At 37.8% G+C, this 531,113-nt stretch overlaps 14 protein-coding genes and 2 non-coding genes across 23 annotated transcripts; 7 read left to right on the forward strand and 9 right to left on the reverse strand.

The window, feature by feature from the left end:
• Positions 1–16,005: 16,005 nt before the first annotated feature.
• LOC133531465 (cyclin-H) lies at positions 16,006–17,442 on the reverse strand. The gene has a single exon (XM_061869708.1). It carries the CDS (start codon positions 17,332–17,334, stop codon positions 16,357–16,359), a length of 978 nt encoding a protein of 325 aa, XP_061725692.1. The 5' UTR covers positions 17,335–17,442; the 3' UTR covers positions 16,006–16,356.
• Positions 17,443–17,697: 255 nt separating this feature from the next.
• On the forward strand, positions 17,698–20,589 carry LOC133531492 (small ribosomal subunit protein mS26). Its single transcript, XM_061869750.1, has 2 exons — positions 17,698–18,278; positions 18,714–20,589. The coding sequence occupies exons 1-2, from the start codon at positions 17,811–17,813 to the stop codon at positions 18,882–18,884; spliced, it is 639 nt and encodes a 212-aa protein (XP_061725734.1). The 5' UTR covers positions 17,698–17,810; the 3' UTR covers positions 18,885–20,589.
• Positions 20,590–20,682: 93 nt separating this feature from the next.
• On the reverse strand, positions 20,683–33,321 carry LOC133531443 (DNA-directed RNA polymerase III subunit RPC4). 2 transcript variants are annotated; one of them, XM_061869666.1, is made up of 9 exons: positions 33,062–33,321; positions 32,780–32,907; positions 32,327–32,445; positions 30,775–30,907; positions 29,509–29,589; positions 27,695–27,795; positions 26,567–26,650; positions 21,912–22,022; positions 20,683–21,499 (listed from the first exon to the last, which is right to left on the reverse strand). In XM_061869666.1, the coding sequence occupies exons 1-9, from the start codon at positions 33,226–33,228 to the stop codon at positions 21,341–21,343; spliced, it is 1,083 nt and encodes a 360-aa protein (XP_061725650.1). In that variant the 5' UTR covers positions 33,229–33,321; the 3' UTR covers positions 20,683–21,340. The 2 variants fall into 2 exon arrangements, with proteins under 2 accessions (XP_061725650.1, XP_061725659.1); XM_061869675.1 differs by lacking the exon at positions 29,509–29,589.
• Positions 33,322–33,703: 382 nt separating this feature from the next.
• Positions 33,704–36,195, forward strand: LOC133531509 (uncharacterized). The gene is made up of 4 exons (XM_061869770.1): positions 33,704–33,920; positions 34,007–34,252; positions 34,811–34,960; positions 35,674–36,195. Exons 1-4 carry the CDS (start codon positions 33,836–33,838, stop codon positions 35,739–35,741), a joined length of 549 nt encoding a protein of 182 aa, XP_061725754.1. The 5' UTR covers positions 33,704–33,835; the 3' UTR covers positions 35,742–36,195.
• A 45-nt stretch (positions 36,196–36,240) lies between these two features.
• LOC133531516 (trafficking protein particle complex subunit 2) lies at positions 36,241–37,503 on the reverse strand. The gene is made up of 3 exons (XM_061869783.1): positions 37,280–37,503; positions 36,993–37,142; positions 36,241–36,915 (listed from the first exon to the last, which is right to left on the reverse strand). Exons 1-3 carry the CDS (start codon positions 37,367–37,369, stop codon positions 36,736–36,738), a joined length of 420 nt encoding a protein of 139 aa, XP_061725767.1. The 5' UTR covers positions 37,370–37,503; the 3' UTR covers positions 36,241–36,735.
• A 500-nt stretch (positions 37,504–38,003) lies between these two features.
• Positions 38,004–61,392, forward strand: LOC133531273 (uncharacterized). 2 transcript variants are annotated; one of them, XM_061869406.1, is made up of 16 exons: positions 38,004–38,022; positions 38,090–38,310; positions 38,780–39,205; positions 39,358–39,535; positions 40,153–40,248; positions 41,522–41,604; positions 42,029–42,218; positions 43,691–43,825; positions 44,063–44,151; positions 45,085–45,200; positions 47,699–47,915; positions 52,483–52,621; positions 55,311–55,444; positions 56,309–56,450; positions 58,299–58,513; positions 61,038–61,392. In XM_061869406.1, exons 3-16 carry the CDS (start codon positions 39,159–39,161, stop codon positions 61,195–61,197), a joined length of 1,941 nt encoding a protein of 646 aa, XP_061725390.1. In that variant the 5' UTR covers positions 38,004–38,022; positions 38,090–38,310; positions 38,780–39,158; the 3' UTR covers positions 61,198–61,392. The 2 variants fall into 2 exon arrangements, with proteins under 2 accessions (XP_061725390.1, XP_061725397.1); XM_061869413.1 differs by lacking the exons at positions 38,004–38,022; positions 38,090–38,310 and having other exon boundaries at positions 38,414–39,205.
• Positions 61,393–61,701: 309 nt separating this feature from the next.
• LOC133531238 (nucleolar complex protein 3 homolog) lies at positions 61,702–84,549 on the reverse strand. The gene is made up of 13 exons (XM_061869390.1): positions 84,419–84,549; positions 84,053–84,333; positions 83,328–83,545; positions 80,432–80,673; positions 80,172–80,337; positions 79,122–79,242; positions 77,798–78,011; positions 77,339–77,527; positions 75,855–76,036; positions 70,172–70,380; positions 69,263–69,441; positions 62,777–62,961; positions 61,702–61,941 (listed from the first exon to the last, which is right to left on the reverse strand). The coding sequence occupies exons 1-13, from the start codon at positions 84,422–84,424 to the stop codon at positions 61,740–61,742; spliced, it is 2,394 nt and encodes a 797-aa protein (XP_061725374.1). The 5' UTR covers positions 84,425–84,549; the 3' UTR covers positions 61,702–61,739.
• On the forward strand, positions 64,478–68,368 carry LOC133531325 (uncharacterized). 2 transcript variants are annotated; one of them, XM_061869466.1, is made up of 2 exons: positions 64,478–64,681; positions 64,769–68,368. In XM_061869466.1, the coding sequence occupies exon 2, from the start codon at positions 65,900–65,902 to the stop codon at positions 67,493–67,495; it is 1,596 nt and encodes a 531-aa protein (XP_061725450.1). In that variant the 5' UTR covers positions 64,478–64,681; positions 64,769–65,899; the 3' UTR covers positions 67,496–68,368. The 2 variants fall into 2 exon arrangements, with proteins under 2 accessions (XP_061725450.1, XP_061725459.1); XM_061869475.1 differs by having other exon boundaries at positions 64,769–65,766.
• A 372-nt stretch (positions 84,550–84,921) lies between the features above and the next one.
• Positions 84,922–238,125, forward strand: LOC133515623 (regulator of G-protein signaling loco). Its single transcript, XM_061848194.1, is given in 17 exon segments — positions 84,922–85,227; positions 85,229–85,544; positions 87,488–88,629; positions 89,540–89,914; positions 90,378–90,563; positions 225,211–225,306; positions 225,827–225,976; positions 226,123–226,229; positions 227,019–227,205; positions 227,688–227,843; positions 229,200–229,334; positions 232,441–232,617; positions 234,214–234,456; positions 235,550–235,696; positions 235,960–236,050; positions 236,191–236,360; positions 236,865–238,125. Coding segments are annotated over 16 exon segments (3,735 nt in total). The 5' UTR covers positions 84,922–85,137; the 3' UTR covers positions 236,328–236,360; positions 236,865–238,125.
• Positions 238,126–241,330: 3,205 nt separating this feature from the next.
• LOC133531471 (large ribosomal subunit protein mL45) lies at positions 241,331–245,797 on the reverse strand. The gene is made up of 4 exons (XM_061869720.1): positions 245,623–245,797; positions 245,293–245,536; positions 242,822–243,210; positions 241,331–241,637 (listed from the first exon to the last, which is right to left on the reverse strand). Exons 1-4 carry the CDS (start codon positions 245,644–245,646, stop codon positions 241,356–241,358), a joined length of 939 nt encoding a protein of 312 aa, XP_061725704.1. The 5' UTR covers positions 245,647–245,797; the 3' UTR covers positions 241,331–241,355.
• Positions 245,798–246,090: 293 nt separating this feature from the next.
• Positions 246,091–274,608, forward strand: LOC133531169 (uncharacterized). 3 transcript variants are annotated; one of them, XM_061869303.1, is made up of 12 exons: positions 246,091–246,449; positions 246,775–246,846; positions 259,942–260,118; positions 263,824–263,924; positions 264,755–264,820; positions 265,246–265,318; positions 266,228–266,393; positions 267,390–267,501; positions 268,655–271,030; positions 271,937–272,083; positions 272,923–273,118; positions 274,359–274,608. In XM_061869303.1, the coding sequence occupies exons 2-12, from the start codon at positions 246,786–246,788 to the stop codon at positions 274,385–274,387; spliced, it is 3,504 nt and encodes a 1,167-aa protein (XP_061725287.1). In that variant the 5' UTR covers positions 246,091–246,449; positions 246,775–246,785; the 3' UTR covers positions 274,388–274,608. The 3 variants fall into 3 exon arrangements, with proteins under 3 accessions (XP_061725287.1, XP_061725296.1, XP_061725303.1); XM_061869312.1 differs by lacking the exon at positions 246,091–246,449 and adding an exon at positions 246,460–246,611; XM_061869319.1 differs by lacking the exons at positions 246,091–246,449; positions 246,775–246,846; positions 259,942–260,118 and adding an exon at positions 260,126–260,258.
• A 19,215-nt stretch (positions 274,609–293,823) lies between these two features.
• Positions 293,824–294,877, forward strand: LOC133531137 (uncharacterized). Its single transcript, XM_061869263.1, has one exon. It carries the CDS (start codon positions 293,901–293,903, stop codon positions 294,483–294,485), a length of 585 nt encoding a protein of 194 aa, XP_061725247.1. The 5' UTR covers positions 293,824–293,900; the 3' UTR covers positions 294,486–294,877.
• Positions 294,878–389,394: 94,517 nt separating this feature from the next.
• Positions 389,395–406,246, reverse strand: LOC133531287 (uncharacterized). Of its 2 annotated transcripts, XM_061869425.1 has the most exons (9): positions 406,057–406,243; positions 405,877–405,957; positions 405,261–405,660; positions 402,492–402,661; positions 401,175–401,373; positions 398,182–398,313; positions 395,500–395,660; positions 390,309–390,824; positions 389,395–389,794 (listed from the first exon to the last, which is right to left on the reverse strand). In XM_061869425.1, the coding sequence occupies exons 3-9, from the start codon at positions 405,445–405,447 to the stop codon at positions 389,459–389,461; spliced, it is 1,701 nt and encodes a 566-aa protein (XP_061725409.1). In that variant the 5' UTR covers positions 405,448–405,660; positions 405,877–405,957; positions 406,057–406,243; the 3' UTR covers positions 389,395–389,458. The 2 variants fall into 2 exon arrangements, with proteins under 2 accessions (XP_061725409.1, XP_061725403.1); XM_061869419.1 differs by lacking the exon at positions 405,877–405,957 and having other exon boundaries at positions 406,057–406,246.
• A 1,671-nt stretch (positions 406,247–407,917) lies between these two features.
• LOC133531454 (Bardet-Biedl syndrome 5 protein homolog) lies at positions 407,918–429,460 on the reverse strand. 2 transcript variants are annotated; one of them, XM_061869685.1, is made up of 8 exons: positions 429,157–429,460; positions 426,323–426,471; positions 425,489–425,585; positions 423,104–423,184; positions 413,004–413,094; positions 410,514–410,660; positions 409,407–409,595; positions 407,918–408,275 (listed from the first exon to the last, which is right to left on the reverse strand). In XM_061869685.1, exons 1-8 carry the CDS (start codon positions 429,219–429,221, stop codon positions 408,051–408,053), a joined length of 1,044 nt encoding a protein of 347 aa, XP_061725669.1. In that variant the 5' UTR covers positions 429,222–429,460; the 3' UTR covers positions 407,918–408,050. The 2 variants fall into 2 exon arrangements, with proteins under 2 accessions (XP_061725669.1, XP_061725678.1); XM_061869694.1 differs by lacking the exon at positions 429,157–429,460 and adding an exon at positions 428,907–429,064.
• Positions 429,461–446,070: 16,610 nt separating this feature from the next.
• Trnad-auc (transfer RNA aspartic acid (anticodon AUC)) lies at positions 446,071–446,143 on the reverse strand. The gene has a single exon. It is a non-coding gene; the product is annotated as a tRNA-Asp (tRNA).
• A 64,083-nt stretch (positions 446,144–510,226) lies between these two features.
• On the reverse strand, positions 510,227–510,303 carry Trnai-aau (transfer RNA isoleucine (anticodon AAU)). The gene has a single exon. It is a non-coding gene; the product is annotated as a tRNA-Ile (tRNA).
• Positions 510,304–531,113: the final 20,810 nt, after the last annotated feature.

A 531,113-nucleotide genomic window follows, 5' to 3' on the forward strand; every position in this document is an offset into this window, starting at 1 on the left:
TTATTTAAGTTTATAATTTATATAGTAGTGTTTCTACTTGAAATAAAAACAAATTAAAATATTTTCTGCAAATAATTTAATTTGTTCTAATACTTCTAAAAGTATTATAGAATTCTGATTAGGGAAAAGCAGAAAAAAATAAGACGCAAAAAAATTTGGCCTTTGTATAGAGGGTTGGCCGACGACCTGCCCCGTAGAGAAAAAAAATTTTTTGGCGTCAAGAAAACTCTTCTACTTTTTTCTATTATTCACAAAGAAGTGTGGCTCGACTCTTATTGTCATGTTATTAAAGGTTAGATTTGACAAATCTGCGCGTCATCTTAAATGACACGAACTTTATTTTGTATGCTTCTTTTCCCATAAAACTGATCTACGTGTCCTATTATATTTCAGTCTTTTGAGCGCCTAGAGTGGGCCTAGACTTAACATTAAAGTCAGGTAAACGGGTAAAAAAATGGCATGTTATTAGTTTCACACCTATAGTCTAGCAACTAGTTTGTCAGTAGAAAAATGAGAAAAATTCTAAATTAGTATAGGAGACAATATCCACCACCACGGACCAACCCTTCGCGCCTACAGTTTTCAAATTTGTCGCCTTTTTCTACTGACAACTGTTAAAAGCGTCCTTAATAAAAGACAGTTGCACTTATCAACAATTAACATTTATAGTATTTTCTTTCTTCTCGATCCCATTACCACACACTTCACGACCTCGAACTAACTGACTGCCTTCTATGTTAACGGCACCAGTCATGGGGCATTAAGGAGAAAAATTTGAGTATTTTTGATATTTCACCGACATCAGTACAATATCTACCGCTTTATGCTTTAAAAGTTGAATGTCCAATTCGTCCTCTATGTTTTCTATGTATTTAATGAAAGCTACTGCAATTGGTTTCAATATTATTGACCAATTAAACTATGGTTTTTTGCTTCAGTCATGGGATCTATGGCGTTATTAATTTTCAAACTAACAAATATCAATGAAGAATTAAACTTAAGCAGCTCTTTGGCTCTTGTTTATGGTAAAATGTTGTTAGCGTTTAAAAACTGATCGTAAATACTTGTTTTACAGAATTTGTCTATACCATCCCATTACTGGTGCCTGTTCCATTATAGGGGTATTTACTATACCCGTTTTCTATATTTTTTTCTCGAACCTCCCAAACTACCTTCAGTAAATAATATTGTCAGTGTTAACAATAATGTTAACATAACAAAAATGTTAGATGATATTTATTTCCCCTATCAGATCACCCTACCAGATTTTTATTGTGTACTATTTATAATTATTATAATTAAGTGAATAATTACAAATTAATTAATATGGTCCTATTCTGCCTGAAACACAGGAACTCCTAGTTCAGGCATTTGTAAACTTTTCCTTATCCTTAATCCTTAGTCTTTAAGTGCTATTACTGTACTTATACTGTTTTCAATAAAATTATTTGTATTTGTATTTTGTATTTGTATTTAAATAAAACTTAGTTTAAAATTAATCGAACCTTACACAACGTTGGCTTGTCAGACTACAATTATCTAAGATCCCGGTATAATTAAACTTTGTGCCTTCATTATTTAGAGGTAATTTACGTTTCAGTGGGTAATGCATCTACCTACAGCATTGAGTTAAAATACCAAAAAATTTCGATGATACCAACAATAAGAACGTGTACCTACCTACTTAGCTACTTACTCATATTTTTGTAATAGATCCCATCAATGGTTTGACTATACCTAACTTAGACAATAATAATCCATCCATTATCATCGTCTCGTTTCTATAAATATTATATTTCCAAGTCCTAGTATTATCATTATCAAACACATTAATTTTATTAAAGTGGCTTTCTAATCAAAACATATTTTATATGAGTGGGATGGACCTTTTCTAATAAAGTATTATATTTCCCGGACAATTTTCTCGACCCAACGTATTCTGTTAGATATTTTCGGCGCCTAATTAATTAAGAACCAGGATTTCCTTGCGTGGTCGAGGAAGCTTCATAAAAAATAATCACCGATCATTTGACCTCCGTAACATACTGATATCACCCATTACAGCTAATCAGTCGATAAACTACTCTACCCTTTAATTTTTGCTGTTATCAAGTTTGGTAATTTTCAATGTCAGTTTCGGATAGAGTGCAAAAGAGAAGAAAAAAATCATGATATGCAATGGACGTTCAGAGGTGAAAGATTCAAGAAATCCTACGGAGGTGAGAGGTCTCAAACATTTCATAGGTATACGATCACGGTGACAGCAAACAATAATTTTTTTCACATCTTTTTGTGACGTGACTTTTTCAAGTTGCTGTTTTCGACGTTTTTCATTTTACAAGAGCAATGAGTTGGTTACACAAGTATTTTGCGTAAATTTTATCCCGTGACACCTGTCAGCTGCTGATATGTTATCATCTGTGCTCACTGACAGCTACCGATTAACAAAAGCCATTCGATACACAGCCAGTCAATATACTAATATTATACATGTCAAAGTATGTCTGTCTGTTTGTTATCCCTTCATGCAAACCACTGAACCGATTCAATTTGGTATGAAGATAGTTCGAGGCGCGAGGAAGGAATAGGATAGTTTTCATCATTCATCATTAACATCCCACTAGACAAAGTCGAGGGCAGAAAACTAGATTATTAAAAAAATAAATAAAAAAAAAGCCTTTAATTCCACTCAAATAATAATGATTAACAATTTATGATGATTATAAATATTGAGCATAATATCTTGAACCATTTATACCCAGGATCTTGTTAGTGCATTAGAAAACTTTATAACGTTTACAAAAATGTGTTCAGTTGTTGTTCGTTTAAATCATTTTGAACACGGGTTCAAATCGAATTTAAAAACATCGCTATTAAAATTAAAGAATTGTACAATAATTAATTTAGGTTTAGTATTCTTTGCAGTCCGTAACCACGAGTGTTACGGGGTTCACGGGTCAGCAAAGTATTTAAAGTACATAAAATATACCTTATAAATATTGTACTCTTTACAAAGAAAAAATTTTTGTAGGACATTATTGCACTCATTGACTAAGTCCCACAGTAAGCTAGGCTTGTTTTGTAGGTACTTAGATACCGACATGTATAATATATACTTAAATACATAGAAAACACCCATGACTCAGGAACAAATATCCGCACTCATCACACAAATAAATGCCCTCTCCAGGATTTGAACCCGGGACCATCGGGTTCACAGGCAGGGTCACTACCCACTAGGACAAACCGGTCGTCAGAAATGCACTAACTTTATTACAAGCTTTTATTTAACTTGCCCTGTTAGTATGTTTGTGTGAGTCAAATCTTGAAAGCTAAATTTGACCCACTTCGCGGTTTCCAATTGAGCTGAAATTTTGCAGACATTATTTCCAAAATAGTTGTACAGCATAACAGTATATACTACATACACATATAAGTATGTAAGTCGGGTGACCATGCAATACTAATGGTCCTATCGAGCTGATCTGATGATAGAAACAGGAGGTGGCTATGGAAACTTTGTGATAAAACAACACAACTTAATTTTGGGGTTTTTAGAATTTTCTCGATGAGTATTAGTTACCTGTGGAAAGAAAAGTACAGTCAGCGATAACATGATCTTTTTGCCAAAAACTTACTCGAGTCAGACCAAGCTAAGTTGGCAGCGATTTTGACAGCCCAGCCTGTGCAATTGTTAAGTAAACGTCATAATTTCATAGAAGTTTGACATTTCAACTAACACTAGCGATGGCAGCATGGTTCCATTTTTATCACTTGTCACTAGTTTATGAGACTGCTAGCTTAACAATCTAGACGCGGTTTATTTATTTCGTACAAATTTCATTTTGACACTTGGAGAGACTTTACACCTCGAAATATTATTAGTATTAGTACTCTGAAACTGGAGACCTTTTACATCCCCAGATTTAATGTATTTCTAACCTAGTGTCTATCACTATACATCTCTATTGAATTGTAGTAATTATTTATTTTAAGATTATTATAATGTTATATTTACCCAGGTAATGGCTGTTGTATTTATAAATGTTGTAATGTATTTTTCATGTCTATATGATGTTACTATAAATGTTGTATTGACTTATAAAACTTTTTTTTTTTTTTTGAGTTTTGACTTCTATTATTAACTAATTAGTAAGAAAAAGGAAACCTTAACACAATCAGTGCCAGCGCTTGCTACGCGCTACGAGCGTAGCTGATAATATGTGAAAACCCGTATAGCAAAAAGCGACTACGCTCTGAGTGGTGAGGTAAATTGCTTAACATCCAGCTTTTTTTTATACTACGTCGGTGGCAAACAAGCATACGGCCCGCCTGATGGTAAGCAGTCTCCGTAGCCTATGTACGCCTGCAACTCCAGAGGAGTTACATGCACCCTAAACCCGCCCCCCCTCGATGAGCTCTGGCAACCTTACTCACCGGCAGGAACACAACACTATGAGTAGGGTCTAGTGTTATTTGGCTGCTGTTTTCTGTAAGGTGGAGGTACTTCCCCAGTTGGGCTCTGCTCTAGATCCAGCTAAAATTTCCACGCGTAAAACCACATAGATTTACTTATCTATAAACCTACATCTGATCACTGCTCCAATCTCATTTCTTGCAACAATTAATTGGCCACAATGTATGGCTTGACCATGCGTCACAGCCGCGTATAAAACCCGTATCTCCCGTCGTGACTCCAACACAGTCACCCCATCGCTCCCGTGCCGCGGTCGTGCGCCATCTTGAAAAATGTACAAGTTTTGTCTATTGCTCGTGCTGGTGGCGTGTGCCCTGGTGCTCACGGAGGCGCAGCTCACGTTCACCTCGAGCTGGGGAGGCGGGAAGAGGTCCACTGCGCCGAACCCTTGCAGGAGTGATGATGCTGTAGGACAGATTTATAGAATGATACAGGTAATTATACAGTTATGGGTCTTTATTGTTTCCCATAAAGTTTTTAAGTCATTATATTGTTTGTCCGCATTTTCGTTAGTCATAATTTGGTTTTTCTCAAAAACGCGGAACTTTTCAGGTTTGCCATAAAACAAACCTAACGTAACCTATACTTTACCAAAATCCTGAAAAGTTAAAGGTTACCGAATTATGACTGATGATAATCTGACAATCATTACATTATGATTTTCAATAATTATGTCAAATACAGTATTCCGTACAGTTTTTCATCATCATCATGGCGGTCTAAGATTACATCCATAAAATTCCATTCACTTACGATTCCATAAGTAGAAAATGTACTAATAATTTGTAGTCGTTAAATGCAACTGCAGAGATATTGTTTCTCAAAATGGCCGTAATTGATCATCCAATCTATTTCCAATATCAAAATATTAGCCCAATAGTCATTCAGTATTAATCTTATACCTTTAAACGAGCAATTCTTGTATGTATATATATATATATATATATAAGATTAATACTGAATATATATATATATATATATATCTATATTTCTGTGATCACGGAAACGGCTCTAACGATTTCGCTGAAATTTGGTATATGGGGGTTTTTGGGGGTATACAATCGATCTAGATTAGTCTTATGTTTGGGAAAACGCGTGTTTTCGAGTTTTCATGCGTTTTTCTTTCGACGCAGAATATGGTCGCTAATTTCGTATTGCCGGCCACTGTCCGTCTGGTCCAGCGGGTTAAGACGCGGACGGCTAGAAACGAGTGTTACGGGTTCGAAACTCGCCCGGTGACTAACTTTTGTTTTTTTTTTATATATTCAAGTTTATATATAATTTTTTAATTTTTATTATTTTAGACAAGTTTAATTTAGTAAAAAAATTGTAGTTAAGATTATCACCTATACACCACCATATTACAATAAATAGTTATAACCGAGCAAAGCTCGGTCATCCAGGTACTAATTATTTATTAGTTATTACTAGTACTTTGAATAAAAAAGGAATATTAGGTATTACAGGATCGGTCCTAAGGAATAAATTCATTATTTTTAAATTCATAGGTATATTGTTCGTTTTCAGTCATTAGTATTGAATATTTGTGATCAAATATTAGAGCTAGACGTATAATGTTAACAAATCATATCTCTCAGTTTTATTTTTTACTGATAGAAGATATTTAAAAAATAGATGGAGACGTAGCAGATTATTATATATGGAATAATATTTACAACATCAATAAATTGCTCTGATAATTAGCTTAAGATAATTATATGTAATACTGTCTTACTATTCATAAGTGCTTGTTGCTAGGCCTACATGAATAAAGTATATTTGAATTGAATTGAATTGATCAAAAAATAGAGTGCATACTTGCATAGTATTAATGATTATGGACTTATACTATTATTTAAAATATTTTAACTCAAAATTATGAACATTTAACTTATTTGCGATTTTTATTATTTCGAGATATTATTCCATATTTCCTGTAGAAGGTAAGTTAAATTAAAAAAAAAATCGGTCAAGTGCGATACATACTCATATTATTATCATATCAATAACAAATCAAATCGAGATTTTAAAATCTAAATACCTCTCCGAGAAACCGACATTACTAGCTACGGCGTAACGCTACGAGCGTAGCAACAATATGACATGCGTAACATGGATTTCTCGGTATGTAGCGAAAATTCTTCGGGTTGGGGTTGTAAGAACCTTGAACTCGATTTATATTTAATAACTTATTTCAAACACACTTTTTTTTACAAATAATACAATTATGATATAAAATATTATTTGCATCTCCTTGGATTTCACGGGCCTATAAATCCCATTCTTTTGGTAGGCTTGCATGGGGATATAGATCCAACACGTAGAGGCACCTTGGAGAGCTTTAATGTCATGTAGAACGCCTGCTGGAACCCGTTCACAGGCGCAACAATACACACCCATGAACCGGTCGCAGCAGGCATTAGGACTGTTATAGAAAAAGTGAACAGTATAACGGTCTATGGATTGAAGTTTGGGTGGACAATGAGACTGGGTTATTGCAAAGATGTCCGGACACCTACAATAACAATGTTTTCTCTAGTGATATAAAATAATTATTGGAATTGATAATAAAAACTCCATATGTGTTAAGTGTTTCCATGTACATTTATTCTGAGGTTGTGCAATAAATAGGATTTGTATTGTAGTGTATTGTATTGTAAAAACTATTTAAAGCCCGACCAGTAATATATGATCACGCGCCATGTTGCGGAATTTCTTTGGAACTATTTTTTTGTACTAAACTGAACTGTCACCCTATACATGAGAATAACAGCGCCCTCTTGACAATGATCATATATTTCTGGTCGGGCTTTTATTTTGATATGACTTTAAAAATCGCTCACACTAATTGGTACCTAAATACGAAACGAAGTGAAAGTCGTGCGTAAGATCTCCAAGATCATTGTTAAATTCTTATAATAACCATAACAAATTATTAAATTTAAATCAACCTCATATAGTAAACACCCCTATAGTGGAACAGGCACCAGGGGGCCTACCGCGAAAACCGAAATTCGCAAATTGCGGGGATCTTTCTCTTTTACTCTCACTAAGACGTAATTAGAGTGATAGAGAAAAATGCCCGCAATTGACGAATTTCGATTTTCCCGGTAGCCGCCCAGTAATGGGATGGTATAGACAAATCCTGTAAAACAAGTTTTTACCATCAGTTTGTCATCGCTGGCAACATTTTACCATAAACAAGAGCCAAAGAGCTGCTTAAGTTTAATTTTTCATTGATATATGTTAGTTTGAATATTAATTGCGCCATACGTCCCATGACTGGAGCAAAAAAACCATATTTTTAATTGATTAATAAAATTGAAACCGATTGAAGTAGCTTTGAACGACTTGGACATTCAACTTTTAAAGCATAAAGCTGTAGAAGTTTTACAGATGTCGATGAAATATCAAAAACACTCCAAATTTTCTCTTAAGTGTCCCATGATTGGTGTCGTTAACATATTTACAAGCCAATACAAGCAATCCTGTACAAGCGCAATAGTAACATCCGTCTGCGAGGCCACCAATATAAGTTAATATCTGAACTGTCTAAAAACAACCCCCGCAGACATTTTCTCAGCAACAAAGTGGTCAAAGCGTGGAACAAACTACCAGAAGATGTGACCTCAGCACTGAATGTCAATCAGTTTAAGAACAGACTAGACAAATACTTAACCTGCGCAAAGAATACATTTTAAGTGAAGATCACTCAGATACACAACAATCCGTTGTATGGAGTGTGGAATTAAGAGGAATGGCATCTCTTATGGTAGAACTGTTGCAAAAGTGTCCAGCTGTCAGCTATAAATAATAGTTCCAAATCTCTCCAGAGTAGCGCTAGAGTAGCTAAGAACCTAGGCGTTATTGACGGAGTGAATTGCGCTGTCTATGATTTGATTTTTTTGTTCAAGTACTTTAGGTATTGTAGCGCCACCTATTTAAAGTTTTTTGATGACTCTTTTTGGTACATGGAGATTTCGTTCCTTATCTCTAACTTCCGTAATCAGTTGTTTCAACTGCCTGTCAGATTAATAAATAATAATAATAATATTTTTTTCTCGTGTTTTTTTCCAGGCGGAGGCAGAAAGACTACTCCTCTGTCAGAAGCCCTGAACACACATCTAACAACGACCCCCAACTTAAACCTACTTAAAACCAGTATCTAGTTAAGTGTTTATACGAGCAGTTAGAGCCGAACTGTGTTCCTTACGCATGTTATTTTATATCACGTTTATAAATATATGATGTAGTTTTCGTTATGTATTATTTCAAAACCCATAAATCCCATGATACAGTTTGTACAGATCGATTCACTAAAGCTGGCACGAATGGAAAGAACGAAATTTTGATTATATGAGTGACACCTGGGGTCTAACCGCGAAAACCGAAATTCGCAAATTGCGGGGATCTTTCTCTTTTACTCTCACTAAAACGTAATTAGAGTGACAGAGAAAAATGGCCGCAATTGACGAATTTCGATTTTCCCGGTAGCCGCCCTGGGGTCCTACCACGAAAACCGAAGTTCGCAAATTGCGGGCATCTTTCTCTATTAGTCTAAAGTGCCAATTACATCCACACTTTACTGCTACGTCGCGAGCCAGCAAGAGTATTTTTTAGTTTCACCGAATAAGAGCATATCGTTGAAAATGTTTGAAATGTAAAAAAAATATTCATATGCAAAAATATTAATCATTGAACATTTTTGGCAATTAGACACAGAGTATTTTTTATTGTTGGGATATGCTGATGTTCCATGAAACAGAAACGATTATCAGGCCCAACATCAGGACTGCTTTCGAGCCCGATATCGGGAAATGTGGATGTAATTGGCCCTTAAGGCGTAATTAGAGCGACCCGCAATTGACGAAATTCGGTTTTCGCGATTATAGATAGCCCTGTATCGGTATACAGTCAGCGCCACCATTGCATTGTATTGGTTAATGCGATACACAGTCAGTACATATATATTTTCATTCACTCATTCATTCCATTCCTGCCAGGGCATTTTTCTCTGCCACTCTAATTACGTCTTAGTGAGAGTAAAAGAGAAAGATTCCCGCAATTCGCGAATTTCGATTTTCGCGGTAGGCCCCCAGCTCTTGTGAATCGACCTGAGGGCCTACCGCGAAAACCGAAATTCGCAAATTGCGGGGATCTTTCTCTTTTACTCTTATTAAGACGTAATTAGAGTGAGAGAGAAAAATGCCCGCAATTCACCCCTGTACCTATGGGTCAAACATTGACACATGAAAATAGAGTCGGACATGACATCGTTAATGTCAAATTTCTATGGAAATATAATGTGTACATACATATACTACACAATTTCATTTATATTAACCATAGCTAAGGGTGACTGTTATAGTTGTTGGCCACTGAAAAATTACCGTTACCTACTTTGTTAGATTCAAAAAGCTATTCTGAGCAGAGGCTTTGAAAAATCGTACCGCTTTTTTAGATCACAATAGATACGGTTGCCAAAAATTTCATAAATAATCGACTATTTTCTCTAGTGACTTCATTGACTCGAAGTAATTAGAATGCTGATTTTTTTGACTTTTGCTCTGTGGAAAACACGAACATAGGTCTATAACGCATTTAACAAATTTCGAATAAACCAATTAATTTTGGTATACATAAATCAGTATATTAATATTGTTGTCCTACTTGTTCTCCAACTTTTGGTCTTTATCAAATAGTTTCGTAGTACAAAGTACCATTTCGTAAGTTTTATTTGTTTATTTATTTATTTAGTATAAATTTTATTTTGACACTTGGAGAGACTTTACACCTCCAAATTTTATTAGTATTAGTACTCTGACATTGGGGACCTTTTACATCTCCAGATTTAATGTGTTTTTAACCATAGAGACTATACATCTCTATTGTATTGTATTAATTATTAATTTTAAAATTATTATAATGTAATGTTTGCCCAGGTATTGGCTGTTGTATTTATAAATGTTGTTATGTATTTTTCATGTCACTATATGATGTTACTATAAATGTTGTATTGACTTGTAAAAGAGCACTTGAGGCCTACTTGCAGAATAAATTTTTGAATTTTGAATTTTTTGGATTTCGGCGCGACCGAAAGGTTCGGCGGTTTTTGGCCGAAACCGAAAGTACGGCCGGGACATGATTTTTGGCCGAAATTGGCCGAAAGCGAAACCGAAACCAAAAGGCAATATTCGTTCAGACACTAACTGAAAGTGACGTTCGAATATTCGAATCCCCATTCAATCGTTTACTGTAATCGCACAATAAATAGGCCATAATTGTTAAAAAAAAAACACGCACAATAAATTCCAAGTTCAAACTTTTTCAATGTCACTTACGGCCGATATGCGTTGTGGGGTAGGTAAGGTAATAGTCACTTAGCCACAGCGGGGATTGAAAACAATTGCCGTTAAATTTATCCCCTAGTGCGAAACAGTCGTTCATTTCGTGCTTCGGTCAGGAATCACAATTATTACTATTAAGGAAGTTTTTGACGCACTAACCATATTTAATAGTAGTAGTTTATTACTAAACTCTTTATTGTACAAAAACACATAATAAAAGGGACTTACAATTAGGAAAAGCTAAGTTTGTACTTAACCCTTCTTATCCCTTCAAGGGATCTCTTCCAGTTAACCTTTGAGTAGATGAGAGTAGAGTGAGAAGAGGTGACAAATGCAGCAACATGTACAACAAGGTACCAGAAAGTAGAGGTTATAAATACATACAGAATTTATAGGATATATGTTTATCCTTATACAAAAAGCGGCCAAGTGCGAGTCGGACTCGCCCATGAAGGGTTCCGTACCATTTATGACGTATTAAAAAAAACTACTTACTAGATCTGGTTCAAACCAATTTTCGGTGGAAGTTTGCATGGTAATGTATATCATATATTTCTTTTAGATTTTTCATTCTGTTATTTTAGAAGTTACATGGGGGGGGGGGGGGACACACATTTTTCACTTTGGAAGTGTCTCTCGTGCAAAATATTCAGTTTAGAAAAAAATGATATTAGAAACCTAAATATCATTTTTGAAGACCTATCCCTAAATATCCCACACGTATGGGTTTGATGAAAAAAAATTTTTTTTTTAATTTTAAGACGTATTAAAAAAAAATTACTTACTAGATCTCGTTCGAACCAATTTTCGGTGGAAGTTTGCATGGCAATGTATATCATATATTTTTTTTAGATTTTTCATTCTGTTATTTTAGAAGTTACGGGGGGGGACACACTTTTTACCACTTTGGAAGTGTCTCACGCGCAAACTATTCAGTTTAGAAAAAAATGATATTAGAAACCTCAATATCATTTTTAAAGACCTATCCATAGATACCCCACACGTATGGGTTTGATGAAAAAAGATTTTTTGAGTTTCAGTTCTAAGTATGGGGAACCCCCAAAATTTTTTTTTTTTTTCTATTTTTGTGTAAACATCATAATGCGGTTCATAGAATACATCTACTTACCAAGTTTGAACAGTATAGCTTTTATAGTTTCGGAAAAAAGTGGCTGTGACAGAATCGGACAGACAGACGGACATGACGAATCTATAAGGGTTCCGTTTTTTGCCATTTGGCTACGGAACCCTAAAAAGTAATAGGAAATTTAGTTTAAAAAAACCGGTCAAGTGCGAGTCGGACTCGCACAGGAAGGGTTCCGTACCATTATCTATAAAAACGGTCACCCATCCAAGTACTGACCCCGCCCGACGTTGCTTAAGTTCGGTGATTCGATGAGAATCTCGAGATTGGAAAAAATATTTATTTTATTCTGTTTTTAGTATTTGTTGTTATAGCGGCAACAGAAATACATAATCTGTAGAAATTTCAACTGGCTAACTATCATGGTTCATGAGATACAGCCTGGTGACAGACGGACGGACGGACGAACGGACAGCGGAGTCTCAGTAATAGGGTCCCGTTTGACCCTTTGGGTACGGAACCCTAAAAAAGAATGTAATGGTTGGCGTTACTTAGAGACTTTATGCATCTAAAATGTTGACCCATTGTGAGGTGTTTATTAGCAGCTAATGAAAAACTAATCTTGAAACGCGTTTAACCATGTTTTAATCAACACCCGGCAATGCATCTTGGCTTTTAGTAAAGTCCAGTCTTTACTAAAAGCAACTACCGAACAACGTCATGCTCTACGAGCACACTTAAAAGTAACTACCGAATAACGACTTGAGATTAGCAAAATCATCATAGATTTGATTTTAAAAGAAGAAGAAGAAGTGGAATAGTATTTTATGCAACAGTTGTATAAGAAGGGTCAAAAAAGGCGAGTGGCGTGAGTTACAATGTGAGCCGGAGCCGAAGGCGTAGGCGAACATTGTAAAGGAATACGCCACGAGAACTTTTTGACCTACTTATACAACGTTGCATACAATATTTTTCCTACGAGTCAACAAAAATAAATCTTAATTTAGGTAAACAAATTACAGCAAAAGTATATAGCCAAGACGCGCGAGCATACCTTGTTACGCGCCCGGCCCGCCCCGGGCCGCGGCCGGCCGGTCGGCGACACCTCCTCGTAACTCATGAGGCCCTGGTACTTGCTACTTGCTAAATTAATTTTTTGGACAGTTTTTTCTCAATTTTGGCCACCGTAGCCTACGGAGACTAACAAGCAACGCTAAGCGGTCTTCGTAGTCTATGGGTGTTGCTATATTACGGGTGTCACATGCGTGTTTCTGACTTATGAAGTAATTATTTTTACTATGCAACCAAATGAATATTTTGTACGTTGGCAGCAATGCACTTAGTTTAAAACTGTATTCGTTTTGGTTTTGTTAGGTTGGTAGCCATTAATCGCAGTAACATTATAACTTATAAAAGCACAAGAGCTTTTATGAGGAATAGACAATATAGACTTTTCTTGAAATCTTTTATGTATGTTCTTATATTCGTGTTAATGAATGCATAAATGACAGATAACAGTAGAGGAGTAGGAAATAGTATTTTATGCAACAGTTGTATAAGAAGGGTCAAAAAAGGCGAGTGGCGTGAGTTACAATGTGAGCCGGAGCCGAAGGCGTAGGCGAACATTGTAAAGGAATACGCCACGAGAATTGTTTGACCTACTTATACAACGTTGCATACAATATTTTTCCTACGAGTCAACAAAAATAAATCTTAATTTAGGTAAACATATTACAGCAAAAGTATATAGCCAAGACGCGCGAGCATACCTTGTTACGCGCCCGGCCCGCCCCGGGCCGCGGCCGGCCGGTCGGCGACACCTTCTCGTAACTCATGAGGCCCTGGTACTTGCTACTTGGTAAATTAATTTTTTGGACAGTTTTTTCTCAATTTTGGCCACCGTAGCCTACGGAGACTAACAAGCAACGCTAAGCGGTCTTCGTAGTCTATGGGTGTTGCTATATTACGGGTGTCACATGCGTGTTTCTGACTTATGAAGTAATTATTTTTACTATGCAACCAAATGAATATTTTGTAAGTTAGCAGCAATGCACTTAGTTTAAAACTGTATTCGTTTTGGTTTTGTTAGGTTGGTAGCCATTAATCGCAGTAACGTTATAGCTTATAAAAGCACAAGAGCTTTTATGAGGAATAGACAATATAGACTTTTCTTGAAATCTTTTATGTATGTTCTTATATTCGTGTTAATGAATGCATAAATGACAGATAACAGTAGAGGAGTAGGAAAAGAATATAAAATGACACCAATGGGTCTTCTTTCTTTTCTTTACATTTGATGAAGGAGTTAGATGAGTCTAATAAATTCTTGCTTGATAATTAATTATGAAAGGTGAAAAAACGAATGAGCTTCGTAATTAACTACGAACGAAGAAAAAGTACTCGATCACAAAAACAGAAAATAAATTCTTCTTTGATAATTAATTATGAAACAGCGAAAAAGAACTTGCGTAGCCAATTACGAGATCGTAATTATGAAAACGAACTAAAGGTTAATTCAACGCTGTACATAGCCCTCCGCGTGTAATTTTTGGGATACGTGCGTGGCGTGAAAAAGCGAATAGTACGTAACATTAAATATTGTTTTAAAGGTATTAAATATACACTTAAATTCTTTTTTTAATATGGTGTATTTTAAACATGGTAGCAAAAAATGTAATACCTGTTACAGTAACTTAACATCTAAAAGTAACTTTTCAACAAGTCAGGTAATTATTAAGTAACACATTTTTCTCGAACTTTCGTCTTTATTGTAAATCTAAAACAATTTAAAATATTTATTTGGCGTATAAATATGTCGCCTAATGGAGCGCTTCTTATGCACATACTTAACAAAATCACGTCATAAAAGTTTTAATAACATTAATACTTTGTATAAAAAATTTTTTTAGAATAATGGTGAAAACTAACAAAAAATTAAAAATCAAGGTAAAATTGTAAAATATGATTTGCTTCGTAGAGCCCTTCTTATATGCTAAACAAGATCAGGTTATAAGTTTTGAAACAATTAATTGGGTGGTAATAATATAACTAATAGTTATATTATTACCACCCAATTATTTTTTTTAAGATTTTAAGGTAATTATTTATAAATTTTATTTTGTTGACAATGAAGAAGGAAGTTCGAGAAAAAATTGTTAATAAACAATTTCCTAACTTGTTAATAAATAATCTTTGTTCATAAACAATTTCCTAACTTGTTGAAAAATAATCTTTAAGTGTATTTTTACTAAGTGTTCAGAATATGCCATAATTTATTAAAAAAATAACATAGACAATTAATAGCTTAAAAAAATATTAAATGTAACGTACTTGCTTTTGAATCCGCGCGCCCATACCCAAAATCACGCGGGGATACGTATATATTTTATTTTCAGTATTAAATAAAAAGTAGAAATAATGGAGGCAAGTCTAGACTTTTTCTATTGGAAATATCCTCCTCTTTTATAATATTAATTTTGATTTCTTAAATTAATATCTAAAAAGGTATTAAACCTTTTGAGATATGGGGGAAATAAGAAATACCTACCTTTTCCCCCTTTTTTGTTAATAACTTATGATACTTTTTGTATGCTAATAAACGCTTCGAAAACATTTTTCTAGACATCATTACGGATCTAATCACACGTATTTTTAGTAGTAGTATCTCTATTTTTCACCGTTTCCAGTTTGTCGAGTAGACTATTACAAGCATTGAAAACGCTAAGTACGTATAGAACCGGCAGTATAGGGCGTTGTTTTGACAACAAACCATAGAAGCGGAACGCGAATCTCGCGACCTAAACGCGAAGCGCCATGAAGTTTTATGACGCTTACCTTACGACGTTTTGGTCGCGTGATACGTTTTGGTTGCGATTGCGAAAATTTCATTGTTTGGTATGGCTTCTCTATAGTAATAACTCAATATTTATAAGCGCCATTTTGACATATATAGTTGCGCTTCCTTTGTTTTCCAAGTTACCAAAGTTCATGTTTTACAATTCAGTTACCAGAAATAAAATGTATAGAAATAAACAATTCTTTGATATACATGTATTGGTATATTCTTTTTTAAAGTTGGCAATTCCAAAAAACAATACTTGGTTTTAAGTGTTTTATTGATAAAACCATTTTCTTGTCATGTTACATACCTAAAATAAAATATAAAAGAATAAGTCAATTCTATTTATATCTAACTCTAATAAATATAGTCATTCATGTAGCTTCACCTCACTTCAACCTATGTTTATATGAGGACAATACAAATAATTACGCTTAGGAATTAGACTGACCATCATGAATGAATATATTTCTATGCTGTTGAATATTACAAAGCCGACATGCATGACAAATAAACCTGCCGTCATTTATAACTTAGATTTTTCTTAAGACTTAAAGATTTCAGTTCTGCATTATACAACAGCATACCTAAATAAAATAAGTCTATAATCTTAAGAAGCGGAGGGTGAAAGCACTTGTGTCACCCCACTTGTATCTAGCGACATCCTCGTGTGTCCCGTGTACACCAAGTCATCTTCATCCAGTGCCTCCCGCATCCGTCTCTTGTATATTTCACTGTCTGGATTGTTCTCTTCATTCCGACACCTGTCCAGCTTCTTGTCAATGACTCGTACGCGCTCCCGTGCTGGACTCTCCACCATTTTAACCATAGATCTAATTTTACGCACTGCCTCAATCAAGATAGCCAACTTATCTGGACCAGCATCTCTGAAAAGCATGTCTGTAACATAACTGTCCAAGTTTTCTTGCTCCTTAGAAGCTGCATGGAGTACAGCTGCTAATGCTATCTGAGATGGTGCATATAATAGACAAGCGTCAGTCAAAAACACTTTTTCTAAGAACTCATCAATACCACTCCGAAGGCGCTCGGGATTAGCAAGGCTGCACCTTGTTTTAATGTCAATCAAAAAGCCTTCCACTGGTCTGAACGGATTGTGTATGGTTAAATGATAGTTTAACTGCTGCATCAATAACAGTTCGTTGTTTAAGATTATGTCTGATGCTTTATCCCTGTCTCCTTTAATATTAGCCACGAATTGTCCAATAGATACATTGAATTCTTCAACTTTGCACGATAAATACACACAAGTGGCCAGGATTTCCTTAGGGTGGTAGTCCATCGCGGAATTATACAGATAGAAACGTTTGAAGTAGTGGAACGCAGTGCCGACAACGCCTTTGGGCATTGGCGGGCTGAATCTTTTGCAGAACTCTTTAAGGTGCAACTCGTACTGCCTAAGAAGCAGTCTTTCTTCATCTGGAGACAGGAACACGTTGTACCGCTGGTATTCGTCTACATGCGCTCCGTGCTTTGCAATGAACTCCAAATTGTGCTTCTCCCGCAATTGTGCTAGCTCGTTCTCGTCGTTGAACGTCCAAAATTTCCTTTGGGAACTCGTGGAAAACATTTTTATCTTAAAACTAATGAAAAAAGTCAATATTTATATTTTAACGGACAAAAAAGAAACGCTTTCCACGTATTTTTTCTGATTCAGAGTGATGTGACAGTGACAGCCGACTGACAAAACGAACTTTGTAGAGTTTATTGCGTTCGAATACAATACATATAGAAAGATTAAATGCTTTTGAAACACTAAATAGTGTCACAGAGAAATAGTTATTGAATAAAGTAAAGTTCTCATAACTTTATTGGTCTTAAACAAGTCAACGAGTTTGATTGATTATTTCGGAGGTTCCGTAAATTATATAATGTTTTAAGAGGGTTCTGTCGAAATAACAGGGTTAGCTTATCTGTGTATCCCCCATGAACTGTCAAAAGTGTCAAATGTAGAATCTGTAGAGAAAGTTAGGTTATGTTATGAGATTGTTTTAGTGAAATAGAAAAGAAACATAAAGTATACCTTTGGGAACCAACAGATTCAAAATGCTTCCCTACAATTCTCTTTTAAAACGCATTCTTCCTATAGTGATACAATGCGCAGGTGCTCACAGAAAACCCCGCTGGCTTCCTGTCGCAAAAAGCAAAATTTACCGAATCCCAAAGCGCCCAGAGATATCAGAGGAGGAACGTATAGAGTTGTTACGAATCAACAACAATTATCACACACAAATGCGGGCTATACGGCGTTTTTATCATGAAGAAATGATTAAAGAGAAGTCTACATTGGAGAGTGCAAGTTCAGAGATGTCTATCAAAGTGGAGGCTGAGGAATGGGAGCGGTGCATCAAGGCGAACGAGGAGTGGAACGCCAAGGTGGCCGCAGAGCGCGAGGAGCGCCGCAAGCAGCAGCTGGCGGAGCGGGAAGAGTACATCCTGTCCCGGATGCAGCAAAAAGACGAGTTGATGAGACAACGCATTGAAAAGGCATCGCAGGAGATTAGAAAACAGAAGGTAATCATTTAGGAAATATTAAATACTAAGTTATTAGTCAAAAATAAGTTTTGTGCTGTAGGCATGATTACTTATACAGATTTTCAATGAATAGCAAGCTGCAAAAGTACATGGCCACTTTATGTATGAATTCCAATCATAATGTGTTCATCCAACTCTGTACAAAGGATTGTGATTAAAAAGGTCCCACTATAATAGATATGATATGCTATGATATGATATATTTATTGGTAAATATTTACATTTACAAGTCATTTTATACACAATTATCTTGTCATAGATAGTCTTTATACATAGGTCAATTAACTTTATGTGTTTAAATATTAAACTGAATTATTTTCTTTGACTTGTAAAAGAGCCCTTGACACCTGCTTTCAGAATACATTTTTGAATTAAGTGTTTAAAATTAAATATCTTATCCATCATCTTTTCCAGGAATTAAGTGCCACATTCATCACCCCAGAGACCCTGGACGAGGCCATCGAGAGAGCCCTGGCCAACCCTGTTGACTACAACTTTGCCATTGACCTGCAGGGCAACCAGATACCCGGCAGAGAAACACCAGTGCCTCCCAAGGAAAAAGCAAAAGCGGCTAGTACGTCATAATAAATATCTTCTGTCTTTTAGTTGTTCAAATACCTATCTATATTGCAAAGTTAAACAGAACTATTTTGATGAAGACAAGTTCAAAATGCATTTTATCTTATCTAATGCAAGTACATCTCACTAATCTGGCACTAATGCTGACACAAGAGAGCATGATTACTGGAAGTTAGTGCAAATCTGCTTATTATATTGATGTGTTTTTAGTATGTCGAAGCAATTCACTATACTAATATCCTTAATTCAAAGAAAACTGTACTGTTGTCTGGATTTATGGCATATATAAACATATTCAAGAGTGATAATGTAAATTTGGTCATAGAGTGATCGCTTGCACCCCTAATCGAAGTGCCAGATTACCGAGATTTTACTGTAATGTGCATCAAATAATAAATGGATGATAAGTATATTTTGGTATCATTCTCACACACTAGATAGAGATAGCAAAACAATTCAACAAAATGTGAATATGTTATGAAAGCAGTTAAAACACTGTGAGAATGAGAATGAGGTTTTTAATTCTGAAAAAGTTATTAAAGTGCATTCTGGCAAATGCACAGGTGTGCACGCATGTTTGCTCTAGATTGTGCGCATTATGCGAGTCTTGCCAGAGTGGCGTTGGAAATCTAAACCAAACATGCTTGGATCTGGACGCACCTTTAGGGTGGCAGACACTTTTCATCAACAATGCTCCAACATTCATATAATGAAAAGACGTTCCACACTCGTTTTTTTAGCATTAGAAAGTAAATAATCTTGACTTTTTTTTATACCACGACGGTGGCAAACAAGCATACGGCCCGCCTGATGGTAAGCAGTCACCGCAGCCTATGGACGCGTGCAACTCCAGAGGTGTTATATGCGCGTTGCCGACTCTTTAAAAACCTGTACACTCCTTTTTTGAAGAACCCCATACTGTAGACCCTCGGAAAAACCTCGGAAGGGAGCTCATTCCACAGCCGGAGCGTCCGCGGGAGGAAATTCCTCTTGAACCGCACAGTACGCGACCAAGGTGTGAGGGTGAACTCCCTGCCGACGGCGAGCGGTGCGGTGATAGAAAGTGGCCGTTGGCATCATGTCAAACAATTCCTCATAGAACAGCCCATTGTACAAGCGGTAGAACACACACAAGGAGGCAAAGTCTCTCCTTAGACTTAAAGGTTCAATACCGCTTGTGAGTTTGACGTTTATTTTTATTGAAAACGCTTTTAAAAAATACGCTTTTATTACTTATGAAAGCAAAAGATTATATATGATTTCAGATCCCTTTGTTTGGCATAATTATTGAAAGTCATAATGTAATGATAGCCATATTACTATTAGTCATAACTCAGAAACCGTTAACATTTCAGGAATTTTCTTAGGTTATCCTATAGACAGGTTAGGTTCGTTTTCCTCGCCCGAGCGCGCCGCCTCGGCCGAGGCACGTCTACTCTGGCCGTTCTGTGCGTGAGGAAATTGCCTCGCGCGTATGCTCGCTCTGTGTGGACCCGGCTAATCCTGAAAAGTTACTCGTTTCTGAGAAAAACCAAATTTTGGCTAACGAAAATGCGTACAAACAATACATTATAACTTAAAACTTTATGGAAAACAATAGAGACCCATCCCATATGATTTATTTGTTGCATGCATATTTACTGTGACTTATTTGCAAGTGATTTTTACTAAAGAGACACATCAAGACCGCTTACCTTCTTTCTAATGCTAAGCGGACTATAAGATCCCTTTTCTATATTATATTTGAAACTAATTGTCATAAAATAGTTGTCTGGGTAAAGGAGTAATAAATAAAATATGTAAATAATAACATTTGTTTTATTATTCTTACAAAAGTACATATCACTTAAAACAACACTTAATTATATTTACATCTATAAACTTATTGTTTAACATTATGTACACAATTTATTTATTCTGACAAAATGGACTCGCGAGTGACAAAAATTTGTCTTGCTCCATTTTTATAATAGTCAATGTAAATCAAGCAACACAAGGCAAAAACTGATGTTCATCGTTTTAACCCAATCAGTATTAAGCATAACACGAATAAGCCGTGACAGTACCTCGAGCACGAGATGGACTATCCACTGAAACATGGCTTCCTAATTAGGAATGAGTTTGAGTTTGTGCTGCAGGGGCCCGAAGGACACCATGTTAGCGGAGCGCGACTCTTCTGAGGCCACAGACAGTGCTTCTTAGTTGAAGGCTACTGTTAAAACATTGGCTTCAGCTCTGAAGATTTTTTTGGGCACTTTATGTGTAATGCTATAACTGTATACGTTTTGGACACTAGTTTAGACCGGCATATCCTGGAACCAGGCGTGAGGTTGAGCTTGTACCCCCAGAGAGACCTTGTTAGCAGAGCTGCTAGACTACCCTTTTCTTAATGGCTTCGGCTCAGAAGATATTTTTGGGCACCTTTTTGTAATGCTATAAGTGTAATAACATTGGACACGGGTTTAAACGGGCATGTCCTGGAACATGGATTCCCAATCAGGCGTGAGGTTGAGTTTGTGTAGTAGCGGTCCCAAAGAGATCATGTTAGCGGAGCGCGAGGACTCTTCTGCGGCCACGGAGACCGCTTCTTGGTAGAAGGCTGCCTTCGTGCCGGTGCTGACCTGCAATTTATATTAAATTAGCCAAATGCTGAAAGCAGAGGCTAGTGTATAGGAAATTTGTAAGTAGATGCTTAAGAGAGAGAAAGGCGAAGACAGATGGGAACAGGCAGGTCCACACAGTACGAGCCGCCTCCTGAGGAAATTGCAACTCTAAGCAGTTTGGTCCGAGTGGATGTGCTTCGGCCGCTATGCCTCGGGCGAGGCACGTCTCCGCCGACAAAACTGCTTCGCGCGGCAATTTCCTCGCGAGGCGGCTCGTTCTGTGTGGACCCGGCATTGATTCATGAACCCACATGCACATAGGAACAGAACAGATACATGACACACACAGATGGGAATAGTTTAATTCTCATCTGTGACTGTGGGAACAAATAGGAATGAAACTATAGGTATACAATAAGTTGTAACTGACCTCAAAGATCGTGTCCCCGAGAGCGAGCGTGACGCGGCCGGACGCGTGCACTCGCAGCTTGCCTATGCGGCCCTCCTCCAGGTCGCTCAGGCGACATCTACCGTCGGAAGACTGAAAAAACACGTTAAAATTATAGTTCGTGTCATCCACGATGACGCGCAGATTTGTCAAATCTAACCTTTAATAACATCGTAATACGAGTCAAGGTAGGTATCTTGGTGAATGACACGTCTATAACACATTAAATTATATTCATTCTTTAAGTCATTAAAAATATATAGTTTAATAAAAGTCGTTGCTAGTGTTTTTCACGCTCATCTTTTAACACCTGGATTGGATCACATGGGACAGAATCATTTATCTATATATTATGTATATATATATTATAGATATAAGTGCGTTCATGGAAACTACATGGCATAGTTAATTTTCAAAAACAAAATATATCTTAATCTTAATATATATATAAAATGCTAATGTGCGTACGTAAAGACAGGGTTTTCTCTACCACCACCAATTCCAATCAACTTCCTTTTGGGGTGGTAAATACCCCTCGATCTCCCGGTGGGAATAAGAGAGTTTGGTCGCGGTGGGTGGAAGTGGGTGGTTGTGGGTGGCAAAAATATGAAAAAATATACATCTGTCCTTTTCTAACTCATGAGAACTTCTGGAAAGTTCTAAAAATTTCTGGACTAATCTACAAAACTAGAATGTGTACAACTGTAACAATCGATCTAGAATGTTCGAGAAGGTTCTAAAAATTTCTAGAATGATCTAGAAAGATTCAAAATTGTGTGCAACTGCTAAAATCGATATAGAATGTTCCAGAAAATTCTAGAAATGTCTGAAATGATCTAGAAAGATTCAAAATTGTCTGCAACTGCTAAAATCGATGTGGAATGTTCCAGAAAATTCTAGAAATGTCTGGAATGATCTAGAAAGATTCAAAATTGTGTGCAACTGCTAAAATCGGTATGGAATGTTCCAGAAATATCTAAAAATTTCTGGACTAATCTAGAAAACTCTAAAATGTGTACAACTGTAACAATCGATCTAGAATGTTCGAGAAGGTTCTAAAAAATACATATGGAATGCTCTAGATAGTTCTAGAAATGACTATAATAATCTAGAAGCTTCTAGAAAGTTCCGAAATGTGTGCAACTATTGAAATTAATCCGGACGATCCAGATCGAAATTAAGTACATCGGAATGTTCTAGAGTGTTCTGATACTAGAAATTTCGATTTCCAACGGTATATAAACCGAAAATAAGTGACTTTTTGTCAATTGAACCGTGTTTACAGTCGCGAAAAGATCAATTGAAGTCAAGAGTAAACAGTGATTACATAAATTCAAGTGATTTGAACAAATGAGAAAGTAAAAACTATTTGACTATTCTAGAGTGTTCTGATACTAGAAATTTCGATTTCCAACGGTATATAAACCGAAAATCAGTGACTTTTTGTCAGTTGAACCGTGTTTACAGTCGCGAAAAGATCAATTGAAGTCAAGAGTAAACAGTGATTACATAAATTCAAGTGATTTGAACAAATGAGAAAGTAAAAACTATTTGACTATTCTAGAGTGTTCTGATACTAGAAATTTCGATTTCTAACGGTATATAAACCGAAAGTGAGTGACTTTTTGTTAGTTTTATCATTGTAACAACCAAGATATGCGTTTTGGTTAATTTTATTACACTTTTTATATTTACAAAGCCAAGACGAAAAAAAGTATTTGCAAAACCCAAAGTGGTTTCAAAAAGAAGGAAAATAGCACGTCACAATGAAACAGAAGAACAAAGAGAAAAACGTCTTTTGAACATTCGTAAAGGAGTAAAAAGAATTAGAGAAAATTTAACCGAAAAGGAAAGAGCACGTATTAATGAAGAAACACGATGTCGAGTAAGATCACTCCGAAATCGTCAATCGGCTGATCAACATGAACTGGAAAATACCAGAAAACAAGAAAGAATGACTACTTTACGCCAACGACGAGCTGCTTCATGTAAAATTGGAAGTTTAGAACTTCAGGCTTTCCATTATGATTGCAAAAAACAATACAATGAACATCCAAGTATTGTCATCGGAAAAATGGATACGATATGCGAGTATTGTCATGCACGGAAATTTAAAGGCGAATACTGCAGTTCTGTTAAATCGATAAAATATGTATGCAAATATATTAATAAAGGCAGTGATATGGCTGTTTTTACGTTAACCAATGAAAACCAGCATGATGAAATAGTACAGTATCAAATGGGTCGTTACATTAATACCAACGAAGCAATTTGGCGAATTTTAAGTTTTCCAATACACGATCGAGATCCACCGGTTCAACATTTATCCGTCCACCTATAAAATGGACAACGTGTGTTTTTCACAACAGAAACGGCATAAAAAGTTGCGACGGAACCACCGACTCGAACAACTTTAACAGCGTTTTTTGAATTATGCCAGAAAGACCAATTTGCTAAGACTTTACTCAGAAGTACCCAGCTATTATACATGGGATACAACAAGTAAACAATTTAATCCTCGAAAACGTGGAATGCAAGTAGAAGGACATGATGGAGTGTTCAAGAGTGTAACACAATAGGACGAGTCTACACAGTGCATCCAAAAAACGCTGAATGTTTCTATCTACGCTTATTACTTCACACTATTCGTGGTCCAACGAGTTTTGAAGACCTAAAAACTGTCAATGGTTACATTTTTGAGACATCGTGAAGCATGTCAAAGATTAGGTCTACTTGAAAACGATAATCATTGGGATACACATATAATGTGTAATATGTAAATGTATTTATCATATATGTAATACGTATAATATCATATGTAAATAATTGTGTGAATAAAACATAAATTTTCCATTTACTAAGGTGTTTTTTATTTTAACTTATAATTATTTCAATTAGTTAATTAATTAAATATACTTTCTATACACCGCATATTTAATGGTCGACTACTTACTTACTTACTTACTTTCAATATCTAAGATAGAAATCTATATTATCGACGTTAAAAAATGCATCCTCAAATATTTTTTATACCATTAAACATGCGATGTATTTTAACCCGAGCAACGCCGGGTTTCGCAGCTAGTTTTTTTATAAAAAGTAATTAATAGTTGCATATAGCGTTGTTGAGTTGTTGTAACATCACATTTAATTCAACCAAACAATTGATAACTGTGACATATTCAATTCAAATATACTTTATTCATGTAGGCCTAGCAACAAGCACTTATGAATAGTAAGACAGTATTACATATAATTATCTTAATCTAATTATCAGAGCAATTTATTGATGTTGTAAATCAATAAATTGCTCATATCAATGTCATTTCGAACACCGATCGTCCGAAATAATACTGTGATATACTTACTTACTCTTACTAAACACTAATCAACATACATATTGATCAGGCCCTAAGGCAAGTGTATACGCTCGTAAGGGCCTTATAAGATGAAAAAATATATATTGATTATCTCCGAAATGGATTTAATTTGAATACCGGTGTCTTTGAGAAAGTTACTTAATTTAAGCTCGGGAATGCATCCTTGAAATTAACGGAATTAAAAAAAAAACACGGTGTATATTACTAAGCAGTCGCATAGTCAGAGTAACGTAAGAACGGATTTTTGACAGTTGTGATTTCTTCCTTGGAGCGACATCACGAAGGGGAGGGGAAGGTGTGTACAAACAGCAACACTATTAACTGTCCATCGGTGGACCTTATGCCATTTGAAATAAGGTCCACTGATGGACAGTTAACAGTGTGGGCGCTGGTACATGTCCCTGCCCTACTCGAGTACCCTTTCAATACGAATGGCAAGATAATGCAAGATATTTTATTGTTTAAGACAGTTTTTTTTTATTCGTCCTTCTGGACAAGCTAAGACCAAAGACCATACTGCCTCGTCTTCGGTGAGATTAAATTTCATACATCAATTTTGATTATAAAGTCTTCCTTTTTTTATATCCATAAGTCAAATCCAATAAGAATGTCTTCAGTATATTTGTCTTCAATAGTTTGTTTTATATAATGTTCAGTCCAATAATAAGTCTTAAGTATAATAAAATTACGGGTCAGTATCAGGGTTCCCATATCTTGGTTTTTCTTCAGATCCAGTAGAAATTATAATAGGGTTGTTTCCATCTACAAATCTTAGGGCAGAATTGTATCCCAATAAATTCTTTTGGATTATAAGAACATGTTAAACTACTTTTAGGGGACCTGTAATGACCATATTTTTGTAAATATTGAATTTATAATATCTTTTGGCACACGTCACGTGACCAAACTCGAAACGTCATTGAAGATTCTGATGACGTCACAACTCGGATTGACATTGTTGACAGTTAGGGGATAAACAACATATGATAAATGTCAGTTGACAGTTCGTATCTTCTACGTGTGTATGTAGTTATGTGTCAAACCGTAAATTGTGACGTCACAAAATTTTCAAAGAGCTGTTTGGGCGCGAAATCATCTGTCAAAATATATTTTGTTAATTAAACATATTTAAAGCCGTTTTTAGTATAAAAGTTGAATTTTAGGGCAACTTTTAATTTAGAACGTAATACAAGCGTTTCAAAAAATTGGAAACATCCCTATTTCAAGTTACACAATTGAGACAGTAAATGAACTTACGGGCACTTCCTCCTTGTTGTCCCCCGACGTGGAGGGCTCCGGCTCGCCGCCACCGCTGCCGCGCCCTGGTAGAGAATCTGGCAACTGTTACGAAATTTATATTAATTACAAAAAGTTTAAAACGGTCTTTAATTAACCAAATGGTGGAACATATGGTGTTGTGCTTGCTGTATGCGTGGTGCTTCTTTTAGACGATTATGTATAACTTTACGGTCTCTACAAGTACAACGCGTCGCCCGCCAAGCGGCTTTCTACGATCATCAATGCGGTGTTCACACTTTCCGTGCCTATATTGAGAATTTAAAGAACCATATCTGTGGCCCTAGTGAAAAAGGGTACAAGTCTCTGGCAGCGCAGGTGTAAAGGGTGTGTGCCCTTATACACCTAAACTCCCAGAGACTTGTACCCTTTTTCACTAGGGCCACAGATATGTACTGTAAAACGTACAATACACGTGCAAATAGGTAATTTGCAACTCGTGTCGATTTAAAACACTCCCTGAGGTCGTGTTTTAATTTATCACCGCTCCTTGTATCGTAATAGCATGCATTTTACAGTACCCCTTTAAATTTTCGTCATTTTTACGTAATGTGGTCATTATCGCATTAGTGCGGTAAAGTAGCACCATGTACTGTAAATAACCTAAGCCCAAGAACACCATGCACACGCCAATATCTCTGGCATAAGCTAGCAAATATAAACTGTACTGCAAACGTTTAAGGTTACTTTGACAACGTACGCCATAGCACCTATAAGCGGTTTTGGCGCCCGGGCACGACTTCTTAGAACGCCTTTAAAGGGTTAAAAATTGAGCCCTTTACTCTAGTGGGAAAATGAAATCAGTCCGTTACCTCTTCACGCTTCAACCGCTAAACCAATTTAGAAGAAATTTGAGCCCGGGATAAGAACAAAGAATTCGCAATATGCACGACTGTCACGCAACCTAGCGTCCGCAAGTCGGGGGAAAGACGTCAATACACTACATCTTATAAAACTACTCCAAAACTAAAAACTACTGAACGCATTTTGATACGACTTTGATCTATCAATGAAGTGATTTTTGAGGAAGGGCTGCAATAAACCTACACTAAGCAAATGGCTGAAAATAAAGATATTTCATTTGAATACCTGCAACAATATCAGCGTGGGTTGGTCATTCTTAAGCAGGTTGACCACGTCGTTTTCTTCAAACACTTCCTTCTTGACGATCGGTGCTGGCACTGTCGCTACTGGAAATACGTTGTTGTTATGATACTCAAACTAGGACTGAGAAACTGGGGTGATTAAATGCCCCCCTTTATTCGCAACGTTAAGAATAAATATAGTTAAGAAACGCGTCTATTACATTTACCGTTGTATCAAACCGAGGCGTGTCAAGAACGGAATGTACCTACTTTAAATTTCTTGGTTTAAAAAAAAAAAACAGTGTTTGGCAGAGTATCTGGGCGGCTACCGGGAAAATCGAAATTCGTTAATTGCGGGCATTTTTCTCTGTCACTCTTATTACGTGTTAGTGAGAGTAAAAGAGAAAGATCCCCGCAATTTGCGAATTTCAGTTTTCGCGGTAGGTCCCCTGTTTTTTCAAACCAGGAAATGTTATAGTTCGTTTTTTTTAGCATTCTAAAAAAGGTAATCAATCTTGACATGACTTTATTGAAAAATGCTTTTTTAAATCAGTAACTATTATTTTCTTATGAAAGCAATAGAAGAATGATTTTATAATTTTGCCGTGATTACATATTTAAAAAATAAAATAAATATCATTTATTTCGAGTGACTACAGATTCATATTTTATGGTTAGTAAGTACTTACAGCTATTTTTTTGTTTGTTTGTAGAGTCATTGGTGTGAGTCAATCGGCCCTCGCTAGAATTACGGGCGGCCGGTTGCTCTTTGTTTCGTAGGCACTGGGGGCCTACCGCGAAAATCGAAGTTCGTCAATTGCGGGCATTTTTCTCTGTCACTCTAATTACGTGTTGGTGAGAGTAAAAGAGAAAGATCCCCGCAATTTGCGAATTTCGGTTTTCGCGGTAGGCCCCCTGGCATATGTGTATCTTGGACAGTATTTAGAATCTACACATTTTATAGAAATCAATAATTACGAGGGCAATGTTTCTACATAGAAGTACTTAGTGAACCTACCTAAATAGTAGGTAAACGTAATAGGTACTTTTAGAGCCAGTAAATCATCACAGTCATCATATTTGCCGTGACTTATTGTTGAAAGTGTTTTTTAATAAAAAGACACGACAAAATCGCTTATATTTTTTCTAATGCAAAAAAAGGAACTACATAGGTATAGGCATGGCAGGTAATGTTGAACAAATACGTTCACTCTAAAGGGCATGCTTGGATAAGCTAAGTGAATCTGCCCCCAGGGAGTTTTGCTTTATATTAGTAGCAAGTATGCAAAATATCATCCCCCGAAATGTTACAGATTTTGGTTTTAAAAAAATGATCTCCGGCGCAGCGGTAAATGTATCATGGAAGTAAGCAACTTATATATAAAATCTAGTCAGGTTCCGTATACACAATATAATGTATCGAAAGCCCCATATATATATTATTCTGCATCTGCTATAGCCGTTCCTGTCAGCCGACGCCATGTTGGATCCGGCCCTCCTAGGAACTGCAGTATGCTACCGTTTAACTGAGAAGTAGGCAAATGCGCAAACTGGGTTTGGGTGGTTGATACAAGAACCAAATTATTCTCATCACGAAATAAATATTTTACAGAACTTTCACTGACACGATACGGAGCGGATAAGCTGTATGAAGAGAATCGGTTGTGGAAAACAGCCGGATATAAAGCAGTTATACCCGGGCTGAAACAGATACAATACAAATTAATTGAAAAATAATTAGTTGTACTTTCCCCTGCCCTGGTGTACGCATTTACCCTACTAAACTCTCAGTGCGGCAGGCTACGACAGGGCTCTTACTGGTGCACGGGGCGTCCTCGCCGGGCTCCGCCTTCACGACCACCTCCTGTTTTACCTGCACCGGCTTGTGGCGGTCCCATGCTATAAATATTCACGGTTAGGTTTAGATATGGCCCTAAGTACACTTACTAATCGGTGTATGCTAATGTGACTGGGGTTCTTGGGACAAAAGCTTTATAAATAAATCAATTAGGAAAGAGAAAAAACTGGCCATGTGCGAGTCGGACGAAGGGTTTCGTACCATTACGCAAAAAACGACAAAAAAACCCGTTTGTTTGTGTGGGAGACCACTTAAATATTTATTTTATTCTGCTTTTTGTATTTGTTGTTATAGCGGCAACAGATATACATTATCTGTCAAAATTTCAACTGTCTAGCTATCACGGTTCATGAGATACAGCCTGGTGACAGGCAGACAGATACGAACAGTGGAGTCTTAGTAAATGGGTACGGAACCCTAAGTGTGAATAGCACACGAAAAAAGTACAAAAATAAATATTATTTTTAATTGGCACAGGTACTAGAATTATTACGTATATAACTGACAACTTTAGACTTTTTAACATAAAGTATTAAACTAGATCTTATTGGCAGGGGGTTGGGTTCTTGGGTTGGAACCAGTTATTACTATTATTGAAATACCTCCTTAGTCTTCACATTTCTCTATTTTTATTAATATATAATATAGATTAAGGAATCTATGAAAATAAATAATAAAGCATAAAAAAATATCCTAAACTAAGATTAACTTCAACTACAAAGTATACTATTAGTATGAACTTTGCGGAAATCCATTCCAATTCAAAACAAAAATATTACTTTGCTTATCCGCGAAAGAATAACGTGCTAGTCAATCAGTGCTAAGTGCTAACCCTTTATACACTTGTGTATTTTTACATGCAACAACAATTATATTACTTATTAATGGGAACATAAATTGCATGTAAAAATACGCAAGTAAGTACTTATAACGGGTTAGCACTGATTGACTAGCATGTTATTCTTTCGCGGATAAGCAAAGTAATATTTTTTGTTCTGAATTTGAAAGGTCTGTTCTGTTGCCTTTGCCCTTTCTTATTAAAATTAGGCCATGTCCAAGGAATTAATTTAAGTACAGTGAGGAGAAATTGCATGGAGAAATTATGAATGAATTCATTGATATTTGCCATGCACTTTTATGGCTGATGGTACAAACAAAGTTTAACAGTAAATACACCTAACATTAATGAAATAATAATCAATTTCTTAATAATCCTTTATCCTTACCCCTGGTATCCATGGGCAGCTTGATGGGAGCATCTTTTTCAGACACCTGTTTGAAGTTCTCATATTCCTCATCCTCAGGGCTGTCCTGGCCCATGACTCTTCTGATTTTCTGGTCTTCCAGATCTTTGTCAACCTGTTGCATTGTGTAGTGCACATTGGTTAAGAAATACATTAGATTTTTACCAAACTCCTTGATACTGAAGTTGTAATTAAACTGAAATAGATGTCATATTCATATACAAAAAGTGACGGATGCTTCCAGTGCCCAGAGCTGGGATTGAACCAGCATCTTCTACATTCACGGCAGGACTGGAAGCTGTGGTCATTTCATATATGACATCTACTTCAGTTTATAATTAATATAGTAGAGTTTCTACTTAAAAGGTTATGTGAGGCGGTGGATGATCACGCGTCTTCGGTTTGTATTTAAGTTTATTTTTTATTGTATAACACAACTTTACGTTAACGTTTTTGGATAATAATTATATTGTATGCATTCCACAGTGCCTTAGTGTCTCACTGTAATACTGTGTAATCTGTTTGAATAAAAAAAAAATAAAAAAAATAACATGAATCAAAATGTTTTCATAAAATATTTTTTTACTAAAATTGTTATTTTATTAAATTCTACTCAAAGCAAGTAGGTAAACTATACTAAGCCAGTGGAATTTTATTAGGGTTGATCACAAGTCAGCTTGGAGGATTTAACAACTGGAGAGACCTTGTCTGAAATTTACTGTATAAAACAGTCTACCGATTTTTGCAGAGTAGGGGCACAGGCACATCAAATGTATGGCAATTTGTATGTAATATACAAATAGTGTTCAGGCATAAGAAAACATGTATATCGGCTACATAATACAAATAGCGCGGTAAAACGCCGTGCTTGCGCCGACCGCGCGACAGTCACGCCACTTGCCGGTTAATTCCCTATGTGGCACAAAAGGGAAACGCAATTGAAAACAAACGGGAAACACGTTTTAAAAATAATAAAATATGTTTTATTGTGGAAATACTAGATATACAAATCTGTGACGGTTCTGTGTTGGTGTATTAAGTGTCAAGAACCTCGGAATATTAAATTCAAGCACCTGCAAGAGCAGGGGGTCTGCCTCGACCAGAATTGGAGCCGGCTTCCAAGATCACAAGGCGGTTAGCAACAGGTAACTACCGTGATGTTTGTATGCGTAGTTGATGATATGTGTGTGTAGTTACCTAAACATGGGGTTTGTGATTAAGTTAAAAGAATAGTTATTAACAAAGGGCCATGTCAAAGATAATTGTCAGTCAATACAATACATATGACCACCTACCTACCTATGTTTAAAGTTATTGAATAAACGCCTTTATTATTATTATTATTGGCCGAGGTTTTGGACAGAAGGGTAAGCTCTTAAAAGCGACCCCATATAGGACAATCCAGATAATTTCAAATATTTCGATTGCAAACCCTAATTGTATTTAATAAAGGGAAAGAAAATAAACCTATTGCTATATATAAAAATATATGACAAATTCATAATAAAGAATTAAAGCTTGCAATGATACATACTTTTACAAAGTCTCTGACTCTAATGGTAGGTTTCTGGAGCGTAGCAGCGGGTGCTCCTCCACCATCCCGGTTGCCATAAGACCCGAAGCGTCCGGACTGCCTCTCCACTGCTCCCAATCCTGATCACATTTAAAACAAAATGTGAACCAGTTTAAAAATAAATTAGACAAGCAATTATATCTACTCTACTACTCATTTATGATAACTATCTATATGATTACTGGATATCAGTTGTCATAACTGCCTGCCTGCTTATTAAATAATAATAATAATCTTGCTTAAACACATTCAACAAATAGTCATTTCACTGGTGGAAAAATTGAGTTTGAATCATGCCATCCATCCATATATTACACCAGAATTTAAAAAAAATGCTTAAGGACAATATGAATTGTTCCTCAGGCTTACTGCCCGTTCATTTATGCTACTATAGGTAATTAAATATGGAAATACCTTCAGAAAAGACACCAGAAGATTTGATGACATTTGGTCCATTTTTGATGTTCCTGTTTTTATCGTTTTTACGGTCCCTCTTGCCTTTATCATCTCTTTTTTGGTCTCGAGCTGCGTTTAGATTCGGTCTGTAAGCGTTTCAAATATTTCATCACACAACAGTTGATATCACCAAAAATAAATAGTTAATACACAGTACTTATTTTATTATTAACATATATACAAGTCTGCACGTTATAGACACTTTAACGTGTTATTTATTAAAGTATTAACCATACTTACCCCTTGTTTTTGTTCCTAGCCACGTTTAAATTCGGTGTGAACACTTTTTTGTTAGGTTTTACTCCGCCCAAGGTAAGGTCTCGGGTTGGTTTTAACGAAGCCAGCCTCTGCTGTGGATCTGGAGCTAAGCCGTTTGATGTCGAAGACTTTTCTCCATTGTTAGACATTTTTGTAATTAAATAAATTAAATGTAAATATTTTTTATTCCAGCATGCACTGTTTAGAAAATGTAGCTGTCAGTGTCAGTACCGAGCTGTCAAGTCAAAGGATGCATTCCAAATTTAAAGCTACAACAGACGGGCGAACCAGACGTGACCTTTGCGAACAACATATCTCTTTCTCGCTCTCATTTATAGGACGTACGACGGACTACTTCCAATCCAACAAGAATGAACGGCCTCGGACCGGACTGACCGGACCAAGGTTGCAATCCGTACGGCCCGTCTATTAAAGCTTTTAGTGAGCGTGAGAATATTTTTATAACTGAGCCTGAGATTTAATTAAAATAAGCTAGTGGTAACATGATTAAAAAAGGATTTAAAGACACATTCACCTCCATACTTAATCTCAATGTCTATGGAAAAAAGCGGTAATTCGCAATCGTATAAAAACAATAGAATAGATTCAATAGTCTATGGAAAGCAAACTGACAAATTTTGAAGTCGAATCGAATTAACGGCCCGTGCATGAGCAAACTGCGTGAGCGTAAAAGCAATCTACTACAATTTTCCAGTTTCCATTTCTATCAAATCGTTATTTTTGACCAAATTCATCATGTCTGAGTTATTCAACATCTTTGGAGACAGCCTGACGCGCCAGCCAACGAAAAATGTTGCCCGCCAACCGCTATTCAACATCGGTATGTTATCATTTATTGTAATTGTTAATATTTAGTGATGTATATTTTCTACGCTAGAATTCACTGAATGTAATGTGTTTTTACAGAGAATATGGGCAAATCCGTTTCAACGGGCCCAATCAAACCCAACGAACCGTTGAAAAAAGGCGTCGAACCGAAGAAGACTTTTCTCTGTAACAAGGGGAAAGCCCTACAAAGCACGCCTATGCGGCAAGCGCTCACGCCGCGGGCAGTCAACGTCGGAGCCCTAATCTACAACGACGCTGATGCTAAGTCTGACAATGCTGTAAACTTTGATGAGTTGGAGTTCACTAGACCTGTTTACAAATGTGGTAAGGAAGCAGTGGCAATTTCTATTCTTATGCTAACGAAACAGTAATTTCAACTTAATCAAATTTAATAAGATCATTTTGCAAGTAGGCATATTATAATGTGCTTAGGGACGTCAAAATATGTATAGACCTTGGAAGCAGGATATATCAAGCCAAACTGCAGATTATCACTTCTTACAGCTGACATGAGTATATACATGTGTTGTGTAAATGAATGCTGTAAATTGGACGCTGTATTAGGTACTCTAATAATGTTAAACTGCATTTCTTCTTTTCATATGGAACATCTTTTTAGGGTTCCATACCCAAAGGGTAAAATGGGACCCTAATACTAAGACTCCGCTGTCCATCCGTCTTTCACAAGGCTGTATCTCATGAACCATGATAGCTAGACCGTTGAAATTTTCACAGATGATGTATTTCTGTTGCTGCTATAACAACAAATACTAAAAAGTACGGAACCCTGGCAAGTCCCACTCGTACTTGTCCGGTTTTTTTCTTTTGGTCTCCATGTATTACTTAAGTTGAAATATAGTAGGAATTATTTGCATATTTCAGACAATTATACTAAAGACTGGCTTGACTACCTACCATTGCCAGAGCCCGAGCTGAATCGGCTTTCACTGTCGCCGCCGCGCACGCCGGCACCCAACACGCGCCGCGCCAGTCTAGAATTTGACTGCTCCTATCAGGATGAATTCTTCACAGGTACATTTTTATTATCATCTTATCTTTTTAGTAAAGAAAACATACAAATTAGTGTAATTAGAATTTTTTCAGAGGGAAGTATAGCATGTGACAGTGCATAGAAAAAAAATGTTTTTCCATTCTCCATGATTTTTTAGTGTGTTATTATCACAACGAAAAACTAGGTTTATAAGTTTTCCTTTTTGTTTTTCAAAAAAGGGGAAACCGGTAAACCTAGAATATACCGCGGCGGCGCACACAGGTGAGGAAAACGCCGGTTACGACCCTAAGCTATTGTTCCCTCTTAAGAAGTCCATGTGTCAAAGAGTATGAACTACAAAAAATTCTTATTAGCTGGGTCCACACTGACCGTGCATACGCGCGAGGCAATTTCCTCACGCACCATACGGCCAGTGTAGACGTGCCTCGGCCGTATTGTGCGTGAGGAAATTGCCTCGCGCGCATGCTCGGTCTGTGTGGACCCGGCTATTAAGTTATCATTCAGACACCTTAAAAAATTATATTTAAATAAAGTAAAGGTGTATTTTCATTTGTCCCACCCCACTTGACCACCACCAAACATAAGGCCACCTGAGATCATTATAATTAATATTGTACAAAACAATGGTTCGTTAGTAAAAAATGTGATCCTGCATCTAGAAAAGTTTCTGAACTTCTAATGTAACAAATAATGCTATTTAGAATATTTCTTTATAAGAACTTTTTCGTTACAGATGATTTCTCAAATGAGAGTATCCCAGATCCAAATGACAGTGACCTGGGCTTGCCGGCCATTTATTGAGTTGATTTATTGTCCTAGTGTGTAATGTATATTTTAATAATTATTCCTTAAATTTTTGACACAGTATTAAACATGTTTAGACAAACTAATAACTTGTGGACTTTCTATACTTATTAATTTCAAGATTGTAATTTATTATAATTTCTTGCCTATCTGAATAATTGTATTATTTCAATGTGAGATTGTAATTCTTTCTTATTGTATTGTTGCACATTTTTTATTAATTTAAGAACTATCATTTTTCTATAAATACTTGTAATTGTAAACTTGAAAGTAGTTAGTCTATAGAAATGATACTGATACGCAAAAATGAATGGTACTCATCACATGGGTGCATATTATGTCATGCCATGTTGCAGTTTAGAATATAATGAATATAGAACTAGATGTATTGTGCATGTATTTTTCTAGCTTAGCTTGAATAAACATAGTATATTTAAGTGTTTTCTAATGACTTGTGATATTTATTACTATTAATTTTTGAAATGAAAGTAATTCGTAACTAAGAAATATCTTTTATTTTTATTTACAGACTGAAAAATAGTATAAATTTCAAATATTCTCATACCCTAGACTAGACCATATTTACTGAATTTACTTGTGTGTAGCAGGGGCAAACATATTAACATTTTTCATTAGCATTTTACATATGATGAATAGAGGTGTATGTTCAATTGATATTGAAACAAAAGTGATAATTCCCCTTGAGAGAAGTAGATATAAACCCTCATATTGACTGGCTTGACCATAACAATTAGTGTTCCATACAAAAATTTGTTCACTGAACACTTATGTTTATTTATGAAGGTAAACAATGATTATCTTTTCACAAAGATATTTCCGTTGTTTGCCATGGAATGTTGGTAGACTGCATAAAAAAAGCAAGTCCTGAGAATTATCCAGTGTGGACTGAAAACCAGCATCATATAAACATTGCTTAGCATTTGCCATATCTTTCAACAATAAATTAACTAGTGATATCAATACTAATGGACTATGTTAAATACTTCTTCCCTAAGAATTGCACCTTCTTGTCAAATGCAGGGAGTGTGATGGGTGTATCCTCCTTATAGAATGGGTTCAGCATGAGCTTGATGTACGCTTCATACACATCTGTAAAGAAGTTCTTGATACCATCTTCATTTCGTGCGTCATGGACCATTATGAAGCGCATCTGTGGAATTTTTGGTTTTATTAAATTAGGTATTGAAAGAAAGCCTAGATGTACCTATATCAATAGAAATGTCTTACCTGACTAGCAGTGACAAAAGCGGACACAAACCACTGGTTGAACTTGTCGACAGACTTCAGGTAAGTGTTGGTGACCTTCCACATATGCTCATCTACGAGATCTAGCGCTGCATGAGCGATAAACTGGTTCAAGTGCCTGTTGTCCTCTTTCTAGAAGATAAATATTACTATCATAAAAAATGGTGTTAAACATTTTTTGTGCAATATTCTTTGAGATGAGAGTATCGTGGTAGCGACTTTAAACTGCTTTGAATCAGTTTTTACAGCAGAAAAATTGAAAAGTTTACCTTAACCTCCTTTGGAACAGGGATGAAATCTTTCTCAAAAATAGGATTGTCCGAGTGACCTACAATTACAAAATAATACGTCCCCGCCATTTCAGGTGGAGGATTTGTTTTGTTAAGAATTAGAAGTGAGATTTATGGCTCAATAAACAAAAAATCTAAATATTTACGCCTTCAAAGAATGAGACTGACACTACAAATGTTTCAATAACATTCGGTAACCATAAGCGTTCAAACAGTAAAGAGCTAATTTAAATAAATTGCACCTATTGGAACACAAATGGAACGTATTATTAATATCAAAATAAAAATTGTAATTTTTTTTTAAAACGGTTCATGCCTACTTGAGCAATTTAATTTCATTTTATTTTAAAATTTAGTAGATACGCATTCAGTATTAGAACAAACTTGACACTTGCAAGATAGAATTGAGTGCCTACCGCGAACCACGTTCGATATGTTGCCTCCCTGTCACACTTACGTACAAATTTTTAAGTGCGACAGAGAGGCAATACATCGAACGTGGTTCGCGGTAGGCCCTCTGTTAAGAGTGTCATGTCTTGGACAATACTTGCCTATAGTAGCGTTCAAATTTAAATGATTAAAACGGTTTCATAATTTTTTTATTACAAACGTTTGCGCGGGAAAATAATGGCAAAAAAAAAATGAAACAAAACTTGTAAAGCAGTCGTAACATTGAACTTCTGCGTAATTAAAATTGCTGAATTTCCGTAAAATAATGGAAAGTAAGTGGAGGAATGCTTTATACATCAAGGTTTAATTAAATCCTTATACTTAACAAATATTTTTCAGATTCGTGGTCTACGTCGATTGAAAAGTTAATGGTATGGCGGACAGGTAGTTGGAGTAAATACGATTCTAAAATTACGAAATGGACACTGAAAATGGTCTATGATGTTCTTATAATTGTAGCAAATACAAAAGTATTTGAAACACTAAGCCTACACAACAAAATTAAAGGGTTTCATAAAGGCGACGTCTTGATATTAATTGTGAGCAATCCAGCTCAAGAGGTAAATATTATCAACGTAATAAGTGTATTAGAAGTCAATTTTCATAGTTTGTTCGGAAACAGAATAGTCGTGGAATGTATTGGGCACCATACATACATTACTCCGTAGTGATTATATGCTCTTTGTATTACACTACTCTTCTCTTTCCGCACAGACTAGACTAGGTACAGTACAGTAGGTAGAAATAAAATATTTCACATGTTAAATGCTTATTTATTTTTAATTAATAAAGGTAAGAAAGATTAAGTTTCAAATCAAAAGCGATGTTGCTGGAAGTTTGAAGAAACTTGGTCAACATTTTCCAATTATTAGTCACAGTTCGATGACAAATGAAAAAGTATTTGAATCTCAATATCGAAATATAGAAGAGGTGATGAAAAATGCTGTTGAAGCCATAGGTATGATGAGTTAAAGAATTTGTTCAATATTTTAACGGCATAATAATAATAATCCTTTATTTCACATGCAGGAAAAACCGGCACTCTCGACTTACCTACAGATTTCAATAGTTTCGTAAAGCTATGTCTCTTGGACCCAAAAATGCCCTTAATAATTAATGAAACCCAGAAAATTATAGAGGAATTAAATAAATTTTAACAGTTTTTATATTACATAGAACAATAGGTTGTATTTTTGATGATTTTGTTATATTATTTGTATTTATGAATGGATCGTTAAAGTTCTGGCTGTCAACTGTCAAACAACCAAGTTTCCATGCAAGAAAAAAACGAAGTTTAAAATTTGTAACTGCCGTTGGTGATAAAAAGTGTTTGTTTTGTTGTGATTGTGGTTTTATTTTCGAATAAGTTGTAATTATTATAACACCCAACTGTACAATCATTTACAACATGATCCCTACAAGATTTGTTCCGGGGCAGGCTCCCCGAAAATCAAGGTAAGCTTACTCAAAACATTCCATACAAATCTCGAGATTTACAGTAATTAACACCATATTAAAATAAATTTTCTTTGAGATATTTTATAAACTGTATATGCTAAAGCAAGAAATCAATGCAAAAATATGGAGGAAAATGTTCGATAATATAGATTGGAAGGGAGGCAATCGTTCTTGCCCCGCCGCCTTGGTTCTACGGACCGGTTGTCGGACTCGCGGCGGCCAAGCGGCGCGGGCCCGCGCTCCAACAGCGCCGAGCCGGGCCGCGCCTCCGTCGCCGTCAGTAGGCTCAGTCGTGAGGCTTCGGCTACCAAGCTGCCTGTAAATAGCGTAAGTTGCTTACTATACCAACATTTGCAATCCTAAACCATTTTCACCTTTTTGGGGGATTAATTCCTAAAAAAGCCTTTTTGTGTGGAGCTTTATAACATTAAAAGAATATATGTTCCAAATTTCAAATTCCTACCTTCTATGGTTTAGGCCAGGTGTCACCAAATAACAGACCACTGTCCGGACCACCAACCTATTTTGTGATGTACATTATATTTGCCGTGATGGTAGTTTTTAAAAACGGGACCCCTGAATTCCCTGAAGAAACTAATTGGTGACCCCCTGGTTTAGGCTATATGTTAATCTGTCTGTGTTATAAATGATGCAATGGTTTTATATACTTACATATTTAGATAACATCTTGATTTATTTTAAATACTTGCAGAGATACACAGTTATAGATTTGGAAACAAAAAATCCACTATGTTTGCAGCCCATTAGATATTAATTTTATCCTGATGTCATCATTAATTACTTAATCAACTGTCCCATTCTTTTTCTTTGTCAACCAACATATTTAGTTATTTTCTTGGTAATGTTTTTCAAGTACTCCACTTTCTTGATATAACTGCAACCAGAATATTGAATGTTGCTACGATATTAACATTTTCCTCTAGCGGTCCCGCTCCCAGCAAGGAGACTCCCGCTATGGCCAGCCTACTACCACCCCGCTCAGAAACCACCAATACTTGAGGCCGACTACTACACCTGTGGTACGACTGTAGCACATACTGTTTTAACTTTTATGCTTTAAGCATGCTATTAATTATATTCCTTACATTGTGATCATAATCATGAGCTGACTAGAAGACTATCATCTATAGTCTATACTTTTAGGTATTTAAATAAAAATAAACTCTACTTTCAAATGACTCCGTAAGCCAGTTGAGGGTAGATGAGAACATTACACAAGCAAATAAAGTAGGTTAAAGTCAGGTCGTTCAGTGCCAGATCCAGGCGGTTTTGTATTTGGTTGGTTAACCAATAAATGTTATAACTACCCGAAAATGTATAAATTGTTTGTTTACGTTTATTTAAATACCTAAAAGTATATGTATAAGTCACTCAACATAATTTATTCTAACCATAAAACCATATTCAATAAATCGTCAGGCGATAACCAAAAGTCTCTAATTACAAAAAAATTAAATAAAAAAGAATCAACCTTGTTTTGGTAATTTCACAGGGCTCTGAACTTGTAATAATTAGTGAGTTTTGGTTGTCATCTGACAAACTATAAAAATCTCAAAGCTCATCTTACAAAAAAAACGGTTGTCTGTAAAGTCGGTTTACTGACGATAGTTGAACGTGACAACGTCATAAGAAAATACTGATGGAATGGTTTCATTTTTCAAAAGAAAATTTTAATTTTATTTGTTTGATAGATATTTTGTATAGATATAGAGGAGGTAAAAAAAAAAAAATTGTTTATTTCAGACATGTGTTCATATAAGTATTAGTAAAACTTAAAAAGACTAGGTTAGTTAATTTACATACTAAGTATAATGAGAACAAAAATGCAAAAAAAAAGAGTGAAACAATACCATTGGCAGAAGCAAGCAGTGAAAATAATTTATTCACTACTTGGTCCTACCAATGACCACATCAACCCAGTACTTTGTTAGCGGGCAGTCCAGGCGCTCCGCCAACACCCTCAACATACAGTTGCTGCTGCCACGCACTCAAAAAACGACTGTAAATGGAAATCACAATTGAATTGATCAAGTTACATTTATTTGTACGCATAAATACAATTGCTGCCGAACGCGGAGGCCGATTGTGCCTCTTTGTCGCTCGTTGCGCGCTCCCGCTTGCACTTCAAGCCTTAAATGGAACGCCTCAGAGCGAGGTAACGCCGCATGCGTCATGTTTTTTCGTGCGTGCAGCCGGCTCCATCGAATTATAAGATGTTGTCACGTCAAAATATCTTGCAACACAACTAAAATGGGGTTCTCATCACACAATTTTATTACCGTCCATTTACAGCGCACCCCATCAGCAGACAGATCCCGTGGCTGGGAAGCATCTCTTGACAGGGCTCTTGCTTGTGTAACTGTCAGGGATCAAAGGTAAGAATTATTTTTTTCAAGTGAGAGTAAGTGATGAAGAAGACAACATTTGATTCTTTTCAATTATTAGGCCTGCTTGATTTAAATACATTACTCTGAATTTTCATTGTATGGAAATGTGCTTAAAAGAATCAATATTCTGTAGTCTCTGGTTGTCTTTGGTCAGGGGAAATTTAACATAATTAAGATCTCACCATTGTATATAAACTGAAGCACTACCCGTTCAATGTTGTAAGTTCATAGTTTCCTGCTACCCAAAGGTTGTTTGGAAGAGATTGCTTCTTAGTGATAAGACCGCCTGTTGTTACCTAACTTTTTTAAGTTTTTTCATTTCCTGTCTTTTTTTAACCGTATGGTGCACAATAAAAAATATTTACTTACATACTTATAGCAATGACGATAAATAATCAGTTATCATTTACAGACCAATCGCAAATATAGCGTGGCAGCGCGCAGAGCTCGCCCGCGTGCAAGAAGCACTCGCAGCCCGAGGCGACGCGGGCGCGGCGCTCCTCCGGCCGCTCACCATCGCGCGCTTCGTGGACATCGCCGGAGCTCTGCTCACTGCCATCACGGGAGACGATAGGTTGAACAACGACAACTATGTTACCAAGGTAACCAACCCTCATTCTAGTAGTACAGTTCAAAAAGCACTCGCAGCCCGAGGCGACGCGGGCGCGGCGTTGCTCCGGCCGCTCACCATCGCGCGCTTCCAAGTCAATTCAGTCCCTCATTTCTAAAAGTCGAGATGATACAATGTCCTACTTCAAATGAGTTACTGACTCATTATAAGCAATAGTTCCGCTCAAAAACCATGGACTAAGTACTAAATTTTCAAAGGAGAATCGTCATCGAAATTATTTGTACTGATTCCTTTGTCTTGGACCCCCATAGCCCTATTAAGTGATAGTGTAATTTGGCACCCTGGGCCAATTAGATTCGCCGCCCTATTAAGTGATGATAGTGTAATGTGGCGCCCTGGGCCAATTATATTCGCCGCCCTATTAAGTGATGATAGTGTGATGTGGCGCCCTGGGCCAAATATATTCGCCGCCCTATTAAGTGATAGTGTCATTTGGCACCCTGGGCCAATTAGATTCGCCGCCCTATTAAGTGATGATAGTGTAATGTGGCGCCCTGGGCCAATTATATTCGCCGCCCTATTAAGTGATGATAGTGTGATGTGGCGCCCTGGGCCAAATATATTCGCCGCCCTATTAAGTGATAGTGTAATTTGGCACCCTGGGCCAATTAGACTCGCCGCCCTATTAAATGATGATAGTGTAATGTGGCGCCCTGGGCCAATTAGATTCGCCGCCCTATTAAATGATAATAGTGTAATGTGGCGCCCTGGGCAATTAGATTCGCCGCCCTATTAAGTGATGATAGTGTGATGTGGCGTCCTGGGCCAATTAGATTCGCCGCCCTATTAAGTGATGATAGTGTCATGTGGCGTCCTGGGCCAATTAGATTCGCCGCCCTATTAAGTGATGATAGTGTCATGTGGCGTCCTGGGCCAATTAGATTCGCCGCCCTATTAAGTGATGATAGTGTCATGTGGCGTCCTGGGCCAATTAGATTCGCCGCCCTATTAAGTGATGATAGTGTCATGTGGCGTCCTGGGCCAATTAGATTCGCCGCCCTATTAAGTGATGATAGTGTCATGTGGCGTCCTGGGCCAATTAGATTCGCCGCCCTATTAAGTGATGATAGTGTAATTTGGCGCCCTGGGCCAATTATATTCGCCGCCCTATTAAGTGATGATAGTGTAATTTGGCGCCCTGGGCCAATTATATTCGCCGCCCTATTAAGTGATGATAGTGTAATTTGGCGCCCTGGGCCAATTATATTCGCCGCCCTATTAAGTGATAGTGTAATTTGGCACCCTGGGCCAATTAGATTCGCCGCCCTATTAAGTATTGATGATTTGTCGCGTCTTGTAGCCTGCCGCCCCGGGCATGACCCGCTTGGCCCTAAGGTAAATACGCCCCTGCGTTTCTACTTAAGTTTATAAAAAAAAAAATAGGTCGGCGATCCAGAACCGGACTCTTCCAAAACAATACGCATTTATAATCTTTTTTTGCAGCTGCCACACATGTGCAAGCGGCTGCTGTACCCGGGCACGGTGTCCAAATCATGGCTGAAGGCGGTCAACACACTTCACGCCTTCCCACAAGCGTTGGCGCTCATCGCTTACCTATTGGATCTTCTACGGCGGATTGTACGTATACCATCGTCAAATATCTAAGGACGGGCAATAAGAATGGGGCCCGTAAAGTGGTGTCACGCACACGAATTCGAGCCAAGCGTGCAGTCTAACTATACTAAGCAGTGTTTTTTCTAAGAAGAGTAACTGAAAAATATATGATGTAACTGAAAATGAGGAAGTGACAAAAGATTCACCACTTATCTAAAAAAAAATTACAAAGTTCAATAATAATGTGTCCGTTAATCACAGGAAGCGCCAGTCAATGAGGAATCGCTGTACGTGGACAACGACGAGCTGAGCCAACTGCGGCGCGAGTACCTTCGTAAATGCTTCATCAGGTCCGTATATGTGTCGGCGGCCGATCGTAATTTCCGCCAGATCATGAAATTCATATCTGGCGGCATATAGTCAAACGTGAAAATAATTGTATCGTTCCCTGAAGGAAAGTTTGCGCTCCGGGCATTTGAAGCAACATTGGTTTAATGTGACTACCATCAAAATATTACACTCTACAATCTGGCGGATATTAAGATCGGCCGTCGACATATAGAAAACTATCCTGCAACTCAAGTATTCGATGGTCTCTTTAGGTGTTTTATCCAAATGTGGCGGTGAAAGAAAATCGGAAACTATAAGGCGCCATGCGTTTATTACGTAAGACGATTTGGGTGGGGAGGGGGGGAGTTCGAACATGTCTTATTTTTTCGTACAAGGGGAGGGAGGGGGTTTTCATAGTTCTTACGTAAGAAAACAAAGTGGCGAAAACTATAAAATTTCTATGAAATTATGGCGTTTAAAATAATACTTCCACACTCTATGCTATTAAACATGGTGCAGAGTTAGCTTAAACGGGCTGCAATATTATTGCAGGAACAAATAAACGTCCCAAAAAATTTTTTTTTTATATACGCACTATAACAAACCAAACTTGTATGCATTTTTCCTTTAGATTCATACGTAATATAGGGAGGAGGGGCATATTCTTTTTCTTGCATAGGGTGGGAGGGGGTCAAAACTCGCAAAAATTGTCTTACGTAATAAATTTATGGCGCCTAAGATGTAGCTAAATGTTTTAAAAAATTCGTGAAGTTAGATTTAGATATAACAAAAACTTAATTTAAAAATTAAATTTTTTTGACAACCGGGAATTTAAATTAGGCTACCTCAAAAATCGGTCTCGTTATTTCTAATAATAATGACAAATTTAACTGTATTTTAAGATAGCTTCCAGTTATCACCCTTTGGTGTTATAACACAGGTTTTTGGCACAGGTTCCAAACACCGGACGCCGAATACGACGACATAACAGACGAATACCTGCAGCAACTGAGACAGCTGCTCGGCGTCGATGATGAGAAAATACGAGAGTTGCAAGAAGCTATCAAGGGTAAGTACCTCATGACCCCTTCCTAATGCAATATGGACTACATTGCAATCGTAGGCAACGAAAGTTAAATCGACTCGAGAAAATTTCCTCATGCGGCGCGGTCTGTGTAGGAATGCCTCGCCCGAGGCAAACGCTCGCGTGGTCACAATGCCTCGGGCTAGGCGTGTCAACCGTGTTGCGTACCTCTCGAGACTTCTTGTTCTATGGCGGTTATAACTTTCTAAGCCATTCGAAAATTTTATTTTCGACATAAAAATTGTATGTGTTAATAAAATCTAGGTTAAGGAAGTAGTTTTTGTGTATATTTTGTCAAGTCAATTAGGATTTATCAATATTTTGTTTCAACATTAACACATTCACTGCCGGGAACCCACCTGGTGGGCGCTCGTGAACTTTGTTCCGCCGGGCAGGTTGTTTTGTACGCAGCTATAGACCACCGGTTTCTGGGGTAGTGCGCCGTTTTTTGTCTGGCAGTGAATGTGTTAATAGGGATAGCTTTTCGAATCCAACGAAGGAACGGAATTTTTTCTATGAAACTCCATTTCGGAAGAAAACGGTTTCCACTAACTAAATCTTAACAAATCACTTTGATTTTGGGTTTATAGGTTTCGCTTTAAAAAACAAAAATTTGTCAATCAAATTTAAACCTATAAACCTAGTTTTTCTGTGTCAGTAACATACTAAAAAATCACGGAGAATGGAGAATATTTAGACGTGAAAAACGTTTTCTCTTTTTGTATGGGCGATCTCGTGGTAGATCAGTGTTTTTAGGGTTCCGTAGTCAACTAGAAACCCTTATAGTTTCGCCATGTGCGTCTGTCTGTCTGTCTGTCCGAGGCTTTGCTCCGTGGTCGTTAGTGCAAGAAAGCTGAAATTTGGCATGGATATATAAATCAATAAAGCCGACAAAGTCGTACAATAGAATGTAAATTTTTTTTTTAGGGTACCTCCCCTACACGTAAAGTGGGGGTGAACATTTTTTTTTGCTTCAACCCTACAGTGTGGGATATCGTTAGAAAGGTCTTTCAAAACTTATAGGGGTCTTCAACAAACATTATAAAGTGAATATATTCGGAGATAATTGCTCCGAAAGAAAAAAAAAAACTGTGTCCCTCTCCTCTAACTTTTGAACCATAGGTCCAAAAAATATGAAAAAAATCTTGGAAATAGAGCTTAAGAATGAAATTAAATGAAAACTATAGCGGATATGATCAGTTTAGCTGTTTTTGAGTTATCGCAAAAAGTTTCCCCTTCACAGTAAAAAGACCCACAGTTCATCCCTTGGTTAACAATCTACCATACTTTAAGCTCCAGTTTAGCTTATTGTGACGGAAGAGTAACTACGGAACCCTATTCTGAGCGTGGCGTGGCCCGACATGCTCTTGGCCGGTTTTTATTATTTGTGTATTAAAAAAGAAGAAAACCTATACAACTTTGCACTAGGGTTTCGAAGGGGAAGCAAGAACTAATAAAGTGTTTAATATTAAACAGACTTATATTCGTTCTATAAGTAACAATCTTCCACACAAATCCTCAGAAAAATACAAATATGTTTAACACCTTATACAACTACGTTGAACTAACGTTCGCTAGTTGACCGATGTAACAGCGCCATCTACCGGGACATTGGGTAAACCGATTCCGATATGCGTTTCATACAAAACCTCATACTAATAAATCAGGGCTCACCAATTAGTTTTTTCAGGGGTCCCGTTCTTAAAATAAAATGAACATCGCGGTCCGTTTATACTTGAGTTTATTAAATAATCCGGACCGCGGTCCGCTATTTGGTGACCCCCGTAATAAATCATGGAGAACGAAAATATGTAGAAGTGGAAAGCGATCACGTGGTGTACTTTAAGATCAGTGTTTTATTATAAGTTTTTCCTACTCCTCTACTGTTATCTGTCATTTATGCATTCATTAACACGAATATAAGAACATACATAAAAGGTTTCAAGAAAAGTCTATATTGTCTATTCCTCATAAAAGCTCTTGTGCTTTTAATCGCTATAACGTTACTGCCATTAATGGCTACCAACCTAACAAAACCAAAACGAATACAGTTTTAAACTAAGTGCATTGCTGCCAACTTACAAAATATTCATTAGGTTGCATAGTAAAAATAATTACTTCATAAGTCAGAAACACGCATGTGACACCCGTAATATAGCAACACCCATAGACTACGAAGACCGCTTAGCGTTGCTTGTTAGTCTCCGTAGGCTACGGTGGCCAAAATTGAGAAAAAACTGTCCAAAAATTTAATTTAGCTAGTAGCAAGTACCAGGGCCTCATGAGTTACGAGGTGTCTTGGCTATATACTTTTGCTTTGTTTACCTAAATTAAGATTAATTTTGTTGACTCGTAGGAAAAATATTGTATGCAACGTTGTATAAGTAGTTCAAAAAATGCTCGTGGCGTATTCCTTTACAAGCCACTCGCCTTTTTTGACCCTTCTTATACAACTGTTGCATAAAATACTATTGAACTATCAGAACAAGAGCAAGCCCTATCGGAGGAGGTGGAATCCTCTGCGTGCGGGCGCGCGGGCGAGGCGGCGCGCGCGGCGCGGCGGGACGCGCTGCAGCAGGCCGCGCGCGCCGCCCGCCACAACATGCACAACGCGCGCGCGCTGCTGGCGGCCGCGCGCGCGCACGCCCGGGACAAGGCCGACGAGATCAGTGCGGTGGACGCGGACATTGCACGAGCCACGTGAGTACTAAATCATTTCTCTTCACTATACTTGGCGCAAAACAGTGTTGTTGTATGTACTCCTAACTCTCAAAAAGGGCGCTCTTTACTTTAGGAGGATTGACTATGACACTTTCCACAGATAAACATAAATGTACTCACAGTTTGAAATCTTCTTACACTTTCACTTCACTAGTACTTGAACCTTAGTTGAATTTTCCCGCCAAGTTGATCACCGTGAACGTCACGGCGCCGCTGACTCAGTCGACTGCTCCAAATCCGCTGCCGCCCTCGGAGACTGCACCCTCGACAACAATCTGTTGCCATTTGACGCAGGGAAGCACCACTAAAACACTTAAGGCCCAGTACATTGTACTGAGTACAATCCGGTTCGAAGGACCAATTTATGTACTCCTAACTCTCAAAAAGGGCGCTCTTTACTTTAGGTGGATTGACTATGAAATTAACACGTTCACTGCGGGACAAATCTTAAAGAACTTTCAACTGGTGCGGTTGAGATCGAATCAGCCCAAACCTAAGCTCTTTTTCAGTGCGGGTGAGGCCTAATCGACCTCGAATTTCAGTAGGTAATTAAATTCTTCATAACTTTGCCTGTACTCGGAATAGGTGTTTTTTGTTATGTGCTATACATTCGTCACTAAATGCTTAAAATACCCTTAGCTTCGCCTTTGGGTCTGACCTTTGGTTAAAGAAAAAATACCTAAAGAATCTTTAAGGTCTTTTAGGCCTCAAAACGCACTAAATTTTATCTAAGTCTAGTGAAGGGAATGGCAGTTATCGCTAAACTATCGATGATCATCATCTCATCGACCATCTTCGATACAATATTTCAGACGCCATTTTAAGTTAATCTAATGCATTTATGCTATACAGGGTGTAACAAAAAAAGTGGGGATCCGTTTAAGGGCATAAAATTTTTTTTCTATGGGGCAGGTCGTCCGAGTCGGCCAACCCTCCATGCAAAGTCCAAAAATTTTTCGCGTCAAAATTTTTTTTTTTCTACTTTTTCCTGATCAGAACACGATACCGAATATGCCCTTAAACGGATCCCCACCATTTTTGTTACACCCTGTATTTATTATTTCGAGTTCGAATCCCAGTAAGGTTAGCGGCCCAGTGGATGACACTATAAGGAGGGAATTCACACATTTTTACAAACAACTTCTGAACTATCAAACATACAGACTGCAAGCCTGTGCAAATAAGTAAACCACTTCTTTCTACATGCTATGCGGGCCATAAAATGTATTATACTCTTACCATCGTCAAATTATTTCAGTTTTCTGCAATCTCTCAAATTGTATTAAAATTTTGTTAGAAAGTTAACAAAGTCTAGGATTAAATTTAAGACTAAATTTTAGTATTTAAATTAAATGAATGTCTCGGTTACGTGTGTACAAATGTACGTTATTTTAACCTATCCAACGGTCACGATCGTTGTCGTTTTTAGGTTATACCTATTATTTACGTAAAACACGCGTGGTTCAATATCGATAACTATGGCCGCACTAACGTGAAGCGGTCAACTCCCGCGCCGCCCGCGTCACGCTCAGTGCGGCCTTGAGGTCACTTTCTTGAGACATTAATATACCTCAACCCGCACTGAGTGAAAATAAAATATATCTAGTGCGGTTGAGGCTTATTAAGACCTCAAACGTTTTTTTTTGTACCAACGAGTCCGGCTTTGGAAAACATAAAGAAATGTATATTTGACTCTGTCGTACGCCTTGTTTAGCCCCGCACCAGCGTAAAGTCGAGATTGAGGCGGATTTGACTCAACCCGCAGTGAACGTGTTAAACAACCAGTCACAAATAAAGCCAATATATTCAAAATAATCTCAAACCCTTATATACGATCCCTATAAACATTTCGATATCGTGATGTAGAAATCGCCGCTCCCGGTACAGCGCCATCTCACGGGATATTTGGTAACAGTTTATATATTAAAGAACTTTACAAAAGTATGGACGCGAACAGTTGTCACATACAATTTTTGCCGAAACGGTAGAACAGGGTGCGAAAATAGGTAGAAATGGGTGGAGTTTAAAATGAAAAATAGGTAGATCTACCACTCAATAGAAGTACATTTTTATGATTAAAAATGTGCATAAAGTGTTTTGAATTATTTATAAGTGTTTAATATCGTGACGTTAGTACACGTGTTTATTAAAGAAATTGAAACAAAAGTTAGGATTTCCATTGTTTGTAGGTAATAAACCTGCTTGTATAATCTGTTTCTTTGGCAAGTTTTCATTAAATCGAATCTAAATTCGGTAGAAATTAAGTAATGTTTCATCACATGTATTGAGAATTGCTTACAATTGTACCATTTTGATAATAGGTAGATTTCAGGCCGAGGGAGGTAGATAGGTAGAACGCAGGCAAAATAGGTAGATCTACCGAGAAGTTGGTAGATGTGACAACACTGGCGCAAAACTAAGTGGCGAGTCAGGTCATAATGCCATCTCTTTCACTCTTGGTTGGTCTTAACAAGGGTAAAGGAGATAGCATTATGATCTCAGTGGCCAGTTAGTTTTGCGGCAAGTATAATTGTTTCTATCCATTCACGTTTACACTTGAAAACCTAGAAAATGACCCCTTTGACGTAGGCAAAAAAAACCTTTTTTCCATGTTATAATCATGAATTATGTCTTCCTATGAGAACCTAGAATATGACTCCTATCCTGTAACATTATCCGCACCGCATTAGAACTTACGCCGGTGAGTTCAGTCATGAATCGTAAATTATGTCTTTTCACATTTACACTTGAAAACCTAGAAAATGACTCCTATGACATAGCCCGAAACACATTAGAACCCTGTATGTGCCATCCATAAGCATCAATATGAAAGGTAAGCCAGCAAATTAGGTTTAGCAACACCTACTTTTTCGATTAACTTCTCTATTCCCGCTACCCGAAGGTTGTCTGGAAGAGATCGCTTTTTAGCGATAAGACTGCCTGTTGTCTGCCTCTCAATTGTTTATTTTTCTTGTATATTTTTACTGAGGTGTGCCAATAAAGAGTATTCTATCTATCTATCTATCAAGTTAAGCAGAGTCATCACACACTAATACAGGCCTTAAGAGGCAATCGTATGAATATCCAGAATGGTCGAGGCATGTTGGAAGCGACTAGAGCTGTGGCCAAAGATGCTAATGACATAAATAATTAATTTCATAAAATAAATTAATAATTACACTCGAAAACCTAGAAAATGACTCCCATGACAACCCGAGCCACATTAGAACTAAAGCCAGTAAGTTCAATCGCCTTGTGTCGCACCAGTACAATCCTCGAGAAGCAGTCCATTGAATATACAGAATGGCAAGCAATGCTGGACGCGGCTGAAGCAAATGAGATTAAAGCTTTGGATGCGGAAATTGCACGACCAACGACTCTAAGACTACAATGTTTATAGACGAAATCAACTTAATTTCTTAGAAGGCATTTATTTTATTTTAAGGCTAATTATTTAAGCTTAAGTGGGATTGGACGGGACACGTCTGCCGTATGCACCAGAATCGGTGGCCAAATTGGCTACCGAATGGACACCGCAGATTAGCCTGGGCAGAGGCAGGCCAACAAAGAGATGGCGGGATGACCTCGACGCTTTTTGCAGCGACTCTCTCGGGAGCATGCTCCAAATTGTCCCTTTGCCCAGCAGTGGGACGCAAGATAGACTAGAATATTAATAATAATAACCCGCAGGGCAGCTTGTGGCGAGCTGTTGGGGAGTAACGACCCCAGGGACCCGAGTGCTCCAGAGAGTCGGTCAGGGTATCCGTCTCCGGTCGGAGTGGAACCCCAAGGGGACCCGTAGGACTCTCAGCTCTGGCTTGCCTTAATTGGCCGTCCAGAGGGGAAACGTTAGAGCTATACGCTCCAGGGGTGGAAGTGTTAGGGCATAACGCCGCGAGTAACTTCGGAGAAAGCGCAGCACACCTCTCGACACCCCTGAGCCGCTCACGCCGGTGTTGCGCCGTCTTTACGATGGCGCATCAGGTGCCCATCTAGCGAGTGGCGAGTCACCGCCTGCCTCGGTAACACTGTATATCACAATGTTATGGCAGGTGTCCGGAACTCTTAGCAATAGCCCAGTCTTATTTTCCACCCAAATTCAAACCATAGACTAGGACTCTTTCCATTTTTCTGCAATAGCCTACTCCAATGCTTGCTGAAACCGGTTTATGGGTATCTATTTATGTACACATGAATGGGTTCCAGCAGGCGTTCTACATCACATCAAAGCTCTCCAAACGGCCTCTACGTGTTGGATCTATATCCCCACGCACGCCTTATAAATGACCGGGCTTAAAAACCCGAGAGTTTGTAACGGAGATGTATGGTATCTTAGAAAATCATTGTCATAATTAGAACTTTTGAATTTCAAATGCGACTGTAAGGACCACTTGCACCATCCCACTAATCCGGGTTAACCCACTGTCAAATTGTACTGGTAACCATGGTAACTCCAGGTTTAACCGGTTAACCCCGGGTTAGTGGGATGGTGCAAGTGGCGCTGGATTAGGTTAGCAATGACATTTGAAGTCATGTGGTCTTCCAGTGCGGAAACGGCGCAGTTGCGCAAGGAATTGGAGTCGCAGTCCATGTCGGTGGAGGAGCGCGGCCGGTTGCTGGACGAAGTGGATTACGCGGCAAGGGTCTACGAGTCTAAGCGGGTGCTTGCTGAACAGATCGCCAAGGTAATGTAACCAAGATCATCATACCGTGCAACTACTCTCCCAAAGACTTCGAAATTTTAGGGCGTCGATTAAGGCTCGCGTGCTAGAGATAATATGTGGCATTCCATTACAGAAGGCTGCTTATGCTTCATGTGCATATGCACCCATAAGGACCCGTCACTGATGGAAGGCCACATATGTTTATAATGTAAGATACTTTTCTATAAAAGGGTTTAGGTTGATACTTGAACTTGGGACCGGTCCGGTATCCCTTTCGAGGGTTTTGGAAGGGGTATTTCGTAAGGCTTTGCTTTCCATAGCCGTCGCTAACTAAAGCCCCTACATTTGGCTTTTTAAGTGCTTCATAATACGAGAAAACTGATACCCGTTCCTAAGCCCTAGCCTCTTGAAGGGGTATTGAGACCGCTTATGCCATTTTCAACTTTCTCTTCGCAAGAAGAATGAAATATTTTTTATTTATGTATAAAGTGAAGGACTAATTTCCCTTATTCATAAACGTGTACTAAAGTTGACAAGCCGCTAATAATCGTTTGTCCCTTTCCATCATAACAATACGTCGGAAAGGGACAAACGATTATTAGCGGCTTGTCAACTTTAGTAGACGTTTATGAATAGGGGGGTAAGTGTCTAGCGCGCTGACAACACATGTGTCATAATTTTTTGAATTAGGAAGGAACCCATTAATTTTATCGTTATCTCTGAAAGGGAAACCCCTTCCTAGAGCTAAGTCAAATGAACGGATAAGCAATTTAAAGGGAAAGCCAAACGTTGGGGCTATTCGATAAACGATAAGCCATTAATTAACAAATTAAAATTAGAATTAATTAACAAAAAAGTTATGGCCAGAAAACCAGTTTTTTGGCCTAAAATTGTTCAACTTTGATGCCAAATATATTGAAGATAATGAACTTTGGAGTAAATATGGGACACTACGAGGGCAGTTTGAGAAGTCAGTGACTTTATGTAAAACAAAAATCATTTTAACATATAAACTTTTTAATTACAATTCTGAACTCCTTGGTAGCTGGCAGTTTTTTTTTAAAAGGCGGGGCAATAAAAAAGTTCTTGAGGCATATGTCAAATACGAACGGAAAATTATTGGAAAATGGAGAAAAGCGAATTTCGTGTGTTAATTAAACATTACTTTTTACATTACGGAAGGTGGAGGTAAGGAAATAAATCTCCATGTACCAAAAAGTGTCATCAAAAAACCTTAAATAGGTGGCGCTACAATACCTAGAATACTTGAACAAAAAAATCAAATCATAGACAGTGCACTTTCCGTCAATAACGCCTAGGTTCTTAGCTACTACAGCGCTACTCTGGAGAGATTTGGAACTATTATTTATAGCTGACAGCTGGACACTTTTGCAACAGTTCCACCATAAGAGATGTCGCTCCTCTTAATTCCACACTCCATATTTTACATGGAAAAACTATTTAAGAGACTGAAAACTGTTTAAAAATATATTATGGGGAATCTGCTCCTTCTCATGGAATGGTACATAAGTGGTTTACATAATTTCGTTCTGGACGTACCACTACCAATGACGCAGAACGCTCTGGAAGGCCGATTGAAGTGACCACTGATGATGTCGTGAATAAAGTTCACGATATTGTTTTGGATGACCGTTGAGTGAAGATTCGTGAGATAGCTGAGACTGTACACATTTCATCTGAACGAGTTTTTCATATCTTGCATTATATTTTGAATATGAAAAAGCTTTCCGCAAGATGGGTGCCGCGTTTGCTGACAGCCGATCAAAAACGACTTCGTGAAACAACTTCCGAGCAATGCTTAGCCAAATTCAAGCGTAATCCTAATTAATTTTTACGTCGATTTGTGACGGTAGATGAAACGTGGATCCAACATTATACGCCAGAGATGAAAAATCTGTCAAAACAGTGGACTTCTGCTAACGAACGGGCTCCAAAGAAAGCGAAAACCGTTAATTCGGCAGGAAAGGTAATGGCCACTGTTTTTTGGGACAGCCAAGGGGTTATTTATATAGATTATTTAGAGAAAGGTAAAACAATAAATGGCCTTTATTATGCTACTTTGTTGGAAAACTTTAACGCAGAAGTTGTGAAAAAACGGCCACATCTGGCAAAGACCAAAATCCTTTTTCACCACGACAATGCCCCTGCACACTCGTCAGCAGTCGCAAAAGCCAAATTAGTAGAATTGCGTTACGAAATACTGCCCCACCCACCTTGTTCTCCAGATTTGGCCCCATGTAATTTTTTTATATTCCCCAACATGAAGAAATGGCTCGGTGGGAAAAGATTTTCATCAAATGTGGAAGTCATAGCTGAAACTGAAGCATATTTTTCAGGGTGTGACAAAAAATATTTTTTGTTGAAAAAAACTGGAACATCGTTGAATGAAGTGTATGGAGTTGAAAGGAGATTATGTAGAGATATAAACCTAAAAAAAGTGAATAAGTTTTTTTTTTTTGCAAAAAGTCACTGACTTATCAAACCACCCGTATACTGCTTATAGTCATTGCTGTTAATATGATAAGCTACAAAAACCATTAGAAAATTAAGGGATTCAGATCGAAGGTCATTGGCGTTACGGAACCCCTTAAAGGCTTAAAGGCTTTTTTCTGACATGAACATCAAAAAAAAATATTTACTATTCAATATTTTTTCTTTCTAGTAAAGTGTTAATATGTTGTGTTGCCAGATGCTGCACAGCAGAGAGACAGAGCTGGCTCTGTGGCAGAAGAAGACACTGGACAGCTGCGTAGAGTACAAGCAGGGGCTTATCCATCTCGGCGCGCAGTTCCCGGAGCTGGCCGCGCTGGCCGTGGACGAAACGTAAGTACACAATTTAATAGATTTTGACATAAAGTACTTCTTAAAAAAATTGTGGCGTTCCATGCCTAGAGGGTCCTTATCTGCAATAAGGACGAATTTTTGTTGGAATTTCAAATGAAAACATCCTTATTGCACTTGAAGCATAAGGACCCTTCTGTAATGGAAAGCCACAGTTACTTTTAAAATTAGAAAGGCGAATGAAACGAATGTTATATAAATAAAATTATATAGGAGTAAAAAAAAACGGAAATTATTTTAAAATAAAATGATGAATGTTAGGATTGGTAGGAGGCGGTTTCACGATGTCTAATATCGCTCACCACACGTAACAACCTGGGTTTAATATAGATAAGTATTTTACAATTTTGTTCTACGCGCAAACTCCAGATGTAATTATAAGTTTTATAACCACTTAATCACGTATTGAATTTTAAATTAATCTTCGACGTTTCGAGGACGGCGTTGTCCCCGTTGTGTCGGAGAAGACTGGCTAAAGTTGACATCAACATCTAGCAGCGCGAGTTTTTCGAACTACCCGCACTTGAACTTTATCAACTTGAACGTTTTGCGAACTAGGGATGTTACTCTGTCGACAAACAACACTAACGATATTAGATTTTTCGACTATCGATATTGGTTTTCGCTTACGAATACTAATGACTGGACTGGATTCTATGTGGATGAGTTTCCCAAACCCTCTCGTCCTGATTGAAATTGCAATTTTTTTTATTTCAATGGCTTTCCGCACATTTTTGCTGTAGAAATGCCCCGTTAAGTATAATAATGTGTAAAAATCGTGAAAGTTTAAATCAGTGACTTTATAACCGCCGTAGATAAGCATTTGAAAGTGAGTTTAATGAACAGCAAGCTAATGGAGCCGTCCAGCGTGGCAGCGGCCAGCTCGGCCCTGGAAGCACTGAAGCAGCTCTCCGGCCAGCTCGCCCAGCGCCGCGCGCAGCTCGCCAGGACTCGCTCCACCCTCGCCGTGCAGCGGCAGGCTAAACTGGTGAGTTTTACCAAAGATAATTTCAAATAGACGTGGATTGTCAAAGAAAATTTTGTAGCCACAGTAAATTTACTGCCATCTTTCGACACATGATTAAAACTTTTAGAACACCATTTGACTTTGGTCCTTATCCTTTCACTAATATGTGTTTAATTTTTTAAATATCTAAAAGTAGTGCCATCTAATCAAAGGCCAAAGGTATGGCGGTATCGTTTCGAGCGATGTACAGTCAGCGTCAAATACTTTGTAGCAGTCAAAGTGGCCAAATAGTTCGGTACACCATACTAAATATATAGTGTACCGAACTATTTGGCTACTTTGGTTGCTACAAAGTATTTGACGCTGACTGTACCACAACCTTGAGCCGATGCTCGGTAAGATGGCGCCACTTTTTAATATTTAACAATTTTGACACATATCAGTGATAGAATAAGGATCAAAGTCAAATGGCCTTCTGAAAGTTTTAATCGTGTGTCGAAAGATGGCAGTAAACTTACTGTGGCTAGTGGCTACAAAATTTACAGACTTATTTACAGACCATTATCAACCTTCATGCGTTGGAACAAAGTTCACGATAACGCACGTAAGGCCTTTAAGACAAAAAAAACATTATATATGTAATAATAAGTTTTTCATACAAAACTTGTTTTTGCTCTATTTGTTTGTTTCATAGACTGAAGCTATATAAACTAATTACATAACTAGATATATCTCATATCATTCTATGTGCACAGTTTCATTACAATCTAAAACGTAGTTTTAAAATGAGAATGAAACACCATTTGTATAGGAAGGTACGTAGGGTAAAGTAGGGATATTTTTGAACATGGTTGTATCACAACCACCGGTTTGGCCTAGTGGGTAGTGACCCTGCCTACGAAGCTGATGGTCCCGGGTTCAAATCCTGGTAAGGGCATTTATTCGTGTGATGAGCATGGATATTTGTTCCTGAGTCATGGGTGTTTTATATGTATTTAAGTATTTATAAATATTTATATATTATATATATCGTTGTCTAAGTACCCTCAACACAAGCCTTATTGAGCTTACTGTGGGACTTAGTCAATTTGTGTAATAATGTCCTATAATATTTATTTATTATTTATTATCACAAACGTTTGTTTGGCGATATTTTGCACACTGTTTATCTAATTCCTTGAAACTTTGCGGGCTGAAGACCAGCGCGCTACCACGACCGCTCTACTAACTGAGCTACCAAGACTTATCTGGTGACCGTGAATAAATCTACTCCTACCGCTGAGTTGTAAGTGTGAATATCGCCTGAAACACTATTTTTCCTCTATTTCAAAACTGTATGGTACTGTTATCAGTCTTCCCTGCTTCATCTAAATATTATTCAATCAATTGTGATATGATAGAGAGTTTTTCAGTCGAGTACCGTGTTTAGGCAACGAAGTTTGCCGAGTTGCCTAAGTAAGGTAAGAGTTTGAAAAGCTTGATTATATAACTATTGTATACAATACTTTTTCAACGAGTTATCAAAATAATGTTTCTTTACTATGAACCTAAATAAGTAATGAAAATTGGTAAGTATCTAAGTAGACAAAAAGAAACGCGCGAGCCCCCGCCCGCCCATCCCCTGTCCTATGGGAGCCGGTGGTATGTGATTGGTCAATATTTTTTTTATAGTTGACTACAGCGTATCAAAAGAAATGTTATAGTTGAGTTGGGAGCCCATACATGAAAAGTACGCTATTATAGTTTGGTATACGAAATCTTAATTCAACCATTACAGTTCACGAGTACAAAAAACGTATCTCAAAATATTGTAACATATTAAGACCTGCACAAAACCATTAACACTTACATAAATCCGTTACGCAACAGCAAGAAGCCAGAGTAGCAATAGCAGACCTCAAAACAAAAATCCTCGCAGCGGAACAAGCTTGCGAGGCCGACACCGCCGCCGAGGCCGCTGAAGAGGCCGCCGAGGCACAATACGAGGCCGAAGCCACCACCAAGCTGCAGGCCTATAGGGAGAAAGATGAGGAGTTCAGGAAGGTGCATGAGGAGATGGTGTTCTGGAAGAAACAGGATGAAGCGTAAGTATAGATATATGGGAGTTTTCAGAAAAAGTTGTCCATTTAATTTTAACCACTCTTGGGTTATTTCGACTTTGTAAGCGCTAGTGGCCTAGCGGTAAGAGCGTGCGACTTGCAATCCGGAGGTCGCGGGTTCAAACCCCGGCTCGTACCAATGAGTTTTTCGGAACTTATGTACGAAATATCATTTGATATTTACCAGTCGCTTTTCGGTGAAGGAAAACATCGTGAGGAAACCGGACTAATCCCAACAAGGTCTAGTTTACCCTCTGGGTTGGAAGGCCAGATGGCAGTCGTTTTCGTAAAAACTAGTGCCTACGCCAAATCTTGGGATTAGTTGTCAAGCGGACCCCAGGCTCCCATGAGCCGAGGCAAAATGCCGGGACAACGCGAGGAAGAAGAAGAAGGGTTATTTCGACTTAGAACCATGAGGCTCAACGAGGCTGCGGAGTGTTAGGGCAACGCGCATGTAAGTCCTCTGGGAGTTGCAGACGTACATAGGCGACGAGACGTAAATGACGTAATAAATAAATAAATAATAAATAAATATTATAGGACATTATTACACAAATTGACTAAGTCCCACAGTAAGCTCAATAAGGCTTGTGTTGAGGGTACTTATACAACGTTGCATACAATATTTTTCCTACGAGTCAACAAAAATAAATCTTAATTTAGGTAAACAAATTACAGCAAAAGTATATAGCCAAGACGCGCGAGCATACCTTGTTCCGCGCCCGGCCCGCCCCGGGCCGCGGCCGGCCGGTCGGCGACACCTCCTCGTAACTCATGAGGCCCTGGTACTTGCTACTTGCTAAATTAATTTTTTGGACAGTTTTTTCTCAATTTTGGCCACCGTAGCCTACGGAGCGACGCTAAGCAGTCTTCGTAGTCTATGGGTGTTGCTATATTACGGGTGTCACATGCGTGTTTCTGACTTATTTAGTAATTATTTTTACTATGCAACCAAATGAATATTTTGTAAGTTGGCATCAATGCACTTAGTTTAAAACCGTATTCGTTTTGGTTTTGTTAGGTTGGTAGCCATTAATCGCAGTAACTTTATAGCGTATAAAAGCACAAGAGCTTTTATGAGGAATAGACAATATAGACTTTTCTTGAAATCTTTTATGTATGTTCTTATATTCGTGTTAATGAATGCATAAATGACAGATAACAGTAGAGGAGTAGGAAAATATTTATAAATACTTAAATACATAGAAAACACCCATGACTCAGGAACAAATATCCATGCTCATCACACGAATAAATGCCCTTACCAGGATTTGAACCCGGGACCATCGGCTTATATTTAATATGATCATGTGTCCTCGTGTCCTAGTTGTGCTGGCTCCCTATTGGTCAACGACGTAATATTCGTATGCTCTGCACTCTATTCCATGATTTATTTGCTGGCAGTTCAAAAATCAATTAAGTATGTCTCATGATGAAAAAAATTAATTTTTTTTTTTAATTATGACGTATTTAAAAAAAAACTACTTACTAGATCTCGTTCAAACCAATTTTCGGTGGAAGTTTTCATGGTAATGTACATCATATATTTTTTTTAGGTTTATCATTCTCTTATTTTAGAAGTTACAGGGGTGAGGGGGGACACACATGTTACCACTTTGGAAGTGTCTCTCGCGCAAACTATTCAGTTTAGAAAAAAAATGATATTAGAAACCTCAATATCATTTTTGAAGACCTATCCATAGATACCCCACACGTACGGGTTTGATGAAAAAATATTTTTTGAGTTTCAGTTCTAAGTATGGGGAGCCCCCAAAATATTGTTTTTTTTTTCTTTTTTTGTGTACAAATCTTAATGCGGTTCTTAGAATACATCTACTTACCAAGATTGAATAGTATAGCTCTTATAGTTTCGGAAAAAAGTGGCTGTGACATAATCGGACAGACAGACGGACATGACGACTCTATAAGGGTTCCGTTTTTTGCCATTTGGCTACGGAACCCTAAAAACTGGGCTACTGATGAAGTTAAAGTGACGTCACATTCCTCCCTCCCCTTTGTTACATTTTGTTGACCCCCCCTCCCTCCTCCTAAACGTGTTGTAATTAATGGATGACCCCTAAGTATATTGCAAACTCGGGTCTTTAATTCCCTCCAGCCTGCGGCTGTCGGCAATTACCACCCTCGTATCTAAATATTCACTTACCCCCCTCGTTGCACAATGTACTATTATTTATATTTTGACAGATTTAAAAGGCCAAGTTATTTATTTCTGACTATTTGACGACCGGTCTGGCCTAGTGGGTAGTGACCCTGCCTATGAAGCTGATGGTCCCGGGTTCAAATCCTGGTAAGAGCATATATTTGTGTGATAAACACGGATATTTGTTTCCGAGTCATGGGTGTTTATATGTATTTATAATTATAACATATTATATATATCGTTGTCTAAGTACCCTCAACACAAGCCTTATTGAGCTTACTGTGGGGCTTAGTCAATTTGTGTAATAATGTCCTATAATATTTATTTATTTATTTATTTATTTCCCAGTTGGAAGGCGAAGTTGTCAGCGATGCGCGAGTACATCCGCTCGCAGCAGGAGCGCCTGCCCGCGCTGCTGCGGCGCGCGCTCGCAGCCCGCGCCGCGCTGCTGGCCGAGAGCCTCGCGCACTGGACTACACTCACGGAACGAATCGATATCGACGAATAAACTATGCTTTAATGTTATAATTATGTACTTGTAATGTATTTTTATGTCTAGTATTTAGCATTTAGAATATTAAATTTAGATGATGTCGCAAGATTAATATTTACAGGTACAGTAGGTGTGTACAGTACCGGCCAATAATATATCATCTTTGTGTGTTTGAACTTGTATAGTAAACGATATAGGTTTGTTTGTAGATTGCGTATTTTACTATTTTCATCTTACCTCCTTGTTCATAAAACTTTACGGACCTGATCTAGTTAAATTATATTCTATATGTTGTGTTCCTGCCGGTGAGTAAGGTTGCCAGAGCTCAACGAGGGTGGGAGGGGGTTAAGGTCGGCAACGCGCATATATCCCTTTCTTATAAATACATAAGTCAAAATAACAGATAAGGACAAACGATTCATAATTAATTCAGGCCAGTAACGCGTTTTTGAATAAGGCCATTAGACTGGGTAAATAGACAACAGAATATACCAAGATATTGTAAAAAAAAAGAACAAATTAACATAAGACATTTATTTAATATAACGCTTCCACGATCATCTTTTCTTCATTAATGCAAAGTCAACCTCACTCAAATTCACTTTGTTCTCGACGTCCTCACACAGTTGCTTAAAGTCGTGCTGAGCCCACACGTGAGTGGGGGGCACTTTAGCTTTGTTGGTGGGCTTGGGAGGGGGGATGGCTGGTTTAAACGCCATCTGAGACCCGTCGTACTGCTCGAAGATGTGGACGGCCGATCTGTGATTATAGAAACATATTGGGGTGTAACGGACTAGAGAAGTTGATTCATCATCAACTTCTCTAGTCCTCGGAGTCAAAATAACTCAAAATCGAGTCGGTGGAAAATTACGGGTTACTCCCACTAGTTACCACCAAGTTGTTACCAGTAGTTACGGGTTATTCCCACTGGTTACCACCAAGTTGTTACCAGTGGTAACTACTGGGATTTTTTTTTCCCAGTAGTTACCACAAAACCCAGTATCTACACTAATAGACTTATAACTATTTATTAAAGCACTCTTTATTTATACTTTACTATTTCTACTGTTTTTATTAGTATTGAACCCTAACAAAATTTTGGTGGTAACTACTGGGAAAAAAATCCCACCTTTTGCCAGTGGTAACTACTGGGGAAAAAAATCCCAGTAGTAACTTACGTTGATTAAATCACTCTATATTTATACCAAATTTTGGTGATAACTACTGGGAAAAAGAATTCCCAGCTTTACCAATGGTTACTACTGGGAAATAACCCAGAAGTTACCATCAAATTGAGTTGGTGTTAACTAGTCGGATTTTTTTCCCAGTAGTTACCACTGGTAACAACTTGGTGGTAACCAGTGGGAATATCCCGTTGTTCCTGACCAACATTAGAACTTCGCACAAATGTAGTGAGTAGTGCGTCATTCTTCGGTAGTTTACTAAAATACCCCGACACGAATATCTTGTTTTAACACCAGCCATGGCGCGCAGGGCACGCTTTTGTAGAATTAAGACTACTCGTATCCGTCGAGTTCCCCTAAGCCCTAAGGGATAGAACTATAAAGAGTAGTAAGTTGAGCGCGGTACTTACAGCTTACTGTCACTCTTGCTGACCGCCTGCCGTACAGCAGGGTGGTAGTGGCGGCGCAGCGCGCACAGCTCGGCGAGCGCGGCGCTGCGCGCGTGGCAGTGCGCCGGGGACTCCAGCGTGGGGTCGAAATGACCCGCTCCCGACTCGGGATCCGGCTCAAAGAGCGATTCCACGGCTTTGCTTTGCTGTAAATAAAAAAAGGTTATAATATAAGGACATTAAAATTGCACGTAATATTTGGGATTGAGTATAACTATTATTGTTGCTGAGAATCAAAAAGTTATCGATTGTAGAAGGTTTGTAAAATCCGCCCTATGTTTTGTGGTAACTGAATGGCCAAACGGCAACTTCCGCAACCCGAGTTATCATATAATGTACTACGGAGCTACAGAGCGCCATCTAAATACATCTGTCAAATTCGAAGCATGATTTTTTTATGAGTTATTCCCACTAGTTACCATCAAGATATTACCAATGGTAAGTACTGGGAATTTTTTTCCTATCTTTTACCACTGGTAACTACTGGGAAAAAAATCCACTAGTTACCACCAACTTCGTTCATTTGTAGTTTTACATGTATGTAAAATGTATAATTGTTGGTGCAATAAAGAATATTTACTTACTTACTTACTTCGTTTTGTGGTAACTACTGGGTTTTTTTCCCAGTAGTTACTACCAAAATTTTGTTATCGTTCAATACTAATAAAAACAGTACAAATAGTATAATATAAATATACAGAGTGCTTTAATAAATAATTGTAAGTCGATCGTGTTTCAGTAAACTGCCTTAAAAGTGATTAAAACCGGCGCAAGTATAAAACATAAATATTTAAGGAGAAATTAACGTGGTTGAAATGTATCTTATTAATTGTAAATTGAATTAATTCAGACATCTATGTAACCTAGATCTTTTGTCGAGGACGCTTACGCCGCACTGCGTAGCGCAGCGCTACATTTATAAAGGAGCATCGTTGATAGTGGCGTAAGCGCCATCGACAAAAAGGGCTAATAAATAACGTCACAATTATACGAACGAACAAACAAATCAGTCAAAAACCGACTATTTTTAATCACTTTTAAGACAGTTTACTGAAACAGTAATCGACGTATAATTAAACTAATAACTAATTAACTTAATTGTACTTTTAATTAATTATTAATGAAAGCACTCTATATTTATACTGTTAGTATTAAACGCTAACAAAATTTTGGTGGTGACTACTGGGAAAAAAAACCCACTAGTTACCACTGCTAACAACTTGGTGGTAACTAATGGGAATAACCCTTTTTTAGGGTTCCGTAGCCAAATGGCAAAAAACGGAACCCTTATAGATTCGTCATGTCCGTCTGTCTGTCCGATTATGTCACAGCCACTTTTAGTGAGTCTTTACATTTCATCTCTTCTACGATTAAAAACTCTTTCCTAATCAAATTTTAGATGTGTTGTAAAGTCTAATGTTTTTTTTTACTTGCCGTGTAATTCAGATTATTCCCCGTACTGGATCATACCTGGTCCCGCAAATATCACTGGCAGTACAGCGCGGTGATGATCGTATTTTTTTTGTATATTCCTGACATAATCTTTTATTTTATTTTTTGCATTTTGTTGTTGAAATGACTTATTGAATTTTGTATATTTTATTAATGATTCTCAATGTTAAGTTATATAAATTTCTTGTTACTATAATGTATTATAATATTTATGTAAAAAAATAAACGATATCGTTTACTTTTTTAAATGTGGCCATACTTTGCTTTGACTTGTCAGTGTCATATCATACGTCAAAATTGGGAAGCTAGGTTATGTAGATTGCAGTGCCGCTTTGAATAATCGCCGTTATATTTTATTGATAAAAGAGTGCCTAAAGCAAGAATAAACTTTAAATGTCGTTTCTTTGTTTACAGGTCGGTATTGTTAATAATAATTACATACGAGTACAATGTAGATTCAAATAAAACCTTGTAGTATTAAAAATAAATCTTTGTTTACAGAGCAACACATGAAGTTATTCTTTGTTCCAATTCATACCAACAAAAGTGAAATCATCTTATAAAACGACATTTCTAGTTACAAGATTCAAGGGAAGATGACGAAACTTCGTTTTGAATTCACAATACTACCTGGAAGTGACGAAAAAACAAATGTCTGTTGTGTAACGTCAATAACCACCGAGGACAACAAGAGTTATGCATTACCGGACGGATTGCAGTCAGTTAGCCAGCACAAAGAATTGATAAAGACAGCGGCGTATAGTAAGGTGAAAAATAGTCTGTCGAAAAGGTACCAGACAAGGAGAATTTGGATCTCGCTGACCGAGGAACTGGAGCAAATTTATATGGATGAGGATGGCAATGTACAGTTTGCAGACAGATACCTGGAGGAATTAAATCAGGACCAATGTGCTTCTACTACACCCACTGCTGCCGGCACAAAAGGGACCAATACTTTAGAAAAATTGTTAGAAAAATTAATAGAAAGTACACAGGAAAGTAAACAACCGAGCTTGAAGAATATTGCGGACAAGTTTGTGATAGAGAAGTTTACTAGCAAGCATTCTAATGCAACTCAATGGATGGACATTTTTGAAAAGGAATGTGAGCGCTTCCAGATATCGGATGAAAATAAGATTGAAGTTCTTAGGCTCTTTATGGATAAAAGTTGTGTAGATTGGTACAGTTCCATGGTTATAAAATTGACTATGAAGGCAGAATGGTCTGAGTGGAGGAAAAAATTTTGTGAATCATTTGTTAGCAAAGGGTGGAGCCCAGTTACATATGCATTACTGTATAAATATAAGGATGGCTCACTGTTGGATTATGCTATAAAGAAAGAAAAGCTTTTACTTGATATGAGAAAGTCAATTGATTCTGGTACATTGGTGGATCTTATTGCAGTTGGTTTGCCGGAGTACATATTAAACAAAATTGATAGAGTGTCGGTAGTTGAGAATTGTGCACCCACCCTAGATTATTAATAAACAGTCTTGAAGTCCAACTCGAGTATCATTGACGCCTACCATGACATGGCGCAGCCGGAAATTATTTAAATGGTTCAAACAAAGATAAAATAGTATAAAAAGTTATAATATTTAATTAACAGGACTCAGTTGTTTATATACTAAAATGGAAACAGTGCTTACGCCTCCGTTACCGTTTACTTATGATCAAAGTTTATTGAACATTACTACGGGCAGTTTAAGTGATAGTTGGAAAAAATGGAGTAAGGGATTTACAATATATTTCGACGCGTGTGAACTTTCTAAAAAAACATCGGCCATACAAATAAATATATTGCTTCATATAGTGGGTGAACAGTGCAGGGAATTGTATGAACAACTAAATGTGAAGTGTACTACGGTAGAACAGGTTTTGGACGAATTTAAAAAATATTTTGATCAAAGGAAAAACTTAACGGTTGAGAGGCATCGATTTTTTACGCGAAATCAGGCAGAAAGTGAAACAATTGAACAATATGTGTTTGATTTAAAGAAATTATCAACTTCATGTGAGTTTGGAACTTTATGTGATTCCTTAATTAAGGATAGGTTGATATGTGGCATCGCGAGCAAAGCTATTCGGGAGAGATTATTACGTGAAGCCGACTTGACTTTAGAACAAGCTATGGAGATTTGTCGAGCGGCTATAGTATCTAAAGTGTATTCGGAAAAAATTGTTGAAGACTCGCGAGAGAAATCGGTACATAACATAACGACGGGTGACAACAACAATTCATTGCAAGATAATAATGTATGGCAAATATCACAAAGAGGAGGTTACGGTCGCGGCCGTGGACGGTTCGCGGGGTCGCGAGGCGGCCGTGGCGCCGGGCGCGGCGCGGGAGCTTGGAGCAGGAGCGGTTGGCGCGCGCAGGACTCGACCGTGTCGGCGCGAGCGGCGGCTGGCGCGGGCGGGAGCGCCGCTGGTGCTCGTAGTGCGGCGCATGTGTATAATAACGGTACTCGTTGTTGTAACAAATGTGGTACAACGCACGGAAACTATGCGTGCCCAGCGTATGGGAAACGTTGTTTACGGTGTTCGCGCATGAATCACTTTTCGCGTATGTGTGGCGTATATCAAATTGAGGAGTCGGACCAACAGGTAATATATTGTCTTAATAATGAGATAGATGAATGGACGATTGTTTTAAATATTAATAGCCATAATTTAAGGTTTAAACTTGATACGGGAGCCGAAGTTAATGTTTTGCCATTACGCTACTTATCTCAAGTTGGTTTAAGCAAAGAAAATTTAATGGTTACCACGTCGCGGCTTCACGGTTATTCTGGAAAGAACTTGGAAGTTCTAGGCAAATGTTTTTTGAAAGTGGTATATAAAGATAATGTATATTTTTTGGAATTTAAAGTGGTGGATGTGCCGTCCTCTCCTGTATTAGGTAAATATGATTGCAAGGTAATGAATTTGGTTAAAAGAGTATTCGCAGTGAGTGAAATGGAGCAATTGAACTCTCCGGCTTTTGTTACGGAATATAAAGATGTATTTCAGGGTATAGGTTGTTTGCCTGGTAGTTATAAAATTAGAGTGAATCGCGAATGCAAGCCTGTGGTGCACGCTCCAAGAAAGGTACCAATACCATTGCGAGAAAAACTAAAGGCAAAGTTAGAAGATATGGAGCGACAAGACATCATAGCAAAGGTTGAGGGCCCTACTGATTGGGTCAACAGCATGACTATCGTAAAAAAAACCAAATGGAGATCTTAGGATATGTTTAGACCCGAAAGAATTGAATCAAGCTATAAAACGAGAACACTTTAGTTTGCCTACGTTAGACGAAATAGTTTCGAATTTGTCAGGGGCTCAGTATTTTAGCACACTAGATGCTACTAATGGTTTTTGGCAAGTAAAAATAGAAAATAGTGATCTTTGCACTTTTAATACACCGTTTGGGAGATATAAGTTTCTACGTATGCCCTATGGAATATCGTCTGCGTGTGAGGTTTTCCATCGCAAAATATATGAGAATTTTGACGATATCGAAGGAGTTTGTATGTACGTAGATGACATTTTAGTCTTTGCAAAAACGAAATCTGAGCATGATGAGAGGTTGAGACAGGTATTAGAGAGATGTCGTAAAATTAATTTAAAATTAAATTTTGCTAAGTGTAAATTTGGTCTTGAGGAAATTAAATACTTAGGACATAAAATTACGAGGAAAGGTCTATACCCAGATGATAGTCATATATCGGCTATTATTAATATGCCTAGGCCACAGAACAGTAAGGACGTTGAACGTTTGTTAGGATTAACAACGTACGTGGGTAATTTCATACCTAATCTTTCTAATAAAACCGAACCACTCAGAGAATTGTTGCGGAAAGATATAGAGTGGCATTGGAGTGAGAGACATGAAAACACATGGAATATCATAAAAAAATGTTTGTCCGAAAAACCAGTGCTACAATATTACAGTATGTCTAAGCCCATAAAACTTTCAGTAGATGCGAGTAAGAGTGGCCTGGGATGTGTACTTTTACAAGATGGTCTGCCCGTGTGTTATGCCTCAAAAGCACTTACAAAAACTGAGCAGAGATACGCACAAATAGAGAAAGAGTTATATGCATGCGTATACGCATATAACAAAATAAAATTAATGTATATTAAACAAAATTGATAGAGAAGCGTTGAAGGACACAGTTGAGTTGTTCAATGAGGTAAGCAAGTATGAACATATGGTTAACAAAAAAAGTTATGTATTTAAGAGGAAATATGGACCCTCAAGAACAAGTTTCAAGAATGAGGATCTAAAGCCGTGTAAAATCTGTGAAGGTTTAAACAAAGGCACCCGTTATCACTCTGAGACTGCATGTTGGTTTCGTACTAAAGAAGATGACAAGGTAAAGAAGAACTTCATTAAACATGTGAATAATGCAGTGATAGAGGCAGAGTTAAATGAATCTATATATATTTATATATATTTCTACGCTAGTGATGGCAGAATATGCTGTTCTATAAAACAAAAAAAAACAACGACACCAAAATTGTATATATCATATTCTATGAAGTAAATTTATTATGAATGCGGCCAGTATTTTTGGAACTCTTGCGCCGGATACGTGTCGTCTCGGAAATTAACGGGGAGGCGTAGGTTGTGTTAGGGTTTTGGACAGCAGGGGAAGTACCTCCACCTTACAGAAAACAGCAGCCAAATAACACTAGACCCTACTCGTAGTGTTGTGTTCCTGCCGGTGAGTAAGGTTGCCAGAGCTCAACGAGGGGGGGTGGGGGGTTTAGGGTCGGCAACGCGCATGTAACTCCTCTGGACTTGCGGCGAATATATAAATTGGGCTCCCATACAACAAACATTTATTTGCGGTTTTTATAAAAAATGGTACGGAACCCTTCGTGCGCAAGTCCAACTCGTTAACTTCATCGTGAGATTTCTCTAGCAATTTTATTTAACCAACATTTTATTGCACCTGCACGTTCTACGTATGTTTATGTGTGATCTTGATAAATAAATAAGCTCACCTGAGCCAGCTGGTGCAGCAGCGTCAAGCTGGCCAGCGCGCCGTTGTGCTGCAGCTGCAGCGCGAGCGTGGCGAGGCGCTTGGCGAAGGCGGCCAGCTCGTCGGCCGCCACGCGCCGCGCGCGCGCGCACACCTGCGCTACGGACTCTAGCACGATCTTTGCGTCCTCGTGTGTTTTCCCTGGATAAATTCCATGTTGATTATTACACGAATAGAGAGAATTAACTATACTCTGTATCTTTAGGTATTTAAATAAAAATAAACAAAATCTACCCTCAAATAGCTCCTTAGCCAGTTGAGGGTAGATGAAAACATTACATGATCAAATAATGTCGGTTAAAGTCAGGTCGTTCAGTGACGGATCCAGGAGGTTTTGTATTTGGTTGGTTAACCAATGGATTTTATAATTATCCGAAAATCTACAAATCGATTACTTTTATTTAAATACCTAAAAGTTACTTTTATTTAAATACCATAGTGTTGTGTTCCTGCCGGTGAGTAAGGTTGCCAAAGTTCAATAAGGGTGCGCAGCGTTAAGGTCGGCAACGCGTATGTAACTCCTCTGGAGTTGCAGGCGTACATAGGCTACGGAGACTGCTTAACATCAGGCGGGCCGTATGCTTGTTTACCACCGACGTAGTATAAAAAAAAATCTACTGGCCTGTTATTCCCACTAGTTACCACCAAGTTGTAACTACTGGGAATTATTTCCCACCTTTTACCACTGGTAACTACTGGGAAAAAAAAAATCTCACTAGTTACTACCAACTCGGTTTGGTTACTACTAACCTAACCTTGGTGGTAACTACTAGGAAAAAAAATCCCACCTTTTACATACACTAACAACTTGGTGCCTGTAAGGCCTGTCCTTAGATATATATTAATGCTTCGCGCTCTCTCATGAACATACCAGCATGTACATTGAGCATGGCAGCGTACAGCGCGGCATGGAACCGGCCCGGGTCCACGTTGAGCGCGTCCCCCGCGCCGGCCAGCACGGCCAGCACGCAGCGCACGCACAGCAGGCGCTCGCGGGAACCGATCAGCTCGTCTTGCGTCAGGCGCGCCAGGATGGCGACCAGATCGGAGTAGTATTCGAGGTTGATTACGTGGGTGAATCTGGGAAAACGCTCAGATCGTAAAAATATCAGCCCTAACCAGCTTAGAAACTTAATACTTTGATAGCGCGATTGCATTGCAGCAAGCATTGATGAGCCAAAATTTTTTAATGCCAAAAACTAGTCGCTTTTCAAATTGAAAGCAATTTCAGGTAACTTATACAACTATTACAGGTACTTATTACAATTTATATTCAAATTTAATACTTAATAACGGGGTATTCCCACTAGTTACCACCAAGTTGTTACCAGTGGTAACTACGGGGATTTTTTTTCCCACCTTTTACCACTGGTAACTACTGGGAAAAAAACCCACTAGTTACCTACAACTTGGTTTGGTGGTAATTACTGGGATTTTTGTTCCCAGTAGTTACCACCAAAATTTAGTTAGCATTCAACACTAATAAAAACAGTATAAATATAGAGTTCCTTAATAAATAATTAATTAAACGTCGAATTAATTATAAGTTAAGAGTCCTTATTCCTACAGACGAGCGTATTTTGTAAAATGCTTCCTTTTTCATTCAAGATTACGACGTAACTATTAGTATTTATTCAAAAACTGATAACGTACTTAAATAATCGTTTCCTAAACTAGGGGCTCCAACAGTTCAAATTTTCATTTTCTCTTTTAAACCTCTTTTTTAATGAGGTTTTTTGGGAGTCTTTTCCAAATTTTGCAGTGAGATGTGGCGTTTCGGTTCTCAATTTTGCTATAAACAAGAATCATTTGGTACATGAATGACTACAATTTGATTCAACATATCTCGTACGAGGGGCTGGAATGATTAACAATCGAAGATTCATTTGAAAAAACTGATAAAATACCTTCCGAGTTTTCTTCATTTTTTTGGCGAAAACAGGGTTTTATTATATTTTATTTCCGCAAATTGTACGCATATTTTGCTTTAAAAATAATATTATAGCAAACTGTAACTTTATGTTAACCTATAAAAAAAAATCGTAACTATGGGACCTACATTGCCGTAAATTTATATTTTTTTTAAACACGTATAAATCACGCAGCAGTGATGCCCCGCTCTCAGTCCGCGCGGAGCGCGCTTAGAGGACGGACCTGTGCTCGATTGTCAGGCATTCGTTGCGATCGTAATCAGCTACGGAGTTCCGAGAAGTGCTATATACTGCGATTAGAAAATCTTAATAAAAGTTCATTTTTTACAGTATGCCTAACAGACTCGCTTATTGATGGATTTTCAGTGTTACTTTTTTTTTAATACCAAGTCGGTGGCAAACAAGCATACGGCCCGCATATGTACGCCTGCAACTCCAGAGGAGTTACATGCGCGTTGCCGACCCTAACCCCCTCCCGCCCCTCGTTGAGCTCTGGCAACCTTACTCACCGGCAGGAACACAACACTATGAGTAAGGTCTAGTGTTATTTGGCTGCGATTTTCTGAAAAACGCATTTTCACTTGAAATTACGTTAGGGTTTGCATTATTATTTTTGACCCGGATGAAGTCCAAGTTCTCATGATGGAGTCAGGAGTTGGTCACCAGAACTCCTAATCTACTAATTATAATCCCATCGTGTTTGGGCTCAAAAGATTTGCCCTGACGAACACCATCGATCTAGATGAGGTCCAGGGTCTCATTATGGAGTCAGGAGTTGGTCACTAGAACTCCTAATCTACTCATTATAATTCCATCGTGTTTGGGCTCAACAGAGTTGCCCTGATGAGCACCTTCAATCTAGATGAGGTCCAGGGTCTCATGATGGAGTCAGGAGCTGGTCACCAGAACTCCTAATCTACTCATCATAACTCCATCGTGTTTGGGTTCAATAGAGTTGCCCTGACGAGCACCATCAATCTAGATGAGGTCCAGGGTCTCATGATGGAGTCAGGAGCTGGTCACCAGAACTCCTAATCTACGCATCATAACTCCATCGTGTTTGGGCTCAATAGATTTGCCCTGATGAACACCATCGATCTAGATGAGGCCCAGGGTCTCATGATGGAGTCAGGAGTTGGTCACCAGAACTCCTAAACTACTCATCATAACCTCATCGTGTTCGGGCTCAATAGATTTGCCCTGACGAGCATCATCAATCTAGATAAAGTCCAGGGTCTCATGATGGAGTCAGGAGTTGGTCACTAGAACTCCTAATCTACTCATTATAATTCCAACGTGTTTGGGCTCAAAAGATTTGCCCTGATGAGCACCATCGATCTAGATGAGGTCCAGGGTCTCATGATGGAGTCAGGAGTTGGTCACCAGAACTCCTACTCTACTCATCATAACTCCATCGTGTTTGGGCTCAATAGAGTTGCCCTGACGAGCACCTTCAATCTAGATGAGGTCCAGGGTCTCATGATGGAGTCAGGAGCTGGTCACCAGAACTCCTAATCTACTCATCATAACTCCATCGTGTTTGGGTTCAATAGAGTTGCCCTGACGAGCACCATCAATCTAGATGAGGTCCAGGGTCTCATGATGGAGTCAGGAGCTGGTTACCAGAACTCCTAATCTACTCATCATAACTCCATCGTGTTTGGGCTCAATAGATTTGCCCTGAGGAACACCATCGATCTAGATGAGGCCCAGGGTCTAATGATGGAGTCAGGAGTTGGTCACCAGAACTCCTAATCTACTCATCATAACCTCATCGTGTTCGGGCTCAATAGATTTGCCCTGACGAGCATCATCAATCTAGATAAAGTCCAGGGTCTCATGATGGAGTCAGGAGTTGGTCACTAGAACTCCTAATCTACTCATTATAATTCCAACGTGTTTGGGCTCAAAAGATTTGCCCTGATGAGCACCATCGATCTAGATGAGGTCCAGGGTCTCATGATGGAGTCAGGAGTTGGTCACCAGAACTCCTAATCTACTCATCATAACTCCATCGTGTTTGGGCTCAATAGATTTGCCCTGATGAACACCATCGATCTAGATGAGGTCCAGGGTCTCATGATGGAGTCAGGAGTTGGTCACCAGAACTCCTAAACTACTCATCATAACCTCATCGTGTTTGAGCTCAATAGATTTGCCCTGACGAGCATATTCAATCTAGATGAGGTCCAGGGTCTCATGATGGAGTCAGGAGTTGGTCACCAGAACTCCTAATCTACTCATCATAACTCCATCGTGTATGGGCTCAATAGAGTTGCCCTGACGAGCACCATCAATCTAGATCAGGTCCAGGGTCTCATGATGGACTCAGGAGTTGATCACCAGAACTCCTAGTCTATTCATCATAACTCCATCGTGTTTGGGCAAATCTTTTGAGCCCAAACACGATGGAATTATAATGAGTAGATTAGGAGTTCTAGTGACCAACTCCTGACTCCATCATGAGACCCTGAACATCATCTAGATTGATGGTGCTCGTGAGGGCAAATCTATTGAGCCCAAACACGATGGAGTTATGATGAGTAAATTAGGAATTACGGTGACCAACTCCTGACTCCATCATGAGACCCTGGACTTCATCTAGATCGATGGTACTCGTCAGGGCAAATCTTTTGAGCCCAAACACGATGGAATTATAATGAGTAGATTAGGAGTTCTGGTGACCAACTCCTGACTCCATCATGAGACCCTGGACTTCATCTAGATCGATGGTACTCGTCAGGGCAAATCTTTTGAGCCCAAACACGATGGAATTATAACGAGTAGATTAGGAGTTCTAGTGACCAACTCCTGACTCCATCATGAGACCCTGAACATCATCTAGATTGATGGTGCTCGTGAGGGCTAATCTATTGAGCCCAAACACGATGGAGTTATGATGAGTAGATTAGGAATTATGGTGACCAACTCCTGACTCCATCATGAGACCCTGGACTTCATCTAGATCGATGGTACTCGTCAGGGCAAATCTTTTGAGCCCAAACTCGATGGAGTTATAATGAGTAGATTAGGAGTTCTGGTGACCAACTCCTGACTCCATCATAAGAACCTGGATGGACTTCATTCGGGTCAAAAATAATAATACAAACCCTAACGTGATTTCAAATAACACTGAAACTCTATAGCACTAATGTGCGCAAACGATTGGCATCTTGACTACGCAGCATGGGTGCGTAGCCACCATGCCAATCGATACGACAACGAAACACTATCTGTCTCTCTCTCGTACTAATATGCACAAACGATTGGCATCTTGGCTGGGCAGCATGGGTGCGTAGCCAACATGCCAAACGTTTACGATACGACAAGGAAACACTATCTGTCTCTCTATCGCACTAATATGCGCAATCGATTGGCTTCTTGGCTAGGTATCATGGGTGCGTAGCCAACATGCCAATCGTTTACGATACGACAACGAAACACTACTCTCTCTCTATCGCACTAATATACGCAAACGATTGGTATTTTGGCTAGGCACTAAGCAAGTGTGTGGCCAACATGCCAATCGTTTACGATACGACAACGAAACACTATCTGTCTCTCTATCGCACTAATATACTTTATTTATACCTGCAGTCATTAAGTAACTTCTTCATTTTCCATTGGTGTGAAAGAGACAGAATAAAGAGCAAGGGTTATAGTACACTCTGTAGTCTGTACACTTAGTAGTAGTGTACATAAAAAAAAACTACTGTGCATATACAATAAAATAAAGAGTGCCCATATGATATCATATGACACTAAAATTAATGTTGCTTGAAATTATATTGAAAACTATCAAGATTATTCTAGTCTGCATTGAAACGCGCGTCGCGTTGCCGGCGCTCGCGTACCGAGCGCCAACGCCATCTATCGAGCGTTATTTCGTGAAATCGGAGAACGCTCCAAGGATTAAGGGCTCTTAATTAGTTATTCGTTTCGTTATAAGTCGATAACTGTTTCAGTAAACTGCCTTAAAAGTGATAAAAAAATCGGGTTTTGACTGATTTGTTTGTTCGTTCGTGTAATTGTGACGTTATTTATTGAAAAGGACTTTATTTTCGATGGCGCTTACGCCATTATCAGCGATGCTCCTATACAAATACAACGCTGCGCTACGTAGTGTGGCGTAAGCGCCCTTGACAGATCCAGGTGTCATAGATAACGTCACAATTAGCTATAATTAATTCGACGTTTAATTAATTATTGATAAAGGAACTCCATATTTATACTGTTTTTATTAGTATTGAATGCTAACTAAATTTTGGTGGTAATGGTAACTACTGTGAAAAAAAATCCCACCTTTTACCAGTGGTAACTACTGGAAAAAAAAACCCAGAAACATTGCAGTAATACTCCCTATTAAGGAAAAAATATTAAATAGTAAGTAAAAAACCGATGCCCGGTAAAATGGCGCCACTTTTTGATATTTAACAAATTTAACACATATCAGTGAAAGAACAAATCAAGGTCAAATGGCGTTCTAAAAGTTTTAATCATGTGTCGAAAGATGGCAGTAAATTGAATGTGGCTAGAAATCTTTGACAATCCACATCTATTTCAAATTCTCTTTGGCAACAGTAACGCGCCATCTAGCTGACAACAATAAAAACTACAATTTACTTAGCTAATCCGTCTAGAGCCGCACACAACAGCTTAGACCTCGGCGCCGTCTTCAACAGCCGGAAGTAGATGTGGAACACGGTCTTGGTGACCTCCGTGAGCTGTTTCCGGCGGGACACTTCACTTTCTTGTGCTTCTGTCTCTAGGAGCTCGCGTTCTACTTCTTTGAGCTTTTTCGCTCGCTAAAACAAACAACGTATATGTAGATAAACGTGATTCAAATTGAAAATAAGTTCGTCTTCCAATTTAACAGGTAAACGAGATGTCGAACTCTGACTATAGGGAGCGTGCATAAACTATAGGAGGCAGCACAGGAGCCGTCAGATTTTTGGCGCGAGGCGTAAATGTGATGTTTATTGTTCCAATGTAGCCCACAAGATGGCAGAACCTATCATGCACAACAAAACACGTGACGTGTAAATTTACATGTTTATTGTTCCGATTCAGGCCACAAGATGGCAGACCCTCCAACGCGCACGGTCCCTATCAAAACTTGACGTTTGACAAAGGGAATATTGCGCGAAACTCTGCGTAGGGGGCGCCACTACCACAATCCATCACAATCGATAGCACGCGGGACGCTCGAAGACTCTAAACTGGAACGCGCTGGCTGAAGACTGGAAACCTTTACCGCATACCGCCAATAACCATTACGTGTGTACATATAGTGTTTGGGAGATTAAAAACACATACGAGTATTTTGATTGTAAAAGAACACTGGGTAGTGTTGAGGTAGTACCTCTTACTGTGATGTCAAGTGATGGAACCGCGGTACATGAAAATCGAAATTTCGTTATCTAACCTCTCTATCACTCTTGCATATTCGAGCGATGAAGAGGCAGCTAACTAAATTTCGATTTTCGCGTTTTAACTCCCTATTCAGTGTACGCAAAACTTATGGCGCAGTACAGCGCAGGGGCACGTTTTTTCTTCGATTTTCTCTCTTACAATCAATTCTCGTTGGTTATAGACTATACTTTGAGTAGTACGTTGACTAGACTGTGCGTTGGAGGGTCTGCCATCTTGTGGCCTGAATCGGAAACATAAACTTTACATTGACACTTCACGCAGCAGCAAGTGCTGCCCTCTACAGTTCACGTGCATTGCAGGTTCTGCCATCTTGTGGCCTACATTGGAAGCTTTAACTAGATTTATGGCTCCTCTACACGATGGCCCAGCGCAGGCCAGTCCAAGGGACGCATTTATGCGTAAGAGGGAGCAAGTGATATTGCTATCTCATTCCACCGCATAGATGCGTCCCTTAGACTGGCCTACGCTGGCCCATCGTGTAGAGGAGCCCTTACACTTCCTGCCAGTAAACAGGGGACTCCTGTGCTGCCCCCTACAATTCATGCACGCTCATATGATTCCTGGTCGTCAGAGGATTTCCCGGTCTAAATGGTGATAGCGCGATTCAGCAGTAAGAACAGCGCCATCTAGTGGACGATTTAAAAACCTTTACATGTTACATAGTGAATAAATACCTTCTTTTCTTTCTTCGACAAGTTAACAATTCTCTTCTTATGTTTCTCTTCCATCTTCTTCTTGTGTTTGATATCGGCCTCCGCGTCAAGGTCGATGTCCCGTATCTTCAGACTCAGGAGGCAGCGCAAAGCGGAGGGCTTCAGGCGTTCTCCACGTCGTTTTACCAACTGGTTGATTAGTCGAACGATCTGACACAAAAGATAATTTCAATCTTAGACGGAGTTATAAAGGACGGAAAAATGTTGATAGCGCGATGTAGCGCAAGGAACAGCTTAAGAGAGACAGACTAGCAAAAATTTGCATGCAATTTAAGTTACATTGCCAAGGACAACAACTGTATTCAAAAGTTAGATACCACAAGCTAGTATAAATCTCGCTATACAACCTACAGAAAAATGTTGATAGCGCGATGCAGCGCAGGGAACAGCGCCATCTAGCACGAAATTGAGTAAACTTACGGTGAGAGTAATTTCGCCTTTAGTATCCTCTTGGAACACGGTCTGGGCGCACTCCGTGGCAACGTCGGCGGCGTGCGCGTGGCCGCTGTCGAGGAAGGGCACGGCGGCCTGCGCGATGTTCGTGGCGTAGTTGAAGGCGGGCCGCGCCGCCAGCAGCCCGCACAGGCAGCGGAGCGACACGAGGGCTAGGCTGACGGCTGCCGGATCCGGTTTTCTGTGCATAAAAAATAGTTATTTACAGTACATATGGTGCTACTTTACTGCACTAGTGCGAAAATTTGCATATTACGTTACTATGTCGAACATTTAAAGGTCCATATGTACTGTAAAACGTTGTACGATACATGTGCGAATGGGTAATTCGCAACTCGTGTCGATTTAAAACACTCCCTTTGGTCGTGTTTTAATTTATCGCCACTGGTTTCGAATTTCCTGTTTTTCGCACTTGTATCGTAATTTAATCAGAAAATAGGGAATTCGCAACGAGTGGTGATAAATTAAAACACGACCGAAGGGGGTGTACAACTTGTATAGCAAAGAAAGTGAAATATTGTACGAGTATATATATTTGACAGGCGCAGGCTGGAGTGAATTAAAGACTCGAGTAACAATATTCTTACCCCCCGGAGTTACACACAATGTTTTTCATCACACTTGCGAAGAAAAAACTCAATTTTAGCTAGAAAAAACGAAACGCGAAACAATTGTCATGTTTTGACAGCTTGCGCATCGAAGGTACAGAACTATCCGATGTTCAGCCACAATTGAAAATTGTTTAAATTTATTTTAAGGCTATTAATTAATCAAATTAAATACTTTTAAACACGAACAAAAATACTAAATTAGATTAAGATAATTATATGTAATACTGTCTTACTATTCATAAGTGCTTGTTGCTAGGCCTACATGAATAAAGTATATTTGAATTGAATTGAATTATAAACTTTAATATTTTAAAAGTATAACTCATTTATACCTAGTTAATTCGGATGAATTCGTAACAAAATAAAGTTATAATTCCCTACAGTTTTACTAACTAACTAAGAAGATAAATAAATAAGATCTTTTTCGAGCAAGTGTGATGAGGAAAGAAAATGAAAGGAAAGCTATTATGTACAGCTACCAGGAACAATTAAATAAATACAGAGATTAAGGTATTTCCTGGTGGGTATTTAAAATTAGTCGGAATAATACTTTAAGCATGTTTAAATTAATAATATTATACTACTAATAATATACGATCTCTTCTATAGATTGACCTAGACCTAAGCTCAATATTGGTTAAGCATAACTAATTCTTATTTAAGGGTTAAACGTGACTCACCTTGTATCTCCTTTTTTGGGTCTTAAAACCGTGCAAGCTTTCTCGAGCCTCTGTAGATATCTTTTGTAGAATTCTAGTAACTCTTTTTCGTACTTGTATAGAGCTAATGTGTCCTTCTTTACTGTAATACACATGAACAAAATATTAGTATATATAAATGGTTGAAAGAATTTAAATTCATATTTATTTTGTACCTAGTAGTCAGCATCAAAAGTAGCGGATCAAATAACGTTTCATAAGTACGTTCCATTCCGTAACAGCTTAACAAAAAGTGATGTATTTAATATAGAACAACTAAGACTGTAAAATATATACTTTTGAACGTGAATTTTAGAAATGTATCTGTATTTGGAAAAGTTATCTGGGATGTCAGACACTTTTACCGCGTTGTTTCATCCGCTACTATTGATGCTGACTGTACCATACGTATGAGAACAAATTAAATAATTGGGCGCCATAAGCCTTCAGTAAGAAATGCATATATTTGGATAATTCGACCTATGCCGCCGTGACCCCGGTGGCCGAGTGGCTCAGGCACCTGCCGCGATAGCAGAGGACGCTGGTTCGATTCCAGCCTGGGGCACTGGAGACCTTGGTCACTTTTTCTTAGTATGTGACATTTATTCCAGTTTATATTTTGTAGGTTAGTAGGTATGTTATGACGATAAACAATTAAGTAAATTATTAATAATAATATATAATAATAATATTATAGGACATTATTACACAAATTGACTAAGTCCCACAGTAAGCTCAATAGGGCTTGTGTTGAGGGTACTTAGACAACGATATATATAATATATAAATATTTATAAATACTTAAATACATAGAAAACACCCATGACTCAGGAACAAATATCCACGCTCATCACACGAATATATGCCCTTACCAGGATTTGAACCTGGGACCATCAGCTTCATAGGCAGGGTCACTACCCACTAGGCCAAACCGGTCGTCAAACCGGAAATAAAACCTTTATTGAATGGTTTGGTAAATGAATTCTGATTCGTCAAATACAGAAATAAGACAAGAATTGTTTGGTAACTTACATTTGATATTGGAATAGTCTTGATGTCTGATCTGGTACTCAGGCAGGATGTCCTTGAACACCTCATAAGCTGACAGAGTGGCGATCTTGCGCACTGAGTGGAGGTTCAGGGTGTTGTCCTTCAGACGTTCCTCCATTAGGTACAGGATTGGGTACAGATTCTTAAGCTGAAAGAAAAATAAACCAAATTAAAAAACTCCAAATTTTGTGGGACGTAATTAATGGACGACGTCCAATGAGTTTTTCAACCAAATCACAAACCTTTTTTTCCGGTTCCTCAAGCAGAGAAGAGCACAGAGCTCCAATCCTCAGCTTCTCATGATTCAGCCGGTCTCTCCTGGCGGCCATCAGCTCCACAGTACTGATCACCCCACCCTCAGGGGTCTCGGTATCTTCTTCACCCGTTCCTTCCATTCCGGAGTCGGAGTCTGAGTCCTGGGGCTCTTCTTCTGTCTGCTCTTCTTTCTGAGGTTCTGGGTCATCTTCTTTTTCTGATTCTGTGTCTTTAATTATGAAGAAGTACTGATTAGATTTGGTAATTTAGAGATTATTTTTACTGAGGATCGAACCACGGGAGAGATTCGATGTAGTCCAAGATCTTGGGTTGACTTTAGACGCGCACTTAGATCTTCGTTTGCATATAACCGAGATCTGTGGACGTGCTAATAAAATGCTAGGTTTTATTATGCGAGTAGTTCTGTATAATGCGTATGTTCGCAGTAGGTTTGAATTTAACGCCTGTCTTTGGGATCCTCACGAGGCAAAGTACTCTCTCATGGTGGAAAGGATACAGAGAAAGTTTGCTCTCTATGTATATAAAAGTATCTATGGATACTATCCACTACTTTTTCCCTCGATGTTTGCTCGATGCTCCCACCAATCGCGCACTCTCACTCCTAAACGAATTATCTATCCAAAAACCTGATGTTGATGTCTTTTATGACTCACCAGGCTCGTTTTCCACAGCTCTATATATAGAATAGAATAGAATTTGTTTTATTCATAAACACACAAACAGTAATAGACAGACATAAAAGAGAACATAGTGAGAGTAAAGTGTCACGAAATGGCCTCATCTCAGCATGTTGCTGGCGACTTCCAGCGCTGATCTTCCGATGAGACCATCGAGTGCGAAATAATCACGGAAGGTAACAGAAAAAAGGAAAGAAACATAAAATAAACATGACGAACATACTTAACACTAAGTATAAATAATATGTTTTTAAGTGATTGTACCTAGTTTGTAATGTTTAACTATTTGTGGATACTGTAAATAATTCTAATTATTAATATTATTATTTAACATGTAAGCGCTTTGGTATTTGAACTGTAAGTTTGTGTGTTGTATGAATAAACAATAAAACAACTGATACCTAGTAACAAGGAAAGATACCCAACTGTCCGGTTCCGATTTGATTTATATTTATGTGTGTGTAAATCTTCTAACTCCTATGGAAAGTGATGCTCGAGCAACTTGCTAGTTAATGGCTTGTTTGAGTATATGTTTGAGAACAAGAAAAAATAATGTACACGTGTTTTGTTATATCTGCTTAAACTCAAGTTTTCATAAAAAAACACCCGTCTTTATGTGTAACTTTAGCGATAAGATATTATAAAACTTCGAATGTCGATTTTTTTTAGGAAAAAATGAGTTATAGCCGATACAACAAAACACGTGCTCATTATTTTTTGCTGCTTTCAAACATATACTCAAACCAGCCATTAACTAGCAAGTTGCTTGAGCATCACTTTCTATAGGAGTTAAAAGATTTAGTAATTTTTTAGTACTTTGGAGGACAATTTCTCCCTATAGGTTGAGTTTGGGCAGCTAAAAAAAAATACGTGTCTGTTCTTTTAGACTACTCTATAACATATATAAATATAAATCAAATCGGAACCGGACAGTTGGGTACCTTTCCTTGTAAGATTGAAACTTTAAGTTTGATAAAAAATATTAAATTCACTTTATTGCGTCAGTATGACATAAACTCATGTATAATCTATTAATATGGGTATCTCTCACTGAAGGTACAGTAAGGATCATAAACATGAAGAATTTCGTACTCGCCTGTCGCCTGTTCCTGTGTATATGAACGTTATTTTATTGCTGTCCTGCCCATGATGCCGGCACTCACAATGCCACTGTGCGAGCAGGACAGCAATAAAATTATATGCGTATGATAGAGATAGAAGGAGACAGGTCAATGTACGAAATTATACGTGCTTAGTGTCCTAACTTAGGAATGGAACCACTAAAAGATAAAACAGTCATTGAAATGATCGACAGTGTACATACTTTTGCATTTTTAACAACTTTATAATATATTTAAGTGCATGGGTATTTATAATATTACTCTAACATGTGTTAAATCAATATTTAATTAACACAATTAATATAACCAAAGAGAACTTGAAATAGAGGTGAATTGTCAAAGAAAACTTTGTAGCGACGTAAATTTACTGCCATCTTTCGACACATAGTTAAAACTTTTAGAACATCATTTGATATTGATCCTTATTCTTTTACTGGTGTGTGTTCAATTTGTTAAATATTAAAAAGTGGCGCCATCTTACCGGGCGCTACCTAAAGGTTACGGCGCCATCGTTCGAAATGATGCTGCTATGCCTTTGATCTATTAGTTGGCGTCACTTTTTGATACTTACCAAATTGAACACATATCAGCGAAAGAATAAGGATCAAAGTCAAATAGAATTCTAAAAGTTTTAATTATGTGTCGAAAGAAGGCAGTAAATTTACGTCGCTACAAAGTTTTCTTTGACAATTCACCTCTATTTCAAATTCTCTTTGGTTATATTAATTGTGTTAAATAAATATTGATTTAACACACGTTAGAGTAATATTATAAATACCATTCTATTTTTTTAACATCAACACAATGATAAACAACCATATGGCCCGCCTGATGGTAAGCAGTCACTGTAGCCTATGAACGCTTGCAACTCCAGAGGTGTTACATGCGCGTTGCCGACCCTTTAAAAATCTGTACACCCCTTTTTTGAAGAACATCATATTGTAGACCCTCATCCGCGGAGCATCCGCGGGAGGAAGTTCCTCTTAAACTGCACAGTGCACATTTATCATATTATCCACTTAGCTACTTCTTATACTGACTGTACACGCAAGCTGGTACACTACCTGCATACTCCTCAGTCCTCTCCATAAGCCCCTGCTTGGTCTTGATAGGCAGCAGCGCCCGCATCCTCTTGGCCGGCCTCTCTGCCATTTCCTGCTCATACTTTTCCTCAAAGTCACTCTCAGAGGCAGAGTCACTCTCCGCACCACTGTCACTTCCTACTTGGGGACGTTTCTTCGGAACCTTCTCTTTGTCAATCTTCCTGCGTTTTCTGTTTGATCTAACGGCAGTTGAAATTAAGATTAGTCAGAGAATATGAATGCCAATGTTAAATTTAGGGTAGGTTGTCTTTTACATTGTTAATGTTCAAACCATTACATAACCAAAATAACCCCTTAAATAGCATCATATTTTTGTAAAGATCCATTAAGATGATCTATAAGCTTCTTATCCAGACTTATTTGGACTATGGACTTCTAGGTGATTATGGTGCTTGAATAGTGGGTTTTTAAGTTGTGGTTTTCCATCACAAAGGCCTTATGCTTCAAGTGCAATAAGGACCGTTGTATCTGAAATTCCAACAGAAATTTTGATTGAATGGTCCTTATTGCACATGAAGCATAAGGACCCTTCTCTGATGGAATGCCACAATTTAGTCTGTTAAAGCGTAAAGTTGATAATACATTGTATTACAGGCTCAAGGAAGTTAAACGTATCAAATCAAATATAATTACAGTATGCACAATATGTGTCCAGGCACAGCTATGTAAATAATTGCCACACTCACTTGTTCTCATCCTCTTTTTCCGGCACATCAGCCAGAAATCTCGGATTCTTCGCCAGCTTCTTCATAATGTACGCCTTTTCCTCCTCATCCAACATATCGCCCCACTCGTCAGCCGACTCCTCGCTCTCACTGCTGTACTCGATCTCGGGCTTCGGCGGCGGCTGGTTCTGTTTCTGAAGCTTCGCGCGATGCCGCTGCAGCTTCATTTTGCCCTGCTTCTTCATTTTATTCGTGGTCTGGTTGTTTCGCTTCACCTTACTAACTTTTATTTTGCCTTTTTTCTGAAAAGCAAAGTAAAATTTTTGTTTGGTTAGACTGTTTTCACACCGTAAGGAATTAATATTGTATGCTTAGTTTTATACTTACAGCCATGGTGTGTATTTAAAGTAATTAGTAGTGATTTATAAAGCTTCGGTAATTTATTTTGAGGAAATTAAAACAACGTGGATTTGACAAACGAAGGAAGTCAATTGATTTTGACAGATGACCTGACGTTTCAGAGAAGTATATTTAGTGTTAACCATCAAAATGCCTCAAATCCACCCTCATTGCTCAAATCATATTTTTTTTTACAATTATGGCCTGTGCCTCAAATCAAATAAGTTTTAACTTTACACTATCAATGAAATTATATTTTGTGGCTAACTGGACTATTTAAAATAAATTTTTATTTTATTGATTGTTTTCATTAAAAAAATGAAAATACACCTTCGAATTTGGATGCGTTCATATTTGCGAACAATTGATGTCAATCTTAAAAAAAATTATAAAGCAGTCGCATAATATGCTTCGAAAAAAATGAGAGAAATAAACGAATTTAAATATTATCGAACGATATATACTATATTCAGACATCATATCAACCTTAATAATGTTGCAGTTGCAAGTCGGTTGCAGTATTTTAAAAGCGAACGCACGCAAACTTTCTAAACGTCAGTTACAACAAGACCTCGAAACTTTCTAGTTTTTCTAGTTTTCTTCTATGAAGTATCGCCTGCAGCTATTAATTAGATCCCATATCCGGCGCGCGTTCTAATTAGTTTACAACTTACGATGAGTATTTAACAAAGCCACACTCCGTGAAAATGGTGCCTCAACAGCAAAGAAGAAGGAGGAGAAGGGCCGCTTTGGTTCGGACTTCGGAGCGTCGGGTTGTGGTCGCGAGAGGCCCTGGAGGGTTTTGGGTTTACTATAGCGGGGCAGCGGCCTTGTGTTGTGTCTGCCGTGGCGACTGGAGGGCCGGCGGAGCGCGCTGGTCTGCGCGCAGGGGACGCTTTGGTTGCTGTCGATGGGGCCAACGTAGCGCGAGCTCCTCACGCCTCTGTGGCTCGGCTGGTGGCAGCAGCGCCGGGGGCGATCGCTCTGAGCGTTGCTCCTCGGGAGGCTCCGCCGACAGACACGGAGGATACCGAGCCAGATGAGCGGGCGCGGACTAGGCGACGGCATCCACCGCCGAGGCGCCGCCCGCAGCCTGCTATGCTACACCACCCAGGTCAGTTCATTAGAAAGATCCCCAAATAATCATTTACTCGACTTCCAAAATGACAAACAAACAAACAAATTGAGTATATTGTTTTCTTTGCATTGTGCCCAACAGTTGAATTATGAGAAGTTTGCTGATTTTGCCCTCTTGCTTCTCTAAGACCTCTAAGTGAACAATTAAAGTTATTTAATCTATATATACTGATTGTGGTTTCCAATATCTTCTACATTAACTTCCTCTATGGTGGTGGTATTTTCTGCTTTGTAATAATGTATATAATACCTGAATCTTTATTGACAAATCATTTTCAGTTAAATCATAGTTATGTAAACAAAAATTATTTCTTGCCTAGTTTCTTAAAAATGTTAATTTTTATTAATTGCAATAATTTTATCAACTTAAGTCTTGAACTTGTAATGGTTGACTTATAAATCAAGTAAACACAGATTTACCCTTTACTTGTTAGTTAACAATGGTTGACAAATATCAGATATAGATCTGCAAGATGGGATAAATTAAATCCCGAGTTTTTACACACTGGCAGAAAGACAAAAAAAAACAGATTGAACAACATCAAACAATAATAAAAATAAAAAAAATCGTTTATTAAAAGAAAGAAGATAAAATTACATAACTAGCTCAGTGGTCCCACACTAGGCTAGGCCTGTATCGTGGTGACGGCTCTACAGAATTACTACATACATTTTTGGGGTATAATAGTTACTTTGTGTCTTTATTCCTTTTGCAGATGGCTAGTCAAGCTCCTTAAATGGTTTTATGAATATTAAGTAAGTGCTGCAAAATATTCTTGCACTTATTTTTGTTGTGTCTGCACTCATTTTGTATTCATCCTACATGTGTTGTCATTGTTTAATGATTTTTGTTTTTGTAACACTAATAATGAAATGATAAAATAAGGTCTCACAAATTATTGTATTCATGTGGTGTTTTTCATGTTTATTTGATGTGTACCCTTGTATAAATGTTAATAGGCGGGTCCACACAGAGCAAGCATATGCCCGAGGCAATTTCCTCACGCACAAACCGGCCAGTGTAGACATGCCTTGGCCGAGGCAGCACGCTCAGGCGAGGAAAACGTGCGTGCTGCCTCGGCCGAGGTATGTCTACACTGGACGATCACTACAAATTATTATATAATTTTAAATTGCTTGATAAAAAAAGTAATGTAACAAGTATCAATTACTAACACAGCTAACACAAATTCTTTCCTTTTAAAAATGTAGTAATTAGGTCATATGCATGTTGAAATTAACCTGTAGAACATACTTTAATACTAGCTTCTGCCTACAACTTTGTCTGCCTGTAATGGTGATTGATAGAAAACTGTCCTGTGTCCTCATATTAAATTACTTTTAATGGCGAATTTCGCTTGGAAACCGCCGACGGAAGCCGTGGCTCTGTATACTCTTGGCAACATAAGTGTAAAATTTCTTAAATATCAGAAAGTGGCACCATCTTACTGGGCATCGGCTAAAGGTTGGGGTGCCATCGCTCAAAACGATGCCAGCATACCTTTGGCCTTTGATCTATTAGGTGGCGCCACTTTTTGATATTTAACAAATTTAACACATATCAGTGAAAGAATAAGGATCAAAGTCAAATGGCGTTCTACAAGTTTCAATCATGTGTCGAAAGATGACAGTAAATTAACTATGGCTACATAGTTTCTTTGACAATCCACTTCTGTTTCAAATTATCTTTGCTATAATTTAACCACAAGCCTAGAGTAACGTGTAATTTTAAACATTGCGAGGATTTTGGAACATGAGGCAAGGAAACTTTGCGGCCAATCAAAACTTACAAAATACATTTAAAATCAGCACACAAAAGTGGAATCTCCGAGCCCGATCAAAAGGATAAAAAGTCCGCCAGTTGTACGTACATTATTTTTTGTATTTTGTGCAATAAAGTTTAAATAAATAATTTTCCAGCATGCCACGCCCCAAGCACATCCAACGACATCCTCCACCTGTCGCGCGCGCACCTCACGCCGGTCCAGGCCGCGCGCCTCGAGTGCCGCGCCGTCGTCGGCTACCTCGGCACCATCGAGACCCCCAGCGCCGCCGCCAGCACTGCCCCTGGCAACGTACGCTCCGCTGTACGCAAGCTGCGCCAAGAACGACGACCTGCCACACCTGTGTTACTATCTGTCTTACCTAATGCGTTGAATCTTAGACGCCCAGGCGGACAAATACTCGCACAATATCAAAGAGAAAGAATACTCTACGCTGGATGCGGCTCAGACGCTGACCGAAGATATTTTGGACTTGTAACAGCAGCGGAGACTGAGGAACAACTTGAAGCGTCACATAGCTGCCACGTTTTCGCTGTAGACCCTAGAATGGCAGAGCATGAAGCGCATATACCTCGAGCGAGAGAGTTCCAACTAACTTGTACTAGAGATGCAGTTGCCGAGAGGTGTTTAGAATTCCCACCGTCAGCAGAATATGTAGTTGGAGTTGTCAAAGGAATGTACTCCTTACCGGCCGATGATAACAGCCCAAATCTCGCGCAGATTTCTAAGCTAGCCATTAAAGGCGATAGTCCCGCGTTTGGCAACTTCTCTAGATGTAATAGAGCGGTTTTTAGAGTGCCCAGAGAAAGACGGCCGTGTAGACACGATGATAGACTAGAGAGGCTCGAAGCTCAAGAATTCATCGCTAACTCACCTCAGCCAAGTAATCATAGCGAGATAACGACTACGTCTTCCAACAGTGATTCTGGTATTGGCTTTCATAATGACTGTAGGAATATTGCCGATCGGATTTTAGTAGTTGATTTCGCTGGACCTCAGCCTCCAGTGAACAGGTTTAGACAAGAGATGCCCAGGCGGCCTCTAGGGCTGGTTGGCTGTAGTTTTGAAGATGGTTCCTTCCTGTCTAACACAACTCCTGTAGTAGATGGCTTTGCTGGTCAGGGCAGGCCTTTGAACTCGGATGATGTTCTTAACTCTGATCTCCAAGCGAGACACGTGAGCCCTAGAAGTGAGGAAGATAATTACAACTACAATGCATATGGTGTCGCTTCGACTTCGAGCTCTAGGAGTTTCCAGAATGGAGTGGTGTATGACCAGGTATGTTTATTTAATTTTCATCCGTCATCAAAAGAGGCATTAGAAAGACAAACAAATTATGATCCACTATTAACCACATCACCATGATTTCTAAATTACTTGTGGCTTCCATATTGACTAATCAGAGCCAAACAGATCTAAATTATATGGAAGATCTGTTAGGTCTGGACAATACCATACAAGTTGATCCCGATTTTGGAATCCTGTTTTAAATGTGACAATATTAATTAAATGTAAAGTGCAGCACTTGACCAAAGCCTTTTCACAGGCGGCATATCGCATAACACATTTTTTTTATACTACGTCGGTGGCAAACAAGCATACGGCCCGCCTGATGGTAAGCAGTATCCGTAGCCTATGTACGTCTGCAACTCCAGACGAGTTACATGCGCGTTGCCGACCCTAACCCCCTCCCGCCCCTCGTTGAGCTCTGGCAACCTTACTCACCGGTAGGAACACAACACTGAGTAGGGTCTAGTGTTATTTGGCTGCGATTTTCTGTAAGGTGGAGGTACTTCCCCAGTTGGGCTCTGATCTAGATCTGGAATGACATCCGCTGTGCTGTGCCCTACCACACAAAGCGAGATGACATTCACAATGCCCATACCTCTCTTGTGGACGTAGTTTAAGGACGTACCCGGGTCCAAGACAACATAATTCCTCGACAACAACCCCGCCTGATAGTAAGCGGTCACCATAGCCTATGGACGCTTACAACTTCGAGGATGTTAACACGCGCTACCCTTTAAAAATCTGTACACTACTTTTTTGAAGTAGAAAAAAATCAAAAATAAGGTAGGCGCCAAAGTTCAGTCTCCCACAAAAAAATTGAATCTCGCTGACAAATAAGTTTGCCAGTATAACTTCAACGTGTTCAACACAAATTGAGACTTTTTCTTCTTTACCACAGGTCTACACAGAACCAGAGACCCACCACTACGAGCTCCCAGACATCCAACTAGATCGCGTGGCCGAAGCTTTCAACTCCGTCGAAATATACGAGGAAAAAACTGACAAGCGTTCTTTCAACTCTGTCGAAATATATGAAGAGAAGGTCTCCGACAAACATTACTACTCCGTAGAGATTTATGAACACTCTGATAGGAATAATTTTAATTCCGTTGAGATATATGAGAAGTCAGTATCGGACAAGGCTAGCATGGATAGTATGGAGGCGAGACCAATGGAGAGAAGACAGGCGTCGCTGGATGATATACTTGTGTTAGGACGCCCGCCGAAGAATGATGATGATAATTTTGTGCATCCCGCGACTGTGAAAAGCAAGGTATGTATATTGTTGATTTAGTTGACCATTTGTGAATCTTATTGGAATTAGATAAGATTTATCAATAGTTGATTGTGATTGTAAAATGTACCTTTTCATTTGTTTATTTTGGAACTGTTTATTTTAATATTTCTTAAGTGTTCCCATTTATCGACATACTAACTGTGTACGTAATTTTGATTTAATATGGATCGTTGGTTGTCTGCAATAAAATAAATTGAATAGTCAACTGTAGCCGCGTGTTCACCAACATGCATTTTGTTCAAGAATTTTAGTAATATGTGATAAAATATTTCTTTAAAAACTATGCTGCTGTTGTCCCCTTGTTATTGAGACACACAACAAGAAATAGTTGATCCATAACGACTTAATAAGTACAGACTGAATAATATTCACTATGTCGGCAAACTGCATAATAATGCTTAAAAAAAAACAGTATGACATACATTTACCTTGCTTCCAGGTCCGCAAAATAAAACCCCTAAACCTACTCTCAAAAACGAAGCATATCCTCATCGGGCGTGAGCGAGAAAAAAAGCTAGACAGAGAGCGAGCGCGCGCCCTCAGTGCGAGTGCGGGCGACGTTGCCGCTCCGGGCGCCGCGCCGCGCGACCTGCCCGCCGCCGCCAGCGAGCCCGACTTGAGACAGGTTAGTGGCGACTGAGTACAAACATATCAACAGGTTTACCAAATACTTCGCTAGATGGCGCTTTACTGAGAACGAACATTTCTACATCGCGTTAACGTTTTTGTTGGGATTGTATATAAGGGTTGGGGATTATGTCTCAGGGCAATGAGTAATAGGGTCCGCCAGCGAGCCCGACTTGAGACAGGTTAGTGGCGCTTGTTAGAGTACAAACATATCAACAGGTTTACTAAATACTTCGCTAGATGGCGCTTTACTGAGAACGAACATTTCTACATCGCGCTAACGTTTTTGTTGGGATTGTATATTATGTCTCCGGTCAAAGAGTAATAGGGTCCGCAAGAAAGCCCGACTTGGGACAGGTTAGTGGCGCATGTTAGAGTACAAACATCATCATATCATCATATCAGCCTTTTATCGCCCACTGCTGAGCATAGGCCTCTCTTCCAGTACGCCACTTGTCCCGATCCTGAGCTAATCGCATCCAGAAGTGTCCCGCAATTTTCCGAATGTCGTCCACCCAACGAGCCAACGGACGCCAGGGGCTTCTTTCATCCGAAAGCGGCCACCATTCCGTTAAAATTTTAGTCCACCTGCCATCACTCTGCCTAGCAACATGTCCCGCCCAACTCCATTTTAGGTTGGTTATGACGCAACCCACGTCTAGCACCTTGGTGCGACGACGGATCTCGACATTCCTTACTCGATCTTGAAGCTTGATACCGAGCATGGCGCGCTCCATGGCTCTCTGTGCTACACAGATTTTATGCACAGCCTCCTTGGTGAGCGTCCATGTCTCGGCACCGTAGGTCATGGTGGGCAGGACACATTGATTGAAGAGGCGAGTTTTCAGGCATTGTGGAATGTTAGCAGGTCTCAGGTACAAACATATTAACAGGTTTACCAAATACTTCGCTAGATGGCGCTCTACTGAGAACGGACATTTCTACATCGCGCTAACGCAATTTTTATCTACATGTGTGCTGTCACTAGTGGTGGGTCGTTGACGATTTTCGCTTCAATGAAACGAAACGTCAACTCGTTTTTTGCTTTAACTGAAGAAAAAAAGGCATTGAGTTGATGCGTTTTATCGAAGGTAGAGGCAAGGAACAAAATCTCCTTAGGCGGAACTGTTGCAAAAGAGGAGTGGCATCTCTTATGGTAGAACTGTTGCAAAAGGGTCCAGGTGTCAGCTATAAATAATAGTTCCAAATCTCTCCAGAGTAGCGCTAGAGTAGCTAAGAACCTAGACGTTATTGACGGAGTGAAGTACGCTGTCTATGATTAGATTTATTTCTCAAGTATTCTAGGTATTGTAGCGCCACCTATTTATGGTTTTTTGTCGGTCAATTTTTGGTATATGGAGTTTATGTTCCTTGCCTCTACCTTCCATAATGCGTTTGTTTAGAGTAAGGGCGGTGTTACGTTGATCGTGATACATTAGCTTAGCGTTCAATTTCGATTACGTACAGTTAAAGTCGTCAGTTAGTTGAGCCTGTTAAACAAAACGTTTCGTTCGCTGACGAACGAAGAACGTTATATCAACTAGTTCGTTGGATCAACGACCACCACTAGTAGTCACTGTCTCAGGGCAAAGAATAATAGGGTCCTATGAAGGGTTCCGTACCATTTATGACGTATTTAAAAAAACTACTTACTAGATCTCGTTCAAACCAATTTTCGGTGGAAGTTTGCATGGTAATGTGCATCATATTTTTTTTTAGGTTTATCATTCTCTTATTTTAGAAGTTACATGGGGGGGGGGGACACATTTTACCCCTTTAAGAGTCTCTCGCGTAAAGTGTTCAGTTTAGAAAAAAATGATATTAGAAACCTCAATATCATTTTTGAAGACCTATCCATAGATACCCCACAAGTATGGATTTGATGAAAAAAAAAAATTTTGATTTTCAGTTCTAAGTATGGGGAACCCCCAAATTTTTTTTTTGTGTAAAAATCTTAATGCGGTTCATAGAATACATCTACTTACCAAGTTTGAACAGTATAGTTCTTATAGTTTCGGAAAAAAGTGGCTGTGACATAATCGGACAGACAGACGGACATGACGAATCTATAAGGGTTCCGTCTTTTGCCATTTGGCTACGGAACCCTAAAAAATTAAAGTAAGAAAATCAAATGGGTTAAAAATGTAAGTAAAAATTAGTTTTGAAATACCTGTTTAATCCTACCTAATATCCTGCTTTCAGATTTCCTTTCCTCCCAAAGGAATTTCCCCTTAAAGTTTCTGTGGAAGACCCGTTCCTTTCCCGGCTGCGTAGTGCTGATCTGAAAGAAGGAAAACATCGTGTCATCACAAAAAAACCGCAAACAAACAGCACAAGTGCATGAGCAGGTTTCCTGTGTCCTGGGGGCCTACCGCGAAAACCGACATTCGCGAATTGTGGGGATCTTTCTCTTTTACTCTCACTAAGACGTAATTAGAGTGACAGAGAAAAATGCCCGCAATTGACGAACTTCGATTTTTGCGTTTATAGCCCTGAAATTTCCCGAACGACTGCTAAGGGTGTACCCAGCCTATGAACTGCTGGTATCGCCGGAGGCCTGGGAAGGAGAAGAGGGGCATACATTGTATGTAAAATTTTAACTCCAGGGGGGCAGCTGCCCCCCCTTCCCAACTACTAGTTTACCATCTGGATTGGAAGGTCAGACGGCATTCGCTTGCGTAAAAACTAGTAGTGCCTACGCCAAATCTTGGGATTAGTTGTCAAGCGGCCCTAGGCTCCCATGAGCCGTGGCAAAATGCCGGGACAACGCGAGGAAGAAGATTAAATTGAAAATCGAGATTTCTTAAGACGAAAGTACAAGACTCGCGCGAACCGCCTTTTCATACAATCGTAGTCCTTATTTTCGTTTCTAGATATTGACATTATTGAAAATATTTTTTCTGCCCTCCGGGCGCAAAGCGTCAACTTTGCTCCCGCTGCGCTAAACGAAGTTGCCGCCTTCCGCCTCCGTCGAGCAGAAAAATAGTATGCGCACCACGGGACGAAACGTAGGACATTCCATTCCGCGAGTTTGCCACCCTCGCCTGCGGTTCGGGTAACAATTTTACACGCGGCACGCAATTTCCTACTTTTCCTCCCTTGGGACACAAAGAACTATGACACAATTGGTTGTATGTCAACTACATCTATGCCGCTTTTTTGATTTTTTTTCGATTTTTTAGTTATTGTAAGATTGTATGAAATTTGTTTTTGGCTCGTAATTTTTACACTAATCAACAAATCGAAAAAAGTCTAACGTAGGGACATAGCTATGATTAACATACATCAAATATGTGCTGTGTATAGTGGAAATAAGGTTGAAATTAAAATAAACTTTGTAGTGTTGAACGCAGCAAAGCGTATACATTTTCATACAAGCTAATGTGAACATGACGGTTCGTTGCATCCGGCCCTAAGTTGCGACTTGTCCTAGTACAAATATGACAGTTGGACGTGACCGATGAGTAATGCCCAATTGTGTGTCTCATCGTCTTCTGGCAAGGCTATTAGTGATCATGTTACTAATAACAGTTTACTAGTAACGTGCTTTGTGAACTTTATATCAACTAGGTTATTAGAATACTAATAATAGAAGTATTTTGTAGGGTTTCTAATCAATTTTGAACTGAATAGATGTCATCGGCTATCATAACCATTCACATATATATCTAAGAACGGGCCTTAAGAGCACTAAGAATGGTGCTAGTTCAGTGGTGTCACTCACGAATTCGAACCAGTCGTGCAGTCTAACGGAACTAGTTGCGACCAATCGCGCGCGTGGTGCGAACTTATCAACCAATCGCGTTCCGGCGTTAGACTGCATGATTGGCTCGAATTTGTGTGCGTGACACCGCTGTACTGGCCCCATTCTTATTGTCCGTAAGGCCCGTCCTTAGATATATATGTCAATGACCATAACGCTTTAATTAGATTTATCTATTAATGGTATTCAGAGTATCCTAATATAGTAAATATAACTCATATTTTGTGATGTATTAAAATTACTATGACGCTTGTACAGTCACGTCTGAAAATATCGATACGAAAAATGTGTTAAAAATATCTATACACTACCTTAATATATGGGTAATAAAGTGGTGTACATATTTTTGGCACTTTTGTCGTATAGATATTTTCAGACGTGACCGTACAGTCACGGACTTTAATTGTTGAGGCATTTAGGGTTTAAGCTAATTTGGTTTGTCAATACTAACGATATGAATTGTCCAATGTAAAGTGAACCCAAAATGGCTCAACTATTAATGTCCGTGACTGTACGAATAGGAACGAAATTTACAATGAAATGCAAGTAGGTATGATAGGTAGGTATGGTAATTTATTGACAATGTTCACGGGAAGTTATACATTTTAAAAAAGAAATAAAAAATTAATACAAAAAAAGCTTTTTTAATAATTTAATTTAAGTAGGTATGAATTTCATCTTAATGCGTTTTGTTTGTGTAATGCTTTCAAATATAATTACTAATAATATTGGAATACCTACCAAATTTCTGATTGGGGTGTGATTCAGTACAAAGTTACAAACCAACTCCGTAAGCGGGAGGCGGGCTTGATACCAATCATATACTTAACAAACATGGTTCAAATCAAAGATTCTAACATCAACCGAGGGTGTGTCGACCCTCTTCGCCAATCAAGACTCGTTGAAGTAAGGACGGTATTCATTGTAGTTTATTGTCTGTTAATAGGCTCTGAATAATCAGTATATCCGGCTCGAAAGGCCATTTATGAGTCTTGATTCTTGATAACTGTTTTATAATTTATTTCGATCGATTTTATTTAAGGTTGTGGTGATTTTATGATCGAGGAAAGAATCCGGGTCTTATTTTTGCCCTAAATATCTAAAGAAGACGATTGTCACGTGAAGTAGAGGATTAAATAATTAATAATACAAGTAACCGTCAAAAATATTTTTAACACACACTTTTATTGCGGACTGCGCGTGTAAAAATATGAAGAACAATTAAGTTTCTGGCAAAAAAAAACGCAAACTGATTGTCGACTGCACTTGTCACCAAATTGGACTCTGTCAAAACGGATCATAAAGCCAATCTCGAGGCCTTGCAGGGTAGTCCTACAAATTTTGTAAAATTCACGTGAAAGTTTAAATGTATGTTTAAATGTTTGTTCCTCCCTCACTCAGAAACGCCTAGAGTTTCTGATCAGATTCGCTATCTAAAGTGGAGTTTCATAGAAATTGCATATAATGCAAACAATCCAATATACCTTCATTACTTCGAAATCTCGCAACCATTTAGGAAAACCATGATCCAATCAACAGTTTATATTTTTTTAATTTATTGATATGAATTTCTAGTTAAAATATATGATAATATTGATAATTATTAATATTTCTGTGAAAATAGCCTTCATAAAAATGTTAGGTTATACATATGTCAAATGCTAACAAATCTGTCATATTTATTTACACTGACTGACTGACATTTGACTAACGAAGACGCTTAGGAAAGTTAGGAACGCGGACGAAGTCTAGTTCAATAGGAAAGCGGTCTGTCCAACGTTAGTGCAAGAAAAGCTCACATTTTGTGGCGAGCGGTCATCGCGCCCCCACCAATAATTTACCTCTAATTGAGCGGCGTCTGCGCAACTAGCATCGTTGAGGATTGACTCGTGGGTGCAGTGAAAAAAAAGTGTAGCAAAAATGACAGGGTTTTCTCTTTTTTCGACTTTTGTTATTGCAATCAGCACAAAGACATGGCAATCAGATATACTTGTTCCAAAATGCACGTGGGGTTTATCCTGCTCACGTTTCCTGAGTCCTGAATCACCCTATCAAAGAAAATAAAAATATTGAAGATTCTTGGTGACTATGACAGACACAATAGATATTTGAATATTGGTAGATGTCGAATAGTATGATTATTTAGACACATGAGTTCTCAATTTCGCGACTTTGAGTTCTTTTATTTTAGATTTCTCGATATCAGTGTTGTCCTTAGTAAAAGTCGTCAAAGCCAAAAATAAAACATCTTGTATCTTGACAAAAATCAGCTGATCCACTAGCCAATGTTAGCCGCCTGCACTACAGTGATCCCGTCGATTGATACCGGCGCGGGCGCACCCAGTCTCGCGCGGGCGGTGCCGAGTACCGTACCAATCGTACCATAGACAAACACTGTACACCGGGTCATCCATAGAACTCGATTCCCACCGGATAGCCTATTTTCCAGCTAGTTGAATATTACGGCTCATGGAGAAATACGGTTCTCGGTTTCCAACTTTCCATACGACTACTTTTGACACTACTACATCCGAACCAGTGTGTACAATTGGAATTACCCGTACATAGACCCGAGGTTAGTTTTTAACCTAAACAGTGCAGGATCTTTAGAGTTTCGAGCCAAGAGAAGCGTATCTACTTAAGATAAACTGCCGTTTATGGATTCGTTGCATTTGGAGTGGAGTGTATTTCATAGGCGATATACCTAAGTAGCTTAGTTTCTTAGCATAACCTAACCACTTTACTTAAACAAGCAGCATTGTAAGACCATGTCATGGTCATTTATGACTATATGTACATGGTGCCTGGCCCTTAACCACATCTCAGCTAGCTGTTAAAACATAGTATACTCTTCGGTTACCGTGACAGTTATTGCCACTTGCAAAGGGCTCGAAACGTCAATATTTTCAATGTTACTGTACACGATTTAATCCGTTCATATTGCTCTAGGTATTCAATGCAAAAGCTTACTGTTACAGACGGTTATGCATGAGCAACCGGTCCGCTGTCCGTCCGTCCGTCCGTCCGTCAGTCCGTCCGTCCGTCCGTCCGTCTGTCCGTCCGTCTGTCCGTCTGTCCGTCTGTTACCAGGCTGAATCTCATGAACCGTGATAGTTAGACAGTTGATGTATTTCTGTTGCCGCTATAACAACAAATACTAAAAAGTACGGAACCCTCGGTGGGCGAGTCCGACTCGCACTCGTCCAGTTTTTTATATGCCTGTTCATTAGTAAGTAAGTAAATATTTTTTATTGCACTACAAAGAAAACAAATTTAAAAACAGATTTACAATGTAAAGAAAGTATTAGTATTGTATTAGTCCTAATCCACTGCTGTCTACATTCGTTTGTCATCACTCGCCTCGCTTTATATATGTACCCCTAGTGTAATTTTAGTCGATAGCGAAACGTGACGTACGCGTTTGCGTTAAGTCTCATTTTGTATGGGTTTTGGAACAGCGCGCCAAGCGGGACGTTTTGGAAAGTCAAAAATCTCATACAAAATGACACTTAACGCAAACGCGTACGTCACGTTTCGCTGTCGAAAATATTTACACTAGGGGTACTGATCCGCTAATTAATTTATCTAAAAACGAACGAGGAAACACATAATAAAGTTAAATAGGATTGTTAAAATTAATTTGGGTTAAATCATTGAGACCACTTTAGCGAAACAGAAACCGGGTCACTTCCTTGACTAGGTAATTTGTGGGAAAAATTGGAATTGTTGTTTCTTAACTCTTTATTGACAATAACAATATACATAATGGATATATACAGATGATTACTATAACTAGCTTATATCTAAAGTAAAATTAGTGGTAACACGTTGTAAAAAAAAAAAAAAATCTAGTGCTAACCACCAATTATCTGTTAACCTGTTGCTACCGGTGGGAACATATAATTGGCTCTTTGTTATCTATATATATAACTATTGTACAATCTATAGCTGTTGGTTCTCCGAACAATAAATAATAAATAATAATAATAATAATAATAAAATAGGCCCTTGAGGCATTGTACCAAGGATGCTGGCGGCATTTCCTCGTTGTATCGCAATACTGATACGTTGTGCGAGGAAGCCGCCAGCTCTTCGGTCACCAGTTACGTCAATCAGACGTTTCGCGATTTCTCCAAAAAACTTGTGCGCGCCGGGACCCCATGGACCTAGAGTTTCAACGCCAAATGGTACAAAATGGAACTCTCTACCGAGGCTCTTATATTTATTGCGTTTAATATATTATTTTGTTTCTTAATAATGTTGTCAGTCTGTCTGATGTCCCGGTTTGAGAAATCAAGGTAAATTTTACGAACGGTCAAGGATGTTCACAACATACAAATCTCATTATAACTGGGTCAGTTTTATATATTGATGCCAATGGAACCCTTTGCCCAATATTTCTGCGTTATTCATAAATGTATAAATTATTTTAATTCTTTTTCTTCTTTATTATGTTTTTTTTTTGTTTTATAGTGAACCTGTAATATGTGGCAATAAAAAAAAAACGTATTCTTATTCTAATGTCTGTCTGTGTGTCTGTCATAACTCTCAAACGGATTTAGTGCGTAATTTTTTACGTTAAGCGAGTTTTAAACTTTTCATTCTGCCCTCAACGTTTCCTTCGGATACGTTGCTGTCTGCCATGTTTTTTAACCCCTCAACCTGAGAAGGGTCTATGCCGTCTATGCCAGTGCCAGATCAAAAATCCATCTTGACTTTTTAAATTTAAAACACTCTTTACTGACCCGATATCGCGTCGGAGCGAAGCGGGTAGGCATTAAGTCAATTGAAGAAATTCAGATGTTACACACCGTCATGGAATCAAACGCCATAAGTTCAATGAGAGGTAATCTTCATTACGAAAACAATGAACATGGAATAAGCCAAATAAAACTAACCTAGTTTTGAAATATGTCGCGGTAACGTTACTTTGATGCACATAAAATATAGCATAAAACTGTCTCCCGTAACAGTTATTAATATTCTTTATGGGTACATTACGACCATAGATAATAAATATGGCGGGGACTAACGACGTAAGTGTTAATTTTACTTTTATCCGCTGATGGCGCAGTCACGAGCGGCCGGCACGTGTATTATCTGTGACGCCATTATGTTAAAATTAAAAAGTTACGTTTTTTAGTAGACTTTTGTATTTAGTTCTTTTATCGCTGGTTGTAACAGTTTTTACATAAACGTGAGGTAAAATGAAGTCTGAACATAAGCATAACATATATCCTTAGAGCACACCTGCTTTGAAATGGCCGCTAGTTTTCTCCAAGAAGATTATGAAGGTGAAGATGGGAATGTTGCGTGAAGTAATGACTTTTACATTTTCATCTTCACCACTGAGATTGACCAGCAGAGAGACTGGCAGGTCGCAGCTGTAAGTTTCTCCAGAAACTTCCTGCCTCGCACAGCTAAAGTGGGGAATGAATAACCGTTCGCCTGCGGTATATCCGGAGCGATATGGCCTTCAAATTCAAACTTAGAAAACAAGCGCACCCCCATCTGAAACGCACTTGCAACCCCTCTGGTGCTTATTTCCTTGGTGTCAAAAAGTTTAGAGAGAAAGAAAATTTGCCCACGTCTCATGGAAATATTTAACTTTTTTTCAATTATAAATGCTTAGAAAAGCCAGTTAAATCGTTTTTTTTCTAGAAATTGCTCGCACGAATTATATCTATAAAAAAATTAAATGGGTTAATTAAAATTAGACAATACCTAATTATAAAAAGGTCCCGGAGCAGTATCCCGCCTATTATGAATGGTCTAAAACCTACTTTGCTTGAATACTTGATGAGGAACTGCGGCTCAACTCGCACGTCGCCGGAAAAGGCGTCATTTCTTTTCGTTAAATCTGATAATCTTTTAAGAAGTATAATTTGGATTCTGGATTTTAGTCAATCACTGTTTTTAAAATTACTTCGTCGTCGTAGAAATAGTTAAAAACTGTCAACCCCATTTTCGCCCTTTTTGGAGTTGAATTAAAAAAGATGTATAGAAAAAGTCCTTTCTTAGATCCACGAAGAAAGGATTTTTTAGCTTTAGCTCGGCAACACATGAAGAATATAATATGTTTAAAATTTTAAGAACCCAATATTTTTAGGTTTAGACGTACCAGCATCAGCTGCCTGCCTAAAACTAAAAATGATTTTGGACACGGCGCGGATAGTCCGCCGGTTCTTCTCTGCGGCCCTGACCACCGGCAGCTTGGGCCTTGCCCCCCTACCCTATATGTTTTTGTACGTGTTTTTGTATTTTACTTTTATATTCATATTGCAAAAAGCCTAACATATGAAGATGAATAAATAAAGGAAATAATAATAATACTATTCAATAGTTAAGCTTAAGGCAGTGTAAGCAGTGTGATTATTTCAAAACAAACCAAATATTACTATGTGTAAATGTAAAACAAATAGCAGTTACTGCTCCACAAATTAGATAAATCTCGATTGTTTGCCACGATAAGTTGATAACTCATATTTCAGTGCAAGAATCCTTTTATCTCTACAATTGCAACATAATTCTATTTTTGTACTGTCTGTATCTTTATCAGGTAATTCCAACAATGCTCGGGTATGAGGACACTAAAAATAGATTCCCTTAGTCACCAGAAGGACGAGTATTTATAAAAGTTTATCTGTGATTTGGTTCACAGAAATAATGTCTATGAATAAGATGTTTTGATTATTTGCGTGGTTAACCTGGTGGAAATTAACATAGATCTAGTCATGTCGTTATACTCATAAAAGAACATTGCCTTGTACTTTTTTCTACTCCAGCACTTCTATTTGTCTATCGAATGAGTGTCAGAGATATCTAAATCAACTTGACTAGAAACGCGGCGCGTGCGCCGGAGCTATTGAGTGACAGACGTCAAACGTCGTTCATTCATACTTTTAAAATTAAATGGCTTCAGTCCATTGGGACCAGATTGGGACAATTTCGCCAGTGTTAAGGTATTAGGAGCTTTAAATATGACTAAACTTGTACGGTTAGCAAGACAGTGTACGGTGATTTTATTCGTTGACGGATACTATTTGTTCTCGACAGCCTGTCTAGTTCGTGTTCGTAGTACGAATAAGTCAGTAGCCGGCGCGTGCCTATAGGATCATAATAGCAGTGTTATTATGAATATTCTTACAATATAGTACAACTGGTTTTTTTTTATGCTTACTTATAGCCAAAGATCTACAAACCAAATTGGTTTACTCTTGAATATATGTTTGCTGCTGTCATTAAAATATTGTGTACAAATTAGATCTTAAATTCAAGGGCCGAAGTTACAACACGAGATGAAGTAGCCTTTATTATGTATCTGTTGCACAAAATGCTATATTATACTTGTCTAAAGTAAATTATGATTGTTTTTACTGTAGTTTTGTCAGCAGTAATGTTGCAATGTTACAAGTCTAATTTTACGTTACGAAGATATAAACAGCACTGGGATGGAGCAGTTTACAACGTAATCAACTAAAATGCAAACATAGTAAGGTGTAAGGGTAACTTCGAAAGCGATAATTTTAATAATGCCAAATATTTACATTTACTAAACTATAGTAAACACCCCTATATTGGAACAGGCACCAGTAATGGGATGGTATAGACAAATCCTGTCTCCTTCCTCGCGTTGTCCCGGCATTTCTGCCACGGCTCAAGGGAGCCTGGGGTCCGCTTGACAACTAATCCCAAGATTTCGCGTAGGCACTAGTTTTTACGAAAGCGACTGCCATCTGACCTCCCAACCCAGAGGGTAAACTAGGCCTTGTTGGGATTAGTCCGGTTTCCTCACGATGTTTTCCTTCACCGAAAGGCGACTGGTAAATATCAAATGATATTTCGTACATAAGTTCCGAAAAACTCATTGGTACGAGCCGGGGTTTGAACCCGCGACCTCCGGATTGCAAGTCGCACGCTCTTACCGCTAGGCCACCAGCGCATGTAGGTATAGACAAATCCTGTAAAACAAGTATTTACCATCAGTTTTTAATCGCTGGCAACATTTTACCATAAACAAGAGCTAAAGAGCTGCTTAAGTTTAATTTTTCATTGATATTTGTTAGTTTGAAAATGAACCACACTTTTAATTGGTTAATAATATTGAAACATATTCCAGTAGCTTTCATTAAATACGTAGAAAACATAAAGGACAAATTGTAAATTCAACTTTTAAAGCGTAAAGCAGTAGAAATTTTACAGATGTCGGTGAAATATTATAAATACTCCAAATTTTCTCTTAAATGCCCCATGATTGGTGCCGTTAACATATACACTTTCTACAGGATGCCTTTAGTAAGCGTTGCAGTAGCGATCGTGGTGCTAAAATATTAATGAAGCTTCCATGTGCCATGTGTGACGACCAGTCTGGCCTAGTGGGTGACCCTGCCTACGACGCCGATGGTCCCGGGTTCAAATCCTGGTAAGGGCATTTATTCGTGTGATGAGCATGGATATTTGTTCCTGAGTCATGGGTGTTTTCTATGTATTTAAGTATTTATAAATATTTATATATTATATATATCCACTGCATTCACTTGACTCTGATGTTTCTTCTGCCATACCCAACTTTCGCTACCATACATAAGTGTAGGCACCAACACCCCTCTATGCACAGCCAACCGTGCTTTTTGCGACACCTTCTGGCTGCTCATAAAAGCGTTGAGTGCCCCATTCACACGATTTCCAGCATTCACTCTCCTTTCAATGTCTTCCTCATGTTTACCGTCCCTAGTGAACAAGGTTCCCAGATACACAAACTCTTTCACTTGTTCAACTCTTTCTTCACCAATCAAAACTTCACAGTTTGTCATACTTTCTCCCTTTTCAAATACCATTACTTTCGTCTTGCTCACATTTATTTTCATTCCCTTCCTTTCAAAAGATCTATGCATTCTAGTTACCATCTCCTGCAACTCTTCACCCGATGACGCCAGCAATACCAGGTCATCAGCGTAAAGAAGACATTTGACGAGTAAACCTTTCATTCTCAGCCCACATTCATCATTTCTCAAATCATGCATACTACTGTCCATGAATAGATTAAACAGCCACGGTGACGCTACACATCCTTGCCTAACACCCTTTTCGATGCTAAACCACTCAGTGTACGATCCGTTTACTCTCACACAAGCACTGGAATCCTCATAGAGCGATTTCAGTGCCTGAATGAGACGACCGCTCAATCCATATACCGACAGTACCGACCAAAGTTCATTCCTCACCACTCTGTCATAAGCCTTTTCCAAATCCACGAAAGCGCAATAGACCTTTTGACCTCTGGCCAAATACTTTTCGGCTATGCATCGCAGGGAAAAGACTTGATCCGTACATCCCATACCCTTTCGGAATCCCGCTTGTGCATCCCATACTTTCTCATCGGTTTCTTTCACTACTCTTTCAATCAATATCTTTGCATACAATTTGCCGACGACGCTGAGTAAGCTAATGCCTCTGTAGTTTTTGCAATCCAGTTGTGATCCCTTTCCTTTGTAAAGAGGTACAATGACAGCCTTGCACCAGTCCCTGGGCACTTGGCCGGTTCTAAAGCACATATTGAAAAGGCGATACATCTGAGTTGCTACAATGCCCTGTCCAGCTTTCAGCATCTCGACAGAAACTTTATCATATCCTGCAGCCTTTCCTGATTTCATTCCTTTCAGCGCTTTCACAATTTCATCCATGCTAATACTATCTTCATTCTCCGACACATATCCAATGCTTTCATTCAAATCCGAAATTGGCGTGTTTGCCTCTTCTCTATCAAACAAACTTTCAAAATACTCCTTCCATCTTTTTAAGATACATTCTTCCTCATTCACTAATCTTCCGTTCTTGTCTTTAATTGAGTTTAGCTCAGAATTCTGGGTGTTACCCCTGGCCAAACGAATGGACTTCCAGAAAAACTTTATATTTGCCTGGAAATCTTGAGACAGCCTTTCCTCCATTTTATCTTTCTGTTCGCCTTTCTTTCTGTCGACTAATTCTTTCACTAACACTTTCATTCTTCTATATTCCTTTTTCGCTTCACTGACTTCGTCAAATGAAGCTGTGTGGTTTCTTTGGTTAGCTCTTGTGGCTAACCAATCCAACCACAACTTTTTCTTCTCACACACTGCTTCTTGCACTTCTTGATCCCACCAAACATTCTTCTCCTTTTTTCCTTTGTGCCTCTTACTTACTCCACATACTTCACTTGCCACACTTACTACTTTATTTTTAAAACTATTCCACAATTGTTCAGTCTCACTAATCTCATCCATACCTTCAAATTCGGTTTTTAATCTACTCTTATACTCATCATTGACTCCTTCATCTTGCAAATTCTCCACTTTTATTCTTTTTAAATCTGCAGTAACTGCACGGGGCCGTTGTCGCCATCCTTTAAACAAGCCTCTTAATCGGCACATCACCAGGAAGTGGTCAGTATGGATACCCGACCCTCGATACACCCTGGAGTCGATAACATTCTTCCTAATTCTTTCATCCACTATCACAAAGTCAATCACACTTTTCCTAACATTCTCCGAGCGTTGAGAAGTGTGTGTGGTGTAAAATTACAAGATAGAATTAGGAACAGCGTGATAAGGGAAAAGTGTGGACTGAACGAAGATGTAGTGACAAAAATTGAGAAAGGTATGTTGAGATGGTTTGGACACGTGGAAAGAATGAGTGAAAGAAGGTTAACAAAGAGAGTGTATAAAGGAGAAGTAGAAGAGGGAGCTGGAAGGGGTAGACCTCGGCGGACTTTCTCAGATCAAATCGGGGAAATCCTGAAAAAAGGCCAGGTCAAGAGCACCCTAAACCGACGAGCATGTATGAGGAATGTCATGAAAGTGAAGGAAGCGAAAGAGGTATGTCAGGATCGTAGCAAGTGGAAATCCGTGGTCTCTGCCTACCCCTTCGGGAAATAGGCGTGATTATATGTATGTATGTATGTATGTATATTATATATATCGTTGTGTAAGTACCCTCAACACAGGCCTTATTGAGCTTACTGTGGGACTTAGTCAATTTGTGTAATAATGTCCTATAATATTTATTTTATTTATTTATGTTAATAGATATTATCAAATTACGCTACTGCAGCACATTCCTTCAATATAGAATAGAATAGAATAGAATAGAATTATATTTATTCAGACAACACATCAATTATTAGTTATTACAAACATAATACATTAACTACAACAAGAATTAAAAAAAGAAACAGTGGAAGTTGAATAGTACGGAACCAATAAGGATGTGAGGCTGAAATGGTCTCCACTCAGCATTGCAGTTGGCACGACTAAGCGTTGTCCACGGCGCTGGTTTTCTGTGGAGCCAGTGAGGTGAGCGGAACGGCATACTGCGCGACTTGTGTGACAGATAATAATAAATAATCAGTTATCAAAAGGCAATATCAAATAAAAATACTTATAAATAACAGCTATTAAGGTACACATATTATACATTATACATGCGAGTTCATTATATTCAAGTAACCAGATATTTACTTGGGGGTTAATCATATTTAGGAACTGAGGCTATGTAGAATGATGCCCTTAGGCAGCAATACCCTGTTGAGCTATCTGGTGTGTTTTCAGTTTAGATTTGAAGCTACTAACAGTTGTGCTCTCCCAAATAGGAGGTGGAAGGTTGTTCCAGCACTTCGTGGCAGCATAACGAAAACTGCCACGAAATGCAGCGGTATTGTGCCTCTTGGGCAAATCAGTCGGGGAACACGCCTAATACGACGCTGGTAGAAGACCATCTTTTCATGCAAATATGTGGGTTTCTTACTGTGGCAAATACCAAATAAAAGTGTGGCAAAATGTAGGGTACGTCGACCATCCATATTTAAAAGTTTGTTCATATTGAGATAGGGAGTAATATGGGATCGAGAAGATATAGTAATTGCTTAAAGTTTAGTAGATATTAGCAATTTTCAAAGTATCCCACTTTAGAAGTTACTCCAATACACTTTATCACTAACTATTTGGTGCTCAAAAATTCAAAATACAAAATACAAAGGATTCTCACGTCACTTGCGTTTTCTGGATTTTTTCTAGCCGATTTGAGTGCCCCATTTCTAGCCGGACAAGGTCCATGATCTTTATTATTCCCAATTATTTTGAATGTTTTTTTTTGTAGACGTTCTTTAAAAGTGTCCCAATTTCAATGAACTGTTGCAATGATATCGGATGTCTCTGCTTCTATTTCCGCGGCAATCGGGTCAGTGCGGCCTCGCTCCGATAACTCGTATTACTCGACTTGGTAGTTTATCTATCAATCATTTTAGATTTACATTTTATTAAGCGACTTCAAAAAAGAGGAGGTTGTTGCTTGATACGTTGGGAACTTTGCTTTTTTGTATGTTCCCCGATTCCCCAGTCATGGATTCCCCAGGATCTGATGGTGGGATGTGGGCTCTTATGGAAATCGTGCATTTGCTTTTAGAGACATACATTTGGTGAAGTGAAATAGTACTAATGAAAACTTGAAAATTATGCCATGTTGTTTTTTAGGGTTCCGTACCCAAAGGGTAAAATGGGACCCTATTACTAAAGACTCCGCTGTCCGTCCGTCCGTTTGTCACCAGGCTGTATCTCATGAACCGTGATAGCTAGACAGTTGACATTATCACAGATGATGTATTTCTGTTGCCGCTATAACAACAAATACTAAAAAGTACGGAACTCTCGGTGGGCGAGTCCGACTCGCACTACTCCGGTGTTTTTTTTAACTTTATTTCTTTGGAAGTTAATTTCGTTTATTTATTTGCAGTATTCACTGTGTGACAAGAAATGATTTGTTAATATTTATTCAGCAGTGAATCACTGAACGGTCCATAAGTAGTCTGTCCTTGAACCCAAGTAAACGGATCTTGTTATTTGGACAAAATATCTAAGGTCCGACCGAGATCTCGGTCTCGGTCTCGGCATTCTCGGCCAAAAATCGAGCCGAGATCTCGGTCTCGGCTCTCGGCCAAAATGGGCCGAGATTCTTGCCGAGACCGAGAATAGGCAATGAGTTATCATTGGTGAATTTGAATTTTCAGCGCACGAGAGCCGGGGTCTAAGCCACTCGTTGGTTGCATCGCCCGGTTGGTGTGACGTTTTTCGTAGCCACATTTTAAGGCAATTACTTATCAAATACTAAGTGTTGGGATCGATAGGCGCGGTTGCAAGTAATCACTTGTTCATTTGGTTTTTTTCGTTTTGTGGTTGTTCTTATTGATGAATAAATGAGTGTATATTGTTATCGGGATGTAACTTAGATTAACTTGTTGTGAGTGGAAGATGACACTGGATATTTTTAATACTAAATATATTTGTGTCAATGGAAAAAAGCAAAGCAGTAGATAAGTACAAAACGACACCTGTGGCGGATATTTTGGGTTACAATATAGAACTCTTTATTTTGATTATTGTTATTTTACCTCTTTTTATGCACATCCGTACTGAAAAAACCGACCAAGTGCGTGTCGGACCACGCATAATGGAAGGTTCCGTACCTTCATACAATACAAAAAAGCCGTACAAGCAAAAGAGCGTATGTTAGTGGCACTTTCGTTGTTTTAATAAGAGATCAGTTTTTTTATAACTCTTAAATGGCTTAACCGACCATATTCAAAATAATTTTCCTGAAAAATTATTTGCTTATTAAGCTTTATTATTTAGAATTTTTTTAATGGTTTTGCTCTCCAGGTTCAAAAGTTAGAGGGGATCACATAATTTTTTTTGAAGCGATTATTGTCAAAAGTATTTACTTAATCAAAAAAAAGTTTTTAGCAACCTTTCTGTATTTTTAAAGACCTATCTAATGATGAGCCACATGATTTTTTTAAAACTTTTTGTTACATTTATACGGAGTATATAATGTCGCTAGATTATAGATGCTGCTTAAATCATCTGTAAAGATGTATAAGGCCTGAATGTGTATATTTGAAAATATATTTTACAATTTTTGTTTTCAAAACTAACAAGCGACTACCATAATACATCTACACCTACGTTCCAACTTTGGTTATAAAATATACCGTATAGTTTTTGAGTAAAATGGCTGTGACACACGCACAGACCAACAGACATAAGGACATGACGTAACTACAAGGGTTCCATTTTTGCCATTATGGTTATGGAACCCTAAAAATACTATTTAATAGCGCTACGAATTGATTATGATAACTTTTTTCTGATAAATCGTCGAATTTCGACTTTAAAAACATTTTTAGTGCAAAATTCGTATTTTTTTTCTATTTTATAAATTCTCGGTCTCGGTCTCGGTCTCGGCCGAGAATCCCATTGAATCTCGTTCTCGGTCTCGGTCTCGGCCGAGACACAGAAAGCGTTCTCGGTCGGACCTTAAAAATATCATTCAACTTCAAAGCTGACAGAATATCGGGAGAGACAAAGGCACGGAAGGTACAGGTAGATGTTTATATTTACCTTGCTTAATGAATATGCGCCTATCGTATCGTCATAAATCGGACAATCAGAAATGCTGTTTATATTTATAAAAAATACTATTATTCTTTAGTCGTTCGCACAATGCTGTTTTATGATATAGTAGGCAAACGAGCAGACGAAACGCCCGATGGTAAGCAATTACCGTTGCCCGTGGACACCTACAACCAGTTGCAAGACCAATATTTTATATCGGCAAGGTACTTTTAGCGAGGCCCTCTGGTGGCGCAAGAAATAACGAACATTTTTACATTGGGTCCTAGATATACTTATTATTTAAGGCGCGAGGCCCCTCGGACCGCAAGGCCGTAGGCGATGGCCCACATCGCCCACGCCTAACGCCTCCCCTGCCTGCAACACAGGGGTTACAAGTGCGTTGCCATTAAGATACCGGAGAACTCTTTTCTTGAAGGCTGAATCAGTCTGGAAATACCGCGAGCGGCATAGCATTCTACATTCATGGACGTCCACGGGACCTAAATGTATAAGGGCCACCTTCGCATTCCAGAGTTAGCCAACTAGAGTCAGACCAAGATAAGTTGGCAGCTATTTTGATAGCCCACTGTGTGCAAATCTTATACCTTTAAACGAGCAATTCTTGTATATATATATATATATATATATATATATATATATATATATATTTCAGGGATCTCGGAAACGGATAAACAATCGATCTAGATTAGTCTTATGTTTGGGAAAACGCGTGTTTTCGGGTTTTGCATGCGTTTTTCTTTCGACGCCGAATATGGTCGCTAATTTCGTGTTGCAGGCCACTATCCGTCTGGTCCAGCGGGTTAAGACGCGGACGGCTAGAAACGAGTGTTACGGGTTCGAATCTCGCCCGGTGATTAACTTTTGTTTTTTTTTTATATGTTCAAGCTTATATATAATATTTTAATTTTTATTGTTTTAGACAAGTTTAATTTAGTAAAAAAATGTAGTTAAGATTTTCACCTATACACCACCATATTACAATAAATAGTTATAACCGAGCAAAGCTCGGTCGCCCAGGTACTGTTAAGTAAACGTCATAATCTCATAGAAAATTGACGTTTAAAATAACACTTGCAATGTCCGGTCTGTCACCATATCTTGGTCTGACTCTTACTCGGAGTGAACCGTTTATATAGTACAGTTTATCCATGTACATAAGCGGTGAACTCCAAGGTTCCTGGCTAACTCTGGATAGCGCAAGTTGTATTAAAAATATCACAAAGTACCAATATCAAATAGTACAAAAGTACCTACTCATTGTATGGAAACTCATAAACATATCCACACATCAAAGTACCGGAGAGAATGGTCATCAGTGGTCATCAGTCGGGTCGCGTGGAGGTCGGAACAATTTAGGCGGTTCCACCCACGGTTGTTTGAGGATGAGTGGATGGTTCCAATTTGGAGCTTCCTCGTTTCTTACCCGATTGCGGCAAAAGAAAGGGTTTTGTGTTCAAGTTACTGTGCCGTCGGAAACTTTCCGAAATTACGAAATTTCCACGGTGAAACTTCGGAGATTTCTCATATTTTTGTATGGGAAACGAAATTATATACCCGAATTGAAAGTTTCCTGTTCCCTGTATAAATTTCCGGAAGCTTTTTGAAGTTTTTTGATACTTTCTGCAACTTGCACTACTGTAGTTCCAGTATTATATTGTCATTTGTCAAAACAGAAATAGTTGCACCATATGGGTTCCATTTTTGCCTTTTTGGTACGGAACCGAAATTTAAAAAATAAGAAAAGTATTGTAACAAAGTAGAATAATATAATGGTGAACTGTCGACATTATAATACTTGTCAATTAACGCAATCGGTGTTAAAATGTAAATTGTAATTAAGCTCATTGCTCACAACATAGGATGCTTGAAACAGGATCCACCTGACAGGTTGTACTTAAACTGTTGTCTATGGTTATATCTTCCTTTGCTTCAATTTGTTAACGCCATAAACAAAAATTTGTATTTTGAAGCCAGGAATTCGAGCTCACGCCAATGCCATGCCAACAGTGCTGCATTGAAATTTATGTTTAACCTCATCAACATTTCATTATTACAGACGGTCAAATCCTTGGTCCAACCGAGGGCCCGAGTGCAGACAAGTGACGATAACCAGGTCGATCTTCGTAATTCAAATTTGGAACGCCAATGAGGCGTATTTCCGCGTCCGAATGCTATACGCATTGGGATGTTAACCTCTTTACGGCGAGGTCGCGTTTGGTTATCGTATGAATGACTCCACTGTTAGTTTATCGTATTTATTTTAGGTGACCTTTTTAATAATCCTTTTCTGATTATTGTTACAATATGATTTCATTCGTAGATGTTATTGCAACATCTGAAGTAGGTATATTTTATATTTATTTAAAATATGTAGAATTTGTATTCGATTTATTTATTTAATAAAATTTTCTATGGGATAGGGAGGGTTGCCCATCCGTTCACGCCTACATTTTTTGCCGCCTTTTTCTACTGACGGAAATGGTTTGCCAAACTTGTGCTACAGTCTGGCTACCGAAATATTACACAAATCTTAGGCGGGAAATTAAAAAAAATCTTGGGCTGGTCACACTTTGTATAGTAGGAATTGTAGTTTTGATACTAGAATATATTTGTGTGCACACGTAAGGTACCTAAGGAAATCAGTTAAATATACGTTGACGTGCATTCAAAGTCAGCTCACATAATTTCTACCTCTATGTAAAATACAAAGACATATATAGACATGTTACGCCAAGATATTTTTATATATTTTATATTGTGAAATCAAATTACTAATACTAACCAGTCACTTCACTCCGCAGATTTCTTCTAAATGTAACTCGTTACGGTCCAATATTTGGATTTTATTGATATTTTCCAGAACTTCTAATTTACCCGTTTCTTTACACACTTCATGAGATTTAGGTATTAATAAATTCACGTACTTAATTAAAGTTATAGGCAAATGTTTGAACTAGTACTTAAAGTAAAATATTTATATATTATATATATCGTTGTCTAAGTAACCTCAACACAAGCCTTATTGAGCTTACTGTGGGACTTAGTCAATTTGTGTAATAATGTCCTATAATATTTATAATTTTATTTATTTATTTATAAAGTATCTTGTTAACATAGCAGTTTTTCGTTAAACAGCGCTTCACATATTGTCGTAATTATTTAAGAGCTTAAATAATAGTTTGCGGACCCCACTCGGTATAGTCATTATTAATATTATTTAAAATAAACTCCTTATAAACCGCGAACAATTTGAATGAATGATATAAATTGACAACAGCCTTTAGGTTTTTGTTAATCATAGACAATTAGTGATACAACAAGGAAAAAGTCAGTCAACAATATTTGGCTAACCAGACTAATTTGGCAATGAATGAGATACCTATTTCACATTAAGTGATAAGTGACTTCCCATAAAGTTTATGAAAAATGTATCAAGACCATGGCACAATTTGCTCACAAGTATATGTTTTTTTTTTTACTTTTTTGCGATGACATTAACTATGCTATAGAATAGCTCACTAATTAAATTACACATCACGTTCGACGTTCGACATTAGAAAATCATAACAATGTATTGTTTTCATTCAAGAATCTTCAATGTTATCTCAACCTATCCCACATTTGTGGTGCGCCACTTCAGAATGGCGCAAGTACCTTCCGGGCCTATAGGCGCATGCATTTGTTTCAAGACCGGTGCAATATTATAGAATATTGACATTCCCGTATGTACAGTGGGAATAAGACGTGTAATCAGTCTCTCTCGGGCGCCCGTTCGTGACTGACGTGAAGTTCGCTTCAATTACGCTGAAAACCATGTGATAATTAACCGTTTCGTAACTTGTTACGCCATTTGGATTCTTAACTACGTAACGCTACGATTCAAAATCAACTGTGCATCGTTGAGTTAAGGTGTATTTGTGCGAGCACGTGTTCCATTAGTTCTGAATTTAAATTTGGAAAAGCTTGTACATATTTGGAATGTCGGGGTTGTCAGGCGGGAAAATATAAACAGATGTGGTGTTTTGTTTAGTGTTTATGTTTTCTGTGATAGACTAGAAATGGCCAACAGAGTCATGGGCTACGTGATTTGTGGGTACAACTCCGTCGATAATTTGCTGGTGAGTTTCAAACTTAAGTAATTATTAAGAAGAAAAGTAGCCCTAAATTGGAAAATTAATCAGGGTCATGTCGAAAGTCCGTTCCGTCGCGACCTGAGGGCCTACCGCGAAAAACGAAATTCGTACGTAAAACGTAGTTTTTCGCGGTAGGGCCTCTGGACCGACGAGGTAAATAAATAAATAGATAACCACAATATACCTAAGATCATATAATTATTTATCATGGTAATAGATACTCTAGGTACTGACTCTTTCGTTGTTCAATGGTTAGTAGGTGCCTAGGCAACAGATTCTATCTATTCTTCATTTTTTTATAGCCAACACCATACAATAGGTATTCATTAAGCTTCTTTACATGCGGTAGGTAGGTACGACGTGGTTTAATTTTTGAAGTCTATAAAAACACATCACACAGCGCTATAAGATAGGATAGAATTTAACAAATAATCTGACATGTTTACTTAGTAGCCAGTCTGCGTTCTATTTTTGAATCTGACCAATCGTTTGTGGTTTAGTTTTAAAGGTAAAAATAACTATTATGCCTGTTGCTATACATATTCTAATTAATTAATTAACTTGTTATGTCTCTTTGATCCTTGCAAGCAAAAGGCGTGTTGAGGAAAACGTTTACCTATTCTTAAGCCGTGTTTATAATTTTTCAGTTATTGCAAGCATTTCCTGTTCCCTCTATTGTTTTCTGTTCAGCAGAATAATAATGATCTATTTAATAACTGTTTTTTTATGAAGAAAATTGTGGCGAAATCTCGTTCTTTGGCCAGTGCATTTGCACTTGCTTTTACATATTATGTGCATAGACTTAGACCAAGCTAAGTTGGCAGCGATTAATAGCAGCGACTGCGTAAAGGTTATTTTAAACGTCAAACTTCTATTAAATCATGACGTTTACATAACACATTCATAGTCTGGGTTGTCAAAATCGCTGCCAACTTAGCCTGGCTAACTTTAGCATGGATTGGATGTCAGATATGAGCCCTTATTTTTTTTCAGTATCTTAGTCATAGTCGTCAGTTTCAATGCGCATACTTAAAAATGTCCCAAAACGTACTTTTCGTCTTGTTTTATATATTTTATTTATAAGTTCCTATATCTGCGGTGAAATTTGTAAAAAAAAAGTTTTAATTGCCTAGATTTTATATGAATTTCCAAGGTTTGCTATTTAGTAATGTTTAAACACGTTGGAAACAGTCAATTGTTTTCATCGCCTCTCCGTATGAGTAATTCCTTGACATAATTTTACCCGCATGGTCCATGGGAACACGACACTGATGACACATCCAATTAAGCAACGCATGTTTTGATCCAATTTTATTCTTAGGTACGTATACTGACTGTTTGTTATCTGACCAACGACAGAGATTCACCTCCCGAGTATTTGAAAAAAAAAATTGTTTTTTTTTTTTTTAATATGTATATCGACTAATTTACGAAGTATTTATGGCCTACCTCGATCTGTGCAATATCGCATGCAATACAGTAATTTAAATTCTTAAAAATATGGTTGAATCAATTTTAACTGATAATATACCAATTAAACCGTGTTTAAATTAATCGAATCCGGAAATTAACTAATAAAGACTGTGCAATAGAATATTATCGTGATTGCCGTTGCGGCAACGGATACCGCCACCGCCATTATATGCGTGTCAGAGGCCTTACCCGCGAACACCGAATTACAAAAATTGCGGGCATCTTCCTCTTTTACTCCAATTAAGGCGTAATTGGAGTGACAGAGAAAGACACCCGTAATTTGCGAACATTGATGTATGCGGTTATAGTCCAGAGATGTCGACTGTTTTGTCAACACTCAAACGTTTCGTTTCACTAAGCTATGTTTTGAAAACAATATCGTAGCACAGGAACGTCAGGTACACAGATTAAAAATAAGTAAAAACAGTAACGTTAACGACAGATACATTATAGCCAACATTATAAACTATATTTACAAAACAAAATTATAGAACGTAAATCTATGCTTTTTATTTTTTTAACCTTACGTCGCGACATGGTATGTCAAGGAGCGTCTGGCTGAAAATACGATAATCCGGGTCCGAAATAGACGGCATGAATGAATGGGTCTATTTAAAGATGAATGAATGACTGAATGTACGCATTGTTGTGAACGCGGAAACGTTGTGCAAGTGAGATCACTGACTTTCACTGTGAAAAGGGTTGAACTCTGTAAAGTGCAGTATTGAAGATTAGAATAATATTACTTGATTTATTTGATTATTATTGTATGTATGTCACTTTATTGCACATAAACAGGCTAACATAAAACAGACAAAACTAAACAAAAAAAAATTATGTACAAAGGCGAACTTATCCCTAAATAAGATCTCTTCCAGCTAACCTTATTCATATTACTAATACAGTACATACCTAATGTTAATATAACCTAACCAAACCATTTTTTTTTCTCGATTACAAAACCTCTTTTTCCATATACATATGTATAATTTTATAAATTATAAATCCTTCATTTAGTACGTAAGTCGTAAATGTTAGTGTTTAGTGATTTTTTTTTAATGATAATAATACAATTCTTTATTGCACACTACATAAAAAACAGGTAAGTACAGAAATTACAAATAATTATTACGGTATTAATTATTTATTAATTATTAGAATTGTTTACGTTGCACTTATTTTTATTTTTCGTTAAAATTTCGTGTTTCTTGTATTTCGCGTTTAATGTTGTTGCAATTTTTACTTCGTAAATGATATCATGTCTTCTTTGGTGCAGTAACCTAATAAAATACCCGCTATTCACAGTTACCAGCGCTTGTACATTGAATTGAAATAGACCAGATCCAAATGACTGCTTCAAATACTTGGCATTCCTCAGTTGCTGGTTTTGCGTATTTTTTTCCACGCACATTTGTAGGAATCTCAGCCATTATACATAATAGATATGTTTATTTTATATGTTATTATAAACATAATGGCCAACTACGAGATGAATGTGACTGATGTGAGAGAATTTTCCAAATACTAAGACAAATGATTGATGATTAATCCATCGAGTTAAAGTGATGAAATACATTACTGATTTTAATTCAAATTACACATGGTGAAATGTTACATACTCGTTTTCCGAAGCCAATGGGTACGTTTTTAACGGTCACGTGGACGAAGAATAAAAAAAATAATAAATAAAATCGGTCAAGAGCATGTCGGCCCATGGTCAGTAGTAGTAGGTACTGTAGGGTTCCTAAGTTACCATTCTGTCAGAATAAGTTAAGCTCCTATGATGCTCCCCTGACCGATTTCGGCCACAGCGAATGTGTGCTCTTGAGTAGGCAATTTTTAGTTCGCGTTATTAGAGTGTAGTAGGATTAATTACAGGACATAACACAATTAACAAACACCACACACTGTCTGGGGCTGTCTGTTTTACCAATACACAATATGGGTAAAACAGACAGCCCCATGTGCAGAGCGTGCATGGAAGAAGAAGAAACAATAAAACATATTCTCCTAGATTGCAAACAGGTAGAAGTATATAGGAACAAATACCTAGGGACTCCGTGCACACTAGGAGAGGCAGTTGGCAACCTGAAAACTTTGCTAGGCTTCGTCGAGGAGCTGGGGTGGTTAGAGTAGCGCTACCTCGTTTCACGCAAAATAGGCACAATGGTTCTCGATTTGCGGAAAATGCCCAGAAGCACTAACTAACTAACTAACTAGAATGTAGCTGATCCACTCTGTGGTGCGCCCTTAGATGGGTCATGTACCCTATTTTTCTGCAAAATACTCCATTTAGGACACGTCAGCGGTGGTGTGGTACATATATAGTTGTAGGGGATTGAGTTTGGCGGCAGCCGAGCCAAGCCAATAATAATAAGCTAAGCTAATAGCCCCCTGTTAGTAAGTATGCACGTTACATACATAAGGGAGTATCTTCCCAGCGCTATGTACGTCTTTTTACTATAGAAGAGAAGACTTTTTGCAATAACTCAAAAACGGCTCGACCAATCATGTTCGCTATAGTTTTCATTTAAAGTGTTTATGAAGCTTTTGATTTACGAACTTTTTCATATGTTTTGTACTCACGGCTGAAAAGTTAGAGGGGACGATACATATTTTTTTTACTTTCGGAGTGATTATTTCCGAAAATATTCATTTTATCAAAAAATGGTTGTTGTAGACCCTTTTGAAATACCTATCCAACGATACACCTTTGGCTTACAGCAAAAAAAAAAATGGCAAAAAAACACCTTGTTTGGGAGGTACCCTAAAATAAATTTTATTTCAGACAGAATCCATATACACATTATAATTTAAATTACAAATGAAATAAAATAAAATTAAAAACAACATAACAAACATTTATTTTTTATTTTGCCGTTATGTCGTCATGCATGATTTATGTATCCATGCCACATTGCAGCTTTATAGCACTAACGATCACGGAGCAAAGCCGCGGACGGACAGACGGCCAGACATGGCGAAACTATAAGGATTCCTAGTTGACTACGGAACCCTAAAAACGAAAACATATTTTTTTACCAATCAATCTCGACCATAGATAAGCTATATCGTGGGATTATTCCAACCACTGTTGTACGTGTCTAATCTGCGTTTATCTGTTGCAGCGATGCACTACATTCGTTGTCCTGATCTCCGGTCGTTCACACCAATCTTTTCCAGAATACCAACCTACAGAATTCACTCCACACGTTTTTATTGTTTACAAAATCACGTTTGACATCAATTGCGTTTAAAAAAGAAAAGGGTTAGCCAACTGTCAGACTGAATTGTACTGCAGTTTATTTTTAATAACCATTCTTTTCAACCAGCATTCGATGCAGCACATTTGAATAAAAACAAAATATATCGGTAAAGGCACTAAAGATGTATAATTTTAACATTATGCCAATGGTCTAATTTGAATAAAAACAAAGTGAGGCGTAATTTTTCGCGCGAATTCCACAACTTTGTCACTTATAGTACAATTTGTAGTAAGTTTGAACGCAACATAAATTATTTAGAGCCCGACCAGAAATATATGATCATTGTCAAGAGAGCGCTGTTATTCTCATGTATAGGGGACAGTTCAGTTTAGTATGAAAAATTTAGTTCAATATTGCGCGTGATCATACAGGGTGACCTTAGCCATTGGACAAACCCTGAAATCCCACTTAGGGTTACTTCTCAGGAATGCTCTGACGTTAATATTTTTTTTAATTAGAACAAAAGATAAAAAATAAAATTTTCGAGCAAAAGTTATTTGCAATAATCGACAACAAAAAGAAACATTGTGTTAATCTTTGGCAGTGTTTTTGACAATTTGTTCGAAATATTTGATAATGATGACATTTTTCAAAAGTCATAAATAAACAAAAATAATAATCAAAAAGGTCGAAGAAGGTTCCATACTATTCTTTTAGGATATTACATTAGGAGCTACAAACACATACAGGCTGCTACAAAGTAAAAAACGGTAATTTGTTAATTTCTTCGAAACCGCTACACCGGTTGTTATGATACTTTGTACACTGGTTCTAAATACCCTAATGCATATGTACATTTCGGCTTTGTCCAATGGCTAGGGACACACTGTATATTACTGGTCCGACTTTAACTAACCTTGAAATGTAGAAAATGGTGGTGGTTCTGGTAATTTCATGTTTGTTTCCTTTCCAATATGCAAGATTTTATTGTGTACGGATAACATAAAATGAGTTTTGTTCTTTCATACATTAGGAAAAAAAATATGATGATTGTTTTCATATTAAATAAGTATGTAAATTGACATTTTCATTGGGGGATTTAAATCTTCTCGGGTCAGAGGTGTATCGTGTGGGGTTAGAGCAGGTGTAGCTTTATTTGACGTTCATAAGCGCATTGTAATATGCCTACTTGAATAATAAACTATCTTTATCTTTAACAACAGGTGACCTTATCGCTACAGAGCGATCTCTTCCAGACAACCTTTAGGTAGTGGAGAAATGAAACTTAATTTAACTGATTACTATTATTTTAGTTACAAAATATCAACGATCACGCAAGTTTCGTTTGTAAAATCATGGACTTCAATTGTGGAGATATTTAGGGTTCACTTTACATTCGACATTTCATACCGTTAGTATTGACTACCAAATTAACTTGAACCCTAAATGGATCAACAATTAAAGTCTGTTCCCGTACGGTCACGTCTGAAAATATCGATACGAAAAATGTACCAAAAATATGTATATACGTCTTTATTGCGCATATATTAAGGTAGTGTATACATATTTTTGGCGCATTGTTCGTATCGATATTTTCAGACGTGACTGTACTACCTAGTTACCTACATATGTCCACGTAACCTACATTAAGCTGTGTTGCTCAAAATAGGCATTGAAAAAGTCTGTCAAGATAAAATTTTAATAACAAAAAAATTTACCTCGTCAGATAACATTTAAATATGTTGTGGACTGATTTTGTACATGACAACTAGGCTATCGGAATGCTAACAATTCACTTAAAGTAACAGAAATATTTTTACTTTGTCTAAAAATAACTACAGTAATGTTTTGTTTATATGGTATTATGCTATTTCTGAATAATCAGGTGATGTGGTTTATTTGTTTACTTATTCGTTCATTAGTTAAAAACACGCCCTTACAGGCTTTAAAACTTATATACCTCGCGTCCAATAAATAAAAAAAAACTGGACATGTGCGAGTCGCACTCGTCCACCGCGGGTTTCGTACAAATTTAACTTCCTTATTTTTAATTTTTTACAAATTTAAAATTTTGAGATTTTCCCTTGTACTTGTAGTGTAAGGTAAGACGATATTACTTGCCAAATTTCATAGTGACAACTCTTCCATATAATAAAAACTTTTTTACAAAAAAAAGTAAACCGACTTCAAAAAGGATAAAATAAAATATTATCCATTTTAGTAAAGTAGTTAAAATATTATTCCTGAGACTTCGCTGTCCGTCCGTCTGTCACCAGGCTGTATCTCATGAACTGTGATAGCTAGACAGTTGAAATTTTCACAGATGATGTATTTCTGTTGCCGCTATAACAAAAAATACTAAAAACAGAATAAAATAAATAGTTAAGGGGGGCTACCATACAACAAACATAATTTTTTTGCCGTATTTATAAATAATGGTACCAAACCCTTCGTGCGCGAGTCCGACTCGCACTTGCCTGGTTTTTATTAGGGTTCCGTAGCCAAATGGCATAAAACGGAACCCTTATAGTTTCGCCATGTCCGTCTGTCTGTCTGTCTGTCTGTCTGTCTGTCTGTCCGAGGCTTTGCTCCGTGGTCGTTAGTGCTAGAAAGATGAAATTTGGCATGGATATATAAATCAATAAAGCCGACAAAGTCGTACAATAAAATCTAAAAATTTAATTTTTTTTAGGGTACCTCCCCTACACGTAAAGTGGGGGTGAAATTTTTTTTTCGCTTCAACCCTAGAGTGTGGGGTATCGTAGGAAAGGTCTTTCAAAACTAATGGGGGTTTTCAAGAAACATTTTTTGATAAAGTGAATATATTCGGAGATAATCGCTCCCAAAGAAAAAAAAAATGTGTCCCCCCCCTCTAACTTTTGAACCATAGGTCCAAAAAATATGAAAAAAATCGTGGAAGTAGAGCTTAAGAAAGACATTAAATGAAAACTATAGCGGACGTGATCAGTTTAGCTGTTTTTGAGTTATCGCAAAAAGTTTTCCCTTCATAGTAAAAAGACTTTTTTAATTAGGTACTGATTATGCAAGGACTATGCGTCAAAATGGCCCCAATACCAACAGAGTTGAGAGTAAGGTCATTAGATAGGTATTTCTATGTACTTCATTTCGTTCTATGGGCACCAAGCGAAATTCCATTGCAGAACTGAGATATTGGTATTTTAGTCAAAATGTCGTCACCCTTATTACCTAGGCAATATAGTCCACCGCCGGGCCAGCGCGGCAAATCATTCAGTGTGCTCGCCCGGCGGTGCGCGAACATCTACCCTGCAGTAATTAATTTACTTACTTGGACTCTATTGCCTAGGTAATAAGGGTGACGACATTTTGGTGACCTCACCTTAGAATTGGCGCTGGTAGTTTTTTGCAGAAATACCCGTTACATTTGCGAAATAAAAAGGCGACTGTCAAACGGGTTCATTTATTATCTATGGTACCGTAACCACTGTATCGCACAGGGCAAGGAACGCAACGGAAGTGGGATGGGCTGATCTGCGTTGCACGAGGTAGAAAGAGATATATTATCTCAACTATAAGTTGGTGCTGTTATCACCATATGTGAAATAGTGAAGAAATGTGGCTATGAACGACCATGGCCTCGTATGCGGTATGCGAGTATAAGCAGGAATCGAGTCTGGGTATATGAATGACGTTTCATATAATCATTGTCATTAAACCAAACAGAAGTCTATAGTCTATGGTTTTAGTTTCTTTGGTTTTGTTGGCACATCTAAAGACATGTTTTTTAAACGATTGCAGCGCCATCTGTGTTTTGCTTTACGCGTCTATCCTCAGTTCGATACATCTACTTATAAGACATTATTCTAATTTTACGGTTTAACTCAAGTATTTTTAGTCACACGCGCGTCATGTTTCGGAGAGCCTAGGTCTCGATTTTGTATTAATATTGCGTGAGCTGGGCTCAAGAAAGCGGGCGCGTTAGTGCTTGAAAATCGAGACCTAGGCTCTCCGAAATACAAGGTGCCCGTATTGCGAGACATTTTAACTAAGCATTCCTGGTAATATTTAGAAACTAAAATGTCATATAAAATTTTCTGGATTAGGCGTAGTTTCAGAGATAATTAAATGTTTTTCGAAATCATTCTTTCGCCATAAGTCGGTACAAAACACATATTTGACTGCGGTATTGCCACTTTGAGGTCTAGTCTGGACATACCTATTGATTGACATCGAAAAATTAAAAAAATGTATTCGTGAGGCTACCCCCAAATAAAAAAAAACTTTTTAGTTAATTTTAGGTTATATGGTTATCAATAAAAATTACGTTTTATGTACAAGTGTGTTCAAAAAAAGCGATAAAAAAAACCAAAAAATTATTTTTTCTCGAATTTCACATAATATTTTTACAAGTCATATAATATTTTTTGCCTCTGTTGCCATCATGAATGCACCGTTAAAATCTCTCGCAATGCTCACGGGCACCTTGTATATCGCGCGAGTGACAAAAAATTCTAGAGTTAGACCACAATACATATCAACTTAACATACTACTACTACTATACTTATATATATATATATTTGGGACCATGCGTCTACAATCGCTTGCCCGACACTATTCGAATAGCAGCTACCACCGCAGCTTTTAAGAAAAAATTAAAAATGTGGCTCATGACTCACTTATTTTATAGCTTTGAAGAGTTCCTTAACCTACCTATTCTAATATAAATCATAAGTAAGTGTTGTATACTTTGCCTTACGCGTAATAATGTTTAAATCATGAATTAAGTATGTATAATACCAACAATGGTAGCTGACCTGTAACTATGTTATGTTATTAATAAATTATTTGTATTTGTATTTGTATAGTACGTTATCCAAACAGGTAGAAAGATCGACTAGGAGAATTATTTTGATTTTCCCAACCATACTCCAATAATACTCGTTAATGGCAATGCTTCATTTGCTGTATATCGCCGACAACACACGTTTACTGCTACTAAACGGTTGTTTAATTACCGCACAGATACGAGTAAATGACGGACAAATAAATAATACCGACTGTAAAGACTCTTGGTTACTGTAGTCCATAGGAAACTGCGTGTGTGCTAAAGTGTGTTCTATAAACCCGGCAATATTTCGGGAGGTAGCGCTAGGATAGGTTGTTTGTTAGAAAATACGTACGGCTATGGAGCGAAACATGCAAGCTATTGTAGACTTAAAAAAATAAGCAAAAACGTTGAAATATAGTCTCCCAAACAACTTTGTTAGTAGAAAAAAGGGCGCGAAATTCAAATTTTATATGGAACGATAACCCATCGTGCCTTAATTTTTAGGGTTCCGTACTTACCCAAAGAGTAAAACGGGACCCTATTGTTAAGACTCTGCTGTCCGTCCGTCCGTCCGTCTGTCACCAGGCTGTATCTACAGTTGAAATTTTCACACATGATGTATTTCTGTTGCCGCTATAACAACAAATACTAAAAAGTACGGAACCCTCGGTGGGCGAATCCGACTCGCACTAGTCCGGTTTTTTTAAATTTGCCGCTTTTTTTCTACTGACGGAAACTGGGGAGAGAATTAGCTGACGGACTATGGCTTACTTGGAACTGAGAAATCTTTAGCAACTATACACATAACATCATCTACAACGTCCATGACGTGACTTTGTTGTTGTCCATGGTGTGACGATCGTTTTAACTTGTCTCTGGCAATAGATACGGCGTGGGAACTGGGTCCAGAGACATGTGAACGTTCCGATTAGATCGGTTGCTACAGACTGTTATATGGCAAGGGCCACTTACAAGTAAAGCGCTCCAGAGATGTAATAGTTTGATCAGCAATCCGATGTTACAATGTGTTGAACTCTTTACATTGGGTTTTTAGAAGTGCTTCCTTGTTGGGGAAAAACATCGTGATGAATCGGGAGTAATCCCAACAAGACCTAGTTTCGCCTCTGGATTCAAAGTTCAGATGGCAGCCACTTTCGTAAAAGCAAGTAACGGCGGCCAATTATTGAGATGGGTTGCCAAAAACTGACAACGGGCTGCTTAAGAATGAAACCGTGAAAGCGCTAAGAGTCGAGATTGAATGATTTTACAATTTACTGTACAAAATACACAATTGAAACAACTCAATATTTTAAGCCGTAAGTAGCAATAGTACAAACAAACATATTTATTTCTCTTTACAAATTCAAGTTGACGCTTACACATAACAATAAAGAACTATCCTACAGAATTTGAAAGAATAGGGTTTCTGTCATCCAATTGGCCTGGTTCCTACACTAGGCGAGGCCTGTCCCGTAGGAAACCAGCTTACATCGGAGTTTCACAATTTGGCGCGAATTGATACAAAAAGTGAGGAGAGTATTTTACTTAATCTATAGGTAACTTAATCTAGGCTAAAACTAAATACTAACTAGTCAAAGGTGTGTGTGTGTGCGTGTGCGTGCACGTGCGCGTGTGCGTGCGCGTGTGTGTGCGCGCGTGCGTGTGTGCGTATGTGTGTGTGTAAGAATGAATAGGAACCTACGTTCGCGTATATTCAGTAAACTGTCTTTTGTTTTTTGTCTACTTTTTTACGCCGATATAATCCAATCAAGACTATGTCGCGACAGATCCCACTAATTAATTATACTCGACTTAAAACACGGTCTCTCACACTGCCATCAACGCGATCCGACTCACAAATCAAGCAATTGAGTTTCGTCACGCCGCCATGCTCAAACGGCGGCTTCCGGTCAACGATTTAATTTGTTTTTTTTTCTCAGACTGTGGCATTGTTTTGTGCTAGTGGGAAAAACAGCTGATTTTGCTATTGGGAAATTGTTAAAATGACAGAATTGTTTAGTAACTTTATTTTGTCAAGTCATTTCCGTCAGTAGAAAAAAGCGGCAAATTTAAAAAATGTAGGCGCGACGAGTTATCCTTCTATAGCAAATTTGAAATTCGCGCCTTTTCTACTGACAAACTTGTTTGACTGGTTATAACGTCAAAACTTCAATATTTACCCTGGAGGGCAAAATTTGCTCATTGGAAAATCATGGACAAATATACAAAATGGATAAATAATTATTTAAATTGGTATTAACTTTCAATTATTTAGGCACGAATTGACTTTCTATGAATAATGAACCGTTTTTGTTTCAGGTATGTTTCAAGCACATTACATTACAGCAAATTTCACGGTAAAAGATAGTTATGAAACTTTCCCGTGATATTGAGGTAAGTACCCTAACGCACACAAAGTAATGTGCTTTTTAAAATATCGAGAAACAGAAATGAACTCAATTTTATTAAGCATAAGGAAGTGTTTCATCTAACCGGCACTTCAGCGTGACAGTATGTCAACGCGAAATCGCAATTAGCGTTCGATTAATCGAAAATAGATGCCAGACATCTGCATGCTCTCGAATTAACATGCAACGCATGCTGTTGCGTGTTCCGATTGGCTGAACGAGTGAGGCAGATTCTTTGTCGAACCAGGGTAACGTGTTTACCTCTCGCGTCCTATGATGGTCCCTATTCCCTACGACACTAGACTTATATTCACCGCGCTTACCTTCTGTATTATTCACGGGTTTATAAAAATACGGTAGAAACATAGTAATTTAATTCTTTTTTTAAATGAAGCCCAACCTAAAGAGATTTGAATTTAAGGAACTGTCATTCGACGCGAGAGGTATTGAAAAAAAAGTAAATCAGAGATCCGGGTTTTCTGCATCATCTCATCTTAACATCTGCTTAACTTAGTAGCGCCATCTAGTAAGCTATCTCATCTATAAGAGAGTATACAATGTATACCAGTGGAGTAGCGTGCCTTGGCGGGGCCCCGTATAATATTTGTTAGGGAGCCCTTAGGGAGGGTAAAGATTTCTCACAAAAACGCACGTTGGGGGCCCCCGTGGCCCGAGGGCCCCGTATAATTGATACAGCAGATACGGCGGTAGCTACGCCCCTGATGTATACTATTAAATGTATATTGAATCAAAGTGTAAATTGTAAAGGATATTGAGCCTACGAGGTTTTACGGTTACCTTATACATTTATACCTAATAACCTTTTAAGGCCCAATGTGCATTACAATGTACATTGGTCCAATCTAATTAGAACCTTTCATTAACCAAATAAAATACGTATAATATCTAGAACGTAGTATGTACTCACGATTTGCTTGCAATTCTGCATGAGCGTGAGATAAAGCTATCTGCCAGAGTGAAATGTCAATACCTAGCTGTATTACTTTCTCGCTCTAGCATATTACGTATCATTAAAATCGAAATTTCGCTAACTGCCGCTCAATCGCTCTTGCATATTTGAGCGACAAAGAGGCAGATAAAGATTTTCAATGTTGGCAGTAGAGGGCCTACTGCCAACATTGAAAATCTTTATCTGCGGAGATACACTTGTATAAGTAGATAACTCAAATACGAACATGTAACGTAAATAAATAAATTAGAAACAAGGGGGAAGGGAGCATTTTTGCAAACGTATCGTGTGATATACATTTATATCAAACGATTTTCGATGTTGGCCATAGGCCTTCTGGTTTTCCTGGGGGCCTAACCCGAACCAAGATAACAATCGTTTTTAGAAAACGAAAAATAAATGCTTTTGTCTCTCTATCACTCTTCCATATTAGTGCGATGGGGACAGACAAGCGTTTCGTTTCTCTGCGAACGATTTTCACCTTGGCTAGGTTCTCAGTTCTCGCGCGCGGTCGGTATCCGATTGGAGTAGCAACCCTACCGTCGAATTGCGCTTTCTTCTTTTAGTGTTCGTGACATTCGGTCGTGAATACTTTGATTACACAACGGACTGTCGTGATTTTTAATGAAATGATACCTAATTTTAATCACTGACAGCCATAGAGGTACAATAAGTATAGAGATGGAATGGTAGAGCCGGCAGATGACTGAACGAGATGCTCTTATGGAACTGTTAAGAGGCTGTCAATACCTAAAGCGCGCGCACTGTCTATTTGTATCGGAGTAAATGAGATAGCATTGTCGCATGTTACTGGGCCTGGGCAAGGGAATAATAAGAAAAAGAGAGATAGGGGCAGCGACCCCCGTGCCGGCTCTTTCCTGGTTCAGCAAATATCGCTAGCTGTGCAACGCGGCAATGCCGCTAGCATTTTTGGCACGTTTGGAATTGGATCAGGCGACTGTCGGAACGGGACATAGGACTTTTGATATACAGTTAGTTTGTTACAATTAATTTAATTTTTAGGTTTATTTCTAGTTTTAATTTTTTATCAGAATGTCTTTTTATATTTCCTCTTAACATTGACGTATTTAGTAGATATGTAAAACTATATAACAAAATAAATATAATTTGTTAATAAGAAAAATATTTAAATAAAAAAGAAGTGGATTATTAGTGTAATATTTTACTCAATAGCGGTTTAGATATAAATGTTTTGAAATTGTGATTTTAATTGCAGACCCATAAGTCAAAACAATAAAGACATAGAACCGTTTAATTGTGATTTTAAGACCATCTTTGCAATTATTTTCTATCGAGCCGATTTCGTTCAATCATGTATCAAGTACAACCACGGTCTTTGAAATATAATTAATATGAACATATATTTTTCTTACTTGACCAAAAAATAGTCCTTCTTAAAAAACCGTTTAAGTAAGATCAATTTCAAGGACATTGGGTGTTGACAGCCCCTAAGTAGTAGGAGTAGCAGAAAAAGCGCTATAATTGACGTCCCTGTCACAGTTTATTTTTTTATTCCCCACCGTAAATTGTAGTATGGCTTATGGTGGGCAACAAAGTTGGTGCCACAATACACCACGAACAAAATTTTGCCTTTGATAAAAAATTCAGATCACTGACAGCGCACTTCACTCCATCAATAACGTTTAAGTTCATGTCATGTTCTTGTGCTAACCTAGCGCCACCGCAGAGATTTCGAACTATTATTTACACTTGCCAGCTGAACATTTGCAACAGTTTTGCCATAAGACGACCACCGTTTGACGACCGGTCTGGCCTAGTGGGTAGTGACCCTGCCTATGAAGCTGATGGTCCCGGGTTCAAATCCTGGTAAGAGCATATATTTGTGTGATGAACACGGATATTTGTTTCTGAGTCATGGGTGTTTTCTATGTATTTAAGTATTTATAATTATATATTATATATATCGTTGTCTAGGTACATACAATACAAGCCTTATTGAGCTTACTGTGGGATTAGTCAATTTGTGTAATAATGTCCTATAATATTTATTGATTTATTTATTTATAAGAGATCGTTCTCCCTACCTCTACCCTCCATAATACTTACTTCATTAGCAACAATAGCAACCGGCGACTTCTTCAGAATCCGTTTATCTAGGATATTGATTGTTTATATCTGTAAGGTGTATTGGGTTAACTTCAAGAGCGGGGCAATTTTGAGATTGGCAAATATCTATAAAACCAGAAGCACTTCATACTTAAGCAAATGTTTGCACTCATCTGGCAGAATAGTATTTGTCAGAAATACACTTCGCATAACACGTATCGCAGAAGGGGTTCAGCTATCTCTGCAGTTGACTATTAGTTTTGCATACCTGCATATATATATTTGCATGCAAGATTTTTTCGGACTACTTATAATTCATAAATCCCAAAGAGCGGCTTTTAGAAAGTTGGACATGTAATTTTAGTCCAGAAAACATTTTCGGACTGATTCCAAAAATGTATATACTGCCAACATTGCTTTATCCCTCTCCCACACAACTAAAATTAGTGAGACAGAAACATACGGTCAATTTCTCTGTTGATGAGAGGTCATTAGGCTCCATTAGCGGGTAAGTGGTTTAATTAAGGAAGCTGGAATGGACACAAACTCATTCAGAAAATTAAACATTTAATTAACTTGGGGACTTTCTATTTAAATTATAATGATATATATAGTTGGGTACTATTTAGAACATTGTGGGTGTGGTGTCAGTAGAAAAAAATGGCGAATTCGAAAAATGTGGCCGAAATGTGTGTAAACTATTGACATGAAAATGAAAATTAGGTTGCTAATGAACTTTACGAGTAATTCTTATATAGTAAACACCCCTATAATGGAACAGGCACCAGTAATGGGATGGTATAGATAAATCCTGTAAAACAAGTATTTACCATCAGTTTTTAATCGCTGGCAACATTTTACCATAAACAAGAACCAAACAGCTGCTTAACTTTAATTTTTCATTGATATTTGTGAAATTGAAAATGAATGGCGCCATACATCCCATGACTGGAGCAAAAAACCATAGTTTTATTTGGTTAATAATATTGAAACCAATTGCAGTAGCTTTCATTTAATACATAGAAAACATAAAGGACGAATTGGACATTCAACTTTTAAAGCATAAAGCGGTAGAAACTTTACAGATGTCGGTGAAATATCGAAAATACTCCAAATTTTCTGCCGTGCCGTTAACATAGTCGATTTTTTTTGATCACTTTTATTTTGGAAGTAGCAAAAATCTCAACCCTACAGTGGCCATTACAGGTATGTTTTTTTTTTCTTTTACCAATATGAGTGTCTCACTGCTGGAAAGAGGCCATTGATTTAAATTGGCTGATAAAAAACGCGACATACTTGAAATTTTGCCGGGCCTAAGTATATAGTTTTTTCTATTAATTTAAAAAGTTGTCTAAATTGTCTATGGTACAGTATTTATGCATTGCAACCGTTTAGGAATGCAATGCGTAAATACTGACTCATGGATTCCTATTATTGCGGCTGTTACTAATTGTGTCAGTACTTCGACTTCGGGCCTTATAAGTCGTCGTGAGTCTATGGAGTCCCTTTCTGAGAACCAGCGAACATCGAAGATTCGAATTTCGTTATTTGCGTATGCTCTTGCGTTTTTGAACGAGAAAAAGAGAGATAGCAAAAATTCTATTCTCGATGTTCGTGGTACTAAATTACTAATCCACTGTATGTCATGCGTCATGCTGGGTACCTAAATATAATTATAGATCACATTATGTACCCTGTTGGGCGTTGAAGTTGTGATGATGTTGTGATGTTTGAATCTTAAAGTTATTTAGCGCCGGTACAGATTCAACTTGTATGGACACTGCACGCCATCGTTGCAGTTGGCGTGCAGTTCCCATACAAGTTGTAGTTACTTCAACTGAATAGCTTAGAACTAGGTACTATCTGAACACAAAAAAATGTATCGTGCACCGTGCCGCCACTGTCGTGGTCTCGTGCGAATTCACGTGGACATCCGCAGAGATTACTTGAGTTGGAGTATTGTCTTGTTCATACCATTTGTTTATATACTGACTATAGACCGGAAAACTCAACGCATGCTGGAAACACGTGATGCAGTGACCTAGCTCTTAACTATGTAGTAAGAAAGCTGCAAACTGGGTTAGGTAGTTTTATGTTGCTGTCCTGATTTCTAAGGAAGGCAACCGAGTTGGGATCTGGTTATTTGACACCGGTTGGAAAGGCAGATGTAGTAAGCAGTTAAAATGTAGTATTCTAGACAATTTTCAAATAACTTTATTTGATTGTAGGTACTCCTAAACGCAAATAAAAAAAATTGCAATTTAATTGTAAATTTACCTAATAACGTAATCAATTACTAACCTATTTTTAAGACGAATGACAAAACTATGTGCCATCATTATATACTAAGTTTGGGCTACATTTTTTCCCATGACATTGTATTGTTTTTTCTTTCGACAGTAGCTACATACAAGCAAGTAAATCGCACCGATCAAACTCACGGCATTCTTAAAACAACCTAGCGCTCCCTTTATCACATTATCTCGATCATTATAATAAAACAACACATTATAAAACGACAATAAAGTCCGTTAACCCCTAATAAAAAAACCGACATTACCGGCATATATGGAGGGGATGCCGAAAATAGTAGTAGGGGGGGATCGCGCGCGCAGTCTTCCCGACGCATGCGTGCTGTCAACTGCGTTCGTGTCACGTTCTTGTACTAGACCGTGTGTGCATTGTGCGCGTTCAAGTGCCCTGTGATTGAACTATTGACAGTTATAATGTCATTCATTGAGGAACCGTAATTCGGTTGCGTTGTGTGTGAACTGTTTCGTGCGTTGCCTTTATGTATGGTGTATTATTGGTGGTATATTGACAATTAAATTGGATCGTGTTTACATTCGATATTGATTTATCCTGAGATTAAGTGTCGAATCACTTGTAAAATGTTCTGTTCCTCTTAGCTTTTTGTAGTGCTTGTGTTTTGATTGGACATTTATATGCTGATTTATAATAGACGATCGTTATTATAATTATGTATATTCAAATATTGAAACAAAGCCGATGAGACCAATGAATTCTTGAATGTGTTTTACATTATAGTGTAAAATGAACTATATGTTGATGAACTACTATTGAACTATTGGTTGTACCTTATGATAACCGCAAGTGTGTCGTGTTGAACTTTATGTTGTATGGTTTATGTTGAACATGTTGTGTGGGACGAACGGCGCAGTCGCCGCTATGGATCGCGCATACATGTCGCTGCGGGTTCGTAAGCCGCAAACCAAAACTACGGTACGTTACTAGTTCTATATTGCTAGCTTTTGCCTGTGTCCTCGTCTGCGTATCGGCCACCTTTCTTCCTTAGTACCTAGGTAATCTTATACTTGATTTCAACACCCATTTCATCCCTTTAGGATCATGTAAATATGCTGCGTTCGGTCTCCCTTGAAGCTTGGAGCTTTACTGACATTGAGTGCAAAAAAAACTTTAAGGACTTTTCACATAGATGTTTGACTATTATTTTTTTTATACTACGTCGGTGGCAAACAAGCATACGGCCCGCCTGATGGTAAGCAGTATCCGTAGCCTATGTACGCCTGCAACTCCAGAGGAGTTACATGCGCGTTGCCGACCCTAACCCCCTCCCTCCCTTGTTGAGCTCTGGCAACCTTACTCACCGGCAGGAACACAACACTATGAGTAGGGTCTAGTGTTATTTGGCTGCGATTTTCTGTAAGGTGGAGGTACTTCCCCAGTTGGGCTCTGCTCTAGATCTGGAATGACATCCGCTGTGCTGTGCCCTACCACACAAAGCGAGATGACATTCACAATGCCCATACCTCTCTTGTGGACGTAGTTTAAGGACGTACCCGGGTCCAAAAGTTTTACATATAGGTAAATCACTATTATATAGTATAGGCAAGCACCAATCTTTTACTCACGATTCCTTCCAATACGACGCGCACATACAAGAAATCCTTTACTGCCCATGCCGTCAAGTTATGGAACGAGATTCCGGTGTCCGTGAGGCAATCCCAATCTGTAGCATCACTCAAGGAGAAGCTTAAAAAATTGTGGCTTTCCGATACTTTGGTTACGACTTCCTAGTTCTTTGGAGTACTTCTACTTTTTTAATTTCCTTTACTTTTCTGGTTCGAATTCATATTTATTTATATTATATATTGAATATTTATTTATTTTTATTTATATATATATGTATGCATTATTTTATGGTTATTTTTCTATCTATGTATATTTGTATCAATGTGTATTCAAAACGTGCATTTCATTAATTTCAGTGATTGTACACTTTTGTTTGTGTTTGTCATTCATTCACCGTTACTTCTGTTTTACTCATTTCCTCAAAGGTTAACTGGAAGAGATCCCATACAGGGATAAGTTCGCCTTTGTTGTATTTAATTTACTCTGTAACTGTGTTTTTCGTGTTTTTATTTCTATGTACAATAAAGTATATACATACATACATACTATTCAAAAGCATGTTGTACCGTTTAAGCTCTCCAGACAGCAGCAGAAAATTGCAGTTTTTTTTAACAAAATGTATATCGACAGGAGTAATAAAGTAATAACATAATGAGCATAATTATTATCTTTATTTGCAATTATTGGAGATATATTTTTTCTGATATATTAACCGGATAACAATGATAACCTTTCTGACGTGACTAGTCGATTATACGATTATATACTTTTTGACGACGTGTCTGGCCTAGTGGGTAGTGACCCTGCCTATGAAGCCGATGGTCCCGGGTTCAAATCCTGGTAAGGGCATATTTGTTTGATGGGTTGTGCAGAGCTCAACGAGGGGGGTGGGGTTAGGGTCGGCAACGCGCATGTAACTCCTCTGGAGTTGCAGGTGTACATAGGCTACGGAGACTGCTTACCATCAGGCAGGCCGTATGATTGTTTGCCACCGACGTAGTATAAAAAAAAATTGTTCCTGAGTCATGGGTGTTTTCTTTGTATTTAAGTATTTATAAATATTTATATATTATATATATCGTTGTCTAAGTACCCAAAACACAAGCCTTATTGAGCTTACTGTTCTATAATATTTATTTATAATTTAGGTATTTATTTATTATTTATATACTAAATTTCCTTACTATATTTCGTTTTAAAATATAATTTATTATATTCTTGGAGGGAAATCTCCAGTTTACTGGTCATACTGATGAAGTCACCTGTACAACACTAACACTAACATACACTATCCACTAACTAAATAGCTAATTTTGTCTTCAGCAACTATTCTCGGCAACCTGATCAATGGCATTAAGTTATACGAAATGTAAGTTATCAGTATGGACGATGGTGTGCAAGGGTCTCCCTCACACCTCAAGCTATTGCCGATTCGGCGTCGGTAGGTGTGTAGAGACCGTAAAAGTCTAAATATTGCAAATTATCAAAAACGTTTACAACCTTCTCATGCAATGCAAAAATTAACCCAACCCGATTTGTTCACGGCCGGTTTTTTTTTTTGCGATAATTTGACCTTAGCTTTTTTAATTGATTTAAATTTCTAATATAAGTAAATTAAATACTGGTTTGATTAGCATTCAAGAAACGGATTCCACTATGACTAAGTAAGGTACGTATGTGGAATGCTAAATCGTAGATGATTGAAAAACCCTAATGGTGCTAATTTAAGAAAATACAAATGTACAGTCAACAAAACACAAATTAACACCCATGCATAGACCCCTAGTTTGCTGGCTATACCTAGTAAATTACATAGTAATCTGTAGTAATCTAAATAAATTGAATGTTATAGACTAATATTTTATCCAACTGACCAGAGGCCCATTTCTCGAACGATATTAGACTAATATTATTAGTCCACGAACTGTCAAGTCGTATGGGTTACCATGGCAACACACTAATAATATTAGACTAATACCGTTCGAGAAATGGGCCCCAAATTGACATTAAAATAATAGGATTATAGTAAACTTTGTAAAACATGTAGAAAATTTATATATGTAGATATTTATGTAAGTATATCACACAAAGTATATGTTTAAGTTTATGATTTCATAATATTATATTAATTAGTATTTAATTTGTAAATAGTAGGTAGTGATATCATATACTCAACTCACCTACAAAGCCTGCACCTAACAAACGTCTCTTTTTGACCCACTGGTTGACTGGTAGAGACTGCCTTAAGGCATTAAGTAATTTGACGACCGGTTTGGCCTAGTGGGTAGTGAGCCTGCCTACGAAGCTGATGGTCCCGGGTTCAAATCCTAGTAAGGGCATTTATTCGTGTGATGAGCATGGATATTTGTTCCTGAGTCATGGGTGTTTTCTATGTATTTAAGTATTTATAAATATTTATATATTATATATATCGTTGTCTAAGTACCCTCAACACAAGCCTTATTGAGCTTACTGTGGGACTTGGTCGATTTGTGTAATAATGTCCTATAATATTTATTTATTATTATTTATTTATTAAGTCCATCATTTGTACTTAATATTTTATGTGCAATAAAGTCTCTTCTTCTTCCTCGCGTTGTCCCGGCATTTTTGCCACGGCCCATGGGAGCCTGGGGTCCGCTTGACAACTAATCCCAAGATTGGCGTAGGCACTAGTTTTTACGAAAGCGACTGCCATCTGACCTTCCAACCCAGAGGGTAAACTAGGCCTTGTTAGGATTAGTCCGGTTTCCTCACGATGTTTTCCTTCTTCGAAAAGCGACTGGTAAATATCAAATGATATTTCGTACATAAGTTCCGAAAAACTCATTGGTACGAGCCGGGGTTTGAACCCGCGACCTCCGGATTGCAAGTCGCACGCTCTTACCGCTAGGCCACCAGCGCTTCACTCTAAAGCAGGGTGTTTTAAATCAGTCGCAACAAAATAAAATTTAAAGTATTTATTTAAAGAAATACGGCTTTTAGAGTCCCCGGCAAGCTGGACCGAATTGCACCTTCCCATACAAACGGAATTTCGTTCTCATTTTTAAACTACGTGTTGGATTGTTATGAAACTTTTCACATATAATGACGTAAGGTATATCTATGCCTGTAACTAGTTTATATAACTTCAGCTTATAAAACAAACGAAATAGAGCAAAAACAAGTGTATGAAAAACTTTTCGCTGTATTTTTATAACTATGGTCAGAAGTTACAAAAACTAATTACAGGCATAGAAAGATTCAGAGCAATTACTCGTTTTAAATTGAGAGCGTGAAGTAAATCTCAATTCTAAACGGTGAAAATTTGTCCTAGTTTTTTCTATGAATAAGTTTTTAGATTTGTTTAGATTATATTTGTTTGCAAGGTCAAAAAACACGGCATTAAATGCATCGTCCAATGTCATATAATTTATTCAATTGAGCATCTGTCGGTGGACTCCCCCACGACTGATTTGATGTACCTACAAATGTATCATATTTATTACGACTAGGTTGAACATTGTCTTCCTTACTCGTTTGTAAATTTCAACATTTGTGACGTCACGATTTCATACAAAGTGGTTTACCGGCTATAATTTAGACACTGCGTTTCACGTATAAGTACCAAAAAAATTAATGCGTTTGCGCAAATTCTCCGTAGTTTAATGTGTAGACATAGAAAATGTTTAATATTGTTAAGTTCATATTACCTCTTCATATTAAATTGGTATTTATCTGCTTGATCATTAGAATAAATCTAAACGATTGCATTTTAGAATGGAATGCAAAATATTTTCTGCATAGCTACCTAGTATTCGAGACGTCTCCATTTTATTCTTTCGTTTAAATTGTGCCAATTTGTACAATAAGTCATTCTAAACAATGGAATTGCTACAAATGCCGATCTAAATTGCGTAACATTATCGTTAAAACAAAGTCATTTGTAAATAGCAATGTAACGGGAAAGAAAACCACAATGGTATCAGTGGTTACAAATCACGATTGAATATCGAAGGAAATAACAGAGAAAGTAGGATAATCATTATTTATATTATTATCTGTGGTAGGTATTCTTTTTTTTTAATGGCATTTTGTCCAATGAGTAATGTAAGTATTATGGAAGGTATAGTTAAGGAACTCCTTATACCAAAAAGTGTCCAACAAAAAACCATAAATAGGTGGCGCTACAACACCTAGAATACTTGAGAAAAAATCTAATCATAGACAGCGCACTTCACTCCGTCAATAACGCCTAGGTTCTTAGCTACTCTAGCGCTACTCTGGAGAGATTTTGAACTATTATTTATAGCTGACAGGCGGACACTTTTGCAACAGTTCTGCCTATGGAGATTCTATTCCTTGCTTGTCCAACAGCTGGGCAAAGACCTATGTCTAACTTCTCTGATTTCCGCCACTCGTGCATGGTAAAGTAGAATCGAGATTAAATGAGAATATTATTAATTCTCGTAAGATATTGAATTAAATTTTAAGGCTAAGCTAAGTTATAAATATTTAACAGGAGCATAGTGTACTTAGTTTTTATAGTCCAGAAAACCAAATTTGTTAGAAAAGTAGAAGAAGAAAAAACTATATTCATCCCTTTTTTGGGTCTATATTTGAAATGATCCAGTCTCTGGCCAAACTATACTGTCTAAAGAAACCAGAGAGCGATAAAGCATTTCCTGTCTCATTATCACCAATCTGTAATGACCGGATGCCATTTTCAATGTTGTACACTATGCGTTATGCGTGCACCCCAGTTATCTGTTCCGTCCGAAAACCATGGCCATAGACAAAAAGTAACATGGCGCCGGGCTGTTAAAGATGTTTGAGTTGGACGTTTCCACTTGGGGGAAAATTGTGAGATATTAGACAATTTGTATCGTATGTAATTGTGTAATCTCATAACAGATTTGGAAGAAATACATATACTCAAACACACCTAACTGGTCTGTAGCAAAAGGCCCTTCGCGCTTAATTTTTTTTAATTTGCCGCGTTTTTCTACTAAGTGGCTGTGCCAGAGGATATTTCACTTCCTTACACGTGAAAATAGCGAATATGACTTGATCACTTGACAAAAACCAGATGACACTATATAGTACTTTTCCCGCGCAATTTTATTTGTCCTCCGACTCGGAACAGAGAGTCGTTAACTTTTTATTCGTTGTTATGGTGGGAGTTCGTGCTTTTTTAGCGTTCAGTAAATAAACATTGGCGGCGAAAACACCGGGCTGTTTGGTTTTAAATCGTTTTTAAAACACGTATAACCCAATGGAAAACGCAATACTTGATGTTATGTCTGAGACAGTGTGTAAACAATCCTCCTACTAGTTTATGGAGATGATGTTGACTTCTTTCATACTGTTATTAACGGTTATGATCTATTATTCTTCCGAAGTAGGTCAAAGGCCGATACTCGGGAGTCAGTTATGAAATAATAATTAAACTTAAGTACTTTTTGACAAAAAGTATCCGTGAATAATTTTTAATATTTTACGTTTAACTGTACTATACTCTGGCACAGCCACTTTGTCAGTAGAAAAAGGCGGCAGATTTAAAAATAAGTAGGCGCGAAGGATTGATCTCCCATAGATAATTTAAATTTCGCGCCTTTTTCTTCTGACAAGTTGAGTGTTTGTGGATAAATAGACATTTATACTCTGGTCAACCAATTTCCGCCACTAAAACGGTAACCAATAAACAAAGTATGGTATGGTTCACCCTTCTGCACTATTTCTAGTGACCTACTACCTAAATAAATTGTTTTGCTTGTTAAAATGTACTGTTTGCTCACTGTCTGGAATATTTTAAAATGTGATCTATCATACCGTCGCTCAATCATCTCGTGTTTGTACTATAGTAAAAATAACATTCACGTCACCGTTGCGTGCTAAAAAGATCATGAACTTGTTTGAGGTTAGGTACCAAAAGAAGATTAGATAATCTATGTTAGTGCCATTTGGTCTTGTGGTAGTCTATTAACCTTGACACTGAACTCGCTCCTCATTATGGACCAAAATATACGACGTATAAAGTATTACGAAACATAATATGACGAAATCAAGGCAATATGTAAGCGGGCATATGTTTATTTGTATTAAAAAATGCAGCTGTTGCGATATTTTTACTCGGCTGAAATTAAATATAATTCTCCTATAATAAAATTCACGGATACTATAAAATTAGGTTCTTAAATCGAATATTGACGTCAAAAATAAACTGTCGTCTGTAGCTACCATTTCGCGGCTTGAAAATCGAATGCTTTTTTTATTACCTAAAGCAAGTTCGCTCAAATACGGGCTAAGGTTGTAAGGCCATACTGCCTTGCACTATTCTATCATTTATAAATAATGCATGGGTATCATATCTGTGGCAGTCAGGTGTGCACCACCTGCCGTACCGTCACGGCAGGTGAGCACCCCTGCTTTTGGCAGTTCGGCTTGCTACCCTTGGTCTCGCCTCGATAATCTGCGATTCGAAATTTAAATTGTCGCGTGCATAAAGGTTCGTTTGCACTTAAGCGATATAAAGACGCTAGGAAATGCATTTAGTCCTAGGTTATAGTATAGTTCAGTCAATTTTAGAGTCAGTTTAATCTAAAGCTCAGTCCATATAGCGCGCAAAATTCCAAATATTTCCTGGATTATATCAGTTAGATTCAGACCAAGATAAGTCGGCAGTTTTGAGAGCCCAGTTATTTTAAACGTCAAACTTCTATGTCATTATGACGTTTACTTCATACTTGCATAGGCTGGGCTATTAAAATCGTTGCCAACTTAGCTTGGTCTTATGCTATGTTCACGAGACCTAACATGCAAGCGAATTTATTCACGTTATTTCTATATATTTTTAACGAATTTCTGTATAAAATCCTGTCAGCCATAAATCTTATCTTATCTTATACCTTTAAACGAGCAATTCTTGTATATATATATATTTATATTTCCGGGATCTCGGAAACGGCTCTAACGATTTTGCTGAAATTTGGTATATGGGGGTTTTTGGGGGTAAACAATCGATCTAGATTAGTCTTATGTTTGGGAAAATGCGTGTTTTCTAGTTTTCATGCGTTTTTCTTTCGACGCAGAATATGGTCGCTAATTTCGTGTTGCTGGCCACTGTTCGTCTGGTCCAGTGGGTTAAGACGCGGACTGCTAAACGAGTGTTACGGGTTCGAATCTCGCCCGGTGACTAACATTTTTTTTTATATGTTCAAGTTTATATATAATTTTTTAATTTTTATTGTTTTAGACAAGTTTAATTTAGTAAAAAAATGTAGTTAAGATTATCACCTATACACCACCATATTACAATAAATAGTTATAACCGAGCAAAGCTCGGTCGCCCAGGTACTATCACTAAAGTGAAATACATATTTACCTGTTAGGGACCACGCACAATGGTCCAATATTTGCGGACAAAGTGCGGAAACCGAAGTCCATACTTAATATTACACGTCTTTTTCTAACGACACGATTGGCTGGCCATACTGTACGTTACACATTTAACGTATAGGAAGCTTGAATGAAGCTAGAAAGCTCCTACCAGACCCATTCACGCTCCGGCAAAGGTCCGTTAACCTCCTTGTTCCTTGGCTAACTTTGTAACCGTGTACCGTAATTGACCATCTGTAATCCTTATTGTGAAGACAATAATATCCATCGGTGTTCAGTTAAAAAAGTGTTGCTGTTGGTATCATCGTGGACACAATTTGGCCATCTGTAAACCTTATTACAAAGAGATACGGTCTATCTATAGTCAGTTAAGTTAGTACTAGTTATATTCCAGGGTGATTCAGGACTATTTAAACGCGTTATGTTATGAGTTTTTATTTGAGTCTTAAGAATGTTACGCGTGTCAGTGAATGAGAATGAAGGTTGTCGAACGTTCAGTATAAAATACTATATTGGGATTGGCAGATCCTTGAATTTTTTTGGACAAAGTGCATAAATAAAAACAAATCAAATTACACATTTTTAGCAGCATTGACTGGTGGTGGAGATAGTTAATATTTGACTTAAAACTTTATAGTCAAGATTGTTTAAGGATGTAACAAAAATAGCGGGGATCTGTTTACGGACATATTCGATGTCGTGTTCTGACTAGGAAAAAGTAAAAAAAAAATTTTGACGCGAATTTTTTTTGTTTTTGTATGGAGAGTTGGCCGACTTGGACGATAATTTTTCTTCTACGTTTTTCTAATCTGAACCCCTAGTGTAAATTTATTTGATAGTGTGACGTGACGTACGCGTTTGCGTTAAGTCTCATTTTATATGGGATTTAGAAACAGCGCTCCAAGCGGGACGTTTTGGAATCTCAAAATCCCATACAAAATGAGACTTACAGAACACGATACCGAATATGTGACTTTATCTATGAAAAGGGACCTTATTGTCGATAGCTCTTCCGCCGTTATAAACGATGCTCCGATACAAATACAACGCAGTGCGGCGTAAGCGCCATAGACAATAAGGTCCCTTTTATTTATTTATTTATTTAAACTTTATTGCACACATAAAGAAAAATGTACAAATGGCGAACTTAATGCCAAAAGGCATTCTCTACCAGTCAACCATTGGGTCAAACAGAGACATTTGTGTATGTTGGTGCAGGAAAAAATAATAACAAATAATAAGGAAAAAATTAAACGTGAAGTCAAATAATATTAAAAATATATAAATAGTTAAATACTACTACTTATATAATGTATAAAAGATAGACTAATACATATAATTATGTACATATACATGATGGTGAACCTTATTTAAGTTCTTCTGACAGAAGATGCTTGCGAAGTAGTCGTTTGAAAACGGGTTTGCTTGGGGCTTGTCGAATAAAGAGAGGGAGAGAATTCCAGAGACGGATTGCCTCAACGGCGAAAGAGTTAGACATAAAACCAGTACGGTGAGAAGGAATCGAGAGTTTGAGAGAACGGGAGGAACGGAGTTCACATCCTGGACGATAATATATCCTTTTCATAGATAATGCCACATATATGCCCTTAAACGGATCCCCACTGTTTTTGTTACAGTGAAGATTGCTATTGTGGTTGTTAAGTTCAAGACTATGCATAAGGGACCTGAATTTTGAACCATGTAAATATTTCAATATACAGCGTGTATTTTTGATTCGACCACATAATCGAAGGGCAGTGAGTTTAGGCTGTACGAACACACGTTCAGAGGTTTTATAAAAAATTGACGACTTTTATTTTACCATATAAAATAATTCAGCAATGTATCACTACTTTTTTAAACTCAAAACGTCGCATTTAATGACCTGACGTCACAACTGTCACAAGTGATCATGATGTACGAAAAAATTACAAAAAATCGGCCAAATGCGAGTCGGACTCGCACAGGAAGTGTTCCGTACCATTACATATAATAACCGGCCAAGAGCATGTCGGGCCACGCTCAGTGTAGGGTTCCGTAGTTACTCTTCCGTCACAATAAGCTAAACTGGAGCTTAAAGTATAGTAAATTGTTAACCAAGGGATGAAACGGTACCTTTCACCCGAGTTAAACAAATAGGCAAATTTGCATAATCAGTACCTAATTAAAGTAAGTCTTTTTACTATGAAGGGAAAACTTTTTGCGATAACTTAAAAACAGCTAAACTGATAATGTCTGCTATAGTTTTCGTTTAATGTCTTTCTTAAGCTCTACTTTCACGATTTTTTTCATATTTTTTGGACCTATGGTTCAAAAGTTAGAGGGGGGGGGGGACACATTTTTTTTTTCTTTCGGAGCGATTATCTCCGAATATATTCACTTTATCAAAAAATGTTTCTTGAAAACCCCTATTAGTTTTGAAAGACCTTTCCAACGATACCCCACACTCTATGATTGAAGCGAAAAAAAAAATTTCACCCCCACTTTACGTGTAGGGGAGGTACCCTAAAAAAAATTAAATTTTTAGATTTTATTTTACGACTTTGTCGGCTTTATTGATTTATATATCCATGCCAAATTTCAGCTTTCTAGCACTGACGACCACGGAGCAAAGCCTCGGACAGACAGACAGACAGACAGACAGACAGACAGACAGACAGACAGACGGACGGACATGGCGAAACTATAAGGGTTCCGTTTTATGCCATTTGGCTACGGAACCCTAAAAACGGTTACCCATCCAAGTCCTGAACTTCTGACCCCACCCGACGTTGCTTAACTTCGGTGATGAGAACCTCGAGATTGTAAAGAAATATTTATTTTATTCTGTTTTTAGTATTTGTTGTTATAGCGGCAACAGAAATACATAATCTGTAGAAATTTCAACTGGCTAACTATCACAGTTCATGAGATACAGCCTGGTGGCAGACGGACGGACCGACGGACAGCGGAGTCTCAGTAATGGGGTCCCGTTTGACCCTTAGGGTACGGAACCCTAAAAATTAATTATGCTCTGGTAGTTAGTACTATATAAAAAAATATAACAATTTTTGTTTTATAGCACAATATAGTTAAGTTTGTGGTTATATCAAATTGCACACTGTATACTACACTGCACGACTTTTGTAGTACCGGCTACTAACTCAATATTGCCTATCTTGCCGAACATCCTGGCTTGGACATCAATGATTTTCTACCAAAAAATTGTCTATAGGTATCTAATTCCTAGACACGTAGACAATCTAATTTAGACAATTTCTGCTCATTTCAGGCAATATTTAACATGGTAAGCTTAAGTTATTTTCATTATTGGATCGTCAGGTCGCTTTGCCCTGAGATGCTCATTATTTTTTTATTTCCTAAGATAAGAGGCAGTTAGAGTTTACCGACCTGTGATAAACCTCTCAACGAGCTAATGGTGCTAAGCAATATTACAGAAGTGTCATCGTAAAAACGTCAAGATTATCCTCGTTCATACGAAATGTTTAGAGCAAAAGCGGCATTCAGATTTGAACGCCCTTTGGCTTTGGCGACGTTTGAAGTTGAAGGCCCTCTGCAATCTGCATCTCAATTAGTCGTAGCTCCTAGATGCTCTAGTAAAATAACTAAACAATTAGTCGTAGCGGATCTTTTGGAATTGGAACCAATATGATATGTACGGTCAACCATTTTGATTCCTAGGCCACTATAGAACCATGTCATAATGACTTCTACGACAGTGCTTATTGAGTGATGCATGTCATGTATAGAGTAGTTAAAGCGACAAGGTTCTATAGTGGCCTAGGATTCAAATTGGTTGACTGAACGATCGAGATGCACAGACGAATGATGAATCGGTCTTTTGGAGGGTGGAGCAAGAATGTCGGTTCGATGATTGTGCTAGTAATTTCCGTCATTATTTAAAAAAAAAAACACAAGACAAGTGCGAGTTGAACTCGCCCACAAAGGGACTGTAGACCTGAGTAATTAAGTTTATGGTTTTCATTTCAACTCGATACCTCCACGCGTTCCCGAGATAAAGGGTCTTGACAGACAGACGGACGGATGGACAATAAAGTGGTCCTATAAGAGTTCCGTCTTTTCCATTTGAGGTACGGAACCCTAAAAAGGCGGCAAATTTAAAAAATGTAGGCGCGAAGGGTTGTCCTCCCATAGAAAATTTGCTCAAAAGCCACAATTCATTCATTCATTCATTTTTTCATTTACTTCAAAAGACCTACTTAGTATTTCTGGTTTAACCCATTGGTTGACTGGTAGAGCATTGCCCTAAGGCATTAAGTGCGCTATTCGTACCGTCATGTATTGTGCAATAAAGATTAAATAAATATAAATGAATAATATTTGACGACCGGTCTGGCCTAGTGGGTAGTGACCCTGCCTATGAAGCCGATGGTACCGGGTTCAAATCCTGGTAAGGGCATTTATTCGTGTGATGAGCATGGATATTTGTTCCTGAGTCATGGGTGTTTTCTATGTATTTAAGTATTTATAAATATTTATATATTATATATATCGTTGTCTAAGTACCCTCAACACAAGCCTTATTGAGCTTACTGTGGGACTTAGTCAATTTGTGTAATAATGTCCTATAATATTTATTTATTTATTTATTTTATTTATAATAAAATTTGAATTTCGCGCCTTTTGCTACTGACGAAGTGGGTTTGTCAGAGTATAATTATTTTAAATGGCGACGCACTAATTCACAGACTGAACTGAGCAGGGAGGAGTGTTACTGACTCACCGCGTAAGCTATTTGAACAATGCGGCGTTCGTTATTCGTACAGTCGGCATCAATAACAGGCGGATGATTGAAACAACGCGCCAAAAGTAGATACTTTTGAACGCGAAATGTAGATATACATAATTGACGACCGGTCTGGCCTAGTGGGTAGTGACCCTGCCTATGAAGCCGATGGTCCTGGGTTCAAATCCTGGTAAGGGCATTTATCCGTGTGATGAGCATGGATATTTGTTCCTGAGTCATGGGTGTTTTCTATGTATTTAAGTATTTATAAATATTTATATATTATATATATCGTTGTCTAAGTACCCTCAACACAAGCCTTATTGAGCTTACTGTGGGACTTAGTCAATTTGTGTAATAATGTCCTATAATATTTATTTATTTATTTATTTATTTATTTTACATAATGTTTTCTTAGTCACCCGAAATAATTTACGGGGTCCCATAGTAAAAGTTGGTCAATGTGACCTATATATTCACCCCGTAAATTATTGCAGGTGACAAAAAAACAGCTTGTATATCACTATTTGTATAAATTATTTCGGGTTACTAAGAAAACATTCTGTATATCTACATTTCGCGTTCAAAAGTATTTGCCACAGTCTAATAGTTCTATATATAGAGACACTAGCTTCTGTCCGCGCCTTCGTCTGCCTGGAAGGATGACAATGATTGATAAAAACTATCGGGTCTCAAACTATATTCATACCAAATTTGATTTAAATCGGTTCAGCGGTTTAAGCATAAAGAGGTAACCAGCAGACTACAATTATAATATTAATAGGGATGTCTCTTTTTGTTAAAGTTTTAGAGAAATGTAGCTAGATACTGACAGCTGACATCAGCTTTGATTTGATATTGTACGATTTCTGTTAAGTGTACCCAATAAAGTAAAATATAATAAAAATACTGTTGACGCAATAGTCGGATACGTTATTTTTGATTCTGACTGTACCTTGAAGATGATACAGACGGCGCCGGCGCCACTACTGAATAGACATCTAAATATATGTGTACACACATGCGACTTGCTTATTTTTTGCTCGACAGCGACACATTAAGCTCATAGGTAGGCAAGATGATATAAAGTATTTATATATTACATTACATAAATTGCATTAAAGCCCGATTCGAACTTTAAGATACGTCATATAAGGTCTAGATACGATATGGATCGGATATATCAGAGTCAAAAGTGTCGTTTTTGTTTCAAGAAAGTTTGAATCGGCCCGATAGAATATTTGCATTAAAATCGAATTGGTATCTTTGGGCCCAGCCCACTATCGGCATGGAACGCAAGGGATCCGTCGGCATATTGCCGAGGAGTGCTCAGGCATGCCTAAGTGTCCTCAGGCATGCCGAGGTGTGCTTGGGGATGCCCCGGCGTTTTAAGCATGTCTGGCATATCTAGACACCTTGGTATGCCTGAGATTCCTGAGAGCATCGGCATTCCCAAACACACCTCGGCGTGCCTGATCCCTGTCCGTGCCATACCGATAGGGCTTGAGCCTTGTCCAGGAATATGCCTAACAATAAATATCGCCACAAAATGTGCCTGCGCCCGAGATAGGAAATTCAATTACGAAGATTATCTATATTTAAACATATAAGGACTGCTGTGTTAATAAAATAAATAGCTCTAATATATACAAAGTGCTAATTCGAAGTCGTTACGTCCCGTCCATACTGAGCGTTGATCATCAGAATAACGACGTAAGCGCCTATGTACTGCATATACGCATAAGCTGTTATTATTTCGGGATTTGAAATGTTCGTTTCGTAAGTACGCGCACCGCTAATATTAAAACCGATTGCGTATGTAACGTGTTTATATGAGGTGGTTACAGGGCTTTGAGTAAATTAAGATGCAGTAAGTTCATGTTCTTCTCTCACTCTTGCTTAGTGTAAGTGTGAGCGAGAGGGAAGTGCGTGCCCGGGAGCGCGGGTATCATGTTTTTTTAATTTTATTTTTTAGATCAACAATCAAAGGAGCTGGGAGCTAAGCGCAATTTTGTGTCTTCGTTTTGGGATGGCTCATAAAAGTTGGCACCTTTTTTTTAAAGTAGGGCAAATGAATACTGACAGGTGTTTTGCTTTGTTCTGTGGTTGCGGTTACGCCGGGGAGGTTAATGTATGTATGTATGTCACTTTATTGCACATATATAGGTTAACATAAAACAGACAAAAAAAAACAAAAAAATGTTATGTACAAAGGCGAACGTATCCCTAAAAGGGATCTCTTCCAGCTAACCTTTGAGAAAATGCGAAAGGATTAAACACTAACAGGTGAAAGACAAATGCTAGCATTTTGAAGGGAAACTGCCCAACGATAGTCAAAGAGTAAGTAAGGATGGTATTTCTTTGTCCAATGTGCATTGTGTCTCACTCTCTCTCTCAAACAAAATGTGAGATGCAAATACACATTGGACCAAGAAATTGAACGGATGGAATATCATCCTAATACACATTTTATTGTACGAAAACATATACAGGTGTTTATTTAGTCTCCTGCAATAATTTACGAGGTGAATATGTGTATAGGTCATATTGAGCAACTTTTACTATGGGACCAACCCCGAAATCGCAAAAAATAGATAGATAGATAGATAGAATACTCTTTATTGGCACACCTCAGTAAAAATATACAAGAAAAATAAACCATTGATTAAATTTAGAGGCAGACAACAGGCGGTCTTATCGCTAAAAAGCGATCTCTTCCAGACAACCTTTGGGTAGCGGAAATAGAGAAGTTAATCGAAAAAGTAGGTGTTGCTAAACCGTTATGAAGCCTAGATTCACTCACACAATTACAGTGAATAAACATACACATATAAGGAATATAAATAGACATACATAAACATACATATAAATATATATAAAATTAACCGAAACATAGCTAACTATGACAGCAGCATGTCTGCTAAATATTGGCTGTTTCATACATTTTGGCTCTCTGACCTTGCCTATTTCTATGGCAGAAGTTGCTTAGTGTGACCTATATGTATATTCAGCCCATTAATTATTGGAGGTTACTTAATAAACACCCAGTATATTGGTTACAGCCGATGATATTTATAATTATGTAATACAAAGGCGACCTGATCCCTATGAGGGATCTCTTCCAGATAACCTAAAGCGCTCCCAACTAGGGTCCAAAATTAACTCAACTCACTTCTGTTTAAAAAAAAAAGAAAAGGCTGCAAAGCAAACCTTTTCAATTGTTTTTACTTTTTTGTACAGTCATATTTCTTGTACAGTCACGTCTGAAAACATCGACACGATCGAAGTGCCAAAAATATGTATACACGACCTTATGGCCCATATATTAGTAAGGTAGTGTATACATATTTTTGGCACATTTTTCGTATCCGTCTCCCAAGGTCGTCCGTTTAAAACGAATCCTCAACCAGCAAGTAGCTACTTCCGAGCATTCGCTATCAGATATATCTGAGCGGCCGAGGTGCTCACAAATATTTGAACACGCCTCTATTGTCGAGGCTTTAGAGTGCGTGTTCAGATATTTTGAGCACCTCGGCCGCTCCGATATATCTGAAGGCGACTGAAGGTCTAAGGCAATATATTTTTAAAAATGGAAGAAAAACTATAGCAAAGTGAATTTAGTATAGAGGCTAATAGGCTTGTGTCAACTAACAATGAAACCAATGGATGAATGTTTCTAGGCGTAAATTGTAATATTTAATCAAGGAAAACCGAAATAATTCCTCATAAAAAAATAAGATTATTGTTATTTTTACAAATTAAAATCAAAAAAATACCCCCCTGGCCCCTCCGCCGTGAACGCCAATTAGAACGTATTACGTCACATGGTGATATGCGCCATTGTTGTTGTTGACGTTTGGTTATGATTTTCATACAACAGCACAAGTCACTTCGTTTTTTTTCTATTATTATCATTTTTCGACAAGTTGAGGGTGTTATTTCCACCCATATCGGATAATACTCGCATAAACTGCCATGGAACCTGGATTTATCAAAGCGAACAGCAATAATTTACCCAAAATTGACGCTGTTATGCTAGGCCGATTTTTCGCGTCGAACACTGACTTTTGTTCATCGGAATTTCATAATGTTAAAACTTCTATTGTAAGTATAAACAATACTAAAATACTGCTTATTATCATTTTCACGTATATTTCACTTTAGCACGCAGTCAATTATTATTTGAAGGAATGTATACCAATTGCAAATTAATTGATTTTGAGGTTAGAATTACAATGTAAATATAGAGAGTATATTATTTAGTAAATATGATATTGTAAAGACACTACTTTGTCTTAGTGTCTTAAGCCCTATCGCAAGTTTGTGGAATAGTGGGTTTTTAATTGCCTATTTCGAAAGTAAGAATTAGAAAATAATTGTTTGTTTGCTCCCAGGGCAACAAGAAAAGCTTTGGTTTTTCTTAAGATTTACGAGTTGAATATGTAGTCACTACTTTTTTTAATAATACTTACATCGAAATGATTTTCACAAAAATAAATTCTCGATGTTGTTGATAAACAATGAGCATCTTTCCTCCTTGCCAGTTTTAACCACTTTCTTCGCATTTTTTCCTTGACCGGAACACGTATGAATAATTTAGTCGGAGTTTTTATACTTGTATTTATACACTGGGGCACTATACAGTTTTTAAAATACGAAGTTTCCATTTTTATTTAAACAAAACAAACTTTCGCCGTAAGTGAACACAATCGCTTGCAACTATGTGACGTCATTCACGACGCCATGACACTTTCTTGTGTTTTTACGTCAGTTTAGAAATATTTTTTTCAAACTTAAAATATGTGTTTTAAATATAATTTTTATCATGAAATATTATTTTTTTGGGGTAATACAGGTACTAAACTATCGAAATAAGCCATTTTTGAAATTTACGACACAGGCCTATTGTCGAAGTTGTAGTCAACCAAATTTACTGCCATCTTTCGACATAGGACTAAAACTCTTAGAATGATATGGCTATTTGACCCATCTTTCACTGATATGTGTTAAATATCAACCAGTGTCGCCAACTACTCGAGTATATCGCCATCTTTTCGACCATATTTTTTTCTTGGTTTTTCGAGGCACGTTCTTTTCTTAGAATTTATGTATCTTATACGGAGTTATATATATCTTTGACGATAGTTCGGTTTTAGGCGCCCTTTATGACGAGCTTCTACTTTTTAACCTCACTGGCAGTTTTTAACCTGATTGATGCAATAGACATGCAAGATCTGCAAAGTTGCATAAGGCAAATGACGCAACCTATTATTCCTGTGAATTTAAAGTCAAGGTTCTATTCACGATTCCACGCAAAACAGAGTCTAGTTTCCTTGATAATAAGGTCTTAAATACTTCTTGATTCACGTTGATCCCTGTTAGTTTGTTCAAACAGCTATTAAAGTATAATTGTTCTCTATGTTCTCATAAATAGTGGTAGTTTGACGCACGTATGTTTTGATATTCAGCGTGTACTCGATAACTTCATTCATAAGTTGACCTGCGGGGCAGTATATGGGTCATGTGGCTCAGATGTATTATATACCTAGGTGCCCTCGATATATCTTAGTCATTTTAGATCTGTGATCCTACATCTGTCTATCTGTCAGCTCTGTATATGTATTAAAGTATGATTGTTTTCATTAATAGTGGTAGTTTGACGCACGTATGTTTTGATATTCAGCGTGTACGACCATTTGCTCGGGACCTTCATTTATAAGTTGACCTGCAGTGTCAGCATGGTTAAATTTTTATCGTTTGTCACTGAGTAAAGCTTATGTATTTGTAACCTCCCCCGTAACGACATTATTACCCCAATAACCCCATTGTCCCGTATCAGTTCCGAATAATAATGGCAACCCTATATATCTTTGTCATTAGATCTGTGACCCTACCTCTGTCTATCTGTCAACTCAGAATCTGTATTAAAGTATAAATTGTTCTCATTAATAGTGGTACATTGACGCCCGTGCTTTTTGTTATTCAGCGTGTACGACCATGTGCTCGGGCGGGACCTTCGTGCATAACTTGACCTGCGGGGCAATATAGGTCAAGCGACACAGATTGTATTAAAATATACATAGGTGCCCTCGATATATCTTAGTCATTTTAGATCTGTAATCCTACCTCTGTCTACCTGTCAACTCTGTATATGTATTAAAGTATGATTGTTCTCATTAATAGTAGTAGTTTGACGCCCGTGCGTTATTCAGCGTGTACGACCATGTGCTCGGGACCTTCGTGCATAAGTTGACCTGCGGGGCAATATATAGGTCAAGCGGCAGGTGCCCTAGGTATATTTTAATATTATCTGTGCCGACTGTGCCGTGTATAATCTTAGTCATCTGCATCCTGCATACAACCTACAATAAATCTGGGCGAACTTAAAAAATTAAATGTATAGGCTAAAAGTCCAGTTTTTTTTGTGTGGAAATAAATGATATTCAAAGGCGAAAAATGGCTGAAATCAGATACCGCAATTCATTTCCTAAGGAGCAAAATAGAGAATAAAAGCTAGAAATTAGTTGGGGAGCTGTTATTATGGAAATACGCTAGGTTTATAGATAAGAATTAATTCACGTATGGATGAAATGAATAAAAATCTTTATTTTCATCTAAAAGATACCCTTAAAACTATATAAGTAACCTTAAAATAGATAACCTTAAAACTAGCATTCACTACTACATAACACTACTAGCATATACAGAGTTGTGTTAATATTAGAGAAATCATTCTTCACCGCAATAGATGCAAAAGCTTAAAACAGGATATCCTTATTTTTTGTTTCCTTTTGTAATCTGATATCCTTTTTTTTGATCCTCGAACGCCCCCTCAGAAACAAAGAGATCGAAGCTCTGTTCGGCTTTTGATTTATTCAAACAAACAAAATAGAAAATATTCTTTTATATATGTAATTACTCAATGAGCTCTTTATATCAGAACGATTAGAATTGTAGGTTTTCTTTAAATTGTACACGTGTGAGTTCATTATAACTAATAAGACCTTTGGTTTTGTACTTACCTACTTATTTAAAGACCTTTTCTTTAAAGACCTCTGAACTCCTAATATTGTGCTTTTTCCGTCATTAGTTGTCAAAGCGGACCCCAAGCTCCCTTGAGCCATGGCAATATGCCGGGACAACGCTAGGAAGAAAGAAAAGAAGCACAAAAGAAAAACAATCTTATAGTACAAAAGGCGGACTTAATGCCACGAGGCATTCTCTACCAGTCAACCTTAAGGCTAAGCAGAGAGATTGTGAGCGGTGCTACAATTACAACAGAAATACAAATCAAACAAAAATACATATAATAACATATACATACAAATATAATACACACATATACTATATATATATATGTATGTATAGCTATGGGACATATTTTTGAGTAAGAGGCGTGAACCCTTATTTTTACACTGGTGTACAAGAAAGAACAACGTAAAGTTTTAGTTTTCTGTTGAAGCTTCCCATAGTAACTCTAACGGCATGTTTCGATGTTAGTAGGTATACATTATAGACTGCTCGGTAGGCACACGTGATAAGTAAATATATGTATTTATTATTGTAATAATTATCACTTAACCGGTTCAAGTATGTACGCAGTTCTAGGAAACCTGCGGTTTGGTGTAGCCTATTTTAAAATAGCACTAAATGGAGACTTGAAGTGTACTCATTGTTTTAGTTATAATAAATATGTACTATGCTATTATTCTCTATTACAAATAACTAAATAAGTGTGTTTTAAACACAAACTTATGTTCACATAAACTCTGAAGAGTCCGACTCGCACTTTGCTGATTTTCCCAATTAGGCTTCTCTATAGTAATATTAGTAATACACTGAAATTTAAATACAGCTCCGTACTGTTCATAAATAAAGTATTGTCTGTTCAAACTGACCCGAAATTAACATAATCGTGGCATATTACTGCGAAGGCAATTAAGTTATACAAACATACATTTGCAGCTCAATTCAGTGATGGTAACGCATAAAAAACCTTTTTTTAACTGGTAAAAAAATTACCAACTTCTTTGTTTTAGGGGGTGGAGGAGGATGGGGGTAATTATGAAACAATTTTAACCATGGTGTTGGAAATAGAATACTCCTGTTCATATTTTAATCCTCGATTTTTCCGCCCGCTTAAATAAGTTTGCCGCGATTAACTTGATAGGCGTTAAACACAACAGCTTTACAAACTTAGCTTTGCCGCCTTCTGATGCGAAGCCCTTCAAGAGTTACTTGTAGTAAAGTTATTTCCACGAGTTGATCAACTACTAACATAAGTTTGCAAACGTTCTACAAACTTAATTTTACCGTCTCCTGAAGCGTTACTATCGCAGAGCCCAATACAAGTTTTGTATGGTTATGATAGTTTCACGAGTTGACCGTCTGCTCGCATTAAATTTGTAAAATTAAACAATTGCATTTTGCAATTTAAAGTTTGCCGTCTATAGCGGCGTTGTCATTGCAACGCTCAATAGAGGTTATTTATGACTTGGTTAGTTGAATGGGTTTGCCGCTTGCTTCGATAAGTTTGCACGCATTTGTATGCGAGCGTAGTCCGTACTGACGCACGCGCCCACGGGTTTCACACGCGGAAATAGATGACTATTTTTAATAAATTCCATAGTATTTTTAGGAAGCTAAAGTCAGATGTTATCTTTTCTCGCGACGCTAATTTTGTTGAGACAACAAGTTGCTAGGGATTATTTGTGAGACGAATCCGCGTCATAGAGCTTTGCTCATAATCCTTATATTTGAAAAGATTAAAGTTATTTATAGAGAGTTTTATCTGTTAAAAATAAATGCAGTCGTTTCTTTCAATACCAATAGAATCTCCAATCTCCAATATCCTCACTTCTGAAACACTTTAAGTATATTTAAATTACTTTATTAGGTAACTAGAAATCTAAAAAACAAACAGCAATAAGTAATCTCACACTTATTTTAATTTGTGTTTTTTTTTGTTCACAGGTAATACACTTGATTGCTTTTACCACAGTAAGACGCCGTGGACAAGTAAGATTATAATGATTTTAATATATAAGCAAAAACTTGTAAACTGCTCAAATAATATAACAAGACACAAAGAATTTCAAGAACTGATTGGCAAAGTGAGTCTAAGCTAACTTGGCACCAATTGGAATAGAACAAAGTGATAGCGTGTCATTATAAATTTTATGGCTCCTCTGCACGATGGCCCAGCGCGGGACCAGAAGGTGGCCATGCCATGATTATAGCTCCTTTACACGATGGTCCAGCGCTGGACCAGCGAGATGGCCATGCGATGGCTGAGAGCACGCTCTATGGAATGGGCCACTAGTAGACCGACACTGTGGCCATCCCATCGCCATCCCGCCGCGACATAAGCCATCCGACACCACTACCCTCTCTACATGCTGGGCCATCTTAGTGAGCCAGTATGATGGCCCATTGTTATAGAGGAGTTATCATATTTTTTCATTGCAAATGCTACACTTAGCTTGGTCCGACTCGACTGTAGATGCTCGGTGTACATATCGCACACGCGTACACGTCTGAAAATATCGATACGAACAAAGTCCCAAAAATATGTATACACGACCTTATTACCCATATATTAAGGTGTATGAATATTCTTGGCACTTTATCATCCGTATATATATTTTCAGACGTGAACGTACAACTGTGCAGATAATTACGTTCATAGAACAAACGAAGTATCATAGCAACACATCAAAACTATAAATAGATTTTTCTCATTGACCGCTAGAAAAGGACGCTCTTAAGTATAAAATCAATGCAATTACTTTTTTCCTCTTTCACACACCATTCTCCTTATCATTACTCGAGTAATTGATAGGTACGTGGACAGTTTACATAATTACGCTTTTTGTCGCCGGTTAAGTGTAAGTTGCGAGGTAATCGTTCAGTTCTCGTCCTTGTGGGAACCGATACAAGAATTTATGTATGGAACATTGATGAGTGACAACTAGAAAAGACAGCGGAAAGGTACAGTAACACAGGTTTAGACACAGAAATAGAATACAAATAATAATAAAGTGTGAGACCAACAACATCGTCCACAGATTACTAGATTACCTACTGATAATTGCAAATTTGCTAAATTCTTTGTTTTCAAGTGTAAGGCGAATCTTTTTAATTACAACTACATAAGATTAAGAAGTTCTTATTCCTTGTTCACAACTAAGTTTCGGTGAAAGAACAAGTTTTCTTGATTCGCTACTGGTTGTGTACAAAGAATAAACATTCTTCAATCGCACCTGGTTACGAACCGCAGTTGTGAAAACGGCCGGAAGGAAATCTGCAATATATAGCGCTAGGTAACAATATAAATGATATTATTATAAGGCTAAAATTAACACAGCTACGATTACAACATAGGTTTATGGATACAGTAACAAATTCATTTTTGTGGTAGCAGAAGAAGTTTTGTATAGCGAGTAAAAACGGCAAGGATCATCGGAGCGACTTTTAGTAATGTTTTGTTTGAAGCAACTGAATCACATTATTTTTATACGCCAGACTTTTCACAATTTCCTCTTGATTGTTTTCAATGTAAAGGCGGACTAAAATAAATATCATAGGACAATCTAAGAGAGAAGCCACACTAGGATCTTGTGAGCGTCGGCGTCTAGTCAGAGCTATGGAAAATGGCGTTGCTGCGCAGTTGCGCCAACGTTGCGTCGAGCAGAGAGTTGACTATTTACACGCCGACGCTCGGGAGACGGTAGTGTGGGATCTCTCATACTCGAATCGACCTAGGCCTCCTAGGCCTGTATTGTTGGTACTAGCTTAGGCGACAATGTGTAGGTATGTAATGTATAATACTAGCCCTCGCTCACGATTTTCTCCGCGTAAAAGTCGACGTCAAAAACTTTCGACCACGTTTTCTCGTTTAGTTGATTTTTAAGAAATCCTTTCACGGTGGAGTCCTACCTTCAATAGTCGGCTGTGCGTTGCCTGTTATACATATAGTACGTGACTTAAATGTTTACTATACTTAAATAAAAAACATTCTAACAACTCGGCCCAACCAGGAGGCGTATTCTGATCATAAATGTGATCTAAATTTGTAATGGATATGATCTGAGTGTCAAAAGTAACGCTTCTTCAGAATAGGTCATACCCATAACCTGTCATTACAATCACATTACGCCTCCAGAGCGCTCGTGTTTTCAGTATGTCTATTCTAGTAACAACACATCACTGGTGAGAACAAAGTTGTATTAAGTACTGATTGCGGAAGAATTACGGCCGGCTATCACGAAATCCAGTCGCGCGTATTGGCCAATTTGTCTCGATAGATTACTTTTTTCTGGCGATTAGTTCGAAGAGAAGCGGTATTAATTGTAGATTGAAGAGGACTAATGAGCTGAGAATCTGAACTAACAATGTTTACATTTACATCTAAAATACGTTTTACGTGCACGTATATTTGATCAATAATTCATCAAACCTTCTCGTGTCGATGGTTTCGTATTTCATATTAAGGACCAGAAGGTAGCGACACTTAACGCCTTGTCCGTGGCGTCCCGTAGATCTTGCAAGGAACATCGATTTGAAGCTGGTCCGCAGCGGCTTATCTTTTGTCTATTATTAACTAAAACAGCGCGTGCCACTACCTGCAAAAAAAAGGGTCGTATAATTCTAATTGGCACCTGAGCGCGGGCTAGTCCAACGCTCAAAAAACCAGTGTAGGTGCGCTCTCCGATAACACGCCTTTGTTGCGCATATCGATAACACATTTTAGACTGGTTCGGTAGCGTTCGACTCGCCGGCACTCAGTAACCGTATAGGGACCACACAAGAAGTCACCAATTATTTTTCCATTTGTTCATTTTGAATCTTATTTCAATTACCATAGGAGTTGTAATTAAATAACCGGTTAAAGTTACCCGGCCCTTTTGCAGCACGCGCGGTTTTAGTTAACAATAGAAAAAGGATAAGCCGTTGGGGGCCAGCTACAAATCGAACGACTATATCATCGTTTGGGGAGCCGGGCCACATACGCATAGAGTATCTGAACCGCGTAATACGGCCACCCCACACTAAGCAAATTCTCTCAAACCTTCCTACCTACCTAACCTTGTAACTGGTATAAGAATTGAGGTAAACATTTTAATTGATAAATATAGATGCAGCATGGTGTACAATTATGTGAATTGAAATGATAAGTTAATATGTTCTGTATAACAAATCAAAAAGTTTCTTCAAAACTACATCAAACCATTTTTTCGAAGAACACCTATACAAACTGGCGCCCGATTTTTCCGAAATCGAAGTCTAGTTTATATTTACGCTGATCATTTTGGGAATCGGAATACAGATGTTAACGTTTATGAATTCTTTATTTACAGTAACTATCGGAAATAATGGCGCTAAATGATCGTTACATAGAAATGTAACTACACAGAAATTTAAATACTCTGTAGCAGTCAAAGTGGCCAAAGAGTTCGGTACAACATACTAAATATATGGCTATTTTGGTTGCTACAAAGTATTTGACGTTGACTGTACACGGACGTTTTCCATGATTCCTTTAAAAACCTGTTGGATTTCTGATGTTTAAGAGCAAGATCGCAAAATCGTGGTTCGAATAAATTCATATTAGATTTTAATGTAGGAACATCGCTTGATACTTTAGCTTGAACGCAGATCCACATGGAGGTATCCTACTACTGACAGCCAGATCGAACCATGGGCCACCATCTTTGTACAATGTATACATTTAATTTAAATTAGGATAACATTTCTATGGTGTGAAAGAATTTGATTAAGTACAGTCGACGTCAAAGATGTTTACATGTTTCGCCTTATTACAAAGGAGTAAGGTGCAAAATTGTAAACATATCATTAACGCCGACAGCCTAGACAGCATCCAACTTTCGAGTTGTCTAAAAACAATGTAATCTAACTACCTATTGCCTAATTAGTACACCTTGATGTAACCCCCTTTCCCAGCCTCAGACAACCTCAGCCCCGAATCCTTTGTCACCAATAAGGCTTCGTTGACGTCAGTGGACACAATGGGTCGTTATGCCCGAAATGGGGCCCGCTTGGCTGGTGTGAATGTCGGTACTCACGTACGCTACGGGCTGTCGAAATGATGATTGTCGTCTATGTAGAAAAACCTCCATTTCGGAATATATTTTGAGATAAACGTCGTAAACTAATTAATTGCTCGTTATGCCCAAATTGGGCCTCGGCAACAGACCGGCTGCTATGAATATAGGTAGACTGGGAACACGCCACACCCTGCCAAGTGCTACGTAAAGTATGGCACTCTTATGGGATAAGATTGCGTTGCTACTGCCAGTGCAAAGTTATTGTGGTCGGAGTCTACTTACGTACACTGGTTTCAGGGCCGGTAGATCTATGGGATTCTTTAGAACGTTACTTTTGCGCGTCAAGTTATGCCCATGACTCTCGCACTGTTCTAAAGACTAATTGATTAGGAGACTATTGTTGGGCTGTGCACATTTTGTATTACCTCATCCGTCGCCGTCCAACTTAAATGCGTTCGCTAGAGCCCTGAAAACTTTACTTACCACTACATAATCTGTAAAGTATTATGTCATCTTCTGTAAGTGGTACTTTTCTAGATCCACTGTTCCATATTGTTGTTCGCCTGCCAGCTGTTTTAGGTCCACAGATCTAGAATGACCCTAAGGTCCGGCCACATTGTCCACGGTGCGGTACCGTCGCCGTGAAACCCGGTGCGCGCCGTAGAGATATAAAACTAAGGAGAGATAAATCTAACCACAAATTGATCATTTATATAACTTTAATTATAATTCATTGAGCGTAAGGGCTGGCTGGCTTAAAGACAATTGAAGTATGAAAAGGGAAGCCATCGTATACGAACATTTCATGAGTACGAAGAAGGCTGACTAGAAATTGGAATATATCGTTCTTATGAGGTTTGATAGGTGATCGTACGTATTGTACATTGTAGATCTGTGATTAGGAATTTAGGACATATCTTTTTAGAGTCTAAAAACGTACATGAGGCAATCCCGTATGAAGATTCTAATATCTCGGGTTAAAGATATTTATTCTCAAAAGAAATTAACATTTCACTTCATGAGACTTAAAAACTATTTACATACATGCCATGCAATATCTAAATTACCTACCTACTATTAATCAATATTTATGTACTAATATAATTAGTGTACTTTTTAGCGATTATCTCACTCATATCACACGTTACACTATAAAGTACTCTGTCGTCTGTGATTGCGTAGGAGGATTCTAATATTTCTAATAACCGATCGTTGCCGTCATCATTCCGGGAGCCCGTGGGTGTGATTGCGTATTCGTGTTGGTTTTTACACTAATCTATATGTATACATTGTTACCAAGTAGTCAGAATAGATAACTAGTAAAAGGTAGTCAAAATCTATACGTAGCTAGGCGTGGGCGAAGTGGGCCCTCGTCCAAGGCCTTGCAGGGCAAGGCTTAAAGGGGTCTCACGGAAGCCAACCCTCTTTTACTACCTTGGGAATACATATTGAAAGAAAAGGGCCTCGTAGATGCGTCTTTCCCCACGGCTAGATCAGTTCGCGCTACGCCACTGACTGCGTGTTACTCGATTCTATTTTGGAAGTCGAGTAATAATGTACATTCAGTGGAATTAGTTCAGTGGTTCTATAACCTATGATAAAACACACGACACAAACATATCTACATATATCCACATACAAAACATGCCAACAAAATAACAGACGATATAGGTAACGAGACGAAGAGATGTAAAAATTTGAATCATGCTAGTAAATGTAGACGGCGTTGTTTTGTGAGGTTTATAACCAACCAGGGGTCGGACAAAAAGTGCGGATGACGTAAAAATGACGTAATGTTGCACACAGGATGATGTTTGAGTTTGTATTTAAACTTCCATGTGACATGTAGTAACAAAGTAGTATTAATGAAGTAACAAAATAATCGTAAATAAATCTATGGAATTAATAATACAGGTGGTAGGGTGATGTAGTGAATAAAATAAATTTCACGAAACTTGTTACCATAAGGTATAATTATTTGAAATTAGTTAGAACAAGTCTGTGGGATTGCCACAATATTCGAGTAAAGATGACATTTTAGAGCTTTTTCTTATTGTACATTAGTAAATATAAATTTTAGCTAAATATAATCGTGAAGATACAATAGCTAAACAATAACGAAGTCAATTTATTGTTCATCTGATTGACAATGTGTCAGTCAAAAACGTACCTTACTCATTTCAAGTGGCGATATCGTTTAATAAAGAGGTTGATAAATGATAAGTGATAATTGTTTATGAAAATCAAAAATACTATTTGAAATCATCCTATAAGTGGTTTGACGTCATCCGCACTTTTTGTACGACCCCTGTTTATAACATTCATTGTAATAGTTGAGAATAAGCAATCTACGACTAAATAGATAAATATGTAGATAATATTAAAACTTAGCTAGGAGAAAATGGCTAGACTTTCCATAATGGCAAAACAGAAAATAATGCAACAACTACCCGTAATATCAATGGTGATGTGACTAGGTCAACGATTTTCCTGTTAAAAGGAAGATAGGGTAATAATCTACCTACTGCTATTCACTGAGGACTTACGTGAGTTTGTGTGACATAAGTAATTGTATCCATCACAAAATTATATACATATTTATAAGTAAGCGGTGGTGGCCGAGTGGATATGACGTTCGACTTTCAATCCGGAGGTCGCGGGTTCAAATCCTGACTCGTACCAATAAGTTTTTCGGAACTTATGTACGAAATGCCATTTGATATTTACCACCAGTTTTTTGGTGTAGGAAAACATCGTGACGAAACCTGCATACATCTGCGAAGAAATTCAAAGGAAACAATAATGTTAACGTAATGCATAAATATGATTATTGATTAGTTTAACAAACTTCAAATGGCCCTTACTATCTCTTTCGCACTGAAGAAAAAGAAAGAGCAACAAAGTAAAACTGCCCTAAGGCGTATCTCTTGACGTATCTTTAACTATTATATTAAAAAACATAAACCTCCGACCACACCTGCAGTCACAACCACGCTCAAAAACATCTACACAAATTTTCACTTCACTCCTAATAAAAGTGTTTACAAGTTTATGACCACGTGATGTGGCTTCGGCGGAAAACTCCGGCTTTTCCGACCGAACTTTTTGAAATTAGAACCTCAGTGTCAATTGCTCTGATTGGTCGGTCACGATCGTGGATCGCGATGGCCGCGAGTTAGCACCAATCACGTCGAAGTATTGTATTTTTTTTTTGTAGATCACTTATGTGGCGCATGGGCTACGGTAAACAGAATAAGTAAATAGTACCCCAGACGCACTGGCTGGTCAGTGGTCAGAAAAAAAACTTTAATAGTACATTATGATACAAGTGCGAAAAATAGGAAATTCGAAACGAGTGGCGATAAATTAAAACACGACCGAAGGGAGTGTTTTAAATCGACACGAGTTGCGAATTACCTATTCGCACATGTATCGTACAACGTTTTACAGTACATATGGCCCTTTAAATGTTCGACACAGTAACGTAATATGCTACTTCTCGCACTAGTGCTATAAAGTAGCCCCATATGTACTGTAAAAAGTGTTTTAATGTACAAGGATAAATGTGGTAACGAGTTCATCAGGTTTTTGCTGGTTTTTGGGTACTGAAAATTAACTGCATAGCATATCCTAGTCAACGAAGAGACGTTACAGTAAAATCAAAAACCCGTAACCCGTTTCGAAAACATATGGTTGGCGTCATGAAATAGTATTTTATACAATCGTGATATAATAGAGAGTTTTTCAGTCGAGTACCGTACCGTGTTTAGGCTACGAAACTTGCCGAGTCCGCAGTGACACGTGTTTGGTCGAATTTGTCGTTAGAAGTCATTATATTTCAGTCGGAATTCTAAGATAGTGAAAAGTATGCGATATGCGATAACAGTTTGGTTTCTTAATTCAACTATTAAAGTCGATGAATAGAAAACAAGATGAAATAACACTAATAACTAGTAAATCCCTTAAGGTGATAACTCAATAATGAGGTAACATCATTATTGAGTTATTGCAATAACAACTTAAAGTTAGTCATTTTTGTTTGAAATTTGATTGGATACGGCCCGCAGCAGGCCGCCTGCCGCTCGAAGGGCTTTAATTATTGCTGCCCTTCCAATGCTTGATCCGAACAGCCTTATTTCTTCCTTTCCTAAAAAAACAAACTTTAACAATGTAAATGAGTTTCGTTATAAACGCCATATTTTGAACGAAATTTGACATTGCCACACTTTATCATTGCTAATTTACGACCTTACGACTCGTAGAGAATGCCTTTTGGCATTAAGTCCTAAGTAATTTTCTTTTGTGCTATAAAGTTTAAATAAATAAATAAATGCCGTGCAGTTACCTTGGTCTGACTCTACTGTTGTTACCACAGAAGGCTGATCTTTGGGTAGTTTAACAAGTCGAGTTTTTTAAAATCAATCCAAATAGGTGACAATTTGCCAACTCCTTTGACTGGGCTAACACTAACGTATGAGACCGTTTCTTTAGATGTTCCAACGATATGGAACAAGTTCCGAGTTCAGTTAGCCCGGTCATGGCCCGTTTTACCCTCCTTTAATTTTGCGTTGCACACTTTGCGAAATAACTTTTAATGAGATCGTAACTTGAAAGAACCCAATTCACCGAAGTTGCCCTCTTACCTTAGTGTATGTAATTATGGAAGGTGGAGGTAAGGAAAGAAATCTCCATGTATACCAAAAAGTGTCATCAAAAAACCTTAAATAGGTGGCGCTACAATACCTAGAGTACTTGAACAAAAAAATCAAATCATAGACAGCGCACTTCACTCTGACAATAACGCCTTGGTTCATAGCTACTCTAGCGCTACTCTGGAGAGATTTTGAACTATTATTTGTAGCTGATAGCTGGACACTTTTGCAACAGAGATTTCTCTCTTAAATCCACACTCCATATATGTAATAAATAAATGACATATTTTATTATCTGTATTTTTTTTTACAAAAAACCGTTTAAGGCGCAGTATGTATCAGTTACTCTATGGTTTATGAAAGATGCTAGTGCTGCACTCTGGCGGCAGATCATTGCAGTCTCTCTATTGTTTAACAGCCGTCATGAAAATTAAAATACTAGGTGGATCCATCACAATGACCAGTGAGTAGTGGTGTGTAGTGTGATTTATTTAAATACCTCACACGATATACGTAGTACTGGTTACTACTACGTATCGATCGTAGCGTATAGAGAAGCCATACCGAGCCATGTGCCAGGCGACCAAAACGTCGTAAGCACCGTAAAGTCATTTTGTTGAGGATTTCCGACGTTGCGATTGCCTAATAGTCTACTTTTTTTTTATTAGCCTGTTAGAGTGTCCCACTGCTGGGCAAAGGCCTCTCCCCTTGATTTCCACGATTCCCGATTCTGTGTTTCCTCTGGCCAGTTGTTCAGGAAGCTGTCCAGGTCATCCCGCCATCTCCGCCTGGGCCTGCCCCGTCCACGTCCCTCTACCGGCATCCATTTGGTGGCTATGCTAGCCCACCTCTCTGGGTGCATGCATTTTATTTTAGCCAAACTTATTTTTTCTATGATATTCATTCAAAATTCATGACACATTAGTAATTGGGTAGTGATTACTAGAGATGCAACGAATATTCGGCCACTATTCGGTATTCGGCCTATTCGGCCGAATACCGAATAGTGCCATAGCATTCAGCCGAATGCCGAATGCCGAATAGTACGTTATCATGAAGATAACGGTAAACGAGGGGTACAAAAAGTAATAAACTATAAGTAATCAATTCTTAAAATCATATACTCCTTCAGACTACCCTTATATTTATAGATAGTACAAAACCATGAGAAAAATAATACTACATATTTTTGTTCTACACACACTACGAATACGAATGCAGTGCAATGTCCGCAATTCAATACGCACTGTAAAACTTCTAGCCGAATATTCGGCTATTCGGCCGATGATTCCGCCTTATATTCGGTATTCGGCCAAGCTACTATTCGTCGCATCTAGTGATTACAGTAGTAGTATTCATCCTTACATGTCTTATCGTGTAAACAAACGTGACGTTCCAACAATACGATTCATAGATACCATAATGTAAGATGAACCGTACTATTATTATTATGTATTATTATTATTGATGAAAATCTTATTATAAATGATATTTTTCAGTGGTTATTTGATTGATTTCAATACTTTGTGAGTTTTCTTTAAGTATACAACAACATTTTAAGTGGTGATTATTGTGTAATTCCAGAGAACAGAGTGATAATGTCTTCGAGAAGTGTTTGTTTACATGATAGGACAGGTAATACAGTTTATATAATATGCTCTTTGGTAATTGGTTTATTACTGTTACTCGTAATTTGTCAACAAATACGGATATATGATCTGTCTGGAATTAAATAATACAGTTTATTTGTAAACGTTGGCCATAAATTCCAGCTCATTGATGAGAATGATGAGATACAGGATAAATTCAATAATGGAGCCGGAATAACATTGTTATGGACCGATTCAGTTCTTGGAATCGCGTTATAGGACATAACATAACAATTATTAGGTGTAGTTAGCAAATATAAGGAAAAAATGGTGCCGCAGGAACTTAATCCCTGTTCTAACAAATCCGTATACCTAATTGAAAATTTTGATTGATCGTTATAGATATTTTACTTTAAGAAGAGGCCAGTGGGCCTACCGCGAAAACCGAAATCCGCAAAGTGCGGAGATCTTTCTCTTTACTCCTATCAAGACGTAATTAGAGTGACAGAGAAAGATGCCCGCAATTTGCGAACTTCGATTTTCACGGCATTTTTTCGATCTTGCGTGCGAAACTTGGCATATATAAAGAGATTAGCTTCTACCCGTGATTTCGTCTACGTAGTGTGATAATTCCAGTGATAAAACTATCATATGTTTGCCCCAGCGACTCATCTCCAAACCAAATTTCATCTAAGTAAATCGGTTCAGTGGTTTAAGCGTGAAGCGGTAAACGACAAAAAAAGTTACTTTCGCATTTATAAGAAAAAAAAACAACACCTAATAAAAAAAATGTCGTTAAACAGCAATAAACAATGCTTTAGATAGTTTTTATTAATGTATTTTTTTTGTTCACAGGTAAATCTCCAAAATGCACTTAGTAAGACTTACTATAATTATACTCGTAAATATAAGATTACATATCGGCACTACTTTGAAAACTCGTATCTTGTTCTGTCAATGAAAAGAAAAATGTTGTGTTATCTATGCATCTGCATGCATCCTATACATAGATATTGGGTACCACATTTTTACAAGCTTTTATTTAACTTGCCCTGTTAGTATGTATGGGACAAATCTTGCAAGTTAAATTTGACCCACTTCCCGGTTTCCGATGAAGCTGAAAATTTGCATACATATGTAAGTCTGGTGACAATGCAATATTATGGTACCATCGAGCTGATCTGATGATGGAGACAGCGAGGTAGCTATAGGAACTCTGTGATAAAACAACGCAACATTGTGTTTGGGGTTTTTAGAATTGTCTCGATGAGTATTAGTTGCCTGTGGAAAAAAGTACAGTCAGCGATAAAAGTTTGTACCAAAAATGAAATTTTTGCCAAAAACTTATTCTTCAGTTCAATTACTCCCTTTCAGTAGCTGTATGAGACACTTACGAGATTTTTTCAAATTAGCTCCGATATAAATGTTACAAAATTTAAACTGCAAGTTCAAGGTTCAGTGTGAAGACGTAACAGACAGGCAAGCAGAGTTCCTTCAGCGTTTATAATATTAGTAGGGATAGGCTAATGAACTGATGATAACCATACTCTTCATCTTCCTAGCGTTACCGGCTTTATGCCACGGTCCATGGGAGCCTAGGGGTCCGCTTGCCGACTATGATGAATTGTTGATGGTATGATACCATACGCATATACACGTACTGTTACGTGAGAGTTCACGGGTAAGTCCGCGTAGCTAAAGCGGTTATGACATGGTATACGAGTCTCGAATCTGCAATTTTTTAGTACCATAACGAACACGTATATTTTATGCCCATAGTTAAAACCGACATATAGTTATATACGTCATCTTCCTAGCGTTGTCGGCGTTGTCCTTTTGCCACGTTCTAAGAAAGCTCGAGGTCCATACATCAACTTTATCTTGAGAGTTGTAGCTGGAATTCGTTTTTAAGAAGGCGATTGCCGTATTTACTTTATTGGGATACATCATTCCGATTTCGTTCCCGGTGGTTTTCTTTACAGAAACTATATAGATGCGTGTTATTTTTGTTGTTGTAATTTCGGTCTTTGTTGTTAGCTCGTAGATAGGTAGATATAATGTGTATGATACTCACAGTCAAATATATAGATACGCATTATTAATATTTTATTACATTTATTCTGCACAGCGTGGGCAGACTCGGGTGTCATATCATATCAAATATCGCTCTACCATTCAAATCTTATCACTGTGAGAAATTAATTTGCACATCTCTGACTTGCTGTCGACTCTTCCCTCACCCTCACACAAACTGTAGTAGAGGAGGACGTCATTACCGAACGCACCGCAAGACTTCGGGTCCTTAGAATTTAACTCAGTATTGCTCAAGCATTCATATTGCACGGAAGCGCGAATATTTTCTTAATATTTTTTTTTTAATTTTGTTTGGACTAAAGTTTTAAGATGTGATCTTTAGTGTTGTCAGTTGACAATAATTTGAATAATTGTGGCACGGATTGTAATGATATTATATAAAATTATAATTAGTATTTGTGTAGTGATTTAATTAGTTGGTACATTAAGGATAAAAGTGACATTTAAAAACTATTGTGTGACAAAAACAGACTGTGACCTTGTTCTAAACTTATTGTGTGGGAGATGACAATCATTAGGGATTAGGCTATCGGGTGCTTGACCTGGTGGAAGGGGACATATATAGGAGTGTGTGAGTGGGAACGAGATGGCGAGATTGGCCACGACAGCTGCACAGCTCTGCCAGAGGCTGCAGGAGATGTATCCTCAGAAGTTGCATTTGACGTACAAGCAGGTTCGTATACATCGGTTCTGAACTTCTCTGGGTGTGTGGGTAAAACAATGTTCCCTCATTTTTGTATTGTTTACTTGGAATAGTTTTAAATTATGCAAAATGGAAGTAAAACGGCTATTCTGTGGGGGTAAGAGAGTCGGTAGTTATAATGTTGTAAAAAAAATTGTTGAGGGTGAAATAAGTTTCTCTAGTGGATCGTGGGTCTTATGAGTATTTAAGTACCGAGGTTAGGAACTACTGGAAAGTTAAAATTTTGGAAACAAAACAAGCAAAAGCGGTGAGTAAGGTTGCCAGAGCTCAACGAGGGGGGTGGGGTTAGGGTCGGTAACGCGCATGTAACGCCTCTGGAGTTGCAGGTGTACATAGGCTACGGAGACTGCTTACCATCCGGCAGGCCGTATGCTTGTTTGCCACCGACGTAGTATAAAAAAATAAATAAAAAAAAGCAATTTTGGAAACAATGATATACTTATATGTATCTTGTGTGGTTATAATATAATAATACCGCATAATCGTAATCATGCGCAATCCGGAAAATAACGGGAATTTTGCGCACATTTTATTACAGCACAACGGGTCTTACAAAAAGTACCGTTGTTAAAAGATATAATAGTGTCGAATAACAACATGTTTTTCTTATATTAATGGAAAAATTCACCGCTCCGGGCAGAACTCGAGATTCCGACGTTTTGGAACACCGATCCGATTGCTCTTAACTCAGCAAAAAACCAGGGGCGTAGCTACCGCCGTATCTGCCATATCAATTATACGGGGCCCCCGTGCCCCAACGTGCGTTTTTGTGAGAAATCTTTACCCTTCCTAAGGGCCCCCAAACAAATTTTTATACAAGGCCCCGCCAAGGCACGCTACGCCACTAAAAAAAACTATATTAAATTTATAGTGTACTTGACAAAATTTATAAATTGCAATACAAATACCCTATTGCAGGGACTCCCAATGTTTTTCAGTACGCGATGCACTTGAAAGTTTAACATTTAATTCCTGTGGCCTAACCTAGACAGGCTATTTGAAATAGATAGGTAACATGGTAAGGAGGATTGCGTGACTGTTGACTGTCTACGGTGCACCAGGGCGCCGCGGCGCAAAATTTGGGAACCCCTGCCCTATTGTTCAGTCGTGGGTTAGGTATCTTTAAATAGGTATGATAATTTAACCCTTTTATTAGATCACAATTATGTTGTTATTCAAAAACTTATGCATAACTGTGGATATTTATGTAGATCTGTTAAGGGCCAACCCACTAGCGTCTTTTGAGCGTCGGCGTCTAGTCAGCGCTATGGAAAATGGCGTCGCTGTCGCCAATGTTGCGTCGAGCAGCAGCCATAGAGTTGAACGCTGATGCTTGGGAGACTGGGGTGGCCCTAAAGGGTTAAAGTAGCAGTTGTGACTTGCCTGCAAACATTGGTGCCAGTAACAATGATTGCATAGTTTTTTCCATCATTTGTATAATAAAATTTAAATACGTATTATGAACAGCGCAGCATCAAGTCTTGTTCAGAGTTGTGAGCGCTATCAGCTGTTTGAACAGAAAGTTGACATTGCTATTCGTTTCTCCAATCAAACAGATAACTTTATTTACATATTTTTCATTTACGTACCCTCTTGTGTACAGAGTTACTGACATTGGAAGTTTGGCTAGCAGTATGTTGTTGCAGTAACAAAGGCACAGTCATACAACGCATTCATATCTTTTTTCTACTCGTCTGTAATGGTTGAATTAAGATTTCGTATACCAAACTATAATTGCGTACTTTTCATGTATGCCCAACTCAACTATAAGATTCATTTTGATACGTTGTAGTCAACTATAAAAAAAATACTAATCACGTGCTGCCGCGCTCCTGTAGAAAAGACTAAAAAGGCGCGGGGTAGTGCGGAGTAGCGCGTTTATGTATTTTGTGCTACATTTTTGTCTACTGAGATCCTTTGCCATTCATTATTTAGATGTTAGGGTAAAAAAAGTATTATTTTACATGACATAATATTCCTCATACACGCTCGCCGGCTTAGGGTGCTCTTGACTTGGCCTTTTTCAGGATTTTTCCCGATTTGATCTGAGAAAGTCCGCCGAGGTCTACCCCGTCCAGCTCCCTCTTCTACTTCTCCTTTAAACACTGGCATATAAATAATAAATAAATAAATAATAAATAAATATTATAGGACATTATTACACAAATTGACTAAGTCCCACAGTAAGCTCAATAAGGCTTGTGTTGAGGGTACTTAGACAACGATATATATAATATATAAATATTTATAAATACTTAAATACGTAGAAAACACCCATGACTCAGGAACAAATATCCATGCTCATCACACGAATAAATGCCCTTACCAGGATTTGAACCCGGGACCATCAGCTTCGTAGGCAGGGTCACTACCCACTAGGCCAAACTGGTCGTCAAAATATGCATTAACTTATCTTGTTATTTAGTTAACTTCATTACGTCATATACATGTTTGTCGATTTTAGGTTCTCTCGACATGCCCTTTGTCCTTTTGTATAAATATTTCAAATAAATAGGTTAGTTTAATCAAGATTATTATAACTCATAATATTTACAAACCTACGTACTGTGCAGACCGCATCTTAGTGACTTCACGGACGGCCGATGACCTCCGAAATTTGAAGATCGGCAGCAATCGTCCCCGTATATAACGTCCGCCGACAGCAGCCAACGGCAATCCTCTAAAGGACATTGAACGATACATTGTATTGTAATTTAATCTAAAATAAATCCTAGTACAAAAGTTTTTAATAACAAGTCTTAGAAAGTATTTAGAAAGGAGCCTAGGCCTTAACACGTATCTAAAGAAATAATATATGTAATTATCAAAGCTCTGAATATAATTAATTAACATAATAATATACAATCCGGAAAATAGTACCTACCTTGAAACAATCATTTCATTACCTCAGTTAATGTTATCTACATACACCGTGGGCTGTTAAAACCCGACTAATTTTAAAGGTGTATTCTTGACCGCATTTAGAGACTAAAATGTGATACAGTTTCCTGAAATCGGTCTTGTTTTAGAGATAATGACAATTTTTGTAAAAAATTGTTTCTGTAATAACTTAGTGAAAAACGCATTTTTGGCTGCGACGCTGCCACTGTGTGACTTGGTTTAGATATACCTGTTGGCAGACATAGAAGTTTTATAAGAAACTTGCAAATTTAGTGTAAATAAAAAAAACTTTAGTTATTCGTTGTATCTAATTAGTTTTTTTTTTTCGACAAGATGTAAGAAGAAATAACGTGTCGTATGAAGAAAAAGCAAAAAAAAAATTTTTTTGTCTGATAAATAAATATTTTTGCCGAATTTTCCCAAAACTTATATCACATGTTTTGTTCCTCATGACCTCAGGAATGCGTGGTTAAAATCTGTCGGGTTTTACCAGCCCACGGTGTATATCACAAGATCACAAACGAGTAACAGTAATATTGTTTCCTTTTCATGAATTTCTAGGCGTGGATATTTTGAGATATGAGTATATAAATCTACTAAATTTATTATGTAGTTCAGGTATCATCTAAATAAGCTTCTTAAATACGTTTTTAGGGTTTTATTTTTAACCTGCGACGCAAAAAGACGCAATCTGTCTGTCTGTCTATGGCATCGTAGCTCTCCAACGGATGGACCGATTTCGATGCGTTTTTTTTACGTGAAAGCGAATCTCCTTGCGGTTGTTCTTAGCTATGTTTCATAGAAATCGATGATATTTTCCAAAATGACAGATGGATTGACATATAGCGTAGGGGGCTTAATTTTTTTTAAATTTAATATATATATACCTATATCTCGCCTTGTTCTAGCCACGAAAATAATTGTCTAGACCAGGCGTCGGTAAACTTTTTAGAAAAAGATCCAAACGCAGCAAAAAAAATCTGCAATAGCTTAAAGAGCCACAAGTGTGGTTTCAGTGCTCTAAGAACTCTGAAGTGTTATTTTTTGTGTGGCTTAAGGTGTAGTAAGCACAGAGAACGGAGTTCTTGAAAGTTTTTGTTTTCGAAATTTCGTAACGCTTTTTTAGATCACCATACGGTTGCCAAAAATTTAATTATAATCTTGAGGCCTTTCTCTAGGCACTTCAGCGATTCGAATCCTGAGTTTGACTTTCGCTCGATTGAAAAAAAAACACCTAACAAACACTCAAAAATGCATTTAAAAAAATTATAATTAATTTTGTACAAAAACTAAAAACATTAAATGAGCAAATCAATGCTTCTAAAAATTTCTAAAAATGAGCAAATCAATGCTTGAGGGAACTCAGCGATTACTTTGTATATTATTAAAATACAAAAAAATATATAAATTCCAAAACATGATATTCCTGCATCCATCTCGCTTACGCTCAGTGAGAGTGAGAAAACACGAATCTACTGGGCCTTAAAGGCAGGGGCGTATTTACCCTAGGGCCAAGGGGGTGATGGCCCGCGACGGCGTAAGCCCCACGTTTCCAGAAGACGCCGAAAAAAAAGCATTTGTGCTTATTATATGGAGCGGCTCAGGCCCACTGGCCCAGGGCGCCAAATATTAAAATAAACCTCTGCTTAGAGGGCCGCAATTGTACCTTCAGAAAGCCCCATGCGGCTCGCGAGCCGCGGTTTGCCGATCCCTAGTCTAATAGGTAATTTAGTAGGTAAAGTGTTCCGGGCAATTTATTTGTGTACCAACTTTACAGTGGAGATTAATCCCCGGCACGCGAGTGCGGAAGATAATGACCGCCATATCATATGTAAACGTTTTCGTGTCAACGTAGGAAATGAAGGCAATGGATTAACTGGCCAGTTCCTTGTGTATTATCGAGACATTTGTACAAAAGCTAGAGCAATAACGTCAGATTACGTAGCAAATGGTACGGTTTTTAGGTAGCGTCTTTTGAGCGTCGGCGTATAGTCAGCGCTATGGAAAATCGCAGTCGCGCCAACGTTGCGTCAGTTGACTGGACGCCGACGCTCGGGAAACGTTAGTGTGGGGTGGCCTTAACTAACCTTTTCATACTTAATCATGCAATGTACTACTATGTATTGTATACCAAATTTTAACAGTATAGATCTACTCGTACAAGTATGGGTTTTTTTTTTATACTACGTCGGTGGCAAACAAGCATACGGCCTGCCTGATGGTAAGCATTCTCCGTAGCCTATGTTCACCTGCAACTCCAGAGGAGTTACATGCGCGTTGCCGACCCTAACCCCACCCCCCTCGTTGAGCTCTGGCAACCTTACTCACCGGTAAGGTCACCGGGTTGGTGAACTCATAACCATAACAACTAATTTCTGAGGGGCTTTCGCATATAAATATTCATAGAGTAAATTTCTAATGAAAAAAGGACAAGTGCGGGTTGGACTCGCCCACCGAGGGTTCTGTACATTTTTTTTTTACAAGTTATAGTTTTAGATTTTTCCCAGTATTAGTTGCTTGTAAGAAGCTAAGAAGATATTTCTTGCCAAATTTCATAGTTCTAGGTCAACAGAAGGGACCCTATAAATCTTGATTCCCTTGAGTGTGTCGAAATATACGTTATTTGTGGCATAAACGGCTGTGTCATATTTTTTGCGTTAACTTAGAAATTTGAACTTTTTTACGGCTTCAAGGGACAGTAGACCTGAGTATTTTTTTTTTAATTTCAGCTCGATACCTCAACGCGTTCCCGAGATAAAGGGTCTTGACAGACAGACGGACAAAGTGATCCTATAAGAGTTCCTTTTGAGGAACCCTAAAATGTCCTGAAGGGGGGCTATAGATGAAACAACATTAACAAATGTGTAATTAAGCCGAGTTTAGAAAGATTGCTGACCAGAATTATTTTTCCATTGAATTAATCCTGTACGAAACCTTTTCCTCCTTTTGTGACATGGAATACGTAAAAAAATGTATATATTTAAGTTCTCATTTTAAGTGAATTGTACAAATTCTTATTAAAATAAAGAATCTTTAAACCGAAATGTTTAGTCACTACGTATTTCATTTCGAAAACAAACATCACGGCCATATTGCGCGAACTTTTCGCACTCAACTGGTGTTCCTGGAAGTTGTGTCAACTGGATCCCGCGCCAATTATAACCGTCACATTTCCAGGTATTGTATATAATTATATTGCTTGCCCTCGTGGTATTTGTACCGCCGCATGGTCTTTGAAGAAGCTGTAACCATTTGGCGTATTCCACAAAAGGTCTTTGTCAGGGACGTGACGCGTTGCAGAAATCTGTATTACGAGTATTTATCGTTGAAAACGTTATTTGTGTGCAATATAACTTAAACTATAACTTAGAACAATTATATTAGATTTTTTTTTATATAATTCTTCTGCATTACTTGACACTGGTTCAAAGTTAACTGTAACCTTTACTTGAATAATATTGGAAGTTAAAAAATAACATCATGAAAATCGGCTTTTTTACTAACTTGCGGAAATTCTTATAAAAACGTAAAACTCTACGAAAAAAATATAATTGTGTACTATAATTGTAATTTATTATCTTGCCTATTATTTCAAATCAAAGCTTTACATCTAACTAAACCCATGTCATCCAGAAAAAAAAAAATCTTTTCTATAAGACGACCTTCGTCCCAGAGTGTACAGTCAGCGTCAAATACTTCGTAGCAGTCAAAGTGGCCAAATAGTTCGGTACACCATACTAAATATATGGTGTACCGAACTATTTGGCCACTTCGACTGCTACGAAGTATTTGACGCTGACTGTACAAGTGATTTTTGACCGACTTAGTAGTGCAGAAGTAAAAAGGTAACAGTTAATTTTGAAACAATGTCAAGTAATGCAGAAGAATTATATAAAAAGATCGAAAGTTATAGTTTTACCCTAATTTTCCTTTTCTTATTGACTGCTATTATGTTGCACACAACTCTAAATAGTCTTCTTAGCTATATCAGTACCCCTAGTGTAAATATTTTCGACAGCGAAACGTGACGTACGCGTTTGCGTTAAGTGTCATTTTGTATGAGATTTTTGACTTTCCAAAACGTCGCGCTTGGCGCGCTGTTCAAAAACCTATACAAAATGAGAGTTAATGCAAACGCGTACGTCACGTTTCGCTGTCGACAAAATTTACACTAGGGGCACTGGAGTGTCAAAGTCTGACTTTACTGACGAAACGCTCGTAACAAAATGGCCATACATCGTGACATCACACTGTAACGTCAATATTACATAGCAGCCGTTTCGATCTATGGAAAACAAGAAAATTGACATTTTGATGTACATTTTTTTTTGTAAATGTAAGGAATCGAATGATACCATAATTTTTCCCCTTTTTAAAGGTTTATAAAACTTAAATTTGAAAGTTTGAGGTCCTGTATTTTTTAGTATTCTCATATTTTTTTAAAGTTTTCAATGTAGGTATTGTTATAAATTGCTCGTTTTCTATCTATTTAAGTAGATTTAGTTATAAAATTCAACGTGTCAGCAACGGCAACCTTATTGTTAGCAAACAATTAATTGTCAAATGTCAATCAATGGTACACAGTAGGTCGATCAACCTTTTCTTGTTATTCTTTCACGTAACGTAAAAAAATCCAGAAGTCTTATATTCTGAGTAAAAATTGCATTTGCGTTTACACCTACATAATCAAAAGTATTCAAGATATCATCAAACAAACCGGTTCATTTAAACATGGAGGGGATATATAATACCACTGCTGCTTATTTTATTTTTTTTGAGATACACGTATTTTTGTTGAAAACTAATTTCACAAGCTTGCATTGAAACACGTAAAATGTAACCAGAATGATGGTATATTCGGCACTTGAAAATTTACCTATGTGTGACGCGCGCACCGGCTAGACGCAGTGTCAACAATGTGGTCAAATATGACATCGGCGTATTGACTTCATATCCTTCAGTTCTCCTTCAGGACATCACGCTTCGCTTCTCTAAACCACACTGTATGTGCATCTTATACAAATCAGCTTTTTTTTCTCTTTGTGATCGATGCTTTGAAGCTTCTCATCTTCTCCCTGGAAGTAGGACCCGGCCAATCCCGCCAGAAAGTGAGAAAGTATATTACCGCCTTCTGTGTGCTGTCGGCTTAGTTTCGCTCTCTAGTTGATACAGATAGAAAAAGACATAGTATATCTCGTGGGCGAGATACTATCGCGGTGCTCCTACTGCTCCTGTGCTAAGCCTACTGTTTGTGCTTGTTTATCTTCGCAACGACTATGACGACCATTGTTGTCGTGGCACTAGCAAAAATCAGTAATCACAGGTAAATATAGAAAACTATTAGAATCCAATCCTTTCTATGTATAACCTATGACCCCCGGCCATAATAGTACATTACTATTAGAGGCCGGGAAACGAAGGGCTGCAGGCCAAGCAGATATAGACGTATAGGCGGTATAGGGATACGCGGCCAGCAACCCCGTTTCTCGCCGAGATTTGTGTAGTGATTTTGTCAAACTTGCAATGAAAAAATAATTAAGGTCTGATTTTTCAATCATCGGATAACACTCTCTTTTTCTTCTTCCTTGTGAAAGAAAGGGAGCGTGTTATCTTTATCTGACAGATAATTTTATCTGATGTTTGAAAAATCAGACCTTAGTCAATTAGTCAATTACACTACTTAAAAACAAATCAAACAAATACGAATCGACTACTATTTGATGGTTGAATGCTAAAACGTTGCTTTGCAGGCCTAGGTGTGTAAAGCTGTATGAAATTCCTTTACATATCATCTTCACTCATAGCACCAGGTATACGTAGTATTTCCGGACCTAATTTGAAGTCATGTCAATATTTCATTGCAAGTTAAACTCAATCGTCTCGTTAAACCAATTAATATTCCTTTAATATAAATCGAAAAAAACACACATTGTTATACTTAGGCAGGTACTATTTGAACCTCGTGAGTCAACGGGAGACGAGGTTCTCGGAAACGTGGTGTGATTTAGGTCGAACACCGAGCTCGGAGCGAGGCACGTAGGCCACGGGAAACCACCGTGCTTATTTTATAGGCAGACTGTGTTACATACTATAGTTAGGTTACTGGTGAAAAACTTAGGCATTCATCGAAGCGGGTAAAAATACTAATAACTAAACTTCGTAAGTACAAGGACAATTGACTTTTCACTATATAAACGTTGCTGCCAAGGAAGGCTTTCTCAATTAATACAATTTAAGGATTTTTGCCTTACTTAGACATCACACATAGAATAGGAATTTGATAGTGTAAATTGTGTTTGACAAAAAAATACAAGAAACACGTATCTACGCTATAAAAATGACTTCTTCTATTGAAGAAAATAGAAATGTTTTTGGCAAAAATACATCGCTTTCTTTCAACAATTGTCCTCACGCCAATATAAATATTAATTTCTACTAAAGTACTTATTTCCTTATTTCCTCGCAGTAGTCATGAAAAGCACTATGTAATGCCTCGGCCGGAAACGCTTAAGATGGACTCGTATTATTTGCACTCCACTAGCAGAATCATTTAAACCTACCGGCCAGTCACAAAAGTCCTATTCTTAATTGTTCTATGTCATTTTTGTGACTACGTGTATCCTTAATTATCATTGAGTAGGGCTAAGATGGTCGACTATTTATCATTTGTCACCATGCATGTCTAACAAGTATGTTAGCGAAAAAGTGACAAACATAGTGACAAGTGATAGAAATGCGACATTGATACTGCTGCAGGTAGGTATTATATAGTTTGTTTTACGACTTGTGAAAAAAATAACTACAGTAATGTCGTAAAGTCGTAGGTAATTAAGGAAAATATGGGAGGGTGTGGTGCGGAATGTATGTTTATATAAACATGGTACAATATCTTCTATATTTTGCTTATTTATTTACTTAATGTTAATTGCGTTACTGTTTCACCTAATTCTGTTTCTTTGTCGTATCCTGGCTGAGGGAGTGACGAATGTGGATGCTCTTCACCAGTTCTTTCCTAGCCGCTCTATCTTGGACCTAGACTATGCTAGCTGTAATGTGGTTTTTGTCTCTGACGTTATTCTGTCTGCCCAACGCGTAGCCATACGTCTATCCCTACGCTTTCTTGTCATACGGTCAGTGATCTTGAACTTCTCCAGAGACTATCTGGTCCTGTTCTGCTCAGATACCGAAGATGCTATGTTCGCGTTGGCTGAAAACAGTGGAGAGCCTCGTTTTAATATTGAATTCGTCGATAATAATATGCATTTGTGCGGCGTTCGATCTACGAGATTTGGAACATTCGTTGTTAGTACCACACCTAGTTACCTAGTTACTATAGGTGTAAAGTAGACTAAATTTAGAGAAATTGCCACACAAAAACATACAGAGAAATAGAGGCGCCAATATCTAGTTCAAATATTTAACTTGAAAAGGAAGTCACATGTTACTATTATGATTCCTTCGGTCCCAGCCTAAAGTATGTAATGTGTAATCATTTAATTTTTTATCTGTATCAGACAGTAAATGTTTCTGCTTCATGGCCGAATTTAATCACTAACGTTGATAATGATCTTCATTGCGTACTTTAATAATTAAAAATGCATCTTGTGTTCATCGAAAGTTTTTTCTGGGTCATTTTACCAAAAGTTGTACAGTCAGCGTCAAATACTTCGTAGCAGTCAAAGTGGCCAAATAGTTCGGTACACCATACTAAATATATGGTGTACCGAACTATTTGGCTACTTTGGTTGCTACAAAGTATTTGACGCTGACTGTACGTACACACCACTTTTTTATCCGGATTTTTTTAATGTTAGAAACCAACCACGCTAAGTTTTCCTGCAAAGTGCTACGTCATGTATGGAGCTTATAGGTATATGTATTCTTACTGCCCATTTTGTGCAAAGTTAGCGTGGTCAGAATATGTTTCTACTCAAAATCACGAGTTCTTTCGATACCAATACGAGAAAATTGTCCAAAAGTTGTTAGTAAGATCAAGCGGGGTAAGAAAAACATAGTGCTCGGGGCAAGAGAAACCGTACGAGGAACGTACTTCTACGTTAGTAAGAGTTTTAAGTTAATTATATGTGACATTATCTATGAAAAAGGACCATATTGCCGATGGCGCTTACGCCGCACTGCGTAACGCGGCGTTGTTTATAATATGGAAGCATCGTTGATAATGGCGTAAGCGCCACCTACAATAAGGTCCCTTTTCATAGATAATGTCACATATTTATGCATTTTTTTTTTTATTTTTAGAATAGAATAGAAATAATTTATTCGCAAGCACAAACACAAAATAGAAAATTATATAAGTCATAAAAAGGAGAAAGTGCCACGAAAAGAACGTTAAACGTGTTTTTAGTATTATCATTTAATTTGGTTTTTAGTATCTTTAAATATCTCTGTTTATTTCCCCTACAAGTGTTTTTCTTGCCCCATAGTTTCTCTAACCCCACCTGACCGTATACATATTTCATAACAATATTTCAAACATGAATAGCCCAAGCCATTCAATAATCTGGAGCCGCGTGTAATTTTCATATTCAATGAGCCTATTTTTAAATGGCATTCAAACTAAATTGTATACTTGTAAAGTAGGTATAAGTGTATTATTAATAATATTACAGCTCTTGAATAATAATAAGAGAACTAAAAGTAGGTAAGACGGACGAGCGGAAACCAAACTGCGTAATAATTTAGTAAAAGAAGAATAGTAGGAAAATACACACATAAAAGGCATAAAAAACATTTGGACATTTTGGACGCTAAAATAGGATCCCCACTCGGCATAATGTCGCGGCAATCCGTGACGCTGGTTTTCAGTGGGGACCTGACTTGCCAATTTTTCTATTCAATTTTTTGTTTAGATCTCCTTTCTTAAATGTATAACATGGTCACCGATTGAGTGAGCTATATATAGGTACAAGGAGAATCGATTGACACCTCAGTAACCGAAATCGGTTTAGTAGAGGTGACAAAAAATGAGTCTGACCACGCTTAGTTTTCAATGTTTTCATCAAGTATGGATATGTATGCATTCTTGCTGCTGATGTGGTATTTATTTGCTGTTAAAATCATAAACCTGCCTCTTCGCTTAAGCGCTTCGCACGCCTTACTTTTCGCGGTTATAACCCTGTTACTAAATAAAGTAAGGTGTCTGACTGTGAAGCATAGATGGTTAAAATAGAAATACCAACAAGCCCTATAACATTTTAATAATTTTGATTCTACGATTATCCGTTACTTGCATGTAAAACTTGCAAGTTTACACTCGATACTGTAACACACGTACCTATTTTAATTATTTACTAAGCTTCTTTATATTTAGACTACGAGTCTTAGCTTACAAGAAGTGTGCTGATAGTGTGCTGTGTGCTCAGGTATATTATATTGTAGTCTTAGGTAAATTATGAATTAAATTCTACGTGTACGTTTAGTTTTATTAAGTAAATAATTCCACGTATAAGTCACATAATGCAGGACCACCCAAAAATACATAGATTTTTTTTAAATACTAGTCTTAGAGACTTGCACATATAATTATTTTACGTGGAAAGGTAACAGACACACAGACAGACAGTTCTCATTAAGTTCCGCTTGGCGCGCTGTTTCTAAATCCCATACAAAATGAGACTTAACGCAAACGCGTACGTCACGTTTCGCTATCGAATAAATTTACACTAGAGGCTCTGGTAGAGTTGCTTATGTAACTATTCTTTGAATCTGCAAATGCATGAAAAGCATGAAAAAGAATACTCCAGAATGTAGGATGGACGCACTTGCTACCCCTCTGGTATTGGAGGTGTCCATTGGCAACGGTAATTGCTTACGTTGCTTCCTTTATCGTAAATAAACACTAGTATGTTTACTTACTTATTTGGCGCAATGACCCAAAATGAGTCTTGGCCTCCAACACAAGAGCGCGCCACTTTTCTCGGTCCAGAGCGGTATCACGCCAGCATTCGCTGACGCCAAGCTCACAGAGGTCTGCCTCCACTCTATCCGCCGAACGATATTTAGGATGACCAACAGGACGGCGTCCAGTTGGTCGACTTAGGGTCTCCCCAAACCAGTCGACGCGGAGTCGGCTTTCGCCGAGTGTTTTACACCACACTATTCGCATTTAGCCGATCGACCGTCTCCGCGGTTGGACACCTGCGTTTAGCAGTCTCATCCTCCTTGCGGCCGTAGAGACGCCCGATCGCCTGCGACTTGCTATCGCAACAGTTGTAAAGCGACGGTCGGCTCTCCCGTGCTCCGTCTTGCTGTCGAGACGTCAGACAGCACACGTACAGCCGTTGAGTCCGACGAACAGATGTAGGACAGCGGGTGATCGGCAATCGTAAATCTCATTTTTGGAGACTGGTTGTTAGTAACAACCTGAGTTTGAAATTGAACAGACCTGTAAGATTATTTTCCTTGGTAATTGTTACATATTATATAATAACCTGTGATGATGGATATTTTATGTAGACGGGCATGGAAAAAAAAGGCTTACCAGCATTTTTATCGTAGCCTACTTGTTGGAAGAGCTAGAACAGCAGCAAAAGCGGAGGCGACCATGGGTTCATTCTTTGTGGCAATATAGATTAAGTGAAGGTGAATTTAATTTACGATATCCTCGTTTGAGACTCGATCCAAAAATGTTTTACGATTATTATGGAATGACCGCAACAAAATTTGACTTCTTATTGGATTTGCTAATAAGACGAACACTTCAAAAACAGAACACAAAATTAATGTGGGTAATAATTCAAATGAACAAATACAAACGCATCAGTAGCTACTTCGGCCGTCATCGGCTCTGTTCGGCCGTCGTCAGCTATGTTCGGCCGTCGAAGACGCTGAACGGCTTCCGCCAGCTCTGACCGGTCCTTATCGTAGGTACTCGGCCGTGATCGGAGCCGTTCAACTCTTTCCGGCACCGTACGGCGGTATAAGGAGATTTATGAATGCGAACGTGTGCGGTAGGCTGCAAACAGCGTCGTACGAATGCGAACAGCTTTACGGCAAAACGCCGTTTTCCCGTCGAAAGACGTCGTTTCGCGTGGGCCGAGCCGATTTACGACTTATTCGCTCTTATTGCGTTGACATAAAGCTTTTTCCGTACGCGATTTGCCGGAACGGCGTCGACTAGTTTGGGGAGACCCTAAAGTAAGCCCTCTTGACTGCCCGATCGTCACCCATTCTAGTATGTTACTAATCACTAATGCGTTCGCCTCAGTGTTTAAAGGAAAATAAAAGTATAATATAAACCATACAGTAAGTTATACAACACTGTGTCAAGGGCCTACCGCGAACCACGTTCGATGAGTTTCCTCCCTGTCACACTTACGTACAAATTTACAAGTGCGACAAAGAGCCAACACGTCGAACGTGTGGCCCTCCGCTGTCCACTCGAAACTGCATACCTCTCGTGTTTATGTGCCCAGGCATTTGTCAAGCACTCGTCAAATAACGGTGTACATCAACACTGGAATGCACACACACATACATATCCCCTATCTGTGACATCTGTTGCTGTGGGATGCATTGATAGCCATCAGGCGCCATATATCAATTCTGCACGTATTTTTCCTTACTATTGTTTATAGTACAAGTGTAAACTTTCCATATGTTGGAGCATTCCACCAGAATGTATATGTTGTTTGTAAAAGTAATAAGAGAGATTATAATTATTTAGCTTTACAATAAATTATATAAATAAGTAAATAAATATTATGGGACATTCTTACAAAAATTAACTAAGCTCTAAGTAAGCTCAAAATAGATTAAGTTGTTAGTGCTTAGACAGCGAAATACATGTTATAATAATAATTCATCCTCTATACACTGCTGCCCAGTGCTGGGCACTGGCCTCCTCTCATGCGCGAGAGGGCTTCTAGCCCAAAGCGGATTGGGGACTTATACAAGGTGGCCAAAAATATGTGCATTCCCGTTGTCAGGGAGGTTTTGGGCTTATACTGAGCAACGTTTACTATGGGACCAATCCCGAAATCGCGAAAAAAAATTTACCCTCCCATAGAAAATGGACCAGCTAAAATGTATGAAACAGCCAGATATTTTTTTCGAGATTTCGGGATTGGTCCCATAGTAAAAGTTGCTCAGTATAAGCCCAAAACCTCGCTGGCAACGGGAATGCACATATTTTTGGCCACCGTGTATATATAACATATATAATATATAACACAGCAGGGTCACTATCTACTTGGTCAGACCGGTCGTCTATAGATCTCTAAGAACTAAAGTGATTAAATTAGGCGCACCTTTCTCTAGTTTTTAGTGGTTGTCCGCACGCAAGCGTAAAAAGCGTATCAAACGGTCACCATACACTTGCGTACCTACAGTTCCGAGAATCGGCGTGTTTTGTTTTAACCAATTGGTTTGAAACGACAGTACAGTCGACCACAATTATAGCGGGTTGAACATAAACTACATGGACCCGGGTATGTCCTTAAACTACGTCCAAAAGAGAGGTATGGGCAATGTGAATGTCATCTCGCCTTGTGTGGTAGGGCACAGCACAGCAGATGTCATTCCAGATCTAGAGCAGAGCCCAACTGGGGAAGTACCTCCACCTTACAGAAAACCGCAGCCAAATAACACTTGACCCTACTCATAGTGTTGTGTTCCTGCCGGTGAGTAAGGTTGCCAGAGCTCAACGAGGGGGGTGGGGTTAGGGTCGGCAACGCGCATGTAACGCCTCTGGAGTTGCAGGTGTACATAGGCTACGGAGACTGCTTACCATCCGGCAGGCCGTATGCTTGTTTGCCACCGACGTAGTATTAAAAAAAAAAAAAAAACTATCTACCATCTCTAATACTTCTATAGTTCGCGTTCAGTCAAGTGTAAAGATATGGGTGTACATATCTTACTCAAACATATGTCCCATAGGATCTTATTCCAGTGTACTCGTAATAAGAGCGTAGTACCATATTTATGAGACGATTCTCTCGATACATATTTTTGCAGCTGACTGTTCAAAAGTACTTTGTACTTGTACCAGACTGTAATCATTTTACATTTATTTAAAGAGTCTCATGAACCCGACGACAAAAAGGCGCTCCCAAACAATCGAACTTGCGCTCTTATTTAAAAACATCTCAAGAGGGAAGAATAGCTTTTCAAATCTAACAAAATAACGGTAATTTTTCTATGAAATTCCATTTCGGGAGAAAACGTTTCCCACTAACTAAATCTTAACAAATCACTTTGATTTTGATGTCGATCGCTTCAGCATAATAGGGACCGTGCGCGTTGGAGGGTCTGCCATCTTGTGGCCTGAATCGGAACAATAAACATGTAAATTTACACGTCACGTGTTTTGTTGTGCATGGTAGGTTCTGCCATCTTGTGGGCTACATTGGAACTCTGCTCCTGTGCTGCCTCCTATAGTTCATGCACGCTCCCTATATATTCTGTTTATAGGTTTCGCTTTAAATAAAAAAAATGTTTTGCACATTTTGAAAAAAAAAGGAAAACTTTATAAACCTAGTTTTTCATTGTGTCAATAAATACTAAAAAATCATGGAGCATGGAAAATACATATTTAGAAGTGGAAAAACGTTTCCCTTTTTTTGTATGGTCGACGACGTACATACTTCCCTCTTAAATTATATGAGCATTTGTGTAACATGTATATATGTCTATTGTCTAGTAGAGTCAAGTGTAAAAATATGGGTGCACACAAATAGCTCAAAAATATGTCCCATAGCTCTTACGTCGGTTTAAGAGCTATAGGACATATTTTTGAGCAACTTGCGTGCACCCATATTTTTACACTTGACTGAACTTACTAGTTTTCGTTGCTAGGTGGTATTGTATGTACCTACATGTACTGCTGAGTATATAGCCCATTTCGCAAAATGCAAAACTTTTACAACATAAGTATACCTGCCAATATCTTTGTGACGTTAATAACATGTTATTGTTTTTTTTTACTCTCTCTCTTATCCCCAAAAATTAAAGAAAACCCCCATTGTCCTTCCAATGACGTAAATAAGGTGTCGACATTAATTGGTGTACACAATACCTATGTACTCAGCTGTCAAATGTCGGCGCGTGCGACTATTGTTTTCATGGTTGAATCAAACACCAACTTACTTATGATGTCGGCAAATTGGAGTTAAGTAGAAAATTTCTTTTGACTTTCCGTTTCGTGGCTGCAAAGTAAATTTGTTGAAAAGAGGGCGCTGAAATTTGCGACAAGTTTTGTTTTACGATTAATAAAATTTTATAAGAGCTGCTTTGAACCTTATGCTTTTAGGATTAAAGGTGTAATGCCTGTACAATGAAATTATTTTTGTTCGTTAGTATTTGTACAAAGTTATCAGTGCGGTTCAAAAATGCTTGTTCTTTAATATAACTGTATTGAAAAGTGGAAACTCGTCCGCATAATACCTGACAAGGTGTTGAAAAGTGCACAGCTGTGTTTTTCTATTGGTTTATTTACATTGCGGGTGTTTGCTCTTTTTGCGCGTAATTCGACGTAAATTATAAGTTGTGGTAACGGAAAACCTTATCTTTTACGTTTTCGCTAAAATAGTAGGCGCTGGTGGCCTTGCGGTAAGAGCGAGAAGAGAAGGTCAGATGGTAGTCGCGTTAATTATCCGTCCCAGGGATGACGACCGATGGGGCCAGCGAGTACTGTTCTGAGGGCCTACCGCGAACCACGTCCGAGGGGTGGCCTCCCTGTCGCACTTACGTACAAATGAACAAGTGCGACAGAGAGACAACACGTCGAACGTGTTTCGCGGTAGGCCCTCTGGAGACTTCGACTGAGGCGAAGTGACAAAAAACCACGAGCTCGATGGTCGTACATTAGAAAGACGGCAGGGCCGACCTGGCATAGAACCGCCGCATATAGAACAACATGGAAATCCATGAAAGAGGCATATGTTCAGCAGTGGACGCGAATATGCTGAGAAGAAGAAAGTGCCTACGCTAATTCTTGGGATTAGTTGCCAAGAGGACCCCAGGCTCCCTTGAGCCGTGGCAATAGGCCACGACAACGAGAGGAAGATGATGATGAATGTTTATATGTTTATCTACATGGTTTGTTTCTTTACATATCTACACACTGGCTTGATAGACTTCTCGTGTTTGAAAATTGACCGGCAGTTCTTTGAACAGTGGACGTCAATTGTCATACAATTAATCAACAGCTAAATTACTAATTACTCCCAACTTACCTACCACACTTCATCAGAGCCTTATGACTTTATAATACAGCCTATTTTACCTTGATTTATATGAACCTGTTATTATCTATTCTCTCTTATTAAAGCCTTTAGTTCATTCGCGTTAAGAATGCAGTAAAATCATCATTGTCCGCCGGCCTAGCGACGCTCTTTCAATTCTGCATACAAACGTACGTACGTACGCGAAAACACCTTTTCATACAAACGTAGTCCCCATTTCTCTCTCTGGATAATGACATTATGGAAAATGTTTCTAAATGAGGACTACGTTTGTATGAAAAGGTAATTTCGCGCGCGTCCTCTTTCCTCTTAAACAATATGCCTTCAACTGGTCACGGTGAACTTGACTTTTGGAACGATTTGATTAGTTACGGGCGTTGCTAGGCCGACAGACAATGATGATTTTACTGCATTCTTAACGCGAAAGACCTATACTTAAGCTTGATTAACATGTAATAGCTAAACGTTCCCAAAGGATTCCACGAAGGAATCTTTATAATTGCTCACGCGCGAATCCTGCCGTTTTTTATCCCTCAATTATTTCTATTTGCGTACTTTAATTACTTCTCATTGTTTTGTGGGAACCTCCAGAGATAGTCGCAGTCGGTCGGTTGTCAGTCGGCTGTGCTCTGCCGAGCCCCGCGCTCGTGGGTGCGTGTGCACGTGAATGTGTCGTAACAGCTGGGGATAGCGGCGTTTTTAGAGTAATAGTGTAGTGAAAGTTATCTGGAGTTTGTTTTGAATTGGTAAGATTGTAGCTCGTTAAAAAATGCAGCTTTTACCTTGAAAATCATAAAAAATTTAAGAAATTTTCGAAAACATGCATGAACAAATTCACAGAACTTGATTTGCGCTTTAGTTTTAACTTTTAACTTATCTTAAAATGTTCCAGTATTAGCTCAATCTAAAGTTTTAAGTAATAAATTTCAGTTAGTGCGACTAATTTTAAGTAGGTACCTTAAATATTGGAAGCCACACTTATTTGAAGGCACATATACTATACATATCCCTCTTAGGGATAAGTTTGCCTTTGTACCCAATTATTTTCCATCTGATGTAATTTAAATTTTTCTCGTACAATAAAGTGTTTACTTACTTGCATAAACTGCTCTCTACGGTACGGCTATTGCTATTATAGCCACTACCCATAAGTTAAATTTAAGGAAAATCTGCTCCAATGAAAGTGCTCCTTATATGAAATGTAGGTATATTTGACGCACTAAGTACGTCACACTTTTACGTGGGTTCACGGCAAAAGCTAGATAATTTAAAGGTCAAAAAAGCGGGGGTTCAAGGCTTCCTACTAGAATTAGAAATATAGCCATCAAATATGTATTCGTTGTTCAACTCCATGTCAAAGGGGTAAGGTAGAAGAATGTGTACATATTTGTGTGCATTTTGCATATCTGATAACACTTGTATTACCTAAATAACACCTTATTGTATTTTCAATGCTGTTTTTAAAGACTAATTTGTTGTAGGTATATTAAGGTAGAAGTACTAGTGCTCGACGCTGCACTAGTAACCGACATGGGCACTTTATTTCATAGAAATATAGGTTAAATTTGAACAACGAAGATTTTTCTGTATTCGAACTTAATAAAGACATAAAGTGCCCATGTCGAGTACTAGTGCAGCGTCGAGCACTAGTAGGTACTTCTACCTTATGTGTCTTGCTAATAACGCGTTGAATGTTTAGAAAGTTACCTTGGTTGAATTTTTCATGCCTTTCAATACGTTGACGGCCAATAGGTGTACCTTTTCCCGGTTAGGCCGAGTTAAGGAGTCCCGCATTGTATACCCAAGTCCCGCAAATTGATCGCAAATGTACCGCAAAACTGTGCAGTTAGGTTGGCAACCCTACACATAACCAATTAATCTATCTGACCAAACAAGCAGCTAAGTATCAAACAATTTATATAATGCTCGTTTCAAGAGAAAGTACCACAATTCGTTAGTCTCGAAAGCTAGAGTCAGACAAAGATAAGTTGGTAGCGGATTTGATAGCCCAGACGGTGCAAGTGTCAAGTAAACGTCATAATTTCATAGAAGTTTGACGTTTAAAATAACACTTGCACCGTCAACTTGGGCTGTCAAAATCGCTGCTAACTTATCTTGGTTGGACTTTAGCTTGGAGCACTAAGATTTCTCAACTCATTTGTTTGCTTAAAATATATTCCATTCAAATTCCTACCTATTTGTTTTCTTTTTGGTAAACATTATCTATTCGTATGTGTAGCCTCATTTGGGTATTCCCTATATAGCTATGTATCATCTTCTAAATAATGTAGAAGTACTAGTGCTCGACGCTGCACTAGTCACCGACATGGGCACTTTATTTCATGGAAATATAGGTTAAATTTGAACAACGAAGATTTTTCTGTATTCGAACTTAATCCTTGTCACTTTGCCATAAAGTGCCCATGTCGAGTACTAGTGCAGCGTCGAGCACTAGTACTTCTACCTTAGACCTATTCGACCGCAATGACTGATTTTACCGTTGAGAGCGTCATTTCATTTGTGCGTTTTGTGGTGACTTAATATAGAGTAATATAACTTTCATCCTCCAACATAATAGGGAGTATGAGTGACAACTCATATTGGCCGCTTATTTACAGTTGTCAAATGATACACTATGGAAATACTGAACTTGGAGGCGCTGTTTTGAAGTAACATTACCGATTTATTCAACAACAGAAATCGTGCCCAAAAATGTCAGCGGTTTTTTCCGAGAAAATATTTTTAGTGTCAATTTTTATTTAATTTCTCATGCTATAAAAGTTTTTCTCATTGTTTATCTGTGAAGCGAGCTGGAAGTGATAAGATTCGGCCCTAGGGCTTCTTTCCAAGTACGTTTTTTTTAAGATAATAAAAAAAAAATCTTAATGTTGTTGCATAATTTACATTCTAAAACTCCCGATTCCATAAATAACAATCCTTTTACCTGAAAAGGTAATTGAAAGTACTGTTAGCGACGCGACCAGAAACTTAGATGACGCTAAGATTAGTTAAGTTGAAATACGATTAAGGCTGTATTCGAAATAAAGATTTTATCCGTTAGGTAGGGCAAAGATATAATTAGATTGTTATTAGACATAAGAATTATGTAATCGTTCGTTATATCAGGTATTATTCGATATTTAGGTCACGCAAACCCTAAATCCCAATTCCTTATTCGAAGAGCGAGATGGACGAAGGAATAAGAAAATAAAGAAAACTTATTCATTGGTTCATAATTATAGCCAATCACATGCAAATAAAGACAAGGAAAGGTAAAAAACAGCGAGACAGAAAATCTCGATCGTGATTGGTCAGTCAATTTCCTGTACAGAATTCGATTACGCTCAGTTGTACTATGAGACGCACATATTTAGGTTATTATCGCAGTAATTACTTTAATTAGACTAATGAATGTTACATATAATCGTAGAGCGTGAATTGCTTAACACCCTAATATAGGTCATATTATCGTAATCCTAGCTATTAGATAATAGCATGCCGTAAACCGTCGAGAAACGGGCTATTGTTCCGAGTGCGGACGAACAATAGGCTTTGTATTCGTGAAGTAAGCAAGTCGGACAGGTGTTATTGTTTTGTTTCACTGACCTAGAAACCGAGTTAGCGTGTTATGCAATATTTAAGTCAATAATTAGATATTTGTGAGAATTATAGTTATGTAAACGATAACGAGATAACACGATTTAACCCGAACAAAGCCGAATCAAGTAACCGACCAATCAGAGGGCTTGATTCAGAACGAATCGAAACGCGTCTTATCTCCTTATCGTAAGGGTGTTCCTTTTCTACGAAATTCGTATATAAGCGAGGAAGGAACGGAGAGAAATCGTAGTCAGTCGTCGAGTGATCCAGCAACAAGAAGCCTCAAGAAGAAACCAACCGGAAGAGAACCAGAAGCGGTTCAATCGCGTAGTAGGGATTGTAGGAGTATTTTTATACCTTTGTATCGCGTGTAATAAAAGTCAGTTTGTGCGAAACAGTAGTTTATTTAGCTATCTCCTCGCGCATCGTATTCGCTCCTCTTCACGCGGCGACGTAGAGGGCCGTGGTCACGGTCTTGGCAGTAGGAGTGGTGGCGACAGCCCGGTGCCTTCTCCATTGAGCTATCGTCGGCGGATATAGCGCCGCGGGCTGCTATATTTTCCTGGTCCTTCGAACCGGATCAACTGTCAGCCCATCAAGACCGTCGAGATCAGCTTCTACTCTGCGTGAAGAACCCCATCGTTTCACATCGTCAAGATGCCGATAATTCGGACCAAGAAGGCTACGTCGGTACAGAGCGACGAAGACAGGCAGCGTTTCCTAGAAGAAGGCGCGGCGGCGGCCCAACATCGTGAGGTTGCCCGCGAACACGCTGAGAGGACTGAGGACGCCGACGCGGAGCGCCCTCCCCTCCCCCCTGGCGAGTCGGCCGACGCGGCAGCGGTCACCCATCGAGCTGCTAGCGCGGAACCGTTAGGCGCAGCGGCTACATTATCGATCGACGACGTCTACCAGAGGCCACCGAGGTCTCCCTCGCAAGATACGATGTTGCTATGGCGAAGGGACCTGAACAAACGCCTGCGACGTCTTGCGAGACCTACACCGATCCCGTTACGTCATTCGAAGACAGTGGTTAAAGACGTTACCACATCGCAACGACCGAAGGATACTCCAAAGGAGGCGAGCACTCCGGGTAGGCACACCCGTGCGCAGTCCGTGTGCTCACAAGCGAGTACCGTCATCGAGGCCAGACTCTCGCAAGCCGAGCTGGAGGCGAGCGAGCGGCTAGCGGAGATTCAGAAGAAGGAGCTGCAGTTAGAAGCCGAGTTAGTGAAGAAGAGGCTGGAAGCCCAGAAGCTGCAAATTCGTGCAGAAGCCAGTGAATCCGACGCGGCATCCGATAGGAGCGAAATCGGACCGCAACACCAGCGCATCCTGACATGGATGGACGAATTGCAGGACAAGACGCTAACCGAGCCCGTCAAGTCCAAGAAGAGGTTAGCCAACGAGCCCCCACCGGATTACGAGACTCCAAGGCGCTCCACGCGGGAAGAGAGGCATATTCGACGTCGCTCACCGAGCCGCGAGGACCGTCGGCGATCGTTATCGCCACCGATCGAGCCACGTACGCCGCACACGGAGCGTACACAGCTCACTCAGGAAGGAACCGTAGCGGAGTCTATGTTGCAGTTATTCGAGAAGATGCAAATGGCGGCTCGACCGGCACCGAAGGATATCTTCGAACTACCTCACTTCTACGGAGATGTGAGTGAGTGGCGAAGTTTCTACAACACGTACACCGAGACGTCGAGAAGATATAAGTTTACCGACTACGAGAACGTCGCTCGACTGCGTATGGCGCTACGCGGGGACGCGAAGACATGTGTGTCACACGTCCTATCGACCGCAACTCGTCCAGATATGATTATTCGAATACTGAAAAAGCAGTTTGGTCGGAGCGAAGTATTGCTAGACAGAGCAATCGAAGATTTGCGCAAGCTGCCAGCGTTGGGACCTACAGCGAACGATCTCAACAGCTTCGCAATCAAAATTATGAACATAGTGTCCACTATTATGGATATAGATCGGAGACACTACGCCGACAACCCGTTGCTGATTCGCGAAGTAACGGACCGGTTATCGCCCCATATTCGAAGCAGGTGGTGCGACTACGCACGCAATCATCGTGATACCGACGAACCCGAGATCCTGCAACTTGCTGACTTTCTGATGGAGGAAAGTGAACAAGAAATGGCGTTTTGTCATGCCCGCGCAGCCCCGAGGCGTGCGCAGGTACCGTCAGCAGCACCGAACGCGCGCGCGACCGGCACTCGTACGAATACATCCGCGCCGCGTTATCCGATTCCCGCTACCACACCCGGAGGTCGATACGCCACAGCACAGAAGGTGACGTATGCGACGCGTCAAGCCAGTACATCGAAGTCGACGTGCCTGTATTGCGGCGGCAATCATTCAACGCCGGAATGTCGCAAGCTAGCCGCACAAAGCATAGGCGCAAGATGGGAGTGGGCAAAGCTCAACCGAATATGCTATAGGTGCATGGACGCGAAGCACCTCAAAATACAGTGCAAGGCGAAAGGGTGCGGTGTGGCAGGCTGTCCGCACGTGCATCATCGTCTGCTCCACGCGGAGACGACGCAGGAGCTCCGTGATAATACCGCGATGGCGATGACTCATGCTACGCAACGAGCGGCCGTAGCGCGAGTTACTACAGCATCGATCGAGCCGACGGCGGCACAAGAGCCGCAATCTACGCAAGTTACGCCACGAGAGGACAACGAACCACGAGTCTACGTGTCATCGACCCCGAACTACAACGTGTTGTTGAAAGTGTTGCCTGTAACGGTAACAGGCCCGCAAGGAACAGCGCATATTTTCGCTTTTATCGACGACGGATCGACATTGTCGATGATCGATCAAGATGTTGCTGATGAGATAGGTGCAGTGGGTCAAGACGAGCCGTTATGTATTCGAGGAATAAGGAATCTCAAGCACACGTCGATAACACAGACTGTTAAGGCCACCGTGAGACCGGCGAAAGGAGGTACCGAACACGAGATTACCGTCAAGACCGTAGATGGCCTAGGAATCAGGTCACAGTCGCTCAATAAGGAGCAACTACTCAAATATAAACATCTGGCGGACTTAGGCGACGAATGCTACGTCGGAACAGGCGTACCACAGATGTTAATCGGAGGTGATTATAGTCACTTGATTACACCGACGGAAATCAGGCAGGGCGGCGAGAACGAGCCGTGCGCTATGAAAACACCACTAGGTTGGGCGTTTTTCGGTAGAATGCCACGCATTATTCGTACGAACGAGCAAACCGTGCTACACTGCCGTATGGGGAATGAAGATCTCAACGAGCAAGTGAAGAAACATTGGTCGATCGAGGCGTTAGGCGTAACGCAAAAGGAGAACGTGAGTCCGAGCGATCAACGAGCCATCGATATATTTAATAAAACCGTGAGAAAAGTTGGAAATCGCTACGAGGTTGGCCAGCTATGGGCGTCAGACGACGTGAAGCTACCACCGAGCTACGCTATGGCGCGTTCAAGATTACATAGCTTGGAAACGAGAATGCGTCGCGACAAGGACTTCGCAGAGGACTACGAAGCCCAGATTCAGAAGTTGCTGAAAAAAGGATATGCCGAGCGTATTATGGAACCACCGCAAACCGATAAGACTTGGTTTTTGCCGCACTTTAGTGTTTTTAATTTGAATAAAGGCAAAGGAAGAGCCGTATTCGATTGTGCCGCGAAAAGTCAAGGAAATAGTCTGAACGACTATATTTTAGCGGGACCAGACCTGCTAAAAAGCCTACTGGGTATACTACTGAGGTTTCGCGAATGGAGCTTCGCAGTAGTAGCAGATATACAGGAGATGTTTCTGCAAATCCAGATTCGAGCCGAAGACCAGCAGAGCCAGCTATTCTTGTGGCGAGGTACGAGAAGAGACATGGAGCCGCAAGTCTACAAGCTAAACAGAGTTTGTTTCGGAAACGTATCGTCACCGTTTCTCGCGCATTCAGTGCGCAATCGTAACGCAACCGACAACGAGGACAAGTATCCAGAGGCGGTCTACGATATACACAATAATCATTATATGGATGATTATGTGGCGTCCTACAAGACTGAAGATGAGCTACTGAGAGTGTCATCGCAGGTACGAGACTCTCACGCCGAGGGAAACTTTCACCTACGAGGCTACGCGAGCAACAGCGAGCGACTGTTAGCGAGCATCGAGCCAGAGCTTCACGCACAAGAACCGACGCATCTAGGCGAGAAGCAACAGACCGTTCTAGGAATGACTTGGGATCCTAGCACCGATACTCTAGGATACAATACGAAGATGCTGCGCGTACCGGACGCAGTAAAGAATCACGAGCGACCACCGACGAAACGAGAGTTACTCAGCGCGATTATGTCAATCTACGACCCGATGGGACTTATCGCTCAATTCGTGATAAGCGCGAAGATAATATTTCAGCGAGTTTGGTCAAAAGGAACGGATTGGGACGCACCGCTACCATACCAAGAAGCTGAAGACTTTTTTCAGTGGCTGAATGCACTGAAACATGTAGCTACGCTACGCATACCGCGACAGTACGAGACACCGAGAGCTGCTACGAAATATACTCTGCATATTTTCACCGACGCGTCAACGGAAGCATATTGCGCTGCAGCATATTGGCGCATAGAAAACTCAGAGCAAGAGGTTCGAGTAAGTTTAGCAGCGGGCAAAAGCAGAGTTTGTCCACTGAAGGTGCTATCCGTACCGAAATTGGAGCTAACAGCGGCAGTCATCGGAGTACGGTTAGCAGAAACAATCTGCAACGAGCAACGATACGACATCGATGAAGTGATTTATTGGACGGATTCAAGAGTCCTACTAGGATGGATCAAAGACGACGCACGAAATTATAAGCCATTCGTATCACATCGATTAGCCGAGATCACCGAGAAATCGAATCGTCAAGCATGGAGATATGTACCGACCGATCTTAATCCGGCAGACCGTGCTACACGAGGCAAGCCTACAAGGAGGATCGACATACAGGATGATTGGTACAGAGGACCGCAGTTTCTCTACCTAGACGAGGTGGAGTGGCCGAGCCGAGATATTACAGTAAGCCGCACCGAAGATCTTCCTGAAAGGAAGCTGAAAGTCAAGTCAGGAATCGTTTTATCGACTACGACATCGAAAATGGAGCCATCAAGCGTATTACCCGATATACGTCGCTTCAGTAATTACGATCGATTGATTAATTCTACAGCCTACGTGCTACTTTTCATCGATAAGCTGAAATCCAAGAATAGGGGACTACAGCTACAAGTGCAACACATTAAGCGAGCAGAGCATATGTGGATACAGAATAGTCAACGGAGAAGCTTTCCAGACGAAATACGTACTCTGCACATCGGACGCGAAATCGACAGGAAATCGAAGTTATATACGCTAGCACCAGAGTTATGCGACGACGGCGTGCTACGTATGAAAACGAGATTGGGCAACGCTCCAGTACTCTACACGTCACTACATCCGATAATACTGGACGGCAGAGACTCATTCACTCGATTGCTGATTCAGAGAGCCCACAGACGATCAGCGCACATACATAATGAAGCCGTGATAAATCAGTTACGTCAAGATTATTGGATTTTGCATCTACGACCGATAGTGAAAGCCGTAGCGAGAGACTGCGCACTTTGCAAGCTACGTCGAGCTTCACCGCGAGCGCAGCCCTTCGGAGACCTACCCCCCGAGCGACTACAGGCTTATCAACGACCGTTTACCTACACTGCGCAAGACTATCTAGGCCCCATGTACGTGACAATAGGCCGGCGAAGGGAAAAACGCTGGGTCTGTTTATACACATGCCTAGTCACCAGAGCCATCCATCTGGAGAGCGTGCATAGTTTGTCGACGGACAGCGCGCTACTCGCCCTACGACGATTCGCTGCGCGACGAGGATGGCCACACACGATGTACAGCGACAACGCGACATGCTTCAAGGCGGCATCAACGGAGCTACGAGAAGCATATAAGCAGTGGCTACCACAGCTACGTGCTTACGGTCTACATCATCGGATGGAATGGAAGTTCATCCCGCCTGGTAATCCCTCTGCAGGCGGAGCTTGGGAACGCATGGTGCGTACCGTGAAGACGGCAATGGCGTACACATTCCATACAAGAGCACCGCGAACAGAAGTCTTCGAAACACTATTAGCAGAGATCGAGAATATCGTTAATAGAAGACCTCTCACACACGTTAACGTCGACCCGCAATCCGAGGAAAGTCTTACACCGGCACACTTTCTACTACTGCACAACGCAAACCTACCTATGATCGGAGTCTACGAAGAGAACGACAAGAAGCAGTGGAAGGCTGCACAGGCGCTCGCAGACCACTTCTGGCGGCGCTGGACGAAAGAGTACTTCCCACTGTTAGCACCACGTAAATCGTCCGACGAGGGAGGACGACAGATCCAGCCGGGAGACGTGGTCATCATCGCTGAACCCAATGGACCTCGCAGCGTATGGCCCAAAGGAGTCGTCGAGGTCGTCTATCCAGGCCCCGATGGACGGGTCCGCTCCGCAGACGTCAGGACGAGGCACGGGACGCTACGCAGGCCGAGCTGCAGACTGGCGGTCATCGCGTCGCAACCCATGCACCAGGAGTCTTCGACTGCGGGGACAAAATGTTAGCGACGCGACCAGAAACTTAGATGACGCTAAGATTAGTTAAGTTGAAATACGATTAAGGCTGTATTCGAAATAAAGATTTTATCCGTTAGGTAGGGCAAAGATATAATTAGATTGTTATTAGACATAAGAATTATGTAATCGTTCGTTATATCAGGTATTATTCGATATTTAGGTCACGCAAACCCTAAATCCCAATTCCTTATTCGAAGAGCGAGATGGACGAAGGAATAAGAAAATAAAGAAAACTTATTCATTGGTTCATAATTATAGCCAATCACATGCAAATAAAGACAAGGAAAGGTAAAAAACAGCGAGACAGAAAATCTCGATCGTGATTGGTCAGTCAATTTCCTGTACAGAATTCGATTACGCTCAGTTGTACTATGAGACGCACATATTTAGGTTATTATCGCAGTAATTACTTTAATTAGACTAATGAATGTTACATATAATCGTAGAGCGTGAATTGCTTAACACCCTAATATAGGTCATATTATCGTAATCCTAGCTATTAGATAATAGCATGCCGTAAACCGTCGAGAAACGGGCTATTGTTCCGAGTGCGGACGAACAATAGGCTTTGTATTCGTGAAGTAAGCAAGTCGGACAGGTGTTATTGTTTTGTTTCACTGACCTAGAAACCGAGTTAGCGTGTTATGCAATATTTAAGTCAATAATTAGATATTTGTGAGAATTATAGTTATGTAAACGATAACGAGATAACACGATTTAACCCGAACAAAGCCGAATCAAGTAACCGACCAATCAGAGGGCTTGATTCAGAACGAATCGAAACGCGTCTTATCTCCTTATCGTAAGGGTGTTCCTTTTCTACGAAATTCGTATATAAGCGAGGAAGGAACGGAGAGAAATCGTAGTCAGTCGTCGAGTGATCCAGCAACAAGAAGCCTCAAGAAGAAACCAACCGGAAGAGAACCAGAAGCGGTTCAATCGCGTAGTAGGGATTGTAGGAGTATTTTTATACCTTTGTATCGCGTGTAATAAAAGTCAGTTTGTGCGAAACAGTAGTTTATTTAGCTATCTCCTCGCGCATCGTATTCGCTCCTCTTCACGCGGCGACGTAGAGGGCCGTGGTCACGGTCTTGGCAGTAGGAGTGGTGGCGACAGCCCGGTGCCTTCTCCATTGAGCTATCGTCGGCGGATATAGCGCCGCGGGCTGCTATAAGTACCTTCAACAAACACTATAGAACTTTTATACTTATTACTCGACTATTGGTACTCACTACTTTCGAGCGCCAAAATACCTCATCAGAAATGGATGCCTTTCATCCCTTGGTTAACAATCTACTATTTGAATATCGTCAATTATGTCGTATGGCCTGACCTGTGGTCACTGAGCACGATCAGCCCGTGTAGCCAATACGCCAATCGTTGACGCCCGTAGCGAACGAAACGCAACTGTCACTGCCGCACTAATATGGAAGAGTAATATGTAGATAGAGATGACTACGCTACGCTACGGAGCGTCAAAGATCGGCATTGGCAACGCGGGCAGACCTTTAGCTCGTCGCAATTGGCTACTTGACTGTTTTTTGTAAATAATGTCAAACGATCTTGATTTTCCTGAGGTTCAAATTTTCAAATGTCTATATAGGACTCATGGCATTTAAGCAACACAAAGGTCAGAAATGAGAGTTAAAGTCTGACGCTCGCACTCGACGATTGAAACGCCTCTAACAAAATGATAAGTAGACCAGCGGTTGAACAAAAATGGGTTTCGATAATATTAAAGTTTTTTCTTTTTTGATATGTCATTGGGAGTATGTTAAATAATACTTTGGTAAAAAGTTAGAAATTTTAAGATTGAGCTTTCGGTTATATTTAAATATTTTAATTTTTGCTAATAACTAAGTAAATATAGAATTAAAGTTACAGAAAACTTTAGCATATCGAATAACACTTCAATTTATGTACAATTTTCAGTTTTTAGAAATCTGGAACAGCTGCTTTCTGGTAAACGTAAAAACACGAGTTATTTTGTAAATATAGAATTAGAGTTGCTGATATTGCAAAATTACGATATTATCGATCAACTTAGTATTCTAGTAAAAAGTTAGACATGTAGACAATGTGCTTGTCTAGATATTGATTTCAGGTTAAGCAGTATAGCTGATATTGAATTAAAGTTTGTAGAGTTAATAATAATCGATCATCAACAATGATCTCAGTTACTAAACAAAAATTTAGAAATATAAAATCACGGCGACACTCATTACTGATATGTATGCATTCCTTGCTTATATAAATACGTTACGTTTCAAACGCGCGGCAAGTTTGCGCGCGCCGCGCGCTGTGGCAGGAGGCAGCGAACAACGGTAGTGGGGAGCGGGATGCCCTTGACTGCGTCTACGGTCCATCAAAAAAAATCCTAAAGCGTGTTTTAAATTAATAGCAATGGAAAATTGTTATTTTGTTGTTACTATAATAGGTATTGCCCGCGGTTTCGTTCACGTAGAATTCGTTATCGCGTTACATGAATATTATTTATTTATTTAAACTTTACTGCACAAACAAAAAAAAACACAAATGGCGGACTTAATGCCAAAAGGCATTCTCTACCAGTCAACCATTGGGTCAAATAGAGACAAAAAAACACATTCTCATACAGATGACCACCCTTCCTTGTACCATTTTAAAAGCCAGTTGCAGCTTTTCTTTCCCGATTTTTTTCAGATGTTTGGACTTGGTATTTTCCTCGCGATAGTTATTTGTTTTAAGGGGAATGTTGTTGTTAACCGCTAATGCTAATATTGATAACCGATAGTTATATAGAGATACGTTATAAGGTATATGCACCCTCATGTTATTTATTTCTGATAAGAAATAAATGTAAAACAAAATTCACAGTGATACATTTCAAGTAGGTTGCCTTGTAAGATTGCGTACGGATAGTTTTTTTGTTTGTTATTTCATCGTATGATATATCAAATGAAAGCTTATTTGAAAGTTGCCGTATTAAAAAAGTTGGTCCAGTTAATGGTCGCCTAGATTAACCGATTTTTATATAAAATGTAGGCAACCATGGACTGGACCAACTTGTTAAAAAGGCAACCTAGTACAGTTAGTAATATTAGTACCTGGGCGACCGATCTTTGCTCGGTTATAACTATTTATTGTAATATGGTGGTGATAATCTACATAAACTTAAAAAGTAAAATGTGAACTGACAATTAGTATTATTTACAATCGATTTTAACCTTACAGCACTTGTCACAGAGTAACGCCATGTATTGTCGATTTTTCTTATTACATAGGTCATTTTTTTTTTTACTAAATTAAACTTGTGTAAAACAATAAAAATTAAAAAATTATATATAAACTTGAACATATAAAAAAAAAACAAAAGTTAGTCACCGGGCGAGATTCGAACCCGTAACACTCGTTTAGCAGTCCGCGTCTTAACCCGCTGGACCAGACGGACAGTGGCCGGCAACACGAAATTAGTCACCATATTCTGCGTCGAAAGAAAAACGTATGAAAACTCGAAAACACGCGTTTTCCCAAACATAAGACTAATCTAGATAGATTGTATACCCACAAAAACCCCTATATACCAAATTTCAGCGAAATCGTTAGAGCCGTTTCCGAGATCACAGAAATATATATATATATATATATATATATATACAATAATTGTATATACATATGTATATATATACAAGAATTGCTCGTTTAAAGGTATAAGATAAAATAACTTTTCTTTTGATATATCATGTGACGTTTTCGTTTACACAGTAAAAGCACAGTGTAAAAAGTAACAGTGGGCCGACGCCTTTGATGTTTGCGTAAATGCCGACACCGCTCAAGGTCTCCATACCTACCTAGGGTTATCACAGACTTACACAACTGCCCAAAAGAGGATGGAAATGTTTTTAGTTTTCATGTTGTATGATGTATGTGTACTAATTTTACAAATGACGTCTATTTTGGAAATAAAGATGGCGGACGTCACTTTTTTGAAAAAGTCGTCATGGGTGTTGTTTTCTGGGTTTTTAGGGGTGTGGATTTCAAAAATGGCATCTATTTTGAAAATAAATATGGCGGACGCTACTTTTTGAAATGGGTGTCGATGTGTGTAGCCGTGATATCAACCACCTTTAATTCTAAAATGGTCTCTATTTTTGAAATCTGCACCAACAAGAACCGCCAAAATTGACGTCATTTTTGTAATTGGAACCCCGAGGAACCTCGGAGATGACACCCATATCGATTTTTAAGAAAAATTAATGTCCGCCATCTTGGATTTTAAAATAGACGTCATTTTCGTAATCGGAATCCTGAGGAACCTCGGATATGACACCCATATCGACTTTTAAGAAAAAATAATTTCCGCCATCTTGGATTTCAAAATGAACGTCATTTTCGTAATCGGATCCCCGAGGTACCTCGGAGATGACACCCATATTGATTTTTAAGAAAAATTAATGTCCGCCATCTTGGATTTCAAAATGAACGTCATTTTCGTAATCGGAACCCCGAGGAACCTCGGAGATGACACCCAAATCGATTTTTAAGAAAAATTAATGTCCGCCATCTTGGATTTCAAAATAGACGTCATTTTCGTAATCGGAATCCCGAGGAACCTCGGATATGACACCCATATCGACTTAAGAAAAAATAATTTCCGCCATCTTGGATTTCAAAATGAACGTCATTTTCGTAATCGGATCCCCGAGGAACCTCGGAGATGACACCCATATCGATTTTTAAGAAAAATTAATGTCCGCCATCTTGGATTTCAAAATGAACGTCATTTTCGTAATCGGAACCCCGAGGAACCTCGGAGATGACACCCAAATCGATTTTTAAGAAAAATTAATGTCCGCCATCTTGGATTTCAAAATAGACGTCATTTTCGTAATCGGAATCCCGAGGAACCCCGGATATGACACCCATATCGACTTAAGAAAAAATAATTTCCGCCATCTTGGATTTCAAAATGAACGTCATTTTCGTAATCGGATCCCCGAGGAACCTCGGAGATGACACCCATATCGATTTTTAAGAAAAAATAATGTTCGCCATCTTGGATTGCAAAATGGACGTCATTTTCGTAATCGGAACCTCGAAAAACCTCGGAGATGACACCCATACCAATTTTTAAGAAAAATGAATGTCCGCCATCTTGGGTTCCATAATGGATGTCATTTTCGTAATCGGCACCCTGAGGACTTTCAAAAATAATGAAAACATCAAATACTACATGATACATATACAAACAGAAGCAAGAAACAATTTCTTGCTTTTTAAAGTCTTAAACTACTCATAATTTCTTAAAATAAGTTATAAAACATGTCCGCCATTTTGAATTTGAAAATTGATATCATAATTATGATATATTTTTGTTTACACTGAGACAAATAATTAGCACATGTCATATGAAATATTTTAATTGTGTGTGTTTTTTTTTATTTATTTTTATACTACGTCGGTGGCAAACAAGCATACGGCCTGCCTGATGGTAAGCAGTATCCGTAGCCTATGTACGCCTGCAACTCCAGAGGAGTTACATGCGCGTTGCCGACCCTAACACCCTCCCACCCCTCGTTGAGCTCTGGCAACCTTACTCACCGGCAGGAACACAACACTATGAGTAGGGTCTAGTGTTATTTGGCTGCGATTTTCTGTAAGGTGGAGGTACTTCCCCAGTTGGGTTCTGCTCTAGATCTGGAATGACATCCGCTGTGCTGTGCCCTACCACACAGAGCCAGATGACATTTACAATGCCCTTACCTATTATAAGAGTATAATGCCTGTGCTAAAAATGTGATTGCGAACTACCTGCAATAACTATACAGTACCTGGGCGACCGAGCTTTGCTCGGTTATAATTAACTATTTATTGTAATATGGTGGTGTATAGGTGATAATCTTAACTACATTCTTTTACTAAATTAAACTTGTCTAAAACAATAAAAATTAAAAAAATTATATATAAAATTGAACATATAAAAAAAAACAAAAGTTAGTCACCAGGCGAGATTCGAACCCGTAACACTCGTTTAGCAGTCCGCGTCTTAACCCGCTGGACCAGACGGACAGTGGCCGGCAACACGAAATTAGCGACCATATTCTGCGTCGAAAGAAAAACGCATGAAAACTCGAAAACACGCGTTTTCCCAAACATAAGACTAATCTAGATCGATTGTTTACCCCCAAAAACCCCCATATACCAAATTTCAGCAAAATCGTTAGAGCCGTTTCCGAGATCCCGGAAATATATATATACAAGAATTGCTCGTTTAAAGGTAATATAATAGATAATTAGGCATTAAAACACTCGTGTGATCTTTTTAAGAAACTCACTTCGTTCGTTTCCTAAGCCCACACTCGTGTATTTTAATGCCTTTTATTATGTAGCAGTAACATAAACTACTAATATATGTTGAAAGTAAGTACAGGCGGCTAACACAATGGTACCAAAAGACAAAAGTTTTGAAAATGTAATTTTCATCATCGTCACTTGGCTGTACATTTGAGGGCCTATCGCGAACCACGTTCGACGTGTTACCTCTCTGTCGCACTTGTAAATTCGTACGTAAGTATGACAGGGAGGCAACACGTCGAACGTGGTACGCGGTAAGCCCTCTGATGCCACCTCCATTAGTCTTTTGTACGCCGGTATAGCCTTCGACTCAATGTATAATCTACACTTTTTATGGAAACGTAGTTCCTCCTTCCCGTAGAAATATTTAACTTTCCCATCACCAAGAAAGATTATTTGCTCGCAGTTATTAACTGCTCAATTCCTCGTTTTTTCTCTGTTACTAAGTCAGTACAGTACACATATCAAACATTTTTCACTCATTTTGAAGTCATAATAACTTTTATTCTATAATTAAATTCATGTAATGTCCGCATCTAATTTATGTGCACGATAAACAAACAAATGAATGATTTGAAAGAAAAGACAAACAGCGCTTGCGAAGCTGAGCGGGGGGCGCGGGCGGGGCGAGGTATCTATCGCTCACCAGGTCGGCTACGATAGGCTCCCGCGCGCCGAGCCGACATGTTGACGGACCAGCGCGGCGTGGTTATGAATTTCGCGCCTTTTTAAGTTGATTTTACTATTACAATGCAAGCTACACACAAATATTTCTACCTTTCCATAAAATGGCTGCATATATTATTTTATAGTAATAGACTTATCTCTACGGACTTTAATTCAATATTAGATCTTACAGGACAAAAAACGCATATTAATTGTAAAGCACATATCCTACTCTTCTAATTTTTTGCCTTGCCTATTAACTTAAGAATTTAGATATGATATTGTGGATTTTTCAAACTTTAATTCAATATTGACAAAATAATAAGCTAATTTGAGTTTGACAAAGTAGCACGTTGATTTTTTTTCTAAAAATTTGATAGCATAAAGCCTCATACATATTATAAAAGACGATGCTTAAATTTTGTACTTTAATTCAATATTCAAAATTCATCAATAAAAATACATAAATACCTTATTTATATCTAACGCTCGTTCTAAATTTTCTTCATATATTACAAATATGCTTAAAAATATGTCCCATAACAGATAAACATCACTTTTCACTCTTTAGAATTATCGAAACTTATAGGGCAAAAATCCGGTCCCACTATTGGTCTAAAGGTGATGTGACATCACATCATAAGTCTGTCCTAAATGTATGGAAGATCAAGGAAATCGCCATTTTGACCCTGGAATATTGCGTTTATGTGTATAGTAGTCATACAATTTATTTTTCAATAAAATGTAAGGAATCTAATGGTACCATTTTCTTGTCTATTTTTGAAAACAAAAAAAAAATTTTTTTTTGGGACTTCGTAGTATTGTATTTGTTTATAATCTCAATATAATTTTTTAAATTCCACTTTTTTATAATGGATGGCTCATTATCTATCCATTTAACTAAATTTTGTTATAATATTCAACATGTGTCAAGTACCCAATTGGTGTTCATTTCAAGACGCATTTATCATTTCCTAAACGCATACCATAGCACGTGAGACGTGAGATCACAGGAACGTAAGCATTATCTCGGTGTACACTTTCAACATTCCTCTACTTGTCGAGGCATATTAAGACATCAGTACTTTACAGTAAGGTTTATTTTCGTATGCAACTGAAAAGAATTGCAGCCTGTGCTAGTTAAAACATTTCAGGACTTCACTATCATGCAATAAGGCTTATAGTTTGGCCCAGAAATGTCTCATTTCAAACACAGACAGAGAAAATCAAACTGTCTTTGTCTTACCCTAGTACTAGCACCCAAAAGAAAGTAATGAATTGCGTGGAAACTCTAGGTCCATGGAGTCCCAGTGCGCACAAGTTTTTTGGAGAAATCGCGAAACGTCTGGTTGACGTAACTGGTGAACGAGGAGCTGGCGGCTTCCTCGCACAACGTATCAGTATTGCGAGGAACGAGGAAATGCCGCCAGCATCCTTGGTACAATGCCTCAAGGGCCTATTTTAGATATAAGCTAGTTATAGTAATCATCTGTATATATCCATTATGTATATTGTTATTGTAAATAATAATAAAAAATCCAAAAAAAAAGTAATGAATATAGTTTTCTTCGTTGTTACTGACTGAGAAGTTGTGTTTGCCAGACTATAATTTCCTATACAGCCTGTAAAATGAAAGACGTTGTAGTCTCGCCTGTTAAACCATTTCAGGACTTTAATATCTAACGATAAGGTGCATTTTCCTATGTGGCTGAAATGCTGTGGTCTGAGGATACATTTCAACGGCGTCTGATATGCTTGTGGTTAGTGTCTTCTCGTAACCTTTTGTTTCGTTCGGGAAACCGTGAGTCGAATGTTCATTCACTGTTTTTTTGGTAGGTTCTCGATGTTTACGTTGTTTTAAATAGGTCAATTGTTAAACGTCAAAAGGTCTAAACGCAAAACGGGTGTCCGCAGCTTTATGCTGAGCCAGCGCCCATTTTTATACTTTGTTATTTTTGTGTTCGATAGGAATTTAAGACAAAGCATGTTTGTTCCAATTGTGCATGTTTCTATTTTCTTTTAAGAGGCTGTCAATACCTAAAGCGCGCACACTGTCTATTTGTATCGGAGTAAATGAGATAGCACTGTCGCATGTTACTGGGCCTGGGCAAGGGAATAATAAGAAAAATATTTAAATTAAAAAAGTGGATTATTAGTGTAATATTTTACTCAACAGCGGTTTAGATATAAATGTTTTGTAATTGTGATTTTAATTGCAGACCCATAAGTCAAAACAATAAAGACATAGAACCGTTTAATTGTGATTTTAAGACCAATCTTTGCAATTATTTTCTATCGAGCCGATTTCGTTCAATCATGTATCGAGTACAACCACGGTCTTTGAAATATAATTAATATGAACATATATTTTTCTTACTTGACTAAAACAAATAGTCTTTCTTAAAAAACTGTTTAAGTAACATCAATTTCAAGGACATTGGGTGTTGACAGCCTCTTAAATTTAATATAAGGCCTTAATCCTTTTCCAAGCCGCACTAAGCCGCACAAGGATTTCCCAAAATATTCAAATATAAATCCAGCTTTGATGATTCATTTGAAGACAAGTAACATTTCCTGAAAGTGTAATCTAATTTGAACCTTAAATCCGAATGCTAAAGTTGAAATCCTAATAGCGCGGAGGTGGTCGATACACGTCGTACTATGCCTGGAAAAGGATTAAACTAATAATATCGGCCATTAGAGCCATGTAATAATGAGATGAATTAAGTTTTTTTATCTATCTATGTAACGTTATGAAATTTTAACTTTTTTAACCTATGTCTATGAATTTAAAACATACATATTTGAAAATAAGGAAGTTTTCAGGCTTAGGTACCTTAAAGTCCCAACGTGTTACACAAATGTTAAATTAATCTATTAGTAAATGAAGTCGTCCATAGGCTACAGGGATCGGAAACCGGTATTTTTTGTATGGGAACGAAAACGGTATTTTTTCGTTCTTTGTTAATTACTTCATTTCTAATTAGGCAATCTAATAATACGAAGTCGTTATCTGAAAACACAATTGAGTCCTACATTTAGAGTATAAAAGAAACAGAAATATATGGTTATTTCGATGTTTTTGCAAAAAACCGGTTCCGATCCCTGATAGGCTACGGTGACTGCTTACCATCAGGCGGGCCGTATGCTTGTTTGCCACCGACGTGGTATTAAAAAAAAAGGTACTAAAGGTAATGGTCGAATGGTCTGACCGATCATTTATGTACCTCTATTTATTCTTTCGCGTTAGAAATCTTCCTCTTTCATGTGCCTTTAATTTTATTATTGATAAGAATGGTTGGCCAAATTTAAGCAATATCAACATTTTGGACTTGATACACTAAGAACATTCTATGAGCTTATTCGAAACTTTAACCTCCTAACATTGAATATTGATAACTTGGTTATTACCGTTATCTTTTGGTCTTACTTGGCATATACATATTGTATGAGAGTTATGACCGAAGGTGACATAGAAAATGGTCCGGTTCTCGAGTGGCCACGTGGGCACCTTGACACTAATCTACAGTGTATTTGCCCCACTTATAAACAACGGGACAGTCGTATTTGTACTTTATGAACGTGTAGTTAGAACTATTTTACAATGAACGGTCGGTTGTACTGTTAGTTTTTTTTTTATAAGGGGTTAGAATACACAAGTACTTATGTTTTTTTAACTCCATTAACCCCCGGGTATGTGTAAGTAAGTTTAAGAAAACTGAATGGCATATTTTTTTTTCGTAAAATGTTATTTACATAATAGCGTTGTTGTAACACGGACATTTAAATCCACCAAACAATTGAAAACTATGAAATTTCGAATATCGATCGTCCGAGATAGTACTTGCGTTTGTAGCAAATGTATAAACTCGTACTAAACACTAATGAAAATGCAAACAGGCCCTAAGGGCCCTACAAGTTCGTAGGGGCCTTATCAATTGGCATATATCTAAGGACGGGCCTTACGGGCACTAAGAATGGTGCTAGTTCAGTGGTGTCACTCACGAATTCGAGCCAATCGTGCAGTCTAACGCAACTAGTTGCGACCAATCCCGCGCGTAGTGGGAACTCATCAACCAATCGCGTTGCGGCGTTAGACTGCACGATTGGCTTGAATTCGTGTGCGTGACACCGCTGTACTGGCCCCATTTTTATTGCCCGTAAGGCCCGTCCTTAGATATATGTCAATGGCCTTATCAGATAAAAATAAATCATTGATTATACCCAAAATGGAGTTAATTAGAATACCGGTCAGTAATGCACCCTTGAAATTAACGGACTTAAAAAACACGGTGTAAATAGCTACAGATATAAAGACGAAAGGGACTTAAAATAGTCAAAATAAATAATATAATGATTAAGTTTATACAAACCAGAAGTTAATTTTTACTTTATAATTTTACACCCATTGGGTGACCGAGACAAACATGACGAAGAGAAACATGCACAAACAAATACTTTTAAGAATAAAATGTAGTTATGTAGATCAAATTGTATCCTTTCTACGTCTTAAACAGTAAAATTCTGACCCTCCTCCTAATTGTATAATCGCTAGAGCCGTATTCGAAAAATGTAAAAAAAATTACCTACAAAGAAAATCCGAAAAAATGCTATTTTTTAACAGCATTTCACGTAGCAGCTATTGTGTACTTTGCGGCACACGATTACCTAATTAAAATGATCAATTATGTATATAAAGATAAAGATAAAGATAAAATTCATTTATTGACAGAACTGTGTACATGTAGATGTTGTGGGTAGAATAAAGTCCAACAGCTTGCCCATTTCGGACGTACAATAAGAAACTTAAAACTAGTCAAATATACTAAAAGTAACAAAATATTAACACCAATACTATTTCAAAATAATGTTAACCATTTATACACATAAAATATTCATTTAGATTGTAGAAGCTTTTTATTAATAGCCATTTCTTGAGCTTATTTTTAAATGCGATGCCATTTTCCGACTTAATATATTCAGGTAAATGATTAAAAATCTTTATTCCGGAAACATAAGAGCTCTTTGTAAGTATAAAACTAGAAGATCGAACTGTACATACATCATATTTATATTGTGTTCGTATATTATTTTTTAGGTCAATTTTTTTGGTAAAAATATCAGTTCGTTCCTTAACTAATACGCAAATTTCTAATATATAAATACACGTCAGAGTTAATATTTTATAGTCTTTAAAAACGTCTCTTAGGGATTCCATATCTCTCAGCTTAAATATAATTCTGAGACATTTCTTTTGAAGAAGAAATGTTGATTCAACGTTTACCGAATTGCCCCAAAATATTATACCGTACGTCAAGTGGGGATAAACATTTCCATAATACGCCTTCATTGCGACATCGCTTGAAGTTATATGAGAAAGTATGGATAGTGCATAACTTGTTCTGGCTAGTTTTTTGTTTACAATTTCAATGTGATACTTCCAGTTTAAGTTGCTATCTATTGTAATACCTAAAAAGTTTGTACTATTTACTTGTTCAATGCTTTTACCGTTTATTTCTACATTTAAAATATTTGATGTCTGCTTATAGTTAACAAATTGTACAACTTTTGTCTTGTCCAGGTTCACACTTAGATTCAAGGTTGACAACCAGTCAATTACAAGTTTTAAGGTATTTTTTAATTCATCGACTATATTTGACCCGTTTTCATCAGACACAAAAATAGTAGCATCGTCGGCAAACATAACACACAGGTGGTTAATTATCAAGGGTAACTCATTGACATATACTAGAAATAAGAGAGGTCCCAAGACACTGCCTTGAGGTACCCCTTGCGAATTCATGTCATATTTAGATATTACTTTTGTTACGGTCTTTGTATTTTTATCATATGAGTCTAATAACGTAGCTTGTGTTCTTTTATTAAGATAATTCTGCATTAACTTTAAAGCAACTCCTCGTATCCCGATATGCTCCAGCTGTCTCAATAGAATTTCATGTGAAACGCAGTCGAACGCCCTTGACATGTCTATAAATAATCCAATGGAAGTTTTCCTTTTATCCATGTCTATCCAAATTTTATGTAAAATTTTGAATATAGCTAATGTAGTATTTTTTCCTTTTTGAAACCCAAATTGAAATTCATTTATTATTTTATGTCTATCAAAAAAAGATGTCATGCGATTTAATATTACTTTTTCGAATATTTTGGAGAAATTTGGCAGTAATGAAATTGGTCTATAGTTATTCATGTCTAGTTTGGACCCCTTTTTGTGTAAAGGCCTTATTAAGGCCTTCTTTAGATCATCAGGAAAGATGCCACTTTCTAAAGTTAAATTTATAATATGGGTCAAGGGCCCCGCTATGTGCTCAATACTTGATTTAATTAATTTCAAGGGTATTTGATCATGTCCAGTACTATTTATATTCTTCAATTCTTTTACAATTTTTACTATTTCGTTATCTGTCGCCGGTCTCATAAATATGCTAGAAACAACTGGCTGGATAATTGGTTTATATTGAGGAGAGTCACTTATTTTACTTATTTTATTTAATGTTAAAAAGAATTCATTTATTGAATTAGCAATGTCAAGAGGATTGTCTAAAATAATATTATCTTTCTGTATAACCTCTATTGTATCCTTTATCGTGTTTATGTGTGTTGTATTTTGTTTTATTATTTGCCATGTAGCCTTACTTTTGTTTGTACTCTGGTTAATGAAGTTACTATTTGTGTTACGCTTTGACTGCTTCGTCACCATTTTAATGATCCTACAATATTTTTTGTATTCACATTTAACATTCGCGTTATTTGACTTCAGAGTTTGTAAGTATAATTGCCTTTTCCGTTTACTAGCAATCACAATTCCTTTACTTTTCCAATATGTTTTAGTTTATTTATCATCCTGTCGAAATTCCCTACTAAATACTGGCATTATCGACTGCACTCCTTGGTTGTTATTGTCCAAATAATTTCTAAGGAAATCTATTTGAAGAAAGGCCGTAAATATTTTTGTACAATCATTGCTGAAAAAATATCAGCGTGACGATACAAATAACTATCACTTCATATCAAAAATATACACAGAATCTACTACGAAACATCATATTGCGAGATGATAATCTTAGAGATAAAACCGCCTAGTAATAACCAAAATTACTATTTTAGTCGATTTGTGACGTCACAATAAGCCAGATAAGCGTTCACCAAAACACTTGAGAGATCGATACTTCGATGTAGCTCATTACCCTACACTAAAGACGAGTATATAATAAAGATTGGTAGTCATGGTATCCCTACGTATCTCGTTTTTTTTTCTTCTACCCAGCGTTATCCCGGTCTTTGCCAGGGTCCGCTTTCCTACTAGCTTTTCTCCACTTTGCGCGATCCTGTCATGCCACTAACCAAAGATGGCAAATTTACCAAAATATAGATCGCGGAAGGTTGATCAGCAGCATCAGCTCCTATAGTCCTATATAGGAGCTTTTATTCAGTGACTGAAATGGTTGACTAGACTATAATACCCCACATTTATACCTCGTTATTCATAAAACTCAGCAAACCTTTGTTAAATTTTGTCACTTTCTAACAAAGCCAAATGTCAAAATAACAGATAAGGACAAACTATTATCAAGAGGTTGTTTAGAATTCATAAATCTCTATGAATAACGCCAATAAACATGTCATAAATATCAACACAATGTATTCTCTTAGTGAGCTTATTGAATGGTGCTATTTCTAAGAGGCTGTCAACACCCAATGGCCTAGAAATTGATGTTACTTAAGCATTTTTTTAAGCAAAACTGTTTTTGTAAAGCAAAAAAAAATATGTTAGTATTCATTATATTTCAAAGACATTAATTTTTTTCACCTTATTGTAATGGATTAAGGTTAAGAAATGTATACATATTTATGAACTCGACTGTACATGATTGAACGAAATCGGCTCGATAGAAAAAAAATGCAAAGATTGGTCTTAAAATCTCCATTAAACGGTTCTATGTCTTTCTTTTTTTGACTCGTTGCCCACCCCATGAGTAATATTACAGAAATAGTCCTCATTTTTTATTTATTTTAATAGACATTGGCATTGACAGTCTTTCTATTGATAGGTCTCTGCAAATACATAGTACTGTAAGTGTCACGTGCTATCTCCCAAACTGGTTATTAACCAGACAGGTAGGGAGATAAAAGATATGGTGGTTTAGGCTGTTTTGCTTACCTTCGACAGTGCATATGTACTTGTACCATCGTTGATATCTAATTTGAGTTGAGGAGTTACATGCGCGTTGCCGACCCTAAAAGCCCCCCCCCCCCCCCCTCTTCTCGTTGAGCTCTGGCAATCTTACTCACCAGCAGGAACACAACACTATGAGTTGGGTCTAGTGTTATTTGGCTGCGATTTTCGTTACATTGCGGTATTTGGTCGATCGACTGAATTCATTTGTACTCTGTAGTTGCAAATGTTGCAATTTATTGAATATTGCATGCTAGTGCTTGAACAGTCTAAATGGGGTTTTATTCTATTTATATCTTTAGAAAGGTTAACTACGTATTAAGTATATGAATATTTGAGAAACAATAACAAATAATTATTATATCGGGGATTTAAAAACACGCTTTATGGTGCCAACACATACAGTTGTATCATAAATTTTGATATCAGATTAATCAATATTTGTTATTGTGCACCAATTATTTATAGGCTAGATAACCAAGTTATACTTTTTTAAGCAGTATGAAATGTACATTAAGTCAGTGTATTAAGACCTAAATTCGGTTGATTGTTAATATATTTAAATTGAATAATGTAGGCTTAGCAAATCCGGTAATTAAAAAAAAAAAAAAATTGTTTATTTCAGACATATGTTAAATAAGACACTAATAAGAGTAATACTTAAAAAAAAAGGTTTTTTTTCTATTTTTGTGTGAAAATCTTAATGCGGTTCATAGAATACATCTACTTACCAAGTTTGAACAGTATAGTTCTTATAGTTTCGGAAAAAAGTTGCTGTGACATAATCGGACAGACAGACGGACATGACGAATCCATAAGGGTTCCGTTTTTTGCCATTTGGCTATGGAACCCTAAAAAGGCAGCATCCCTTCGGTGCACTCCTTACATATTTTTCTCAAAAATGGACGGCAAAGTGGACTTTGCTGGTAAAAAAATAGGTCGCGAAGTGCGAAGTTTATACTTATTAATATATGTTGGGGATTTATACTTATTAATATAATATAATATTTCGCTGTAATATAGATAGGTTGGCGTATTTTCGGCAGAAAAAACACTTCTATTTTTTGATTTAAAAAAATATAAAGGCGGCAAATCAAATCTTTTTAATTGTTTATTACTTACTTCTAGGTGAGCTAAATCACCTCATCCACGACCCCAAGACCTTCTCGTCCACCCCTACATGCGTGGACAACTAGCTACTACCCGCGACTTCGTCTGCGTAATGCGTGCGTGCATGATGATGATGATTGATAAAAACTATCTTATTTTCCTCGGGCCTCAAACTATTTGCATACCAATTTTCATCTGAATCTGTTCAGCTGTTTAAGAAGAGGTAACAGACTGATCGAGTTATTACCGTACTTAAGTATAATATTAGTAGGGATGACTGTAGCCTTACCTTGAATGCAGCCTTACCATGACTGCAGCCTTACCATGACTGTCTTATGTGTGTGTGATCTGTCGATACCCCCCCGTCAGGGGGGTATGAGGGGCCGCTACCGCCTCTCGGCTGCGGCGGCTGTCGCGGGTCGCTTCCCCACCGACCGGTGGGGTGGTCAGATGGCCGTCATTTGGGGGACGGTGTGTGACTGTCTTATATTCGCTGTCTGCGACACTAATATACCAGTACGAGCGAGATGCATAGAACGTAAGTTACGCGGACGTTAGCGAATGTCAGTGTCAAGCACCATTAAGTATTAGTCCAGTTACTTTCCAATGTCTTATTTAAAAAAAAAAAACTATACCGTGTCAGTACTAGCTTTAGCTTAGTCTATAGACGACCAAAAAAAAGATGAGCTTGGAACTCAATTGCTCTACATCTAAGGACAAAAGCACTTGCCGGTCAGATAATACCAGAAAATGCAGTATAACTTTATAGTGCCGTAAATTTATAATGCCATTAGGTACGTTATTCGCTCGAGATAAGATTCGCGAACCTATATTTGTGGAATTTATTATTGGGATCGGTTTGTTTTTATTTGACAGAGGGTTCTAGGAATGTGTCATATTACCATAGAATCAAAATCTGACATTTATTGTTAATAGCAATTATGGAAGGTAGAGGCAAGGAACAGAATCTCCTTAGGCAGAACTGTTGCAAAAGTGTCCAGCTGTCAGCTATAAATAATAGTTCCAAATTTCTCCAGAGTAGCTAAGAACCTAGGCGTTATTGACGGAGTAAAGTGCACTAGCTGTCTATGATTAGATTTTTTTCTCAAGTATTCTAGGTATTGTAGCGCCACCTATTTATGGTTTTTTGTCGGACACTTTTTGGTATATGGAGATTCTGTTCCTTGCCACTACCTTCCATAATAGCAATGTTATTGTTACGGAAGGTCTTCCGTAGTTATTGTATTTGCATGTCTGTCTTTGTCTTTTTTTTTATAGTACGTCGGTGGCAAACAAGCATACGGCCCACCTAATGGTAAGCAGTCTCCGTAGCCTATGTACGCCTGCAACTCCAGAGGAGTTACATGCGCGTCTAATTTTCTTGGGATTTAGAAACAGCGCGCCAAGCGGGACGTTTTGGAAACTCAAAATCCCATACAAAATGAGACTTAACGCAAACGCGTACATCACGTCTCGCTATAGAATAAAATTACACTAGTTTACAGATTATTTTAACGCAGGTTTAAGCTGTCTCCAGCGTGACTGTATGCACTTAATAAAAAGCTTGACTATACTTGCCGCAAAACTAAGTGGCGAGTCAGGTCATAATGCAATCTCTTTCACTCTTGGTTGGTCTTAACAAGGGCAAAGGAGATAGCATTATAATATCAGTAGCCAGTTAATTTTGCGGCAAGTATAGACAAGTAGCACACTACAACTAGTACAGCCAATTCGTTTCATACGATTGTTTTTAAATTGGCCCCAATTGGGGCAATAGACTGCTTTACAGCCGTATTTGCGATGGTAATATTTCCCGATTGCTTGATATTGCTATCATATTTGCATTCGAAACTGTGACTTGACATCATTTAGAGGATTTCTTGACCTGAATGCGAGGAGGTAAACAATACGTTTTACCTAAATCGAATGGCTGAATGGGATCAGTTTTCTGTGCTTTATAAATACGGATGAAATAAACAGACAATTATGAATTTAAAAATAAAACCCCTATTGCCAACTATAGTCAGCCAAGCCATTTCCGTGAGTAGAAAACTCCCTAGTTATACCTTTTTTTTTTTTTAATAATGTCATTTACTCATACAAACCAAGTAGCATAAATGAGTTTTACTTTTAAAATACTGACGATTATAATTTAATATTTTTGTTTATTTTTGTTTTGTTTTGTATAAAATTAAATAATTTGATTAATTTAACAGCCGTTTAAAATATTTTTACATTATTTTCAATCGTGGCTGAATGCCGAATAGGTCTGTGCCCTCGATGCTAACCTGTCAAGAAATTACAAAATGGCGGACGAATGTTTAATATGTCACACCGTATTTAAGAATTATTTCGTTTAAAATTTAGTTTTTTCTTCGCAAGTGTGATGAAGAACATTGTGTGTAACTCCGGGGGTAAGAATATTGAAAACTCGGGTCTTTAATTCCCTCCAGCCTGCGGCTGTCGGGAATTACCACCCTCGTATCCAAAATTTCACTTACCCCCCTCGTTGCACAATGTACTATTCTTCGTTTATTATTTAATATGTATATACATATTCATATCAAAGGTTGAAAACTTCATATACTTAGGTACTGTACCTGGGCACGCCCGTTTTCCAATTTTTTCGATTCCACTTGTATCAATATGATATATTATGTTCTGCGTGACGAATGAACTTTACTTTGTATTACACTTGAGGTACCTATAGTTTTTATGATTATTATAGTTTGGAATAAGCAGTAAGAGAAAATACTTTAAAACGAAATGCATTTAATTTTTTTTTTATATACTACGTCGGTGGCAAACAAGCATACGGCCTGCCTGGTGGTAAACGGTTACCGTAGCCTTTGGACGCCTGCAACTCCAGATAAGTTACATGCGCGTTGCCGACCCTAACACCCCGCATCCTGGTTGAGCTCTGGCAACCTACATTCATAAAATATATATTTTTATGATAAGAGTGAATTTTATTTTTCCACATGTATTTTTTTAATGCGCAGAAATATAACGCCGATATTGTTTCCGTACATATTATCGGTCGATAATAAAAACTATAAAAAGCAAATTATACGAGAGCCGGATATGTGCACACATTAGCACAGATTATACAAGATGTAACAAAAATAGTGGGGATCCGCCGCTATTTTGTTATAGAAAAAAATAGCTTATTAAATTAGTATTTCATTTTGATTTGTGTGGTACGGCACAGCCAGTGGATGTCATTCCAGGTCTAGAGCAGAGCCCAACTGGGGAAGTACCTCCACCTTACAGAAAACAGCAGCCAAATAACACTAGACCCTACTCATAGTGTTGTGTTCCTGTCGGTGAGTAAGGTTGCCAGAGCTCAACGAGGGGTGGCGGGGTTACAGTCGGCAACGCGCATGTAACTCCTCTGGAGTTGCAGGCGTACATAGGCTACGGAGACTGCTTACCATCAGGCGGGCCGTATGCTTGTTTGCCACCGACGTAGTATAAAAAAAAAAGTACCATTTAATGTTTGCTTTGAGTAGTCCCTCTTGGACCAAAAAGTAAACTACAGTAAATACCCCTATGATGGAACAGGCACCAGTAATGGGATGGTATGGACAAATCCTGTAAAACAAGTATTTACCATGAGTTTTTAATCGCTGGCAACATTTTACCATAAACAAGAGCCAAAGAGCTGCTTAAGTTTAATTTTTCATTGATATTTGTTCGTTTGAAAGTTAATGGCGCCATATATCGCATGACTGGAGCAAAAAACCATAGTTTTAATTGGTTAATAATATTGAAACCAATTTCATTAGCTTTCGTTAAATACATAGGAAACATAAAGGATGAATTGGACATTCAACTTTTAAAGCGGTAGAATTTTTACAGATGTCGGTGAAATATCAAAAATACTCCAAATTCTCTCTTAAATGTCCCATGATTGGTGCCGTTAACATATGTAAAAGTGAAATCGTTAATTCATACATTTTCTTCACTTCATATTTGAAAAAAAAAATGCATTTTAGCATAAAATGTTACGTGTATTCATAATGTTGATGTTGGTAAATGATACAGATAAGTATATCCAAAAAATATAATTGTGAATTTTTGCTAAAAATATCTGTGTTAATTACAAGAATTAATTTGATTTATGACCTATCTCCTATTTAAGAAAACATTAATTAGCTTTGTACACAAATATCTCTAATCTTAGTTATTATTTACTAAGATACTCAGTATCATAATCCCAGCTTCAGACACACCCATTCAAACAATTAGGTATACCCACCATTTCTTCCCACAAAGATCTAAAAACGAAATCAAACATCGAATAACACAGTCCACGCTTCCCGCTCGTGGTGATAACAGATGCCAGATACCCCTGATAATGATAAAGAATGTAATTAAGATGTACAATCACGGAATTTGAAGGTCACTTTTGAACCTTAATGCCATTACATAGAATCGAAAAGTGAGAAACATTCAAATCTCTCGACTGTACCTATAAGTCCTATAACCGAACTCCGCGGTGCGATACGCCCAGTATCATCGGAGACTTGACGCGGATCGCACGCGTAGCCTACTATCTGTTCGTGAAGGAATTTTCTGTGTATTTTTATCTTCGTAAACATTGTGTAGAAGTTCTGATAGTTGGTGAACTGTTTTTAGAACTTTAAATTAAATTTGTAAATTAACTGATTTAGTGAGTGTTGTGGCTTTCTTCAAAATGCCATCGGTTAAGTTTGAGAAGTTCATGGCGAAGCTGTCGGTGCCTTTTATTGTAAGTTTTTTTTATTTACTTTTTTTATCCAGCCATCGATGTAATATACCCTAAATATATGTATATTACATCGATGTATCCAGCCCTTAGTGAGTGTCTTTTAAAGTCTCTTTGTATAAGAGAGTTTGGATTATGGCTAGTTTTCAGGCCAGCTCAATGCGGGTTGGGAATTAAATACCTTGAAATAGATTTTCAGTACCTTTATTAAATTAACGTATCAATAAGGGTATTTTTTTCTCCATTCTATCAAAAGGCAAATATAATATACTTTTTAATTACGATCCCTAAAAAATAAAATAGTGGGGATCCGTTCTAGGGCATTTTCGGTATCGTGTTCTGATAAGGAAAAAGTAGAATAGAAATAAAAAAATACGTTTTTTTTTCTGTGGGGCAGGTTATCTAAGCCGGCCAACCCTCCAAACTAAGACCAAAAATTGACAAAAAAAAATCCTTCTATATTTTCCAAATCAGAATACATGGGTATTCTATATGTCCTCACTATTTTTTTACACCTGTATAAATCTCTTGAAAATTCGAAACTACCTGCTCTAGCTATTTATAGAAGAGCAGTTTTGGGATAGTATACAAAACTATTTTTTTATTATTTTTTTAAGTCAGTACCTGTCAAACGACAATAGACAATAAACTTCTATTGTATTCTTTTGTACTATATACAGGGAGAAATATTAAAGAGAATCCATGAGCCTGACATATGTAAGGAAGTACACTGTGCATATATAGTAACGTACAGGATATATACATATGTAATGTAGTTATATTATGCAGATTACACGCGTGTTTGCGAAAGCTGTAAGGATAACGGACGTCATATTCATATTCTTTGTACCCGCAGCGGAGTAATGCCTATATTCATAAAGACAATAGATACTTACTGGTTAGAAACGTACAGTTTTCTAAGTAATATTTCAATATACAATATTAATATTAAACTTAAGAGTTTATACTTAACTTAGACGTATAACTTCTTTCCGCGACTTTGTATATGTAGAATTGTTTCTGTGACAAAAACAATCCTCTGTCAAACTATCTCCATACCAATTTCATCCAAATTGAATTAAGCGTGAAGACGTAACAGACAGAGTTCCTATATACTTTTCCTACTCCTCTACTGTTATCTGTCATTTATGCATTCAATAATACGAATATAAGAACATACATATAAGGTTTCAAGAAAAGTCTATATTGTCTATTCCTCATAACAGCTCTTGTGCTTTTAATCGCTATAACGTTACTGCGATTAATGGCTACCAACCTAACAAAATCAAAACGAATAGTTTTAAACTAAGTGCATTGCTGCCAACTTACAAAATATTCATTTGGTTGCATAGTAAAAACAATCACTTCATAAGTCAGAAACACGCATGTGACACCCGTAATATAGCAACACCCATAGACTACGAAGACCGCTTAGCGTTGCTTGTTAGTCTCCGTAGGCTACGGTGGCCAAAATCGAGAAAAAGCTGTCCAAAATTTTAATTTAGCAACATAGGCGCCGGCAGCGGGGTGCAAGGGGGTGCACTTGCACCCCCCTGGCAGGAAAGAAATATATAAAAAAATACAAGTTTTTTATGCGTTTGCGTCTACACCAGCATTAGAGTTTGTAAGAGATACAGAGTCTGCAATGATTTTGATAGCATAACTCGGAACTATTTAACACAAGAAAAATAAATGAGTGCATCGATTCTTCTATTCCATTTATAATGCACCTCCCTGAAAGTAATCCTGACGGCGCCCATGTTTAGCAAGTAGCAAGTACCAGGGCCTCATGAGTTACGAGAAGGTGTCGCCGACCGGCCGGCCCGGGGCGGGCCGGGCGCGTAACAAGGTATGCTCGCGCGTCTTGGCTATATACTTTTGCTTTGTTTACCTAAATTAAGATTTATTTTTGTTGACTCGTAGGAAAAGTATTGTATGCAACGTTGTATAAGTAGGTCAAAAAATGCTCGTGGCGTATTCCTTTACAATGTACGCCACTCGCTTTTTTTGACCCTTCTTATACAACTGATGCATAAAATACTATTCACATTTATAAAGTTATTTAGTTGGCATTTAATTAATATTATTCTAAAAAATAATTTCGTCACACTTTCTCAGCATAGTAACACAAATTTTCAAATGTATGTCACCATGCCGTTTAACATAGTCATGTGCTAAAATAATTCCGTCCGCCGTGAATAACTGTAGCGAGGCGCTCAGTGAATGGGTTCGTAAATCATTGAATCAAACCCTATCAGCGAATGATTGGCAAATGATCCTATTAAAACAAGTTATTGGTTCTTATCTGTGCTCATTATTCAATTCGTTTCAACGAATGATTCATTTGTGTGTGAAAACAATGTAAATGTGTTGATTATAAACATTATCTAACAATGTATGTTTAAGATACAAGTTTTGGTGACGTTATCTATCGATTAGGACATTCTTTTTACACACTGGCAAACCCACTTTGTCAGTAGAACAAGGCATGAAATTTAAATTTTCTATGAGGGGACAACCCTACGTGCCTAATTTTTTTTTTAATTTGCCGCCTTTTACTCTTATGTCTTAATAAATTCTAATGATTTTTAAAAATAGTATCAATCATTTTTATTTTTATCAAACTCACAGAAAAAAACAAACAGTGGCAAATATAAACGCTTCCATAAACTTGTTTACATTATATTCGATTCCTGAAACGCTAATATTACCTGTTGACCGACTTAGTCCCCGTTTCCGAGTTGCATGACCCCGATGACAGACTCACAATCAGACTGGACGATCGCCAACCGCGATTGTTCGAGGTATGCCACTTCGGCGCCTGTGCCACGAGCGGTAGCGGTTTTAGATTTAAAAAAAAACATGGTGTCGGTCAAATGCGGTAATTTTCCTTATATTTCTTCACTTTATCTTGACCAAAAAATGACCAACGATAGTATAGATTCAACTGCTAAGTTTATCTTATAATGTCTTTATCTGTATTTCAAGGCGACAAATATTTTCAGAATTTAATCTGTCAATCGGTTGTTATGCTGATTGATTACTGCATTGAACTTAAACTTCTTTCTGAAAATATAAGTGAAAGTGATTGACGCATGCTAATTTCTCTGATTTGTTTATGTATTTTACATATATAAAGCCTGACCAGTAATATATGATCACGCGCCGTATTGCGGAATTTCATTGGAACTAAATTTTGCATAGTAAACTAAACTGTCCCCTATACATGAGAAAAACAGCGCCCTCTTGACAATGATCATATATTTCTGGTCGGGCTTTACTTAAATGTATGAAACTACGACAGGCGCGTTTAATCTAAAATATATAAAAAAAATTGCTGACTATGGTCACCTAGAATTTTCGAAATAAAACTTTATCATAATCTTTTAGACCTCCACAATCGCCCTCCGCCGGAAACCACTGTTTCGTTAGCAATGCGTATTGTTATTATAATTTAGTATTGTCCCTCGGCGATGACTATAATGACTGACGTATAACGCTCAGTATGGAACGAAGCACCGAGCGCGAAACACACAATTAAAAATCATATTAAATTCTACCTTTATAGCAAACTCGCAGCATTAATGCCCTACGCACTAAAAAAAAAGTTGTTGTTTATGGCTCATGTTTTTTTTTTTCATTTTAGAGTTTGATATCATTCTTTCGGTAATAGTGATGGGAAATTGATATTTTTTTTTATTGGGTTAAATATTCTTATGGACCATTTGAATCGTTGTTGGTTGTGCATAGTGAAAATGGTTGTGTGGTACGACACCGAGGACTCGTTCGACGAGGTACTAATTAGATTTTAATTGTACATTTATAATTAAATTTATAATTGATTATCATGTTGTACTTGTACGGTCACGTCTGAAAATATCGATACGAAAAAAGTGCCAAAAATATGTATACACGACTTTATTGCCCATATATTAAGGTATTGTAAACATATTCAAATCCATTTGCATATGTGATTGTTTGTGTTCTAAAAAAAAAATTGGCACATTGTTCGTATCGATATTTTCAGACGTGATGTACCTATCCGAATTTCCAAAAAAATATGTACTCCAGTACTTCTATTTTAAAGTAATTAATGACTGCCGGTGATATCTAAATCCGTTTGTCTATAAGATCATAAGCAGTGTTATTATGAATATTCATACAATATAGTAAAACTTATTGTATTTTTATTAATTCCAATTTCTAGGCAAACATCTACAAACCAAATTGATTTACTCTTGTTTATCGTTTTAGGTGTTTACTGCTGTCTTAGAACATAAATTGTGTGGTACATAATTAGGTCTTAAAATTCAACGGCCGTTACAAAACGTGAGAGAAAAACGGGAACAACCTTATCATGCACCTGTTCCGCAAAATATTATTTGAATTTTGCTTTGAAAGTGAATCTTAAATGCCAAACAAATAAATAAAATTGAAGTGGTCTAATTGATATTAATATCGTTCGAGCGTCATTTCCTTCCTCTGAGCAATTCAGAAGTTATTTTAATCAGTTTGTAAGTGAGATGAATAATAATGATTTCATAAGTTCCCGTAGGATGTCGATGACTTGTACAGTTTTTATACATTATATTTCGTATCTTTTCCGGCAAACTGTTATCTACATTTATATGTAGTATCCATCTACACAGATTTTTTTTTACCTTTCATAAAATCGTAGGTTTAAACGTCGGTTGTACTGTATCGAGCAAATAAAAAAAAAACGTCATTTGACAAAATTAATACTTACATACTTGAATAGTAGGTATAGTTACATGAAGTTAAAAAAATAAACAATAGGTTCGCTATTAATTAAAATCCCCGATCACTTGTTCCATCTGATGTTTTCATACTTACCTTCTTTCCTGTCATCATGGAGAAGGAAAACTCATACAACTAATAGTCCGTGTATTGGGATATCCCCAGATTCCCCAGACGTATCACTGTTGACCTCTAATCTATGCTCCTTGAAATTCTTACTGTCACTACTTACAGAAAATTAAATACTATTAAAATATAGTGATATTTTTTAAGGCTAAATGAATTTTGATGATTTTCAATCTATTTAAAACACAATTAACTAGACGCAACAGAAAATGCGTAAAAGAAAAAGGAAGATCATAAGGACCATTTAATATATTTTACAGTAAGTACATATGGTGCTACTTTACCGCACTAGTGCGCAAATTAGCATATTACGTTACTGTGTCAAACATTTAAAGAGCCATTATGTACTGTAAAACGTTGTACGATACATGTGCGAATAGATAATTCGCAACTCGTGTCGATTTAAAACACTCCCTTCGGTCCTGTTTTAATTTATCGCCACTCGTTTCGAATTTCCTATTTTTCGCACTTGTATCGTAATGTACTATTACAGTACATATGGTGCTACTTTATAGCACTAGTGCGAAAATTAACATATTACGTTACTGTGTTGAACATTTAAAGGGCCATATGTACTGTAAAACGTTGTACGATACATGTGCGAATATTCCTATTTTTCGCACTTATATCGTAATGTACTATTGGATGTCTCTAATCTATGGAGTTTAAGACGACGATAAACATACGCTTATATAGATTAATACATACTTATATACATAGAAACACCCGTGTCTCAGGAACAAATATCTGTGTTCATCTCAGTCACAGAAAAAAATGCCGTTACCGGCATTCGAACCCAGGACCATCATCATCAGAAGAAAGAAATACTTTACGAATGATGAAATGGACACTTATGAGATCACCTAGGTGCTTGTCTGTCCGTATAAACACTGCAATTACTCTTGTTTATTTTTTCGTAGCAATTTATTTTAACCTTTTATCTGTATACACAGTTAAGGATCCTGACCGATTTTTTTATTTTATTTTAGTCATCGTTATGCATTTTTTTTAATTTTTAGTCATCTTTTTGTTTTTTTTTGTCATCTTTTTTATTTCTTTTAGTCAATTTTATTATTTTGTTTTTTGAGTTTTTGGTCTATACAGCATAACCGAGGTTTGACTCTACAAATTTTGACCACCACACAAGTAAATGTTAAGACGTAAAACGAAATCGAAAACGCCTTATAAATATTAAAATCACGGTTCGTGGCTCCCACGGTCTGATAACCGTACTGAGGGCTCACCGCGAACACCGAAGTTCGCAAATTGCGGGCATTTTTCTCTGTCACCCTAAGTACTCCTTAATTGGTGTAAAAGAGAAAGATGCCCGCGATTTGCGAACTTCTATATTCGCGGTAGGCCCTCTGGACATATTTCAGATGACTCATTTGGATTTCCCTTTCTTTACAATACCATCGTTGTGATAAGAGAACAATATAATATAAAGTATTTTGTAATTAGCAGCATTTTTACCCACAACGGAACGGAGACGGTATATGCGTTTGGGGTGAGAGGATGTTTGTGCAAACCAATGTTGCCATTTTTCTTAAAAACTACTAGTCTGATTTTGATGCGGTTTTCAGTGATGGGTCCGGGTTTGATTGGTGCATGTTCTTAGATAGGTGTTACGGTGACAACTCACCAGAGGGCGCTGCAGTAAACATTTATTTGTGCATCCTTTTTCAACTACGTTTTAACCGTCGTGGGTTTTTTTCAAAAAAAATTATTTTGTTTTTATTACTTGTAAATTTCTGCACCGTTGGTAATAACACTAATAACGCACAGTATATAAAAAAAAATCCCAGTGTATCATACCTACATCAGCGACGGCAGGATGGTTGCATTTTTGTCACCTGTCACTTTCGCTACTATTTGTTAGAACGTGACAGGCATGGTGACAGACGGTAAAAATCCAACAGTGCTCGCTGGATCTAAATTATTATAGTAAACATATGTATGTAGGTGAATCGAATAACTGTTTACCATCAGGCAGGCCATATGCTTGTTTGCCACCGTCGTGATATTAAAAAAATCGGCCAAGTGCGAGTCGGACTCGTACAGGAAGAGTTCCGTACCATTATCTATAAAAACAGTCACCCATCCAAGTACTGACCCCGCCCGACGTTGCTGAACTTCGGTGATTGGATGAGAACCTCGAGATTGGAAAGTAATATTTATTTTATCTGTAGAAATTTCAACTGGCTAACTATCACAGTTCATGAGATACATACAGCCTGGTGACAGACGGACGGACGGACAGCGGAGTAGTAATAGGGTCCCGTTTGACCCTTTGGGTATGGAACCCTAAAAAAAGCTTATGAACCGGCTTGACGAGGGCTACTCGCAACCTTGAAACTATAAATACAATATTTTAGAATATTTGTATTGTATAACAATGGTATATACATAAGTAGAAGTTTATCGATATCGACTTATAAAGCAACTTTTATTTGCCCTCGCACTATTTAACGTCAAACCATTTTATTTTTAACGTCAAACCATTTTTTTTTTTGTCAAACCATAATTGCCCCGCCAGACTGGAGTATGTTTACAAAGATATTCTTAAATTAAATCGTATAGGAAGCACTTAACTCTGATTGCGGTTTCCTTATTTAAGAAGCTCGGCCGAATTTCACCTTCCCATACAAACGGGGTTTCGTAATTCGTACTCATTTTAAAAACACTAGTTTATGGAAGGTAAAGGCAAGGAACGAAAACTCCTTTGCAAGAATTGTTGCAAAAGTGTCCAGCTGTCAGCTATAAATAATAGTTTCAAATCTCTCCAGAGTAGCGCTAGAGTAGCTAAGAACCTAGGCGTTTTTGACGGAGTGAAGTGCGCTGTCTATGATTAGATTTTTTTCTCAGGTATTCCAGGTATTGTAGCGCTACCTATTTATGGTTTATTGTCGGACACTTTTTGGTTTATGGAGATTTTGTTCCTTGCCTCTACCTTCCATACACTTGTTGGATTTGAATAACATTTTGCACATGCAATGACTTGAGGTATATCTATACCTGTAATTAGTTTATATAGCTCCAGCTTATAAAACAAACGAAATAGAGCCAAAACAAGTTTTGTAGGAAAACTTAAATTCGCTGTATTTTTTTAACTATGGTATCTGAGGGCCTACCGCGAACCACGTTCGACGTGTTGCCTCCCTGACACACTTACGTACGAATTTACAAGTGCGACAGAGAGGCAACACGTGGAACGGGGTTCGCGGTAGGACCCCTGAAGCTACATAAACTGAATACCGGGCATAGATATACCTTATCCTATTGTAAGTACTGATAACCGATGATGAGGTTTTCTCGAGTGCAGCCTACAATCGGTATTGGATATGGTCACATCACTAGGCAGAGCGCGGCAAGGACTGACAGATAAGCATGGCGGCAATGGCGGCCGTACTGTAGTTTCCCAAGTTACGTCTGTTTTTATTGTATTAAATCCTTTATTTGATGATGATTCGTGTATTTAGTTTAACAGTACAAATTTTTAGATCTAGTTAGATAGCTAGTCGTTTTAAAATGAGTGCGTAACTACGTTTGCATGGAGAACCGAGCTTGCTGGGGACTCTTAACCTTTTGACCGCCAAAGACGTCATATTACGAGCGCGGCTACAGCCCAATATCAACCTTCATGCGTACCGACAAGGTTCACGATTACGCGCCGCGTACGATAGGCGTGGCGTTCAAAAGGTTAATGACTGCCTTTGTTTTGTTTTGATGAGATGTGGTTACATGCAAATATGATTAATGATTACACCTATTAACAAAATTAAGCCGATAAATAAAAAGCCGATTAAATATAATAATAATTACTTACCCCGGAAAATTACCACACTTCAATGAACTAGTAGTTGATAGTTTATTAATTATTACTCATATCATCCTATTTAATACAAGTAAATATACTATTACCAACTATTGTTATTCATTCATAAAATCCATAAACCATGTCCTGATTAGTTCAATGATGTTTAATGTAAGAGGCAATCCTACGTACTGGAAAATATAGCCACAGGATAATAAATAATAACAATATTCCTACATTTGTTTGTAGACTAAACCACAAATATCGAGGTAAATAGCTCAATGGAGCGAGAAACCGCTATGCTAAACCAATCATTATGCATTAAATGTGAAATTTATTTACAATAACAATATACATATTAATTTACTTTAAAAGACACTGCACCTACTTAATCTTTCTGGTTTAACCCATTGGTTGACTGGTAGAGAATGCCTTAAGGCATTAAGTCCGCCATTTGTACCTTCATGTATTGTGCAAAGGATGTTGGCGGCATTTCCTCGTATCCTGATACGTTGTGCGAGGAAGCCACCAGCTCTATTAGACGATTTGAATTAGATGTCATATATTAATGGAAACAGGTGTCATATGATAAAAAAAAGTTACCATGTCATCCAGTGGCGGAGGCCGAATCCGAACCGGCGTCTTCAGCTTACGTGGCTGACGCCCTAATCACTAGACCACCGGACTTGTTGACCGCACGAGTTGCAAATTACTTATTCGCACGTGTATCGTATAATATATACAACGTTTTACAGTACATGTGACCATTAAACTTTCGACATAGGCACGGAAAGTGCTCATTAGTACTGTAATACCACTAACCAATCCACCATATGTATTGTCGATTTAATTTATCAGCACTCGTTGCGAATTTCCTACTTTCGCTCTTCTATCGTAAATAACTATAGTGTCAATCGGTTATGTTGATTGATTACTGCCTTGAACTTGCACTTCTGGCTGAAAAAATGATTGATGTAAGGTAACCTTGGAATCAAACTCAGGGCGAACAGTACGACTGCAATCCATATACGAATCAAATTTAGATTTCAATTTAATTATCCCTCGGTGAGAAGCGAAGCGTTCAATCGTATTGTGATTATCATTAACCGCGTTGTTTTGTCAACAGAGCGAGCAGACGTCACCGTTCCGGCGCTGGACGACGGGCAGCGGCGCCGGCAGCTCCTACCGTCACCACCACGACCCGCGCGCCATGTACAACAAGGTACTACCTAACTTTATACATCGCTAATTCATCTCGTTCAATATTGAAACCAAAGTCGCAACCAATGCAATAAACGGACAAAGAAGAGAGTTGCCGACATTGAGATGTGCCTAGATTTGGTGAATAAACTGGTCCTGTACCTCAAGTGCTCTGAACGCAGCGTGATCTGAAATTCAGGTGCATCTTGCGATTCTTTCTCAAAATTGTTCGCGAAAGACGCGGTTGTCACCCCATCTGGGCCCAAAAGTGTGATAGGGACCATTATTTGGCTGCTTAGTCTGCTACTTGGGATTAGGTGATTTGAATTTCAAAACCTGACTGTTATAAGGAAATTGATACAGCAGTTGATTTTGTATTAGGTATTCAACATGAAGCCCTTTCGCGAATCTGCATCTGCGATGGCTGGAACAATAGTTAAACTATTTAGACCCAATTAGTGTTCAATTTAGTTAGGTACTTACAATCTTCTGATATTCGGATTTTTCCGTTAATACTTATTTTTCCGTTGTATTTGTTGCAGCAAATAAGCGAGGGCGCCGCGCCAGCGGTGCCTGGTGCGGGCGGCGTGGCGCGCTGGTCTTTAGGTCTTGAACAATTACTGGCAGACCCAGCTGGTGCCGCGGCATTCGCGCACTTCCTGTCCAAGGAGTTCGCTGCTGAGAACATTAGGTGAGACATTAGTAAAGTGACCTGTGGAGCGCTGGTCTTTAGGTCTTGAACAATTACTGGCAGACCCAGCTGGTGCCGCGGCATTCGCGCACTTCCTGTCCAAGGAGTTCGCTGCTGAGAACATTAGGTGAGACATTAGTAAAGTGACCTGTGGAGCGCTGGTCTTTAGGTCTTGAACAATTACTGGCAGACCCAGCTGGTGCCGCGGCATTCGCGCACTTCCTGTCCAAGGAGTTCGCTGCTGAGAACATTAGGTGAGACATTAGTAAAGTGACCTGTGGAGCGCTGGTCTTTAGGTCTTGAACAATTACTGGCAGACCCAGCTGGTGCCGCGGCATTCGCGCACTTCCTGTCCAAGGAGTTTGCTGCTGAGAACATTAGGTGAGACATTAGTAAAGTGACCTGTGGAGCGCTGGTCTTTAGGTCTTGAACAATTACTGGCAGACCCAGCTGGTGCCGCGGCATTTGCGCACTTCCTGTCCAAGGAGTTTGCTGCTGAGAACATTAGTTGAGACATTAGTAAAGTGACCTGTGGAGCGCTGATCTTTAGGTCTTGAACAATTACTGGCAGACCCAGCTGGTGCCGCGGCATTCGCGCACTTCCTGTCCAAGGAGTTTGCTGCTGAGGACATTAGGTGAGTAATTAGTAAACCTTGTGTAGCATTGTGCCATAAAAACTCAGCTCACTGATAGACAACTAGCACACTGTTCATAAAAGCAACAATTTTAACGAACTACGTTACTTTCACAGACAGTTTGGTACAATCAGCTCTTTGTCCCGTAAAATTGGTCACATTCTCCTATTTCATTTATGTGCTTCGACCAGTAGCGTGGCAAGGCATGAGCGAAGCGACCCCTCACCCACCTCCTCGCACTTCAGAGGACCCCTCGGGATCCAACCCTTTTTATTACCTTGGGAATATACATTGATAGAAAAGGGCCTCAATAGATGCGACTTCCCCACGACCAGATTAATTCACCCTACGCCAACTTTAGAACATCATCATATTCTACGTTAACACTTAATTGTTGTCGTTCCCCAGATTCTGGTGGTCGTGCGAGCAATACGCCGCCACCCCTGAGTCCGGACGGGCGGCCCTCGCGCAAGAGATCTGGTCGCGTCATCTCGCCGAAAAGGCGCCCGAGCCCGTCAACGTGGACGCCGCTGCGAGGAGAGCTACGGAACTAAGGATGCATCAGACACCAGCACCACAGGACCTGTTTCAACAGGTGCGTATGACAGACGTCAGGAGATCTGGTCAGATAGCCCTGCCTTAGCTTGTAAATGTCAAACTTAGACTAGCATTCACTTCATATTGTTTGTTATGAATGAGAAATGACCTCAGTGACCACGAAATACATTGCCGCTTTAGAGAGAGGCAGAAACAGTGTTTTTCTTTTTTTTTTTACTGCTATTTTTCCGTTTTTTTACTACATATGTGCCAAACAAGCATATCGCCCGCCTGATTGTACCTAAGCACTTCAGGGCGCCTGACACTCCAGAGGTGTTATATGTGCGTTGCCGACCCTAACACTCCGGACCCTCGTTGAATTATGACATATGACAACCTTAGACACTAAAAAAAATAAAAAAAATAACTGTTTTAAAATCCCTTCCATTCAATGTCAACACTTCTGTCTCCTGATAACTATAAGAAGTAGTTAACCTCGTAAAACTTAATTCAAAACTAACCTGGTTGTTTTCCCAACAGGCCCAAAAGCAGATCTTCAACGTGATGAAGTTCGACTCGTATCCTCGGTTTCTACGCTCCGGCGTACATGCGGAATGCGCACGCGCTGATCTTCGTGGGTTGCCAGCGCCGTACGCGCCGAGAGCGACGCAGCCTGACCCCCCAACGCCTACAAAGGTAAAGATTTTTATATTCTTTTTGTCACGATTCATTTAACTTTTATTATAACATTTAAAAATCTAAAATTTACCACTGAAATTTGAACCTATAATGCAGGAACAGTTGTTTTTTTTTTTAATTGAACGAAACAAAACAAATGCAACTCTGTTCCAATTGAGTATGGTTGAAATTTCATCGGACCTTGGGCCTTACGAGATATTATAAAACCTAAAGGTTGGTTGTCGCGGTACCAAAATTGTAACAAACATACCATTTGACTCGGACGTTTGGTGGGATATTACCGCGGTTGCTTGATTGTAGTTTTGGGAGAAAATTTGATATTTAAGCATTATTTACTGAGCATAATATAAATCAAACGCATAAAGCAAAATCTTTAACTACACTAAAGCTTAGTGAAGTATAGTGTTTCTGTTTCCTGGCCAACCGTCTGAATTAAGTGGTACATTTTGTAGTAATTTAGCAAAATAAATTATGATTTTTTTACTTGATACAATACAATACAATACAAATCCTCTTTATTGCACAACCTCTGAAAATGTACATGGAAACACATAAAAAACACGAAGATAGAGGTAAACAACCAGCGGCCTTATTACTACAGAGCGATCTTTTCCAGACAACCTTGCATTGCACCTTATGCAATTTCCCTTTGATTAAAACTTAATCCAGTTATAGTTACAAATCCAAATGATTACCAGTATATTCCTTAACACATTCACTTCCAGCAACCCAAACAGCTAAGCGCTTTTCGATACAAAGCGGAAAAAAAATGTTATCGGCTACGAACGCGCGTAGTTCGCGCTGGCAGTTAATGCGTTCAATCTCTCTGCTTTACCTTAAGGTTGACTGGTAGACAATGCCTTTTGGCATTAAGCCCGCCTTTTGTACGATAAGTTTTCTTTTGTGCATTAAAGTTTAAATAAATAAATATTATCAGACATTATTACACAAATTGACTAAGTCCCACAGTAAGCTCAATAAGGCTTGTAAGTAAGTAAGTAAAAGTAAATATTCTTTATTGCACCACAAAGAAGACAATGATGATGATGATAATGATGTGTTGAGGGTACTTAGATATATATGTGTAATATATAAATATTTATAAATACTTAAATACAAAGAAAACACCCATGACTCAGGAATAAATATCCATACTCATCACACGAATAAACGTCCTTACCAGGATTTGAACCCGGGACTATCGGCTTCATAGGCAGGGTCACTACGCGCTAGACCGGACCGGTCGTCAAATAAATAAATCTTCAATGAACACACTTGTCACAGCCTCACATGTCACCAGCACCTGCACCCGTCCCATCCACCCAGCCGACCCTAATAACCGTCCGTTGACAGTGTTTTGACGTTGAACAGCTGAAGAAGTCGGCCTCCAACGCGTCGGAGCGGCGCCGCAGCGGCGGCTCGCTGCTGCCGTGGCGGCTGCGCGCCGGCTCCCGCGACCGCGCGCCCGACCACGCGCCTGTCACTGACGTGAGTGTGTTTCTTGCCTTTAATATATTTTTTTTTATACTACGTCGGTGGCAATCAAGCATACGGCCCGCCTGATGGTAAGCAGTGTCCGTAGCCTATGTACGCCTGCAACTCCAGAGAAGTTACACGCGCGTTGCCGACCCTAAACCCGCCCCCCCTCGTTGAGCTCTGGCAACCTTATCCACCGGCAGGAACACAACACTATGAGTAGGGTCTAGTGTTATTTGGCTGCTGTTTTCTGTAAGGTGGAGGTACTTCCCCAGTTGGGCTTTGCTCTAGATCTGGAATGACATCCGCTGTGCTGTGCCCTACCACACAAAGCGAGATGACATTCACAATGCCCATACCTCCCTTTGGACGTAGTTTAAAGACGTACCCGGGTCCAATATACTGCCAAATCAATTTGTCCACTAGTAAATTTGGATTTCGCGCTTTTTTAATATGAATTGGGTTGTCACTGTTGTCAGACTACTATTATTCTGAAATTTATGATTAGTTAAGTTTTTACGTGTGTAAGCAAATTTAGAATCTCGAGAACATATTAAAAGCCCAATGAAACTATGCCCATTGAAAATAAGGTGAAAATAAGTCAAGTCAATAATAATACAGGTTGGTATGATTAAAAATTATGAATGCAAACTGACTAAAAAAATGGGACTTTAATTGTATGTGTTTAATTTGTTAAATATCAAAAAGTGGCGCCATCTAGAAGATCAAAGGCCAAAGGTATAGCAGCATCGTTTCGAGCGATAGCGCCATAACCTTTAGGTAGTGCCCGGTAAGATGGCGCCACTTTTTGATACAAATTGAACTTATTGAACACATATCAGTGAAAGAATAAGGATTAAAGGCAAATGGCGTTCTAAAAGTTTTAATTATGTGTTGAAAGATGGCTGTAAATTTACGTCGCTACAAAGTTTTCTTGGACAATACACCTCTTTTTCAAATTCTCTTTGGTTAAAGTACTCGAGAAATACGACCTATTTACCGTGTTGTTGTGAGAGAAGAGTCAATATAAATTGAGTTACTTCGGTAAACTACACCATCCATCGCTGGTTATATATCACTAACAAAAGTGGACCCGGGTATGTCCTTAAACTACGTCCAAAAGAGAGGTGGGCAATGTGAATGTCATCTCGCCTTGTGTGGTAGGGCACAGCACAGCAGATGTCATTCCAGATCTAGAGCAGAGCCCAACTGGGGAAGTACCTCCACCTTACAGAAAAACGCAGCCAAATAACACTTGACCCTACTCATAGTGTTGTGTTCCTGCCGGTGAGTAAGGTTGCCAGAGCTCAACGAGGGGGGTGGGGTTAGGGTCGGCAACGCGCATGTAACTCCTCTGGAGTTGCAGGTGTACATAGGCTACGGAAACTGCTTAACATCAGGCAGGCCGTATGCTTGTTTGCCACCGATGTAGTATAAAAAAAAAAAAAAAAAAGTAGGCATGAACAGTGATATCATAGTTTATTGTTTAATTATTATAATTATTGCGAAATCAATGAACACGAGATGTGTACTAACATTAAACAGCCGTGGAAAATCACGATAACCAACACAAATATTTGCCTAGCCACGTTTCCGCGCGTACCAGTATACTAAATATAGAACGCGGAGAAAACCTACGCCTAGCAGAATATACACAAACGCAAACAACAATATCGTAGGATTATTGACTTTAAAATAGATTTATAACGATTCTATAAATATACCTACGACAATATGGCTAGAACGAATAATACTTACTGTGCCTTATTATTATATTAAGTTTATGGGATTGCAAAATTCACGTTTCGATATGTGTGGTCAACGTGGTCAAAAATCGTGGGTTTAAACCTCGGTTGTACTGTTTAGAACAGAAAAAATCGTACTCAATAAAAATGCAAATAAAAACTAAAATTACTCTTATTTGCTTAGTTTCTTAAAATCCACAACTTAGATTGAACATGCGTTTCGTTTCGTCAAAAAATTTTAAAGATCAAAATTGTTTTATTAGGGGTGGGCGTAGTACCCACGAGCTTCAGTAAGCAGAATTTAAAAAATCTTGGCGCTTTTTTCGCGACGTTCGCTTTCGCAAAAAGAAAAGTATTTTTACACAATAGATAAAAATATTAAAAATGCGCGGGTTTTTTTTGATCCGAGATACCGGGCATAAAACGCCGTCTCGCTCGCGCTCAAGGTCAGTGAGAGTGAGAGAAGAACACGACGAATGATAGTCAATTTCAGTGCCTGCTTCTTACATCTTCCATCACCTTATCAAGCCATTGTCTGAACAATATGAACCATAATCCCTCGTGACAAGACTCATAAATATCACTATTTATTTTTACCATTTACCGTATATTTAGTTTGGTTAGCGCAGTTTTATTCGCTTGTTTTCTGGTTTTTACGTTTTCATGGGGCATTGTTTGCTTTAGGAATTTACGTGCTTACGTTTATTTTAGGAAATGAGACTAACTGTCTAATTTTCCAGTTTGTATTTAAGATGTTTTTTTTATTCGTAACGTGTTCGTTTTCTTCGTAAAATTATAAGGGAATGTAATTTATTTCCACTATTCTTTGGTCATTTTCAAACAACAGATGGTTTAATTGAATTGTGCGTTATGAATCTGATTACATACCGATCGATTGACCGATTTTGCTACTTAATTCCAAATTCCTGTAGCAGGCACTAGTTTAAAAGTTACGGTATTCTGTAATGTCATTTTTTAACCGAGACTACTAAACTATACCTACTAGAAAAGGCGGAAAATTCGAAAATTATAGGCGCAAATGATCGGTACACATTTTCGGTTTGCGCCTTTTTGTACTGACAAAGTTGTCTTGCCAGACTATAGTACCTTTACAGGCAATTTCGTCAAGTAAACAATTTAAAACAAATCCTTGTTTACTTTCTTATTTCTTGTTTATTTTCTTATGTATTCGCTTTGGATGTATTTAATTCAGTACATGTTTTTCATCAATTATGGATACAAGGATACCCCAAAAATTTATGTAGTAATTTTGTGACCGCACCACGATACAGGCCTAGCTTAGTGTGGGACCACCGAGCTAGTTATGTAATTTTATCTTCTTTCTTTTAATGAACGATTTTTTTTTTTTCCAGCTCGTAAAATCCAACATGTCCGGCCAGTGCTCGCTCTGTCGCGTCGTGCTGCCCGACGGCGCGTCGTCGGTCGTGGGGGTGGACGCCGCGCTCACGGTGCGCCGCCTGGTCGAGAGGCTGCTGCAGCGGCTCAACCTGCCGTGCCCCAACTACGACGTCGTCGTGAGGGACGACCAGGTAATATATCTCATTCGAAAACAATTTCTTACTTGTAGTCTTGCTAGTAAACATTCATCAAAATGAGATATTTGTACCTACCATAACTTGGTCATCCAATTATCAGTTTACCACCTTATTCTAATAATAATATTAATATTTTTATAGGACATTATTACAAAAATTGACTAATTCCCACAGTAATCTCAATAAGGCTTGTGTTGAGGGTACTAAGACAACGATATATATAATATATAAATATTTATAAATACTTAAATACATAGAAAACACCCACGACACAGGAACAAATATCCATGCTCATCACACGAATAAATGCCCTTACCAGGATTTGAACCCGGGACCATCAGCTTCGTAGGCAGGGTCACTACCCACTAGGCCAAACCGGTCGTCTTATGTATTTTTATTTTTTATCCTGATACACCTTTACAAATATTTGTTTGCATTGTACATATAAAGTCTCAAATCTAAACAAAACTGACATAATGTACGACATAATGACTTTGGGGCCATTCATTTGTTACCTTATCATAATGGCGTAGTAGAACGGGTGGATAGAACTTTACTTAAAATTCGAGTAGGTTGACTCGAATTTCAACACATGAAGATTTTCTTGGTTGATATAGACTGATAATATGACTTTTCATTTGTATGCGCAATGATGATTATGACACCAGTTGTTATGCGTATCAAAGATATGACTTAAACTTGTATGGAACCCAATATGGACCCGTCTGTCAAATGTAACAAGGTGTTGCAAATCGTTTGGGGTTATTAGTCATTTTGACGTGTTTGATAAAAAAACAATTTTTAATAGAGGTTTGATTTTGGAATAAGGGGGAAAGGCTTGAAGTTTTGAAATAAAATGGCTGCTGGCGCTGCTGTTATGTGAAGATATAGCGTATTATATTGTGTCATACATTTTTAGCCATAATATTTGATGACATACATAGCAGTTCTCATATATTTTTTGCGCATACCTAACGAACCTAACCTAAAATTTTATGCGAATTAAATTAATGACTAAAAAAATTATGACATAAATCATTTATGACAAAAACCCATTTATGTTCAAGAATAATTCTAAAGATTTTTATGACTTACAATTTTATGCATAAATTGTTATGACAATTAACAATATGACAAAAGTTGTTATGCGACCAGAGGGAGTCCCTTGACAGTTTACGAATATCGCTATTTGTCTATACTATTTTTTTTTATACTACGTCGTTGGCAAACAAGCATACGGCCCGCCTGATGGTAAGCAGTCTCCGTAGCCTATGTACGCCTGCAACTCCAGAGGAGTTACATGCGCGTTGCTGACCCTAAACCCGCCCCCCCCCCCTCGTTGAGCTCTGGCAACCTTACTCACCGGCAGAAACACAACACTATGAGTAGGGTCTAGTGTTATTTGGCTGCGGTTTTCTGTAAGGTGGAGGTACTTCCCCAGTTGGGCTCTGCTCTAGATCTGGAATGACATCCCCTGGCTGTGCCCTACCACACAAAGCGAGATGAAATTCACAATGCCCATACCTCTCTTTTGTACGCAGTTTAAGGACGTACCCGGGTCCGTACTACATAATATATCTTTGTTTTTAGGGTGAATGCTCAACCATCGACCCCTCCCAACCGTCCACGATCCTCAGCGGGCGCGAAGCCGTCGTGGAGCGGCGCTGCGTGGTGCGCGTGGAGGTCGCGGGGAGGCTGGTGGCGGTGCGCTGCCGGCCGCAGCGCCGCGCCGCGCACGTGCTGAGGCCGGTGCTGAGGAGGTATCTCCCGGGGGCGGCCCGGTATCGTCTGTTGAGAGATGCTGCGCCTCTGCCTTTGGACACCCCTGTTCAGGTTAGCATCTTGAGTTTCTTTTGTTACCCCTGTGACTTGTTAGGGAAACATTTCACTGTGACGTTTTGCGAGTACAATTTGAAATTATTTTAACCCAATTAGCACAAAAAAATTAAATATATAAATGTTAGACTCATACTCATACTCATTTATTGGTAAAATATACAATTTTACATGTCAGCAATAAAATACACAGTTGAAATTAAATTAAATTAAATTAAAAATATTTACTTGATCTACTTTCGATTAAAATAAAAGGATACAAATACAAATAAATAAAAAATGCCAAGTTAAAATTATTAAGTTATTCGGATAAATTAAAATCATACTTTAATATTATTTAAGCTACATTATGTTATTACATTTAAAATTAAGAAATTCATTAATGTCATAAAAAGCTTGGACAGTTAACCATATTTTTTATTTATTATAATTATAGGAATGTATTAGAGTTATTATTTCGACGACCGGTTTGGCCTAGTGGGTAGTGACCCTGCCTACGAAGCTGATGGTCCCGGGTTCGAATCCTGGTAAGGGCATTTATTCGTGTGATGAGCATGGATATTTGTTCCTGAGTCATGGATGTTTTCTATGTATTTAAGTATTTATATATTATATATGTCGTTGTATAAGTACCCTCAACACAAGCCTTATTGAGCTTACTGTGGGACTTAGTCAATTTGTGTAATAATGTCCTATAATATTTATTTAGTTTATTTATTATGTACAGAAATTGACTAAGTCCCACAGTAAGCTCAATAAGGCTTGTGTTAAGGGTACTAAGACAATGCCGTTATTAAGATTTGAACCCGGGACCATCGGCTTCATAGGCAGGGTCACTACACACTAGGCCAGACAGGTCGTCGAACAAATAATAAAACATTTTAAGAAACCAATTTTCTTACTTTCGCGCATACCGTCCGTATTACACAGGTTGAAAACTGTCGCTTTAACGTCCACTGAAGCAGAGTACATGTCCACAGCTAGTATTATTTATCTCTGTCAAAGCAAAGTCTGCGTAGTGTTAGCTTGTTCCAACTCTGAATTTTTAAGAACTATTATATGTTTATATATGTTTTACATATTGTTATAGGAGTTGGACGGCGCTCGGCTTCTTATACTAGAAATACCGGGGGGCGAAGAAGTTACAGAGGTGGAGTGCGAGCTGAGTGCTGATGATGAGTTGGATTCGCTCAGCGAGATGGCGCTGCGGCTGCACGATGATAACGCCGATGCCCAGGTAAAAATATGCGCTTAATATTTGACTTAGTAATATATGTGTGGGATTCTTAACGTATTCACTGCCAGCGAGATACACAGTATACAAGCTACGTTTGTAGTCAATAACGTGTTGTTTTTTTTTAACTTTTTTCACTTTGTATTAGAAAGTCCTTAAGTACAGAGAACTCGTCTAGCGGGACGTTGGCAGTGCATGTGTTAATAAATATATATATTTTTTTACCGTACGTTCCGTAGGTAGAAATAAATTTTGTTTTGTTATAGAGCGGCGCGAGCAGCACGAGCCGCAGCGACGCGAGCGGCCGCGTGCGCGCCGCGCTGCGCCCCGGCCCGCCGCTGCACCACCACCCTCCCGGTACGTGGTGTTTATTATTTTCACATGCTCCACGTACTTGTAATAAAGTACTATTCTGCAATAAGTCTGCCCAAAATTAGAACACCGTTTTATACGTTTGTGCTTTCATGTGTAGCTATAACAATATCATACCATTCCAGATTTCCTAAACAACCTGCAAGCGGCCCAACGGCAGCGGCTGCAGGGCGGGCCGGGGGCGGACACGGCAGCAGCGCGCGCGCCGCCGCCGCTGCCGCCCAAGCCCGCCGCGCGCCCCGCCGCGCCCACCCTCGTGTGAGCAGCCGCGAGGGCTGGAGCCCGGCGCTCCCGGGTACGTTCACTCACTATACGACTACCTCCCAAAATTGACTAGACTCAGACCCATCTAACAAAAAGTTTTTGGCAAAAAAATCATTTTTGGTACAAGCTTTTATCGCTGACTGTAATTTTCTTTCCACAGGCAACTAATACTCATCTAGACAATTCTAAAAACCCCAAACACAATTAGGTTCCGTTGTTTTATCACAGAGTTCCTATGGCCACCTCCGGTCTCCGTCATCAGATCTCGATGGTACCATAATATTGCATTGTCACCCGACTTGCATATGTATGCAAATTTTCAGCTTCATCGGAAACCGGGAAGTGGGTCAAATTTAACTTGCAAGATTAAGAAGTACGGAACCCTCGGTGAGCGAGTCCGACTCGCACTTGTCCGGTTTTTTATTTACAACGAAACATGACTGATTTTCGAAATTATCCGATTACATCTTATTTCTCAATTTATCGTATATATTTACATGAAAACTCAACCTAATCTTAAATTTTCTCATTGCAGGAACGACGAAAATGTTCAGTCCAAAATTAAAGATGGCGTACCCTTCAATCAGAAGGACATCACGTCAACTCGCAAGGTTTGCGGGTCGCCTCAGTTCAGACAAACTGTTGAAGATTTATTGAAGCAAAAATGTACAGTGACTCTTCAATTAGATGACGTGACGTCAAACTGCAAGGAGGTTGCCGGTCACCTCATTGAAAAGACTTGTTGATTTACTGTAATAAAAATCTTGAAGTGTAAACGACTCTTCAATTAATAGATATGAGGACAACCGCAAGGTTTGCGGGTGAAGAGACTGTTGAGAATTAAATATCTTGAAGTGTTTATTCTAGGGAACAAACGCTTAACTGCGAGTGAATTTGAAATTAAAATTGCGCTTAATTCGATTTGAACATAGCAATCATTTGAAAAATAAAACAGGGACAGTATATGTTCTTTAATAGTCATCGGTTTATCACCAGTACGTATAAACTTCAAGTATAATAATATGATAACATTCACTATTCTGAACCTAAGTGTATATTTGACACTTATGTTTTTAGACACATACGAAAAACACCGATTATTATTACTAATGTGGCATTACTGTATTCATTATAAACACGTGTCACCGACTTGTCCGTATTTTAAAATCAATACAGAGTCGTAAATGTTTGATATTCACGTATAAATAATATATTGTACAATTAAAATATTCCTAATAACGACGAGTGTACAAATGCATGCCATGAGACCATTTTAGAATGATTGCAATCATCTATATGTATAGATTCTCGTTTTTTGACCAATGTCCAGACTTCAGAAGTGGGATCATATTGTACAAAAAAAGTATTATAGTTGTAAATAGTTACTTAATAGTTACTAATATTTGGTGCCTTCCATAGACATAAGACTGCACTAACATTACTTTTATCGAATCGTGGAGCGGACCCTAATATTATAGAGCTAATTTTAAGATCTGGTAACAAGTTATTTGTATACATTTTTGTCAATATTCAATAGCGTACAAGCCAAGGTATGTTAAAAACTTCTTAAACAATTACCAGGACTATCTTGTCGAAACATTAATGTAGTAAAAAAGGTTGTATTTGACTTACATTCATGACATACACAAAATTTTAAACAGCACCCGTATGTGTAGCTATATCATTTGATTTGTGGAATTTTGTGTTAAAATAGTGAATAGTAATTTATTATTTAAAATATTGTAAAGCAAATGATTTATGCTCGGAGAGTATATGAAATAAAATAGTGTTATTAACTTATATGGTTTTATTTCATACTTAGAAGAACTAGGAATAGGTAGGGTTGCCATAATTATTCGGAACTGATACGGGATAATGGGGTAGTAACGGTGTATAGGTATTCTGCGGTATACGTGACAAAAACGGGACGGGAAAAAATACTGGACGCTATACTTAAATACGGCGATAGCCCCGTATATATTGGACGTATGGAAACCCTAGGAATATGCTACAAACATAAGGTTCTTGTCAAAAGGAACCGTAACACTTAATATGTATTAGATTTGATTGTCGTTTCGAGACAAGAAGTTTGATTAATTTAGTTTTTGATTGGGAGATGAAACATTTAATTTTCTACCTTATTGCAATAATCATAAAGTTAATACTACAAACCATACGATTGTGTAGTATGATTGAAACATCGACTTTATATTCCAACAACTCAAAAACGACGCTTACACTTATTATTATTAGTTATTATCTTGTTATTTTGTTTGTTATAAGAACGGACCTTACGGGCAATGAGAATGGGGCCAGTACAGCGCTACAGCGGTGTCACGCACACGAGTTCGAGCCAATCGTGCAGTCTAACGCCGCAACGCGATTGGTTGATGAGTTCGCATCACGCGCGCGTTTGGTCGTAACTATTTTTCTATGAAATTCCATATCGCGGGAAAACCATTTCCACTTACTAAATCTCAACAAATCACTTTAATTTTGATGTCGATCGCTTCAGCATAATATATTCTAGGATTACAGGTTTCGCTTTTTTGTAAATAGAAAGTTTTTTTTGTTTCGTAAATTTTGAAAAAAAAGGAAAACCTACACCTAGTTTTACATTGTGTCAATAACATACTAAAAATCATAAGAGAATGAAAAATATTTAAAAGTGTAAAAACGTTTTCTATTTTGTATGGGCGATCACATGCTTATTACTTCCCTCATGATTGGTACATCTCTGAATAAAAAAATGTGTTACTGTATAGAAAAAGCCTCATAAATTAAATAATATTTTTGATACCGTAATACAATGGCTCAGCGACCATAATCTACAACTAAATCTAAAAAAGACAAATTTAATTCAATTCCGACCCCATCAGCGGAGTCCATTAAATGTTAATTTTACTTACCTAGACAACCCAATTCGACCAATAAAGAACTGCAATCTCCTCGGTATAATTATTGACGAAAACATTAATTGGAAAACACACATAGATAAAATTAGTTTAAAAATATCACGCTTTGCTTATGCCCTTAGAAATATTAAAAAAACCTCAGATTTAAAAACAGCTCTTAGTGCTTATCACGCATTTACACAGACATGGCTTCAATACGGGATCGTTTTGTGGGGAAACAGCACAAATAGTGTAGATTTGTTCATACTGCAAAAAAGGTGTATTAGAATATTAAGTAACATAAAAAATCAAGAAAGGTGCAGACCTTACTTTAAAAAGTTAAATATTTTAACTTTGCCATCCCTTTACATCTTAGAAACATGCAAATTTGTACGAAAACATCCCGACCTATACATAAAAGCTAAAGACCGTCATACTAGTAACTTGAACCTAAGATATCAAAACAAGATTACCCTTCCTGCCAGTAATTTACAAATGAGTAACAAAAGTCCCTATAACATGTCTGTAAGAATTTTCAACAGTCTTCCTAAAGAAATAGCAATAGAATCAAAATATGATAAATTTGTAAATTAACTTATTTAATAAATAATTGTTTCTATTCTTTACAAGAATATTTAGATGATAACAAATACCATAAATAGGCATATACTATAAAATATTTTTTTTTTGTATATTCTGTAGTTTGTAGGTATGTTATAATTGTTTCATGTGTTAGTGTTAGATAAAATTGCAATACCCTTACAGGGTGTCATATTGTGAAACATTATATCATTCATTAAGAACATCTGTATGAACACCAATGTGAAAGCAATAAACTTTATTATTATATTATTATTATACACAAGTTGACTAAGTCCCACGGTAAGCTCAATAAGGCTTGTGTTGAGGGTACTCAGACAACGATATATATAATATATAAATACTTAAATACATAGAAAACACCCATGACTCAGGAACAAATATCCATGCTCATCACACGAATAAATGCCCTTACCAGGATTTGAACCCAGGACCATCAGCTTCGTAGGCAGGGTCACTACCCACTAGGTCACACCGGTCGTCAAGTCATAGGGATCATCATTGACCGCGTCAAGTATAACAACTATTTATTCTATACATCACCTATTCGCAACAACCGCCGTTTCGTTTTCATTGGTTCTGCTGGCAAAGACACAATTTCTTCTTCTAAAACCCTAGTTATATAGTTTCGAAAGTTAGTTGGGGTACAATCTAGAATAATCTTATTGTAATGAATCCTCTAAGTCCCGTACCGTACATGTTGGAGAGGTGTTTTTCTTTCTTTCGTTTCCATTGGAAAAACAACTTGAATAAACAAAACATCTGAAAATATTGCACACACAGTGTAGTTATATTTTGATACTGCCCTACTAAGCCAAATAGCGCTATCTTCTTCCTCGCGTTGTCCCGGCATTTGCCACGGCTCATGGGAGCCTGGGGTCCGCTTGACAACTAATCCCAAGATTTGGCGTAGGCACTAGTTTTTGCGAAAGCGACTGCCATCTGACCTTCCAATCCAGAGGGTAAACTAGGCCTTGTTGGGATTAGTCCGGTCTCCTCACGATGTTTTCCTTCACCGAAAAGCGACTGGTAAATATCAAATGATATTTCGTACATAAGTTCCGAAAAACTCATTGGTACGAGCCGGGGTTTGAACCCGCGACCTCCGGATTGCAAGTCGCACGTTCTTACCGCTAGGCCACCAGCGCTTTTTAAGCCAAATAGCGCTATATCAAAAGAAAATTAATTGCTAACTTATGCATACTTTCACTTCTATAGCTGATAATTCGCTTTTGTACGTTTTTCTGTTAACCTGTTTATGTGCAATAAAGTGACATACATACATACATAATTCCTTGGCTTAAAGGACTCGCATCCAGGCCATAATTGTTAAAAAAAAACATACATAATTCCATTTTCAAAATCATTTTTTACTCAACTTATTGAGATGCGCTATTTGGCATAGGAGTTAGAGAAAAAATATCTTGCCACAGGCACGTTTCGCGCCAATTTTCACCGCGCTTTTTATAAATGGTATCATATAGAGGCAAAAAGAAAAATCATAATAAATCTAACTATTTATTGAATATAAATCAATTATTAGCAACAACAGCCGTCTCGCTCTCATTGGTTTCCGCTGGCAAAGACACAATTTCCTCCTCCAACACCCTGGTCAACTTGGAAGGTTCTTTAGGCGGCGTCCAGTCCGGTATGATCTTATGGTGAATCCTCCAAGTCCCGTACATGTTGGAGAGGTGCTTCTCGAACACGATGTACTCGAGCACGTCCTTGGCGAGTATCTCGCTGCCGTGCAACAGACGGCCGAAGCGGTCGTACACGGCGAGCTGTTGTTGGGTATGAAAACGGACGGTTACCTGAAAATGGACGGCTGTGTATCAGATGTGTCTGCGGTATTGCGAGGTGATGGACGAAAGATGATTGTGATCTGTTTTTCCTAGTATGTAATCCTATCATATAATCTGAATTGTACAGTGCTTTGGTCTCGACTGTAATGCTGTATATATATATTAAAATATTAAATAAATAAATAAATAAAAAATGATAATAAATATTGGCACGTAAAAAATACTTGAATCGCGAGCATTGTGAAAAATATTCAAGCAGCAATTTAGAACGCTGAAGTAGATGGCGCTGTACAGTCAGCATCAATAGTAACGGATCAGCCTACGCGCCAAAATATCTACCGATTTCTAACAGGTTAAGAGTCTACAGCAAGCTGGGCTGAATTTCACCTTCCCATACAAACGCAGTTTTGAAAGATTCACGGTTAGTTTCACTAGATTTAAATCGACCGGGATATAAACCGTTATTATTACCTTTTATATTGATTTGAGCTCCCGATATTTCGACGCAGTTACATGCATATTGTTCACCCTCTTGTTCTTGTTTACCCGTGAACAAGATACATGTTAACTGCGTCGAAATATCGGGAATAAACAATATAAAAGGTAATTACGGTTTATATCCCGGTCGATTTAAGTCTAGTGAAACGCAGTTGTAATGAAACTTTGCACATACAATGATACGAGGTATATCTATGCCAGTATTTAGCTTATAAAACAAGTTTTGAAAACAAAACGAAATAGGTAGAGCATAGACAAGTTTGGTATGAAAATCTTCAGCTTACTGTATTTTTTTAACTGTGGTATGTGAAGCTACATAAACCATTGCGTTGATGTACACACGCGAGTATTGATGCTGACTATGCTACGCTAAATACGAGAACTATGGCGGTCTTCACATTGCATGCGTATGCGTTGCATGCACATGCGGCGTGCGGATCCGTATCAGAATTCAATATATTTCTAAAAAAAATACACCTACAGCGCCATCTGCGTCAGCTATCGAATTTGCGGCTGCAGTATTTTGCTCTACTTTAGACGTCCTTGAATTCACAATAGGCGGGTCCACACAGAGCGAACATACGCGCAAGGCAATTTCCTCGCGCGTATGCTCGCTCTGTGTGGACCCGCCTAGTGAATTTCATAATTTACCACATTGTCACCACTGAAACATTAATTAAAGTAAGAAACTGTACCTGTCCAAATATATTCTCCTTGCTAACAACATCTGTACACCTCGCATGGCACACTCTCGGCGGCTCCAGCGACTGAAGAAACTTCCACCGAATCGTCTTCAAGTGTGAATTATGCCTAAACTCCCCATACGCCTTCTCCGTAACATATATCTGCAATGCCTTTCTATCATTATTAGCTAAAGCTTCATGCGCTTTAATATAAATATCTTGGGCTTGTTGGCAGAAGATTTTGGAGTCAAAATCTTCTTCGAAGGACTTTATTTTGCGGATGGCCATCATGGATTTGGATTTTTTCTCGAGGAGTTCGGCGGCTTGTTTGACACGGGTTGTGGACGCGAAGGAGGCTTTGCCATCGCCTTCTGGGGGCACGTAGGGCTCGAAGGCACCGCCTAAAAAATGGAATAAGTTTAGGGGATGGAAATGTTTGCATTTCCTGTACGGACTTTAGATTTAGTTAAAATTACATTTTTAAATGTTGTTGGCCTACAATATCGTTTATAAATAGGTAGGTCCACGGCGGGCGCGCGCGTTTTCCTCGCCTGAACGCACCGCCTCGGCCGAGGCGCGTCTACACTGGCCGGTTTGTGCGTGAAGACATTTGCCTCGCGCGTATCTTCGCTCTGTGTGAACCCGCCTAAAGATTACTTTTTCAAATTATTTATTCAAATTGGCCTTTTATAGCAACAAGCACTATTAACTCGTCAAGTTTCGGGTTATTCTAAGTTAAGAGGTAAGTAATTTCTTACGTAGAAAATGCGGCACTACATAAATGTTAAAATTTCGATCTAATTATACAATATTTTTTATTTAGATAAGTCTTCTATCAAAAGGTCACAAAAAAAGGGTTTCTGCAAGGTCACCAGTCATTTATTATATGTTTTAACATTTCAGTTGAGAACAGGGGAAAGACTATTTTTTCTATGTAATTACAGAGAGTAGGTAGTCTCTCCGCTGATCTCTTCAAAAACAAGAAAAAAAAATTGAATTTGACCAGCCGTACAGATTCGAGCATGAATGATTAAATTGTAATGATTGAATTGTTGATGTTGTGTTGTTTGTTGTGATTGTTGATTGTGTATTCATTTAAACATGTCTTCATATCTCCAGTGAATTTTTTCGAAAATTATTTGTCAGGGAAGCGACGCCAGGGGAGAGAGTTCTGATATGAAAACATACATAATTATAAAAAGTATTTATTGAAAATAAATAAAAAAGTATTACTATAATCTGTGCACAAATAGGCGGGTCCTCACAGAGCGAGCAGCGTCGCGAGGAAATTGTTTCGCGCGGCAAAGGGCACATGTAGACGTGCTTCGGCTGAGGCAGCGCGTACGTGACCATCAGAAGAGCACGCTGCCTCGGCCGAGGCACGTTTACATTGGCCATTTGCCGCGCGAGGAATTTTCAACAAAGAAATTTTCAGGAACAAAGTATTTAAATAAATCATTTTGAAATAAAAGTAACCAGGGTAAATACCATGTTTAGTGAACAGTATCTATAATTACAGATGTCATATTCAAAATGACTGGCAATCAGCAAAAATATGACCATTTCTGGGTTGGTTGTTAGGTTATATTAATAATCAAATGCATCGCAATTAGGATTAAAATTGCAATAATGAAAGTCATAAATACAATATTTTCACAGTTACAAAATCGCTAGGGTAGGAAACCGAATATGAGTGACAAAATTTTTAATGTGTTTTTTAAAATTAAAAGTAAAAATTAAAGGGCTTTATTAATAACAGTACAATCAATAATTATATTAATTTTATGAAATATACCAGATTTAACAGATCTTAGGGATTTAGTCCGAACATGAAACATACTTATTGACATTTAGATATTTTGAGGATGAAAGGCATTCGGCCATTTTAAGTAGGACATAATTTGATATTTAGGCTTTTTGGGACTAAGTTGTTATGAAATAAAATACAATGGCATTATGATATTTAGGCGCAATGAAACTAAAGTGGTGTTTCATCATTCATGTAGTCTTGTGTGCTATAATAGGCTTTAGAGATAAGCTTACATTTAACATAATTTTTAAGTTCAGACAATTGCACAATTACCCAAGAATGATTTTTTAATTTATAGTGCCGAGTGAAAGGCACTGCAAGGTTATGCTACTTTCTAGTATTAATTTTATGTATGTCACAGTTTTTCTTAGAACTGGCAATGTTTTTATGTACATACAAAATATTCTCATAAATATATTGACAGTGCACTATCATTATTTTAATGTCCTTTAACTTATCACTGAGTGAGTCTCTATACTAGCCGTGTCTTATCCAACCTCGACATTGGCAGAATCATCAACACCTTGATGGAGCCATAACACGAAAAATTGATTGATTGAGTCTCTATGGTTCATTTTATATATTTCATGTCATGTAATTAAATTTCAAACCTGATTTAATCAATCACAAGCCAGCTGCATACTACTTGGAGGAATAAAAGGTTATAATATACCTGTAGCTGAGATGTAAAACGGGCGCTCGATCCACGGGCGCGGCGGCAAGAGCCCGCGCTCCTTCATCTTCTGTCGCAGCTTCTCCTTGGGAAGCGCGTTCGTGTCCTCATTGTAATCCGGCAGTTCCACCTTCAGGTACTTCTCGCGGCGGAGTTTCTTGAACTTCGGGTTCCAATGCTTGCTTGTCGTCGTGCGTGAGGATTGCGTCAGGATCGCGGCAGGGACTAATCGTAGGCTGCCCAACTGGAATGTTTAATTTAAGTAAGTATTTGGGAAAAGGATAAACGATTGAGTTTGTGTAAATAAATAATGATGATAGTGGGACTTACTCTGGACAGTACACATTGTGCCATTATCTTATATTGAAATGTTATGTATGTTCATTAATTAATCACTTGAAATATACAGCAAAAATTTAAATTTTTATTTATTTTATTCTTATAACCTAAAAATTAGCTGGATAAGAGAAGGAGAAGGAGAACTGTCATTTTAGCGTTTGGCTATCTATATTTTTTGATATAAACAAACTATGCCCAGGCGTACAAATTGCGTTTTGTTACCGCAATTCGTACGCCTGGTTGACACGATCAGCAAGTTTGATAAAAATGTTAGCGTGTCATCTCAGCTTTAAAACAAACTTTAGCTTTATAGCCTGTTTATGGTATTTTGTTGGTTCTGCCATTTTTAGTCAAATATTTTCCGTTCATACATGTTTTTGTAATTTACTGTTACAAATTCAATCAAATTTACTGTGTGATCTTGTAAAATAAAGTAATACTTATTAGGCCTAGATTGGGCTAATATATTGTGACTTGTGGTTTCTTTTAATTTGTTCTACGTAAACGTTCGATCGTGGTTGAACTATAATTTGCAAATTTTATTTTCTACTCATCGCGTGTAGAATTATATATTTTTTTAAACTAAATCGTTGTACACTCTACTAGAACATTATATTTAGGTTATTGGTCGAAATTTGTTTAGCGCAGATTTGAATCGATCACAGCAGAATATTAACGGATATCCGGCGCCTCCATACACGTTGTCTCTACCACTCTAGGGAATAGAGCCCGTCGCAGCGTTTCTTTCTTTTCTGAACAGGCGCAGTCCGAGACAACTCGCAAAAGGAGTAGAAGGCTCCTACATAACCTGTCACTACGTAAGTATCAGTGCACACATAACTATCTACTCGGTGCTTTGTTCGATTGGGGTGTATCACGAGACTTTCGCTGAGTCATAAGGACTTGAGTGATATCGGGTCGCGTAACTGGGGTCAAAGGCGTCGTGGTGTGATTTCTTGGCAGTTTCCGTGTTCAGAGTAGTAAGTAGAGCGCGAGGGGCTCCGCCATGAGCGCTGGGGTGTCGGGGGTGTAAATTATGAGTGAGATTTCTGAATGGTGCGGCACGGCGGACGATGACCCCTAGTCCGCGAGCCCGCTGCCTTTCCCTCGCGCCACTAATTGCCACGTGTGTTTCTGTTTCAGCAATAAATTGTATGAGTCAGAAGGTAGAAAAACCAGTATTATCGGGTCAACGGATCAAGACCAGAAAAAGAGGTAAGTTTTTGAATGTATTCTTATTTTTCTCTCAAAAATGGCAATTATTGATTGATAATGATGGCATTAACAATTGACTTGTCAACAGTTTATAGCAGTTCTAGTACTTGTTGTAATAATGATTTGTGTCCTAAAACATGAAACTATCAGGAATTTCATCAAATTTTCGTTGTTATTTTGCAACGAAAACACAATTACTTGTTATAAAAAGTGCACGACCAAATGATTCATTGTGATACTTCTTTACTTGTTCCAAATAACATGACTCAATGCTTGTATTGCTTAAAAATGATAAATAACTCTGAAAAACTTATACCAGGAATCAAATGAGTTCCTCTTTATGCCGAAGTTAAAAGAAGGAAAATTACATTGTTATTGTTAGCCTGTTTCATTTAGGCCTATAATTCGTGCTATAGGTATTATTGATAAGATATTGTTGAAATTCTATATTTAAGAACACATTTTATGAGTAATCAGAACAACCTTAAGGCTAAATTACTAGTCTGTTTTTGATAAAATTTAACTCAGGAAAAATGTGACCCCCATTCCATTTTAAATCTTTCACATGTAAGGTATGAATTATTGGGAATTTGTGAATTTTCGGTGAATCTTCGGAAGAAACCATATCATACTTGAATGAAAGGATAAATACGGAGTAATTTTAAGTCATTTTAATGCTTCCTTTCTATATTGATGTCAAAAAACGCCTAAAAGATAGTTTATCCCAAGCTTCACAACATTACATAACACTTGTTGACATTAACAGCCGTGACATTGAGTTTCTCTGGCACTTCTCGTGAACATGTATTGATGTCCAAGGATGTCATCTCGTTAATTTGTTTGACAACTATTTGTTTATTTATTGGCTCTATTTAGGAAATTATCAGGAAAAATCAGTTGTGTTAATAATGCTTATTGGTTATCACAACTAAATTTAATTATTAAGAAGTTATAGCGTACATTTATGAACAACATTTCATAGGTACAGACAGATACCGAGTAATATAAACTTAGTATAACATTATTGTTGAGACATATTAATTACTTTAAATGTTTCCTTCTGCTTGTACTTCATGTTAAAATCAGCAGCATTTTATTCACCATAAGTATTTAATACATTTAGAACATTATTGCTTGACAAGAGAATACTAAAATGTACATATGTGACGTTATCTGTGAAAAGGGACCTTATTGTCGGTGGCGCTTACGCCGTTATCAACGATGCTCCCTTTACGCAGTGCGGCGTTTTAAGCGCCATCGACAATAAGGTCCCTTTTCATAGATAATGTCACATATGTTTCCAATATACTTTATTATCATATTTTTCAAATCATAGTAATTACACACTTTTACAAATTGTCAATTGAAACTACAACTAAACCTAAACTAAAACTTAACTAATCCTATATAGTTTTATATTTGATATGTGGGTTTTCCGAATCATCATGAGTTTTAACTTAATTTGGCGAAACAGTTCATGCAAATTTTTGTTAGTCATCACCAGCCAGTTGGTGAAATTTATAGTCGTCAAAGACTGAATCTTAATGTTTTCTATATACTTCTAATTTAAGAAAATGATGCTTCTTAAAATGTATATATTACTTTATGGGAACATAGATAAACTAGATATGGCCTTGGGATAGTTAAATTGGTTAATTATGTAAAAGTATGCCACTTGGACTTTGAACTCCAAAGTTTTATAACAATTTATTTGCGAGTCTCTTTGGAATTATCTAATAACCAGTAAATCTGACAACTTACCTATTTTAAAATAAACACCCCTATAATTTGTATCATGTCTCAAAATTTAGTATTACATGACTTACTATTTGAACTGATTTAAACAAAAAGAATGCTGTTATCAACATATATATCGTGTCATTCATGAAGACGCGTGCCTTGTCTTGTAATGCCATGTTATCAGAGGTTAGATTTGCCAAATCTGCATGTTATCCACAATGACACGGACTGTACTGATGCTCTCAGTTCACTATCTCGCCATCAATATGGCCAAGGTTAAGATTTAGCACGTCCGATTAGGTACAGTCATGTACAGTTAGCAGATTATTGACAGACAAGTAGGTGTGTCCTAAATTTTTGTCACAATTATCTGTTATATTTCTATACCTCTCGCCAGGGATCGGAAACCGGTATTTTTTGTATGGGAACGAAAACTGTATTTTTTCGTTCTTTGTTAATTATTTCATTCCTAATCGGGCAATCTAAGAATACGAAGTCGTTATCTAAAAACACAACTGAGTCCTACATTTTGAGTATAAAATAAACCGAAATATATGGTTATTTCGATGTTTTTGCAAAAAAACCGGTTCCGATCCCTGCCTCTCGCATCGAATGGTGGTACCGATGATTCATTTTTACAAGCTATTTTAACTTGAAATGTTTGTATGTAACTAATTTTGTTTTCAAATCTTGCAAACCGTTTTTAACCACTTCCTGATATCCAACTGAAAATTTGCATACATATCTAAGTCGGGTGACAATGCAATATTATGGTACCATAGAGCTGATCTGATGATGGAGACAGGAGGTGGCCATAGGAACTCTGTGATGAAACAACACAATTTAATTGTGTTTGGGGTTTTAAATAAGAATTCTCTTGATGAGTATTAGTTGCCCATGGTCCAGTCCAGGTACAGTGTGACAAAAGCTTGTACCTAAAATTAAAATTATGCCAAAAACTTATATGGAAATAAAATACGGTAAAAATATATTTCTTTCATTATTTTTTGAACTATCCAACCAAAAAAGTAAAGGAAGTGTCAATACTCTCATAGGGACCTTCATCATCATAAATTAGCACAATTGCCTTTTTTTCTTTATTACATACCGCTTTTCGTACCATCTCTTTGAAGCCAAAAGAATACCTTCTTTATGGAATTATCCGTAAACTGGCCTAGTGGGTAGTGACCCTGCCTATGAAGCCAATGGTCCTGGGTTCGAATCCCGGTAAGGGCATTTATTCGTGTGATGAAGACAGATATTTGTTCCTGAGTCATGGGTGTTTTCTATGTATCAAATATTTTCTATTATATATTCAGGGGTGGCCAACAGGTCGGGTCGATCGCGACTGTTAGTCCAGTCGATCGTGGCAAGGCAAAAAAATATAAATACGTAGACCAGTTTCATTTAAGGTTTCAAGAAGTATGTAATTGGTAGATCGCACAGGGTTTCGTTAATAAACAGGAGATCTTTGGTCTAATCAAGTTGGCCACCCCTGATATATATCGTCTGAGTACCCACAAGTCCCACAACACAAGCCTTCTTGAGCTTACCGTGGGAATTAGTCAATTTGTGTAAGAATGTCCCTATAATATTTATTTATCTCCATTATAATAAATCGTTTTCACTGCTCTAGATTGCAGTTGGCATGTCATTAAGTTATTATTGCATTGTTAGTACGTGGCAGTACCAATTCAGACCGGATTCTGCACATACATGAGAAACTAGACAGCATAATTGGGGCATACCTACGCGCGATGTAAATAAAATACAAACAATGACGTCAACGCATTGATTGTATTACAATTAATTGAAACGTAGGACACATTGACACGTGCCTTACGTCAATTTATAGCTTAATTTAGACTAAAACCAAGGTTAGGTATAAAAAAAAAAACTAGACGTGATGGATTTGTGAAACAGTAATTATATTGAGTATTCTTTAATCAGTTTTCATGAAATTGGGAATAAAGTGTACGACAAATATTTTGAGTGAATTAGGAATTAAGATGTCGGCATCATAGGTTTCTCCTTTGACTTGTCAATCCTACGAATACAGGGTTTTTTTTTTACAATTTTACGGCTTTGGCAAAACTAGGAACAGGTCAAAGTTAAAACCTATGTTGGCGCAGTCTGTAAAAACCTTTGAAAGCTACCTTCGCTTCTTCATTGGAAATTACATATAAGTAATGCTCTGGGGCCCATTTCTCGAATGGTATTAGATTAATATTATTAGTCGACGAACTGTGAAATCCAGTGGGTATGGGTTAATCGTGTGGGCCATGGCAACACTAATAATATTAGACTAATATCGTTCGAGAAAGGGCCCATTATATTATATGAATGCTCTGAGGCCCATTGGTCGAACGGTATTAGACTAATATTATTAGTCCACGAACTTTGAAGTCTTTTTTTTTTTTTTTTTATTACATACACACAACCATCGTTACAGGATATCCTAATTCGACAGTATGGAATTTGACACACAAAATCAAATAATTACATAGGTATACCGTACATAGATTAAGTATTACTAACTACAGTAACACAATACATACAGCGTGGCCCTTGTGAATTCGCTCAAAGAACAAAGAAACAAATCTAACTCGATCGCTACTCGATTAAGTGTCCGAATTGCGCGCGTAAAGGGGGCCTGGCGAAGGAGTTGCGTCTATATTAGACTTAGGCCGGCGCCCCACTGCTACGCACGCTACATCCACGGCCCACGTTTTAATACAAACCGTGGGCAAGCCCACGAAATTTTGTATAGGAACGTGGGTCGTGTACATAGCGTGCGCTGCAGTGGGGCGCCGGCCTAATACCGTTCGAGAAATGGGCCCCTGGTTGAGGTGGAATGTGGGCCCTTAGTTCTGGGCGAGCTACTAGCAAATGGAATTGACCGGTCATCAATAAATAATAATAAATGTGCACTAATTAGAGCCAGGCCGCGCGCACTGCGCTGCTCGGTGTCGGAATGTGCGACAGTAACTGCGCGGGCCGTCTTCGTGGCGCGACTCTTGTCGCCCCACCGCGGCCCGCTCCACAGTTTAAAATCATAGGACAGGTGCAACTGCGCGGGCCGTCTTCGTGGCGCGACTCTTGTTGCCCCACCGCGGCCCGCTCCATAGTTTAAAATCATAGGACAGGTGCAATTGCGCGGGCCGTCCTCGTGGCGCGACTCTTGTCGACCCACCGCGGCCCGATCCACAGTTTAAAATCATAGGACAGGTGCAACTGCGCGGGCCGTCTTCGTGGCGGGACTCTTGTCGACCCACCGCGGCCCGATCCACAGTTTAAAATCATAGGACAGGTGCAACTGCGCGGGCCGTCTTCGTGGCGCGACTCTTGTCGCCCCACCGCGGCCCGCTCCACAGTTTAAAATCATAGGACAGGTGCAACTGCGCGGGCAGTCTTCGTGGCGCGACTCTTGTCGCCCCACCGCGGCCCGCTCCACAGTTAAAAATCATAGGACAGGTGCAACTGCGCGGGCCGTCTTCGTGGCGCGATTCTTGTCGCCCCACCGCGGTCCGCTCCACAGTTTTAAATTCATAGGACAGGTGCATTGCAGTACGGGGTTTTTCAACGCTTAGCCAAATTTTGCGATCGTATACAGGCCACACTGAACAACTTACTAAGGGAACCGACCCCGGAATCAATCGTTGAATAAAATGGCTTTTCCATAGAAATTAAACAGACAAATTTTTTTTCGTGATTTCCGATTTGGAGCACCTGGCAAAATAAGGCTAAAGGCTTCAAATAACAGTTGTACCTACTTACTGTATTCATAAATTGAAAATATCTATTTTCATTAACTATTCTTCTTTCTTTACTATAAAATTTTTGAGCCAAAGGCCACGGCCAGGACTTCGTCTCTTCCGTTTCCTTTCCGTGGGTTCCTTATGAAGTTTAGAGGACACCGTTCTAATTGCTTAGCGGGTTGTTTTTTCAGCGGGATCAGTACCCCTAGTGTAAATAAATTCGATTTCCAAACGTGACGTACGCTAAAAGCTAGCCAGCCAACAAACAAGCATACTTTCACCGCTTTTCGTTTCCTTTGATGTCATACTGTACCCCTAGTGTAACTTTGATCGACATCATAACGTGACGAACGCGTTTGCGTTTAGTCTCATTTTGTATTGGATTTCGAAAGAGCGCGCCAAGCGGGACGTTTTGGAACCTCAAAATCCTATACAAAATGAGACTTAACGCAAACGCGTTCGTCACGTTATGATGTCGATCAAAGTTACACTAGGGGTACAGTATGACATCAAAGGAAACGAAAAGCGGTGAAAGTATGCTTGTTTGTTGGCTGGCTAGCTTTACCTTTCGTATGTGTTGGTGATCAAAAATCGTGAGTTTAAACCTCCGTCGCGGCGAATAGACCAGAAAATAGCGTTCTCGATAAAAATAAAGATTTTCAGTCATCTTTAATACACACGAGAGGTTAAGAGTTGTATGTTACATTTTATAAAATATTGTTTTTTTTTGTCTATATCATTTTTTTATATATTGAAGGTCCAATATATTTAAAATTTGCCTGTAATCTGAACTAACAATTTCCTTTCTAATAGTTTCATTTCATGTTGGCCCTTAAATTTCTATTTTATCATTCATCGCATAAAAGCATGTCATAAAAAGAGGAATTCTTATTTTCAAATGGTAAACTGTGGTACCTATATTCCAGATGCAAAGATGATAGTGCGATTACCCAATAGTTTTGTACTGACTGATAAATTACCGTACCAAATTGAACTTAAAGTGTAGGTAATTAGGATCGTTCTGTACCCCTAGTGTAAATTTAATCGACATCATAACGTGACTAACGCGTTTGCGTTAAGTCTCATTTTGTATAGGATTTTGAGTTTCCGAAACGTCCCGCTTGGCGCGCTCTTGACTAAACGCAAACGCGTACGTCACGTTTCGAAATCGAATTTATTTACACTAGGGGTACTGTTTTTAATATGTATTTGTGTTACTTATTCTCTAAAATGAACTTGTTCTGTATTTTAAGTGTAAGTCTCTGGACTTTTATAGTGCTACCTGCAGTGTGCTACTATTAATTATTGTGACAAATAAGTCTTAGTCTAATTAGTTATTATTTTTGTTTGTCATTAAGTGAAATGTAAAATTTCTTTTGAGAAATAAGTTCTTTAAATACAATTATGAAATAAAATAGGCTGGATGGTAAGTTATAAAATCCGACTGTCATTTTAGTCCCCGATATAAAAACAGAGTTTAACCGTCCACATTCCCTATAAAAAATGCACATGATCGCTATAATAGACTCATTATTAACTCTCTACACATCTTAAAACCGCCCTTACCCTTTACTAATAAAGTTGAAAATGGAATGGAACGAGCAGTGTTTTCTCATTGGATATGAAGCGATGATTGCAGTAAGTTTGGCAAGCGGGTCGCGGGACCGTTAGCCGACCGTTATACCGAATGCTGATGTCACTTTATTATTAGGCTGTTTTTCCACGTTTAACTGAACTGCGAGGTGAACTTTACTGTAGGTAGCAACATCCTAAGATCGCAAATGGCTGTCCTATAGGGTTCGTCGACATTTGGTTATGAAACTACCCGTTAGTAAAAGTTGCTCAGTATGCTTAATCTTGAAGAAACACTTAAGGAAAACTGCTGTGAACTGATAGTAAAAATTACCAGTAAAATCTGCTAAACAATAAGATGAGAGGTCATTGCTCAGCTGTGGGATGAATAGGTATCAGGTATTACAAATATTTGTAATTTGTTTAAAAACTGAGATGACGCCTTTGGTTATATGATCATAAGGTAGAAGACACGACAGTCCAATTAAATAAACACTTATTCCAAAAAAGATGTACAGTCTCCATCAGATATATCGGAGCGGCCGAGGTGACCATAAATAGCTGAACACGTTGAAAATAGAGGCGTGTTCTGATATTTGTGAGCACGTCGGCTGCTCCGATATATCTAATGGTTCAAAATAAGTGTAAACTAGCCATACTAACTGAAGAATATCACTATGTTACTAAACTAAAAGTAAACAAAAGATGTACAAAACTAAGAAGTCTACAGAGACAAAATAAATTTTGTAAACCCAAATATAATAACATATATGGCACTAGGCTGTATACATATACATTACCTAAAATATTAAATGATTTGCCAGAAGATGTTCGTGTAAAGTACTTAAATGGTATGGTATTAAAATATAACGACACAAGCTACTTATACTAAGAAACCTCTACTTTTTTTAAATTAGATATAAGACATTAATATATGTATTGGTATTTTTTCTCTGAACTCCCCATCGGCACACAACCCTGCTTAAGGTTTTGCCTACGATGGGTCTTGTATTAAATTCTAGACTGTAACTTGTTTGTTAATTCAATAAATTAAAAAAAAAATCTGATTGCGACTGTGCCGTAATACCTACATTAACAGGATGTCAGAAAGGTTATTTTTTTATTTAGGTCATAATTTCCTGTGTGTTAGTATTTCCTTCCTTCCTGTCCATTATTATTTATTCTTGATCATTTTACCTTGAGATTAGCTCAATATCTTATTCTGCTATTTCAAATTATAAAGAATTCTTATGACCAAGTAGATTTACGTACTTTATCTTGGTTTACTATTGTAGATAACTTATACAGCGATATTATAAGTGCTAGTAAGTTTACGAGACTTATTTCCTGAATTATTATCTGTAGGTTCTCGTCTGGAGATAGACGCGTGCTGACATAATCAATATGCGATCTTATGCATTGTACACAAGGCATCAAGTTGCATACACATGTTCATGTCAGATTAAAAGTTATCTTTCCAGTTAACCTTCAAAATTTAAATAATATTTCACTTTAGCGTCATGTACATGGATAGATTTGTAAAAACTTAAGATTATACTCTACTTTGTCCTTACTTAAAGCGCATTCATTACTTAGACTTAGATTCCATCTATAGTAGTAAATAGTTTTTTTAATACAGTTGCTCAAAAAGTGCTACTTTACGTAGCTGTTTAGCGTGCGGAAAGTTGGATTTCGCGAACTAGTGCTTTTTACTTTTCCGCCTGTTCCAATTCATGACTACTTATTGATAAGTGTTAATGTTAGTTTCCTGTAAAAGTCGTAATCAACATAAAAGCCTACTGCTAATGTAAGAATAATAAATATATGCATATTTCATATTTTATTACTTACCTCTTCATCATAACACTTTTATTTTTTAATATTGAATATTGAAAAACTGCTTTTAATAAGTTGTCTGAATGGAACGGAATATCTGCCGAAACGGCTGTCAATGCAGAGGCGTTTTTTCTTACTGCAAGAATGTTTTATGTTTCCAAAGGCAGCATTCGATATTTTTTTTCATACAATTCAAATATAAGATACATATATAATCGTAAATAACGGTACTTAGGTAATAATAGTATAATATTTTATATTTACAATTCTTTCTGTCTTATAGAACATGCATAAAAGTACTTGTTGTTTTTCTTATTTTTTCGCAGCTGTATTAAAAAACGTCGTTCGATACACGTGCGGAAATGTCATATCTCGGTACTCGTGAAGTAATGACATACTTTCCGCACTAGCATCGAAATGTACAATTTTTTTTTTACTTTTTATACTACAGTACGGATGTCATATCATAGTCGTATTTTTATTGTCTATCTATATCATCTCGTACATCACTAGTACTTTAGACCTTAAAAAAGTCATGGCCAAAATGAACACAGGATAAAAACACGACCACCGTAGACTCGCAGCTAATCTATGAATTTAAAGTCATTAGGCCGGTCCACACAGAGCGAGCGAGCGAGCACGTACGTGCGACGCAATTTCCTCACGCACAAACCGGCCAGTGTAGACGTGCCTCGGCCGAGGCGGCGCGTGCGTTTTCCTCGCCCGAGCGCGCCGCCTCGGCCGCGGCAAGTCTACACTGGCCGGTTTGTGCGTGAGGAAATTGCCTCGCGCGTATGCTCGCTCTGTGTTGACCCGGCTATTACGTATTAAACGTTCAGATAAAACAATTATGCACACAAGCGTCGCATCGATCATTAACACTGCGTGAAAACAGGCTAATTAGAAAGTGAGTGTTATCACACGCACGCATTGCACTGGAGATAACTGCACCGTATTGATAGCGAACGCGTCGAATGTGTGTCACTCCCTTGATAGTGGCGAATGTGTGTCAGTGGCTGTGTGGGCAATTGACATTGCAATTAAGTCAAGGGAACTGAGAAAAGTTTTATTTACGTTGTACAGTCGCCATCAGATATATCGGACCGGCCGAGGTGCTCAAAAATATCTGGACACGCCTCTATTGTCGAGGCGTTAGAGTGCGTGTTCAGACTTAATTCCCTTGATTAACGCCTCGACAATAGAGGCGTGTTCAGATATTTGTGAGCACGTTGGCCGCTCCGATATATCTGATGGCGACTGTAATGTAGAATTGAAATGATAAATACTATAGGAGTTGTTCAAATACCTTATGGTTTAAAAGTACTTCTTTTTATTTTAATGCGCTATATATAGCTAAAATTAATTGAAAACGATAAAACTTTTTTTTTTTAATAAAAACTTATGGCAGGATGTTGTTTGATTTTGATTGTCACGACGCGGTAAAAAATATCAAGCCTTAATTTGAGGGTTCTTCTGTTGAAAATCGCAAATAGTATTTGTTATCATACATGCATACATACATATAATCACGCCTACTTCCCGGAGGGGTAGGCAGAGACCACGAATTTCGACTTGCTACGATCCTGACATACCTCTTTCGCTTCCTTCACTTTCATGACATTCCTCATACACGCTCGCCGGTTTAGGGTGCTCTTGACCTGGCCTTTCTTCAGGATCATGGCTCCACAACTAGCAGAAATACGTGCAAAATCATCTATTTGCTTACCTACACAATATTTTCCCATTTGACACCTAAGTATGCTATGCTAATTAAAATACCATACATCCCGATGGCTACTTAATTCAAACGCGATGAAGGTCAATTTGCATTACTCTTAAGGCTTAGTACACTTCCTAGAACATTAAAGAGATAGAGGCATGATTAATTTGTTTTGATTAATGAGTTGGGCGTGTGGCATACATGTTAAACAAATGCAAGCGTATAGGAGCGGCCTTAGTGCACGCTGCTCACATCACTTGTGAGCCCGACGCCACGCTGCACGCCCCGCCGAACGCTCCGCTTCGAGCGTCCACTCATGCATTACACTTAGTGTACTCGTGACTTACAGTCACACACACCTAGACGAGACGTATGAGATTTGTATATTAAGTAAATGTCAATTCCAAGTTTCAGTTAATTTAAGTCGTTTTAGAACGAGAGCGTAACTTCGATTGAATTGTAGCGGGTTCTGGGTTTTATGTCATGCCAATGCCTAACGACTGCCTACATTGAATAGATAAAATTACAATCAATCTAACCTTGAGGTAGTAGAGAGTATACGGCGTCAAATTCTATTCTATTAACAATACAGGTATGTTTCGCACATAAGTCCTATATAAAGTTTTCTTTCATTGTTCAATGAACTTGGACACTTTTCTAGTTCATCAATATACAGAATTGGCGTCTAATTGGCCGATCAAACGTGGCAAATAGGGCCATCACTGTTACTCCAATTGCCCACTTCGAGTTAAATGAATGTAGAACGATTCATGACATTAGGCAATAGTATTTCATCTAGATCCCTTACCTTTCAATAATTGATCACTAGAAGTAAGAATATTGGCTTGTCAAATACGGATCGAATAATCGAAGGCGAATTAGTAACGGGGCGTGGAATGTAATATAGATTGTCGTACCGTTGCCAATAGTGATTCATGTTGAGTAAGCGTTTAAGCGACTTGCCTACGCAAATAACATGAAGTTACTGATAAATATCGGATTGATGTCACGGTTAAGTTATCAATGTTATCATTTTGGCAACAATCACATTTATTGCAATGGCTGACAGACAGTCCCAGCAATCTTCTTCCAGATTTTTCTTCTTTTATTTACAAAATTAAAAGATTGTTCACATATTTTACATTAATATTGTGCTTCCACACGAGTTATTCGGTAAAAAGGGGCGCTTAGTATAGTATAGGTAGTAAACCTATACAAACATGTTTCACGACGTAGTGCCAATCGCCAGGCGGAAGATCACTTTTCCAATCACGACTCATATATTTGACTTGTCGAGTGTTCTCGTATATCCGCTTAAATATTATGAATATTTGACGTTATACTTAAATAAATATCAGCCTTCATTTATAAAAGCATACCTCAAATCATCTAGAAATTTCTACCACATGATGACTAACGTAGCCCACACATGTGGTACGCTTACAACATGTCATTGCCATATGGCGACAACCAGTTAGCAACATCTTGTATTTGCGCGATTACTTCCCGCTTTAGATATAATTACTATTCTTATTGATTCTTCGATATTTGTTATCGAAATGGCATTGATGATAAATATCACAATGGTGTTTGTTTCTGTTTACTTAAAAACGAGAATGAGTTTTTTTTTTTAAATTATTGTTTGTTCGTGATTCCTCCGCGAGTGATATTCTTCTATATTATTATAAAAACATGATTACACAGTGAAAATGTGGATTTACGCTACGTATTCCTATATTTTTACGATTTTTCTACAGTTCATACAATATTCCTTGACAACGTTTTCCATACAGTATTGAGAACGTTCACGATAAGGCACAAGTGTACCAATAACTTTGACGAATCGAAATCATCGTTTTTGGTGTTCATCTGCCTTATGTAACGCTTTATCTCGATTCTCGACTAACATTAAATGGCATTGACAATGGATCATAGCGCGCATAGATAAGAACAAAAACCATTGTTTAGTTCCTACCTGAGTTTAGGGTATCGCTTTTATATTTCCCCCGGCTTAGTTTCCCTTATTAATTAATTTAATTTAATTTCATTTAATTTAATTTTTATTTTTAATTGTTAGAAAAATTGAAAAGAGAACAAAGAAACTCAATATATTTTTTTCAGGCAATGTTAGTAGTAGAGTACTACAATAAACTCTAGGTTAAAGCATATTAATAAGCATAAGTACAAGCATATTAAATTGGAGCTAGTTTTGTATTAATGCTGTTTATGCAAATAGTCGACTATCATTTATCGCCGAAAAAAATATGATCTAAACATTAGTATTAATACAAAAGCTCTTTAAAATCTGGGGTTAAGATTTCAGAGGTGATCAGGGTTCTTAGCTGCTATATGATATAGACGACTGTACAATTTAGGACATAAATATATCGTTAAATCCACCGTTAGTTGGCTTTGAGCATAATATTTTTTACACCTATACTGATATTTCTTTAATATATTGTCCCACAGATGAGAAAGAGAAGTACGACCCGAACGGGTTCCGCGACGCGCTCGTGCAGGGACTTGAGCGCGCGGGCGGCGACCTCGAGGCGGCGTACAAGTTCCTAGACGCCGCCGGCTCCAAGCTCGACTACCGGCGCTATGGCGAGGTCATCTTCGACGTGCTCATCGCCGGCGGCTTGCTGCGTGAGTACACCATCCTGCTACACCACCTCAACTAGACCTCGAGTCGGCGTACGAGTTCCTAGACGACGCCCGCTCCAAGCTCGACTACCGGCGCTATGGCGATGTCATCTTCGACGTGCTCATCGCCGACGGCTTGCTGCGTGAGTACACCATCCTACTACACCACCTCAACTAGCCTCGAGGCGGCGTACAAGTTCCTAGACGCCTTACAAAAAAACTACAAGATCAATGCTGAAACAAAAACATTTGTTCAGTCGAAATGTCTGAAACTGCCTTTTTTTCGCCAGTTCGTGTTTGGTCTCATAGTGAAAGTTGTTCAGTATGACTTACACATTCAACTACCTAAGCATAGTTTTTAAAATAACCGGCCAAGAGCATGTCGGGCCATGCTCAGTGTAGCGTTCCGTAGTTACCCTTCTATCACAATAAGTTGAAAAGTATTATTTTCATTGGAAGCAAAAGGGAGTATCATTACCATCACAGCGCTTTATACGTTTTTTATACTAAGAAGGGAAGACTTTTACCAATAACTCAAAAAACATCGAAAGTATTTATTCAGCTTTTTTTTCGGACAAGAAGGTACTACTCCATAAAAAACATTTTTTTGTAGCTTTTATTTTACCGTTTTGTCGCCATGAATGATTTATGTATTGATGGCAAAGCCGAGGACAGATAGATAGACGGACAAGGCGAAACTACGAGTATACGGAACCCTTAAAAACACCGGGTTGTAAAAAAAGAACACCTGTATATATTTGACCTTGGCGCAAGCTACGCGAGATATTTCTTTTGTTTATAAGATATAATCTAGATGCACGCCAGACTTAGTTTTCAGTCGTGTATTATTAATAAGGTGACTTGAGTGACCTTTCTGAGCTGTCTAGACGGAATTATCTATTCCAACGCGTCTAGCCGTGCGAGATTAACAGGGCCCGATTAAATTCGGTTTATGCTCGGATTTGTTAGGCTCCTATGTCACAGAATAATGATTCGATACCGAATGGACAAGGTTACAAATAATAATAAATAATAAAATAATTTATTGCAGACAACATTGATCCATATACATATAACATTTATAAAAAGAATTAAAATAAAAACGAAAATTAAAATCGATTTAAAAACTAGACATTAAAATTTACATGATTAAGCATTTCATTGATTAAATTAAAATAATATATGGATTTTATAGACAAGGTTAAGCGCAGTCAAAAATAAATTAAAATGTCAAGCTTACTATAAACTATAAATAACTGCAATAAAAAATAAAAAATAAAATATAGGAATATGTCCCTGTCGAAATAAGACGCGCTCAATCCCTTGCTGTTTTCAAATCCCATCTTAAAGACTATTATCTGTCCCTTCCTTAGTGTTTCTGTCCGCGTTACTGGTTATCACTTTTGGCAAGAATTATATAGTATTGTATATATGTATATATGTAGGTATATAATTATGTAAGTAGTGTGTATGTATATGTATTGTCTTACTGTTGTAGACTTAAATTTTAAGGGTATTTTAGTTTGCTATTTAGTTTTTTTGCACCTCCTAATTAGTTAATTTAAGTTTCAGTTCTCCACTACCTAAAGGTTGTCTGGAAGAGATCGCTCTGTAGCGATAAGGCCGCCTGTTGTTTACCTCTATCTTCATGTTTTTTATGTGTTTCCATGTATATTATTTTCAGAGGTTGTGCAATAAAGAGGATTTGTATTGTATTGTATTGAATATGGAGACTGTGCCAGTGTCTAGCAATCGGGCAATCTAGCCTGCAATCTAGCAAATGGATACGTACAGTCGCCATCAGATATATCGGAGCGTCCAAGGTGTTCACATATATCTGAACAGGCACTCTTATCGCCTTGACAATAGAGTCGTGTTCAGATATTTGTGAGCACCTTGGCCGCTCCGATATATCTGATGGCGACTACATAAACCCATCGTGCGCGCATACGTGCGGTATGCCTCTCGCGTCGAATTATCGTTCCTGTGAAAGTTGATTTAAGAGGGATCTTATAGCACGTGATCGTTCATTACAAAAAGATAAAATATTTTTCTACTTCTAATTATTTTCCATTCTCCATGATTTTTAGCATTGGAACAATGAAAAACTAGGTTTATAGGTTTACCTTTTTTTTTTTTAAATTGCAAAAAAAAACCAAATAGCGATACATATAAACGTAGCACATATTATGCTGAAGCGATCGAAATTAAAATCAAACTGATTTGTTAATATTTAGTTAGTGGACACGTTTTTTCCCGAAATGGAATCTCATAGCAAAAGTACCGTTATTTCGTTAGGATCGCAAAGCTATTCTTCCCTCTTACATCCCTTTTGGTTGGGCTTAATTTGATAAATAAAAGTTTTCGAGATCGATTTTCTGCCTTTTATAGCACGACCGAGGTTTGAGTCCACGGTTTTTGACCACTGCAAATGAAAGTTTTAATGTTACATCTAATTGAATTAATGCGCTAAACTTCCAAACTTATTTGTTTTACAAGAGGGAAAAGTTGTTGTTTAACCCCTCGGAATGGCGAAAGGAATATAAATATAACAGTAATTTTACAGAAGCAACGTTCTTACGTATATATTTTCATAGCAAAAAATAAAAACCATTGAAAAGATTTGCGTCTCCGACTTTAAAAAAAAAATTTGGCTGTTTAATGGACCTATGCGGCATAGGTTAGGCAATGCTATGCCTTCATTTGATATGGCCCTTTCAACTTTTTAAGAAGTTTGGAACTCTACAAATATTATGGAATTTTTATGCAAACATAGCAGTCCTGAAATCGAGACTGCAATGTTTTTAACTTTTTAATTTTTCTTTGACCATAAACTTCGCGACCTATTTTTTAACCAGCAAAGTCGGCGTTGCCGTCAATTTCGGAGAAAAATGATTACTTACGTGCCCGGCTGACCGCCATGTACCCTTGTGTCGCTCTGCCATGATAAAGGTTAATTTACGTGTCAGTTTTATCTTTACTGTATTTGTAGAGGTGCTCTTATGGCCCTACATGAGAGATACAGCCATCTATGAAGACTCACCCACAGTGTTGTCACATACAATTTTGCCGAAGTGGTAGAACAGGGTGCAAAAATAGGTAGAAATGGGTGGTTTTAAAACGAAAAACAGGTAGATGTACCACTCAATAACAAGTACATTTTTATGGTTAAAAATGTGTATAAAATTTTTCAAATTATTTATTAGTCTTTAATATTGTGATGTTAGTACACAGGTTTATTAAAGAAATCGAAACAAAAATGAGGATTTCCATTGTTTGTAGGTAATGAATCTGCTTGTATAATCTGTTTCTTTGGCAAGTTTTCATTACATCGAATCTAAATTCGGTAGAAATTAAGTAATGTTCCGTCACATGTATTACTTACAATTGTACCATTTTGAAAAATAGGTAGATTTCAGGCCGAGGGAGGTAGATAGGTAGAACGCAGGCAAAATAGGTAGATCTACCCAAAAGTTGGTAGATGTGACAACACTGCTCACCCATTCGTATTTTCTATTCTTACTGACTTGTTGAACAATGAGTACCCACGGAATAATAAGAACATGTTCAAATGATGAAACAACTGGCTAGAGATCTGAACAACTGTGTCGATAAACACATCTCGTTCGTTATATCTGACATCTCTTTCCCACCACCACCTCTCCCGCACCCCTCAACATTTTACTGATGATGTATGTTTGTTGTCAGTGCCCGGCGGTGGCGTGTCGATGGACGGCGAGACTCCCAAGACGAACACTTGCATCTTCAACGCCAGTGAGGACATGGAATCCATGCGCAATTTCGAACAGGTAACTTTTATAACATATTCCCCCTCCCCACCCACTGACCCGACATCGGCTCGGCAAAGGGAATAATATTACAAGGTCTTGATAGTTTTTTTGGGCTAGCATAGCATGATTAAATCCCTGGGAGATGATCTTTTCCAAGTAAAATGTAAATCTTGTTTGATCACTCGAGAAATTGTGGAAAGAAGTTTTTATAGTTCTTTACCCTATGCTGCGGGCGTATATGAATATGATGGACCTGGTTTACTTGATAGGATAAAACTTTGGCGTCTTTTTGTCGAGTGGTTACGTTTTTGTCGCTGTTAGGAGGAAAAGTACCCAACTAAGCTTTTTTAGGTACTCGAAATTAAAGATCGTTTTTTTACAAGCTTTTATTTACTTTCACCTTTCCGTTGTCTGTAATCAAATCTTGCAAGTTAAATTTGACCCACTTCCCGGTTTCCGATGAAGCTGAAAATTTGCATACATATGTAAGTCGGGTGACAATGCAATATTATGGTACCATCGAGATGATCTGATGATGGAGACAGGAGGTGGTCATAAGAACTCTTGTGATAAAACAATGTAACCTAATTGTGTTTGGGGTTTTTAGAATAGAATTGTCTCGATGAGTATTAGTTACTCGTGGAAAGAAAAGTACAGTCAGCGATAAAAGCTTGTACCAAAAATGAAATTTTTGCCAAAAACTCTTTTAAATGATGAAAAACACGGCTAGAGTCCTGAACACAAGTGTTGAGAAACCCTTTCTCGTTCAATTACTTCTGAAGAAATTCATAACAATCTACAAGTTTGTCATACTTGTGCCTATGTTAACGTTATTTTTTTGTTTCAAGGTATTTGTGAAGCTGATGCGCCGATACAAATATCTGGAGAAAATGTTTGAGGAAGAGATGAAAAAGGTAAATAAAATTGTTCATAGTTTATTAATTGCACGAATTTTCACAAATAATTTAACATGGTTTTCAACAACAATAAATAGTGCAGTCATCTGATCTGGTGAATCCGCAGCTATTTGAAAAAGCATCGCTGATATGCATTTCGAAGTGCGCAAATGGTTCGCAAATAAGTGCATCCACACTTAACCACCAGCCTCGCGAGGATATTGTTGCGCGAAACATCTTGGGCTGTTTAGATATGCCTCGTCCGTCGCGCGGTTGCGATGTCTCGGATGAGCCATTTTCATACTGAGCTGCTTCGCGTGGGAATTTCTTTACGCGAGGTCGGTTGTTCCGTAAACTTTTGTGTGCTTCTCGTGCGGGTCTTAGTTCAAATATAAGCCTATTATTTACTATAGCTAGAAGCTTATATTGTATGTTGTTAACAGGTGCTGGTGTACTTGAAGGGTTTCGAGCCGGCCCAGCGCATCAAGCTGGCCCGCATGACCGCGCTCTGGATCGGTATGTACTGGAACTACTTTTTTAAACTTAAAAACTTGTTGTAACAAAGTGATGAAGTGGAGAAAATTGTGCTGTGAAAACTTTGCATTGTAAACAATATAAAATTATACATATTATCTTTATTTCGGAAAATTCTTTCGTCATTGCATAGTTTCCGTAAATAAAATATGGTAGAAATGCTCTTGTTATTTTCATGGAACGATTTTATCATTTTATTAAAAGTAGATGCACTAATTAGAGCCAGGCAACGCGTATTACGTTGCTCGGTGTCGGAATGTGCGAAATAATATGTGCGTGTGTTGTGATGTGGCATCAAACTTTAGTTTTGGTATTACATACTATGTACGCTCAACATTATTATATTTACTAATAAGTGAATCTTTAGTACCATCCGTCACAATATATATTGAATATTGTAAAGCTATCATGCCGTATGTAACATACTTCCTAGGGATTGTTTAGCTCTACTTACGCTGGCTAGGTTCCAAGAAATTCTGTTGTCATTTTACTACACATAAGTCTTTGTCGATAATGTTACTAAATTTTATTATATAAGTTTAATAGTTCACTGCCGAGTGACGTTGATCTGTCTGTTGATTGTGGATGGTGCAACTCGCTCTAAATCTGTCTTAACGCTTTGAACGCCACGCCAATCGTCGCGCGTCATCGTGAACCTTGTCGAAATGCACAAAGGTTGATATTGCGCTGTAGCCGCGCGCTTCATTTGAAGTCTTTACGCGGATCCACACAGAGCGAACTGTCGGTGGAGAGGTGCCTCGGGCGAGGCACACAGCGAGCTGCTTCGCGCGGCAATTTCCTCGCGAGGCGGCTCATTCTGTGTAGGGGATCTGCCTTTTGGCGTTCAATGTTACTGAGAAAATCTATAAAGCAAATTGTTTATTTGGTCAGGTAACGGGTGCGTACCGCCGTCGGTGCTGCTGGTGATGCTGAACGAGCACATCGTGAAGGACAACCTCGCGCTGGACTTCGTGCTGGAGGTGTTCGCCTGCGTCAAGCAGGAGCGCGGCACCGCCTCGCTCGTCACCGCGCTCAAGAAGGGCCAGCTCGAGGGCAGGTTGGTATTCTGTACACTAATATCATACAATATAAAGAGACTGCATAAAAAATTATGACGATCGATGTCAGCGTTGCACGCGCACGGTAAAGATACCCTTTTCATATACCGCCAGCGACCAGACTCGGTCAGGCGTAGAATTTGCTGCAAGAATTTGATATTTTTTATGTCACGGTGGAATGAAAAACAATGCAGCCTGCAATAGTCTTGGAAATAGTAAATATAGAAATTTGATTTGATTGCATTATTTGATTAATAAAGATTGTCAAAATTTTTCTTTTTAATATCCTGTCAAGAGATTCAGAAATAAAGTAAATTACAGTGATGGTTCAAAATGGATCCCATGGTATGAAACCAGGTTTTACAATGAGGTAAAATTTGTATGAAGCCATGGGAGATTACCGCGACATGTACTGGTTCTCCACATCGTTGTGGCAGAATCATAAATGGCGCTACATTCCATTAGTTTAATTGCTTAAGAGAACTGCTCTCAGGGTTAAAATGGAAAAATGCATAACCGTATTGTTTCGTCTTTTCATTAGCTGGATCCACACAGAGCGAGCATACGCGCGAGGCAATTTCCTCACGCACAAACCGGTCAGTATAGACGTGCCTCGGCCGAGGCGGCGCGTGCGTTTTCCTCGCCCGAGCGCGCCGCCTCGGCCGAGGCACGTCTACACTGGCCGGTTTGTGTGTGAGGAAATTGCCTCGCACATATGTGCTCGCTCGCTCGCTCTGTGTGGACCCGCCTATTCATATACATGCTCGCCAATTGTCAGGTTCACACAGAACCAGCCGCCTCGCAACGAAATTGCCGCGCTCGAGGCATCGTGCCCGCGCGTGTCTGCCTCGTTTCCCCGCAAGGCAGTTCCTTCTGCGTGAACTCGCCTAAGTAGCGAACGCTTAATGCCGGGCAGTACTCAAAATACCTAAGCGAATCTTTCCCAAAGTAGTGGTGTGTGGTGCGACGGAATAGTAACGTGTAGCACTCGGCAGGTTGCTGGAGTTCCTGCCGCTGAACCGGCGCACGGAGGAGGTGCTGGCGGCCGCCTTCGCCACGCGCGGCCTGGCCGAGCTGCTGCGCCTGCACCGCGCGCAGGCCTCGCAGGTGCGGTACTACACTGGGCTACATACCTGCTGGCTGCCACGACAGTCAGCACAGCTTCCATACTAATGCAATAGCACGCAACGACAGTCAACTCACAACTTTCATACCAGTAAAGTAAAAAAGTCTATTGCCAAAACTAGAAAACATCTTTCCTTAAACATAACAAATTTTAATAAAGAGAAAAAACAACATTAAACATATTGTTAAGGCGATGTGTACCAGTCTCAGCCTGTGCTAGATATGTGATATATATCCAGCGCTGATTTTCAGCCTGTTCCCTATTTTTTTCCTCCCCGTCGGCCCCGTTTCAAAGGGCTAGCAATATTACCAAAGGTTGGCAATATCCAAGATTGTCACCAATGTCTTATCTCACTTCAGGAAGAGCAACAGCAGTATGATCAGAAAAATATTTACATGTTGTCCCTGTCCTCGACCCTGCCACAATGGCTAATTATTAACGACGTATTATTATTACGTCCGTCGTCCGTTGTGATGTTGCTATGAAGTCAGATTTTGTCAAGCGAAGACAGTTCTATAATATCCCTGCCGCCATGACCTGCAGGCTATTTCATTTAGCAACCTATACTGCTTTAGCTGACGGTATGAGCTAGCTTACTTCAGAACCAGTTAATCAACTTTACCTTCACCTAAATTCCCCACAATGTCCTGAAATGATGAAACCCGATGACGAGTCTGAGCGGCGTCGCGTGAGCTGCGAGCGCGCGTACAGTGAGTCCTTCACGAAACGCGGTGCGAACAGCCTCCTCGCTTCACTGCTTTGTCGACATGGCAATCTGATCTGAAATATAATCTCTCTCCAGTTCCCCTCTTCAATAGACCAAAGAAGACGTACATTTCTGTATAAGATACTGCCTTACGTTTTGTGGTAACTGGATTGTGAACGTTAGGTCACGGATTGGACGCAAGCGGTGCGATGAGCGGCAAATCAAAGCTTTTATTTACCGCGTGCCGCTTCCAGTCTGCGGCATTAGCGTTTGATCTAGGTACCGCCTAATGTAGCAAGGTCGCACAGCACCACGTGCTTCAACGGTCAAATTCTCTGTTTTTTGTCTGATGCAACTGTCCTCCGTCCCGAATAATATCGGCACACTGCCAGACTTGATAACGAAAAATGAACCTGTTTGTTTTCCAGGAGGCGCGGCGGGAGCTGACGCGGGCCCTGGAGGACGAGCTGGCGGACGACAAGCCGGTGCGGGACCTCATCCAGGAGCTGCGCGACATGGCCGTCAAGCACGCCATCCCCGACCACGAGGTCGTGGCCATCGTGAGTACTGACCACACTGACGCGGTGCTGGAGGACGAGCTGGCGGACGACAAGCCGGTGCGGGACCTCATCCAGGAGCTGCGCGACATGGCCGTCAAGCACGCCATCCCCGACCACGAGGTCGTGGCCATCGTGAGTACTGACCACACTGACGCGGTGCTGGAGGACGAGCTGGCGGACGACAAGCCGGTGCGGGACCTCATCCAGGAGCTGCGCGACATGGCCGTCAAGCACGCCATCCCCGACCACGAGGTCGTGGCCATCGTGAGTACTGACCACACTGACGCGGTGCTGGAGGACGAGCTGGCGGACGACAAGCCGGTGCGGGACCTCATCCAGGAGCTGCGCGACATGGCCGTCAAGCACGCCATCCCCGACCACGAGGTCGTGGCCATCGTGAGTACTGACCACACTGACGCGGTGCTGGAGGACGAGCTGGCGGACGACAAGCCGGTGCGGGACCTCATCCAGGAGCTGCGCGACATGGCCGTCAAGCACGCCATCCCCGACCACGAGGTCGTGGCCATCGTGAGTACTGACCACACTGACGCGGTGCTGGAGGACGAGCTGGCGGACGACAAGCCGGTGCGGGACCTCATCCAGGAGCTGCGCGACATGGCCGTCAAGCACGCCATCCCCGACCACGAGGTCGTGGCCATCGTGAGTACTGACCACACTGACGCGGTGCTGGAGGACGAGCTGGCGGACGACAAGCCGGTGCGGGACCTCATCCAGGAGCTGCGCGACATGGCCGTCAAGCACGCCATCCCCGACCACGAGGTCGTGGCCATCGTGAGTACTGACCACACTGACGCGGTGCTGGAGGACGAGCTGGCGGACGACAAGCCGGTGCGGGACCTCATCCAGGAGCTGCGCGACATGGCCGTCAAGCACGCCATCCCCGACCACGAGGTCGTGGCCATCGTGAGTACTGACCACACTGACGCGGTGCTGGAGGACGAGCTGGCGGACGACAAGCCGGTGCGGGACCTCATCCAGGAGCTGCGCGACATGGCCGTCAAGCACGCCATCCCCGACCACGAGGTCGTGGCCATCGTGAGTACTGACCACACTGACGCGGTGCTGGAGGACGAGCTGGCGGACGACAAGCCGGTGCGGGACCTCATCCAGGAGCTGCGCGACATGGCCGTCAAGCACGCCATCCCCGACCACGAGGTCGTGGCCATCGTGAGTACTGACCACACTGACGCGGTGCTGGAGGACGAGCTGGCGGACGACAAGCCGGTGCGGGACCTCATCCAGGAGCTGCGCGACATGGCCGTCAAGCACGCCATCCCCGACCACGAGGTCGTGGCCATCGTGAGTACTGACCACACTGACGCGGTGCTGGAGGACGAGCTGGCGGACGACAAGCCGGTGCGGGACCTCATCCAGGAGCTGCGCGACATGGCCGTCAAGCACGCCATCCCCGACCACGAGGTCGTGGCCATCGTGAGTACTGACCACACTGACGCGGTGCTGGAGGACGAGCTGGCGGACGACAAGCCGGTGCGGGACCTCATCCAGGAGCTGCGCGACATGGCCGTCAAGCACGCCATCCCCGACCACGAGGTCGTGGCCATCGTGAGTACTGACCACACTGACGCGGTGCTGGAGGACGAGCTGGCGGACGACAAGCCGGTGCGGGACCTCATCCAGGAGCTGCGCGACATGGCCGTCAAGCACGCCATCCCCGACCACGAGGTCGTGGCCATCGTGAGTACTGACCACACTGACGCGGTGCTGGAGGACGAGCTGGCGGACGACAAGCCGGTGCGGGACCTCATCCAGGAGCTGCGCGACATGGCCGTCAAGCACGCCATCCCCGACCACGAGGTCGTGGCCATCGTGAGTACTGACCACACTGACGCGGTGCTGGAGGACGAGCTGGCGGACGACAAGCCGGTGCGGGACCTCATCCAGGAGCTGCGCGACATGGCCGTCAAGCACGCCATCCCCGACCACGAGGTCGTGGCCATCGTGAGTACTGACCACACTGACGCGGTGCTGGAGGACGAGCTGGCGGACGACAAGCCGGTGCGGGACCTCATCCAGGAGCTGCGCGACATGGCCGTCAAGCACGCCATCCCCGACCACGAGGTCGTGGCCATCGTGAGTACTGACCACACTGACGCGCTGCTGGAGGACGAGCTGGCGGACGACAAGCCGGTGCGGGACCTCATCCAGGAGCTGCGCGACATGGCCGTCAAGCACGCCATCCCCGACCACGAGGTCGTGGCCATCGTGAGTACTGACCACACTGACGCGCTGCTGGAGGACGAGCTGGCGGACGACAAGCTTCCTCTCCTAAAATGGTTAAGGGAGATGCAGCCTCGTAAACGTCAGATGCCGCTCCGTTGAAGGCCAGAGCGAGCCGGCTGCGTGTGTGTAGACGTGCAACGAGTGCGGGTGCTAAAATGTTAGAAAAGTGGTTAAAAACGAGTGTACAAGTTTTTAAAGGGTCGGCAACGCGCATGTAATATCTCTGGTGTTGCAGGCGCCCATAGGCTAAGGTGACAACTTATATCAGGCCGTATGCTTGTTTGCCACCGACGTGTTAAAAAACAAAAGCTGTACACGTCACGCAGTGAGTCCCCTTTTATAAAAATCTCCATATTACAAACGAACACATGCACGTCTACGCACACGGAGCCGGTGTGATCTGGCCTTAACAAGAGCAGCGGCAACCACCCGTAGTTGGTTTCTATATATATATATATATATAGCCACAGCGGAGAGTACAACGCCCTGCAGCGCCATCTATTTTTAAACATCCAACGCAATTTGCCAGTTATTCAATAATATATATGTTGGATAAATTAGTTATCTTGAAATTCTAAACTAACCTAGAAATTCGAAAAAAATGGATTTGTGATTTCACCCCGCAATATATACAGAGTAGAAAATATCTTCTGAAAAGTTTTGAAAGCTTAGCTGAAGATATGACATATTTCACATGATGAAACTCGATGACGAGTCGGAGTAGCATTACAAAACGGCGCGAGCTCGCTACAATCGAGTGTTTCGAGCGTTTCGACGCTTTCGCCGCTAGTTTTACTACGTTGTCGACATGGCAGTCTGATTCAACCCAAAACCTACCTTAAACCCAACTGTATAAAGTCTAGTTTTTAATGGCAGCGTGTCTGTTAGATTTGGACGTGCGTCATGAACCGCGGCGAATGGAACAAGAAGGAGGAGCTGCTGGCGGAGCAGGCGGCCAAGCATCTGCGGCACTACACGCCGCTGCTGGCCGCTTTTGCTCAGTCTGCTAAGGCGGAGATCGCGCTGCTCACCAAGGTGAGATTTAAGCTTTTTCATCATACTTGGTCCGTAATTTCTAAATTTCGACCTAGGGCTGTAATCGTGTAGAAGTTTTATTAATTTCGCTTTTTTTTTCTCACAAATCTTCAATTCAGACTCGTTCGTAAATTTTTGTTTACCGCCCATAAACAATGTACTATTATTTGTTTGTTTAGCAGCATGAAAGACAGTAAAAATATTGTTTATGCTCTACTCTTATATCGATATTAAAGTAATCTCTAAATCGGGATTCTTAACTTACTCATACATTGCAGAATTTTGTGTGTTAATCCTATCTAAGACCACATTTTTTCGGCAAATGATGTATAAATAACAGCTAAAATCAGCCAGATCAAAACTCGATCCTTATAATATGTATAGCTAGTCGAACCCAGTTATGGAAGGAATGTAGACCTGAAATGATGAAACCCGATGACGAGTCTGAGCGGCGTCGCGTGAGCTGCGAGCGCGCGTCCAGTGAGTCCTTCACTAAACGCGGTGCGAACAGCCTCCTCGCTTCACTGCTTTGTCGACATGGCAATCTGATCATACGCCACATTTCCTTATTAATAATGATCCAATATAATAATCTAAGACAAAAATGTGCGTCAAATTTAAAAGTTTAAGCTTTTCGCCGCCATTGACTTGATATAAAGTACAGTACATTTCGTACCCCACACGCCAGGACTTCGTATCAAGTCGTGGTTTTGGTCAGGTTTTGTACAGTCACGTCTGAAAAATTCGATACGAAAAATTTGCCATAAATATGTATTCACTACCTTAATATATGGGCAATAAAGTCGTGTATACATATTTTTGGCACTTTTGTTTCCCAGGTGCAAGAATACTGCTACGAGAACATGAGCTTCATGCGCGCGTTCAGCAAGCTGGTGCTGATGCTGTACAAGAGCAACGTGCTCTCCGAGGAGGCCATCCTCAAGTGGTACCGCGACCCCAACTCCAGCAAGGGCAAGCTCATGTTCCTCGATCAAATGAAGAAGTTCGTCGAGTGGCTGCAGAGCGCTGAGGAAGGTCAGTTGGCAGATTGTCCTTATACTTTGCTTTATGATTTTAAGGCATTCGTTTTTTAGACCGCGGGCCAGGAGCATATTTCGTCAGTCATCGCCTTCTGGCTGATACTTTGTCAGTTTATAGTTTAGATGCTGTTTTAAACTAAAAAAAAAAAAAACCGTCAGCCGGTTCTATCGCGGTGGAATGACCGTCAGCTGTAAAATGAACATGTAAAAAATATGCGCCTACCACTTTATGTGCGGCAAAGTATGCGTAAGTTTCATGATTGTTATTGCTATCATAAAAGTTATAGCGCTTATTTTTTACATGTTCATGCGACCAGCTTTGTTCCTGGCTTGCGGTCTATTTGTATAGGAGTGAATTGCAAAAAAATTGTACATACGTAATTATAGATCGTGTCATTCACGAAGACGCGTGCGCTGACTAGTATTGCCATGTTATTAAAGGTTAGATTTGATAAATCTGTGCGTCATCGTGGAAGACATGAACTATAAGGGTAGTTAACACGAAGTTAATTAATTCATTTGTGTTACAAAAATTAACCATGTAAATTATATTGTATTCATTGTGCTTAATAGAAATGGCTTAATTGTCGTAACTTTTGACTAATTAGAGGTCCTTAACTATGTACAATATTTTTGCAATTCACTTATATGTTTTGTAATAATTGGACGCCAACAACGTTATATTCGCTCATCATAGTGTTCACTCCATACATCAGTTTTGTTACCAAAATGCTTATTTGCGTGGTCGACATCTAGAATCGAGTAGCGCAATTGTCAGTCGACTGACGAAAATTGTATTGCTCAACAATTTACAACTAATGTAACATTAGCAGGAGTTGAGAATAGAGTTCCGGTTGTAATTTTATGTATTTTTTTTTATTTCCACACATACAATTATCATTACAGGCTGTGTGTATGTGGAAGTACTTATTATGTCTAACCACTAATTAGGTACTTCTAGAAACATAGCTGCCTTAGTAATAGTAAAGGTTACTCGAATTAAATGATTAAATAAATAAATAAATATAATATTAGTTGAAGATTTTTACTTTTCGTTCCTTGCAATACTCTATGTTACATGTCGACTACGAAAATAAGCATTTGGGTACCAGAACTGATGTTGATGTATGATGTGAGCACTCTACGCTTACTTCTAATTTCTCTGTCTGTGACTACCTCTCCCCAATAGCTTCTAGTGTCAGTTAACAATTTTCACATAATCAATTTGTTTTCAGAATCCGAGAGTGGAGAGGAAGAAGATTAGAGTAAGCGCAGCGTGAGACTGACTCCGACGCGCCGACCGGCGCACACAGATAATAAGCGTACTATGAATAATAACATATAATAATTAAACTAATTGTTGAACACCGACAGTAGGGGACGATGTTTTCTACACTGTATATTCATTTCTAAAGTAACATGTTGAAATACAATATTTTTTATTCAATTTTTTTAGGAAAATTCCAATAAATGGTGGTAACACTCTGTTTTTGTTTTATTTAGGAATATTTGCCTAAAATATGGTGCCTGCATGTAAAGGGACTTGTGCATTTGAGATTAAAATCAATAAACCTCGTGCGTCGAGTGATGGCCCCTTCAAATTTAAAAATTATTGAAGAAATATTTTATTCCCGTATTCTATGTTACATTTATAAATAATTTAATGTGCTAAACTTCCAAATGTCTACAAATATTTTACGTGATACTTAGACTAGATACGTAATATAATAAGGGTTCCTAGTTTACTACGGAACCCTAAAAATGAACTGCCATATGGACCATCATTCGATAGCGAGGTAGATGGCGCTATTCCCTGGAATTAAAATCCTGAATTGCGCTATCAGAGGCTACTGAAAAGACCAAAGAGTAAGTATATTAGGAAAGACCAACTACCTGCCTATTGTTGTAAGTGGCGCAATCTAATGGGCTCTCTGGGAAGGCTGCAAAAAAGTTGGCATTAGTTGTTTTTAATCGTTTTATTATCTATTTTAACCCTTTGACCGCCACCGTCGGCTATGGCCGACATCTGAATGACTTGCCAAGAACGCCAACGACGGCTACAGGCGACAGTTTCGCCAATGCAATAGCGACTAACGCGGGACTCTGTAAAGTTCAATTTCGCTTAAATAATCGTGATAGCCAGCGTCCGGGGCACGGCATATTCCTTTGTAGTCTGGCGTTCAAAAGGTTAAGAAAGTCGAATTTTACCTTTTAAAAGGCATAAATAGCCGCAAGGTAACACGTAAAATCACGCATCTCGTGGCGTTATATAGAGGTTGTCAGCTTTTTAGGGTTCCGTACCTAAAGGGTCAAACTGGATCCTATTACTGAGACTTCGCTGTCCGTCCGGACGTCTGTCACCAGGCTGTATCTTATGATCCGTGTTAGCGAGTTGAAATTTATACAGATTATGTATTTCTGTTGCCGCTATAACAACAAATACTAAAAACAGAATAAAATAAATATTTAAGGGGGTATCCCATACAATAACCATATTTTTTTGCCTTTTTTATAAATAATGGTACGGAACCCTTCGTGCGCGAGTCCGACTCGCACTTGGCCGGTTTTTTCTATTTGGTCTCTCTGGCGTTATAATATTTTTCTTGGCATGATGAACTCGACCATAGAGAAATAAGAAGTACTTAATAGAATGTTCGAGATCGAGTAGCGGAACTCTCAGTACTGCTCCTTGACAATAGATATCGCGGCAAACAAAAAGACTAACGATTCGCAACGATTTTCCGCTAATATTATAACTAGACTAACCGGAACTCTATTTCCAACTCCTACGCTTATACGATATCTATTGTCGAGTAGCAGTACTGAGAGTTCCGCTACGCGATGCTAGATGTAGTCTGCGAAAATAATAAGCATTTTGGTACCAAAACTGATGTATGAAGTGAGCACTCTATTACTTATTTCTCTATGACTCTACTCATCCAGTATAGTAACGGAATTTCAGCTAGATGGCGTTGTTTTAAGTAAAAAAATCATGAATCGATCTATCAAGTTCTTTGAATGAATGATACAAGCTTTAACAATAACATTTTTCTTGGCTTAATGAAAGTGAAGTGAAGACTGCCTTTGATCTATTTAGGCCTCAAATTGCTGACCTGTTGTGGTGTGTGTGTGTGTGTGTGTGGGGGTGTGCGTGCGTGCGTGCGTGCGTGTGCTGGTGTGAGTGTCAATATCTAGAGTTTTCGACACAATCACATTCCTATACAGCACAGTAAAATGAAAATACTCGGATGGAAATTAACTTGATACAAGTACCCTGACTACAGTACTTAAAGATGTACGGTGGTACTACCGTTTATCGTCCAGACGGGCGAGGACCACGACCTCGGTCCAGTCAAAAATCTCTTTTTCGTTCTCACTTATAGCTGCATCCTTAATAACGCGTGGATACGTCCAAGTACGGCGGACCACCTCACTACACATGATTTTTCTTTCTAGCAAGTGTTTAGCGGTCTTCTTCAGTCTTCTTCATGACGGGTACGCCATCTATTGTTGAAATAAATAAGTTGAACTACCTACTCCTTCAACTAGATGTCGTTAGTGCCTGCACAATATTGTAAGTTGTATTGTATCAAAATTAGGGATACAGGTTTTATCCTGTCCAGAATAGAAATCTCCGAAAAATTAAGTGACTGCCGCCGTACACGAGGCGGGGACAAATGGGAATACACTAAATTAAGCACATTCGGTTGAGAATCAGAAGAAAATATAAAGTGCTTTTTTTAGAACATTTTTTTTTAGTAAAATAAAAAGAACTGCCATCACCACTGAGTTTATTTTGCTAGTCTTACCCCACCTTTCCTTATAATGCTGATGGATTACACAAATAGTTGGATTAAGTTACCGCTTAAAAACATAATCTATTACGTTGTTAAATAGCGGCTACTATATTTTGCACCCCTTTACGCGGCTAATATTCCTTTATATGTGCTTTAACATCGTTTTATAAATGAATGCCACCAAAACATTTTACCAATTTTGCCTAATGCTGCATAAATTTCCTCTTTTGTTAGTCTCGTACAAGTCCTATATGTATTTCATTTATTGAATTTAAACGAAATTACCAACACAATACGCTCTAACGGTAACGTAATCCTTTCGACATATTATGTAATGTACTAGTACTTATATTCATTGTTCATTAATCAATAGACTTCCCTAACACACATTTTAGACTAACTCCCCTTCTAATAACTTTGCTGGCTTCACTTAGGGTGCCTTAGAGTATATGGGTGCCTAGCTAGACGTCTGTGCCCCCAGTCCGGCACAATAACAAATAGGAAAATCGTTAAACCGCCGAGATTACCATTTCGCATAGGCCAGTATTCACATGCATAATAACTCCAATAAAATAAGCAAGGGGACCGTTTCCGGACCATTCATACTCGCTCAACGGCTGTCGGCATTATGCGAACCCCTCGCAGCTCAAGGACAAGCCAATCAAGGTCAAATCAGGTGCCCCAAATAAAATATCTAAACAACCGTGTTACCAAACAAAATAACCAGCTAAAAATAAACGCTTTTTGAGGTTATGTCATTTCCAAATCATAGTTTCCCGCGCGATCAAACGTTTTTTAACTTTTTTAAACTTGACAGCTGTGCGGCGTAGGAAATCAGTGCCTACTTACTGAATGCCATTCGAAGATTTTTTTGAATACAGAAGTGCACACCTGCGTTATTGAATTTCACGCACACAGATGTACGTACCTACTCTTATTATCCTGGTTGAATACGACAATCAGTACAGAAATACAAAGAGGGATATGGAATAATGGTTCGTCTCGGTGTTAGTGATACCTGGCAAGCGCAAAAAATGTCGGGATATGTCTTTGGTTCTCTCGAAGTATTTTTAAATGCTTGGATTTCAATAGAGGCTGTGTTGGTAATAATTTGGATACAATAAAGTAGCTGAGAGCTTGATTATGTAATTACTATGTGGACTGTGATACAATATTCGTCATCACAGGATGAGACATTTATAAAAATGTAAACCTTTCATACCTACTTCCGAATCTTCTGATCCTTTTTTTACATTTAAAAAAGTTCAAAAGGCTTTTTAGTGTGAGTGTCAGTGAGATCTTACAAGAGACTTCTCTTATACTCTAAGAAAGAGGTTTTATCATTTGCTTATCTCGATTATTATAAATAGAGTTTGTGCGGAAAGAGAAGAATGGTGGAATGTGTGGGGCCCAATACATTCCACGACTCTTCTCTTTCCGAACAGGCTCTAGATTATTCTAGATATAAAGTATTTAGTTAATTATCACCTTTCCAGTGTATTTTCTAAGAATTATTTTACGAGTTTAGATAATGATAGTAGGTAAAACGAACTTGTATTTATGAATCTTAACCGTAAATCAGCTGTCTAAAATCACATTTAACCTACGATGGAATTTTAACAATCCATAGAGAAAGTCTTTCGCTCGTTTTCTCTTGTTTATAGCCGAAATTTTTTCTTAATGATTTGAGCTGTCAGTCACATTAGGCCGTAGATTTGTTAAGATATTCACCGTATAGGATGTAGGCCACACATAAGTCACATGATTAGTAAATCTCGTTTGTAGGTGGGCGTTAGGGTTTTGGCAAAGTTTAATAGCTTATTTAATAAAGATAGAGTATTCATTCAAACTGTATTCTACTTTCTACTACCTGATTGGTAGGCGATACTTAGCGATGATCGCGCTTGGCAAAATTGTGAATTTCGAAAGATAGTCCAGAATATAAAGAGTGAAAGAAGGTTAACAAAGAGAGTGTATAAGGGAGAAGTAGAAGAGGGAGCTGGAAGGGGTAGACCTCGGCGGGCTTTCTCTGATCAAACCGGGGAAATCCTGAAGAAAGGCCAGGTCAAGAGCACCCTAAACCGACGAGCGTGTATGAGGAATGTCATGAAAGTGAAGGAAGCGAAAGAGGTATGTCGGGATCGTAGCAAGTGGAAATCCGTGGGCTCTGCCTACCCCTCCGGGAAATAGGCGTGATTATATGTATGTATGTATATAAAGAGGACTGATGTCCATACAGTGCAGCAGGAATCGTTAATGTGGTAGATGACATTAAATACCTACATTTTTTTGAAATTTTAGTTATTTGCGTATGAAAACCCTACGCTATTCAGATATAATTAAAACGTAATATTGGAGTTGAACTGTAGAGCATACTTGATAACTCATTTTGAGCAAACATTTAAAAATCTGAATACCACCATATGGAGCCATTAAATTACAATATGCCTACAATGCTTTTACCACGCTTTAATTGTACTTTTGTGCAATTATGTAAATAGGATTTTTCTTTAAAATCATTAAAGTTTTGAGTAAATCTTAACAACAATTACCTACTTTACTTAGATACTGACCTACAAGATATTACAGTTTAAGTCCTTCAAGGACTTTGATGTTTTTGATTGAAATTTTAAAACATATTTTTACTGCTGTAGAGCTCTACTAACCGATTTTTCAAAAAAAACACTCCCAAAGAGCGTTTCCATCTTGTGCAATCCGATATCAAATGTCGATATAGAAAAAAGTAGCTGCTAGAAGAGAGTCCCGTCATAGTACAAAGAGTGGGGAAGTAGGTTATCTTCATACAAACGCAACGCGCGCGGCTTGTGCGCTATAGTATCTATGCGTCGCCGCACGCACACTCAAACAAATCTCGACCCGTTTCTCAGTGCGCCAGTCGGGGCCTTTGTTTGAGTGTGCGTGCGGCGACGCATATATAGAAATACTATGGCGCACACATACAAGCTGCGCATGGTGCGTTTGTATGAAGATAACCTACTTCCCCACTCTTAGTACTATGGTCCCGTATGACATCAAGTCCTTTTTTGGTTTAAATTTAAAGTGATCTTCTGAACAATAAACATAAATAAACAATGAATAAATAAATATAAAAAGGCTCTTTTAAAATGTTTTCCTCATTATGGTTTTATCCGACATCCGATATTGGATCGGACAATGTGGAAACGCTCTAAGATCGAATAGGTTGTATTGGGTTGAAAGTAATAAATATATAAATAATAAATAAATATTATAAGACATTATTACGCAAATTGACTTGCAGATTCTGGGAAAAATAGTAAAAAAAAATTATAACATCGATTTTTAATTTTTACCGCGTAATCAGCGTTAGAAGTCGCATAGACTAAAACATATTTATGTAAATATACAATTATCAGTAAGAGATGTATGAAAAATATTACTACCATCAAAAAGGTACACTATTTGTGATATTCTTATGATAACGTTTTTAAACATGATATAATTACAAATCCCAAAAAAACGGTCAAAATCACATAATAAAAATCCCAGAAGTTGCTCCACAATTGTTACCGACAAAGAAGTATATCGATATCTTTATCGATAACCCGATACCTTAAATACATTCAAATTTAGAACATTTTTGAGAAACAAAGGAATTTGATTTCGCCTCTTTTCGAATATCAGTCTAGCTAGATGACAGAATTTTGCTTATAGGTCTTTTATGGTTGAATGCCAAGTGCCATAATTTGACGTTTAAAAACAAAAGAAGGTTGCCTTACAGGCCTAGGTGTGTATAGGTAAAAAACTTAAGTAAGTCACCTGTTGTATGTAGTTGTGACGTGTTCGAATAGACATTTTGTATTGTTTGTGTGTGTATTTTAAACATGTATTGTCTATTCGAACACGTCACAACTACATACAACGGGTGACTTACTTAAGTTTTTTACCTATAAGGCTGTATGAAATTCCTTTACATATCATCTTCACTCATCGCACCGTAGTATTTCCGGACCTAATTTGACGTAAGTCATGTCAACATTTCATTACAAGTTTGAGAAAAGTTTCATTACAATCCAACACCTAGTTTTAAAATTAGAACGAAACTTCCTTTGTATGGGTAGGTGATATTCGGCCGAGCTGAGTTTTAATCCTTTTATTTTCTACTAGACTTTATGCAATCTTAACTAGGTATTACATACACAAAGGCATGTCGTGAATGAAATGTAAATTGAAGCTTTTGATGAATGGAAAAACACACGCCATCTGAAATATCACGTTCAACTATTTAGAAACTTATTATTGCCGCTCGCAAAACTCGAGACTAACGATGCAACGTTAGTTATGTTAACGTAAGTGCCAGATACGACTGCAAAAATAACTTGGTTTTATAGAAAGCTTGTTTTACACTTTATCAATGAATTCATTCATAAAATTTACAATAATTTGGTGATTTGTAGTTTTATTATATTTATGAATATATAATTTGTATGCTAATTGTGTTTATCATATTCCATGTTTATTGGCGATAGGCATTTTACCTAATTAAAATATTTGAACATGATGATAAAACAATCAATCATGTTGAAAGAAATTTGTTGACAACAGTCTCGATCTCGATACCAAACCCCGTTTTAAGCAGTAGAAAAAAATATTAACGGGCTTACAGGCCAATTCGAGCGTACACTGACATCAGAATGATATTGGAATCATGTTATTTAGTTATATTGCGTCTTGCCTGCACCAATATCACATACGGACAAATATGAGCGAAATGCACGATAACTGAATTATTATAACGCTACCGAAAGATTCCGTTGCAGTTTGGACACTCAGCATCAATATTAGCGTCTGACAAAGGGCTCCGAAATATGCTCTAGAAATGGCTTAAAGGACTCGCATCCAGGTCGTAATTGTAAAAAAAAAAATACTACGGCAAACCCACTTTGTCAGTAGAAAAAGGCGGGCAATTAGAATTTTCTTTAGGAAGACAACCCTTTGCGCCTACATTTTGTAAATTTGCCGCTTCTTTCTACTGACGGAAATGGTTGGTCAAACGCAACTCTGGATTTCTTTCCAAATATAAATAGAACGCTGCCAGTCTTCTGGGCACCCTATCGGACGGCACAGACCTGGGGCCAGTTTTTTATTTGTAGCCTTTTTAGGTACTTTTAGTTTAGTACATATTTTAATTTATTTCTGTTAGTTTTAATGAATTTATTTTTAGGCCTTATTTTAGATTATTTAGTAGAGATGTATATCTCTACAGTTTACGTTCTAAAGTACACATCATAGTCTGATTGTTCTACATAAAGTCAGACCAAGCTAAGTTTGCAGCGATGTTGATAGCCCAGCCTCTGTGTTAAGTAAACGTCATAATTACATAGAAGTTTGACATTTACAATAACAGCCACTATGTAGGCTGTAAAAATCGCTGCCAACTTATCTTGGTTTGACTCTACATACTATTCTACTTTAAAAAATTATAAAATAAAAACTTTTTAACAAAAAATATAACCGACTTCAGAAATTACCAAAAGCGCCATACATGTACGTATAACATTTGAAGAGTTCCCTCGATTTCTCCAAGATCCCATCATCAGACCCCGACTTAGTGCCAACGGGACCATCTCGGGGTTATACCCGTTCGATTAAAAAAAAATTGAAAATCGGTTCACGATTCTCGGAGATATCGAGTAACATACATACAAAAAAAAAAGAATTCAGTCGAATTGAGAACCTCCTCCTTTTTTGAAGTCGGTTAAAAAGATGGGAACACATATTAAATTGCACATGCTAGCACATAGTTTTTACATATAATAAGCTTGGAATGACCACAGGACGCGCGATAACGAGGAGCGGTAACGGTCAGGTGTAGGGTTACTTACACGCCTACGCTTGCTTTCATGGCTCGCCTTGCTGACCTATTCATTTGCAGAGGTATTTGCATGGTTATAAATTAATTAACTTAATTAGTCTCCGTCCGATTGCATCCTAATTAACCCTTAAATGCATAGTGTAGGAAGAACCTCTAATTTTATACATAATTAGACAAAATCTTCCTGTATATTATTTAAATGGTAAAACTAATCCATTTTCCGACTTTACTTAAATTTACGCAGTATTTTAACTCAACTCCTGGGATCTACTTCAACAATAGGGTTCTTTCCAATTTTTTGAAACGCTTGTATTACGTTCTATATTAGCTAAAAGTTGCCCTAAAATTCAACTTTTATACTAAAAACGGCTTTAAATATGTTAAATTAACAAAATATATTTTGACAGATGCTTTCGCGCCCTAAACTCTCTTTGAAAATTGTGTGACGTCACAGTTTACGGTTTGACACATAACTTCATACACACGTAGAAGATACGAACTGTCAACTGACAATTGTCATTTGTTGTTTATCGCCTAACTGTCAACAGTGTCAATCCGAGAGTTGTGACGTCATCAGAATCTTCAATGACGTTTCGAGTTTGGTCACGTGACGTGTGCCAAAAGATATTTTAAAATCAATATTTACAAAAATATGGTCATTACAGGTCCCCTAAAAGTAATTTAACATGTTCTTATAATCCAAAAGAATTTATTGGGATACAATTCTGCAGTAAGATTTGTAGATGGAAACAACCCTATTGGGATATCGATATACTTCATTGTCTGTAAGAATTGTGGAGCAGAGTAGCAGAATTGTATTGGTAACAAGCCAAGAAGTAAATAAAAGACGCGGAACAGTTTCTGATAGTTTTGCCAATAAGGGTTCGGAATCGTCGGCAAATTGTATTTTATGAGGTACCTATTATGAATGACTCGAATGACAATAAACGCCTCGTGAATGAAACAGGTTGACGCGAATAGGTTAATCGTGCCCCGTCGGGTACCGTTGTGAGTGTTGTGACTATGATATTGACTAGTTGGTCTATCTTGAATCAATGATCAAACGAATAAAGATTTAGGACCGTAAAGTGTTAATGTTAATGAATAAAATATACCTACCTACCCTTTGTGTTCATTTTGTATTGGAAACTGGGGCGCCTGCCTAGGCATAGGCACTGAAAGTATAAAGTGACCTCCTAACTAATTTTATTATCCTTTTTCCATCAGAATGAAGCAAATAGAAAAAGTCTAAAATATACATTGAAGATGATCCAAGCAGATATTAGAATACTTGATATGTAGATGAATCCATTTTTTATAAAACCTGACCAGTAATATATAAATGATCACGCGACGTATTCCGGAATTTCATTGGAACTAGATTTTTCATACTAGACTGAACTATCACGCTATACCACGGACGTAGACAGGGCCGGATTTAGGGGAGGGCAACCGGGGCTACTGCCCCGGGCCTCCACAAAAGAGGGGTCCACCACAATAGAGAATTCGGTAAATTTACCATTTTATTTGGAAAAAATTTGGGGCCAGGGGGCCTCCACTCCTTTATTGCCCGAGGCCTCCAGACCTCTAAATCCGGCATTGGACGTAGATAATAAGCCCTATACCTACTTACATGAGAATCTACAGCGCCCTCTTGACAATGATCATATATTTCTGGTCGGGCTTTATTAAGTACATGTTGCTTTTAGTTTTCTGTGACTAAATTGATTATGCCAAGAAAATTGACGACGCATAAAAAATCATAAAACAATTAAAATTCTTCACACACGGCCTAAAAACAAGCTTTGTTACGCCGCCTTTTCTATAATGAATTTGTTTACAGTTTGACAGTTAACCCACATACTTGGGGTTTGTTTATAGCGGGTCAGATGTCTAAGGAGCCGAAACAATGACGCTTATCTCGGCATCGGTTACGAGAGCTACTCGTAAATAACTTAAGAATATGAGAGGTTGTGACGTGTGTACTAGAGTATCCAATACACAAAAGCGCGTGTAGTGTAACACTAACATATAGAGTTAACTACCCAAAGGTTGGTATTGGTACTGGGAAGTACCAGCAATTGGCACCTGTTTTTGTGGGAAAATCACCTCAGCTGTTTTAGAATAAGGTTGAATGTCGAAGGCGCTGACAATGGGTTAATTCTGTTGATTGTTTTCCGTTTTTACTTTAATTATAAAATAATTTGGCAAAGAACATGTCGGGCCATGCTCAGTGTAGAATTTCGTAGTTACCGTTAGGTACAAGCATAAGGAGTTCCTTCGCAGCGCTTTGCGTATAAGCAAGTATATTATACAAAGTGTATCTTTTTACTAAGAAGAGAAGATCTCCTTCTTCCTCGCGTTGTTCCGGCATTTGGCCACGGCTCATGGGAGCCAGCGGTCCGCTTGACAAGTAATATCAAATGATATTTCGTACTTTTTTTCATTGGTACAAACCGGGGTTTGAACCCGCGACCTCCGGATTGCAAGTGCAAGAGAAGAGAAGATATTTTGCAATAACATATTGCTAATCTCTCGAATAGACTGAGTTCTGCAGCTTTTGCAGTGAGCAAGATCCGTCAGTTAACAGACGTGAAAACAGCTCGATTAGTTTACTTTAGTTACTTTCATAGCATTATGTCATATGGTATTTTACTATGGGGTAGTGCTTCAGAGATAAATACCATTTTTGTTCTGCAGAAGAGGGCTATTCGTGCAATATATAAAATGTACCATAGAGACACACTTAGAGATAAGTTTAAGGACATTAACATAATGACAGTACACTGTCAATATATTTATGAGAATATTCTGTATGTACATAAAAACATTGCCAGTTTTAAGAAAAACTGTGAAATACATAATATTAATACTAGAAATAAGCATAAGCTCGCAGTGCCCTTCACTAGGCTCCATAAAATTAAGAAATCATTCATGGGTAATTGTGTAAGATTTTACAATAAACTTCCTAATATTATAACTGAATTGTCTGTTAGTAAATTTAAAAATTATGTAAAACGTAAGCTTATCTGTAAAGCCTATTATAGCACACAAGACTACATGAATGATGAAACACCGTGGGATTAAGTGTGATTGTAAAGAATGAATTATTTATTGTTATGTTATTAATGATGAAATTGATAATTCAATGTATATATATACCGTATTTTTTGACATTTAGATTTTATTCTAGAAAGGTTCTAGACTAGTATTTTTATACAATTTTGATGTATGACGATCTTTTTATGAAATTCTTATTATTAAGTTTACCATATCTATAATAGTTCAATGTTTTTTTTAGAACAATAATAACTGCATCAATAAATTGCTCTGATATTTAGATTAAGATGATATTTGTAAAATTTGACGATTTAAAAGTGCTTGTTGCTAGGCCTATTTGAATAAAGAATATTTTGATTTTGATTTTTTGATTTTTTTAACTCAAAAACGGCTGGACCGATCATTTTCGCTATAGTTTTCATTGAAAGTATTTATCAAGCTTTTGTTTCAAGATTTTTTCAAATTTTTTGGACCCTTGGTTCATAAGTTAGAGGGGGGGGGGGGGGGGAACCATATATTTTTTTCTTTCGGAGCGATTATTTTTGAAAATTAAACTTGATCGAAAAATGGTTTTTTGACATGGCGAAACTATAAGGGTTACTGGGTGACTACGAAACGGACCTACATAATTCGTTAACAACATGCTTACTTATAGCAAAAATAATAATAAATAATAATCAATATTATAGGACATTATTACACAAATTGACTAAGTTCCACAGTAAGCTCAATAAGGCTTGTGTTGTAGGTACTTAGACAACGATATATATAATATATTATAATTATGAATACTTAAATACATAGAAACACCCATGACTCTGAAACAAATATCCATGTTCATCACACAAATATATGCTCTTACCAGGATTTGAACCCGGGACCATCAGCTTTATAGGCAGGGTCACTACCGACTAGGCCAGACCGGTCGTCAAAAATAATGAAATAATTATGGTTCGATTGTATGGGTGCGGCTTTTTAGCGGCGGGTTCGTGTGAATCTCATTTTGGGCTTACAACCACGCTCATTTTAAAGTGGGACCAATTTTAGTTTTTACCTGGCCCAGCTTTCTAGCAATAAAAGCTATAATCACCAAGAACACCATGCCTATCCTCCGAAATCATTTAAATTTTAAGCAGATGGCTTTTCTTTAACAACTTTAGGCTTAGTGCCTCTTGCCCGACTTGGGTACAAAAGGTATGTAATGTTTTTACCTGAGGTTTAGGCTCATTAAGCCTTTTGCCTGAGAGAAAATTGATAAAAGGTTGTTAAGAGAGATTTGTGCATTTAACAATGCCAGTGCATTTGGTCGGGGAAAGGAGGGTTCCGTCACGCGTGGTACTTTTATCGATTTACTTTTAGGGTTCGTGTGTACAATCGAAACGTGAGCTACGAAATTGCATGGAGACATTATGAATTAATTCATTGATTAAGTCGCAATTTATTAATTATTTACGGCTGATGGTACCTATAGTGTTCATTTTAGCTTTTATATTCTTGGGCGTTTGTACGGGCCAAATCTTGTTAGTTAAATTTGACCCACTTCCCGGTTTCCGATGAAGCTGAAAATTTGCGTACATATGTAAGTTGGGTGACAATGCAATATTATGGTACTATCGAGCTGATCTTATGATGGAGACAGAAGGTGGCCATTGGAACTAATTGTGTTTGGGATTTTAAGGATTATCTGGATGAGCACCAGTTGCATGTGGAAAGAAATTTTTGCCAATAACTTATTATACTATATTGGTCTTAGTTAAAGAACATTCTCGAAATTTTCCGGAAACTTTCATTAGAAAATTCTCGTGCAATGCAAGTTTCCACTTAGAAAGTTCCCGTTCAGATTAGGGATAATTACTCAATAATTAACTGTTGACGACTGTTTCATTTATTATTTACGTATATATTTATATTTAATATTTATTCACTTCTTGGCGTCTATTTCAAGTGTGATAGAAATCGAAACTATTAACTGTAAATAAGATTTGGTATTAAACGGGCCGAAAATAATACCGAGAAAATTTCACAGAAACTTTGCAATTTTTTTTAATCCTCTTTGGCAGATTGCTAGTCTAGAAGCAAATACTTTAGAAATAGCATGTGTCATTTTCTGCAGACATTAAGAAAAAAAAGCGGCCAAGTGCGAGTCGGACTCGCGCATGAAGGGTTCCGTACAATTTAAGACGTATTAAAAAAAAATCTTCTTATTAGATCTTGTTCAACATTTTACCACTTTGGACACACATTTTACCACTTTGGAAGTGTCTCTCGCGCAAACTATTCAGTTTAGAAAAAAATGATATTAGGAACCTAAATATCATTTTTGAAGACCTATCCATAGATACCCCACACGTATATGTTTGATGAAAAAATTTTTTTTTAAATTTTATGACGTATTAAAAAATAACCGGCCAAGAGCATGTCGGGCCACGCTCAGTGTAGGGTTCCGTAGTTACTCTTCCGTCACAATAAGCTAAACTGGAGCTTAAAGTATAGTAAATTGTTAACCAAGGGATGAAACGGTACCTTTCACCCGAGTTAAACAAATAGGCAAATTTGCATAATCAGTACCTAATTAAAGTAAGTCTTTTTACTATGAAGGGAAAACTTTTTGCGATAACTCAAAAACAGCTAAACTGATCATGTCTGCTATAGTTTTCATTTAATGTCTTTCTTAAGCTCTACTTCCATGATTTTTTTCATATTTTTTGGACCTATGGTTCAAAAGTTAGAGGGGGGGGGACACATTTTTTTTTTCTTTCGGAGCGATTATCTCCGAATATATTCACTTTATCAAAAAATGTTTCTTGAAAACCCGTATTAGTTTTGAAAAACCTTTCCAACGATACCCCACACTCTAGGGTTGAAGCGAAAAAAAAATTTCACCCCCACTTTACGTGTAGGGGAGGTATCCTAAAAAAAATTAAATTTTTAGATTTTATTATACGACTTTGTCGGCTTTATTGATTTACATATCCAAGCCAAATTTCAGCTTTCTAGCACTAACGACCACGGAGCAAAGCCTCGGACAGACAGACAGACAGACAGACAGACAGACAGACAGACAGACAGACAGACAGACAGACAGACGGACAGACAGACGGACATGGCGAAACTATAAGGGTTCCGTTTTATGCCATTTGGCTACGGAACCCTAAAAACTACTCACTAGATCTCGTTCAAACCAATTTTCGGTGGAAGTTTGCATGGTAATGTATATCATATATTTTTTTTAGATTTTTCATTATGTTATTTTAGAAGTTACAGGGGGGGGGACACACTTTTTTTCACTTTGGAAGGTTCTCTCGCGCAAACTATTCAGTTTAGAAAAAAATGATATTAGAAACCTTAATATCATTTTTGAAGACCTATCCATAGATACCCCACACGTATGGGTATGATGAAAAAAAATTTTTTTTTTTAATTTCATGACGTATTAAAAAAAAACTACTTACTAGATCTCGTTCAAACCAATTTTCGGTGGAAGTTTACATGGCAATGTATATCATATATTTTTTTTAGATTTTTCATTCTGTTATTTTAGAAGTTACGGGGGGGGGGGACACACTTTTTACCACTTTGGAAGTGTCTCTCGCGCAAACTATTCAGTTTAGAAAAAAATGATATTAGAAACCTCAATATCATTTTTGAAGACCTATCCATAGATACCCCACACGTATGGGTTTGATGAAAAAAGATTTTTTGAGTTTCAGTTCTAAGTATGGGGAACCCCCAAAATTTATTGTTTTTTTTCTATTTTTGTGTGAAAATCTTAATGCGGTTCATAGAATACATCCACTTACTAAGTTTGAACAGTACAGCTCTTATAGGTTCGGAAAAAAGTGGCTGTGACAGAATCGGACAGACAGACGGACATGACGAATCTATAAGGGTTCCGTTTTTTGCCATTTGGCTACGGAACCCTAAAAAGTGGACGGCCGCGTTTCCATCTTTTTTTTTTAGTTTATTTATTCACTATTAATTTTTGAAACAAGATTTAACACAAAAAGCCACTATTGAAAACCTCTAACCATACAAACGTAGTCTCCATTTTCCCCTCTGGATATTGACATTATGGAAAATATTTTAACATAATATGATGTATAGTATATTAACCATAGCTATGCCGGTAAGTCTGACATTTTATTATTGCAAAAATTATAGGAGCGAAAAACAGATATCATACAATTTATAATGCTCCTAACTCTTATAATAATAAAAAAAAAGTGGCTGTGACATAATCGGACAGACAGACGGATATGACGAATCTATAAGGGTTCCGTTTTTTGCCATTTGGCTACGGAACCCTAAAAACAAATTTTGGGACATATCTGTGGTTGATATACAACAAATCGTGTCAAAATATTTACAATAATGTTAATATGCGGAGAGAAAAATGAGGACTACGTTTATATGAAATTCGATTTCGTGCGAGACCTCCACTTTCGTCTAGGTAGGATATAAGGTACCAGCCTTGAGAGAGTTGAGAGTAACTATCAAGTAACTGACAAGAGGCAGCCTAAACAAGGTACAGAAAATAAGCATGACGTGATGTGGTTATACTTCACGGCTCAGACATGATATGCAAACATTTGTATGGTTTATGCTATCGTTTGTAGGTACGCAGCCACGGGACCCTAAAAAAATGTAACAGCACTACCTACACAGGAACACAAAGCTTGAAATTACGTTCCAAGAACCCTCAGGTAGAAAATAAATCTGTGGCCCTAGTGAAAAAGGGTACAAGTCTCTGGCAGCGCAGGTGTAAAGGGGTGTAAGTTCCACGTAACACTTATGCCCTTATACACCTAAACTGCCAGAGACTTGTACCCTTTTTCACTAGGGCCACATTAATGTACCCGTTTATGATTTATACCCGGAGTTTGAGGGATGGCTGGGAAGGGTGCTTTTGAGGTGCCACGTGGTGTTTGTTCAATTCTTTGTACTTACAAGGAAAGGTACCCAACTGTCCGGTTCCGATTTGATTCATATTTATATATGTTATAGAGTAGTCTAAAATAACGGACACGTATTTTTTTTTTAGCTGCCCAAACTCAACTTATTGGGAGAAATTGTCCTCCGAAGTACTAAAAAGTTACTAAATCTTCTAATTCCTATAGAAATTGATGCTCAAGCAACTTGCTAGTTTATGGCTGGTTTGAGTATATGTTTGAAAGCAGCAAAAAATAATGATCGACATTCGAAGTTTTATAATATCTTATCGCTAAAGTTACACATAAAGACGGGTGTTTTTTTAGGAAAACTTGAGTTTAAGCAGATATAACAAAACACGTGTACATTATTTTTTCCTGTTCTCAAACATATACTCAAACAAGCCATTAACTAGCAAGTTGCTTGAGCATCACTTTCTATAGGAGTTACAAGATTTAGTAACTTTTTAGCACTTTGGAGGACAATTTCTCCCAATAGGTTGAGTTTGGGCAGCTAAAAAAAATACGTGTCCGTTATTTTAAACTATTCTATAACATATATAAATATAAATCAAATCGGAACCGGACAGTTGGGTACCTTTCCTTGTTAGTTACGGAGAAACTCGGTATACTACGTGTCATCCACGATGACGCGCAGATTTGTCAAATCTAACCCTTAATAACATGGTAATACGAGTCAAGGCATGCGTCTTCGTGAATGACAAGATCTATACGTAAGTACGCCAGTTATAAGAAGGATGTATTTCTTTAAAGAAAGGTAATTAGGTTACTTTATTTAATACCTAAGTAAAGGTTGTCTGGAAAAGATCGCTTTATAAGATAAGACCGCCTATTGTTTACCTCTACTTGTGATGTTGTTTTCTCTCTATATTGTTTTTATTGAGGTGTGCAATAAAGAGTATTTGTATTGTAAATAGATCCGCAGAAATGATAAGTTTCATACATTTGAATTGAATTAAATTAATTTTATTGTATTTGTCGATTCAGTTTCACGCAAAGATTAACAAATTATAACATACATACTTAAAATCCCAAAAATCCTTACACAAATTGATTAAGTCCAGCGGTAAGCTCAAGAAGGCTTGTGTTGTGGTACTCAGACAACGATATATATAATGTACAAATACTTAAATACATAGAAAACATTCATGAATCAGGAACAAATATCTGTGCTCATCACACAAAAAAATGCCCTTACCGGGATTCGAACCCAGGACCATCGGCTTCATCGGCAGGGCCAGACAGGTCTTCATGTTATAAGGTATTGAAACAAACAAGGACAGAGTTGGGTACCAAAGTAATAAGTAATTTATTGATAGGTACTAGGTAGGTAATGATCAGCTATGAACCGTGCAAAAAGGTAATTTACATTCTTAATTAGCTTAATAACTACTTAACTAATCGTAGCAATAATAATTATTATATAGTTATTATTGCTACGATTAGTTAAGTAGTTATTAAGCTTTTATTAAGTTAAGAAATTCTAAGTTAAGTAGTTATTAAGTTAAGAAATTCTGTTAGGTACCTAACAGAATTTCAACAACAATACAAGCACATTAAATGTACATTTTTGTATTGTATTATTGACTTTTACTTAAATAATAATAATTCACTGTTGGACACAGGCTTCCTCTCATATGCGAGAGGGCTCGGGCAATAGTCCCCAAGCTAGCCCAATGCGGATTGGGGACTTCACATACACACACACACTTTTACTTAAGTATTATTTATTTAACTTTCGAACAGCTCTTTATGGCAATTGCAACGGCAATTTCAGATGTTTCAGACGCGCGTGCCCTGCGGATAAGAAGTACAGACTTGTCGGAAAAATGTTGATAAAATAACGTTCTAATTAATAAAGTAGGTTCATACAAAAAAATAATTGTACCTATTTTATTAATGTGACACTGATTTTTACTCCTTTTTGTAAAGTATATACTTTCACAATCCAGCTGCGTATTCGCGTCTAACGACATTCCCAAAGTAAACAAGTAGTAAATAAAAACGCGATTTAAATTTTAAACTAATTATATTACGTTATGATCAAGCTTTCAAATCTTGGCAAACTTACTACCTTTAAAAGCTTTCAAAATTCAAAATTCAAAAATTTATTCTGCAAGTAGGCCTCAAGGGCTCTTTTACAAGTCAATACAACATTTATAGTAACATCATATAGTGACATGAAAAATACATAACAACATTTATAAATACAACAGCCAATACCTGGGTAAACATTACATTATAATAATCTTAAAATAAATAATTAATACAATACAATAGAGATGTATAGTCTCTATGGTTAAAAACACATTAAATCTGGAGATGTAAAAGGTCCCCAATGTCAGAGTACTAATACTAATAAAATTTGGAGGTGTAAAGTCTCTCCAAGTGTCAAAATAAAATTTATACTAAATAAATAAACCGCGTCTGGACTGTTAAACTAGCAGTCTCATAAACTAATGCTACATTCTGTACATAACTAGTATGTACCAAGTCAAGTATATTATACAATATGACAGAGACGTATAGTCTCCACGGTTAATACATTAAGTTTGGAGATGTATAAGGTCCCCACGGTCTGAGAAAAATAATAATACACAATAATAAGATTTGGAGGAGTAAAGGTTCTCCAAATGTCAAAGAATAAAAAAAATAAAAAATTGTATGAAATACATATTTCACTCAAAACTTTATCAGTCAAAACCTTTATGACAGAACTTATTTCCTAACTAAGTAGTTTGCACATCACCCTGGTCTTATCGGCCAAGTACTTATGGAGAAATAAAGAAATCTGACACAAAGTATGTATTTAGTTAAAAGAATAAGCTTAGAATAATAATAGGCTTTCTTATTCTAAGTATTTTACATACAATCCTTACCTACCCATAACTACCTGGACCATGGATACCAATAAACGATTATTATTTTCAAACACGCCGGCCACGCATACCACCTCTCGCTTTATCTATTGTTTCATTTCAACCCCCTACTCGCCGCTAGATGTCTATTTCAAACGTATATAAACCCCAGCCGGCAAACCAGCTTATCAGTCGTAAGCAAGCAACGGAGGAGTAAACATTCCTTTGTCTTTTATCGAAATGTAAGCTAGACAACATAATGTCTTTGCTACTTTCCATCATGGGCTTGTCTCATCATCGTCATCGGCGGCTGGAGGCAAAAATATGTTTGCTGCCTTTCATCATGGGATTGGGCTTGCTCTTTCCTCGGCTGAAGGAACAGGACTTGCTCGCCTTAACTTCTGACGACTTCTTGACTGCATCACCAGTGCTGTCCAGATCACCTGACGACTTCTTTACTGCATCACCAATGTTGAGTTACCTTTCATGGAGACAGCGGGCTAGAAGCAACGTCGGTTCCATCTTTGGCAAAGAAACGTTCCAAATGAATCTCGACTTACCAGCAGAGGTCTCCGTGAAAACACCCGACGGCATCACAGTCATGAATCTCGAAGAAAGAAAGCTAGCTAATGGTTACTCCTCCAGCCAGTTCTCAAGACTGTACACGGTTCCTGAAGGCTTCAACTCTGAGGCAGACGAGTCCAGGCTATCATCAGAAGGCATCTTCTCGACCAAAGCTCGCGTGGCTCCGTTGAAGAACGTAAAGTCGGTGCCCGTCGACGAACCTGGGCCGATTCTGACGAAAATTGAGGACTTGATAGCTTGGGAAAACCTCGCTAGATAATGAAGATTCAACGTGAGGATCGGGGTCATCTTTTCTTGCGCAGGTTGAAAGAATTATATGACCGTGGTTGTCACTTTGGGAGTTCGTTATAGGAAGGTCATAGAATTAAGTGAAGTGGCTGGATCCATAAGCTAATCTATGGCCATAATGTCAAAATATAAAATTATTGAATATTATTTTACAGCTCATAATTCATAAAAATAGGAACTGCTTATTTTAAGTTAATAGGTATAAGTTTAATGAAGTATAAAGACTGATTTTATGCTCACTCTCACGTATTCGTAATCGTAAAATAGGAACTGCAAAACTTAAGTTAAGATTATTATAAGTCATCTAGGTTTTTAATTTTTATTTAGTACTTTAACGCATCAAATATAAATTCTTAAAATGTATATATTTACCATTTTATTTCTACTTTAATTTTTTTTCCCTTACTTCACCCATCAGACAAATTAAACTTCACGTCACACTTTAGACAAAAAAAACATACTTACCATCATACAACATGTATAAGTAAAAAACTTAAGTAAGTCTTCGTTGTATGTAGTTGTGACGTGTTCGAATACTTAGCACACTTGTATCATAATGTACTATTAATGACGCCAATAGTCAAACTACCCGCTAACTAAGCGCTACAACTGCTACGATTCTTATTTTTAGGATTCCGTACCAAAAAGGTACAAAAGGAACCCTTATGGTGCGACTCTGTCTGTCTGTCTGTATGTCACATCGCTAAATATCTTGAGAAGCGCTTAAGCTATCGATTTGAAATTAAATAGTTATGAACAACGCCAACCCAGATAGAGAATTATCCTCGAAAAACCATCATACGTACATTACATCGCGCAAATATGTTAGACAATTTTCCGATAGATGGCGCTGTACACAATTATACTGTATAAGTTCTTCTGTTCAAAAGTCTTTCCCCTTTATACCTAATTTGTACGGAACCCTCGGTGCGCGAGTATAACGAACTCGCACATGATCGATTTTTTAAAATTGTAATGTCACTAGTCACCACTGCTTCTGCTGAATTAAAAACAAATTAAGTAAAATATTTTTTTACATTTTTTGAATAATCAAATTTTTTTTTGTTATGTATCAATGTGAGTAAACAACCCAATTAACATGTATTGTTAAATGCGGGTAATAACCCCCATTGTTTACTTAATTGCTTTAAAAACCATCGCAAAATCGTCGTGAAATCTGCAATTAACAATCAATAATCACTCAATTCCACAAAACTGGATTGATGGAATACAAATTGGTTATTTACACGTATAAGGCCATGTATTCACTATAAACGATTCTATTCTATTCTACATAAACAAAGTTTGGGATACACTGTTTCTTTCCCTATGTAGATGTTTACAGAAACAATGTATCAACTCACACACTCGTAGTCTTGAGTGTGGACGATCTGAGATACAATGACCTTGGCGATAAGCAATAGTGTTTACCGCAACTTTCTGTGTTTCAGAAACACGTAAATGTGACAAATGAAAATGGGCCTTATTGGCGCTTACGCCGCACTGCGTAGCGCGGCGTTGTTTATAATATGGGAGCATCGTTTATAATATGGGAGCATCGTTTATAATATGGGAGCATCGTTTATAATATGGGAGCATCGTTTATAATATGGGAGCATGGTTTATAATATGGGAGCATGGTTTATAATATGGGAGCATGGTTTATAATATGGGAGCATCGTTTATAATATGGGAGCATGGTTTATAATATGGGAGCATGGTTTATAATATGGGAGCATGGTTTATAATATGGGAGCATGGTTTATAATATGGGAGCATGGTTTATAATATGGGAGCATGGTTTATAATATGGGAGCATGGTTTATAATATGGGAGCATCGTTTATAATATGGGAGCATGGTTTATAATATGGGAGCATGGTTTATAATATGGGAGCATGGTTTATAATATGGGAGCATGGTTTATAATATGGGAGCATGGTTTATAATATGGGAGCATCGTTGATAATGGCGTAAGCGCCACCTACAATAATGTCACAAATTTCTGTTTCTGAAACCGTGTTGCTAAACAAAATGTAATAGTTAATTGCTGTAGTATAGTTGTACACGCGGATCTTTGCAACGTTGCCACCCTTCTCCCTCCTTCTCGCGTTACAAAACTTACAATTAAAAGGGACACTTTTTTATTGCTTAAATCTGTTGAATGAATTTTTATTGCTTAAATGAGTTTGTTAGGTTTAAAAAAATTTTTTTTCTTATTTAATGCATGTTAATTTTGAGATGCAATGTTTTGAAAAGATGTGTACCGCCGAGTTTCTTGCCGGTCCATTGGGATTCCCTCCTTCAATTGAGGGGGATTTAAATCTTCTCGGGTCAGAGGTGTAGGGTTAGAGCCGGAGTAGCTTTATTTGACGTTCATAAGCGCATTGTAATATGGCTACTTGAATAATAAACTATCTTTACCCATATCTTAAACACTTTTTTCTAGAAATGCCCATATACGGGACGTATAACAACCCTACGTATGATGGGTTTTCTAGGCTGAACGTTGTCTGTCAGTTCAGTATCTAATCTATATAACGCGAATTGTATTTAGATTTGCCTTATGTAGCACCATCAATGAACCGCAGTGACCCGGTTGAACTGCGTTTGCGCATAACGGACGCGCCCACGCATCGTACTTGTTAGTTCGCTTTTAAACAAAGGTTCCGCGCGATGCAGTAGGCTCGATTTAGCTAACTCTGCACCCATTTTCATAGAATAAAATGTGGATAAACGTCATATATTCATATAAATATCCACACAGTTATAGTATTGCCAATCAAAAACATTAGATTACTTACGTCGCCATGTCACATGTGATATACTGGGTATACAGGTTGACTGTAATTAAATTAAATAAATAAATAATAATAAATAAATATTATAGGATATTATTACACAAATTGACTAAGTCCCACAGTAAGCTCAATAAGGCTTCTGTTGAGGGTACTTAGCCAACGATATATATAATTACTTAAATACATAGAAAACACCCATGACTCAGGAACAAATATCCATGCTCATCACACGAATAAATGCCCTTACCAGGATTTGAACCCGGGACCATTGGCTTCGTAGGCAGGGTCACTACCCACTAGGCCAAACTGGTCGTCATTGGGAATGAAAATGCCTGTTTTCCACATGGACAAAATAACTTGCAACGGGCCTGCAGCATCGACATCAGCACAAGATTGTTACATAAAGAAGGATGACCGCACAGCATAGGGAGCGTGCATGAACTGTAGGAGGCAGCACAGGAGCCGTCAGATTTTTGGCGCGAGGCGTAAATCTGATGTTTATTGTTCCGATGTAGCCCACAAGATGGCAGAACCTACTATGCACAAGAAAACACGTGACGTGTAAATGTACATGTTTATGGTTCCGATTCAGGCCACAAGATGGCAGAACCTCCAACGCGCACGGTCCCTATAGCTATTATTAGCATATTAGCTAATATATATTATCCATTATGAGGAAAGGGGACGGCCGCTTCTCCATACAAACGTAGTCCCCATTTTCCTCTCTGGATATTGGCATTATGGAAAATGTTTTTACATAATTTGATGTATGTTAACAATAGCCTGCGTGTGACTTTTTTAGATTTTTATTATTGTTTAAATTAGGAGCGAAAATCAGTTTTCATACTAATTTTTAAATGCTATCCTTTATCCTTACTTTTAATAAAAAATAACCGGGCAAGTGCGAGTCGGACTCGCGCATTAAGGATTCCGCACCATTATTTATAAAAACGGCAACAAGCCCCCCTTAAATATTTATTTTATTCTGTTTTTAGTATTTGTTGTTATAGCGGCAACAGAAATACATCATCTGTGAAAATTTCAACTGTCTAGCTATCACGGTTCATGAGATACAGCCTGGTGAGTGGTGACAGACGGACGGACGGACGGACGGACAGCGAAGTCTCAGTAATAGGGTCCCGTTTGACCCTCTGGGTACGGAACCCTACAAATCGCGAAAAATCAAACGTAGCTGTGGTCGATATACAACAAATTGTGTCACAATACTTGCAATACTGTTAACAGAGGAAAATGAGGACTACGTTTATACGAAAAGGCGTTTTCTCGCGAGTCTTCCAGTTTCGTCTTATCGATAGATGAGATGCATAGTCATCCCATGTAATATTTGATGTACCTAGGTGTTAACGTGTTTTCCTACTCCTCTACTGTTATCTGTCATTTATGCATTCATTAACACGAATATAAGAACATACATAAAAGATTTCAAGAAAAGTCTATATTGTCTATTCCTCATAAAAGCTCTTGTGCTTTTATAAGCTATAATGTTACTGCGATTAATGGCTACCAACCTAACAAAACCAAAACGAATACAGTTTTAAACTAAATATTCATTTGGTTGCATAGTAAAAATAATTACTTCATAAGTCAGAAACACGCATGTGACACCCGTAATATAGCAACACCCATAGACTACGAAGACCGCTTAGCGTTGCTTGTTAGTCTCCGTAGGCTACGGTGGCCAAAATTGAGAAAAAACTGTCCAAAAACTTAATTTAGCAAGTAGCAAGTACCAGGGCCTCATGAGTTACGAGAAGGTGTCGCCGACCGGCCGGCCGCGGCCCGGGGCGGGCCGGGCGCGTAACAAGGTATGCTCGCGCGTCTTGGCTATATACTTTTGCTGTAATTTGTTTACCTAAATTAAGATTTATTTTTGTTGACTCGTAGGAAAAATATTGTATGCAACGTTGTATAAGTAGGTCAAAAAATTCTCGTGGCGTATTCCTTTACAATGTTCGCCTACGCCTTCGGCTCCGGCTCACATTGTAACTCACGCCACTCGCCTTTTTTGACCCTTCTTATACAACTGTTGCATAAAATACTATAATAAATATGTAGGTAAAATCTGGTGCCAAAACGATTTGAAAATCACCGAGCCACGTTCAATAAAACCCGCCATAATTATCAGTTCAGTTTACCTGTCTCGAGCATCCCCTGGGTTTACGTCAGATGCCAAGACTGTATTAGATATGTAATATGGGTACAGTCACTGTACCCATATTACATATCTAATGCAAAACCGCCTTATTTTACAAAACGCAGTTACAGTATTATTTTACTCCGCTAGGAAAGTCTTTCTGTCTTATATCTCTAATATTACCAATATCGATTTATTTATTTATGTTAAGAAGAACCAACAGCTTTAAACTACAACAAGATTAAAACAGAAAGCCAGTTACAGAAACTCACAAGTAATTACAAAGTATACTAAAAAAAAGTAACTAACACTTGCGCACATGCGCACAAAATAAAAACACAATTGAAAAGGAAAATAGAAGTCTTACAGATAGACCCTAAGTTCCGTAAAACTTAGTTCATTCGTTCATTGTCACAATCATATTGTGCCAGCTAGGATTAAAACGTATTGATTATATGCTCTTTGGTTAGGTTCCACAGCAGCAGTTCAGTAGTGTTTACCCGTCGAGTGGTTGAGATCAATCAATATTATCACAATCATTTGTGCCCGCTAGGATTGACAGTTCTGTGTTTACGCCGAGTGGCCGGGTCGTCAGATGCTAAGGCGCGTGCGAGCACAGCTGCCGCGCAGCTGCGCCTGCGTTCATCCCTCTTTTATTTGTGTCGATCTTGTGCCGCGGGCCTTTAGGCTTCGATACTTGCGAGTAACATATCTACGTGGAAATATTACTTAGGTATACCTGTAAGTAAATGTTTTAATGTGAGCCCTTAATAAACGATATGCTGCTGCGTTCATACGTTCCTTACATTTTTTGTGTCCATCTTTTGCCGCAGGTCTGTAAGCATTCGATACCTACTTGTTGGTTTTGTCAACGTGGTAATAAGAGATAAAATAATGATATATACAAAGTTTTCGTCATCCTGAAGAAATTATTTGTTTCCAAACTAGTCATCCTTCTTTTACAAGCTTTTATTTAACTTGTAATGTATGTAATTTAATTATGTATGTTTGTACGGGGAAAATCTTGCAAGTTTTTGACCCCCCTTTCCGATTTTATTACAAATAGTATTATAATAACACGTAAGCACTAACTGACAACAGGACTAATTATATACTTAGTTAAGGCTAAACTTAGTTAAGATAATCTCCAAACATTGAGATTGTAACTGAGTTCAGATTGTACCTCAACAAAAACAAACGCTGAAATAAACAGATTAATTTTAATTTTTTTTTTTTTCTGATGAATGTGAAAATTTGCATGCATATGTAAATTGAATGACAATGCAATGTGGTAACATCGAGCTGATTTGATGATGGAGGCAGGAGGTGGCCATAGGAACTGTGATAAAACAACGTAACCTAACTGTGTTTGGGCTTGTTAGAATCGTCTCAATGAGCACTAGTTGCCTGTTAAAAGAAAAATACAGTCAGCGATAAAAGCCTGTGCAAAAATGCAATTTTTGACAAAAAACCTACCAATTATTACTCGTGCCGATGTCGATGCCGCCGCGGCGGCCGGTCCACAGGCTTCCATCCCTAAGTATAAAGTTATTTTGTTCTCGTGTTAATTAGATTATATCCATTATGTATATTGTTATTGTCAATAAATAGATTTATTATTAGATTAGGTTTACTCGAAAATGTCAATTTTCAGTTCAAATAACCGTGAATAAACCTTTATCTAATGATATTGATCAGAGTCGGACCAGGCTAACTCTGCATGGAATTTGCAATGACAGGGTGTGGGAATGTAATTATTAGGGCCATCCCACAATAGCGTCTCCCGAGCGAGCGTTGGCGCCTAGTCAACTCTATACTACGGATCCCTTTGTTTGACATAATTATTGAAAGTCATAATGTAATGATTGTCAGATTATCATTAGTAATAATTCTGGAACTGTTAACTTCAGAGGATTTTCGTAAGGTTATCCTATAGATACGTTAGGTTAGGTTTGTTTTATGGCAATCCTGAAAAGTTACGCGTCTTTAAGAAAAAGCAAATTATAAGTAACTAAATTGCGGACAAACATAGACATATTTATTTCTCTTTACAAATTCAAGTTACACATAACTATAAAGAACTATCCTACAGTACAGAATTTGAAAGAACAGGGTTTGTGTCTTCCAGTTGGCCTGGTTCCTACACTAGGCGAGGCCTGTACATCAGAGTTTCACAATTTGGCGCGAATTGATACAAAAAGTGATAGGAGCGTATTTTACTTAATCTATAGGTAACTTAATCTAGGCTAAAACTAAATACTAACTAGTCAAAGGTAAGAAACCATAGCTGCAGAGGTTATAATAATAGATATACATTATGACTTAAAACTTTATGGGAAAGAATAGAGACCCTAGATGGAATCTATGCATATATTTTGCTGTGCCGATGCCGAGTCGGTTCGATGTTTTATTTTGTTTCTGTAAGGTACTTCTCCTGTTGCGCTCTGCTCTTGATCAGTGGAATGACATCCGCTGTGCTATGCCATGATGAACCACACAAAGCGAGCTCTCTTTTGGACTCTTTTTTTAAAGACACGGGTTTTTGGACCCGGGTACGTCCTTAAACTACGTCCAAAAGAGAGGTAATGGGCATTGTGAATGTCATCTCGCTTTGTGTGGTAGGGCACAGCCAGTGGATGTCATTCCAGATCTAGAGCAGAGCCCAACTGGGGAAGTACCTCCACCTTACAGAAAACAGCAGCCAAATAACACTCTAGACCCTACTCGTAGTGTTGTGTTCCTGCCGGTGAGTAAGGTTGCCAGAGCTCAATGAGGGGTACGGGTTTAGGGTCGGCAACGCGCATGTAACTCCTCTGGAGTTGCAGGCGTACATAGGCTACGGAGACTGCTTACCATCAGGCGAGCCGTATGCTTGTTTGGCACCAACGTAGTATAAAAAAAAGGACAATAACTCACCTGCGAGAAATGATGATGAAAATTGATTAAAACTATCTTATGTCCTTTTCCGGGCCTTAAATTATCTCCAAACCCATTGTTACCTAAATAGGTTCAGCGATTTAAGCGTGAAAAGGCAACAGTGAAAATGCAACAGACACACAGAGTTACTTTCGAATTTATAATAGTAGGGATCATGCTCATAAAAAAACGGATGTATAAAATCGGTCAATGTCAACTTCGTCCTCAGGTAGATAAGTAAATAGAGCAGCTTTGGTAACAATTTGTTACCCGACCTTCACAACCCTTAGTCAATTGTTAATTGAATTATAATACCGACTTGAGCACCCCACAAGGCAATGGGTTACTGAGCGATGCACTCATAGACAAACACCCACAGACTACGCATAAGAGAGACCCCACAATAATAGCGTCTCCCGAGCGTCAGCGTCTAGTCATGGCTGATGCTCGACGCAATGTTAGCGCAACGCGCAGCGATATGATTTTCCATAGCGCTGACTAGACGCCGACGCTCAACAGATGCTAGTGTGGGGTATCACTTGTAAAGCGTTTGCTATTTAAGATCGCGATCCTGTACCATTCCCGCGTGGGCAGCGGGCACCGCTTAGTTGCATCCTATAGCATTCAATACAGTTATCGCCCATGTAAACCGCGCTGTTAGACGTGGACTTCAAAAAATAAGTGAAATGAGCGGTCGGAATGGGAAAAATATTATTGAGAATAAATTGAACCACGTAAAAAAAGCTAATATTAATTTGTAAAAAATATATAATAATAAATGTTACGATAATGCCAGCGACAATCTCTAAATTACCACCTTTAGAGGTGCTTTTATTTAAGTGGGATGTGGGTCCATAAGTACATAAATCTTTCACTGATATGTCTAAATCATAACTTAATCTAAAAATCATAGTTTTAGTTTACATAATTAAGCACGATCAGTTATTGTTTTTAAATACCGAAATTGTTTCAAGTGTTTGCAAATTTGGAAACTTTCCGACTTGTATTTTCATCTATAGTTACCGCAATACCAACTGGCGACTGAGGCCATAATGCTATCTCTTTTGCCCTTGTTAAGACCAACCAAGAGTGAAAGATGACATCATGATTAGCCGCCAGTTGGTATTGCGGCAAGTGAGTGCGGCAACTATAGTAAGTGATCTGTGATGCACCGGACGCTAGCGGCAGCGGGTCCAGATTTACATCTGTCCCCGTCAGATGGCGCGTCCACCTGCTTCGCCTTGTACAGTCAGCGTCAAATACTCTGTAGCAGTCAAAGTGGCCAAATAGTTCGGTACATCATACTAAATATATGGTGTACCGAACTATTTGGCTACTTTGGTTGCTACAAAGTATTTGACGCTGACTGTACTACTGTTTCATATACATATACATAGGTATACATATTATATCGGGGACCGGGGTGATATCTGGCAAAAAGGACCATCAGTTTATGCGTACCGGGCAACTTTTGCAGATGTATACTTAGGTATCTACTCAATGAAAGGGCAAAGCGCATAAGTATACTGTAGTGCTTCTGGCATGTTTGCGGACGCACATGTAGATGATTTTTATGCTATTATGCGAAAAAAGAATGCATCAGTGGTACACCGTATACGCGGGAGCACCAAGGGGATCCTGAAAATGATAGCCGAGCGGTTAGATTCCGGTATTTTGGGACGATTTATCGAATTGCATGTTCACAAACGTGCAGTTCGGTAAATCGGCCAAGATAACCAGCAATCTAAAGTTACCTAATTTAATTTCTGTAATTTATTGTGCGGAAGGTAACATAACATAGGTTGTAAGTTGATACTAACAAATATGGACTGTATTAATTGTCTGAGAATAAATAATTTTTATTTTTATTTTATTTATTTATTTATAGCTTCTAATTCTAATTACCTTTGTTAGAAAAAGTAAGCAGTTACTTTTCTTTTATGTAAGTAGGTAACTAATTGGTGGTGCAATAGTTATTTACGATACAAGTTCTAAAATTACGAAATTCACAATGTGTGGTCATAAATTAAAACACGATCGACGAGTTGCGAATTACCTATTCGCACGCGTATTGTACAACGTTTTACAGTACATATGGCCCGGTAAATTTTCGACAGGCACGTATAGTGATAATTACAGCATTAGGGCGGTAAAGTATCACCATTATCGACTGTAAAAAAATATCGTATATAGATAAATACATAGGAACAAATATCTGTGTTCATCACACAAATAAATGGCCTTACCAGGATTCGAACCCACTAGGCCAGACCGGTACCTATAATAAAAAGACATTTTTAATAAATAATATGCTAATACAAAGCTGTTGATGTGTGTTTATTTTTTAAGTGATTATGATTACCGTTTTAAGCTGACGTTGACGAAAGCTTAACCTCTAGTTGCCCAGAGGCCTATAAAAAGCTCTCCCATTCCATTATATTTTGAATCTTAATGTTATCCTATTAAAGTTGCAGTTAACTTGGCAAGTTTTGACTTGTGGGTGGCTAAAGGTAAGACTTGTTTATAGAGGTGGTATAATACACGTGCAGTCAAGTCTTAAGATAACCTTGTGACAATTAACATTGGACTTTATTAAGGTCCGTTCCAAAAATATCAGATTGGTCGATGGCGGAAATTGAAACTGTACATTTTAATTTGTCAAATTTATTTATAAACACGAGTACACTACATAAACAATGTCAATACATTACGTAAGACAACAACCAATTTCATTGTTGGGCTTAGTTGCCAAGCGGAACCCAGGCTTACCTACATGAGCCGTGGCTAGGTTTGATATATGAAAAAATGGAATATTCTAGATTATCAAAAGTTTGGATATCATCCTAAAAATCCTGACATCCTGGACGGTCATTTCTTCAAAAATCCGCCCAATAACTCCCTTATTCCAAAACCTTTCGTGGTCTCCTTAAAGTTGACCATACGTCTTAGGGTATGCCTGCGCAGTTTTGCCTGTACAGTTCAACTGCATCAGTTAAAACTGTAAACGGTCGAATGCCACACACGCTCCGTTTTACCTGTGCAGTTGGCAAAACTGCGCAGGCATACCGTGTATGGCAGTTTTGCCACACACTAATGTATGAATGCTTTATCGCCACATTACGCTGTAGGTAACTAGTAAGTAGCATAACCTTCTTCTTCTTCTTCTTCTACAGGCCTTTAATTCCCATCTCTATATAACCTTCCATGGTATAACCTTCCCTTTCCTCTGCCCAATTAGAATTGGAATTTTGAATTATGAATTTTTGATTTTTTTAGTTAGGTACTAGTAGTTAAGTTGAAGTTTCTGACCCTGACACTCACTCGCACTCGAACAGTCCCCCGCAATCCTGACAAAGGACCTAAAATCCTGGCATGTCAGGGGAAATCCTGACGTATGGCAACCCTAGCCATGGCAAAAATCCGGGACAACGTTAGGAAGATGATGACGGAATAAAACAACACATAAAATCAGTAAATTATAAAGAAATCAATCCGTAAAGGTAGCAAAGTAATATAGGTACACAACAACTGAAAGAAAAAGCAAAAGTTGTGACTTTTTGATACTTGATACTTTTGTGATAGCTAGACAGTTGAAATGTTCACAGATGATGTATTTTTGTTGCCGCTATAACAACAAAGACTAAAAACAGAATAAAATAAATATTTAAGGGGGGCTCCCATACAACAAACATACTTCTTTTGCCGTTTTTATTAATAATGGTACGGAACCCTTCGTGCGCGAGTCCGACTCGCACTTGCCCGGTTTTTTTCTTGTGTCGTGTTGTGTCTTACAGGGACTTAAAGAAATTGACCGAGAGCGCGAAAACTAGGATCTACGCCACCGACAAGAGCCATCAGACAATCCGGAAACAAAAGTGTCTAGACGACGTTCCTTTTACTTATACAAAACACTAACTTATTTTAATACTAATTTACATACTCGTAGACAATACGAACTTTCACAGAAAATACCAAAACACACTAAGGAATAAAAAATAAATAAATAAATAAATAAATAAATATTATAGGACATTATTACACAAATTGACTAAGTCCCACAGTAACAGCTTCGTAGGCAGGGTCACTACCCACAGGAATAACGTAAGCAATATTGTATTACTGTCAAGATATAATTCTTACAAGATCACTAATCAGCAACAGCTTTATTACAACGTATTAGATATTATAATCATATATAATATCATGTATGGCAACTTTTATAAATTAGTTTTCCCTGCTTAAATCTTGCCTTTCAAATTTGCACCATAATTAAAATGCACAAAGTTGATTTCCGCGTTCGTATTTGTTTAGGAGATAAGTCACTCAGAAATGGATACAGACTCATAATATAGAGTCGTCAAAATCGGAATTTCTTTCACATTCCATAATATAGAAAGGCAAATAAAAGATAAACGAACAAAAGAAATGGTTCGAGGTAAGCCCTCAAAGCGTTGTCACGTTGTCCGATCCGATATCGGATGTCCGTTGGAGAAATACAGTTGCTAGAGTGCCCCATGTCACCGAGTCCTTTTGTTTTTGCACTAACGCTTTCTTTTTAAACATTTATAAAATGAGTAATTAAATACAAACTGCACTTTTTATATTTTGAAATACACTCCCAGATATTAGATTCAAGAGTATACTAGTTCCAAAAAGAATATGACCACTACGTTTTAGTTATGGAGTGTGGAATTAAGAGGAGTGGCATCTCTTATGGTAGAACTGTTGCAAAAGTGTCCAGCTGTCAGCTATAAATAATAGTTCCAAATCTCTCCAGAGTAGCGCTAGAGTAGCTAAGAACCTAGGCGGTATTGATAGAGTGAATTGCGCTGTCTATGATTTGATTTTTTTGTTCAAGTACTCTAGGTATTGTAGCGCCACCTATTTAAAGTTTTTTGATGACACTTTTTGGTACATGGAGATTTCGTTCCTTATCTCCACCTTCCGTAGTTTTAGTATTTGAATTTGACTACTATAATAGACCCGACCTTAGCTAATCGATGAAAGAGTGACAGTCCATGCAACAAACACAAAGAAGTTGACATGACAGATCGTAAATTTCCACATTTTATCTTTTTTCTTCGAATGTTTAGCATCTGTTAATTTTATTCTGCTGAATAGAAAATAATATTTGTCATATAACCGGTTTTCTTTAAATTGATTATTGGCAGTTGAATTCACGCACTATAAAATCTATTGAGTGTCATGTTACTGTAATATTGACCTTATTAAGTAATAATTAATCCATGAAATGTAAATATAGAGTAAATGCATGTTAGTCATTAAGTATTTATAGTAAAATTTGCACGCCGTAAGTGGGCAGAATTGTGCTGGTCTAATATATAAAAATATAAAAAAATATAAAAAATTTTTTATTATTATTTATATTTATTTACAATACTAATGTCGACGTCTTTGTGCAGTCTAACTTCGACATCATTGTCCTAATTACAAGTACGGTGAACAATCCTGCAAAAATTATATATGTACTTCACATTTTTATGCGTTCAGACCAGATGAACCCAGGTTAAGCATAACTTGCGATAGACCGGGCCGGAGCTTATAGCGCTTTGTTTTCTATGGAAAGCACCACGTGATCACCGATCAGCCGTCATAGAAAATGACGTGTCGGACGCACCGACCCGGCCTCGGTCCGGTCTACCGCGAGCGTGTCATCCTTTAGCCTTGTTAACCCCGTACTACCCATAAGCAGTTCCTGAACTTAAGCGATGTTAGCTGTTACAGACAGACACAGACAGAGTCGCACTTAGGGTTGCCTTACAACAGGATTTCCCCTGACATGCCAGGATTTGTAATTATTTGTCAGGATTGCGGGGGAACTTGCCTAGTGTCAGGGTTTAACAACAAAGCTTCCGTGAGACGCAGACATTTTAAATATGTTAAGACTCTCACGTCACTCACGTATTTAAATACAATACGTAACATACGTGAGTGACCCATTTTAACATATTTAATAGTGTCAGGGTTTTTAGAAATCTAGGCTGGTAACACACAAAAGGTTTTGGCATAAGGGTTTGAAACTTTGAATGGGGGACTTCTGAAGAAATTACCATAACGGAAATGTTGCTCTTATTTTAAGTTTAATATCATTATATTATAATTCTTTTGTATTTTTTATATGGACTTTGGTCTGAAATAAAGTGATTGTATTTTTTTATTATTTTATTTTTATAATATCTAGACGGGTCACTCACGTATTTAAATACAATACGTAACATACGTGAGTGACCCATTTTAACATATTTAATAGTGTCAGGGTTTTTAGAAATCTAGGCTGGTAACACACAAAAGGTTTTGGCATAAGGGTTTGAAACTTTGAATGGGGGACTTCTGAAGAAATTACCGTAAAGGAAATGTAGGTAAGGCATTTTGGAGTGGTCTCCGGACTTTTGTCAGAATATTCCATTCTTCATATGAAACCAAAATAGAGTAGTAAATACTGACGCATTTTTTGAAATTAATATACCTACTTATGTTTTTCCTTTGCTCTACAGCATAGCCTTTACAGTGAGCAATCATTGTCCGATTTTCATATTATAGTTCATGCTTTCTTTACATTAAATATATTAACATTTAAAAAACTCCAATAAACCCATATAAAATATATTATACCTATTATATATAGGTTCACCACCACAAGCAACACTTGATTGACGCTTCATAGCCCCCTACTGCAATCTGTGTAAATCTATGTTAGGAAGTATTCATTTGTATTAGCAACTGTAGCTCTGGTAAGAATTCGCGTTCCGAAATTTTTGATTATTGCTAACACAAATAGACATGACACTGGCAAATTAATAAAAAGCCATAAAAAAAAATCTGTGTTGCTAGAGTCTGTCCGGAAAGAGAAGCGTCGTGGAATGTATGGGGCCTAATACATTCCACGACTGTTCTCTTTCCGAACAGACTATATACGTACCATATGAAAACCACCCAACTATAATCCAAAAGGTCCCAACTATGGAGTCTTCTTTCAGAGGGCCTACCGCGAACCACGTTCGACGTGTTGCCTCCCTATCACACTTAAGAACGAATTTACAAGAGCGACAGAGAGGCAACACGTCGAACGTGGTTCGCGGTAGGTCCTCTGGTCTGTTGTAACTTTATTTGAATGTCGTACTTAATTCTATGTCAAATATGTTTATAAATGGAAGAATAAAATCAGAAAACACTAAAAAGAAGATTGATATTGATCTATAATTAAGGATCATAGCACTGGACTGCAGTTGGATGGGTTTTACGGTAACCACCATGTAGGCACATGTTCGTTTCCAATAAAATCATGAACTTGGGTAATTTGGTCGACGCAAGCATATGCGCGACAGGTGCTTGAGGTTTTAAAAAGTAAAAAGATTTAAGAAACTTTTACATCTAGACTAGGTACTTAACAGTGGCGGATCGTTCAAAGAACTCGATTCCCACCGGCTTGTCTAATTTCAGCCCGTTGAGTACTGTCACAATCGGTTCATGGAGAAAAGGAAAGCAAAATTAACTCCGGGTTCCCTATGAATGTTAGTGACGCGCCGCCACTGGTACTTAATGTTGTATTAGACACGACAGTGGCATACAAAATTCGTAATTCGACTAATTAGTATTACTCTAGTCACTGGCGTGAGTGCTGCAAGTTGGCAAGGCTATAGGTACTAGTATCCTGCCTATATTTTTCGCAGGAGTGCATTTGATGTTACACTTTTATTTATTTATGGTTCACCAACAATTGTTGATTGATACATTAAATTGTTTTGTTTAGTTTATATTAATGATACGTTTAATTAAAATATTAGTTTTAGTTACCCTTTTGCATACCAATGAGTAAACATGTAAACCTACCACTATAAGTAATTTTTAACACCTTGTACTCGTACCTGGTAATGTTTAATGCAAATAAATTATTTTTATCTCTTTATACAAGCTAATACATGTACGTAGTGGTGTCAGTTTATCATTATATTGTATTTTGTTTAGTCCAAAGAATCCAAAGTTTGCGAAGCCTTTTTTAGCCCGTATTTCTGTATCCGTAACCGCTCTGTATTTCGAAATAGGCATCGTCAGCCTTGGTGTTATTAAACGGCCTAATTTCCCTTGATACGTCGCTGTTGTAGAAATCCACTAAGTAAACAAGATTTTTTAAATTAAACTTCTAGTTAGAGGGAGGAGAAAATGTGGTTGAAAGTTCTTCGTCACGTCATCGTGAACTTTGTCGAGATGTTCGGCGGTCAAATTTAGAGTTAGACTAAGCTAAGTTGGCAGCGATTTCGATAGCCCAGCATGTGTAAGTGTTAAGTAAATAATTTCATACAAGTTTGACGTTAAAATAACATCAGCTGGGCTAAGATGGCCGGTTTTTTTATCATCTGTCATCATACCTGTCACGTTCTAACAAATACGTAAGTGCGAAAGTGACGCATGACATGACAAGTGATAAAAATACGACCATGATACCGCCGCTGCGGTGGCAGCATGGTTCTATTTTTATCACTTGTCACTATGCCCGTCACTTTTGCACTTACATACTTGTTAGAACCTGACAGACATGGTGACAAATGATAAAGAGCCGACCATCTTAGCCCTACTGCACTGTCTAGGCTGTCAACATTACTCTGACTAATGATTACCGATTTTTTACGTTCTACGCGGCGAAATCGCGGGTATGCAATGTTTTCCAGACCGTATGTTATCTACACCTTAAAGTGAATGCCCTTTACTTCTGTTCGAAAGTTTATCAGTCTCAATAGAATAACGACGTATGTCCGTACCGCGGCTCTAGATTTTTATTGCTTTTCGATAGTGACAGCTGTGCCGTCAGCTGCGCTGTGCTTATCTTTAGCGGGTGAAATTTTAAATATACGGTTTTGATCAGGGTTGAAAATTCTCGAAAAATTTAATCGTTTTTTTCGGGACGTTTTGAAATTTTCTTTTTGGGAACGATTGCCAGCATTTGGATAACAAAACGACTAAGCAGGTGTTGATACCTAAACTATGGATTGAATATGAATGGAAAAAAAATCACAAGCTCTTCTCATAGTGCATTTTTTTCCGATTTCTTCGTTTTTATCGGAAAAATAAAGACACTAAGTGACATTGTTTTGTTTTTCTAGAATTAAACTTTTAAAAAAACATGGCTTAAAAAAACGGGATTTTTCTGGGTTTTTTCAAACCTAGTTTTGATTCATATTATATCTATATACCTGGCGGGAATAACGTTTGGGTTTCCTTTGCTTGTAATTACCTATTTTTTTATGTATTTTGACAGCTAAAATAAATCATTTGATTAGCTAAGGTATGGACGTCATAATCCCGACCATCCAGAGGGGGCTAACGCAAAATTATACTTTTTTTTAAATATTGAATTGTAAAATAATCGCACAGAAACTCGACTTGATATTATAAAAATAAAATAATAAAAAATACAATCACTTTATTTCAGACCAAAGTCCATATAAAAAATACAAAAGAATTATAATATAATATTAAACTTAAAATAAGAGTTACTTCAGTCTTCATAATGTAACTAGTCTTATTTTTATTTTTATATTAATTTTAGAAATGTACTGTCATTGGTACAGTCAGCATCAATAGTAGCGGATGAAACAATGCACCAAAAGTATCTGACATCTCAGATAACTTTTCTAAATATAGATAAATTTCTAAAATTCACGTTCCAAAGTATATCTTTTACAGTCTCAGTTGTTCTACATTAAAGACAATTTTTTGTTTAGCTGTTACAGAATGGTAGATACTTATGAAGCGTTATTTGAACCCCTACTTTTGATGCTGACTGTACTTACCTACCAGTTTTTGTTCTCGCTATGGTGAATTAATATATTTGCGAGGGTAGAATCTAACCAAAAGCATGTCCAAGTAAAGTCCTGAATAAGCTACTTGCCACTTATCTTATCTGACGAATAGCCATCGTTGGCGTTTCAAAATCTTCAAATAAGCTTTACTGGTAGATAAAGACATAGACATAGAATTTTTTTATTTAACACCACATTGAAATTTGTTTACAGGCAATGCTACAAAACATTACAAGCCTTAGAATTAGAATAAATATAAGTAAAAACTTTTAAAATTATGATGCTAAAAAGGAGCGAACCTCAGCATGTGTATCTTACCTACTACAACGCTGGTTTTCAGGCCGACCCTTCGTACAATACGAATTTGCTTGCTGCTTGTCGGAAACTGTATGGCTAAGAATATTTTAGTTTGTGTAGAAAATAATATAGGTATGCATATATATGTTTATGTTTGTGGATATATTTATAAGATTATACTGTATGATACTATGACATATGTGAAGGTAGGTGATAGGTAGGAAGGTAAAGTGCTAAGTTTTATAGGAAATTTAATCTGGCAGTTAATTTATTTATCAATTAGCTGTCCAATATTTTACTTGGACATTGTGAAACAGTGCCCCTAGTGTAAATTTAGTCGATAGCGAAACGTGACGTACGCGTTTGCGTTAAGTCTCATTTTGTATAGGTTTTTGAACAGCGCGCCAAGCGGGACGTTTTGGAAAGTCAAAAATCTCATACAAAATGACACTTGACGCAAACGCGTACGTAACGTTTCGCTGTCGAAAATATTTACACTAGGGGTACAGGACATAAAGTTTACTTGATAGAAAAAGTCACAAAAACATGTCTTATGTTCATATAAAGATTTTGGCATTCACAAGATATTTTGTAATGAAATAAAACTCTTTTTCAACATGACCTCTGATCTGTTACGATATCAACCCGCGACACTCAATTATCTAACAATCTAGTACCTCTATGGAATGGACATTAATCATTATTAATCATTAATACAGATTATACGCCACGCTAGGGTCTAAGTGGTATAAGGTCATTGGGTCTCCGGCCCTATTCTGTGTCCATTATGATTCTTTCTAGATAAGGGGTCAAAGATAAGCAAAAGATAGTTAATCATTATTGTTTAAATATTTTTCTTATTGAAAAAAAAACCATAGCTTTTGAGCTATTTTTGTTTGCCCAGGTGCGACTAAATGCAACTTGTACAATTTGTCACAAGGTAAGCTCTTCAATTTTGGAACGCCTATAACTCTTATCTTGAGTTTTTTTTTTATTCAAACAGATTACACAGTATTACAGTGAGACACTAAGGCACTGTGGAATGCATACTATATTTTTACTATCCAAAAACGTTAACGTAAAGTTGTGTTATACAATAACAAATAAACTTAAATACTAACCGAAGACGCGTGATCAAACATCACAGTCAGGAGCTGTACCCCTAGTGTAAATAAATTCGATTGTGAAACGTGACGTACGCGTTTGCGTTTAGTCTCATTTTGTATTGGATTTAGAAAGAGCGCGCCAAGCGGGACGTTTTGGAAACTCAAAATCCTATACAAAATGAGACTTAACGCAAACGCGTTCGTCACGTTATGATGTCGATAAAATTTACACTAGGGGTACTGATTTGACAAGTGCATTTAGGTATTGTAAGGCGCGAACTAGTGGTGAGTTCCTGTACGCCACAGGGCGCGCTTTAGGAACTGCCAGTAAGTCGCGCTTATAATAAATCATACGAGTAGGAAGGTAATAGTTGCATTTTTATTTCCGTTAGGTTAGGATACAATTTGGTTGGTTTGAAGAGGTCCTCATTCTGGTCGGGGTAATTACGAAATCACAACTGGGGGCCGATTTTTAGGGTTCCGTAGCCAAATGGCAAAAAACGAAACCCTTATGGATTCGTCATGTCTGTCTGTCTGTCCGTTCGTATGTCACAGCCATTTTTTTCCGGAACTATAAGAGCTGTTTAAACTTGGTAAGTAGGTAGAGGTATTCTGTGAACCGCATTAAGATTTTCTCACAAAAATAGAAAATAAAAACAATAAATTTTGGGGGTTCCCCATACTTACTCAGAACTGAAACTCAAAAACTTTTTTTTATCAAACCCATACATGTGGATTATCTATGGATAGGTCTTCAAAAATGATATTGAGGTTTCTCATATATGTATTTTTTTTTCTAATCTGAATAATTGTTTTATTAAATAGTAGAATTTTAATGGCTAGTAGTGAAGATAGACCACGAAATCGAGCGATCAAAATTCAAAAGTCGGCCTCCTGGTCTGATCCCATAAATAATGTTACATACATTTTCCCTTCAGTTACGAAACTAGTGAAACTACCATACGTTTTCGTAGCTCAGTTGAAGATTTTTTTTAAGACATACCCGCGTTGAAATTAAGTTTATTACGTACAGAATAGAGAACTCTGTTTATCGAAGTATAATATATCCGCCAATTTTTATAGAAATCTAGCAAAATAAAAATCTCTCCAAAAAACCTTACAGCGCATGGTAGCATTTTGGAACCTGAATACTATCAGGGATCGGAACCGGTTTTTTGCAAAAACATCGAAATAACCATATATTTCCGTTTATTTTATACTCAAAATGTAGGACTCAGTTGTGTTTTTAGATAACGACTTCGTATTATTAGATTGCCCGATTAGGAATGAAATAATTAACAAAGAACGAAAAAATACCGTTTTCGTTCCCATACAAAAAATACCGGTTTCCGATCTATTAGGGGTAAAATTTTCGAAATCTCACCATCCAGCGGTCACGCACCTTGCGATTTTTCTCCAGTCTCGATATCGATAAATCGCGCCGCGGCACGTGGGTGAAGTAACGGTGCGACCGGTCGCTACCGCGGGCATTCCATGCACAGAATACCAGCCTCCGAGCTCCGAGCCTGCTGGAAGCGAGTCCGAGTTTGTATTTTTTGATCTCATTTAAGTACGAAATGTACGAGTGATGATAAAATGAGATCAAGTTGTTAAAGTTCGAAAGCAGCTTCTAAGTATAGTCCAAGCTTTCGTTTAAGCGTATGTTACGCAAGCACTTTTTCGACAAGCTCTCTGGTTAATTGTCCGTCGTAGTCATAGTATTTTTTGCACTGGGTACATAAATTAATATATATGTATGTATATTTAATTATAGTATATTTATGTAAGTTTATTACCGTTAATATATATTATTTACTTATCGCTATTTTGCTTGTTTTAAGTTACTTTTTTTTTTTTTAATGCCTGCACGTACTACTGTTTCTGATTAGCCTGATGGTTGACTGGTAGAGAATGCCTTTAGGCATTAAGTTCGCCATTTGTACTTTATTTGTTATATTGTGCAATAAAGTTTAAATAAATAAATAAATATAGTAGAGTTAATATTTCAGATGACATCAGCTAAGGTGAAAATCGTTGATGAATCAAAGAAAACGCCATTCGAAATTTAAATAATTGAGGGAAACAGATGGCCTACCGCGAACCACGTTCGACGTCTTGCCTCTCTTTCTAACTTGTAAATTCGTACGTAAGTGTGACAGGGAGGCAACACCTCGAACGAGGTTCGCGGTAAGCCCTCAGTTACGTGACATCGTAACATCGTAGAATCTAATCATCCCGGTAACTACATTTTACAAGTCTTTAGGTAGGGAGGGAATATATTTCCCATCTGGTTTTGAACTTTATTTCAGAGTGATAGAGTCCAATTATGCATAATTCCTAACACCCTTATGCTTTACAAAGGGGTAACTTGCCCTGCTAGTACCTAAGTATGTTAGTTTGTGTGGGACAAATTTTGGATGCTAAATTTGACCTTCTTCCCGATTTCCGATTGAGCTGAAATCTTTCATACATATGTATACACCGTGGCCCAAAATTACGTTGACAAAATTAAAAAGTAAAATTTTTGAATTTGGAACGCCAAACGAATTCGGTTCATTTTCTGTTACATTCTTACACATATTGGCAACGTTTTATGAATAATAGCTTGTTTGAATTATATGAATATTTTTGGTTTTTATGATGTCTACGCAGCTTAAAGCAATAATTTCCTTGCACGAAGCGGGAAAACGACAGTGTGAGATAGTTAGATCGCTCGGTGTCAGTCGTCAACTGGTGTCCAAGACTATTGGGCGGTATAATGAACTCGGGCATCTTGCTGACCGCCCAGGAAGAGGAAGAAAGAGGACTGTTAGGACTCCGAGGCTTCGAAATGTTATAAAAAAACGGCTTAGTCGTAATCCACGGACCAAAGTGCGAAAAATGGCTCGGGAACTGGGTGTAAGTCGATCAACGGTCCAACGTATTGTCGCTAATGATCTAAAATTAAAGGCATATAAGCTACGTAAAGCTCAGCTTCTAGAAGATAAAGATAAAAAAGTTCGTCTACAGAGATGCCGTTTGATTACGCGACGTGCCGCTACTGAAAAATGGAAAAATATCCTTTTTACTGATGAAAAACTTTTTTGTATAGAACAGGCCCACAATCACCAAAATGACAGAATTTACTCTTCTAGTCGCCCCGGAGAGGTCGCAGTCATTCCCCATCGTCAAAAGCCGGATTCAGTTATGGTTTGGGGTGGTATTTGCTCTACAGGCAAAACTCCTCTCATTTTTATTGAAAAGGGTGTAAAAATAAACCAAGAAATATACAGGAGAGATATTCTGGAAGCTGTAGTTCTTCCTTGGAGTCAACAACATTTCGGCAACCAGCCGTGGATATTCCAGCAGGACTCTGCTCCATCTCACAGGGCCCGAAGTGTGCAGCAGTGGTGTAAAGACAATTTTCCAGGGTTCATAAGCTCGAAAGAGTGGCCGCCCTACTCACCTGATCTAAATCCAATGGATTATAGTTTGTGGTCTATCTTAGAAACAAGGGCCTGTGCTACAAAACACAAGAGTGTAGACGCTTTAAAAGCGAAACTTACCCAGGAGTGGGCAAAAATAACCATGGAGGAGCTGCGGCATATCGTTGAAAATTTTACCAAACGTTTGCGTTTGTGCATTAAAGCCAAAGGGGGCTATTTTGAAGACAATTGATTTTTCTTAAATAAAAAAGGCTGTATTTTTAATTTTAAGTTGTATTGAATAAGTTATGTAAGTATTTAATATTAAAACTTAAAAAAATCTTTGTCAACGTTTTTTTGGGCCACCCTGTAATTATGATGACCTGAGTTTAAGTAGGTAAATGACGCAAAAAAAATATTTTTATTTTATTTAATTTTTTTGAAATGTTTTACCGTAACATGAAAAGTTAATGTTATGGTAAAACTGGCACTGAAAATTAATTTTCACGATTTTTTTTGTAAAACCTAGTTTTTTCATCATCATCATCATCATCATTTTTTATTCAATAACAATATTACATTGTGTTTGAAAAATCTTAAATCTAGGCACATGCATACAAAAAATATATCAAAAATTAACATCATAAAAATAAATATTATAACTAATTCAAATAAATCGCCCGCTCAAATTAATAGCCCAAATATAAAATAAAACAAGAATAGTAATAAAAAAAAATTCAATAAAAATTTAAAAATACGAGAAAAAAAATCTAAAAATGTCAACAAGTAAAAAGAAATATTAATTTCATTTAAAAATTAAGAAAAAAAATTTTTTTTAGTAACATGTCAGAATAGGAAAATAAATTATAAATTAAGAGAAGAAATGTCACCTAGTAAAAAGTAGTAATAACATAATTGAAAAATTACAGTTACATGTTGGTATATTAAGCAAAATAAATTTAAAAAAGTGAACAAGTAAAAATACAAGAAAAATTAAATATTATTATGTTAAAATTTCCAAAAAGACGCAAAGGTTACTTGTCACTTTTTGACATATATCACTAAGGATATTTAGAGTACACCCCATAATGCCAACATCGCCATCATAATGGCGTTTTCCACTAAGTTACAATAAGATTTTTTTTTAATTGGTAATAACTCTGAAACTAGGCGAAATCGAGAAAAGTTTATATGACATTGTAGTATCTAAATGTGATCAGGAATACAGTGTTAGAATCTTTCGGTTTCCACCGTATACACACCCTATACCTGTTTTAAATTTTGAGGTTATCCTTTCACCGGTATGGAATGTGCGTTGTCTGCCAGTATCCCAGGTTAAGTAGTATGTTCAAGTATGAAAATAGTTTCTATATGTCTCCTGTGAAGACTATGTTACCTATGCTGAGGCACGCATCATTCATTGATCAATTGCACAGGATGTTTAGTCTCCCGAGTCGCTGACTGCGCTATGATAATGCGCAAGAGTAGCTTACGTTGCTGAATCTTGGCAAGAGAGTTTAACATGAATTAAACACGTAGCATTTATAATACTTAGTTGGAAGAAGGTAACGTAATTTGGTCGGGTTATTTGTTGCCCACCATAAGCCATATTAGAATTTACGGTGGGGAATAAAAAAAATGAATCTGTGACAAGGAGAAACAATCATAGCGCTTTCTCTGCTACTCCTACTGAAAGTTCCGTAAGAGCATCTCGTTCGGTCATCTGCCGGCTCTGCCATTTCATCTCTATTTCCGCTACCCAAAGGTTGTCTGGAAGAGATCGCTTTTTAGCGATAAGACCGCCTGTTGTCTGCCTCTAAATTTAATCAATGGTTTATTTTTCTTGTATAATTTTACTGAGGTGTGCCAATAAAGAGTATTCTATCTATGTATCTAGAGATACAATAAGTATAGAGCTATACTTATTGTATCTCGTCAAATTTCAAACACGATGTTCCACACTTTGACCGTTCAAATTTGACGTGGAGTTATCTTAAGAGGCTGTCAACATCCAATGTCCTTGTAATTGATGTTACTTAAACAGTTTTTTAAGAAAGACTATTTGTTTTAGTCAAGTAAGAAAAATATATGTTCATATTAATTATATTTCAAAGACCTTGGTTGTACTCGATACATGATTGAACGAAATCGGCTCGATAGAAAATAATTGCAAAGATTGGTCTTAAAATCACAATTAAACGGTTTTATGCCTTTATTGTTTTGACTTATGGGTCTGCAATTAAAATCACAATTTCAAAACATTTATATCTAAACCGTGGTTGAGTAAAATATTACACTAATAATCCACTTTTTTTTATTTAAATATTTTTTTTATTATTCCCTTGCCCAGGCCAGTAACATGCGTCAGTGCTATCTCATTTACTCCGATACAAATAGACAGTGTGCGCGCTTTAGGTATTGACAGCCTCTTAAGCGCTCCACATATTTTAGATTTAGAATTCTTAAATTCTAAATCTTAGTCAAAGCTGTAACCGTGTTTAGTAAGGGACTGACTGAACTAATTAGGAACAATATTTTTAAGATCCTAGTTATGATACCATACCAGTTACGTGGTTCCTAACCTGGGGGTAATTACCCGTAGGGGTAAAACTGGTATTTCACGGGGGTTTTACAGCTTAATTAAAGATAAAAAAAATTAGACCTATAAGAAAGACTATTGATGATTATTGGGAGGAGGGATAAAATCTGGATCCCTATTTAGTCTTAGGGGTTACAGGACTGAAAAGGTTAGGAACCACTGTTAGAACGACTGTTTTAAATAAGGTTATATGAAGCGTTTTAGACATACTCGGGAGTACTGTACTTATATTATAATTTTTAGGATATATTGATTCGATTATTCAGGTAATTTTTTTTTTGTCTTTGAATCATACACATTTTATAGCCATGCTTAACAGGTTCGCGTCTTTTCGATGTCTACAACATTTAAGAGCAATTCATAGCTGAGCAACTTTCCAAATCTCGAAATTTTGAAGCTATGTTTCTGTCGCGCTGCGGTGGGTGGGAGTGCGTGCGTGCGATTAGGACATTTAGGACAATTGCAGTTCGGACTAAAATTCCCACGCAAAAAACTCAAAAACCGAGGTTTCGCTCTCGACTGTTTCCTCCTCCAAAACGCAACAAATCATTATGAAATTTTGGAAACTGCAAGAGGAAGAAATAATCTATGCCGCTATGTTTTAATTTATTTATTTAGCCGTTTTTGTGATTTCCCAGGCGCTGTAACTTTCTTCAAAATAAAATAATCGAAAAAAGCAAAACATAGCGGCACAGATATTGAAGATACTGATCTTATTTGAAAAAATCATTGCTCTAGGTTAAAAATCGAGGGAGGAAACAGTCGAAAGCGTTTGTATGGAAAAATCGCAACTAGAAATTCCTGTTAAGGGAATCTTCGCCAGCACCCTTACAGGCGGGAAACTTTTTTTTCAGTACCTGATATTCAAATAACTAAAACTAATAAAGTATATTTGCCAAAGTCGGTAACTTTTATTGTATTGTCCACAGAAGAGACCTTTACAAGCTTTTATTTAACTTGCCCTGTTAGTATGTAAGTATGGTTGTTGTGAGACAAATCTTGAAAGCTAAATTAGACTCACTTCTGGATTTCCCATTGAGCTGAAAATTTGCATACATATGTAAGTCGGGTGACAATGTAATTATGGTACCTACCATCGAGCTTATCTGATGATGGAGACAGGAGGCGGCCATAGGAACTCTGATGAAACAGCGCAACCTAATGGTGTTCGGGGTTTTTAGAATTGTGTCGATGAATATTAGTTACCTTACCTGTGGCTTTCTGAAATGTGTTTAACTGATTAACTCTTTTAACAAAATAACGTAAAGTAAACAAACTTTGTTTTTTTCATGCATTGACAGCCAGATCTGTCGTCGGAATGACTTGGAATTTGCTCATGTAACGATGACAATGCATACTAAAGTACCGTTGGCAAGTTTGTTGGTCAATTGACTTTTTGTAACGTGTTTTTATAAATAACATGGTGGTGTTATTTGCCACCAAATATAGTCCGACCAAAGTTAGGCCCATCGTTATTTTTATTTTTTAATTTACACTAGCGAATATGGACGCATCATTTGAACCCTTATAAAAGTAGGCATGCTTAGGAATAAGCACCAGACCTGCTTTGGCGCACGCAGGTAGGTTACCTTACCTACATTTTAAAATTTAACGTACATAGGTAATAGAATAAAAACACCTAGGTATATCGTCTTCTATAAAGCAAATTATGTACCTACTACCTAGTTGTTTAATTGCAAACCGGCCTTATTTTATTACAAACCTATTGTAACAAAGGAAGCGATTAAGTTAAATATTATTTCATTGTAAAACACAGTCTCCATTGATACCACAATGGAACGAGATGTGCAAAAATTTTCAACGAACGCACACTTTTATATTTTCCAAGAAGTCTGCCATGGTCACTTACCATTGAAACACTACAATCTAAAAACAACTTTAACAAGTAACCATCAAGGTTTATAATAGTTTGAGAGGTTAGTTTGATCCGAGGTCGCCGCAAAAGTATCTCATTTATTAAACAAGCTGAAACCGACTTTATGCTTTACATTTAAGGTGTAATTTTATTAAAATGAGAAAGTTACGGTGTTTTAAAGGAAGCATCCTTTTGTTGAAATTCGCCAAGATATTGGCAAAAAATGGTCGCTCGGATCGGTATGGAGATTTTATTTGGTCCAAATTTTGGTTATTGTCTTCGAAACGTGGTATTAATGGAAACAATATCAGTTGTACCTGAGAACTGCAGGTATAGGGTCTTTGTTAGGAATAGTAGAAAGTGCAGACAAAAAACCTTATCAGCAGTAAGCTCTATTATCAAAAGAAATATTTTGTTGTAATTTTTTTGTCAGGTTTTAATAAAATTTGGTGAATAGATAGTTCCCTATCCTGTAGATAGCAAGCGTAATTTCATTGAATATCATAAAAACCTACTACTGAGTACGAAACACGAGTACATACGAAAATACGATACGTTTTTACGAAAACGCGAAATTATAGTCTGTCAAGCCATTCGCGGGGCATGGTCTGACTTGTATTCTATTGTTCATCTTGATTTACTATGTACATGACTTTACAACGAATAAATTATATGATATGATACGACATTGCCGCCATTAGAAAAAAGCGCCTACTTTAGAAAATATAGGCGCGAAGGGGTTATCGACGTTATCGTCCCATAGAAACTTTGAATTTCGCGCCTTTTTCTACTGACAAAATTGTTTGGCCGGCCATACATAATTTTTTTCGGCTCAAAATTGGGATTTCGTATTTGTTCCACTTCCACCTAGAAGTAATAAACTGAAATTTTAATATTTAATTCAACTTCAACATTTATTCAGCAAATAGGCCACAAGGGCACTTTTACGTCAACATGGAATTTACATACAAACAAAAACAAGCACATCAACAATTAAGTATAAGATACAATTCATTGAAAATATTAATGCAAACTACTTAAAGTAGGTATTATTGTTTAAAGAAAAAGTAAGTGAATTATTATTATTACTTAGAGATTTATAAAGTCTCTAAATGTCGAATTACAAAAAATTACTAAAATAATAATAATAGGTACTAATAGAAACAAACAGATATAAAATAAATTCTAAAATTATTTAGAGGTGTAAATATCTCTAAATGTCAGAACTAAATGACTTATCAAATTATCCTTAGAGATGTATAGAGTCTCTAAGAGTCAAAATTCCGTATAATTAAAACATTCATTAAATAAAAGAAATATATGAGAACCGAATGAGGTGTCTCACTGTAATTATACTCAAAAATAAAGTTAGCTTAAACAGACCAGTCTCCACAAACAGCACCCTTTCACGAGTATGACGCGTATCTCAGCCATCGCCTCCCTCAACCTTCATTCGGGAAAGTGGCGACCCGATCAACGACGCCACCGTAAGCAAAGACTTTTAAGCGAGCATGACATGTTCAAGCTAATTCTTTTTTTAAGTATGCCAATTAACATTATAATGGCAATGGGCAGGTCACATTTCAAGATACACAGACAACAGATGGACCTCATTAGCTACAACTTGGAAAGGTCCACTGCCAGCCAAAAGAAAAGCAGGGAAACCTTACAAACGGTGCTCCGATGACCTAATAGAAGCAGTAGGCAAAATTGGATTAAAAAGAGACAAGGAAAAAGGGAAAGGGAGGGAAGGGAAGGGGAAGGGGGATAAAAATTATGGAAGAAATGGGAGGATACCTTTACCCAAATGGGACAACAAACATCAATACTTGACTACTTTAAAGGAATTCAATTGTAATTGAGTTATGGAAATAAGCAAGGTTTTATTATTATTATTAATTAACATTATGTAATATAAACTAACTAAATTAAACCTAATAAAATAAGAAACGTAAATAAGAATATAAAAATATAAAACCCCCCTATGAAAAGTCCCCCAGGTGTGTCCCCTGCGGAAGGGTACCCATAAGGCTGGCTACGTTCCCTCGTTGAATGGCGATGTCTATTATTTAGCCTAGGAGTGAGCCAGCCGGTCACCCGTAGTCTCAAGCAGTCCTCCAGCATCCTTGGTACAATGCCTCAAGGGCCTATTTTAGATTTAAGTTAGTAACAGTAATCTTCCGTATATATCCTTTATGTACTTATCCCTTAAGTATATTGTTATTGAAAATAAAACTTGATCACATCAGTTTATAATGAACTGTACTTTTCAAACTGGTTCTAAACACTGCATAAGGTAAAGGTACACTATTATGACATTCTCTTTGCGGTATAAATCTCCTTTAAATCAAACCCTTTGTATAACACTCAAGTGCGTTTTGGTTGAAGTTAAAACACTTGAACTAAGGACCTCCTCAATTTGTAGTGTAGTTCTGATAACAATACCTATAGGTAGGGTTGCCATACGTCCCGTATATACGGGACTGTCACCGTATTGTAAGATTTGTAAGATCGCGTCCCGTATTTGTACCTGTCAAGTTTTTGACCCGTATATCGATACCGCTGTAGAATACCTCAAAAAATGGGCACAACAAGTTTGTTTGTAACATAACAGAGTGAAGCTATTTATGGATTATCCCATAGTCACGTATTGGTTCTGAATAATTATGGCAACCCTACATAGGTCCTCTTAAGGCGAAGGGTAGGGCAAGCTCTTTCCATACAAACTTTGTGCGCGTTTTTCTTCGTTTGTTTTTGCGCTACAGTTATTATTTTTGGTAAATATGCTTATATTTCTGTTAGCTAGGGCTTGATGTGTTATTTTTTTTATTTTTTTTTGTATTTTTGTATTTTATTTTTTTAATAAAGAAAAAATTCTACATCAATTTCTGCGTATATCCAACACATACAAGCAAAACATGAAATTAAATACTATAGAGCCAAAACTAATGAATAAAACTTGCACAAGGTTTGTATGGAGAATGCCTTGCCCTACCCTGCACCTTAAGAGTCACAACGTTACCCACCTAGCCGCCGTCACGCAATTAAAGTTTACGCTCTCATTTCAACAACATTCTGCAATAACATATAAATTCAAGTAACAATGCTGGTAGTGCGAATTGAATCCATCTATTAAATGCCATAATGTATCATTATTATTATTTCTGACCGCGGCTCGCAAAACGTCCCACTACGTCGCTTGCAATAAGGACGAGATTTGCTTATATCTTTATACGAATAACCTGTCAAGGCGTCCTTATGGCAAGCGACAAAGGACGGTTTGGTGGCCGCGGTCACATTCATGTTTCTGCACTGCGACAACAAAACCCTTTCTGTCTCTCTCACACTTACAAATCAGTGAGATAGGGAGACAGAGAGCGTTCCGTCACAGATTATATAATGTTTCGTTGTCGTAGCGCCAAGCGTAATTCACATCTTTGCTAGGCAGGTACCCTGGGGGTCTACCGCGAAAACCGAAATTCACAAATTGCGGGGATCTTTCTCTTTTACTCTCACTAAGACGTAATTAGAGTGGCAGAGAAAAATGCAATTACCGCGGTTATAGCCCAGGACATCAACTCAACGAGTAACGAACGTAGGATCGTAGATACCTACCACTATCGTACAACACGCATGGTAATTTGTACAGTATGCGCGTACGCAGTTTTCCCACGCTTCCCGAGCATTATCGATGGTGACCACTTACCGTCAACTATCGCCGTTACGTTATGCGCTTCTTTTGTGGGACCTACAACTATGTGGCTCCTACATACTCTTCACACAATTATGAATTATTATGTTGTGTTATAACTATAGGTTGTCCAAATGTCCAGTATTTTACGGGTTGTCCCGTATTTCAGGCTCTAATTTTTCATTTTCCCGTAATTCGGCGAAAACAATACGGGATACGTAATTTTATTATTCAATTGCATTTAATGGTGAAAATACCTATTCGAACAGTATTTATTTTCTCGCACACAGCGGTGAACACTTGTGTGTATTAAGTTTTTTTTTAAGGGTATGGTATTGAAAAAGTCAGAATCAGAATAACATATTCATATATTAATTTATATAGAATTAGCATTTGTATAGGTCGATTGATTATGCCAAATTTTTGTAATAAAAACGGTCATTTTTAACCCGTATTTTAACCTCGAAACCCATATTTTAAATACAGTTTTCCCGTAAAACCGGAAATCAGATCTGGTCACCCTAGTTATAACACAGAAAGTAGTGAAAAGGGTTAAAACTATATTAACATAACTTGTAGCTTCAAAACAGGCTTTGAAAAATAGCTCAAAAAATCCCAAAGACGAAGACCAATGATTTTAAATAATAGTACAGTAGAGAATGTTACATCATTTAGGCAGCAATAAGCACTAGTATTATAAAAAAAACTTTTACCGTAAAAAAAAACTCAAAAAAGTGCCTATTTAAAGCCCGAATAACAAACAAAAGGCTCAGAAAAGTGTATACCTGGAACACTGTATGGAAGCGAAACGTGGAGGTAGAGGCTTTTGAGATGTGGTGCTGGCGTTGAATAGCAAAGGTCAATTGGACTGAAAAAAAAACTTACGAAGAGATTTTACGTACCTATAGCAGTAGAGAGAGGTTTGTTGAGAACCATAGAGAACGAAGAGGAAAGATGTTTGGACGCCTGACGGCCTACCGCGAACCACGTTCGACGTGTTGCATCTCTGTCGCATTTGTAAATTCATACGTAAGTGTGACAGGGAGGCAACACGTCGAACGTGGTTCGCGGTAGGCCTTCTGTTATGTAGGTATTTATCAAAAACATTAAAAAAGCATGGACGTAGGCAGGTACAGGCAGGGTGACCTGGAGCCTGGATCTCAATTTTTTTTCCCCTCTGCGGCGTCTTATGCTCTAAGTAATACATAAGCTATCGAATGATTATTATTTTTTTGATGTGCGATAGGCAAATGGGCACATATTGGTACATTAACCAAGTGCGGTAGTGTATGGCACCATAAAACTTTGAAAGGGTGCAGTTTTAAAATGGTTGAGAAAAAACAGGTATGGGGGATGATTTGTCGATAAAATTCATCGTATTCATGGTTAACGGCTCCACTATACGTGGACAAATACATTGTATAACCAAATAACAATAAATATACGAAATATCACAACCAATAACTTATTTAATACACAATTAAATACGCTATTCATTCAGAAATACTATTATGTTGCAGAGTTCCTGAAAGATAAGTATCTATAAAAAAAAAAATTGTTATCACCCTTTTTAAGAATATACTTGATATATATTCCCTGTCAGGGTCCTGCGATACTATCATTTGTAACAACATAATATGTACCATGGTTTGCAATAAAGGAAATAAGAAATAATAATAAAAAAATCCTTTATTTCAAGCTACAAGGCTCATAATCTATTTTAACATGTATAAGCCCGCAGGAGAAACATAAATAATAATAAATATTACAGGACATTATTACACAAATTGACTAATTGTATGTCCCACAGTAAGCTCAATAAGGCTTGTGTTGAGGGTACTTAGACAACGATACATATAATATATAAATATATTTATAAATACTTAAATACATGGAAAACACCCATGACTCAGGAACAAATATCCATGCTCTTCACACGAATAAATGCCCTTACCAGGATTTGAACCCGGGACCATCAGCTTCGAAGGCAGGGTCACTACCCACTAGGCCAAACCGGTCGTCAAATGAACCAAATTATCTACAATTTCAAATTTTAACGACAGATAAATGATAATAAAGGTAATAATTATGTACCTACACGTACAATCTGATGTCAAGAATCAAAGAGACCTCCATCTAGAATATACCTACAAGATACAGGCATTTGCCATATTACGAGACGTCGACCGTATTTTATAGGGTACCGATAACTTTCGAAATTCAAACATCTGCCCCTTCGAACTTCGTTCGATTTCATGATTGCATCGGGGAAATTCCACGGCGAAATTAAAAAAAAAACGACCCATATGTCACAGTACAAAAAAGCGTGACGTCATTTAGTTCAAATTGTGATAAATAACATTTATGACCACGTGGCTCGTGCGTGTATATTTTGTCTGTATATATTTTTTTACGATTTTGTCCCATTGCTCGGTAATCTGTGTAGGGCGCGGGATCGGTTTGAATGTCGAATATCGCGGGGTTGCCTGGTGAATAAAATGATTGTCCCTATTAACGGTTTTCGGGATGGGCAACTGATTAATCATTGCTGTTTTTTTTTTATAGACAGGTTTTTGCTTTAAAGTTAATTAAATACGTAATAATTTTATTTTAAACAAATGTCATTTTTAGGGTTCCGTAGCCAAATGGCAAAAAACGGAACCCTTATAGATTCGTCATGTCCGTCTGTCTGTCCGATTCTGTCACAGCCACTTTTTTCCGAAACTATAAGAGCTGTACTGTTCAAACTTAGTAAGTGGATGTATTCTATGAACCGCATTAAGATTTTCACACAAAAATAGAAAAAAAACAATAAATTTTGGGGGTTCCCCATACTTTGAACTGAAACTCAAAAAATCTTTTTTCATCAAACTCATACGTGTGGGGTATCTATGGATAGGTCTTCAAAAATGATATTGAGGTTTCTAATATCATTTTTTTCTAAACTGAATAGTTTGCGCGAGAGACACTTCCAAAGTGGTAAAAAGTGTGTCCCCCCCCCCCGTAACTTCTAAAATAACAGAATGAAAAATCTAAAAAAAATATATGATATACATTGCCATGTAAACTTCCACCGAAAATTGGTTTGAATGAGATCTAGCAAGTAGTTTTTTTTTAATATATCATGAAATTTAAAAAAAAAATTTTTTTCATCATACCCATACATGTGGGGTATCTATGGATAGGTCTTCAAAAATGATATTAAGGTTTCTAATATCATTTTTTTCTAAACTGAATAGTTTGCGCGAGAGAACCTTCCAAAGTGAAAAAAAGTGTGTCCCCCCCCCTGTAACTTCTAAAATACAAGAATGAAAAATCTAAAAAAAATTTATTATATACATTACGATGCAAACTTCCACCGAAAATTGGTTTGAACGAGATCTAGTGAGTAGTTTTTTTTAATACGTCATAAAATTAAAAAAAAAATTTTTTTCGTCAAACCCATACGTGTGGGGTATCTATGGATAGGTCTTCAAAAATGATATTTAGGTTTCTAATATCATTTTTTTCTAAACTGAATAGTTTGCGCGAGAGACACTACCAAAGTGGTAAAATGTGTGTCCAAAGTGGTAAAATGTTGAACGAGATCTAGTAAGTAGTTTTTTTTTAATACGTCATAAAGGAACCCTTCATGGGCGAGTCCGACTCGCACTTGGCCGCTTTTTGTAGTACTGGTAGCAACGTGGTGGCGATTTCGATTTTCGATGGCGACTTTATCAATTAATTCATTCATTATTTCTCCATGCAATTTCGCAGCTCATTGTACCTTATTACAATATATAATTTAATGTCAAGAATTTCTAGGTCCATGTGGTCCCAGCGCGCACAAGCTTTTTTCAGAAATCGTAAAGCGTCTGGTTGACGTAACTGGTGACCGAAGAGTTGGCGGCTTCCTCGCACAACGTTCTCCGGTGACGTTTGTATGAAATAAATACCATATGCCATATTTCTCCATAGTGATCCATTTACTGATCAATGTTTTGACAAAATCCTGTTTCCATTGACTCGTTTGAGTCACGGAAACGTTGCACGGTGATTTTTACAAGATAAAATTTAAGGGGTTCTATAAAGTTGAATCATCTAGCGTAAACGGTTTGTAATAAAAAAAAGTTGATACAATTTGATGTGATGTAACTATGGTATGGCTAATGGTATATGACCATTACTGATATTGTGTTGAGACACCACGTACCTATTCAAGACTAAATTGCGGGAAATCTTTGCTTCGAAATTTAGACCGTATTTAATTCCTATAACTTTATTATATAATGTCCGACGTATTATCATATCTTAACAATAAGATTGTGCACAGAAAACAACTTTTGATGGACTACACACATTATTCAAACATCTCAGAACTATAAGCAAGTAATCGACAAAATACACAAAAGTAAATAAAGTAATTAAGTAGATGTAGGCATGTTAGGCATTTCATTTCATTATTAATTTGATTCATTCATTTATTTTAACATAACTCAACCTCTTGGCGGCCCACACTTGTCATATTCGACAGAACTCATTAAAAATGTCTTATTTTAATCGATCAATCGACCGGTTCCATAAATTAGGTCTCCATTTAAATTTAAAATGAAAGTGTATGGTAAATGGTAAACTACTTTATATGCGTTCACAGGATTCCAGTTCCGATAAAACACATTGTAAATTGTAATTTCAATCACCTTGATATCTGTATCAATGCTACACGACACGAGTAGTGATCACGCGAACGCGAACGACGTCATCGCCGGTCAAGGAGCACAACTTTCAAAGTTTCAATTTTACCCGATTCTCGGGTAACGTGGAGGAGTCGGGTAATACAATCGGGAAGTTCAGGAACCACTTCCCAGAACGATAAAGGGCCGGCGGGGTGGGGGCGCGGGGGGGGGGAGCGCGACAGCTGCGCCGGCGTCGCCTCCCCGCCGCCCGACACTCCGTCGCCGGCCGCCGCGCGCGCCGCACGCGCGCAAAACTTTCCAAAATACGCGGGTTCCGATACCGTTGAAATAAAGTGTGTGACTTTCACTAACGAAGATTTCCCGAGATCATAAAAGCTCCGGACGTCGAGAGAAGTTGGAAGATTGGTGTTCGCGAGCATCGGCGGCGTGTCTACAGACATCCTTTGTCCGGGAGGCCCGTGTGGCTGGGCGGTGACTGGCGCTATATTCGGTTTCTGTGATATTGCACCAGTCCCGGCCTATCCAAGCGGGCCCGGTCGTCGAAGACCGCTACGCAGCATCCGCGGCGCGCGGTCCCGTTACCCGGTCCGGTCGTTCACTGCGGTGGCCACGCTTAGACCGTGATTCGGTGTAAAAGTTGTGTCTCCTATCAAATTGCACCAATCCCGGCCTGCATGTGGCCACTGACGTGGCGGGAAACCAGGTTTAAGTATGGATCTTGTCACTTGCTTTGTTCGAATTTCAAAATAACCGTTACAGTGTCCGTTCCTAATCGATAACCGATATCGTTAAAACAATATTTAACCTGTGTTTAAACTCGGATATCTTGATATGTGTGGCTTTGTAAGAAAGTATTAGGGTGACTGTATCGAAGTAGGTAGACACGAGTGAGACCGGTTTGTGTGGTTAATCGTAACATACCTACCGCTCGGCGCATAGCGGTTTGACCGCTGCATTGCCGAATCCACGGAATAACTTATAATAATGTAGGTACCTATTGTCGTTACGCTTCCAGCTGTTTCATTCATTGTAGTAATGCGTGCATTCGCTTCAATTAAACCACAATGGGTATCTAAGTTTACGTGTAAGCGGAGTTTTTTATCGAACTTTTTTATGGCTTGGCGGCAAAGGTCACCACGTGTAACTCGTGCAAGTCATACGGATGTGTCCCGACCGGGTCAGTCGTTTTGACCGGGTCTGCTGACAGATGTCGTTGACCTTCACTTAACACAAGATTGATCAGTGCCCGTTTGCTGACCGCGGCGCGGAGAAATTCTTTTATCATCATTTCACGATCTTTCACATGTTAAATTGGCCGCCTACATACTTTCTTGATAATGAGGTTTTATCTAGACAGTAAAACGTTTTAAGTTTCACAATTTTAAATTTCTGTTTACAACATTCGACCACCTTTTGACTGGGAATGAAAATAAAAGAGGGGCGCGATGGCTCTTTGTGCGAAAATGACAGCTGCACATATTTGTAATGTAACGTCACTTCCCCTTCTGACATTGAAATGAATGTAACTAGTTTTTTAACATACCTAGATACCTATTTGTGTTTTAAAAATACCATGGACGCATAAATTCTTGGGTTTGGACCTTTTCATTTTCTATGATTTAGGTGGGTATTCACTAGACTTAAATCTACCTCAAAAACAATTTAAAAGGTAAATCACGTTCCATATCCCGGTCGATTTAAGTCTAGTAAAACTAACCGTGAATCATTCAAAACTGTTAGGTAGGTATGTATTTTGTTTGTCTGTAGATAAAACATAAAATAGTACATTACGATACAAGTGCGAAAAATAGGAAATTCGAAACGAGTGGCGATAAATTAAAACACGACCGAAGGGAGTGTTTTAAATCGACACGAGTTGCGAATTACCTATTCGCACATGTATCGTACAACGTTTTACAGTACATATGGCCCTTTAAATGTTCGACACAGTAACATAATATGCTACTTCTCGCACTAGTGCTATAAAGTAGCCCCATATGTACTGTAAAGATATTAATTGGTTACCTATATCCTATATATTTCTTCTCAAGTTTTTCTTCTTCCCATTATTTTTAAATGATGTAGGAACTATAGGAACTAAGTTTCTTTTTAGCATATAAATGTCTTATTTTTCATTTCAGTGATAAATAACATTCAAAAATAGGTACCTAACTAGGCGTTCTACAAGTAACAAAATCGCCACTGTTGTTTATTTCCAGTTTGTATTGATACCTAAATGTATGTAAGTAGGTACATATACTGTGTTGATGTATTATTCATGTTACTGACCATACCCAAATACGATCTAGTCTAGTGACTTCAGTTATTCATGTTCAGCCACGGATAGGGAGACTAAGATAACATGATAAGTGGCTACCTATATGAATGCCTTTCATTCAGTGTAATTTTTAAAGTTTTTTTTTAAATTAACGTGTAGGCAAGGCTCGGAACCGGTATTTTTCTTCATAAAAAAAATACCGGTATTATTACGTTCTTTTTCGTTTTTTGGTTTAATATTTCATTTTTAATGGGACTATCTAATAATGCGAAGTTGTTACCTAAATACATGATCCAGTCCTACGTAAAGAGTATAAAATAATTAAAAATATTTTGTTATTTCGGGATTTCAAAATTAACCGGTTCCGAGCCCTGCGTGTAGGTACAGTCACTCTAGTCACTGCCAAGTACCAGATACATAGGGTAGGTGCGTTAGATTTCGTCCAATTATAGGAGTGGCCAATAGGGTTGTTTCCAATTTTTAAAAAACGATTGTATTGCGTTCTATATTAACTAAAAGTTGCCCTAAAATTCAACTTTTATACTAAAAACGGCTTTAAATATGTTAAATTAACTAAATATATTTTGACAGACGCTTTCGCGCCCAAAACGCTCTTTGAAAATTGTGTGACGTCACAGTTTACGGTTTGACACATAACTACATTCACACGTAGAAGATACGAACTGTCAACTGACATTTGTCATTTGTTGTTTATCGCCTAACTGTCAACAGTGTCAATCCGAGAGTTGAGACGTCATCAGAATCTTCAAAGATGTTTCGAGTTTGGTCACGTGACGTGTGCCAAAATATATTTTAAATTCTATATTTACAAAAATATGGTCATTACAGGTCCCCTAAAAGTAGTTTAACATGTTCTTATAATCCAAAAGAATTTATTGGGATACAATTCTGCCCTAAGATTTGTAGATGGAAACAACCCTATTGTATGGTTTGTATTTCTCATATTGTCTGTTTAAGGTTAATATTACTTGAATATAAATAATATTTACAGTTTTTTTTAAATGTAATTTGATAAAGTAGTGAAATTTTAGTTTCCGTCCGCCTATGTATGTGCTAGTTTTCGTCCACATATGAGCCAGTTTTCGACCAATGCATTATATCGAAGTGGCTATAGGGACTCAAAAATATCTTTACATGAACATTATCGTTTCTACTTTGTTCGGATATTTGTGAACACTGGCCGCTTGAAATACGGCGTCTGAACAATCAAGGAGTTGTCTGTCACATCATAGGTACCTTGTCAAAGTGACAGTGAAAGTTTCAAAAACCCCTGCGTCCTACACTAATATGCCAAAAATGTGTCGTTTCCAAGCAAAAAGTCCCACTTTGTCGCTTGCCATAAGCACGCTTTGACTGGTTACCTATTAGTATAAAGATACAAGCAAATCTCGTCCTTATGGTAAGCGACAATGTGGGACTTCGACACAAATATCCATTTCACGCAAACAATGTTTTACATCATTAGAAAACAGCTGATACTCTTCTAACTGCTAGATCGATTTCTATCAAACATAGCCTACGATGCTACAGACGGACAGACAGGCAGACAGACATTAGCCTTAAAACCTATTAAAAAAAAACCCTCTTGCGTCGGGGGTTAAAACGAGTAAATGCTGCTAGGCTTTATTTTCATTGTTGCAAGATAGATCCAAAGTGTTACATACATTAAATTCATTCACCGCTACCTAATCAGTACCCATTTCCTATTATCCCTATTATAGTTACCTACTTAAGCTCACTAAGAAACCACCTACTTAGAAATGATCAAGCCCGTTAGACGGGGCGATAATTTACTAAAAGATATAACAAGGCATCTTACGATTTACGATATATATTTTACGTACCTAACACTTGACGGAGTCCATTCATCAAGCAATATTTTGGTGTACGATTATGTTATAGTAAGGCATTGCGATATAATAGCTCGGTATATTACGATATATTTTGGTATATTTCGTCTCTCTCACGATGTAGGTGCTGCTAGACAGACAGCCATGTATATTTTGGTATCGTTGACACGTGTGGTGCTTAGCTATACTAGAGTCTGTTCGGAAAGAGAAGAGTCGTGGAATGTATTGGGCCCCATAAATTCCACGACTCTTCTCTTTCCGCACAGACTATATAACATATCTCTCGGTATATTAATATATATTATCTCTCCGTCTGTGTCGGGCTTCATGCTCAAAACTGCGGAAATATCATGTAACATTGCTTACCTACAAATGTACAGAACAAAAAGTACGATATAGGAACGTACGGAGCTTTTTGTTGTGTACTTTTGTAGGCTCAGGTAGGCCTGACCTACCTTGAAATACTACAATTGAGAACCTTTTTGTAAGCCGTTTGAAAATGCATTGTTTGTTTCTGGGACTGTAAAAGTATCCATTGGGGTGGGTCTAGTTACCTTCAGGTAGTTTGCATCCTTTTAAACATTTCTGCATTAATCTGTATTACTTTGTTGCGCGCGATTTAAAAAAAATTCTTCTACAGAAATGTTTTTGTTGAATATCGACTTCCCGATTGATAAGGTAAAAGCTTATCTTCGATCAGAAAGCGACAGATCGTCTTGCGTGTACCTGTATATGAAGTTTTTTCGCATTGTATTTTTTTTCATATGTAGTTTTTTCGCATATGTAGTTTTTTCGCATATGTAGTTTTTTTCGATAAAACTTGATTAACATAGGTACCTACTGACCATCAAATATTTGTGACCTCTGTCGGGTAAAGGTACCGTGTGGCGTCGTTTCGCATGGCGCCGCGTTAGAATTGGAGCGTCGTTAACTAGCGTAAGTGTCAACCGTCGTAAGGTACCTTTACCCGTGGAGTATTGTATAAGAGTTAGGTCAGGTAAAATTTATTTTATGTTTTTTTAAGCACGTTTTCGTAAGTCATAATCACTTACCTACTTAATATCTAATTAACATTTGATCGTAACATACCAACTGCAATTTCAGTTGCATCAGCAGTTGATATCCGAATGCCACCTAAGTTGGTTTAATTAACCAAGTTATAGTTCGTGTCGTCCACGATGACGCGCAGATTTGTCAAATTTAACCTAAAATAACATGACAATACGCGTCTTCGTTAATGACACGATCTGTACACTCGGATGTCGATTGCAGCAGCTTTACTGCTAGAAACAAAAAGAAAAGGACTCACAAGGGCCACAATAACTAGGCCTATAGCTTGGGTACGATGACAGCTTTCATCTGCATACAATAACCCCATATAATATACCTTAAAACGCATAAATAATATTGAGATGATATGATAGCTGTAACCGTACCCACTATAGTCACCACCCAATAAGCACTTCTAGTTCACTTAAACCAGGTTTTTACGAGTGACCCACTGTGGCCACGAGTGACAAGAAAAAGTTGATGCACCCAGTACAGTTACCTATGGAAGTTGGATATAAGGAATGAAATCTTCATGTACCAAAAAGTATCATTAAAAACTTTAAATAGGTGGCGCTATAATACCTAGAATACTTGAAAAAAGAAATCAAATGATAGCGCACTTCACTCCGTCAATAACGCATAGGTTCTTACCTACTCTAGCGCTACTCTGGAGAGTTTTGGAACTATTATTTATAGCTACAGCTGGACACTTGTGCAACAGTTCTACCATAAGAGATTTTACTCCTTTTAATTCCACACTCCATAGAGCTACCACCAGTTTGACACTGGCATATTCGATAGCGTGTGCGGAACTTACTTTCTATGCATCTCGCTCATACTGGCACATTAGAGCGAGCGAGATGTATAGAAAGTAAGTCACGTAAAGTAGGGTGACCAGATGTCCCGTATTTTACGAGTTGTCCCATTTTTCAGTCCGTATTTTAGGCACGGACCAATACGGTATGATACATTGTCCCGTAATTTTATGATTCAATGGTTTAATTATAAATACCTATTTTGATTACTTCACATTTTCCTTCCCAAATAATAAAACAATTATTATCTTAAAGCCCGACCAGAAATATATGATCATTGTAAAGAGGGCGCTGTTATTCTCATGTATAGAGTGACAGTTCAGTTTAGTACGAAAAATTTAGTTGCAATGAAATTCCGCAATCTTCATATATTACTGGTCAGGCTTTGATTTGATTTGGGACTCTGACTGGATGTGGAGCTGAAATTCCGTACACATACAACACAGATATGTAAAGCCGCTACGAAAAACCTCAATGAATGAGGGTATTCGCACAGCTTAAAAACATCAGGGTAGGTTGTTGTAAGTACAATGCTTACGTCCGAAGTAAGTTCGAGTTTGGAGCCGCGTGGACCCCAGCGAGGAAAAAATACCAGTTAATGGTGGAGTCCAAAGACGATTTGCCCGATACCTGTACAAGAGGCAGTATGGATATTATTCAATGAATGTTGATTTTTAATAAAAAACGGCTTGTCTCTTTTCTAACATCGAATCCCGTATTTTAAATGCAGTTGTCTCTTAAAACCGGAAATCAGGTCACCCTACTGCTAAGGCCGGGCTATAACCGCGAAAATCGAAGTTCGTCAATTGCGGGCATTTTTCTGTGTCACTAATTGAGATACAACGAGGAAATGCTGAGCAGCATCTACGGCACCATGTCGCAGGGGGATAGATTGTATTATTTTATTTTAAGACTAGTATTATTTATTTTTAGGGTTCCGTAGCCAAATGGCAAAAAACGGAACCCTTATAGATTCGTCATGTCCGTCTGTCCGTTTATGTCACAGACACTTTTTTCCGAAACTATAAAAGCTATACTGTTCAAACTTGGTAAGTAGATGTATTCTATGAACCGCATTAGGATTTTTACACAAAAATAGAAAAAAAAACAATAAATTTTGGGGGTTCCCCATACTTAGAACTGAAACTCATAAAATCTTTTTTCATCAAACCCATACGTGTGGGGTATCTATGGATAGGTCTTCAAAAATGATATTGAGGTGTCTAATATCTTTTTTTTCTAAACAGAATAGTTCGCGCGAGAGACACTTCCAAAGTGGTAAAATGTGCCCCCCCCCCCCTGTAACTTCTAAAATAACAGAATGATAAACCTAAAAAAATATATGATGTACATTACCATGCAAACATTGCAAACTTCCCCCGAAAATTGGTTTGACCGAGATCTAGTAAGTAGTTTTTTTTTTAATACGTCATAAATGGTACGGAACCCTTCATGGGCGAGGCTTCATCCGACTCGCACTTGGCCGCTTTTAGATCTAGGTAAGTCGTGGTAAGGCTAGAGTTGCAATGCATTCCTTTTATTTGGGCACTCACAACAAAACATAGAGATACGTCATTCCGCGCCGCGCCTTAGCGGAAATGGGCGTAGCATGTAAATGATGTAAAATTGTAAATGAAGGCCCGCCGTCACACGTGTTTTCCCGGACTTATCCTTGCGGCGGGTTAAGGTTTTTCCGGTTATATTTAAACGTAAGGGCATTTTCATATTAATATTTTTTCATCACACTTGCTCGAAAAAGATTATTTTCTTGTAGGTATACTGAAGGACAAAGGCCATTATTGTTCCTGGGGGAGTTATGGATTGTGATAAAAAGCTATTAAATTAAATGAAATATCATTTATTTTCAGGCAACTATGGCCCATATATACATACCTTACAGACTAACATACAATAATAAAAATCTTAAAATATAAATATCATTTTGACGACGCAGTTTACGGTTGCGCCGCCTGTTCAGGAGGCCTACCGCGAAAACCGAAATTCGCAAATTGCGGGGATCTTTCTCTTTTACTCTTAGTAAGACGTCATTAGAGTGCGGGATTCGGCAGATTCCCACGAAACCGCCGAAATATCACACCTTTCGTCCAGAAGTCTGCGCTCCCTAGGGAGTTTTTTTATTACTAATTTAAAGGAATTAAATAGGTATGAATGAGTTTTACTTTTAAAATAATAACGTTTTTAATTTGGTATTTTTTGTTCATGATTAAAATATTTAATTAGATGAAGTTAATAGTTGTTTGAAATATTTTTACACAATTTTCAATTGTGGCTGATCGTCGGATATGTCTGTGCCTTCGATGCCTAACCTGTCAAAGAACGACAATATGGCGGGCGAATGTTTGAAATGTCACCGCATTTAGGAATTATTTAACTTACCCCCCCTCGTTGCACATTGTACTATTAAACATGATCTACAGAAAACGAAAGCGGTTTTAATAACAAACAAATAAGGCCCCTAAGAAATAAAACGAGCTGCAGACGAAGACATGCTGCTTACGCATAAAATGGCCTGGCCTTTATTATAAACTTAAGAGGAAAATGGAGGACCCGCGTGAAATCGTCCTTTCATACGAACGTAGTCCTCATTTTCCTCTGGATTTTAACATTATTGAACGAAATCCGTCCATAACGTGGCCATGCACTTTTGCGGATTGGTGTACATCCTAAACGGCATTGTTTAATTTTTGTAATGACAAGAAACGAAAAAAACAAACAAAATTATCTATGTCAATGAAAATGGATCTAACTGCCGGCGCCCCACTGCAGCGCACGCGATGTACACGACCCACGTTCCTATACAAAATTTCGTGGGCTTGCCCACGGTTTGTATTAAAACGTGGGCCGTGGATGTAGCGTGCGTAGCAGTGGGGCGCCGGCCTAAACTATATGCATTAAAAAAAAAAATCTTTTTGAACCGTTCCGTTGTACTATAAGTACAATACAACTTACAAAGGTTGCATGTCACAGATTACTTACCTATGTGATGCAGCATGTAACACGACATATAGGAGCTGCCATATTAATTTAGTCTAAAAGTTCAACCGCTCAGACAAGTATCAGTAGCGTTCACGTCTACCACTACGGTTACGTTTTTTTAGCATTAGAAAGAACTACACAGTCAGAACTACCTTTTTATTAACCCCCGACGCATAAAGAGGGGTGTTATACATATGATTGACGCCAATGTCTGTCTGCCTGTCTGTGGCATCGTAGCTCCAACGCATGGACCGATTTCGACGATGTCTGCCGTATTCGAAATGCTTACAAGATGTCACAGCGATACGATACCGATCGGTCAGTGTCAAAACTGACATTTCTTCAACCAAAACGTCTTTTGACATTGAAGATCGGTATCGTATTCGTAACGCTGTGACATCTTATAAGCATTATTCGAATACGGCCGTGTGTAATTATGTAATGACCTCGCAGTCTCCGCATACTCATGATAAAGCTCAGTCTATGATACCATAACGACCGGAATCGTAAAATTTCTCATTCACACTTACATGGTCATGGCTAAAGTGACAGAAATAGTGACATGACCTCGGTCCCGAGTCTGATTTGCGATTAGTATAGTAGTCTATGACTCGAAGTAAAAGCTGTGATTCCAATCGCATGCACGCCTAACATGCATATTCGCTACAGCTGCCCGCTTCTCAGCGAGCGTAGGGAACAACGCCGGTGAATCTGGCGCAGGATGAATCACTCGAGAGCCACGACCGTTATGATTTAAACTATAGGTACTTACCCCGTCGGACAAATATCTTCATCTTATTACACCTCGGCCGGTGACTTCGTTTGCGTATGTTGATCCCCCCCCCCCACACACACACACAGGCAGATAGTGACTGTTAATGTGTAAAACATCTAGAGACCTTGTTATTGTCAATGTGACTAGGTACGAAGAAGCACATAAAAAATAAAATACAGCTCGGATGCAGTATGGAAGGTCTCTACCTTTCTCCTTCCTTGTTTACCTCTGTAAGGAATGCAATCTCCATGTATCAAAAAGTGTCCGTCAAAAAACCTTAAATAGGTGGCGCTACAATACCTAGAATGTTTGAAAAAAAAACTTGTCATAGACAGCGCACTCCGTCAATAACGCCTACGTTCTTAGCTACTCTAGCGCTACTCTGGAGAGATTTGGAACTATTATTTATAGCTGACAACTGGACACTTTCAACAGTTCTGCCTATGGAGTGTGGAATTAAGAGAAGTGACATCTCTTATGGTAGAACTGTTGCAAGTGTCCAGCTGTCAGCTATAAATAATAGTTCCAAATCTCTCCAGAGTAGCGCTAGAGTAGCTAAGAACCTAGGCGTTATTGTCAGAATGAAGTGCGCTGTCTATGATTTGATTTTTTTGTTCAAGTATTCTAGGTATTGTAGCGCCACCGTTTTTTTTTTCTGTTTGGAACTGCCATCAGTCGGTAACGACTATAATCAGTTTTGATGTAAGTAGGAATTGACATTGGGGTTTTGAAGACCATCGTCTCATTTAACCAAACATTAATTTTGCACAATGTGCTTCCTTTTAAGTCTATGTACAGTTTTAGTCTTATCCAGTAATTTTGAAGCCAGTGGGTTAGGGTGGCTTGCTAGGCGCTCAATATAATTGTTTGTGAATTTTTTGATCTCTTCCTTTATGGTGGTCATATTGGGATAATCGTGTATTTCATCGTTTCGGGTGAAGCGCCACCTTTTTAAGGTTTTTTGATGACACTTTTTGGTACATGGAGATTTATTTCCTTCCGTAGTTGTGCCTATGGAGATTGCATTAGTAAAAAAATCACAGCCGTTGAGTCAGACTAAGTTTGCAGCGATTTTGTTAGCCCAGACGGTGCCAGTGTTATTTTAAACGTTAATCTTCTATGAAATAATGACGTTTACTTAATACATGCATCGTCTGCTCAGAGGGCCTACCGCGAACCACGTTCAACGTGTTGTCTCTCTGTCGCACTTGTAAATTCGTACGTAAGTGAGATAGGGAGGCAACACGTCGAACGTGGTTCGCGGTAGGCCCTCTGACTCTATTACACTTGAAACGAATCGTAAACAACCAACCAGGGGCGACATCTGTCCAAACCTTTCAGTTCCGTGTGCTTTCTCATTTTTAACCGACTTCAATTTCATAGAAGGAGAAGGTTCTGTATTCGGTATGGCTATTTTTTTTATTGCTAACGATATATATACGATAATGTATATTTTTAGATGTGTGAAATTTGTTTATATATGGTGAATAAAACTAAATGAAACTAATTAAAAGCTAGGATTATTAACGCTGATGGGCCTGGCAAGTGGCAACTGTCAAATGTTTTTATAGTTGGCGCCAGTATAGATTTTACCTGTCACTAGTTCGTTCTATGAGATTTGGCTTAAGAGGCTGTCAATACCTAAAGCGCGCACTGTCTATTTGTATCGGAGTAAATGAGATAGCACTGTCGCATGTTACTGGGCCTGGGCAAGGGAATAATAAGAAAAATATTTAAATAAAAAAAAGTGGATTATTAGTGTAATATTTTACTCGTTAGCGGTTTAGATATAAATGTTTTGAAATTGTGATTTTAATTGCAGACCCATAAGTCAAAACAATAAAGACATAGAACCGTTTAATTGTGATTTTAATACCAATCTTTGCAATTATTTTCTATCGAGCCGATTTCGTTCAATCATGTATCGAGTACAACCACGTCTTTGAAATATAATTAATATGAACATATATTTTTCTTACTTGAATAAAACAAATAGTCTTTCTTAAAAAACTGTTTAAGTAACATCAATTTCAAGGACATTGGGTGTTGACAGCATCTTAAAGGGCTCCATCGTTGCAATGCAATTCCAAAAAAATTACAGATTTCGCAAGTCTTGGAGATTGAAAATGTACATCCAATTTAAACTACTATTTTCCATTCAACTCAAGACTAGACGCTAGACCCTAGAAACTATCCTTAACTAATCTAAGACCCCGGACCCCAGACGCAATTATTTGTCCGAGAAAACGGAAAATTCATCGTTTTTTCCGACCATTTACGATTAAAAAAAATACTGGCCTATTTCCAAAAAATTGATACGATATGATGCCCCGCGAGCTCCTGCATCTTTTGACCCTATTGCTTTTTGTCTATCTTTACAAATTTCGGAAATATAGTCGATTATTATACCCCGGGCTAACTGATAGTCATTCAATAAAAAGGGCACCTGTCCAGCCCAGGGTTTTCGACAGATTCCAAAATTTCTGTTTCCAAACGATAGACAATCTATCTGCCTCGGAAGTTTTTTTTTTTAATTTTTTCATTATTGACTTTTGTTTTCAGAATAATCTATTTTTTGCCCGAAAAAATGGGAAATTTTGTCGGTTTTGTCCACCATTTTCGATATCTTTTGACACCATTGCCTTTCGTGTATTATATAACTTTCGGAAATATAGCCGAATTACACTCACCTACGAAAACGATCTGATAAACATTTTCAATGTTAAAAACAAGAATTCAATATTCGTAGGATTGACAGGTAGGTTGTGCGCGTGCCGCGACCGCTGCAGGGGACCATCGAATGCGCCGACTTCTGGCCGAAGGGTGTCGTGTTTCGGAGGTTCCGGGGCAAACTGCCGAATCCGACACAAGAGCAGCCGATTCAACGGAGCCACGCCGTTTTGTCGCCTAAATAGTGTTTAGTTGTAATTTTATAAAATGTATATGTATGTTAGTCTGTAAGGTATTTGTAATATGGGCCTTGTGAATCAAATTTTAAATAAATAAATAAAACCCATATGCTGGCGCCATCTTTATCCGCTCCTCTACACGTTGGCCCAGCGTAGGCCAGTCTTGAGGGACGAAGCTATGCGGTGGAATGAGATAGCAATATCACTTGCTCCCTCTAGCGCATGAATGCGTCCCTTGGACTGGCGTACGCTGGGCCATGGTGTAGAGGAGCCATATAATGGCCGGCCAACCCCGTTAAACTAAAATCGTAGGAATCGTGTCTGCATGTATCACAGAAACTGAGGGCCTACCGCGAAAATCGAAATTCGTCAATTGCGGGCATTTTTCTCTGTCACTCTAATCACGTCTTAGTGAGAGTAAAAGAGAAAGATCCCCGCAATTTACGAATTTCGGTTTTCGCGGTAGGCCCTCTGCATATTTGCATCGCGCATACATTATTTAGTCATGGGCACATATGATTTAGATTCAGATAAGATAACACAGGAAATATTAGATTAAGAATGATAAATAAAAACAAAAATATGCATTTTTCTACAAGTGTTTCCGTTGGACGCGTGAGAGCTTCATTATTTATGTGATTTCTATCCAAAATAGTGTTTAGAAAATCTTGCGACGATACGTATACTGGTATTGGTATTTTCTATGTCATTTCATTAATTAAGTAGCCATATTTAGTTATTAGTGTAGGCTGTCTGTACACATTAAAGGCAAAATCTATAAAACCGCCGTACGGCCAGCTCTAACGTATGGCGCCGAGTGCTGGCCCCTCAAAAAACAATAAGAGAACAGACTACATGCCGCTGAAATGAGGATGTTGCGCTGGGCTGGAGGTGTAACGCTGCTAGATCGCATCCGAAATACCCTCATCCGTGGTAGCTTCAGGGTAAAATCAATCCAAGAGAAGCTAGTGGAAGGTCGACTTAGATGGTACGGGCATGTAATGCGTCGTCCACCTGAACACATGACCCGACAAGTACTCGAAATGTTTCCGGCGCCAAAGAGGAAGAGGAAGACCCCTCCAAACATGGATAGCTACTATAGAAAGGGACATGAACGATGCAAACGTCACATCTAGGACAACACAGGACAGAGCGTCCTGGCGAAGAAGGACTAGGAGAGCCGACCCCAAATGATGGGATAAGGCTAGGCGGAGAGAGAGTGTAGGCTGTCTCTAATAGTCACACCAAACCAAGATATATATAATATTTTTCACATAGCTAATATATAATTTCTAACTTTAAAATTACCAAATTGTATTGAGCTGTCACAGAACCCAAGCTATGTGAAAAATATTATAGTTAGTTAGCTAGTTTTGGACCGAGGTTGGGAGATTTTGGACTATAGGTGAACCATTGTTGCATGGCCACATAATACATAATATAAATGTTGTTTATTAGTTTGATTTTTAATTAATATTTGTTTATAAATTGTGTAATGTGACTGACTAAATTGTATATAATATATCTAGTAATATTTTTTATTGTAATTTTAATGTGTATATGGCATTGGCATGACCATTTGTCTGAAATAAAAGTTTTTTTTTCAGTAGTTGGATGGGTTTATTAAATATGTAGTGTCGGCGTCTAGTCAACGCTAGGGAATGGAAATTGGTCGTGTTGAAGATGCGCCAACGTTGCGTCGAGCAGTAGACATTAGCAAACTAAAACTGCAAGTTCCTGCACTCGTTAACCTCATTAAGGCTATACCAGTAAACGGCGCCAGGCTTGGTCAAAACGGCCAATGCCTCAATGGCCATCATCAGAAAGCCATAACCTTACTTCCGCTCGGACAAGTTACGAAATACTTAACGGGCTTCAACATTATGGTACCGGTTTGCTGTTTATGGGTGTTTAATTAACTTAATCAGTTTACGGTAAAGTTCTGATATCACTAATTATATCAATTACGTATATTTGAGTAAGATTTTATAACTATGTACTTTTACTGGTAAAAGCGTCTTAGCGTTTATGTTATATTTACCATGAGGAGTTTTGGCCAACGGGTGTCAAGTTCCGGCGGTTCCGCGGCCGGCTCCCTGATACTGCGGGGTTGCGCAATGCATCGCAGCCGTAATGTGTTTTGTTGTTTTTTGTACTTAGCACTGTATAATAATAATAATTCAGCCTAATATACGTGCCACTGCTGGGCATAGGCCTCCTCTCATGCGCGAGAGGGCATGAGACTTAGTACTCTGTCTGTACTAGTTTTATTTTAAGTCTGATTTATAATATGTAATAAATAACTACATAGTTTTAAGGTTTTCGGTAAGTTCTTTGTAAGGTAAAAGTTCATAGTGCTCGACATTGTAATGCCCAATGGACAACTGGCTGTCAACTATATCCCATCAAAACATTTTCATGTAAAATGTTGCCAAGACGATTCCATATCGGTTCGTACTGTCATAAAAGCCCTAACTCTACAAGCTCTTAACTTCGCAAACTACACCTTAGTCAAAATATATGGCTTGGCCGTTTCGTTACTACAAGTTTTCGTTACTATGATATAACAGAAAAGTAAAGAACAGTGAATATTTTTTCCCCTTATGCCCATGTGAAGTTAGCGAAATAAGATTTTTATACCGAAACCGAAAGATTCGGTAGTTTTTAGCCGAAATGGAAACTTCGACCGAAACATGGGTTCTATGCTGAAATCAAAACTTCGGTCGGACACTAAAAATAATAATAAATAAATAAATATTATAAGACATTATTACACAAAGTCCTACAGTAAGCTCAATAAGCCTTGTGTTGAGGGTACCTAGACAGCGATATATATAAATATTTATAAATACTTAAATACATAGAAAACGCCCATGACTCAGGAACAAATATCCATGCTCATCACACGAATAAATGTCCTTACCAGGATTTGAACCCGGGACCATCAGCTTCGTAGGCAGGGTCACCCACAGTCAGGGTCAGGGTAGGGGGGAGGAGTACCCACTAGGCCAAACCGGTTGTCAAAAAACATTGCCATATTGCCCTTGTTAGCTTTCTCTAATTCAAAGTTCACATCCAATTTTGTCCGTCCATTATCACTGGCCAGGTACATGAAAAAGCCATAAGGCATCGACTTCCTGCGACAATTAAATGACGAACCGACTAACGGTGGAGTACCGTTTGCTGATACTAGTGTAAGGATACTGTTTAGTTTATATAGATATTTTGTCATTATAATACATTTTTCTAGATTAAATAAGCTAACTATAGTATTAAAAGTATTTGTAACGATCGATCACGTGAAGAGTCACGTGATCGATCCCTCCATCTTAAATATTGAACGAGCATTCGGGAGGGGACATTCGAACGATGACAGTCGAACGATGACAGTCGAACGATGACAGTCGATGCAAATTACAAGTGGTTACGTTGATTGTATTATTAGCAGGTCAGTACCTACGTTTTATTTTGTTAGAACTCGATACAATATAATTGCTTGTCTGAGCGACAAGCGTACTACTGTCGTGTGGTTAGTTAGATTGGAAGAGGTTATATTCATTGTGCCAAATAAATGTATTTTGATCACACCTACCGTTCTTTTAATATTATGGTTAGACCCCTTATATCTCAGAAGTGAGGATAGGCGAGTATTTTAACAAATCACTCGTTTATCCCGCCTGCAAAAGTTAATTAATCGGCCCTGGCACAATGAATACAATTACTGACTCATAACGACTGATGATATTGTTTGTCTATGTTTGACCACTTATTTTGACTAATAATTTTTTTATGTGAGGTTAGTGCTCTTAAATAATGTTAGCTTATAAGACAATAATAGTAAACGAAAAAATAAAATATTGTAATGTAATATATTGTAGTGTCATTCCTGTAGACATCGCAAAGAAGAACAATTCCTAGCTGAGCAATTTTTCAAATCTCGAATTTTTGAAGCTATGTTTCTGACGCGCTGCGGTGGGCGGGAGTGCGTGCGTGCGATAAGGACAACTGCAGCTCGGACTAAAATTCCCACGCAAAAAACTCAAAAATCGAGGTTTTGCTCTCGACGGTTTCCTCCTCTAAAACGCTACCAATCATTATGAAATTTTGGAAACTGCATGAAGAAGAAATAATCTATGCCGCTATGTTTTGATTTTTTGGATATTTGTTGTCATATTTGTATACTGCGCCTTTTTTACAGCCAATTCAATGGAGCCGTTTTTGCGATTTTCGAGGCGCTGTAAGTTTCTTCAAAATAAAATAATCCAAAAAAGCAAAACATAGCAGATTGATATTGATCTTATTTGAAACACTCATTGCTCTAGGTTAAAAATCCAGGGAGGAAACAGTCGAGAGAGTTTGTATGGAAAAATCGCAACTAGGAATTCCTCTTAAGGCGAAGGGTAGGGCAAGCTCTTTCCATACAAACTCTGTATCTTTAAGTACTTAAACAAAATCTACCCTCCAATAGCTCCTTAAGCCGGTTGAGGGTAGATGAAAACAATTCATGATCAAATAATGTAGGTTAAAGTCAGGTCGTTCAGTGACAGATCCAGGCGGTTTTGTATTTGGTTGGTTAACCAATAAATGTTATAACTACCCGAAAATGTAGGGGAAAGTGGTCACCATTCGTACGCTTTTTATATTTTTTTTTTTAATGTATGATGGATTGTTGAATTTATCTAGTTTATATACCTAAGCGTAAAAATATATTGTAGTTTGTTACAAAAAAATCCGAATAATTAATAGAATCAGGCGTTACTTTGCGGAAATCCATGCTAATTAAAACAAGAAGTATTACTTTGCTAATCCGCGAGAAAATAACGTGTCAGTTGTCGGGTGTCAGACCGTCAACATCTCCAGCATCTCCTGAGGATGCCTCGTAGAGAGGCGAAACACGTGTCGAGTTTTGTACTTTTGGTGGTGGGTTGTTATATTTATTTGCGTATGTATTTTTGCGGTGGGAGGGTGGGAACATTAATTGCATGTAAAAATACGCAAGTAAGTATAACGGGTTAGCACTGATTGACTAACACGTTATTTTCTCGCGGATTAGCAAAGTAATACTTCTTGTTTTAATTAAAAAAATCCGAAACTATTATGTCAAAAGGTTAAAGAGTTGTAGTAATTTTTCTACGATAAGATATTTGTACGAACGTACCCCACGTACGTACACGTGGGTGGTTAACCAATAAATGTTATAACTACCCGAAAATGTACCTACAAATTGTTTGTATGCTTTTATTTAAATACCTAAAGATACAGAGTTATAGTATGATTAACAATCCTTCTTGAGTTTACTAGGTAGGTATTCATTGATACTGTTTCTCAGGCGCAAGCTATTTCAACTCATTCCTGTATAGCACCCCAAGGATTCTAGCGTTCCTGTCCGGTCCTGTACAACTGTCATATAGTGTGTTCTGAAGGTTCAATCCGCAGCCACTGCAAGCCTACAAGAGTACTGGAAGCACCTATGCGATGAAATGAAATGGATGTATAATATACTTGAATTCGTTATACATCTGGTTAAGTTAGCCAGTAAAAGTCTTTAGAAAAACACTCAACATTTAACAACTTGGCGTGTTGAAAGTCGGCTCTTTGAAAACAATCCAGGGTGACGTTGCTATTTTTAGGGTTCCGTAGTCAACTTATAGTTTCGCCATGTCCGTCTGTCTGTCCGAGGCTTTGCTCTGAGGTCGTTAGTGCTAGAAAGATGAAACTTGACATGGATATATAAAGCAATAAAGCCGACAAAGTCTTACAATAAAATCTAAACATTGAATTTTTTTAGGGTACCTCCCCTATACGTAAAGTGGGGGTGGGGTTTTTTTTGCTTCAACTCTACAGTGTGGGGTATCGTTGGAAAGGTATTTCAAAACTAATACGGGTTTTCATCAATTTTTTTTTGATAAAATAAATATATTCGGAGATAATCGCACCGAAAGAAACTTTTGAACCCTAGGTCCAAAAAATATGGAAAAAATCGTGGAAGTAGAGCTTAAGAAAGACATTAAATGAAAACTATAGCGGACATGATCAGTTTAGCTGTTTTTGAGTTATCGCAAAAAGTTTCCCCTTCATAGTAAAAAGACGTACTTACATCCACAGTTAAACGTTAGCAGCTAGGCAGGAAAAACGGCGCGACCTAATATACCGGGCCGGATTTAGGGGAGGGCAACCGGGGCTACAGCCCCGGGGCCTCCACAAAAGAGGGGCCCCCACAATAGAGACTTCGGAAAATTTAACATTTTACTTGGAAAATAATTTGGGCCCAGGGGGCCTCCACTCCTTTATTGCCTGAGGCCTCCAGACCTCTCAATCCGGCATTACTAATATACTTGAAATATATATGACTTACTCAGGGGCATTCCAGTCTTGCCTTACGGGAAATGGCCGAAGTCTACTAGTAGTTTCGTTCTGAAAAATTTGGCGCTCGCAAACTTATCTATTTGATAAAAAAAAACTGCTGGGAGACAGTGGCGCAGACCACCTACCTATTTCAGTAATGACGTCATCAAAATGGCTCCCGCGAATACTGCATAATGCACCCAAAGCAGATTAAATATACTACATTTAGTTGATCAGTACAGTATTTGGTAGAACACTTGATTTAAAGTAAAAAAAAATCTAATTGGTAACTTTCCGGATTTTTCCTATTTTCCCATACGGCAGAGGACAATTCGTACGAAATTTGAGACTTCATATTTACTCTCTGTACCTATCACTTATGCCAGAGCGATAAAGAGGCAAATAATGAAAGGATGTTCGATGTTCGATTTAGTCCAATTTTCCTCAAATTAGGTGGCATAGAAAGCTGTCCAAGAAAAGTGACTAAGACTTGGCCGGAGTTATGAGTCAGCCAATCTTGTTTCCAACACCATAAGAAATTATACTTGCTCTTGTTATATATGGCTACCAAACCGCCTAGTAGGTTATCTGGTAAAGAACACGAACAAAAGTTAACAGCACCCACTAGGCGGGTTCCTGGCAGTGAATGTCGCACAAAATAAATAAAAAACAAACTGGAAATAAATCCTCGGGAACAATGTTTTACCTATAATCTACAATTCCCTTTAACAGCCGTACTGCTGATTTTTGGTAGTTTAAAAACATGTCTCGTAATACGTATTGGTAACCTACATAAAGTGTTCATAACTCTTTGTTCCGTGATTCATAAGTTTCATAATACGTTTGCCATTATTTAATATTTAAATAAGTATTAAATAAGTGTAGTTTATAATTTAAAATTAACATATTATAAGTATACTTGTTTTATTGTTGTTTTGCACTGCCCAATAGCCTATTTCTAGCCACCGGTTCGCTATCTGAAGGTTGTCTGGAAGAGATCGCTTTATAGCGATAAGTCCGCCTGTTGTTACCTACTAATTTAAGTTCTGTCTTTGTTTGTAATATGAGCTTTTCTATAGTAGTGCACAATAAAGAATTTTATTATTATTATTCCTACATGTCTCATGATACCATTGTAGTAAGCGCCCATAGCTTCCATAACAAAGCGTTCTTCGTTTTTTCGCGTCTCGTAAGAATAATGTAGTAACTGCTTAAAGTTGTTATAATGCTCTTGGCATAAAAGTCGATTGTTAGCTTCCGAATCGCCCTATAACCTTGCCCCTAATCTGGACTGGTCTAACGGGTTTTACTAGTTTAAAATGGTGGTTATTTTGCCCTTGCAAATGACTGAAGCGACTCCATTTTGCTTGTAACACGAGACCTTTAGCGGTGTTTGCAGATTTGTATGGCTGCAGCTATCCTTCATAAAAGTGATGTAACGTCTCAGGAGAGGGTAGTACCATGTGCGAAATCAAGGAATGAGAACTGATAACATTTTTGGGAATTCAACAGCGACGGAATAACGGGGTGTTCGATAATTAATATTAACATATATATATATATTTTGCTTTACTAAATAAAATATATAATACTAAATAAAATGTAATATTTACTGAATAAAATATAATACTAAATACAACGAGGAAATGCTGCCAGCATCTACGGCACAATGCCGCAAGGGGGGGGGGGGGGGTAGTATTTATTTTAAGATTATTTTTTATTTATTTTTAGATTTAGATTTTAAGTTTTATATGTATTATGTTGTTGTGTTTGTTGTGTAATAAAATATATATAATATAAACGAATATACTAAATAAAATATATAATAAAATAGTTTTTCTTACAAAAAATGCTAAAGTAACATGAATTTCAACGAATTGGGTGTTGATTATGAGAAGATGGAGCAGGGTTTAACGTTATTACTGTGTTAATTAATATTAATAATAAAAAGGTATTGAAATAAAAAACATATATTGATGGTTTATTTTATTTTCTGTTTCATACAGAAAACATTAATCTTTGCTGAACATCCAACATTATACATGTATATAGAATAAATTGTTTTATCGTAAACATTTTATTAAGAAAACAATGAGACTTAACAACTACCCACAATCGTTAAAATATACATACATACTCATATGTCATATCAAAACTAATTAGGATGGTCCATTTTTGTTTGAAGATTAAATATGTATGTATAAAAAATAAATTCAAACTTGAAAATGCATAAATAGTTATGTTAATAAATATTCATAACTTTATATTTTAGATCATTCTAACCTAGATTTAAAGCCAGTCATACTTTAGTTTCCGAGCGTAATCTGTACCCCTAGTGTAAATAAATTCGATTTCGAAACGTGACGTACGCGTTTGCGTTTAGTCTCATTTTATATTGGATTTAGAAAGAGCGCGCCAAGCGGGACGTTTTGGAAACTCAAAATCCTATACAAAATGAGACTTAACGCAAACGCGTTCGTCACGTTATGATGTCGATCAAATTTACACTAGGGGTACTGGTCTTTACAATTAAAAGTTTTGGACGTTTTAAATTCGGTAAATTGACAAAGAATTATATTAGAAATATTTACTTAATTCAAATAACAATTCTAAATTTCTTAGGGTCAATGGGTATCACGATTATAATTATACAGCTTACACCACACATACATACATACACATTACATTTAGTTAAGTATACTATTCAGCCAAAGAAAAACAAATTGAGCACTTTGTTACACGTAGCATTAAAAATTGCATTTATCAAAGAAGAATTATATATTCATAACTAAAGTGTTACTTAAGAGGCTGTCAACTCCCAATGTCCTTGAAATTGATGTTACTTAAACAGTTTTTTAAGAAAGACTATTTGTTTTAGTCAAGTAAGAAAAATATATGTTCATATTAATTATATTTCAAAGACCGTGGTTGTACTCGATACATGATTGAACGAAATCGGCTCGATAGAAAATAATTGCAAAGATTGGTCTTAAAATCACAATTAAACGGTTTTATGTCTTTATTGTTTTGACTTATGGGTCTGCAATTAAAATCACAATTTCAAAACATTTATATCTAAACCGTGGTTGAGTAAAATATTACACTAATAATCCACTTTTTTTATTTAAATATTTTTCTTATTATTCCCTTGCCCAGGCCCAGTAACATGCGACAGTGCTATCTCATTTACTCCGATACAAATAGACAGTGTGCGCGCTTTAGGTATTGACAGCCTCTTAAGTTTTAATAATTTAGCTATGATTAGAATCCTTAAACACAATTTTACATAGTACACAACTATACTGACATGTAACACACAAGTTTCATATTTAATCTATTCATACAAGCTAACTACAAGGTCTTGTACAGTCAAGTGCGAAAATATGTATCGAAAGAATCGTCTCATAAATAGTACTACGCTCTTATTACACTGGAATAAGATGCTATGGGACATATTTTTGAGTAAGATGTGTACACCCATATTTTTACATTTGACTGTAACACGAGTTAGTAATTAAAACATACCTATGTTGTAGGTACTCCTCAATTAATATGTTTAATGTACGCTGTTGCTTGTCACGCTTTAATTATAACAAAATTGGGTCTTTGAATATACTTTAAACTTGTTAAAGTATACTAAAAATCAAAACAAGTTATGTTCAAAAGCAGTACCCCTAGTGTAAATTTTATCGACATCATAACGTGACGAACGCGTTTGCGTTAAGTCTCATTTTGTATAGGATTTTGAGTTTCCAAAACGTCCCGCTTGGCGCGCTGTTTCTAAATCCAATACAAAATGAGACTAAACGCAAACGCGTACGTCACGTTTCGAAATCGAATTTATTTACACTAGGGGTACTGAACAAAGGCTGGTGACTTCGAGGAGTACAGCCTACAGTTTAATTAATACCTCTGGTACAGTAGGGCCAAGGGCCTATTTCTCATATTATTATATTAGTCCACCAAATGTCAAATTGTATAAGTTACGAAGGCAATGCACTAAATAATATTCGAGAAATTGGCCCTCGGTATAAGCTAAATAACATAACAGTGTAGTCTATTGTAGGTTCCAACTTCCAACACTCACAACATCATGGCGACTACCTGTTATTTTTATATTCTTAGAATAATTTCTTAGAAATTAATTAGTGCCAATGCCTCCAATACAAAAACGTAATAAGTATACTACAGGCTGATTTTGGTGCGCCTAATCTGAGAGGTAATAAGTAGGTAGGTATATAGGTCATAATCAAATAAACATTACGGGACAGTCTTACACAAATCTACTTACCCACGTACAGTAAGACCAATAAGACTTGTGTTGTGGGTGATTACTAGACGACGAGGTATATATGTACTTAAAAACCTATGTAGAAAACACACTCGGGAATAATTATCCGTGCTCATCACATAACTAAATGCCCTTGCCAGGATTTGAACCCAGGAGCCGAGGACAGTGGTACATAGGCAAGGTCACTAGTGTCACTACCCACTAGGCTGAATAACTTTTTATACTTATGGGCACAACCCCGATATCATATGAATTTTATTCTCTATAAATAATTCCAAAAATACACCCATTAGATTTCTCCTTAAGTATGTGGTTTACATAACTAGTAAGTAGTCATTTTAACCCTTTAACAGTCCAAATTTTATAAAAATACACTATTTAAGGCTCTTTGCCTCTTTTAAGTCCTAATAATGCATGAGAAAAAATACAGAAAATTGATGCTGGAGGGTGGTATTTTTGCCATACAAGTGGGCCTTATATTAGAGCAGGGGTTCCCAAACTTTTTCACCATGCGGCGCAGTTACAAGTTTAGTATTTTGCAACGGCGCCCTTGTAAATTTAAAATCACGGTCGAAAAAGAGTGACACGACGCTATATTATTTACCGATGCGAGCGCTCAAATAGGTACCCGCGAATATTTGTGGTTTCGGATAATGATAGAACTCACGGCCCCCCTCTTTACTTTCTACGGCGCACCAGGGCGCCGCGGCGCACACTTTGGGAACCCCTGTACTAGAGGATTAAAGCTTTCATAAATTCGCATTTTATTTATTTTATTTTATTTAATCTTTATTGCACATAAGAAAACACACTGTACAATAGGCGAACTTAATGCCGTAAGGCATTCTCTACCAGTCAACCTGTAGGCAAAGCAGATAAGTTGTAGGCGGTGCAAAAACATAGGTATAGGTGATACAATTGATACATGTACGAACACAATACATTCATAAAAAATACACATACATAAACATACATATATATTAATAATATTGATACAAATACATATACTTACATATACATACCTATATATATATATGAAATCAGATGAACTTACAAAGCAGAAACATTAAGATTTTCCAGTACTGCCAGCAAAGTGCTCACTTGAGGATTTTTTAAAAGCAAACCTGTTCGGACACTGTCTAATTTTGACAGGGAGACTATTCCAAAGGCGAGCTGCCTGAATAGAGAAAGAATCGGACATGTAACCAGTTCGGTGAGATGGTATAGACAGAGATAGATTGCCAGAAGAGCGAAGCTGACGGACACGAGAGACACCATAGTAGTGGAAGAAAGATTTTAGATATTCGGGGGACTGAGGGTCGTTAAGAACAGAAAAGAGGGTGCAGAGCATGCGAATGTTGCGCCGAATACGAATGGGAAACCAACCAAGTTTTGAGCGGAATGAGGAGACATGATCGTATTTGCGGAGACAGAAAACAAAACGGATACAATTATTCATTAAACGATCTAATTTGTCCAAGAGCTCCTCATTTAAGTCCGGATAACACACATCGCCATAGTCGATTATTGGTAGGATTAAAGTTTGTACTAATAATATTTTGGTTTTAATAGGTAAAAAGTGTTTAAGTCTGTTGAGAGCATGAAGAGAACCAGTAACTTTGCGGCTTATTTCAGCTATCTGTGTCCTCCAGATCGGGTACTATCGATATAGACACCCAAGTCTTTTACACTTTGGCTGTAGGGAATAGGCGTGCCACTAAAGTATACAGGAGGTATAAATTCGAGTTTAAGGAGCTGTCGGGCGCCGCCTATGACAATGGCCTGACACTTGGAGGGGTTAACGAATAGACCGAACTTCTGAGACCAATGTTGGATGTGTATAAGATCGCGATTTAACTTATCAATGGTGGCAGTAAGGTCAGCAATGTTACACCGGTCATAGAGTTGCAGGTCGTCGGCGTAGAGATGGTACGAGCAGCGAAGGTCCGGAGTTATAAAATTGACAAAGATAGAAAACAATAGGGGTGAAAGAATACCTCCTTGTGGTACACCAGTGGCTAAGTCACACCATTCGGACAAAGTGCGGTCGACACGTACAGCTTGCTGACGTCCACAAAGATACGCCGAGAACCAATTTAAGGCACAAGGCGACACGTTGAGGTGCTCAAGTAGGGCAAGGAGAATTTCATGGTCGACAGTATTGAAGGCGTTTGAGAAGTCAACGAGGATAAGTACTGTGACCATTTGGTTCTCCATACCCCGCCTGATGTCCTCGGTCACTTTGAGCAGCGCGGTACAGGTGCTATGTCCCGGTCGAAAACCAGACTGAAAGGGGCTTAGAAGTTTGTTTGAGAGAATAAACATTGACAGCTGTTTATGAGCCACCGCTTCAGCGATCTTCGATAGAAAAGGGAGTATAGAAATAGGTCGGAACTGACTAACCAACGAGGGATTATTTGTTTTCGGCAGAGGTATGACAAACGCTTTGCGCCAAAGTGACGGAAATTCACCGTTAGAGAGCGAGAAGTTAATAATATCAGTCAGTATAGGAAGCACGCAGTCAAGGACAGACACTATCATATACCGACTAATATCATCACAACCAACAGCTTTAGATTTAATGGCCTTAATAATGGTCTTAACCTCGGATTGAGTAGTGGGTGAGAATGAAAACGAGACAGTGTCAATTGAAGGTAGGGCTAAAATTTCGAAAATGGTATTGATTTTAGTATTGCTATCGACGGATTGGGCAGACGAGAAATGCTTGTTAAGGTCAGAAAGGGAGAAAGAAATACCGTCAAATTGATTAACGGGTTTGCCAAGACCGAGAGATTTTAAGAACTTCCAAACGTCAGCCATGGAAGATGAGGTGACATTTAAATGGATAAATCGCCGCTTCGCTGAACGCACCATTTGGTTACACCGGTTTCGTGCAGTCTTAAAGAGCGCCCAGTTTTCGTCTGTGCGGTAACGCTTAAAGCGTTTAAAGGCACGGTCTCTTCTACGCATAGCCATGCGCACGCCGTCTGTAATCCAAGGCGCTGGAGGCCGCTTAACTCTACACCTGTGCAACGGAGCATGTTTATCAAAAGTTTTTAATATTGCAGCATTGAAGAGACATACTTTGGTTTCCGTTGTGGTAGCTGCAAGTACAGGGGACCAGTCAATTGCCGCAGCGTCGCGGCGCAACGCATCAGGGTCGACTTTAGCGAAGCTACGCATGTATACAATGGCTGGTTTACACTTCGCCGGTTTAATATTATAGGACGCGAAAATCAGGTCATGGTGAGAGAAGCCGGGTGCAGAAAACTGACCATGTGTTATGATATTACTGGTAAAAGAAGTAAGTATTACGTCCAGCCAAGTATCAGAGGTAGCAGTATGATGAGTAGGAGTTAAGGGCAGAAGAGACAGATTAACAGATTGAATTAAATAATTTAGTTTACGGCTCTGTGGAGTGTCCTTGCACAGATCAGTGTTAAGGTCACCCATAATGAGGTGATGTGTGTAATCCGAGCTTAACGATTCTAGGGCCCTCTCTAGGTCGGAAAAATAATCAATAGTAGGGGGACAGTAGACTACACCTAGTACAGCCTTGACTCCTTTGACATTTACCTCAAGAAATATCCATTCCGCACAACCAGAGTAAGGAGAAGGAGATAAATTTAAGATTTTGTACGGAATGTTACTTCTGAGGTAAATGGCAACACCGCCCCCACCCTTGCCGGTACGATCGTTTCTAATTAAAACAAAACCAGGTAGGGCATAAGATGTGGAGTCGAGGGTAGGCTTCAGCCAACTCTCCGATACGAGTATTGCGTGGACAAAGTCAGTCTGAAATGTGTCTAAAAGGTCAGTAAAGTGAGAAGGGATACTTTGGGCATTAATATGTAATATATATGTAAATAAATTTATTTTATTTAAGTTTTAGATTCTGATGTCTTTAAGACAACTAATTTAAATTTGAGGTATCGAACCCTAAAAAAGAGTGGCTTATTCCCCTTTGAAAACATTATTTTAATATATAGTTTTGATTTTTTTATTGAGGAATTATGGCATTTTAGTTCTCTTTTTATATTAATAAAATTATACTGTATTAAAATAAATTATATTGTAATTCCATGCATTCAACAGTTTCCATCCAGCTATGGGGAAGGTATTTTCCTAAGAAAAACCGTCTGATTGTTTTCCGTAAATATATGTATAGTTATGAACTAAACACAACTCCCATCTATCTGTCCCTCCCAACATCATGTAGGTTACATCTACAATTAACTCTCACTCTTCTTAAGAGGAAAGGGGACGGCCAGTTTTGATATTGACATTATGGAAAATATATTTCCTTAATTTGATGTATATTAACCATAGCCATGCCCCTTATATTGTTTTTTATTCGATATTTTGATTATTATAATATGAATTAGGAGCGAAAAATAGTTTATATGGAAACTCTTACGGAACTCCTAAGATATTCATTTAAATTGTATGGTGTAAGGTACCATTTTAATGTGTATGAAATGCGTGATATAACTAACGTGTTCAATTTGATTAATACTGTATCCATGTAAATAGTTTTGCAAATACCACATTATGTGATCTTTTTCTGGATGTTAAGAATGGGTATAAGTAGTAAGTTTTCCTTAAAAGGTAGATATATTTATTTACACAATCGCGGACTTTGTTGTAGAACAAAAAAAAGACAAACCTACCATGCATTGTGTTTTTACAGCTCAAACAGATTAAGCAGCGTTTTCGATTAAAGCTCCTAGACAGCTTGATTTTTTTCGACATCGTTAGCAAACATCGTCATATTTCAACCAATTTTAGAAAAACCTTAATAAATTATACCTTCCTCAAAAATTGTTCTATCGACAGTTGAAAACCGTATGAAAATCTGTTCCGTAATTTTTGAGTTTGGGGGACGTTTTATAAAATGTAGTGATTTGATGTTTCCCGTCAGATTTGGATGCTAGGTGGCATGACAGTCGTGCACGATATTTTCAATAATATCAATATCCAGCGAGGAAAATGAGGACGTTCGAATGTAACTTTGGACAAGTAAACATTACAACAATAACATAATATATGGATATAAATGGACAGGTTCTTAGCTAAGTAAACAATATCTCTAGAAATCTTACATTGTGATTCAAATTTCGATTGTATATCCAAAAATTTCACTATTACATACAAGAGGGTTTTTACTTAATATCTAAAAACTCTTGCGGGAGTTTAATACTCCGAAGCGTCCTCTACAATGGACTTGTGATAATTATCCTAATTGACAGATAAGTAGACATCAGGTACAACATTGAACACTTATAGAAACAAACGAGTATCATTTACATTTCTAGGTAGCTTCAAAAATATCTTATAGTCTGATAGCTTAACAAGAAGAGATATGACTACTATATTTAGTGTTCTAAATCTACAATTATTTTATTCAGATGATAGACATTGAGATAATATGTATGTTGTTGCGTAATGAGCCGGTGTGCGAGCGTACTTTGTTTGATTTCGCGTTTGAGGCTTAGCCGGTGTGATGTGACGCTGACATAATCCACCGACTCGCTGCCTCTTAGGTTGAATCAGCAGAATCATGCGAGCCTACAGTGCTGTTTTGTATCAACATCGCCTCCACCTTGTAGTCTCCCCTTCCTAGTCCTTGCTGCAGCATCTGCTGACTGCAGTTTCCCCAACTGTCAGTATTAGTATCAGTAAAAAATGAAATGTAACGGCAAACACCGACATCTCCATGCAGGTCAAAAAGCTATGCCAGCGCAGAGACGCTTTCCCAGGTAAAATGACTCCGTCCGTGCCCGTAACGGGTGCAATAATGCCACATGCTTCGGAATATTCCAGCAGCAAGCCCTGATATGACACAAACAACACTACGAGCGATGCAAAGTACAGCATCAACATAGACTGTGGTTGTAGATGGTTTTGGGCCATGTTAAGGAACTTGATCAGGCCGGACGCAGCGTACACAGACGAGCAGCTAGTTGCGGCTAGCTGGAAGTAGTAGTAATGTAAGGAGCCGTAATACACCCCCGTGTTCTTTAACACGATCACGTAGACGCCGCATATGATCTTAGTCGCAGCAAACTGGAGCACGTGTTGATAACATCGTTCGCATTCTTTTTCCTCTCCGTCCAAGTATTTAAAAAAGAAGTGCAAAAATTGGTTCACCGAGCATGCTCCTACGAACAAATTATCTGCGATTATATAGGCAAAGTTGTCGTCGTTCAATTCACGGTGGGTGGAGATACACTTTAAAAATATATTACAATTATAATAAGCGCAAAGGACTATTAGAGTAATTACGAGTAATACCGAAATTCGATACGAGCTTGAAACGTTTGGATTATTATAAGTATTGAACAAGGTGGCAACCAAGATGCTCGCACTCACAACCACGGAAATCAAGGTCATTAATAATAATACAGATCCATATGGTACTGTATATAGTTTTCTTCTTGTATTGTTAGGTTCTTGCTCCTCAACCATCTTTACTGAACGGCCTTTCAAGTTCGTAACAGTTCTAATCGACGTAAATATATTTATAAGCACTGCAATCGTCACTCCTAGAAGATGCACCCACTTTTAACTTTGGAACGTGTTTCGTTTAGTCTGTGATTTAAATCTCTTGCAAAGGCCGAAGAATATGAGAAGTCGAACTTTTGAAAAGTCTAAACGTCATTCACTAATTTACAATAATTTTTATTTAAGTATTTTGTCTTGCACAAAAGTTCAAAAACCGCACTAAAAATTAATCTAAGTCGTTATCTTCACTTCAAAGCTTAATTACTTTATTAAGCACATAAATCCTGGATTTCTCCAACTCTAAGTCGCCTAGATTACGTCTTATTGAGCAAAGGGAAGTTTTAAAACTGGCAAAATCTAGGTCCCAGTTCCAGAGCATCAAAGTACCTATTTGTCGATATACGCATGTCCGACAAGTCTAGGGTTGCACAACGTCAGCTTTTCTCTTGAGATGTCAGGATATTTGGTCCTTTATCGGGATTTTCAAAGTGTTTTTCAATAAATAGACACGTCAAGTTCGCGTAGTCTTTTCTAATCCAAAAAAAATTATAATATATTTTTTTTTTATAAAAGCTTTTATATAAAGGCTCTAAATAGAAGAAAATATAATTTTCCTTTAAAATTTTAATCATCTACTTATAACCTCATTATACACAATTTATATGTTCATAAAAGCTTGTCGCGCGATTTAATTGTATAAACAAACTAGTGCCTCTTTAATTAGGGTTCCGTAGCCAAATGGCAAAAAACGGAACCCTTATAGATTCGTCATGTCCGTCTGTCTGTCCGATTCTGTCACAGCCACTTTTTTCTGAAACTATACGAGCTATACTGTTCAAACTTGGTAAGTAGATGTATTCTATGAACCGCATTAGGATGTTTACAAAAAAATAGAAAAAAAAACAATAAATTTTGGGGGTTCCCCATACTTAGAACTGAAACTCAAAAAATCTTTTTTCATCAAACCCATACGTGTGGGGTATCTATGGATAGGTCTTCAAAAATGATATTTAGGTTCCTATTATCATTTTTTTCTAAACTGAATAGTTTGCGCGAGAGACACTTCCAAAGTGGTAAAATGTGTGTCCAAAGTGGTAAAATGTTTATTTATTTTTATTTATTTATTTATTTATTTATTAATAAAACTTAAATCTATCATTACAGTTGAACAAGATCTAGTAAGATTTTTTTTAATACGTCTTAAATTGTACGGAACCCTTCATGCGCGAGTCCGACTCGCACTTGGCCGCTTTTAAGTAACTTGATCTGCTAAGTTTAAATTTTCAATCATTTTAATTTAATTTAATACTTATAGGTACTTAAACCTCGCGACAAGCTTTTATGAACATATAAATTGTGTATAATGAGGTTATAATTATAAGTCGATGATTAAAATTTTAAAGGAAAATTTTATTTTCTTCTATTTAGAGCATTTAAATAAAAGCTTTTATAAAAAAAAATACTTTTATTTTATTTTTTACTTTTTAGTTATTTTGAGTTACTCTCAACAATCCCTTTCATTTGATACCCATATTGTAGAAGTGCATTAAAAATAACTATTCCGCCATCTTGGATGTTCCGCCATATTGGATTTAAATACAAATACAAAATTCTTTATTCAACAAAAACACGTAAATTATGATCAAAGGGATGGAGTCTCCCTGTAAGCAAAATAAATGCTTGTGTTGAGAGACACCGCTCTTCCTTTGGTAACTTTTTTTTAAGTATAAAGTATAAATATCTTATGATAACCATATAAACTATTAACTAAACTACACTAACTAAAGAACTAAAGGAGCGATAATACATTCTCTGAATACAGATAAAGTGCCTTACTGTACTAACAACAAACTATCTTAGAGATATTCTGTGTACGTGTGAGTGTGTGTGTGTGTGCGTGCGTGCGTGCGTGCGTGCGTGTGTGTGTGTGTGTGTGTGTGTGTGTGTGTGTGTGTGTGTGAAAGATTATCGAATTATATTCTCTGTCTCATCGTATGTTTTTGTTTTTAGCCAGTTTATTACGAGCTTTTTACACTCATGATTTGGTTTTGTGTGATGGTTTTGTGGATTTAGAATACCCATATTGTAGAACTGCATTAAAAATAACTATTCCGCCATCTTTAATGGTCCGCCATGTTGGATTTAGAATGACGTCACATAATTTATCATGCATTGTCATCCAAACTAAACGTGTATACAAAATTTCAGCTCAATCGGCTGAAGATATCTGCTTCAAAATTGAGTTGCAAGATTCCACCCGAACAAACCTACATACATACATTACATTGCAAGTTAAATAAAAGCTTTTAATAATAATAAAAACCGATTAAGTGCTAGTCGGACTCGCGTTTAAATTAAACGGTTCCGTACATGACACAATTTTTAAAAATATTTTATTTTTGTACATGAATCGTGAGTGATACTTTTAGAAGTATTAGAACAAATTAAATTATTTTCAGAAAATATTTTAATAATAATAATAACAAATTCATTTATTTCGACCAACTTAGGATCAAATTACATTTAAATTATTATACTAAAACGTAAGATTAAAGTTTAACTTAAACTAAATTAAATTAAATTTAGTCAAATATACTCATATTTTAACCTAGTCTAGAGAGGCTTGGACACCAGTACTTACGTGAATCATATGGCAGTGATTCAGGCACTGGCAGTCAAACCTCTCCGCAAACGCCCTCAAGATGCCGTTGGAACCAGCCCGCACTCTGCGCACCAAGGATGTGCAGCGTTTCCTCATTGTAGCGTAGAAAGTTAGAAACAGTCTACCCTGGCCTCCGCGAACATCCCCGACGCACTACAAAACCGAGGTAGTCCCATCAGCACCCTGAAAGCGTTGTTATACTGTATACGAAGAGCGTTGTACTTACTGTTTTTGCGTATAGCAATTTTTAATTTGTTTGTTTGTTTTTATTTGAAGTAGAAACACTACTACATAAATTATAAACTGAAATAAATGTCATATACTAAGAAAAAGTGACACGTCTGGTTAATTTTCAGTATAGGTCGTTCTGGGTCTTCGGCCCTAAGCGAATCTCGGCCCTAGGGCTTAGCAATAGCTGTCTACACCGTACCGTACTGTTTCACGTAAATCATTGCGGCTGTGTTCCTAAAACAGCCTACCGCATTTTTAGGGTTCTGTAGCCAAATGGCAAAAAACGGAACCCTTATAGATTCGTCATATTTGTTCTTAAATCCGACTCACGGTTGCCTGTAGTGTAGATTTCTAATAGATTTTTCTGTCATTTTAAGGTAAAGAACAATTTTGTGTACTTATTTCTTTCAAAATTTTAGACCTCGTAGTTTCGGAGATAAAGAAGGGGAATGGTATTTTTTTGCCTCTTTCCTTGTATAGCGTCTAAACTGTTTTTCCAAAAAAATTAAATAATATATTTATACTTACTTGAGATTCTTACAATGAGCCATTCCATTTCATATATAACACGGCCTAGTGTGCATATCTTTGTTTTTTAATTTTCGTATTACTCCCAAACCAAAAGTGGCCCCAATGTTAAAAAATCATTTGTTGACATTACATGTTCTACTTTGGGTCACAGACTAACATATGTGTACCAAATTACTAGGTCTAATAGTTTCGGAGCAAATGAGCTGTCACGTGACAGACGGACAGATGGACTGACGGACGGACGGATAGACATACGGACGAGTGATCCTATAAGCGTTCCGTTTTTTCGTTTTGAAGAACGGAACCCAAAAAAACGAGGTATAGTATTGTGGCGAGTTAAGGGGTTAATGGCCCACGAAAGGTTTTGGCTTAAGGGATAAATTGGGCGGATTAAAAAAAATGCGTCCAAGAAATGTCATGATTTTTAGGGCGATGTCCAGATTTTTGTCATGGTATAAAAAGAGTTCATATGCTGGCAACCCGTGTCTATTAATAAATTTTCGAGTGCATCTCCTGTAAGGATATGATGGCTGCACTTGCGTACTCATCAGCGTGATAATATCAGGTTCTGGCTCTTTCGATCGCGTGGTGTTGAAAAGTGACGTTTAATTTAACACGTGATTAATGCTATCCATCATAAGCAGACTATTTTTAGTGCAGCCTTGATAGAACAATCAATGCTTCGTTCCCAGGGAAATCCAGGTATCCTGTGACATTGAACCTTGTTTTCAACGATTTTATCCTAGCGAAAAAGTAGGTGTGTAATGCTTAATATAACAATAATATTTGTTATAATGCCATATGTACATTTGTTATAATTTAAAAAAATCGTTTATTAAAAGAAAGAAGATAAAATTATATAACTAGCTCAGTAGTCCCACACTAGGCTAGGCCTGTATCGAGGTGACCGTTCTATAGAATTACTACATACGTTTTTGGGGTATCCTGTAAACTAAAGTACCTTGTATACCACGCGCGTGCGTGTGCGTGCGTGCGAGTGTGCGTGTGTGCGTGTGCGTCTGCGTGTGCGTGTGCGTGTGAATATGATGTGATGATTTTGTGAGTACGAGCGACCTTCAGAAACGTACTTGTGTTGCGTAGGGTGTAGGATTTAGACAACCCGTTGCATTATTTGCTCAGTTTCATGCTGGTAGTTCAGCCTATTCAACTAGTTGAAAAGTTTCCTGCAGGGCATGAAAAAAAGCAGGCATGCATTCTTGATGTCACAATATTTTGTAACCGCATTGTATATGTATGGATGGAGGTGACTGGGGAAACGTTTTGCGACAGTGGTTTTGGTGTTCTGAACTGGATTTTTGTACACTTTTCTGCTTAGCAGCAATGGTGTTACGATCTTACGATGTACCGTAAAACTACCCAACTATAGTCCAATACTGCAACTATGGTCCACAAGTTCAAAAGGAAACCAATGAATTTCAATGTTCCTTTTGGTTTACTCCTAGTTTTACCTTCCATTTATAAACATACTTTGCCTTAGAACTACAAAAATATAGTAAAATACACACCTGAACGAGAAAAATTGAGTTTATTTGTGGACCATAGTTGGGAGCTTTGGACTATAGTTGGGTGGTTTACGGTACCATGAGCGTTACCCTTTGAAACATAGATTGCCGAACTGTCAAAAACTTCCACTCTTTATACAGAGACACAGTAGGAAATAGCCGGGGCTTTCTAAGCATCACTTTTAAAATGAAACGCTGAGCTCTTTCTAGGGCTATAAGGTTTGAGCTAGCAGCTCCTCCCCAAATCGTGATACAGTAAGCGATTACTGGTTGGCAAATGGCTGTGTAAACTACTTTAAGTATATTTTTACCAGCAGCATTTCTCAGTAGTTTCATGATATATATTAACTTTCTAACCCTAGAAGACACAGAATTTATATGGTCTGTAGCCGCCGTGCAGGTCAGGATCTCGACGACTCAAATAAAACTTCGATTTATAATAAAGTGAAGTATAATTTTCCAAAAGGTTCTGGTTTAGGGTTCTTGCCAAAACGGTTAAATGTAGAAAGTGGGTGTTGATAGTATGGAGGGTGATAAAAGAGTGATTTGCAATATTTGATCAGTACAAAAGGTGGTTTAAATTTAGGTGCCTTTAATTGGCCGCGATAGAAAATATGTGGAGCGCTCCTATTGGTGCTTTTGAAAAGCCTCCGAATACTAGCCGAGCTTGACGGCTGCGTTTAGCTACTGCATTGATTTTTATACAATAATAAGTTGCATTCGCAACATGGTCTTTAAAATTAAGTTTTTCATCAAGGATGTGATGCCTAATTATTTTATTGTGCGGCAATTATTGACACTATTGTTATTCTTATCCCCAGGGACACTAGATGAAGAGTCTATGACTAATTTAATTTCAGGGCAGTGGCTTGGAGATGATGTTGCAGTTTTGTGATAAACAAAGGTATTTGGTTTTTGAGATATTTAAAGTAAGTAAATTGTTTGCAAGCCAGTTTGTTACTAAAGCAACAGCCCTCTCGATAGATGCGAAAGATTTTTCCCAAGCCGATTAATGTAAAATGAGGGCGGTGGTGTCTGCATAACAGATGACTGGTGCCTATGGAAATATCTATAAACGAAGTGTAAATATAAGTACCTTATGACCACTTTACTTATGAGTACTTTATGACTCGTTTGCCACGTCAAATCCTGCTAGGGGAGGTTGCAGACGCAAAAAGACTGGTCGGGCGGCCAATGCTGCGCTTCAAAGATTGCGTCAAGCGTGATATGGTTGCTTTTAATATCACATGTAACCAATGGCAAAAACTGGCCGAAGACCGACCCGTATGGCGTCGTGCTATTCACGATGGTCAAGCAAAACACGACGATGCCTGGTTTACCTCTTTAAGAGAGAAACTTATGAGGCGCCACGAGCAGGCCTCCAACCCTCGCCCACCTGGGCAAGCATACACCTGCCGCGTGTGTGGACGTGGGATCCTCTCTCGCATAGGGCTATACAGCCACGAACGCAAGTGTCGTTACCAGGATGCTGCTTAAAACATCTCACATAGATGAAAAGGCCTATTATTATGACCACTATACCAATAATAACATTATGTATTCTGTTAATTAGGTATTACGGTAGTATAGTATGCCATTTATTATGTTATTCAATATAACGATATATCAAACTATAATATATAAAAAAGAATTATAAAAAATCTAGTGCACAGTGCACCCCGAAAAAGTTGACGGAATTAGGGCCAACACACAAGTACACGATACGACGTCATATTGTGGGACGACGTCGTGTCACGTTGCGGTGTCGTGTAACGTTGCGGTGTCGTGTAACGTTGCGGTGTCGTGCCGTAGCACGATATGTCGCACAGTGGATCGAAATGACAAAAAAATTGACATTCGCATTTTTTTTAACCCTATTTAAAAAATGCTTTTCGGTTGAAAATTATGTAAGGAATAAAAAGTGTTATATAAAAATTTTCAAAATAAGGCTTATTTAACGCAGAAAGAAATAAAATATGTTTTTTTTTTTAACTGAAAAATAGGTATCTTATTATAAGAAAACCGTTACCGGTCTCTCTTTCTAACCTTTAGAATATTATTTTCCTAATTAAAAACAGTAGAAAAAAGTAAACAGCTTATCTCGGTAGGTGCCCGTTTTTTTATAGTCCAGTTAAAAGTCAGTAAAAAAACAATAAAATTCTTAGTCTTATTTTGAAAAATTGTATATAACATTTTTTATTCCTTACATCATTTTCAACCGAAAAGCATTTTTTAAAATAGAGTTTAAAAAAAAATGCGAATATAATTTTTTTAGTCATTTCGATACAATGTGCGACGTCGTGCTGCGATGTCTCACAGCACGATACGACGTCGTGTCACGTTGCGACGTCGTGTCGTGGGACGATACGACGTCGTGTCGTAGCATAATACAACTTTGTCTCGTTGCCGTGTCGTGGAAATCAACGATGTGCATAAGGGTTTCGAAATCTTTAAGATAATACCTATTGTATTATCTATAATACCAACCTATAGGGACAATGCGCGCTGGAGGGTCTGCCATCTTATGGCCTGAATCGGAACAATAAACATGTACATTTACACGTCACGTGTTTTCTTGTGCATAGTAGGTTCTGCCATCTTGTGGGCTACATCGGACCAACAAACATCATATTTACGCCCCGCGCCAAGAATCCGACGGCTCCTGTGCTGCCTGTGCTGGCTGTTCATGCAGGCAAATTGTTTTTATGTACACAGAGAGAACTCCTACGTATGTCTGCAAAATCAATCAATTTCCGTTTATAGCTGTTTTTATTATTATATATATATAACATGAAATTTAATCGGGTATCAAGAAGCAATTTTTCTAATTCAGTCATCGATGGCAAGGACTGAATTTGAAAAATTGATTCCTGGTCACCGATTAAATTACATCGTGTATATTTAATAAAATAAAACAATAAAAATGTTATTTGAGTTTATTTATTTTTCTTTACTATAGATTATTTTTTGATGTTCAAGTTTTGGTGCGTTGATATGGTGTTTCAAAAATGTGTGCTGCTGATTAAGAGTCTGAATATTTATAACACATTATGAAATAAATAATTTTCATTTTCATAACATTTAGTTCACTAATAAAGCCATACGTATTAGTAGCCGCAATACACAATACGCGGCCAGGGCGAGCCCTAAATTGTGTACCGATTCAATTATAAATTTCTTCACCTGTATGTACTATTTTCAACATACCTTCTTTATGTAGCCAGAGTGGTCTGTATAATGAGGCTGTATAAGTTGCTTCATATTTTTTAACACGCAAAGTTATCATTTTAACACGATTATTAATGGTGTTTACGTATTTATCATATATTTTGCATTTTTTTCTTGAATACAGCATTGTTTATACATTGTGTTCATTGACGTCTTTATTATTTTCGTAACTATATGGTAACGTCAAATCTGTCAACATTGTAGAATGAAGGTTAAGGTTGGTTGAAGGTTGAAGCCCGTAAGGAGGTGAGAAAATGGCTCATACAAATTGAAGAATCACCTTACACTTTACATAGTGACACTGTTCTACGACGCTTTAAATGAATAGGATAAACATTCATTCAATCACCAACTGTTCCGAGCTTCAAAATTTATTTTATATAAGCCGGTCGAACAAATGACAAACACCAAAGAAAAAATGCAATTTAGCATGACGCGTCTGCTGTGTTAATCTGCGTTTAATACACTTACGCTTTAATACGCTTACATCGTAGGTTTCCACGACACGGCGCCGCAACGAGAAACGACGTCGTGTTGTGCTGTGAGACGATTTCGTATTGTGCCGGAGCACGATGTCGTATCCTCGTATCGTGCCACGGCACGACGCCGCAACGTTACACGACGTCGCAACGCGACACGGCGTCGCATCGTCCCACGATATAATTGTGTGTTAGCCCTTATTCTTGTAGCAAGGTCTGTTTTTTTATTCCGTAGACTAAAATGACGTTTCATATGTAAGACATGACATTTGTTAGTACCACATGAAATGTCATTTTAGTCTACGGAATAAAAAAAACAATAGTTTGTTTGCGTTAAAAAAAATTCTGCTATGGGCCACCGTTTACGAGTTTTTTGATCTGTAAGGTATCCTCTTAACGTTATTATGGGTCTTAATAATGAAAAGGTATTGAAATAAAAATACATTTGAAGGTGTATTTTATTTTCTGTTTCACACAGAAAACATTAATCTTTGATGAACATCGAACATTCACATACATATATATAGCATAAAGTGTATTTAAAATAAACATTTAATTAAGATACCAATGACACGAATAACTACTACAACCGATAAAATACTTAAAATAGTCATATGTCATATCAAAACTAATTAGGGTGGTCTATTACATAAAGCAATGGTGGTCTTACACAAATAGAACCAGCCCGTACACAGTGCCGGATTAACCATTAAGCAAAATAAGCACTTGCTTAGGGCACCACGTCTAGGGGGGCACTAAAATCATAGGAAAAAAAAACGCGCAGGCTGCATCAGCATCGCAGTCGTAGTGTACTACACTTATGTACACGAAACTTTTTGATACGTGTGCAAGTACCCATCTAATAACGAAGGGTCGTAAGAGAGTGAGGACACGTAAGCACATCTCCAACCTTCATCAAAGCTCATGGCCAAAAAATCTTACCGTCGGGCTTGTGGCCAACCGATTTTCTCGACGTAGATTAACGATTTTGTAGCGTATTTTGGTCTCTTGCACACCAGATGTGTCGGCCAGGCCGAGTTGCTGCAGAGCCGCGATCCTGCGACCTAATTGTCAAAGTGTAATAAAGGGCCCTGCGAAGGCCGAAAAACAAAAGCATCTTATCAAGTTGCGCTTTCGAGTTAAGGCAAAGGCCGAGCAGTAGGAGGACCGTGATTACATAGGTTCGATTTCAAGCCACTCTTTTGCAGTTCGGCGTTAGGTCTCATGCGACGCCAGGCCTTCTACTTTATGCAAACTGCCTCACTTTCGCTTGGTCATGGATCCAAATCCATGCTGTCCTCTTTCGCAGCTGGGCTGCCTTGCTCACACCTCGCCATTAGTTGTATTATATGATAACGCGCCGCTATCTGACGCTGCGGACGTCCAGCTATTCATACCTCGCCATTGGTCAAATTCAAGCCTTGCTTTCTTCCAGCTCGACCTTTGGCCTCATCCGTAAGCGCTGATCGAACGCTCCGCGCATTCAGCCTTAGACTTTGCCTTTAAAAACACCTTCACGATTTAGGCCAATCAAATTACATCCAAAAATAGCGTTTTGAGGAATTAATTCCCAGCAAGCTGGAAATTGTTTTAATACATTTATTTGGTCCTAAATGCGTGTAATCCCAGTTTGCTCTATCCTAGAAGGTGTGCATACATTTTGGGATCCTTAGGAGATAATTTTTTCCTTTGGATTGCCAAACCACTCGATGTAGAAGGAACCCACTATCAATTACAATAGCACTTAGTGGATCAGACACTGGTAAGAAAGCGTTTTCGGATTATTAACATGATTTTACCAAAAATAAAAAATGTCGACCTAATTTACAATTTAGGTACTACGAATACATATTAAGGTACCTTAAATCAATCAATCAATCAATATATTTTATTGCAAGAACATAGTTAAATTACATTTCGGATCCTCAGATATCAATTTTAATAATACTTGTAATTAGAACAAATTTTCCGTCGGCCGTACCGTTTTCGATTTACAAGCAAAAAAACTGAAAAAGAGGAAACATTTATGCACACCTCCTGGAGTGGAGCAAACTCGGATTACACGTATTTTTAGGTCGAAAAAATCTAATTGTATTGGCCTAATTGTGACACATTATTATTTAAGAAAACGGGACTTATTCGCGTTTGATTAAGTTCTAAAATTACCTCCAACGTCAAGATAATGATGTCGATTTTACACAGTCTTCTCCGAGACCATGGGGACAACGCCGTCCTTGAAACGTCGGGTCAGAGGTAATTTTAAAACTTACCCTATTAAGTCCCGTTTTCGTAAACAATAATTTGCTATTTAAAACATTTGTGGCCATTGGTACTTGTTCTGACAAAAACCAATGGCCAATGGCTAAGCCCCTACTGAAGCTCGGCCTTTGCCCTCACATGAATGAGCTTCACAGGAAAGCTCTAGAGGTTCCAAAATCCTGTGCGGAATACTGCCTATGTCTTACGTCTTCGCTTACACTTGGACCATGGTTGGCTTGGCCTCCGGACTTATGCGAAGCACGGTCTTCGAATTTGCTTACACTTGACCTTAATACTGCAGTTCTGTCAATTTCCGTGATAAAATGATGTGACGGATTGAAAATTCTATTCTCAGAAGTAATGCGGCAATAAACGTCACTCAATTTACCAAGAAAATTCAATGTAATCTTGATGAGGGGGCACCATGGTCTAGAAATGCTTAGGGCACCAAAATGTCTTAATCCGGCACTGCCCGTACAGTAAGACCAATAAGTCTTGTGTTGTGGGTGAGTACTAGACAACGAGGTATATATACATATATACTAAAAAACCTATATAGAAAACACCCATGACTCAGGAATAAATATCCGTGCTCATCACATAATGCCCTTACCAGGATTTGAACCCAAGACCATCGGGTTCATACGCAGGGCCACTCAATGCCGGTCTGGAGGCCTCGGGCAATAAAGGAGTGGAGGCCCCCTGGCCCCAAATTATTTTCCAAATAAAATGGTAAATTTTCCGAAGTCTCTATTGTGGGGGCCCCTCTTTTGTGGAGGCCCCGGGGCTGTAGCCCCGGTTGCCCTCCCCTAAATCCGGCCCTGGGGCCACTAGTTACTGTCACTACCCACTAGGCCTGACAAGTCGTCATATTGAATCACTTTTCATACTTATGGGCACAATCCCCATATCATATGCTTTTAATTTTCTATAAATCATTCTAAAAATATATTATAAGCTTATACTTTAGGTAGGTAAAAGGTAGTTTACAAAACTAGTCATTTTAATAAACCCTTTAACAGTCCAAATTTTATAAAAATACACGATTTAAGGCTCATTGCCCAAGTCCTAAAAGTTATGCATAAGAAAAAATACAGAAAGATGACGCTGGAGGGTGGTAATTTTTGCGATACAAAGTGGGCTATATTTTAAAGGGTTAAAGCTTTCATAAATTCGCCTTTCATAAAGTCTTAGGTCTCTTAGGTTCTGGTGTCTTTAAGACAAATAATTTATAATTCGTAAAACATCTTTAGGGTTTCATACCTCAAAAGGAAAAAACGGAACTAAAATAGGATCGCTTTGGTGTCCGCCCGTCTGTCTGTCAAGTCAAATCACAAATTGATTTTTTCACAGCTTCAAGGAACTGTAGTCCTGAGTATAATTTCAACTAGATACCTCCACGCGTTCCCGAAATAAAGGGTCTTGACAGACAGACGGCCGGACAACAAAGTGATCCTATAAGGGTTCCGTTTTTTCATTTTGAGGTACAGAACCCTAAAAAGGAGTCTCGTTTATTCTTCTTTGACAATATTATTTTAATAAGTAGTTTAGATTTTTAATTGAGGAACTATGGCATTATAGATCTCTTTTTATATTAATTAAAATATACTATATTAAAATAAATTCGCATTCACTCTTAAGAGGAAAGGGGACGGCCGCTCTATATATTGACATTATGGAAAATTATTTATTTAATTAAATGTATATTAGTTTCATTTTTCGATTTTTTATTTATTATAGGAATTACGAGCGAAAAGCAATTTGCATGCTTTTTTTTCGTGCATGAATATCCAGGGAGGAAAATGAGGACGTTTATATCGCGCTATCGTGCACTTTCGTCTGTAACTTTGGACAAGTAAACATTACCACAATAACATATATGGATATAAATGGACAGGTTCTTAGTTAAGTAAACAATATCTCTAGAAATCTTACATTATGTTTCAAATTTGGAATGTATGTCCAAAAATTTCACTAAGTACTACATACAAGAGGGTTTTTACTTAATATCTAAAAACTCTTGCGGGAGTTTAATACTCCGAGGCGCCCTCTACAATGGACTTGTGATAATTATCCTAATTGACACATAGGTAGACATCAGGTACAACATTGAACACTTATAGAAACAAACGAGTGTCATTTACATTTTTAGGTAGCTTCAAAAATATATTATTGTCTGATAGCTTAACAAGAAGAGATATGACTATATTTAAAACAGGTAAACGATTATAAATACTTTTAAATGCGAACTGTCGAGATTTATAGAGATTGATATGAGATTATAGACATTTGGCATAGTATTCGATAATAAATAGAGGTGTATTCAGGGATCGGAAACCGGTATTTTTTGTATGGGAACGAAAACGGTATTTTTTCGTTCTTTGTTAATTATTCCCTTTCTAATTGGGCAATCTAATAATACGAAGTCGTTATCTAAAAACACAACCGAGTCCTATATTTAGAGTATAAAATAAACCGAAATATATGTTTATTTCAAAGTTTTTCCAAAAAACCGGTTCCGATCCCTGGGTGTATTCGAGACATGATTAAAACTTTTAGCACGCCATTTGACTTTGATCCTAATTATTTCACTGATATTTGTTAAATATCAAAAAGTGGCCATTGCTCGAAACGATGTCGCCATACCTTTGGATTTGATGTATTAGATGGCGTCACTTATTTAACAAATTTAAGACATATCAATGAAAGAATAAGGATAAAAATCAAGTGGCGTTCTAAAAGTTTAAATCATGTGTCGAAAGATGGCAGTAAATTTACGTGGCTACAAAGTTTTCTTTGACAATACACCTCTATTTCAAATTATCTATGGTTACAGCTACTCCTTCATGGGCTAGTTTTTATTTGCTCGTCGATTTTTTCGATACTTTTCCATAAAATTTGGTAAGAGTTCTGTGCAATACTTATATAAGGGCAATTTCAATGTCCTAGAAATTCTTCTACTGACTTATTTTTAAACTTAACGGAAAATTACATGAGTCATTTTTTTCGGGACCAGTTAGTACAGTTCGTATTTGTTCTATTCAGAATGTGGAGCTCTTCAAACCAGCCAAATTTTATCCAAATCTAACGAAAATAATAAAGTATAACGATACAAAAGGTCCAACCATAAGATAACGAGTCGTAACACCTCGGCGTGTAGCGGTGGTCACCTGCAGGATGTTGGCAGAACTACTGGAACCATCAACGTTGCTTTTGTCGTGAAGAATGTGGCCCTAATTCGAAAAATATATGTACTTGTAGAACACAACGGCAAACACCGACATCTCCATGGATGTCAAAAAGCTCTGCCAGCGCAGAGACGCTTTCCCAGGTAAAATGACTCCGTTCGTGCCCGTTACGGGTGCAATACTTCCACATGCTTCGAGAAAATCCAGCGCTGCGCCTTGACATAACACAAACGACACTACTTCTGTTGTAAAGGACAGTAACCTCCTAGGCTGTGGTTGAAGATGCTTTGGGGCTATGTTAACGAGCTTGCTCAGGCCGTACGCAGCGGATATAGTCGAGCAGATTGTTGCTATTACCTGGATGTAGTAGCCAGGGCCGTGATAAAGCCCTATTTTCTTTAACACGACCACGTAGACGCTGCATATGATCCTAGTCACAGGAAACTGGAACACGAGTAGATACCATAGCCCAAATAGTTTTTCCTCTTCGTTCCAGTGAATAAAAAAGAAGTACAGATATAGGTACATCGGGTATGACCCTACTAACAAAGTATCTGCGATTAGATTGGCAAAGTTGTCGTTGTTCAATTTACGGCGGGTGGAGATACACATTAAAAATAGATTACAATTGTAATGAGCGCAAGCAAATATTAGAAAAATGACTACCAAAATTCGATACGAGCTTAAAAGCGATGAATTATTATTAAAAATATTGAACGCGGTGGCAACCAAGATGCCCGCACTCACAATCACGGAAATCATGGTCATTAATAATAATAAATCTCCATATGGTACTGTATATAGTTTTTTTCTTGTATTGTTAAGATCTTGCTCCTCAGCCATCTTTACTGAACGGCCTTTCAAGTTCGTAACAGACGTACTCGACGTAAATGTATTTATAATTTGAGCACTGCAATCGTCACTCCTTAGAAGATGCACCCACTTTTAACTTTGGAACGTGTTTCGTTTAGTTTGTGATTTAAATCTCGTGCAAAGGTCGTGTCCAGAATATGAGAGACGAACTTTTGAAAAGTCTAAACGTCATTCACTAATTTACAATACTTTTTATTTAAGTTCTTTGTCTTGCAAAAAAGTTCACAAAATCGCACTAAAAATTAATCCAAGTCGTTATCTTCACTTCAAAGCTTAATTACTTTATGAAGCACATAAATAATGGATTTCTCCGATTGCAAGTCGCCTAGATCACGTCTTATTGCGCAATAGGAAGTTTTAAAACTGGCAAAATCTAGGTCCCAATTCCAAAGCATCAAAGTACCAATTTGTCGATATACGCATGTCCGACAAGTCTAGGGTTGCACTACGTCAGAGTTTTTTCTGAGATGTCAGGATATTTGGTCCCTTATCAGGATTTTCAAAGTGTTTTTCAATAAAGATACACGTCAAGATCGCGTACTTAGTCTTTTTATAATGCAAATTCGGAACCCTAAAACCCCGGTCAAGTGCGACTCGGACTCGCGTTTCAAGGGTTCCGTACATCATACAATTTTTAAAAATATTTTATTTTTGTACGTGAACATTACTTACTTGGAAGTTGGAATTCAATGTACCGCTGGCAGAGATGGCGCTCATTTTGCGCTAAAAACGATGCATTCGGAGCTAAATTATCCGTTATGCGCGGTATTTTCTTCGTCATCTTATCTGTCCATGGACGTATTTAGAAAAAAAGTGATGTCATTTGATAGATCTTACTTAATTAATACGAAAATAGAATACGTGGAATTATAGAAGTTGTAAAAAAAATGAAAATGTGGGACACACAAATATTTTACCATCGTCTTGCTTGAGGCCGCTATGTGTGAAAATTTATGTACAAACCTGATGCGAAGTAGCTCGGATAGCAAGATCAAATACCGCCTTTCTCGGGCGCTTCTTGCCTTCGCAATTAACATACTTTGACCATTATTCTGTGTTTAAGCACTAATCTCCCGGAGCTTGCATGTAGGCGTGCCTCTCCTGGACGCTTCTGGCCTTCGGCCTTTGCATTTAAGATACTTGTGGAATTTTAGAAAGCATGTACAGATCGGACGCTCTGGGCCTTCAGCTTTACGGTGATCAAATTCAGACACTTGTACTATTGATCTTTGTACCCGCACGGGACGTTTTGGGCCTCCGGCCCTACGCGAATATGGCTCTCGGGCTTAGCAAGTTTAGCAACAGCTACACCGTACCGTACCGTTTCACGTAAACCATTGCGGCTGTGTTCCTAAAACAACCCTACCGCATTTTTGTTCTTAAATCCGATTCACGTTTAAATGTAGATTTTCCTCTCATATTTAGGTAAAGAACTATTTTGTGTATTTATTTCAAAATGTTAGACCTCGTAGTTTCGGAGATAGATAATTTCCTCATTTACCCCCAAATGTGGCCCCTATGTAATAAATTCATTTGTTGACGTTACATGTTCGTGTTTGGGTCACATCAGACTTATATATGTGTACCAAATTTCTAATGAATTGGTCCAGTAGTTTCGGAGGAAATGGGCTGTCACGTGACAGACGGACAGACGGACGGACGGACAGACATACGCACGAGTGATCCTGTAAGTGTTCCGTTTTTTTCTTTTGAGTAACGGAACCCTAAAAAACGAGCTATAATAGCTTAACGGGTTAATGGCCCACGACAGGTTTTGGCTCTTGAGCCTTGATGCCTTGGCATTTATTGCCCGGATTAAAAAAATAGCGTCCTAGTAATGACACGGTTTTTCGGACATCTGTCAGGATATTAAAAAAATTCATACGGCAATCCGTGTCTATTTATCAATTTTCGAGTGCATCTCCTGTACCGATATGATGGTCGCACTATTGTACTCTTCAGCGTGATAATATCAGGTTCTGTCTCTTTCGATCGCTATGTGTTGAAAAGTGACGTTTAATTTAACACGTGATAAATGCTATCCACCATACGCCGGCTATTTTAAGTGCAGCCTCGATAGAGCAATCAATACTTCGTTCCCAGGGAAATCCAGGAATCCTGTGCCATTGAACCTAGGTTTCATTGATTTTTACCTAGCACCTGCTGTACCAAAGGCGTAGCCAGCCAGTGAACTAGGGGGGGACAAGTTGATATCACTGGACGTCAGGGGGGGGGGGGGGGGCATACTAGGTAGTACTAAGTAGAGTTAGAAGCTTGGCTCTACAAGACATCTGATAACTTTTTGACAGTGCAAGCCTGGTTTCGTCAGTGCAACATTTTACATGAAAATGTTTTTGATGGAATAAAAAAAAATATGGATCGAGAACGCTTCGCGCCTACATACATAATTTGATGTATATTAACCATAGCAATGCCCCCTACGTTTGAATTTTTTCGATTTTTTGATAATTGTAAAAATTAGGAGCCAAAAACATTTCATACAAATTTTTAAATGCTCCTACCTAACTCTTATAACAATTAAAAATTCCAAAAAAAACAAACTTAGGGCCATAGATGTGGTTGATATACAACAAATTGTTTCAAAGTATTTTTGACGACGACGTTTGTATGAAAAGGTGAATTCGCGCAGGTCCTCCACTTTTGTCTTAAACTTGGCCAAGTAGCTGCCCAAAATTCCATAAAATTAACAGTCTTGGCCAGGTTTTGGCCTGTTGAATTGCCAAGGAGATATTTTGAAATATGCGTATTATTTAACATAGACAGTACCATAGGAATTACCATATTTAGCTTAGATATGGTGTCTACGTAGTGTTGCTTAAGACTCAAAGTTCTTTGAGTCCTCTGCTTTGAGACTTGACTCAGTTTTTCAGACTCATTAAGTTGAAACTTGAGTCCTTATGGAGACCTAAGTTTTTTGTAAAGACTTTGAGCCCTTTAAAGATAACTCTCAAATGTACCTGCAAAAGTTTTCTAAAAAGCATTGTTGAAATAGTTGCTCTGTATGACCTAAACATTAATGGGTATCTTTCTTTGCTTTTCGTTCTTTTACATACTGTATATTGTACATTTACATTGGCAAATGGCAACAATCCTATTTGCGTTTACTCTTTGCCTCTGGTTTTTGAATTCACATTTCGTTCTTCTTGTTTTTCATATATTTGAGTTATTTGACGTACAAAATATGTTTCCCTTTGTTATTATGTTTTTACTTAAATAAATCTATAGAAGATAATGTTACAAGTTGAATTCAGTATAAGTATTTATAATTGTCTTCACATTAAATTCATGGGTTATGCACAAAACATTAAAGTGATAAGTTTCCTTTTTGTTCCTCATAGATAAAACCGTTAAAATTTCCGACTAAGTATTTATTCGAAGACTCGAGTGAGTCCTTTTAAATTGCACTTCAAAAATTCAATAAAGGACTCAAGAAAGGAATTCAAGGAAGGAAGGAAGTCGGGACTTAAAAGACGTGGAAGTTTTTTAAGCACAGATTCGCGTTAACGACTTCTTATTCTTACAAACTCTGGGTGTAGGTACGTGCAGTTTGTAAATTCGAAATGAATCAAACGAATGACGAGTCATAACGCCATATCTGTGACGAAACAGTTTTCCGTAAGTTCTCCACGAACGGCCGCACCGTGCCTGTCGCACGTGGTTAATGATGTAGCAAATCATCACAAAAACGTCCTAACAGCAACGAAGATAAACGAGGAATGTCAACTTTATGACAATCAGGAAACGGTTCAGTTTGCTAGGCTTGGATAATGAGATGAAACCTTTCTTGGTTAGGATGTTAATCTTTTGTAGCAAATAGTCACTTTAAAAGGGTCGAACGGAATTAAAACTGTACAAGGAATTTAAATTTTATGACTGGAATGTTTAAGGCTGTATTTAAAAGCAGCAGATAACGAATTGTTGCAAATAGTGATCTGAGAAGAGCCCAACCGACACAGAAATTAAACGAAATATCAACTTTATGTTAAGATCCATAAGATACAATTTTGAAGAGACAAACGAGGAATGTTATCTTTTTCAGATGGTGCATCTAGTGTTGCAACTTCGTAGGTTGTGGCGCCATCTCTGTTTGAATGTCAAGAAGGAAATGGCCTAAACAAACGTCTGACCTAACAAAGTTCACTGTTCATTGTGAACCTTATTGGAACGAGATAAGGTCTAACAAGCAAGTTTCTTTTAGTACACAGACCGACCCCGTGGCTCCGTCTTCAACCTCATTATAGTCTTATGCAGTGTTGGCCGAAACATTAATGCAATTAACTATTACAATTTGAACCGTACACTTGGTAACCGTCCGTTACAGTTTACGGTTCAATTTGTACTGGTTATTGGTCAATTGCAATTAACATTTGGCCAACACTGATCTTATGTGGTTATGTTGTAGGGTAACGGCAATTACTGTTGTAATCCTTTATGGATAACAGTGCATTAAGAAGCAACTAATGAAATAAATACATAGGTAAGTTATACCATATACCATAACATAAGTGTATATAATTATTTATTATTCATATTATGTTTGGATTTGATTTTAATGTACTTACTAACCCCTAGCTATAACGATGGTACTAACAATGTTTTATGGAATTCTTATGGTTCTGATTTTTTTTTGTATATAAGATTGGATGACCGTTTGGAGTAAAAAAGTCAAGCAGAAATTGAAGCGAAAAACGAGAGTTTTTCCAGGATTCTTTTAACCTGGTCTTCTTACAATGTTGACAAAAGGCTACTTCGAAAAAAAAAGTACGAATGTCAAAGGCATTTCAAACAAATGTCATTCAAATGACGCTGACCAACATGCTTCATTTAAAACTTCTAGGATCTAGGAAGCAGATGTTCATCTGACGATGTGCCATGATGGTAGTATTTGTTTTTTCATCGGTCGGTGCAAACTTAAAAATTATTTTTAAATTTAAAACTGTTTCATAATTTCGAAAAACAAAAGCTTCCTAAACTAACGGAGTCCTGGTCGTCACGCTCGGCCCACTTCGGGAGGGGACGGGGGCCTTGACACGGAATCGCCAGACCGTGCACGATGGGCAGACAGTGTGTGATCCCTGCCTAAGGAAGAAAATAACAACCGATATAAACAAAACTGGTCGCGGAATTCTTGTCATCAAATAGGTTTTAAATAGGATATAGGATACGTAGATACGTAAGCTGCCAACTCAGAGTAGGCCAGCCCGCGTAGCCAAAGTGCATATCGTTCACGCTCCGTGGCGAACGAAACGCAACTGTCACAGTCGCACTAATATGGAAGAGTGATAGGGAGAGATGATTACGCTACGCTACGGAGCGTTAACGATTGTAACGTTGGCTACGCGGCCAGGATCTCTAGAGCTGTGTCGATGTCGATTGCATAATTATTACTAAACGCCATAATTTCATAAAAGTTTAACGTTTAAAATAACACGTGAACCGTCTGGGCTATCAAAATAATTGCCATTTATCTTGGTCTGTCTCTACATGGACAAACGTCAAAAAAAGAAAAAAATTATCGAGATGGCAGATGCTACGAAAAGTCACATTTTTATAGGGAGAGTGCATGAACTGTAGGAGGCAGCACAGGAGCTGTCAGATTTTTGGCGCGAAGCGTAAATGTGATGTTTATTGTTCCGATGTAGCCCACAAGATGGCAGAACCTACTATGCACAAGAAAGCACGTGACGTAAATGTACATGTTTATGGTTCCGTTCCGATTAAGGCCACAAGATGGCAGACCCTCCAACGCGCACTGTCCCTATTGGCGTTTTCCGTCAAGGATTGACATCTTGGCCTCCAGATTTCATAATGCATTGCATACGTTGCGTATGCCCAGCTTTTCCCTGCCTATATACTGTTATGTGGTTACATCACAGTGGTTATTCTTTCTGTTTTAGCATTATTCAATTTCATGAACATGCTTTTTGATGCGAGAAATTGTAATAAAAAGGCCATTTAGTTCTCAAATTTAAATGAATCCACGCGTGCTCCCAAACGGGACTACTATTCAACTTCTTGGCATTGACGAATTGAGTGATTAAAATGTATGGCCTTGAATTCACCCCTAACAGAGGGATACCCTTTAGACTACCATTACAATCCAAAGGGCCTAAGTAAGAGACTTCAATGCAGACAGAACGTTTTACTTTACTATAGGTATACCTAATAGGGTAGATTCCACAGGGTCTTGGTAAGTACCTACGATTGAAATCATATGAGAAAACTTTAAAAAACTGTCCAATTCCAATTCAAAATTTTAATCTTCTTGTATAGAAAATAACGTTGGTGTTTTATTGGTTTATTATGTAGAAATCTTTGTTAAATATTCGAAGATAAAACGTGTTAAAAACTGGCAAGATACGTCATTTCAAATAAGGGATGTGGAGTGCGTTACTCATGTTTAATTTCAATGTCATTGGGGTTGGTTATATCATATTATTTATGCAATTGTGCATTGAATGTACACCCCTGTTATTTTGTCGAACTGCGCAATTCATGGGCTAGTATTTTGATCTTTACACATGTATTTACATTAGATATATAGATAAAATAAACGGTTTGAATTCGAAGGTCAGAAATTTTAATTGTGAAACCTTATTTTTTAATCACAATTCACAAGTACCTAGAGTACCTAATAGCCCAGACTGTGCAAGTATTAAGTAAACATAATTTCATAGAAGTTTGACGTTTAACATAACACTTGTACTGTCTGGGCTATCAAAATCGCTGCCAACTTAGCTTGGTCTGATTCTAGGTATAGTTTTTTTATACCATGTGGGTACAAGCATACGGCCCGCCTGATGGTAAGCAGTCACCAGTGTTATTTAGTTCATGGTATAACTATTAGCAGCACTATTTTAGTCTTAGACCAAGACAAGTCTGCATCAGAAAGTTTCGTGTCCGCAAAGTACAAGTCATTCGTTGGACAATGCATTCATTTTTATAACAAGTTACCTGTCGATGCTTTAAGATTACCCTTGCCAGCTCTTAAGAATTACTTTAAAAAGTCATTGATGTTGAAGGCTTATTACTGAGTCGAGGACTACTTGACAGACAAACATGCATGGTCCAAACCAGAAACTGTAAAAACAAGTAGCAATTAAAATCATTGTACTATGTGTATATGTAAAATCATTGTATAGGTGACACAGCTCAGGTAAGAAAGCACATCAAATATTATAATTCGATATGAATTCTGAAAGAATTCTTGTATGATTTGATATGACATATATATTTTTTTATCAAATTTCTATAAAGAAAAGTAACTACTGTATGTAATTGCATGATTTCTGTAGTAATCTAAGTTGTATTTTTTTCTTTCTTATTGAATGCATGTTAATTATAAGATGTAATGTTTTGAAAAGATGTGTCCCACCTAGTTTCTTGCCGGTCCATATTGAGATACTCTCCTCCAATTGAGGGGGGGTTTTAATCTTCTCGAGTCAGAGGTGTAGGGTTAGAGCCGGTGTAGTTTATTTGACGTTAATAAAAGCGCATTGTAATATGCCTACTTGAATAATAAACTAACCTAACCCTAAAAAAACGGAACCCTTATATAATTATTTTTTCATCAAACCCATACGTTTGGGGTATTTATGTATAGATCTTCAAAAATGATATTGAGGTCTTCCACCGAAAATTGGTTTGAACGAGATCTAGTAAGTAGTTTTTTTTTAATACGTCATAAATGGTACGAAACCCTTAATGGGCGAGTCCGACTCGCACTTGGCCGCTTTTTTTTATGACATAGGAGGCAAACGAGTAGACGTTTCACCTGATGGTAACCTATTACCGCCGCCCATGGTCACCCGCAACACCAGAGGGGTTGTTGCGTTGCCGGTTTAACATGGGAGTTTGGGAGTACGCTCATTCCTTGAAAGTTTGTAGGTTAGGTTATGTATTTGGATTTTTTGGCAAAACCTTGTAGATTGGTGCGGCCTGGGTTAGTGAGTTAGGTATCCAATTTGTGTTTGTACAGCCTATGAATAAAAAATATGTGCCGAATATTAGGCATTTTAACCGAATAATTCGGCCGAATACCGAAATTAGAATACTTGCCGAATATCGAATAATTACTGAATATTCGATGCTAATTCTTCGCAAGACCCAAACGTAGCCACCTGCATATCACCCGCGCCACTTACATCTTCCCACTCTTTCCCCCCTTCCTGTCGGACAGGGACGGAACACGCAGGTGCGTTGCGTAAGAACTAATAAAATTTATTAACCGAATTTTGTTTTTTATTTCGTGTAGGTGCTAAGTTTATGAGTTCATTTGGGGCATTGTGTGAGTTCAAATGTGTTGTGCGAGTCCTTTTTTCCGTGGCCGTAATTATAACCCTTTGAAAGTCAAACGAACAATGTTAGTAATTAATAGGTACCTAGTTAATAATTATAAAATATATAACTATCCGGATACATACTTAGTTTTTGAAGGCGGTGCCAAACCAACAAAAACATTATTTGCTGTAAATGCCAAACAGAAAAAAAAATACTACTAATACTAAATGTTTAGTAGTGCAAGAACTAAATTAATGAGTAAACTATGTCTTTTTGCTAAGTGCTAGGCTAAGTTTTTTCGATGTCTCAAATTTTGATGACTTTAAAAACCAAGTAATTACCCGGATGGTTATTACTTTTCTTATTACTTATTAGGAATTACTTAATTACTTTTTGGCGGAATTTTGCTGTACGACGGGATAGAGACTGGACAAGGATAGGGGTGGGGTATATAATAGTTATTCGTTTTACAACGGGCAAAGTTGTTGTTTAACCGCTCGCTCGTGCTAATATTGATACCCGAGCAAGCGAAAGATTCCAAAAGTGGAATATTGAGTTTTCAAGGCACGTGGGTTAGACAAGCATCTGATTACTTTGCCCCACATGTGGATAAATTGCAACTTTTTCTTTTAATACCACGTCAGCACCGTAGCCTATGGACGCCTGAAACTCCAGGGGTGTTACATGCGTGTTGCCGACCCTTTAAAAAAACTGTACACTCCTTTTTCGAAGAACCCCATGTCATAAGCATCACAAGCCTTTGCGTCTATTGCAGACGGGTTTGGTGACTGTGGAGGCCGATGCGTGAGCGGCACGACCTCCCACATTTTTGGCAGAGAAAGCTCATGCCACCTGAGGTTCCAGTCCCATTCCCTTCCTCTTAAACCGCACAGTGCGCGACCATTTAGGCTCTAGGGTATGAGGATGAACACCCTGCCGACGGCGAGCGGTGCGGTGATAGAAAGTGGCCGTTGGCATCATAAGATAAGATAATCATTTATTTCATTTCAATCTTAGTTGGTAAATACACAGAGGTCGAGTCCTCCATAGTGTGTGTGTGTGTTTGTATCGATTTGTTTTTAAGATTTTATTTCCGAATTATATCCTCAGTAGCATTATAGGCGACCGCACTTATCCATTTCATTATTGCTTTTTTACATTCATAATTATTTAGCAAGTGTATATTGAGTTCCTTATTTATCTTGTTATATATAATTGCAGATTGTACAGTCAGCGTCAAATACTTTGTAGCAACCAAAGTAGCCAAATAGTTCGGTACACCATATATTTAGTATGGTGTACCGAACTATTTGGCCACTTTGACTGCTATGAAGTATTTGACGCTGACTGTACGTCGTATTGTCTCCTTGCAAAGGCTGATTTACTTCTAGGCTCAGGTATAACTCTGTGATTCCTTCTTTGGGTAAGTAGATTAAGATTAAGCGGTATAGAGCTGTGAAATTTTAAGGTTGCAGAGGTTAGGTTATCATATCAAACAATTCTTCAGAGCACAGCCCATTGTACAAGCGGTAGAACACACACAAGGAGGCAAAGTCTCTCTTAGACTTAAAGGTTCAATGCCGCTTGTGAGTTTGGGATCATCGACAATTTGGACTGAGGCAAAGGGTCCAAGCTGGCATCCAGGTGCTCCTGCCCAAAGGCAGCAGTAGGTACTCCATGTGGGGTCTGACTTGCGATATATATAGTAGCAGTCTTTGCCCCGGAGTAAAGTATTTGAACAATCAACAGGGTTTCTACCAGTTGGTGTGGTGAAAAAATATTTTCTGCCCATCAGGCGGAAAGCGTCAACTTTGCTCCAAACTTGCGCTAAACGAAGTTGCCGCTTTCCGCCTCCGTCAAGCAGAAAAATACTTAGTATGCGCACCACGGGAGGAATCGTAGGACATTCCATCCCGCGTGTTTACGCGCGGCACGCAATGTTCTACTTTTCCTCCCTTGGGACAGAAGTAACTATTTATGCATTACAGTTTTTTTTTGAGAAATTAAATTAAGTTATTTTCGTTTTTTGATGTGCATGTTTATTATCTTTTTTTATTTACTTAATTGTATTCTATAAAATGAACTTTTTGACATCTCCTGCAGTAATGTGGTCGCCTGCAGCAGTATTGAAGCCAGACAATAATGCCGACTGGATTACTGCTGTTAATATCAAAATCGATGTTGCTTCCTGAGTTTTGATATATGCGGCAGTAATTTCGCGCTGCAATAATGCTGCCGACTGCATTACTGCCGAAAATTTCAAATTTGATATTTTTTTTTATGAAATTACAAACAACTTATTTATAACCTAATGCAGCCGGTAATAATGTCGCGCTGCAATACTGCCGCAGGAATGCTGGTGCAGTCTGAATTCGAACGTCACCTTAAGTTATGATTGCAGAGTGTGTTAAACTACGTTCAGAACTTCAGAACTTCAGAACTTACGCATTCCACGTGATCGCCCATACAAAAAGAGAAAACGTTTTTCCACTTCTAAATATTTTCCATTCTCCATGATTTTTTAGTATGTTTTTTATACTACGTCGGTGGCAAGCAAGCATACGGCCTGCCTGATGGTAAGCAGCCTCCGTAGCCTATGTACGCCTGCAACTCCAGAGGAGTTACATGCGCGTTGCCGACCCTAAACCCGCCCCCCCCTCATTGAGCTCTGGCAACCTTACTCACCGGCAGGAACACAACACTATGAGTAGGGTCTACTGTTATTTGGCTGTTTTGTTATGTTATTGACACAATGAAAAACTAGGTTTATAGGTTTTAGTTTTTTTCAAAATTAGCAAAACAAAAAGATAAATAATAGCTAAACGTAGAATATATTATGCTGAAGCAATCGGCATCACAATCAAAGTGATTTATTAAGATTTGGTTAGTGAAAAACGTTTATTGAATATATAAAAAATATCGTTATGTCGCTAGAATCGCAAAGCTATTCTTCCCTTTTTAACACAAAATACTAACAGGTGACGGAACTTGGTTCGGCCTGTGCCAACCCTAGCCGTAGCCACGCCCATACCACTTCGTTCGAAAGAGCTCGGTCCAATCGGCAACGTTTAGGCACGTTCGGTATACCTAAACAGGGGTTTTGTTACACAGTGAACCTTCTGTATGTAGTACTATTATTTATTCTTAAGTAAAACAATAATTTATCATGCCAATTTTATAATTAATAAAAACAATACACGATTTTCCCCTTTAAAGTAACAATATTTCATTCATATTTTGTTAAATAAAATAATATACTTTGTTATATTTACAAAATAAATAAGTTATTGACTTTTAAATTTGTCGACCGGTTTGGCCTAGTGGGTAGTGACCCTGCCTACGAAGCTGATGGTCCCGGGTTCAAATCCTGGTAAGGGCATTTATTCGTGTGATGAGCACGGATATTTGTTCCTGAGTCATGGGTGTTTTCTATGTATTTAAGTATTTATAAATATTTATATATTATATATATCGTTGTCTAAGTACCCTCAACACAAGCCTTATTGAGCTTACTGTGGGACTTAGCCAATTTGTGTAATAATGTCCTATAATATTTATTATTTATTTATTATATATAACGTTTGTAAACTTAAATCGATCGGGATACTGACCGTGATTATCTTTTGTATTGTTTTTGCGAAGAAATTTAAAGGTGTATGTGAAGGCCCCAATTCGCATTGGGCCAGCGTGGGGATTATAGCCCAAGCCCTCTCGCGCATTAGAAGAGGCCTGTGCCCAGCAGTGGGACGTATATAGGCTGTATTATTATTGTTTTTGAGCTCCCGATAATTATTACGGATAATCACGGCCTATATCCCGGTCGATATTTATATTATACTTATAAGTCTAATGAATTAACCGTGAATAATTCAAAACTGTTAACGTAAAGTTTTGAAACACATAATACATTTTTTTACTTAAAAATAACTGGTTGAAAAACAATTAGAACTTCATAACCTTCGAGCAACACCGGCTTCCGACACGTCGGAAGGGAGGAGCCTCAGCGATATCTTACCGTACAAATCTTTCTGCCATTTTTTGCGGAGGGAAACGTGCACACAGTCGCACTTCTCACTCACTACATACAAATCCAATATGTAAGAACGACACAAATGGGTGAATCAACTTTTTTGTTTTGTTATCCTGTCCCGTTGTCCAAGGGACAACAGTGGCACAGTTTGTTTGAAGAGACGTTGTATGCCGTTCTATTAACATGCTTAGTAGGGGGCCCATTATGGACATTGGTTATAACGACCACAAAAACGCAAGTTTAATACATTTAAGTACCATAAAATCAGTATTTCAATGAACTTTTGTCCCCTGGACAACTAATCGTAACCATGGCAACGAGTGACGCTAAAAAGTTGATTCTCCCAAATACATAGGAAATGACACACGTCAAAGACAAATCTCGCACACCTCGATCTCTTTTTGTGTACGGACGAGTCACAACATGTACCGCCATAGGCACAGTTGTGCCAATGCTTTGGCAGAGGGGAAATAGTATAAACCCCTGGAACGCCGAACCGACAAACGTACTTGTACCCGTCAAATGCCTAGTGCCGGATTCGTCCCATCCCCCTCAAACGCCGGATAGGCTCGCGTACGTACCCGTTGACTGCCGCGACTTATACTGCATTGAAATGCAAGTGATATAAAACTCTATTTGTAAGTGTTTAGATCTCAAAATTAAGTAAGAATGTGCTAGAATCAATTTGGTGACTGATAAGGCACAAGGCAGTTGACACAGTTTGTATAGATCCGGGACTAGGCAGGTGACGGGTACAAAAATTGAAGACCCTCCGGCAATTGACAGGACTGGTACGGATCAGGCACTAGGCGTCCCAAGGGTGAATGCCGTCTCCCTTCCCTTTGTTGCTCGAAGTTCATAACCTATCAATTTAAGCAGTAATAAATAACAAAACTATATCTAAATTTTGACTAAATATCTTAGGATATACTGAAAATACTGATACAATTATATAGCCAAAGCTTGTACAGACAACAGCACAAGTAGCTAATTGGGCGAGATGTGCAAAATTATCTGGACAATCTTTATTGCTGTAAGAACGTTCAAGAAAAGAGTGTACTTCTATCTTAAGTTCCGGCAACGCACTTGCAATCCCTCTGGCGTTGCTGGTGTCCAAGGGAGACGGTATTTGTTTGCCTACTATATCAGTAAAAAAAAGAACAAAGAGTACATGTGAATGTTTCTGACTATACCTAGTATATCTACTACCTTTAACTTATAAGCATACATCGGGGTTTTCGTGTATTTATAACTTTGTTTATTGTAAAATAATTACCAAACTATGAATTAAAAATAGACAGTAAGCTCCAAATGTACTTAGAAATATTAATAAAGTATCGGTTTTTATAGTTTATACCTGTTTTTTGGCTAGAGTAAAACATTCCCGCACCAAAAACCCCGATGTATGCTTATAAGGCATTTTTATCATTTATTAGCTTTTTACACATAACACACAAAAACCGCAAAATAAATACATTATCTCAAATTTTCGACACCATAATTCGCATATCTCCCTGTAGTCCTCATCCTCCCCACGAAAAATTAGCTGTTAGTGTTCCGCCATTTTGTAAACCGCCATCTTGAAAAGTATTAGTATCAGTATTAACAGTTGCATAGCAGCGTCTTTTTGTTCCGTTTTGTTTGTGCGTGAGTGTGTGTGTGTGTGCGTGTATTTGATATCGGAGGCCGCCATGCCTAAGAAGATGTCATAAGCAGGGAATTTTTATCATCTATTAGCTGTTTACAAAAACTAACACAAAAAAACAGCTAAATAACTACATTATCTCTGATTTTCGACACCATAAATCACATATTTTCTAGTAGTCCTCATCCTACCCGCCGCTATACTATCAAATACCCACTTCGAGCTCACTTTGCCCTCCCCATTCCCCACGCAAACGTCAAAATCAGCTGTTCGTGTTCCGCCATCTTGTAAATCGCCGCCATCTTGGAGTTGTCCACCATCTTGTACCACGCCGCCACAGAGTGTTAACAGTTGAATAGCAGCGTCTTTTTGTGCGTGTTTGATATGGGAGTCCGCCATGCCTAAGAAGATGTCATAAGCAGGGAATTTTTATCATCTATTAGCTGTTTACAAAAAACTAACACACAAAAACAGCTAAATAACTACATTATCTCTGATTTTCGACACCATAAATCACATATCTCCTAGTAGTCCTCATCCTACCCGCCGCTACACTATCAAACACCCACTTCGAGGTCACTTCGCCCTCCCCATTCCCCACGCAGACGTCAAAATCAGCTGTTCGTGTTCCGCCATCTTGTAAATCGCCGCCATCTTGTACCACGCCACCACAGAGTGTTAACAGTTGAATAGCAGCGTCTTTTTGTGCGTGTTTGATATGGGAGTCCGCCATGCCTAAGAAGATGTCATAAGCAGGGAATTTTTATCATTTATTACCTTATTACACAGAACGAACACACAAAAACCGCAAAATAACTACATCATCTCTGATTTTCGACACCATAAATCACATATCTCCTAGTAGTCCTCATCCTACCGGCCGCTACACTATCAAACACCCACTTCGAGCTCACTTCGCCCTCCCCATTCCCCACGCAGACGTCAAAATCAGCTGTTCGTGTTCCGCCATCTTGTAAATCGCCGCCATCTTGGAGTTGTCCACCATCTTGTACCACGCCACCACAGAGTGTTAACAGTTGAATGGCAGCGTCTTTTTGTTCAGCTTGGGGGGACACACGGACCCGCATGCCTCGAAAAACGTCGTAGGCGTAATCTGAGCATGTTCGGCCAAGCGCGGAGCGTTCCACGCGGGCTTTCTGGAAAATACATTAAACTGATTAGGTATTTTGTCATCAAAAAGATGGAATCTGACTACGTCTTGTTAGAGACCAGAGGATATTTAGTACAAGACTTAAAATTCCATACAACGTCGCGAGAATCGTCAATTCGTCATTGTCTAATAGCGCCATTTACTTTTAACCTTTTTTAGCACGAGGAATTCCGTAAATTGACTTGCATGTTTCTATCTCTGTCGCATGCGAATAATTACTATTGCTGTCCCACTCGTACAGTGTTTTGACCATGAAATAACGAGCGGGACAGCAATATAATTACGCGCGTGCGATAGAGATGCGAACAGGCAGTTCAATGTACGAAATTCCTTGTACTAAACGTCCTTTCTTTAGTTTTGGGGCTCTGACAACGGCCAGGCAAGACCAACTTTACGTTACGAAATTATAAATAGGGGTAAAGTGACAGTTTTCAAATGCAAAAATGTAAATATCACCTACAATGATTAATTCAATTTAAATAAATATATTTAAAAAGTACCTGTGAAATCTTCCTCAAATGCGACACCTCGTACCCATGATGGTGCAACCATTTCTTCACCTCCACAGAATCCGTCACCCACTGCGAGTACACCACCCTGCAGCCCCTGGCCGCCCCTAGTAACGCATTCAACGTACGCGCCTTTTCCACCCCGCACCGTTGAGTCATACTCGGTATTCCATACCTAGTATTTATACTTGGTATTTCGAGCCTAGTATTTATACTTGGTATTTCGAGCCTAGTATTTATACTTGGTATTTCGAGCCTAGTATTTATACTTGGTATTTCGGGCCTAGTATTTGTACTTGGTATTTGACACCTAGTATTTACACTTGTTTTGGAACAGTGACTTTGGTCTAGCGGCTGTATGCCGGTGTGATCGTTTCGGTCGGAGACGCAGGAACCTAGTACGACGTGTGTGGTGCGGTGGTTGACTTGTTTTTGGACTCGTCCGTTGAGAGATTTGATGGCGGTTTGTATGGCTTGACGTTCAGTGCGTGACATTCCTGTCAATACCTGAAAATAGGAAAGAATAAAAAATAAAAAGACGTGTGGCACTCGGGGACTGCCGCGGTAAAGCTATTGCATAGCATTTTGTATCAACTTATGCAATTATAATTATTTATTTAATTTATTTATGCAGTATTACTTTTTCTTTGATATTAATTCAAGTTACACTTTTTGAGCGTGGTGACCGATAAGAAAACAAATTTTTCTTTTATTAAATAAATAAAAAGTTAATATTGTTTAAAATATTTTTATTATTTTACAATACATGTGGGTTTTATTATCTTACAGTAGCTGTTGGTTATTCAGGAATATTTATCATTGAAACTATAGGATTATGATAACTGAAATAAGAAACATAAGTTTGCGACTTAATATCCTCTAAATACCTAGAAAATACCGCGTCAATGGTGGTCCCATATTTTGTTGTGGACTCTTGTGGATCATTATTCATTTTCAAATTCAATGTTTTTGATAGAAAACTTGTCAACCGCTCTGATTTTTTATCAGCGAAGTTAATGTTGAAATCGCCAGCCAAGATAAGTGGAAATTTATTACCATTTGTACCAAGTATTTTCGACCCTTCTTCAGTGTACTCCAGTAAAGTGCGATGAATAAAATGCTCCACCTCGTCCAATTTTGGATTCGGAGAAATGTAAATTGCTACCATAACTATTTGTAGGCCATTTCTAAGTTTGCATCACGCACAAATATCTCCAACAACTGAGCGCCTAACATTAACATCGCTAACGTGTGCAATATTTATTTCAATATTCGGAGTCATAATATTAGTAATATCATCTTTATTTTGGTAAATAGATACCCCACCTTTTGAAACAGTATCTCGTTTGAACTGAACAATACAATTAAAATGAGGTATTTCAATCGGATTATCATGCGTCATGCAAGTTTCGGTAAGAAGTAACACATTTGTTTGTCTCGTAACTGAATCTTGTAAATCGTATTTATGACTATTTAGACTTTGGCAGTTGAAATGGTTCTTGAATTGAAGTTTGTAAATGATGAATTATAGTCATAAGAATATCTCTTTGTTGATCATTGGCCATCCGCATTAAATTATAGAATTGTTGATAATCCATTAAATTTTCTCTTTTTTTAGCTACAGCGCCAACTTTATGCAGAGATGCATTTTGTAAATCAACGTTAGCAGTTGAGTTTGGATCACGTAGCAATAAGTCATAAGGATCTCTTTCATGCAATATATCAACCGCTCTTAATAATTCTTCGTCTTCTTGTTCTTCATCGTTTTCTCGGCACAACTGTCTACAAATTTCTAAAGTTTTCTCCATGTCCAAATTTGATTCAAATTATTTCCTACGTTCTAATATCGTATCTTTGTTGTCCTCGTATATTTGAATGAACTTATTTTCAGCAATAATATCATTTTCTTCACTTTGAAAAGGAACATGCAACAGAACCATCTCACGCCTATAATCGTTGTAATTGTCAGCCATATCGTAGTTCCTGTTCATAAATATGAAGTTGTTGGCTGTGAAATTGATTTTCTTGTAGCGTTACATTTTCTATATTTTCAACAGCGCTACATCGCACGATATTCTCTTCATTACTGCACAATTTTCGTCTTTTTCTGTAAAAAAAAATGATGAAATCGTTAAATTAAATAATATTGAAGCATATATTACAATTTATTTTTAAATAAATAAATAAAATTATTATTATTAAATCAAATTACATATCCATATAAGATTTTTCTGCATTATGTTGACGAAATTTCCTTTGACGTTCAGCATTTGATTTTGGTACTGTTTTTATTATTTCTTCGTTTTTCTTCAAATCTTTCTGACGCTGATAATATGCCCTTTGACGTGCATTAGTTTTTTTTCTTTTTAGCTCTTTACGCTTTTCTTCTCTATAAAACGAAAATATCTAGGTATAAATAATAGGTATAAATAATTAGGTATAAATAGTGTAATGACACACCAAAACAAAATTATTCATTTATAAAAATCGAATTTCGCGCGATGTACATTTATATAGATATAATATCATATATACTTTCTCTGCGCGGCATTCATGTGCATTATCTATACACCAAAAACAAAGGTACTGAATAGTACACGTGCTTGGTTTGATGGTTTCTGTTATATACATAATGAAGAATGAATTTATTTATATACTTATATACATATTGAGAATCTAAATTGAGAATTTAAACTATACGCGTGTGTGTGTTTGGGTGTATAAAAGAGGGCTACTTTTAATATCGCTCATTTTAATATCAAAAATTTAGGTTATCTTTATAGCAGTATTATATTTTCAATTCAAAATTAATACTGCATTTGTGATAATAATAAAATGTATGTATATAAAGTACTCACTCATTTTCTTTCACTATTTTTTCGTGACTTTCTTCATTAATAATAAATGCACTTTGTTCATTCATATTCAAAACACTTTATACACAAATTTTACAAGTACAGCTATTCACTGTTGTACATAAATACCTATACACCTATATTAAACTCCTCGCCAATTTAGCTGTTTTAAAGTTTGACTCATGTTAGACCCGGCCGGGCCCGGGCCGAGAGTTCCGGCGCTTCGTTTTCTATGACAGGTGATCGGTGATACTACGACGGGGCACTTCATTATTTTATTACACTTATTATGCTGATAAAATACACCAATTTTTGTAATTTTATCTCAACTACAAGGGGGTGCTCAACCATTTTGTTTTGTTTTTTTTTTTTCTTTATTGGGGAAAAAAACAGACATAGGCAGATGATACAGAAAAGAGGATATTGGTTTTTACATTATAAGTGCAACCTACATCCTGAGACAATTCCCACTAGCATTTATAAACTAATGATTTATAAGTGGCATTGAGCTATAAAATGTTAGTAAGTTAGTATTGTATGAAATCCAAATAAAAATTGCCTGTCCATTTTAGACTGTTATCCCTAAATCAGTTTAAGCATAAACTATTGATTTTTTTAAATTGATAATCGTTTTTACACAATTTATGATTTTTTGCTATACAATTTTAATTCTTATGATTTGACATGACTTCAAATATTAATAAAATAATAACTAGGTATTTATGTAGATTTCGCATGTTAGTATGTAAATTATTCAAGTTTTTGTACGCCATCAGGCAGGGTATAGTGATACACTTTTATTTACCACCGCTGTAATCAGTTTGTAATACCTATACTCACGAATAAAAACACTTTGAGCTTTGAACTTTTATTGCTCTATCCAGTATATTCTAATAGCTATAGTATAGGTAATAATTACCTTCAATATTGAAGGAATTGAAAGTGCAAAATCAACCGTGAACTGTTTACGTTACAAATTGTGCCAAATAAAACATTCCTATTATATGACTTAATACTTTTACATTACACAGAAACAACATTACCCCCTTTTCTACGCTAGTTTGGTAAAAAAGATTACCAAGAAGTCTAAAAACTTGATACTTATTCCATTATTTTTGCACTAACCAGTTAACTTTTTGTAAAACCAGCAATTATCAAAATTAGATTATAATTACCATCGCATGATTAGCTTTAGTGACACGTTTACTTCAATATAAGTCTACCAGTTCGTCACGGACCATTAAGGCACTTATTTGATCAACACAACACAATTTAACCACATTACTATACAGTGTAACATGCCAAACTCGTCTCTATTACTTACTAAATACGAGCCAGACGACCGCACTTAATTTTGCACTCGATATTACATTCGTTTAAAACGTACGAACATACAACTTTAAGCTCTATTGCTTACAAGAAAGGTGTGCGAAAAGATGCATTGTTACGTATGTGGATGTCACAGTTCGCTTAACTCACGACAGATGGCCGATCACACACGATGACAGATCCGTGCCCGTCGGAGTGGGGAGCGTGAGGTTTTTTCGTTACGGAATTTCTCGATTCGGTCCCCGCGCTCAAGGCCCGCAATAGAAGCTATGCAATAGCTTAAAATTTGTTTATTTCTGACAGTTTTTTTTTTATCGAGGATAGGCAGGCGTTTGACCACGATCACACCTGATGGTAAGTGATGATGCGGTCTACGGTGGAGCACGCTTACCTATGAGATACCTATTTACCCTAGCCTTGAAGAGACCCAGAATGTGTTCAATTTGTTAAATATCAAAATGTGGCGCCATCGCTCGAAACGATACTGCTATACCTTTGACCTTTGATCTATTAGATGACGCCACTTTTTGATTAACAAATTGAACACATATCAGTGAAAGAATAAGGATCAAAGTCAAATGGCGTTCTAAAAGTTCTAATCATTTGTCGAAAGATGGCAGTAAATTTACGAGGCTCCCAAGTTTTCTTTGACAATACATCTTGTAGCGAAACGCTACTACATCTGTCGTAGTTTTGTGGAATTACCGCCGTGCTTTGGTCAGGTTGTTTTTAGTGTTTTGGCCATGTTTCGCTGCTGTTGATTCACGCGGTTACCGTTAGGTGGCGCTTATAGCAAAAACGCGAAAACGCCGACCTTCTTCGTATAATTCCTGGCCGTTTCTAATAAATTAAGTGCATATTTGAGCTTATTTTGAATTTAAATGTTTCAAATTATACGTATTCTGCAAAAGTGATTGTTTTACTGCAATCTCTATTTCAAATTCTCTTTGATAATACCGACGCGAGGGGAGGGGGGTATGACGAAATGGTATACCCACAATTCTGGGAGCGTCGGTTTGAGACAGTATTTGTTGCGTGATGGTTGTAGCGGGCGCGGCGCGGCCGAGCAGGCGGCGCGCCATGCGCTCGGCGCGGGCCAGCTCCCGGCGCGAGCGGACGGACAGCTTCGAGGGCGTGCGCCTTGGGACGGCCGGGGTGTCTGAAAATTAACGTTTACTAATAGGGTTGTTTCCATCTACAAATCTTAGGGCAGAACTGACATTTCATATTTTTAAGTGCTACTTTTTATTGTCTACATCGAAAGAACGCACTAATTTAAGGTACCCGTATTTTTTTTATTTTGCGTAAGTCCTATATTTTGGTCATAAAATCTATTTATATTGTTACTTGAAACAAAAGGGCGTATGTAACAAACGTCATTTTTGAGAATCGTGACGTCACGGATCTGTTTCATACACTGGAAAAAACGTTGAATTAATTTACGTTTGAGCATAGACAACAGTGCGAGTGACATAACCTCAAACGTTAAAAATAAAATCACAAATTAACAAGTGTCACAAACGTCAAAACTCAAGTCAAAAGATGGTTTTCATCCCGTTTTCAATGACAATGACAATGTCAACCCAATCGGAAGTCATTTTTTTGCTTGTAGTGGCAGAACTGAAGGAGCTGGGTGACGTCAATTTCCGTTTTAACTATTTTTAGAGATTTTGAATACAAAAATTCGTAAAAAATATATAAAATTTATTTTTTTTGTAATCTACAGGAGCCCCTCTCGAAATGGTTTTCGATTTAGGGATATTGAAAATTTTGAAATGTTGTCAATTGTATCCCAATAAATTCATTTGGATTATAAGAACATGTTAAACTACTTTTAGGGGACCTGTAATGACCATATTTTTGTAAATATTGAATTTAAAATATCTTTTGGCACACGTCACGTGACCAAACTCGAAACGTCATTGAAGATTCTGATGACGTCACAACTCTCGGATTGACACTGTTGACAGTTAGGCGATAAACAACAAATGTCAGTTGACAGTTCGTATCTTTTACGTGTGTATGTAGTTATATGTCAAACCGTAAACTGTGACGTCACACAATTTTCAAAGAGCGTTTTGGGCGCCAAAGCATCTGTCAAAATATATTTTGTTAATTTAACATATTTAAAGCCGTTTTTAGTATAAAAGTTGAATTTTAGGGCAACTTTTAGTTAATATAGAACGTAATACAAGCTTTCAAAAAATTGGAAACAACCCTATTGGGTACTTGACACGTGTTGAATATTATAACAAAATTTAGTTAAATGGATAGAAAATGAAAACCTTTTGTTAGGCATCTCATTGAGGTCTCGGTGAAAAGGAAGATTAGAGCTCCTGAGCGTTTTGATGGCTTCTCGGTGAAGACTATTGTTCTTACGGAGGAACAATAAATAAAAAATTCTTGAAGTGAGTGAATTCCAGGCCTCATTCATTTTTTCTTTCGTATATGTAAGTACACAATATATATTTTCTCAAAAATGGACGGCAATGTCGACTTTGCCGTTTAGAAAATAGGTCGCGAAGTGCGTAGTTTATGGTCAATCAAAAATTAAAAAGTTAAAAACATTGCAGTCTCATTTTCAGAACTGGAATGTTCCATATAAATTCCAATAGTTGTCAAGTTCCAAACTTTTTAAAAGTTGAAATGGCCATATCAAATGAAGGCATAGGTCTATTAACAGCCAAACAGATGATCAATACTTACTATTATAATGTTGGTACAGCGACTATTTAGGTGTCTCAAATAGGGTGGTGTATTTTCGCCAGAAATACACTTCTATTTTTGAATTAAAAAAAATAAAAAGGCGGCAAAGCAAATCCTTTCAATTGTTTTTACTTTTTTCTGTGAAAATATATAAGAACGTTGATTATTTGAATATATCTTATTATGAAGTTATAATTTCAAGAAAATTAGTGCTAGTTCGAGTGACAAAGACATGGAATGTTCGACACCTCCAGAATTAACAACATGACATTTAAATTTTAATTAAATTTCTATGTGTTTATTTTTAATAAAATTAATATTCGACTACTAATTGTTTTCTTGCACCATTTTTGAGAAAAGCACTTGCTACTTGCTAGCTTCGGATTCAAGTAAACGGACTCCCAAGGTCGTCCGTTTAAAACGAATCCTCAGCCTGCAAGTAGCTACTTCCCGTCCTCGACAATAATGTACTATTATTTCATCTCAAATTGAAACTATAACTAGAGATGCAACGAATATTCGGCCATTATTCGGTATTCGGCCACATTTTCACTATTCGGTCGAATACCGAATAGTACGTTAACACGTAGATAAGATAACTGCAAACGAGGGGTATAAAAGTAACAAACTACAAGTCAGACTACCTTTATATTCATAGATAGTAATACAAAAAGATGAGAAAAATAATACAAAATATTTTTTTTTACACACACGACGAAATCTAACGCACCGCAATGTCGTACAGAATAAGCGCAATTTCTATCAAAGACTGCCTACAGCGAGAAATAAGTTGCAACTTACACAGCGCATGCACGCCCGCGTTCGAATTTACTTCATTTTAGGTTGGTAGGCATGCATAGGTAGGCAAAACTTCTTGCCGAATATTCGGCTATTCGGCCGATGGCTCCGCCGAATATTCGGTATTCGGCCAAGTCACTATTCGTTGCATCTCTAATTATAACATTTAAATTTACCATCGTCATCTTCAGTCAAATCTTGCGCCTCTTTCTGAGTGAACAGTTTCCGCCTCGACCTGCGCGGCGCCGGCGTGTCCGCCGCCGGCCTGGCGCCGCCGCGGGGCAGCGTGTTCACGCGGATTGTGGGGTCTGGAACAATACCATAACGTTTTAAGATTCCTAGCTGAGCAACTTTTCTAAATTCGAATTTTTGAAGCTGTTTCTGTCGCGCTGCGGTGGGAGTGCGTGCGTGCGATAAGGACAACACCTTGTCATTTTAAAATGACAGCAGTTGGTTAAAATATGTGTTTTTTCATAAATATAGCTATCTAAATGATTTTCGCTATGGGATATTTATCTTTAGACATGCAAAGTCTCCGATTGCAAGTAAGTACAAAGGAAAAAATCTTAGCATCATACGTCTATTACTCTAATTAGGTGGGTGAATCAACTTTTTTTGTTTTGTTATCCTGTCCCGTTGTCCAAGGGACAACAGTGGCACAGTTTGTTTGAAGAGACGTTGTATACCGTTCTATTAACATGCTTAGTAGGGGGCCCATTATGGACATTGGTTATAACGACCACAACAACGCAAGTTTGATACATTTAAGTACCATAAAATCAGTATTTCAATGAACTTTTGTCCCCTGGACAACTAATCGTAACCATGGCAACGAGTGACGCTAAAAAGTTGATTCTCCCAGGTACTGATTATGCGAATTTGCCTATTTGTTTAACTCGGGTAAAAGGTACCATTTCATCCCTTGTTTAACGATCTACTATACTAATAGCTCCAGTTGAACTTATTGTGACTGAGCATGGCCCGACATGCTCTTGGCCGGTTTTATTCGGTATCTTGTTTCCTTGTCTCAGTAATAATAAATATTATAGGACATTATTACACGAATTGACAAAGTCCCACAGTAAGCTCAATAAGGCTTGTGTTGTAGGTACCTAGACAACGATATATATAATTATAAATATTTAAATACATAGAAAACACCCATGACTCAGAAACAAATATCCGTGTTAATCACACAAATATATGCTCTTACCAGGATTTGAACCCGGGACCATCAGCTTCATAGGTAGGGTCCACTAGGCCAGACCGGTTGTCGGTCAGTGCTCTGTGGCAAGTTTGTATTGGCCAATTCACTGTCCAATCTTCCTACATAGCACATAATACATCGAAATATATTTACTTCAGATTGATTTAATCGTATAGCAATGTATACATTGAGTAGGGCTGCCATCCGTCCGGGTTTTCCCGGATTTGTCCTAGTTTGGAGGCCGTCCGGGGGGGGTATCAAGAAGTAAGGACACTTCATGTAAGGAAGCACATTAAAACTACATGTAAAATTAAAGGTCTTGTTTTTTAAAAATATTATTTTCGGACTCGTCCGGGGAAAAAATGCGATTTACGCCAAATGTCCGGGTTTTTTTGTCCGGGTTTGGCGAAATTCGAGATGGCAGCCCTAACATTGAGGGCAATCAGATATAGCCTTGAGGTTGCTCAGCCAGGCAACCAATTTGTTTTTTTTTAAACAATTATGGCCTGGATGCGAGTCCTTTAAGCCACCAGGCAACCAGATGTCACAGTGGTCCTCAGCAGGCCCAAAATATGAGTGGGCAACTTTGGAAAATATGTTTGGTGGTCTGCTCTTCCTCTGTGGATTCGCTTAGATATTAGAGATGAGCGGAGATGAGACGTGCGGGAATCAACCAATGCCATTTCTTGTAATCCATGGGGCGTCACATCTCTCTCGAAGGGCAGACTGACATCACCAATTTTGTTCTAAAATTACGAATCGAAACGATCCATTGTACAAGTTGTCGCAATCGGACTGTCATTTTAGGATTAGTAATGTTTAGTCTGTAAGGCTAAGATGGTCGGCTCTTTATCATTTGTCACCATACCTGTCCCGTTCTAACAAGGATGTAAGTGCGAAAGTGACGGGCATAATGACAAGTGATAAAAATGGAACCATGATGCCGCCGCTGTTCTTTTATTGCGTAGACTAAAATGACAACCACAAATGTCAAACGCAGAAATAATGTGGCCAGCTTAAAACAAATAGTGCTGATCTTTGATTTCGGTTTGTGAATAACCGATAAATATTAAAGTAATTTTAGATCCAAAATAAACAATTAATGAAATCTACTCACTACATGATAGGAAGTTAGGAAGTAAATATTAATAAATAAAATCTACTCACTACTAATCCACTCAAACATTTAAAAATTGCATTATGAGCTTCGAGGCGACTGTTAATCTTACAATAAAATCGCTTTTAAATATTAGAAATATTGTGTTTAGACCTGGATACAAACTTTCTAAATGCCTCAAAATGGTGTTACATGCCTATATAAGTAACTCCCAATAGTTTATTTTCGGTTAGTACCGGTTGTAGCACATCACTATTTATAAGACGTAAAAAACCAGCAACACATGAAATGTCATTTTAGTCTACGGGATAAAAAAATAGACTATAGTGTATCAGATTTCAATACTAAAAAATTAATATAATTGTGTCAAAAATTATATATTGTGGGATAGCGCATCGTTACTGGTGAATATTCAATATAGTCATTCAAGAAATGTAATAATTCTTACGGTATTACATCTATGTTGCTAACCTCCTTCCTGAGACGTATATGAAAGGTACGGTGGAAATAGTCGCTGTCAACGGGTAAGGTCGGTAGTTTAGTTGGTAGGGCGGCGGGTTGGTATCCCGGATTCGCGATTTCAAGTCTTTCTTTGGTGGACGGGTCAGCTGTCGTGTCGTGGTCGGTGGACGTGTCGGCGGTCGTATCGTATTCCGTTTCATTACCTGTGCTATCCTTAGATCGGTCGTGAGACGTGTCCTTGTCTGTGGACGTGTCAGGTGTCGTGTTGTGGTCGGTGGATGTGTCGGCGTTCTTATCGTGTTCCGTTTCATTACCTGTGCTATCCTTAGATCGGTCGTGGTCGGTGGACGTGTCGGCGGTCGTATCGTGTTCCGTTAAATTACCTGTGCTATCCTTAGATCGGTCGTGGGACGTGTCCTTGTCGGTGGACGTGTCAGCTGTCGTGTCGTGGTCGGTGGACGTGTCGGCGGTCGCATCGTGTTCCGTTTCGCTGGATATCCTTAGTCTTTGCTCTTTGGGGTTATTTGGTTCTTTGTTGTTGAGTAGGTCTGCTAGAGGGATGTTCTCTACTTCGGCTCGTTTCTGAAATGTTGTTAGAATTTTTATGAGAATTCATAGAAATTTATATAAAAAAGCGGTCAAGTGCGAGTCGGACTCGCCCATGAAGGGTTCCGTACCATTTATGACGTATTAAAAAAAACTACTTACTAGATCTCGTTCAAACCAATTTTCGGTGGAAGTTTGCATGGCAATGTATATCATATATTTTTTTTAGATTTTTCATTCTGTTATTTTAGGAGTTGCGGGGGGGCGGGACACATTTTACCACTTTGGAAGTGTCTCTCGCGCAAACTATTTAGTTTAGAAAAAAATGATATTAGAAATCTCAATATCATTTTTAAAGACCTATCCATAGATGCCCCACACGTATGGGTTTGATGAAAAAAAGATTTTTTGAGTTTCAGTTCTAAGTATGGGGAACCCCCAAATTTTATTGTTTTTCTTTCTATTTTTGTGTAAACATCTTAATGCGGTTAATAGAATACATCTACTTACCAAGTTTGAACAGTATAGCTCTTATAGTTTCGGAAAAAAGTGGCTGTGACATAATCGGACAGACAGACGGATATGACGAATCTATAAGGGTTCCGTTTTTTGCCATTTGGCTACGGAACCCTAAAAAGGAAAATAAACAACCCAATTCAAATAAACAATAAGAAGGTTTAGGTTGCTGATTTTTGGGACTTGAGCAAAGGTGGTTAATATTTAACCACAAAAAAAAAAACAACTATATTCAAAATTGACTCCAAAGAATTGACAACTTCAAACCATTTTAATGTTTAATAAACAGAAGTCAGAAAGCTGAAATTGAAACGGAAGCCACCTTAAAAACTCATATTTATTTTCTATTCATCTTCCTGATTCATGTTTTTTTTTAACGGTCCTTTCCCCTCTCCTGGCAAAAGGGTGGAGGGGGGAAGAATTTGGCCCTACCCACTAAACCCACTTCCTCTTTGCCGTTCGTGAAGGCGAACTGGGATTGATGACATTACACCATGTAAATGTATAGGTACCATGCATGCAATAAATAACTATGAACTATGATACAACTTGTGGATGACATGACACCATTCTTGGAGGCACTTGTGTACCAGTTTTCTTGGATCAAAATTTAACAGGAATCATATAGAAATACACACCAGCATGATCCTCAATGCTCGAGGAGAGGGTAGATCGCTAGGCCTCGCGGCAGCAGGGAAGGCGGCCTCAGTAACCCGACGTCCACAAGAAGCACAAGCCTCCACCCACAGCGGAGATACCAGGCGACAGGCCAAGGCACGGGCTTTGGCGCGGGTGTCGCGACAACCACCTTGAAATATCAATTAATGAGTCAGACCAGGCTCACTCTGCAAATACTTAGCAATGACAAACCCCCTTATTCATAAATGTCTACTAAAGTTGACAAGCCACTAATAATCGTTTGTCCCTTTCCGACGTATTGGTATGATGGTTATGAAACTTTAGTAGATGTTTATGAATAAAGGGGAAAGTGAAGAAGGGGAATAAATAAAAAAATAAAAAAATAAATAAAATGTTTTTATTTAACCTCACAAAAGATAATTTTACAAAATAAACTTAAGTATTTTTTTTTTTTTTACCTTTGCGAGGGACTGGAGTCTGAACTAGGTTAGACCTGTATTACAGATCTCCAGGCCCTCACCCCGGAAATACAAGTTGCAATTATATAGTTACACTAAAAAAGTGACTGACAATGATAATTTATGAGGTACATAAGAGTAAAAAAGAAAAAATGATGAAAATAGGGTAGTGTGCATGCCTAATTTAGTTTATAATACGTGTGTTATGTGAGTGTATGTGTGTATGTATGAGCTGAAAGGAGATCCTCAATTTCTTCATATGTCATAATAATAAATATTTGGGGACAATCTCACACAAATCGACCTAGCCCCAAACTAAGCAAAGCTTGTACTATGGGTACTAGGCGACGATATACATACGTATATGGATAAATACATAATTATATACATAGAAAACACCCATGATTCAGGAACAAATATCTGTGTTCATCATACAAATAAATGCTCTCATCATCGGCTTCATAGGCAGGGCCATTAGGCCAGACCCGAGGGCCTACCGGGAACCACGTTGAACGTGTTGCCTCCCTGTCACACTTACGTACGAATTTACAAGTGCGATAGAGAGGCAACACGTCGAACGTAGGCCCTCAGTTGTCGAATATGTCAGCATAAATATGAAATTTCTATTAGGTTGCCAGACCTCAACGAGGGTGCGGAAAGTTAGCGTCCGCATCGCGCATGTAACAACTTTGGAGTTGCAGGCGTCCATAGGCTACGGAGACTGCTACCATCAGGCGGGCCGTATGCTTGTTTGCCACCGAAGTAGTATAAAAAAATGTTTTTAGGTTTCTTCCGCATTTTTGACTCCGCATTTGGTGCAGAAACTGCAGAGCCAACTTGGATCAAGTTATAATAAAAAAATAAAAAGCCTTTATTGATTCTCTGCGAGATTACAGTATACATATATGTTAAATAAATATAAAATTTCTTTATGTTTAAAGTTAGCTTGAAAAGACCCGTCTTTGGGTGAAGGCTTCCTCCAGTTTTCGCAGTTTTTCTATCAAGTTAGAATAGTGTGTACATACCGTACGTATTTTCTGCGGTTTATACAAATGTTGAAAAGCAAATCCATGTAAATTAAGAATGCGAATTGGCATTAAGCCCACCATTTGTACATTGTTGTATTTTTACAAGCTTTTATAGTAAAATTTGACCCACTTTCCGGTTTCCGATGAAGCTGAAAGTTGGCATACATATGTAAGTCAGGTGACAATGCAATATATGGTACAATCGAGCTAATCTGATGATGGAGACAGGCAGGAACTCTGTGATAAAACTACGCAACCTAATTGTGTCAGAATTGTCTGAAAACGGAGCGTTAGAATTGTCTCAATGAGTATTAGATGCATGTGGAAAGAAAAGTACAGTCATAAAAGCTTGTAATTGTATCATAATTATTTTTTTGCAAAAAAAACTTATTTATAATAAAGTTTCAACAAATATTTTCTCCGTTTTGATAACTTTATTCAATGGTTCTAATAATGCTTACCTGTATTTAAAGCAACAATGAAGAGTGAGACTTATTACGAAATATTCCCTAATTATTGTCCTAATTTAGTTGTACTTAAACATTTGTTTATCTTAGATGTAGTTTTAGATAAAAATTTGGCACTTAAAAACAGGTAAATTCTATGTAACAGAGAATTTCATTTTCTTTAACTTTGAAGTTTAATGTCAGGTTTTGTATAAAAGTATAAAACCTTTTTGTCACAATAATAATAGCTATCTGTTATTGTAACAAAAAGGTTAAAATGATTATACAAACTTAGACTATGATATCATCTAATTCTAAACCAACCCAATATTTTTCGGTCTGCACACTTGCAAGTTTAAAATATTATCTCAGCACCTAGAGGCTATATGAAATAGATAGGCAACATGGTAAGGAAGATTGCTTCTCGGCCCCCCTCTTTACTGTCTATGCACCAGGGTGCCACAGCGTACAGTTTGGGAATCCCTAATCTAAACAGTCAGTGTTTAAGGTTGTATTTATTATATATATATATATATGTTTACGGATATGAAGTTATTTTATATATCTATATACGCCTTTGCACCGAATGCATCATATAGTATTTAGTTAAGTTTCTAGGGTTAGCTACTTCTTTAAAGTCTTGCCGTTATGTACATATTATGTTAGTTTGACTACCATTTCTTATGTATCTCCCTCAGTTTCTTAAAGTTTAGCTGAAAATCCCTGGAGGGGATAAGTTCGCCCTTGTACACATTTACTGTATTATCTCTGTGTTATGTACTTGTTTTGTGCAAAGTGTTTACAACTACTACAAAAGTAATACAAAATTTATTTACCCTGACTCCACACGAGATGCGTCACAAAGGGGCTCCAAGCCGGCACCACAGTGGCTCCCAGGGCCATCAGAGCAGCCCTAAGAGCCAGTGCCCGAGTCTCAGTCCCCACGTCAACTAGCGCCACCACCCCTGCAAGCGCATCTGCACCCTCGTCCATGTTCCTGTCTGATATTGGTACATTTGACATGATATTTTGATTCCGTTTCTTTAAGACTTTAGGGCTCTTGTTTGTAGTGAATTTAACTTTCTGGGCTACGAGCTTGCTGGCGCTTCGCACTGGTTTCTGTTGTTTCTGTATGATTTCTGGGATTCGATTGAGTGGTTTTGTGGGCTCCTCGGGGCCTTTCAGCTCTGACCATTCCTCTCTTATTCGAATACGCGCAGCTATGGCTGAACGACGCTGGAAGATAAAAAATTAAATAAACATAAGTATGTTACATAAATCAAATGTAAATACAAAAAGCATGGCAAATAAATTGGTTCTTTAAACATTCTAAGATTACTTAGAAAAAAAAAACTTGTTAAAAAACACATGTTGTTTTGGAATGTAAATAAAGGCAAGATAATAAGCATGCATTTGCAGTTGAAATAAATCATGATAAATGATATTTCATACATCATTATTGTTTCCCTAGCAGCATCCTTCAACCCATTCAAGCAGAGGGCAAAAACTTGCACCGACAATAGCGTTTTTATTCTGCAACATGCAAATGTTGGAAATGTTAAACTTATAATGTATTATATACATGAATTCTAAGCCTTAAAAAATACAATATGAGTGTGTTTGTAAACTTACCAGTCCTGCTGCACTTCTGTTGTTCATTGTGATATTTTATTACCTTATTAACCACACAATATTTTTTTATAGTACTTTGCAAGTAAAACAAATCACATGAAAGTAGAAATTTACATCGAGAAAGTACGTACATAGAAACACTAGTATATAAACAGTTTTACAGATACATAATAATGCACTTCAGCATAACAAATTAATAAAACTAGACTAGAAAGTAGAAAAAAAATTATAAAGGGTTATTAATTATAAAGGTTTGTTTCAGCTTCAATCAAAACAAGCTGACTGTGACTGGTTTCAACTTGTCAGTCAAATGTCAAAGTCAAACTCAAAATGACAACTGTATTTTGTTGCCATGTTTAAAATTTGAAGCCCCTCTAACATAGACACACAATATAGTACACTAGTAATATAGTAGTAATTTAAGTATTTGTATGTTACTAACACAATATGGACATTGGTCGAAATAAATTCTTATTGATTGATTGATTGATTGATTGATAACCCCTCTAATCATCCGCTAATGGATCCTGCGTACTTAAAATACGCATGGTGCATGTAGTGTACATACGGCGGTTATGTTATGAGTCATGGCAGGGGGAGGAAACTAGAGCGTTCAGGCGTTCTCGGCTCCGTTCGGCTCAGCAGTGCTCTAAAGGTCACAGCTCATTAGAGCCACCCCGCACCCGACCCTCACCGCCTCGCCTCGAGCGGTTAGTATTCTTCGTATGGATTTCTATGGGCATGCGCTCACTACATCAACTTATCCGGTGGTGGTACGAAGTTGATGTAGTGAGCGCATGCCCATAGAAATCCATACGAAGAATACTAACCGCTCGAGGCGAGGCGGTGAGGGTCGGGTGCGGGGTGGCTCTAATGAGCTGTGACCTTTAGTAAGAAAGGGACAACATGATTCGGCCCCAAGCCCCTTGTCTGTTCTCAGTACAAATTTTGATACTCAAGCCGTAGCCACTTAGGCTTAGGTGGTGGTCAGGCTGTGTATGTGTGCGTTTCAGGGATGTAGACTTTAATCATGTTATATATCGATAATCTCTACACAGCAGAACGGAGGAACGATTAATTGTAGCGCTAAAAATTAACATCATAGAAATGCTAATGGATAACGAATACTGTGTGATATAATAGCGGAAAACATATTCTAGTTGGTTATGGCCGGTGTCCCATGGATTTCCGCTGCCGCCGCTGATTATTGTAATATAGAACTCACAAAATCATACTGGTTGATAAGAATATATAAAGTTGTATTATAATGGTTATCTGTTCATTTTAGGTAACTGAAGTCCTTGCAAGTAAAATTAAAATTGTAAAAAATGCCGATAGTTTATCGATATGACTTTATCGATTTGGCCGCAACTTGTGGTTCATTATTTTTAATCGTACATAAAATGTGGCTGTGTGTGTGTGTGTGTGTGGCTACGGTGACAACTGGCTTAGACTCCATCGTTAGGAATATTAATTATTATATTTATGTTCGGCCCTGAATCGCTGTCCAACGTCACAATGGGGTATTGTTAAACATTGTTTAAAAATATGGATATAACTTGCGGAAGCGGCTTCATTCTTTTAAGTTAATTATACGTAGGTAACCTATTTGCGCAGGTATTCCGTGCGCAAGTACAATTACTTATAAAATTATTGTAATGTCTTAAATTGGGAAATACGGCCCGACTTTATATACATACAGTGTAGCCTAGGGCTGTCTCATTTCAAACATAGACAGAGAGAATTATACTGTCTTTGTCTTAAGTTAGTAGTAACACCCAAAAGAGAGATATGAGTATAGTTTTCCTGGATCTTACAGATCGACAAGTTATGTTTGCCGGATTATAAAAAAAAAACACAATAACGTAGTAATACGTCCATATAATTATAATCTCCAAGTATTATTAATTTATCATGAATGATTAAATCACATTTTTTCAAATTCATACAACGAGGTCATTCTAACTTAGCTTAACCGACAAAATGGAACAGTTCTACGAAGAGCTAGTCTGCACTTCAAAAAGACTTTTCAGCGTGAACCCCTCCTTCAAAGGCTCTATGGCCAGCCCGAGATACGCGCTGTAAACCGGCTGTATTTCATCATCAGGCTTGTTTTGAGCTAGCTGGGATGCGAGGTAGAGGTTGGGGCCCATCTCGCCTCGTGGTTCACCGATTTCTTGAAGCTCTTCGATGTCGTCTTTTGGTGGTTCGGAGGGTTGCTACAAACGATACATGAAGAATGGTTATTTGTGGCAGTGCCGGATTAAGATATTTTGATGCCCTAAGCAATTCTAGACCATCCTGATCCTGGATCATTCTGAATACTTACCAATTTCTTGTTAAAATTAGTGATATATAAATGCACGTATCCTGCCCTGACTCATCAACGCAGAGCCGAAACTACAAATGCTAGAAAGTTGAAATTTACACACTAGCTTGAATTTATAAAGTGTACTAGAGCTAAGAAGCGATTTTGAGAAATTCAACCTCTAAGGTGGTTAAAAAGGGGATGAAAGTTTGTACGGGGTTCTAGTTAGTGATATTTATGCCGCATTACTGCTGTAAATAGAATTTACAATCCGTCACTATTTTTCTTTAATTTATTTAATTCTAAGAAGAATACATAATAATCATAAGCACTTATCGGCCAGACTGCAGAGCAGTACCTATGTTTGCAGAAAAACTGAATCTACCCTCCACCTTACTAGTATTATAAATATTAGGTGGGTAGGTAATAGGCTCATTTTTATCAAGGAAATGGACAGTGCTGCACCAGTAATGTCACTGCAGTCGCCATCCGAATGACGCCCTTATCAAAACTGACGTGATCGGTGGGTTAGTTTAGTTAAGTCTGCGACAGAAAAACTTAAACTGACTATTACATTACATCCCTCTTTTGGGAAGTTGCTACCCACACCCGGAAAAAAACACGTAGGAAAACATAGTTGCGTTTCAGTAAACGGCTCCTTAGACGAATGCAAAAGGAATGCAGCGATAAGAGAAGAAAAAGCGGTGTGTCTAAAACCTTGTCAACACCTCTCTCAAGAGACGACAACGACAAAGAAAAGAACAACTTACCTCATTTCAGTTCATCTCAACACCAGAAACAATAACTCGCTGTATGCTCGATGTAGCTCTTTCAACTCATCTCTCAGAGAGAATAGTCTCTCGGGTCTCTCCTTCGGGTCTGCCTGAAGCCACACATAACACTGCAACGTACCTCGTTCCAGTTCATCTCAACTCCGAAAACAGATCTCTCACTGTACGCTTGATGTAGCTCTTTCACCTCGTGTCTCAGAGATTATAGACTCTCCTTTGGGCCTGCCTGAAGCCACAGAACATCAACGTACCTCGTTCCAGTTCATCTCAACTCCAAACACAGGTCTCTCGCTGTACGCTCGATGTAGCTCTTTCAACTCGTCCCTCAAAGAGTATAGTCTTTCCTTAGGGTCTGCTCGGAAGCCTAGGACATAGCCGCCGCTGCTCTGACGCGCAGCTATTACAAGAGCCTCGCCAAATTTTGAATCGCGAGTTGAGATCTGAAATGGAGTTTTAAGTATAAATAAAATAAATAAATAAATCTTTATTTACTTGAAACCTAATACAGAATGTGAGCCTTACATTAAATTACAAAATAAAACTTATTTTAGGTTTGCAACAGTTCCATTAGGATTGAGCCTCTGTTTCCTGAACTAGGACAAACCGGTGACTCAGGATTCAGTGATTCCTCCGGAGAAATTGGTACAGGTTGTTTTGTGAACTTAAGTACTTTAAGAAGAAGTGAAAACACAATAATAATACTAAGATAGAAAGTGACAATGTAAAAAATCTAAATGTTATATACTTAAAGAAAAGAAAAGAAAAACGGCTGACGTGTGTGTGTGTGTGTGCGTGTGCGCGTGCGCGTTTGTGAGTGTGTGTGTTTCTGTACAGTTCTATGTTTAAAAAAATTATACATATAGGGATAAGGTTAGTAAAATGACTCATTTGAGTGTTTAAGAGTGATTCCGTTTCTTGATAGGTATATATGTATGAGTAACCCAAAAAACAATCTTTCTTTCTACATATTTTGCTATACGGCCTGTTTATGGACTTGTGAGAAAAAGATTAAATCAGTAGCATCATAGTGGCATTGTTGGTTGACTGTCAGTTAATGAGTTTTAGTAATATTTATTGCATGTTTTCAAATGTGCTATTTATGTGAAATGTGTGTGATGTGATTTCTAGACTTCAGAAATTAGGGTTGTTACATTGCATGTAAGTTCAAATGCGTGGACCGAAGTGCACAGGGTAACGGGATTAAGCTTTTTCAAATGTGCTATTTACGTGTAATGTGTGTGATGTGATTTCTAGACTTCAGAAATTAGGGTTCTTGCAAGCTGCATGTAAGTTCAAATGCCTGGACAGAAGTGTACAAGGTAACGGAATTTAGCTTTCAATAACCATCTAATACTCACGCTATCAATGGTCAAGTAGGGTAAGGACACGTTGAACGAATCGTTTATGTCCGCGTACCACACCACCCTTACGTTGGTGACCACCATAGTACCCAGGTTGCCGGACTCGCTGGACAGGTTCCAGATGCTATGTTCGTTCAGGCAAATCTGAAAAAGAATGTTTTTGTCAAATATCGAATCTTTAATACGAAAAACGACAACCAAAAAGGTAAAAAGGAACCACAGGGCCGGATTTAGGGGAGGGCAACCGGGGCTACTGCTCCGGGCCTCCACAAAAGAGGGGCCCCCCACAATAGAGAATTCGGTAAATTTACCATTTTATTTGGAAAAAAATTGGGGTTAGGGGGCTTCCACTCCTTTATTGCCCGAGGCCTCCAGACCTCTAAATCCGGCATTGGGAACCAATATAGTACAATAAGTGTCTGTCTGTTTATCGCATAGCTTAATATCTCGAGAGCTACTTAGATGATCCGGGGACGCGTTGATCCCTAGGGGACACTTGGTAAACATGATTTCAAATAAGGTCTCAATTAGACTATCATCGAAATGATTATTTATAATTTATAAGGTATCCTATCTGTCAGTAATCCCATAATTATGATCATATGGGTCGAATTCGTTTAATTAGGTACACCATCATAGGTTTGTAATTTTTCACCACTCCATCTGGTAAAGGCCCTCTTGATTATTCTGTTCTGCAAATTTTGAGTTTTTTCCTGTGTTAGCTGGTAGAATGACTCGTAAATGATCATTTTGAATGATACATTGTTATGACGTTCATTTGAATTTGATTTTGTTTGATTTTTTTGGTATTTCATAATTAGTATTTTCCTCGCGTTGTTGTGGTAAAAAAATTGTGTTTCAATAGGAGGTAAAGATTTTTTAACCCTTTCCCCCTTGTGAAACAACTAACTATTTCAATAACTCATAGGAGTCGTAGGATATAAATCTATGATCACATTTCTATGATAATGTCTAACGGCCTTAAACCAAATGTGATGATACCTACTTATATACACTTTTTACGCTAGCAAAACTTATTTATACATATATCTAATGACCTTTTCAAATGTCACCGATAATTGCATGCGATTTGCAATACATTCCAGCATTTGATAGACTGGGAAAGGAGGCTGGCTGAAACGGGATGTGCAAGACTTGGAGTCACTATAGTCTGTATCTTTAGGTATTTAAAAAAAGGTAAACAAACAATTTGTACCTTTTCGGGTAGTTTTAATATTTATTGGTTAACCAACCAAATACAAAACGGCCTGGATCTGTCACTGAACGACCTGACTTTAAACCTACATTATTTGATCATGTAATGTTTTCATCTACCCTCAGCTGCCTTAAGGAGCCATTTGAGGGTAGATTTTGTTTACCTTTTTTTAAATACCTAAAGATACAGACGAGTGGGACGTATAGTTTAGCAAGCGATTTCCGTCAGTAGAAAAAAGGGGCTTTAAAAATGTAGGCACGAATGGTAGTCCTACGTTCGTCCTACCATAGAAAATATGAATTTCGCGCTTTTTTCTACTGTCCCCACTTTGGGTTTACTAGAGTCGACCGGTGACCGATGGCGATTGACAACCGGTCTGGCCTAGTGGGTAGTGACCCTGCCTATGAGGCTTCGGCAGACCATCGGCTGATGGTCCTGGGTTCGAATCCCGGTAAGGGCATTTATTTGTGTGATGAGCACAGATATTTATTTGTTCATGAGTCATGTTTTCTGTGTGTATAAAAAAATTGGACATTTTAAACAAATTGACTAAGTCCCACAATAAGCTCAATAAGGCTTGTGTTGTGGGTACTTAGTAAACGACATATATAATATATAAATACTTAAATACATGAACAACACCCATGAGTCAGGAACAAATATCTGTGTTCGGCACATAACTAAATGCCCTTACCGGGATTACGGGTTTCGGCTTCATACGCAGGGCACTGTCACTACCCACTAGGCCAGACCGATGGTGATATAAGTATTTATAATTTATATTTATCGTTGTTTGAGTCCCCACAACACAAGCTTTGAGCTTACTGTGGGGCTTAGTCAGTTTGTGCAAGAATGTCCAATATTTATTTATTTATATATATTTTGATGATGACGACCGATAAGGCATAAGACCGATGCTGCGCTTTAAAGACTGTGTTAAGCGAGACGTGTCAGCATTTAAAATCGACCACCATGCCTGGGAAACTTTAGCTGAAGACCGTGATGGATGGCGCAAGCGTGTTGTGGAGGGGAGAAAGCTATGCGACCAAGCCTGGTTTACTACGTTAGATAGCAGAAGGTGTCGCAGAAAGCAAATCGGGACTGGAACCTCAGGTGGCATGAGCTTTCTCTGCCAAAAATGTGGGAGGTCGTGCCGCTCACGCATCGGCCTCCACAGTCACCAAACCCGTTGTCTAAACAGCAATGCTTAAATCGTCTGCAATGGACGCAAAGCACAGGCCTTTGCCATGATGATAACGAAACATACTTACCCTCTCTAACGGCAGTATCCTGAGCTGCTTATTGTGGATGATGGCACTGCGAAGTTTCAGATCACGATATGGCCTTGAAGCTACATAAGCCCTGCAAAAAAGTAATTATATAGCAGCCTGCAGTAATTATATACCTTTAACCCTTCGACCAGCAAGGACGGCCACAAAACACACACTGTTTATTTTTCGTAATCTTCAGGTATCCCAATAAGCAGATATCGGATTTCAGGGGTCAAAACTAAATGTCAGGCCGGGAGTTCCTATATCGATTAACTCCAAGTTTTGTTTGTAAGTATGTAGGTATATTTTAGTATTAGATTGCGAGCCAGGAACAGATTTCCATGACCAATCGCCTCCCGGGCGAAAACTCGTATAGTGGTTAACGGCTATGTATGATGAACCCTCGTGGACGTCAGCTGCCGCTCTGTTGGTGGGTTGAGGAATGGCAGCCACCGAAACACGTAACAAAAATGTTATCGGCTCCCGTTTGATACTTAGTCAGATGATAGTTCAGATGCTATTGTTAGTTAAAAAAATCGTCAGCCAGTTATATCGTGGTGGTAAGAATGAATGAATGAATGAATGAATGAATTGTTTATTGCATATCACAAACCAGTTATAAAGGTGGTACATAAAAACGAACGTGGTGGTAAGAACGTCAGCTGGTCACATGAACTTTTTTTTTTTTTTTTTTTTTTTTTAATTTATTTAGAACACAAACAGTCACATATACAAATGGATTTGAAGTACAATGTAGAGTACTTAACATAATTAAGAATCATAGACCTGGAGGTTCATTATTAAGTACATAATGTTAACATACATACCAACAGCATAAAGAAAATGAAATCATGAAATCATGAGCCATACTTAAATTCTATTTACTAGTCTTCAGAGGAGAAAAAAAATACAATAAACAGGTTTGACATTACTGTCTGTTTCATTAATTATCGGATATGTTGTATTTTTTTTTTTTTTTTACTAATATTTCGCACCTTTAGAGTGAAACCGACCTAACACAAAAAATCGTGAAATTGAGTTAGTGTCACAGAACGACTCTGTACAGCGTATTACACCGCTTCCTTAATCAGAAACTGACCAAGCTGTGCAAGAAGAGTACGAACTCACTACAAGGGTCTCTTTCTTATTGGACGGTAGCTCCCCCCGCGTCGGAACCTAAACGCCCCTTTTAGTGTTAATCCCGCAACCGCAAGCGCCGTACGCAATTCAGTCCCAAATAAAATGACCCACTAGTGATTAAGTCGTTTTTGTTTCGAAAATATAGGTAAGTCCTAGGTTTTTATTTTAGAAGGAAGCTGACTAATTTATCATTGTGTCAATACTCTTCCGAACATTGTGTTAATGTGTACGACTTATTCGTAATTACTCCACTATATTATTAAAAATATTCTGTAGGGCGTGACTTAACAAATAATAAGTCACTTTTCTTATAAATATTTGTTATGTTTTATGTTTCATTAAGGTTTAAATCTCTTTTGTATTTAATCAGTTAAAGTTGATTCTGTTATTTTGGTTTTTAAGTCATTACTATTCTAATTCTCTTTGTGTTTTAGGTCATCGTTACGTGTTTACTAATGCTAACGGGAAGAACTTCAGTCCTGAGCCTTTTTGTGGTATTCCCAAAAGTCTAACGCGGCTCACCCTAAAGACCTACTGTCACTACAAAACCATTCAACTCTGGAGAGAAACTACAGGCTTGAATCATTCTAAGGCGCTTATCAAGGCCTTCAGCAAAAAGGCGGCCTCAAACGCCTTAGCGCTGTCTAGGAACCAACTGCGCAACTTGATAAGGGTGCTTACTGGGCACTGCGGCCTAAATAAGCACATGCTCACTATGGGGAAACGTGACATGGGGCGGTGCAGACTCTGTATGGAGGCAGAGGAGACGCCTTTGCACATCCTCGCAGACTGCTCTTGCCTAATGCGCACTCGTGACTCAATCCTGGGCAGACACATATTACGTCCGGAGAAGTTAAGGTCTCTCGAGATCAAGAAGATTCTGCAGCTGTTTGAAGTTGCAGGTTTGGATTGAGAATTGTAGTAGGTGACGATCACAATAGATCAGGAATGGTCGCAGTGACATATATGCTGTAGAGCTTTACATAGCTCCTGACAGAGAAGAAGAAAAAAGAATGCTAAGCGTTCACAAATAACAAAACTCCAGTTTTACTGGGTAAGCTAGAGGCATAAGCGTGAGTTAGAGGTTAGATGCCAGGTTTAAGGATGAAAGCATGAACTACATCCAGCTGTAACGCTTACAAATTATTTTAACATAATTTTGATTATGATTTGCTGCTTTTGGTGGTTTGAGCTTTGTTTTTCGCATTTACAGGAAACAAGTTGCGAAAAAATTTCACCGAATTCGTCGATCATTAAGAGTACGCCAGAACGTCAAGTTTTTATAAAACCTACCCGTCTTAATATAATTGAAACGGTAAGTTTAATATTTTGAAGCGCTGGTGGCCTAGCGGTAAGAGCGTGCGACTTGCAATCCGGAGGTCGCGGGTTCAAACCCCGGCTCGTACCAATGAGTTTTTCGGAACTTATGTACGAAATATCATTTGATATTTACCAGTCGCTTTTCGGTGAAGGAAAACATCGTGAGGAAACCGGACTAATCCCAACAAGGCCTAGTTTACCTTCTGGGTTGGAAGGGCAGATGGCAGTCGCTTTCGTAAAAATTAGTGCCTACGCCAAATCTTGGGATTAGTTGTCAAGCGGACCCCAGGCTCCCATGAGCCGTGGCAAAATGCCGGGACAACGCGAGGAAGAAGAGAAGAGAGGTAAGTTTAATATTTATTTTTCACGTGATTATTAGTAAAAGTAATGAGTATATTATAGTAGAAAATTAATTAAACTGCATTTTTCAGGACGAAAGAATTGTTGTCCCAAGTAAACATTTTAGCTGAAGAACCCGAGACTGAATACAATGATTCATTTATACCACAAGGTCCACAAGTACTCGTTAGAAGCAGTAGCGTTTCTTCATCGTCTTCCAGCTCGTCTAGCAGCAGCTCTTCATCGTAAAGTTCATCTAGCAGTACGTCAAGATCTAGCTCCAGTACTATAAAGAGATCTTCAGCTCCACAAAAAAAATATATAACACTAAAGCCGAAATTCCAACTAACGAGGACACAATACCCTACAATAGACTGGTAAAGAAAACAGCGACCTCTTATCGCATATTACCTGTTAATGAGCTTGAAACTGACCCGGATCGTAGCCATGATGACCCTACATTTGAAGTGGAGACAATTAAAAAACATCGAAAATTTACCCTCGTTAATCCTGTTGACTCTCAAGCCACATTTAAGCCACAACTTGATCACTCGATCGACTCAGCTGACCAAGAACCTCAACATTTAACTCTGGAAGAATCTCAGGGAAGGAATACTCTCAAGGAAGTAGCGTTAGCTTCCAGCCTCAATTGTCAGGTACCGAAGAACCTCAGATTTCGGGTAGCGGCGTAGTTTTTCAATCTCAATCGTCAGCTGACTCAGAACCACAACCCTCAGGTAGTGGCATTAAGTGTGGCATCCGAATAATCAGTTTGGAAATGAGTTCCTTATACATGAGTATTTAATACCTAGAATTTGCTGATATCCATTGATACATAATATATCTCATTAAGACACTCAGTATTAACAATAACAACAGGTAAAACACCTCTATCTAAGCCTGTTCTTGTAACAGACTACTTCAAACTTTAATACATGAAATTAAGATCTCTACAACCTAATTACTATGTAGATTACTATCAAAGTATTAAGTAATTAACTGAAAAACACAACATGTTCCTGTTATGTTATAGATTTATTGTGTCTTATTTCTCAACATTTAATTATAATTTATCGCTTTATTTTGATCTCTATGTAACTTTCAAAGACTTATACGTTGTGTTTTGTACGTATACCTGCATAATGTCTATTGATCTCAATGTTTTTCTTTATGGCACATTAAATACCTTAAATAAAAAATCGTTTTTTTACTATAGAGTTCCTTCCAAAATGACCTATTAAAACTATTTTGTTGACATAATTCACTCCTATTTTAATAATAAAGAGGCATATTATCGAAAAAGTCATAAAACATGTTTAGATAATTAAAATGAACCTGACCTAATTCATATTTCGCCGAACAAAGAGAAAAAAAGTTCGGTCGAAAAGTGACCTTATAGTGACTAGTTTCAGTAAATCGTAGATTAAAATACCATTTCATAAAAATTAACCTAATTATACCTCCAATTACGAACGTTAATAGTTGGTGTTTACTTTTCAGTAGAAAAAAGGCATTTACTTGAATTATTTTAGGAGTTATCAATAAAAGAATGCAGAAATGACTCAACGTCGAATCTTATTTTGCGATTTGCCAAAAAGTTGACATTTTGTTTTAAGCCAGTTTCATTCTAAAGGTGCGATTTGGTAGGTATTAGGACAACCGGAAAGTTACATTTACACATTGTGTACATTGTATTATATTTAATTATATGAAATATGTACTTGAACTAAAACAATTTACGTCTAAGTATCATTTTGAGACTAGACAATGAAGTGTGAAAAGGATCAATATCAAGTAGGTACTTATTATAATAACTAAGGACTCGTCTGAAAAAAGTGTGCCGAGAGTAATTCTTGCGGGCAAAGCTGATATAAAATAGAGATCTAGGACGTAGGGGGTGGTGCGGACAACTGAAAGTGACTAATTCTAAAAGATTCGGACATTTAATCGCTCCTTTAAGTGAACTTGATGAACTTGTAAAAAATAAGCGCTTTACCTTTTTATGATAGCAATAACAAATCACGATACTTTTCATTTAGCATTTCATCAGGTGAAACGCCTGAAACGCCATAAACAGATTACGAAATTTACACATTACATTACGCATACTCTGCGGACATAAAGTGGTAAGGCGCGTATTTTTTACATGTTCATTTTACAGCTGACGGTCTTTCCACCGCGATACAATCGGCTGGCGTTTTTTATTTAATTTTAAACAGCATCTCAACTAACATCTGACAAAGTATCAGTCGGGAGGCGATGACTGACGAAATATGCTCCTGGTCCGCGGAATATATTATTTTGGAGACGAAGGCAGAAATTGTTCCCTAGTATCCGATGACCGTGTCCAATATTCTTCAAGTTGGAGGGTAGACAATATTGTGAAATAACTCAATCAATTCACATATAATATAAATGCCTCTTGAATGTCTTGATAGTTTATAAGGAAATTCAGCGTTATCCCAATATCTGAGGCAGAGTAAATTTGGTACAAAATGATCCATGTTATAACATAACTTTGAAAGTAATGGAATATTAACATAGTCAATAGAGTTAAGTAGATAAACTCAGGCTGCTAATAGACGACAGCATAACCTATAAACTAAATGTGATGCTTGGGTGCTACAGTAGCCCTGTCGGTTTTACCTTAAAGCCTACCTATAATATAGCCTACTAACGTTTTTTTAACTATTAAACTATAAAGTACTACGTACGTAGTAGTTCACTTTTGGCAAGAATTATATAGTATTGTATATAAGTATATATGTAGGTATATAATTATGTAAGTAGTGTGTATGTATATGTATTGTCTTACTGTTGTAGACTTAAATTTTAAGGGTATTTTAGTTTTAATTTAGTTTGCTATTTAGTTTTATTGCACCTCCACTACCACTACCACTTTTATCCACTACCTAAAGGTTGTCTGGAAGAGATCGCTCTGTAGCGATAAGGCCGCCTGTTGTTTACCTCTATCTTCATGTTTTTGATGTGTTTCCATGTACATTTTTTTTTCAGAGGTTGTGCAATAAAGAGGATTTGTATTGTATTGTACTACGCCAGGGGTTCCCAATCTTTTTCAACATGCGGCGCAGTTACAAGTTTAGTATTTTGCAACGGCGCCCTTGTAAATTTAAAATCACGGTCGAAAAAGAGTGACACGACGCTATATTATTTACCGATGCGAGCGCTCAAATAGGTACCCGCGAATATTTGTGGTTTCGGATAATGATAGAACTCACGGCGCCCCTCTTTACTTTCTACGGCGCACCAGGGCGCCGCGGCGCACACTTTGGGAACCCCTGTACTACGCCATATATTTTCTATTCAAGAATCAAATGAGCGTTCCATATATTGGCAGCACTTCATACTTTCATACTTACAAAACAGACTATACCTTTTTTAACAAGCAGAAACGTCTGCGACCGATGCTATTAAGCTTAGAATAAATTCAAGCCGCCAAGGCCAAGGCCGTGAGTTCAAGTCTCACCCAAGACAGTAATTTTTCCACTTTTAGACTATACCTAGATCTAGATTGTCAGAGAAACATTCGTTACAACGGAAATTACCTCGAATGGTTCAATGATTTTGCTGCCAAATATTAGGTTAGCCTAATTAATTTTAATCGAAAAAAACGACGTTGCCCATGAGACGATAGATACAAAAACAGCTTAGACAGCAAAATATAACTAAGTATGTATTAAATAATAATAGTATTAAGCAAACACGGATCGGACCGCGAGATCTCGCCAACTAATTATTACATAAACCCTTAAAAATAAACATAAAATCAAACATCTGTCTGGTTTTAATTTTCAATAATGGCTTATTATATTAAACCTTGTTTTATAATTAATAGTCAATAAATAAACAAACAAAAATAAAATATTATGTTGGTATTATATACTCAGTCTTGATTTCTGTATAGCGTAAAACCACCAAATTACAGTCCAATAACTCTCAACTATGGTTCAAAATTAACTCCAATATCCTCGTTCAGTTCAGGTGCGACTATTATGTAAATGTCGTAGTTCCATGGTAAAACATGCTTATTATTTGACAATAGTTGGGTGGTTATACTGTTTTGAACGCAAAAAAGAAACATTAAGGCTTTTTGGCCCGACGCGTAAACTTACTTTTCACTCTTCACTATAACACGATACAAGCGCCTGTTGTGTTGCTTCCTACGTAAATGCTATGAAGTTTTGCGTAGGCGTCGTAATTTCTCTTCGGATGTGTTCTGTTTTATGTAAGCGAACTTTAACTTCTTAAGGTAGTTTAATAGAGTTCGCTATGTGGGTTTGAGCTAAATAAGGTCATAATAAAACTAGTTGTCTAGACGCTGTATTTAGGCACGGGCGTAGGCAGGCAGGAGCAGAGGGCAGCTGCCCCCCCCTGGAGCTCAAATTTTACATATAATGTATGCCCCTCTACCCCTTCCCTAGGCCTCCGTCAATATCAACTTGCCCCCTCCCCCCTAGTTCACTGGCTGGCTACGCCCTTATATCTAGTTCAAATTTTCAAACAAAGACGAAGTAGGTATATATCTGTATCATCTGTATGATACTCAGTTATTCAATTTATACACACGGTAGGTAGTGTGTCGGCCAAGTTTGATAAATCAAAATATCTTTAACACAGACGAACGAAAAGTACATCGATTCCAATTGTATTCTAGTATGCTTTTTTGTACGGTCGAATTGCTGAGTTGCCTAAGTAATGTACGAGATTGAAAAGCTTGTTTATATAACTATTGTATACAATACTTTTTCTACGAGTCATCTAACATAATACTTTTTATACTATAAAACCTAAACAATTAATGAAAATCGGTAATAGGTAAGTATCTCAGTAGACAAAATACATACAACTCCACGCGACCCATTATTTAATGAGGAGGTAATTATCTGAATGAAAATCGTACAATCAATCCTATTAAACACAACATTTTAATTGCTTGTCGTAAAAAAGAGAAAAAAAAAACGTATTTAAAAAGTACAGTGCTGTAGAGCAGAAACGTATCATTCTCTGCACACTTTTTAGAATAACAACAACTTTCAGATCAATAATGAAAAATTATTAACGAGTTTATTTACAAACACAGTAAACTTCTTTATTATATCCAAAAAGTTCCTTGTCAGTAAACATAGGCCACAAAAGCCGAGATTTATACGTACAGGTCTGCTTTTGGCAGATTGTTTGACTTCAGTACTCATAGAATATCTGAAGAACGTTTTCGTCGTCCTTAGCGATAGCCGATTCCAATTTCAACGTCTTTTGTGTCCTTTTTTGAGACACATTTTCTTTGTGGACTTTATTACGAGTCTACCTTTTGAAGGTCTATTCGAACTTTTTAAATTAATAAATAAATAATAACTGAACTACATACGTAGATATAGGGGGTGGGCTGTGATGTGATGTTCCGCGAGCAACCTACTGTCACAATGTCCATGTTTAGGGTTCCGTAGTCATCTAGGAACCCTTATAGTTTCGCCATGTCCGTCTGTCTGTCTGTCTGTTCGAGGCTTTGCTCCGTGGTCGTTAGTGCTAGAAAGCTGAAATTTGGCATGGATATATAAATTAATAAAGCCGACAAAGTCGTAGAACAAAATCAAAAAAAAAATTTTTGGGGTACGTCCCCTACACGTAAAGTAGGGGTGATTTTTTTTTTGCTTCAACCCTACAGTGTTGGATATCGTTTGAAAGGTCTTTCAAAACTAATAGGAGTCTTCAAGAAACATTTTTTGATAAAGTGAATATATTCGGAGATAATCGCTCCGAAAAAAAAAATGTGTCCGCCCCCCTCTAACTTTTGAACCATAGGTCAAAAAATATGAAAAAAATCGTGAAAGTAGAGCTTAAGAAAAACATGCTCAGTTTAGCTGTTTTTGAGTTATCGCAAAAAGTTTCCCCTTCATAGTAAAAAGACGTATTTATACCATCTACAGTTCATCCCTTGGTTAATATTCTTAATACTATACTTTAAGCTCCAGTTTGGCTTATTGTGACGGAAGAGTAACTACGGAACCCTACACTGAGCGTGGCCCGACATGCTCTTGGCCGGTTTTATTATATTATTAAAAGCTTAACATTTAACTTGCATTGCAATGTACCTATGTATGTTTGGACGGGTCAAATCTTGCAAGTTAAATTTCACCCGTTTCCCGGTTTCCGATGAAGCAGAAAACTTGCATACATATATGTAAATCGGGTGATAATACAATATTATAGTACCACCGAGCTGATCTGATGATGGAGACAGGAGGTCATAGGAACTCTGTGATAAAACAACGTAACCTAATTGTGTTTGGGGGTTTTAGGATGGTCTTGATGTGTATTAGTTGCATGTGGAAAGAAAAGTACAGCCAGCGATAAATTTTTGCCAAATGTTTATGTAGTTTTACACAAAGTTCATTTATTGTAAGTAGGTACTAGCTGACCAGATGGTAATGTGCCCAACTGTAAAGAAGATTCTTCAAAAAAACTTCCTTCAAAATAATTTTGAAGTTCGGACATAGTCCAAAGTATGATAAATGCAAAACGGCGTAAAGGCCTAAAGACAAGGTTGTTACACCTTAACCTTCTTAGGTCTTAGGTAACCACCACCAGGTCAAGGCCAAAAAGGCGGATTGCATTAGATAGGTTTTCGTAGTGTTTCTCCACAATGATAGAATGCGGTGTGGTTGCATCTATAGCCAAGTTCACCGTAAAGCCGAAAACGCATAGGAGGCACTTTATTCTTTCAACATATAGTACCTGGGCGACCTTGCCTCCTTGCTCGGTTATAACTATTTATTGTAATATGGTGGTGTATAGGTGACAATCTTAACTACATTTTTTTACTAAATTAAACTTGTCTAAAACAATAAAAATGAAAAAATTATATATTTATATAGTTTATAAACTTGAACATATAAAAAAAAAACAAAAATTAGTCAGCGGGCGAGATTCGAACCTGTACCACTCGTTTCTAGCCGTCCGTCCGCGTCTTAACCCGCTGGACCAGACGGAGATTGGGCGGCAACACGAAATTAGCGACCATATTCTGCGTCGAAAGAAAAACGCATGAAAACTCGAAAACACGCGTTTTACCAAATTTCAGCGAAATCGTTAGAGCCGTTTCCGAGATCACAGAAATATATATATATAAGAATTGCTCGTTTAAAGGTATAAGATATATATATATATATATATATATATATATATATTTTTTTTTTTTTTTTTTTCATTTTTTTCACATATAAAGAGTGTACAGATCCCGGAGTCAAACAGAGTTAAAAAGGATACGAGAAGGAAGGCCTTACTTGTGTACACCTGTGACGGACGTGTAGTGCCGTACGCAGTTCGGAGCCAAGTTGGTGAAGATGAACTCGTATCGGCTGGCCCTGTAAGTATATATTGATGGTACTTGATTTTTACTTCTAGTAGTAGAAGTATACTCAGTTCTATGAGACTGCACTTAAAAGTCTTTTGAGTCGTTAGTAGAGTTGTTTTTGCACTGCTTGAAGTAACCTCTAGTTCTTATAAAAACAAGACACAAACAAAACGTACAGACAAAGGTACTGGTATATATATATATATTATTATTATTATCTTTATTCATTAAATATCTTAGGTTAGGATTTTTTTATAATATGGATATAAAAGTAAAATATAAAAACACTTACAAAACAATACAAAAGATATAAACACATTATAAAAAACCTAACCTAGGGTGCCGCCAGCAGCGGGGCAGGGCCCAAGCTGCCGGTGGTCAGGGCCGCAGAGAGAGGAACCGACGTACTATACGCGCCGTGTCCAAAATTACTGCCTTCTGCATCTGACCCCTGATCCAGCCACCTAGCGAGAGTCTCTCTAGGTGTTGGTCGAGACTCTTCGCTATGAGACCGTTCGCTGACACGACTATCGGGACAATGATCGTCGAATCAACATCCCACATGGCGGTTATCTCGTGAGCCAAGTCTAGGTACTTACTGGACTTGTCCTTCTCGGCTTTCACGAGATTCTCATCATGGGGGATGGTGATGTCGACGAGCACGGCCCGGCGTTGCGATCGATCTATTATCACGATGTCAGGCTTATTGGCTACAATAGTCCTGTCAGTAATAATAGATCGATCCCAATTATTATTATTATTAAAGCTCTTTATTCCAAACGTTTTACAGTTTCTACCTTCATTAATTTATACTATCTATAGACATTTTTAATAGGTATTTGTTTCGTTAATCCATGCTATGTTCGTTTGGACGCCCAGTTTTGGGCAAAGGCCTCCTCCATATCACGCCATTTGTGTCGGTTTCTAGCTGTTCTTTGCCATGTTTTGCCTGCCAGTTTTATTATGTCGTCTTTCCAGCGCGTCTTCTGCTGTATATATATATAGTCCTCCTCATCGATTTCGATGACGGTGACCTCAGCAATTACGGATTACGCCGATTATGGGCCCTAATGTGGCTGGCCAGGCCGAACTTGGTCTTAAAGACTCTTTTGCAGGTGTTACAATATAGTTGACAAGACGCGTTGTATGTATACGTGTTAGAGGGCTTCGGTCTCTCTTTAAGTTGTTGGCGTTTGGTATCTAAGGCATTGAGGCGGTTTTCCTCAAACGATTTGATGTGGTTAAAAATGGTGGACCGCCAAGATGCTCTGTCTGCAGCAAGCTCCTCCCAGCGCTCAGGGTTGATGTTGCAAGCATTCAGGTATCGTTTGAGCACGTCCTTGTAACGCAGATGCTGACCGCCGTGCTTGCGTTTGCCTTCCACCAATTCAGAGTAGAATACGGTTTTGGGCAACCGGCGGTCATCCATACAGAGGACATGTCCACACCACCTTAGCTGTCGCTGCATTAGTAGAGCCTCCATACCATAGAGGTACTGGTAATATGGAACTGGTAGAGCAGAGCCCAACTGGGGAAGTACCTCCACCTTATCGAAAACAGCAGCCAAATAACACTAGACCCTACTCATAGTGTTGTGTTCCTACCGGTGAGTAAGGTTGCCAGAGCTCAACGAGGGTGCGGAGTGTTAGGGTCGGCTACGCGCATATAACTCCTCTGCAGTTGCAGGCGTACATAGGCTACGGAGACTGCTTACCATCAGGCGGGCCGTATGCTTGTTTGCCACCGGCGTAGTATTAAAAAACTCACATAAAAATATATATTGAAGCGCTGGTGGCCTAGCGGTAAGAGCGTGCGACTTGCAATCTGGAGATCGCGGGTTCAAACTCCGGCTCGTACCAATGACTTGTTGGGAACTTAAAAGTACGAAATATCATTTGATATTTACAAGTCGCTTTCGGTGAAGGAAAACATCATGAAGAAGTCGGACTAATTCCATTAAGGCCTAGTTTACCGTCTGGGTTGGAAAGTCAGACGGCAGTCGCTTTCGTAAAAACTAGAGTCTATTCGAATTCTTGGGATTAGTTGCCATTGCCGGGAGAACGCGAGGAAGATGGCGATATAAATATATATTCATCTCTCAAATATATTCAGGCCAAAATCCAAACAGTAAAATGTCGAGACCGTTTGTATGGAATAATGACCACTAATCTTAAGCAGTCGTCGGTTCCGGTAAGACTCCGGTTTAATTCGGTTCGGCCTCTTCTCGGCCTCACTTTTTATTTTATATATGTCAGCTATTTCATTTTAGAATCTCTAGTCTTTAAAGTATAGTTTTAATGATGTCACTGTCTACCTGTAAGCAGCCAGGAGGTAAAGAGCTTGCGTGGTGCCGCGCAGACCCGAGTTCACCACTTTGGTACTGGTTGAGATGATGCAGTTTAGGCCTACCGCTGAAACCAATACATCAATTAAATGATGGTTTAAACAGCGCCCTTAACATTGCGGCGGTTACGTAAATGACTAGTAAGTCCAATTCGAGAGCGGCAGCCGTGACCGCATAGCGGGCAGGAGAATGTCATGCCCGGTGACGAAGGTGGGAAAACAGCGCGCTGGTGTCTCAGTTCTCGCCTAGTGTGAAGGAGTTTAAGCCATGCTTCATCGTGTACAACTACTCCATCTCCCAGGGTCTTCCTCCAGTGCTCGCGGTCTTCAGCCTCCCTTTCCCAGTCGGTGGGATCGATCCAGAAGGACAACATATCTCGAATCACCACTAGACGCATGATAGTTACACCATTTTTTAATTTATAGTCAGCTGATTTTTTTCTTCTTCAAGATATTGGGTTAGATTAGATAATGAGATTTACCTACATGTGCTACCGTTTCTTAATTAACCAACGGAGCGGCTGCTGACGTATACAAGGCTCGATGAACCATTATACCACTCGAAAGTGACTTACACAAACTGAACCTAGGCCTAATGGTGAGTAGAGTGGTGACTACCCTTGGTGTATGTGTTGCTTATGACGTCATAGCTCGATGATGTCAAAGTATTTCTATCATCCCTTGATACTCATACAAATTAATTCTAGGGGATAACAAAAGTCATAGAAAGGTGATCACATACGGTCTTGGTGCCTCTGTTGCTTTTTGGTATCAGAACTCGATTCTGTCAAAAATAAATACTCACACAAATTAATCCTAGGGGATGATAATGAATGCCAAATGAGTCGTAGATTGGTGACCACCATACGGCCCTTAGTGCCTGTGTTGCCTTTCGTGTCTTCTACTGGCTCGATTCTGTCGAAGATCTTCTCACCCGAACGCAATTTTAGGTAGCTGCAACGCAAAGTTAGCAATTTTTAAACCTCGTTTGTATGAATTAAAATGAAGGGAAAAATAGTAAAAAATATCTCGTAATATTTGAATTGAATACAAAAAGTATTCCAAAGCGCAGACAATTATAAGATTATTACTTAAGAGGCTGTCAACACCCAATGTCCTTGAAATTGATGTTACTTAAACAGTTTTTTAAGAAAGACTATTTGTTTTAGTCAAGTAAGAAAAATATATGTTCATATTAATTATATTTCAAAGACCGTGGTTGTACTCGATACATGATTGAACGAAATCGGCTCGATAGAAAATAATTGCAAAGATTGGTCTTAAAATCACAATTAAACGGTTTTATGTCTTTATTGTTTTGACTTATGGGTCTGCAATTAAAATCACAGTTTCAAAACATTTATATCTAAACCGTGGTTGAGTAAAATATTACACTAATAATCCACTTTTTTTTATTTAAATATTTTTCTTATTATTCCCTTGCCCAGGCCCAGTAACATGCGACAGTGCTATATCATTTACTCCGATACAAATAGACAGTGTGCGCGCTTTAGGTATTGACAGCCTCTTAAGACAATAAGCATGCAGTAGTGCTTGTTACACCTTCGTGTGGCAACATAATACATTTGAAAATATTATTCTCCTTTTCTCGAGTGGACAGTAAATACTGGTACGAGTAGAACTTACTTAAAACACTTCACTATAAAAAGTTTATTTATTAATTTGTTTATTGATATTAGTTTATTTAATGAATATTTTTTTGTTTTATTGTTGAGGCAGTCTTTAATAAAAACTTATTAACACTGTCGCACATCTGTCTAGACTATTTATAAATTTAGATTATTAATCAGACTATTCAAATACCAAACTATCTGCTACAGGAATCTTAGACATTATCAGGGATAATTGATAAGTACCTGGGCGACCGAGCTTTGCTCGGTTATAACTATTTATTGTAATATGGTGGTGTATAGGTGATAATCTTAACTACATTTTTTTACTAAATTAAACTTGTCTAAAACAATAAAAATTAAAAAAATTATATATAAGCTTGATCATATTTTAAAAAAAAAGTTAAGTCACCGGGCGAGATTCGAACCCGTAACACTCGTTTAGCAGTCCGCGTCTTAACCCGCTGGACCAGATGGACAATGGCCGGCGACACGAAATTAGCGACCATATTCTGCGACGAAAGAAAAACGCATGAAAACTCGAAAACACGCGTTTTCCCAAACATAAGACTAATCTAGATAGATTGTATACCCCCAAAAACCCCCATATACCAAATTTCAGCGAAATCGTTAGAGCCGTTTCCGAGATCACAGAAATATATATATATATACAAGAATTGCTCGTTTAAAGGTATAAGATATATATCAATTCAGCAAATAATACCCAAAGGCGAAACTTTGGAACAAGGGTTAGTGTTATATTGAATAGTTTCGGGGAAAAGTGAGCTAAAGTTTTGATACAATAACGTCGATTTTGAACTTCTGTTCTTGTCTGCTCATCTTAAAAAAAGTAGTAGTACCTATTTCATAACGGATTCTTTTTTCTCACACTTAGATACAATTTTGCTGGTTTGAAGAGCTCCTTATTTTGTGCGTGATGAACACAAAACAGACCAAAGAAATTCTACCGGAACAGAACTACAAGCTCACCCAGAAAAATATTAGGATTAATTACAGGACATAACACACTAAACAAACACCTTCATAATATGGGTAAAACAGACGGCCCCATGTGCAGAGCGTGAGCGTGGAAGAAGCGGCATGGAAGAAGAAGAAATTAGAAAACATATTCTTCTAGACTGTAAACAGGTAGAAGTATACAGGAGCAAGTACCTAGGGACCGTGCACACTAAAGGAGGCAGTTAGCAACCTGAAGACACTGCTAGGTTTCGTGGAGGAGCTGGGCTGGCTAGTGTAGCGCGACCTCGTTTTCAGAAAATACCCAGCATAACTTGTCCCGAAAAAAAAGATAGGTACTTAATTTACAAAAATGCCATAAATATAGCATTTATCGATACGTTGGAAGAACTTATAGGACATTCGCTGAAACTGCGCTTAAATTGTACAAAATAGGAAACTCTATCTCCCAAAATTTATCAAAATATGACGAAAAAAATTAGACAACATAATAAAGTCGGCCTTCATAGAGAATGGGCACGCTCTATCTACCCCACATTGAATGGAATTACCTCCGCTCCGAAAGAAAAACAAATGTGTAGGGGGGCCCTCTAACGTTTGAACCAAGGGTCCAAAACATATGAAACAAAAGCTTAACAAGTACTTTCAATGAAAACTATAGCTAACATGATCGGTTCAGCCGTTACCGAAATATTGCAAAAAGTCTTCTATTCTTCGTAAAAAGACGTACAAAGCGCTGCGAAGGTAATCCCTTATGCTTATAATGTACATGATACTTACTAATATAGCCTCCGTTTAGTTTATTCTGACAAAATGGTAACTACGGAACCCTACACTGAGGCCCGACATTGTATTGAGCGATTTTTCTTGCATGACGTGACCTTTTATTGCCCACACTCACATGCACATTAATTCGTATTAGGTACATGTAATCTTTCAAAAAGTTGGTTTATTCTGGTCTCATCTTTAACAATACCCATAACAGCCTTCCAACACGGCACAAACAAACATAAACCATACAAAGACTTACGCGAACGGCAAATCGAATAACACTTCCCTGTCCTCCCACAGAGCCCCACTCTTAGTTTTGCTCATGGTTAATTAGCGACAAAGCTAGTAAATTAATAACACTGTTAGTTAAATGACAATCGTTTGTTTCGCTGTCGGTTGCCGTGGCAACGAGCTGTTTGAGTTAGCGTTTGTGTGGTCTTGTGTGTTTCAAATCTTTACTTTAATCAACATTATTTTCGTTATAAGAAGGTATTATATTGGCAATCTTACATTTGACTGTAATTGCTACTAATTAACAATGAGTATTTAAGCTCAGATTGACGTGTGTTGTGTTATATATATAGTAAAGAGTTATGGATTGTGGCAGAGGTTTAGTCTGCTAAGAACAAAATTGTGCCGCTTAACTAAAATGCGGTTCTTACCTTATGTTATCTCAGAGAATGTCACATTTTATCCTACCGAAGTTTAGGTTTCGGTTTCAACAGTTTTCGGCATTAAAATCACGACACATGCGACCGACACTACAGCAAAACCGAACCTTCGCTTTCGGCAATAAATTCGGTTTCGGTCGGACACAAAATTTTGTTCAAACATCTGATTTTATCCTAGCATTACCTCATTTCTCAACGAGATAGTCGGGACGTAGATAGGGTATGTCGGCAACGTGCATGTAACTCCTCTGGAGTTGCAGGCGTACATAGCTTACGGAGACTGCTTACCATCAGGCGGGCCGTATGCTTGTTTGCCACCGACGTAGTATAAAAATAATAAAAATAAATAAAGGAAATAATAATAATAACATTACCATCGCCCATGATGAGAATCTCGTGAAAGCCGAGAAGGACAAGTCCAGTAAGTACCTAGACTTGGCTCACGAGATAACCGCCATGTGGGATGTTGATTCGACGATCATTGTCCCGATAGTCGTTTCAACGAATGGTCTCATAGCGAACCAGGTCTCGACCAACACCTTGAGAGACTCTCGCTAGGTGGTTGGATCAAGGGTCAGATGCAGAAGGCGGTGATCTTGGACACAGCGCGGATAGTCCGGCGGTTCCTCTCTCTGCGTCCCTGACCACCGGCAGCTTGGGCCCTGCCCCGCTGCTGACGGCACCCTAGGTTAGGTTTTATTATAGTTTGTTTATATGTATTTTGTAAGTGTTTTTATATTTTTATATTTTATATAAATATATATAACTAGTACTGCGGAGATACTGACTGTATAGATTAAATGTGTTCTGGGAGAGGTGGTGCATCCTGCCGTCATACAGTTCTTACTAGTACGGAGGAATCATTTCCTACTCTTACGAATTATATACTGTAAAGTTAAAAATGTATTAAAAAGAAAGAAATAAATAAATAAATTTTACTTTTATATTCATATTATAAATAACCTAATCTAAGATTTTAAGTGAATAAAGGGAATAATAATAATATACACACATATTTTTTCATTATAAAAACCTAACGCATGTTTTTCATGCTTTTGTTTGTGTTGAAGTATTTTTCATTGTTTAGTAGCAGCAGGCTGAAGCATGCTTTGTTGAACGACAAAAGGATGACAAAGGCAAACCTTGATATACCTATTCACTACACGTTTTTATAAGCATTGTATTAAAGTAATTGTTTTTTAAGCTATTGTAGAATGTTTTTTTTTTAACTCTAGACAAATAAGATACAATTTTACGAGTACAGCAGCTAACGGGCGCCTATGCGCTGTTAAAAAAGTAATAATAAAATTACGAGTATAGGTGTAATGATAAAATTGTACGATAAATATAACAATAATTAATAAGCTATCTATGTTGATTCACAAAAACGTAAAACATCTTTAGAAAGTTTATTTTTTGAGTACATTGTTGTATTTAAGGCTAAATATGTAATACTGTTCTTTCATAATATACTTGAAAGTTTATAGTATTTTATGCAACAGTTGTATAAGAAGGGTCAAAAAAGGCGAGTGGCGTGAGTCACAATGTGAGCCGGAGCCGAAGGCGTAGGCGAACATTGTAAAGGAATACGCCACGAGCATTTTTTGACCTACTTATACAACGTTGCATACAATATTTTTCCTACGAGTCAACGAAAATAAATCTTAATTTAGGTAAACAAAGCAAAAGTAATATAGCCAAGACGCGCGAGCATACATTGTTACGCGCCCAGCCCGCCCCGGGCCGCGGCCGGCCGGTCAGCGACACCTCGTAACTCATGAGGCCCTGGTACTTGCTACTTGCAAAATTAAATTTTTGGACAGTTTTTTCTCAATTTTGGCCACCGTAGCCTACGGAGACTAACAAGCAACGCTAAGCGGTCTTCGTAGTCTATGGGTGTTGCTATATTACGGGTGTCAGATGCGTGTTTCTGACTTATGAAGTAATTATTTTTACTATGCAACCAAATGAATATTTTGTAAGTTGGCAGCAATGCACTTAGTTTAAAACTGTATTCGTTTTGGTTTTGTTAGGTTGGTAGCCATTAATCGCAGTAACGTTATAGCGATTTAAAGCACAAGAGCTTTTATGAGGAAAAGACAATATATATTTTTCTTGAAACCTTTTATGTATGTTCTTATATTCGTGTTAATGAATGCATAAATGACAGATAACAGTAGAGGAGTAGGAAAAATTCTAAATAAATCAAATCAGCCATACGTGGCACTTACTTACCTATAGTAAGGATGTATGTAACTTTGTAACTATAAGTAACTTATCCTCCTGAGACCCAGAAGCAATTGTTTTGTTTTTGAATTTGGAACCCTTAGTTACATAATAAAAGTTCAAAATACATTTTGGAATATGTACAAAAATTTCTCTCGGTTTCAGTTTCTTTCTACTCGGTTATAGATTATTTTTTAAATTTTTAACGCGAAGTTCGTGACGTCGCGGTAAAAAAAGTAACCTCTGAAAAATAATGCCAGGACCGTTTTGTTTGTTTAAATACTTATAGTTCGTTATTTAGCATTAGAAAAAAAGGTATATCTTATATATATCTTGGCATGTCTTTTTTATTGAAAATAGTAAATTGTGCAACGACTGTAAGTGAAATTTTGGATACGTGGGTGATAATACCCGACAGCTACAGGCTGGAGGGAATTAAAGACCCGAGTTTGAAATATTCTTATCCCCGGAGTTACACACAATGTTTTTCATCACACTTGTGAAGAAAACACTAAATTTTAAGCCAAATAATCCTTAAATACGGTGACATATCAAACATTCGGCCGCCATTTTGTATTTTCTTGACAGAGGCATCGAAGGCACAGACCTATTCGGCATTCAGCCACGATTGGAAATTATGTAAAAAATATTTTAAACGGACAGCCGTTTAAATTAATCTAATTAAATAATTTTAAACATAAACAAAAATATTAAATTATAAACGTCATTATTTTAAAAGTAAACTTACATGGTTCGTATGAATTACTGACAGAATTAAAAGAAAAAGCTAGAACTCCCTAGGGAGTTATAGCTTTTTTCACAATCCATAACTCTCGCGGGAACAATATAGGCCTTTGTCCTTCAGTACTCCTGCATGAAATAAGATCTTTTTCGAGCAAGTGTGATGAAAACGTTTCATCAGTAACTATTACTTATGAACGCAAAATAATGTAAACGATCGTAAATGTTTTATAATTGGTACATATTTGCAGTGACTTATTTTTCAGAAGTGTTTTTCAATAAAAAGACACGTAAAAATCGCTTACTTTCTGTCTATCGCCTAAGAAAAAGACATTAATGTGCGTTCTAAAATGTTTATGCAGTTAAATAAATAAATTATTACTATTAATATTTTTGGGCGAAAAGTTCAGATTATAATTTATTCTTAAATGGCTAGCTATCGTAAAATATTAGGTAGTAATACTAGTAATTATGGAATCCGCTTCGAGATGGACGTGACAGCGTCAAATGCCTGTCACTAGCCATCCTTTAAGATTTTAAGTCGATTAACTTAATGGAGAGTAGGAAGGACGCAGATGCGACCTCTTGAATTACTTTCATTACTGAATCGATGATTTAAAATTAATTTTACCTATCATATAAATCATAGAATTGACGACCGGTCTGGCCTAGTGGGTAGTGACCCTGCCTATGAAGCCGATGGCCCCGGGTTCAAATCCTGGTAAGGGCAGTCATGGGTGTTATCTATGTATTTAAGTATTTATAAATATTTATATATTATATATATCGTTGTCTAAGTACCCTTAACACAAGCCTTATTGAGCTTACTGTGGGACTTAGTCAATTTGTGTAATAATGTCCTATAATATTTATTTATTATATAAAGATTCGCTTTCAGCTCGTTTCATAAACCCACACCTAAACTTTAATGCCTTTAATTATGTAGCAGTCACATAAAGTACTATAACAAAAATCCGCCTCAAACATTCAATTGCATCGTTTTTGTTCATTTTCTTCAGAAGTCGTCAATTAGTTTCGACCCAAATCCAGGACAATCCCCGCGAAGCCGACAAATCTGATAATGTTACAGCAACACCCTTAACTGACCTTCGGTGGACTTTATGCTTTTGGTAATAAGGTCTACTTACTGTTAGTTAACAGTGTCAACGAACGTACTGACAGTAACGTCTTAACTGTACCCCTAGTGTAAATAAATTCGATTTCGAAACGTGACGTACGCGTTTGCGTTTAGTCTCATTTTGTATTGGATTTAGAAAGAGCGCGCCAAGCGGGACGTTTTGGAAACTCAAAATCCTATACAAAATGAGACTTAACGCAAACGCGTTCGTCACGTTATGATGTCGATCAAATTTACACTAGGGGTACTGGCCATCGCTGGCATCGCTAGATCTTAGGTATATATTTGCAGTAAGCCGACGAGATGTTTTCGTCATTCACCAATTATCTGCGAGCACTTAGCTTTTAATCTCTTCTATCGTAACGAGGTTATGTCCGCCATTACGCCTGTTTATGCGGGTATTTTAAGAGGCCTGTCAAAAGGCAGATTACTTAATGCTGGAAGTAAGGTTGGTTGTGCACGGCATTGTAGTATTGTAGAACATTAAATAAATTTTCATCACACTTGCTTGAAAAAGATCTTATTTCATGCAGGTGTACTAAAGGACAAAGGCCTATATTGTTCCCTAGGGAGTTATAGATTGTAAAAAAAGCTATAGCTCCCTAGGGAGTTATAAATAATATTTGACAAGTCTATTGTGTATTTTCCCACACTATTTCATAACCTAAGTGCTAAACCAATTCTTTGGTTGACATATATGTGAGCGTTAAAATTCACGATGCTCCGAAACTTCCTTGGCATTGGAAAAGTAAATAAGTTTTTGGCAAAAATTTCATTTTTGGTAGAAGCTTTTATCGCTGACTGTACTTTTCTTTCCACAGGTAACTAATACTCATCGAGCCAATTCTAAAACCCCCAAACAAAATTAGGTTGCGTTGTTTTATCACAGAGTTCCTATGTCCACCTCTTGTCTCGATCATCAGATCAGCTCGATGGTACCATAATATTGCATTGTCACCCGACTTACATATGTATGCAAATTTTCAGCTCAATTGGAAACCGGGAAGTGGATCAAATTTAACTTGCAAGATTTGATTACAAACAGACCACGGTCAGGTGAAAGTAAAATAAATAAAAGCTTGTAAAAAGATCCGGCCAAGTGCGAGTCGTACTCGCGCACTGAGGGTTCCGTATTGGTTCCAAAGCTGTTCGTATATATTATTATATGATTTAACTAAAAGTTTACGGTTTTCGCAATTTTTCCTTTGTCTGTGCTATAAGACGTTGCTTCGTACCAAATTTCAAGATTCTGAGTTCACGGGAAGTACCCTGTAGGTTTTGATTCCCGTGAGAGTGTCGAAAATTTACGGCATAAACGGTTGTATCTTTTGATTGCGTTGGCTTAGAAGTTTGATTTTTTCACAGCTCCAAGAGACAGTAGACCTGAGTATTTGTTATAAATTCCAGCTTGATATATCCACGCGTTCCCGAGAAAAAGGGTCTTGACAGACAAATAGACGGACGGACGGACAACAAAGTGATCCTATAAGGGTTCCGTTTTTCCTTTCGAGGTATAGAACCCTAAATAAGACCGAAAATTCAAGAAAAAACAACAAAAATAATGCGATAATTTAGCAAAAAGTTTTCATGCAGTGTGAACAGGCCTTAAGGAAAATGGACGCAAGGGTTTGTTGATTAAAATTTTGCTTTAATTTGGAAGTAATTTTGGCATTAAGTCTCAGTTAATGTAAATTAGTGGACAGCTTAGGACATCTTGTTCTGAGTCAGGAAAGACGACATTTGATATTTTAAGAAGATCTTAAGATGGAGACCTCAGAGGAAGCCATAAATGATAAGTAGGTAATATAATTAGAATATAAGTCAATCTAGATTATTAAACTTTAGATGTTAAGACATTATTATTTTTTTCGAAATAAAATATTAAACGCGTCAAAAAAAAAAACAAAAAAAATCAAGATTATTAATAACTAAAAAAATCAATATTTGGGTACAATCTTACACAAATCTACCTAGCGACGACGATATTTATATGTATATGTATAGATAAATACATACTTATATACATAGAAAACAACCATGACTCAGGTACAAATATCTGTGTTCATCACGCAAAAAAATTACCGGGATTCGAACCCGGGCCCATCGGCTTCATACGCAGGGTCATTAGTGTCGCTACCCATTAGGCCAGAATAGTCGACGTAAAACTATTAAATAAAATAAAACCACCCCACCAGGATTTTGGAAAAGAGCTGATACTTTTCAAACTGCTTTATCTATTTTTATCAAACATAGCTAAGAACTACCGCTTTCACGTAAAGAAACCGCATTGGAATCGGTCCATCCGTTTGAGAGCTACGATGCCACAGATAGATACATAGACATTGGCGTCAAACGTATAACACCCAACTTTATGCCTCGGGGGTTAAAAAAACCCTTGAAGCTTACTTTCCGAATAACTTTTAGAATTTTGAAGTACAGTCAGCATCAAAAGTAACGGATGAAACAACGCGCCAAAAGTATCTGATATTCCGGATAACTTTTCCAAATATATATAAATTTCTAAAATTCACGCTCGAAAGTATATCTTTTACAGTCTTTGTTGCTCTATATTAAATACATCACTTTTTGTTAAGCTGTTACAGAATGGTAGATACTTATGAAACCTTATTTGATCCGCTACTTTTGATGCTGACTGTACCTACAAGATAATCTAGATTATTTAATACTAGATATTTCCGTAGCTTCACATGTGTAGGTTTCAGTCTTTTGACTTTGACTTCACTCCACAAATTCTCTTTTTCTCGCCTTAACTATTACAGTCTTACTTCGCCCCTAGAAATGTCAAAAAAATTAATCAGTCCACTAAGACAGACTAACAATTATTTTTGCAATTTTTTATATCCGTTCGTTTGTAACTAGATGTATTTAGAAGTAACTTCACCAAATGGTGCCGTGCTGTTCATGACTGGAGAAGAAAAAACATAGTTTTAATTTGTTTGCATTAAAAACATAAAATACGAATATGACATACAACTTTTATCGCGCAAAGCGGTTGAAATCTTACAGCAGTTTTATACCAAAATACTCCAAAGGTGTTCCTAATGTCTCATGATTCGTTACGTTATTCTATAGTTTTATAGATTAAGTAGTGTAATTGTAAAACGTTAAAAAGGTAGCCAGACTAAAAATGTTTCACATTTATTGGCCGTTAGCGACAGCTTGGGCAAAAATGCTTTCGTATGTCCGTATGTTCTCCTCTACACGTCGCAATACTTAACCGATTTTCGTAAAACTTTGTGAGCGGATTCGATGATTTATTTATTTAAAAAAAATTGCACAATATAGCAAATAGTACAAATGGCGAACTTAATGCCTAAAGGCATTCTCTACCAGTCAACCATGAGGCTAAACAGAAACAGTAGTAGGTACAGGCATTAAACAAAACAAAAACAGAATAAGTAACTTAAAACAAGCAATATAGCGATAAATAATAAAAATTTAAAAGTGGAAAAATTACTGTCTTGGGTGAGACTTGAACTCACGGCCTCTGGATAGATACTCCAATTAAAATAATATATACATAGGTTACTACATTCTGCAATAGACAAATATAAAACAAAGGGGTGGCCTATCACATATACTTTTTAAAACTATATGTTCATAGACAATGATTGGCCGGAAAACATTTACTTTCTTTTTAAATTTACTTATTAAGAAATCTTAACTTTGTATGAAATTAAAATGTTGTAGAATATGCGTGAATCGTCCTTAGCCCACGGCGAGGTTTTCAAAGTTAAAATCTATTTTTTAATAAGTAAATTCAAAAATAAAAAAGGCCTTCCGGCCAAACATTGTTTATGGAAATATAGTTTTATAAAATATATGCGATAGGCCACCTCATTGTTTCATATTTGTCTATTGCAAAACTTATCTAGTTAAGTGACCTACGTACTAACAGCAACAAACTTCATTTTCTGTCGATTCTGTTTTTTTATTTTTTGGAATTTATTGAGTTTTAAGCTATGCTCGCGAGGTTTGACACAGCTGACAGAGCCACTAGTAATATAGTCTGTTCGGAAGGAAAAGAGTCGTGGAATGTATTGGGCTCCATATATTCCACAACTCTTCTCTTTCCGCACAGACTATTAGTTTGTATTTTCTGCTCCGTTCCTAAAATGGTATATAAAACTTCCCACGTAAATCCTACCCTGACTTTTAACCTTCAAATATTGAATAAAAACATTCCAAAAAAGCGGATATTACTTCGCAAATCCGTGGGCTTTACTGGATGAACCCAAATCTTGGCCAATAACGTACATAATTGAAGAGTTTTGAGTACAAAGCTGTATCGGAAATTGCCGTCGGTGCCCCGGAAGTGGACACAACGCCGCCATTGCGGTGATTAAATAGACATATTGATTCTACGTACTTAAGGACGACTCTACAACATTTGATGATTTCGGTGGTCTATATTTTTGCGAATCAAACGGGTCTCTATTGTTTCCCATAAAGTTTTAAGTCATAATGTATTGTTTTTCCGCATTTTCATTAGTCGTCATTTGGTTTTTCTCAGAAACGCGTAACTTTTTAGGATTGGCATGAAACAAAACTAACCTAACCTAGCTTATTTATAGGATAACCTTACGAAAATCCTGAAAAGTAATCTGTTTCAGAGTTATGACTAATGATAATCTGACTATCATTACATGATGACTTTCAATAAAGGGATCCGTGAAACAAAGGGATCCGGAATCAAACACGTTTGCGTGACAACGGTGGTAAACGTTTGTCTGGCTTAAGCAATATTGAGTGACTTCGGTGGTTAGTCTTATCGTCTTAGTCTCAATATGCGACTTGATTTATACATTTAAAAACAAAGACCTTTTATAAGATTTATAATTTTGCTGATACGTTCATACTTATACATTTACAAATTTAATACTTCAAACACACAAAGCTGTATCGGAAATTGCCACCGATGCCCCAGATGTAGACACAGTGCCGTCTTTGCGGTGATTAAATATAAATATTGATTTTACGTACTTAAGGATGATTCTCGTTTTACGTGACTTCAGTGGTCAATATTTTTTTAAGTTTCTATATGCAATTTTGCGTGATCTTATAGTTTTTACACATATATAATTCAAAACTTTCGTGATTATTATATACATTGATTCTACATACTAAGGGTGATATTCTGCATTTTGTGTGATGTCGGTGGGCTTCTGTAATAGTCTCGAAAAAAGTTCTTATGTATCTATTTCACTGCTACCATTAACTTTAAAAACGATTACCTACATTTTATTTTTATTTATTTATTAAGTACAACCACATCGTATATATTACATATGTTACATCACAATAATCTTAAAGTACTTCACCTGATATAATACGACAATTATAGAGTACATAGCGTTGTCCATGTATGATATTGGGAACGTCATAAGAACTATGGGACATTACATTTTATAACATTAAATTTGTAAGACTTATAAAACAATTAACTACATAATAACGTTGCATTTTTTTAAACAAATTCTTAAAACATACAGTATTTTATTTTAGCCAACTATAACTATTACTGACCAATCACATTTACTTATACTTTACTTTACTTTTTTAATAGCGGACAACTGTGTGATATCTGGGTGAAACATATAAAAACGAATAAATGCGTGTTTTCTCAGAGATAAGACCTAGCTAGATCGAATTTTCGCCCCCGAAAACCCCCATATAGCAAATTTCTGAAATCCATAAAATGTATCTTATATGTATACCTATACATACAAGATAGTGTTGGTTAAGACTCGAGTGCTTTGAGTTCTCTGCTTTGAAACTCGACTCACATATTAAGTTTAAACTCGAGTTCTTTTCAACTTGTTAGAGAGTTTAGGCTTTTTTCAACTTGTTAGAGACTCGAGTCTTTTCAACTTGTTAGAGAATCGAGTCTTTTGTAGGGACTTTAGTTCTTTTCAAAGAACTCTCAATTTTTTGTTTGAAAATTTCCAAATGCTTTATCCTTTAGTATTAATAGCACACAAATAATACAATAACGAAAAATTTCTTTACTTTTATTTAGATTAAACCTCTGAAATTGTTGACGGAGTCTTTACTCGGAGGCTCGAGTCCTTTTGAGCTCTCATAAAAAAGACTCAATAAATGACTCGCCTCGAGAGTTAAAAGACTCGGAAGTTTTTAAGTGCCGAGTTCGTAAAAACGAGTCGAGTTCTTCAAATTCAGACTCAAAACACACGAGTTCCTACCAAAACTACTAATACAAGAATTGCTCATTTAAAGGTATAAGATTGTTGCGGGTTGAGAAAATGTACTTAGTGAGAAGTGATACGTGTCAGACGAGTGTCAGTCATATGGACTGTTTTTGAAGTAGAACATGTGATAAAAGCTTCGTCTATATAAAATTTTTTTGAAGTAGAACATGTGATAAAAGCTTCGTCTATATAAAATTCCGCCGCTTGCTGAACCCTAAAAAGTTAGTTTAGTTGTAAAGTTATTACGCGGGGGTTAGTCTGTCCGTCTGTCGGACACGATGATCCCCCAGCTTGGTCGGTCTACTTCGGACAGCTCTTTGCTAACTTTTACATTCACTGTTTGGTGCTACTATTAATAAGTACATAACGGAATTTTTAACTCTTTGATGTTCTTTTTTCTCTTTTTTATGATACAGGTGGCAAACGACCAGACGAATTGCTTGATTTTAAGGGATTACCGTGAGTTTCTTTGCTCGAAATTAACCAATCTCGATTTTCGTGTTTATAACCCAGAGTCAGCTGTCGGTTCGACAGTGTGTTGAGCAAGAATCGGAACCGGTTTTAAAAATAGCGGTGAATGCCGGTTTATTTCGGCTTTACTCCGAACTTTCATAAAAACGCGAACATTTTTAAGAACTTTGTTGTAACCTTAATAAACCGGTTTATTCGACGAGCGACGAGACGGCCGGGTGGTGTGCCGCGTAAACTAAAGACACCGACATAGGAAAAACCGGTTTTTATTGTTCTAAACCGGTTAACCTGACAAGAACTTTATGGAAATGTTCTCCGGTTTAAAAATAACGATTTTACGAACGAAACCGAAATTAAAAGGTTTTGCGCCAAGTACATGATAACGGTTTGGAAATTTAACCGGTTTCCGAGCCTTGGTGTTGAGTGTTGACGCTTTTAAGATTTGGCTTGGCAACGCCTTCAAGCATATCAGTTGCTAGTGCATATAAAAGGGATAATATTTTATTTTATCCTTTTTATAGTAGGTTTTTTTAAGTTTATTGTTATAATAACACACATTTAGACATTTGTTGATAATGCCAACTCGTCATTCCATAGGCAATCAACTCCTTAAGTAATTATTCATTATCAGTTATCAACTATTTCTTATTTTCTTGTAAGATACATCCCATCAAAAACAATACTTGTCAAAAAAACCAAGTCTCGCAACTCAGTTGTTCTGCGGTAAAAAGTTGTGAGATCCATGTAATACCAAGTCGGTATTTAATTTATTCAGTCTCTACTTAAGCGACTTTCTGTCTTAATACGTCCAGTCTCTAAGACCACGATCGTGGTCCATAACAATTGAAAATCAATTGTGTCTGGAATCTCCGTACTCAAAGCATTAAGTTGTTACGTAACAATTAACAGCATCTTATAGTGACGCATATCAATATTAAAATTCTTTAATGTTTTATATAAATATATTGAGACTTGGCCATCGCCTGAAAACACGTGTAAATTCAATCGCCTGAAAACACATGTAAATTCAATTATTTAGTGCGATGGCCAAGTCTCAATATATTTATATAAAACATTAAAGAATTTTAATATTGATATGCGTCACTATAAGATGCTGTTAATTATTACGTAACAACTTAATGCTTCGAGTACGGAGATTCCAGACACAATTGATTTTCAATTGTTATGGACCACGATCGTGGTCTTAGAGACTGGACGTATTAAGACAGAAAGTCGCTTAAGTAGAGACTGAATAAATTAATAACCGACTTGGTATTACATGGATCTCACAACTTTTTACCGCAGAACAACTGAGTTGCGAGACTTGGTTTTTTTGACAAGTATTGTTTTTGATGGGATCTCATTTCTTTTTGTATTTTGTAGACAGTTCTACTTTTTTCCTTTTCGGTACCTTCTACTTATTGTATATATGTATATCTACCAGCAACGAATTTTCTTAAAGACCTCTCTCTGACTTATGAACTTTTTTTCATGACGGGAATACCCATTTTTTGCTCGATTTGGCAGGGGCACTACCATGCGCCTATATTTATATGGGACTAGCTTAAACCCGCGGCTTCGCACGCAATAATAATAACTGCCGTAAAACATAAATAAAACATCGTTACGAATAAAGCCAAAATTGAAAAATTTAACTGAAGACTTGGCTGTATGGGCTTAATTTTCTTTGCGGTCTTTTCTAGATTTTTTAGTTTTTCCTTGATTCATACACCAAACACTACTTATATTCCAAATTTGAAGCTTCTAGGTCTGCTAGAAGTGCCTTAGAATTTTGATGATCGGTGAGTCAGTGAGTGACAAAATTAAGAAATTTGACCCGTTATAATTCTTAAAATACTGGTTCAAATTGAATGAAATTTGAAATATACTGTGTCTTTACAATGCCTGCATGGTTACTGAAAATTTCAGTCTTCTAGTTTTATCCACAACGAAGTTACAGGGGGTCAAAATGGTCTGAATTGCTTCGAGAAAAGGATGGTACGGCCGTGATGCTTTTTTGCTCGACTTGGTGGGGGCACTGCCGTGCCCCCAGATACTAATATTTAATAATCACTCATAATTTTACTGTGCGTTATATCAGTTAGTTAATTAGTCCACGAACAAAATGTAATGTTAAGAAATAGTCACAACCGAATACAGACCCTCCTCCTATGAAATTGAAATCGGTTAAAAACAGGGATCGTAACCGGTATTCTGACTACCGGTTTTAAATTAGGTATAACCGGTTATAGTTGTGATTACCGGTACAATCAATAACGGTATTCATGTCTATTAGCGATTTTTCCATTAGACAACAATACCTGTATTTTACATGTTACCCTTAAACACCATTACCGGTAATACATGTCAATGTCAATACACTTCTTTATTTATTTCTTCGAATATCGCTTTTCCGTATTGCTAAATTGTCAAAATATTTCGTACTTAGTACTTTAGCTAGACTTTTCTTTTTCGAATAAAATGAAGGACACAATAATAATAGACACTTCAACCAGCTATGCAGAATGTTATCGCGTGACATTACAATATTACACTTATTTGTTGTGATATAGTAGTGTCTGATTGACATCTTACCTTTCAGTGCAATGAATAGCGGTATTGAATAAAGGTATTTAATATTGTAAATAGTCTATATATAGAGGTAAAAACAAAAGCGAAATTAAAAACAATACCTATTCGCAATATTATTTTATTATTATTATATAGCCCTTTGTTCTGAACATGATTGTTCTTTTTGATAGTCTTGAATTATCATATGAAGTCTCTTAGTTCAGTGTGCCTGTCGGCAAAGGCCTCCTCCAACTCCTTCCAGTATCTTCTCTCTCTTGCCACCCTTGTCCAGAGTGGTCCCACTGTACGAATAATTTCGTCTTCCCATCTTGTTACTTGAGGGCCTTCGCAATATAGGTATTCTTTTTATAGCGGTAATAGTTTGACAATCTTTTTACAGGTATTAAATAAAACCGGTTTTAAAATCCCTGGTTAAAAAACCTAAATTATAAGTACCTACCTGTTTTACGATGAAAATTGACACAGGAAAGTCGCAGTAATATATATCATTATTGAGCAGAAAATCAGGCCTCTTGAACTCCGACCCAACAAAAGTTATAAATGCAAATTAAATTATCTCCAAAAATCTTTAATTAGACTATTCCGAACATCTGGCGTTTCACCTACTTAATAATAGACCGATTAACGCATGAACCATCTTAAGTAGAAACTTATTTAATCGAAAATAAGTCTTGTGTACCTTAAAATAAGGTGGTGTTGAAGTGAAGGGGTAAGTTGGTAAGTAGTTATCGTTTAGGTAATTTGACTTGAATGACCTTTTCTTATTGTGAAGGTTGGAATTAATTGTAGCATTAAAGTTTTGATCTGAAGTTGGCTGGGAGGGTTGAGCGATCGTTGGTTACTTATTTATGATGGTTGAATCAAGGTGTGATTATGTCCAGAGTCCAGATTTGTGTAAGAGAGCGATTCAGATTAAATAAATATTATAAGGAAATTCTTACACAAATTGTCTTTTTTTTTCATATGCAGGGTAGGCATGAGTTTAAATAAAGTTTCTATAAATTGTGATATCGACATAATATATAATGACAGCATAGCAGTAATAAAAAATAAATAAATTAGACACTTCATGGGTGACAATAATTCTGGCGCAGGACAGGGCTCGGTGCATTATTGAATATGTACCTACAGGATTCAACTACTTTTTTCTTATTTTTTAATTTATTTTTGTAAAAATGAATCATATATATATATACTGTTAGTTCTTATGCTGTAGGAACTTGTATGTGTAAATTAAGATGGGCAAAAACTTTTTATAATTTATTGTATTTCTATAAGTGAGAACCTGTAATTGGCTCTGTAATTCTATTGGAAGTTCTAGATATATATAGCGCTGTTGGTTTTCCATATACTAAAATAAAATAGTCCTACGGTAAGTTCAAAAAGACTTGTCTTGTGGGTACTCAGACAACGATATATATAATATACAAATACTAAAATACATAGAAAACATTCATGACTCAAGAACAAATATCTGTACTCATCACACAAATAAATGCCTTTACCGGGATGCGAACCCAGAACCATCGGCTTCATAGGCAGGGTCACTAATCACTACCCACTAGGCCGTTTTTAGGGTTCCGTACCCAAACGGTCAAACCGGACCCTATTACTGAGACTCCGCTGTCCGTCTGTCCGTCCATCTGTCACCAGGCTGTATGAACTGTGATAGTTAGCCAGTTGAAATTTCTACAGATTATGTATTTCTGTTGTCGCTATAACAACAAATACTAAAACAGAATAAAATAAATATTTCTTTCCAATCTCGAGGTTCTCATCCAATCACCGAAGTTAAGCAACGTCGGGCGGGGTCAGTACTTGGATGGGTGACCGTTTTTATAGATAATGGTACGGACTATTAAATTAATCAAATTAAATATATTATTAACATAAACAATAAAAATAAATTATAAACGTCAGTATTTTAAAAGTAAAACTCATTTTTACCTACTTGGTACAGTCAGCGTCAAATACTTTATAGCAACCAAAGTGGCCAAATAGTTCGGTACACCATATATTTAGTATAGTGTACCGAACTTATTTGGCCACTTTGACTGCTACAAAGTATTTGACGCTGACTGTACGTATGAATTAGTGACACGATAAAAAAAAGCTATAATTCCTTCGGGAGTTATAGCTTTTTTTTCAACAATACATGCCTTTGTCCTGTATGAAATAAGATCTATTTCGAGCAAGTGTGATGAAAAGATAATTTATTTTTCAAGTAGGCATGTTACAATGCAATTATCAATGTCAAATAAAGCTACACCGGCTCTGACCCTACACCACTGAAGTTTTAGGTCCTCCCCTCAATTGGAGGAGGGTATCCCAATATGGGACCGGCAAGAAGCTCGGCGGTAACCCTGCTTTTCTGGCACTTACAAAGTTAAGTTCCGAAGGTTTGCTTAAGTAATGCCACCACTGGACCGAAAAACAAGCTTTTAAGACGAAAGTGCCCGACGGCCGGTAACCGCCTTTCCATACAAACGTAGTCCCCATTTTCCTCTCTATATAAAAAAAAAAATTTAAATTTAATCTGTTTATTTCAGTTTTTGTTGAGGTACAGTCAGCACTCAGTTATAATATCTATATTTGGAGATTTTGTTAACTAAGTTTAGCCTTAACTAAGTATATGATTAGTCCTGTTGGCAGTTAGTGTTTACATGTTATTATAATACTATTTGTAACAAAAATTAATTCATTTAATCAGTGCTTTCTTAAGTATACTCTTTATTTTATCAGGATGCTTTTCTAAAGTTTCTACTACTTGTTTGGGTAAGCTGTTCAGGATATTAGGCAGGTATGTTGGCCAGAGCCTTTTCCCATATTCATTGTTACTTTTAGTTATTTTAAAGTATGGTTCATTGGTTAAGGTCCGGAGGTGGGATGGTCTCCTATACCTGTCCAGCTGCCCCAGCAAGTGTTTATATTCTAATATTACAGCAAGTTTTACTTTGTCATATACACAAAATATTTTGACATAATTTGATGTAACAATTTTGAATGATTCACGGTTGGTTCCACTAAACTTAAATCGATCGGGATATAAACCGTGATTACCTTTTATATTAAACTTAGAATAAATTTCAAAGTGGAAAAATTACTGTCTTGGGTGAGACTTGAACTCACGGCCTCTGGATCGATACTCCAGCGCTCTGCCATCTGAGCCACCAAGACCTCATCCATAAGCAGCAAATTTTTCCACCATATGGGTCTAGGGGACCCTAGCGACATCTACCGTAAGAACGTAATTACGTTTACGTTTAAGAATTTATTCTAATCTTAATAGCATCATTCGCAAACGTTTCTGCTTGTTAATAATTACCTTTTATATTGTTTTGATTGAGCTCCCGATATTTCGACGCAGTTACATGCATCTTGTTCACGGGTAACATCAAAACAATATGAAAGGTAATCACGGTTTATATCCCGGTCGATTTAAGTGTAATAATTTGATGTATATCAACCACAGCAAAGGGGCATACCCCTTTGTGTGATTTTTTTAGATTATTGACCGAAGCGTTAGCGAAGATAACCGTAATTAATAGAATCAGGCGTTACTTTGCGGAAATCCATGCTAATTAAAGCAAGAAATATTACTTTGCTAATCCGCGAGAAAATAACGTGTTAGTCAATCAGTGCTAACCCGATATACTTACTTGCGTATTTTTACATGCAATTAATGTTCCCACCCTCCCACCGCAAAAATAAATACGCAAATAAATATAACAACCCACCACCAAAAGTACAAAACTCAGTTTTATTATAATAAGAACTAGGAGCATTAAAAAAATGTATAGAATTTGTTTTTCACCCCTAACCTTATATTAATGAAAAAATAAAAAAAGTCAAACAGGGAAATAGCTAATATAGTCAAACATACCTTAACCATAATTGTATAAACATACCTTCTATTATGTCAATATCCAGGGAGGAAAATGAGGACTATGTTTGTATGGAGAAGCGTTATTCCCCTTTCCTTTTAAAGCCAGGAATTGAATCCTAACTCGAATCGAACTAATAAATTATTCTTGACCGACGAAAGAGTTACGAGTGCCATATCTCTCTCTCTCGCTCTCGTTTAAACTGTCATTAGGCGTCCCTTACAATATCTAACAACGTTATAAGGTGGTCGTAATTTTTCTCTAAGAAACGAGGAAAAGCTCGTTGGGGGTTAATTTGGAGGGTTCTGTTCTGAAAATAAGTTTTTGGCAAAAATTTCATTTTGGTTACAAGCTTTTATCGCTGACTTGTACTTTTTTTTTAGACAGGCGACTAATACTCATCGAGCTAATTCTAAAACCCCAAACACAATTAGGTTGCGTTATTTTATCACAGAGTTCCAATGGCCACCTTCTGTCTCCATCATCAGATCAGCTCGATGGTACTATAATATTGCATTGTCAGAATACAGAATTTTATTGGTAAAATAAAGATACATCTTACAAGTCAAAATAAAATACAATTTTACTATAGTATACTAATAATTATAGATTCAATAAAACAAATCAGTAATAGAAAACAATAAAAATATTTCGTTTCACGGTGTTGGGTCAATGATCTTTGGTTGAGGTTATACACATGAACTCATGAATTAAGTAGCATGCGTGTACAATAAGTAATAATTTAAGATTCTTTTTAAAAATTGAATCCGTTTTCGAGTCCTTTAAAGTAGATGGGAGTGAATTATAAAATGTTGGTCCGATTACACTAAACGATCGTCTCGACTTAGCGAGTCGGCAACTCGGAGCAACCAGTTTGGGAATCCTGCGGGGCGGCCGGTGACAGGTACGTTAGTTTTATACGTATGCATATTTGCTCTGACGTACGTACAAGCCGACAGTACAAATATACAGGGCAAAGTTAATATTTTATGCTTTTTAAATAGCGGTCTGGGTGGTCAAGGGGTTCACTGTCGATAATGCGGAGAGCACGTTTTTGCATCCTAAACACCCTATCACGTTCAGCGGCTGTGGCCCAGAGATCTACACCATGTGTAAGGATCGAATGGAAATATCCGTAATACGCTCTTTTGAGATTATCCGAAGTTAGGCTGGGTGCTAACCTGGACAGTGCGTAGCAGGCTGAAGCCAGCCTGTCGCAGGTCGACTGGATATGTGGACCCCAAGTCAGCCCGGCATCAATTTCGAACCCAAGATATTTAACTGTATCAACCTGAGGGATTTGGGTGTTGTTAAGAACTATATTTAATTTTGTTTTAATCATGTTTCTTAACTGGAAGTGGATAATATTAGTTTTATCCAAGTTTAATACCATACCATTAGCATTAAACTAAATGCAAATTTTCAGCTTCATCGGAAACCGGGAAGTGGGTCAAATTAGTCTTGCAAGATTTGACCCGTACATACGTAGGTACAGTCAGCGTCAAATAATTCGTAGCAGTCAAAGTAGCCAAATAGTTCGGTACACCATATATTTAGTATGGTGTACCGAACTATTTGGCCACTTTGACTGCTACGAAGTATTTGACGCTGACTGTACATTGCAAGTTAAATAATAGGCAGTAATAAAATATGGGTTATGTTAACGACATCAATTATGGGACATTTAAAGAGAAAATTTGGAGTATTTTTGATATTTCACCGATTCTTGCAAAATTTTTACCGCTTTGTGCATTAAAGTTGAATTTTCTATTCGCCTTTATGTTTATTATAGATACTGCAATTCGTTTTAATATTATTAAAAAATTTAAACTATAAATATTGTAAGAACATTCTTAATAGTAATATTGTAAGTTCTAGTAAGGATATATAAAAAAAATATATTTATATTTTTATAAAAAGTAATTAAATGTTGCATATAGCGTTATTATAACACGGGCATTACATTTAACTAACCAAACAATTGAAAACTGTGACATATTAATAACATTTCGAACATCGATCGTCCGGGTTAATACTTACGTTTAGTAGCAAATGTATGTACTCGTACTAAACACTAATCAACATGTAAACAGGCTCTAAGGCAAGTGAACACGCTTGTAAGGGCCTTATAAGATAAAAATTAGTTATTGATTATATCCGAAATGGAGTTTATTAGAATATCGGTATCTTTGAGAAAGTTACTTAATTTAAGCTCAGGGATGCACCCTTGAAATCAACGGAAATAAAAAAACACGGTGTATAATAACAACTAACGATATATATAATATATAAATATAGAATACAGCCATGACTCAGGTCAGGAACAAATATTCGTGCTCATCACACAAATAAATGCCCTTACCAGGATTTGACCCCGGGACAAATCAAAATGAAAATATATGTCTCGCTCGCACGTCTGAGCGGCGGCGTTATGATTCGCGACTAATGTGAAAACCGCCGCAGATTAGTAACATTAAAGGTCCCCAAATATTCGTAAATGGACCCCTAAAAAAATCGACGCCCCTAAGGGGCGAAGTTCAAGCCAGATGGCGAGAGGCTATTCAAATTTTCTTGTTAAAATTTCCGTGTTTTAATAAAAGAAGTTGGGACTCGGGATGGTTAGCAGTAAATAGGCCGTGATCGTGCGCCGTTTTTTATTTCTTCTTTGTATTGGGCTAATTAGGCATGTTTTTTTATTTATTGTTCAGATGTTAATTAAGAATCTTGATGTAATTAACTTTAGTAATCAAATACATGGATCGAAAATAGGTTTCTTAGCTTCTTAGAGATTATTTTATCATTTATCTTATATATATTTTAACAGTTCCGTTATTTGTATGTTAGTAAGAAACGTTCCTAAAACAATATGTAAATGGCTAAAAACGTTGAAGGTAGTCCTATTTATTTAGTAGTATTTGAAACATTATATAATAATAATAATAATTAATATATCCTTAACAGTCTTTTGTCAGGAGGCAACAAAGTGCGCGCCTTCAACGCCTGGGTAATGCCCCTACTCACATACTCCTTTGGCATACTAAGGTGGACTCAGACCGAGCTGGACGCCCTGGATCGGAGGGTCCGACTACTGCTAACCACACACCGTATGCTACACCCACGCTCGTCAGTTATGAGATTGTACATCTCACGGAAGTGTGGAGGTCGCGGCTTCCTAAACGCCAAAGATCTCCACAACCGCGAGGTGTGCAATCTCAGGAATTATTTCCTTAACAACGAGTGTGGGATGCATCGTGATGTGGTGGCAGTAGATAGGAACCTCACGCCGCTCTCCTTGGCAAACGAGAACTGGCGCAAACCTGTGGTACTAAGTACTGCGGATCGCAAGGCGGCATGGGAGGGTAAGGTGCTACACGGGCGGTTCTACAAGGCCCTCACGGGACCCGACGTAGACCTGCTCGCGTCGGTGAACTGGTTACGATTCGGGGACCTCTTCGGAGAAACCGAAGGTTTTGCCTGTGCAATTGCGGACGAAGTGATGATGACGAACAACTATCGGAAATATATCCTGAAGGACGGTACGGTCGACATTTGTCGGGCATGCCGCCGTCCCGGAGAGTCACTCAGGCATATCATTTCCGGTTGTTCTCATCTTGCTAACGGCGAGTACTTGCACAGACATAATCTCGTAGCCAGGATTATTCACCAGCAACTTGCTCTTCTATACGGCCTTGTGGACCGCGAAGTACCGTACTACAAGTACTCACCTGCGTCAGTTCTCGAAAATGGTCGTGCCACGCTCTATTGGGATCGATCTATTATTACCGACAGGACTATTGTAGCCAATAAGCCTGACATCGTGATAATAGATCGATCGCAACGCCGGGCCGTGCTCGTCGACATCACCATCCCCCATGATGAGAATCTCGTGAAAGCCGAGAAGGACAAGTCCAGTAAGTACCTAGACTTGGCTCACGAGATAACCGCCATGTGGGATGTTGATTCGACGATCATTGTCCCGATAGTCGTTTCAGCGAACGGTCTCATAGCGAAGAGTCTCGACCAACACCTTGAGAGACTCTCGCTAGGTGGTTGGATCAAGGGTCAGATGCAGAAGGCGGTGATCTTGGACACGGCGCGGATAGTCCGCCGGTTCCTCTCTCTGCGGCCCTGACCACCGGCAGCTTGGGCCCTGCCCCGCTGCTGGCGGCACCCTAGGTTAGGTTTTTTATAATGTGTTTATATATATTTTGTATTGTTTTGTGAGTGTTTTTATATTTTACTTTTATATTCATATTATAAATGACCTAGCCTAAGACCAAAAATAAATAAAGGAAATAATAATTCAGCCTATATACGTCCCACTGCTGGGCACAGGCCTCCTCTCATGCGCGAGAGGGCTCGGGCTATAGTCCCCACGCTAGCCCAATGCGGATTGGGGACTTGACATACACCTAAACAATATATATATAATGGGAATTTGGAACTCCTCCTAAGGGGGTGAAAGTGTATATCAAACAAACAAAGGCCGGGGCAGGATAAGGGTACATCTTCTGTCTTCATAGCTTTTCGGCCTGATTTTCATATATTTTAAATCTTATTTTTCCAAATTAAGTAAGTACAGGCGCATGCTTAAATTTAGTATAGCACTTACTAATGCTTACTTTTGTGGAATTCACCTAGTTTCATAGCAAATGCAAATTGAAAAAAAAATATATTGTTACTTAGTACTAAACGCCTATTTTATGGCGATGTTGCTACTATGGGACGTAGTCTAAACTAAATACCCTCATTATTGATGTAAAGAAGTGTCAAATAATACTTAGCAAAAACTAGGATTTACGAAACAAAGTGAAAAATCATTTTAAATGACCGCATTACGAATAACATTAGATTTTTATGTTCAAATACATTCAAAACAATGCAAAAAATCAAACTAAAAACATTTTTTTGGCAATATTGACTAAGACTCATATAAGTAATACTAATATAACATTGTTTACTTCTTTTGACCTTAGAAATACGTGGTTAAAATATTTCGGGTTCCTCGTGAATCGTGATACACCGTGTATATTATCAAAAATACACGCTGTATAAAGGTGGTCATCACCCTTATTACCTAGGCAATAAAGTCCAAGTAAGTAAATTATTCACTACAGGACATATGTTCGCGTACCGCTGCGAGCGCGGCAAACCATTCGCCCAGCTGTGTACTCTATTGTCTAGGTAATAAGGGTGTTGCCATTCTGATTTTTTCCGACAACATCGTTATATTTCAACCAGTTTACACAAAACCTTAAGAAATAATATAACTACACCTTCCTCAAGAATCACTCTATTGATAGATGAAAGTCGTATGAAAATCCGTTAAGTAGTTTTTAGTTTTGGAGGAGTTTTATAAGATGTAGTGAATTAACGTTTTCCCCTAGATTTGCGACTGCTAGGTTGCGTGACAGTCATGCACATAGCAAATAGACTACCTAAATTGCCTGTCACCCCAATCAGTACCACTTTATCCGTCATTAGTTCACTTCCTACCCCTTTGGGTTGATTTTTCGGGGCTCATTGTCCGATAAATGAGTCTTCAGACAATCGGCCTGCGATCCCTTAATGATAATTTATTGACGTCTTTGGGGGCCATTATAAGCGGCAAGGAAGGTTGGAAGTTTTTATCAGAGTTTGGGAAAGAGGTAAGTCTGATTAGTTTTTGACTTCGAGAAAGGAGTGTTAGAATTGAGTTGGGAACACATGATGAATTTTGCAGCAGGGTCCATACAGGAATAGTGTATATATAGGTCATACTGATCAACTTTTACTATTGGACCAACTCACTATATGTATATTCACCCCGTAAAATATTGCAGGTGGATATAAACATTCTGTATTAGTAGTAGTAAATATGTAGAAAATGAGCAAGTAATTCAGCAAGCAAGTTTTTTTTGCATCTTCTTCTTCTTCCTCGCGTTGTCCCGGTATTTTGCCACGGCTCATGGGAGCCTGGGGTCCGCTTGACAACTAATCCCAAGATTTGGCGTAGGCACTAGTTTTTACGAAAGCGACTGCCATCTGACCTTCCAACCCAGAGGGTAAACTAGGCCTCGTTGGGATTAGTCCGGTTTCCTATCGATGTTTTCGTATGTATGTAATGTATGTTGTTACAACACATTTCTTATCTGTGAAAATGTATATAATTGTATTGTATTGTGTTGTATGTCACTGTACACAATTGGGCATTAAAATATGAGGGTGGGTTTAAGAAACGAACGAAGTGAGTTTCTTAAAAGGACCACACGAGAGACCATAAGAGTCCCCGCCAAGCTCGGCCGAATTTCACCTTCCCATACAAACGGAGTTTCTTTCTCATTTTAATACTACGTGTTGGATTGTAATGAAACTTTGCACATACAATGACATAAGGTATATCTAGGGCTGAAATCAGTTTATATTGCTCCACCTTATAGAGCAAACGAAATAAAGCAAAAACAAGTTTTGCAATAAAATCTTAAATTCGCTGTATTTTTGTAACTAATATGGTATCTGATGCTAGATAAACTAATTACAGCCCTTGATATTCCTTATCCTATTGTAAGTACAAAGTTTCAGAGCAATCTAGATAGTCGTTTGTTTGTCGGTGAGTAACGTTGCCAGAGCTCAACGAGGGCGCGGGGTGTTAGGGTCGGCAACGCGCACGTAACTCCTCTGGAGTTGCAGGCGTACATAGGCTACGGAGACTGCTTACCACCAGGCGGGCCGTATGCTTGTTTGCCACCGACGTAGTATAAAAAAAATAAAAATAAAATGAGAATGTACCTACGCTTGTATGGAGAACCGAGCTTGCTGGGGACTATGGACTTACCTCTGCATTCCATACTGGGGACCTTTAAACGGGTTTTAAGTTAAATGTCGTCCCGCCTATTTCTTTACCCCGTTTGCAGTAAGTAGAATAGCAAAAATACGCAAAGTTTCCACCGTCCTTTATAAGTGAAATTAATTGCGTCATTATGTTTAACAGAAAAATATTGTTGCTTAACGGTAAAGGGTGAGCATTCGTCTAAATTAAGCAGGGAAATATGTCTGAATAAAAAATATATTCATTAAAATGGGCGAGATTTACAGTCGTTAAAATTAAATGATTGAATTAAATGGGGTCTTATTTGAATTTTGGGCGATGTTTTCGGCAGTTATTGTAGAGGAGACGGTGTTGTTCAAAATAGTAGTTTATGTGACTGCTACATAATTAAAGGCATTAAAATACAATACGTGTGTGTGTTACTGTTTGAGACCATGCGAGTGTTTTAATGCCCAATTGTGTACTGTTACATACAACACAATACAATACAATTATGTCCATTTTCACAGATAAGAAATGTGTTGTAACAAAACAGTTTATCTTAATTTTGGCCATTATCAACGGATTTTGAAGGCATTACAGGTTTATGATATGTGTGTAGATAAACTACTTTAACAAGATGTTGATAATTATTTATCTTTCTAATACCTATGTCATTTTAACGTTTGTACCTATTTGCTAGAAAATACAAAAAACAAATGTTTGTCGGTTTTTATATATAAGGGGGTTAAAAGACTACCTACAACGATGTACAAACAATTTTAGCGCAATTTCATAAATCCCTTTTTTTATTATTGCATTCATTGTTGGTGCAACATAACAACTCATACGAAGACCGGTTGACGACACATGACGTCACACACACACGTCACGGCTCCCCGCTCTGCGTACCTACATTAGACTGCACCATACAGCGGAAGCGGCTACACATATTTTTGTATGTATTACCCAAATACCAAATACTTGTATCTAGTCATTAAGTTAGTAAAAGGAAGATAGTACATCTTACATACCTACATGGAAAACTGCTTTAACCTATAAGATACAATATAAATACAGTAACAGTTTTTAATATTTCACGGTTAGTTTCACTAGACTTCGTTTATGAAAAAGATGCATGTAACTAAATATCGGGAGCTCAAAAACATTATAAAAGGTAATCAAATCACGGTTCATATCCCGGTCGATTTAAGTCTAACAGAAATACAGAGCCAATTACAGATTCTCACTCATAAAATATACATATAACAAAGATCAAACATAATTACAATTCAGTTATATACATACACAAGTTCGCCTTTGTACATTGCTAACATTATAGTTTTTATTGTATCTTTTCCTGTCACTTATGTACAATAAAGTGTTTACATATATACATACATACAAGTACCTACAGCACTAGCCAAGGTGTGTGTTTTAGTAATTATATGAATACATTTCTTTTTCTAGTTTAAGATATCGTAATTAGAGCTAAAAGTTGAAATGGTAAATATTGATAAACAGATTTTAACTGATATATTGTACTTAAATTGATATTTGAACTATTTAAAACATTTAATTTAACAAAATTCGTGAATCGAATAGTTTTTCGAAACATTTTGTAACGTAGTTTTAGTCTCCTTAGAAAGGGCTTTTTACCCTGACGAAGTCGTCGGCAGAAGTTAGTATGTAAAAAATTTGTAAATTCGTAAAACAACCTCAAAGAAGACGGGCAAGTAAATATTTATCGAGAACATTGTTTTCCACCAGGAATTACTTGATTCTACGAGAATAATCAACTAGATGAATACATCAGCCCACTCAAGTTTTGGGTGCGTACCGGTAACTGCCCAGCTATAAATCAGTGGTTTTATTTTTTGCCGATTTTTAAAGAAAAATTTCTACCAACATCAAAGCATAGACATGTTTTTAGATGTACAGTCAACCAATTAGAATCCTAGGCCACTATAGAACCTTGTCGCTTTAACTACTAGATACTTGACACGCATCACTCAATAAGCACTGTCGTAGAAGTCATTATGGCATGGTTCTATAGTGGCCTAGGAATCAACCTAGTTGATTGTACCTATATATCGTGTCATTCACGAAGACGCGTGCTTTGACTCGTATTATCATAATATTAAAGATTAGATTTGACAAATCTGTGCTTCTTCGTGGATGACACGAATATTATTAATAAAACATCGGTTTCCGGGATTGAAAGTTCGGTTTCTTGAAAGTCTTATTAATCTTATATTACTTGCTGAAAAGCATTGTGGTATGAATTTAGAACAAGTGAAAATGTAAAACAATAGGAATGGAAATATTATTATAAGTGCGGTTGAAACAAACAGTTAAACGACGGAAAAATCAAAGCTTTGCTATGAAGTTCTACGCTGCGCCCGCAGCAAGTCTTAGGGCTTCACTACACGATGGCCCATCGTAGGCCAGTCTAAGGAACGCAGCTATGCGGTGGAATGAGATAGCAATATCAGTTGCTCCCTCTAACGCATAAATGCGTCCCTTGGACTGGCCTACGCTGGGCCATCGTGTAAATGAGCCATTAAATTGGCGCGCGCGCAGTGTTTTTGTTCTATTGGAAATTGCTACATGAGGGGCCAAGATGGCTGCCCTTTTTCCGTCTTTCGTTGTTGCTGTCTCGTTCTAGCACTAGTGACGTATGATACGCTTCTACAGCCTCCAAATCCACTATTATCGTGGTCGAACTGTACTTACGTAATCGATTACCACTTCCGACTTTCCTTGGTGCTAAAAAGGGACGGAGACTGACATATTCTTACTGTATTTTTCCCGTAATCAGTAAAGGCTATAGATATGGTGCGTCTACCGACCGACAGATGGCGCGGTTGATTGATGGGCCTAAACTTAATTATCATACTTTGCGAGCGTATTCTTAAAATTACTTGCGCCCCAGTTTACACGCAACTCCGGGAGACACATTCGGACTTCAAAACGCTGATCTTGATTTGTTACAGACCACACCCGGTATGTTTAGAAAATGTGTCTGGTGGACATAGCCTGAAAATAAAGATTTTTCATTTAATTTCAAAGTGTTCAATATAGGTATGGTGGGAATTATACTTTCACAGATTTGTCCGCCGGACACATCTGACTAAATCAACAATTGTCATCTTGGCTAAGCCCCCTGAACGTATATTCTTAATAAAGTGACTTTGTTAACCCCTTACCGCATGTAATAATAAATATTTGTTGCAATTTGAACTTTAATATTTGTTAATAGAATAATTAATTTGAATAGTTGAATATCATAACCGCCATATATGGCTTCGTATGCGTCAAAGGGTTTAATTCGACATAACCTAAATATAACCTTTAAAAAAATAGAACAGAACAGAGTGTAGATAAAATGGTAAAATTGGTTCTTGTCTTAACCTCGTAACCTATAAAATGTATCCTAACATTAACGCATATCAAAACAAACGTATATATAATGTTGCAAGCGAGATACACTGATAGTCAACGATAGACCGATTTAATCAATATCTAATCAATACAATACAATACAATACAAATCCTCTTTATTGCACAACCTCTGAAAAAAAATGTACATGGAAACACATAAAAAACATGAAGATAGAGGTAAACAACAGGCGGCCTTATCGCTACAGAGCGATCTCTTCCAGACAACCTTTAGGTAGTGGAGAAATGAAACTTAAATTAACTAATTAGGAGGTGCAAAAAAACTAAATAGCAAACTAAATTAAAACTGAAATACCCTTAAAATTTAAGTCTACAACAGTAAAACAATACATATACATACACACTACTTACATAATGATATACCTACATATATACATATATACAATACTATATAATTCTTGCCAAAAGTGATAACCAGTAACGCGGACAGAAACACTAATCAAGATCATATTTTAAAAATTTATGCCATACAGTTCTGCCATGCTACTCCAAGAGGGATTACATCAGGTATAAGTATTAAGTACGTCTATTTTAACGAGTTTAAGTAGTAGTTTTATTTTATATAATATACCTATATAAGAAAACAAAATCTTGTCAAAAAAGTAGATTTATTAAGTAAGTTGACCTCTTCTTTAGATGCGGGTTAAATAAATGTAATGAATATTGGTGCATACAAAACTAGCCAACATTAAAACTCAACCTAACTAAGCAGTCAAGTCGAGCCGTTAGAAGTTGAAAATGGAACTTCCGGTGAAAAAACCGCGGCGGAAACGGATGCCAGGAAGTAGTTTTTCAAACCTTTTCACCCGGCTGCAAATGTTAGTCCCGCAGACATTTATATAAAATAGACATTGCATGCTCATTATGGGCAAAATCGCAGGGTACCGTCGGGTTAACCTACTGTCTGTGTATGACAGGAAAGTTTTTAATTCGACCAATTTTTTTTTCATCTTTAACATTTTTTGGAGAAGAATTTATTCAGCTCTCTACGACACAACCGAGGTTTGAATAAATTTTAGACCGCCACACAAATACAAAAGGTTAAGGTACCGTACTATGTACGACTTCTTATGTGAATTTATTCAGAGAATACCTATGTCAGTTAACACATTAAGGGCCGGGAATCCGCTCGGGTTCTCTTTTCGTAGTTGCTTTCCTCCTACATAGCGGGAAAACGCTGGGATCGGCTGCGAATGTAGCGCTACAAAAGCGCTGGTAATGAATACTTACGTATCAAAGGGGTTTCAGAGATGAGTAAATGGACACATGAATATAATTATTCTACTCTCCTCACTCTCACCTTCGTTACTTAAACTGCTTTTTTTAGTTTCTTGTAATTTGTAGATAATTCAGGTTTCATAATTAGACTTAGTCAAAATAATTTAGAAATAAATTACATAGAATATATATGTAGTCGGTTAGTCAAAATGTATTTACTTGATATGCAGAGCAGATTTTTTTCTCCCTCCTGAAGGCACGAAATTTGGCAGTTGCATACATTCGCACGCTTAACCGATAAATACAAAATACCACACCGACACAGACATACACACGCGCGCACACACACACACACACACACACACACACGCGCGCGCGCACATACATGAGCACACAATTTTTTCTCTTTTTCACTTATATATATTTTACTTTTACTTTGTTTTGATTTTATATTTGTAGAGCCTAGCAAAGCACAGAAATTTGTTAACCTGCGACTGACCGATCTCAAGGGTCCAGTCTGAAAACCAGCGCTAGGCCCTCTGCTTGGCATATGCTGAGATTGGAGCCCATTGCCCAATCATAAGGTATTAAATGTTGAATTACCTATCTTTCTAATTAATTTGTATTTAGTATTTAAGGTTATTACTGTACTTTGTTCATAAGGTTTTTTGTGGCAATAAATATTCTCTCTCTCTCTCTCTTTCTCTCTCTCTCTCTCTCTCAAGTATATATTATTTCTATAAGTATAAAATGTAAGAATTTTGTTTGTTTTTAAATGACTTTAAGGTTAGCTGGAAGAGATCCCTTTTAGGGATAAGTTCGCCTTTGTACATAACATTTTTTGTTGTTTTGTTTTGTCTGTTTTATGTTAACCTGTTTATGTGCAATAAAGTGACATACATACATACATACTTTTTTGGTATTGGATAGATCTATATAACCTAAATATTTTTATCATGCGAAGAAATGGCTTCTTTTTAGCAGTTCAACAATCGAGCTGGGACATTAAAAAAAAACACAGAAATTGTTATCAAACCTACTCTTAATGCAATGTCGATGAATTTGAACTCAATGCAAAATATGTGCTCCCGAACGCAAAGTAGCTGCATTGCGTGGTCTACTATGATAAAACAAATATATCTACGTCTGATCCGGATTCCAAAGTTGGCCGAAAAGTCCGCCATCTTTAATGTACAATTCTGCATTGGAAGTTGTCGTGACAAGTTTAGAATTTGTTTTTATGGTGCCGATGTACTTAAGTAGTTTACTACTGCGATAGAAAATAAAATGTTTTCAATTGACTTTAAATAAAAATATACTTGTGGCTCCGTGGGCTGTAGACTAGCGTTGAAAAAACCCGGAAAAATACGGGAAAATTTCCAAACGACTCTTTCTTTTCAAGTTTCTTTCGAATAAAACAATGCAAATTTCAGTTATAATACTTCCAAAAAAACGAATAAAGCCGAAAAAACAAGTTTTTTTTAAACTTCTGTATTTTTCCATATGAATTTAATTGGGAATTTAAACAGGAAGGTTGAAGTTGCACGTCTAATGTGTTACTTTCTGGCGTTTTACATATTTGACACTGTTATCACTCATCACTCATAAGTGGCATTGTGTATGATGTATTTAATTTTTCTGAATAAAACAGGAAAAACCGAAAAAAACGAAATTTGGTAAAGTTCCCGATAAAAACATTTGATTTTCTCTGAAAATTCCCTAAATCGGATCGGATCTAGACCTCGCGAACTCTGCTCGGCGCTGTCATTTTGAATTTTTTCCAAATTTCTCCCATATTGTCACCCGACACATATACAGGTATGCAAATTTTCGGCTTCATCGGAATCCGGGAAGTGGGTCAAATTTAACTTGCAGGATTTCACCCCCACCGTGTTTGTTTGAATTCCGTTAATTTCAAGGGTGCATTCCTAAGCTTAAATTAAGTAACTTTCTCAAAGACACCACCGGTATTCTATTTAACTCCATTTCGGAGATAATCAATAATTTATTTTTATCATATAAGGCCCTTACGAGCGTATGCACTTGCCTAAGGGCCTGTTTACATATTGATTAGTGTTTAAAACGAGTGTGTACATTTGCTACTAAACGTAAATACTATCTCGGAAGATTGTTGTTCGAAATGACATTAATATGTCACAGTTCTCAATTGTTTGGTTTAATTAAATGTAATGCCTGCCGTGTTACAACAACGCTATATGCAACATTTAATTACTTTTTATAAATATGAAAAAAAAAAAAAAATTAATGAACTATGCTATTTTCTTTCCTTAAACGTACTGGCTCATACCCCGGAGTTAACGGAATTCAATAAAAATACTGTGTATATGATATATCATTTGATATTTACCAGTCGCTTTTCGGTGAAGGAAAACATGGTAAGAAAACCGGACTAATCCCGATAAGGCCTAGTTTTACCCTCTGGGTTAGAAAGTCAGATAGCAGTCGCTTTGGTAAAAATTAGGGCCTACACCGATTCTCGAGATTAGATGCCGAGCGGACCCCTCGGCGGCTCCCATGAGCCGTGGCAATAAGCAGGGATAAACGGGAAAAGAAGTTCATCATTACAAACTTAGTTTCATTATTATTATGTAGTTATGTTAGTTAAAACCCGTATTTCTGAAATAGATCCATGAAACGCAAATATTATTTGAGACCATAATCCTTCATACTACAAATGCAGCAAATGGATTGGTTTCGAATGAATCCGCACTAGTGTTGTTCTGAATATTGCATCAATCGATATTTCATGTTTATTATAGGCTTCCTATGAGCTGGCAAGGCTTGGAACCGGTTTTAAAAATAGCAGTAAATACCGGTTTATTTTGGGTTTACTCCGAACTTTCATAAGAACGTGAACGTTTTAAGAACTTTATTGTAACCTAAATAAACCGGTTTATTCGATGAGTGACGAGACGACCGGCCGGCCAGGTGGTGTGCCACGTACAAGACTCGGAGCCGGTTTTTAATAATAGCAGTAAATACCGGTTTATTGAAGTTTATCCGAACATAAAAATGTGAACATTTTGAGAACTTTATTAAAATCTAAATAAACCGGTTTATTCGACGACCGACGAGATGACCGCCGTACACAGCCTCGTGATATGCCGCGTAAACATATATACACCGACATAGGAAGAAACCGGTTTTTTTGTTCTTGACCGGTTAATCTGACAAGAACTTTATGGAAACTCCTAAAATCGACCTCCGAAACTTTAAAAATAACGGTTTTACGAACGAAACCGGAATAAAAAGGTTTCGCGCCTAGTACGGTTACCTCTGAAAATGTAGAAGCGCCAAAAATATGTATGCACCTTAATAAATGGGCATATTTTTGGGACTTTGTTTGTATCGATATTTTCAGACGTGATTGTACATGATAACGGTTTGGAAATTCTAGTTCTATTCTAGGATCGCAAGTAGTTTGATTTCCAAATATTTTCCTATTATTTAGAGTTAGTCTGTTAAATCTCTGTCTGGGTCACAGACAAAATATGAAGGTTAATCTGATTAACAACAAGGTCATAAAAATATTTTACGTAATACACGGTGTTTTTCTTAAAACGTCGTTAACTTCGGGGTATGGCCAAGTACATTTAGGGAAACATAATGGCGTAGTTAATTTGATTTATTTTATTTTATATGGTAATGTAATGGTAAGCAGTCTCCGTAGCCTATGTACGCCTGCAACTCCAGAGGAGTTACATGCGCGTTGCCGACCCTACCCCTCCCTCGTTGAGCTCTGGCAACCTTACTCACCGGCAGGAACACAACACTATGAGAAGGGTCTAGTGTTATTTGGCTGCGGTTTTCTGTAAGGTGGAGGTACTTCCCCAGTTGGGTTCTGCTCTAGATCTGGAACGAAATCCGCTGCGCTGTGCCCTACCACACAAAGCGAGATGACATTCACAATGCCCAAACCTCTCTTTTGGACGTGGTTTAAGAACGTACCCGGGTCCATCAAATTAATTGCATTGTTGTAACACGGAGATTATTTTTAAATCCATCAAACAAACAACTATGACATATCAATTACATTTCGCATATCGATCGTCCGAGATAGTACTTGCGTTTAGTAGCAAATGTATAAACTCGTACTAAACACTTATCAATGTGTAAACAGGCTCTAAGGTACACGCTCGTAGGAGCCTTATCAGATAAGAATAAATCATTGATAATCTCCAAAATTTAGTTAATTAGAATACCGGTTCCTTTGAGAAAGTTACTTAATTTAAGCTCAGGAATGCACCCTTGAAATTAACGGGGACTAACTTTGACATTGGGGACCTTTTACATCTCCAGATTTAATGTGTTTTTAACCATAGAGACTATACATCTCTTTTGTATTGTAGTAATTATTTATTTTAAGATTATTATAATGTAATGTTTATCCATGTATTGGCTGTTGTATTTATAAATGTTGTTATGTATTTTTCATGTCACTATAAATGTTGTATTGACTTGTAAAAGAGCCCTTGAGGCCTACTTGCAGAATTTTTTTTTGAATTTTGAATTTTGAACGGACGGAACGGAATATATCGCGTATAATGAAGTCACCTGTTCAACAGTTAACCACCTAATATTCAAAGCATCACACCGCGTAATAGGTCAATCAGAGCCAACTTTTTTCTACTTTTACCGAAAGGTAAGTTATCTGGCTACAATTTGTCATGTAAGAATATTTCGTATACTTAACAGTTCTTGAGAAAGTCATGTTTGAAAAAAAAATGGGAAATGGCTAACTGTGTCCACCCCCTAGTACACTATTAACCGGGGGGGTATGCTACAATTAACCATGGCGTACACAGTTAATCACTCAATATGAATAATTATTTATTTTGGAATAATAACCCCATTCGTTATAATATTTGGCTTTTATTTTGAAATAAAGGGTACATTCGACAAAATCAACAAAAAACATAATCTTCTTACGTTAGTTAGGAACAAAATAAAGTGTTTATGAATTCAACAATTTAACTTAAAGTTTTGAAACATTAATGATATCAAAAGCGTTTTTTATTATAATTATATCAATATGAGTGAGTTTTGACTTCTTAAATATAAAATTAGAACTAACTTATACGCTTAATAGGACATACGACTATGGAGATCCATTTAGTTTCATTATAATCTTCTTATTAATTATTGGCACGTAATCAGTCTCAAATCAGTGTTTTAAAATACTAATAAGCCTCATATTTATAATAATTGGTCTTTATAAACTTATTAATCAACAAACATATAGCACTGACAGCTAAAGAGATCCAATAGTTTCATTATAATCTAACTACTAATTATTTATTGGCACAAAGTTCACTTTGATATGTCGAAATTGAATTTGCGTTAAAGATTTAGGTTGAAGTAGCCTGCAATACTATGTTTTGTTGATTCTTAAGGTCTAGTCCGTCCGTAAGTAAGACTTTTTTCTATGACACTGATTTGAGACTGACTTTGTGCCAATAAATAATTAGTAGTTAGATTATAATGAAACTATTTGGATCTCTTTAGCTGTCAGTGCTATATGTTTGTTGATTAATAAGTTTATAAAGGCCAATTATTATAAATATGAGGCTTATTAGTATTTTAAAACACTGATTTGAGACTGATTACGTGCCAATAATTAATAAGAAGATTATAATGAAACTAAATGGATTAAATGAAAAGGACATTTGCCTGCGGCTGCTGCCCATAATTTTTGGATCAGGCAATATATATTTAATATCCCGTACTCGAATACCCGCATTGTCAGGTACCAAAGGCTCGCAAAATGTTTGGTGCGTCTTATTTTTAAGCCTCAAAAAGCTTACAAAGAAATCGGAATCATCATCGTTGTCATCGATTTTTTCTAAATTTTTTGCCACGTAATAGACAAAGGTTTTCTTCAATGGAAATAAGACTAGTACGAATTCATTTTCCTTTGGATCTCGAGGTACTGGTTCAAAGTTCCCATCCAGTACTACTTCCCCCACACTCTATAGCCTTCTTCATGTCATCTGCGGAATGGCCTCCTTTCTTTCGTTCTGGTTGCTTACTACGCCCCATCTAAAAAATAAATTAAATCAAAATTGAAAAAAGCAGCAAACAAATAAAGCTTTACAAATAATTGGGGTATGGTACACAATTAATCTCATGCGGTACACAATTAACCATAGTTAGTACACAGTTAACCATGGTTAACTGTAGAACGTACCGTTTTGGTTAATTGTAGACCACCCCACTCCCGAAGCCGTTACGCAAACCTCATTTTTAAATGAGCGTCACTACGCACACAAGTACTTTACCAGATGGAACATGTTTAGTTAGTCTACACAACGAACATATAAGCATCTATGTGATGCTAAGCTAAAACGAGTAAAGAGAAAAAGTACTCACGTTGTTTTTCACGTGTCTTCATTAAAAAAATACAAAATCGTTCTTCACACAACCGGCGCGCACGCTAGCTCGCGGCAAACTGGGGACGGGGGAGAGGGGCTATTCCGTCATTCATCGCGCGGCGCTGCACGAAGTGACAACATCGCGTTTGCAAATTATAGCGATGGTTAACTGTGTCCACATGGTTAACTGTTGAACAGGAGACCTACTTAGGACTGTGAGACCATAATTTTGACCATACATGGCGTAAATAAATTAAAACATTTTTTTTAACAGTAAAAAATAAAAGAACGTTAATCTCACAAATACTGGTACGAAACAGTTGCTTATAACTTACTGAATGCTCAAGCTTGATCCTGCTCACGTCTCCTGAATCACCCTGTATTTTTCCTCAATCACCCGTTGACCACGATCGGCTCGAAACGTCGGAATGTATTTAAAAAAATAATTCTACGCGATATAATCCGTCTAAATAGTTTTATTTCGTAATATAAATCATTGGATCAGAGTATCGACACGGCGCAACCTTACTGCTCTCTCGATTTGTCTCTGTTGACAAATATTTAAATGAGCCGTCTGTGTTGGCGATCGATCATTGGCTAGGTTTATCGATAGGCAAACAAACAGCCCTATTTATTGGTGAATAAGATTATTTCCTTTCAGCGGTTTTAATGTCGAGTTTTTAGCTTTCTATGCATTTCATTTGTATGAATTGAATTTATTTCTATGAATGGTATCTCGCTTTTTTCTTCCCAGAACGTGCAGAATGTGGAACGAGTTAGGTACCTCCTATTGCCTTTGCGCTATGACATGGGTTTCTTCAGTGGCTATTCAGGGTTCTCTAGGGTCGGCGAGGCATTAGTGGCTCCTTCTATGTTGCTTATGTCCATGGCTGACGGTGACCGCTGCCATGGACTTAAGCACCATAGAAGGCGCTGAGGCGGCTCGTCTGCTAATTTGCCGACTATCGTGCTTTTCTTTAGGTAATAATAACGTGCATTATTCTTTTCTTTACGCTCTCAAATGTTTAGTTTTGGGTAACTTTTAAAATTGTAATCTTAAAAACAAAAAAAGTCTGTGATTTTATGTAACAAATGAAACTCTAGGTCTAAACTTAAGCAATATTGTATAATTACTGTATGTTTCTAAAATATAATAAAAAAAAAAGAAATCCAGAGTTATGCCCTGGTTTCCTAGGATAGCGGTGCCGTCATATAGTGGCCGTCCCCATATAAAATACTACTCCATCCATTAGACCGCGGGCCAGGAGCATATTTCGTCAGTCATCGCCTCCCGGCTGATACTTTGTCAGATGATAGTTTAGATGCTTTTTTAAATATAAAAAACCGTCAACCGATTGTATCGCCGTGGAAAGACCGTCAGCTGTAAAATGAACATGTAAAAAATACGCGCCTTACTTATGTCTGCAAAGTTTGCGTAATGTGTAAATTGCGTATTCCTTTTATGGCGTTTCAGGCGTTTCACCTGATGAAATGCTACATGCAAAGTTTCATGAATTGTTATTGCTAACATAAAAAGGTAAAGCGCTTATTTTTTACATGTTAATGCTTTTTTACATGTTGACGCTTTTTTAAATTAACAATAACATCTGAACTATCATCTGACAAAGTATTAACCGGGTAGCGATGTTTATTTTACGTGTTTCGGTGGCTTCCATTCCTCTACTCACCAACGGAGCGGCAGCTGACGTCCACGAGGGTTCATCATACATAGCCGTTAACCACTATATCAGTTTTCGCCCGGGAGGCGATTGGTCATGGAAATCTGTTCCGGGCTCGCGGTCTACATATTTAGCCGGACAATATATTATTTACTCCACATTTATATATGGAGACGGCAGCTATATAACGGGACCATTCCTAGAAAAACAGAGTTTAAGGGATGTTTCTATGTATCTGAAGCGTATGTAGGACTTCCCTCAAATATTTATTACTTATCTTTAGCTTTTACAAGAAGTCTTTTTTGTAACCGTCAAATATTTAAAACGATTAGCCACTATGGAATGTATAATATGAAAAACAGAACAGAACAGTGACATCATGTTCAAGTTAACAACTCTTTATATAATTAGAGTAAGATATAATTGTTTCTTAGCGCATCAGAGATGTTCGCGGCAGCGCGCGTGGACTGTTTTTATCCTACCATGCGTGCACGCGCTGCAGACGCGTGGCAGTCCCAACAGCATCCTACGAATAATAGCGGACAGGGTTGACTGTCCCTACTGTGAGGAATAGCATTCTCTCATCAGTTAAGTTCTCTGTACCTATAGTCAAACCAAGATAAGTTGGCATCGATTTTGATAGCCCAGTCGGTAAACGGGTTATTTTAAACGTCAATCTTCTATTTAATCATGAAGTTTTGATACTTGCACCCTCTGGGCTATCAAAATCACCGCCAACTTATTTTGGTCTGACTCTAACCCCTTAGTTTGTAAGTTCTACTAATAAAAAATATGTGTCCATGGTTAAACGAAATAAAAATATATTCATTCATTCATAACATGTGTAAAAAAAAATAAGTGTGTCTACATTTTTTGTAATGATTTTCTGGTTTTATTTCGTGCGTGGTGTGAAATAATTTATTTCAAATACAGGCAACATCGCTATAAGACCGAAAGCATATATTTTGGGTATCGCCTAAATATACCTATTGGTTTATTTGTAAACGGTAATGGCATTTAATATTTTTCTTAGAGCAGATAAAGCAGTCGTAATAGTAATATCACATTTTATAGCCGTAATACAAATTGAAGCTGTTAGGAACGCCGCTATCTTTCCACATTGTACAGTGAATGGTGGATCGAGTATACGCGATCAAGTAATGGTTGTTGATGAAAAAAAAAACGTGGAAAAAAAACTATTTTTTTTTATTAAGGCTCAGTAAGCGTACTCTCGTAGCTCTCACTGAGCGAAATGGAATTGCATGGCCGGGAGCGCAGATATCATGTTTGTCGATTTGAATTTTTTGAACGTTTACTTAAATAATTTTTCGAAGCAATTTTTAGCTTTTGTGCATAATTTTTCACAAATTTAAGACCAATTGGTGATTTATGTATATCGAGCGAAAGTTAAAAACTCAGGATTCGAATCGATACAAATCTCTCGAGAATTGTCTCAAGATTGATAACTAAATTTATGGAAGCCATATTGTGATCCAAATTAAAAGCGCTTCGATTAAAAACTCGGTTTTCTGAACCTACTGCACCCTAAGCGGAAACGTCTGCAAACAATGCCATAACACTTAGATTTTTTTTTAAGTATATTAACTGTTGGTAAGGTCATGGTTAAAAATGCGAGATTACGAAGAAATGAAGGTAAATTGGTTTGTTTACATTAATTGCAATTTCTATATACTTTACTTTATATAAGTAAGTTATACTGATGATATAATGAATCTATGTAAATTCATTTTAAATTATAGAAAAAAAAAATGATTTTATTGAACTGATTTGAATTTTTCTGCTTTAAGAAATAAATCAAATAATTCTGGACACGGGATTCATCACAATCATCACATTGAAATAAAATTGATATATTTTCAAAATAAGTAGTTCGTTAGAAATTCCTTTCACTCTGGTCACACTTTAACTGTATTTAGCGCATGTGTAGATATAACTTAATATTCCAACGTAGACTTTGTGTCTTTTGTATCAAACCGCATTTGCTGTGACCGCGCCTTAATAATCACGTCACGTTGTGTATTAAGCGCAAGTTTACTTGTAGCTTAATATCACATCGCGTGTGCCATCCTTTAAAATAACGCTATTCTTAAAACCGCTTAAAATGTAGACGCGCCTTAACAATCACGTTACGATTGCGTATTAAGCTCAGGTGTGGACTTGCTTTAATATCTCACCGACTGTGTGTGCCATGCTTTATGTTTTATAACGCTTTCATTGTCACCACGCTCGAAAAATCAGGTTATTATTGTATTGAACGCAGGTGTAGACGTAGCTTAATATTTCAACGTGTGTGTTATTATAATGTTGCGCGAGATTTTTTTTATATCATTGTAATCAGTGACAATAGAATGTATGGCGTTATTGCTACACATACACCTGATACGAGTTTTCTCATCTTTTGTTGTCATTTAAAGGTAACAGACGCAATATTACTTTTTCAAGCTCAAGGAGAAACCCTTATGATACCATAAGGGTTTCTCCTTGAGCTTGAAAAAGTAATATTGCGTCACGGTCACTTCCAAAGGCGTCCAGAGGACCATATGGTGAAGCCCTAAAACTGCCAATCACTAATCGCAACTCATCAGGCAGACTACATACCACCTGGTGGACGACGGTTGAAAAAGACCTGAAAGAAGCTCATTTGAATAAAGAGAGCGCAAGACCGTGCTAGATGGAAATTGAGGACGAGGAAGGCCGACCCCAAGTAAATAAGAACAGGTCTAGCAGGAAGAAGAAGACGCAATATTGCTTTTTGGTTCGTGTTTATAGGATTCCGTATAATCTACAGGGGTGAATATATAGGTAATATAGGTCATAATGAGCTATTTTTACTATGGAACCAACCCCGAAATCGCGAAAAAAAAAATATTTTCCCATTGAAAATGTCAAGGTCAGACAGCTGAAATATATGAAACAGCCAATTTTTTTCTGACTCTGTAAATGATCCACATTATCATATGGTAGTATTTGATTAAAATATAATTAATGATTTTTTTCTTATTTTTAAGTTAAATTAATCTGATACTAAGTAATCATGGTCACCCTATGACTTTTGACTTACGCTGTATGGAAAGCGACAAGACGTCACATTGAGTAGGGTGACCAAATTGTATGCAAAAATGTTTTTTTTCTACTGGTCATCTGAAAAATAATCACCATTATTGGTGATAATAAATAATTAGCAACATCATTAGGCTCGTCTTTGAAATCTGTACGATGTATAGTTCTCTTGCTTCACGACCCCGAAATCACCCTGTATATTCATCCCGTAAATTATTGCAGGTGACTAAATAAACACCCTAAATTCAGTCTCGATTTTTTTTTATCTCAACACATAGTAGGTACAAATATAAATTTCTGTTTAAAATGTTTTAAAACTCGTAAATGATACTATTTATATAGCTCAAACACTCGTACCCTAGCTACTGTTAAAATAATAAAGTGTTCTTGGAAAAAAAAAATTATCGCTGACTATACTTTTTTTTCCACAGGCAACTAATACTCATCGAGACAATTTTACCACCCCCAAACATAATTTGTTTGCGTTATTTTATTATAGAGTTAGTTATCCTAATATTGGATTGTCATCCGATTTACCTATGCGTGCAAAATTTCAGCTTAATTAGAAATCGGGAAGTGGGTCTAATTCAGGTTCCAAGTTTTGACCCACACTAAAAAAATAACATATACATACAAACAAGTTAAATAAAAACTTGTAAAAACACTTCATCGTTCATATTATCTTTTGCTGAAAAACTGTTTATTACTTAAACAAATATTGCTGAGCAAAAACTCAGGTATTCCGGAGAATTAAAATATATAATATTTTCTACCTTAATATTAGTCTTTAATACTCACGCGTTCATCGTTGAAATTGAATTTTTCCGTAAATTTCCTTAAGCTAACCTATAAATTCAAATCCGCCAATGTTATCGTTACAGTGTATACCTAGCAGCGGCGGGTATCAGCGCAGGTGTGTACGCAGCGTAATGCCGACAAAGCATAAACAGACTACAGATTGCTTTACGACCTAGTGATGGACAGCTGGTTTAGGCCCCGTAGGTTCACGTTCTATCACTCTCACTGAGCGTAAGCGAGAGAGAGATAGATGTGCGTGTTCGGGAGCGCAGATATCAAGTTTCAGATTTTAATTTCTTGGAAGTTTAAAAAAAGAAAAAGGTAATCGCTGAGAACCCTCAAAAATAAACATGTGCATTTTTATAAGCAATTTTAATACTTTTATCTTTTGGATATAAATTGTTATAAATTTTTAAAGTGCATTTTAGACCCATGTTCGTGCGTGATTAGACACAAATGTCTCTGTTTGACCTAATGGTTGACTGGTAGAGAATGACTTTTGGCATTAAGTTCGCCATTTGTACATTTTTCTTTATGTGTGCAATAAAGTTTAAATAAATAAATAAATATATCGAGCGAAAGTTTAAAAATCAGGATTCGAATCACTGAAGTCCCTAGAGAAGATCCGATCCTCAAGACTGCTCTAATCTAATAAAATTGTTGGCAACCGTGTTGGTATTTAAAAAAGGAGTACGATTTTTCAAAACTCTGGTCTGAACTTACGGCACCTTAAGCTGACTGGCGTTATTGTATGCGGATCATAGTTATCTCTAAGCTAACTGCACAGATTTTCAAGTAATGAAGTGTGAAACCTGTTGTCATGATTATTTATATAGCGTTTAAATCTCTTTCTACCGGCCTAACCAAGGTGACAATAGGAGAGAGAGACAACTGGAAAGTGGAAGTCAGACACCCAACGACAATCTGCTTCACGGATGGCTCGAGAAGAAGCTCAACGAAACTAGCAGGAGCGGGCATCGTGATCCCTAAACTGGGAGAAACAGTATCAATATCACTGGGTAGATATTCTAGCGTGTTCCAAGCTGAGGTATGTGCAATAGCGCACTGTGCACGTATAATCAAAGAGAGTGTGAAGCAAGAGGGCGCTGTTGTAATATATACCGACAGCCAGGCAGCACTGAAGGCACTGAAGAAAATATCAGTCACCTCCGCTCTCGTGAGAGAATGTAGAGAAGAGCTAAACTCGATAGGCAAACAAAGAAGTGTCACGGTAGCATGGGTGCCGGGGCACCAAGGAGTAACAGGTAACGAGAGAGCAGACGAGTTGGCGAGGATAGGGGCGGAGACGGAATACATGGGTCCGGAACCGGCTCTGCCTATGTCAGCGGATGTCACGAAGGGAGTCATAGAAAAGGTAAAAGAAATGGAAGCACAGAGAGAATGGGAAGAAGAGACTAGCTGCAGACAGTCTAAGATGATGGTCAAGGGCATTGATCACAAAAGAACCAGGTATCTTCTGAAACTAGGTAAAAGCAGTCTGAGAATATTGACAGGTATCATTACTGGTCACAATACTCTCAACAGACATCTCAAGGTAATAAAAATAAATAGAGACTCCTCCTGTCCACACTGTGGTAAAGAGGAAACTAGCTTCCACCTACTAGCAGAATGTATCATGTACGCGGCACTGCGATATAATACATTCGGTAGAGACTCACTAATAGAAAACGAACTAAAGGACGTCGAACTTAAAGATGTCCTTCTGTTCTGCAGGAAAACAAGAAGATTTGAGGAGATTGGTATGGGAATGCCGCCGGGACAGTAACCTGCAGCTCCAACTTCAGGGAATTGGGCTGAATGAACGCAACACGCGATCGACAGCCCGCCTGCTTCCGGCCGGGCGTCCCTACACTACATCTACATCTACAACCAAGGTGACAAACGCTATCGCTTCGACAACTAAACGCTTTGTGCCTCTCTATCACTCTTCCATATTAGTGCGACGGTGACAGTTGCGTTTCGACCGCTACGGAGCGTAAGCGATTTGCACGTTGGCTACGCGGCCTATGTTTCCGTCAAGTCTCATTTTGTATGGTATTTTGAGTTTCCAAAACGTCCCGCTTGGTGCGCTGTTTCTAAATCCCACACAAAATGAGACTTAACGCAAACGCGTACGTCACGTCAAGCTATCGAATAAATTTACACTAGGGGCTCTGGTATCATTTGACAAAGGTTTGCACTGGCTCGACTTGCACATATTTGCTGCTTGCGTTTAGTGTAAAGAGAATTGGAAATGAAGGTGGATTGTCAAAGAAAACTTCGTAGTCACGGTAATTTTACTGCCATCTTTCGACACATGATTTAAACTTTTAGAACGCCATTTGACTTTGATCCTTATTCTTTCACTGATATGTGTTAAATTTGTTAAACATCAAAAAGGGGCGCCATCTAATAGATTAAAAGCCAAATATATGGCGGCATCGTTTCGAGCGATGGCGCCACAACCTTTAGCCGATGCCCGGTAAGATGGCGCCATTTTTGATATTTAATTTAATAAATTTAACACATATCAATGAAAGAAGCGCTGGTGGCCTAGCGGTAAGTAAAAGCGTGCGACTAGCAATCTGGAGGTCGCGGGTTCAATTCAAACCCGGCTCGTACCAATGAGTTTTTCAGAACTTACGTACGAAATATCATTTGATATTTACCAGTCGCTTTTCGGTGAAGGAAAACATCGTGAGGAAACCAGACTAATCCCAACCAGGCCTAGTTTACCTCCTGGGTTGGAAGGTCAGATGCCAGTCCCTTTCGTAAAAACTAGTGCCTACGCCAAATCTTGGGATTAGTTGTCAAGCGGACCCCAGGCTCTCATGAGCCGTGGCAATAAGTCGGGACAACGCGAGGAAGGAGTGAAAATTGTACAGTAAGTAATCAGTAAAATTTCTCAAAATCTCCCATTCTGTTAAGTCTAGTTACGATATTATGGATCGGATATGTTAGTGTCGAAAGTGACGTTTCTACAAACAAAAACGTCACTTTTGTTACTGATATAATCTTCCATACATTTCCCAAACTGATTCGAACTTTACGCGGAACCGAATATACCTATCCATGAACATGTATCGAATTCTGACGAAACAAAACTACAAAAGAATAAATACGGTCCAGTTACTACATTTCGGTAAATAAAGGCCGTATAATGTAATCATCCTAACAAGTACTTTCCCGAAAACTTGCGCGCTTGCGGGCGCTGACGTCCGCAATTTCCTTGTTCCGCGGCAAATTAACTGCCGACGCTAATCGTAATTCTTTTCTCTCATAGACAAACGAGGAGAGTACGCCATGGATAAAACTCGACTTCTGAGAAATGAACGATATTTAAGTACATACAGTGTGTCCCTAACCATTGGACAAAGCCGAAATGTACAATGCATTAGGGTATTTAGAACCAGTGCACAAAGTATCATAACAACCGGTGTAGCGGTTTCGAAGAAATTAGCAAATTACCATTTTTTACTTTGGAGAAGCCTGTATGTGTTAGTAGCTCCTAAGGTAATATATCCTCAAAGAATAGTATGGAACCTTCTTCGACCTTTTTTATTAATGACACTAATAAGCTTCTGACTTTTGAAAGATTAACACAATATGTTTCTTTTTGTTGTCGATTATTGCAAATAAGTTTTGTTCGAAAAATTTATTTTTTTATCTTTTGTACTAATTAAAAAAATATTAACGTCAACGACTCGCAAATCGCAATATAATTGTGGTATCAAATTTTGTAAATTAATGCATTGAATTCGTGTTGTTATTAATGTTTACATTTCATTTATAGTGTTTTTAATTTATGGCACTTTAAATATATCTTAATCTGTAAGATAAGAATTTCGTAATGGCTGATTGTGACATTTAGCGCCATCTATGATATCGATTTAGAAATAATTATAACGTCTTCGAGATGGGAGGGCATGGTCAGAGCATTCCTGAGAAGTAGCCCTACGTGGGATTTCAGGGTTTGTCCAATGGCTAAGGTCACCCTGTATACCAATCGTGGACAGTTTTAGAAACAATTGCGAGTGAGGTGTATTGGGGCTAGTTTAAACTAACTTCAGCTTTTTAACTACGCTTAATTATGTTTTTTTTTGCATTTCAGTCTAATAATGGACGAGAACCAATTTTCGGAAACGGGGTATTTAATGTATCACTTCACATTATGTTTGTTTTTTTATCAGTTTCATCACACTTGCTCGAAAAAGATCTTATTACATGCAGGTGTACTGAAGGACAAAGACCTATTTTGTTCCCGGAGTTTTGGATTGTGAAAAAAAAAGCTATAACTCTCTGGGGAGTTATAGCTTTTTTAGGGTTCCGTAGCCAAATGGCAAAAAACGGAACCCTTATAGATTCGTCATGTCCGTCTGTCTGTCCGATTCTGTCACAGCCACTTTTTTCCGAAACTATAAAAGCTATACTGTTCAAACTTGGTAAGTAGATGTATTCTATGAACCGCATTATGATGTTTACACAAAAATAGAAAAAAAACAATAAATTTTGGGGGTTCCCCATACTCAGAACTGAAACTCAAAAAATCTTTTTTCATCAAACCCATACGTGTGGGGTATCTATATGGTGGGATAGGTCTTTAAAAATGATATTGAGGTTTCTGAATAGTGTCTAAACTGAATAGTTTGCGCGAGAGACACTTCCAAAGTGGTAAAAAGTGTGTCCCCCCCCCCCCGTAACTTCTAAAATAACAGAATGAAAAATCTAAAAAAAATATATGATATACATTGCCATGCAAACTTCCACCGAAAATTGGTTCGAACGAGATCTAGCAAGTAGTTTTTTTTTAATACGTCATAAAAATTAAAAAAAAAATGTTTTTTCATCAAACCCATACGTGTGGGGTATCTAATATAGGATAGAAGGATAGGTCTTCAAAAATGATATTTAGGTTTCTAATATCATTTTTTTCTAAACTGAATAGTTTGCGCGAGAGACACTTCCAAAGTGAAAAAAAGTGTGTCCCCCCCCTGTAACTTCTAAAATAACGGAATGAAAAATCTAAAAAAATTATATGATTTACATTACCATGCAAACTTCCAACGAAAATTGGTTTGAACCAGATCTAGTAAGTAGTTTTTTTAATACGTCATAAATGGTACGGAACCCTTCATGGGCGAGTCCGACTCGCACTTGGCCGCTTTTTTTTAAATTTGGTCACTTATACAAACCAAGTAGCATAAATGAGTTTTACTCTTAAAATACTGACGCTTATAATTTAATATTTTTGTTTATGATTAAAATTATTTAATTTGATTAATTTAACAGCTGTTTAAAATATTTTTACATAATTTTCAATCGTGGCTGAATGCTGAATAGGTCTGTGCCTAAGATGCTTAACCTCTCAAAAAATTACAAAATGGCGGACGAATGTTTGATATGTCACCTTATTTAAGAATTATTTCGTTTAAAATTTAGTTTTTTCTTCACAAGTGTGATGAAAAACACAACCCGATAATTTATAATTATAATTTGTCTGGTAATAACATAGCACGAGTATCTTCCATTAAGGACTTAGGTATCACTATGGACTCGCAACTAAACTATAATGAGTGCATATAAAAGGTTAGGAATGATTCTTCGTGTAGGACAGCCCTTCAAACGGCCAAATACTTATAAATTATTATTTTATTCTTTAGTTAGGAGTATCCTCGAATTCGGGAGTGTAATTTGGACCCCACAATACCAAGTCCATATTGACCGTTTGGAGAGAGCATAACATTTTCTTAAAATCTTTAAGTTATAGAACAGGTACTTATTTTGTAAATTCAACGTTGGCGGCGAAACATTTTGGTGTACCTTCTCTTTTTAACCGTAGGATATACTTAGACGTTAAGTTTTTGTTTAAAATTCTAAATTTTTTTATTAATTGTCCTAATCTACTAAGATGAGTTACTTTCAGTTGTCCGCATCACCCCTTACGCCCTCGATCGCTGTTTCATATTAGTTTTTCGGTCAAAAACTATTCCAGGCATACCTTTTTCAGACGAGTTCCTAGTTACTATAATAAAAATCTATTCGAAGTAGATTGTTTTCAAAATTCGTTGGCTAGTCTAAAAGATATAGTTAAAAGTAAGTTGTTTTAATATATAAGTATAGATATCAGTTATTTTTTCTATCAGATTCAAAAATTTGCATTAAGTAGCTATATAACTATATTTATTTCAGTTAACATACTCGTAATTTATAATTTATGAACCTCCAGGTCTTTTTGTTGTATTTTCCTTTTGTTGTGGTACACCGTTTGTATTGCATTGTTGATATGTTTATACGACTGTTTGGTTTCTAAATAAATTAAAAAAAAAAAAAAAAACATTGTGTGTAACTCCGGGGGTAAGAATATTGCAAACTCGGGTCGGGGAATTACCACCCTCGTATCCAAAATTTCGCTTACCCCCCTCGTTGCACAATGTGCTATTGATATTTTGCCCTTTTCCATCCCAAGGGAGTTATAGCCTTTTTTTTTATTGTGTCACTAATTCATAAACAGCGATCTCTTCCAGACAACCTTCAGATAGTGAGATGGCGAAGCGAAGTGGTGGTAAAACGGGTGGTGCAAAATAAAGAAAAAAGTAGATAATACATATACTACACATATAAAGTTAAGATATACTACATTTATTACATATATTATTTATTTCTTATCGTATTTCATCCTTCGAATTGGGCCGTAAGTTCCACAGTAAGTTCAATAAGGCTTGTATTTTGGGTATTTAAACAACGATATATAATAGTCTAATTATTATTAATATTTTCCGGGAATTATCCGGGATCTCGGAAACGGCTCTAACGATTTTGCTGAAATTTGGTATATGGGGGTTTTTAGGGGTAAACAATGGATCTAGATTAGTCTTATTCTCTTTTCGTCTTAGTCTTAGTCGTTTTTCTTTCGACGCAGAATATGGTCGCTAATTTCGTATTGCCACTGTCCGTCTGGTCCAGCGGGTTAAGACGCGGATTGCTAAACGAGTGTTACGGGTTCGAATCTCGCCCGGTGACTAACATTTTTTTTTATATGTTCAAGTTTAATTTTTTAATTTTTATTGTTTTAGACAAGTTTAATTTCGTAAAAAAATGTAGTTAAGATTATCACCTATACACCACCATATTACAATAAATAGTTATAACTGAGCAAAGCTCGGTCGCTCAGGTACTAGTCTATTAATGACACAACTGATACTTACACCAACACATTATCAACATACGTGTTATTATGTGTTATTTCGTCTGGTAATAATTACTTGTTCCGCTTATTAAAGGGTTTCCCAAAATTCTATATAATTCTATAATTGCATTGTGTCGTCTATTTCATATCGCTTTTATAATTGTACCCTATACGAGTAAGTTCATGTTGTTACATTTAAATGCGAGAAAATAATCGTGCTAAGATTTTGTACTAATCTTATTGTGGCGTCAGTCAACAACAAAGTGGTTTTATATATTAAACTAGATAATAATTACATAATGATTGGACAAATTGATAAAAATAAAGTATAAATAGAGTATTAGTTGACATAAACCGGTTGGACGACCGGTTTGGCCTAGTGGGTAGTGACCCTGCCTATGAAGCTGATGGTCCCGGGTTCAAATCCTGGTAAGGGCATTTATTCGTGCGGGGAGCATGGATATTTGTTCCTGAGTCATGGGTGTTTTCTATGTATTTATAAATATATATATATCGTTGTGTAAGTACCCTCAACACAAGCCTTATTGAGCTTACTGTGGGACTTTGTCAATTTGTGTAATATTGTCCTATAATTTATATATAAAATGTTCTACATACTAGACACGCTATCGAGAACAACTTGTGTCCGCCATTTTCGACGTTTGACGTCTGTCACTAAGCTTAAGAATAATAGCTTTTTTTCCCGAAATGGCTTTTACTTCTCACCAATTTTAGCAAGGTTGATTCTGCCAAAAAATAATAACTAGTCCGAAGCGAAACTGTTATGACAACTTTTCATTTTCTGCCTAAATACGTATTGTAGAGAATCTAGATATTTTTTTTTTTATTTCCATTAAAGTGTACTGATTTTTGTTTCTTTCGTAGCACTGCCGATATTAAAATTTATAAAAATAGTCTTAAAACCTTTTGTCTTTGACTCTCGTACTCGTAGCAATTTTGATGAAATCGCGCTTATAATATTTTCTTTCAATATACTTAATAAAAACACTTCAAAAAATTACAAGATAACATTTAATTTATCATTTTTGTGGATATATTCTACAAACAATAAAGTAGATTATCATTAGTACCTCCATGTTATATCTGCGAAATGTAATCTATGCGCCAAAGAAAATGGCGTACCACCGCGAGCGTTTAAAGTGACGTTTAAAAATAATCAAAATAAGCTTAAAACAAAACATTTTACGCAGTGGATTGTTATTATATTGCTTTTATTATGTTTCTAGATATTATTAGAATAGATTTTCATAACGCATAAAGGCATTTTCGTATTTTTATTAATTTTTAAAATTTTCGTTACATGCGTGGCATCTCGCCAGTAGTCGGAGACGTACTGAACGCAATAAAGTGCCGGCACTTCATGAGGTGTGGAATCATTTTGTTGGAGATGCCGACTCTATTCTATACCTCAATGGGTACCTTAAGTAAAATAAAAACACGTCCATGATTAAAATACGCTGAGTGAAATAATGGCCAGCTCTCTGGTCACCTGTAAAGCTGGCCATACACACTAGTGTATGCCGATGACCATACAGTCGCCGTCAGATATATCGGAGTAGCCAAGGTGCTCACAAATATCCCAACACTCCTCTACCGTCAAGGCGCTAGAGTGAGTGTTCAGATATTTTAGACCAACTCAGCCGCTCATATATCTCTGATAGCGACTGTGCCATTGGTGCAGTTACTGATTGTGAACTTTAGTGCGTTAGTATAAGGTCTAACAATGGTCAGTGAGGTGCTGGTAGTACTCGCAGTACTAAAACACCGTCTTGGGTTACTATCGGGTGTATGCATATTTGTACTGACTGGATTGATTGTTTTAAAAGTTATTTTACTTCAATGCAAAGGGTTACAATTTGTTTTATACCGTGCCGGTGATAAAGAAGCATACGGCCCGCATGATGTTAAGCAGTCACCGTAGTCTATGGACGCCTGAAATTCGAGCGGTGTAAGGCGTTGCTGACCCTTTAGTAAACTGAACACTCCTTACTGTAGACCCACGGGATAACCCCGGCAGGAGTTCATTCCACAGCCGGAGCGTCCGCGGCAGGAAATTCTCTCTTAAGTCGCACAGTGCGCGACCATTTAGGTTCTAGGGTATGAGGATGAACACCCTGCCGACGGCGAGCGGTGCGGTGATAGAAAGCGGCCGTTGGCATCTGTCGTCAAGCTCACCATACTTATTAACCTATCGAATGAGCTAATGCTTTTACGGATACTGGAAAGCGATATGTAAATGTACTACATACCTATACGAGGCCTGGACGTTAGTGAGATGACGATATGAGTTGTGCTGGTGTCCGACTTTACTTATATATACCAAATTTCAGCGAAATCGTTAGAGCCGTTTCCGAGATCACAGATCAAGAATTGCTCGTTTAAAGGTATAAGATTTATACATAAATAAAAGGCAGCATTTTTAGGTAGCATAATGACATACTAAGTCTAAAACTCTATTATTGTAAGTTAACATCATATGATGAAAAAAGTCAAAATTCAGACAGTAAAATTCCGGCAAAAGGCAGTGTGATATGTGTATATGTATTTAGAATATGGGAACATCAAGATCATGTTATTTAGGAATAGGGTAGATTTAGTTTGTCAGTCGTTAATTAACCTCCTACGAGTCGCATCAAGTATTTTTACAAACTAGACTTCCCCATTCCCATGTTCCTGGATTCCATAGGCAGAACACCAGTCTTACCATTCTATAACTCCGAAGCCCGTTTAATCTTTATTTAAATACTGGGCTCGCTAATTTGTATGTCTGTTAGGTATCCGAATACTAGATAGTCTAGATACCCGGTATGGGCTAGTGTTGGTAGGAACTCAAGTTTTTTGAGTCTAAATTGAACTCGACTTGATTTTACGAGACTCAGAGCTTAAAAAACTTCTGAGTCTTTTAAGTCCCGAGTCCTTTATTGAGTATTTTTTAAGCGCAACTCGGAATAAAGACTCAGTCAACAATTTTATAGGTTTTACCTAAACAATTATTGAATTTACATAAAGGAAAGACAACACATTTCGAAGTTATTTGTAATAAAATTACAAGTTTTTCGAAAAGGAATCAAGTCTGTATAATAGACTCGGGTCTCTAATAAGTTGAAAATAAAATGGATAATAAGTTTTTGGCAAAAATTTCATTTGTGGTACAAGCTTTTATCGCTGACTGTACTTTTCTTTCCACAGGCAACTAATACTCATCGAGCAAATTCTAAAAACCCCATACACAATTAGGTTGCGTTGTTTTATCACAGAGTTCCTATGTCCACCTCTTGTCTCCATCATCAGATCAGCTCGATGGTACCATAATATTGCATTATCACCCGACTTACAAATTTTCAGCTCAATCGGAAACCGGGAAGTGGATCAAATGTAACTTTCAAGATTTGATTACAAACAGACAACGGTCAGGTGAAAGTAAATAAAAGCTTGTAATAATAATCCTGTCGGGAATCGTGGGCGTATCATACTAGCGACAGCTCATCAGAACCTTCAATAGTGGATGACGACGGCTTTCATTTAAATACGATGTTCAACTCAGTCTTTACTGGGCAAGATTGATTACAAATCTTAGCACACGTTACACTCCTTATCTTAAGCAAGCAAGTGGGTTAGACCCAGGAACCGCCACCGACGTCATCTTCTCTCGTTTCCGTCTGCAGAATGATCTGGAATAGATCCCTTTTAGGGATAAGTTCGCCTTTGTACAGTCGAGGAAATTGATTCTTTAGCACTTTTAGGGTTCACTTTAAATTGGACAGCTCTTAGCATAAGTATGTACAGTCAGCGTCAAATACTTCGTAGCAGTCAAAGTAGCCAAATAGTTCGGTACACCATATATTTAGTATGGTGTACCGAACTATTTGACCACTTTGACTGCTACGAAGTATTTGACGCTGACTGTACAACAAAAATTACTTGAACCGCAAATTGCTAAAGAATCAATTTCCTCGACCGTACTACCCAATTATTTTCCATCTGATGCAATATTTAGTTTTCTCGTACAATAAAGTGTTTACTTACTTAAAATAACTCGAGTTTCGTCTTAATTTTAAGTCTGAAAAACTGAGTCAAGTCTTGAAGCAGAGGACTCGAAGGACTCGAGTCTTAACCATACACTAGGTATGGCGGGTAACGGCCCCGCGGAGGGCTGCAACGTGTTAACTGCTAATTGGAACGCTGTTGAACGAAACACCTACAGTACATCGTAATAAATCTATTGTTTTGCAGAAAGAGTTGTTTTCGTTTGCAAGTTGTTTTAGTTTTGTTGTTTAAACCCGTAAGTACCGTAACAACAAAATTAGTTTGAACACTAAACGGTTAAACAATTAACAGACCGTGACTGTACTACATAGACTTCTAGAAGCTTCTATAGCTTCTAGAAGTCTATGTAGAGTCAGACGGAGACATTTTAGTGACATGTCCTCACTTTGTTCTTCAAATCGGTGCAAAGTTGGTTTAGACGGACTCTATTCTTTAACTTTTTTTCTTTATTCTTAACCACTCCCCAAAATGTTTGCGTCTTTTAAGAGGAAAGTAGTCCATACAAAAGTAGTCCCCGTTTTCCTCTTTGAACATTATGGAAAATATTATTACGTAATTTGATGTATATTAAATGAATAAATAAATAAGCTATGTGAAAAATCGGAGCGAGAAACAGTTTTCATACCAATTTTTGAATGTTCCTTATTCTTATAATAATCAAAAAAATCAAAAATAAACAAACGTAAGCGCATAGCTGTGGTCGATTTACAACAAATTGTGTCAATATATTTTCACTCATGTTCAAAATATCCAGAGAGGAAAATGAGGACTACGTTTGTATGAAATGGTGGTTTCCCGCGGGTGGTCCACTTTCGTCTTAACAGTCTTTCTTAGGGCCTACGCTGGGCCATCGTGTCGAGGAATACACGGTGGCCCAGCGTAGGCCAGTCTAAGGGACGCAGCTATGGGGTAGAATAAAAAAAATAAAAAATAAATGAGAGAGCAATATCACTTGCTCTCTCTCTAACGCATAAATGCGTCCCTTGGACTGGCCTAGGCTGGGCCATTGTGTAGAGGAGCCATCAGACAGGCCTGACTGCTACATTATTTATTTTGTCCTTGAAACCGTCACACGTTTACCGCCCCGTTATCCAGCCAAGTAATTATGTTCTGCGTACAGTACAATAAATCTTGGCCCGGAGATTAAAGCGCAACTTTTAATCTTGCCGCGACGTGACCGCTAGACGTGCGCTCACTTGGAGGCCAATTCTAACGTAAATTAAATAATAATTATAATAATTTTGACTAACATCTTGAGAGACTCTCGCTAGGTGGATCCCTTTGTCCTCCCAGTTAACCAAGTTTGATGACTGGTTATCTATGTAGAGAATTTCTTCCGCAGAGTAAACCAGTTGTATGAGAGGAATTTTTATTCCATATTCGTAACTGAGTTGGACGATTAGTTATCCAGGGGGATTATTGAGTTTTCCACATAGAAAACTAGTTATCTGAGTGGAATTGTTCTTCCATGTTCTTAATTGAATTTGGTAATTCAGTCCAGGAATAGTGTATATGCCGCGAAAAAAGGTCATACATCCATTCCTATGCTTTCTTGGCATGCAGCCAATGATTATGAGTTATTCCAGACTATCTGTCCTGCTTAGATGGCCGAAAAAACCAAGTACACGTTGGGTGCAAACGGTTGACAGCCTCCTTTTAATGTTCGTCGAGAAAAGATGTATTTTTGCGGCGTAGTCCACGAGATCCGGAGCGTTATCTGCCAGCAACCACATCTCGAACGCACCTATCCTACGACGGGTTTTGATTTTAATGGTCCAGGTTTCGGAGATGTGCAGAAAGATCGAGAAAAGAAGGGTTCACATTAGTCTGATCTTTGTTTTCCTATAGTTTCTCCTACGTAGGACTTATCGCAATCGCATGGTATTTCATATACGCCCGGGTTACCCACCGGATCCTTGTCCTTTGGAGACTGAAATACGTGAGTTAGACCGTATAGATAGCTTAGTGTTAGTATGACTCAGGACAGTTTAAATTCGATGAAATTATTTGTTTATTAATGAAGCCAAAAAAGCCAAATTTATATAAAACGCTTTATGCGAGCGAGAGACCGAAGTAGATGATGATGAAGAAAAAACTAGATATCCCAGAGCGGTTTATGTCGTCCTATGACGGTGTGACCGCTCGTTTGCGGAGGATCTATCACCGCATATGTGCCGGCGATGGCCGATAGGAATATGGCCGGATTTGGGCCCAGTCAGCGCGAGCCAGGGCTGCGTCTTGTAGGTAAAATATATAATCGGTTTGATGGAGTTATTACCAAATTTTCTCGTAGTTCTTTGAAATTTTTTTGGTAATTATTTTTTAATTTGAATTCTTTAATTAGTTCTATAATTTATTAAAGCGACAAAGATGCGCGACATTATTTATAGGGAAAATTTAGTTTATGGTGTATCACTCACGGTTAGAATTAGAACAAAAAAAAAACAACACACTAAATTGAGTTTACAACAATAGTTCACAAATAGCAGGTCAATCATAAGAAAATTTGGAGTGTTTTTGATGTTTCACCACCTGTAAAATTTCTACCACTTTACGCTTTAGAAATTGAATGTCCAATTCGTCCTTTATGTTTTCTATGTATTTAATGAAAGCTACTGCAATTGGTTTCAATATTATTAACCAATTAAAACTGTGTTTTTTTTGCTCCAGTCATGGAATGTATGGCGTCATTCATTTTAAAATAACAAATATCAATTAATAATTAAACTTAAGCAGCTCTTTGGTTCTTGTTTATGGTAAAATGTTGCCAGCGATTAAAAACGTTTTAGAGGATTTGTCTATACTATCCCATTACTGGTGCCTGTTCCATTATAGGGTTGTTTACGATAATACTTTCTTATTACAATAATAAAATGTTGTAAAACAATTTCAATATTTACTTCATTACTCACATATAAGAATCATCTCTGGTAAAAATACTTAATTATGTTTCTTGTGGAATGCTTAGGAAAACTGTTCTGTTATTTTTTAATTTATATAAAAGCTTTAAATGCATTTGGATTTTAATTTCACTAATTATTCTAACATTACCCAGCCAGCGTTGGGTAGACCTAAGTGTCGGGTAAACGCCGAACTAATATAATTTTTTATTTCATATTCGGACTTTACCCAAAAAGCTTGGGTAATACTAAGTAATCCCGGGTAAACCTAAGTTTACTTAATATTCTAGAATCACCCATAACATGAGTATACTTAATTTAAGTTAACTTAAGTTTACCTGGGTATACCTAGTATTACCCAAGCCTTTTGTGTAAAGCCCGAAAAATTAATCAAGTTTTAATTATCCAGCCAGTGTTGGGTAGACCAAGATGTGTACGGTTAAACACCGAATACTGTTGTTAATGCTATGCTAGTGTAATGTTGTTTAAATTTTCACACTTTACCCAAAAGGCTTGGGTGATACTATGTTATACCCGGGTAAACTTAAGTTTAATTAAACTTGTAATATTTCCCGTAACATATATATAAATTAAAAGTGTTCTTTCTTAAACAAATGAAGAACAAAGGACGATTTGAGGCATTTTTCAGTGTAAGAATTATTATTATTAATTATTTTATTCTCATAAGACACGGTGCATAGGCGTTACATTGATGGCAGCTAGTTTCGCTCTTGATATCCATTTGTGTCAGTTGAATATTTATTTAATTTATTTTATTTAAAATTTGATTCAGGCAACAAGGCCCATATTACAAATACCTTACAGACTAACATACATATACATTTTTTTATTTTATAAAAAAAAAAAATACCTATGAATATAACCGTGCTGTATTATTTTAACTTAATTACTAAGCATGCAAAGTTAATTATAATTATTGGCCAACTTTTTATAGGTTTCCATCAAATCGAAAGAACTCATCTCATGCGAACTGCCAAGGAGTGGAATGCCCTGCCCGAGTCTGTGTTTCCGCATGAGTACAATCTGGATCTCTTCAAGGCTAGAGTAAATAGGTATCTTATAGGTAAGCGTGCTCCACCGTAGACCGCATCATCATGTACCATCAGGTGTGATCGTGGTCAAACGCCTGCCTGTCCTCCATAAAAAAAAAGAAATATCAAAGAAACCTATCATGTTGTTCATTCGAAGAATGAAATACGATAACTATAAGTTCTGGTTTAGATATGTTCTAATTTAGATATCGTGTGTATGTCGAATCATTGACAAAAGCAGCTCGATTCGCGCAAACAATGTCACTTTGACGTTAGAAATATCGTAGATAGATCTTATTGGGATCGCAGCGGGAATTGAAATAAACGTCAATATTGACATGTCGTAATATAGTTATCGATCTTTTAAAGATCTTTCCAAGATCGTAAACGTATCTTAATCATTCTTCGAATAGGGCCGCTAGTCTCTACCCCTACTGAAGCAGAACGGATAGTAAAGAAGAACGCACAGTTCTGCTTTAGCTTTTTTTGCGCTCTCTGGATACGGAACCCTAAAAAGGGCATCAAACAAAGCACATCTCTTCCTCGTAACTAATTTACTTACAGGCCATTTTATTAACCACATTCGCTCGAAACGCTTCCGCCCCCGGAATTCCACGAGGAAGACCCCGAAGCGACAGCCTTGAGGGCCCTCGTAATCACTAGCTTAATGAAAATATATAATAAACCAGCTTCTCTCCGCGACTTCATCTGCGTGGAATGGAATGACGATGACGATTGATAACAACTGGGTATCCTATACAAGTTTCGGAACCGGTTTTTAAAATACCGGTAAATACCGGTTTATTCCGGTTTTCCTTCGAACTTTTATAAGAACGCGTACATTTAAGAACTTAATTGTAACCTAAAAAACCGGTTTATTCGATAAGCGACGCAACAACCAATCGGCCTGGTGGTGTGCCACGTAAACATAGACACCGACATTGGAAGAAACCGGTTTTTATTGTTCTAAACCGGTTAATTTGACAAAGAAAGTTACGTTTTTGTTTGAAGAAACGTCACTTTTGATACCGACATAACGAATGTCTTGCAGCATTAGTAGTAGTATTTTTTTATGTTAAGCGGGTTGCATTGTAGGTAAAATCCGTCGCACACATCCACGCCAGTTAGCGTTACTCATACTATGTTCATAGGCTACAGAGACTGCTTACCATCAGGCGGGCCGTTTGCTTGTTTGCCACCGACGTAGTATAAAAAAACAACGGGTTGCACTCCTGTAGTGCCGGCAGAAGTGAAAACTTGAATATTAACAATGTGCATTTTTGATATTTTGGAATGGTCAGGGAATAATTTTGCACGAATTGCTTTAATTATCAGTATAAAAGTACTATAATTTATGTGGTAAAATACAATATTCATTTATTGCGCTACGCTATCGTACACAAACATGACAATTTATATTACATTAAAAATTTAACACTTCAGAACTATTACAATTATTTAACACCGGTCTACTGGGTTCAACAAGCGCTGGTGGCCTAGCGGTAAGAGCGTGCGACTTGCAATCCGGAGGTCGCGGGTTCAAACCCCGGCTCGTACCAATGAGTTTTTCGGAACTTAAGTACGAAATATCATTTGATATTTACCAGTCGCTTTTCGGTGAAGGAAAACATCGTGAGGAAACCGGACTAATCCTAACAAGGCCTAGTTTACCCTCTGGGTTGGAAGGTCAGATGGCAGTCGCTTTCGTAAAAATTAGTGCCTACGCCAAATCTTGGGATTAGTTGTCAAGCGGACCCCAGGCTCCCATGAGCCGCGGCAAAATGCCGGGACAACGCGAGGAAGAAGAAGAGGAGGTCTACTGGGTTCAACGACATTGTAACCGGTTTTCGATCAGGTCACGTGTCCGTCTTACAAATTTTCAATCTGACGAATCTGTCGGTCACGTGACCTGTCGCGAGTTTAACATTTTTTCCCCATCACAAAAAGTGTACAGCGCCGCTAAAGAAGTTTTCATTTAAAAAAATATATGTTTTGGTAACCTGCTCACCCGCTTCGTGCAACCGCGCCAACTAGCGGTCGCCCTAAGAAAGTAGTTTACTTATATACCTACCTACCAGTTTATTAGAGAGAAGAGAGAATTCCACAAACTCCCGCAGTAGCACCCCTACAACCCGCCCTGTTATTTAGGGCCGGCTTTATGAAAGGATGTAACAAACGATTTATAAGGATTTCATCAGTTTTCAGTTGGTGGGCTTTTCTCGGCCGGACTGCTTGAGGATCTGTTATTGTTTGTCTATCTGTGGGAGTTATCCAAGTCAGCTTTACTTATGTATCTTTTTATTTAGAGGTTTTATTTTTCGAAATCATTGCTAGTAAGTATATTTAGGTTGAAAGTATTGAACTATTTTGGCTACCGATGAATAGCTGCCATCTGCACAAGTCTATCGACGCTATCGTAATACAATTTCATATTCATAAGAAGCAAAAGAATACAAATACAAATAATTTTATTGAAAACAGTATAAGTACAGTGTTAGCACTTAAAGACTAAGGATTAAGGATATGGAAAAGTTTACAAATGCCTGCACTAGGAGTTCCTGTGTTTCAGGCAGAATAGGACTATATCAATTAATTTGTAATTATTCACTTAATTATAATTATAAATAGTACACAATAAAAATCTGGTAAGGCGATAACCTTAACAAAATAACTTATTTAAGTATTCTATATCAAAGTACAGTAAGAAATCATTTTACGACTATTAGTAAGTTCTCTGTATCATCGTATGTCATTTTTTGAAGGGCGCGTCGTAGAATATTCTTACAACCAGCATAGCTAAGTGGGTATAAGTCTAGTTTTGAATTTAACCTATTGTACAAATCAGGGCCCAAAAAGACAAGATATAGAATGACGCAATGATATGTTAACGGCACCAATAATAGAACATTTAAAGAGAAAATTTGGAGTGTTTTTGATATTTCACCGACACCTGTAAAATTTCTACCGCTTTAATTTTAAGCAATTCGTCCTTTATTCGTCCGGTTTTCTATGTGTTTAATGAAAGCTACTGCAATTAGTTTCAATATTATTATATACCAATTAAAACTGTGGTTGTTGCTCCAGTCATGGAATGTATGGCGCCATTCATTTTCAAAATAACAAATATCAATGAAAAATTAAACTTAAGCAGCTCTTTGGCTCTTGTTTATGGTAAAATGTTGCCAGCGATTAAAACTGATGGTAAATACTTGTTTTACAGGGTTTGTCTATACCATTCCATTAGTGGGGTACATTCCATCACATCCTGTTCCATTATAGGGGTGTTTACTATAAGATAATATCTTCGAAACGTTGGCCACATTTCTTGTCTAAACATTTGTGACATTCTTTATCTACCGCGACTTTAAAATACCCGTAACAGGAGCAATAAATTAATCTGTAGGCTGTACTCCTCAAAATGACCAACATTTGTTCAGCGACTTTTAAAAATAACTTGTATTTTTATTATTAGTACACTTTATTCTAAGACGCAATGTATTGCGAATTTTGCTGTTTAAAGCCTGACAAGCAACGTGAATTACAATGATGATAGCGTCTATTCAAGAATTCAAAATAATGGACCGCAGCGTCAGCGTAGGTTTACGTTTTGACTCTGGCAATTTGCTTTCCTATATCCAGATATTCTCTTCTACAGGTCGCATTTCTTAACCGATTCTCGAGAAATTTAGTGAGCAGGTTCAGTAGTTAAATAGATTTTCTGTCGTTCCGTTTTTTTAGGGAATGTTTAATATGGTGAAAATTGGCATAAAGAACTTAGCGTGATGATAATGACTCAAAGAAGGAAGTTTTATTTGTTCTTATTTTTTTTAAGCTTATGAATCTTAACTCGAGGTCTACAGTTCACAGAGTCACTAGTATTTAATTGTATGAAAAGTAGGATGTATTATATTATACCATACCATATTATTAAACGTGCTGGTAGGCGAGTTAAAAATACCTACTAGATATAGGTACTCTTTCCTTTATGCCACATACTTGTATTGTCAACATCAATAGTAGCCGATGAAACAACGCGCCAAAAGTATCTGATATTCCGAGTCACTTCTTCAAATATACCTAGATAAATCTCTAAAATTCTAGTTCAAAAGTATATCTTTTACAGTCTTAATTGTTCTACTCGTATATATAGGGAGGGGCACGAATAACATCTTTGTGTGTCGGCTTATCTCGCCTGCACGTGGTCCTCCTGCTGCTTAACGGAAGAGATAGCAACAGAGAAGGGAAACTTGAAACAAACCCGGCTCGGTGCCAGCCGTTATGCACCTGCAGCCGATCCGACTCCGCGCGTATTGACTTGTCTTTCCCGCGGATCTAGTTGGTGAGGTCGAGAGACAGAGTTACAGGTCTTGGGCAACCATGTATCTCTTCGTTTGTGTCCCAGGCGATGCAGTGTCTGTGGAGAGGTCACTTCACCCACGTTGGCTTTGCCGCGTAGAAAACAACACGGGGAGTGGCAGTCACCAGTAATTAAAATTCACGACGACGCTTGGTTTAAGACACTCGCAAGTAAGCGGGCCAAGCGTCATCAGCCTGACACCTGTTCGGCAGGGGCAAACTACACCTGCCAGGCTTGTGGGCGTGTTTGCCGCTCCCGTATTGGCTTACACAGCCATGAAAAACGTTGTCGCCCTGCCTGACACTGCTTGTATAATCTGTAATAGACTCGAAGGCCAATGATGATATATAGAACCATCACGTTTGGTTAAGTTGTTACAGAATGGTAGATACTTTTGAAGCGTTGTTTGTTCCGCTACTTTTGATGCTGACTGTACCTAATAGCAGGTGCATTATATCAGGATGTCGCCTGGGCAATCATCATAACAGAAGGTAATTAGCAGGCAGCTGATGACGAACAGATGATTTCCCCAACGTGCCTGATCCGCGACGATCACACGCCCCAGTTGCCGGGAGGTACAACCCACAAGCGGATCAGGTTTCGGAAAACCTGATATTTTATTTATTTAAACTTTATTGCAAAAAATACAAATAATGTAGATGAAGGACTTAATGCCTAAAGGCATTCTCTATACCAGTCAAACATAGGGCTAATAAGTTGCCGGGAGGTACAACCCACAAGCGGATCAGGTTTCAGAAAACCTCATATTTTATTTATTTAAACTTTATTGCAAAAAATACAAGTAATGTAAATGAAGGACTTAATGCCTAAAGGCATTCTCTATACCAGTCAAACATAGTTCTGATAAGTTATTGGCAAAAATGTCATTTTTCGTACAAGCATCTATCGCTGACTGTACTTTTTTTACCACAGGCAACTAATACTCATCGAGAGACTTCTAAATACCTCAAACACAATTAGGTTGCTTTGTTTTATCATAGAGTAGCTATGGCTACCTCCTGTCTCCATCATCAGATCAGCTTCATGGCACCATAATATTGCATTGTCATCCGACTTACATATGTATGCAAATTTTCAGCTTCATCGGAAACCGGGAAGTGGGTCAAATTTAACTTGCTAGATTTATGCCATACATACTAACCGGGCAAGTTAAATAAAAGCTTGTAAAAAAAGAGATGTAAAAATGGAAGCTTTGCACATAATTACAATGACATGAGGTATATCTATGTCTGTAATTAGTTTATATAAGCTCCAGCTTATGAGACATACGAAATAGAGCAAAACAAATTCGAAAGCGTATACTTCTTTGTATAGAGAATCGATCTTGCTGGAGACCTTTAAGTACCAACTGTTGATTATTATCTACATTTGTCAATAAATGTGTTTTTAACCGACTTCATAAAAAATGGGATTAACTATAATTATTTCAGTATTTTTTAATCGACGCGTGCTCTCGAAGAGTAGTATGTTGTCAATATGAGGTCTACTTCATGCTAATTAAAGTTATTAAATTAGTATATTATATACCTAGGTATAAAAGCATAGCTAGGTATAGGCAGTAAAGTCAGGAATGTCGACAAACATCTCATTTGAGGTTTTCTTAATTCAGTACTGGCCGAGGTATGTACTAGTACTACTTTTGTGCTCGACGGAGCCAGAAAGCGGCAACTTCGTCCGAAAGTTAAAGCTTTCCGGCCAGAGGGCATTAAATGAGTTTTCAGTCGTTTATGACTTGGCCCATCTCCGTTCGCCCCCGGCAGTAAACGCCGCGGTTTCTGTATGCACAATATAAATTAATTTAAATTTATTCACGGCCCACCGGCGCTATGTATAAGAAAATATTTAAAAACGCGAACGGGGGCGCTCAACGCCGAGTGTAATTGTTTTCTGTATAGCTGTGTTGTGTTTTTAAAGCGGCTTTGCTTATCGAATAATAAAGGTATCATTGTATATTTACGTTCTTCCTCGCGTTGTCCCGGCATTTTGCCACGGCTCATGGGAGCCTGGGATCCGCTTGGCGTAGGCACTAGTTTTTGCGAAAGCGACTGTCATCTGACCTTCCAACCCAGAGTTTCGTTTAGTTATAAATCTTCTAAAGATCTTTCCAAGATCTTAAACGTGTCTTAATCATTCTTTGAATCGGGCCGAAAATCTCTTTACAAAATGTCTATTGTGTAACTTAACAAACGTGTACAAGCAGGATTTGACTTTTTTAACTTTTGACCGTGTTAAGTACTGGACATACGCACGGGAGGAGACGCGCGGGCGGCGGACAGAGCGCGACGTCATCGCGGCAAGCCGCAAGCGCCGCGCGGCACTCACTCGGCTTCACATACTCCACCGGCAACGGACGAATACCGTATTAGTTTTTTATAATTGTTTGGCCGGGATTCTTTGTAATTAAGGCGGAATAAACCAGCCTATTTTTATACAGTCCGCATTATCATTTTTACGTCCAGTAGGACCCTAACAGACCGCTTAAAACTTTTCATCGAGCATGCTCGTGTCGCCGCCGGGACGAAGTTTTGTCTTATTTGTCAAACTGCGACGAAACGAGCTGGATATTATGTCTCATATGACTACGGCAGTTAAAAGGTTAACTATTGACATATATATCTAAGGACGGGCCTTACGGGCAATAAGAATGGGGCCAGTACAGCGGTGTCACGCACACGAATTCGAGCCAATCGTGCAGTCTAACGCCACAACGCGATTGGTTGATGAGTTCGCATCACGCGCGCGATTGGTCGCAACTAGTTTCGTTAGACTGTACGATTGGCTCGAATTCGTGAGTGACACCACTGAACTAGGGCCATTCTTTGTGCCCGTAAGATATATATGTCAATGAGGTTAACACTGTTATTTGAATTCTTAACCCTGCTTTACTGTAAGTCATTTTTAACCGACTTCAAGATTTCAAAGGGAAAGGATTTTTTTTATGTTTGTTACTCCATAACTCCGTCATTTCTGAACCGATTTTTAAAATTATTTTATTACTTGAATCTATTTTGGCTAAACATGTGATACTAAATTAATTTACTTTTGACATCTGTATGCAATTACCATGTTTAAGCAAATAAATATTTCTATTCTTTCTATTCTATTCTATATATATACAGATTGGTCCTGCTTTTGTCAAAACCTTAAAAATTATGACATGTAAATTTATTCATCTCCGAACACCCAAAAAGGGCACAGACGCAAAGAACCAAAAAATAATGAGTACTAGTCGTAAAGGTCATATGTGACCTGTATATTAATTAGTATTGTCGGGCAGAAATTTAAATGACAAACGCAAATATATATGTGACGTTTTCAATTAGAATGTACCACATTGTCGGTTGTTGATAAGGTTGATTTCATGTTGAAGCTTTATGGAAATAGCGCCTTATTGACAATGCCACATATATACTTGACTTTATAAAAGGAAACTTTACCAGGAGGTGTATTCTGATTAATTTGATCTGCATTTCGTACCCATAAAAAATAACAGATCAAATTCATATTACAATCAGAATACGCCTACATATCAAATTGTTAAAGTAAAATCGGCCTCCAAGTTAGTGGTCCAGTCAACACAAAATTTAAGGCGCAGTAGGTTCAGAGAACAGAGTTTTTGAAAAGTCGTAGCGCTTTTTAGAAGTATGCCAATAATCTAATAACTACCCTAGGGACATCAGCGATTCGAATCCTTAGTTTATGACTGTCACTTGATGGAATAAAATCACAAACATGGATCGAAAATGCACTTTAAATACTTGTAATTACATACGCAATTTTTATACACACAAGTAAATTATTCAAAACTAAAAAAAATCTCTTAGCCTAAAATAACCCCCCCTGCATCGTACCTGGTCCAAAGGTCGCCATAATGCCTGCAGCATTCCCCCGCTGAATTGCTATGGACTTGTCATTAATTTAGCACAACAACTAAACCTATGAAAATTATCTCTTAAAATTAGCAATATAATGCTTAAGTGTTCTCATCGATTATATTATTATTATTAAAACACACAAAAAATTAAAATTCAGAAATATAATGTCCGCGGTCCCGAGCAAGCACATCCAGCTCAATCACGCTTACAGTAAAAGCGAGATAAAAACACGAACCTACCGGGCCTTAACTAGGACGAGAAGTCATTGCACAAAATGATTATACTTTTATAATAAACATACGCAAAATAAACAAAGGATAGAAAAATATTTACTCAAACAACGGACCGAACAATTAGATTTCGCAGAATAACAAAGAGCGACTAGAAAAAACCCTGAAAGGGTAAAAAGCACATGTTATTTCACGTAATTAGCTCAAAAGCGTAATTGCAAGGTGGATTCCAAAGTTTGCCGCCATTTTTAATTTCTCACGTTCCGTTCCACGGTTGTTAGCGAAGAAATGAGTTTAATTAAAGCGGGAAAAAGTTAGGGATGAATTGCGCGTTCCGTTATACGGCGTTCGAGTACTTTATTAGTAGGTTGACTAATGGTACTCTTTTTGTTGTGTTTTGGGAGTTAATAGAAAAAAGGTTATATAGCATTACTTCTTAAACTAGTTGTTATTTACGGAACGTATAACGAAAATCATTGTATAGGTGACACAGCTCAGGTAAGAAAGCACATGACATTGACGTGAAACATGTATTTCAAACACTTTTTTAATTTTTTTATTCTTGGACACTTGGAGAGCCGTTACACCTCCAAATCTTATTAATGTCATTATTATTGTGTATTATTACTTTCTCAGACCGTGGGGACCTTATACATCTCCAAACTTAATGTATTAACCGTGGAGACTGTACGTCTCTGAAATATTGTATAATATTCTTGACTTGGTACATATACTAGTTATGTATTCTGTAGCATTAGTTTATGAGACTGCTAGTTTAACAGTCCAGACGCGGTTTATTTATTTAGTATAAATTTTATTTTGACACTTGGAGAGACTTTACACCTCCAAATTTTATTAGTATTAGTACTCTGACATTGGGGACCTTTTACATATCCAGACTTAATGTATTTTTAACCATAGAGACTAACCATCTCTATTGTATTGTAGTAATTATTTATTTTAAGATTATTATAATGTAATGTTTACCCATCAGGTATTGGTTGTTGTATTTATAAATGTTGTTATGTATTTTTATGTCACTATAATGTCTATAATGTTGTACTGACTTGTAAAAGAGCCCTTGAGGCCTACTTGCAGAAAAAATTTTTGAATTTTGAATTTTGACATAAATTTTTTTTATATATATAGCAATCTGTCAGATTTATATAATGTATATTCTCATTTCTTTATTAATTTTATTTTTCTTTTCCTTTTGTAAGAATTCGATGTATTTTCTACGTATTTGTATGATTTGATATGACATATATATATTTTTTATCAAATTTCTATAAAGAAAAGTAGCTACTGTATGTAATTGCATGGTTTTATAGTAATCTAAATTGTATTGTTTTTCTTATTTAATGCATGTTAATTATAAGATGTAATGTTTTGAAAAGATGTGTTTTGCCGAGTTTCTTGCCGGTCCTTATTGGGATACCCTCCTCCAATTGAGGGGGGATTTAAATCTTCTCGGGTCAGAGCCGGTGTAACTTTATATTTGACGTTCATAAGCGCATTATAATATGCCTACTTGAATAATAAAATATCTTTATCTTTATCTTATCCTGTAGGGCTGAGATGGTCGGCTCTTTATCATTTGTCGCCATGCCTGTCACGTTCTAACAAGTATGTAAGCGCGAAAGTGAAGGGCGTAGTGACAAGTGATAAAAATGGAACCATGCTGCCACCGCTGGAGTAGGTCTCCTGTATCTGCGGGACTGACGCTGTATCACCTCGCGTAATTTACTTAAGTTGGGTATAATTTCAATTTATATAGATTTTTATTTGTACTCTTCGTAAAATAAACGATTTCATAATATTTTATTGACTAAGATAGAGGCATACAACAGGCGGTATTATAGCTAAAAAGCGACCTCTTCCGGATAACTTTTGGGTAGCGGAATCAGATCAAATGAAAATATTTATTGTCACAATTTGATTCGATTCACAGTTACACGTAGAATAGTATAGTATAGAATTTAAAAATTAAATAAAACGTAAAGTACCGCAAATATGTAATTTTTTTAAATTTAAGGTGCAGTAAGTTTAGCTCCTTGATAATATTGTTATTGAATTCTTTTATTCTTTTTTGTAACAAAAAAATAAGTAGGTACTTAACCGATAAGATTGAAAATAAATTACATTGTGCATTTTAGAAACAATTTTCATGTTCATAGCTGTTGTACAAAAATTGTTGTAATGGCGTGATTTATATCAAACGAAATTTGTTTAAAGTTCCTCCTCCCGCAAAATACTGCAAAACTAGGTTACTCTGAACCATTTTTTATAGTAAATATGATGCTTTTTGAGCAGAAAAAAATATATAACTAGTGCCGCATCGGAAGCATACAAGATTTCTTAAAGAACATTATACAATATGTGTGAAGACAACATATCCAAAACCCTGGTGCACAGACCATATTTACTGAAACGGAAAAGCTTGCAATTAAAAAATCTTCGATGATAAGTAGTAAAGTTCTTATCCAATTTTTATTTTATTTATAGTATGTTTTAAAAAATGTAGTGGTTTCAACGTAACCCCATTCTTAATATAACTTTGATCGCGTTGTTTTATATATTTTTGAAAAAGTCCATATTTTATTTTATTTGGCGTGGTGAAATAAGAGAAACAACCGATTGTTATAATTTAATTTCATATTTTTAAGTACAAGAAATGGTAACCAAACTCTTTTAAATTGATCAAAGTAACCAATATTTGGTTTACGGTAACCAATATTTGTTTTATTGTGATGTTTTCGCAAATGTATTAAAAAACGTCGTCCAATGTACGTGTGCAAAGTGTGTCATTACTTACTTGTCCCGTGTCACATCTCGGGACTCGTAAAAAAGGACACACTTTGCACACTTGCATTGAAATTTACTATTTATTTGTGTTTTCTATTTTCTGATTTTCTGATCCTCCAATGTATTGGTAGAACGATCCCCGATTTTACCGACATTACACTATAATAAAGCACAATCATTTTAAATACCGACCAAAGGCACATTTCTACCAAATAAATATCCAACTCAAATAATCTCGGTTACATTTTCCTTAATAGATTTTCAATCTTCCAGAAAACGAAAGATTATTTTGGGTGTATCGGAAGGATGGGGTTTATTGAGAAAAAGGAATTTTGGTGTGTATACGACGCACGACGGTTCAGATAAACATGTTTTTTCACTTAAATATAGCTAAAACGCAAAGGGTTGGAAAGAGAAGAGGTTTTTGTTTTATGGGCTTTTATCATCTTGGAGAACCGTTTGGAGTTTTAGATGCTGAAGTAAATTTGATAAAATCTTTATTTTTTTATACTACGTGGGTGGCAAACAAGCATACGGCCCACCTGATGGTAAGCAGTCTCCGTAGCCTATGAACACCTGCAACTCCGGAGGAGTTACATGCGCGTTGCCGAATCTATCACCGCACCCTTGTTGAGCTCTGGCAACCTTACTCACCGGCAGGAACAAAACACTATGAGTAGGGTGTAGTGTTATTTGGCTGCGATTTTCTGTAAGGTGGAGGTACTTCCCCAGTTGGGCTCTGCTCTAGATCTGGAATGACATCCGCTGTGCTGTGCCCTACCACACAAAACGAGGATGACATTCTCAATGCCCATACCTCTCTTTTGGACGTAGTTTAAGCGTACGTTACGTAGAATCAGAAGCGGTGGTGGCCGAGTGGATATGACGTCCGACTTTCAATCCGGAGGTCGCGGGTTCAAATCCTGGCTCGTACCAATGAGTTTTTCGGAACTTATGTACGAAATATCATTTGATATTTACCACTAGCTTTTCGGTGAAGGAAAACATCGTGACGAAACCTGCATGCATCTGCGAAGAAATTCAAAGGTGTATGTGAAGTCCCCAATCCGCATTGGGCTAGCGTGGGGACTATAGCCCGAGCCCTCTCGCGCATGAGAGGAGGCCTGTGCCCAGCAGTGGGACGTATATAGGCTGAATTATTAATTAAATCAACAACCAAACCTCAGAAATGTAATCACGAATGTGTTTACAATTCACCAACAAATTGCTGCAGTTTACAGCAATACCTAATACCTACATTATTCTAACTAAATTACCTATATTTTTGAAATTTAGGTAATTTAGTTAGAATTTGTGCTACCTCAATAAACATTTTATTTTATTTATTTATTATTTATAATTACCAATATTTTTGAAATGTTTTATATTATCATATGATTATGTTCTTCGTGTGTTACACAAATAAATATTATAGGCATTATGAGAGAAACCGTCAGTCAGATTGTAGTTGGAAAGTGTCGCAGTCGACCTCGCTACAATCCTATAATTTATATTTTTATGATTTGTTTTATGTTAGCTATGGCGTTAATCAAGTGTCATTAATCTACGTACGTGTCTTCCAATAGTCGACATCAGTACCCCTAGTGTGAATTTAGTCGATAGCGAAACGTGACGTACGCGTTTGCGTTAAGTCTCATTTTGTATGGGTTTTTGAACAGCGCGCCAAGCGGGACGTTTTGGAAAGTCAAAAATCTCATACAAAATGACACTTAACGCAAACGCGTACGTCACGTTTCGCTGTCGAAAATATTTACACTAGGGGTACAGTACCCCTAGTGTAAATAAATTCGATTTCGAAACGTGACGTACGCGTTTGCGTTTAGTCTCATTTTGTATTGGATTTAGAAAGAGCGCGCCAAGCGGGACGTTTTGGAAACTCAAAATCCTATACAAAATGAGACTTAACGCAAACGCGTTCGTCACGTTATGATGTCGATTGAATTTACACTAGGGGTACTGAACTCACAATTTAGCAAACGCAACGTAAATTACCTCGGTCTTTTTATACGTACCTACTATGTTTATAACAGACCTTCCTCAAAGTCGACCAAACGATTCGTCTCACGAAATAGTTTAGGGTCCCCAGCGACAAGTATTCCAATCCTATGTAGATCTGCTAAATGCTCGGCCGCTATTGGCCGTTTTTCCTTTTTCATTTCCTTCCAACACTCGTACAAACAAATGCCTATTTGTGTGGCGCCAGTGAGAGAGTGAGAAAGCTAGCTACTGCACAGAGTGCACAGATAGATTTTTAGATAGTGACAGGGTCAAAAGATTTTTTTATTATTATTAAAAACTGATCGGCTATTAGCTCTAGTCACACCTGATGGAAAGTGAAGACAGGGCCTAAGATAGAGCTCACCGGTTCAGTAGTAGCCTATTCACTCTTGCTTTAAAGAGACCGAGGTCATATTTATCAGGGAATACAGATGGCGGGAGCGCATTCCATTCTTTAGCCGTCCGTAACAAAAAAGAGGAGGCAAACCATTTAGTGCGAACAAATGGAATGTTTACCACGAACGGGTGCATTCGCCCCCCACGCCTGGATGTCCGATGATGTAAAGGGGAAGGTGGGATCAGATCGTGCAGTTCCTGTGCGCACTCCCCGAAATGTATCCGATAGAACACCGATAGGCTAGCGACTCGACGGCGATGCTCAAGGCTCTGTAATTTTGACTTGATAGATGGGTCATCGCCAAAAAGTCTATGAGCCCGGCGCTCTATCGAGTCCAGATAATATCTAAAAAAAAACCCGAAAGAGAGTCGTATTTGGAGCGTGGTAGGTAGGCAATAAAAAAAAAGTGCCATCTATAGGTTTTTAGGATTTAACTGCCTTCCCTGTGTGGAATTTTTATTTTACGATTAAAATTAAAGATAGTCAAAACAACGTCGTCTAAGTAGTCTATAATGTCCAAATGATAAATAAGTTGAATATTTTCGAAATATAAATCTTTTTATTTTTTTATTTTTTCATTCATTGTTGTTTGATGCTTTGTAGAATCATAAAATGATTCTTTTCAATTTAAATGCTCGTAAAAATCGTGTTTAAGAGGTAATAAGCAGCATTTTATGCACTTGTAATAGTTGTAAAGTTGTTCATAAAGTTTTTATTCGATGCGAAGTCATGCTAATCCAACAAGATTGAATAACAAGCGCAACAATCTCTCGTGGCTGTATAAGCCAATGCGTGACCGGCATTTGCGACCACATTTGTGGCATCTAAAGGAGGGAGCCATGTTGGTAACAACTTCAGGTGGGTTGTGCCTCTTCGGGCGTTTTCGGGCAAGGTCTTAGAACCACGCGTTGTCGTGAATATCGCGACCCTTCGCGATGGTACCCCTCCATCCATCGCGATCTGACGCGAGAACGAACTTACAACTTACCTATACATATATATTGGGTTCTTAAAAATATTTTAGCAACTTCGTGGAATAAAATAATATCAAAATTTCTGCCGATTGCCATTATGCTTAGAAGGCCTGTGGGCTGATTTTTGAATTTCGAGCGCTCGATTTCTTCACTGGAAAATTTGTGGGAAACAGCGAAATGCTAATTTTAAAAGCGATAGAAATTGGGAATCTAGTAATATTGACAATTCGTTTTCAATTCTATCTATTAGTGGAAAATGCGTAGTGGAGATAGTATTGAAGCCTCTGGCGCTTCGTTTCCTATGGAAAGCACCACGTGATCACCGATCAGCCGTCATAGAAAACGTGTCGGACGTCCCGAGATCATACTTAAGAGGGAAGTATACCAGTCTAGCATTGTATCGCCCATACAAAAAGAGAAAACGTTTTCCCACTTCTAAATATTTTCTATTCTACATGATTTTTTAGTAAGTTATTGACACAATGAATTTTGTTTTCAAAATTTGCAATACAATTTTTATAAGCGAAACCTAGAAAATATAATGCTGAAGTAATCGACATCAAAATCAAAGTGATTTGTTAAGATTTAGTTAGTGGAGAACGTCTTCTACCGAAATAAAATTTCATACATTACATTATATTGTTGGTTAAACAAGACAAACAAGGGGCTCCTTACTAATATATTTTATGATTACAATGATTTTTTTGAAATGCCACTTACCTTATAGTTTAATTTTTAATTATGAATTTTTAAATGTATAAAATAATGTAATGAATTTTCGATTGTAAATACGTATAATTAAAAACAATAAACTTACCTTGTGTATGTAGGTTTAATATACTTAACAACGAGACGACCTGTAACTATTGTTATCAATACATTTTCATTTTCATTTTTTTTTATACAGAAAGTATTGTTATTTCGCTAGGATCACAAAGCTATTCTTCCCTCTTAACCCTTTCTCAGAACGCTATCACTGAACCACACCCTCGCTTACGAACCTTCAATTTCCCCCTCCGACTATATGATATTGAATTGCTTCACAACAGATAATAGAGCTCGCGTATGTGGCCTATGAAATTGTGCAGCGTATTACATATCTATTGATATGAGTCGATATTTATGATAAATATCTATGTTTGTGAACGTGTAGAACGCACGAGATTGCTATTTGATATGCGTAAAAGTGATATTGAGTTAAGATTCTAAGTTTTAATATACTATATACAATTTACTAGACACTTGAAATTTTCACAGATGATGTATTTCTGTTGCCGCTATAACAACAAATACTAAAAACAAAATAAAATAAATATTAAAGTGGGGCTCCCATACAACCAACGTGATTTTTTTGCTTTTTGTGTATTGGTTGGGAACCCTTTTTTTCCTGGAGTGGGCGAATGCGGGTACGGGACCCGTATTGCTCGGCTCCACATATGTCGCCCAGGGGGATCAAGCGTTTCTGATCCCCCTCCATTGTACGGGTGTCCTGGAGCCAAGCCGGGGCTGCCGGGGGGCGCTATGGTAGGTGTACTCGATCCCATAGCGCTCTCGCAAACGGCAAAGAGGGCGAAACGTCGGACTGGTATAATGACCCTTCGTGCGCGAGTCCGACTCGCACTTGGACGATTTATATATATCTTATACCTTTAAACGAGCAATTCTTGTATATATATATTTCCGGGATCTCGGAAACGGCTCTAACGATTTTGCTGATATTTGGTATATGGGGGTTTTTGGGGGTAAACAATCGATCTTATGTTTGGGAAAACGCGTTTGTTTGTTTTCGAGTTTTCATGCGTTTTTCTTTCGACGCAGAATATGGTCGCTAATTTCGTCTTGCCAGCCACTGTCCGTCTGGTCCAGCGGGTTAAGACGCGTACTGCTAAACGAGTGACTGCGTAGTTTATATATAATTTTTTAATTTTTATTGTTTTAGACAAGTTTAATTTAGTAAAAAAATGTAGTTAAGATTATCACCTATACACCACCATATTACAATAAATAGTTATAACCGAGCAAAGCTCGGTCGCCCAGGTACTATATATATATATATATAATTTTTTATTTGGTTTACAATGTTTTTCATTTCATTCATTTGTATGTTAACACGCTTTTATTAGGTCGACATGTATGTAACTAACTATGTAATGGAATCTAAGGTAACTTATTTGTGACATTATCTATGCAAAGGGACCTTATTTTTGGTGGCGCTTACGAACGATGCTCCCATATTATAAACAACGCCGCGCTACGCAGTGCGGCGTAAGCGCTATCGACAATAAGGTCCCTTTTCATAGATAATGGCACATTTAACCATCTTCCAAGGATCGTAGCGTCATGAAAATTGGCAGTATGTAGTTCTGATGACAATACAATAATATGGTACTGTTGAACTGATCTGAAGATGGAGCCGGAAGATATGAACTGGAACTTCATGATGGAATATCGTATCATAGTCGTGTTTGCACTTGTGAGAAAGGTCATGTAATGGACTTTGAGCACTATCAGTTTTTGGTTTTTATGTGCATTTATGAAAGCGTGTTTTTCTAGTGTTTTTTAAATTATTAATTTATTTACATAAGATGTTATCGTTAAATGATTTTGACCTAAGGAATAGACGTTCGGACAAGTCGGACACTGTTACGAGGATAATAAAATAAAAATAAATAAAAAATATTATAGGACATTATTACACAAATTGACTAAGTCCCACAGTAAGCTCAATAAGGCTTGTGTTGAGGGTACTTAGACAACGATATATATAATATATAAATCTTTATTTATAAATACTTAAATACATAGAAAACACCCATGACTCAGGAACAAATATCCATGCTCATCACACGAATAAATGCCCTTACCAGGATTTGAACCCGGGACCATCAGCTTCATAGGCAGGGTCACTACCCACTAGGCCAAACCGGTCGGTAATAATATCAATAGAATTGTATTCTTATTGTGCGTCGTCGTAAGTCGCCATGTTATGAGTTACGATCGACAAGAACATAGTATATAGTTGGTGTCATCGACGATGGCGCGCAGATTTGTCAAATCTAACCTTTAATAACATGAAATTACGAGTCAAGGCAGGCGTCTTCGTGAATGACACGATCTATATTGTTACAACTGGTACCGAGATTTGTATAGATGCGGAAATAAAAATAAAAATCGGATTCACATTGATTATTATTTGACAACCGGTCTGGCCTAGTGGGTATAGTGACTCTGCATATGAAACAGATGGTCCCGGGTTCGAATCCCGGTAAGAGCATTTATTTGTGTGATGAACACAGATATTTGTTATATATATACTATACCTATATAACGGGATTGTTTGTATGTATACATAAATTATTTTTGAAAGTTGTTGAAGAATATTCATTCGTAATGAAGTGATAAATATTCCCTCTTAAGAGGCTGTCAATACCTAAAGCGCGCACACTGTCTATTTGTATCGGAGTAAATGAGATAGCACTGTCGCATGTTACTGGGCCTGGGCAAGGGAATAATAAGAAAAATATTTAAATAAAAAAAAGTGGATTATTAGTGTAATATTTAACTCGACCACGGTTTAGATATAAATGTTTTGAAATTGTGATTTTAATTGCAGACCCATAAGTCAAAACAATAAAGACATAAAACCGTTTAATTGTGATTTTAAGACCAATCTTTGCAATTATTTTCTATCGAGCCGATTTCGTTCAATCGTGTATCGACTACGACCACGGTCTTTGAAATATAATTAATATGAACATATATTTTTCTTACTTGACTAAAACAAATAGTCTTTCTTAAAAAACTGTTTAAGTAACATCAATTTCAAGGACATTGGGTGTTGACAGCCTCTTAAAGTTACATACAATTCCCTGAAAAATCAATTGTAAATGTTTGCCGGCATTGCATATCGTTGAATTAATTACATTTCTTTTGAAGATTCTCGAAATTTTTGCTTTTATAATAAAGTGCTTAATATACGCATTAATTAACTTCAAGCGTAAGTCACGTTGTAAATTATAATTCCCCGAAAAATCAATAATAAATAACTAAATCCGGGTATCTACGTTTGCCTGCTTTGCATATAAATTGAATAGTATACAGTATTTTTGGAGCTCCTCGAAAGAATTTCATTCGTAACGAAGTGTTAAATATCCCTTCTAATTAACTCCAAACGTAAGCCACGTTGTAACTTATAATTCCCCGAAAAATCAATAATAAATAACTAAATCCGGGTATCCACGTTTGCCCGCTTTGCATATAAATTGAATAGTATACAGTATTTTTGGAGCTCCTCGAAAGAATTTCATTCGTAACGAAGTGTTAAATATCCCTTCTAATTAACTCCAAACGTAAGCCACGTTGTAACGTATAATTCCCTGAAAAATCAATAGTAAATTACCAAATCTGGGTACTCATGCACGCTTTAAACAGTATTTTTGAAGACTCTTGATAAAATTTCTTTCGTAACGAAGTGACTAATATCCCCTCTAATTAACTCCAAATGTTAAGCCACGTTGTAACTTAAAATACCCCGAAAAATCAATAATAAATAACTAAATCTGTGTATCTACGGTTGCCCGATTTGCATATAAATTAATAGTTTACAGTATTTTTGATGCTCCTCGAAAGAATTTCATTCGTAACGAAGTGTTAAATATCCCTTCTAATTAACTCCAAACGTAAGCCACGTTGTAACGTATAATTCCTTGAAAAATCAATAGTAAATTACCAAATCTGGGTACTCATGCACGCTTTGCGTATAGATTGAATTTTAAACAGTATTTTTGAAGACTTGATGAAATTTCTTTCGTAACGAAGTGACTAATATCCCCTCTAATTAACTCCAAATGTAAGCCACGGTGTAACTTATAATTCCCTGAAAAATCAATCGTAAATAACCAAATCCGGGTACGTTTGCCCGCTTTGCATATAAATTGCCAGCGCACGCCGGCCGTAATTGCAGTGCAAAGGTGCCTTCATAAATATTGTTTATTACCGAATTTTGTATAATGCTGGTACACTCGGAAATTTACTCCGTTTGTGGCGTTTTCCTGTTTCATCGGGTACAGTGCAAAATTTGAACTTTTTTAGTCTGATTTAGTTTTCCTCTGTACATAAATAATAATTGACCGAAGGGTCCGACCTTCGCTAGGTCTACGTTTTGACTCTGGCAATTTGCTTTCGTATGTCCGAATAATCTCTTCTAAAGGTCGCAGTTCTCAACTGAATGTCGTGAAATTTTGTAAGCAGGATCAGTAGCTAAATATATTTTTTCTGTCGTTTCGTGTTTTGGAATATGTTCAAAATGGTAGAAATTGGCATAAAAGACTTAAGTGCCATTACGGCCTATGGCATTAAAGACTATTGTGAGTACACTGTGAAAATGGCTCAACGAAAGTATTTTTTTATTCTTAACTTGTTTTAAGCTTATCGATCTTATCGCGAGGTCTACAGCTCAGAGCCACTAGTGAGGTATCCGTTTAAACTTGTTAAGTCTCCATTTTAACTTGGGCCAAATGCTTTCATATGTCCGGATCACAGATCTACATAGATCTGTGGTCCGGATCTTCTCTGCAGGTCGCAATTCTCAACCGCTTCTCGTGACAAATTCCATGATTAAATACAATTTTATATCGATCCACTAGGAAATGTATTTAAATCAGGAAAATGGCATAAAGGACTTAAGCGACAATAGCGTTTATGGCGCTTGAGCCTATTGTGTGTTCACTGTGATAATGACTCGACGAACTAAGTGTTTTCACTTTTACATTTTCTAAGCTTAACGCGAGGTCTACAGCGCTCAGCGCCACTAGTAGTTTATGTGACTATCACATAATGAAAGGCATTAAAATACGAGGTTTTATGAAACGAACTGACAAGCAAGTTTTTTTTTTTTTTTTATACTACGTCGGTGGCAAACAAGCATATGGCCTGCCGGATGGTAAGCAGTCTCCGTAGCCTATGTACACCTGCAACTCCAGAGGCGTTACATGCGCGTTACCGACCCTAACCCCACCCCCCTCGTTGAGCTCTGGCAACCTTACTCACCGGCAGGAACACAACACTATGAGTAGGGTCAAGTGTTATTTGGCTGCGGTTTTCTGTAAGGTGGAGGTACTTCCCCAGTTGGGCTCTGCTCTAGATCTGGAATGACATCTGCAGTGCTGTGCCCTACCACACAAGGCGAGATGACATTCACATTGCCCATACCTCTCTTTTGGACGTAGTTTAAGGACATACCCGGGTCCAAGTTTCATAATAAAGCTCATTTAGACGGTCCAAGAACTTGCATGAAGCATTCATTACATTGCTGACTACAGAGTACAATGAATTAAGTCGATCGACCAAATACCGCAATGTAATCGAAAATTGGGTGCATTTCGTGATGCATACTTCATTTTTGTTCTACTGCCTTTTTTATTCATATATTAACATTAAGTACATGTTTATGATTGTCACGAATAAATGGTTAGGTGACAACTATAACTTAAATACCTTAAATACCTTTGTTTTGGTCAATGACGACCGGTCTGGCCTAGTAGGTAGTGACCCTGCCTATGAAGCCGATGGTCCTGGGTTAGAATCTCGGTAGGGGCATTTATTTGTGTGATGAGCACAGATATTTGTTCCTGAGTCATGGAGGTTTTCTATGTATTTAAGTACTTGTATATTAAGTATATCTATCTTAGTCTGAGTACCCACAACACAAGCCTTCTTGAGCTTAGTTAATTTGGGTAAAAATGACCTATAATATTTATTATTTATTTATTTATTATTTTGGTAGTAGCCCGGTTCACTATTATGGCTCTTAAATTGTGATAGTAATTAGCGAGTTTTGGTTGTCGCCTGATGGAATGCTTTAATTCTATTCTAGACGTCAAACTTTGTCATCCACTATTATCCAACCCCATCGATCCGTCTGTTTATTTCTCCGGTTTATAGCCCAAACTTCAGATTGATTTACATCGGGCCGGCTGTAAAACGCGGGCCTTGAATACAAATGTACTTTTAATTTTTGTTCGGAAGGTTGTGGGCTTAATCATAAACTAAGTTGATGAAAGGTAGATTTCTATCATTATTGTTTGGGAATAATCGGGTTTCCAAGTTTTTTACGATTTATTGTAGTTTGATACGGTGTAGGTGACTTACGACTGAATACATGTTTTTTTATATTTCACTGGGTGTAAGGTCATACGCATATTTTAAATTCTTTAAACAAAAGTGGTTGTGTACAGTCAGCATCAAAAGTAGCGGATCAAACAAGGTTTCAAAATTATCTACCATTCTGTAACAGCTTAACAATATGTGGTGGTTCTATATGTAGAACAATAAAGACGGTAAAAGATATACTTTTGAACGTAAACTTTAGAGATTTATCTATATTTGGAAAAGTTATCCGGAATATCAGATACCTTTGGCGCGTTGTTTCATCCGCTACTATTGATGCTGACTGTACAATGAAATAAAATGAAATGAAAATATTTATTTCAGACACCAGGTATCCATATTTTTGTCTACAAGACCATATTAGTAGGTAACAAAGAAAAATAAAACTATAAAAATAAACGTTAAATACAAATAAGATTATTCTTTTTCTTCTACCTAGCGATATCCCGGCCTTTGGCAGGGTCCGCTTTCCTGCTTGCTTTCCTCCACTTTGCGCGATCCTGGGCGGCCTCTCGTGTGAAAACAAATAAGATTATTATCTTTTGAATTATTGGAGTGGAGCCCTTATATCATCAATGATATTGAGATGTTGGAGATGGTTCAACGTAGTTTCACCAAGATACCGAAGAAGCTCAAAAAATGTTCTATGAAGAAAGACTGCACTTCCTAAAGCTCACAACCTTGAAAGAGCGCAGAGAACGCGGAGACCTGATAGAGACATAAAAAGCACTAACCCAACACTATGACCTCAAAGATTTTCATAAGATGCTAGAACGCAATGACAACAACCGTCTGAGAGGTCATCAGTATGAGCTGGTGTCTCACAGATCCTATAATAATTATCATATACACTTCTTTAGCAACAGAGTGATCAAAGCTTGGAACAAACTCCCAGAGGATATAGTATCGGCCCAATGTGTCCATGAGTTTAAGAATAAATTAGATAAGCACAAAGCAAATTCTACTCAACACTGAAAACTTTATTGATGACCCTATGTTCGTATTCTGGTAATCTAGTCTATACTCAGGATCAAGTGGTAGGACCATGTTCCCAACTCTGAGGTCCTGCGTCGTTCCGGAATGTATGGCATAGAGGCCTTACTAATGCAGCAGCAGCTCAGATGGTGCGGGCACGTCCTTCGAATGGATGACCACCGCTTGCCTAAAGCTGTGCTCTACACTGAGTTGGCGGTGGGTAAGCGGAAGCACGGTGGTCAGCACCTGCGCTACAAGGACGTGCTCAAACGGCATCTGAGCGCTTGCGCCATCGACCCTGAGCGTTGGGAGGAGCTTGCTGGAAGGAGGTCTTCTTGGCGTTCTACCATCCATAACGGTGTCTAAACATTCGAAGATAACCGCCTCACTAGCCTAGACATAAAACGCCAGTTACGGAAAGAGAGACCTAAGCCCTCCTACGTGTACACGTTCAACGCAGCTGGCCAACTTTATTGTCACGCGTGCAATAGAGTATTTAAGAGCAAGTTCGGCCTGGCCAGCCACATTAGGGCTCATGCTAGACAACGTCCATAATGTGTTTATTTAGGGTCGCCGTCATCGAAAACGATGAGGAGGTATAGTCCTCCTCCTTCTGGTAAGATCTGTATTGTTTGTTTAACAAGAATATTGATTCCTGATTTTATTAAATCGTTGTCTTGGACAACTCAAGCTTTATTGAGCTTAATGTGGTTAGTACCAAAGATCGATTTATATAAGTTTATCGATTCGCCCCTTAACATACAAGGTGCCCGTGAGCATTGCGAGACATTTTAACTAAGCATTCCTGGTAATATTTAGAATTTAAAATGTCATATAAAATTTTCTGGATTAGGCCTAGTTTCAGAGATAATTAAATGTTTTTCAAAATCATTCTTTCGCCATAAGTCAGTAGAAAACACATTTTTGACTGCGGTATTGCCACTTTGAGGTCTAGTCTGAACATACCTATTGATTGACATCAAAAATTAAAAAAAAAAATGTATTTGAGAGGCTACCCCCAAATAAAAAAAAACTTTTTAGTTAATTTTAGGTTATGTGTTTATCAATAAAAAAATACGTTTTATGTACAGGAGTGTTCAAAAAAAGGGGGAAAAAACAAAAAAAAAATTTTTTTTGTCCTTTTTCACATAAAGTCATATAATATTTTTTGCTTCTGTTGCCATCAGGAATCCACCGTTAAAATCTCTCGCAATGCTTACGGGCACCTTGTATAATATAATTTGCATTAAAGGTATCAATTTAATTTAGACGTAACCTGTAGGCTTAGCACGAGTGCGCTGTGATATTCTCGCTCGTGATGTACTCTACCCACCCCTTTCAAATGAATACAGTTAGAAAAAGTGCGAGATTCTGTCGCGGCGCACTCATGCTAATCCTACTTAGATATATTTTCCGCTTCCGAGTATCGACATTGCTTGGAAATAGCAATTATTCGGTCAGCATATTGTAATTACGGTTTGAAACTCGAGTTCCAATGCCCCACTCGGCATATGCAGAAACTAAATCATCCTCTAATCATGGGGCAACCAAAATAGCCGCACGCATGGCTTAGGGTCAGGGTTGCCGCGAGTAAGTTTTGGTGACGATTAGAAATGAATTAAATAATTATTCAGCCTATAAACGTCCCACTGCTGGACACAGGCTTCTCATGTTCGAGAGGGCTTGGGCTATAGTCCCCACGCTGGCGCAATGCGGGTTGGACTTCACATACGCCTTTGAATTTCTTCGCGATGTTTTCCTTCACCGAATAGCTAGTGGTGCATATCATTATTCCGTACATAAGTTCTGAAAAACTCAATAGTATGCGCCAGGATTTGAACCCGCGACCTCTGTATTGAAAGTCGGACGTCATATCGACTAGCTCACCACAGCTTCTAGAAAGAAAGAAATAAATTAAAAGTAGAAAATTCACTGTCTCGGGCGAGGCTCGAATAGAACTCGCGACTCTGGATCATTAGTCCATTCCTCTGCCAATTGAGCTACCGAGACTTCACTCGAGGACAGCGAATATTTCCACCATATGCGCCTTAGGTATGCGCCTATCGTTACCGTAAGAGTAACTATTATACTTCTTAGGGATGCGCCTATCGACATTTACCGTAAGAGTAACTATTATACTGCTTAGGGATGCGCCTATCGACATTTACCGTAAGAGTAACTATTATACTTCTTAAGGATGCGCCTATCGACATTTACCGTAAGAGTAACTATTATACTTCTTAGGGATGCGCCTATCGACATTTACCGTAAGAGTAACTATTATACTGCTTAGGGATGCGCCTATCGACATTTACCGTAAGAGTAACTATTATACTTCTTAAGGATGCGCCTATCGACATTTACCGTAAGAGTAACTATTATACTTCTTAGGGATGCGCCTATTGACATTTACCGTAAGAGTAACTATTATACTTCTTAGGGATTATTATAATTATGCTTCTTAAACGGCTACTAGAGTTCCAAGTCATATTGAAAATTCACCAGTAAAGTTTTCTGTCATTTGTACTTAATATAAGATTAATTAAGTTTTGGTGACAATTAGAAAGGTAGACGTAAAGGCCGATACAATTTGATGTCACAATGATCTTATATCTAAATAAGTCGCCCATGCTTTTCTTTACATTATATAACTTGTAAATTGCACTTTAAAATTTGAATGCTTCTGGGTCTGTACAAAAGAAGCAAGTAGGTACTCAACGCTCATCGGTTTTACTGGTTAAATTGGAAACCTCTCTTTTCGAAATTATAGCGTGTATTAATTAACATATGTGAGAAAGACCTTAAGATTAGATTACTGAACTGTACAGAAGTCGTTAAAGTTTTTAAGCCCCGTTTTCTGGGCTGTGGCGACAAGCGGGTAAAAATATGTTTAAAGTCAACCAAAATATGATTCTAGTGGTCGCAAACTCTGTATCGTGTAGAACTATCGTGTCTAGTTCGGCGCGATAGAGAAACGGCGTAAATAAACCAGCTGCACACCTGGTTTTAAGCTCACAGGGGGCTGTGGTGTCAAGCGGGTAAAAATATATTTTAAGTCAACCAAAATATGATTCTAGTGGTTGACAACCCTGTATCGTGTACAGCTATCGTGTTTAGTTCGGCGCGATAGACAAACGGCGTAAATACACCAGCTGCACACCTGCTTGTAAACGCACAGGGGGATGTGGTGGCAAGCGGGTGATGAGCAACAATACTTCTGGGTTTGAAGTTAGTGTTACTAAGCAATTTCCAGAAATCGACATTCATTGCACTAGTGAAAAAACGAAATAGTTCTAAGACTCTAATGTAACGATCCCAGGAGATCAATCGTTATACTTCTATCGCCAAGATTACAATCGTTTGCAGAAAAAGAAACGAAACACCATCATTTCCATACATTATTTTTACGTTTATCTTACGTTTTGACGACCGGTTTGGCCTAGTGGGTAGTGACCCTGCCTACGAAGCCGATGGTCCCGGGTTCAAATCCTGGTAAGGGCATTTATTCGTGTGATGAGCATGGATATTTGTTCCTGAGTCATGGGTGTTTTCTATGTATTTAAGTATTTATAAATATTTATATATTATATATATCGTTGTCTAAGTACCCTCAACACAAGCCTTATTGAGCTTACTGTGGGACTTAGTCAATTTGTGTAATAATGTCCTATAATATTTATTTATTTATTTATTATTTTATATCTTAACGTTTCGTTTGGTTTTCCGCAAGCGATTGTCATTTTGGCCATGTCCCCAGCTCCTCGACGAAACCTAGCATGGTTTTGAAGTTACTAACTTCAATAACTTAAACCTCGTTAAGTATACGAGTATACGGAGACCTTGCAGTCCAGAAGAATGCGTTATATTCTTTTTTTTTTGTTTAAGAGACTATCTGTTTTAACAATATTATAGAAGTTTCTGAAATGATGTAAAGAAAGACGTTTTTGTTTGAAGAAACGTTACGTTTGACACTGACATATCTAATACTTATCGTATTATGGAAGGTAGAGGCAAGGAACAGAAACTCCTTAGGCAGAATTGTTGTAAAAGTGTCCAGCTGTCAGCTATAAATAATAGTTCCAAATCTCTCCAGAGTAGCGCTGGAGTAGCTAAGAACCTAGGCGTTATTGACGGACTGAAGTGCACTGTCTATGATTAGATTTTTTTCTCAAGTATTCTAGGTATTGTAGCGCCACCTATTTATAGTTTTTTGCCGGACACTTTTTGGTATATGGAGATTTTGTTCCTTGCCTCTACTTTCCATATATCGTATCTTTAGCAAATGTTTGACGTAAGTAACTTGATTTTCGAATTGGGCCGTATGTCCGATATATCAGTAACTCTCGCATTGGCACTCGGAGCTCTTATTTTTTCCTATTTAAAAAGAGGACGTAAAGGTTTTAATCACCGCATCTCCCGCCAAAGGAGCAAAACTCATCCCCACTTTTAAGATACATGGCACACCAAGAATAAGCAGGCATCTCGCTCGTTTCTTCCTAGAACGTGCAGAATGTGGAATTTCCTTTGCGCTACGACATGGCGGGAGCGGGTATTTAGGATTCTTAAGGGTCGGCAACGATTAAGTGGCTCCTTTGATGTTGCTTATGTATGTCCATGGGCGACGATGACCGCTTCCCATCAGGCGGCTCGTCTGCTCGTTTGCTGACTATACTATATCATAATAATAATAAAAATAATAATTCAACCTACATACGTCCCACTGCTGGGCACAGGCCTCCTCTCATGTGCGAGAGGGCTCGGGCTATAGTCCCCACGCTAGCCCAATGCGGATTGGGGACTTCACATACACCTTTGAATTTCTTCGCAGATGTATGCAGATGTATACTATATCATAAAATAAAATAAATAAAAAACTCTAAGCAAGTAGGTAAGTAGAATACACACATAATAAGAACACAAGCTATCAAACAAAAACAAGTAAATCATAGCCCCTCATGGGTGTACCTGTTGGTAATCGATCGGCTCATTCGGCTACCGGTAATCGCGGCATTTACCCCGCTCTGCATCGGCCACGCACTGAATTATTAGCCCTAATTTAGCCCTAATTTCACCCGCGCACAGCATTTTCGATTGCAATCCGCTGGCAATTAATATCAATGTCATTGTCATGACTATTGTCGAGTAAGTTTGAGATAGAGGTGATAAAAATTTTTTACGAGTTACCTATAAAAGACAAACCAATACAAAACAAAACCAACCAAATAAGTACTGTAGCCTAGTCTTTATACGCGGTGCTCACGATGAACCCGCAAGATTTTAACCACGTACTTCTGAGGCCAAAAGAAGGAAAAAATGTTATATATGAGTTTCAGTAAATTTCACCAAAAAAAAAATTTTTTTTTTTTTTTCAAATTTTGAACGTGAAAATTTGTACATTAAAAGTTAATGAAAAATATTTTTTTACAATTTTTTTTGTGTAAAAACTAGTTCTTGCAAAGGTTTTTTGTCACTTTTTGACATCTATCAATAACGATATTTAGACTACGCCCCATAATGGCATCATCGCGATCAAAAAGGCGTTTTGCACTAAGTTACGATAAGATGTTTTTTTTTACATTGGTATTAACTCTGAAACTAGGCGAAATCCAGAAAAGTTTATATAAAATAAATATTATAGGACATTATTACACAAATTGACTAAGTCCCACAGTAAGCTCAATAAGGCTTGTGTTGAAATTTTAGTCTCTAAATGTGATCAGTAATACACTGTCAAAATCTTTCGTTTTCCTCATGTAGCACCGTGTATAAGTAGTTCTATTAACGGATGTTATCCAGCATCGCAATCGTTATGAAACGGAATCCTAAATGGAGTTGCGGGAAGCCTCTAGAACTAAGGAACTAAGCCTCTAGAAAGAAGGACTAAGAACTTGACCCCAAAAGTAGCTCCGCGACTGGAGGTTGTAGAACACAGCGCCAGAGTCAAGCGGTCTGATTGTTTAACAAGATGCCTACAGATTTTAAAGTTTTAAAATGCTCCGCAACATTTAGAGAAAAGTTAAAATTATATTTGTTAGACAAATGCTGTTATGACATTAATGTTTTTTAATGATTACATATTATTGATTGTCCTGACATTATAAATAAAGTGAATGTCAATTATAATGACAAAGGGTCTGTTTCACAATGTCCAAGTATTGAATAACTATTTAACAAATAAATGAACTTGCACTTTATCTTCCAGTTAAGCTTATTTGAAGATTGTGAAACGCCAACGAAGACTTTGTTTGGCAAATAAGTGGCAAGTAGCTGATTGAGGACTTTACTTTGTGAATGTCATCTCGCTTTGTATGGTAGGGTACGGCACAGTGGATGTCATTCCAGATCTAGAGCAGAGCCCAACTGGGGAAGTACCTTCACCCAAAGAGCATATAATCACTACGTTTTAAGAGACGGGACTTCCATACTAGCGAGTGGAATCCCTTTGTTTCGCAAATCATTACCAAAATATACGACAAAGAACTGTCAAAGAACCATAGTACCAACATAAGCAATTTAAATAGTGTAGTACGCTACACGCTTGCGTTTCTTATCGATATCGATAAAATGGGGAGGGTTGAAATATAGACTCTTGTCTACAAATTTTGTACTCGAAATCAAGTTAGGATCGAGTCCAAATTTAAGTGGACTAATACGTGGTCGAGCTTAATGTGGACTCGATTTTTTTTAGAACACCTTGTTGTTCTTCACCACTAGGAAGGATCAAAGTAGCACTTTTCTTCCCTACTAGGAGGGATCACTTTTTTTCCTCTTTTTGCATACTTCTTAGGTTAAATTATTTAATTTAATGCCATTAATTAAATTTATTAAATTTATTTATTTTTTATTTGTACCATAATAATTTCCTCATAGGTCATGTGAAAAGCAGTATGTAAATTTATCACGTTGTAGCAAAAATATTTCCACCTTAGGGTGGTATTCCACCTATCCAATTTCTTGGTCCAATCCCATTGCATCTCACTCTGTTATTAAGCAAAATGTGAGACGCAATACACATTGGACAAACAAATTGCATAGGTGGAATACCACCCTTAGGCGTTAACACTTGAATCCCTCACTACGCTAGGATTCTATTTTAGAATACCTCGTTACACTCAGAATGTAATTATAAAATCCTTCACTTTTTTTTCTTATTTTTTTTTATTAGCACTATTTTCAAAATGATCAATTCAATTCAATTCAATATTTATTTGCAACCAAAGTAGATTACAGTAGACAAATGCAACTTAATGCTAGGTACATACATATCTACTAGGACCCGGATAGGGCTTAGCAAAATACAGAATATTCCTAATCTAGGTTTCATACATACATAATTCGTTTATATTTTTAGGTAAACTAAAATTATTCGTTAAAACTCATATAAATCAAAATGAATGACGCACAATTCACTACAATTACGGTAATAATAATGGTAAAACATTGTAAAATAAATTAGTAAAACATCTGTATAAAGCATTGGTAAAATTGTCAAAGTAATAAGAAAATTAACAATTCAAATTTGGATGAGAGGTGAATATAATATTATATCATTATGACTAGGACTGTTTATATTTTAATGTCAAGATGAATTTAAGAGTTCAAGTATTGATTAACGGTGTAAAAAGCATTTTCGATTAGGTAATTTTTTAAAGTTTTTATAAATTTGTTATAATTTTCTTCCGATACATGTTTCAATAAATGTAACTTTTCTATGGGAAGATGTATCAGGTCTTCATTCCCAACAAATTTGACCCACTGCCTGCATCTGAAAACATACAGCCTTGGTTATGTACAGTTTATATTCCAAGTGTTTGCTAATGAGATGAGCAACTGATTATTTAGCGCTAATATGCATCTATAAATCATGTTTTTTTTGGCATCCAATTATCAACAACCCTTTATCAATGCTCTAACTTTTTATGTATTTATATGTCTGTTAATCATGAGAACCGGTCTGGCCTACTGGGCAGTAACCCTGCCTATGAAGCTGATGGTCCCAGGTTCAAATCCTGGTACGGGCATTTATTTATGTGATGACCATGCGTATTTGTTCCTGAGCCGTGTGTGTTTTCTATGTATTTATATGTATATATTGTTGTCTAAGTACCCACAACACATGTCTTTTTGAGCTTCCTATGGGATTAAGTCAATTTGTGTAATAATGTCGTATAACAGTTTTTATTGATCACAAAAAGAGAGATTAATTTACTTACATTTCAGATTAATATATTAAATAATTACTAGTTTAAAAAAAGTCAAATAATGACCATTAATGCATAGATGATAGATAATATTCCACTGAAAATCTTCGACGAATTAATTTTGTGTCATATTGCAAGCAAGTTCTCAGGAAATTTCACATATTTTATTTAATTACTTACACTGATATACAAATAAACATACAATTATCGATAGTTTTAGTACATCCCTAGTTCACAACTAAAAATAATATAAAATATCAAATTTTCGATGTGTTTAAAGCGTGCTGCACCAAAATAAGGTCAAAAGTATCTACAGCAATACGTACCGGTCTTTATCCAAGGGAAATTTCGCCATAAAATCCCTTTTTTCGTGATTTTCTCGAGTGGCTCGCTTGCCACATATTTCACACTTAGTAAACCGTTTTCTCGGTGGCATTGTAACAAACTCGTTCTTTACTCTGATCACAGGTCACTATATTCGATATTTTCACTAAATAATAAAGAAATTGCACGAAATACCCGAACAAAATATTGAAGCCTTCATAACACACAAAACAATTAGGCTGACAGTTGACTTGATGTAAACTTGACAGAATAAATAGCACTGACGTTTTATTTTTCTTCGTTGGCAAAGATTTGCGAAACAAGTTCCATACAAAACTTATTTTGTTCTTAGTTGCGTCAGCCTGCCTTCACCTTACAGAAAACCGCGGTCAAATAAAACTAGACCCTACTCAAAGTGTTCCTGCCGGTGAGTAAGGTTGCCAGAGCTCATCGAGGGTGCGGAGTATTAGGGTCGGCACCGCGCATGTAGTTAACTCCTCTGGAGTTGCAGACGTACATAGGCTACGGAGACTGCTTACCATCAGGCAAGCCGTATGCTTGATTGCCACCGACGAAATATTTAAAAAAAAAACTTGGACATTGTGAAACAGGCCCTAAGTATTGATATATTTATCAGGCATATTCTGATTGTATAACAACAGGTTATGAATTTGATCTGGATGGTTTTTAACTGGTTTTGATACGACCTTCGAATGTTTTGACACCGTTATGGATGGTAGAACGCCAAGAAGACCTCCTTCCAGCAAGCTCCTCCCAACGCTCAGGGTCGATGGCGCAGGCGCTCAGATGCCGTTTGAGCACGTCCTTGTGGCGCAGGTGCTGACCACCGTGCTTCCGCTTACCCACCGCCAACTCAGAGACATATTCGAAGATAACCGCCTCACTAGCCTAGACATAAAACGCCAGTTACGGAAAGAGAGGCCTAAGCCCTCCTACGTGTACACGTTCAACGCAGCTGGCCAACTTTATTGTCACGCGTGCAATAGAGTATTTAAGAGCAAGTTCGGCCTGGCCAGCCACATTAGGGCTCATGCTAGACAACGTCCATAATGTGTTTATTTGGGGTCGCCGTCATCGAAAACGATGAGGAGGACTATATATATTATATGACCTTAACGATCGTCTTAGTTATTGGCGTTTAATAGTAATAGTAATATTCTTTATTTATATTTATTATTATTATTTATTTTATTATTTATTTTTATTTTTTATTTATCTCACGCGCGTCTCTAACTTCATTTCGCATGCACCAATCGGCGTGAGCGTGAGCGGTTCGATAGTTGGATAGATTTATGTATTTTGTTGATTCAGTTTTTGGAAATATTTCAAAATGGCGATGCCATAGATTTTTTAAGTTTAAAGTTAAGCTCGCGAGATCTACAGCTCACAGAACCACTACTACAGGTCAACCTACACAGGTTAGGTTAGATTTGTGACCCTTCTGAAAATACGACGGTTTAAAAAAAAATAACACCCTCAAACAAAAAAAAAGCAAAATATGGCAAATAAAACATCGGACAAAAAATGTTTCAATGTTGCAATAGATAACCCAGTGTGTTGACAGACCAATAAACTCCTTTTGGGCCAATAAAAATGCCTGAGCTAAGTTTTACCAGACTTTAAGAAGGTACTCAAGTCTAAAATAACTTTCTTTGTGGTTCAGGTACCTGTAATTTGTCCGCACGACTCGTAGAACAATTTATTTCCACCTACGTATCAATTTGCCTGACTTGACGACGAGTTACGAATTCCCTGGCTTTGATCATCGTTTTTCTTTCAAAATGTCAGTCATTAGGCGTTCTAGTTTTGCAATAGACCTATTTAAGAAGTTATTTTAAATTGGGAGATTACTTTCGGTCTAATCGTGAGGGTATAATGAAAAGGAGTAAAGAAAAGCACATACTCATGTTACGGGCAAATCAACTTTTAGTTAAACCGAGATTTTCCATATCTCTTACCCAATATCGGCCCGATTCGAAGAATGAGATACGATAAGTTCTGGTTTAGATAAGTTCTCATATAGATATCGTTTGTATGTCATAAAATTGACAAAAGCAGCTCGATTCGGGCAACCAATGTCACTTTGACGTTAGAAATATCGCAGAATAGGTCTTATTGGGATCGAAATTAAACGTCAATTTTGACATATCGTTCAGTTATCGATCTTTTAAAGATCTTAAACATGTCTTAATCATTCTTCGAATCCGGCCGTTAGTTTCTGTAGTAAGTAGTTACCGAGAAGTCACGTTTCTAATTCATTTCAGTCTCGGACCATTGGCGCTCTCATTGCATTCGACCGCCAAACTACCTCGAGAAATGAGTACCTTTCATCCCTTGGTTAACAATATATTGTACCACTCTTGTGGATAAAATGCATCTTTCTTATCAGTTTTTGAAGTATAAAGAAAGCTTTAACTGGTGTAGTAAAAAATAAATTCTTGATCGCTCCCACAGAACGCCGCCTTCAAAATGAAAATAAAAATATTATTTCTTAGCTCAAATAGTTTATTTAACTATCTAAAAATGACGGATGAAAAGAGATTGCATGTAGCGGAAATGAGAATGTTAAGATGGATGTGTGGTGTGACAAGAATGGATAGGATAAGGAATGAGTATATAAGAGGAAGCCTGAAAGTTGCACCCATAATAGATAAAGTAAGAGCGAATCGCCTAGCGTGGTATGGGCATGTGATGCGGAGGGATGAAAGTATGTGACGAGAAAGGTATTACGAATGAATGTGGAGGGATGGAACGGGAGAGGAAAACCTAGAAAAAGGTGGATGGATTGTGTGAGAGATGACATGAAACGAACGCGAGTGAATGATGAGATGACGGGTGACAGAAAGATATGGAAGAAAAAGACATGCTGCGCCGACCCCAAATGAATGGGATAAGGGCAAGCGAATGATGAGTTTATTTAACTATCTCTGCTATACAATAAGGAATTTACCGCCCAAGCGTCCAAAAACCCATAAACTGTTACTATTGAAACGGAAGCGAGAAACGAATTGACAAATGCATCTCACATTGTTATTCTCACTTACAAAAAGTATTTTGAACTTTATGTCAATGAAATTAGGTTTAAATTTGGCCAACAAGTCTTGGTGCTAACATTTTCCCGTAATAAAAATCTAGTAAAAGTTGACCGTATGCCATTGTCATAGGGTTCAAAATCGATAAAACTCTCGGCAGGTACATATTACCTTTTAATTTAGTTACAAGTTACGTGTTTTCATCGATTCTTTACACTTAAAAGACTTTCTATTTCTCATTTCTCTCTTTTAATTTCTATTCAAGTTTGAATCGTATCAGTTTATATTTAAGGTTGCTTTTGTTAGAATACGTTGGAGTAAATACGAGGTCCCTGAAGTAACATTTTGCTTGTTTATTCTAGAAGTTGGGTGTAATCGGGATGTATTGTTGTTGTTATGTCTAATTCTGTCATTGTTTGGGTGATGGGGGTATGCTGTGTCAAAAATAGTGTTAGATATCTTTTATTCTTTTGGACTGTTTCTTTCCAAAATAAATACGAAAACACTTTTATTCGTAGTTCGCCCCGAACAGAGAACTCGCGACCAGTGATCGGAACTATGGGAGTAAAACTTTAACAAAACTTGTTAAACGGACATAAAATAGTGCATACAGCCCTAAAAATATTCATGTCCATAGGGATAGGAATAGTATAGTACTTACAGCCATAAAAATATTTACATTCATAGATATTCGAATATTTTTAATGGCTATAAGCACTCTTTTTACGTCCGCTTGATAAGTTTTGTTAAAGTTTTACTCCCATAGTTCCGATCACTATCTAAATACTATACACATATCACTATCTAGATAAGTATCTAAATACATTTTAGACTTCCAAAAACGGTCCATATGACAGACACTTATCTGACTAGTGGTATATTATGTTTAGTAAAAATTAAACTAATTTTTTTTTAATTTCTTTTTAAAAAACTTACACTAATCATTTCACAATTAAACTTTTCAAAATTTTACGTTTGATGGCAAGATGCACTTATTTCAAAAATTGAATTTTTAGCTATATTTATATAAAAGAGAATTTGAAATAGAGGTGGATTGTCAAAGAAGACTTTGTAGCCACAGTATCGGGCATCGGCTAAAAGTTGTACCTATGGCCTTTTATTTATTAGATGGCGCCACTTTTTGATATTTAACAAACTTAACACATATCAGTGAAAGGATAAGGATCAAAGTCAAAAGGCGTTCTAAAAGTTTTAATCATGCGTCGAAAGATGGCAGTAAATTGACTGTGGCTACAAAGTTTTCTTTGACAATCCACCTCTTTTTCAGATTCCGCTCAGATTCGATTGAGAACGAGACGCACGGGCGAACGATGTCAAAATGACACCATTTTGACATCAATCTATGTCAAAACATAAGTTTGAATTGGCCTCCTGGTGTTAATTAAACAATTTATATACTTTACATATATATTTAACTAGAAAACGTGACGAAAGTTGACACTATACAGTGCCTGCCACTTATCACAAAAGTTGTCATATGATAGGCAAGTCATCTTCTCTCTCTCTTACTCCAGTCACATAGGCCTCTGTTGTACAACTTTCAAGGCACTTATTAACTAATCTTTGACTTGCATGCGATTTGACTACTTAATCTTTATATACATACACACATGTCAATTCAAAACTAACCGTATTTCATACGTCATTAAGTCCACTTTTCATATTCACGACAACCCTTCGACTTACACGACTTTGATATTTTTAAGTTCGATTCGTGTCTTACTACGATGCTGCATTGAAAAACTGAACTTTAAATAGATAGTTAAAAGGTTGCTTTTACAGTGAATGGCTTGGGAAGATACGACGTTGGGAAAGTAATGTAATAGGCTGATTTCCATGAAATTTTGAATAGTTTTCCTTCTCAAAGCCTGAGAGAAATACGATCCACTGCCAACTATACCAACGTCAATGCTTCATCACTAGATGCAGAGGTATAATAACAGCTGAATACTTTATACACACACATATCATAAACCCTCCATGATGCGTTTAAACACCGTACATGATAGAACATGATAGTCTCTTGTGTCGGTTCTACTGGACACTAGTATGGTTATTTCACAGAAAAAAACGAAAACACTATTACTTACATTTTTATCATACTATCAAGATCAAGCTACTGGCTTAAAGGCATCCTTATCATCTATGAAATCATTCACAGCATAGTACGCCTTACTTAACAAACAGCTCTTAACGTGTGTCTTAAATTTGTTAAGAGGCAAATTCACTATATCAGTGGGAACTTTGTTATAAAAACGTGTACAGTTCCCGACGAAAGACGTACTAACCTTACGGAGGCGGTGGGCGGGCACAGCAAGTTTATGCTTGTTTCTAGTGTTATAGTTATGGATATCACTGTTAAGCTTGAATTCGTTGATGTTTTTCCGAACATACATAATATTCTCAAGTATGTATTGAGATGCAACGGTAAGAATGCTTGCATCTTTGAATTTCTCTCTTAGGGATACTCGAGCGCCCAGTCCATAGATGGAACGTACAGCTCGCTTTTGCAGTACAAATATTGTCTGAATGTCTGCCGCTTTTCCCCACAACAGAATTCCATACGACATAACACTATGGAAGTAACTAAAGTACACCAGCCTGGCCGTCTTTACGTTTGTTAGCTGTCTGATTCTCCTCACTGCATAGGCTGCTGAACTAAGTTTGCCGGCTAGAGTGGCTACATGTGCATGCCATTGCAGTTTTGAGTCTAAAGTGACTCCCAGGAAAACAGTTCGATCTTCAAATTCCAGCGTATCACCTTTTATTTTAATTTTAATAGCTTTTATCAATGATCAACGATCAACGTCATTCCACGCAGACCAAGTCGCAGGCATAAGCTAGTGGCAAATAAAGTTGAAATTAATATCGCATTGTAAAAGAAAACTTCACACTAACCCTGTTGATTGCTAATTATTGCCAACTTTGTATTTGAAGCCTCTCCATAGGCCGTAAAACCATTTATAAAGGACGACAATGTAAAACATCCTTAGAGTTTTAACTGCTCTAACTTATAACGACCCCCACATTGTGTACTTTATGGCATAGGGCTGGGACTTTGATACCAGTTTTATTCATTTATAAAGGACACTAATAATGTGTAACATCCATACCTACTTATTTTCGATTAATTATGGCTACTCTACACGATGGCCCATCATACTGGCCCACTAAGATGGGCCAGCGTGTAGAGAGGGTAGTGGTGTCGGATGGGTTATGGTCGGGATGGCGATGGGATGGCCACGGTGTTGGTTTTTCGTCCGCACATCAAAGCTAGTGGGCCGGCGATGGTGAGTATAGTTGTTAGCTTTGTAGCTGGCCCGCAATGGCTTATCCTTTGTCTATTGTTAACTAAAACCGCGCGTGCCACTACCTGCAAAAAAAAGGGTCGTATAATTCTTAAGGTTCTCAGGTGCCCGAGCGCGGGCTAGTTCAACGCTCAAAAAAACAGTGTAGATGCGCTCTCCGATAACGCGCCTTTGTTCCGCATATCGAGGACACATTTTAGACTGGTTCGGTAGCGTTCGACTCGCCGGCACTCAGTAATCGTATAGGAACCACACAAGAAATCACAAATTATTTTTTCATTTGTTCATTTTGAATCTTATTTCAATTACTATAGGAGTTCTAATTAAATAACCGGTTAAAGTTATCCGGCCCTTTTAGCTCTCAACCCTCGCATGGCCATCTCGCTGGTCCAGCGCTTCATCAGTAGAGGAGCCAAAACCCTTTCACCAATGTCAGTACGAGGGAGATGCATTGTGTGTTAGTTTACGCACTCGTGGTAAAGATAAAGGTAGCTTTCATCGTCAATTGGCTACTTGTTTTTTTTTTGTAAATAATGTCAATCGATCTTGATTTTCCTGGGGATCAAATGTCTATATAGGACTCATGGCATTTGAGCTACACAACGGTCAGAAATGAGAGTTAAAGTCTGACGCTTGCACTCGACGATTGAAACGCCTCTAACAAAATGATAATGTAACGTCACATTACATTAGTCTGTCGTAAATGTATGGAAGATCAAAAGAATCGCTATTTTGACTCTGAAATATTGCGTTTATGTATATAGTTGTCATACAACTTATTTTTCAATAAAATATAGGGAATCGATTGGTACTATTTTCTTTTTACATTTTGAAAGTTAATTTATTTTATTTTATTTGGAGCTTTGTATTTTCTTTATAATTTCAATGTCTTTTTAAATTCCACTTTAATAATAGATGGCTCATTTTCTATCCATTTATCAAAATTTGGTTTTAATATTCAACATGTGTCAAGTACCCAATTCCATGCGAGTCCTGTCATCGACAAAAGTTGGCCTTGTGGTTTAATGCCCCCAAAATATGGACAACTACAAAACTGATTTGTCTCAAAGTCGCCAGAAGGGCGAAACGAACACAGTCAATAATTGCCCTATATTATTAATAATTGGTCATTATTACACGTAAGTGATTACTATAATATGGCGTGGGTCGTAACTGATATTAATAACAATTCCTGAATGTCAAATTCGTCATTTATTGTGAATCGTTTACTGTAGATTACGGGCCATATATCGTTTGTGTTAATAAATAATAATAATAGTAATAAATTTCTTTATTTCAGACTTTTGTTGTCTATAGAGTTATTAGTATTACACGAACTTACAACTATGTTAGTAACAACACAATATGAGAATTAAAATTAAACTTACATGGTCTTATCATCATGGTTTTATGATTAGAGTCCCAGTGTTTCATTATTTTTCATCACACTTCGAAAAAGCTCGAAAAAGGTCTTATTTCATGCAGGTGTACTGCAGGAAAAAGGCCTATATTGTTCCCGCGGGAGTTATGGATTGTGAAAAAAAAGCTATAACTCCCTAGGGAGTTTCATAAGTGTGATGAAAAACAATGTGTGTAACTACGGGGGTAAGAATATTGCTGCAGGCTGGAGAGAACTAAAGACCCGAGTCTTTAATTCTCTCCAGCCTGCAGCTGTTGGGAATTACCACCCTCGTATCCAAAATTTCACTTACCCCCCTCGTTGCACAATGTACTATTACCGGGCGGATCAGACAACAGCGATTAGGAGACTGGAGACTGTTCGGACTGCCGCACATTCGACGCATGAGGGAGGCGACTCTTTTACGCACAATCGCACTGAAGCCGTCTGTGTGCCGCAAACATCGCTGATGCACTACAGAAGCGCGGCAGTCCCAACAACATCCTAAATCCCTTGTTATATTGTACCTGTAGGGCATTGACAGTCTTCTGCGTGTATTTGGTCCACAAGCACGTGACTAAGGTGGCTTTCCGATTGCAACTGCCGCCGCTTTACAGCCGCAGCGCTGCGGCAGCGGGGAATGGGCAGCGTGACTGTGAATGTTAATTCAGTTCAGTTCTATTCAGTTTTTAGTTCTTATGCCATCTGTTCACTGGGACAATTTTGCTAGCGTCAAGGTTGTGGGATGCAGAACTTCGGCTGCAGGTCTTGATCCAGTGCTTGTAGAATTGTAGATGCTTGATCGGTTGAGAAAATCTATTCTAAATAGGGTTCAAGAAAAGCCAAAAATGGGGGTTTACATAAACTAATAGACAGAAATGGGCCAGCTGCCAATATATATATATATATATTTTGTTTAAATGGGATCAGTTTTAGTAGGTTTACAAACAGGAAAAAGAGTTTGAAATTGGTTAGAGTCTTTCACAAACTTAGCAAGAACATAATGTGTGCATTATCCGCATACTACGCATATGCGTGCGCATGGCTTCGGTACGCTGTAGTCCTTTGGGGTGATAGTGTCAAGGCCGAGCAACGTGCAGAAGAAGTGTATTCGAATTTTAGCGAATGTGCGTATACCAGACAGCTGCCGTCCGTACTTTGTCCGCTACAAACTATTCACACTGCCCTGCATCTATATATTGCAAGCTGCTCTTTTTGTTCGCGAAAACTCCCATTTATTTGAATTAAAACAGGATAAGGAAACAACTAGAGCACAGTATAGGAATAAATTGCAACTACCTCAAACAAAACTACAAATGTGTAGAAATATCCACATTACAAATGTATCCTAATAACTAATAAAATTCCAGACTCGATTAAGCAAGAACCTGAAAATGCGACCTTCAAAACTACATTAGAAATATTATTACTCGATAAATGCTATTATTCAGTTAATTATTTTTTTGATGATAATTTATAATTTCTATTTTATTTTGAATTATTACTGTACTGACTATTTATTTATCCATACAATTGTAACATATTTAAATGTATTAATAATTTAAATTTTATGTAGGTATTTGTAAATTCGGATGATGATCGTGACGAATAATTTTATTTTATAATGATTAGCTTAGATTTGTAAGGTATTAGTATATTGTTATTGTATGTCCTCACAGGGCGTCATGGACTGACTTACTGAATTGTATTGCAACACCTTAATAATGTATGTACATGACTATACAATGAAATGAAATGAAATGTTAATTCAATCTGGATTAGATAGGTATTGGATCTGTCAATGTCAAACGTGACGTTTTTGATTAAATAAATGTCACTTTTGACACTGACAGATCCGATCCGGATCTTATCCAGATCAAATTCATATCCTAGTTATAATTAAAATTGGAATACGAGTACACAATGCTATCCAGCTATTTCGTCTTTTCCGAAGAGCGTGAAAAAAGCCAGCACACCGCGTACACCGCTGTATATAGCTCTTGAAATGGTGACTAAGTTGGCTTACGTTACTATGTATATTATACAGTTATTTTCCGTGAAATTACTTTGCAAATGAGTACTGTAATATTTAAATAAAGCTTTCATTAGATGCCTGTAATAACGGTTATAGTTAAATAAGTGTCCTAGTAAATACGTTATTATAGCCTCCGGAGACCCAAACACAGTTGTTTATTTGTTGAATTTGGAACTTTTTGTTAATAAAGTAAAGTTTAGAATAGATTGTAGAATATGTCAAAAAATAGTAGCCCCGGTACTCAGGAGGATAAACGTCGGTATCAACACTCGACTGTCACGCCATCCCGTAAGGGTAGCAGAAATAGCGGCACATTTGAATACTAAATTTCGTGAATAATAAATGATTTAGTTGTTTCAAATTCATTTATTCAAACCGACGTCACAAATCGATGGAACACATTTGATTGATCTATTAGTAACGTTTGTTAGTAGGCTGAAATAGAATATTTATAAAAGATTCAGAATAATAGAGATATTTATTTGTTTCACTTTTCAAACCATAAGGTATTGAAATTTGATTTAAAATCGTCGGTGAATACCTATGTACCATACGCCACATACATGAGCGAAAAGAACCAAAAAAAAAATGTATTTTTCTAAAAGTTTTATGTTCAGGAAATATTCAACTCAGTTAACATTTAGACACATATATTTCATATTTATAGTACTATACAAATATTTTAAATACAGTGGTAATCATGAGGTAAAAGCGTTTTCATTATTGCTTTATCCGATTCTGACGAGTAAATGTTAAACGTACTTACAATGTATGACATGACACAAAAGTTTTAGATATGTCACAATTTCTGGGATAAGTAATTTTCAATTAGGTACCGGTTCGAACACAATACAATAATTAGGAATACTCAAAAATAAACATACATGTAAACCTATGTAAGTACTATTGATACAAATAGAACATACATATGATCAGATGAACTTAGAAAGCAGAAACACTAAGATTTTTCAGTACTACCAGCAGCAAAGTGCTCACTTAAGCTCAATTATTTTTTTAAAGCAAAGCTGTTTGGACACCAAAAACGAGCTAATACAAACACAAGCTAATAGAATAATAGTAGGTATCCCACCTTTTGGCATGTCCACAGGAGAGACGTGAATCTCTTTGATAAGTATGACCCAAAAACATTTAGTTCAGTGGGTTTTAATTGTCATATTCACTTTTTAAAGTCGATACCAAAAAAACTGGTATAAGTCGAGCCCATCCCTAAAGCGCGCTTTAAATGTATAAGGAAATAGCTCAATCTGGGCATTGGCCCGGTGCATTGAAAATTCCGGGCTTAACTACCTTGGTACCTACCGCCAATTTAGACATTAAGTGCTTGACTTAGTTACTGCTAGTTACTAACTATTTATACTGTTTGTTAGGTAATTAACTGCTGTGTTTTGTTTTCATAAAGATATATCGGTTCCAACAGCTTAAAGTATTGCCTCCAAAGGGTAAAGGTAATGCAGCTGTAGGTTCTGTTTAGCACTGCACTCTTGCAGCTCGGCCTTCGGCCTCGCGTGCTGTCGCCTACGTATGAGGCGCTTCGAGTCTTCGGCCCTACGCGGCTCTTGCAGCTCGGCCTTCGCTGGGTTCCGAAGCTCAGCGTGCCGCCACGAATAATTTAAATTTGCAAATTCCTGATTGATCATTATACCAATTTTTAGAAAGACGAAATTTTAGAATGTTATATTTGACGGCCTTCGGGCCTAGTCGAAGCAGAAGGGCCCGGGTTCAAATCATCGTAAGGTATCTATTTGTGTGTTTATCACAGAAATCCAAATTGAAGGTTTGCCAGCGAGCAATGAAGCGCAGTATTCTAGGATGGATCGCATCCGAAACACTACATTGCGCTCCAAAACACGCATAGCTGACGCAGGGGCGAAGACCGTCAGGCTGAAGTGGGACTGGCCGGGTCACGTCTGCCGGCCGCATGCATGCGGACAGGTGGGCTAGTATAGCCCCCAAATGGATGCCACAAGTTAAGCGCGGACGTGGCAGGTCCAGACAGAGATGGCGGGACGACCTAGACACCTTCAGAGGCCAGAAATAGCACAACAGCGGGAGTTGTGGAGATCACGGGGAGAGGCCTTCGCCCAGCAGTGGGACACCATATCGGGCTATAAAAAAAATCACAGATATTTGTTCCTGAGCTCTGGATGTTTCGTATGGAATTATTTAAATATATATTGATATGTCGTCGTCTAGTAACCCACAACACAAACCTTCGACTTCGTCTGCTGGGCATAAACATTCATAAAACCGGCCAAGAGCATGTCGGGCCACGCTCAGTGTAGGGTACCGTAGTTACTCTTCCGTCACAATAAGCTAAACTGAAGCTTAAAGTATAGTAAATTGTTAACCAACGGATGAAACGGTACCTTTCACGCGAGTTAAACAAATAGGCAAATTTGCATAATCAGTACCTAATTAAAGTAGGTAAGTCTTTTTACTATGAAGGGGAAACTTTTTGCGATAACTCAAAAACAGCTAAACTGATCATGTCCGCTATGGTTTTCATTTAATGTCTTTCTTAAGCTCTACTTCCACGATTTTTTTCATATTTTTTTGGATCTATGGTTCAAAAGTTAGAGGGGTGGGGGACACATTTTTTTTTCTTTCGGAGCGATTATCTCCAAATATATACACTTTATCAAAAAATGTTTGTTGAAGACCCCTATTAGTTTTGAAAGACCTTTCCAACGATACCCCACACTCTAGGGTTGAAGCGAAAAAAAAAATCACCCCCAATTTACGTGTAGGGGAGGTACCCTAAAAAAAATTAAAATTTTAGATTTTATTGTACGACTTTGTCGGCTTTATTGATTTATATATCCATGCCAAATTTCAGCTTTCTAGCACTAACGACCACGGAGCAAAGCCTCGGACAGACAGACAGACAGACAGACAGACAGACAGACAGACAGACGGACATGGCGAAACTATAAGGGTTCCTAGTTGACTACGGAATCCTAAAAAATCATCATTTGCCCTTCCCCATGTCTCAATTTCTGTAATCTACATAGTTCAGCGGTTTATTTTTATTTTATTTTATTTATTTAAGGTTCACCAACAATTGTTGACATCGATACATTCAAAACGAACAAGCTAATACATGTAAGGAGTGGTGTCACAATTACTTACAGGTAAACACGGCATGCGAAACAAATATAAGTAAACAACTATAGAAGTACCAAAATTTAACTCTTATTACTTACGTTTAAAAAAATATTTTCGGACAGATTTTATAAATTTATTTAGTGGGTCATAGTGCATATCCGCCTTGTCACAGCAGCCATTAGCAATTTTACATAACCTGCAGTTTAAGCGCGAAGAGGGACAGACAGACAGAGCTACTTTTGCATTTATAATATTTACCACTCTTTTAGATTAAATAAACTTTCTCATCAGTTCTTGAAAGTATTAAAGCTTTTGCTCGCCGAGAGTGCGGAGTGAGTAAAAAATCACCTTGCAGCAAAATACGCGTGTTTGAGTTGTGACGGAAAAATATGAAGTTGCATTTTTCAGTCTTTCTCAAAGACAGTTAAAGCTATTGAGGGACGTGCTTTCAAATTAGACGTTCCAAGAAACCTCGCCGTATAAACTTCATAAGATTTATAAATATAATATATCCGCCGATCTTATTAAGATCTCAAAGAAAACCAAAGGACCTACAGATTCAAAGCAACGTAACGAAGCGGAGAATTTAAAATAACCAGAACAAATTCGAAAAGTCGCCTTGTTCAAGTAATGAGCTTAGGCCGCGATATGATATAATTATGATGGGTAATATGAAAATTTCTGTGCGTTCGAATACGAACAAATTTGGGAGGTGGGAGAGGAAAGCGGGCGGGAAAGTTACGGGTGTTATATCATTTGGTAGGGTTATACTACGGTAGCTGCGTAGTAGAAAATAAGCAGTAAGTCATTATGATTAAAAGGCAGCTGAATCTAAAAATGGTAATAGTCAAAAGTCAATTTATAGGAAGAACATGAAAGTATACTTAGCGGCATATCATTGAACTATTTTGAACCGACTGAATAGTTGATTTATATCGCTTTAAAATTAGCAATTTTTGACAACTGCTGATTATAGATTAGCGGTTCTGTGAGCTGTAGATCTCGCGATCATAACTTCAAATTTAATAAATGTACTGCTCCGCTATTTTGAAAATTTCAAATAACTGCATCGATAAAAGAAATCTATTTAACCATCGATAATGCTCGGTCAATGAAACCGAGAAATCCGGTAACACTCGGTCAATCAAGCAGACTATTGGAAAGAACAGTGGCATTTCGGGAGTGACGACAGATGTGACACCTTGAACAAATTACGTGTGTATTTTTTGCATTGTCAGGAAATATTTTAAACCGTATTCGGTGTCGGTTACGGTGACGGTAACATGTCGCGGGTTCAATAGTTACCATCTCAAAAAATTACCAACGCGTCTAAAGAAGTTTTCACTTCAAAAT

Source organism: Cydia pomonella, chromosome 2 (assembly GCF_033807575.1).
Source record: "Cydia pomonella isolate Wapato2018A chromosome 2, ilCydPomo1, whole genome shotgun sequence".
Taxonomy (NCBI): domain Eukaryota; kingdom Metazoa; phylum Arthropoda; class Insecta; order Lepidoptera; family Tortricidae; genus Cydia; species Cydia pomonella.

What these genes read in the sequence shown, in the direction of transcription:
- LOC133531492 (XM_061869750.1), top strand. Translation starts at nt 17,811, where the DNA reads ATGCTTCCCTACAATTCTCTTTTAAAACGCATTCTTCCTATAGTGATA. An exon ending in AGGAGATTAGAAAACAGAAG is followed by an intron (nt 18,279 to 18,713) that starts GTAATCATTTAG and finishes CATCTTTTCCAG; the next exon opens with GAATTAAGTGCCACATTCAT.
- LOC133531465 (XM_061869708.1), bottom strand. Translation starts at nt 17,334, where the DNA reads ATGTTTTCCACGAGTTCCCAAAGGAAATTTTGGACGTTCAACGACGAG.
- LOC133531454 (XM_061869685.1), bottom strand. Translation starts at nt 429,221, where the DNA reads ATGAGCAAAACTAAGAGTGGGGCTCTGTGGGAGGACAGGGAAGTGTTA. An exon ending in ATCCCCTAGGATTAATTTGT is followed by an intron (nt 425,586 to 426,322) that starts GTGAGTATTTAT and finishes TATTGGTTTCAG; the next exon opens with CGGTAGGCCTAAACTGCATC. An exon ending in TCCGTCACAGGTGTACACAA is followed by an intron (nt 413,095 to 423,103) that starts GTAAGGCCTTCC and finishes ACTTTTTTGCAG; the next exon opens with GGCTTATGTAGCTTCAAGGC.
- LOC133531516 (XM_061869783.1), bottom strand. Translation starts at nt 37,369, where the DNA reads ATGGCGGGGACGTATTATTTTGTAATTGTAGGTCACTCGGACAATCCT. An exon ending in CTGTTCCAAAGGAGGTTAAG is followed by an intron (nt 37,143 to 37,279) that starts GTAAACTTTTCA and finishes TTTATCTTCTAG; the next exon opens with AAAGAGGACAACAGGCACTT. An exon ending in CTTTTGTCACTGCTAGTCAG is followed by an intron (nt 36,916 to 36,992) that starts GTAAGACATTTC and finishes AAAATTCCACAG; the next exon opens with ATGCGCTTCATAATGGTCCA.
- LOC133531443 (XM_061869666.1), bottom strand. Translation starts at nt 33,228, where the DNA reads ATGTCTAACAATGGAGAAAAGTCTTCGACATCAAACGGCTTAGCTCCA. An exon ending in GCTAGGAACAAAAACAAGGG is followed by an intron (nt 32,908 to 33,061) that starts GTAAGTATGGTT and finishes AAACGCTTACAG; the next exon opens with ACCGAATCTAAACGCAGCTC. An exon ending in ACAACAAGGAGGAAGTGCCC is followed by an intron (nt 22,023 to 26,566) that starts GTAAGTTCATTT and finishes GTGTTTTTTCAG; the next exon opens with TCTTCCGACGGTAGATGTCG.
- LOC133531509 (XM_061869770.1), top strand. Translation starts at nt 33,836, where the DNA reads ATGTCTGAGTTATTCAACATCTTTGGAGACAGCCTGACGCGCCAGCCA. An exon ending in CCAACCGCTATTCAACATCG is followed by an intron (nt 33,921 to 34,006) that starts GTATGTTATCAT and finishes GTGTTTTTACAG; the next exon opens with AGAATATGGGCAAATCCGTT. An exon ending in TAGACCTGTTTACAAATGTG is followed by an intron (nt 34,253 to 34,810) that starts GTAAGGAAGCAG and finishes TGCATATTTCAG; the next exon opens with ACAATTATACTAAAGACTGG.
- LOC133531169 (XM_061869303.1), top strand. Translation starts at nt 246,786, where the DNA reads ATGAGTCAGAAGGTAGAAAAACCAGTATTATCGGGTCAACGGATCAAG. An exon ending in AGATCGCGCTGCTCACCAAG is followed by an intron (nt 272,084 to 272,922) that starts GTGAGATTTAAG and finishes TTTGTTTCCCAG; the next exon opens with GTGCAAGAATACTGCTACGA. An exon ending in GCTGCAGAGCGCTGAGGAAG is followed by an intron (nt 273,119 to 274,358) that starts GTCAGTTGGCAG and finishes ATTTGTTTTCAG; the next exon opens with AATCCGAGAGTGGAGAGGAA.
- LOC133531238 (XM_061869390.1), bottom strand. An exon ending in GCTCTAGACGGATTAGCTAA is followed by an intron (nt 70,381 to 75,854) that starts GTAAATTGTAGT and finishes GCGTTTTCCCAG; the next exon opens with ATTCACCCACGTAATCAACC. An exon ending in AGCAAGAGTGACAGTAAGCT is followed by an intron (nt 61,942 to 62,776) that starts GTAAGTACCGCG and finishes CTATAATCACAG; the next exon opens with ATCGGCCGTCCACATCTTCG.
- LOC133531325 (XM_061869466.1), top strand. Translation starts at nt 65,900, where the DNA reads ATGGAAACAGTGCTTACGCCTCCGTTACCGTTTACTTATGATCAAAGT.
- LOC133531287 (XM_061869419.1), bottom strand. Translation starts at nt 406,083, where the DNA reads ATGAACAACAGAAGTGCAGCAGGACTG. An exon ending in ACAGAAGTGCAGCAGGACTG is followed by an intron (nt 405,661 to 406,056) that starts GTAAGTTTACAA and finishes TTTATCTTCCAG; the next exon opens with CGTCGTTCAGCCATAGCTGC. An exon ending in CCGATCTAAGGATAGCACAG is followed by an intron (nt 398,314 to 401,174) that starts GTAATTTAACGG and finishes GTATTGTTCCAG; the next exon opens with ACCCCACAATCCGCGTGAAC.
- LOC133531471 (XM_061869720.1), bottom strand. Translation starts at nt 245,646, where the DNA reads ATGGCACAATGTGTACTGTCCAGA. An exon ending in CACAATGTGTACTGTCCAGA is followed by an intron (nt 245,537 to 245,622) that starts GTAAGTCCCACT and finishes TAAACATTCCAG; the next exon opens with TTGGGCAGCCTACGATTAGT. An exon ending in GTTTTACATCTCAGCTACAG is followed by an intron (nt 243,211 to 245,292) that starts GTATATTATAAC and finishes TCCATTTTTTAG; the next exon opens with GCGGTGCCTTCGAGCCCTAC.
- LOC133531137 (XM_061869263.1), top strand. Translation starts at nt 293,901, where the DNA reads ATGTCTTTGCTACTTTCCATCATGGGCTTGTCTCATCATCGTCATCGG.
- LOC133531273 (XM_061869406.1), top strand. Translation starts at nt 39,159, where the DNA reads ATGATCCCTACAAGATTTGTTCCGGGGCAGGCTCCCCGAAAATCAAG. An exon ending in CTTCGTAAATGCTTCATCAG is followed by an intron (nt 44,152 to 45,084) that starts GTCCGTATATGT and finishes TTTTTGGCACAG; the next exon opens with GTTCCAAACACCGGACGCCG. An exon ending in TTGCTGAACAGATCGCCAAG is followed by an intron (nt 52,622 to 55,310) that starts GTAATGTAACCA and finishes TTGTGTTGCCAG; the next exon opens with ATGCTGCACAGCAGAGAGAC.